This window comes from Accipiter gentilis, chromosome 2 (genome assembly GCF_929443795.1).
Source record: "Accipiter gentilis chromosome 2, bAccGen1.1, whole genome shotgun sequence".
In the NCBI taxonomy this organism is placed as follows: domain Eukaryota; kingdom Metazoa; phylum Chordata; class Aves; order Accipitriformes; family Accipitridae; genus Astur; species Astur gentilis.
In genome coordinates this window covers 51,827,797-52,404,512 of record NC_064881.1, presented here as the reverse complement: position 1 = coordinate 52,404,512, position 576,716 = coordinate 51,827,797, and the positions used below count along the sequence as shown (strand labels likewise).

The 576,716-nt window shown below is 42.1% G+C and overlaps 1 protein-coding gene across 18 annotated transcripts; it reads left to right on the top strand.

The window, feature by feature from the left end:
- Nucleotides 1-89,645: 89,645 nt before the first annotated feature.
- TSNARE1 (t-SNARE domain containing 1) lies at nt 89,646-575,273 on the top strand. 18 transcript variants are annotated; one of them, XM_049828005.1, is made up of 17 exons: nt 89,651-89,702; nt 91,557-91,844; nt 92,550-92,693; nt 95,144-95,226; nt 106,694-106,787; nt 135,950-136,000; nt 201,816-201,938; nt 259,383-259,460; nt 266,684-266,753; nt 309,847-309,937; nt 313,803-313,877; nt 315,390-315,446; nt 345,679-345,846; nt 381,318-381,390; nt 394,347-394,429; nt 509,154-509,269; nt 574,391-575,273. In XM_049828005.1, exons 7-16 carry the CDS (start codon nt 201,854-201,856, stop codon nt 509,247-509,249), a joined length of 876 nt encoding a protein of 291 aa, XP_049683962.1. In that variant the 5' UTR covers nt 89,651-89,702; nt 91,557-91,844; nt 92,550-92,693; nt 95,144-95,226; nt 106,694-106,787; nt 135,950-136,000; nt 201,816-201,853; the 3' UTR covers nt 509,250-509,269; nt 574,391-575,273. The 18 variants fall into 18 exon arrangements, with proteins under 18 accessions (XP_049684030.1, XP_049684047.1, XP_049683954.1 ...); XM_049828015.1 differs by having other exon boundaries at nt 92,507-92,693; XM_049827986.1 differs by having other exon boundaries at nt 92,237-92,693.
- The last annotated feature ends 1,443 nt before the right edge of the window (nt 575,274-576,716 follow it).

Genomic DNA, 576,716 nt, shown 5'->3' with positions numbered 1-576,716 from the left:
AATTAATTATGTGCAAATTTTCAGACAACAGTAAGTTGAGAAACAATGGTTGGTGATGGGGCTGGGGCAGTCCCATAGGGCAGCCTGGGCCCACTAGAAACCTGTGCCCATTCCAGTAAAATGCAGCCGCATCCAACCAAATGTCAAGAACAAGGAGCATGGGCTGTGCTTACAGGACAGAATCTGGTTTTCTAGCTCATAGGGGCTGTGAGCAGCGTTTTGGGAGCTGAACGGCATTCAGCCATGACCTCCCAACACAATGTTGTGGCAAGAGCAGCTTTTGGCTGGATGACCAAGGAAGAAGTGACTGGAAGAGAAAAGCAATGCTATATTTATAGATAAAGTTGGTTAAGATGGTACTGCTGAATTTGCATCAATTTGTTGCCCATCCTTTTCAAAAGGTCACTGGAGGTTCTGGAAAACACTGCACTGTAAGTTAGGATGTAGAGAAAGATTCCTTATTAAATGTGACATAAAGAGGTCATGCTGTTTATCAAAAAAAAAAAAAATAAAAAATGCAGTGCCCAGGTTGTGGCATAGATGTACCTTCATCAGAGGAAATTGTGGGTGCTCAAGTTTCTTTAATCTAGCAGAGAAAGGCAAAACAAATACCAAAAGCAGAAAGCCGAAGAAGAAATCCAAATTAGAGGAAAGGCACATATAATTAATGGTCATTAGTCACTGAAACAAACTATCTAGGGAAGAGGCAGAATCTCATCTCCTGATGTTTTCAGAGCAAATGTATTTGCTTTTTCAGGCAGGATGGTTTCAGTAAACATATGCTATTGGCTTTGAAACAGGAGGAACCAGTACAATTTAAGAAAGTGTTCAAAAAAAGTGACCTAATGACCCCTATTCTCTTATCTTTTCTTCTAAGGCTTGTATAAGTCTATGAATCTTTACCTAATTAGCTATATTCAGTCATTAAAGAGGTAACGAGAACACCCTGGTTACATCAGAATCAAGATACATTTGCATAAGACACCTCCAAACAAGCACAAAAGTCTTCCAGACAAAAATTGAGTATTAATTGACAAGTGAAGGGGGGAAAAGATCCTTTTTCTATGTCCCATTGATTTTTATTTTCATTTTGTCTCACGGAGTTTCTCCTGACCTGGACATCTTTGATCTGAGATGGTGTATGTTTCCACACCTGTCATTTTGCTCGAAAACCCTTTAAAAAATTGATATTCACTCAAATGTAAGATCTCCTCAGCTTGCTGTTTATTGCAGAAGTTGAATGCAATGCCTGATTTATTTTTCAGTCCAAGTGCTCAACACTGCTTAGAAACATCACTTTGAAGATGTCCCAGATGGTCACCCAGAGGTAGTGGATATGTTCAGATGACTAGGTGGAGAGAGTCATATATTGGTATTTTTGATAGCAGCACAAACATTAAGGGCTGTCACATAATATCTCTGCATGAGTTGGTTTATGTTAACATGATATCAGAGAAAATTATATAAAGCCAAAAATTATATCATCATTGTTATTATGATATTATTAAATAATGCCAAAATTAGCATTTTAAGCCTCTTTCTTCCCTTAACTAGCTAATCTCCACCCAGAACATTGCCCTGTAACAATATATAATGCTAAGGCTGGCAGGCTGGGAACAGAATAATTCTGGGGGTTGGAGCATTAATTAAGAGCAACTGGATTCTGATTTATCCTATTCCCATTCATCAACAGGGTTTAGGTGCTAGTTTTCTGATTTGGTTTCTGCTGTTTACCTCAATTTCTTTGGCTTGTTAGTAGACCATCCAGGATTCCTAAGCAGTCTCCCACCTAAATACTAGCCAGGCCTTGAACAGGTTCATTTCCAAGAACGGATGAAAGTAGCACAGTCATTGCAAAATGGGCATAGGCCAAAACATTCAATGCTCACAGCCAACTGCTCATGAACCGTCTACAAACCAAGAGTTATTGGCAGGCAGCGTATGGCAAATATGTTGCTCTTCAGAAAACTGTGATCTCTTTGTAGGCCCCTTTTAAGTAGATAAACGGGCCAAATGGTTTGCTATGAATTATATACACCATTTCTATATGTCACCAGATGTGTTTCAGTGTAAAATCACCAGTCCATAATGATTAGTTAGCAAGCTGGATATGAGGAGAGCTTGGACAGGCATTTGCAGCTAGCTGGTTTTTAAACCCTTGCCAAGCTAAATCAAATTATGCCCAGATATCAAACTGTGCCTAATGAACACCAGTGCAGATAATGAGCACCTGTATTCTTCACTGATATATCTCAGTGTTGCAAGAAAGTTTCATTGGGAAGAGTAATTATTGTGAGCGGCCATAACAGTGACTACTGCAATTGCTCCAGTAATTGCCACCATAATGCCATTGATGGCAAGAGAGATGAGGAAGAGTGGCAAAAGGTTGCCACTGTGCTAAATACAGATCTGGATTCATATCACCCCTTGCCATGCTCAGAGGGTATCCTTGCTCTTGTTTGTAGGCTTCAGCTTTATATCATCACGGGAAATTTTGGCAAATTTCCTCTAGCTTTGTGCACTATAGTTCACTGCAGACCAAATTTTAGCCCTTCACTCTTGAATTCAGTGAAGTATCTTCCAATTTAGAAATACGGACGGACAGTCACCACATAAGCTGTAAGCTCCTGTCAGCCTCTTCATACAGTTTTATCTCTATAACAAAACAAAAGTTCATAAAATCATAGAATCATAGAATTGTTTATGTTGGAAAAGACCTTTAGGATCATTGAGTCCAAGCGTAAACCTAACACTGTCCAGTCCACCACTAAACCGTGTCCCTAAGTGCTGTGCCTACACGTCTTCTAAATACCTCCAGGGATGCTGACTCCACCACTTCCCTGGGCAGCCTGTTCCAATGCTTGACAACCCTTTCAGAGAAGAAATTTTTCCTAATATCCAATCTAAACCTCCCCTGGTGCAACTTGAGGCTGTTTCCTCTTATCCCATCACTTGTTACCTGGGAGAAGAAACCAACCCCCACCTCACTACAACCTCCTTTCAGGTAGTTGTAGAGAGCGATAAGGTCTCCCCTCAGCCTCCTTTTCTCCAGGCTAAACAACCCCAGTTCCCTCAGCTGCTCCTCACAGGACTTGTTCTCTAGACCCTTCACCAGCTTCGTTGCCCTTCTCTGGACACACTCCAGCACCTCAATATCTTTCCTGTAGTGAGGGGCCCAAAACTGAACACAGTATTCGAGGTGCAGCCTCACCAGTGCTGAGTACAGGGGAACGATCACCTCCCTGCTCCTGCTGACCACACTATTTCTGATACAAGCCAGGATGTTATTGGCCTTCTTGGCCACCTGGGCACACTGCTGGCTCATATTCAGCTGGCTGTCACCCAACACCCCCAGGTTCTTTTCCACCAGGCAGCTTTCCAGCCACTAAAGTCTTCAGAAAAGACTTAGCTTAGAGGGGTGTAAGTTCAAGCAAAAGCTTGCATACTAGATTTGTACATAGGATAACTTCAATGAGAACAATTCTCTTGAAAAGCACAGAGGCCATAAGAAACCTTAAAATACTTAGAAAACTGGAAAAGAGGCATGTGTCCATCTAATAATCTGGAAAGTTGTGCTGCTCTGTTAGGGCTCCCCAAAGCAGCAGCAACAGGTTGCCAAGAAGATGCCCCACCATTTCAGTCAGTATCTCAACAACAAACGCTTCTGGTCTGTACCTGGATGGAGATGCACAGCGTTCTTTGAAAGGGCTGGGCTACCACCGAGGGTGGGCAACCACCAGCCCCATGAGTATCATGTACTGTCTTGGCAGATCAATGGGGGGAGCACTGGGGAACTCAATTCCTGCAAAGCCAACTGTATAGAACACAAGGATAGCAAAAAAAACCCCCCAGCATTCACTCTCGCTCATGCCATACTTTCTGCTGCAATAGCAGGTTGATTGATGCTGGGGTGTTCACCCAGGCTGGAAGGTGAACTTTGTCTTCAGGCTTATATAGCTTGATTTTAATTTAAGGTTTCTCTTTCTCCCTTGTGGGTTCCTCTCCTGCCCTGCTCTGTGAGTTCACTGGATTTTATGAGTTATGCTAATCAGTCTGCTGCGTCTGTGCTAATTCATCATCTGGGCTCCAGCGGGTGGATGAAACTTGACGGCTGTGCTCCTTACTCTGTACCCCACAGCTTCCAGCAGTCTGAAAGAAGAGGGTGCTGGGTAGGGCTAGACCTGCTGAGCAAAGGTGAAGAGAGACTACTTGGCAGAATAGAAAGGGCAAAGGGATGTCCATTTCTCTCTGTCATCTTCAAGTGGATCTCCTCTCTCCATGCAACTTTTCTCAAGACACAATGACCCTCCTGAAGTCCGATTTGAGGATGGGGTGCTGGGGAGCTTCTGAGAGCAGCATCAGTGTCAACAAGCTGTCAGGAACTGGCCTTATTCATCATGGTTTTTGGGTAACTGCCAAGGACCCTACAGTAATTCAGTTGAGTTTCTTCTCTGCTAAATGAGTTTACAGTGATGAATAGTGTTTTCTTGGTAATTTAATAATATTAATGGGATCTCATTAGGTTGGCATTCATTTACATTCTTGAAGGTGTATCCCCTGCTGGCAGTCTTTGGAAAGACTGGGGTGGACAGGAAAACCAATATCCTAATTCATTCACATCCCTAAATACTTCCAATAAGGTAAAGGTTTTAAAGCACTTTATTGGTTCGGTTTATTTAATTTACATTGCTCTTTGTGTACTGTGGTTTTATTTCCTACACAGGCAGTAAACCCAATATTGTTTAGTCGAAAGTGCCCTCAAGAAAGATGGTATTAGAGTTAGAAATAGATATCAAAATGGCCAGAATTATTATTATTATTATCATCCAAGAATCAAATGATGGAAATGCAATAATTCACTCAAAATAAATCTGTCTTCTACCAGAGCACAAGTAACCTATCTGTATGATATAAGCGGCACTGATAGCACTGGTAGCTGTCATCTCAGTCAGTGCTCCAGCTATTGAACAGGCAACTGGCAGAAAGAAGGTATTCATACTGTTTGTTTTGATCTCTCTGAAAGAGATCCTCTTTTTTATTTTCATTAAATTCCATATATCTCTGCATGAAACCCTCTTCTCTTTTTTGCCTCACAGGACGCATGCTGGTACGAAGCATCATATGACATTATCAATAGGAATAACAGTGTCAGGGCAAAGAATCGTTCAAGAAGTGAAGGTGCTACCATGAGCCATGATGCTCCAGAAGTTTCACAGTGGCAAACTGAAGGGGAAATTTAAGTTAAAACATATTTTTCAAAAAGAAATACATCAAATTTCTGAGCTCTGTGTTCTCACTGGCCTCCTAGGTGAAGGTAGCCAGATCATAACATCGAGTGCAACTTTATTTTCTGGGCAAATGAGAAGCTTCTGCAGAATTTTCCTTTGGAGACTAGTACAGAAGGTATTAGCTTTTACCCGTGTGCTCCCTGATACTCGCCTCATTGACTTTCTTCCAAATTTGCATATTCATATAATTTCTCAATAACTTTAAAGAAATCCTTACTTCTAGAAGCTCATACTACAGTCAATTAGAAAATTCCTGATTTTACAGGGAAGCTTTTTTTTTCAGTAAATATTTATTTCCCATTTGAAAAAAAAAAAAAAAAACTTAATAAAAATTGAAATTTCCACTTTTTCATCTTTTTAATTCTTTTTATGCTGCATGGTGCTGAATACAATTTTGGGTGAGGCAGACTTAAACAAGCTATTTCTGTGTTAGAATGTAAAAAAAAGTATAGACAAAAGAAGGGATATTTTTAATAAAACACGTTATTAGATAAAAATACTCCCACATTTTTCATCACAAATTTCAGATAAAATTTTTTTATGCCAGCTGTAGTTTACCTCTAATACCAGAATAAAATCCCTATCATGCTAAAAACCTCCACATCCTCAGAGCTCATATTTCATGCCATTTTTGCACCAGAAGAGTGAATAATTCAGCAGATTGGAGTAATGAATCATTTTCTCATCCCAAGGTGGCTGCTGCTCACGATGATTAATACTGATTTATTTATTACTCGTGACAGTCTCAACCAGGTCAGGGCCTCACTATGTGACATACTGTATGGGATATACTAAATAAACAGCTCCTGCCCCAAAGAGCTTGCAGTGTAAGTTTGGGGGGTTTAGGTCCTCGCCAGTGGATAACTGGCCTTAGGGAGCAGCCAAACTTTACCCACCCCAGCCATGGAGAATAAAATAGAACAGAACAGAACAGAACAGAATAGAATAGAATAGAATAGAATAGAATAGAATAGAATAGAATAGCATAGCATGGTGATGGGTGGAGGGGAGAAGATAATCTCATTGCATAGAATCCTTGCCAGTTTATACTACCTCTGATAAACACCAGACACTTATTTTTTTCAGCAGCCTCACCTCATGTCACCTGGTAAAAAATGGATGACTAGATGTTTTTTGCAAAGAAGGATCCTGGAAAGAGGCTTCTGTAGGCTTCCTGACAGTGTTGTCAGGAGTTGCAGTTACATTATTCAGCTACCCATGCCTGGATGTCTTTAGGGTTTTTGACAGGCTGAAGTCCCTGGTCAACAAGGAACACAGAGCTGAAACACAAGCTATGTGCAATCCCATTTCTCCACATTTACCAATCCTTTTAAAGAAAGACCAATATGTTTTCAATAAACAAGCCCACTGATCCATGTTAATGCCATCAATTATATTATGGTCTCTTTACAAAGATAACAGTTTGCACCCAGAAAGAGAAGCGAGCACTGGTCAGCTGCAAGACAATCAGAACCACTGCACCTTCTCAAAATAGCATGATGGAGGGTACTTTCCAACAACAGGCTGTCTAGTAATAGCAAAAAAAAGAAAAAAAAAAATCATTTATTTGCTTCTAAGTGGAAAGTATATCTTAGGAGCTCCCATTTTCGCACAAACACTGAAGAAGTCTGTTATTACTATTACTATTATTATTATTTCATTATTATTGCTATTATTACTATGAATTAATATAATTACTTTTATTAAATTAAGCATTACTATTCTTGTTTCCCAAGCAGAGATTACACAGGCTATTGTCAAACAAAAAAGGATAAAGATATAAAGAAGAGGAAGCCTGTCTTTGTCTCCTGCTCTGTTTGGTCCATGACACAGGACTGCACTGATCTCCCTGGCACCCCTCTAGCCCAGCCAGATGCTCTTTCCACACCAAAACGAGGGAAGGACGGGTTGGCTGGCATCTTTTAGGGAAGTGCTGCTTTGCTTCTCATCCTGACATTGCACTCAGCTATAGCTCTTAATTCATCCAGCCTCATACGTGACACCTGGTACTGCTGTACTGAGTGGTGTGTGATACTTTTTTTACCCAGAGTCTCATCATCCTGCCTTCTAGTCATCTTTGGGGAAGGAAGGGGGAAGCTCACCTGAATTCAAGTTAGCAGAGTTTACTCACAATTCTCTTTCTCATCTCTGTCACTTCGTAATGAAGAATGGGATTTCTTTTCAGAAATCCTTTGCAATTTTGTCCCTGGAGAAGAAGAGGATCTCAGGGGAGTCTGACTCAACACGTGCTCAGTTCACACGTAAGTGAAGCGATATCTGCAGACTGGGACCAAGTCTCATCTTTGAAATAAGATGGTTTAGCGGTGGAATGAAGTCCTCTTGTCTGTGGGTGATGACCCTGTAAAGGCATCACCCTGGAGGAGAAAGATAACTTTATAATTCAAGAGTATCTGTCCAAAAATATTCAGGAACCGTAACTACAGGGCTACACCAGTGATGCATCAATACCGGCAGAGTGTGCCTCCTCCACTGTTTCCTGCTCAAACAAGCATCATTCATCATGTTGTCCTACACTAGAGAGGGACAATTCAGCACTGCAAATGCCTCTAGTCAGTGATTACAATAACAGGGATATTATTTCTCAAATAAAGTAATTTCAGCCTGCATTTTCTGCTAGAGAGCCCAAATAAAAGTTGTGTCAATTTATCCTGGTCAATAATGTCTCCTTAAAAAAGAAATGCTGTTCCAAGTTCATGTTTATACTCTAAACTTGGTGTGTCCTGTATCTTTAGGGAATGGATAGAGCTGGGACTGCCTATTTGTTGTTCTTTATCTCACCTGTCTCCTTTCTGCACTATTTACTATTACAGTGTTAAGATCTTTTGGGGTTTTAAGATTTTGTTTCTTCTCAGTTTCTAGACCCTTTTTTTTTTTTTTTTTTTTCTTGGTGGAGGGTCTCCAGACCCCTTCTCACCACTTTTCTCCAGAAAAAATTATCTTCAGACACACATTCAACCATCAACTTTATGCAAGGGCACCATAAGAATACTCCTCTTTGTCAGCTACATTACAAATGGATATCTCATCCTTTCTCTTTGACATCAACCCATAAATGTCCCATTGTCTACTCAAATTAAGCTACTTTTATTTTTTCACAGGACTTCCTCCCTCTCCTGTATGCTTCAGCTGAAAACTCCAAACACCAGAAAACCAACACAGTATTTCCCATTGTCTCCTTCCTTAATGTCCATGGCAAACACCATTTTCTCAGCTGTCATACAGACCCTGAATGTCTATCAGCTTCAGACTAGATCTGTCGCTGATCTGCCCATCCAAGGCATGCCTCGATTCTGCAGATTCACCTTGAATAAGGGCCCAATAATTTTTGGCCCCTGCTGCTAAACGAATGCCCCAAGGTCTCTTCACATCTTCCCCAGGGCATTTATCTGTGCTTCCATCACATATAACATTGTGAAAGTCACTTTGTCAGGCTATTCCAACACATCTCTGTTGCCCTCACCATTTCCCTTTCCCTGTACATAAGACGTACTGTGTAGTGTGTTAAACAGTGTCCTGCTCCTCACCTCCCTGATCTTCTGCTATCACCCCTTTGGCAAGGTACAAACTTGCTTCCCCATGGACAATATTCCTTCCTACCCAGTAGCCCTGTGCCCCTCTCTGGTGTGAGCACCAGCCTGAAAACCCAGGAGTAACCAAGTCCTGATATGTAAGACAAAATTCATCCCACCCATCTTTTGAAGCCTGTCATATAACCATCTATACCACAGCTCATTGCTTAGAGGTTCCCTGTATAGTCGGGGGGGGGGGGGGGGGTTGGGGAAGAAACTCCAGGGTTGAACTGACACTTTATTTTGAGACATCTATTCTTAACAAGAGGAATTGTACTCGGTTCTACAACACTCCACTGACTATACTGACTGTTTCTCCCCCAATTATAGTGGAGCTGAGGGCAACTGTTTCCTGTGAAGACACCACATGTAGATGAAACCTGCTTATATTACCAAGTGTAAAAAGAATTTGTTGCTGTCAAGTGCACTTTTTTTTTTTTTTTTTTTTTTTTCCACAGTGAGGTGAAAACATTTAACTTCCTTGCAGGAAGAAGCCACTGGCAAGGTGTAAGCTCTGAATACCAATCCAGAAATAACACTTGAAGAACTGACTGCTTCCTTGGGAATGAAAGTGCAGACAGAAAATTTATGTGCGTTCAGCCTGGGCCTTTTATTCAGCGTCCACAACAATTTCCACACAGGACATTTTGGGTTAATTAGGTCAGCTTGGATTAGTCACAGCACTCTTAATGAATGTTTTTAAATAGGTTTCTCTTCTTAGGGCTGTATGGAATTAGTAAGAGTCTAGTCAAAATACATGCACATAACAGCCTTTTCTGGGCTAGGGCTTTAGAAAGTTTATTTAGAGAAAGCCATTAAATAAGCCAACTTCTGGTTCAGCTCCCCCTGAGCACAAGGAAATAAATAGTGTCCCTGTAGTGCTACAATGTGTTTCTGGAAGTAAACAAAATAAAGGATACTTGCCCTCTCTGCCCTTTGACTTCAGACCTCTAGACCAGACTGATGGCTGGTTGCCCACACAGTCAATAAAATGTGACCATTATTACAGTCTGTAAAATAGAGCACTGAGGTCATACTGCCCTACAGAAGATACTCAGAGGAGGAAAAAAAGGGGTTTTTTTTATGTTTGTTTTTTTTTTAAACCTGAATGCTGTTTGATGTCACCCATGCCAGCCTAGACCCTTCATCCCTTGTCCCCAGCCATCACACTGACCACTGCAACTCAGAAACAGCCTGAACAGATGAAAAAGATTTTGAGGGATCTTATAGGCCCATATCTAGGTGTGCTTCTTGTGTGTGTCCCGGTGCTACATCCCAGAAATCTGGGGATCCAGCTAACACAAAACACATTAGGAGCATCTTCTAGATATCTGCAGGAGACCCAGTGGCCACTGTGTTCATAGCGGGGTACTGACACAGTTGGGAGCCATGGAATATCCTTCAAAACTGGCTACTCTCAAGACAGTGCCATCAAAGACTTTCAATGACAACGGTCCTCCTACTCCTTTAGTTGATCTTGCAGGTGTTTCAGCATAGCCAGGAGTTTGTCGTGTGTGCATTAGGGCTGGGTGAGGCTGTTGTCCCCGTGGGCACACTCTCTGGATGGATATGATGGTGGTCCTGTCAGCTCTAGCTCTTGGGTTGTGGTAAATCTGCAGAGAAAGCTGGCCAGAGCACTGTCATGCCTTGTTGCATTTTGCCTCATCCCCACAAACAAGCAATAAGTAATAGTCAAGGCCATTTCTAATGAAATTGTTGTGTCTCTAAACCAATAATATCTTCTGTTTGTACTGGGGGACACGGAGAGAAGGAATGGAGTTAAAAGTGCTAGTGTGAAGCCTGGGACACAATCTGACCCGTTGCTCATTTCTGTTCCCTCTGACCCTTTGGGTAGCCCATGCCTCTGATTCTTCTTCTTGTCTTCTTTGGGATCCCCTCCAAAATCCCCTCATATCTAGCTTTCATTGAGAAAGTTGACCCAGAAACTGTCCCACCAGTGTTTTGCCCCTGTCCCTCAGCGTTGGCCTATGAAGGTTGTGCCTATCTCATTCTCAGCACCTTTGGGATGGAAACAGGACACGGTGGCTGTTAGTGTTCTGAGGCAGTGGGTGAGGAGGTCTAGCTGTCCAGCAAACCATCACCTCCCCTGGGGTCTGCCAGCCCATCAACAGTGGCACAACATCACTCTGTGGAAGAAGATCCCTCAACCTGAGAAGGAATCGCCAACCTTGGTCTCATTGTAGGTCTCTCTCAGCTTTTTAACTCCACTCACATGCTGTTTGCAATCTTGCCAAGGCATACCTTAATGAGTGTTCACAAGTTCTCTTTCAGCAACCATGATCCTGCACATATTTTTCTTCCAAATGGAGAGGAGAAGATAAGTATCCTCCTCCCAGCTGCAGCCTGGGTTACAACCTCGTCTGGTGGGGATGCTACATGGTGGTGAACAAAAAAGAGAGATTTTTTTGCCTTTGCTGTGAAGATTTGAAGTGACTAACCATGAACAAAGTCAGGCTCAGTACTTCCCATGAACAAGAGGTTCCTGAGACAGAGAAAGGGCAATGCAAACAAGAGTGACCCTAGAGTGCAGGTCTTCCCTGCTGCATGGGTGAGCTCTGTGAATGAACTCATGTGCACGATGGTGTAGGGAAATAAAGCCCCAAGCTTTTCTGCCAGGGTCCTCTCCTAGCATAGAGGAGAAGCACTCCTGAGATCAGCACTGTGAGTAATCACTTTAGAGGATGATATTTTGGGATTGCATAGCTGCAACCCTCAATAACCCCTACAATGAACACTACAGACCCCCATCCATCCTATGTTCATCTGAAGGCAACTTATCAAACCTCAAACACTTCTGAATCCTGGCAGACAGCTAGGTGTAGTCCTTCTCTCAAAGCATTCAAACATGACACAGAGGAGTGGGTAGTCTACCAAGAATCACGCAGCCCTCCAAATGGGTGTGATGGAGCTGGTAGGAGAAGAGTGAATGTCCTTCCATCTGCACTCCTAAGATGTATGAAACAACCCAAAGGCAAAAAATTGCTTTTAAAATAGCCTTTCAGTCTCATTCATTGCAGCAGGGAGAGGAGCCATCTGTCTGCTACTGACAGTCCTCCTCAATCCATCACACACTTTGGGAGTCATTTTCACAGAAGAGAGTCAAAGAGCTCAGATACCTTCATGCCAGCTATATACAACTGTTACAGATATGTTCAGCACAACAAAACAACATCAAATAAAATGAGAAAGCAAAATGCATGAATAAAATACACAGATATAACACAACAAGAAATGATGTTCCAAAAACATGCACCATGGTTTATGCAGTCCTAAAAATTATGGTCACTACTATTGTGAACTGAAGTGGTTCCCTGAGTTCAGTTTTACATCTATCTTGTTTAAGAGTGGCAACTCCTATCTTATTCCTGGTAATGGGCCGCAGTTCACGATGCCACCATAAAACAGCTTGTGAGGGAGTCCAGGGGAGTGGGGGGTAGAAAGAAAAGAGGGATGCCTTCTGCGTACACCAGTCACAGGGATGTACTGGGGCCTTCTGGCTCTTTCTGGCAAATAGAAACCTTTTAGCTTCTGGAATACATTTCTTCCTGTCTCGTTGGATCATGCACTGACATGAAATTTTACAGGTTTAGCACAAAGCTGAGTAAACATAGAGAAGTTACTATGGTTCAGCAGCTATGTGCTAATCCCTGGGTGACATGCACGCAAGTGTCCAGGAAAGGTCTTTAGAAGTGGAGCCCCTCCTGAGTGCCGCAAAGCCCACCCAAAGTTGCTAAAGGGGTCAGGTGCTGGATGAGGGCGAGTTGCACGAGCATCCTTCGAGCTCCTGCTGTGAACCTGATGCCCCCCACCCCATTTTCAGACCTTGTGTTCTCAGACACGGCGGGGTGCACTGCCACCGGGAAGGGACAGCTTTGGGGTGACCTCAAGAAACCAGCTGGAAACATCTCAGGTGTGCATTTTTTAGCATGCTATGCCTAGAAAGTCAGGTCAGGGATTTACTATTAGAAAGGCAAAGGAAGAGTGGGAGTGGGGAGAGGGGAAAGCAGAGTACGTCTGGTAAGGAATGAACAGCCATCAAATGATCACCGTGTGGGTACCTGAGACCTGATGTGCCCCAGCTTGAGCATTTTCCCCCTTTTTCACATCGACAGAAATGAAGGAAGGACTAAAGTAATCTTCAGGGGTGTTTAATGAAGAAATGGAAGTTTTGGGAAGGGAGCTGCAGCCCCCTTAGATTTCCTCATAACCTCGTCCTGATTTTTCCACCCAGACCTCTGCAAAGGGCATTAAGTGCTTGACCCACCAAGGGAGTGTTTCTGGCTCTCACTCCTTATGTTTGCCATTACTGTCATTTATAAAGGGAGTTTTCAGGATGGGGTAGGAACACACCTTGCTATCAAAGACCCTCCAGACAGCAACAATAGGAGGGTTTGTGGCCTGGGACTGATGTGATTTGAAGGTCCGGAGGGCCTTCATGCAATGGGGTGAGGTGTCAGTCACCAAGAGAACAGCCAGAAGAGTTTAAGCATGGGGGAAAAGGAGGGTAGAGAAGGGATGAATGTCTTGCCTTGTCTGTAATTAGGGCACAGAATAAAATACAGTAATTCATTTGAATACAGAAACTGCCACGGAGCATGAGGCTGGTGAGCAGTCCTTGGGCACAACAGGGTTATAACTGGTGGATCAATGGGAGTCACAGACCAGCATGGAGGGGTCCCTAAGAGGTGACTCAGAAAAACTCGTCTTCACTGCTGATGCCTATGTATAAACTTTCCGAATTTCTGCACTTTTTTAGAGGGCCATAAATTATCACTCCCCTGGAGATTCACATTTCCCCCTGGGGTGAAACAGGCAGCAGCCCGTGGTCCCCCTTGCGATATGCATCAGGTACCCTGAAGCCGCAGCTGGGAGATGAAATATAGGGAGAGACTTCTAAGAAAAGTCTTGATACCAAGCTGGTAAAACCTTCAAGCCTGTTGTAAACAGAAAGAATCTCTTGAAACAGTCACAGCCAGAAGGTTTTTGGTGGTGATTCACGGGTAGTGGTACAGTGAGAAAAACAGTTGTTTGGGGGTTTATTTCAAGTGGGTGGGATAAAGCCAGTGATGGAGACAAGGCATGAGGAGTGCTGGAGATAGCAGTATCAGAGGCATAATGTCCATGGGAGACACTCGGGAAGCAAGTCTTCTACTAAGTGGCACTACTACAACCCCCCCTAAAAGCAGGCTGTTTCTTGACCTTGCGAAAACCCTCTGTCAGAGCCCTCCGTCTTCCACTCTGCCTCCACTTCTCCTTGGTTATTAACCACCCCCAGAGAGTTCAGGAAGTCCTCTGAATACCTGAACCTCAGGCAGAGAATTTCAGAGCTTTGCACGTAAAAAAAAAAAAAGTGACAGGAGGGGTGTGAAACTGAGCAACACATGGTATTTTGCTGGCTGAGACTTGATGTGCCTTGGATTCAGAAGTGGTCCTGATTAATACTCATCCTGCATTTACAAAATTAAATTAGGTTGCTTAAAATTAAAAATACATATTTATTTTAACCAGCCTGGGTATTCTGAATGAACAGAAAAGGAAAGAGGATGGGATATTACAAATGAGACAATTAAGCAAAGCAAGCAGGAGAAATTGTATAAATTACAGTCCTGTGATGAAACGGTGCTTTGATGCAAAGGAGGGGAGCTGGCGAGGACTCCAGTCACCAGAGATGGAAAGTGTTGGGGAGGGGTGGTGGGAAAGGAGTTAAAGAAGAAAGAAAAAAAAATAACTATGAGAAAATCCATTAGTATTGATTTAAGGAGGTAATCAAGGGGAAACAGTCTCAAACAGACAGGATGGAGTGGTAATGGTAACACACGAATACTGTAATGCTCGGGGCCTCGCACAGCTCTTTTGACTGCAGAATTATATGTTTCGGAGAGCCTTGGCCCAACCCTGGTACCTCCTGGCCTGGCTGGATTCCCAGCACCTGCCAGGTGTGATGAAGCTCCTGGGTGTGAAACAGGATTAGATCAGACCTGAAAGCTCTTCCCTTGGACAACGCTCAGGACGGAACCATAAGCGAATGAAAAGAGCAGGAGTGAAGTTGGTTGCTGCGGTTGGAAGCGAGCCAATGGGAGAAGAAACCCAGCAGCATTCAGACCAGCACCAGTGTGTTTTGCAAAAGATTGCCATTTTCCGAACAAGTAAAATTCCCAGCAAACCCAGAAATCAAACGAAGAGCGTATCACTCTCCTTCCCCTGCACGGATCACAGACCCCCGTTACAGCAAAACACCTGTAGGCTGAAGCTTTTCCAAGGAACAATAATGACCCATTGACTTTTCCATATGGCATTTGGGATTGTTTGCTTTTCCCCAGCAGGAGAAGACAAAGCTGGTCATGGACAGTATTTGCTAGCTTGCTGGAGACTAGAGATGCCCGGCACGTTGCAGAATCTGGCCCCAGACTTGTGAACTGTTCCTGAATACAAAGCAAACTAGCTTTCCTCTTGAATATACTGAAAATGTTTCCCTTAGTTTTCCACAGTGAAGAAAACACCAGGGTGCTCTTGCAAGAATGCAGGCATATACACAAAGCTTGACATATTCCCTTAAAAATATACATTTGCTGCACAAAGAGCTCTTAAATATGCAAGTTTTGCTGCTGTGAAGTAGGTCCCAGTCACTGGGGGGTGCAGGTCCCTCTGATGGGGGGGCAGATGGCACGGAGGGAGCCTAGATCAGTCAGCCTAGCTCAACTAGAAGAGACTTTACACTTTGTTGCCCATGAAGGTGACTTTAAACTCAAACCTGCCCACTTAACACTGCTATTTGACTGTATGGGTGTGTTTGGGCAATTTCTATGCATGCTTAAAATATATGGTTTACATTCACTTCTTGAACAATTCAGCATAGTTATATTTTGGTCACAACCAAATCAAATCTCTTTGGGATTAGTTTTTCAAAGGGAAAAATAATTACCGTGCAGATGCCTGGGCTGTCATTGAAGGAGACTTAGAGACCTCTGAGTAAGGCGTGAGCTGGATTAAAGGAGTATATGGGCCTTCTATACAGATTTGTATTTCACCTACCTGGCAAGCCGACATTTTCACCTTCCACAAGTCCCATTGTAGGTGCTAGATCCTAAAGTCACATTTTCCGCTGTACCCAACTTTCTCTTTTTAATGGTGGATCAGGAAAATAAAAGCCTCAGGACACCTGGCTTCTAGTTCTGTATCGCTCACAAACTGCACAACCTGCCGCATCTCAATTTTTCCAAAGTTCAACCTGGAATGGAAGAACTCGACTAACCAGTATATGAGCATTGTGGGTCAGTTTCTGTGAGGGTGACAGTTCAACAAATGGATGTCTGTGTCGTCTTTGGTAAAGTCTTGACTTTTTCAAAGAGCATCCTATTTCCCAAATGTGGGAGAAGCAGTGAAAAGGTAGTTTCTTCACTCTTGAGAGCCAAAACTGGGTTCTCAGGAAGCCATGTCCTCAGTACTGTCTGCCTGTTTCTGTCCTGGGACATATTCATTCCACCACTCTTGCTTCCTGCCTGGGTTTTCCCTTTCCATTTTCCTCATCCCTCCAAATATGTAGTATCAGTTTTGCAAATAGCCCTTCAGAAACCCTTTTTAGTCCTCCTATACTTATTGGCATATGAGTGTTTTGGTTTGGGGGGTTGATTTCTTTTATCCTGTGGATCAGTGACTTGGGAAGTAGATTCTACTACCTCTAGCTGTGTTATAGATGAAGGGGCATTTAAGCGCTCCTTCTATTTCTCTTGAGAGATGGGTTCTTTGTAGACCTGTTAACTGTAGGTCTGAGAAAAGATCTACTTGATCACTGAATATCAGTACTGTTGAACACAACATTTACTTTCTTTCAGAGCTTCCTGCAAACCCCAGTTTAGCTATCTACTGCAGAAATACATATAAATACATATATAACTACTATATAAATGCAAAGTGGTATTATGAAGGGGAGAAGAGAATTGCCATATCGATCTAAATAATATGCTGTTAACTGTCAAAGAGCAAGCACACTTTCTGCTAACAGGTTTTTCTAATTCTAGAGGAAGAATAACAAGGCTGGAGGCTGGAAGACATTTAGCAGCAAATACGAAAATGGGTTTGTTTGTTCTCATTCTTTGTTCCTTTAAACTCTCTGTGCTTTGCTGCATGCCTGTTTTACAAAGCTGCAAAGCACTTTCACCCTACAGCAAGCTCTAAAAGCAATTTCACATGGCCAGCAGAGCTGAAGGAGGGAGTGGAGGGGAAACAGATTGACTTTTCTATACAAGAAAATGGAACAAGGCATGGAGAGACCTGGGAGACAGGGAGAAATCATGAACCAAGAATGTAGCTGCAGGTCTGTATCTCCTGGCTTTCGCTCCCTTTAATTGATTTGTGCTGATATATATAAATTTGGATATCCGGATATCTTTTTGGAGTCAAATACTTCGTGGTGAGGGAGTTATACTCTGTGCAACAAAAACCTGGTTGCTTAAATGGGTTTCTGCCTGCTCCTCCGGCCAACAGAATGTAGAGATCCTCCACGCTGCTCTGGTTTACCAACTGAAAGCCACACAAGAAACCAGGTGAGGCTTAAAATACAGCACAAGTAACTGGGTGACAGTGTTTTCTTCTGGCCTAAGCATGGGTCTGCATTGCAGCCTCCTATTTTAATATCAAATGTCCTCTCTTCAAAACCTGACATGGTGTCGATTGAAAGGTTAAAGGCACCGTGGTTTTATACTTTTTTTACTTTACCTTTTTTTTTTTTTTTACTTACATAGGGTATTTAGAAAGGAAAGGGAAGCAATACTGCAGTGAACCAAGGTGTTTAGAGATATGAAACAGACAAAAGGTGCCGTCAATCATTTTGCTTCACGAGCAACAGAAGGTAGAGAGATGCTCCATGAACAACAGTAGTAGCTGAATCAGCGCTTAAGACAATTTATGGGAGTTCTCTGTGATTAAATTGCCACATGTCTAGTGCCATATAAGAGTACTAAAAAGAAATAACAATAATGGGAAGACACTATAGAGATGTCCAGCTCAGATCCAGAGATGGTCTAATGCGAGTAGTCAGTGTTGTACCTCAGCTAACAACCCCTGACACTTCTCACGTTATTCTGGCCTCCTCAACAGCTCTTCTCCATGTTTCAGCATCTTCCTATTATTTCAAGCAGGGATATCCCATTTTTATGTCCTGATAGGTGAAGAGCAAGAGGAGTAAGGCAAACGTCATGTCATGTTCTTTGTTACGTGGTGGGACTTGCAGATATGTGCAGCATAGTCTCTGTATGTACGAAAAAGAGATGTTCCACAGGAGAACTTAGATACTGTGACGTGGGGATCTGAAAGGTCCAAGCTGATGATGATGGTCATGTTTCAGATCTGGAGGATCTATAGGATGCTGATACCTGTCATTAAAAACCAGTGACTGAGGAGGATTGTGGCTGAGGGAGATTAAAAGCTTTGCTTTGGTCATATTAGACTGATTTTAGGTTAGCCAAAAGGAGATGTCAGAGGGAGACAGCACATATGACTAGTTTAGACAGAAGTTTTAATATTCATCTCATTTAACTTAAGATATCTGTACTACAGACTGCCCCCCTCCCAGTTAAGCATTGAGAATCCTTACAGTTGATGGAGAGACACAAGTATTTTTCAGTGCTTTTCATCGCCTCCTCAGAGAGAGCTCTGAAGTATGTCTGAAGAACTGTGTCCCATAAGTACCTGTTTATTCCCATCGACTACAAAAAGCATTTTCATTAATAGCTCAGGTGCAGAACTGTCTCTTGTATCTGTATAAAATCAGGCAAGATTAACCCCACCTTAGGAGACCATCTGACGAAAAAGAAATTCTTGAAGCTACACAGGGATGGCAATCAAAATGGCAGATGATAGTAGCAGGGCCACAAGCTGGTGGAAATCCCCAACCAGCTGGAGGATAAGGACAATCCTTCACAAGAGCCATGAGAGTGTAGAAGACAACAGTCATGGAAATTAAAAGAGGACAAGAAGAGTCCATGAGGAGTGAAGAGTAAGGTGCAGTGCTGAGTCTTAGCTTTGGCTTGGGAAACGTCCTCGGAGACTTCTGAAGAAGTCACTTCTGCACTTAGGGCAGTCATTGGACTACAGAATCTTGGGTGGAATTGGTAGAGAGGAACTCCACACCTTGAAAACAAACATTCAGGGAGGTTGGAGATGAGTAGGAACAAACGAAGCACCTATTCTTTTTGGAAAAACAAATAAAATAAAGACTTCTACCTGTTATCATAAATATGCATTTGAGGTAAGTAACTAAATAAAGAAAAGTGTGGTCGGGTACAAGCACCATCCTTCTATACAGTAGCTCACCTTTTGAAAATCACTGATACCACAGAAGTGTGCTAGACTGGAATAATGTCTGGACTAGGGCAAAGGACAAGGTAGAAACTTCCCCACAAATATAAACTGGATTTTTCAAATTTATCAGCATCCCTTTGTTCAAATGGTCCCTAATGTGGATGTCATTGGTTATATTTTAAGTGGGTTTGGGAACAGTCTTTAATAATGTTCATCATTGAAGGCGCTGCTCAGGAGTAAGAAGTTGTGAATCCACTTTCTGGCTGTGGCACCAACTCCTTCTGTAGTATCAACTTAATATATTAAAAACTCTCTGCCTCAGTTTCCAATTGCTAAACAGGTGTAAACCTATGTCCTTTCTCCCAGTTGCTCAGTCTAGAAATGCTCTGGGTTACTTCAGTATGTAGAGCAGTACAATCCTGATCTCATCTGGGGTCCTGGAAGCACCATGTTATAAATAACAACTATAACCAATTTCCTGCAGTCTTACAAAAAAGTTTTTTTTTTCCTTCTGCATGTCTCCATATACATATGTATGAATATTAATCCTGCCAAAAGAAGAGGGAGGAAAAAAAAAAAAAAAGGCAGAGAGAGGGGTAATAAAAATTCAGTACATCAAGCTGACTTTTCTTGATTTACAATAGGTAATTATCATTCTTTACGCATGGCTGGTCTCCTGTTGTGAGAAAGCAGAGCAGGTGGAGCACTGCTTGTCCGATATCCTTCCTCCCGTCAATTGCCTCCACCTGCAAACTCCCCATGCACCTGCCTGAGAGAGGCATCGTCAAAACCAGACAGAAGGATGGGTGAGAAAGATAGATGGAGGTATCTGAACAGAGGCAGCTGGAAAAGTTGGGTTTGCCCACACTTGGGTAGACTCGAAACCTTCCTTAGCATCCACTTTCTTACTTAACTTGCCATTGCGATGGCTCTATCTTTTAACTGTGGGGGTAAAAAAAAAAAAAAAAAGAAAAAAGGCAGTAAAATTAAAGGTCATAAAAGAAGTGTGGAATGATAATTGGAATTATTCAGGTAATGGATTAAAACTATTACAAGTACTATGATCTAAATCTGAATGGTGGGGGAGGGGGAAGAGGGGAGTAAACTAATAGAACTTGGAATTGATTTTCAAAGAATACTAAAAATTATTACCAGTAAAATTTACAAGCGCTGTAGATCACGCTCACTGCTGCCTTATTTGTAACAGAAATATCCAATTCCAAAATGAATTGGTCTGTGCTAAAACTAACTCTTGCTGATGGTGGCAAGTTGTTAATTAAATGACACTTTTGTGCTGTTCATTTTGAAAGTCTCTGGAAAGATAACCTGAAGTTCTCAGCTTCTGAAATGAGGGGGGAGAGGTGAGCAAGCACAGAGTTTTAAAGACTCCAGGGGAAGAAAAAAAAATTTCCCTTCAGGGATATAATCACCAGGATAGGATTTTCTCACACAGCCACAACATGCTAGGATTTTCTCACACAGCCAACACAGAGCAGGGGTTAAATGCTTAGAAAGGAAATAAATGGATGTACAAGGGATGGTGTCCACAATCCAGAATTGCATGGTATTCTCGCAGAGAAAGTTATGTCGGCAGAAGAGCTATTTTGTGAGTAGTTCACAGTGGCTCCTGAGTGCCCATGGACCTAAAGGCTTGGTTTTCCAGTGAAATGTGGGATGCAGTATTGTCCCTAAATTCCATGAGGACTATATAGACTCATAGAATCCCAGATTCATAGAACGGTTTGGATTGGAAGGGACCTTTAAAGGTCATCTAGTCCAGCCCCTTTGAAATGAGCAGGGACATCTTCGACTAGATCAGGTTGCTCAGAGCCCCGTCCAACCTGACCTGGAATGTTTCCAGGGATGGGGCATCGACCGCCTCTCTGGGCAACCTGGGCCAGTGTTTCACCACCCTCATCGTAAAAAATTTCTTCCTTAGATCTAGTCTGAATCTACCCTCTTTTAGTGTAAAACCATTACGCCTTGTCCTATTGCTACAGGGCCTACTAAAAGGTCTGTCCCCATCTTTCTTAGAAGCACCCTTTGAGTATTGAAAGACTGCAATGAGGTCTTCCCAGAGCCTTCTCTTCTCCAGGCTGAACAACCCCAACTCTCTCAGCCTTTCCTCATAGTAGAAGTGTTCCAGCCCTCTGATCATCTTTGTGGCCTCCTCTGGACCCACTCCAACAGGTCCATGTCCTTCTTACATTGGGGGTCCCAGAGCTGGATGCAGTACTCCAGGTGGGATCTCACCAGAACAGAGTAGATAGGGAAAATCCCCTCCCTCGACCTGCTGGTCACGCTGCTTTTGATGCAGCCCAGGATACGGTTGGCTTTCTGGGCTGCAAGCGCACATTGTCGGCTCATGTCCAAATTTTCATCCACCAGTACCCCCAAGTCCTTCTCTGCAGGGCTGCATTACACATACATATGTAATGCTACATATGTGTGTAGAGCCTTGGTTGGAGGAAGGTCTAGGTGTCCTGGTGCCCAGACTACCTCCATATCAGTTAATTGCATTGTACCTTGGGTAATTCCTTCTGTGCTTTCCACTGGACATCTCCATTTGACTTGATAATTCTGTGGCTACAGGAGCATGAGTGGTCCCAATGATCTTTAATCATGCACACTTATGGTGGAGCTGAGCAGTAAGTTTCACAGAGGAGACTCAGAAGACATAGATGCAAATCATGCATAAAACCTGTCTCAAAAAGTGCTTGAGCCTGTCTCCAAGTGTTAGCTTAGTATCTTGAACCTCTTCACAGCATTTTAGTATACTTCCATCCCCAACCATTGTAAACAATCTTCCTTTGTCCTTAGAAAGGACCTCTTATGGCCAAACCAACCCAAACTCTTACAAGAATCACTTATAGGGATGGCTATGGCCTTTGTTTCCACACCTGTAGATCTGCGATTCAAAGGATTCCCTCACATTTGGATAAAAATCAGATCAGGAGGTACCAACATCACCTTTGCCATAAAGCACCTTCCCCGTGAGGTCAGTGAAGCCATGTCCATGCCTGCCAGAAGAGATACTAGCCCAAAGAATATTTTGGTTCCCTGTCAGCAGTTGAAATCCAGTCCCATGCACGTAGCAAGGGGAAGCTACTGCCTTTCAGATATCCCTCCTCCCATTCAAATTCCCACATGGGGACACAGTAACTGGCCCTACCAGGTGATCCTACAACTGTCACCCACTGAAACAGATCCAGCCTAGGGTTTTTTGGGGTTTTTTTTGGTTGTTTTTTTTTTTTTTTAGTTTTCTTTATGCAGTTCTGCTCCTTAGGTCACACATGGCTGCCAAACTCTCCATTTACATGCTGATCTTGACAGCCTGCCCCAGCTCTGTTCTCTGCAGCATTCACAGGGAAAAATGAAATATAGCTGGAGTAGTTCAGCTTACTCATGGAGCAGCTCATTCCTCACTTACAGGCAATATATATTTCACAGTGGGGATCTTATCTCTTTCATTTTACTACCTTTATTTATTTATTTCATACAATGGCACAGGTTTGTTACTTGTTTATTTTTTTTGTGTAGGGGGACAGTTGTAGTGATGGCAGCAAGGATGGGAGGAACTTCACTAGGAATAAGAGAGAAGCTACCAGCTGGGGCAGCTGTCTCTCCATCTTCTATCCCATATACTAAGTGATAAAACCTCCGTAGTCAGTGCTTTCTTTGGCTTGGAATTTACTCAAAGTTTTACCATCAGACCTCCCAGTTTCCTGTACACATGGGAGAGGAAGACAGAATTAGAAGCCACTCAAGCAAATAGGATATACACAACAAGTTCATGGGACCATGCAACTGAAGGTGCTGAGCAAGTTCACCAATGTCATGGTGAGGCCACTCTCTAGCATAAATGAAAGGTCAAGGTGATCAAAGGATTTTCTGATGTCTGGAAAAAAGGCAAACGTCACAACCAGCTTAGAGAAAGGCAAAAAGGAGGATCTAGGTAGCTGCAGGGCAGTCATCTTACCCTCAGTCTCCGGAAAGGCTACAGAGCAAATCCTCCTGGAAACTATAGAAACGCAAAAGACAAAAGTGTCTAAGAGCAGCCAGAATGAATTTATATCAAGGGCAAGTCATGCAGGACCAACATGATTGCCTTCTATCAAGATATGACTAGCTCCAAGGAAACAGAGAGCAGTAGGTGTCATTTACCTTGACTTTAACAAGGGTTTCAACCATCTCCCATAATACTCTTGGAGATGTATTGGAGAGATACGGACTAGGTAAGTGGACTAAGAGGCAGGTAGAAAATTGACAGGACCATTGGGCTCAAAAGGTAGCGGTCAGCTGTACGAAATCCATGTGCTGGCCAGTTGGATTCTTCTCCTCTAATTGAGTAAATGGCACCTGGATTGCCACATCAAGTGTGGTTGGGAGTCAGGATCAATCCTAAGTGCAGGACAAGTTAGGTAACAGTCTATTTCCCCCCCCCCAGTGACACAGGATTGTAAAAGTCAGTGCTATTACGCTAGATGTTTGGTAAAACACAATATACCTTGCATTGTGAGCAACCAGAAAATGCTGATTAGAAACTCAAAAGCAGTGTAATAACTTGTGATGAAAAAGGAAAGTGATAACAACTGAGCTGAATAATGATATCTGAAGTGTGGAGAAGCCATACAGGATAAACTGAAGACATCAATTAAAAAGCCACACACTTTGGGATAGAAAAAAAAAAAAAAAGCAATGATATGGGGCCTAGTGCTAGGTAGAGATGGCCTGCTTATAATGTCTAAGAAAAAGTGAACAGTAACTATTTCTTTTTATCCCTTTGGAATAACAATAACAGGGAAAAATTAATATCACCTTTGGGTGTCAAAGCTTTCTGCAGTCATTCAGAAACCAATAGCATTGTAATGCATATCTACTGACAGAAATACATGGAATGTTTAAGCAGAGTGATTTACACCCTGAAATTCTGCAAGATAGGACAAATAACTGCATTACCTTTTGGGGTCAGCTTTTGAGAAACCTTCAAATGTGAGAGAAAATGCACAATGTGTGCGAGTGTGGATGTCACATGTCTGCTGAACTGGAATTAAATTGATCTGGTGTTGCAAATCTGCCTTGTGCAGCCTTCTGCCTTCACTACAGAGGAGCAAACCTTCTCAAAGCATTTGATTTAGTAGTGATGACAAAATTAGCAGTTGGAGATATTGGTAAATTATATGGTAAATAGATTAAATATCTGAATTATTAACGACTAGTCATCAGTGGGGAAAAGAGGTGTTTCTAGTGGGATACAGAGGGGTGATTTCTACACAGCATGTGCACCAGCAACAACAGCATTACCGAAAATGTGTGGTCTGCTTCAGTGAACTGGTAAATCAAGAAGGGCATGCCCAGCCCTGGAGAGAACTACCTTCATCGCTGGACGAGCCAATGACCATGAGCTCTCAATGCAATGCTGTGGCAAAAAGACTTAATTCAGTCCTTGGTTTTAGAGAGTGGTGAATATGAATAAAACTTTTATTGATGTCCTCTGTTCCACTCTTGCTTCTCTCTCTCTCTCTTTTTTTTTTCTTTTTTTTTTTGTCAGGAGGCAAAGAGGAATGCAGAAAAGCAGAAAGAAGGAAAGGACAGAAAAATTGCAAATTGAGTGCTGATGCATTTTTCTAAAGGCTTCTCCAGATATCACTAAACCCAGGAAAATTTGAAAATTACAGACAATGGGGTTTTTTGTTTGTTTGAGGAAATAAACGTCATTTTTGTCTAAAAGAAAACTTTAGAAGAAAATATTGCAAATAGCTGTACATAGGACTCTGGAAGCAAGACTGAACTTAATGCCAAGGAAGGCTTTGTGGAAAGTAAATGAGGCACCAAAAGACTTTATAATTGCCCCATTAGCCTTCTTCCATCTTTTACATCTATGACACAATCAACACAGGCACCCTGTGAGTCTGAAAAAAAGGGTTTTTACTCACTTGCAGGTTGATGCTATCAACTAGCTATAGTACAAGCGATCCAATCTGCACTAAACTCTCCTGGCCCAGTTAATTTCTGCTGCAATGGGACAGACAGCAGCCTCAAAGGAATTTATCATTTCCTTCCATCCAGAAAAATACGGGAACGAAGGGCATAGAGTCACTGCCAAGGAGTTGCACGGTTGTCATTTAAACTGTAATTCACCCACAGCCAATGGAGGAGCATCAGCCTTGTTGGGCCTGGAGTCGCAGGATTAATGGAGCTGAAGCGGAGGAGAAGCTTTTTACATGCAATTCAGGAAATGTCTAGACTTTGTGAGAAACCTGTTAAATTAGAGTGGCAGGATGCTGGGAACAGGGAAGTTCTTCTTGCTCTTGGCAAGAGGATCAGTTGGTGGAGGCAGGGGAAGCAGTAGGATTGATTGCTGGGGGGTGTCTGGTCATTGCTATTTGGAGACTGATGGAGTAGTTGGCAAGGTGAAGCATCATCTGACTCAGGACTCTTGACTCTAAATAACGGTGGGGCATGGCTAGAAGGGAAATCATTTGGGGACATCTCATATGAAATTGTAGCCCTATGGCAAAATTGTTGTTGACCCCAGCAACAGCTGAGGAGGGAGGAAGAAGGACTGCTAAGGTTGATTGGATCACAGAAATCATTTTAGGGTCTCCTTTCAACAGGCATCCATCCTGCTTTATCTTGATTTCTGTTCAAGCTTTCCCCAGCTGAGGCTTTATAACAAGCACAAGAAAAGCGAGTCACCAAAAGCCAGCTAGACCAAGGTACCGCCAAGTATGGTTGCCTCATGCAACCTGGTGGTCACCTATTACTCCGTTTAAGACAGCATGCATAATAACCTTCCAAGTGGCCAAGAATTTCAACTATTTCAACCTGTGCTTGCTACTTGAAAACCCTTGCTGTTTCCTCTCATCCCTGCTTAGTTCCCAGACTTGTGTTGTTATCTTGGTTCCTGTACTACCTCCAAATCTTCAGTTTATCAGAACCAATTATGTCAGACAATTACAGTTGTTTTCCCAAGACAGGGTGATGGGTCTTGTGAGCAGAAGAGAAGCAGCACAGGATACACGCTGGCATTAGAAAAACTATGGTCAGTATTTCATATGATGTTTTTCTACGGAAGATAAGGAAGTGTGATGAAGATGAATGTGAAAAAGTGGGTACTCGCAGAGTGATGATGGCTGTCATGCTGTCAAAATGAATGCAGGCATCTAATAAGAACCTGCAGGAGCCTGCTCAGATACACATTCAGGAGCGTAGCTTACAAGACACACACTCATCTTTGCCCAAGGCTACCTATCCACTTTTTTGAGCCCTGGCAAGGTCTCTCACCCAGCCGCGGTTCTGAGCATCACACTTCAAAAAATGTGCAGCATTGGCAAAAGCTGGTTAGGGGAGAGCTGGGAGTAAAGTGCCAGAAAGCTGCCTTCAAGGGTTTTTGGCCATGTGATGCTTGGCCTTCTAACAGTGTTACCCCAGCATAAAAACACCAGTGCTCCCATACCCTCCATGAAGAGCTTAGCCCTGCTTTAAGAAGGAAGATCTTATGCCAAAAAGAATTTAATCCAAACACATTTTGGGGCCCTTCAAAGGTGGATCTCCAACTGTAGCTCACAGGACATCACCCAGAAAAGCTGCTAAAGAAATGTTTTCGGAACAAAGGAGATGAGCGAGATCCTGGGGGAATGTTCTCAGAAATTCTACTCTTCAGGTTTGGTCCTGCACACAAAAAAGGAGGAGAAAGACTAAGCCAAAGACTGTATATAAAAAAATAATAATCTTGCAGTCCCATTTTCTCAAACATACTGAACTGAATGTTTAACCAGCATGCATTGTCCCTCAGGGCAACAGACCCCAAATTGCAGGTAAAGAGGCCAACTCATTAGTTAGAAGCTTTCCAGGAAAAAAGTGACATTCCTCTGACACAAGGTAAACATTTTTGCGATGAACCAGGGATGACACTGTAGTTGCCATATCTCCTTTCTCCGGAGGGTTGAAAATGAAGTGAGAGAGAAGAAGATGGGAGTGGGGGTTTCCGTGGAGCTTAAAAAAAAAGTGAAAGACGCTGTTCAACTCATATAGGCTGCTTTGCATAATTAGTGCTTTGACTGGGGATGGAAGCCCAAGCAATGCAGATTCAAGCTGGAAATCATAGGGAGGGGAACATTTGAGGGCCTGACAGACTCACATAGTCTGATCTACCAAAGCAAATCGGTCATTTCCTAAATCTTTTATAGAAGACACCAGGGAATGGGCCTCTTTCTTCACCACCTGCTCTCATTCTGTCACTGCTCTTTTAATTTTCTTTATCTATAACGTTAATAATCCTAAAGGTATTTTTAGTGGGTTCCCTAGGAGATATATCTCTTCCAGTCTATGTGTTTCCTTGAATACCAATAGTTGAATATCCTGATATCATGATTATCTGCTAAAAATGATTTAACTTTTTTTTATATAGTTTCCCACTAAAAATATCCAATAAAATTTGTTTTCTAAATTACCTCCATCCTGTGAAAGTGTCTGTGACAGAAAATAGTTTTTAAAATGTCATTTGTCGCTGCTAAATTTTCAAATTAACTGCAAGTATAATGAGAATTATTGCTCCAGATAATCCCATATGAGATCTTCCAAAGTTTTAGCTGTTGATATTTGCCCGCTACTATCGTCTTTCATAAATCAGAATGCAGAACTCAGTAGTTTTAAATGTGAAAGCTCATTTGTTTGTTCATTTACAAAAAAAAAAAAAAAAAAAAAAAAAAAAAAGTAAAGAAAAGCCTCTTTTTACTGAATAGGCATTTATTCAGCAAAATGTTCAAACCTCTGCTGTTCTTCACGGTTTTCTCATCATGACTAATTTGAGCAACTGTGCATTAGGCGTATATTACTGCTACCTATTTTTTTCCAGGCCACATACAGCCATGTTCTTGAAACCTACCCCTCGTTAACACAGCGCTCACAACTGGGTACGTTCATCTGACTTCAGTCTCTTAAACATCTTTGAGCCCATGACAGCAGCATTTTTCCCATGGCCATGCATGGCTTGTGCATGACACTATCCCAAGGCTTTTTTGGTGACCCAAATAAATCTACCAGGACTTCACCTCACAGCCCATTGCAATGGATTCTCGTTGATTATGGAGATATGATTTTCCCCTCCAGAGCACACTCTGCATTGCTTATTTTCTCTATTGCACTTCTGCAACCAATTTTGCTCCTATGGAAATCATACCTTCCCGGGCAGCCTGTCCCAGGCTCATTTGATGCCTTTATAAAGCTACACCTTGGTATTGAAGGTGCATGTTTCTATGCCAGAATAACCATAATTAGTAATTCCATGAGCAAACTGGAACGCAGAAATATTCTTCCAGTATACTCTGCATGAAAAAAATTGTACTGCATCACATTGCTATTATATTAATTCACTGCATTCAGACTCTGGTAGCATCCAGACACTATATCAACATATTGCTAAAGGACAAACCCTTCCCCAAAGAGCTTAATTCTGTACCAGTTTTATCATATTGCTGAACATCAATTATGCTCCAGCTGCTCTCTCCACAAAGGTAATAACTATGTTCTTTCCAGACAGGGTCTCGGGCAGCTTTCTCATATCTAAAATAAAAAAGTCTTTAGAAGACTGATTGGATTTCAGATTGTCGCAGGACTGGAGAAGCACTGACCTTGCACTTTTAGGATTTGGCACAGAGGAGTATGAAACAGCACCAAAACTTGTTCTCCAGGGACAACCTATCTGTGCTCTTCCCCCCAAACACCCTTCATGAAAGCTTTCTCCACCTGATATTTCCTGGGAAGGCAAAGACTTTCAGGAGAAGAAAGAGGGGACAGGTAGAGCAGAGACAATAAGACAGCAGTGATATAAAATGAAGCTACAAGGTGCCCTCAGCCCTGCATAATCAATGTCCTAAATCAGCCAAAACATTCTGTCTGAGTTCAGAAAAAGCAGCACTTTCAGGAGGTGCTTTGTTTGCCTACTGCTTGGCCAGAAAGAAATTTGACAGTTCAGAGCAGTAGCTCAAACTAACAAGTGTCTGTGTCCTCAGTCTGCAGGAGAGGCAACAAGCAGGCAGTGAATTTATGTGCTAGTGAAAATCACCTTATTATTTTCAGCAGTAAATTAAACTCTGCAGACTAAGCACTCACACACTTTGGCTCACAAGCATCAAGGCACACTTAAATGTAAGAGTGCACGCATATCGATATTGAAATAATTGCATAAAAACACATATAAGCCCTGAGAAATGCATTCACAAGGTCATGTACAGGTAAGGATAAATCCCTGGATAAAGATGCAAATCAGTAACGTGAAATCTCGGACAACATGCTATGCAGCTGCACGGCTGTGGGGAAACGTCTTTTTCTAATAGTAATAACCAAGCCAACGACTTCCTCAAAATACAGGATTCATTCAAACATGGGAGACCTTCTTTCAAGAAAGTTCTTACTTATTTATTCTAATAACTGGTCAGACTCATTCCTTCAGATATCTATTAATAACAGACTTGCTAGGCTAGAAACAAGCTGATGCTTATCTATGGACAGCACCGGCTGAGATAACTCTTTCAACCCACATAATTAAGAGAACTGGGGTTTTTTAAGAAACTTAAGGCTCAGATCTCTGGTCCTTTCAGTATGTTCCCACCTGTCAGCTGGGCTATGGTAACCATTGGTCTGTATGCTTTCCATCTTCACTGCGGCTCGAGCTAAATCAAAGTAAATCCCAGTGGTATTGGGCTAAGAGCACACTCAAAACCAGTTACTGCAGCTGAGCTCATAGGCTTACTGCTCCCCTCGGTCTCAACTCCAGGTCTACTGAGGGACCTCTGCTATCTCTGTGGATACAGACTCATATAGAGTTGCAAGAGATGCTGAAATGTGGCTCAGTAAAGGAATCGGTAAGTCCTACATGGACAGGGTCTTTTATCTTCACCGGCACTCAACTCCTTCAACAATGCCAAAACAGCTAAAATGAGTTGGTAGCTGCAGAAGGGCGTATTAGCATCAATATGCTGGCTTTAACTGCATTTTTTTTTTGTTTTGTTTTGCACCAAAATAGCTTGCCTACATATGGCAGAGATCATCCCAATGATTTATCTCTCTCATTGACTTCCCACTTCCACAGCTGATGAAGATGTGGAGAGGAAGTTCATGTAAGCATCAGGAAGAGGCAAATTGCGTTTTCATGGCCCCATGCTACTTTATCCAATTACACTTTCCCATGTGAGGGCATCCCACTGGGGTCTCACCCTTGGATTCACTCTTCCTAATGACATTCAATCATTTTGTGCTGAAGACAGTCATTTTCATAGCTGCTTGCATAATAAATTCAGAGTTACATGCTCACTGGTTCTCTAATTATACCCCATTCCTGCAAAACAAAATGATTAAACTGAGTTTCGACTGAAGAAATTGTGAGTCAGCAGTTTTATTTTACTGACAAAGTTTGAATGTATTTGGTTTGGGTTTTGATATTTTCTTTTGCAGATTGGAAGCTCACTGTATTTAAAGGTTAAAACTTAGAAAATTATTGGGCCAGTCGATAATTGTCCATTGAGTTTGTGGCATATTCTGTATTCCACTCCTGGCCTGAAATGATCTCAGTGACCTTGGGAAAGTTAATCTGCATTGACTTTGACGTTTGTGATACAGTGCTACTCAGACATAGCAGGACCCTTTTGAACTAAAAGAGTTTGAGACCTGGAGACAGCATAGCTCCTGCAGCAAAACAAAATAATCATTCTATAGATGCCTGGTAGATAATAAAACATGAACTATTCATCTATATTTAGGTTAGTCCAATCACGCACCTCAACATAATCTAAAACTGGTAAATTTTCATGTTTGTGAGATTACTAGAGAAGTAAATCTGGGAAGCTCTGGAGGAGGTGGTGGAAACCATCAGACCTGTGATCACAGTGATTAGGGTTCCTACTATTTTAGGGAACCTGTGCCGAGTATTGCAACTGACTGTTGGCTCAGAGGTTTTCTGAACATCGTTGGTTGTCACACATTATTGAAATTGCCCTTACTTCATTGGTTCTGCAGTGGGTGATACAGGTTGAGGATGTAATTCTGGGTGGAAAGGTGCTGGAATCAGTCATTCCAGGTGCTGGTTGTGCCAACTAATTGCAAGCCATAAGATAAACGTGGTTCAGAACCTAAATCCAGTTGAACTTGGGAAAAAATAATCCAAGGGATAGGCACAAACAATAAAGCTTCATTAGGAGTGGTCGGCCAGCCTTCCTAATACATTCCCCCATGTCATACCACCCTTCTGTAAACGGCCCCAAAGCCCTCCAAGACTGCCAACTAGAGGAGCTTCGAGATCTAGGAGAGCATTGTCACATCCAGAACGAGTGCAACAAGAAGGGAAAAACATACTCCTGTGGCCATGCTACGGTCACCCAACCAGCCCTTACTGCTGCCCATATGCCATCCAAGGGAACCTCTTCAGTTAATCATTTGCGTACACAAGCAAGAAACCAGGATCACAGAAGATGGATGCTTAGCTTACAAGTCTTCCCTGCATAAACAAGTGATAGTCCTCCCTTTCAATGTGAAAATTTTGGTTAAAACCCCCCGTGCAATCAAAATTGAAGGATTTTGCAGATACAAGCTACACATGCTGACTCGCTTTCTACTGCAGCTGAGCAAGACATTTCCAAAATATCCTTAAATTACCTCACTTGGATAGAGCCAGGAGTGTGTCTGTGGTAGCCGGGAGCTCAGTGTGGGTTTCATCACCTAAGATCAATTAATTTTCCCAGCAAGTGTCACTGCATCTATTGCAGTTTCTCTATCTGAGCAGGCCACTTTGATACACTCCTCTGCAGAGGTGGCAGAGCAGACTTGTCCTGAGGTGGGATTCATCTCACCCAACGTATGGGATAGGTTTTGCCTGATCAAATAAGGATGGAAATGAGATGACTAATGTCCTAAGAACCCCTGGTTCTACTGACTCACTCTTCCCTGACCATAAAGGGACCCAGCAGTGACAGCCTCACATATTGGCACTTCCAGCCTAGACACCCATGGCTAGTCATGCAAACCCTGCCCTAAACAAGCCCAACTCACTTAACCCAACTTCTTCTCACACCCATACAGAATATATCAGCCCTTACGCATCCATTTTCCTTCTCTCAACATTGGCAAAGACGTGCTTGCCCATGGTTATTATGGTAGACATTAACGGGGGAAAAATATCCACCTCGTACTCCTGCTGTCAGAGTATTTCATACCTTAGTAGGGTCCTCTTGAGTTGAGGTTGTGCTCTTTAACCTTGCTGTGATGCACGGCAGCTCAGACCACGTACTGTCTGGGAGAGCCTCGTTTGTATAACCAGCATTCACATCCATCTTGTGCAAACTCAGTGAGTATAGGACTAAGAGCAATAAGCCTGATATAACCCAGGTAAACAGGTAAAGCAGTAGGAGTTTGTCTTCTGGGAGGGCAGTGGGTACGTCTGCTGTGGGTACATCACCCTGGGCTGAAGTTGCTGGTGGTTGTAATGGCAAAACGGTTTTGATGTCCCCTCCGTGTCTCATTGCAGATCTTCTCCTTAAATATCATACTTCCAGCTCCTTCATTTTTAAGGCCCTACTGGAAAGCTCCTTAGTCCTTGTGGGCATGTCAATAAATGAACAAAGTTAATTGTGATCATTACTGTGTGGATAGAGGATCTACGCCATCACTGTTTGTTTCCTACTGCTGGCTTCTGTCACCACCCATCCCTCATCTTTGTTGCCTTTCGACATTGTAAATTCTTCACAGCACAGAACTTGCTCTCTAATTTGTCTGTTAAATGTCTAGTCTACAAATTAGTCCCAGCCATCCTCATTAACAATAGCTTGTACTTATTCCTTCATAAACTGATGGATGAAAAGCTCTATAAAAGTGCAAAAAAATAGTATTTCCCCCAAGAGGAGGGTTTGCAATGTCATTGCTCAAAGGAAGCCAGCAGACTTTCCCATCTAACTGAAATCCACCAGAGCACAACTCTGTCGCCAGAAGCATATTTTGTTTTCCTCTCTCTTTTTTTAATTTTACTTTATCTTCTGATTGATTCGTTTATGAAATTAAAGCAGATTATGATTTTAACTCTTTGGTTTTAGAGCCATGAGCAACAAAAGCTACTAGCACTGCCATCTGCAAATTGCAAGAGACATAAAACAGTGTAAAAGAAAGGAAAAATAAGTGTTTTCCACTTAGCAGTATATTTCCACAGAAGATTAATTTGCTGTCTGACACTTGATGCTTATTGTTTGCAAACTCCATATCTGCAACCGCACATCAAGCTGAAAGTATCATCTAATCAAAGAGGGGATAAACTAACAAGAAATTGCTCACGTATGTCTTCCTTTCAGGTTATCCATGCACACGCATGCTAAAAGTGTCACAAGAACAGAGGGCCACTAACCCGGTACACATCTGTGTCCATGACAGTCTCCTCGGACAAACTGTGATTCACTGACCTTTATCTCAGTTGAGACGAAGAAGTGCTGATGCCGTTGCACAAAGACTCAAGACAACACCCAGTCCTTGAGTACAGCTCTGCCAATTCGTGTTCCAGAAAGAGGCGTTCAAGTGGGAATAGAAGAGAAAGTCTAAAAGGGGGAGCAAGTGAAAAGGAGATCCTTTGGGTCACAACATGCCTGATTTTTAAGATGTCATGACTAAGGTGAGAAGTTGACATAGTGGTCCAGGAAATTCCTCTTCCCCGCCTTCCCATATGTGTAAGACATTATGAAAAGGGTGAACCAGCAGTACAGCCTTGAGTACACTGCAGAAAAAGAGTACATTTTTTTTAAAATCTAGACTTGTTTGAACTCTATTAAATCTTTGCTTCACTGGTTCTAAGCCTGTCCAAGCCAATCTGAATGATTATTGTTATTATTAACAGAGCGCAAAGTGAGAAAAGAGAAGGGTTTTTTATTTAAATAGGTTATTCTTCCTGCAGCTGGCTGTGCTGCAGAGGCCTGGCAATGGTTCATGTTACAGGCATTACCGATTCCTTAGAGCTTTTCATGGGAGAAGCTTACTTAGACATTCTCATCAACTCTTCTCTCCCCTATTTATTGTCCAAAGATTGGATGATGTCCTCTTATAGCACTAATTGCATTTTTAGAAGCTATCTGTGCAGTTCTGTCTTCATGTTAGGATTTTCCTATGGTATTTCTGTTTCCTGCTGTTTACCAAATAAATAATTTTTGTGGGTTCAATGAGACTTTCCTCTCCTTTCCTACCTAGTAGAAAAAAGTCAGCTGTGACTGTATAAATCTGTAAGAATTCAGCATGAAAAACTTAAATAAAAATACATTAAAGTGAAAATACTCGGTTTGATCAAAAAACAATTTCAGTCCGTGTCCTGACTGAGAGTGCTTACAGAGGAATACAAAAAGAAGGTAGGCAGATTCTGATACTCCCCAGTATATTAACCCTTAATAGATTCCCCCCCCCCCCCCATGAATTTTTCCCTGGAAACAGCATCGTCCTGTGGCAAGGAGTGCCGCAGCTTAACCACATGCTGCCTGTGAAGAATCTACTCCATTCCCCATCACTGCCTCCACATCCATCATGATTTTAGCCTGACAAACCCCCTCCCCAAAATGTCTCTTGTCCAGACTCAAGTGTGCACATCTATTTAATCCTTTTCTATTGCAGCTGGTCCTTACCATCATTCTGTCATCTTCTCTGAGCCTTTTCCATGGCTGCTAGAGCCTTTTGAGAAGGAAGGACAAGAACCACACACAGTTTTCAAGATGCAGGTCCAAAATGCATTTCTTCAGTGGCATTACGATGATTTCTGTTTGGTTTTCTATTCCCTCCTTAATAATCCTTAACATTCAATTTCCTTTTTTGATTGCTATAGTGCAGTGAGCTCATAATTTCATTCCACTGTCCATTATAAGCCCCAAATGTCATTCCTCAGTAGCAATAATCAGCTCAGAGCCCATCATTGTGCACGCAGAATTAGAACTGTTGTTTTCCTTGTGTGCAATGCTCGTATTTAATGCCACTGAATTTCACGTGATGTTTTGCTGCCCAGCCATCCAGTACAGTAAGATAATGCCAAAACTCTTCACAGATGGTGTCAGGAAGCCACAGGTGTGGGGCTGATGCACAAGGGAAGGTGAGTTGAAACCCAAGGGCGACAGCAAGGCAGGGACAGACCACACCATCAAGGTGTAGTGATTTCTCTATATGTGGGATTTTCTGGGTAAAATTCACTGCCCCTTCACTGCTCCCTTAGGGGGAGAGCTGGAGTTTGATCCTTGCTGGTTCAAACACACCACTCTTTTTTTTTTTTTTTTTTTGATAATACAGCCTTATTTCAAGATGAGTGTTTGAACCTTGCAGACTAATCAAGCAATTTACACGTGGCCAGCTGACAGCGATAACTCAGCATCCTGATTTTGCAGTTCATTTCAATGGGAAGTATCTGACATACCAGATCACCTTGTGTGTTTCTACTAAAGTATCTTAGTAGCTGTGTTTGCCTCTATGTCAGAGAGCGTTACAGAGAAAATCTTAATGCTCTGAACTTATTGCCTCAGACAACTATAAAATCCTTCCTTGTAGCCAGATTAAGTTACCTACAAATCTAGTCCCTACACATCTAGTCCTTTGAGATAGGTGATATTAGGGCTTTTTCACGCTGGACCCCCGGAATCCTTGAGGGAAGAACTGTGCATCATGTCTTCTGGTTGATGATGTCACCAGAAGTTTAGATAGAGGCTTCACATGGTGGTAGACCTGTCGGCTAGTAGGTGAGATAGAGAAATGTGGATGCCAAAAGCAAGGTACAGCCAAGCTTTCCCTCGTGATTAGCAGCTAGGATAGCAACTCCCAGATCCCCAGGACCTCATACACAGAGATGTCTGTGGTTGGGACAGTAAATGCCACAATTTGGGGGCTGGTTTGCACATCAGCATGGGCACAGCTCTTCAAGCGATGCACTGAGAAGCCACACAGGCTGTGTGACACGGGGGACACAGCTCAGTCCCGTCCAAGTGCTGCCACTCATTTTAATGAACGGGATCCTCTGCGCAGATGACAGTCAGCAGATGCTGACAAGGCAGCGTGAGCTGAACTGACGAACCTTTTGTTCTCCCGACCTGACAAATGCTTCTTCTCAGATGTTTTTAGTCGATGTCAAAAATTCAGAACAGAGCTACGACTGCAGAAATGGGAAGAGGTGGCCAAAAGGCGTTGGATTTGCTATGCTTGCTGTGGAATGACTGCTGGAGGTGACTTAGTGATATGTCCCCCTCTTAAGGGAAGGTGAAACTCCAGGGTGGAATGTGGTGGCTATACACGACATCTGCTCCATAATAATTCCCTAAGCAACATTACCTGCAACCTTAGATGTTAGCAACGCCAGGGGAGCTTGGTATGCTGACTCTAAAAGAAGCAACATGGAGGGTGGACAGAGTGGAGATACCGCAGCCAGGCTTTGTGATATCGCAGCAGGGATGGGGAACTGGAACTACTGGAACAAGAATGGAAGGTCCCTGCATTGAATCCACTGAAGCAAGGAGGTGAAATAATGGGGGTTCTGTCAACGCTGTTGTCTTACTTCTCATTTATATCATAAGTGCCCAGTTCTGGAGTAGTGACACGCTAAATCAGGTTCTCTGGGTGAATTTTGCTCATTATAATCTCATTCTAATACCAAAACACACCTCCATTCCAAAAGTTACCCACCTCCAGGGTGGAGGTGCTCTGAGCATGCTCTCTGAATTTTTTCCTAGCATGTACCTTTAAAAGCAAAGCCAGAGAACTTTATACCAATCAAAATAAAGGTATGTATGACTAGACTCACTCAAGCTCCACCTAAAAAATAAGAAAATATAAAAGCGCTTAAGGGACAAGGAATGTTAGGGAAGACACCATCATAGACAAGTCAGGAGGACATCACTGACTTCTGGGATCAGTCAAAGGGCTGAACCTCTCTTCCCCCCCATAGGGACACCTATTGCGTGACATTTGAACCCTCAATTACACTGAATGCTTCCCTGGGAAACTTAGAAATCTCTATAGAGTTTTTCCATAATTTAGTGTGCTTGTATTATTATTTGCATGTGCTTTGCAGACAGTGTATTTATCACCGGCAATCCAAAAGAACCTGTACTGTTGCTATAATAAACTGTGCTGCTCATTAATCTAGCCATGATAGTTCATTAACGCAACAAAACTCCCTAAGTCTGGTAATTCTAGTGCGTTGAACGTGGCTAAGCCGAGACTGCAGTAAGCTATTAGTGCATCTGTCATCGTGATAGTTCAACATATTGCATGCGACTGGACTTAAAGCGTCGAATTGGACATCACTCAGAAATTAAATCTAGCCGCCCCCAGCCCCTCTGACATCTGAGGATAAGCTGGAATGCAAGGAGGTTTATTTTCTGCCAAACTTCATTACGCAACACTTGCCCAACGTGAAGGCAAATTACTAGAGATATGCATCGGTCCACTCTTCTAGTCTTTGTGTTGATTGCTTTACTAGGTAAAGGTGTTAACAGGGCCCAGCTCCTCTTTGTCGAGGGATTACAGAATAGCTCTCCACACAGCAGGCCAGTGAAAAGCTTTGGTTCATAGAGCGTGAAGCGCACACACTGAAAGTGCAATGGTCAGAGCATCCTCCGTGGGGGAAATGTGCCTGTGAGATCTGCTTCTATAAAAGACCGTATTATCTTCATATTGTTCCCCCTTTAGTAATAATGCAAGATTCACCCCAGGGGAAGTAGAAGAACATTGCCCCAGCACCATTTAAAGGGATTTGGTAGAACAGGTAGGAAAATTATTCTTCTTATAAGAAAGAGCATACAGAGTCGGGCATTTGGAAATGTGCTGAAAGCTGGGTTATTACAATGCTGTTACTAATGACTACAATACATCATTTCAACTTGTTTATTTTTCTTTCTTTAATTTCCAGATTATCCGGCTGTTGCTTATCCTCCACCCATTCTGGGAGTAAACAAAGACATCATGTGCCTAAGCTGCAAAAAAGTTTCTTTCAGCAGCAATTTAACTTGTGGGGTTTTTTCCTCTCTTTTTCAGAAAAGCCAATCTTTCAACTTTACCTTTGGGTGTACCTTTTCAATTTTATCTTTCAATTTTGCTTTGCAATTTTACCTTTGTGACATCTCAATGATTTATGAAAGTATTATTCCTATTCTAGAAATAGGGGAAATAGTGGCAAAGGGTAGTTGAAATCTCTTGCACAAAGTCCCAGGGGATGTCTCTGAGAGGGCTCAGAGGAGAAGCTGCTTCTCTGGAGTCCCAGCTCAGAGCACTCAACATGACCCAAACAACGGGCTCAGACTAGATTCCAGCAAGAGGGAATTTCTCCCACACCTTACCAAGATCCCAGGCAGAGGAATCTTCTGGCATTGCTATGGGAGATTCGGCCTTCCTTGTCCTTCTCCCAGCTTTTTGGAGAAGTCCTGCAATGCACTGCCAATCCCAGCTACAAAAACTGTATGCAACTCTTTGTCAGATGAATAGCTCAAGATAATATAGGAAAATTTCCCAGAAAACCCCAGTAAGAGTCCAGCGGTACTGGCAAGACTGCCCAAAGGCCCTCTGTAAAAAAATACGGAAGATCTGGATCTATCTGCCACTTTTTCCTTCTGCACTTTGGAAGTTACCTCCTTTTGTCACGCTCACAAAGGCTTTCGCATTTTTGTCAAGGAGCAGCTCTGTTTTGAAAGGGCCATGAATCACATCCATCAATCTTCAAGAGAAAAATAATCAACAGATGGTCATTAAAGATCAGGAGGTGGAAGAAAAAATGAGCTCTTTTTTCCCCTTGGTTATGCTTCTTTAATGCAATCATGCGTTCAGCTGCATCCAGCCTAGCGGGAAACACAGGACAACACCAACGCTTTGCGTATGGTGCCAGAACCAGCACATGAAGCTCCAGCCTCAATCAGAGAGGAGTATATACCCCTACTAACCAGAAGGAGAAAGAGAGGAGTGGTTTCAGGCCCCATAAAAGAAATACAGGATTGCTGAGAAACCAGTTTGGTCTCCGTACTTGGTGTGCAACCTGCAGCTGCCTCTCAACCTGCCACCTTCCATTCCCAACAAGGCACATCCATTTTTAATGCCAACAGGTGTGAGGGAGAAGCCTCAAAATGCAAATTAGACATCTCTTATGCAGATATTTTCATCTGAGCTTGCAGTGAGCCTTAGAGGTGTCACTTAATCAGTCATCACAATAAGGGATTAACTCATGATGAATGTGAATTCTGACAATTTTTGCTTGGGCAGCTTATTTTTTAAGCCCAGAACATTACGAAAGATGGACTTTATCTTTGAACATCTATTACTCTCCTTTGCTTTATGTCTATATTATGCTGGACCTAACCAAGATGGGAACTCAGAGCGCACCAGAACTTGCTCCCTCATTGCCTTTGGAGACTGCCTGAAGTCAAGTTGCTAATGATCCTGGAGAAAGATGTTTTAGGGGCCCTTTTAAGTCAGATTATCCAAGTCGAGAGGAATGGGGCCATTCTCCATGCCAACTAGAAGCTGTCTGATGCTCTTATGACAGCTAAAAACTGATCAGAAAGTGATGGCCCTCTCCTGAAAAAAACTCTTAGGCAGGTGAGGAGGGATTTGAGGTTAGCGTTTTTGTTTGGTTGGTGATTGGGTTTTATTTCTGGTAAAAACTCACTGCAAATACTAAATTTTTCTCTCGAGAGTGTTTCTTCAAAGATCTCTTTTTGGTTGATGTCTAAAGAAGGGAGAAGTTCCTGGTGGGGGACCCAGAGACAAGGTCCTGTAAAATCCTTTCACTGGCAATGTTCTTACTGTTGGTGGGGGTAAAAAAGCAACAAAAACCCCCCAACTTCCCCCCAAAAATGCAAAGCAAAAAAAATAGAAAACATTAAGCAGGATAGAAAGCAACCTGTAAAATTACTTATTTATGGGAAGTAATGCATATGCAGGGGATATTTTTGAGCATCTTATTGGGAAAAATCATCTTGTAATTTCCAGCAGATCTTGGAAAATAATTTATGTCCTCCATTTCCATCTACACAGTCCTTCATTTACTCATTTTTCTGTCATCAGAGGAGGGGCATGCTATATTTCCGACACGGGGAGGTATGTTGAGAGTTTCTGTCTTTTGATTCCTTTTTTAAAATACATGCCTAAAGACTAGCATGCCTTTTATTCTCTCATACCTACACAGCATGCTCTTGTCCAAAAGATAGATACCACAACATGAAGCAACATGCAAAGGATAAGGAGTGCTTCCTGGGTACATCATTGTAGCTTGGACATTTGTTTCAGCCAGAGTTTTCCACCTGAGTATGGAAAGAATTCAGGTTGCAAGTATTTCATCCCAACCTGCAACCTGCTTTTCCCACAAAAGTGGGGTGAGCACTCACATTGCAGAGTCCCTTGGGGGTTCACTGTAAAGGCAAGCCCCCCAAGTAGTTTCTCCACCATTTTTGTCCTGCTCTTGAGAAGGATGCTTTTGTTTTCTTAATGCTTTACCTGCTCCCAGTGGCTCCTCACTTCAAAATGTATATTGGATCAGGAAAAAATTTCTTTCAGATAATGACTCCCAGTTCCCGAAGACCACCTGAATCACCCGAACATCAGTGTCTGTCATGAGTTCAGCATGGGATGGAACCACACACGGTCTGTTCAAGATGCTGAGACCATGGAAAGGCTCCTGACGAGAGCAGCTACTTGGGCTGAAGGAAGCTTGCCCACCTCTGTTGCCCAAGACCAGATCATTACATGAGGGATTTCAGGTGTCAGACATCACCCCCCCATGAGGTTGCTGACAATTTTGGTTAACAGAAAAACTTAAAAAGGACCAGAAATAGGCAATCGTGGAGTTTTCTCAATGAGTTCTAAACACTCTGAAGTGGGAGCATGGATCTCAGGTGGGATTCCATGGGACCAAACCACCTTCACAACCTTTCACCGCCTTTGGAAGCCAACCCAGCTGTGGAAGAAGGACAGTTCAGTTCAATTTCATCCTCCAGTGTGACAGTGAGATGACGAGGACCGAGGGCCATACGGTGCAGGGCTGCTGCTTCAGACTTTAGACACAGTCTGGGTTTAAAAGGCCCTTTAAAGGGCTGAAGAAGAGGACAGAGATTATAATGAAAGCTGCATCCTATTGCTGTAATCAGCCACTTTAAGAAGGCATCCACAGCCCTCCAGAAGCAAATTGGGCACTAGTTTCTTGCTTCTAGAAGTTCATCTACCCTGCAATAAATCCTATGGTTACAACAGGCTCCGGGCATTCAAGAGAAGCATTAGGGGGTTTTGAATTGCTGTACCATCCTGCCCACCACCCCATCTTGGGGAAGACTGTCCAAATCTGGGCACTCAGAATTGCCAGCTGTTTTACAAATGATGGCTGGAGGGGCACAGGCCAGGGAAAGACTGCAATAATCTGTATCACATCCTTGTGTATCACAAGGAGAAGGGTGCCTGACAGAGAGGACAGAGGGGAATGGTTTACCACCTCTGAGATGTGGGAAGAGCTAGAAGGGAATGAAAAACCAGATAGCTTCCTGCCTGTCTCCTGTGCTCCGTAGCCTCCCTGTTCACAGATTTTAGTGATGGGAGAAACTAGAATGGATAGAGGAAAGACTTCTTTTCACTTTGCTTTCCCATCATGCTCATGACAGTTAGACCACTAACAAGGATGGTTTAGATGGAATATCCCACTCCTCAATGACTCACTCCACACAGTCTCAAACCCAATCTTTCCTTTGTGCCTTCTCCTCCCCTTACCATCAGCTTTTCCATGTCCAGAACAGAATACTCACTCCCATGACACCTGATACTTCTTCCATCTATTTGGAAGTGTTTCCCCAGAGCCCCTCTACCTGTGGGGCACATTTAAATGATACAGAGCAGTCACTGCATTGAAAATATGCATCCTTTGCCATGGAAGCAGCAGCTAAAATTAGGCTGTAGTCTGCAAGCATAGAAGGGAGAGAATCTCAGGCTAGTTATCTAGTTCTTTTACAGCTTCTTGAGTCACCCATGTGGAAGCAAGCAGCTGCTGGGCAACACGGAGTGATACATACACTGCAGTGGAAAGACACCAGTGCTAACAATAGCTCATACGCACGGAGCGTCTTTCACGATCCAGCTTCAAAAATTATCAAGAAGATGTAGAGCACATATTTGGAGTACTTCACCCACTCCTGCAGTGATGTGGAAGAAAGGTCGGATGAACAGACTCTCAAAACATCTGCAGGCTTTGAAGAAGGCCATTCCTGTTCAACAGTGCTCAAAAAACCCTGCAGCAACACCAAAGCCTGAGTTGGCGAACTCTTGAGTAACTTTTCTCACCTGAATAGGTCCAGAAAAAGTCAATAAAGAGCTTTAAATAAACATGCTCTTAAATTAGTGGCTTCCAAAAACTTCCTCATCTCTGCATGTCTGAGCATAGTTAGGAATAGACCCCAAATCTGGATGTGAACCAGAGCTTAGTCAATATTCCTGAGTTATGTTTCATGTCTCACCTCTTTCTTTGCCTTCTGTCACTGGTGCTCATAAACAGTACAGACTGATTTCTGATCTCAGTTTCACTCCAGCAAAGAAATTATGTCAGTTTTCAATGTGTAAAACTTGATTCACAGGAGATAAAGCAAAGCAAGACACAACCCTACTGTATAATGGACATGGGTTGTACTCATCTGAAGTTTCTGCTCCTGTGTAGTTCCTTCCCCCCCCCCCCCCCCCCCCCAATTCATTATTCTTCATTCAGGAGAGGCAGCCAAACTGTGCTGCAAACTACTCCAACACAAAGATATTTGCTAGGTAATTACTGCTATTTAAATTACTCTACATATACCATACAGCACGAATGGCAGGTATTAAAATGCAGAGATGACTGAATAAGTTATAGTTACCCAGATGTGTCATTCTTCTAATAATGTGAAAAAAGTGTTGTTATATTTCAGACTTACCAGGTGTACGGTAAATAAAATTAGTATATTATATTTCAAAATCCCTGTAAGCGATATTGTCCCTGTTGTTAGAATTAAGATAAATGACACCAATAAAATAAGCAGGTTAGCATATATTATTTTCTTAGGTGTTGAATCAAAAGTATATGTAACTTGTTGATATGCATATTAAAATCAATGTGAATTAAAAAAAAATTCCCATTAAAATGAATGATTAAAGAGGCAAAATCACAGTGAAGGAGAATTGGACAGCTCGGAGAAGAAGGGGCAAAGAATTTCTAGCACCTGAGTTTCTGTTGAGGCTGCACAGCAAATATTTGCACAACAGGGAATTTAGCTGCTACTCAGATACACCTTAACTGATCCACTGATGGACCTCAAGCAAAACAAACAAGACACCCGGAGTGTAATGGCATTTTAAGACTCTATTTTGCAGCTAGTGCTAAGCAGTTATCTTTCTTGATCAGTTATGAACGCAAGGAAAATACGGGATTGCTTCGGCTCCTCGCAGCTGAGACTGAAGCTGGTGAATAACCAGGCAAGCTGGGTTTATCCCAGTACAATCTGTTTCAATTCGTCTCAATGCAAGGTCAGGTTTTAACAAAGAATCACAATTACAGGCAGAGAAGGGGATCGTGCCTTGCAAAACACATTCCGCCAGGCATGCAGAGTCCTGTTGAACAGTTGCAAGCTAAAATAGGAAATACAGCCTTGGATGTCTAACCAGGGAAACCCTGAGTGGAGGTTATTATAGAGTTATAATAATATAGAGTTATTAATGCAACCAGCTCCAAAATCCCATGTCTGCTCCTGCTATCCCCCACTGTAGAGGGGGCTGATAAACTGGAGTGAGTTCACAGCAGAGTGAAGAGAATGAGGCAGGACCTGAAAAGCTGGAGGGATCACGGAGATTGAAAGAAAAGGGGAATTGGATCATCCACGTTCGTGTGTTGCAAGAAAACCACCCCGCGCTGCTCTGTTGGATGAAATAAAGAAGCTGCTGCTCTCTTTAGGCAGCTCACTGTCAAACATTTTAAGTTAGACCTACTGCCAGGGGTGTCAATGTGCATCTCTGTTTTGAGGGTGGTTTGGTAGAGTCATGGCAGGAGTCAGGTGAGCATCTCCCATTCAACACATGCACGGACATAAAAAGTGAGGGGGTTTTCCCCTTCTCTGTGTGTTTGGTATAGTCATGGATTTCAGGGCAACATCATTGCCCTTTAATGTGCACTGGTTTAGAAATTAAAAAAAAAAAGGTATCTAACTGGGAGATTTTCACTGGAATTATTTTCTCAGAGACAACTCAGTTTCTGGAGTATGAATTATTTTCCTATGGGGAAAAAAAAAAACTTTGCCCAAAATGGTCTATATTCTGCTGCTGCTGTATTTGGCTTTCATTCAGGATTTTCAGGACTGCTTAGGCTCCCATCTTTTCCAAAGCTGGCAGACTGGGTTTCAGGCTCCTCAGTGAGCTTCAGACATGCTTCAAAAAGATTTAAAGGGAGTCCCTTCACAACTTCTTCTAAACTGAGTGTGAGAGTTCCCATTCCACAAGAGATTTGAGTTTCATTCCATTTCAGAATAATTATCTCTAAAAAGAAAACGGAGGGGAATTTTCCGTGGAATTCCTAGGGAGTTCCGGTTTTTGAGCCAAATCTATAGATAGATGTAGTTTATTCCATGCTCAGAAATAAACTGTGAATCTTTCTAGCCAGTAGGGAGGATCCCTCAAGACTACAACTTCATAGAGGAGTCCAAACCGCACAGAAATAGATGGGCTGCTCCTCTCAGTTAAATCCTTGGCAGAGATCCCACCCCTAATTCAATGGTATTTGCAGCAAATCCACCCCTTTCTAGATTGCATCCTCCTCGGGATGGCAGAGCAGTCTAGTCTGAAAAAAAAAGGTGCATATATGCACATATATTTCTACTGGGTTTAATATATTTCTTGGTTTAATAAAGTATATTGCCTCCACCTACAACTCATGTCATGCCTACAACATGGATAGGGGTACCCCAGTCCTACTGGGATACCCCAGAAGTACTACCATTTGGGTATGGAAGATACTGAATTTTAAATGGGGACTACAAGACATGGAGAAGAAAACAGCCAAACGGAACAGGGCCACCTACTTCCTACACTTAGGCAAGAAACATCACACCCTCCACTGGTTATTTAGTTTTGAAATTTGCTGTTTCAACTCCAGACCTGAAGGAGAGCTGGTGGCTTTAGCCTAAAGTCCCAGGTGGGGCAATCAGCATCGAAAATGTGAGCCTTCTCTATTCCGAAGCCAATGGTTTTAGGCTTCAAATCCAGTCAAGAAACTGCAGTGAAGAGAAGCCCTTAAGGCAGAAGTCAAGGCAAAGGAACCATATCTATGTTCTTGTGCCCCTAAGCCTTTAAAATTACAAAGCACCACTAATACATTAATGAACTATTAACTTTATTATTTACTTTAAATCCCTAACACCTCTATGAACACAAGTTGCTAGATTGTTGGAGCTGGCTACGCCAGACTGTATGGGGGAATACAGCATCTCTCTGTGCCTGTATTTGAAGGTGGTGAGGGATAAATTCAGCTCTGAAAACTGCCTAGCCCAGGGCATACGTGAATTTTGAGGCTTGGCTCAGGGGAAATAGAGCCAAGGTGATGGAGAGCACCACGCTGATGTGGCTCCATGCCTGCTCCGTGTTGGCTTGCATGATGCATGAGGCTGTGCAGGTCAGCTTCTGTGTGTAGGCATGTCCTGGGACAGTTCAATTCCTATGTGTATCCTGCAGCCCTCAATAATAAAATCCAGCTCCTCCATACCCTCTTTTGCTCAGCCCTTCTCTGAGGGCTTCCCAGCCCATTTGTTGCCTCTTAGGAAGCTCTTTTGGATCTCTGCCTCAGGCAACAGCAACTTCTGCTTTCAGTTAAGGCTTGGTTCAGCTCTTAGTTTTCTTCAAAGAGGCATTGTTACAGGAAAACCAAGCAAATCAACTGGGGCTCAGTTCACCTCCACAAGAACCCCACCTGGCTGCTTCTCCCTGCCTCATGATCCACATTAAACGTTGGAATAAAAAATCATTCTTTATTCCACGCAGGCAGCAGGCTTGAGTCACGTGGACATGCCTGTTACCAGAGGCAGTGCCTGGATGGGATGCAGAAACACAAACAATCCCTCTGTACTGTATGATAATCAACAAAAATTAGCTGCCTAAGGGAACCAGGAAACTCTGCCATGAATGCAGCAGTTAGAGACTGAGCCTATTTATTTAACAGGTGTCCCCTGAGCTGGGATGCCAGACTCTGTTTGCCAAATTTGCAGAGAGAGGAAGACAGCTTGAATAAATACGGGCAGGAGGGGAACAGTCCTGAAGCCATTTTTCGTTGTGCTTTTCTTTTTTCTTTTCAACAACTTTTTTTATTGTAAGAAAGTATATGCTAGCTCTTGGCTGCACATAGAAAGAAGAAGCTGTGTGAATATCCAGTTTCCTCCCTTAGAGCGGTGCATGGTCCAGCTCAGCCATAGTGCAAAGTTAGCACTGCTGGATGGCTTCATGATTGGTTTGTTTGTTCAGTTTAATTAAAATACAGTATGGGGTACGTTTTGGATGTGAACCCGTCCCAGGCTGTTAGGGACCCAAAGCCAACAACGGCAGGCTGCTGTGTCTAAATGATCTCCTTCCCCATTCCCGCGCAGTGGAAATTTGCCTCCAAACACAAGTTGCCGTGTCTGGCGCTGCAGCGTCGAGAAACCTTGGGATGGATCCGATGTCACGGCACCGAGCGTTGCACACACAGCATCTGGGTGGTCTTTGCTCTGGTTTTTTGGAGTGTTTTCATTCAGTCTGGAGGCAAGGGGTGGGTAGTGACAGAGAGGAACGACAACTGACATTTATGCCACCTCTCAAACGGAGGACAAAGCCAAGCAGCTCATAAAGGGGTTTTGGTGATGTCCAGAGAAAGGAAGCCCAAGTGAATCCTGAACTTCATTCTGGGCAGGTCTCCCCAGGCAACTCTTCCACCATATATCCCCCGTTGCCTTGCAGTCATGTCAGAAAGCCAACAGAAGGCAGAAGAGTCAGCAGACACATCACGGAAAGGCGACTGCAGCAGCCCCGGCTAACAGCACAAGCTGAAGACAGTGAGTAGAGGAAACGATCTGCTCATCTGGTGAAAAAATCTCAGATAACGTCCCAAACCAATCCCACAAAAAAACCCCAATGTAAGCGGCAGGGAAAAAAGCTTTCTCCAACCAGAGGTTTCTGCCTGAGAAAGAGTGAATTTCCAGAGACTGTTGAAACTTTTACTGACTGCTCCTTACAAGCTGTAGTAAATGTTTGCTGACTGCACTGGTGGGCTGAGAGATAATCTGATAAATAAACAAGACGACATCTAGTTTCCAATTTTTTTTTTCCACTTCGCTCTAGCGTATAAGGCACTGGCCCTGCAATATTAGTTACATAAAGTACGCAGATTTCCCGGCTGCTGCCAGCAGTCCCCAAGTCATTTCTTGCTGATTTCAGTCACGAACAGGGCTGACATTTACAACTCGTATAGCCAGAGCAGACATCGGAGAGATGTTCATCTCCACGGCAAGACAGAGATGTGAAGTTCTTGCTCATGCCTCCTTTTTCCAGCAGCTGCAAGCTGAACGGACAACAGCGTTGAGCCAAAAGCTGCCTGAGGTGTCACTCAGGGGTGGCATCTGCGTGGGGCTTGAAGTAGTCTTAAGTGCAGGATAGAGAGCAGCTCACCTAAGCCCTGCACCAGAAATATTTTTGCCTCCGGGTTATGCACAGCAAAGGGGAATCCAAAGACATTTGCAACGGTGCAGAATGAAGAGCGAGCAGCTTTTGCCTTTAGGCTTTGCTGGTGCAACAAGTGTGCAGCACAGGGCTGAATTCCCCTTCTCTCAGCTGGAAAGCTTGGAAGAGCCCAGTCCTGCTCTTCGGTGGCTGAATTCATCCACAGATCCATTCTTCCCATGCTGTGTTGCCCTGAGCTTCTGTGGCTCTAATCACCCACCACAGCTCCTCGTGGGTGACGAGGAAATCTTGGCCTGCCCGAGGTCTGCTCAGCTAACTCACGCTGGAAAACCAGAAGCCAGGACAGGGAAACCATCCACCGTGCTTCTGCCAGTTGTGATTAAAGAAATAAGGATGAAATGATTCACATCGCTCCCCAGTTTTTATCCTGAAAATCCCAGCAAAGCCTGAATACTTCTGGAACTATGCTGCGGGGAAGAGAAATGAAGATCTCTCTATACCAACAGAAAGCTAAAATAGCTTTGTGTTTCATGGACCTCGCTAAAATGACATTGCCAGTCCCAATCCACAAGCTAGTAAAAGGCTGTGTAATTAATTCAAGACACCCAAAGTATTTGCACCCAAATTATCAAGCCTATGGGAGAGGTTTAAGGCTGCATTAGAAATTCATAGGTCTGGGAGAGGTCTCAAGAGGTTGCATAGTTTATTTTCCTGTCCCAAAGCAAGATACGGTATTTGTAGGTCACTGTTGATGGATCTTTGTTTAAACCGTTTTTTGCAAGGCCTCCCATGATGGAAATGTTGCAGGCAATTCATTCCAGTGTTTTGCAGTCCTGACGATTGGAAAATCTCTCCTAATACCTAACAACCATCTTCCCCACAGCAGTTTAAACCCATTGTGCTTTTTCTTATGCACTGTGAACACGAGGAACTGATTTCTTCTCCTCTGACAAAACAGTCCTTCATGGATTTGAACAGTGCTACCATATTCTGCTCGTCCCTCTTTCCTCTGAAGGAGATAATGATTTCAGTATTTCCCACTGGTAGTTTTTCCCCATTGGCTACTCTTGTGGTTCCCACTAAATATTCCTGAAGTAGGACAAATCTTTCTGGAAATGGAGTGTCCCACTTTATATACTCTTCTCCGACCGAGGTTTTCCCAGGGGAGAGCAGAGCATCACTGGCAGGTTACACAGCGTAGTACAGCGTTCAACTTTTTCACAACAGCATGATGTGTTGATTTGGGGGCAGGTTGTGATTCATTAGAACCTCCAGATATGGGTTTAGGGTTTTTTGGTTTTTGTTTGTTTGTTTTGTTTTGTTTCATTTTGTTTTTCCTGAGAACTGATGTCTGATCAATTGTTCCCAGCCATGGATCTGCATTAGTGAAATTATTTAGGAAATCACTGAGGTTAAAGTTCCTCAAGGCACTCTGGCTAAGGCCATACTGGAAGGAAACCAGGCTACAGGGTGAGTGGAGGAACATTTAATTCCTTGCTCTAAATTTGCCATCATGGTCAGGACCTGAATCTACCTTACCCAGTCTCAGATTGACCGATAAAGGGGCTTTAGGGGAAAGTTTAAGAAAGAGAGTATAAAGCGAATCTCATCTGTTTTGCTCTCCTACATTCCAGTGCTCAGTAGTTTTGCTAGATTATTCCGGATTAGGTACTTAGTTGCTAGCCCTGAGTCTCTTCTCTACTGATTTTTCTAAACAAGTTCCATGATTTGTTGAAAGGAACTTCTTTATGTTTGTTTTAAAGCTGCTATCTGATCATTTCATTAGTGCCCCTGGGTTGTCATGGTATGAGACATAATGAATAACCATTGCTTACTCACCCTTGCCATACTCATCATCGCTTTGTAAATGTACACAGAATGGCTCTCTGCTGCAATGAGAATTCCTGCTTAGCCACTCCTCATATTAAAACTGTTCCACATCTCCGATCATCCTTCTTTTTACCTTTTCTAAATCTACTATATCCTTTTTTATACGGCATGAATGGAAGTACACACAGTGTCCCAGATTTAGGTGCACTAGGGATTTATATACACGCTTTTAAAGTGAAGCTCTGTTTTCTATCCATTTCCTAGTAAGTTCTAGGATTTTATTCACATTCCTTGCTTGTGCTGAGCAGTGAGATGGCATATGAACGCACTATCTGCAATGACTCCAAGATGTCTTTCCTGAGGGGTTGGTGCTAATTTAGAGCAGATCATTGTGTATGCAGTTATCAGCTTTTCATTTCCCTCCTGGCTGTTATTCGCGTTAGTTCAGGCTCCGAGGGTTTGTAGGTAATGTTCTGAGTCACCAAACAGCCTGGGTCCTCACCCAAAAAGATCCCATGCCCCACCTGGAGCTTCCTAGTTTATTATGTGGGCTGAGACTTTCACACAGTTGAAAGGGTAGACATACGCTTAGGTACTTACGTGGACCCTTTTTTCTGCCATTAATTGAAAGTAAACCCAGAGATGAGAGAAAGTGCATCTTTCCACAGTCCCTCCCACTTTAAGCCTAGTCAAAATCTGATCAATTGGGCTAATTTCACTGAATGGTGGAACTTCTATTACCACCTTCTGTGTTATGAAAGAGATGAGAGAAATTGCACCATCTACTACACCTTCTAGACCAGAAGCCTTTTCATACAACTGGGGAACATGGCAGGAATAAGCACAGCAAAGATTTCCATGACTCTGAATCATGAGCATGCTGGAGATCTGCTGTTCCTAGTTCAAATCAAAAGAGAAAAAAAAAATCAAGATGTATTCCCTCAGTTCATTACAGTGTCAGTCATAGCCTGCAGAGGTGAGAAACTGGCTGTTAGATAATATTATGTCACCTCTGAAGATTTAGAAGCTAAGTGGAGGAAGGAGGAGCAAAGGAAAGGTCACATTTACCCAGCAGATGCTCAGCTACAGTCTGAGAACTCAGAACCACCAAGTCCTAGCCAATTTCATAATTCCTCTTTTTCCTCCAAATTTTCCCTCTCCCACAAGGAATTTGAGATCACACGGATAATTCTTTGTTTAGCATTCAAAGGGTATCAGCCTTGGAAATTTCACTGTGAGTTTCTTCTAAGCTCACAAGTCTAAGTCCTGGAGCACAAGGGCTGCTCATCCCTGGAAACTCATTGATGAGCCTCATAGGAAGGAGCCCAATTAGTCCCACCAATGGGGATGTTTGTTCTTAGAGGCACCTTGTCACTAATACTGTGACATGATCCCCCTCACCAGCATGGCCTGGCCATGCCGTTAAATGCTACCAAGGAGTAAGCAAGGGATACACTGAGATGGACATACAGGACGTCAACCTACCCATGGAACCATAAATGCCAAGTCTATTCTGGATGCATTAAGGTGACATGACTGCTAAATGAGTTGAGATCCCCTTCCCAAGCTAGCAGAACCAGCATGTTATTGTATTTCTCAACCAAGGTCTAGTTTTTCAGCCTCATGCTACTGCATCTTACTATCTTAAAGATGGATCAGCCTGTGTTATTCTTTCCTCCATAGCTTCTGCTATCCATAGTGGGAGTTCCTCTCTCCATCCATCTCTGATTGCTATTCTGGACCTCCTTGAAGTGGAGAAGAGGAGCTGAACTCTATCCAGGGTTGTTCTCCGTAATTCTGGGCACTTCTGCATACCCAACATTGGGAAAACACACAGGAGAGTGTCTGACATTTCCAATACCCTTTGTTTAGCTGTTGAGAATCCCACTGTAAGGGCAAATCTCAGACCTAGCACATGGGGCCATAATGTCATTGTGTTTTCATAGCCCTGTCTATACTTTTGAAATCAGCCTTTGGCTTCTAACTTGAAACAGATGGGGAAAAAAAAAAGGTGTCTCACATATGTGTTCATGCAGAAAAGCAATGAGTCCTGACACAGCCAAGGTCTCGCTCGTTCAACTGCATCGACATTTTTTGAGTGTGCTATGCCCATTTATGAGCATGCTATCCGGGCATGAGTTTCGAAATGCCAACACACAATGCACTGCAGTTAAGAGGATGCTGAACGTCTTTCAATGCCCTGGCTTTTTGCGTATTGAGAATCTCAGCTGGGATGTTAACGACCTCATTTGCTTTTAGAAAGTGGGTCTTTCTAGCCAGGATCCCTGCTACTATGCAGAGACATAGAGAGGAGGTCTAGGGAAATAGCTGTATTGCTTAGGAACAGAAAGGCATGGTTCCAGCAAGAAGCCTAACAGGTGACCTGGGGCCAAAACAAAACCACGACCTATAGACCTCCCTGGCTGGGAAAGAGTGCAGAGAGATTGCAGGATTATATTCTAGGAGCAGAGCAGAGCTCAGTAGAGAGAGGGTGGCAGGAGTGTCCCAGAGAGACAGGAGGGGATAAAATATGCAGAAGTACTGTTGAGTACTTGAGACAGGAAACTGCTAATCGGGAGATTTAACATCTCTTCCTAAATCTGTCATGGCAAGAGCTAGTGAGCATTAATCAGTCAGGGCATTCATCCCTCCTGTGCCTCTGCTCCCCTGCCTGGCAAAGAGGGATGGCACCGGTTTCGCAGAGACCTTCACTTGCTCGCAATTCCCCCAATGAAATGGTCCGTCAACAGGTTCAGTATTATTCCGAGTGCCAACACTTCTCACACCATGCTGGATCTGCTACCTTGAAATCTGTGGTGTGCATATTTGCAGCTACCCTGTTTCGGCTGATGTGGGGAGTAAGGACTATGTGATTTTTTATTTTTTTTTCTTTTTTAAAAGGATAAGCATAACATTTACCCAGACTGAAACATCGCCGTGATATAAGGCGGCAGCAGCAGCAGCAGCAGCAGCAGCAGCACAGAAAATTAGCTTAATTTCCAGACTGAATCCAAAGAAAGAAACAGTTACAGGTGTGCAAGTTTGAAGATGAGCTCCAGCCTGTTAGGAGACATAGCTTTCTGGGAGTGAAAACTCCCCTGTAACTATAGCTGCACTGCAGAACTTGCAAGCAGACTTCTTTTTCTCACCTCTGCTCTGTCAACAAACATGTAGAAACCTACATCCAGATCTCTCGAAAAGTCAATTTTCCAGGGCTCCATGTTACAGAAACCCAAGTGCACATGTATGTGGGTGTATGGATGTAGGTGGTAATTTAAGGGTCTCGCCACAATCAACTCTTCTGGGAAAATTTAAAATACCATCCTCCTGTGGGTGGGGATTTAAGGACCTTCTTCTAGCAAATTAGAAGCTTTTTTTTTTCAGTGCACGCGTGGGTGGTGAAACTGGGCTCACCTTCGGCAGCTTCGATGTAAAAATAAAACTTGTAAGACATTTAAATCTTCAGAGAGGATTTCAGACCTTCCTGCAGACAAATTAGCAATGAATATCTTACGCACATGTAGAATACACAGAGCAGTAGCGATACGGCGCTGGTTATTATTAGCACAATATTAATATCTCTGGAGGTTCAAAGACAGGGGCGTTGGTGTGCAGGACACTGCAGACACCGTAAGTGGAGCTAGCCAATTTTTCTTTTAATTTATTTTAGGTTTATTTTTTTACTCACTGATCGACTTTTTCCTTATTCTTTATCCCCCCTACACATTACCTATTGCACTTTTGCTCACACTGAAAAGTTTCATGAATCTTGGTCAAAGCTCCAGGTTAATTAAGAAATAAGTAAATTAGAAGATAATGGAACCTTCAGTCTTCTACTCAGCAACTCACTGGTAGGAAGAGGTCCTCAGTGTCTGATCATGGGGACATTTAACTCATCAGTACAGATACAGTCCTTCTTTAGCTCTTTTGCTGGTTGTAGACATGGCCCAGCAAGAAACATAAAGCCCTTATGATGACTGCATGGTGGTCAGTTAGAAAGAAAATAGAGCAAACATTGAATCTATAAGCTGCAACTGGTTTTAAATATTACCTCAATCTGGTCCTCGTTTCATCACTGACACACCATGACAACTAAGGCTAGTCAAGAATCATGCTCCCACGTAACAGTGTTATTGGAAAGTATTTATCCATGAAAAAAATCCAAATTATTTGTATTTGAGTCAGTGCGGAACAGGTGAATCACTTTTGCCTGGCTCTGGTACAGCTTCTTACTGACCAATTTTGCTATATACTGGTTTAGAATGAAAACTTTGAAATGTATCAGAGTTAATAAAGACAATTATAAAAGTCATGGCTGACTAAGAACAGTAAAAGCAGTGTTAATTAATGATAGTGTCAATAATAGGAAGTTGGTGGGAAATCACTTAGAACCCAGAATTGAATTATAGAAAATCATCCTTAAAAAGGTTCCAATCACAACTTCAAATCCAGCCCCCTTTTCTTCTTTTGGGGGATTTTGAATGTTGGATTTAAACTTCACATTGAAGACCCACTTGCAAACCCAGAAAGAAACATTCCTCAGTTACTGTTCAAAATTAAATATGCCTCTAGATCAGTTCCAAAGTGGGCAACATCTTACCCAGTACTCTGGCGGAGACTTCCATGCAGTTTTCTCACACAGCAAACCCTGTGAGAACTAAAAGCAGCGTGATGCTGAACACAAAATCCAAATCATATCTCCCTCCTAAGCATACTCCCTTTGCCCATAAAATGCAGAAATTGTTTTCTAGAAAAAAAGGCTTAAGTAGATTGCTGCTAAGGGGTGGATGTGTGCGCAAAGAGGAATGGGAGAACAAAGACCCCGGATTGTGGTTTTGGAAAGGCTTAGCAACACCCTTGTATATGGTGGCTGACTGCCTTTCCAAATCAGCAATATCATGAGGTTAATAAGCACAGAATTGGAAACTTGCCAGTGCCACAAGACCCAGCAGCACAATCACCAGCAGTCTCCATTGACCAGAAATGAGTTGGGATGTTTGAACCGCACTCTTATTCTAGAGAGAATCCTTTTGAACCCAGATGAGATTCACCCTTGGATGGAAAGTTTTCAGTGCTTGTGTCTTATTTTGGGTCAGCCCTTGCTGGGATTTTTCTAAGCTGCCTTACATCTTTAGCCAGCCACACTTTTTTTTTTTTTTTTTTTTTTAAGTTAAAGCCAAGAGAGATGTTTTCCAGTGGGATTTGCAGTTTCTGATGAGTAGAAATGGATAGCTGCTGAGGCCATCATTCATATCTTTAGTCTGCTCAGCTCTTCTTCTGGAACACAAATGTGCTGTAGCTATACGATAAAGCTGAATGCCTGAGTTTAAGTACCCAAGGTGACTCCCACCTGCACGAGGTTAAGATCATTTCAGAGCAAAAGACTTACCTAACATTTCTGTGAACTCAAAAGTTTGAAGCCAGAAAAGAAAGGGAAGGCATTTCCTTGAATCTGAATGGACACACTGCTAGCTCAAGAGTTTCTCCTGGAGGATTGTCAAGATTCACTGTGTCTTTGAGATTCCGAAGAATGCCAGTGCATCAGCTTTGTCCCCATAATGTAGCTTCCAGTAAAATCAGTTTGAAAGTCAGGCGTGCATGGCATGATAAGGTCTATTTCTCACAGCGTATTTTTCTCACAGTGTATTTTTCTCACAGTGTATTTTTCTTCCAGATACATTTCTGGCAAATATAATAAAATAAATCAGCTACTCCTAACAAAGAGAAGTATCATTAATGAAGGCAGTTTTGACAACTGTAGAAAAAATGGGATTTCAGAGGCTTTTATTTCATTGTTACGAAAACAAACAAAACAAAAGAGAAAGCACTGACAGAAACAACGTGTCAGCATTTGGGAAGGGGAAGGTGAGGGAAGGGAGGGAGGGAGGAAGCCGAATATGATATTGACTCTAGGGGACAATAACATATCTCAGAGAAGGAAAAGAGGGACACTATGATATTTACTGCAGATGAGTTGGAAATTATGATTTTTATTAAGTTTGCTTAACTTTAGCCCTGATATATATGAGCACCACGTAACTGCTCTAATCATTGTCATTGCCAAGTCACTGCTACCTTGCTCTCCCGGACTGTTTGACCTAGCTCTCTCCAATCTGTCCTCCTTCATCTGGATGAGAAACTCCTGAAGACCAGGACCACCCTTCCATTTTCTGAGCATGTCGCTGCTTGTTTATGGCATCCCTTATACACCTGGTTTCTAGAAAAATGTCTGGAAAACATTAAGCAGTAAAACCAAAACAGATGATTAGGGGCTGTTACTCTCCGTGAGCTATAACAGACACCTTAGCATCCAGCAAGACAGTCGAGTTTGTGTGCTACAAAAGGCATATATCTGTATCTACTATGATTAGACAAGACTGGAAAAGATTGAGCTAGTGAACAGAATTGGAAGTATATTGCAAAGTAGCTAAATCACTTCTGAGGTCCCACCTTCTTACTACTGCATTAATTTAGGATACATCACATCAGTCACCTAAAAAAGGAGGTGTTCCAAAAAACTAAGCATTTCTTAAATGGCTGAAAATCATTCGGACAGCCCAGTGTAAGTCAAAGTTACAGGCAGCAGAGATAGCAGGGAGTTTGCTGAAGACAAGATATGAGCTATAGACAACAGAAATGGGAAGCATGGTTGTACATTTCATTAATGCTTCCTAGGAGGCAGCAGACTCTTAAGAAGTTGACGTATAGCAAAAATATTTTCATTTCCTATTTTGGCAGCTTTCTTGGTTAAAAATTGTTTCTTGTCATGTGTGTGTCCTGTCAGCACAACAATCCCTTGCCATGAGGTTGGCAATTCTGATGTCCACAGACTGCAGTGAATAATGACCACATGCTCAGTTCAGTGGCAGAGACTCAACCAAGTTTACTGTCCATAAGGAACAGCCGTAATGCCTGTGATTTAGCAGACAAGGTGCTAAAATGCATGGCAAGATACAGACACAACAGCGCCGACCTGTACGATTTTACAGAACTGCTCATCCTGTACCATCCTCCCTTCTTCACCAACACATTTGTGTGTAGACAGCCCTTCTATTGGTCACAGCTTCTACAGAGCCTGTCTTGACTAATGACTCCAGCAAAGTTTTTTTGGAATTATATGTACTAATCAATGCTTCAGCCGAAGCATACAGAATAAAGGACAATATTACTACAGTTATTTTAGGGAAACACTTTTTCTGTTAATATATCATGTCCCTTTCTCTGAAGTGAACCTGATATTGCCCTCAAATATACCACTGAATTATTACAAGCTTCACGTAACAAAAGGTCTCTGTCTAAGATATTTCATAAAACATTCATTTTTAAATCCATTGAGAGTTGGTTTTTTTTTACAGATATGAGGGATTTAACCTTAATAGAATTAGTATTTATCAGCTTCTGGAACTTTATTACACAAAGAAAAGATTATTTTCATAGCTGTCTTGAAAATAAAAATGGATCTAACAAATTCCATGAGATTTTAAAAAATGGAAAAAAAGGGATTTTAAGAAAAAACATTCGATCACTTCTGAATGCATGATTCTTGAGGCACGTAAACACACTCTGCTTAATCTCTCACTTCTATCTTCTTGCTGATTCCACTTATTTCATAATGTTTATGACATCCTGAAAAATATACCTTTGTTTTTTAAGAATATATATAAATTAGATTAAGAACACTGCATTCCATGAAAACAAAAGTCAGGTATTTCAGAAGTAGTTTATGTTGCTGAATAAAACTTTTTTTTTTTTTTCTGCTTTGCTATCACATTCTTTCTAGCTAAGAGATAAATTTATGGCCAATTTTTCATAATAATTTATTATAATTTTTCTTTTCGCTACTATGTTATGCTTAATTTTCAGTGCAAGATCGGGTTATTCTAAGCTTTAATGTTAATTCATAAAGCCCAGATAGACTTTTAACACATTTCAAAAGACACAATAACACTCCGTGATTGTAAGTGACTCTGCCCTCCTCAGTTTTCTCTTCTTTAAAGAACTTAGAAAATTAAATTGAGCAACTCTCCCATAACATACAAAAGAAGGGGTTTATGCCAGGAAAACACATTAAAATGTATTGTCATTCACAGCATAAAGAAAACCACCTTTTTGGGGATGTATGTAAACATTTCCCTGGTTTCAAGAATCACATGATGAAATATCTCCTGTATATTTTAAACTCCTTTTGGAGGATTAAGAAAGGTCATTAAGAAATTCTGTACAGCTCTCAAGGCCTGGTTGATGTGATTGTGAGGCTTCTGCTTAACATCCTTGAAAAATAACAGTGATGAGGGAAGATCCCTGATGACTGGAAAAAGGCTGATCTTAAAAAAAAAAAAGGTATATCTTAAAAAACCACAAAACTAAAACCAAGTAAAACCTAACAAAATAAAAACAGCAGTAAGGAGAACATTAGGAAGTATAAGTCACTCCATGTCACCCCCATGTCTGGAAAAATCATGGAGTCCAACAGCAAGGACAAATGGTGATTGAGAGCCCTAATTGCCTTCTACGACAAAATGGATGACTGGGTGGGTGAAAGAAGACTGGTAGATGTCATACGTCTTGTACTTAATATGACTTTAAACATCACTTTTCACTGCGTTCTCAACTGAAGGCTGAAGCAGTGGATGAACAGGCTGTCAAGTAGGTTGAAAATTGGCTGGACCGTCTTGCTCAAAGGACAGCGATCAATGGCTGAGTGTCTGGCTGGCAGCTCGTAACAAGAAGAACAGCCGGGGCTGATGCTGTCCTCCATCTTCCTCAGCGACCTAGATGAAGACACAGTGCACTCTCAGCAAATTTAAGGATGGCACTAAACTAAGAGGAAGGATTGACCTGCTGAGACTTGGCAGAGCCTTGACCCAAAGGAAACGCAATAAACTTGCAGACTGGACCAATATCATGACGTTCGGCAAGGAAGAGCGTGAAGTTCTGCATCTAGGACAAAATCATCCCACACCTTAGTCCAGGCAGGGACCTGACTGGCTGGGTGTAGCCCTGCTGAAAAAGGACCAGGGAATTATGAAGGATGCCAGGTTGAACATCAGCTGACAGCGCACTCTGGCGCAAGCAGTCAAACCGTGTCCCGCACTAAATTGAAAAGAATCTGGCCAGCAGAATGAAGGGGAGTTCTTACCTCCCTCTTCCTGGCATTGGTAAGACTGCACCTGGAATACTGCATCCAGTTTTGGATTCTTCATTCAAAAGCATGTGGAGAAACTGAAGAGGGTCCAGCAGACAGATCTTATGATCGGGGCGTACAGCACAGATACTATGAAAACAGATTTAAAGCTGGTTTTTTTCAGCCTGATGAAGAGGTGGCTAAAGGGTGACCAAGTAGCTGTCCATAACTTATGAACTACAGTTATACGGACGATGAGGACAAACTATTCCTGGTAGTGCTAGATGAAATAATGGAAGACAATGTCATCAAACCGTAGCTTAGAGGGTTCGTGTTGGACATCTGAAAAAAATCCAAACCAGAACTAAATCCAAACCCAAACCCAAAGTCCTCACTAGAAAAGTAGTGCAACCTCAGAACAGTTCACTAGAGAGGTCACAGAAGTCTCAAGACTTGACTAGAAGTCATTGCTGCCTTGATCGAGTGTTGGCAACTGTCCTGCTTCAGGCAGGAAGCTGCACTAGATGCCTTCCCTGAGTGTCTTCCAAGCAACATTTCTGTGAAATTCTCTCACAATGCAAGTCTGAAATGGAGGCAAGAACCTTGAAAACCAAAATTCTTTCAAAAAAGCAATCTTGGGATAAATTTCATAAACATAATAGATAAGGATGTTGAATATTCAGTAGATATACTACCTGTTTTCCATATCTTTAAAAGCTTAACATTTCAGGAATTTTCCAGATCTCAGCCTTCAGTAATTAACATCCTCTCTCTATGTCCAGGAGATACTAATCACTTTATCACTTCTCGTGCTTCCCACATCACTGTGGCTCCACAAACACTTGCCAGCTTTTCTTTCATATTCTTCAACTGGTTAACATAAGTGAGTTTAATTTTGAATGATTCCCCACTTCTATTTAGCTTGGAAGTCTGCTGATTCTACTCTACATTTAAAGAAAACTTTGTGTGCCTAAAAGCTCATAGGGGTTTTGTTTCTTTTTTTTTCTCAGTTATGTCAGATTGTCTAAGAAAAGATATTATCTCTCACTACAAACTTTGCTTGCTTCATATTTTCAGCTGACCACATATCAACAACGTTACTCGTACCATGACAGTTGGTATTAGCTTTGTCATCTGCAAATGACGACACATTGTGAAGTCAATTGACTTTAATACACTTCCTGCATTTTCAAGCATTTCTAATGAATTTTTACTCTTGTATTGAAAATTATTATGCAGACAATAGATCACTTCTCTTTCTACTGTATAGGAACGAACATCTGCCAGAAACATTTTAACATTTCCATGGTTTAAAGCACCAGTGGCCACAGAGAAAAATACACCCTCTTCAACCAAGCCTTTAATGATTCTTTTGATTGAAAATGGAGCTAGCATATTACCAGAAATATGTAATGCTTTTATTCTACAAAGATATATTATTTAACAATGGGTGAATTTTGCAGAACAACTCTATTTAATTTGTTCTTTCAATCTAATGACCCATATGAATGATTGTAGATACTATTGTGGCACATAAGTTGCTTCTGTCAAAGCCAGAATGTGTAATTTTCTTCACATCTTCATCAGGGAAAACATTTCAAGTGCTTAGAGACCCTGTACAAAAATTGTTTTATAAGTTACTTTGTTTGCATGCTGCCTTACATCTGACGGTCAAGTATGAACGATTAAGGAAAGTCTTCTGCATCAGCTACAGTAGTCATAGTAATAATCGCTACTGCTGATGATCCATGCAAATTTGTATCTCTAGTGAGTGTAAAGTCTTTTCTTTATAGACGCTAAATCTCATTTTGTTGGAGGAGCGTTACCATCTAAAGCATTGTCGAGTCATGGTCCGTGTAACTCATCAAAATCCACACGTAAGTAATAATTAAACATAGCTGTTGACAAGGATCACGCTGCCAGCCTTGGACCAACTGTTGTCGAGGCCCCGCATACGCCAACAGATCTTAACGCCCTTCACCAGCTTTGCCTGGGGCCTCCCCCCACGCATCTTCTTGCTCCTGCCCCAAGAGCTGCATTTAAATTCTGACGTGTCTGAGATTGTGAGTAACCCTGGGCACTCCGCTGCTCCTCAACGATTGACCTTGGACCTGCCTCAGGTCTATGGTCCTGCCTGGTGATCTGGGCTTTCAGCTGAACCTGGTGACTGTCCCTGGTAGCTCTGTTTGCTTTCCTTGGACCCTGTGGGCCTGGTCCCCCTTTTGAAGAGGTCTCTGCCTGTCTTGCTGTCACCCTCAGCCTCCAATTTGCCTTTCCTTGTGGAGCAGCCCTAGTCTTGCTTCTACCCTGACAACTCTGACCCTCTTCAGTCCTGAGCCAAGCATGGTGGAGCTTGGCCCTCAAGTTGTGTGGGATCTTACCCCTCAAGACATCCCTCTAGCTTCATACTGACCTTCACACCCTGCAGAAGATTATGGTCAGCATGCAAAGGCACGTCACACCCCTGTGGGCTTCTCTTACTCCAGTTGTTCGACTCCGTTGTGCAGGCTGAGTAAGAATACTTTTCTCAGTCCTGCCTTTCTCAAATTGTCCATCTCAGAGCTTCTATCCAGACCTTCTCCAACCATTTGAATCAAGACCGCTTCTTTTTGGAGTTCAGACATGGTCCTGCTAATCCATGCTGGATCTGCGTTGCATTCACACTAAAGCTATTGGGCTTGGAAGAATGTTTCCAGAGACTTGTAATAAGGCTCCTACCCAAAACTGTTTAGGACCCATCAGAAGGATCTCACTTGCCACCACCTCTTGAGGCTTTAACCAACAAATAACCTCATTGCATCTTTGCAAGGAAACATTCTGGTCTGCATCTCTGGTGAGCATCTGCTACCTACCAAGCTGTTAATGGGCCTTTCACAGATCTGTTTCCTTGCATGCAATTTCTTTACTTGAGGAAAAAGTGCAAAAGCAGATTTATGGGGTAATATCACATTTTGACAGGCAAAGTCCACGATTTTTATTCCCAGAGTGTAATTCAGTACTGCTGAGGACGACATGAATGGACTTTTCTTGAAGTAATTTGTAGAGGCTTGGGCTGACTTGTGTTAAAAGGTTTTCTCAGGGCAGATTTTACACTGAAAAGTGTCATAAGCAGCTACTCTGCTTAAGTTCTGTTCTGCAAAAGTTTGGTTGATGATTAAGCTGATCTTTTACTTAGCTAGAAGAAATTAATTAAATAAATAGACTTATTACTTAAAGAAAGGGAGAGCTTGCCATCTTTAGGGAGGTCTTCCAGAAATAAGGGATAACCCTTTAAAAACAGGATGGTTAGTCAAGTTAATGTCTCTCTTCATCTTTCCCTAACTAAAGACTCCCTAAGCCTATAATAATGTCTTTTATTCTCAAAAATAACCTGTCCTGGAGGACTTGCAGAAAGTTACCAGCCTGTGTGATGCTTCGTACCCACATGTTCCTCAGCAGCATCCCACCTCAGTGGGCACTCTCTCTCACTGCTAACATCACGGTTCTCTGCTTTTTTGGGAGGGCACAACGTCACAGTTCTCCGCTCTTTTGGGAGGGCACTGAGGATGCTGTCCTCCGTAGGACATTCCTCTTCAGCAGTATCTTCCCACATATTCCTTGCAGTAGCAGGAAAGTAAGGTCAAGGAACCTCTCAGTATGAAACTAAATCACAGATGCAGCCCTGGTTGTGTTTATCTCAGCAGTTCCTGTTATGTTTGGGAGTCCCTGGCACCACTGGCAGTAGAATGGGTTCATCTGCGTCTACGTTGCCATATGCCATAGTGCCTCACAGACCACCTACAGACGTTGCGAAGTTCCTCCTATGATCGACCTTTAGAGGAAGGTGGGGAGGCAGACCAGAATGACTTGAAGCATTTGTGACTTTCATCCAACAGGCTTAAAATCCTGTGATCAAAACATCAACACAGATAAACGTTCTTCTTCAACTTCTGCGCTGTAGCTTTTAGATGAATTCACATCCCACTTTCAAGCCTCTTTCCCTCAAAATGAAAATTGTAATTTTTGTTCTTATTTTATTCAATAGAAGCTGAGACCTGTATGTAATAATTTGTTTTCAAATCTCACAAGAGGCTTGATTTTGTCATGATACTTGGCAATGTTCTGATAAAAAGCCCCTATACTCAATGGGAATGTTTAGAGTGTTTTGGGTTGGATCCACAAATAGGATGAGGAATGCGAAAAATTAAATTACAGGACATCTAAACTTTTAATACATCAATGGTATAACCGGCTCAAATGAGCTAAGAAACAGTTGTTTGGTCCTTGTTTTTCTAATCAGTGTTTAAATATATTTTTCAAAAAAAAAAAAAGGATAAAAAATGAATGGCTTCTTCATATTGGAGTTAACTAATATTGTAGGTGGAATGGTTTGTCTTGGCTTCATGTTTTTTTCCTCCCTCTGTCAACAAACCAGCTCATATACCAACTATGATTCCCTTTAATAAACTAAAATAGAAGCAAATACACTGTTATCATACACTATTCTTGTTCTGAACATGTATAATATAGCCCTTCATCTGTGGGTTTTAATGTCTCTCATGTACAAAAGATCATTTAACTAACCTAAAAATTTTCATTTGAATGCCTCTTTATTGTAATTCCGTTATAAAAATGTATATAAAATAAAATTTACTAGATATATGCATGCACATAAACATGTCTCAGTATGCAAATCTTTTTTTTTCTTGTATGCACTTTAACCTGTGCATTAAAAAAAAATATGGATGCATACATTTATATTTCAACTTATCTGTTGGAGGTACGAATGTACACAGCTCTCCTTAACAATATAGCTGCAGGTGTTCAAAACCATAGATAATGTATTCAGGTAGCAATAAGTACTAAAAAAAAAAAAAAGTAAACCAGGATATGTTGGCCACAGTTGTCTTATTTATAGTGTGAGAGAGGAAGATCTGACTTCTTGTGGTTCGGGATTGAATGACCCATTCTGTGTCTTTCTGGATCTCAAATTAGGATGGAAATTCCTCACTTTGCAAAAAAAGAGATCTCTTCAGCAAATTGACGTTGTGGTGGTAGCACCTGGATTTGGACAGGTCTTTCCTGGGTCAAGATTTCCACAGCTAAGTGAAGTGACTGTGAGGGAATGTAAGCAAGGCAATATAAAGTTTAATGTGTAAGACACCGAGTCTGGTATAAATGTGTAATCACACCTTGGATAAAGCTGATATCCATGTAACAAATAATTATGATGAGAAATAAAAAGATTGTCAGGTGCTGAAAAAGCTATACTTGTACTGGACTGAATCGATCTGATTATAAAATTTAAGATCATCAAATACTGTACAGGCATAGTGACAATGTGAGTTATAAAGATGAAAATAGGTGTTCCACAAGTTTTTTTCTAACTGACATCATCTTGCCACTGTGTATGTCATCATGATATATATAACCACCTATCTGTGCTCTCTAGAATGAAAATTTTCTAAAGAAACCCATAAGAGATTACCTTTTTCTAAAAAACTATGGGAAAGGGGAATTTGGAGCATAAGTTCAGTTTCCTCTGGATTTCCAGCCAACTAGTTAAGTCACATAGAAAATGACAACCTGGACTGGAGGGTCAAAAGTGACTGAATGGTGTGATAACACTTATTAACATAAGCCAAGGCTGGTAGCACAATGGGATAACCTTATACTAAAGAGACCTTTGCTTTTTATTAAGCTCAAACAATGCAACTTCCATATTCTTTTTTTCTTGATGTGAGTTTGCATGAGCAGTTTAAATATGAAATAAGTGACTGGCTTTTTCTTTGGTGACCTCAGATGGCAGGCGGACTGTTAAAAAAAAACAAACACCAAAATTAAGATGACCAAAATGAGGATGATGGTGATTTAATTGTCAGGAAATGGCACGTGCTGGAATGAAATCCTTTTCTCTTTGCTGGAGTTATAAAGATGAACATGAGATCGGGACAGCATTTTTGGATGCCTGTGTATCAGTACATTGAACTGTCTGGGAATGTCCTCAGGCACCAGACCATGATCCATCTATATTAGCAAAAGGTTGGAGAGGTCCTTGGCGTGCCTTTGGTATGTGCCAGCGAGGCTCTCCAAACACCTCCCAGGCACAGTCCAGGCATAAGTGTGGTCCAGGGTTCATGCCCATTTGGCAGTTTGCATACAGCCACCCTGCATCTAAACAGGTTCCTAGCATAGAGGTAGCTCGTGATGAGCCAGTTGCCCTTATTGCCCAGGAAATTTTCCAAGTACATTTAATTTTTGAGTGCAGGCAGTATCTCCCAGGAAAAAAAAAAAAAAAAAAAAGCATATTGCATCTGCAGCTTCTATCTCTGCAAGCTGATGGGAATTTCGGCTCTCGCTTTGCTGGTTGCAAAAGTCTGCAAGGGGCCCTAATTCAGAAAAGCATGTGTTTATGTGCATTGCTAAATCATAGGCCACACAGATAAAAGGCCTTAGGCTTTATCTAACTTTCCTTCAATATTAATGGCAACTTGAATTATTCTCCCCCTACAAAAGCTGACAGCAAAAGTCTGACGTTTCTGAAGGCAGGCTGAGGGTGACAGGCACAAGGAGCACTTGCAGCCATACCTCTTATTTTACTTTCCCCAGTGTATGACAGTTATAAAGGGTCAAATCCTAACCCTATAGTGAGGTTGAGTGGGACTTAAATTATTTCAAAGAGATTGCTAGGGATAAAAAGCACTATTCAGTGGACTGCTGTACACAGTAAAAATGAAGAGCAGGTTTTTCAGTCCCAGGGCAGAGATATTGAAGACTTCTTCAGAAGTAGGCACCTAGCACTATTAGAGTCCTAGCCTGTAGTTTTCTTCCTGGCAGAGCCTCGTAGTGACAGCTGTGACTCACACACACAATAGGTTACAAGACCTTCTCCGAAAATAGAAGCTGAAGCATAACAGACTGCAGTAGTAACCCGCTCAAGTTAATGAGGGAGATTTGTTCAGCGTGTGTAACATTTCTTGTTCTATGATTAAAGGAATGATTTGGCAGTAAATGTGCTATGAATGAGCTGACAAGACTGTATGCACCAACCAGCAAATGACTGCAATATGCCATTTTTATTAGAGCATGCGTCAGCAATGAATATTTATTTAGAAGTGGATTTCCAAGAGATGCAATGGACCTAAAGGTCATCGACTCCCAAAGCTTTTGGACTTTTTAATATAGAGCTATCTTTCTTTTCTAGAATAGATGAGTAACCCCTCTGCTTCACTATTCCTTCCAAATTCCCTTGAAAATTATTTTGTTCTCATCTTGCTGTCCACATTGGTTCAAAGAAAAGGGGGGTGGAGGGGGTGGTGTGTGGTGAGTTGACCCTGGCTGGACACCAGTGCCCATCAAAGCCGCTCTATCGCTCTCCCTCCTCAACTGGGCAGGGGAGAAAAAATATAATGAAAAGCTCATGAGTCGAGATAAGGACAGGGAGAGATCACTCACCAATTACTGTCATGGGCAAAACAGACTCGACTTGGGAAAAATTAATTTAATTTATTACCAATCAAATCAGAGTAGAATAATGAGAAATAAAACCAAACCTTAGAACACCTTCCCCCCACTTCTTCCTCCTTCCTGGCTCAACTCCACTCTTAATTTTCTCTACCTCCTCCCCCTGAGCGGCACAGGGGGATGGGGAATGAGGGTTGGCGTCAGTTCATCACACTTTTTCTCTGCCGCTCCTTCCTCCTCAGGGGGAGGACTCCGCACTCGTCCCCTGCTCCACCGTGGGGTCCCTCCCACGGGAGACAGTCCTTCACAAACTTCTCCAACGTGGGTCCTTCCCACAGGCTGCAGTTCTTCATGAACTGCTCCAGGGCGGGTCCCTTCCCCGGGCTGCAGTCCTTCAGGCACAGCCTGCTCCAGCGTGGGTCCCCTGTGGGGTCACAAGTCCTGCCAGAAAACCTGCTCCAGCGTGGGCTCCTCTCTACATGGGGCCACAGGTCCTGCCAGGAGCCTGCTCCAGCGTGGGCTTCCCACAGGGTCACAGCCTCTTTTGGGCATCCCCCTGCTCCAGCGTGGGGTCCTCCCTGGGCTGCAGGTGGAGATCTGCTCCCCCGTGGAGCTCCCTGGGCTGCAGGGGGACAGCCTGCCTCACCAGGGGCTTCATCACCACGGGCTGCCAGGGAATCTCTGCTCCGGGGCCTGGAGCATCTCCTCCCCTCCTTCTGCACTGACCTGGGGGGCTGCAGGGTTGTTGCTCTCACATATTCTCACTCCTCTCTTCTGACTGCAATTGCACAGTTTGTTTGGGTTTTTCCCCCCGCTTCTTAAATCTGTTATGCCAGAGGGGCTACCACCGTCGCTGATGGGCTCAGGTCTTGGCCAGTGGCGGGTCCATCTTGGAGCCGGCTGGCACTGGCTTTATCAGACACAGGGGAAGCTTCCAGCAGCTTCTCACAGAAGCCACCCCTGCAGCCCCCCCGCTACCAAAACCTTGCCACGCAAACCCAGTACATGGTGTTTGTTTGTTTGTTTGTTTGTTTTTCATACAGCTTCAAAGAGATAGCCTTTGGGGATAGAAGCAGCAAAGAACAAGGGTAGAGGGAGACACCAAGGCTGAAAGTAATTTTCTGGGGCTTCTCACCTTCTCAGGTACATTTTTTGTCCCCAATTTGTGAACCTCTGCCCTAGTCCCTTCCTCTGCACCAAGGCAGAATCAAGGATACCTACACCACTCCAGAGCATGTTTGCCTCAGGTCTTCTAATAAACATCCAAGGAGTTTTCACAGCCTCTCCAGACAACATTCACTCTTCATTTTCTTTTATGGCATTTAATTTCTCTTCTTTGCTGAAAGTTGAACAGATTTCTTGTTGTTCTAGTCACTAAGGGCACAGAACTATTGATCTCCATACTCTCCCTCTCCTTTGTTGGAAGAACATGTACCCGGCTTCCTTTAGGTTTCTCTTTCCTATGCTAAACAAATGTAACTGCTTCACTTTTTCTTCACGTGTTGTTTTCACATCCTCTTCTCATTTTCACTGTTACTCTCCAGGGTTTTTTTAGTATGTGTGGACTCTCGATATTTCTACTGAGCCTTTTTTCAGGGAGCTGCCACTGCTGAAATTCATCAGATTACTCAAGCCTGTGGGTTTCCATTATCCAGTGAAAGATGAAAAAAAGTGATACTGACCTCCAGAGAATTCTGCAGCTTAACTCCTAGAAATCACCTCAAAGGAAAGAGAAGATAATTTCACCTCATTGGCCTAACTGCTCCTTTATCTCTTTGCTAAGACTGCGGAAAAGCCTGAAAAATGATCAGAGGGCTTTAGAGTAGGGACAGTGGACTGAGACTGTGGAGAAAGGAACCCCCAAACTCACTAGAAATCAACTTGTTCCATCCTCTTAGCTCAATACTCTTGGAGAAATGCTTTGCCCCTCTTCAGCAAGGAACCTGAGCAAAGCTGGGAGATGGACAGACTCCCTCAGCCCAGGGACGGACAGTATCCAGTGCCCACCACAATGGTCTTGCTCTCCCAGTGCCCTCTGTGCTCAGCGAGTGGGATGGCAGTTCTGATCCTCCTCATGCTTATGTCCTTCAAGGCCTCTGTGTAGAGACTTTTTAGCCCTGAGAAAGGTCTTTGTTGCTAAGGGAGTTGCAGGATTTACAAAGTCAATGACCTGTGGTCTTAGGATGCCCAGAGGTGGGTCTCATGTATAATGGAGCAGTCATCTATGCCATCAGGTCAATTAATGCAAGGAATTATTCTGCATTTTGATAATCGGGTCCATAGCTGCACTGAGACATGGGTATTAGTCTTCACAAGACCTGTCCGAAGCTTAAGTTCCCTGCTTGGCAGCAGCAAACTTCAGGTGGAAGGTAGAGTTACTTGGCACTCCAGTCCACATCCATTTCTGCTTCCAGGCCAAGGAGGCAGCCTACAACCCATGGGAGAAAAAGTTTTTGCCTTGCCCATTTGAAGCACTTTAAAGCGAAAAAGCCAAATAAAACATCTTGCCGCTGCCAAACCCAGAAACACCTGTATTCATTGCCACTGCGCTAACAGAAGCGTTGTCTCACAGTGAGTTCTGGCAAGCTGTATTGCAGGGAAATAAAGGTTTTTCTTAGTAATCCAGGTTTAGAAGAAATCCTTAGGGGAATAGAAGAAAATTTTGAAGACAAAATAGAAGACAATTTTTTTTTTTCAAGACAGGCATCTTTTCTAGAGCATTCTGTTTAGTGCTGCCTTTGAGATATAACAGAGGATATGACCATCCAGCAGATGGTCAAAGCCCTGAACGCCTTTTGCGTGTTGCTGGCTCAAGCCTACCCCTTATTCTCAGTGTCTTTTGTGAGTTATAACAGCTTATGTAAAAGGAAGCTAGCTTGAGAAGAGAGATTTTCAAATGCAGTCTCTACCCTCAGGAAAAAAAAGAAGAAAAAAGAAGCAATGACAAACAACTTGACAGAAAAATCTGACCACGGATGGTATGAAGCTTTTCTTCAGCCATCTGGGGGAAAAAAAAATAAAAATCAGGTGTCCCAGGTGTTTGAAGGTATCAATCTAATACAATATTATTTAAAGCAATGAAGACAGTCTCCTAAAACTTTGCTGAGATGCTCAGATGCTGACACTGAGCGACAGTAAAGAAATTCCATCCCCAGATAATTTTACTCTGATTTCCTCCAACCTGACATAATATTTCTTATTATGAAGTCCCTCAGAAGTGCATACCATAAGCCAGGCAAAGCCAGTCAGCCTACAGGTATGCAGAGTAGGAATAGCTGTTCTGTGAAACTGTCTGTAGAGGCAGTAAACCACAATGGTGATGTAGCGTGCCAAAGTCTGAGATATTATTATTCTTTTAATTAAATTCAAGTATGCTCTGCAGATACTATTTACTTTCTCTGATTACTGTACACAGACTTGTGTAAAAGGCATTAGGAAGTACTAAGTGGGGATGGTTACCAGCACAGCTATCTAAGCCAATAGGGAACATCTGGATCATGAAAGTTTTAGGGAGATAAAGATCATGAAAAGTGACAGAGTTGGAAGATAAGCCTATGTCCTGAATTCAGGGATGACGCTCCTACTTTACTGCAGAGGACAGCAAGGCTGTGATTCATGAAGATGTAGGGAGCTGATTTAACCCTTTAGAGGATGTAAGGCAGAACTGTGAATTAACCAGTCCTTCTTCCCTCTTTCCAAAAGATTGGACAGTAGGACATTCTTTGGGGCTATATAACTATAAAATCTAATCATCATAATCATGCTTAAGGACTTGTACACAAAGCAGGGATTGTGAGAAGTGATGCACACTTTCTGGTGGAGGGAGCTCATAGAAGGGGAGTAGTTTACAACGACAATGAAGCAAAACCAAAAGGAATGCATACAGAGATCCCAGGACAAGGTGAAGAGAAAAGGTTACATGTGAATATAAAAAAAAATCTTCCAGGGAAAATGAGACCTGATCCTGCCCTTGTCCTGGGGATTGACTTCCCAGCTCCTGGGACCCGCCTCATCCCCATAAACTTGCCTGGCGATCTGGACTCTTGGTTGAACCTGGCCACGATCTGCCTGGCTCACTTTGCACGGGGATCTGGCTGGTGAAGCTCCTGCCTGGCCAGCCAGCCATCTTACGGAGCTCAGCTGCCAACTCCCCATGGCTTAGGGAGAAGCTGACCCTTGCTGCTCCCTGCCATCCCCATTGAGTGAGTTGCTGAGGGATGGCAAGAAGGAAGCCATGGATGCAATGGCAAATTCCATTTAATCAGCCACTAAGAGACAGTTAAGAAGTTAAGCCAAGATACATGGCTAAAACAGCAGAGCTTGCACTCTCCCCAGAAGAAATACGGCTGTAACATTTAACAGGTCTTCTGCATCTTGGTGATGGATGCCCAGAGAAAGATAGCAGGAGCTGCCGCCTTCTTTACAGGAAGACCCATCACCCATGGCCTTGTGCACAGAGGAGCTTTCACACCCCTCTCCTTCTCCTGACCCCAGGGTAGGACCTCCTTCACTGGTTATTCTTTGTAGCCTTGCTAGAAGCCGGCGAAGGATCAGTGGGAAGTTGAGCTCAGGCCATTTTATCTTGGGCTCCTGTCATGCTGGGATAGATGAAGGGAGCAGATGCTTGCAAGGCAGATGATCACCTTCAGGAAGGTCTGGGGAGACCTTGCAGACGCCTTGGAGTAGCACCCAGGGGCCTGTGACAGGCAGGAGCTTCTTTCCATACCCAGTTTGTTATGGGGTAAGGACATCCCTGGGCAGCAAGAAGAGCAAGGGTGGTGCGTTCAGGCCCCCCCCCCCCCCCCCCCCCCCCCGAGAGCACTGTGTGTCTCCTACAGCAGCATGGGTATGGAGAGGACCCAAAGCCAGTGATTCTGAGCCACCAGAGCTATACAAAATAGGGAAGGTGTGAAGGTGCTCCTCCAACTCACAGGGTGAAATGGAAAAGCTGGTCATCTTGCCATCTCCTACCTCCTCTGTCACCCAAGGAGTGAAGGACATGACCAGGAGCTCATGCGGTGTCACTGCTGAGGCCACGGTAACACGGGAGCTCCAGTGCTGATGCCTAAGGAAGCAAAGGCTTCTGGGAAACTCTGGAATTTAGCTTGTATAGGCTCATTGTATAAACAGCTCTTTCCATAGCATGTCCAGATTTACACTTTTGGAGAGGAGATGCGCCCTGGGAGGTGACATAGGAGCCTGGTGGTCTTCTAGCTAAGCTATCTACAAAATGACTTTGCATGCTTGTGGTAGAGCCTGAATGAGCTCCTAGTACTCTGAGAAAGGTGTAACTTACAGGAGTGGGTGGAATTGCACTGAAGTGGTTGGAGGGGAAGGTACAGGACAGCTACTGTATCAAACGACCCAGAGGATGAGCAGCCATGGAAAAGGAAAGGGATACACCTTGCACAGCTCCAGTAGACAGTACTTTCATATGCACGCATAGCAATCCCTCCTCTGTTGACCTTCTTTAACAGACAGCTAGTTAAGGGGAATACTTTTTCATGTACTACATGACTGAAATGTAGAAATCATCACCTCAAGCTGTTGCATAGAGGAAAGTAGATTCAAATGCAGTCAGATGCATTCATGTAAAGAAGGTCTGTTGAGGGCTACTCATGATAAAGATGTGATTATATCCTGGCTCAGGATGTCCCCAAGTCACAGACTGCCAGAGGACAGAAGATCTTCATTTTACACCTGTCCCATTCTTAATTTTTTTTCCTGTGCATCCACCTGCCACATTTTTCTTTTGTCCTTGAATGTAGGGAGTGAAGATGGAGCCAAACTTTGCCAGCTTCTGCCCTTCTTGACTTCTTGGGACTCTGCACATCTCAAAGAGAATCTTAGTAGCCACATGGTCTCCAAATGAAGAACTACAGATGAAGCCACCCTTCCACAGTGCATGCAGTCACTATCTCGAGGAGTTATCATGTGTTACACAAGAGTTGCTTATGTGTTACAGCATAGAGCTCAGCCCATACCAGTAGGGAAGCTTGACTCTCAATGGCACCCACTATCTACCCTTCTATTCCTATTTCTTACTCTCCTTATTTCCTTTTTTCTTACTCTCACTGTTATCTTCAAGCCTTGCTCAATCCAGCATGCTAGGACTTTGAGCAGTACTAGAAAGAAAAGCCTTCCTGCCCATAACATCCCCTTCTCTCCACACAGCATGCATGAGAGACAGTGGAGCCGCCCAAATCTAGAGGTTATGGAGGTACTACAAGTGGGCGAAAAAACCACACAAAACACAGGACCCCACATTTTTAGGAGTAATCAAAAAGACGTCTTTCTAATAAACCAGGGTGTATCTGCATGTGGTGTAAAATTACTGTTGCTTCATTAACTCTTAATAAGAAGCAAAGCTTTTGTGATGTACATCAGTCACAATCTTACTGCAGAGCTCTCAAATGCTTATCTTGATTTTTATGGCATTTCCCACAAAATCCTTTCCCTGAAAGAAGAGCTATATTTCAAATTCAGGAGGTCAGTTTCTTTTTGGGGAATTTAGACTGAGCGATGAACTTTAAATGGGAGTCTAGAAACAGCCTAAAAGTGGAGCCAAAAAGATTGCTGTTCTGGGAACACTTCCTACTAACCTTATAATTGCCAAAACCAAGAAAAGCACACTTGAAGTCAAGCACTTCTACCCCCTTTATGGGGCAGGGAGGACACCATTATTATAACTAAAGACTAAGTCTTAAGCTTCCCCAAAACCATATAATAAATCAATGTCCTTTCCCTTGTTTTAATTTCACACACAAGATTTATGAACCTGTATATTTAGACTGTTTATTTAGAGCTCTGGCATGCAGGCTACTCTTGGCACAATAAGAGAGCTCTCTCTGAATGTATGCTCTGATGCTGTTTTGATTTGGCTTCATTTTCATGATTTAAATTAAAGAATCCATCACTGCCTGCCAAAGATCATCTCAAAGTTAGCAAGGTCAAAGGCATGTTTTGTGTCAGTCTCAATTCGGCTACAGCACCGTGTTTGAACTACACCTGATTCCATGAATGGCAAAATCTGCTCTTTCTCTGTAACATCCCTTTGGTTCCTTCATTAAATCTCAGCCTTCTGTTGTCTTCTGCACGTCCCCCTGCCTTGTGCTCTCATTTCTTCACTTCTGCAGGTAACTCTTGGCTTGTAACCAGGTGCCACCTTGGAGATGAACCAGGGGAGAACACAGTTGTGCTTTTCAAGTCCTCCTGCCAAAGACCATCCTTCTGCCTGACTCAACAAAATGAGAATAAATACAGGTGTGTGTACAGTTTTTGAATTCTTTTTGAATTGCTATCTTTCCCTTTAAACTACTAAACCTCTCTGATAGCAGCTCTCATCCTTTTGCATATCAAGAATATTCCTTGCTTACACATACCATGGATACCACAAGGACTGTCCTCTCTCGTCACTATGGGAATACAAGGGAGTTAGGACAGTTTTCTCCTCCACATCCCTTTTTCTCCGAACAGGGACTGATGTTCTGCAAGTTTTTTCAGCCTGACTCTTCAGTGGATCACTTTTCACATGACATGGCCTGAGTCCTGGTAGAATTTAATATCACTGACTGTCACTTGAATATGGCTTTCTGAAAAACATTACACATACATAAATACTAAGTTACATTTATTATTTTTGCTTAGTAATTTCCTTTTCGCAATCAATGTTAAAAATGTATCTAGCTTTTTTGACGGCTCTGTGAACCCTTCTGAAATCTTCCCAGGAGGACCGTATTCTCACTCCCCCACTGACTGTGACTGTTGGGTCACAGTGACCTGGTGGCACCCAGCTTGAGGAAAGCGTAAGAGAGAGAATTTTCCTCAAGATGCCTCTGGAAACACCATAGAGTATTTGTCAAGATGGTTCAATAAATGACATTTTGATCTCTCTCATTGGGGAAAGCCTTTCTCCTTGCTTTTTCACAGTTGATCCCACAAGAGGAGTTCTCTCTGAGGGGGATGAACTGTTAAGAGCAAGGACAAACATGTTCCTCTTAGCTAACCTGTGGAATATATCTTTGATGCGGATACACACTGCAGTGTAAGATGTAAGTTTAGATTGTCTAGAAGAAAGAAATACATTTCTCTTATAACATTGTCTATTGTTGTTCATTATTTGACTGTTGAGTAAACTATCTGTGCCTTGAAGAAATGCATTTTCCCCTTATCAGTGTAGGGTTTTTTTGTAGTTTCAGGAGGTTATATATGGTTCTAGGTGAGACATTTAACCTTATACTGTATTTCAATCATTCAGTAAACTGACAAAGGGCTTGAGTAAATTATCCTTTACAACAACAAGAGTGCAATGTCACTGCTCAGTAAGGTCTCCTGACTGGTTCTGAACATCTCCTTTGGCTACACCATGCGAGCGAGCATGTAAATTGTTTTGTGCAAGTACAGCAGGTTAGCCTTGCACTGAAAAACTTCTTGTTCTGCTGAAACGTTTAGTCAGAGAAACTGGAAAAGAAAAGGACAGCTCAACAAGGACATGATGCCCTCCCCTCTTGTTTGACAAATTTCCTTTGATTGCAATTGAGGTTTCAGTCCAGCAGGTAGAAATACTAAACACAAACAAGAGATTGTTCTCCTCACTTATGTAGACTTAGCCTGGGCATTAATGGCTTTGCTTAGATTCACCCTTGTTCATTTTTGATGGCAGCGGTTCAACTAAAATTAGAATCACCCTGGGCTCCCAAGAGTCTCCATGTAGAAAAAGAGTTGCCTTCAGAGCATGGCTCAGCTCATTTAACCTCACAGACACCTCCTCCTCCTAAAGATCAGCAGAAACCTTCCTGCCTGGAACCAACATTAGACCTCAAAGTCTCACTCATGACTCATCTAAGACAGCTTTGTACCATGCAACAGAGAAGCTGTCAGAGCCACGGATCAGTAAATGCAGCATCATGCAGACATCTCAGTTCAGGACTGAAGGTGACACAGCTGAGCTCAATATACCCAGAATCTTTCTGGGCAATCAAAACCCATTCTGTATTACAGCTGGTGTCGTATCTGGTGGTATCTTTCAGTTTCATAATAAATCTACCTGGAAGTAAGGTCTTTTGTTCCCATTATTGGGATTAGGACACTGTCCTAGACCCTTCCACCTTAATTCTTAAGACTTTTCAGACTAAATTCATCCATGTCCAATGTAGACCAATTTATTCTTGCATCAGTGTTCTCTCTCTGCTTAAAGAGTCCTTCTCTGATGCTTGAGTTCACTCATATTTAAAGAATAATCATATTCCCTCTCAGCTTTCATTTTCCTAGGCCGTATAAAACACAAACACTTCTAGGCTTTTCCTGTCTGGTAACCTCTCCATGCCACTGATGGTCCCGGATGAACTTCACGGCACCAATTTGAAGTCATATTTCTTGTTTGTGGGAGCCAAGGATTTTGCACGCTGTTGTGTAAGAGGCCTGACTTCAGTCTCGTCAAAGACCTCTCCAGAGAACACCTCAGCTGAGGCATCCCTAGGATGTTCGCTTTTTCAGGGCTGTATCATTCTGTGATCAACAAACACAACATGCCCTTTTTACTCCCTCATTTTCCACTGACAAGCTCCAGCTTTATAGCCGATTCTCTTGTTATTAATCCCTGCATGCATGACCTTACTCTTTGTACAGTTATGTTTTTTCAGTTCTCCATCCAATTCACCTCACTAACACACCAGTCCTCTTCTCAATTGCCTATACCTCCCAGCTTTGTGCTGTCCACAAAATTCATTATTAAATCTCTATTTTTTAAGCCAGGGTCACCAGTGGAAACATTAAATAAGATTAGTCCGAAGACAGAGCATTGTGAAACTCCACTAAAAACTGCCCTGCAAACTACAAGTTTTCTTCTCTGCAGAATCCCAGGTCATTTCTCTTTAGTAGTTACTTGCCACATTAGTATTTTGGAAATGATCCACATTTTCTCCAGTTAATAATATCCCATGTGGCACAATATTGATATTGCTTCATTGAAGTCTAAGTGGATTATGTCTAAAGCATTTTTCCCATCCAGAAGAATTGGTTATCCTTTTTAAGGAAAGATATCTGACACAAACAGCCTTTGATAAATCTGTATTTCCTCCCATCTTGATTTATTTTCACCTCCTTATGGTTGTTTCTTTTCTTTAATTATTTATTCATTTTAGTTTTCTTGAAGGTTTATTCTAAAGCTTGCATATTTGTGGGCTTGGGTGGTTGCTTTTCTGCACTCAGATACGGACGCTGTATTTATTATTTGACATACAGATGGAGCCACCCCCAACTTCATACATTTATTAAAGAGCTTTGAGATGGAGCACTGATACCCTGAGCAAGCTCTTTCAAATATCAAGAATGCTGATTACCCAGCTCCATATCTCTTCCCTTCTCCCTAGCTAAATGGAACTAGTTTAGAGAGTTTTGTTTCCACTTTGGTAATAGAAATTTCCATGTCCACAGTCCTCTTCCCATTAATCATCTTGTCTTTCCTTAGCAGGTTCTACATCAGAGTCCTTACAGAAAACTGAGCTGAAGTAGACCTTTAACTGCGGGGTCATATTTCCATTATCTTTCATATCTGCCCTATATTTCATATTCCACATTTTCTTTCTGTTTTCATGTTAAAATACTGGAGAAATCCTCACTCCCTATTTTAATTTTCTTTGCCAGGATTAATTTGAATTTACTTTTAGCAATGCCCATGCTATCCCTACATTTTTGAGCTCTAAAATGCAGTTTCCTCTACTGATCTTTTTTTTCTCTTTATAAGGTCTCTGCTTGCTCCCACTTTTCTATTAAGGTGATTTCAGCTGGACCTGTCTCCCTTCTGAGGAGCCTAATGAACTTCACCTTTGCAAAACACAGGTTGGTCAGCTATAGTTGTTTTTTTTCACCTGCCAGAAGACAGAGATTTGCTGGCCCTTGTAATTGTTGGCCCAAAATGGGACACATCTACTCCATCCTCTCCTGTTATATTACCTCCTATATTTCACGAAAGTCTAATAGAAATGTTTAAAATAAATGAATTATTTCAGTAGTAGCTATCAGATTGAAGACAAAAAGAAAGCAACCACTGTTCATACTTATGAATGTATCACTTTTTATTGCATCTGAAATAAATTACCACTGCACCATGTAAGATCTCCTAATTATTGAAGTTTCCACAATCACCTGGGGCTATGATGCCATTCAGAGAAAACGGCCACTGTTAGGGTACAGTTTCATGCCATGCCTAATCTGGTCCAGCTTCAGGCTGCTCCTAAAGAGGTGATCCCAGTTCTTTCAGCTACCACCACCTACGTAACTGCTCAAACGCATGGGAAGGCATAGGAATATGCAGCCAGCGTCAGCTGAGAAGTGGAAGGAGCACGACCAGCTCTACTTCTGGTGGCAGCCCACACTGGGATCAGATTATAATGCAGAGCAGCACGCTAAATCAAGGGCATTTAAAATACTTTAAATAAATGGATCAGTTCACCCACGTTTACTTCTGTTGTTTTTGAAATTATATCACTTTAAGGTCAAGAGGTCTGGCTCATTCAAGCAGTGGTTCATTAATACCTTAAGCTAATGGACTATGGAAAACATTTTGCGAAGTTAATCATTCTCCCTTTTGGTATATATCATCCTGATGAATGCACGTATCCTTACTACCATTTCTCTTCCTGTACCTAGCCCAAGTACTGTATTATCTCAATAGCCTGCAGGTGTGTAGATTTGTATCTCGTTTTATCAAATCCGTCTGAGAAAAAGAAAATGGATACTTTAACTCATTAAAATGAGGGAGCCAGCCTCATTCTGATTTCACATCCTTTAATCAGGCTGATCAATAGACTTCAGCTCCAATCTCCAAACAGATAAATAACTAAGTAAAACAATTTCAAAAAAAAGTTTTATTCTTACAATATACAAGTAAATGAAAACACTAATTTCAATTTTATATAAAGCCTTCAGCATAAATTATTCAGAAGCACTTTGTGAACTGACATAGGAAATTGATCCAAAGCTTATTGACTCGACAGAAGTCCTTCCATTGACTTCACATTAACTTTGGACCAGAACTGAAATGTAGCTGACCCACTGCTGAAGTACAGCCACTTCTGATCAGTGGTAGAGGGGCTATTCAACCGCATAACAATGCCAATTGTCATGTAAAACTTTGGGACATGTTAACTTAATGAGCTACCTCATTCATTTGAATTCCTGGTGAAATTTAAGCAGGCAGAATTTCCCCTTCAGCTCATTACTTGGCCTAAGCCTAAAACTAACATGCCCTTTCTTAACTATCTTCATCTGTCCTTCTTGACTGCCAGTGATTAGGAGTTTTAACTAATTCAGGATGGAGGGATTCTCCATAACGTAGTATCCCTCTGGCCAAACTGGAGCATCTGTTCAGTTCTGAAGTAGAGGCAAGTTTACCTTGTGGATGCCTTTTTTGCAGCATCCAGCCTCTTCCTTGGAGGTCTGCCATCAATGATAGCTTTGAAATGGCTGAATACCTAGTACATTTTAAGGAAGTAAATTTAGTAAAGGTGGGTATGAGGTATGAAAGATGCCCAGACATTGCAGCACAAATCCAGGTCTAATGTCCTAGGGTTGCAAGGCCAAGTCTCAGTGCTACTGTGTGTCCTCTCCACTTAGATGCACTGCACAGACCTGTACTCATCTCTCCCACTCACGTAATAAAAAGTACAAAGCTGTCATAATGAGAGGCAGGGTCTATTTGCATTTAGCATTTATTTCATTTATTTAAAAGATGTTCAGTCTGAAAAGAATCAGTGATAAAAGCTCTCCTATGAAACATACAGCTGTAGCTCACTACAATAGTTAGTAAAAACTCATTTTTAACAGGCAAGGCAAAGCAATTTTACAGTCCCTAGGCAATCTATTCAAGAACAAGGATGAGGCACAGCAACATTACAAAGGGCATCCACTGTGGGAGGTAACCTCTATTATTTGGTAGGACACACCCTCTAAGAAAAAAGCTCTTCCCAATGAGGATTAGGGAAATTCAAGCAAATTCCACCCGTTGACTCCCTCTTCTTTATCATGTCAAACATGAGTGTTTTGTTTTAACTTTAAAGGTCCTCTGCAGTACATCCTTACACCTTTTCTACCCTCTCTCTTCCAAGAGGTTGCCTAGGATCCTCTCTTTAACGAGCTACAATGTCATGTTTCTTTTTGGCTGTTCCTTATTGGCTTTATGAAGTTTGAAGGCCTTTTTTCTGCACAAAGGCACAGCTTTGCCTAGCAGGATAGAAAGCAGATTTAACCCAGCTGCATGATTAGCACATTTTTCTAGGACATGGGAATAGTAGATTGGAAACCTCCCAACCTGAGAGACTTGAGACCAAGCCACCTACTTCCTAAGCAAGCAAGCTAATTTCTATTATATTACAAAAAAGACAGATTTTGAATTACTAGACAGTCAGGACAGTGTCATTTGTGATCATCACACACACCCAGAACATGCTTTTGAGATGAGCTTCACTGGGCTGCTTGAGAAAGGAGTGCCAATGTCATGAATCTCACGAAGTGCTGGGAAGGAACTGCTCATCTCCACTGAGACAGCAGCCCCTCTGGATATGCACAGGAGAAAGTTTTAGATGTCTAACTTTTAATAGCAAAAGCATTGCTATTTATGGACACAGGTACCTAAAAAAACCCAAAGAAACCTTTTTGCCAAAAACGACTGGTTTAACCGCAGACGGCAATTGAGCACCACACAGCTGCTTGCTCACTCACCCCCGGTGGGATAGGGGAGAGAATCAGAAGAGTAACACTCAGAAAATGCCATCACTCCAAACGTTCCCCTCTTCCTTCTTCTTCCCCCAGCTTTATATGCTGAGCACAATGTCCTATGGTCTGGAATATCCCTTGGGTCAGTTGGGGTCAGCTGTCCCAGTTGTGTCCCCATCCCCTCCCAACTTCTTGTGCCCCCCCAGCCTACTTGCTGGTGGGGTGGGGTGAGAAGCAGAAGAGGTCTTCACTCTGTGTAAGCACTGCTCAGCAGTAACTAAAACATCCCTGCGTTATCAACACTCTTTTCATCACAAGTCCGAAACATAGCCCCATACCAGCTAAGATGAAGAAAATTAACTCTATCCCAGCCAAAACCAGCACATCGTAATAGTTTTGTAAAGTAACCATCTCAACCCTCCTTGTGAAATAGGACCTAATTGCCAAAATTTCTTAACGTGGATCTCATCTCCAGTGCTAGAAGCAACAAGAGATCCAGTCAGTATTGGCAACCTGTACTACAAGCACCTTGTTAGCCAAAGTGCTTCGTGTGGGTCTGTGTGATATCTTGTTGTCTTATTTCTTGCTCCCACTATTGCTATATGCAGTCACGACACTGAGAAATTTTAGGAGAGATTTAGTAACATAAATAAGGGCAATGGAAAGCATATTTCCATGATCACAGACTATCTGCCAGCCATTCAGATGGGAAGGGAGGAGCTGATTCAAGCTGCTAAATTTAATTAAAGCATATGCTCTTGGGCTTTGCAGTTGAATATCCTTAAATCTCCCTCACTTTGTCTCCTTTCCAGGTCATAATAAATTTTAAATCACACTGAAAGGTTCTTGTTTCATTATCACGCAATATTTTTTCTAAAATTTGTTTTTTGCCTCCTCTCCACTTCCTCCAGAAAAATCATACAGAAACCCTCATTAATAAGGTATTAAGACCACTTTCAAGAGGACAGCAAAATTAAGATGGTTGGAGGATCAATCAGGAAAGAAGTTACCACTTATTAAAGGTATTAAAAAATATAAGACAATACCTTTCATTGTTATAATGTGCAAAGGTAGCTGGAAGATTAGAAGCAGCAAATGATGAGGAGTCTGTGGTCATGGCCCAGGTGGGTGTCAATGACACAGGCAAGGGAGGTCCTGTCTGTGGAGGCAAAATTTAGGCTCCTGGAAAAGAAAACAAAGAGAAGAACCTCTACGGTAGTGTTCTCTGAAATGCTCCCTTATCTTTGGCAGGTCCAGGGAGAGTGGTGGAGAGGCAGAGTATGAATGTAAGATGGTTTCAGGCTCATCTGACACATGTAGAGCATCGAAAGCCAGTACAGGAAAGACAGAGTTCATCTGAGGCATTGTCACTTAAAATCAGAGGCTGTGAGTGAGCTTTAAAAGTGAGGAGTGAGGGAAGCCAACCGGTGCACAAGAGCATATGGTTTGGGATGACATTTCTACAGATGAAGACACAAACATAGGTACCCCTCAATGAAAATAGGTCACAGGAAGTAAATTATGAAACAGAAAATGGAAAACAAATAGATTGACATTTGAAAAGGTTGTCAAGAGAGGAACTAAAGTGGCAGTACATGTGTTACTATGCAAATGCTGGAAACCTCAGAAACAAAGACAGTGGAACTGGCCTTTTTGAGCCTGAACAAAGAGATGGATATACTTGTATCAAAAACTTGGTGGAAGGAAAACAATCAAAGGGACACTATATCAGATGAGCTATATGGGGGAAAGAGAGAACAAAACGTGTCATCAAAAATCTCTACGAATTGAAACTCCAGGCCAAGAAGGAACAATACAGCCTTGGGTCAATAGACCTCACTGCTCACCAGTACAGTGGCACTGATGCCAACAGAGAAAAAAAAAATAAATAAAAAAAATTATAAAAAAAGAGGTAGGAAAGACAGGAAATAGAAGTGTATTGGGTGACTTCGGTTACCTCCATGGAGACAGAGCAAAGGTCACATCTGAGTCTGAAGCAGCAGCTGATTACTGATCCCAGAAGAAGATATGTAACCCCTGGGTTGATATAAAAATCTAGTTCAACATCTCATCATGAAGACAACATCCTGCAGCAGATTCCACAACGTATGTTGCGCCAACATCCCTATGGGAGCAACAGGGGCCAAGCAGTCCACCAAAGTTTTGTCCAAATTCGGCAGCGGGATTGTGTAAAAATAAGCTCTTAAAAAAAGTTAAAAGGCGAAGTTAGAGGAATTAAATCCTTACAGGTGTTGACAGTACTGAAGGATGTTGAGTAGGATGTTGAGTAGTTGCCACTGGTACACCACTGTTTTTCTCTTAGAAAAGCCTGGAGAAAAAAGTAAGCCAGCATAGTTGAACAGAAGGGAAAAGGCTGCTATTAGAAATAAGATGGCATCCTTCAAAAAGCTAACGCCGTATTCAAAAAAAAGCAAACGGAATTGGGAACTGTAGCAGATTAAAAGTAAAAATATAATGAGGCAGGCCAAAGGTGATTGAGGAGCAACCAATGAAAGCAACCACCACTAATATTAAATTTTTCTTTCAATGCATCAAGAGTGAAAAGCCTATCTGTAAGACCAATTGATAGCAACTGTATACAAGAATCCCTTGCAGAGAAAAAGGTCACTGCAGAGTACCCAAGTGAATTCTTTGCACCAGTGTTTACTACAGAAGAAACAGGGGTGATAAACAACCCAGGTCCTCTTTGAGGAGAGGATTTAGCCAAAAGCCTGCCTGAAATTGAACTAAAGGTACAGATTGAAAAGACAGAATAAACACAGACAAAACAGCAGGGCTAGATATATTTACCCAAGAGTTCTACAGAAAATAAAAAATTAAGTATCTGAATTATTAACACCAATGTGCAATGTTTCCCTTAAAACTTCCCTGGTACGTGAAGACTGGAGAGGATCCAGGAGAGATCCAGGGAACTACGAACTTATAAACCCGACATCTGAACCAGACAAATTAGCTGAAACTTTGATGAAGGAAGGTAAAAAGATTTCACTTTGGGTTAATTGCACCTTACAGATCTCTTGATTTTTTTAATGGGTTAACAAGGCTTGTGGGTTTCAATAACACAGTAAATAAAATGTTCATGGATTTCCAAAAAAGTTTTAACAAAAGGTGTTTAAAGGAAATAAGCAGCCATGGGAAAAGATTATCCTCTCATCTTGTCTTGACCAATACAAATAATCTTTCAAAGATAAGAAGCAGAGGGTAGGAGTAACAATTCATTTTCTTCTAGCACAAGGACTAATGTCTTCACATGAAGCTAATGGGATTCAAAATGAAACAAAGAAGGTGGTCCTTCATGCAGCAAGTAGTAGAGATGAAAAATATGAATGAACTTCTTCATGGGCTTAAACTGGGTGGATAGCTGGAGAAAAGAATCAGCAAGGACCACAACAGGATCAGGAAATCCCTGAGCTGAGAATAGTTGGAGTCTAGTAGAGTGGTCATGAACATCTCCCCTGTGCTTGCTTTTCCATTTATGGGTGACGGTAGAAGGAGATGGGCTAAAAGCACCTGGGTCTGAAACAACACTGATTTTTAAAATATTCTTATGTTAAAACAGAATGGGTTAGAATTTCTTATAGGCTTGATCAATACAGCCCTTCCCCCTGACATTGTCCAAATCACAGAATATATAGGGCTGGGAGAGGTTTGAGGAGATCATTTGGTTTCTCCCCCAAATCATCTGAATCATCACATAAAACGCTTCCAAAGATGATTTGTGATTCAATCGGGTTTTGAAAACTTCCAGCAGCAGAATGTCCAGGCCTTCTCAGGTAGTTTGTAGAAGCGCTTTACTATCCTTAGTACTGGATAGCACTTTTTCATATCTAAATTAAATCTTCTCCCAGCAATCCAAGCCAATCTAAGCCGATGGCTTCTTGACCTGTCCTCAGTGGGCATGGAGAATAGTTTTTTCTGTTTCTTTTTGCAGTGAGACTTCACATATCTGAGAAGTTACTCCCATTTCCCCAGATCTTCTGTCTTCTAGATTCAACAAGCTCATCTCTTTCAATTTTGTTCATAATTACATTGTCTAGATCTGTGATCTTTCTTGCTGTTTTTTTGTGGACTTTCTCTCACTGTCTTATAGTGTGGATGGAAGCTTTGACAGAAGTTCAGCTACATTTGCTTTTGTCAGTGAATCCCGAAAACCTAGTATTCATCTTTGGTAATTTTAAAAATTTTCTCTCTGAAATGGAAGATTTTATTACTTTTCTCAGCACAGCATTGTTATTTAAAAGTGATTGTGCAGTGGCACTTGCAGACTGAACAGAGTGGGAATCTGTTGTAAGAGATGTAGCACAAATGTGTAGAAACGAATAATCTTTTTCCTTCCAAAATATATAATTTGTGATAAAACCTATTAATTGGATGAGGCCAGAGGCAGAAAGGACAATTCTTGGCTAATCAATGGTAGTAACTGCAGCTCTAATAACAGTAACCAGAGACTTCATTCTGATAGTGGGAATTTAACCTTAAAATAAGGCAATGAAACAAACTTTTATGTTTGTAGAATTAAACCAGAAATAAACGTTTTGAATCCAGACCGTTTTCTTATTTTCTAGGTACCAATGTACCTACTTGTATTTCAGGGTTCCTTGTTTTGCATGTTATGCTTATTTGTTTCACAAGCGCATCATAAAAAGGAAGTTTTCAGTTATACTTCGGATACTGTTGATGCCTTTAGATGTCACGGGGAAGAACTAGCTACCAAGACTGAGAGCTCCAGTCTCCCTCAATTCACTCTCTGCGATGCTCTTCTTTCATCCTTCCTACCTATAACTCGTGTACCACGGCTCCTCTGCATCAGCCAATTTTCCCTCCTGATTACACAGGTGCAGCAGGAACTGCACGACCGAACCGAGCAAATTATCAGTGGTGTTTTGTCATTGAGTTAAGTGGAATGAATGAGGGATTTGTTCTAACCTCCAAGTTTTCCTCCCCACCAGCTTGGTTTAGCCTTGTTCCTTCTCCGTTGTGTTACGTCTGTTGCACTCAGCATGTGCTCCTTTAGCTCTGTCAACATTAGTTTCAGTTGCCACTTGTCATCCCTGCTCAGAGTGGTGAGGAGCTCAATTTACTATCTCTAGCTTTCCTAAGCAAAGCTGATCACTAGGATTACTGAGAGTATCGGACATGCTTTATTGATGAGGTGATTGACTTATCACTGCCTCGGATACAAAGTTTTTTATATTGGCTTGGGGCTTTTATTTTCCTAATTCAGACACAAAAAATACATTTCTAGAAAAGGAAGGGTCAAATCTAGCGATGCTAAGATAAACCCAGGCGTAATGCCACTAAAATCCACAGCTATTGCAGATATACCCAGGTGTAACTGATGCAGGAATGCTGTGTAAAGTATTGAAAATTGGCTCTTTACGGCTCGTGATTCCTCCTTGTGACGTACCGGACCTGCCAGATAGTCACCAGCTTGGGACGTGTATTGCTGCCATTGCAGTACTTGATGAAAACATCTGTTTTATGTCAGAATCTGCTAGGTCCCGGAATTCAAGTCTCTCTTGGACTTTAAATAGACTGAAATAAGGTTGTTCAGGGATTAGCTGGCATTCTGCAGCCTCTTTTTATTGTTGCTATAATATCTTTTTTATTAAATTGCTCACAGGTAACAACATACAGATATGCTGTGATAAGCTCTCTGAGCTATACCGTTTTCAGAGAATCTTAGGTCACTGTCATGGATCTCTGGAAATAGGAAATAAGAATCGGACTTGTTTTTGTGAAGCATTCAGACCAACTTCTATTTGTTCCCGTGCTCCCTGCAGTTGACTGGTTTGGTATATAAGGCACTTGGCTGGAAAACAGCATTTTTTGACAAAGAAAAAAGCACTCTTCCAACTGTGCGATTGTCCAATTAATCCAGGATTGAAAAGTTAAGTACTGCTAAAAAACCAGCTATATTTTGTCCAGCAGTCCTCAGAAAGGCTGTAACTGCAGCTGAAGTACTGAAAATAGCAGGAAAAAATAGCAAAAGGAGGTAGTAATCTGGTGTGTGTGTGTGTGTGTGTGAATAACTTCTGAGATCTGAAAATAAGTTGGAGCAAATGGAGAAAGAAACTTCTGAAAATAAGGGTGTTTTTTTTTGCAGAACTGGAGACTCCTTAAGCACAGGAGAAGATAAAAAACTACTCTAAATAAATAGTTCCTAGACTATTTTAAAATTGGGAGAAATTTATTTGTACATACTCCAGACAAGTATTCAGGCTTTCTTCTTCATGTTATTGTAATGGTAAGTTGCTCTTTATTCTTCCCTTACTGCTGCATTAGAAAAGCTTTGCTGCTGTGTTTACATGGATATTGGGAGTGACATAGCAACTGTGTGCTAATAGGATAAATTAAGCGGTCATTGAAACTTTCTTGTGATACGTTATTTAATTACCTCTTTTCCTGAACCTATCAACATTTCCGGTCAATCCAAAATAGGAAAGAAATTAATAGCAGCTTTGATTTTATAAGAAGTGGTGTTAAGATCACAAAACAAATTATAACCTAAGAAATCCACATCATGGTCCTTTACTTTTCATGCAAGTTACTTTTTGTGTTCTCCTGTTTTGTGGAAAAGTCCTGCAGTATTTAATAGGAATGAAACCCCACTGGGTTAGATGTGTGTAATAGGATGCAATACAAATTTATGTTTGTTTGGCTTTTTTTTCTTAAACTGACATTCAGTAGGAGATTGTTCTTTTAATATTCTCTAAGATATTTGACTATCATAGTTTATAATTTTTCTATAAAATCCTTGATAATGTTTTCATAAGGACATGACTTGCTTTATATGTCAAACAAATAAACTCATTACACAACATAAAGAAATGACAGTGGCAACAGAGGTTGTGAAAAGCCAGGAGGTATCATTATAGTGAAACTAAATCAACACAGCTTAGGAAAAAGTAACCGAGAAGACAACAGGATAACCTTTCTATAAATACTTTAATAGCATAGCTATTAAAAGGTTATGATTTATGATTCACAAAACAAACCAGTGAACCAAAAGGAAACTCCTTCCAAACACTGGAAGAAATCCCCTAAAGACACAGTCAGCCTAACTGGATAATCACCTCAGCAGGAAAGAGGTGAAAGCATCATTGCTGAGTTTATTTAACTTCAGGTAGAGATCCTCTGATGCATCCCACTTCATCTTTGTAGAGGAATCAGGGCAGTTTTCCAAAGCAGAAACAGGTTGACAACTTCACCCCTGAGTCACCTTCGTCAAACTCCTCCAGGAATCCAGGTCTGACCTCTGTGAGTTTTGCTCACCCGGGAATGAAATTACTGCTTCTGCCTTGGGAAATGCCACACAGCAGCTGGCAAGTGGGAAATCTCCTCCCAGTAAAAGCCGACAAACATGAATATTAAACTGTTTAAATAAAGTTTTGGCCCTTTGGGCTTTTGGTCCCCATACAGCTGACTGTATATTTTCCAGATTTATAGATGCTATTGTTATGGGATGGAACAAAGCTGTTAATTGGTTTTGGTTTTCTTTTTTTTTTTTTTTAATCAATTCAGAGAAAGCATCATCTTAGATGATGCAAGATGCCTTACCTCCTTATGTAAAAGGCCTGATTTCCACACCATGCCAAGAACCTACCCTTGCCCCTTTTGAAAGCTATACCAGATCGATAAGCAGCTGGTAATAACAAGGACCAGTCCCACTGCACACAATACGAAGGTTTGCAAAAGCCCAAATCCCTTAGAAAAATGTCTTAAGAGAATGCACGGTATTGTTATTGTATGAGTAACACGTTTATTGATTAAGCAGTATTTCGTCAGCTACAAAATGCAAAACCAGCAAGATGCAGACTGCAAACCAAAGCAATCATATGAGTTTTATCTCACTGTAATTTTTATGATTGCTGTCCCTTGGAATACTTTGTCTGTGTCTTATATTGGCACATGATTATATATTTCTTATTTACTTTCATGAGGCTCACACTGAAAGTAAATATGATTTATACTGAAAATTACTGAAAATTTTGCACAGTGGTTTTGAACTGTAATCTATGCTTCTTGCAGGATTAACCTGCTCTTCCTTTCCCCCTAACCACCCCCAAAAACCACCCGGCAAGACACAATGTGTTGCACATGTAACTGTAGTCAGAGGATTTTGCAGACGGCAAGCAGACAGCTGCTATTTCGTTATCAATGCCTTTTTACAGCCATTTTCCTAAGGGATTTTCTTTAGAGTCCACAGAAATAAATGATTTACCAATGCAGCAAAAGATCGAGGAAACTGCTCTGACAGTGCTTTGGTGCTGTAAAACCCTAAAGTTTATGGTGGCTCAGGTGGCCCCTCAGCCCTTTTAAAACTTTTTTTGGCAGGGCTACTGCTGCAGAACTACATTTCTGAAAAGGCAGCTGGCTTGTCAACCCCTTGTTAAAATGAATTGTTGTTTAAAGGCCCTATCAAGAAAATCCTTGCTTTGTAACTCCCTTTGCAAAGCCAACCACCAAGTAAAGCTGCTGTCACTTTGCAAATAAAAAGCAAACCCCTCCCAGGTACAGTGTGAGCCGGGCCAAACGCCCTGTGCACTGGACTGCCCTATCAGGGCACTTTTTTGGTAAACCTCCAGTCTCGGTCTGCAACTCGTGGTGTTTTGAACAGCGTTAGTAGCTTTAGTAGCAGCCAGTCGGCAATTTTTATTTATTTATTTCTGTTCCTGCGCGCACAGTGCTAGGCACTGTGTGACTACAAGAGGGCACAAACCTGTCCTCGAAGAGCTTATGCTGCTCTCAGGAGTAACAAAGAGTTAGTCTGTTAACGATTAAAGGAGAATCGGCTCATCCAGTACTGGGAGTCTGAAGGGCTCCTCAGCTGATGAAATCAAAGGGCTAAGCACATCTGAACTTTTAGAATCCCACCCTCACCAAAGGCTAACCACATCACTCAAGAGTCCCAGCCTGGGGCTGGTCCCTGTGGCTGGACACCAGAGGGGAGGTACCACTGTTCTCAATAATGATATATAGGAGGGGAGTACCCGGGCTGGTGCGGTATGGCAGGACAGGGGAGAAAGGGGAGAAGGGAAGGTGCAAGAGGCCGGGCAGGGGAAGTACCTTGCTACCTTACAGGCCAGAGGAGACTGGACACGGGAATCCCCAGGGAGGGGAAGAGCAGCAGGGAGCCCGTGCCGCCACAGGAGGCTTGAGGGGATGGCGGGCGGCCCTCAGGGAAGGGAAGCCCGCCTTGGGGAGGAGGGGAGCGCGGCTGCAGGGGGAAGGTGGAGACCCGGCGAGCCTCGGGAGGCCCGGCGGGTCCTCACAGACAGGAGGGCAGAGGCAGGAGGGGAGGGAGATACAGGAGGAGAAGGAGAAGCCGAACGATTCCTGTGAGAGGCCGCGGGCAGCAGCGCCCTGAGGCGGGAAACGCTGAGGGAGACGAGGGAGGGGCCGGGGCTGAGGGCCGGGGGGCGGGACTGTGTGTAGGGTGGTGCCCGCCACTCTCGGCTCTTTCCCTCCGGTGATTGGTCGTCGAGGAAAACGGGGCGTGGCGTAGCGTCGCGTTGCCTGCTGGGAGTCGTAGTCCGGGGCGGGTGAGTACCTGCGGGTTGGGGACTCCAGCGGGAGGGGCGGGGTGAGGGGAGGCGGCCACGTGGTCGGGGCGGGCCCGCCGGGAGGGGAGGGGGTGTGTGTCACGTGATGTTTGGGTGCCGGCGGCACGGCGCAGCCTCGCGGCGGCAGGTGAGGAGCGCGCGCGGCGGCGCGTGCTGGGCCTTTCCCGCTTTCTCCCCCCCCCCCCCCAGCCTCCCTCCTCCCCAAGCGTGACAGGGCCGTGACAGGATCGTGACAGGGCCGTGACAGGATTGTGACAGGGCTATGATAGGGGTATGACACGGCTTGGGGGGAAGGGTGTGGGGAGTGTGATTTAGGGACGTGGTGGCCTTGAAGGGGGGGGGCAGCGTGGGAGCAGGGGTGGTTCTGCAGAGGGAGGGGGTGTGTAATGTGGGGACAGGGCAGGCCTTGCATGGGTGGGGGTGTGTGTGTTCGTCTTGGGGACGGGGCTGGTTGTTGTGAAGCGTGTGTGTGTGTGGCTTGGGGACAGGGCTGGCCTGGTGTGGGTGTGTGTGCAGCCTGGGGATGGGGCTGGCCTGGCACAAGGGTGAGTGTGTGTGCAGCTTGGGGATGAGGCTGGCCTTCCACAGGGTGTTTATGTGCATCTTGGGGATACGGTTGGCGTTGCACAGGGTGTGTGTGCAGCCTGGGGACAGGACTGGCCTGGCACAGGGCGTGTGCGTGTGTTCATCTTGGGGACAGGGCTGGCCTGGCACAGGGCGTGTGTGTGTTCATCTTGGGGACGGGGTTGGCCTTGCACAAGGGTGTGTGTGCAGCTTGGGGATGAGGCTGGCCTTTCACAGGGTGTTTATGTGCATCTTGGGGATACGGTTGGCATTGCACAGGGTGCATGTGCAGCCTGGGGACAGGGCTGGCCTGGCACAGGGCATGTGTGTGTGTTCATCTTGGGGACAGGGTTGGCCTGGCACAAGGGTGTGTGTGTGTGCAGCTTGGGGATGAGGCTGGCCTTCCACAGGGTGTTTATGTGCATCTTGGGGATACGGTTGGCGTTGCACAGGGTGTGTGTGCAGCCTGGGGACAGGGCTGGCCTGGCACAGGGCATGTGTGTGTTCATCTTGGGGATGGGACTGGCCTTGCACAAGGGTGTGTGTGTAGCCTGGGGATACGGTTGGCATCGCACAAGGTGTGCGTGTGTAGCTCGGGGACAGGGCTGGCCTGGCTATAGTGTGTGTGTGCAGCTTGGGGACAGGGCTGGCCCTGCACAAGGGTGTGCGTGCACAATGTGGGGACAGGGCTGGTGTGTGTGCAGCCTGGGGATACGGTTGGTGTTGCACAGGCTGTGTGAGTGCAGCTTGGGGATGAGCCTGGCCTAGCACAGGGTGTGTGTGTGCAGCTCAGGGACAGGGCTGGTCTTTCACAGTAGCGTGCATGTGCAGCTCGGGGACAGGGCTGGCCTTGCACAAGGGTGTGTGTGCACCTTGGGGATACGGTTGGCGTGGCACAGGGTGTGTGTGTGTAGCTCAGGGACAGGGCTGGCCTTGCACAGGGGTGTGTGTCTGCAATGTGGGGATGAGGCTGGCTTTGCACACGTGGTGTGTGTGCAGCCTTGGGGTAAGGCTGGCCTTACATGGGGGCTGTATGTGTTGCTTAGGGACATGGCTTGCACACAGAGGTCTGCGTTTGCAACCTGGGAGCAGGGCTGGCCTTGCGCAGGAGCGTGACCAAGGTGGGACATGCGTGTCAAGGGTGCTGTGCTCTCCCAAGAACTGTGCTTGTGTCTCGTGTGGCCAGTGACTGGGTGAAGATGGGAGGTCCCCGTGCGTGCTTTGCCATGAGCAGTCAGCATGACACTGTCCTGTGGTTGCTTAACACAATGAAAGGTTGATGTGTCGACCTCCGGTGTGATGGCAACATTGGGAACTGCTCCGTGACCCATGTTATAGTTAAATAACAGGTTTTGGCTCAGTTTTAACCTCGCATAGGGTGTAATGGTATTTATTTTTTTTTTTTTTTTCCTTCCAGGCTAATTCAGGAAGCTTTAACCATAAATGAGTCAGTGAGATGGACTTGAAGTGGAAGGAGAGGAAATAAAACTACTTTTAAATGTATAAAGCACAACTTTCTGCAGTAGTCCTTGGCTGACTGCAGAAACTTTTTTTGTTGCTTTTGTACTTCAACGTGTCTGTGGTTCGATGCTTTTAGTAAAAGCTCGCCCTAGCTGCATGGTACAATTAACCTGCAGCATCTGGTGCTGGAGTGGACTTTGCTGGGGAAGTCTTGTGTTTCCGCTGAACTGCTCAGTGTCTTTGTGTGCATATCAAAAAGCAGAGGGTTTGGAAACCTAAAAGCACTCTTTCATTCTTCCACCATCACACTGAATACAGGCTGCAAAACCTCTGCTTCTTTGCATTTGAAGTATTCCGTGACATTTGCAGCTTGAGATGCGTCCTCATGTCTGGGAGTGCTGCAGAAACAAGTAGTTGTCTCTTTTGCAAAGCCGGGGATAACATGTGCGTGGGGTGGTGGTCTGAAGTTTTGCTCTTTGTGCTTCATCCTGCTAAATCCTAAATTTTTACTAGCTGTGTGGTGTGTGGACTGGGAAGGCTGGACTAAACTATGAGGGTTTTTCCCCTTTTTTTTCTTCATCCAGTAGCAATAGCAATAAGGTTCATATTTTATCCAGCTTTTACCCCTTTTTCCAGGCTGGTATTTCCCTTTGCAATGCGGCTGTGAATATGCAATGCCCCATCTTGCCTTGTTGGTACCTGTATTGCCTTGGTCCAGGAGTTCATGCTGATAGTTCAGGTCTTTAAATCACCTATGACTCAAGCTAGCTGCTGTCTGGCCCCTCCATGCCTTCCTGCTCTGTGACCTTCTCCAGCTGCAATGTCCTTTTCCATCTCATCTCACCTCCAGGTGGGTCTCTGGGCTTTTTCTGGGGTGCTAATGATGTGCTGATTCCTTCTCTCCAGCCATCAGCCAAGTGACAAATAACCCCTGTTGCTCTCTCTGAAGCCTCCTGCCCTGCTGGTTTGCTTGTGTATATTAATGCAATTAAAAAAACCACAAAAACACAACCGCTGCTGATGTGGCTTTGACAGACGTCGGAGAGGCTGAGCAGTGTGCAACCACGTGTCCTGCTGCAATCCCAGCTCCTTGGTTAGTTCTCCATCTCTGTTACCTCCTCCCATCGTGTCTAAAATAAGACTGAGCTTTTTGATATGATGCATCTCTCCTAGAGGGATATTGGCAATTGCTGGGTTTAGAGGAGTTTTGCAGCATAATGCTGTGCTGCTGTGGTTTTTGTGACATCCAGGGTTGCCTCTTGTGCAATGGCTGCAAGTTATTTAGCTGAGATTGGCTACAGAGACTGGTAGAACAGAGATTTTAATATTAAAGTCTTTTATTCCCATCCTCTTGTGCAAGAAACCTTATTCCTTTTCTCACAACTCTCTTGATATATATATATTTTTAATTTTTTTTTTTTTTTTAAATTATTTTAAATCTCTCATTGTTTGCTCCTCACCATGCAACTATCCGGTGTGACCAGGTCTCCCAGCCAGCAAAATGCCTGCACTGGGGCTGGAGACTCTTTACTGAGAGTAGAGGAGAAATAATACTTCTGTGTCTTGATAAATTTGCAAATCAATATTACAGCACTTAAAATCTAATTTAAAAAAAAAAAAAAAGTAGGCAAGCTGAAAATGAATGAGTCTGTGCTTCCCCTTGCTTATAAATATATATCAAATGGTATTTTGAATTGCTGGTTCTTCTGGGAATTCAGAGATATTTAAATAGCAAGTGTGAAAGGGTAAATAATATCAAGATAAAAATAATTCTTTTGATTCCCTGCCTGTACCATAAACACATTCTGCTAGATGAAAATGGAAAGAACTTTTAAAAAAAACTGATTTACTTTTCCCGTCTTTGTTATCCTCCTTCCTACACTTCAGCTAGTTTGGGCAGCGGGGTGGGTAGGTGGCTCTCGCTTGGCTTTTTATGGGTCTTCTGAGGGTTGCTGGTGCTGCAGGGACCGCAGAAATCCGTGACACCTGAGGGCTTTGTGCGGGCAGGAGGAGCATCTGCCCATGTTTTATGTAGGGTTGGAGTCATCACCATCAGGGCAAAGGCTGCTTGCACGGGGAAGGACTTGAGCATCCAGGTCTGATCGCCGTGAGACATGATGGGTGGATGGAGGACTGGGTCCTTCTACGCAGGACATGGTTGGTGGTGTCTTTCTGACCGTAAAAGCAGGATGTGTTTGCCTACGGCATGATCTATTTGGTTTAAATGTAACGCAGATACTTAAGCATGAGCTTAACTCGCAAAATGAAGCATTGGAGTCTGCCTACGTGCCGGCGCTTGCTGGGGCAATGTTGCAAAACTTGTCCTCCAGCAGCATCACCAACCCTTCAAATTGCATTTTATTCTTTTGCAGCATACTTTTTGACATGTGCAAATACAGAATCTGGCCACAAACTTGTGTTGGCGTTGCCAGCAATGGCGTTAAGCGTTACAAGGATGAAGGGAAGCTCGTGCCCATCGCTTGATGTTGGGTGCCCAGAAAGCTATGGCTAAAATTTGCGCTGTCGCCCTACTGCAAAGGAACTGGAAGCATGTCTTTTGCTATCAGAAAGGTTATTTGTGTTTTTTAATAATACACTGTGTTTCCAAAGGAATATGGTCAAGATAAGAATCCTACCCTCTTTTTTTTTTTTTTTCTGCTTGCCTTGCAAATGATGATATGCAAGATTAAAATAATGCAAAAGAGTTAAATTAATCTGATTTAACACTTGCAGGGAGGCTTCTATTTAAAACTCTTCTTTTTTCTTCGTAGTGTCACTAGTCAGGAAATTCAGTAGGCAGGTGCCATCTCTTTGTTGCAGTGCATGGGCTCGTCTCTGCTCTTCAGTGTTTCTGATGATGGAAAAAATAGCATTTAACTAAAAAAAATAAAATAAAAGGGGCAGGATGAATTATTTTTTTTCCCCATGTCCGCTTTGCTTGCAGTGCCATTAGAAAACAAAGATTGCATTGGTGATCAGTTGCTTTTTCAATTCTATACTGAAGATGGGTACAAAAAAAAAGAAGAAATTGTGTATCAGCAGGTGTTTTTTAATACTGTATTGCTGGAATTCAGATCTGTAGGAAAAAACTCTCCTAAGGGCAGTTTAGGTTTGTTTGGCTACTCATCTGCTGGGATGCTGAAAGCAAAATCTGCACATTTTCCAGCCTCTCCTTGAATGAAGTTGAACTCAGCTGCAATACCTATACTTACTTTTTTTTTTTAGTAAATTTACTTTTTTTTTTTCTCTTTTTTTTTTGAAGTAAATGCTTGTGTTGGGTTAGGCTGTGATTTCTTTGCTATCTCTGTAATCTCTTCCCTAAATAAAAGCAGAAAATAACTGCAAAATGGTTTATGCTTTTCATTGTGTAGTGTTTGTTTTGTTCTTGTTCCTCTGTCACCCCCGCTGTAAAACCACATGTTGCAAAAATGTGATTTTTTTTGAGGTGATGGGGACTTTATTTGTCCTACTTCCCCTGCTGCATACATTTATTATGATTGTAGTCATGAATAACTTGGCCATGTATTTTTTTCCCCCCTATAGGACTCCTCCATCATCTGGTGCATGGAGTAAAGGCGTGCAGGAGACAGCCATGCTGTAGGATTTTATTCCAACCCTGTTGTGCTGTAGGTTGCCGTAGTCCTTATTTCTGTAAAATAAAACATTTTCTTCTTCCATGAGAGATTTTGATCATGCTTGGTGCTTTTTTTTCCTGTTTATAATGAATCTTCTTGTGATGCTTCCGAGTGGAGGAGGGAGGTGGCTTCTTCATTTTTCTGCATGTGAAAACCAGTCAGATTTGGAGGTGTTGTGACCCAAATTTTTGGATTAACCCATTTCTTTGCTGTGCGAGATGCCAGAGACTCGAGTATGGTATGAGGGAACTCCCAAATTTGCTATTAATGGTTGCTTTGTAAAAAAAGTCATATGAGCAGATAGCTCAGGACCTCTGTGGTGGAGGCATATACAGCCATGAATGCTGTTTTTTCTTAATTTTTCTTTTTTCCCTTGAAATTCCCTTATTCATTTATCGCCATGTGACATCTCATGACTATGACCACAACCCTCATGCAATGGTGCTCACTGTCTAGCTCATGTGCCCCATTCTGGGCGTGTCTTGCAGGGGAAAAATTCTCCCAGGCTGTTTGGAGAATATTTGGACGATGTCTCACCGGGTTTGCAAGCTGTGCAATGGTGGCTTTGAGTTAAGGTAAAATTAACTGTAGGGAAAGTCCAGTCTGTGCTCTGCAAAGGCAGAGGTTTTTATGCAAAAAACGATGCTTCTTGTCGAAATTTCCCCCTTGAATTTAGTCCTTGGTTAGGTAACTGGTATTGAAATTTTTAATGCAGATAGATTTGTTTGGAAAACATATTAGCATCTAAAAAAAGGGCTTTTTATCAGAGGGAGCTGTGGTTGCAACTAACTGTAGATAATTGCAATTACGTTTGAGCTGAATTATTAGCAAATACTTTGCAGTATTCCATGTCCCGGCCTGGAGATGTTTGTTATGGTCTGCGTTCTTCTAATTTTGGAGAGGGGAGAAAAAATCCTGTTGTGCATCTGTTTGGCGATGGGGAAGGTCGATGATGCTGCAGGAACTGTGCTGACTTGCTGGGTAACACCTTGTTTAATATAATGCTGTACAAGACATATTTTCTTTGTTTGCTATTTATTGAGCTTCATCCACCCGGAAACGGGAGCTGCAGACAGCAATCCCTTGAGTTTGCGTAATGTTGCCATTGCTTCTGTCGAAGCATCCCTCTTCCAACATGTGGGCTTGATGTTTTTTGAAGGGTCATAATGCAGATTATTTACTTACAGTGCTGGTTGTGCACAGACACTTGTTCAACATCCCGCCGGTGACTGTAAGTCCCTTCTATTTGCCATGGATCTTTATTAATGAGAAAGCAATTTTTTTTTTTAAATGGTAATTAAAACAGCCTGAAGTTAACTCTAATGACCTGCATTTTCTATTCCCAGCTGGCAAAAAAAAAAATAATCATGTGGCTGTATGAGAGTACGTGCTTTGCATTAAGGCATAGATCTATCTATGTCGTTTTTTACCATCTTCCACGTAGCTGCACCGTTCTGTTGGGAGCTGCAGATCTTGAGCTTTTCCTTCTTGCAGAGTGAATCAAGAACTATACCTTAAAGCAGCTTTTAGCTTCCCCCCTCCCCCCCCCCCAATTGATTTATGATCCCTTGTGACACTATTATCTCTCTCACAAGAACCTCCTAATTTCTAAAATACCTAATTTATACAACTTTAAACATACTGCTAAATAGCTTGAGATGTGATTTATTTTCCCAAATGTTTTGATGTCTTCTGTCATCTACCTGATGTACCCTCAGCCACTCTCTTACCTGAGTGCCTGTTACTGCTGGAAAGTAGTCCTAATGTCAGTCCCATCAAATATTCTGCTGCAGGTCATGGCCAGGAGCAGATACTCAGCGCAAAAAGCATGAGAAATTAAAGTTCTATATGTGTGTGTATATATATTAAATAACAATTTATAATATAGCATATCAGAAAAAATATATATCATATATATTATAATAATAGTGCATGTGTTTTTGTTTGCTTTTATGTGCTTTTTTTTTGCTTTTGTTGTAAAGAATTGAAAATTTCAGTCTTTTTCTGCTGAAGCTGCTGTGGACAGAGCAGTGGGATCAGTGTGGGCAGGATCAGGCCACCATAAATAAGCATAGCTGTGATCAGGGAAGCGTGCCTGGCCTGCTGATGCTCACCATTCTCTTGCGTTCCATCTTATACAGGTTGTAAAGTTATCCAGACTTGTAGTGATGGTGAAGAATCAAGTCATTTTACTAGGACTACTTTTACTAATGATAAATAATGAAGAAAAAAAAAAAAAAGGTCATACTTGTGTTAAGGCCATTGCATGTTAGTGGCTCGATTTCTCAGTGTCAAGGACCTTCAACTTCCATTAACTGCAAGTGCCCAAAGATGGAAGTAGGTGGTAAAATGTGGGTGTTGAAGCTCCAGAAATGCTGTCCTAAGCTTTCTGACACTTCTGTTTTAGAGAACAGCTGCGTGCTTTCCAAAGCCCTTTTAAGTATTGATCATGCACCGCAGGGAAGTTTCATAGGTATGGGTTGTTTTTCTAAAAATGTAATGGGTTGCTGTCCTAGCCGAGTGCCAAAATCGGTCCCTTGGACATGCATCTTAGCAAGTGGTGTAAACAGTGCTGCAATATTACAGTAAAACAGGATGCTCTGACTGACTGGCCTTTGAATTCGAAAAAGCAGACTGACAGTCGCACTACAGATATTTTCCTGATTATCATCTTTAGAGCTTCAAGCAGATGGGTTTCTTTTCCCCAAACATGGGGCAGTGGAAAATATTTTAGTCCTGTGTTGTTTCTTTTTTAGCTCCCGTCATGGAAATACCTGCAATTTAATTGTAAAGATCCTCTTCTTTGTGCGTGGAACCCAAGGTGTGCTTTTTTTTTTTCTCTGCACATTATTTGGACATATCTTTGTTTCCTTTTGTATATAGAGCTATCCCATGGGGTCTGAGGTCTACAGGCTTGTTCTTCTCTCTTTGTCCAGTTCCTTTCCTAACACATTGTGTTTGTCATCCTTTTTTAAATTAATCACAATTTAGTATAATCCCATACTCGGAAACAGGGCTGTGGGTCCTAGTCCTGTTTGCAAGGCATTTGAACATAGAATATAAAGAGAGTGTGTATATATATAAAGAGGGGCACTTGCCTCCTGCCTCCCTGCACCTTCTGGCTTTGGGTGTGCCTTTTCCTTTGGCTCCTGGTAATACCAGAAAGAATTTTTGTGTTTTCCTTTGTGGTTGGTTCGTGGGCTTGAGATGCTGCTGGCTTCTTCAGCCCCATTGGGGTGCAATATCCTTCTGCTGGGAGGGTTCAGCTTTTGCTGCTTTTCTTTGCTGGCAGAGAGAAGAGCGAGAACATAAAGCTTTGCTTTTTGCAAGCAAATTGCGTTTAAAAATCTGTGGTTCTTCCTGGGTTGGAGCAATAATCTAACTCCTTGGAAGCAGGTGGTAGCCTTCAGGGTAAGGCGATAAGTGGTCTTCACCAGTCTTTTACATACAGATGGAGCCCCTTGCCTGCCTTCCTCTACGACAGCTTTGGTGGAGGAAGACTTGTGGACCTGATGTCCTCCTTGCACCTCTCCCATAGCGCAGACAGGCAGGTAGTTATCGTAGTCAGATAAGGGCTGTGTGGATGCCATCTTGATGGACACCATCTCAAAGCCTAACAGCCCCATGACAAAAGACTTGGTAGTTGACTGAAGCAATATTTTCTCATGGTTCATTGTGCTCCATATCCATTACTTGTCTTCCTGTGCAGACTGAGGGTGGTTATTTTGCCTGGCTGGCTGCATGGCATTTTGCAAAGTTGCTCTCCTAAGCTGACGAGGGTGGCCTTGCACTTGCTGATTTCATAGCTGGGCTCCAATGCTGGCTCTCTGCGATGCATCTCAGAAATAACTCTGGTTTTTGGTTTAATTTCCTGGACCTGTTGACACTTTGCCAAAAAATAATTACAACCTCCGAGACAGGGGTTTTCTGGGTAAGGGGGAGGAGGGCACAAAAAAACCTGCAATCCATGTTTTTTTGGTGTGCTTTCATCAACACGGTGCTGCTAATGGGACCAGCATCTCCCTTCTGGGGCATGAATCAGGCTGTGCTCGTGTTCGCCTGGCATCTCTCCTGTTCTGTGCATGAGGTTTCTTTCCCTTCTGTTCAGCATCATCTTAAATTCATGTCCCGGGCGATGCCTCCCTCGCCCGCTTTATTACCTCTTAATGTGTTTTCCCAAGTATATCTTGCACTTGGATAAACCTCTGCTGCTTTCCTTGACTGCAAAACTGGCTCTTTCTGCAGCCATCCTCCTCCAGCTGCTGCGTGCATTCTTCCTCCATCCATGCAGAGGTACTTTTCTGCTTCTTGGCATGTTTTTCAAGCACTTAGGAGCCTGTGCATCCTCCTCGAGAGGCGGATGGATGCCGTCGCTCCTGGTTTTGCATCCGAGCCGGCATTAGCTGTGGTCATATGTGGAGCCGGTGGGGAAGGCAAGAGTATTTTTAGCGTGCACTTCTGTGTGCTGCTCAGGGGGCCGCCCACAGTTGAGTATTAAAATAATAGTGGGGACATTGGATAAGCTCTGCAGCAAAATGTTGATATGCAAATTGCCATCTTAAGAGCAAACCTCAAGGCGATTTTTGGCAATGCACGCAAGGCTCCAAAGCAGTGTGTTTTGAATAAAGATTACAACAAGGGATTTCACCCAGAGGGCACGCTCGTCTCATTTATTCTGAAGCTTAGCAGAGCTGGTGATTCAGTGTTGGAAGCCAACAGGGTGAAACGTATGCACCTTTAAAAAGGTATTAGATTAGCATTGGCAAAACGAAATGTAACGTCAACTCCGTAACTTGAATTTCCAGGGTTGCAGAAGCAATAAATCTGGTTGCGTTTCATTTGCAAGTAATGCCCAGGCACTGTCCAGGGAAGCAGTGGCTCTGATAGCTTCAGAGTTGGTTTGGGAGGTTTGGAGGTATTATCTGGTAATAAATGAGCTTGTGCCAGCTGACTCAATGCTGCTTTGACTTTTATCTTCAAGTTGGTGATAGGCAGCTTGGCTGTTTGAAACCTTGCAATAAGAAATTGGATAAAACATGAATCGCCTTTTTTTTGTTTTATTTTTCTGGTTACTGAGTTCATGGTGGCACTACTGGGAAGGAAACAGCAGTAAATTAGGAGAACCAAAGCAGTGGTTTCATGGTTCTTGCTTTGCGACTGTCCAAGCTGGTCCTTTGTCCATCATTACAAGTCAGAGGTACCATTTCTCCTTCTTTCTGCTCCCAAGGTCACTTGTATTCAACAGCTACAGCTGGGCAGCTATGTGGTTTTTTGGGTAGGTAAAGCAGTTATCCTGCTTCAGTAAGGACAAGGGGCACTGAGGGAGATCAACAGAAGCTATTATATACCATGGGCCAAAAGTTGCCTTATTTAATATTTGAGGACTGAAATGCAGGTGGCAGTTTTAACCTCTTGGCAGTACCTTTGGCACTGGCATATCTTCTTTTCTTATCCACTGTTGCCTAATATTCATGTTTTATCCTTGATCCTACTTTTGAACAGTATTTGACTTGTGGTGTCTCTTTGTCTCATTAAATGATGCATTTAAGATGTCCTTGATGAATTGAACACTAGCAAGAGCTCACTCCTTTCCTTCCTCTCACACACATCCCTCATAACTAGGTTACAACCACAGTTACTGAGCAGTTCCTGTGTGCTGGTGATGGGTTTATTTCAGTAGATGTTTCCTGGACAGAGTTCACCAAGTTTTTTGGCTGTGGACCTCAGCCATTAGATAGGAGGGCTTTTGTCTCTTGCATGCGATTTCTCAGGGACTTAAATAATCTGAGCTGAGGTGTTCATTGGACTTGTACACCCCCTCAAATCATCATGGGCCATGGTTAGACTTGAGTAAAGCCAATGTGCCCAACAGAACGGTGGGAGAACATGCCCTGGCGCTTGGTTTTCCTCATTGTACATTTCCTCATTTCAACATCACACCAACGTCAGCATTTTAGAAGTCTTGGTTGACTTCTCAAGAGGTCAGTTGTAATTTTTGGTTGAAATTGAGGAGTCCGTGCCCAAATCTGCCACGTTCTCTATAATGACTTTTTAGATACTGGTAGTAAGAGGTAACAGTGTGTGAGTGCTACTCTGCTTGTTTAGGTTATAACTGCTGAATGAATAAATTTCATACAGGTTGTCATGGTTTAACCCCAGCCAGCAACTAAGCCCCACACAACCACTCTCTCACTCCCAGCCAGTGGGATGGGGGAGAGAATTGTAAGAGTAACAGTGAGAAAACTCATCACTTGAGATAAAGACAGTTTAATAGGTAAAGCAAAAGCCTCACGTACAAGTAAAGCAAAACAAGGAATTAATTCCCCACTCCCCATGGGCAGGCAGGTGTTCAGCCATCTCTAGGAAAGCAGGGCTCCACCACACCTAACAGTGACTTGGGAAGACAGATGCCATCACTCCAAATGTTCCCCTTTTCCTTCTTCTTCCCCCAGCTTTATATGCTGAGCATGACGTCCTATGGTCTGGAATATCCCTTTGGTCAGTCGGGGTCAGCTGTCCCAGCTGTGTCCCCTCCCAACTTTTTGTGCACCACCAGCCTCCTTGCTGGTGGGGTGGGGTGAGAAGCAGCAAAGCCCTTGACTCTGTGTAAGCACTGCTCAGCATTAGCTCAGACATCCCTGTATTATCAACACTGTGTTCATCCCAAGTCCGAAATATAGCCCCATACCAGCTACTATGAAGAAAATTAACTCTACCGCAGCCAGGACACAGGTTTAGTTTAATTGCTTGCAAATTGAGAGTTTTAAGAGACAGAGGTTGGTGGACTTGCCCGCACGAGGTGACGATCTGGGAAAGGGATTTGAGTCCTTCCATTTATTCCAATTCTTGATCAGCGAGTATTGTGGTTCTTCAAGAAAAACTAATTTTGTAGGTGTTTTCGTTATTCTTACATTATGAAGCCTGGGTATTGTTGGGGAAAGAAGAGTTTGTATCACACTAAATATGTTGCTCTAGGATTGGAAACTGCCAGTAAATGAGGCAACTTCTTGTGATTTGGGGGTTTTGTTTGTGTTTGGTGTTTTTTTGTTTTTTTTTTGTTTTTTTTTTTTTTTAGCTCCCTGAGACTGGTACAAATCTGTACCTTTTACAGGCTGGAGGGGGATGATCTTCAGTGGAAATAAAATAAAAGCAGTTGGTAGCTAATTTTTATTTCTTTCAGTGTAGCATGGGAGAACCAGGTGGCTGAGACTTTGTGGGAACAAGTTCTCCTGACTTTGATACAAGTTTGTGTTGATCAGCTCTTAGTTCACTTGTGTCCTTTTACTTTAATTATATGTTCCAACACCATAAGACTTTTAAATATCAAATTTTGAGGGTGTTCTCTGCCAAAACTGCATGGTTTAAATGCAGATCCTGTTGGCAGGCATCTCGGGAGCTGTTGACTTCCCTCCTTTGTAACCCTGTCCTCTCTTGCCTGTTTTTCCCCTCCTTAAAAGTCAAACAGCGTTTGATAAAATAGCAGAGCCTTTTAAAACATTAAAAGAAAGTATATGAAACTCAGAAAGTGGTGGCCCCTGAGCATGTAGCCCTGTGAAGATCACCGTGTCCTGCTTGCATCTTGACAGTGCTGAATGAGTAAAATAAAAACATCTCCCTAGATTGGTTCAGGCACATCTTGAATCTTCTTTTTGTCTCTCCTTTGCTGCATCCTGCATCTCTGTGACATTAAACACAAGCTTCTAGTTATGTCTTCCAGAGCCCTTCTTGTGCTGCCTTATGCCTCATTGAGATGTTGACTCTTCGCTCCAAGGTCATGAATCTCTGCTCCTGACTTTGAAATGTTCCAAGTCTCTGTCACTCTGTTCTTCTTCCCTCTTGATGACATCACCCATGAACATTTGTAATATGCACTTCATTTTCCCCACACCTTGGTTTTTTGATGGTGTATCTTCAGGGAACCTCACAGCCAACTGTCATGCTGGTGTTTCTCTCTGCGTTTCCTGATGTTTCCCATCCAATCTATGTTCAACTCTGTCTGCATTCAATCTCCTATTTTAGGGTCTTTAATGCAGGAATCATCTGCTTACTCTGTATTTGTACAGCATTTAATGTGATGCAGATGTGATTCTGAAGTCATGTCATTGATAATGCTTTTCAAATTGCTTTTGTGGTGGTTAACGATCTGGGGAATGCTGTCCTTTTATACATATAAATATGTGTGTGTGTGTGTAAATATATATATGAAAATACATGTTGGCCAGGGACAAAAGTTAAGACATTGTAGCTTGTTAACATTTGAAAATCTCACAAATAATGTAAACTATATATTTTTTTCTGTCCCTATCTTGGCTCCTTTGGTAGTTATGATATCAGCTGCTTTGTGTGGGAAAAATGACATGGTGAACTCTGATCTCATGGGGTAAGAAACATTTTTTGTAAAGCTCTGCATTTGGACTAATTCTGTCTGCCATACAATGTGCTGAGGATTTGTGATCCTCAGCAGGCACTTGACAGATCTTAACTAGTTATGCTATGTCTTGTCAATCAAAATTAAACGCCTACCTCACTCCTTCCTACTTTCTCTCTCTTCCAGCTTTTTTATTTAGGTTGGTCATTAAAATTGCTTATAACCATAGAAACGAGGAAAACCCGCCCCTTACATTCCAGATCTTTAGCGTGATATTCTTGTACTGACATCATGTGAGTTATATACACGATGGCTTAAAAAAACCCTCCAAAACCTGCAGGTAGGCAGAGTTGTCATTAATTCCTCCCTATAGTGGAGTTGTTCCTATGGATGCCAACCAAAGATCATGTCCCTCTTGCATTCCCGTACAGTGTCCAGCAGAAGGAGATATCTCTGCTGCGGAGAAACCACCTGATGAGATGGAATCGGAGAGGAAAAGAAATAGATCCATGGGATGGGAAGGGTGGGAGGATGAAGGAGAAGATGGGTCGGCAAGAAGTCGCATGTGTGACATATTGCATGTTGATAATTTCAATATTGGTTTTCATCCTCCTAGGGCTGCCTGCACCATTGGGTGCTCTGAGAGACGAGCATAATATTGATACTTCTGTAAAACTGGGCCACCAGGTTTCTACGCTTAAGGACCTGAATCCCCACTTGGCAGGATGGGATATGTTATGGCTTAGCATCTTCTGAAAAATTAAAAAGATTACTGATTTTTACTTGTAGAGGCAGTTTAAAAATGCCTGACCCAAGGCTACAGGAAGGTGATAGAAATTGTTACCTTAGGAGCTATGCACATCCTCAGATTTCAGTGCTGGACTCTGTGTTCTGGACAAATAATGCTGTCTTTATTTAGAGCAGGATTACTCCATGTGGGATTGCTTGAGACAAGATCTCTAACTTTTTTTCCCCACCTTAAATTGCACTGAATCACATGAATATTAGGTTTTGTTTCTTTTTTTAACAAATGAAAGGAGTAAACTCGCTCAGTTTTGCTCTTTTTATGAATTATGGCAACTTGGTAGTATGCGGAAGGCGATACAGGTGGTCAAGGAGTGACTTTCCTGGGTATGTGATGGCAGGGCTGGAGGGATCCTCTGCTGCTTGCACTTTGCTGGGACCTCTGAATGCACTGAGATGTGGCATGCATCAGAGAAGGGGAAAGTACAGTCCTGTGTATTTTAGCTGCCCGCCAAGCAGTTAACTCTGCTTTTACGTTTTTCTACTTGTACTGAGATTTCAAAAAAACAAAGCAAACCCACAAAACCCAGAAGAAACAATCCCAAGACTGTTGAATGTTGGTATGTAGACTTTCCATTTAGTTGCTAATGTGTAACTGTGAAGCAGTAGACAGTAGTACTTCGTATCAATGCTTCCTTAGATGTGTTACAGGAGGAATAGGATTTGTACAAGGAATCCTACATCTCTGTGGTGACAACGCACATGCTTTGTGTGTCGCTGTACAGTGATGACAAAGAGGAAAGGCTGCCTCCTTGAGAAATCACAGCATGTCTTGATGTTTGGAAGTCTTCGAAAGCTGGTGGCGGGTACTGTACTTTATCTAAAAGGCTTTTAATGATTTTTTTTTTTTGTCCATGTGTTGGAGCTTCTGCTGTTGGCTTTTGAGGATGTTGAAATAGATTGTGTTAATCAAAGAAGAGGAAAGGGTAATTGTGTGGTTTTTCTAAGGGTATGAAAACTCAGGGCAGGAGCTCCTTCAGTTCAGCATCCTTTGCTCCTCTCTCCAGTTCCAGTGTCATCCCATGTGATTTGAGTTTCTCCACCATCCCATCACAAGGAGGGATAATAAAGCTTTGATGATAAGTCTGGAAGACTGAGTCCTGTGTGATGATGCTCTTCCTGCTTAAAACAAACCAACCAGCCAAAATTTTCAGCAGTTTGATTAAAACACTTTGAGAAATAATGACTGTAAAAAGAGCGTAATACTTGTACGTCCTTAACTTTACACAGTGTAAAAATGCCTCTACCTCAGTTGCCTAAGCCATTCTTTTTCTTTTTTTCTATTTTATTTTTTATTAAAGCATTATAAACCACATTAAAAGGTTGTTCAATTCCTTCTGAAGCATTAGTTTCCAAATTTGGGACAAAAAATTCAGTTAAGTGTGTGCGTGGGAAATGGGTTTATTACATCATTAACTAGAGTCTCCAGAGTTATCCGAGCTATCAGATCTTTACGGATGCTCTTCTAAAATATGCAGTTGTATATCTGTCTATATAGATCTGTTATCTTTGCCTGTTGCTCTATACACAAGCATGAGCACATGCACTCTTGTATGAATAATGTTCCCCAAAGTAGTAATTTATTTTTTCCTCTTTCTATGTATTTTTAGTTAAAAATCAATTATAAAGATACCATAATGATTTTTCAGTCTTCTGCTATCTTTGCTTTATAACAGATTGCCTGCCGTTACAAAGGCATGAGTCTTCTGTGCAGCTTTGTGTTACACCATCCTAACGAAGGTTTTGCTCTTCTGTGGTCACACCTCTTCCAGTGCTGGGTCCACTTGGTTGTCCAAGTTGTGTGCTTCTAGCTCAGCAATCCCTTTAGTCACATGGGCTTTCTTTTTATAGGAAAAATGCTGACAGATCCTGCTTAACTGGTTAAGACTGAATATAAAATATGAGATCGCTAAGCAGGGGGAAATGACAGTTATGTGAAATCAGAAATTGCAGAAAATGAAAATTAGTTGCTGTATCTCACTGGGCATCCCCTAATGTTTGCACTCTGAAATTAAAGGGAAGGAGTGGGTTTCTTTAATGCGCGTGCTACATTGTCGAGAGATATTGTGTAGGCCAAAAGCAAAGCTTGCCTAATATATATATATATTTTTTTTCTTTAAGAAATTCATGGGGTGTGAAAACTCCCAAAGGCAGTCGAATCTAAAGATATGGCTAAAACCTCAGTCTTGGGAATGCCTGTGCTTCAGACTAAGGAAAACACAGCAGATAAAAACCTGTATGAACTTTTCACTCCTGGTTTTCATTTTTTTCCTTTTCCCTGAACAGAGACAATACTGCTGAGACGGGCCTTGGGTCCATTGAGCTATTGCTGCCTAGTGCCGAACAAGTGGCTCCACAAGACAAGGGAATACAATTGTGGGTGAGATATTTTTTGCTCTTTTTCTTTGGTAATCCTTCCTGTTTCAGGTTTGTTCTTTTGTTTTGGTTGTTTGTCTCCATATCCCTTCAACCCATTGGAGATGATGCTATGTTTTGTAGACCCAGCCTCTGGAGTGGGTGTGCAGGAATGTTGTGGGCTCAGCGCTTGCAGATGTTCGCCTCTGGATGGCGTTTTCTGCTCTTGTGGTGGTTTCCTTGTTTTAAGTGGTTAATGTTGGGTGATCTCCATCCAAATTCTTCCCCTGACAGCTGATCTTGCCTGATTTGGCTGGTTTATTAAGCTCTGGAATGGCCCACGCTCATGGTGCACTGGCTTTGAGTTGGGCTTTCTGGCCAAAGCAAGTATTAATGGGTGCTCTCTGCTAGGAACAGATGGTCAGTGAAAGTTTCATTTTTCAAGGCGTAACAGACTGTATTTGTAAAACCTGTGGAGTTAGCAGCAGAAATAGTTTTCTTAAACTACATCTGTTTTTCCCACCTGGAATACCATTAATGGTAATTTGTATCGTGGCTAGAATAGTTGTTTCATGTACTTCAGCTTAATAGTAGGAAATAAATCTTTTCTTGGGTATTTTTGGTTTGGTGTCTGTTCCTCCTTCATAGAACACTTTAGAAAGTATTCTAGAACTAGAAAAAAGGAAGGGTTTTATATTTTTAACTGAATCAATTGGTTATCTTGCACTTAATTCTTATTCCAGAAATCACGATCTTTGAAATGAGTCCTTAAAAAGGATTTTATTTCTCTACCTCTTTTTTCAATACCATGGGGAGCATTGGCATATTCCAGCCCCATTTCGTATACAGAGCTAAACAGATTTGTAACGTTCAGTAAATAGTATGCAAAAAGTATGCCTATTAACATCCTGAGTAATCACCAACAACAGAGTAAATATGAGGTTAATGAGATTAACAGGAAAGAGGAACATAAGCATTTGCGTGCACCTCCCCATGGCCTGGTAGCCGGTGGCAGCTCCATTTCTGTTGACGAGCCCAGCACGGCTATAGACGCAGCAGTGATTTTGCTGCTGTTCCCCATACAATGCTTAATGAGTTCCTACTGCTGGCATTTTCCTTTAGATACTGTATAATATTATTAAATCCCACTCCTTGCAAGAGGATTTGAGCTTTTATTTTTTTAAAAAATAAATCTTTATTTTTTCCCTTTTTGTTTCTAGTGCTGAGGCTTGGTGATAAGGTGGCTGATTAGCCCTTGTCTTCTGAAGTCTTCTCCCAGGCGTCTGGTACCCTCCTAGATGTCTCCTCAAGGCCACCAGAGAAATTGGCCCAAGTCTTTTCTGGGGAGCATGCTACCATTAGAGTATTGTACTCAGAAGTGCATTGAGATGTAACCCTTATTTTCTTATCCCAAGCTCCATCTTGACTTGATTTCAGTTGTCCTTTGCCCTTTTCCTTCCAAGTGCTCCATCACAGGCTCTCCATTAAGTCTTGCAGGGAGATAAAGACCCATTTCCAAGCAAAACCATGACTTTTTTCTACTGTAGTATCTCTCAAGCCCTCTCTCTTTTCCAGGTTAGTGGGTTTTCTGGACATGGTGCTCTCTGTCCGTCTTCCTCTAGCATCTTCTGGCAGTTGTCAATGTTTTCTTAATGTCACTACCTCAGAAATGTTTATTTGAGCTTTTTCCACCCAAAACTGCATATGCGTGGTTGACTCAAAGCTCTAGGCACCGACTCCCCTTACTGGTCAGTTGACAAACTGCAACCTATTTTTTTCTATTTTAAATAAAAATGCCTTACCAAGACATCTATTTTGTTTACTCAAGATAAGTCTTGTACTTATGAACCTAGCTTTTCTTTTTATGGTGGTTCTGATTAAACCATGAACCTCAAACTTAAACAGTTCAGGTAGAGTATGGGCACTGCATATTGCCTAAATGAATTATTCGCCTCTTAGCTTTTGTTTTTCTTTGTTGTTTTTTTTTGTTGTTTTTTTTTGGTTGGTTTTGTTTTTTTTCTTGTTGTTTGTTTTGGGTTTTTTTTTTTTGGATTGCAACTTATTTTCCTCCTCTTTCAATTGAGTAGGGCAGTGATTTGTCTCTCCTGTCAGCTCTTTTGCATTTGGGTGTGAGGATGACTATTGTCCCCTATCATAGCTTTGCCTGGGGCTGAGACTTCCTTTCCAGACTGCGTTGCTGGAAGTCAACCCAACGTCTTGGCATTGGGTGGGCAAAGTAGAAGAGTGCTCGAGCGCTTCACCAATGCTGTGGGAGGGAGGAGATATAATTCCACCAAATTGCTGTCCAACAACACAGCTTGGAAGGGTCCTCTGGGTTTGTCTTGACGTGATGGTGTAATGGTTTGCTGCTGTCTAGAGAACTAATAGTCACAGAATCATAGAATAGTTTGGGTTGGAAGGACCTTCAAAGGTCATCTTGTCCAACCCTGCTGCAGTGAGCAGGGACATCTTCAACTAGATCAGGTTGCTCAGAGCCCCATCCAACCTGACCTGGAATGTTTACAGGGATGGGGCATCTGCCACCTCTGGTCCAGTGTTTCACCACCATCATCCTAATAAATTTCTTCCTTAGAAAGTAAGAAGGTGGGGTTTTGATGGGAACAGTTCCTCCCTTATGTTGTGAAGACATGATATATATAGGGCAGTCTGAGGGAGAAGAATGTAGGTCTTGAGTTTGCTTGGTGGGATGACCTCTCTCCCCTTTCTCCCAGTTCTCATTACAGTTAGAAACTGGGAGACCAGCTGAACTCAGTGATGCTCTCGCAGTGCTGAGGCTTTGGCCGTGAGTCACATCACTGGTCAGCGTGCAGAGAACTCACCCTGATGCTTCCAGATGTTGCAGTGTAGTTGGGACAGAGAGGTTGCTGATATGCAGGACAGCAAGACCTCCATAAGGGGAGGAAGGTGTTAAAAGCCACAGCACGATTGCTTATATTTTCATTTTGATCTGTTTGCAAATAGAAAAGTGATGGAAACAGCAAATGTGTGTATGTGAGTGCAAGGGAGGGACTTGCACATATTTCTGTGCGAGGGCAGGGGAAACTATTCAGCTTGCTACAGCATGTTACTAATATTTGTGTATGAGCACCTAAAATTTTGCAAGAGATGTTAAGACTTGGGAAATCTGTTTTGGTGCCTTGTAAGTGCATGATTAAACCTTCTGCATTTTCTTCTTTATCACTGTGGGAATCTTTAAGTCGTTATGCTTGTTTTCTTTAGAAATCATATTAAAAGCAAAGAGTAGCTTCATTATTTATTTATTTTTGGAAAGCACTTCTCTGCCTGTTTTATGCAAAAGCACTTTAATTGATCTTTCAGGCAGTTGAGAATAGGACAGAGAAGAAAATACTTAATTCAACGTGTAATTCTTTCTGGTTTTGCCTCAAAATAAGAAACCACTTTGCTAAGATTTATGTATTTAAACAGTTTATGCACACAGTGCAGCTATGTTTTATCTGCCTACTGCAGCAGGCTGATGCAAAGAAATGCCTTGATCAATGGTATGAAGTGGTTCAGGATAACTCCCAAACTGTTCCAGTGATAAACACGGTGCCAGTTTCTTGCTACCTTGATTGTAATTGTTGTATCATTTTACATTTGTGATTTTTTTTTTTTTAATTCAATCTACTTGAAGGTTAAAAATTAAAATGATGCAAGTCCATTTCTTGCTGTGCTATACTGAAGCAGCATAACACCCCATTAAACCAAGAGTATTTTCTATGCATTTTGCAGCACTAGGGTGCTTTGGAGGCAGGTGAGGTGACAGTGCCTTGTCTTTAATGCTCCTTGATAGACAATAATGCATTACGGAGTTTATGCAAGCCTGGCAATTGAACACAGTTTGCCTGAATTGCAGAGCGTCACTTCAGTGTCAACCCTTCCCTCCTGTCTATTTAAGGTGAAACAACTGAGGGGATTCGATGCTGTTGTACACTTACCTTCAAGGTTTGAGGTCTGAGCTTCTTTAGTCTGCACATGCTTGCTGAGTCAGGAATATTTATAGGCTGGAATCACCTTGCTTTGGCTCCGTTGTAGTCAAAGGTCAAATAAAACGGCGCATATCAGGTCTTGTTCAGTGTTCGTGATTTGTCGTGGCCGAGATGTGGATGACACACACGTGCTAATGCTCACCTCCATGGTTTGCTCTTTCAGTACTAAAAATTTATGGGGGTATCTGAACATGGTCTGGAAAAGTCAGCTGAGAGACAGTGTCTGAAAGCTCTCCCTAAAATAATGAGCTGTATCCTGTCATGGTGTGCTGAAGCTGGAGCTTGATGGAGGTGTATGGCAGGATGCCATGGGATTCATGGAGAAGGGGCTGAGCTTGAACACCCCATCAGAAACCTCTTCCTTGCACGTAGACAGAGTAGAGCAGCACAAATAAGTGTCCTGCTGTTGAAGGTCCAGCTGGTAATCATTGCGTTTGAGCATTGCTGTAGGTTATAGGTATTGTGAGCTGGAAGATGTGCAAGTGCAAGACAAGAAGGTTGTTTCCTGACTTGGGTAACTTCAAATTTATTGGAGAGTAAAAGGAAGCGAGGAGACGATGATCAGTATTGCAACCAGTTGGGAGGCTGGAAGGAAAGCCCAGCTCACAGCAAGGGTGTTTCAGGGCACTAGGTCTTGAGGAAGCCTGATGTCCCACGTAGACAGCTTTGAGAAGCCCTCTAGAGCCTGGGAAGACTGCGGAGATGTGGACCATGGGGTTGTTGACACCTTCCCTGTGCTGGTGAGTTTGTCCGTGCAATTGAGTTAAAATACTTGGAAGAGATTCAACTTTTCAGAAGTTGTGTGAATGTGTCAAGTAGGTGAAACCCCTTATTGAAATAGCTTTTGATAGTTTGGAGGTTTTCAGCTGCATTTGTTTGAAATATGCTGTGTGCCATACCTTAGGAGTGCATTTTCAATATATTTTTGGGTCCCTCTTATTTAATACTGAGGTTGAGAAAGAACAGCCCCTGTCTGCCTGCCCACCCCACCCCCCCAAAAAAGGATGAGAAAAAGTGAGAAGTAAGCAAAAAGAGCTTGTCATGAAACCTAAATTCACTTAGAAACATCTAGTTTAGAAAGGCATCTTTAGAAGCTCGTCCTGTACTTTTATTGCAAGCATGGTGTTATACTGCTGTACTATATCAGAGAACTGCGTAACAACAGCTCCTCTGTCCTGAATGACTGCCTAGAGATGTAGGTTTTTCTGTTTAACCCGACAAATATTTTAGCTTGGTGTCTCCAGGGGTAAAATGAAGGAGTAGCTGCTCTGAGGGATTAATACGGAGTGAATCAGATGTTTGTAAAAGACATTAAAGGCTGCAATCACTGTAGCAGGATTGCATCCCAGTGTTGGAAATGGGAGGTGAGGTGCTGCAGTGCATCCTCCTGTTGCAGATCCTCCTGCTGATGGACCTGGCTGCTGTGGGTGAAGCACTGGTCTGGTGCAAGCGTGGGGACATCCATCTGGATTGCAGGCTGAAGGCAGCTGGTTATTTGTTTAACATGTGCTTAGATCAGATGAAAAGGGGGAAAAAACAAAACCCAAGCCAGCCCCCATATCCCTCATGTTTCCCAGCATCCGTCATAAAAATAGTTGTAAAAAACCTCAGGGATGAAGCACCGCAAGCCAAATGCTTGTGCTCACCACAAGGATGCTATTTCTTGACCCCAGAAGCTGCATCCCAGTGTCTTCCCCATGGCTCCCAGCCACAAGGCAGGAATAACGCAGCCCACTGGGCAAGAAGATGCCCCAGGACTAGCTCGCCAAGTAGAGGATGGTGGTGTCCTCTGAATGTCCTGCTCCTACAGCATCACCACACAGGTCCAGGATGGGAGCCAGGCAACATCTTTGATCTAGGTAGCTCCTAGCTGGGGTTACTGAGACCCATTTTCCCACTATCAGGGTTATTCTGGTGACCCAGCAATGCTTGGAGCAGCCCAGCCCCTGTTCTCCTGGCTGGGCTTGGTGCTGGTTTTTTGCCACCTTCTCAGAAATTGCTCTCAACTCAGCTTGCTTTTTTTAGACACGTGCTTTCATCATTTGTAATACTAAAGGCTTTCCTGCAATGGAGGAGTTTTTGGCTGTTATTTTTAACTGAATGTTTCATTGATCTGATTTACAGCATGAGCTGCTGGCCGCTATATTAGCAAGAGAGCAGAGAGCCAGCCGTGGTGTGGGGCGGGGAAGGAGCAGTGTGGGGAGGTCTTGAGTTATCTCCCTTGTCAGAGCTAATGCATCACAGAGCTGCAGCCCAAAGATGCCTTTTTTTGCATCATTTTAAGCCAGTAAATGTCAGGGCTCCACTCACTTTTAAGTGCATCCGTGGACTTCAGCCCTATCCAACCTTTTGGCATTGGCATGATGACGTCTGCGTGGTAAGCTAGTTCAAGCCTGATTCATTCAAAACAAAACCCTACCAAAAAATAATAAAAAAAAAGACTTGGATTCTAAGTAGATGTGACGTAGTCTTAGCTCTGTGAGGCAGCTTGCTTCTCTCGCTTGGGTTGAATTAATCTCGCTTGCACCCCAGCTGAAGAGGTTGAGTGCCAGCCACTGGGACATAGTGGGACCTTGGTTGGTGTGGTAGGGTGGAAGGTGGTTTCTTCTGGGCAGTGCTGTTGTCTGTGATGTGGAGTGCAAAGCCTTCATTGCTGATTCTTTGCTACATGGTGAGTGGAAACCAGAGCTAGGAGCACCTGAAACCTTCAATGACAGGTTTGAGCGTTCAGCTCAGTCCTAACCAAGTGCGTAAATAAAGCTGGAGGCCTGAGGAATGGGTTATTTTTCTACTTGGTGAACCAGAAAATTGAATACAAATACAGTGTTTGGGGCATGGGTATGAAAGTGAGAACAGATGAGCACCATTAAGTTGTTTTCAGAAATGGAATTTTTTTTTCATAGTCTGAAGTCTCTCACTTCCTTTAAGGCTTTCTCCTGTCGCTGTCTTTCTGCCTCTTCCACTTTAGTAGGTTGGGTGAGTTAATCACATCAGAGAAAAGAGTACAGTTCACTGATTTTCTCCTCTACCCAGCCATCAATGAACATGTTCATGAAGCACGTAAGGACTTAATATCTCAATGTCCTCAAGGGAAACACAGGAAAATTCACTGATTATCTCTTTTTTTGGTATCATCCAGTCAACCAGTTAGTACGTGTCCAGGTCTAGATTACCCATGTGCGCTGCTTGCTGCCTCTCTGGTACTTGGGAGGATGCTTGGCAGAAAGAATTGAGATATGGATGGGGCTTGAAGCTGCAGAGGGAAAGTGTCCATGGATACAGGGAGGATGTGGAGAGATTGTGATGGAAGCGCCATGGGGATAGAGAGTAGGGGAGCACGGGTTATCATGTCAGGAGGCATTTTGTAGGTGATGTGGGCAGGGATGCTCAGCTCCACTGTTGGCTTTGAGAACATATTGCTCTGCAGTACTTGGTGCTGTGCAGTGTAGGGATGGATAGTTTTATCACTGCGAAGACATGTGTTGAGCAAACAAAATGGACTTGGAGAGTCTTCAGTTGAAGGGAAGTGTTTCTTTTTTCAAGATACTATTCTGAAAGTTGGATGTTTAGGACATTGTCCTTAGTCTTCCTGATCCAAAATAGCTGAATTGCCTGACATTCAATATAGTTGGTATATGCTCTCTCTTCCCCTGGAGTTGGAACTGAAGAAATGGTAATGTCAGGGAACCTAATTATGAAGAGTAGCGCCTCTGTAAGGTCAGGGTGGCTATCTTTATTTTGGAGGTCCTGAATTGTTCTGTGGTGAGTGTGTCTATGTGGATGGTCCAAAGTTAGAAAGGAAAGTGTGGTGAGATTCAGCCTGTCCTGTTAGATTGAGCTTCTTCATATTTTCCTGTTTTCTCCTTTGGCTCAGCATTAAAACTCCCAGCTGGAGTTTGGACCATGAAGGACCTGCTGAAGTCAATGACGTGGTGCTGTGTGTCAATTGTCTGCTGATGGTACGCAATACAGATCTCCATCGTGTTCTTCCAACAGAACCACATTAAGAGTTTCTCCTTTATTTGAGAAACGGTGTTTTCATTGGATGACAGCGTTCAGAAGGGAAGAAGTGAACTCTCTCATTGTTTATCTCCTGTAGCATTTGCAAAAAGGCTGAAAGCTGAAGTCTAGCCAGCTCAGGGCAGCAATCCTTTGCGCTTTGCTGGAGCGAGATCCTGCCTACCGAGACTTCTGCGCTAAAAAGAATGAGCCAGCTGGGAGATGGGAGATAACTCCAAATTGTGTTGGAGTATGGCTTCTGTGTTGGTGTGTATGGCTTTGCCAAGGAGGATGTTCCTGTCGCACTGGGTGCTACTATCGATGGCACTAATGCAAATCTCATATGCTTCATCATAAGATGTTCTGGGCCTCTGAAGATGAGTATGCTCACTTGTCTGGGGTGAGGAAGGCTCTTACATACCCATACTTGCTCTCTGGTTGTTCTTTTCCCTGAATGCTTGATTTAGCCCTTTTTCTGTTGAGATGTTGTTTGTAAACTTTTCTGTTACTGTCCGCTGACTTCAATTTACCAGTGACCTTTCTTGCAGCCTGAATGCAGTGTTCTTGGTACTGTGAGCAGTATAAACTGTCTTAAATTATACCTCTTGCCCTCCATCCATCTCAGTTTAGTTTTGCAGGAGGATTGTGCATTATCACTTGGAGTTTGCTTTCAGAATTGAGGATGGTGATAAATAAATGCTGGTGGTAGAAACTGGAGAACGTGGACTTCTTTAGCTAGCTCAGTGTGTAGAAAAGAAAGAAGAATGGGGTTTTAATTTTTTTCTTCATGTATGCCTTTGATAGGCCTCTATGTCTTCTTCAACCTACGTTTTCTGGGATTGTAGGCAAAGACGCTCTTGTCAGCTGATTTTTCCTGTCTTGCAACTGGAAATGCCAATTAGGGTCATTGCAATGAAGGCAGCTGTGACTTGGTTCGAAGCTGGACTAAGGCAAACTCTGCCATGTGTGCTTGCCTTTGCATGCTTCCTCTGCACCTGGAATTGTTTCCATCTCCATGAGATGACTTTTGATTGGAAACCCACAGGTGTGTTGCTGTATTTTTCTTAGTAATCTCTGGCACTCCTTAATTTTTACACTAGAGTTAGTGGAAGGGCTGTTGAGATCCAGCTGTGTTGGCATTCATCAATTTTGTTCTGACTTGACTGCAAACAAGACTGTGTGTTAGATGGCAAAAATCTTTAAAACAGAAAAGCAGATTCATGCAATGAATGATGTAGATCTAGTTTTTTGGAGTAAAGTGACAAAAATCGTGTCATTGTTTTAACGGAAGTACACCTTTCTGTTAGTTCCCTTTTCTACTTAACTATGGTCCCAATTTCTTGATCAAATGGGAGAGTAATGTGAGTGGATGCATTTGTCAGAGCATGACAGGTTTATATTGGAAACACACTGTGTAAGTCGCTGGTTGGGCACTGTATACTTGGGGAGCAAGAACACAGTCTTCAGGCCTCTGGTTCTGGGACATCTGCTTCTCACAGCTATATATTCCTACTCTGGTACTTGTCAGACTGTGTATATGTGAGGAAACGCAAGTGGCTGAAGTGACTTCAGGGCTGGAGCAATAGCAACTGGCTACACTACTGTTGACTACACCACCAAGACTGGCCTTGCTGTTGGTGGTGACACCAACTAGGAGGTCACAAAAGAAATGGCTAAAATACAAGCCTTGGAAGTAGAATCTCAATCTGCTTTCCACAGTCCATCTGCTGAAGAGCAAGTAGAAGGTACCTGGTTTCCTACAGATGTGCTTTTCACTTCCTGACACATCTTCTGTCACTTGCCATCTCTAGTTACTACCCCCACTGCAAGAGAAATTATAACTTTGGCTAGTTGCCCATTTATTTACTCATACGTAATCCACGTGCTGGGTAGTTGCCTCAAGTGTTGTGTTTTGGTCTACTTCTCCACGCTGGTGTTCCCTTATCTTTCTTTCTTTGATTCAGCCTTTAATATTTCACTCAGCGTTTGGGGTGGTAGTTATGTTTTAGGATTCTTTTCTTTTTTCTCCAATTTGATTGAAGCTGGTCAACAGCTTCAGGGTACAGGAACAGCTGAAAGGGCAGGAGAATGGGGCTAGTTAATGGGGAAGTCAGCATAGACCACTGATGGTTCTTGTACCATTGTAATTCTTTGTGGTGATCATCATCACGTTGCTGGGAAAGGCTGAGAAAGTGGCATCTGTCACTCCATGACCATGGGAGGCTGGCCATTTTGTTTGCAAATATGGGAAAACTATAGGATGACTGTCTGGAGGCAGTGCCATGGTAACAAGTAGTAAAGACTTCTCTGTCTGCTTCAGAAGTTTTCCTGGTGGGGAATGTCAAGAAATGCATCTCCTGTGACTTCTGCATCCCTTGTGACACAGCATCTCTCTTTACTTTTGGTAGCCTATTTGTGGAAGTATTCAGGGAACATATTCTCCTGCATATTCTCCCATCTGTCTTTCTCCCAAATTCACTGGCCTTGGTGTATGCTTAAGAATAGACTTGCTTTTTGTGTTATGTTGAGAAGGCAGTTAAGAATTTATTTTTTGACCTTCCTGTGTTTAGATGATAATATTTTTAGTATCTTATATGATGGCTGTTTCTGAGTCGATTTGCAGTTTGGACTTCCTTTTCCCATTTAAATGCAGAGGGGAAAGCTTGATCAACATCTTAATCCGAAAGATATTTCGGGGTGTTCTGTCACCCAGACCAGGCTGTGCAAGAGCCCTTTTCATGACACGTAATTACCCTTTTACATTGTTTATAAAAGACTTTTTCAAGAATAGATGAACTGGGCTTGTGGCATTTACCAATCCACAAGAACGTACAGTCGCTTGGCTGTACAGACCCTGAATAAGCATGCAAAAGAGGCTCCAAAATATCACCCTACCCCCAAAAAAGTGTGAAATGGGGAGGAAGAGATTGTTTCTCCATGTAAAGTTTTTATTAAAATTTTTTAATGTTTTAATTGGCTTCTCCACAGTATCAGTGATTAGATGGGCTTTTTCTTCTATTTGCCACTTATCCCATCTTAAGCTTGCTGGCAGATAACTAACTAGGAACGGTCTTTTCTAAAGAAGGGATAATATAGGCAAGAGCATCTCGAACTATCTTAAGATTGTGAGATATGGAAAAAGCTTCCTATAAAATTATATCTGTTTGGGATGTGGTGTATCTCTTGAATGCAGTGTAATTGGACCACATTCAGCTGTGTAACTTTTGACATGGTTTGGCATCTGGTTCTCTGAAGGCTTAATGGTGCCTTTAATTACAAGTAGTCTAGGAATTGCCTAGTGAGACACAGGATTCATTTAGCTCAAGAATCGCTCTTTTGGATGGTGACCAGTAATAGTGTGCTCAAAAGAAGAGAAAGTAATTTCCTGATATGCAAATGTGGTGATAATTTCTCCCTGGGTTTCTCCTGATGGTTAATCATTAAGGCTGGCTTAAGCATTTGCTTTACAACTTAGTTGTGACAACTTTGGCTGGTCTTGTTATGCATTTCCCTGTGCCTTTGGATGCTTGAGTTCTTGGCTTCCACAATCTGTGCTACAGTTCAATTACTCAAAAAAATTTCACTTATCTCTTGAGAATTTCCTGACTTTTCATTTTTTTGTGGGAGATTCCCTGTTTTTTTTTCTGGTATGTGGTAGAAAGCACAGAGGTTCCAGATGTCTTCTCTAAACTATTCCTTATTGAGTTCATTTCTGCTGTGTTTGGTGTCAGTCACCTTTCTAAATCAAACTCATTCCTTCAGTGTGTCTCCTTCCTTCTCCCCATCACCATGGGGCAAGGAGCATATTTACTGCTCGGCTCTCCTCTTTACTTTTGTGAGCTCCTTCTCTATGGAAACGACACTGCACCACAAATTTTACCTTGTACTTTTATGTTATAATAACCTATAATAATTATATTTTACATTATAATAATATCTGTATTATTCTGTCTTCTTTCCTATGCATCCTATTGCTTACCTGAAAGTAGTAGCCTTGGGCAAAGTTACTTTTTAAGCTGCTAGTGATGACATCCAGTTCCTTTTTGTTGGTTTGTGTTAGGAGTGTGCATGTTGTAACACTTACTCACCATTGTCACTTTGCCTTTATTGAGCCTGGTGTAGCTAATTTTAAGACGTATCAAAGTAAATTTCCTGCATGCTTTATGTAAGGGGAAAAATGAACTTGCATGTTCAAGGAGCCAGTGAATTGGCATTTGGAGTCCATGAGCTGCTGTGAGGGTCTTGATGTGTTGTTCCCTTTGCTCCTCAGTTGATGTCCCCCGTGATCTTGGGTGGGTTGTGTTTGCTTTTGTGGCCAGGCTCATGTAGTGATGAGACCAGTCCTAAGGGTCTTGAAGAAGTTACTGGAGACCCGTGACTCCCTCCATGGTCAGTGGATCTCCTTTGGGGATGCTTTTGTCTCCCTTCCTTCACTGTAGAGAAGCCAAACTGGACTCCTAGACACATCACTTCAGTTACATGGGTGAGCTTGACTGCAGAACGGCTTTTTCGCCCTTCCCTTTTCCCTAACAGATTCAGGGAATTTATATTGAATTCATGTTAGTGTTTACTGCTTTCAGATGTGCTTACTCAGCACTCTGGCTGCTGTTCTTACCTCTGCAACCCTCTTCCTTGCACGTTCCAATCCTTTGAACGATCAGAACATCTTTGACGAAGTGTTTAATTAGCTGTGTTACAGTCTTGCTGCCTAGACTTGTCAGTATTCGTGATTCTGCTTATGTTTGCTTCCTCCTAAACTGAAGTCACGGCCAGAGAAATGATGGTCAGGATTCCTGCTTGAAGCTCACTGGTCGTTGAGTGTGGGCCCGGCAGAAAAAGACCTGGGGGTGCTGGTCAACAAGCAGCTGAATATGAGCCAGCAGTGTGCCCAGGTGGCCAAGAAGGCCAACGGCATCCTGGCCTGTATCAGAAATGGTGTGGCCAGAAGGGAAGTTATCGTCCCCCTGTACTTGGAACTGGTGAGGCTGCACCTTGAATACTGTGTTCAGTTTTGGGCCCCTCACTACAGCAAAGACATGGAGGTGCTGGAGCGTGTCCAAAGAGCAATGAAGCTACTGAAGGGCCTGGAGAACAAGTCCTGTGAGGAGCGGCTGAAGGAACTGGGGTTGTTTAGCCTGGAGAAAAGGAGGCTGAGGGGAGACCTTATCGCTCTCTACAACTACCTGAAAGGAGGTTGTAGTGAGGTGGGTGTCGGTCTCTTTTCTGAAGTAGCAATTGACAGGACAAGAAGAAATGGCCTCAAGTTGCGCCAGGGGAGTTTAGAGTGGATATTAGGAAAAAATTTCTTTACTGAAATGGTTGTCAGGCATTGGAACATGCTGCCCAGGGAAGTGGTTGAGTCACCATCCCTGGAGGTATTCAAAAAGCGTGTAGACAAGGCACTTCAGAACATGGTTTAGTGGGCATGGTTGATCGTTGGACTCAATGATCTTGAAGGTCTTTTCCAACCTAAATGATTCTATGATTCTATGACCTGGAGTCCCTCTGAGCTCGTGCATCACCCACGGAGCTGTTTTGAGCTTTCATCTCTGCTGTTCGTGATGGTTTGTCTACATTAGAGAAACTCAGTGGAAAATTTTCTGCCATTGGTAGCTCTAAAATCAAGACAGCAGCATTAACTGCATTCAAAGTTATGACTTGGAGCAGGCTACCTTCATTTTAAACCCCATGTGTTGAATTCCTTTGCAGAAAGCATCTTGTTGATACAGTAATTCCCAAGCCAGATCCTGGCTAGAAGCTGCAACACCAACCATTAAGGTCATCTTTTCACTTGGACAAATGCGGTCATTTGAAGGATCCTCCACGTTTCTTAAGTGCCTTTCACTTTGATCTGGGAATGCTTTTTTTTATCCAGCCTCCTGGCATCTTTGCGAGGAAGGGAGGTATTGAGAGAGAATAATTTATAGGACTTTGTGGCATAATGCCATTTTGTTACAGTGTAATCATGCTTGAAATATTCAATAGAGCATCGTTCTCAATTTAATGGGGAAGATTGTCGTTGGATTATGTCCCATGTGATTATTTTTTTCCCCAAAGTTTTCTTGCTGCATATGAGATAAATAAATGATTATATCTGCGTTCTTAATAGCTGGTATCAGAAGTGAAGCGCTTCAATTAAAATATTTCTAGATATTTTTTTTCCCCCCAAATAAGACTGTTTTATTCGCTTACGTCCTTACATTTTTTCCCTCTCTTTAAATAATCCTAAAATCTGGATACAAATTGTTTCCTTCTGCCCACACTCTGGATAAAACATCTATTTCTAAAAATAGCAGAATGATGTTACGTTTCATTTGCTGTAGGAAGAAAAATTGCAAGTTGGAGGTGAACAGCAGAGTGAAAGTTCCTTGAGAAGATAGGAATTGCTTTTTCTCCTTTTTTTTTTTTTTTTTTTTTTTTTTTTGTTGTCAGATCTGTACCAGCTGTGCCTGTGACCTGGTGATGTAGCTATTACTGGGCGGGCGGATGGACAACAGAGAAAGGGCTGTAAGAGCACGAGCAGAGTATTTCTGCATTTTGGGAGGCTACAGAGTTCACTTCCCCATCAAAACAGGGCTTAGAGAAATGAATGCTGTTAAGAGGACCATTTTTGATGATTTTCAAAATCAATTTGGATCAAAATGAATCAATTTCTGGAAAAATCGGAATGCCCTTCCATCCAGCCTAGGTAAAATAAAGGTAATTCAAGGCAGCTTGAATATTTCTTTCTCAGAGATTTTCAGCAGATATTCTGTTTTAAAACCTGATGATCTTCCTGATTATTTGGAGATGTACATACAGTACCTGCTGCCCTATTACTGAATGGAGAGGCTCAGATTTAGTATTGTCAGTTCTTTCTTATTCAGTGTGGTGTTCCTCATCCTAACTTCTGGGGAAGAAAGTACTCTTCGTAGTCAAAAAGAGACACTGGAATAGATAAAGTGTTCCCATACGATAATTCTTGCGCTCCGAAGTTAGGAAGAACCTTTGATCAGTCTTCTGCATGATTATCTTAATATCACGAAGGCTGATAATGTAAATGGAGATTTCAAGCTTGACCTGATTCATAAATAGGATAAGTTAAAATGATGAACATGATTGAGTTATTTGTCACAGCTGCTTCTAGGGCTGGATTGATTTGAATTTGTGCTGACAAGGCGTTGAGACCACTGGGAAGGACATCCCTGAGCTTATTAACAGAGTGCCGGAGAAGAAGGAGCACTGGGAGCAGAGCGAGGTGTGAAGGGTGGGTAGATGGTGGTGGGCTGGCTGGGCTCTGAAGCCTTGGTCTAATAGTGATGCTATTCTCCATCACTATCCTTTGACGTCAGTAGGATCATTCCTATATCTGAAATAGACTGCTTTATTTCAAAATCAGGTGTTTAGACTAGTGGGGTTTTTTTTGCACCTTGGGGTTTCTTTTGAAGGGCAGGCAGGAGGGGAAAGCCAGCAGTAAAACAGCTACTTGCCTTACTCTCATTATTCATAACAGGAGCAAAGAAATTCCTCCTTGTGTGCTGCACACCAGCATAAACCCCAGAAAAACAAGAGTCCTCGACCTGTTGCGCTTAATGAACGTTCTTGGTGAACTTGGTGAACCTTATTCCCTGTAGTCGCCTCTGGTCCCATGCTGCTTCCCAGCCTGTTCTGCCTACAAAGAAAGGCCAGGGCAGGGCCTGGAAGGGTTTGGACCAATTTTTTCACCCAGTAGCAGCAGCACTGGGCGCTGATTCTGCCACTAAATCAATAGCTGATTTGCTATTGCTTCAACCTCAGCACCCTCAGAAGACCAAACCGCAGTAAGGCTTTTGCAGAGTCTCCTGCAATAATTTGGTCTGATTTTAGTAAAATAGTTAAATTAATATAATAACTTTTCTTGGATTATGTGTTCCTTGTACTGCCACTATAGTTGGTGCATCTCAATGCCTGTTTCTTTTTTTGCACAGTACTGTGGGCTCAGGATTGTGGCTGGTGAAGTATTTTCAGGAAAAAAAATCGGAGTGTGGCCACTTAAATACTGATTTATTGACAAAGACTTGGGTCTTTATTCGGGTTTGGGTTATTTGTATGTTCTGGCAAGATTTCTGTCGGCAAAAGTTTCCCCGGTCCCTGTCAGGATTTTGTCTCAAACCCAGCCATTGTGAAATGCTTATCTGCAACGTGCAGGACCCAAGCTGGATCTATGCTTTGGAAATCTCTCTTCTGCATCTCAGTTGTGTATCTGAACATGGGACTCAAGTCAGTTTCCCTTCTCATGTTTTAAGATTGCACCTACGTCTAACTTTTATCATAGTTTAAATCAGGTCTGAAAGCTTTGACATCGCAGGAATTCATGGTTGTGAACCTGCCTGGAGGATCTCTTGCCTGCTGGCTCCTGCTGTTGGTGAAGAAGGAGCATCTCAGCAGGGATAACTATATTGAGTAGGATAGAGGGTGGTGTCTTGTATCCTACAGGTACACATCTACTTTGCATGGTTGTACGCTTTTCCATTTCTTTTGACTCCAGACCCAGTTCTGTTTTCAGCCCATCTTGGTTACCCTATTTTCCATGGAAAGCAGATGCTCCACTGATCTATTGAACTGAAGACCCTTGCATCATCAGCCAGATTTCCTTCAGCCATATAGACAGCACGTCTGTAATGATCCTTTGAAAACAAGATGCATCATCATAGCTAGAGGGGAGAAGAGTCTTCCTATGATAGACACAAGGTCCTGACCTTTCTTCTTGGCTGGCATTGGTGCTGATGCCACTGGTGATCTGACAGCCTTTGAAAATCATCTCCCTGATCTGATGAGACCTCCTAGCTAACATTTAGGTCTGTCCTTATGGGACATTGCAAGTGAAAAGGGTTATTTTTTCACAACTACAAGAGTGTAGAATATGAAAACATATATTTATACTGTGTCTATATAAAAATATATATTATATGTGTGTGTATAAATCTGTATTTTATATATATGTTATAGACATGTAAAAATATATACACAATATATAATACTGGGTTTTTTTTGCATTGACAAGTTAAAGTAGCAACAGGGGAGAATTGCCTGAAATAGAGCACCGCTAAGTCAATTTGATTTTCGCCATTTCCTATCCATTATAAGCCCAATTTAACCCCCTCATTTCCAGCCTTTGCTCTGAACTGAACACCTGAGTGCTGGACCCCCAGTGAGCGAGTTCTGGGTGAGAGTTAATTATTGCAGCTCACTTAGGTACAAGTGTGAGAGGCTTTGGAGACAGAGGCAAACTTACCCTGAAAACCTTACAAACAGAAAGCCCCAAAGGATTTGGCTTTCTGGTTTATTGGTTCTGCTGTAACTGGCTGTATTTTTGTAAAAATAGCATCTCCTGTTGTCGATTTGCAAAGGAAAAGATGGTCCATTTCTGGCCTGGAGTACAGGGTACACCAGCTTTGGCTGTCTTCTCACATCTGAGTAGGGGCTCAAAACGTGTCATTTGCTACTCTCTATTTTTGTCATCATTAATATTCTTGCATTCTCAGTTTGTCCTTTAAATAACACAGTTGCGTATCTATCTTGACATTAACCTTGTATAGGCACGTGTCCACAGAACTGCAGTGTGTTTGCTCTGGAAGTATTCATCCCTATCCATATATCTCATCTACCAACTCTGCTTTACTTAACCTGCAAAGAATTAAAGCACTTAATGGCTGGAAGCTTTGGCAACATGAATTAAAAGCCTTTTATAAATCAGTGTTCAGTAGTCTTCAGCGCACTGTGTAAAGGTAAATAGCTACTGCGTCTCCCCCTCCTGCTGCTTCATGGCTATGTCCTTGTGTTAAGTTTTCGTTAAACCTCCATCTTATTGTGTTTCCTCTGTAAATCCTGCAAGTTTTTAACAGGCTCCTAAATCTTGCAATGTGGTATAGAAAATATCCTGTGTTTACTTGTTTGTTACTTTTAAGAGAGTCATTTGTATTTGATGGGCTTTGCACAGCTCTCTGTATATATATCCCTTTTTTTTTTCTTTGCACAGCTCCCTATATATATCTTGTATATCTTTTTTTTTTTTTTTTTTTTTTAAATTCTAAAAAGCTTGTCCTGTGCCAGGTTAACTTCCTCAACCTGTTGTGAAGTGATACCTTGTTATTATCAGAGAGTTGGGATTTAAATGCACAGTCATCGTACCCTGCAGTTTAATGCACTGCTGCAGAGGCATTGCAATAGCTGTTCCCATTTCTGCTCCTCGCTTGTACAGTGCATGAGATCATCTGATCGTCTTTAACTTCTCCCATGTCCAAGGAAACCTGGTGTTGGTGAATACAGCAACCCCAGCTTGGCTGACGTGCACTGATTTGCAAGATTGAGTTTTACCTGGTGCTTCAGCTTTAGGAGGAGGTGTTACTCCATCCGTGCTTCTATAGGCATCTGAATTACAGCCCCATTTATTATTTTTTTCCTCTCCATCTCTTTCCAGGACTGCTGCTTTTTCTGGGACTTTTTAAAAAAGAAAAAGTGAATGTCTTCCTACACAAAAATCAGAGCAGTGTCTGGTGCTAGGAAGGCCTTTTACAAACGCTGTGCAGCACTGCTGCTGGGAACGGCCTCCCATAGCAACCTTCAGCTTGAAAGCTAAAATCACATCACCCCATATGACAGCTTTATTACTAGATTGGCATGTGAACCCTCTGGAAGCAGTCTAGGTGGCAGCGAAAAAGTTCCCCTCGATTCTGTCTTTAGTTTGTTTATTTTATTTTATTTTATTTTATTTTATATTTTGTGGGTTTTTTTTAATCACTCTGAGGTTTTTTGTTTTGTTTTTTTTTTTTTTAAAGCATTTTCTTTGTCAGGTAGAATAAATGTTAGAAAAGTGAGATGCACCAGTCTAGGTAAGATAGAGATCTGTGCCATAAGGTATGACACATGAGCATGACCATCACCGCAGCAATTTCAAGTCCTCCACTGCTACACATGGACAAGATAAAGCCCTTGGTGGAAAGCCATGGCAATAGTGGAACTGGGTTCAGGGTGTGCTTTTTTGGGAATTTGTGTTTACTGCAGTAGTGCTAGGGAGCTCCAAAGGGTTAGGGTCCTTGTCACCCAAGGACTGAACAAACGGGTGGCAAGAGCTTGAGGGCAATGCATTTGCCATCAGCACAGCATCCGTCTGGTAGTTAGCAGATAGCTTTTGAAGACATGAAGATGGATGGTACGACATCCTCTGTGTGCTACCTTGGGCTTTTGCCTGCTGTCCTTGGATAGCGGGTGCTGGGCAGGTGGTCAGTCAAGGGGTCTGGCACTGTGGGTCAAAGCCTGAACCAGTCGTCGGTGGGGCTGCGCAGTAGCCGATCTGCTCTTACCGTCCCTAAAGAGATTTGAGTTGGCAAACTGAGTGTTTCTTGTGTTAGGAAGTTCTAATTTCCTCAGTCTGAGCTTCATGGGGCTGATGAACTTGGCCCCAGGTTGAGTCTGGAGTACACTTCTGGGTTTTGCTCGCGTCTCATCTCCCTTTGCTTTCACTGTGGAGGTTATTCTGGCCCTGATCCATCAGCACTCAACATAAATCAAGAGCGTGCTGACACACATGCTGTTCCTGTTGTCCAGCCTCTCGGTAGACTTGTGTCACACCTTTGTGCTGGTTATTGGCTTGCTTCCTCAAAGCTTCTGTTGATGAAGGGGGGCCTTGAGGGGTGGATGAAGGTCCTGGAGAGCTGGGGAGGACTCCTGAGAGCAGTTGTGGTACCAAACCAAGACATTCCAGACCCAGTCTGAGATAAGGCTGGTGATGGGACCGTTTGTCTCCTGGGCTTTTCATTGAGCTTGGCGTTGCTGATCTGATGGACTCTTCCTCCCCACCAGAAAACCAATTACAAAAGAGCTGCTTGCAGTCTTCACCCACCCACGTGGACACGTGTGGCTCTCTCCGAGCTGGTGGCTGCTGGGGCTTCTCTGGCTGCAAGGGTAAGAGAAACAAAATGCCTCAAGCTGTTGAAGATACCAACTTCTGTGACCTTCCTTGATTGTATTTCGGTGGTGCAGAGATAGTCCCATCGGTACTTGTGAACCACCAAGCCCACGGGAGGAGCAGCGTCCCTCCTGCTCGCTACCAGAGCTCCAGATTTCTTTTCCCAAGCTCTTTTGGGGAGTAAGAAAGCTTGGAGAGTTATTTTTAGGTGGAGGAGAGGGGGTGGCTTTCTGTGCTGGCTGTAAGCAAGGAGACAGCCGGACTCAGACCCTGGGAAAGCTATCGTGATAGAGAAAAGGTTTTGGAGCCCATGTGAGGAGCTGCCTCGCTTTATCTGTGGCTCCCTCAAAAGCTTTTCAAGCTTTTCTAAGAAGCTTTGTGAGTGTCTCCATCCTCGCTTTAAATCCTGTTCCTCTCCATCCCTTTGCACTTTATAGAGAAGCAAGAAGTGACTCATTACACAGCCTACGAGGAAACTTTAATGAATAAATGCATTTAAGAAAAAGAAGAAAAGAAAAAAAGAAAACGGAGTGTTCCTGTCTGGGGCAGAGTGATGCTTTTGCTGTCTTGAACTCTGAACGAATAAGTTAGGCTGCTGCTTTTCATTAGCTTTTAATTAATTGAGTTACTTTAGTGCTGTTGTTAGGACTGATAGGACTTTGTTGGGACTAGAGCTGCGCGTTTGTTTTCGGTTTCGTTTGTTTAGTTTTTAATTTGGTTTTAATTTGTTTGAAACATCAAGAGCAAAATTTGCAAATCTCCCAGCTATTTCCCTTCTTCCCCCTTCAAACCTCTTTGGTGCTGGCAGCATCCCACAGGGAGGAGGACCAGTTCAGTGCCCTGTGGTGTTTCAGGGCATCCTTGGCACTAATCGGAGCAAAGCGGTGTCTTTTGAAGCACCTGAGTGTCTTGGAGGTTGATGGGAGCCTCTCACCTTTCAGAGGAGCTATGCTTTTCTGCCAAGTCCCTGAAATAAATATGTTTATTTAGCTTTCTTCCTTTGCTGCTCTGATGTAAGGAACCTTGGTGACACTTTTCACTTTTTCTCCGGTAATAAAATAACCACATATACCTGCCGTTTTAAAAATAGACCTTGTGCATCCCCTTTCTTGCTTCTGCATCTTCTGTTCTGGTTGGGATCTCTCTGCTCGAGACTCCTGAACAGAACGAGATGACTGTGACATATATATTCATATAATTCAAGCATTGCGTGAAGTATATAAATATACAGAATGTACTTGTAAAATTAATAAAATTATATTTTCTATAATTCACACAATGCATGAATTTTGCAGTACATAGGAACAATAGGGTCAGTCAGCTGGGGCTGGTGGTAATAACTGGGAATTGGACTTGGTTTTATTTGAAGGTGGTTCTTCGTTTTGAAGGTTCTCTTTGAATTCAAAAGCTCATTAGTGCTCTGCTTCTTCTCCATAAGCTCCAAGTCTCTTCTCTTTGTTTAAATACAGGAAAGCAATGTTTTCAAAGGGAGGGAAGAGGGTGAGAAAGAAGTGTGGGTGCTCCTCTGAGATCGAGCCGATCCATTTTTATCTTGTTATATATCATTTTTACTTAATGCTGTTATATTATTTCAGCTGTGCCTGGTTTTCAGATTCAATGCAGATATGAAGTTGCTATAACAACATGATGATTCATATAATGCTAGCAACAATCTGCTGGGATTTATTTTTCTATCGTGACGACTTAGATGTTTTTGGTGGGGATTTCTGTCTATTTTCAGATAGACTGCGCCATTAGCTCTCTGCAGTGATGTGCTTTGGATTACCTGGACTCAAGGTAGTAGCACCTTGAGCATGTCAGGTGTGCAACCACAGCATCTGGCACCTTGTACCTCTGGTTAGGTGGTTTTCCATCTCATTCCTTCTTGCAGAGGTAGAGCTGATAAACTGATTACTTCTGAGATCCTCCCGATCCACGTCCTTTAAAAAATAGAGAGGCACAAGTTAAGAGCTCTTGAATTTCTTCTGGAAAAATATTGGCAAGATCTTTATTACCACCTAAAGGTCCTCTGGAGTCACTGAGCAGTTAATGGGGTAGATCCAGAGGATTTGCTAATAAATTTGTGCCTTTTTTTATTATTTTATTCTTTAAATTGCAGTCTGTGATAACAAAAATGCTTTTGTGGGGTCTTTTAATAGACAAAAATGTCCAGAATTAAGGGTGATTGATTTTTCTGTGGAAGACAGCAGATTTTACAGAAATATCCACTGAATGCTGGGTTTTAAACTGCTTCTCCCTTGCAAAGAGCAGTCGTGATGGGAAATGTTTCAAGGTACCTCCAAAGATTTTTGTCAGCTTCTCAGTTCAAATCTGAAACTTAAGCAATGGAAATAAATGCCTTCAGCATCCTGAAGCCTCACGCTAAGAACTCTCTCCTCTTCTGTCTCTTTTCTTCCCCAGGGTTGAGAATTTCAGATGACACATCTGCAAATGGAGCCATGTGCCCTGACACCTTTTTTAGAGTTTTGGGATTTCCCCCCCCCCCCCCCCCCCCAAATGAAACCTTTTCTTTTCTGACTAACAAATCTAGGATTACTTGATGTTGTTTTTTTGTTTGTTTGTTTGTTTTTTATTCCTTTCTACATGTAGAACTGTAGCAGGGCTCGATGCCTTTTGGGAAAGTGCTGTTCCTCCTTGCAAATCCCGGTGCTGATCTGAAAACCATCCGGAGGTGGTAATGTGCTTTTGTCCAGCCTGCCTGTTGAACTGGTGTCTCTTTTATCTTGCCCAGCAACTGGAATGCAGTTGATCCTGTAAAAAGGTCTGGGCTTTCTGTCCTGCCTAATTGTGTTAAATTGCATTTGCATCCTAAAAAGAGCGACTGGGAGAGAATGTTGAAGACTTATATGCATTTTTAAATTCATCAATGCCATCAGTGGAGTCGAAAGCATCAGATAACTGACTCTAAAGGCCTTGCTGAAATATACTGATGCCTTTATGTCTCTGAGAGTTGTCTTCCCCTGTACTGACTCTCCAGTTCGTACACGTGTTGCTGTCAGCTGTATTAGGGGTAAGGAGGAATGGTAACTGAGAAAAATAGCTAGTGTTGGAAATGTGCGGGGGCGGGCTGGAATATCTCTACACCATCAAGTGAATTTTGCAGTTTTGCAGGGGTCACATTCTGACACCTGGCTTTGCTGCTGTGGTAGGACTTTTGTTGCAGAACAAGAAGCTGTTTACAGATCTGTCTTCCTGCATCAGAGGAAATATCTTCTCCTGGTGCTTCTGTGCATCTGCATTACCAATCCCCACTCTACTTTTTCAACAATTGGGTATTTGGGTACCACAATAAAAATGCAGTAAAAATGGAGGCAGTGGAAAATATATACCAGTAAATTATAACTTTTTCTGGAGATGTGTTTGAAAAGTTTAAAGCTTGTGAAGCAGGCAAGCCAGCATAGTATATGAGATATTGCAGGCATCACTAAGGGATGTTGCCTTCACTGCATTCCTAGGCATAGTTTTTTATCCCTTGACCATGTTGATCCTTCTGACCTGATGCCATGCAGCCTCTTCCATGCAGCAAATAACAGATTTCTCCTCCTGTGACCTCCTCTGCGCATGGGATGAGGACCTTCATGTTTGGCTCGGTGGCTCCTTGGATGCTGCAGCGGAACAGAGGAAACCTCCTTCTGTTCATCACGGCTGGGACAGTCCTGCAATTTTTGCTTTTGGTTCTTGGTACTGTTACTGCTTCTTGTCTGTGTTTTCTCATGGGCACGTTTCAGAGCTGTGCCGGTGGTGGTTAGTGTGAGACCGGTGGCCTGGAACAGAAGACAGTGTCTCACCCAGCTACTTGGGTGCACGTGTGTGTTTCTGTGATGGGTAGAAGAGGACTCTCCCTCTGAGTGATGCAATTCCTGTTTCCTTCTATAGCCTGCTAAAATCAGTCAAGGGACAGGGAGGGAAGAAATGGAAAGTGTCTCCGTATTTCAAGAGAAAAAACAACCACTCCTCCGTGGCGGTTATTTTAGCAGCAGTTTGCATCTCAATTTCAACCCCAAAATATGCATCAAGTGCAGGCAGTTGTGTTTGCTGAGCCAGAAGGTGTCTGAGATGGTGTCAGTTTTCTTGCTGTGGTCCTGATTGTGTGAGGAGCCATGAAGGGATTGTCAACCATGTGCATGAGGGAGGTAATTTGAAAAATAAATAAATCTGGTGGGGTTTGCAGCAAGACCTTGGAAACGACTTGGCTTGCCATATTGGTGCCTGGCTGTTGAACAGGGTTTTTACAATGGGGCACTGACTGCCTTGAGGACTGTGGGTCAGCATCTGTCCCGATGCTTCCTCTTACAGAGCTGCTCATCTCAGCTGGAGTTGCAGACTCCTAAGGCCAGTTTTAGCATGGTTATCAGGGTTTTACTCTGGTCTGATAGTGCACCATTACCGCTTTTCCTGAAACCTCTCTGTAGGGTAAGCAGCTGATGTGCATGGTGGGTGGAGATGCATTCGCAGATGGTTCGCAGAAGCTCTTTCTACTTAAGGATGCCCAACCTTGTGACATGTCATGGTGTTGCAGACCTCGAACTCTGTATTTGCTTCCATCTGCTCCTTAGGTATTTTACTGAGGTCGTTTCAGTTTTCTCCAGGCTTCTAGTTTTACTTCTCTTGTGTCAGTGTCGTGGCAAAGCCAGAACATGCATGAGACCTTCAGCAATGGTTTCTGAGAAAACACTCGTCGTTGCCTTTTGCTGCTCCAAAATACCAGAAAACCAGTCATCTTCTGGTCCTCCCATGTCCATTTCTATTGGAGGATGACTATTGTCCACGTGCATGGAGGAAACAGTGGTCTAAAGGCAGCCTTCTTGTGTCTCAAGCAGCAGCTGGTCTGCTGGAACAGGCATTGTGGTGGAGCTGGAACCCTGCTTTGAAGTCTTTTAGCAGCAGAGTGATGCTCTTGCTGCTGCAAATGCAGCTTCCCATTAGCTCTTTCAGCTGTCAGGAGTCTCTTGACGTGATGAAGGGAAGTTTTCGCATGATGAATTTCAGGGAGTGAGGTGAGGCCGGGTGTACATTTTAATTTTAGTTCTGCATGACGGAAGATGCTTGCGAGCCCATCATATTAATTTCAAAAGCTCTTCGGTATTGTGGTTACTTTGCTAGAATGATACAGTGGGTTGACTGGGGAATAAGCAAGCAAAGCAGGAATTTGGGGAACAGTAAAACCAACTATGCAGACATAAGTTAGCTTGCAAAGCCTGTCAGTAACCACCTGCATATCTTCCTTGACCCCATTCCTACCCCTAGGAAAGAGGTTCTGACCCTGAAGGGTCTTTGCATCCTCAGTCTTTTGGACTGTAGTTACTGGATTGGAAAGACTCCAGTTGTCCAACTCTCTAGCTCAGCCATCTTCCACTGGTCCCATCTGCTAATTCATCCTCCAGGAGAAACAAAGTCGATGTCATGCCAGCAGGAACTGTCGTAAGCTATTTTCATGTCTAGTGCCTGGGCATGGTATAGGGGAAGGCATGGAGAATTCCCAGAAGGGCAGTTGAATAATGGAAGGTGATGGGTCCAGATGGAGCAGAGACTTCTTCAGAAAAGGGCTCCTCTTCCTCCCCTCCTGTTTCCACGCAACTGAGCTTTGACAGCGTTAAAACTTCAGGTAACCTCCTTTGCTTGCTCAAAATGGGGAGCTGGTTGCAATCCACTTACATCATATCAAGCTGGGAGGAATGTGGCGTCGGTACGGACAGTTGGTCCCTGTAGCGCATGTAGGACCATGCACGAAGACACAAGGTGGCTCGGGAGCGAGGATGTGAATGTTGGAGTGAGGAAGCCTGGGTGGTCTCTCCGCATCAGAAGTGTTGTTAGTAATACAGGTGCACAGGGCAGTGTCTTTGACGGTTGTTTGTCTTGGCACTGTCCTGGTTTCCAGCCCCGAGGTTATTTAGGTTTTAAGGGGATGGTGTATATCTGATAGGCATGGGTTGTGTTGCAGCTTGGGGACGTTCCTGGAGAACCCACCAGGCAAACTCCTCTAGATAGCAGCTGTATTGGACACTGTACAAGTGAGAGGAGATCTGTACCTCCACCTCATGGTTTTGTTGTTTTTGGTTTTGTTTTTTTTTTAACAAATACTGTGTTTTTGTGCTTGGATGGCATTTTCCATTCAAATAGGGAGGGAAGGAATGAACGTGTCGCCTACACCCAAGGTGCTGGGCACATAACTCAGGAGAATTACTCATAAAACTGCAACCTCATTATCCAACTATGAAGGATTTCTTCCACCAATTTCCTCGGTCTGGCCACAATCCTGAAATGAATCTCACCTAAACAGTCGGTACCATTTCCTCTGTCAGTGCAGGCAGAAGTTGTTTCGTTTTGTGGCTGAATGCTTCAGACAAGAAAAAAAAAAGGGGGGAGGGGAAGCCCAAAGTATGATACTTAAGTGAGTGCATTTGCTCTGGGTTTTAGAAACGGCTGTCTCCATCCCAATTCCAAGCAGATGATGGAGTACATCCCCTGGAAGCCCTGGATGGATTGCCATGATGTTGTCATCACAGTGTGTATCAGGATCTAGGGGTTGAATCCGTTGCAACTTTGGCCTCATTAGAGTTGCTCTTCCTCCTGCCATCTGAAGCTTTGGTGTGTGGTTCTTCCAGCCTCCCTGCCTTTCTTGTTGAATCTTAACATGTTTCCATCTGTCATCTCCTGCACCAGGTTTCCTGTTCCCAATCTTTGGCCATCACCACGAACGGCTGACATTGCTCTTGGGCTCGCTCATCCTGCCTGAACAGCGGGATGCTTTTCACAACGTTTGCTTTCCATATGGATCTCCCCTCTCCAAGTCTGCTGTTTTGCTCTGCTGGGGAAAAACACAGCTGCCCTGGGGTTTGTTTTGTACGCGCAAGTGTAGGTGGAGCAGATTGGAGAAGACTCAAAGCACCTGGGTGACTGGTGAGCTGTGTGGTTGAGGTGGTTTCCCCCCTGTAAACATCTCAGGAGGAGGGGGTAGCTTACTGTTTTGGGTAGCAGTTGGGATCTGGAATTATTGTGCCCTTGTGGGCACTGGTAGGGTGAGCTGATTTTTGGATCTTGTTGCTTGGGAGAGCCAGTGTGAGGCTTCAGGTTCTCTTAAGTGCATGCTCCTGTATTTACTTCTGATGGAGAATCACCTGGGTTTTAGCTGCTCTTAGCAATTTCCTGCAGTAAATGGGGATGGTGAGCATGTGGTGGTTGAAATCCAGACCTAAGTGCATCTCTTGCCGATGTTAAGATTCAGAAGGTCGGGGGTCTCTTACGTGCTCTTTATCATACTCTTCCTAAATTTCTTTTCCTGGCAGCTGAAGTCACAAATTCCCAGCGCTCAGCCACTGCTGCTTGTTTTCCTTCCTAAAGAAAGGGGGTGAAGGATGAGTGCTTTGGTATGCCCAGCAGAAAAAGCTTCCTTATAACCAGAGCAGTGATGATGTTGCTCAACAAGAAGTTGGAACTAGGATGTCCTAGGCTATACAAGGCAAACCGGCAGACTGCACATCACCTTGTCCTGCCTGTTAATATCTAAGAAGCTGGTAACACTTCTTCTGTCAGCTGCTAGTTATGGTTGGAGGCTTTTTAAAAGTTTCAGTTTGCCCCATGGGATAGTTTTACCTTGCCAAGAGGACATGAGAGTGCTGTTAGGGATGTCCCAGGTGTAGGATGCTGAAGGATGAGGTGGATTACCACTCATCTGCTCATGAAGAGTATGGTAAACAGGAGGGGATGGAGCGGGAGGATTGAGCTGAGTTGCCTGATGGTGATTTTCATAGGTTAAATGGGCAGGTAGCTGGGAATTACATCCTCGAGCTGTAACAACTCAATAAGATCAATGTTTACAAAACACCTCGCACAATTTGATCCAAATCTTGATTAAACCTCTAGGGTGGTTGTCCCTAGCCTGAACCGCTTGGTAACACATACATTTGTTGAGCTACCTTTTGATGTTTCTTGCAGCCAGCAACAAGAAGCTGCTGATACAGGAGGGGAAAGTCTGCTGTCACAGTGTGTAATTGGCTTGGTATGTTTGCACAGAGGTCACCGAAGGCTGGGATTGCTGCTCCGGGCAGATACAAATCATTGCTGCAATTTTATCTCCGAATTTTTCTGTCTGGGGAAATTGCATCCATTTTTTTTTAGAGAGCTTTGTATATAGAGCATGCATATAGGATGTATATAGCATTTATATAGGAAGTGTTTATTAAAGCTTTAAAAATACTGTTGTGTTCAGCATACAGTGACCAGAGCAGTATAGGAACTAAACGCAGTGTGTGAAGAAGGGCATCCTCCATCCTCGTTGGCGTTAATTGAACAATGCAAGTAGGTGTTTAATTAAAAGGCCTTTTGTGATAACAGACTGATGAATGGACACTGCACTTCTTTGTGATGGAGAAAATTAGGAAATACTGCATACTTAATAGCCATTGCAAGGTAGATGGATACATTAAGGAATCTACAATTTATCTGGCTAATGCTCATCTTGCACCATCTGAGTGTCTGCAGGTAAAACAATACAGCTTGTGGGTGCAGCGCCGGATTGCATCCTGAAAGCTGCCTGGTGCTGGGCAAATGTAGGACCTGCCTCTTGGGGTTGCACCAGCACTTTTTTCCTTGCAGGAGAATTGGGTGTTTTTATAGCCAAGGGGTGTTGTTTCTAGAAGGAGAGTCCTTAGAATAAAAGCTGAAAATGGAAGTTCTTGCAAGGTAGGAGTGTGTGTACGTGTGTGCAAGCAAGCATGAGAGAGAAACAACCTGCTGGTGAGAAATGCAAAGATCTTGATTCGCCAAGGCTCTCCATGTTCTCTCAAATTTGACGTAAACTGAAATGCTTAACTGGATTGTGGCCAAGTGTTCCTCCCACAGCAGGTTCAGGATCTTAAGGAAGACAGGACAGTTAAGTGATTCCCCTTTCCCACTGCAGGTTTTAATTAGTTACTTTTTGCAGGTATCTTGCAACTGATTATAACCCTCTACTTCTGCACCTTTGCTAATCTGGAAATCTTAAAACCCTTTAGCAGTTTTAGAGGTTTATATCCCCTTTCTTTTCAAAGGGAGGTGCTGTTCCCATACTCAGCAGTGATATTTTGAGGATTCAACCCTTGCTTTTGTACGTGTTTGTACAGCCCAGCTCAGAGGCTGCAGGTTGTTGCTGGACCCCAGAGCTAATGGCACTGAAGGTGTCTGTGTCCTTAGCCATGACATTGAAATAGTTTTCTTCCCAGTACTAATCAGTTGTCTTCCTTTTTCTTCCAGATTAAAAGGAAGTCTTGTGTGACCGAGGGATCAGGACTTAGGAAGCAATTGGTAAGAGCATCTCTGCAGGAGAGGGTCACCTGCACGTGGAAGGATGGGGCTCGGGGAGATGCAGATACAATTTTGCCCTTGAGGAATGTTTTTTTTCCTGGCTTTCATTTATAGAAGCTTCACCCTCTTATGGACATAGTTGCAAAAAGGGCAAGCTGGTTTATGAAAGTTTTGATGGTAAGGCTGGGGAGGGAGTCCCTGTCTCAGAGCTTTAGCGATATTTTCGTGTTCTCCCCGTGTTGTCATTGTGCTGGTCTTTTGATGGTTTCCTGTCTTTGATCTCCAGAGCTAGCTATGTACAGAAAAAATGAAATATGGAGAATGGCAGCGTTTTGAAACATGGGCACTTAAAAATGCGATGCAGAATTAGACTCATAGAACAGTTTGGGTTGGAAGGGACCTTTAAAGGTCATCTCGTCCAGCCCCCCTGCGATGAGCAGGGACATGTTCAACTAGATCAGGTTCGAGCTCTGTCCAACCTGACCTTGAACGTTTCCAGGGATGAGGCATCGACCACAAGATCTCTGGGCAACCTGTTCCAGTGTTTCACCACCCTCATTTTAAAAAAAACTTCTTCCTTATATTTAGTCTGAATCTACCCTCTTTTAGTTTAAAACCATTACCCCTTGTCCTATCACTACATGCCCTGCTAAAAACTCTGTCCCCAAATCCGCAAATTCCCTGAAGTCACCAAGAACCATATTGTTCTATAGGTCTAAGGTTTAACTTCATGTTCCTCATCTTGGAAACTCTTGCCAGGGTGAGCGAAGCCTTGTTGGTCTCCTGTGCAGTGTGAAAGGCAAGCAGGGGAGTGCTGGTTCCATGCCACGCTGGTGGGATGTGCATGCATCCCTTGGATGCTCGCTGGTCTGCTGCCAGGGGACTTGCTGACTGCTCCAGCAGCATGTTCACATGGTGCAGCTCCATTCTTGGTCTGGACAGCCGAAGCCAAGCTCCCTTGGCTTTTCCTGGGACTATTCTTTTGTTTTCCCTCCCATCTGGTTTACCGCCACTTGAAGGTGTAGGGTGCTGCTGGGGATTTACAAGACTCCTCCGTGGTGTCCCTTGAGACAGCAACTCTGATTCATCACCTGCAAGGCTTGTGTATGGGGAGAGAGCAGAGCTTTGAGTAATTTTCACGTTACCTGCGGCAGCACTGGCACTGAATCAGTGCGACGGGTGCCCCTTTTGATACAGGTGATGTTTCCCTAAATATCAGTGCTTATTGCCCCTGGATCTCCTTGCAGCAGTACTGAGTAAAGAGCATTAGTGCTCCTACTGCTGTCTGAATAGTCCCTCAGCATCACGTTTGGCTGGAGAGAGATAACATAAATTGTCCTCCTACAAGGATCTGGGCTGAAAACTAGAGGATTTGGCTTTCAGTACAAGTTAGTCGTGCCTTAAAACAAATTTTGCTGAAGGCATCTTTTCTCAGCTTTATAGCTTTCCCTTTCCCTCTCTTGCTTTGATGTGCACTTTCTTCTGTGTGGCAGAAAGGACCGGCTGCATGGGATTATGGCCTGGACCAATGGGTTAGAAAGCTGTAGTCTGCCCGGTGGTGGGGCAAATTGTTTTAGCAGAGAGGGGGGAAATAACTGTTGTGGCATCTCTGTATCTCTGACCCGTCTTGTTCTTGCTGGACCTGGAGTCACAAGCCTGATGCAGGGTGATGGTGGTGTGAATTATGAAGAACGCCAAATGTGATGAATGTGAAAGGCCCTTCACACTTTGAGAGATGTGTTGATGGTGTCAACCAAGCCGGGGTCAAGATATTTATCTCCCACCGGCTGTCGTGATGGTCCTTGGCTGCGTTGACAGCGTGTTGGCCCCCGTTGATTTGTTGACCTGTCCAACTTCATAACTGTTTCTGTGGTGTCTTTGTGCTCTTCAGCACTTGTTGATTGCCTTCTCCCCACTCTGTGTGTACCGTGGGTGTGTTGCTCTGCCCACGTACATGCTGTATGATGAGGAAAGTGGGTGGGAACTGTTTGGAGAGGGTGACCCCAGCTGCAGGTTGTGTACAGGATGCTCTTGAAAGCCTTGCTTTTTGGTAGCTACATGTTGGGCCTTTGGGAGCAAAGCTACACAAAGGCATCTCTTGCAGCAGAGAGGCCATATCTCTTTCTGTTGTGATTTGCTTTTTTTCACCTCATGATACCCTTTAGCTCCTTGATCTGCACCAAGCGAGCGCTGGTGAAGGCACATTTGCTGGAAGGATTGTACAGGGTGCAAGCACAGCGTGCTCCCTGGCCCCAGCCTGCTTCATCCACGTGGCCAAGTGTTTGCCAGAGGCTGCTGAGGTCCTGAGAGGCCACTCTATGCTAAGTACACCAGCAGGCTCTCCCTGGGGCTGTTGTTCAACTGGCCTGACCCATGCTTCAGCCATTCAGGCAATGCAAGTAAGAGGTTGATTGGGGCTAAGACTGTGCATGGATTCGTGTCCGGCTGGTAGCAGTAAGCATCAGCTTCAGTACTCGAACTTTTCTTGTGTGACCAAGTGGTTTTCTTTCTTCTTGTCTCTGACTGGTCATTTGTGCTCTCAGGTAGAGGCATGGTGATTGGAAAAATTGTGTTTTTATCGATGCATAAAAATACATGTGCATGCACACAACTATATATGAGATACCTTTGCTAAAGCAAATGGAGATGTAACATCCATGTGTTGATGCCCTTATTGTGCCCAGGTCCTTGCTAGATCTTGTAGCGTTTTCTCATTATCCCTGTCCTGGTCTTTGCCAAGTGTTGCTGTTGAGCCTCACAAATACTGTTTTCCATGTGGATACCCTTTTTGTCTCTAGGGGTGCTAAGGAATTGGGGATGTTGTTTGTCCAAGGGCACATACAAGGGCTCAGAGCTGGTGATGTGGACTTGCTGGTGGACTTGGGTTGCTGTTGCTCCTCTCCTAGCATGCTGCTCCGTATCCTCATTCCATGTGTGGTTCCCGGCTGTGGCGCTGCTCTGTGGGTTGCTGTCAAGTGTGTATGGAAGGCAAAAGGAGCCATTAAGCAACACCCTTGTGTGTCTGTCCCAGCTGTCAGCATGTGATGTGAACAGTGCGGTGACCCAAAAAAGCTTCTCCCTGGGTGGTGAGTTAATCTGGTACCTACCCACGCCTGCCTTTGTCTGGATGTCCTCATGTTTAGCATTCCGTATACCACCCACCTTAAAGCAATGGGCAGCGTCACCAGGCTGTTAGCATATTTTCTAGTTTTTTTTCAAACCAGTTTCTTGGCCAGCGTTTCAGCACTGGGGTGGTTTCTGGCCAGATTTCACCCATGTGGTGGTCCCTGCTCAGTGAGCAGGGCTGGCTTCGCCTCCACAAAGCCTGCGGCTCCCGTCTCGCTGCTTTTTCCCTGCATCCCAGCACTTGCATTCCTGCAAGCGAACGATATAACTGCCGTGTCTTTTTTGTAGCAAACTCTCCTCAAAGTGACAACCGTGGGCAAAAGCATGTTGATGTGGTGCATTGGGCTTGCTGATTCACTGGGCCGTCACCCTAATCCCTTTAGCGTTGAAAGAGATTGAAGAGCGTTGCTGCTCTGAGCTTCCTCGGTTGTCTTTCATGAGAAACGCTGCCTCCAAGTAACCCAGGATCTGCACAAATTCCCCAGTCTTCCCCGAAGAAGTAGGGAGGTGTTCTCCCACATTGGCAATGTGGTTTGGCTTTGGCAGAGCAGAACATGCAACTAGAGGGAAAGCTTTCCATGCTTGGACGCGAGCGTTGCTATCTGGCCGCGGGAGGTGTCTCACTCACCACATTGCAAAAAGTTTCTTGTGTTTTGGGAGTGCTCCTCAGATGGGGATAACCTGGGTGTTAAGGAAGGATTTATCTTTTTTTTTTTTGAGATGTGGGGGAATACAGGGAAGTGAACTTATAGTTATTGCAGTAACTATTGCTAAGGACAGCTCCTGGATGTTTGTCAACTTTAAAAATGAGCTTAATCTCCACTGCCTTTTAAGGGATTGATGAGAGCTTTCCTGTGTTGTTCAGGTGTTTGGACCAAGCACTGGCACCTGAAAATGCATTAACTATGGAAATCCAATGTTGTGCCCAATTCTTATCCTTCTGTGGCATCATGAGTCTGCTGGTGGCTGCTGCCATCACCTGTTTTCCAGCCTGTCAATGTCCTCTTTTGCAGCTCAAGTGGGATGGGGGAAAGATGAGACTGTCCTTGACCTCCCTCTGTCAAATGGCTACCAACTTCAGGTTGGGATGCTATGGCAGAGTTGATGATTTAGCTTTATTTATTTCAGTATTTATTTGAAGAAGTGGAGGGATTCTTTTTTTTTTTTTTTTCCTTCTCTTTTGACCTGGACCTTCCAGAAACTCAGGCTCCACAGTCAAGAGCGGGTGCTTCCTTGTCTTAAAAGCGAGGACATCTGTACAATCACCTTAATTTCTGCAGCGAGCTGCCAATGAATCTGTCCTATGTCAGGCCAGACTTGGAGGCTGCAGCCAAAGTTTTTCAGTGCACATCAGTGTATTTTGAATTATCTGTATCCCTGGGCCTTACAACTTTTCTCTTCTCTCCCCGTTGCCAGCTTTGGAATTTTTTTGTGTGTTTTAAAAACACCTCCTCCACACATGGGCAGGTTTCTGTGCCGGTTTGGGACAGCAGCCAGCATTTCTACAGCTGGTGCGTTGAGCGTTGTGCGAGGTTTCTGCAAAAGAGGCAGATCCAGATGTCCCTTTTTTTTCCTAAGCAGCGCAGAAGAAGCTGATGTGAGTTACTCTTCTGCATTTAGAGATCCAAAAAGCCGAATGTATTTATTTTTTAGCTGAATTGTGTGGCAGCTCTCCAGGCTACTTGCTGCAAATTCAAGGTTATTTTCTGGAACCATGGTGGGGATCTTTCCTCTTCTTTCTCTCCTCTTGCAGTATGTAAGGATGGCGATACTGTGTGAGGGGTGGTGTTAGAGCAGGTGCTCTGAGGGATGTGGATCGCAAGGAGGAATTGTGTGTATTTTGGAAGAGGATTTTGTTGGCAGCTACAGAGCAAAGGGAGACAGGCAGTGATTGCACAGGAATGGCCTCCGGAACCCCCAAAATACTGACCCAGCATCAAACAGAAAGACAAGGAAACCCTGTGGCACTATCCAAATCTGTTGTTATACTAATTCTAAGGGAAAGGACATCACTTTCTTCTAAAATGACAATTTTTCTATGAAATTTGAAATGGTGGTGAAACCTTGAAATTCTTGGTGACTTGCCAACTCAACTCCTTTTCCCACCCTCATCTTCCAGCCAGGTGCAACCTATAGCAGGGAAGGAGAGTTCACAAAATCAAGCAGGGCCGTGATAATGAAGAGGAGAGGCAATGGTATGGTGCCTGTCATTGAGGGAGAGCATTTCTGCATTTGAAGATGGCTTGAATCAATGTTTGCTGTTCTGCAGGTTGGCTCATGTCATCAGTCCTTGTCTCTTCAACAGTATAATTGCCTGAGATGATCTGCTCTGGCTCAAGCTGACCAGCGGGGAAGGATCTTGTCTTGGAAACTTTTGAGTTAGTAGTATATTTTGAGTTAGAAGAAAAAATGTGGTCTCTCTGTTTTGAGAGAGCAGCTGGGAAGCAGAATAAATAAATCCTTCATTTTTTGAAAAGAAACAGCACCCCCCCCCCCCCAAAAAAAAAAAACCAACAAAACAAGAAAGAAATAAAGAAAACCTGCAAACAGAGAGTTGAAAAGGCTCAACTTCAGTGCTGTTGCGTGTGAATAATATTCTGAAGCCCTCATTGCGATCAAAGCATCTTTGCCAAATGCAAAATATTGTCTGTGCCCGCCAGTGTTGTTGCTTCTCAACAAGGTGCAGTTGTTCAGTAAGTAGTTACAATTTTTTGGGGAAATATCTAGAAGTGATTAAAAAGTAATTTAAAATGTCTGTGCTTTCCCATTAAGCTTTTGCCAGTGGCATTAAACAGTCTGTTTCTTCCCCTGCGCTTACAACAAGCCTATTGTCACGCTGTAGGCATTTTTATGATAAAAAAATAACTTAATGTATCGACCAAAGCTCAGTTAACTAAAGCAACTGGAAGACCTCCCTTGGCAAACAACAACCTGCGGCTGGGGATGTTGATTTCTCTAGGGATTAGCAAATTTGGCATATCAGTGTATTTTTAAATAACTCCATAGCCTTACAGTGCTGGTTAGGGAAAGGGTGTTATTTCCATTCTTTCCCTGCCCCTTAAATTGGACGAGGAAAACCATGTGTTAAATACTTTTTTTTCTTCCAATTGCAGTAAAGCAACAAGGATAACAAAAAAAAAAGAAAAAAAAAAGAAAAAAAAGAGAAAAAAAAAAAAGGGTAAGCAGCTGGGGCAGACTGTGGAGTTGAGGGGTTACAGGTGTGTTAATGCTTTCCTGGGTCTGAAAAATGCCTACTTTGCCCATTATAGGAAAAACAAGGTTGCACCTCCAAAAGCACTTGCCATGTGTTGCACCCATGTAATAATATAAGTGGTATAAGTTATAATACAAGAGCTTGCGTGAGGAGCTTGAAAATGCTCTAAAGCCCTCTGGATGGGGTCCAGAGGTGCTGCTTTCATTGGGTATTTGGGGCAAATTTGGGGTCACATCTTTTCACATCCCTCTTGGTCTTTGCTAGGTGTTGTAAGCGCTTTTCCAAACCACACGTTAACTCAATGGAGTTTCAGTGAAGTGAATGGTTTCTTAGGGTCAGCTAGATCTTGTTGGTGGGGTTGGACTTTGTTAGACATGGGGAAGTGACCTGAATAAAACATTACTGGGCTTATGGGGGTTGTTCCTAGTGAGTGCTGTCTTCAGTCTAGAGAGGAATCTGGACTTCAGCTCCATGGGAATCCTTGGACCTGCTCTCCTTGAACCTCTTCTGTTGAGAAAACTTGGCTGAAGGCAACAGATGATTCATTATAAGCATTGACATCCCTACTGGCTGTTATGGTAAATGGGTATTTTCCATATGCTAATGGCTTGATGTCTCGTTTTCAGGTATCGGTCCAAAACCTTTTTTTTTATCTTCTGTGTTTGCTTCCCTAAATAATCACTGAAGGAAGAAAAAAGCTTGGAGGGTGCTGCCATAGCTGGTGTGCAAGGTACCATATAAAGCAAGGCTGTCTTGGACAGCATCGCTCATCCCATCGGTGCAGCGGTTGGTTGGTTTGTTGGCTCCCAGCCTGCGAATGCTTTCTGGCAGTTTGATTCTTTGGCCAGAGCTACTCCTTTTCATTAATGAAATCTGAGGACTGTTATGCTGAAATGCTGTCCTTTTCCACCTGTGCTTCCCTCTAGTTCTTTGGAGGTGTAACTTTCTTAGGATAGGGAGGCTTTCCAGTGTCTACAGTGAGGAGAAGTGAAAGCAGGTGAAACAAAGAAGCTCAACGCTGGAAAGCTCTACAAGACATGAAAACCTGTTCTTGCACAATGGTGGTTCCCAAATACTTCTGCTGAACCCCCAGCACATGCTCTTGAGCCATATTTCCATGATGGATGCCCATTGGGCTGTGCTGGATGTGGGAGTCAAGGCAGTGGGGAATTTTTAGAAGATGACAGTTGAAATGCTGTTCCTTGGCTGATCAGCATTTTGTCCAGATCTGCTCTGTAAAGGCTGGTGGCCTTGGCTGGGCTAAGTGGTCTAGTTGGCATAATTTCTCTTTTCTCTCACAACCACTCTCATGCATGATGTCTCTGGTAAAGAACTCAAATTGTCTTCTAAGAACTGTATTTACAATAAGCTATGCAATCTCTGCTGCTGCTAGAGGGTAGCCATAATTAAAAGCAAACCATGGGAGTTTACTGTCTAAATTAGCAGGTAATTACATAAGGTGAAAGAGGAATGGGGGTGGAGAATCTATAGGCTGATGGGTTATTTGCAATATACTCTAATAATTTTATTTTGTAATCTAATTTTAAGAAAACAAGGGGAGGAAAAAAGTTGGGTAGTAATCAGAGGAGCTGACTCATGATATTGAAAAGATAAACCATTTTCTCTTCCCCCCCCAAAAAAAAAGAGTGTGTTTTGAAATTGCTTTTGAAAGTTAATATTTACAGGACTGAAAGCTGATAGACTTTCTATTATGTCATAACTAATCTTGATGGCAAGGAGCTTTCTGACTCTGTCACACCCAGTTAAATCAGATTTGGCAATGCTGTGATTGGGTTTGTAAGTATCTAACGTTAGCCAAGGAGAAGTGCACTGGCAGAGACCCGTGCTATGAACTGTCCTATAATTTTCCTATGTTTTCTGCAGTAATATCTCCCTCTAATGAGCATAAAACAAACAAACCCCCAACTTTTAAAAAGTCATGACCTGGATAAAACTAACCCTAACTTTTCTGTCTTTTATGATTAAGTTCTTCTGTGGCTTTTTTATCCTGTTTCTTGCTGCAGATATTCTGAGGAAACACTGAGCTTTGGTGTAAAAAACAACCCTGTGTTTGTCTAAAAACTCTAGATCTGTTGACTTAAAGTAATTACACCTTTATTTTAATATATTAAATAAATATATGTCCAGCAGACCTTTAGATAACAGCTTTAGTGGTGGCACGTAATCTCATTCCTGAGCAGAGATGTAAGCTATAGGGCTACTTTGTCCCTAAGCCCACATAGTTGTATGAGCTTTTCAATCCCACTGCTCAAATGGAAAACTGGAAGGGCTTGTCCCCTATGGAAAGACATCAGTGAGCATGTGAGAGAGTTGGGAAAAGAGTCTCAGGAGGTTTAGAGAGTATCTGCTCCCTTATTTTTTAGTTGGCAAGAGTTTTGCACTGTTGTGGATCTTATTGCTGTTAGTGGATTTTTAAACTTGTTGGCAGTCTCATTTGCCTGCATGTCCTCAGCCAGCATCTTGGATATCTAGTAATTGGGGTTATGATCAAGGCAGAGCTATTTCATGTTATGCCTTTGTGGTTGCATCCACAGGTCCAGATCGTCGTGCTCCTCTTGTTGGATTAGCCCAGTTTATGGGAAACAACTGGGCTGTTAATAGTGTGTTAATTCACCAGGTGCGTGTTCATCCACTGGTGCTTAAATGTGTCTTCACTACTGCCAAGCTGAAAGCATCACTATTGCAGCATTGAAAAAAATCTCTTGTTGAAAAGATATCCTGTCATTGATCTCTTCCATGTTTGTGATGGGCATGTGTCCATTGCTTGTTAGCTGTGGGGAGCCTTGCTGGTTCTCAGCCTTCAAAGAAGCTCCTTTCCTGACCTAGAAATGCAGCCCTTACATTAGCCATTCACCACACATAGTCTGACGAGGCACATTAAAAACTACATAGAACTTTAATCAGTTTTTAAATACTATAGCTCCTTGCCAGCCCTGCACTCAGTGTGAGGGAAGCAGCTCTTGGCAGTGGTGGATAAGGGCAGCTGTTCTGCCTGGATGTCTGTGGCAAAGCGCTATTTTATGAACTCCTTTGCTTTTGGCGGTGCATGCTCCGCAAGTTTAATTTTGCTCAGCCTCCATGATGTGTTGAAGGTGGTGTCGCTTGGCTCCGTGTCGGAGGTGTTTTACCTTCTCCAGCTGAGGAAGAACGGGCTGAGTGTGGTGGTTGGAGGTGCCAAGGGAGATGCTCTGAGCTGGACATGCAGCTGAAGCCTCCACCAGCAGTTGAGCATTCAGGCATCTGCTCATTGCCTGCATGAGCCAGAAAGGACTGTCCACCCCTTACGCTTCCCTTCAGAGACTGCCACAACACACAACACCGTCGTCTTGTCTCTCTAACTTTCCACCTACATATCACAACTTGGCCACTGCTGCCTCGCAGTTGGACACAACATAAATTTATACAGAAGAGGAAAGAACCCAACTCCTGTGGGAGGACTAAGGCTGTGGATTTTTATCTTTCTGAACAAATTTCTACTTTGCAGGCCTTTTAACCATTGTCCAGTCTTCCCTGTGAGCACAGTAGAGATGTCTGGGCAATAGCCTTGTTTTTCTTGGCTCCTTGCCCAAAGTAATTTGTGGGCCTCTAGGGTGTCTGGGAAGGAGAAGCTGGAAGCTGCAATCTTAAGTTTCAGTGCCCAAAAGCTGAAGAAATGCTGTTTTTTTGGGACTGGTGTAATTATGTGCAAGCATGTTTTGGTGCATCTATAGTACCGCTGTGGCTGTTGCCTGTGTGGTCCAACCTCATCACCTGGGCATGTTGGTGGAGGTGCCCATCCTTAATGTCTGTCATCTCACATTGGTTTGATCTGCATTTTGCTCTTCCTGTTGAGATAGGGTATGGTGGTTTTCTGACCCTTTACATGTGGGACCGCCCACAGCAGGACTATTTCAGGATATCAGATGATCGTTCATGGTTGGGCATTGCTCTGTCTGTTAGTAGAATGAGCTGCAGAGAGCTGTGTGAAGTGGCAGCCCACAGCTTTGGTGTTTTCTCCTATTGGAGCCCTAGTTGAGACCTTTCGGAAGGACTTTGGGTCTTTGGGCTTGCCTCTGTAGCTATGCCATGCAGCTGTACTCGTAGCTGTAGGGAAGAGCTGTTGTTAGGGCACCTTTTGAAATATTCACATTAAATAGCAATTCAAGGCATGCCAGAGCTCTGAAATACCATGGAGAAGTGTTGTGGTTTCAGCCCGGCCGGCAACAAAGCACCATGCAGCCGCTTGCTCACTCGTCCCCCCCTGGCCATGGTGTGATGAGGAGAAAATATAAAGAACGGCTCATGGGTTGAGACAAGGACAGGGAGGGATCACTCACCACTTATGGTCATGGGCAAAAGACAGGGTCAACTTGAGGAAGAAACAAAATTGATTTAATTTACTACCAATCAAGTCAAAACAAGGATAATAGGAAGTAAAACCAAACCTGAGAACAGCTTCCCCCCACCCGTCTCTCCTTCCCGGCTCAACTCCACTCCCAGTTCTCTCCACCTCTTCCCCCTGGTGTCGGGGAACGGGGGTTGGGGTTGGTTCCTCACATGTTGTCTCTGCCGCTCCTTCATCCTCAGGGGGAGGACTCCGCACTCATCCCCTGCTGTGCTGTGGGGTCCCTTCCACGGGAGACAGTTCTTCATGAATTTCTCTGGCCTGGGTCCATTCCGTGGGCTGCAGTCCTTCAGGCACAGCCTGCTCCAGCGCGGGGTTTCCCATGGAGTCCTGGCCATCTTGTGGGGCATCCCTCCCCCTGCTCCGGCGTGGGCTTCTCTCTCCCCGGGCTGCAGGTGGGCATCTGCTCCCCCGCTCCCCTCCATGGGCTGGGGGGGCACAGCCTGCCGTCTGGTCTCACCACGGGCTGCGGGGGCGTCCCCTCCTCCCCGCCTTCCTCACTGACCTCAGGATCTGCAGAGGGGTTCCTCTCACATCCCAATCCCCTCACTCACTGCAGGTTCCCCTCTTATATCTGTTCTCCCACAGGTGTTACCACCATCATTGATGGCCTCAGCCTGGGCCAGCGGCAGTTCAGACTTGGATCCAGGGAAGCTTCTAGCAGCTTCTCACAGGGGCCGGCCCTGCAGCCTCTCCCCTGCTACTAAAATCTGCACCACACAAACCCCAAACAAGAACCTAAATGGAAATGGAGTGACAACATAGCTAAAACTTTTTGGCTTTTGTTCTTATTGAGCCAGCTGGCTTTTGTGTGTTGGCTGGTCTGCTTGATTAGACTGCTGATGTTCATCTTCTCTCTTGACTGTCAAATTCAATGTAGTGGAAATGTTAATCCTGACTGCGGTCACAATGCAAAGAATGATCTTCCAGTAAAAGCACATATAGAAGCCATCTTATGAATCTGTTTAGGTCTGAAGAACAAATCTGTACATGATGCTGTTCATGTTTTCTCATGTTATTCTATGAAGTCCCATCCCACCAGGCTGCGGAAGCTGGTTTGTGTTGTCTTCTACATCTACAGAATCTGCACAAGACAACTTCAGAGAGTCCTCCTCTTTCTTAGTTCGTGGAAGAGGGCTCCCGTTGAGTTTAAGGGGTTTTTAGTGGTCGTATGTGGTGTGTGGGAAGAACGACCTGATTTCCTGTCACATCTCCAGTCTGGGCTGGTCAACATCCCCTTGCTTGGACTTGCCAAAGTCCATAGACTCTCTAAGTTATTCCTCAACAGTTTGGAACATGGAGATGTCCTTTATTGTCCTTCATTTCCAGGCCATAACTTTGTAGGATCTAAGCCATAATCACAATTCCTTGAAGTTTTAAGGAGCTATCTCATTCTGCTTGATCTCCTGTATGTGCTGTCACGTCTGCCTATCAGGGTGTTCCCAGCTGAACTGGGGCTCCATGTTGCTACAAGATTTTCTGGTCTGCTTTCAAAACACCTTCTCTCCTTCTCCCTTACCTTCCATTTGCACGACCGTAAAGCTGTTTCTTTTTTTTTTGGTGGCTTTTCTGAGAGCTTGGACTCTTCTTTGTTTTTCTTTCAAGTCCAATTCACTCTGGGTAAGGCAGAGCTGGTGGCAAAGTTGCCCTCACTTTTTGAAGTTTGTCCTTTGTGTCCAGGACGCTTTTGTAAATGGTGACATTTAGCTGGCTTCATGTTATATGGCGAGCAGCAGAGCTGTCATTCCTGCAGGATTGTCCATCCAAACTCAGCAACACCTTGTTAGACCTGTGCTGGCGTCATTTACCTGTTAAAAGCAGTTTGGGAATCGCTTCATGGTCTGTAGGGCAATGCTTTGCCAGAGTATAAAAGTCTCAATGCAGACATGGATGGCAGAGATTCCTGTGCCGGTGAACGTGGAGTGTCAAGGAGACACAACCAGTGTTTTGCAGTTCTCCAGAGTGGTTTTTCTATTAGTGTATCTGATGAGACTGAAGGAAATAGTTTTGGTTATTTAACTGATGGTCTATTTTGGTGACATTTTCCATAGGAAGGGGAACAGGGGCCTGACTTGAAATATCTTCTATGAGGGCTAACATCTGGAGTGGAACATTTTTCAGTCCCACACATTTATTTATTTTTTTTTTTTTTTTCCTGCTTTTTGGATGGATGGGCTGAAGGGCAAATTAGTCGATGGATACTGTGTGCTCCCAAGTCAACAGCAAACTTGGAATAGTACACTAAGTTTGGGTATCTAAATCTGGAATTAATTCTTCCAGTCCCAGGACCCACACATGTCACTCCAGTTGGGTGATGCTTTGACTCTTGGGTGGTGCTCCAGATCTGGTTCTTTCACAGAGAAGGACACAGTCTATAAAACTGACCCAGATGCTCTACATGGAGCCTGAGCATGTGTGATTAGTGCTCTCCCACCCAGGGAAAGCGTGTCAGGTTCACGGTGGCACATTTGATGTGTACATGCACCGTTGAGCATCTGACCTCTACTGCTCTTCTGCAGAAATATTTTGTCAGAATTTCCCCCTCTCCCCGTGTATTTGATGAACAATGTGCAAACTTCAGAAGCATTTGATTGAATGATAAGATTTACCTCTGAAGCGGAGCTTTTGCTTATGAGCAAACCTGTATTGGGACAGTTGGAAGGAAAGTTCATAATACCACCAAAGTCTTTAAAACTATGACCCTGCTGTCCTCCCTTCACCCCAATTTCTCAGGTGTGACAAGCTTGAAAGCTAGAAACCTCTCTTTGACTACACAGTAGACATGACATGGTGCATATATTTTTGGAAAACGAGGAATAACTGGTATACTACTGAAGGGAGAATACTACTGATGGTACATTACTGAAGGAAGTCCCGCTGTTGCTTTTTTTTCTTTTTTTTTTTCCCCAGAAGCTACAGAATTTACTGCACTGTTAATGTACTGAAAGAAAACGGTAATAAATTAGTCTCTGTAGCCAATCATACTTGTAGTACAGAAGTGCTCATATTTATGAGTGGTCAAACATGCAATAGTGTCCAGAGATGTATAGCAGTGTTTACAATAGACCATAGCACTATATGATTTATCACAGTGCACTACATAGCAGGCTATAATGTGCATTGTAATTAGTGTAATGTACCCTGTAATAGCTGTGAAATAAATTCTGCACTGAAGCTTTCAGCCCCAAAACACAGGATCTAATGCAGATTCCACAAAGATAAGGGGGAAAAAAAAATCATGTAAGGTCATAAAGGCCTTCAGGTGAACTCTGAAGTACCTATGTACATAATCTATAGGTCTCAAGTTTGTGGGCAAAATATCTGTTACCCTTGCAGTGGGCACCCCTTTCCTTCCATGACACGGAATTTTTCTCTGCCCCACAGGCTCATTCTTCCTGTGTCAATCCAGGTAGGACTGGGAGATCCTTACTGATTAATTAATTAGCCACCCCACATCTTTGCTTGTACCTTCTTGGTGTGGCTTTTCTTAGCACTTGGCAGTTTTAGAGAGAGGATGGCTGGAGATCATGTTTTGAAGCTCTGTGAGTATCTTCTAGTTCCTTATCTGTGGTGCAGCTGGTATTTAAATGTGCCAAACCCCATCATTTTCAGGTGGGAGTGGGTCTCCACTTGGACTTCTAAAACATCTTCTGGTGCATTGCTGAATGATGCAGCCAAAATCAGCATTTTTGTGTTTTGTTTTTTGTTTTTTTTTTTTTTTTTTTACCCTTGGAGGTCTTGTACAACTATGTCATGGTCAAGTACTAACGTTACCTAACATCACACTATTAAAGTACTGTCAAGTCCTAATGTTTCTAGTTTGTAGACAAGGGACCTGGTTCCTGAAGGGCTTTCACTCTGAAGTGGTGTCAAGAAGGACTAAGCTGAGATGCCCTCTGAGTGCTTGGGGAAAAGGAGTTTTCTAGTTGATGTAGGATGGAATTTATTTCATTATTTACTTTCTCTCTATCTAGTATAAGGGCTTTACTTTTATTTTTATAAAGAACCTTTATTATTTAGATCCTTATTAGGACAGAATTTCATTTTTGGGGCTCGCGCTGTAGTTTTGTCTTTCTTCTTCTTTGTTTTTTTTCTTTTTTTTTTCTTTTTTCCTTCTCTCACTATCTGGCTTTCGCTGTATAGATCATGAGTATTTGATTGGGGGTGGAAGAGTCAAACCAAAGCAAATTTATTTTGTCTGTCAGACTTCCTCTTCATAATATTCTTCTCTATGTAAAAGATGACACAAAATCAATCTCCCAGTTAGCTTCGCCATTCTGCTTGCAGCAGCTTTTGCTCAATGATCATTATTTTTTGTTTGGTTGCATTTTATTCTTTAATGTGTTTTCAAATACATCATCAAATAACAATACTTGCGAAGGAGGAGATCCTCCTTCCATTTGAAGGTCTGAGTGCAGATGTGAATTCATATGGCCTTTTTCTAACCTTTTGTGATCATGTTGTAGTGGTTTTTTAGATAGGGATACAAAGGGAAGGAGTTGAGTGACAGTCAAGAATGAAGAACAAGGATATTTTATTGCAGAATGGGAGGTGACTTCTATGTTCTTTTTGAAGCAATAAATTTGTGAAACCTTCTTCCAAATATCCTTTAGTTTGTGCTCCCATTCTGTTAACTTTTCTTTTCCATGCTGCTCCTTCACCTTTTCAGGTTCTCCATTGTCTTTGTGATAGACTATGAAAGCAGATGCATGGTTGTAAGTGAAGTGAACCGAAACATGAATTCTTAAAACTACTGTTCCACTGATGTAATTCACTTTTTCCTACGTGCTTTAATTCAATACAAGTTCTTTCATACTATAATTTTTAATTTTAATAGACTTTTTGAGAGCCTTTATATTTGTAGAGTTCTGGATTCAGGAAACAGAAAAAAAGAAAAAAAAAAAAGAGTGGATATCATTGAGCTTCTAACCAGAACTGAATGAACTAGTCTCTTAAAATATTTTGTAGTCAAAACTTTGCAGGACCTTTTCATTTCCCTCCACATAATAAAGACTAAATATTAACTCCATGATCTGAGGTACTGATCTGTAAAGATTGAGGAAAGTGATTTTTGTTGAGAAAGTATTAGAGAACTGACTGATGGCAAAGGGTGATGAGCAGGAGCACTTGGAGCCAAAGTGAGCCCCACCAGCAAGAAGATACAGAGGCTGGTGATTTAACCCCCAGTTGGTTTCCTGGAAGGTCATTCTTCGCATAAAAGTCCAAATCAGTGAATTTTAAGCCCAAAGTCAGTGAAGGACCTAAATGTGAATCTGAACATGAGTCAGCAGAGTGTCATTGTGCCAGAGGAGGTCAACCATATCCCATGTTAATAAAAGTATAGCCTGCAGGTCAGAGGAGATGATCCTTCTCCTCTGTTTGACGCTTGTGAGGCTGCGTTTGGACACTGTCCAGTTTTAGGCTTCCCAGTATAATAGAGACATTGGTATGTTGAAGCATCTCCAGGGGAGGCCACCAAGATGTCTAGGGCCTGTAGCCCAGGATGTACGAGAAGGGATGGTGAGAACTGAGTTTGTTCAGCCTGAAGAGGAGATGTCAGAGGGGAGAGCTTATTTTTGTCTGCATCTTACCATTACTGTTTTTGAGGACTGGAGCAGGGACCTGGAGAGGTTGTGAGATCTCCATTCTTGGAGATACCCAAAACTTTACCGCATAAGGCCTGAGCAACTGTAACTGGAGCTACTTGGAGGAGGACAGACATAGAGACTTCTAGAGGTCACTTCCAACCTAAATTATTGTGTGGCTCTAAGTTTGCCTTATCTTAGGGGGCAATGTCAGACTATTCCTACTCTATGGAGTGAATCCACAGAGATTTACCTAATGTTTGGTAGGAAATTGATGGTCTCTAGAAGTCCTCTCATGGTAACTGTGAAATTATCCTTCTTTCAGTTCTTCCCTTAAGCTATTGAAGAGATTTATTTCTTGAACGGGTATTCCCAGACTGGGAGTTGCAGTTCTCTAAGTAGGATTGGAAGCTGGGTGAAAACGTGGCTGTTGGGATGATGAGACAGCAGTCAGAAAATGGGTTATCAACACAAAAGAGACGTCTTCTGTAGAGATCCAGGAACTGATGATATGCAGTAGCATTCATCCTCTTGCTCGAAGATTTTTGTAATCAAATTATATTTAGCACTGTCTTCCGATGTGTCCTGTTGATCTTTTTGGTGAGTGACGGTTTCATTTGCATTTGTAGATCTAAAAAGCTTCTCACGGTGTTTTTTGGTTGGTTTTTTTTCCTTAACATGCAAGGTGATATCAGTTTCTGTAAAATGACAAGCTAAAATATTATAAGTTTCCAGCCTTTGAAGATATCTTAGTTCCTGGGGAGATGAACGGCTCTCCTAAAGGTGTTACAACTCACTTCTGAAATTGGAAACCACAAGATTTTCTTAAGATTTCTCCCTTCTCCAGCAATGATTAATTACTGCTACTGTAACCAAATGGATTGAATGGCCTGATGTAAATCCAAACACGTGGAGACCTTTGCTCATCTTTAATCATCTGCTGTCCAGTGCCGTGGTGGAATAAATTATTATTGTTATTATAAAAGCTACAATTCATCTTCCTGCAGCCAAGCCTCACAGCCAAATTTTTATATTTTTTTCTTCCTTGAGACATAGTAGTCTTTTTTTTCTTTTCTTCCTTTTTTTCTTCTTTTTTTTTTTTCTTTTTGTCTACCAGTATAAATGAAATTAAGAGTGTTTGCAGTGGTCCTTTAGCCATACAATTACTGCTCATCACAATCTGATTGCAGTGGTTTCTATTCAAAATGACCCAAACCATAATAGCTCTGTGCATACTTCCTTCTGCTCTTGAATATTTCATTTTTAAGCAAACACTTCTCCTTTCCCTTCTTCATATCACTTCCCTTGATGCATTGGCAAGAGCTGGTATGAACACACAGGTATTTTGTCCTGATGAGATATTTGGCAGGTCTTTATTAGCCTTTTCAGTGTCATTCTCCTGATGTGAGCCGAGGATCAGAAGCTGGGTTATTTTAGGGGACTTTTAAGACAAACTGTAAGCTGCCTTAATTCCCTTTCTTCCTCTGTGTATGCAAGGGCTACATTGTGGAAGCCACTGGAATTATATCTCTTAACAATATAGCCTTTCATCTTTTTCAAGCTGTAATATATATATAATCCAGCTGGTTGGTTTATTACATTTTTGTAGCTGTCAAATTTTTACAAAGATTAAACTGGGAAGAAAAATGCCTTCAGAGTGAGATCTCGGAAGGTGTGAAACAGTCTCTGAGGAGGGGCGCTGGAAGCACTGTGGCTTGAGTAATTGCAAAGTCCAGAGGATGGCAAAATACCTCCGGGGGACATTGATGTCTGGGTGACCTGGCTGGGATGGATTAGCTCATGCTGGGGGTCATCTTCTCCAGATGCAGGTGCTCACAGGATGGTGGGTCCTGCTGGGAGGAGAGTTGGCTATTGCCAGCAAGTCTGTTGGATTCACAATATCTTTGAGATCTGTTTCCTATAAAACAGCTTAAGCCTCTATGTGCTAGTAGGCTGCAGGGTGTGTTCCCGTTTATCGATGGCTTCTAAATGGTTAATTACTGATATTCCCTTGCTTGTTTAAAGGATTTAATTGCCCTCTTTCCAGGGAGACCTTATGGAGCATTTCAATCCTTAAAGTGGGCTTAAAAGAAAGATAGGGACAGACTTATTAATAGGGCCTGTTGCGATAGGATGGGAGGTAATGGTTTTAAACTAAAAGAGGGGAGATTCGGACTAGATAAAAGGACGATATTTGTTGGTGAAACACTGCACAGGTTACCCAGAGAGGTGGTTGATGCCCCATCCCTGGAGACATTCCAGGTCAGGTTGGACGGGGCTCTGAGCAACCTGGTCTAGTTGAAGATGTCCCTGCTCATGGCAGGGGGGTTGGACGAGATGACCTTTAAAGGTCCCTCCCACCCCAAACCATTCTATGATTCTATTATTTCCTATATGATTCCCTCACGCTTCTTGGTGGTCTTAACCCATTTCCCGGGTAGGCAGCTGAGACAGACTTTGCTCAGTGTTCTGTAGCAGAGCTGGCAGGGGTAGCACATCCTCACCTCTTCCAGGCAAATGGGTTGGTTTGCAGGTGAGTTGGCTAATATTTATTCTCTTTCCTAATAGAACAGCCTAGATGAGCGTCAGTAGGTGCTCTGATAACCTGTTGTTAAAGGTTTGCTGATCGCTCAAGTATTTTTAAATGTGATTTTTCTTTATTCTGGAGGACAGTTCATTTTGAGGTAAGCTGAGCCCCTGAGGGTATCTCTGGGTACCCATTTTTTCATTTTTGTGTGTGAACAGGACTTCTGCAAGGATTTAAGGGGTTGTGCAGGTGGTCTTATGAGTACTGGCTCAGGGCTAAAATAGGTGGACCAAATGCTGATTGGTGCAATATAGCTCTTGGAAGCAAGAGCTGACAGTTGTTTTTCAGACTTTCAAGGTTTTCCTAATGGAGATGCTACCTTTAACTCTGGTTTTGTGCAGTCTGTGCGGGCATACTCGGGTTCTGCTTACCGAAGCCCCCTTCCTGCAAAGATTGACTTTCTTTTTCCATTTCGAGGAAAGAATGTCTTTTCATAGATGATGGGAATGTGGGGAATAAATGATGCAGCAGCAGATTTGAAAGCTTGTCTCTGTAAATGGTAAGGGCAAATTCAGCATTGAAAAAAAATAATAGTTTTAATATACATCTTGTTGGAGTCTTGAGCTTCGTTTGTGTGGTTGTACAAATGTAAGCAAGAAGCCATGTCATTTCTAAAGAACTCAACAGCTTAGTGTTGCTTTTCCCTAGCAAAGCTAAATATATTGTATGGTGTCTGAGACCTCTTTTTCTCTATGGCAGAGAATTTTCTCTTCTTTATACATTACTCCACTTTACTGCAGAGGGCTTCCTTTGAATCACGCAAGACCTGATTAATCCCTTATTCCCATATAGTTATGAATCCTTACTGGATCAACTCATCACCATATTTCAAGGTAATAAATTGAGCTCCGTCCAGGTTATCACATGAGGTCCTTCCAGAGACAATCCTTACTATGTAAAAAAAGTTAATTCTGCTTTTTGTGATTAATAGAGAACTGGGGCACCATTTGCAAGAGTATGTCCTGAATGCTTTTTAAAACTGTATCTTCCAAAAAAAATTGTCTAGCTCTCTGTATTATTTGATCTCTTATCTGTTACCTTCACTGTAGAAAGTGCATTGCTGCATTTCAGCGATAACCTTATTCCTGTATATCTGAAGCAGTATTGCTTTAGGTTTCTGTAGTGCCTTTCATCGTAGCATCTCCAGCAGCTTTGCAAGTGTGCTGGAAAGTAGGTCAGTGTTATTCTCGTTTATAATATAGAGGCTGAGTCTTTAGGTTTCTCTGTAACCAATATTTTGTTGTTTGCAAGTGGCTCTAGCTGCGGACAAGTTGCCGATTTCTTACCTTCATTTGGCAGTTATGAACCTCCCCCTCCTATCCCCTGTGCAATTGCAAACCACTTTCGAGATGTTTGAGGAGAGGCCCGCTGTCATATCAGTTGGTACCTAACTTGCAGGCTGGGCTTTTTTTGTGGTGTTGTTCTCTACAAAATCCCTTCACCTTTGTCTCCAGGAATGCTCAGCAATGTGTAGAGTGGGGAGTAGAATGTGAAAAATTATCTCAAATGCAGCAAATAACTTGACCTTTCCTTGTGTTTGTTATAGACGTGAATCCTGTCTGGATCAGCTCATCACCATATTTTAAGCTAATAAATTGAGCTCCGTGCAGATTATCACATGGGGTTCTTCCAGAGACAATCCTTACCATGTAAAAAGGTTAATTTTGCTTTTTGTGATTATTAAAGGTCTGGGGCACAATTTGCAAATAAACTTGACCTTTCCTTGTGTTTGTTTTTCTTTGCATTTTATAATTATTTTTTAAGTTCTGTAGCTGCCCAGGAGAGGCCGATTCATCAGTTGGAGGTGAAGGAGCCGTCCTGCAGGAGGACCTGTATCAGTCCCTGTTATAACTCATGCACTTGTCTAATTCATTGCCTTTACCAAAGTGTTGCAAAAATCATTTGAATGGTTTACCCAGAAGCTTTCTGCTTCCATCGTGTTCCCATCTTGAAGTACCCTTATCTTTTATGAGTGGTCTGCTGCTAAATTCAGCTGGGTCCCCCCATCTCTGTACACCCCCCTGCCCATTTTCCCTCCTCCCTCTTCAGCAGAAGTAAAGCAGTGGTTGCCTTTCCTTGGAGATCACAAGTAAAATATTGGAAAATAACCTGCTTATAGTATTATCATCCCAGAATGATAAGCATTCTGGAATTTCTTTTGAAGCTGTGCAGATACTCTGACCCCTTACAGAGTACCGGGTGTTTTATAATGCTAATGGATGTGTGTAACGAGGCTTGGGTTTATTGAAAGATGAGATCTGTGGTGCACTCTGCACCCATTTCTTGGAAGAAGAACTGGAAAACGACATTTTGGTGTGTTTAGCACCTGGTTACGCAAAATACATGGTGTTTTGAGGAGCAGTTTTGAGTGATCCTTGAATAGGCAGATAGAAAGACTTCTGTGAAATTTGTAGCACTTTAGACATGGTAGAGTTGATTGGGGTCATTGTATCCCCTTTTAAGCTACTTTTATGATGTTTTTGTAGACTGTGTTGTATGGCTACAAAAGCCATCCACAAGAGCATCTACTCTGGCTTTACTCCGTTTCCACCCTTTTTCCACCTACTGTATGCTATTAACCACCCAGTTACCCTCGAAAGGAACGGGAAGAGTGTTTCTAAGGGTCCCATGTCTGTATGATAACAGAGATTTTGTTAGATGAAAATATCCAGATGAATTTAGGATGTGGATTGCGCAAGCAGCCCACCCGTTTCACGCTGTCTCGGAAATGCCTGACTCCAAAGCTGGCAAGCAGAGAGGATTTACAAGATGAATAAGACGGGTCTTCTCCGTTTGGACTTTGTGTGTGATCTAGAGGAGCTACATGGAGGTCCTTTGGACTTCTAGATGCCTTTAGAATTTCATGTTTTAGATTGCTGGGCAGAAAGACTTGGTGTCATGGTGTCTTCGGTGAGAGACAAAGTAGTCCATAGGACGCAGGCTGAAAAACACTGAGCTGAAGTAATTTGAAGTTAAGTGGAAAGCATCTAGTACTCTCAGTAAATTTTGGGATAGGCCCCCGTTGCCTGTGAATAACTATATGCCACTGCTTGCAGCTAGGTTGGAAAGTTGGACTCCAAACACGTTCCTGAGAAGCAATCTGCTTTATTTTCTGGCCAAAAGATATCAACGTCTATTCCATTTTTGGTCCATTTCTGTTGCTTCTAGAAGCAGTGATGATGTGTTGATTCCCAGAACATGCACTTACTGCGGATTGCAAAGGCGTGACATCTACTGATGCATCAAAATGTCCCTGTTATGCATTAAAATGTGCTTTGTTTGGCTGTGCATATTAAAAATCGGTCTTCTCCCCTTTTTCCCCAAGATCAAAAAGCTTCAGGGAATTACAAAGTTGTAAACAACTACAACTGTTCATAAATTGAATAGTAAATAACTAAATCTAGAGAAGTTTGCTTTTTCCTGCCGCAGAGTTGTAGTTGGTTTTGGGGTAGGACGTAACAGCAGGATAAATTAATAAGTTTGCTAGTTACATCTAAACTATTTGGAAAGTTAATGCATGAAAATAAAATGTAGAAGCATCTGACTCTTTTGACATATGTACTACCCCTGCTCCTGTCCCTTCTTTGTGTGGAGTTACCATCCTGGAGATGAATAGTTGTCCAGAGTGGTACATCTCAACAACAAATCTAATAAGGACATTTAATGAATGTAATAATATATGTGTTAAGGTCACCAGTACTACACCGGAAAGAATACGGATCATGCTGTTTAAAAGGGCTGCAAGATAGGTTGCAAACCACTAGTCAGATTTATTTCTTTGAAAATAATTGCCATCCTTGCAGGCAAGAGAAGGTGCCTGCAGAGAGCTCCGTCCAAGGCCGACTTGCTGTTTTAAAGACTCTGCACTTGTTTTAAATAACATAATTCCATGCCAAAAAGCTATTGCTCTTAGGTAGTTTAAAAGTTGGTATTTTTTTGCCTTTTGTTTTTTTTTTTTTTTTTTTTTTTAAATCAATTAGCAGAATAAAAATGTCACTGTTATATATAGGCTGTGGAAACTCGATGTTAGTTTTCGACAGGATGTTCTTCTAAGTGAACACAGCTAAGGACAGAGCTGCCGAAGGAGGCGGATGGATGCTGAGCTGCCTGTTGGAAAAAGCCAAATTCAGCCTTTGATTATTATTTTTCACCTTATTACATCATCGCTCCCCAAACTTCAGATCCTCTGTCCTTTGTGTGCTGTAGATTGTCAGTCGATTTAAATAGCATCCTCTTTGTGCTTGGGGAGAGGGGGAGGTTGAGAGATTCCCATTTGAGTTGCCTCAGATTTGTAGGGTTTTTCAGAGCATGAATACTCAGCCCAGGGATGTCTGTCAGGAGGGTAGTAGTTTTGGTGGCTGAGTATATAATGCTTTTGTTATAATATCTTTTGCTTTTCAATTCCTGTTGCAAAAGGCTTGTTCCTCCTGTTAAACATGTGGCTTTTTGGCACCACAGCTACCTTCATGTGACAGCATGCAGATAAGCTGGAGGGCAGGTAGTGAAGGCTTACTGCAAGCAGATACTGCTCTCGGCCCCCCTAAATGTTCTCATCCTGCAAATAATCCACATTTTTCTCTCGCTACCCATGAAACATAAACCCCAGCTTTTCCTTGACCCTGGTATTTTCCTCCTCATTGCACAGCACTTTGCACAGTGTCAGACATCTGTGTGGCATGTAAAATCTTCCTTGCTTACTTTTAGAGAGGCCGTCTCTTGGTTTTTCTCACTAGTTTCTGTCTTAAGAAGCAAATCTAGACAAACATGCTAGGCGATTTGGGAAAGGATGATGCCGGTAGCGATCAATTACGATTAGCCTGTCTGCAATTGCAAACTTGATACCGGGAGTGGGTTATTCTTGGATGAGATGAATGGGGGAGGAATACTTATATAGAGACTATAGAGAGATGATCTGGCGATTGCATGGCTGCTAGAAGCCCGTGGTAATGTGGATTGAGATGGCTGGTCCCAAACAAGCTGGAGGTTGAGAAGTGTTGGAGCAGCGAGAGGTAAGCACTGATTTGCTGGGCACACCAAGGTGGAGGCCAGTTACTGTGTTCACTTGGATAGGTGTTCTGTTTTCTTACTGGTTTGGTTTGGTTTTGGGCTTTTTTTGGAGAACTCTTCCTTGTATCCCAAGCACCATGTTTGCTGGGCAGTATTGCTGCTGTGGGAACCTGAGTTCACGCCTGCGGATCCCTGTAGCTGTGTGTTTGCATGCTGCAGCTTCATTTGTACTTAAAATGTGATTGTGGGTCTGCATGTGTTCATGTGGTTACGGGGAAGATTTTATTTCCTACTTGAAAAAAGAGGTGATTTCTGCTAAGGAAGTGGAACTGGTAATGGATAGGCTTTCTTGCCACTGGTGCACCTTGGAGATGCAGCTCTGGAACCCTTCACCTCCTACCCCACCATCCCTTTGCCCTAGTCTCTTTTTTGCTTCTTTTCTATCTAAAAGTAGATAAGTACAAAAAATCTTGGAAATAAGTAAACCAGTTTGCTGGCAGATAGCCAGCTGTTACCCACAGCAGGCAGGATTAAAGTGCATCTGGCTTTTAGTCCCTCTCTGGTCTGGAAAATGATTCATTTCATCCCAGAGCAGATACCTGAAATAAGGTGCTTGACTCCATCAAAGTTTGCAACCAACCAAACAAAGCAAGAAAGCCAAGATTTAAACTACTTGATATTATTCATCTTCCGCTCTCGTAGTCATAGGCTAACGTGTTTACATATTTTGTGTTGTGTGGTGAGTGAGGGGTTATTCTGTGAAATAGTTCCTTGATAGAAGGAGAAAATTTTATATGAAGGGAATGTGCTAATGCTGTTTCCACGTGGGATGCCTTTGTGGTTATCCCAACCCCACCAGGACACACACACACATGCAGAGCCCCAGCCAAATAACAAAACCACTTATTTTTCAGCTTAAAAGTCAAAGCGGGGTTTATCCACTCTTTAGGGAATAAGGAGTTTTCTATTCTGATTTTGGACGCTTCTATTACATCAGCATCCTTGTTACCCGAGAGATAAAATCCAAGTAGGATTCAATTTAAGGATTAAAAAAAAAAAAAGGACGAAAAAAGAAAAAGATGACTTTTCAGTTTCTGAGATTAAGTGGTGGAACTGATGTCATGGTGGGAAGGTTATCACAAATGTGGGACACCTATTGCAAGTCAATATCTTTCTGGTTCATGCCGATGCCAGGGACTGTCCAGTTCCTTGTGATGCACGTGAATAAAAGTGGTTCTTGTTATAAATGGGCTTTTCCGTGAGACTTTTGTAAAAGGGGCACACCAACCAGAAGGTTTGCTTGTTTTGTGGTTTGACCATTGATGCTTTGCGTCTGCATCCCCAACCGGTGTCTGGGGAGATGTTTGCTGTGTGGTGCGGTGGGTTGTGTACACTGTGCTCTCCATCTCCCCTCCCACAAGGAGGACTCCCAGGTTGCTGTGCCGGAGCGTTGCCTCTTTGTCCCACCAGCCCCATGTTGGTGGAAGGTTTCTTCATTAGCCCAGCCTGACAAAACGCTAGATTGCTCCTGGGTTAAGGGATGCGATGCGCTTCCTCTGGCTGCAGGATGGTCTTTTAAAAGCGAAATAACCACATCAAAACTTCTCGAATCCTACTGTGTCAAAGGTTTGATCTATCTTTTTTCTTCCCTCTCTGGGACCGTTGACTGTGGAATATTTCCGTAGGGTTTTGGGTTTGGTTTTTTTTCCTCGCCCATCTCCCCCAGAGCCATACACTACAGCTGATCTGGGCTGTGCAAACTGCTTTTCATCTGAAAGAGCACCAGATAAGACTTGTGCTTTGCAGCCAGGCCATTATCCTTAACCAGCTGAAGACAGTTCAACATTGACCTGTGGGAAATAATTTATTTCAGCTTCCAGCCACACCTCTTTTGTAACACCACTGGCCCAAAAAGCGAAGAAATGTCACTGAGACTGAGCATGCCTCTCCTGCTTGCCATGGCTTTTCAGCTGGGTGGTACCTCTGCATACCAGCTTTTCTCTGGCAGAGCTTACAGCTTGGTTTCTGCTAGCTGTGGCCAATTTTATAACCATTGGGTTGTGATGGTACCCCTGATGGTCTCACCTGGTGAAGCTGTGGAATGGCCCTTGGGGGAAACCATGTCCAGGGAGAAGTGTCTTGAGATGGACATGAAGTTTGGAGGTGAGAAGGTCCATCTGGAGAAACGGGCCCCAGTAGAACTCATACTCCTGTTGAGATGCCTTCATGATTCCGATGTGTCTGGCTGTTCCCATGTGCACTGCCATTTCACGGGAGGCATCCAGTGGCTCATCTTTCTACGCCAAATTCTGACTCTGTTGGGAGGTGATGTCTCTATGACAGCTGGCACAGAAGGGCCTGAGCCCACCCTGCAGGACCTACTTGCAGCTGTAATTTAGATACCAGCAAGATGATGGTGATTGCTGGAGAACTGTGTAAACTCATAGGATTTTATTGCTCAAGTCAAAATAGAGGGAGATAGTGAGGGTGGTTGGCTGGGTGGAGTTTATTAATTTATAATTTATGGCTTGTTTGCTGTTTTTCCGAGTGTGAATTAGTAGGGTTTTTTTCTTTAAACCCTATTTGAACTTGGTTATCCTCAATTGCTTCCTCTAAAAATTTCTCCGAGCTCATATCATGATAGATTATTCGCAACTTGTTCACTGCTGGTAGCAGACATCTGAAAATGGAAACATTTTGCCTGAAAATGCAAGTGATGCTGTACACTTGTGTTGCCTGGCCGGACAGATATGAATTACAGTTCTAGATTGCTCTTGACCTTGTGGTAGGATGTGCCTCACTGTTTACTGAACCTGGATGCTGCTATGAATGATCCTGCTAGTAAAAGAGTTTGGGAGGGCGTTGCAGAAGGCAGGGCAGCAGTGAGGCTTCCCAAGCAAGGCAACAGCCCCGTGGGTATTTGCGGTGGTTGCTCAGAAGTTTTGTCCTTGCCTTGCTCTTGTCGTTGGCTTGTTTGGGAGGGTATTTTTATTTTGCTCAAAGTGCATTGAAGGCTTTGCTGGAAGAGCCCCTTCAGCCATAACCTTTAAAACTGCCATCTGAAGTATGGCAGTAGTCAGAAAAGGAACTCTCTGGAAGTGACACAGTGGTATACGGTTGAGAATTTCATCCCTCTCCATTCTCCAAGTGTGCCTTGTTTGTGCAATGAAAATCTGAATTTAATTTGTATTTCTCCTCCGCCCCTTTCTAAAATGTCAGTGCTCCACATCCAGCCTGAGATCTTGGCACATCTGATGAATTTCAAGGCAAAGGAGGCTCCTGTCTCCGTCGTGGCACTCACTTTTCCTCCACCAACGGGAGCAAGTGTCGTTTTTATAAAAAAAGTTAATGGCTCTGACTCAGAGGAAGCGGATGCATTTGGTAAATGGTGTTTTACACAACCTGGCTTTTGCTGCAGAAACCCACCTGCAGCGGTGGCCGCAGATGTCCAGTGCTAGAGGCAGATGTAGCACCAGCATCCAGACAGCCTCGTGTCCTGCAAAACTCACCTTTGCAGAACTCCCCCACTGTCACCTTGACGTGCTTATCAATTCTTCTTCTCTAATTAAAGCTCTGCTGTGCTTCATCTGCATCATGCTTGGCCAGGGGGACCAGAACGGCTTCTCTCCGTTGTCCGGTTGGTGTAAACCATGATGCTCAGGATGGGCAGCTGCTGCCCCTGATGCTGAAGGTGTTGGAGGCTGGAGCTGTGCTGGCAAAGCACACGAGAGTAGCAGGATTTATTCAAGGGAAGCACATGCTGCTGAGTACCTGATCTCTCTGTCCTTGTCCCCTGCAGCTCTGTAATAGATTGGCTTAGGTGTTATAATTACATTATGCCTCCCTCCCGCTTCTGTTTCCCTCCCTGCTCCTTCCACCCATCTTCGATGTTTAATATATGCAAGTTCTGCTGCAAAGGAAACTCAGAATAAAAAAAAAAAACACTCCAAAGTGGTAGAGACAGGAGGGGGATTCCATTGCTCTTTGCATCATTCCCACCCATTTCTGGGGAAAGGATGGCCAGTCTCCTTGTAGTTAACATGTCTTTAGCTGTGAAATAGGACTTCATAAATGCAGCCAATGAATGGGGTAGGAAGAGAGCTGGGATGTTCCGTCGCTCTGCTCGAGCATCCCAAGTGACCAAGGATGAAGGTGAGTGAGGAGCAGAGGGTCTGTCTGGTTAACCTGCTCATGCTCAAGCCGTTAAGCCAAACATGTTTGGTATGAAGTTACCCAAATATGTGTTTATATTTGCACACATTTTATTTATTATATTTTATATATAGCATATGCATTTCATATACTATATTTGCACACATTTATTTACTTACTCATTTTTATTCCTTTCCCTGTTGATTTGAATCTACTTGCACGTTGGTGCTGCTTGGTCCTTCTCTGCAGCGTGTTCTTCTGTACAGCTCTCCATGAGGCGATGCATGTTGAGCTTGGAAGTATAGCTGGGAGGGTAACTGGTGCCAAAAGAAATCACAGGTGATTGCTCAGTGCAGCCTGACTGGCTGGAAAATACAGCCCTTCCTTATTTTTGGTGGCTTGTTTGATGTCATTAGTTCTTCTTTGTATTTTTTTTGTTTGTTTTGTTTTGTTTTTCTTATATGCAGAGCAAAATAAGCACAGAGAAGTGCAGCTCCTCTGGCTGCGAGCAAATCCCAAGAAGTTTCCCAGGAGCAAGAAATAATGGCATTTGCCAGAACCTGCCATCATTTGAGGATGCTCCATAGGCAATAACGTGACTTGCTTTGTTGCTTCTGTCTCATCAGCAGGTTTTTAATTAATATGGAAAAGGTCCTACATAAAGCTTTTTTCTTTTTTTTTTTTCTTTTTTTTTTTTTTCTTCCCCACTCCCCATCTGTCAATATAGAACTGGTGAAAGCTTCAGGCCATGAAAAATGCCCTGAAGATTGGGATGGCAGCCAGGTCAAGGACAGGAGCTGCCTCTCTAATTACTTCTTTTCCATCTACAGTTCTTTGCCTGTTGGTCCAGCACCTTTAAAAAACTGTCACTGCAGTGCGTTGATTTTTAACTCAGAATAATCTTTAACAATCCCTGTCATTTTATATTTATATGACATTTTTTATCTGGCAGTGTTCTGTAATTCACCCATCACATACAGAAGCAGCAATTCTGTCAGGAAGAAACAACATACCAAAAGCTGGATTTTCTTTTTAATTGAGGTTTCTAACCTTAATTACAGCAGGCTGTTGGTCCAGCAAACTTTTTGCTTGAGGAGGAAATCCATCGACAGCATTTTCACCTCATTGAAAGACATAAAAATGAAACCCTGGACATTATGTTCTTGTTTGCTAATGCAGAGAAATAGCAATTTGGAGTATGAATAATGTAAAAGGGATGCGGTGGTTTGTGGGTGAAGTGAGCCAGTTCTGCTTGCTGAAGCAGGCTGAAAGTTCACCGAGAAAGAAGCACCTCTTGCCATGAACGAACTAAGAAAAATGCGTTTGGATGTTATTTTTAATAACAGACGTGACATTTTGGAGCTCCTGGACGGCCACGTGGGAATCCAAGGCGTATGCAGAGAGACTGTAAAATGGAGTTATTCACTAATAAAAAGTAGTATTAGAGGTGGTCTTCCATTCTGAAGTTCTGGAGAGGTTCTTATGGAAGTGAAATAGGGAGATTTGGGCTTTGCTGATTACTCTGTATACCCACTACTGCATCTTCCCACCAAAATAACAGCTTTTTTCAGAGCAACTATGGAACGATACATAGAAAGGCTGATAGTTTTATAAATCATGAATTTGTTGAGTATGGCTAAAACCTGGATTTTTACAGGGACAGAGAGGAAAGAGGAACAATACAGCAACAACCTGTGGAGGTTGGAAGGTACTATTTCTTTTTTTTAGTTTTTCTTTTTTTTTTTTTTCCTCCTAATTTCATTTTCACCCATCCTTGTCTTTGCTTTCTCAAGGATGTAGTTTGTGTGCAGTCTTTGGGTTCATTTAGCTGCTTGGGAAATTACTGGCACGTCTGAGCACCTTTAGTGAGTAGCGATGCGGGAGTGCAGCTTGCTCAGCATGCATTAAATACAGCGGGAAACAGAGACTCTGACGAGTTAGGTACTGCTTGTCTGGAGCATTGTGATCTGAGTCAGTGTCTTTCTACAGATTTGAAATACTCAGTTCAGCTGAGCACTTAGCTTCCACAATGGTCTCTTGGGGGTTTTTGAGCATTAAAGGATGGTAAAACTGCTATCTTTTTATGCATTTGCTTAATTATTTGAACGCCTGCAAATGAATTTAGTTTTGCATGAAATGCTGTTGCACACGGGACGTTGATTGGTGGCATCTTCATGATATGGGTTTTCATTAAATCCCCTTTTCCCTCCTTTGCTCTGTAACCTGGTTAGCAGCTCATGGGTAGGCATTGCTGTTGCATGGACGAGGCTGTGCGTGGTGGAGACATGGACAATGTCTGTCGGGCGAAGTGGGAGAGTAGATGAATGTCCTCAGGAAAATGTCATCCTGCTTTTATTTTCTCTTTCTCTTCCTTTCTTCTTTTCCTCCATGGGAAGCCAAATGTAGACGGAGAGGGATGTGCACTTAGAGCACGGTGGTCTAAGGGACGTGGGATGGAGCCATGTATCATATTTTTGCCTCCAGGTCTGCACTGTTTTGCTCTTCAGTATATTGGCACAGCAGGGAGCTAACGATGCAGCCCATGGGGATGCTTCGCCACTGCCTGTGGTGTTTGCCACTTGCTTTGCTGTCCTCTTGCAGGCTGGAAAACCCAATCTTATACGGGGTAGCTCTCTGGCCAGCAGAAGTATTTGAACATCTGGAGCTTCATTCTTGCTGCTCCATCAGCAGCTCCTTGCATTTTTTATTTTTTTATGCCCTTCTTCCCCAATCCCCTACCTCCAATCATCTTCACTGCTGATAAAAATGAATTACTGTTTAAAATTTATAGATCTGTTTGTCACACTGTGGTGGTGTATGGGGGCTAAATGTGGTGAAGAGGAAGAATTGGGGAATTCTGCTTTTGAGAAGAAATTTGGTAGGACTGGTGTTAATGGATGTGTCACCTGATGGGGATGTTAAAACCACTGGCACTAACTTGCTTAGCAAAGAGTGAGCTGATAAAAGGCGAGTGGAAGGTAGTGTCAGAGAAGTCAGAACTTGCAGTGGAGTTTGAGCTGAAAAGTGCAAGATCTTGATTGCTATGAGTTGGGTTTTTCAACCTTCCCCTAGTGCTCTGTCCTGTCTGGAGGTTGCTGGAGACAAGAGAGGTCAAAGCAGGTTATGCACGTTTTTTGTAGTCTGCAAGAAATAAAACATAACCAAGAAACAAACAAAAAAACAACAACCCCCCAAAAAACTACACACACACCCCCCCCCCCCCCATCTTCCTGTAGTCAATAATAATTCTCACTGGTTTCTGCAGACCATAGACTGCCACGTTTAATAGGGAAAATGTGTTACAACCCACACAATGTAATTGTGTGCCTTCTCATTCTAGATACATAATCTAGCATCAAATTATCCAGAAATGTGGGTTCAGGGAAAGAATGCAATGGTGGAACAGGAAGACAGTAAATTCAGAGGAGAGAGAAGGTGTTTGCACACCTCCAGCCATGGACATCACAACCAGTAGGACAAACTGCAGAAGGAATTAGTGGATTCAGTAATTTTTGATACTCTTGCTTGGGGCTGGACTTTTACTTTGGAAGATACCTTATGGTCACATAAACGAGTTAAAAGGCAATAAATGGGAATTGGACAAGCTTTTAAAGTTCTAGAAGAGAGCAAACTAAACTGTCTATTTTAAATTTAAGTTTATGAAATCCTGGAGTAAAGCTGCCTGGACTAATTTCACTGGACCAAGGGAAGTTCTGCTGCATGTAGCTAGAATGGCACTTAAATAACTCATTATATATCCATGCTTTAAGAATCAAAAAACATGGTGATTTTATGTGCATTTGTATCATGGCCCATATCATCACTTACAGGTAAACATAACGTAGATTAATAAGAAGTTTTTCCTTATTAACTTGCTTTTAAGGTGGATGAATCTGAACTTGAGCAATTTGCAGCAGAGCAGATCTGAGTAGCTATCATTTGCACATTAATAGCCAAAATCAAAGCTGGGGTGAATGCAAATTTGTGGATTTTAATTTTTTTTTTTTTTTTTTTTATTGTATCTCTGCTGTTTTCTGCTATTAAGGTCTTTCAGTATTTTTCTGTGTGTGCAATTCATCGTAGCTCTGTTTTGCCTCTTTTTAAAAAGGCAACCTCGAGATCCCAGGTGCTATATAAACACAGGAGAAAAAAAGCAGCTTCCAAGTGAAAGTGTTCATTTCAGATGGTGGAGAAATGTTTTAAAGGGTGCTCATATGTTGACTATCTTAATGTTACAAGAGAGGAAGGGATAGGTTGCAAAGAGATTCACAAGTGGGAAATACCGTCTTGTACGGGAATGGGGAGCAAATGGAAGAATGGTAGGGTTAGATCTCAGGGTAAGGGAAAAATGATTTTTGCATGAACTCTCTGCATTTTGTAAAGCCGGGTAAGTTGCATATATCGAAGCTGGAGAAACAGGGGTTGCAATAGTTGGAAGATGAGGTTGTGGGAGCGGCCCTCCTTCCCCGTGCCGTGAGGCCACAAACCCAAATGGGCGCTGCAGGAGGTGACCAGGTTCCTACCAGAACTGGAAACACGCCCTTGAGGAGTACTCACAAAAAGAAACTTCCTCTAATCTTGGTAACATTTGAGATGGTCATCACAACTGAGGTAGCTGTATACACCTAGGTGGGTCTGGAAGGTGCCTGCATGATTTGTGTCTTTGTGGATGGAAACAAGGTGGGAGGAGGAGAGGACAGAGCTGGGAAACTGGAGGAGCAGGTCACAACAAGAGTCAGTGGATGTGTGAGGCAAGAGCTAGGTCAGAAGAAGAGTCACAGAAACAGCGTTAAGCATTTGGACATTGTTGAACAGGAGCTTTCTAATTTTACCTTTCAGCTGCTGTGTTTTATACCTGTTGCTGCCTGTGGTGGATTAGCCTCTGCGAACAGCCAAGCACCCACCCAGCCGCTCACTTCCCCCCCATCCACAGCTGGATGAGAGGAGAAGATAGGACAAGAAAGCTCATGGGTCAAGATAAAGACAGGAAGATCACTTACCAATTACCATCATGGACAAAACAGACTCGACTTGGGAAAAAATACATTTATTGCAAATTAAAATAGATATGGGTAGTGAGAAACAAAGAGAAAAATAAAATCACACCTTCCCTCCGTACCCCAGATTTTTTCCCAGGCCCAATGTCACCCCTTCACTCCCGACTCCTCTCCCTCCGAGGGGCACAGGGGGTGGGAATGGGGGTTGCGGTGGGTCCCCCCCAGCCCCTCTCAGCCACTCCTCCCTTCTCCCACATCTCCCTGCTCCAGCGCGGGCCCTTCCCCGGGCTGCAGTCCTTCAGGGACAACCTGCTCCCGCCCGGGCTCTCCACGGTTGCCGCTCCTGCAGGAAATATCCCCAACACCTGGACATGGACACCCAGTACATGTCCTTTGGTGTTAATCTTGTCTAAGAGAGCTTTGAAATAGCCCTGATGTGGGGAAAAAGGGCTTTTAAGGGAGTTTTGCTGTGTGGTTTCTCTTAGGAAGAGCAGGGAGGAAGCTGATGTGCCCGTATAACATAGGAACTGCAATTCTTGGTGTGAAAGAACAGGCTTTATAGCCTTTCTATCCTATTCACTGTATGCCACGCGAAGAACCTTTAAGCTTCTTGCCCCATCTCTTTATTTTGGAAATACTATCTTTCCATCATTGTCCTTGTTCAGGTACGGCAGGACCTGCCTGCTAACATGTTGATGTAAATGAAAAATCTCCCTGGAAGGGGGAGAGATGGAACCACAAACTAGTTTTAAAAACTAAGGTAAAACCTTCTGCCTCCCCTGTGGATGGTTTGAACGAAGCAGAGGTTGCACAGAGTCCTGGCTCTGCCATGCAACACCCACTGCAGACCTAAGGTGCCAAGAACAACTCTACAGGGGCAGAAAGGCTGATATTTATCTAAATTAGAAAGTAGGCAAAATAAAAAGGGCATCAGCAAGAAGCCAAACCTTGTTCCTTTAAATCTCACCTAAAAGTTGCTGCGTGTGCTTTTGAAGTATCCCCTGATGTGACCAGGTCTCCTAGACGGTTGTTCCCGCCTGGTCGGATGAAGCTTGCTTCAAGCATCTAGAGCCCTGACTTGTCTTCATTTGCTCTTTTGGATCTGCAAGGCTGAACTTTGTCTTTCCTTTTCCTCTTTTGGAAGACTTAAGGCCCCCCTCCCTTCCCTGGATGAGCTGTTGCTCATGTGCTTCCCAGCGTGGTGACATCTCTTCTGGAGCAGTGGGTCCAGCTGTAAAATGAATAAAATGAGATGGTGGTTTTATATAGCGTCTTTCAGGCTCTAAGTATCCCATGGCACTCCTCAGAGCAGTGAGCTCGAAGCTGTTGTGCTGAAAACCAAAGCAGCAGCCCTTAACTTGGGCATGGGCATGGTGGGTTTTGACAGATGGAAAGGACCTAGCAGTCTGCCAGGCTGGTGGCCAAGAGCACAGAGGTTTCCAGTGGCACGCTCTTCACCATCTGGCCACGTCCTGTGTCTCAGTAGTTTTTTTCTAATCATTCTTCTGCTGTCTGTCTCCATATCTTTCTTTGAGAATGCATAGGACATCAAAGTTTTTAGATGAGGGTCATCAGATTGGTTTGGATGGTGGGCTACAATTCATTTGGGTTTGGTTCCTGGTTTGTGGGTGGTTTTGGGTCCTCAGGAACCACCAAGAAATAAATAGGAGTGCCCTTAAAGTACAAGAGAAGAGTGGGAAGATTTCCTTAGAAGGCACCCAAATCTCTGCTGGTGGAAGACAATAGGAAAAGGGCAGAAAGGAGTTGATTTGGCCCAGAAATGGGAAGTTTGGTGAGAAGGCTACTGAAAGCACATGCTGTGTGTGAAGCCAGACTGTACAAATTTAGGGAAGTGATCGTCCCCCTGTACTCAGCACTGGTGAGGCTGCACCTCGAGTCCTGTGTTCAGTTTTGGGCCCCTCACTACAAGAAAGACATTTGGGTGCTGGAGCGTGTCCAGAGAAGGGCAACGAAGCTGGTGAAGGGTCTGAAGAACAAGTCTGATGAGAAGCAGCTGAGGGAACTGGGGTTGTTTAGCCTGGAGAAAAGGAGGCTGAGGGGAGACCTTATCGCCCTCTACAACTACCTGTAAGGAGGTTGTAGCCAGGTGAGTGTCGGTCTCTTCTTCCAAGTAACAAGCAATAGGACATGAGGAAATGCCCTCAAGTTGTGCCAGGGGAGGTTTAGATTGGATATTAGGAGAAATTTCTTCCCCGCAAGGGTTGTCAAGCACTGGAACAGGCTGCCCAGGGAAGTGGTTGAGTCACCATCCCTGGAGGTATTTAAAAGATGTGTAGACGTGGTGCTTAGGGACATGGTTTAGCGGTGGACTTGGCAGCGTTAGGTTTGCGGTTGGACTCGATGGTTGTAAAGGTCTTTTCCAACCTAAATGGTTCTATGATTCCCTTCTATGTTTCTATGAATGGGAGTGAAGCCAAAGATGGGTTTGAGAGTTGGGAGAGCCATGTTGATGGGACCCATCTAGTGCTTCTGCGCAGTAGTTTGCAAGCTGGGACCGTCCTGCTCCCCTGGTGCCTGATGCATCACAGAGAGCCAACTCGTCCACTCTTCTGCCTCTGCACCTGTGGTTCCTCCTGGCCTTGCAGCACATTTGGGTCCTGCTGGTGGTAGTTTCTACGTGGATCAGATTTTGCCCCTTGTCTGGTATCGCTGCATTTTGAGGAGTTTTGTCTGAGGGCAGTGTTGCTTTGATTCTTGCAAATACAGATGTTGGGATCCTTTGTGCATCTTTACACATAGAGATATAGAAAAAGTGACAAGCCTGTACTTTTGTTTCCCTTTTACCTGCACTGTAAATTCAAACCCTGTGTAACAACATCTCAGCCTCCTTTCTAGGTCCCAGAGCTGCTATAATGAAGAAAACCAGCAGTCGTTTCAAGCTGTGACCTAAAATAGGATCTGTCTTTCCAAATTTTCTGTTTCTCTGTGTGTAAATCCCCCATTCTAATGAATCTATTCTTTTTTTTTTTTTCTTTCTTTCTTTTAAAATTAATTTTCTTTTTTTTCTTTTTACCTTCCTGGTGCTGTATTTCCTATACTAGATAATGTTAAGGGTTTTATGTATTCTTGCATAAGAGATTTTTGTTTATACTTGTGCTTTCCTGGAAAAAAAACCCACTCTACTGGGTGAGATATCAAGAATATTGTAAACTCCCATTATCAAACAAATTTTGTGCAAAGATGAGAAAGACGTATGTTTGTAATACAATAATTTAGGTAGAGCAGCACTAATGCAAAGTTGAACATTGTTGTTTCTTTGCATTCTGTTTCTAAATTAAAAAAAAAATAAAGGAGCAAACAGCAAAAAACCCCAAATGAATGAACAAAAAACCTTTTTAATATTTAATGGAGAAGAGTAAGGATGCGATTTATTTGCATAATTTAAACATTTCCACAAAGACAGAAGCAAGTGTAGAATGTAAATAGCTCCTGGGGAAGAGGATGATTTCTTTTTTTACGGACTTCAGACAGAAAAGCTGGTGTGTTGGTAGGCACTGCTGTTGACTCCAATCACCGGTTCAAGCCAAACCTCCAGAAGAGAGGTTCCTGATCCAGAGAGCATAGCTTGGAAAACCTGACAAGCTTAGTGGCAAAGAGGACTTTTTTTTTTCACCTGGATTCCTGGGACTTAAGCTCATGATTTTCTGCTGAACATCAGTTTTTCACTTAAATTGTCTTTGCTGCTGCAAGGACCAAAGGACGATGTTCTGGATGTAAGTGAAGTCAGAAGGCTGTGCTAGAAGGCAGTGTGCATGCCGTGTGATTTGGCATTTTGGGGAGGATCTGGAGGAAAGTGACGCTTCTTTCTTTTAGCAGCTTCAGTTTTGTGTGCCAAGGGAGTGAGTTCCTGAACTGGTCACAGTAACCTAGTCTGAATTAACCTCTTATCCCTTCTTGTCGACTGGAGATTTTACGGGGCTTTTCAGTGGTTTTAGTGTCCATCCTGTGGTTCCTATTTCTCATTGGTAGGAGGAATAGAAATATGTTTGATAGGGAGCAGGTCTCTCCCACCTGTGCCCAGGGGAAGCAAAGATTTTGCAAGAGAAAAGTGCTGGCAATTGCCTCCAAAATAATTTGTTTAGAAAAGAGCGTTAGTTGGCAGCCTTTCCACGCTGGGACGTGCTTGGGACCCAAGGCTCATGCCCTTCCTGACTTGAATGACTGAACTCTGACAGTGGGTTTAAAAAGCATCGCAAAATGGAATTTGAAGAGAATGCTGTAAAAAAAGAAGGGGGGAAGAAGTGGCATACTCTCAAAGGCTTTTGCTTTCATTTCCATAGACATTCATAATTTAGTTGAAAATGGGAACTGAGCAAGTTTCAAGATGCTGGAGTTGATGGGAAGTGATTTATTAAAAGATGAGGGTTAGTGGGCTTCCTGAGACACGTGGTTGTTTCAGGGATTTTTTTAATTAATATTCTTCTAATTTTTCTATTTTTATTACTTGCTAAAATACTTTACGTGTGTTCATGTGTAGTTTCTGTGCACCAAAAGAAGGTCTGTCAGTGCAAGCTCAGGGCTAGTGTGCTTTGCCCCCATAAGGTACCTCAAAGGAGACACCTGAATTAAGCAGTTAATTTGGTATCTATAACAAAGGAAAGGCAGGAGGAGGAGAAGCAAAGGCAGAGAAGTGAAATGAGTGGGCGGGACAGAGATGGGGAAAGATACTTGTCACAGCTGGAATCAGCCTACCGTGCTGCAAAAAGAATGAAGGAAATGCTGGAGAAACCTGATCCCAAAGAAAATTCATTTGTGCCCCAAATCCACTTGTTTCACTGAAAATAATGTTGGGCTACCAGGGAATAATCAAGTTAGCTCAGCTCTGATCAGGAACATCAGTGGCAGAATCACCATCCTAAAGAAAATGTTGTTGAAATAGCACCCAAATGCTAACGAAGATGTTGCTACGCGCTTTGCAGCCATGGAAAGGCTGGGTGACGCTGCTTGAAGCCACCCCAGATCTTTTTTCTTTCTTCCAAAAAATCCACCAAGGCAGTTATGAGCTTTGCATCCATGTATGTGCTGAGCTTTGCCACTGAGTGTAGCTCCAGTTATTTTAGTGGCAGCGGAGAAGCAGATTATAAAGCCAGAAGGAATCACTCTCATTATCTCGTCTGACCTTTTATATAGCGAATACCCTAAGTCTTTTTTTCCTTCAGTTATTTTCCTCTGAACTAAATCATATCTTTTAAGTGGGGGAGGGAAATCTAAACTTAGATTATACCTCATTGCTGTTTTATTTTTTTAAATCTCCACAGCAGATTTTTTTCAATGGTAATGATCCTTTCTGATGCAAATTTTCACCTGGTTTCTGGTTTGTGACCAAGTTTAAAGTTCAATCTATGGTGAGTTGGCTTGTTTGGCTAATCAAAGAGTCAGTTAAAGATTATTTCCATACAACGATGATGAATACATAAACATTTAGATAAAGTTGCACCAAAATGTACCTTTAGTTAAGCTAAACATATCACAGTCATGGAAAAACTCTGCATTTCCAATATTTGAGTATTTCTCTGGCTTCTCTTTTGATGCTTCGTTGATGTTTCATAGAACTTGGCTGTAGCTGGACTCAGCGTGGCCATGACTGGGTGGAGCGCTGAGAAGCGTGGAAGTGACCTCTCCATGTCGGTGACCTGTTGGCACAACATTTTTAACCAATTCCACTGATCCTTGCACAGCCTTAAACTGTTTCTACAAAGTCATTGATATAAACGACCCGGGGCCAGCCAAGAATCCGTTCCCATTGGACTATTCTGGAAACATGTCCCATCTCTGGTAATTGCATGCATGTCGTTATAGCCTGGTATCTTGTGATTGATGAGGTTTTTTATTCTGAGATGCATTGGTTTTCTTTGGTCACTCAAGACAGTGCTCCGCCTTGTGGACTTCGGTGTTGACATCCTTATCAGTGTGACTTGTGATCTTGTGGATGAAAACACGTCACCGACTTCAATAAACCATGGTTTCCGTAAATCCATACTGATTTGAATATTTAATAAGTATTTCTTATGGCTGAGCATTAGCTTACCAGTACTTGGAGAACAAACACATTGAGCTATCCCTTGCTGGAGAGAAAGCAAGGGTTAAGTTTTCCATTGCATCAGGAAATTAAAATATTCTCCTTTAATAATTGAGTCCAGCATCAGCTCTTTCTTCTTCTTCTTCTTTTTTTTCTTTTTTTTTTCTTTTTTTCTTCTTGCTTCTTTTCCTGGATTTGTTGTTAGGCTGGCAGGCCAATAATGAGCACTGTATTATCTGTTTTACCCTTAGCTTTGATTCAACGTTAGCTTTTCTTCTGGAATTCCCTTGATTTTTTCCAAATGGTGTCACAAATCAGCACTAATGAGCCAAATCGCTGCTTGCCCTGCTCTTTCACAGTGTTGGTGCTTATGTTACTGAGGCTTGCTGAATTTAATCACATATGAACTGCTATTTTTGAATTTTCCTGAGCAACCGATGGGGTGTACAATAATCTCCACTGGCTTTCGGTGAAATTTTGTATTTGAATGTTTTCCAGGTATTTTGCAAAGGTGTAGAAAAAAGTTACAAACATTCCTGATTTTCCTGTGTTATTTTTGAGTTCAGCCCCTCCTGTCCTGTCCTGCACCAGCTCCATTGTGAAAGTTAGCTTTCCCCTCCCCGCCCATTATTTTTTTAACTTACTTGGTTTTTTTTGTCTGTAGATTTCTTGGTTTTTTTCCTTTTTTTTTTTTTTTTTGTTGGTGGGGAGGGGAAGACGTGGGTTTTGTTTGGTTCATTGGTTGATTTTCCTTTTTCCCCCCAAGTTCATATATGAACATATGCTTTTGGACTGTTTTGTACAGTTCTTTACCCCATGTAAGAGGAGTTGCCGTCTTCCCTAACTGAGAATTGTGTATATCCAGGAAGGGATACCTGTGAAATTCCTGCATGTTGTTGATATTTTTATCACCTCTTACACATCCAGTTACCCTTTTCTTTTTCTACTTACAGGCCTTTGTAAAACAGGCCTTTTAAAACCAGCAAGGGTTTATATTACTGTTTTAGATTTTTTTTTAATACTTTTTTTTTTTTAAAGGGAACAAGTCACGATTACCCAAGCAGCCACTAATTTTCAGTTCTTTGATCAACTCCTCTATATCAAGATGAGGTCTAACGCAAAATTCCCTTGAGCGGTGCACAATGCTTCCTGAGGTAGGAAACTTGTCAGCTGTAATATTAAATAATTCTAGGGATGTTTTAGTCCTGGCAGCAGGAGACTTCAAGCATATGCCAGCCAGACTGAAGTCCCTTAGAGAACATTTTTTCTTACACTTCATAGGCAAGTGCTGGTCTTCGCTGGTGTGTCTTCTTATTCTGCATGCTGCTTGGTTTGTCAGTAGTGTGGAAATACTGTCACGTGTGGGTTTGAATGTTCTTGCTTTGTTGGTCCCTCTTGAAGAGGTTATAGCCTGGAAAAGTCATGTCCTGAGTATGCAAAGGCCTCTCCACGTTTTGATGGTATCCATCCATATGGGGCCATCAAAGCTTCCCTAGTGGGAGACCTGACCTTCACTCTAGACTGCAAACAGAAATTGGGACCATCTGATTGCTCTTTTGAGGAGCTGATGGGTGAAATAACTCAGTCCTGTCTGAAAGGTTGATGCTGATCTACTGAATCGACCCTTTTTATGAAATTCTTTCCTTTTCTGATGGTTGTACTGAACTGTAATGAAGCTTGCATCCCCGACTACAACATTGGCTGAAAAGGTCTTGGTTGACTTAGTCATGTCATGCATCAAAAAATTATTCAAGTGCTTTCGAATTTTACTTCATTAAGTGAAAAAGTTTGACACATTTCTGCAAAGGACGGTGGATGTGGTTTCTGGTTTTGCTGGTGGGTAAAATAGTGGGAGAGGTTGTGATGGACTACGATAGTGGAGAATTCTGGCAGAATTAAGAAAGGGGGAAACTCTCTGGAGACCACAGCTTGAAATCACAGGCTGGTGTTTACCCTCTCCAGATGATTTGGGGCATGGCTGATGGGGCTTATCTTTCTTTGGGATTCTTGTGCCTCTGTTTGGTTCATTATAGGCTTGTTTTAGAGAGGAACAAATCCATACTGCAGTTAGAATAACATACTGAGACTCATGTGAGAAATCAAAATGTTTTAAAGAGATGCTGAAATGTGTCTCATTTTCTGCTTATTTTAGAAGTTATTTAGCTTATAAAATTGAAATTAATATAAGTTTGTATGTTGTAATTTTAAATACATAGATTTACATATATGCAAAACCAAAATGTTTTTCACTGAAGGAGAAACTCGTGTGTGCAGAACTGCTGGAGACGAGCTAGAGAACGAAATGCCTGAAAGATAACCAAGTCTTTTCCTTTCAGAAAATGCAGTTTTCAGACCGTTCAGGTTTTGCAAAGTAAAGCCAGTCTTGAGTTTCCAGCTCCTGAGAGTCCTTCAAGTTTAATTTATCTGTGTTGGCTTCTGTGACAGAGAGACTAGGCGTACGTGAGCATTTTGTTTTAACTAATGCCCCTTCAGAGCAGCATCTGGATGCTACACTGGTGTTGGGATACGGTGTGAGGATTCTTAAAATAGTGAGTAGATGCAGGGAGAAAGAAAAAACACCATCTTCTCTGAGGGTCTGTTGTCTGCCTGCACCTCAGGTCAGTGCAAGATGTCTGTATAGGGAAGATTTTTAACCCTACAAATTGAAAAGCTAGATTTTGTCCCAGTGGGTTTGGGGGTTTTGTAGTTTTTAATAACTTGACGTGGTTTAACCCCAGCCAGCAATTAAGCACCATGCAGCTGCTTGCTCACTTCCCCCACCCAGTGGGATGGGAGAAAGAATCACGGGGAAAAAAAAGGAAAAATTATGGGTTGAGATAAGAACAGTTTAATAGGACAGAAAGGAAGAAACTGATAATGATAATAATAACAAAAATAAAATGACAATAATAATAATATAATAATAAAAGGATTGGAATATACAAAACAAGTGATGCACAATGTAATTGCTCACCACTCACCACTCACTGACCGATGCCCAGTTAGTTCCCCAGCAGCAATCCACCCTCCCCAGCCCCACTCCCCCCAGTTTATACATTGGGCGTGATGTCCCATGGTCTGGAATACCCCTTCGGCCAGTTTGGGGCAGCTGTCCCGGCTGTGTCCCTTCCCAACTTCTTGTGCCCCTGCAGTCTTCTTGCTGGCTGGGCATGAGAAGCTGAAAAATCCTTGACTTAGCATAAACACTACTTAGCAACAACTGAAAACATCAGTGAGTTATCAACATTAATCTGGTACTAAATTTAAAATATAACAATACGGCAACTGCTAGAAAGGAAATGAACCCTATCCCCACCGAAACCAGGGCAAACTTTTGAACCTTGAATCCTCAGAATTGTCAGTTGAGCTTGAAGAGTTCCCTATGTATACATCAGGCACTGTTAGCTCTTGTACCTTTTTTTTTAATTAAATAGCCACTAAAGGAAGGCTGTGCATGCTCTTGCAAAGTGCTGTATAATACTTAGAGTATCTTGTTCTTCTTGTGTTCTCATTTGGACCAGCATGGCGAGAAATGCCTTGAGGGCTTCTCTGTGTTCTCTTTATTATTCTGTATTTGTAAATATATACACAACTAGGAAGACGGAAAGAAAAAGGAGGTTTGCAGGAGAGTGAACTAAATCACTGAAAAATGATACCACAGAGGAGCGCGAGCAGAAGCAGCAAGGGTCAGCCTGCCTTAATGAAATTACATTGTCTGAAGTTGTTATTTTAGGAGCTATTCCACCTCACCGTGCCTGAGCGCCAGTTAAATCAGGGGAGCTGAATTGGTTCGGTGTACTCCGAGATAATATCCTGATACAGGTTGGATACCTTAATGGTTAAGGTTAACTCATACCAGCGGCTGCTGTTATGTTTTGACAGCGAACATGCTGTTCGCTGTGCTCCTTCTACCCTTAGATAAGGGAACATCATGAACAGTGTGGCTGCGATGGGAATGTGCTGATTATTGCCATGTTTTTAATAGTGGCCGTTGCGTATGGGAGTTACGTCTTTCATAAAGTGCTTGGCTAAACTTGCTTCTTTTTTTCTTTTTTCTTTTTTCTTTTTTAAATAAGTAATGTTTTTGATGAAGCGCACTTGAATTTGGTTGCCATGGCATATGAGCGAGGTCTAATACAGATCCTCGAAAGCACAGCCTTGATGGTAAGGATGGATGTTACAGCTGAGAACCTGAAGAGCTGATTCCAGTCCTCATCTGTCTCAAGCATCTCTGGGGAGCAGAATGGTCTCCTAAGGAGACGGTACACACCATGGTGGGATAAGGAATAGCTCTGTGCCTTTCTGAGCATAGCCAACACATAGAGACATCTATATCGCTGTGTAATACCTTCTTTGAGATAAATGCCATGAAAAGCCTGCAATGCTGGACAAATTTGCTCTGCCATATGCTTGTGGAGGAGTATTTTTCTGAAGCTTTTATGTATGACTGGTAATCATAGATTGGTTTAGAGAGACATTTCTGAAAGTGTGAAGGGAAAGGAAGGGCAGCATGCTAATTTGACTTAATTGTAGTGCTTATCAAGTCAACATCCAGTGGAGACCAACTCATTATGTAGTCTCTTCTTTTGCTTGTATAAAGCATAATGTTGCATTGAACAATGAATCCAAGGTCAGCTTTAAAAAAATTGGGACATGCCCCTAACATCTCATGTTTTGTAAATTCTTATCTCATGCTGTAATATGTGAAATGGGCTTGAAAGCAGACCACAGTGTGGGGTTTTTTTGGTTTGTTTGGTTGTTTTTTTCCCCCTTTTAATCTGCAAATACATGAGAGGAGATAGTTCTTTAAGCTGCGTATTGCTGAGAACACCCAACAGAGATCAAAATTCAGGTTTAACACATGCATTGTTATGGAAGGAATTCGTCTTTTAAGATCTTTGACTCCCTTACTGAGGACAGGGAGAAGAACAAAGATGCCTAGCCTTGAGCAAGAGATCTGAGTGCCGTGACCTGGACCTTCATCCCCTCGTTTCAGCCCACTGCCTTCACCTTGTTACCTTTTACATCAAATCCACAAGTACCAAGCACTACCTGGATGCACACACCCTGAAACAAAAGGGTTGAATTAGTGATGTCGTTGCTGATGCTCAGTCACATCCTTCTCCAAAAGTGCTACCAGGACCAATGGGATTATTTGCAGTTTAAAGGGCTGCTCCATGTTCCTCTGCTGTATCATCTACGGGACCACAAAAAATATAAAGTCAATCTGCATGTCACGTATACATAAACTGCTCCCTTCTTCGGGGGGAGCTGAGGTCCGGCAGTCTGTATGTAGGCAAATGGAACATACGTTTTTAGGAGCAGAAGATTGCAAACTTTTTGGCTGATCTTAAATGAAAAAGTGGATACTTTACCCTTATGACACTTGATGAAGTATCTTTTGGTATCTAGAGACAGCACTGCCATGGGACTAGGCTGTTAATTTATTGTGTTGAATGATGGTGGTATCAGCCTGTGCTTATCTGAGCTAAGTCTATTTTAATGAACAAACTCTTGAAGCTGGAATTTAGGAAACAACTTTGGGCTAAATTAAGCAAAGGGACAATATCTCTTTTCACAGAATTTTAGAATCAACATTGATTAATTGGAGTTACTTGCAGTAATTACAGCTGAGATTAAAGTCTGTTGTGGGTTGTTTTTTGGTTTTTTTTTTTTTTTTCCTACATAACATTATTATATCTTCTGTGAGGGTTTAACAGAAGAAAAAAAAAAAAAAAAAAAAAAGACAGGTGGAGAGCCTTTGGTTTCCACCTCATCAAAAAGAAACGTAAGTTTTGGTGACAGAAGATCTGTAAATATTTTATAGAATTCAGCCGGGAATCCATCTGGACCAGATTTCTTTTTTTAGCCTTTCGTTCTTTTATAGTTTCCCTTAATTTTATCTGCAGAGAGCGGCTATGTCAACTTTTTGAATTGACTATTTGAAAATGGATTTCAAAACGTTTCTCCGCAAAATAACGACCTGGTAGAGGCATGTATTTCCTTAGAGCAATTTAAAGTGGGACTATCCATCCCTGCTGGAGCTTGCAAATACTCTGTTTTGCAATGAAACAATTTATTCTGAATCATCTGCAATATGTACAGTGCCTGGCAAAATTTAATTGATGCAGTTGTTTATGATACTTAGTTGAAATAGCAACAATATCTTCTGATTTTTATGAGCATGTAATCATTAGGGGCCAGATTCTCATACCTTTCGTGGATAACGATTTAATCCTTGGATTAAGGCAGCACAAAGAGGGAGGCACTGTTCAATTTGAATAAATATTTCTGATCTCATTGTGGAACAAAACCATTAGACACAACTCTGTGCACCCTCCCTGTGCTCCCATGAACTTAATTGCCTGAATTGTTTGGTTTTTATTTGACCTTAAACTATTTCAGTTATGCTCCAGTTGCAGTGTTTTCATTTCCTTCCTTATAACATAGTGAGACTGGGTTTTGATTTGAAAGGTAGAACAGATAAGCTTTTCCATCATTTTTAAATGTAAAGCCAGAGTTTTCATCTTTGCATAGCTGACTTGTCTTTTAAGTTTTTTTTTTTCTTGTTTGTTTGTTTGTTTGGGGTTTTTTCCAAGTTAAATGTGATTTAATCAGGTTATTTACCCAGGGGAGTATAAATGCGGGAGAAGAGGAGCCATGAGCTTGTGACTGGTTCTGGAAACTAAGAGGTGTCCTTGGACTTTCTGTGATGGGTCTTCAGAAGAGCTTTATGTGCTTTGGGACTCACCAGCCACCGTGTTCCTTAAGAGGTCTCCAAAGAGGTGCAGCTCTTCAGGGGAGGTGGGAGGGGGCATGGACCTTGTGTCCTTGGGAAGATCCGTGTTGGGGAGCTATGCCCTATGGCTGTGATCGGTTCAGCCAAGGATTTTTGTCTGATCTGAAGCCACGTAAGGCCCATAGGGTCTCCAGTTCTCTCTTCTTTCCCTTGCTTTCAGAAGTTTGGACTTTCCTGTGGTTTATTCACAGAAGGAGGAAAGTGGCCAAACCCATTAGAGATCTACCAGATCCTCCACTGAGGTAAGAGGGGAAACAAAAACAAAAACCTGTGGAAAGGGTGGAAACTCCTCCAAAATTTGTCCAATTCGTTTTTGCACAGGGCTTCTTTCATTCCCTTTGTCTCTTTTTTTGTGTGTGCGGATTGTGGTGTCAAATCTCCTCTGTTCACCATTTCTTTTTTTGGACATTTTCTGCACAGGCTATTTCATGCTTTTCACCTCATTCTTGAGTTTTCAGTTTCATTTTCCAATCAAAACACTTTTCACTGTCATTGGCACCTTGCAGCTGTAATTTCTGTGGATTATTTTGTGTCTGTATAGATTTGGATGGCTTCCCAAACCTTTGAATGTAACACAAGCAAACGGTGCAATAGAACTTTTGAAATACAAGTTCTTTTGGTCCATGTCCCAACTCCATTACAGAGTCTCCTTCATTTTATGTTTCATATATTTAATTTTCAGAACAATGCTTTCTTCAGGCTGAAAAAGTTTGTGAGACCAAAAATGTAAGTTCAAAACTGATTGCATACATACAAAGAGCAAGAGGAAACAATTCTCAAATATGGATCCTATCCTTTGCTTAGACTCAAGCCACTAAAACCAAAACCAAACAATACAAAATGGGGCCAGCGAGATCAGGCAAGCTGGGATAGAGAATCAAAAAAATCTTGTGTGGGAGTATGTATTTCTACTCAATATTGCAGTTCTGTGTAACGATGTTGTAAAGGGAATGTCTGCATGATGAACGTGCTGTGTGCACTACCATCACAGGCTCAGGACAGATACAGGAGAACAGGGTCCATCTCTCACCTCACCTTATTTGGGACCTAAATATTTTTATAGCTTATAACCACCTTGATTCACATGCATCCTTTACAGGTGTGCAGTTATACAACATAATTACAATATTTCTGTTAAGAGCCATGAAACGAAGTGCAACACAGATGCATCTTTTGCACACTTTTCATCAGATGTGAACCTAGCATCTGTTAGTTCCTTGTGCCCCTTCCTGACTTTAGTCTCCAAAGACTGTTTACCTTCATAAATGCACAGATGGATTTAGATTTGAGCCTGACTGAACACAGAAGGATGCTCACCCACCAGACTTTGGTGGTTGGTGGGACCCTGGCGATGGTCTTGCTTTCTCCTTTCTGCTAAGTATTTCTCTTTAGTCTTGGGTGACAAAGATCTGGTGATTCTTGATAGTATGGTTATCTTGAAATATGCCTCTTAGGTTTGGGTCTAACCTATTTTATAAGGTGAAAATACTGGGCTTGAGTGGAGGGTGTACTCACCAGGGCCATGGGAAGAGGCAAGACACAGCTGCTGATGAAAAGGGGCAAATTTCAAGTATCCTAGCAGCTACAACTATCCAGTTCTGTGCTTACCTGAAGGATTTCCTTCTGGTATTGTCATACGAAAAGACAAACTTGGTCAGCGCAGAGATGTGTTTATGCAAGGTGGACCAAATCCAGTCCAGTTATGTGATTAGTTGTGGCTGCTTTGTGAAGAGCGTGAGAACAGGGCAAAGAGAGCAAGGCTTTTCCCAGTGTTTCCCCATGTTCCCTGAGTCAAAGGTGGTACATTTAATATGGCGCAATGGATTTTTTTTTCTTCTTTTATTTTCTTCTTCTTCTCATAGTACTATTACATTTTTAAGCCTGTGTAAGGTTTTAGCATCCACAGCAGTCTGTGGCATGGAGTTCTTGATTACCTAGACTTTACATGGAGGAGTATCTCCTTTTTTTCATTCCTGTCTTCTCCTGGATTTGCTTCATTACTCCCCAGTTCTTGTACTGGAAAAAGAGGGGGTGGTTTGCCTTTTCCAGGTGACTCAGCACTTCATGGGGTGTTATTTTTTGGGCTTTTCCCCCACCTTATCATTTTTTTCCACCCTGAAGAGACCTCACCTGTTTAGTTCTTCTACTGTATTAGGAGGAAAGTGGTAGAATTAGATAAAACACAGAAACGAGAGGTGAAAATGAGACATTTAGAGGTAAATTATTATTTTGTTTAATCTCTTGTATGTTTATCCTTCCCAGGAGCTGCCATCTTCCTCCACTCCCTCTCTTTGCTGAAAAGTAGGCACCTCCTGCGTAGTTTGACTTGTTCTCCGGTCTTCACTGACTGTACTGACTTCTCTACCAGTCCCCATGGGTGCTCAGATACCTTTTGCACGCATTGAGGTATAGGTGCCTTAATTTGGAGCCGGTTCCCACTCTTGGGCCAGCCCAGAAGGCTGTGCATCACCAGTCAGGTCTACCAGCCCCACATGTGCCTCACAGTGCATCTCAGATGGTACTTGGCACCTATATTTAGACAATTGCATCCCACACTGTGTGTCCTGTCTCATCAGGCTCTTAGACATGGCTAACTGTGTAAAAAATACAAACTGCTTTTTTGGTGGAAAATATTGCAGTCTGTATTTTTAAGGGCAACTTTGCGCTTACGTGCAGGGTTTGATAGTCAGCTGTTTTGCTTTGGCTCGTTCAGGGCTTGGCGTTCTTCTTGCATGAGTCACGCGCTGAAGCGAAGCTGCTTTTTCTCCTCGATATTTGCACTTGGTTCCCTTTGGTGCCATCATGTGCTACACGAGCTTATCAGCAGGAAGGAGTCCCAAAGTGTGCGGAGAATGATACCGAAGTTGGGAAATGAGCTGAAACAGGGCTTTTTATGGTCTCTGGGTCATAACTGATTGGAGGCTGTGTCAGAGGAGACCTGACCGATACGATTTTCTTTGCATGATGGTGGATGTACCCCAAAATGTATCTGTCATTAGGGTGAAAGAAAGCTGGGAAGGTGATGAGTTTAGCTCTCCGCAGGCTGCCTCACGCTGTTAGCTGTCTCTGCTGTCTCCCCAGAAAACACTTTCTGAGTGGAGCTGGTCTGGAGAAGACAAGCTCCTTTGACAACACATATTTGCACATCCAGACGCTTTGTGCGTGCTTTCTTGTCATCCTTGCCTGTAAGCCTTCAAACGTGGTGAGATCTCTTTTCTCCTGCTATGCTAATCCTGCGCTTGCTTACCGTGCTCTGCTGCAGGCAGGAGATGTGGCAGGAGGCTCCGTTCCATCGCGGAGAACCTTCCCTCCCCGGCTGATGAGGGGTGGTTGTTAGCGTGTTTTCCTAGGATTTAGGCAAATTTGTTGCTGTGTTTTTCTGCTGCATCCCTGTGGTCAAAAACATCTCTATTGCTTGTTCCTCTTCAGGCCACATTACTTAATTTTGATCCTGTTGCCTTGTTACAAGCAACCCGAGCAATTCCTTGCCTGCCTGTGACTTTGCACCTACTGAGGAGCATCCCTTGCTTTAAAAACTTCTTATTTTTTGATGGCTTTTATTTGGGGAGGGGGAAAGTTGAAATAAAGTTAGTCAAGGTGCTCACCCTCCCTCCTGACCTAGGGAGATAGTGTTGTGCTTTAAACATACAGGCAGAAAGTCCTTCTGTAAACAGCAGATCGGTGTGATATTAAGGATCACTTGACATAATTAAGGGATGAACCATCTTCTCCATCAATTGAGGGGTCTCGGCAAAGGTGAAAGAGTTGGAAAATTGAACACGCTTTTTTTTTTTTTTTTTTTCCCTCCGATGGGTACAGTGGCCCAGTGCAGGTTCAATGGAGGTTTTTCAGCAAATTCACTTCAATTTGGCAGGAAAATTGGCTCACGGCCATTGCTGCCTCCAGGCTGTGATTCACAACGGGAGGCCACAGAACCCAGTGCAATCCCGGGGATCTTTCTTGCATTTTCTCATTGTTGGAGTGCATGTATTTTTGCTACTTTGGTTTTACTTTATCTCACAGCATGGCCTTTGTTTGGAAGTCTTTTGTAGTCTTGTGTGAAGATACATAGTTGGAGTCACTGTAGAAACACAACGAGCAGAGCAAGGAATAGAAACGTCGAAAGGGCTCTTGTCAGCAGAGGCTGGTGGTGTGTACAAGCTGGCCCTCCTTGCCTCTTCATGAGCTAGATGATTTGTATGAAGAGGGGAAGGCGATGAGTATTTATTTGGATGCATTATTCCTAAGGTGTTTTGCATGGGTGCATAAGTAAATGTGGCTGCTGTGGTTTTTTGACCTTTGTTTGAGGTTATTCTTGGGGGAAGGCAAGGACTAATGATTTCATAGTTACGTGATGGTTACATAGTAGTTGGTTCCGTGCTCACGTTCCAGCTAGTCACTGCTTGGGGTTGTGTTGAACTATTTTGTCCTCTATATCCCTGAAATATTTGAGGATATCTCTATTTCTCACCTTGGTTGCATGGGTTTGTGGGTCCCTCTTTCTATCTTTTCAAAGGTGGCCTTTGCTTCCAAGGCATTCTGGGGATTCCGCAAGTCATCCTTCAGCTCCTGCCAAGACTCAGCATCTTGAGTTGGTGCTTGACCTGGGCTGCCCAATTTCACTGACATTTGATTTTTGAACATGTTTCATTTTGCCTTCCTGAGTGCTGACCTCTCACTGAAAAGAAACTTGAAAACAGCTGCACAGCATCTCATTGGTTTTCTTTCAGTTCCCACTTAATAAACCCAACACCAAAAACCCCAAGCAGAACACCCCCCCCCCCCCCCCCCAAATTTTCTCCCCAGACATTAGGCTTTGGAGACTGCTGTACATCATATGGCCAGTGTGATAGTTTTTTAATTCTCTCCTTTCCACAACCATCTCTTGACTTGATTTACATCGTGCTTAATTGACTTTGTCATCTCCCGTGGTCTTGGTAGGAAACCTGAAATGAAGATACCAAGTTGTTTACTGTTTCTTGACAAATTGCTACCAAAGGTAGAAGTAGATTCTTGAATTTCCCACAGTGTACTGTGTCTTTTCAATAGACCATGCTGTTTCTCATTTAGCCTTCTGCAGGATTTATTTATGATATGACTACCAGTGAACGTTGGTGCAGATGAGAACTTAGGCTGATGTATATTCTGATCGTGTGTGTTGAATAGCAGTATTTCTACTTTGGGAAGTGGTACAAAGGAAACGAGTGCTGTTGGGTTATGGGGAGCAGGGTCCTGGGATTTAGGAATCTATTACTTAATTCATGCATCCCATTTTACCCTGCATCTCCTTCCCCTAAAGCATTGCAGGTCCGTCAGTCAAGACGTTCCTGTGGACACAAAACTGGTTGCTGTCCTCAGATGTGTTTTTCCTTATCGTGTTGAAATCCAATATAAATTTATAAATGCTATTTCTACTTTCATTAAGCTGACATAGCGTGTTGCAGGTGGTTTATCAATTCATGCATGTACATCTTTTATAATCAATAAGTTTACTCTAACTTCACAGTAGCAAACTAGACACTAGTTCCTTCTTCTTTGTGTTCCTCCTCCCTGGTTTTTTTTTCAGCGAATAGATATGAATATTCATCTTTTGTAGCCAGTGAAAAAGCAGATGAAACCTGGATTCTGAACTGACTGGAAATTTAATTTTGCTGTTCACTGAAATATGTAATACTTCTGTGTTTGTCTAGCATATGGATAGATTAAGACTGTTCTACATGCAAGGTTCACAAAAAGTAGACAACGTGGCTCAAAACAGCAAATAGAAGAAGGTAATACAGGAAAAAAAAGAAAGAAAACCCTTGGTGGACTAGAACAGGAACTGTTTCAGAGCATTTGTACTAGGGAAATTCAGGGCTGGAAGCTGTGTAGATCATCTTCTGCAGGAGCCAGAAGAAATGTTGTTTAACCATTATATTAATGTCAGTTTGAAAAATAGGAAGGGTGACATCACATCTCGATCAAAATGAGCTAATAGTGACCTGGCACTGGGTCATCTAAGCACTGCCATCCATATAGCCTGGAGTTGAACAGTAGAAAGTGTTATATACAACTCGGTGGCGGTAGGCTCCAAAACATCTTTGGTCTACCAAAGACAGTCTTTCTTCTCTTCTCTTGATCTAAATACCTAGGTATCAAGGAAGCCTGATTGCTTCTCCAGGTGAAAAGATATTTGGGTCCTGAGGGTTGACCTTGCTAGTGCAATCACTTTGTCATTTATCACACTCGGCTGCTGCTTTTGGGAACCCAACTGTTTCAGTATGTGCTGCCTTGTGCTTTGAAGATGGAAGGCATCCATCTTTCCATGGCATCTGTGATCCTTTTGACGGAAGACTTTATCTAGCAGCCCTAAATAGCTACTTTTGCTCTCAAGAAGTTTATACAGCTTAAATGGGGGGGGGGGGGGTGTCTATGAATCTGAGATTCCCAAGCTAAACAAAATATATCTAGTCCTTGTTCTTGGCATCTGCCTAAGGCCAACCTGTCTCTGATGCCACTTAGCAGGATTTGAAGACTGTCTTCAGTTCTTTTGTGAGAAGACATGCGGTCAGGTCAATGGGGAAGAAATGTCTGTGTATTGAAGTGGCAACTGGGACTGACATGAAAGGAGCACAACAGGCTTCCAGACTGCTTGCCTTACCTCTGTTCTTCGTGTCTGATACGCGGACATTTGTGTAACGTGAACTGTATACAGATGATTTTCAGGCATTCGTTCCTTCCCATCTCTGTTTATGATTTCCTTCTCCTTTGTGTTGCACGACAGTCCATCAGATCTTAAGTCCTCTAACATCAATAGGAGGTCTTAGATGGAGACTTCACAAGCTTGGTGGGGCTGGAGGTACATTGTGATTGACAAGAAAGGGTCTGGTGTACCTGGTGGGTGGTGTTAGCTGCAAACCTTGGGAATGGCTGACTGATTAAAGAAGGGGTTAGACAGAAACTGTTCATGTTTGGGTTTGCATCGTGTTGCTGAGCTGGTGGAAACACAAGATTAAGTGAAGGTTGCGATCAAGTGCGCTGAGGCCAGCCAGAGCTCTTAGTGTCATCCCAATTAGAAGCACAGCCAACCAACTGTCTCTATTTGTGGCTCAGTATATATCTCCATAAAATGTCACGGATGTCTTATCTCGCTATCGGACTTCACAGCCTATCTTGATAGTATCTGCTCCTGAAGACAAAGTGTTCTGCTCCTGGAGACGTCAACAATGGCAGCTATACTGCAGGGGAGAAAAACTAAATCTGTTAGAAAGTGATCAGATGCTTTCCTGAAATAAGGCTTTGATGAGGAAGAATGCGAAAAGAGAATTTTTCTCATTGTTTCTTAGCAAATCTCCAGAATAGCAGAAGCAGCTCATTTCTGAGATAATCTGTGCTGTTTTTACTTTGCAACTACTCCACGATGCCTTAAGGCTGTGGGCGTTTGCTTCACTCTGTAGTACACTTCAGCTGGAGGAGGATAGACAAGAGCGTGCTTCAGTGTGTTGAATCAGGTTGTTTACAGTCATAAGTGACGTTGTACCTGTCAAGTACTACATATGTGTCTCTAGAAGTTTCTGGAATTCAGAATTCAATTTGTACAAGGTCTGATTATAGATATAATGTCCTGGGCTTTTGTTGTTGTTGTTGTTGCCACCGTATTTTGTGCCATGTCAACCTAGGCTAGACAGTGTGCTCCTCAGGCCATGGGGACAGAGATGACTTCACTCTCCAAGGACCTTCCATCAGCATTAAAACTTAATTGGGAAGCAAAGTGGGATGAAGCATCTGTATTGCTGCATCCCCAGCCCTGCTGTGTGCAGGGCATCACTCCTGGACCGCTCTCCTGCCAGTCATTTCTTCAGCTCCTGAGCACTGCTTCCTTGCCTTGCCTGCCTAAAGCCACCCGAGAACATGACGTTAATATTACAAACATCAGAAGAAGATCCAGAGGAGCATAAATTACCTCAAAGACACAGACTGAAAAGGAAGAAAGTCATCCCCTGCAGCTATTCTGATTGACCTCTGACAGTCGTGTTACGAGACTCAGCGAGCACTTGGGGATTTGTGCAATTACACCAACTCAATGTTAAAACCATTGATTTAAAAAAAAAAAAAAAAAGGTGCTTCAACAGCAGAGCTTGTTCATAAATTCAGGCTGAGAAAGAGGAAAGAGGTATTTTTCCAGGTGAGCAGCATAAGGGTTTATTTATCGAGTTTTGTTTTTAATAATTGAGAAGAACCCTGAGAAGGGAAGCTAAAAAGCGTCATGTCTGTGACATGAATGACAGAGTCTAGTCTGGGGAACAAACTGTTAGAGGGGATTTGGAAAAGCAGCACGCTTTGCAAATACGCCCTTTCTTCTCACGGCTTCAAAATCTTCCATATTAACCAAGTTAATCCTGGTACTCTGCAAATAGGAGGGCTCTGTATCTGTCTGTCCATTTTACAGGCAAGGAAATGGAGGCAGCGCTGTGGCAAGCAAGAAAATGCTGAGTATTCTCACTTATTGTGATTTGTTTTCATGGTTTAACCAGGACATTTGTGTGTGCTGGTAAACAAGTCTCCTAGTGAGAAATGAAAGGGGCTCAATCTGTTTAGTTCATCTGAGGGAAGGTTAAGAGGCACCAGAGATCAAACAGCGAAGTTCAAGAGGTGAGAAGACACAGCTTTCCTAACGGAGTGGCTGGGGCTGATCCTTCATTAACTGGAGCCTCTGAGAGGCTCTTATGGAAAGAGGTGACCTGGTCTGACCAGAAACTGTAGGGGTTGACGTGTAAAGGTGATTTGTGTGAAGTGATCTGCTCTCTCTTTATGAAGGTCAGGCTGGTTGGTACAAGGATTTTATCTGGGTTAAAAACCTCGGAAAATTGTAACTGTAGTTGTTCATCCATAAATGGAGGTGTCATCATCGCTAATCACTTCTGAAGCCTGCAGTGAAGGCACGTTTCCATCAGCAAAACAGTAGTAGAGCTGGGAATAGAATAGAAGAGTGCCATTGCTCTCACCACCCCGTGCATTCATTAATGGGAGGTAATTATTATCCAAACTGTCCATGATTTTATTTTTCTAGAGCTGAACAGTAAACAGAAACAGTCTGCTTTGTGGTAGCAGTGCCATTCCCCAGGCAGGAGAAATCCTGGTGAGAGTCCAGCAGCTCCAACAGCTCACTGTGAAATGCAGGGCAAGGAATTCACCTGGATGCCTGGTCTTGGCTTCAGCTGGCTGTTAGCCTGCCAGAAGGTCCCACTGAATCCACAGCCAAGTTCCTAATTCTCTTTCCTGAGGAATCTGGAGGTCCTCCTTACAATGTGATGGACCTGTCCTGAAAAGAGTGAATGCTCAGCCTGGGGTGCATGCAAATGCAAGACTGGAAGTTGGTTGTGAGTCTGGAAGTTCTGTGTCTGCAACCACTTTTGCAATAGATCGCATTGCCTATGTGACCTCTTCCTCCCATCCCATAAACAGCCACCACTCCGTTTGGATAATATGGCTGGCTAGATACCAAGGAGGGACTCCAGTTTATGAATGTCAAATGCCAGAGGTTTCCCAGAGTGGTTGCGTAGTCTCCATCCTTGAAGATATTTAAAACCCAACTGGACACAATCCTGGGCAACCTGCTTTAGCTGATCCTGCTTTGAGCTGGGGCATTTGGCCTAGATGGTCTCCTCAACTGTTCTGTGATGTTGGCCCATTTCTCCAGCCTGTTCAGGTCCCTCTGGATGGCAGCACGACCCTCTGGTGTATCAGCCACTTCTCTGAATTTGGTGTCATCAACAAACTTGCTGAGGATACACTCTGCCTCATCATCCAGATCATTAATGAAGATGTTAAACAGGACTGGATGCAGTATTGGCCCCTGACCAGCATTGGCTGCTTGTATCATCTCCAGGTGTAAGAAGACCCTCCCCACATTGCCTTTTCCCAGAGGTGCTTTGTCCTTGCATGTAGGGTCTCCCAATGTCTCATTTCATCTTTCCTGCTTTGGTTTAGAGCTGTTCCCTTGTCTTGTCCAACACAAACTAAGAGAACGTTTCCTCTCTTTCTTTTTTGCAGCAGCTTTGCACAGATTTGAAGGCTCAGGTTTTCCCATCAATCTTCCCTTCTATGTGCAAAGCAACCCCATTTACTCAGTCTTTCCTAGCAGGTCGTGTTTTCTTGACCTCTTGTCATTCTCCAAGTTCCCCCTAGACTCTCTTCAGTCTCTGGCAAAATCTTTGCTAGAGGTTGTTGCCTACAGCTGAGGACTCTGCAGTGCAAGGTCAAGCAAAAGGTTTACTTCACCTGTCTAGAAGATTGTAATCCTATTTATACATCCCATGATAATGTCTGCCACTTTTACAGGAAACGTCATTGCGGATTTATGTTCAGCTTGCAGTCTATAGCATCCCTCCATCCTTGGAGGCCATCTTGGGTGTAGCGATCATAAAATGATAGAGGTCAATTCTCAGAGAAGTAAGGAGGGGGGTTAGCAGAACTGCCACCTTGGACTTCTGGAGGGCAGACTTCAGCCTGTTTAGGAGCCTGGTTGACAGAGTCCCTTGGGAGGCAGTCCTGAAGGGCAAAGGAGTCCAGGAAGGCTGGACATTCTTCAAGAAGGAAATTTTAAAGGCACAGGAGCAGGCTGTCCCCATGTGCCGCAAGACAAGGTGGCAGGGAATAAGACCGGCCTGGCTGAACAGAGAGCTTTGGCTGGAAGTCAGGGAAAAAAGGAGAGTTGAAAGAAGGGGCAGGCAACTCAGAAGTTGTCACACTACAAAGGTGTTGTGAGGTTATGCATGGACAGAATTAGAAGAGCCAAAGCCCAGCTAGAACTTAATCTGGCTACTGCTGTAAAAGACAATAAAAAATGTTTCTATAAATAGTTTAGCAACAAAAGGAGGGCTAAGGAGAATCTCCATCCTTTATCGGGTGTGGGGGGTAAACATAGTGGCAAAAGATGAGGAAAAGGCTGAGGTACTTAATGCCTTCTGTGCCTCAGTCTTTAATAGTAAGACCAATTGTTCTTGGGGTACTGAGCCCCCTGAGCTGGAAGACAGGGACAGGGAGCAGAATGAAGCCCCCATAATCCAAGGGGAAGTGAATAGCAACCTGCTACACCACTTAGACACACACAATTCTATGGGGCCAGATGGGATCCAGCCAAGGGTACTGAGGGAGCTGGCAGACATGATCACCAAGCCGTTTTCAATCATTTATCAGCAGTCCTGGCTAACCGGGGAGGACCCAGTTGTCTGGAGTTTAGCAAATGTGACACTATCTACAAGAAGAGCTGGAAGGAGGATCCAGGGACCTACAGGCCTGTCAGCCTGAGCTTGGTGCTGGGAAGGTTATGGAGCAGGTCTTGAGTGCTATCACATGGCACGTACAGGACAACCAGGTGATCAGGCCCAGTCAGCATGGGTTTATGAGAGGCAGGTCCTGCTTGACCAACCTGATCTCCTTCTATGACCAGGTGACCCCCTTAGCGGATAGGGGAGAGGCTGTGGATGTTGTCTACCTAGACTTTAGTAAAGACTTTGACACCATTTCCCAGAGCATTCTCCTGGACAAACTGGCTGCTCATGGCTTGGACAGGCATACTCTTCGCTGGGTAAAAAACTGGCTGGATGGCCGAGCCCAAAGAGCGGTGGTGAATGGAGTTAAATCCAGTTCATTGCCAGTCACAAGTGGTGTTCCCCAGGGCTCCGTGTTGGTGCCAGTTCTGTTTAGTATCTTTATCAATGATCTGGATGAGGGGATCGAGTGCACCCGCAGTTAAGTTTGCAGAAGACACCAAGCTGGGTGGGAGTGTTGATCTACTTAAGCTTAGAAAGGCTCTATGGAGGGATCTGGACAGGCTGGATGGATGGGCCAAGGCCAACTGTATAAGATTCAAGAAGGCCAAGTGTCGGGTCCTGCACTTGGGTCACAGCAACCCCATGCAGCGCTACAGGCTTGGGGAAGAGTGGCTGGAAAGCTGCCTGGTGGGAAAGGACCTGGGGGTGTTGGTCGACAAGCGGCTGAATACGAGCCAGCAGTGTGCCCAGGTGGCCAAGAAGGCCAATGGCATCCTGGCCTGTATCAGAAATCGTGTGGCCAGCAGGAGCAGGGAGGTGATCGTTCCCCTGTACTCAGCACTGGTGAGGCTGCACCTCGAGTCCTGTGTTCAGTTTTGGGCCCCTCACTACAAGAAAGACATTTGGGTGCTGGAGCGTGTCCAGAGAAGGGCAACGAAGCTACTGAAGGGTTTAGAGCACAAGTCCTGTGAGGAGCAGCTGAGGGAACTGGGGTGGTTTAGTCTGGAGAAAAGGAGGCTGAGAGGAGACCTTATCGCTCTCTACAACTACCTGAGAGGAGGTTGTAGCGAGGTGGGTGTCAGTCTCTTCTCCCAAGTAACAAGTGATTGGACATGAGGAAATGGCTTCAAGCTGTACCAGGGGAGGTTTAGATTGGATATTAGGAAAAATTCCTTCCCCGAAAGGGTTCTCAGACATTGGAACAGGCTGTCCAGGAAAGTGGTTAAGTCACCATCCCTGGAGGTATTTAAAAGACATGTAGATGTGGTGCTTAGGGACATGGTTTAGTGGTGGACTTGGCAGTGTTAGGTTAGTGGTTGGACTTGATGATCTTAAAGGTCTTTTCCAACCTAAATGGTTCTGTGATTCTATTATTCTCTGCAGCACTGGCCAGTTGTTCCCCATCATCTCTTCATGCACATTTGCTGCTTCTCAGTTCAGGTCCTTGCAGTTGACCCAAATTATGTAACATCTTTTTTTCTTTGTCAAACATCAACATCACTTCTGGTTTGTTAGTATTGTTCTGAATGCTGAAGTTTCATATAACCTCCCTTTTTGGTGTCGTGTGTGCATTTAATAAGGCTAATCCCTGTTCCATCACCCAGCTCACTGCTCAAAATACAAATGGAGAGAGCAGAGCTTGGTGGACCCCACACAGTTTCTTCTTTGGTTATGACAATAGTCCACTGGGTGCATTTTTCTAATTAGAATCCATCTCTTACACCATGCAAGGAAAACCCCAATAGCATAGAGCTGTAATATCTGCTGTATTTGTGCTAACTCCACTGCCTGCTAACTTGTTGCATAAAGAAGTTAACATTGGTTTGATATGACCTGTTGCCAGATGCATGCTGGTTGTTACTCTGTATTTTACCATCAGATACTTGCAGTGAATTTATTCCAGTATTTTTGCAGGAGACAGAAATGAAGGTTATGCGTCACAATTTCCTTACTCCTCTTTTCTCCACCCACTTAGTAAATAGGCACAGTAAGGGTCCTCCAGTCTGCCAAGGAGGCCATGAATGGCTCTCAAGCTGTTTCAGGCAGTGCTTCCTGTATCATAGTAGGAAAATCGCTGAATCCTAGAGCCACTGAGGTGGGAAGGAGCCACTGAGGTGGGAAAGAGCCTCTGGAAGTCATCTTGTCCGACCCCCCTCCTCAGAGCAGGATCACCTAGAGCCAGTTGCTCAGGCCCATGTTCAGTCAAGGCTTGAATATCTCCAAGGATAGGGACTCCACGAGGTCTCTGCACAACCTGTGCCGGTGTTTGACCATCTCACCATAAAAAAAAACAAAACAAAACAAAAAACAAAAAACAACCAAAAACCCCCCACCAAACAAACAGCTTTTCTTTTTTAAGTGGAATTTCTGGTATTTCAGTTCATCCCCATCACCTCTTGTACTGTCAGTGAGCACCAATGAGAAGAGTCTGGGTCCATTGTGTTTGCTTCCTCCCATCAGACATTTATACTCATTAATAAACCCCACCTGAGCCTTCCCTTCTCCAGGCTGAACAGACCCAGCTCCTTCAGCCTCTTCTCATGTAGTAGATGCTCCCATCCCTTAATCATCTTCATGACCCTTTGCTGGGTTTGCTCCAATATATCCATCTGTCCTCCTTTTCCTTTTCTTTCCAGTATGCTCATGTCTTTCTCAGTCAAACTCAACTTTAAAAAAAATCTAACTTGTTTGAAGTACTCTCTAACCTATTTCTTCCATGCTGAAACCTTACCTTTCATTCCTACTACTAATTATGCTGGCTATCTGAATGTCCTTCTAAATGGAGACTGATGTGTATAGTGGAACTCTTTAAATAATTTTGCCTGCCAGTATCTTTCCCAATCTAAGAAACATGGACTAACCCTTTCCTTGAGATCCTACATCCTACTATTATATTCACTGCATGACTGACTTCTACAGGATATACAAAGCAAGAAGTAGTTGCATGTCATTAAAATACAAATTCATGCCTCTGGCAGGATGGATGTCCTTTTAGTCTGGCTTAGGCGTGGTTGTTCCTTCATTTGTATTTTAGGTGATGAGGATAAAGCTGTGATAAAATATTTTACTTTTTTTTTCTTCTTTTTAAAATTTTTTTTCTGTATCTAGCATGCCAAGCAATGCTTGTTCCAATTTGTACAAACTGCCTTCACAGTAAATTGGACAAGTCTCCCTGAGGAGCAGTAGACAAAAGACTTGGGAGGTGCCATGGGGATGGGGAGGGAAATGCTTTTATTGCCAATCAAATTAAAGGTATTTAGATCTGCTGTTAAATTTTCCTGTAAATATATTTACTGTGCGGTAGGAGTGTGGTTCCGGAGCTGTGTGAATAAGGGATATTTCAATGGCTTAGTAGGATGGGGTGGGAGGTGGTTGTTTCTAAAAAGGTTGTTTAAACGAAACCAAAATATTTCATTTTCAGTTCTTTCTTTATTTTTTTCCCTTACAGGGAGAAAAAGTTTAAAATGGAAGCATGCTTTGAAAATTATAAATCAACATGAAACATTTGGAGTGCTCTAAAAGCCTTCCTTCTCTCCCCCTTTCACAGCACTCTGTTGGGGGAAAAAATAGATGCATTCACTGTTTGCCAAAGAAACACTTGCCCAGTTGTAATCAAGTCATTTTACAACATGGTGTAGACTTTTACTCCACGTTTGTTGTATGTGGCCTTGGGGAAGTTGTGGCAGCAAATGCTTCCACTTGCGTATCTCTAAAAAGACAGGATGGCTCAGGATCAACCTCTGTACAGAGGCAGTTCTTCAAGCTGTTTCGTTGTCCCACTTCCCTGCTTACAGCAGTCTTAATATGTAGCCACACTGAGAGGTAAAGAAAATAAGATAAGGAGTTATCCCTGCCCACAGATTTTCCTGTAACTGTCTTTTCTGTGCCCTTATTTTCCCAGCTAAGGGTCTTGCTAGATCTTGGGTTGCATTTTGCAATGGAGGTTGTGTTACTGTGGCAGTTGTGGGCTAAGCTGAGACCTGGGAGAGGCAAGATTTGTTCCCAAGTCCATCACAGACTCGCCAAGTCAATCTTCATCTGTTCCTTGTAGTGTTTAGTGGTTGCAATGAACTTCCATCAAGACATCACAGATTACATTTTTGTGATGCTTACAGTTTTTTATGCTTGACAGGATCCATTGTTGTGTTGTAGTCTTAGAAATCCTTGGTTTGCAGTTGGCTTCTTTTAACATTCCCTCTTGTTTACTTCATTTTCTTTTTCCTCGATGCACACACAGATACAGGCACTCATCATCTCTCTGGCTACATGGACTATCTCAGGGTGGCTACCATAGGTTTGGACTGACAGCCTTAGGGTTTAACGTTGCAATGAAGTCCTCACCTTGCCCATGCTCCGGCTTGGACTTATCTACAGACTGCAGTCCCTTAGGAGTGTACCTGCTCCAAGTGGAGCCTTATCTATGCGCCAGTTTCTCCAGGGGCATACCTGCTGCTGCAAGACTTATCCACAGCTACAGTCGCTTTGAGGTGTACCTGTTCCAGCGTGGTTTTCTCCATGGGCCACAATGCCTTCAGAGCTATACCTGCTCCAGTGTGGCCTTACCCACAGCCACAGTCCCTTCAGAAGTAAACCTGCTCCAACTTGACCTGACCCATGGCTGCAGTCCCTCCAGGGGTGTACCTGCTCTGTTGTGGGCTTACCCATGGCCATGCACTTCGAGGGGCTCCAGCATAGCCTCATGCACAGCCACTGATGCTTCAAGGTGTACCTTCTCCAACATGGATTTATCCTTTGGTCACAGTCCCTTCAGAGGTATACCTTCTGTAGCACAGACATAACCATGGCCACAGGTGCTTCGGGGTGTCCTGCTCCTGCGTGGGCTCATCCACAGGTCATGGTCCCTTCACCTCAAGTTCACACTGGAGTTCCAGCCTGTCCATTACAGCAGCACAGAAACAGCAGCGATGCCCTGGCCATCTGCCAGCCCAGGCGCATCACCATTGCTGTTATCAAAATGTTCCCAGGCACAGCAGAGTAAGATGATAAGCACTACAGGAGTACAGCAACAGCGAAAGAAAAAGCAGCTACTAACGAGCACTAGACTCCAATATACAGTAAGGCAAGCAAGCCCCGTGGCAAGCACAGGAGCCTGCCAATTAATAGCTAAACAGCAATAACAACTATAAATTTGATCTAGCGCATTCCAAGCGAATCTGTCATTATCTTGAACCCTTTAAGGCCCACATTGGGTGCCAAAAAGGACTGTCATGGTTTAACCCCAGCCAGCAACTAAGCCCCGCACACCCACTCGCTCACTGCCCCTGGTGGGATGGGGGAGAGAATTGGAAGGGTAAAAGTGAGAAAACTCATGGGTTGAGATAAAAACAGTTTAATAGGTAAAGCAAAAGCTGCACTGAAGCAAAGCAAGGAATTCATTCACTACTTCACATGGGCAGGCAGGTGTTCAGCCATCTCCAGGAAAGCAGGGCTCCATCACGTGTAACGGTGACTTGGGAAGGCAGACACCATCACTCCAAATGTTCCCTTCTTCCTTCTTCTTCCCCCAACTTTATATGCTGAGCACGACGTCCTATGGTCTGGAATACCCCTTGGGTCAGTTGGGGTCAGCTGTCCCAGTTGTGTCCCCTCCCAACTTCTTGTGCACCCCCAGCCTCCTCGCTGGTGGGGTGAGAAGCAAAAAAGCCCTTGACTCTGGGTAAGCACTGCTCAGCAGTAACGAAAACATCCCTGTGTTATCAACACTGTGTTCTTCACAAGTCTGAAATATAGCCCCATACCAGCTTCTGTGAAGAAAACCAACTCTATCCCAGCCAAAACCAGCACAGTATCCAAGCCCAGGATGGAGCGTCTCATATCATCCAGCCTTACACCCCAACATCTTTCTCAGTAGAGGAAAGACATGGACCTGCTGGAGTGAGCCAGGAGGAGGGCCACTAAAATGATCAGAGGGCTAGAATACTTCTCCTATGAGGAAATGCTGAGAGAGTTGGGGTTATTCAGGCTGGAGAAAAGAAGGCTTTGGGGAGACCTTATTGAAGCCTTTCAGTAATTAAAGGGGGTGTTTTGGGTTTGTGTGGCAGGGGAGGGGCTGCAGGGGTGGTTTCTGTGAGAAGCTGCTAGAAGCTTCCCCAGCTCCAAGTTGGACCCACCTGTGGCCCAGGCCGAGCCCATCAGTGATGGTGGTAACACCTGTGGGAGAACAGATTTAAGAGGGGAACCTGCAGTAAGTGAGGGGATTGGGATGTGAGAGGAGCCCCTCTGCAGATCCTGAGGTCAGTGAGGAAGGTGGGGAGGAGGGGATGCCCCTGCAGCCCGTGGTGAGACCAGATGGCAGGCTGTGCCCTCCCAGCCCACGGAGGGGAGTGGGGGAGCAGATGCCCACCTGCAGCCCAGGGAGAGAGGAGCCCACGCCGGAGCAGGGGGATGGATGCCCCACAAGATGGCCGCTGCTCTGTGGGGAAGGCCGCGCTGGAGCAGGCTGGGACTGAAGATCGGCCCACGGAAAGGACCCACCCCAGGGAAGTTTGTGAGGAACTGCAGCCCATGGGAAGGACTCATGTTGGAGAAGTTCATGAAGGACTGTCTCCTGTGGGAGGGACCCCACAGTGGAGCAGCGGGATGGATGCCCCACAAGATGGCTGCCGCTCCCTGGGGAAGCCTGCACTGGAGCAGGCTGTACCTGAAGAACTGCAGCCTGGGGAAGGGACCCACACCAGAGAAGTTTGTGAAAGAATATCTCCCACAGGAGGGACCCCACGGTGGAGCAGGGGACAAGTGAGGAGTCCTCCCCCTGAGGAGGAAGGAGCGGCAGAGACACCGTGTGAGGAACCGACCCCAACCCCCATTCCCTGTTCCCCTGCACTGCTGAGGGGAGGAGGTGGAGAATTCGGGAGTGTAGTTGAGCCGGGAAGGAGGGAGGGGTGGGGGGAAGCTGTTCTCAGGTTGGATTTTACTTCTCATTATCCTTGTTCCTTGTTTTGATTTGATTGGTAGTACTTTAAACGGATTTTGTTTTTTCCCCAAGTCGAGCCTCGTTTTTTGCCCGTGACCATAAGTGGTGAGTGATCCCTCCCTGTCTTGTCTCAACCCACAAGCTTTTTGTTTTGTTTTCTCCTCATCCCACCAGAGCTGGAGAGGGAGGTGTGAGCGAGTGGCTGCATGGTGCTTTGTTATCGACCGGGCTGAAATGATGACAGGGTGCTTATAAGAAAGATGTGGATAAATTTTTTAGCAAGGCCTGTAGCAATAGGACAACAAGTAATGGTTTTAAACTAAAAGAGGGTGAATTCTGACTAGATGTAAGGAAGGCATATTTTACAATGAGGATGGTGAAACACTGAAACAGGTTGCCCAGAGAGGTGGTTTCCGGGGTTTTCCCTGGAAACATCCAAGATCAGTTTGGATTGGCTCGGAGCAACCTGATCCAGTTGAAGATGTCCCTGCTTGTTGCAGGGAGGTTGGACTAGATGACCTTTGAAGGTCCCTTCCAACCCAAACCGTTTGATGATTCTGTTGTACTGCCATTGCACTGAAGGGACTGCACATGCTCGTTGGAGAGGGTGGTTTGTTGGCGTGATTTTTTTTTTGTTTTTCCTTCAGTTTGTAAATAACATTTATAAGACAGAGCAGCTCCCTACATGGAGGGCAGGTGGTATTCCCAGTCATCTCACACCAGCGTGTCCTCTCCACTGGACTCTCCCATGCTGCTATACTGCACCATCACTGCCTGGTGAAGGGCTACCCTGTAGGCAGTGTTGTCGTCTTTTTTTGGGGAATAAGTCTCTATCCTCAGCCTCCAGATTTTCCCTGTTTGGAACATTTTTTCATAGTCTTGGTGTAAGGAAGCAGCAGCCAGGTTTGTTCCTGTATCATGCCCCAACTGACACAGCACCTTTATCTCTTCTCTTCCTCTGCAGTCATCATCTCCATGCCTTAGGTTTGAACCAGTTTTAATATCAAAGTACTGGGACTATGCTGATACGCTGGAGGGTATCTGGGGCCCATGGTGAGACAACATCTGTGGATGGGGAGGTGGGAAGGGGGAAGAAATAGTCTTTCTCTGGCAGTGCTGCATTGATTTCATCCTGCTGCTGCTACCTTACTACCTTAGGCCTTGCAGGCCTTACAGCTTTTTTTTTTTTTTTTTTTTCCTAAACCAGCAAGGAAAAATAACTCCAGCTCCACTATTTATACTAGAGGCCCAGGAGCTTATAATATAGCAGTAAACTGTCTCTTTTGAGAGCTCATCAAGACTGCAGTATGATGGATAGACTTCTAGCCAGCTGCGTAGTGGTAATGTTCCAGAAGACAGCATTACCTTTTTTTTGATCGAGTGCCTAGTCTTTGCCTACCAGCTCAGGATCTCAAAGCACTTTGTGTACAGTGAGGAATTAAAAGTCTTGCCGTGGCTGAATCAGATAAATGGTTGCCCTTTATCACTGGAGAAAATAAGGCACAGGGAAGTCAAATAACTTCTTTGCCCCCAAGATCAGTGGTAGTCCAGGAGACCTGGATTTTATTGCTTTTATTTTTTGCAGGTGGGCATCCTGAAATTTGGAGATAGTCCTGTGTTTTTTCATTTGCCTTTTTCCCCGCCTTTTTTCTTAGAATACTGGGGTTTAACTGACTTTTAACAGTGTTATATCTGTCTTTTTCCATTTTCTTAGGTTTGAAGTATAATCCCACATCTGTTGCTGTCTAGAAAATGTCTTATGGATCCATTGATGGGAGTGGTTTTGGGAGCAGGAATCCATTTGGAGGCCCTTCGAGACAAGGCTATCAACCCCTCGGTAAGGTATTGATCCCTTGCTGTAATTTATTCTACTTGACTCTCTGGAGACTGAAGTTTTACTTGCTCATGTTCAGTGTGGCTGATGTATAAATATAACATTATCTCCAGAGGTAATTTCTGACAGTGATTTTCAAAGGTGAAACCCAAACTGTTGTTGAGTTCAGTTTGGATGGTGAGGCACCACATCTTACCATGCTCAGGACGTGAGGCTGCAACATGAAAGAACAGCGCTGATGAGGATTTTGGAGTTTTTTTGAGGGGATTACAAGAAGAAATGTAGTATATTCTCTAGAACTGCTCATGACTTTCCTTATCTACCCGTCACCTTTGCAAGAAGTTTGTCCAAATGGTTGCTCTGTGGCTGGCTGTAGGCACGCAGATGATTGGAGTAGATAGGACGATGTGCAAAGGGCAGTGGGCTGTGCTTCTACAGAGGGTAACTTAACTGCTGTGGAGGCTGCTTGAATCTGGGAAGTGTGCTTGGATATGGCAGCAAGGTCAAAAACTTGCTTGGGAAATGCTGAAACCATAAACAGTGTCTTGCAAATGACTGTGGATTCTATTTTTGTGGCATCTTTTTAAGAAAAGACCAGATGTGCTTTACTTACCTGTTCCCCCTTGCCCCAAAGGACTCTAGAAATGCTAAAGTAGAGAGAGAAAAGCATCCAGCTGTCAATGTGTGTGTGTGAAATGGTCGCAAATGTGCAAGTCGAAGCTGTGCTTCATAAAAGCAAATTCATAATGTCCCTGTCATAACGTGGCGCACAGCTAATGATTATAACCTCCTGCTTTTGTGTGATGAAGGCATTGACTCTACTGTGTCCCCTTCTTGACACAGGCAAGTTGTAGGAGGCATCCTTTGCCAGAAGAACACTGGGTAGTGCAACAGTTGTCCCTGTTGACGTGGGGCTGGCTGGTGCACAGAGGTGGAAGGTAGGTCTCATCCTGCCCACTTCTGAGCTGCTGTTCAAGATGCCAGCTCATGTAGGCATGGACAGATAAGACCACATCTCTAGCTGCCCAGATGTGTGCCGGATCCCAATCCAGATGGGCAATTGCTGTAGGGCTTGATCTGGGTTAATCTAGTCTGGCTTTCAGCAAGGCTTGTTAGCTGGAGCATATTCTTGCATTTAATTTGGGTCCTGGGTCTGGCTTGCCCTGCAGGGTGAGGCTGCAGTGGCTACAGTGTAGACACGACTGAGAGTTCAGATCTCTGCAGAAGCATCAGGAAAGGAGATCTTGTAACATGGCAAAGGGCTGTGTTATCGCTTTGCACCGGGGAAGAACATCACTCCTCTCTTAAATTGCCTTTGATTTCGGCTGGGCTGTTCGTGAATACAGCCTGACTTGGTTTTCAAGTTTTGAGGGCTGCAAATGTTCTTCAGGAAACATTTTGTTGTTTTGAAAATAGCAGTTCCCCCTGGACGGAAAGATAAAAGAAGCGCAGAGTTTTGTCTTGGTTTTCTGTTTTCTTATGAGTTTGGGTGTAATTATGATTTTTTTTTTGAACAGGTAAAAGGTATTGAAGTAAGCGCAAGTTGTCTATTCAGTTCTAAATAGCGATTTTTAGGCTGTTCTACAAGGCAAAATTAAAGGCATAAAAGCAAGGAAGAATGGGATACTTGGGCACAATGAAAGAAGAACCATAAGAAAAGAGAATTGAAATGAGGACTAGACAAATGATGAATCTCGGTGCATTGTAGTTTAGGTTAAAAAATCATGGATACTTATTGTGCTGTATGAAAGGACCACTATTTTTAATGCAAATGCACAGAACAATTCAAGACACTTACAATCTATAAATATTTGAAGAGATACCTCATTGTGCGCACCTTGCCCATCATTTGGCAGTTACCAATGTGACGCTGAAGCCACTCTCAGTGGATTGCAAAAAGGCTGATAGAGAAACATCAGCTTTCTCAAGACAGCCACGGTCTGTCGGCTGCCTGGCCAGAGCCTGTTAACAAGTTGACTTATGTCTTGGAGTTGAGTGCTGGGTTCCCCTTCATGCATGCACAGATCATCTTGGGTGGCATTGTGATGGACCAAGGTCCACCAGGGTTGATTTTCCCAGCAAGCCAAAATTGGTTGTGGACTTGCTAAATACCGAGTTGGTCCCTTGGCTAGGCGTCCCTGTGGAAAGGATTGCAAGGGAGGGAACCTGATTGTGTTGGCAGAGGGCAACATGGAGAAACTCTTCTCCATTCTGTGTGTCCCAAATCAGAGATGTTTGTTGGAAACTGTGTAGCTCCCCATGCCCCTTCGCCGTGGGAGACTGAGCAACATGTGCCAGATGCCTTTTGTTGTAGTACCCCCAAATATTGTCATTAATTAATTGTCAGGAGACTGTAATGCAACACTAATCATCTGCCTCCTGCTTCTGAAAGATGGATGACTGGCTTGCTAAGAAAAAACTGCCCGCTGTATTAGATCATGGTATGGCTGGAACAAAAGAGCGTGGCCTTCCTGCCGGCGTACGTATGTCTGCTCACAGAGGGGGGCAGACCTTGATGGACATGTTCTGCTTGTGCTCTAAACCTCTTTTTCTTTTTATATCTGATAAATAAATAAAAACAGCATTCCTGCATCCCTGCAGATAGTTACTGTCCAACAGTAGCGTGTGGTCCAGCAGTAATATTCAGGCATCCAACAGAAAACCCTGAGATCCTGCAACAATAAAGGTGATGGGGGTGGCACTGCTTTATAGCCTTTTGGTAATAAATTGGCATGGAAGTCACATACAAAGAAAAAGCAAGGAACTGGAGGCCTGCCACGGCAAGTGGTCTCAGGGTGGGATGTAGAAAAGAAGAACTGCTGGGGACTTCATATTTGAAATCTTTCATTTCCTGAAAGAGAGCAAAGAGAAGGGGGCTCAGATTTTGTATGTTGTGGTTTTTTGTTGTTTGTTTGGGTTTTTTTAATAAAGGGTGATACTACCAAGAGGGTGTCCTCTCTCCTAATACCCATCTGTCCATCTTGGCTGAGTTTCCTCCCTGCTCGATCCAAATGCACTGCCCAGGCTGGGAAGGATTAATTACTTGAAGGTGCTTCCCTTGGCCCTGGGTTGATGTGATGATGGATGGACTTACAGCCCATCATCGGGCCCGTGTCAGTTGCCCTTGCTGACCAGCCTAATTAGAGAGATCCACAGGCTCCATTTGCAGCAGTTTTGGGAGGAATCCCGGAGGCAGTTTGTGGAGGAATTTGGTTTGCCTGGGACTCCTGGGTGTCAGAAAACTGGTTCAAACTCTTCTTTTGATGATGTTGCTGGTTATCCAGGAATTTTTATAAAAAAAGCAAGAATACTTCTTTTTTTTCCTATTAGAAATTGTTGGCAGGAAATAGAGGTCACACTTAGCAAAGCTGAAATGTTCTGTAGCCTTAACCAGGGAGCACCCTAAGGTGTGTCACAAGAAGATCACCATGATTACTTGGAGTATAGCAGTTTCAGGGCTTGACAGTGTCATCCCACAGCCACTGAAGAACAGTGAAGAGTGGGAAGTGGAGGCGTAAGCCATGTCCCTGCTTTGCAGCTGTGAGTTATGACCTTCTCCAGCAGCATCTGCATTTCATGTCCTTGTTCTGCTCCCAAAAATTCATGTAAAACCAAGTGTTTCCCTGTTTCCTTGTAGGAGCTTCTCTGGGCTTCAGCTGTGCATTGGTGTTGCATGGAGAAGTTGGAAAGTAGGTAGTAGCAAGTTGTTGGGTTTTTTTTTGGTTTTGTTTTTATTTTTTAACCTGAGAAATGGAAAAGATTGACATGACTTCAAAAGATTTTTTTTTTTAAGTAATGAAACACATTTAAAGTAAGTAGAGACCAAACACTGTACAGCAGTAGGAATTAAACCCTGAATTCTTACAATTTTGATGTGTGCAACATGCACTCTCCACCATGTTCAGCCTATCTTCCCCAAACCATCTTTTTGTGGGGAAAATGAACAAAGCCTGCTGTACACAGGAAGGCATAGAGGTCAGGGAATTCAAATAGCTTGAATTAAAATGCCACAAGCCAGGAAATCTTTAACACTGCTTTTATTAACCTTACTGTGCCCTGGACATTAAAAGCCAGATTTGAAAGGGTGAGGGTAATTTCATATTCCAGAGGTGCAGTGTTTCTAGGTACACTGAAGGGACTGTTGGGTCAGTGCTTAATTTTACCGTGACTTCATCTAGACCACTTTTCCTTCAGTTGTTAGTGAAGATATCGTGTGGGACACTGGCCAGAGTTGTACTCAAGATATATCGCAAACGTGTCTTTCTCCTTGTCTGCTAGGTTGGTTATCTTGTCACAGAACAAAATTAGATTGGTCGGTGCAAGTTGTTCTTGGCAGTGGTTGCTGGGTATATATCACCTAATTATCATCTTGATACTTAGCAATTGTTAAATCATTTGTTCTAACATTTTTCCAGGAATTGGGTCTATAATTTTCTTTGCCCTCCCCTCTCTACCACCTACCTGCTTCTGTGGTACACCAACCGACTCTTGGGTAGAAAAAGTCACATGTAAGTGCTGGCAATGCTGTCTCTGTCCCGTCTTAGCAGTTGGACCATCCTTCTGTCCTCTCCAATCCTATTTCACTCTTTTCCTAGCAGTTTTGGAAAGTGATTTGTCCTTAGAAAAAACATCATGGGGTTCGTTGTTGTGTCCAGGTTGGCAAAGTCAGAGAGCTCATGTGCTGCACGGAAGGGAGTTGTTCATACCAGTCATGACCCTTTTGGTGGGATAGGGATGGCAAGAGCTCTGCTGGAGACCCAGGACCAGTGGCAAAAGCTGGGGTAGATGTTCTGCAGACAAAACTCACTCAAAAGCTTGCATATGAGCAGGCACTGTGGCCTGACCACCATGTGGTCTTATTGCAGGTCTGGGTCTGATGGCAAACCATGGGAAGGAATCCGCTGCCAGCTTCACATCTTGATACTGCAAAGTGCTGAAGCACATAACACACTCTTAAGTACACAAGGAGTCCCCTTGAGGTTAATTAACATTAAGCAGGTGGTTAATCCTTTTGCTATATTGGGACCTGAATACTGCTTTATTTTGCATTTGCTTCTCAAATGACTTCCAATACTTGCCATGTTCTGTTAAAGGGACACTGAAACCCTTGGTCATTGCAGCATACAGTGTTGTCCAAAGGGTCTAGAAGGTGGTCTAGGACTGGTTGTGGCAACTATTTCTCACTGGAGCAATGAGGGACCCAACCGTGCACTTAAATGTCCTTAGTATAGAGTGTTAGAAAGAGTTAAAAGTAGTGGAAGAAAGCAAGAACAAAATCTTTGACTCTTTTAGGGAGATTTAAAGCTACAGTGCAATATTAAGGGTGGTGTTTTATTTAAAAAAAATGAAAGCCTTTAGAAGTGAAGGATTGCACTGTGTCTTGGTCGTGTTCAGTAATATAACGAAAGCGTGCTTTTGGGATGGAGTCCTGTCAAGTGTAGAATGAAAGGTGCTTTCTCTATCACCTTTTATGTGCTGTGCATAGATGGGTTCACAAATATTACTCCAAGCTTACCACCTGGACTGTAAAGAAAGGGGTCTTGCCTCTATTTTATACAGCACTAAACAATAAAATGGCTTGTCAAATGTTGTGTAAAAAGTTTCTGAGAATCTTAATGATTGACTTTCGCTTCTAAGTCTTGGGTCCTGTCATATTTTCTTGAATTTATGGGGACACAGAAGTAGAGGACACAGGCGTCATATTAAATAAGTCATTAATTGGCCTGAAATAAAGTGCAAGTCAAAGTCTAGATGCAAACAATATAAAAAATCATAATAAGATGATCTCTCCCACTAGACAACCTCAAAAAGCTTTTTGTGGCATCTACAGAGGAATTCATATTTTTTTCTTTGCTATTGTGCAAGACTTCCAAACATTTTAAATCTATTTCCTTATACCAATTTCATTAAATTTAGAGGATATTCTGTTTTACATCCAGTTCTTAGAGATCTTAACAGTTATTTAATGAATTAACAAGCCTAAACATAAAAAGACATATTAAAGAATAATGAACAACATGTCTTATAGCAAAAGGAATTGCCAGGAGAATTAACTTTGAAACTGTTTGTTTTGAAAACCTTTGCCCTATCGCTTCTAGCACTTTTAACATTATAATAAATGTTTCACTATAATCTCAGTATTTCAGGGAAGTTAAGTGGTTATGCACTTATTTATATAACTAGCAAAACCAGAAGACACCATTGGAATAAAAAAAAGTGTTTTAATGAAATATGTGAGGGTGAGCTGACAACTTCATAGCACTTAAAAAAAAACACCAAAGAAACCAAAAACCTCTTGGGAAAGATAAACTTTTTTTCTACCAATTTTATTTGTTAGTCTTGGTCATCCAAAGCCATTTTACTGTACACATGCAAAGATCATGCTGGTGGTCCCAATCTTTAACAGAAAATCAGAAAGTAAAGACGCTGGCCTCTCCTTAGGCATCGTTCAGCTGGAAATGCATTTAAACATCTCATCCTCTCAGAATAGCTTGCTCCATTTTCCACTCAATTACGGTCAAATTAGAAGTAGTTTAAGATCCTTTCCTTGCAGTCTGCTTGTCATATGGGTAGAGGTACCTTGATAGGGAAAGCAGAGCAGAATGAATGTGCTGTTGGTTCCTTTAGTTTCCCAGTGGGTGCCTGGTTGTGAACCCCAGACCTGAGGCTGTCCTCCTGGGATGTCTTTCCAGGTGGATGTATTTCCGTAAAGGAGACTGTCCTCTGCTTTAGTTTCAGCTCCTGAAATTAATACAGCTCAATGCTTTTTGCTTCTGGCTGCTTCTTCAGCTGGCTGATCTCTGGCAGAGCCAGTAAGCAAAGGCTTTTCCTTGTCTCAGATGCAGAGTGAAGAAAATTTAAGTTTTATTAAAAAAATAAAGCTCAGCTATTGCCTCATGCAAAGTTTGTAGTAGCTCTTGTTTAAGCTATTCAGATCTAGACAAGACACCAATGCTTCCGAGATTTCTTTAATACTGTTGGTTCAATCCAATTCTTCTTTGCCAACTTTCTCAGCTGCTCAAGAGTACTTCTCCAGTTAGGAGAGCAGAGAGGTCTTTGCTTTAGAGCCCTTGACCAACAAGCCATGAGTGAGTGCTTGACTGTATTCCTGCAAGTACTGCAAGGCTTCCTTAAAATTTTCTATATCCCTGGTCTTGCACCCTGTGCTTTGCGTCCTCTTCTTTGCATCTTGGCAGTGTCAGATGCTTGGATCAGGAGCCTTTTTTCTTAAACTGTGCCTACCAATAAGTCTACCTGAAGCAAGACTCAGCTGAAATGGAGCCGTAGGGTTACTCCATGACCTTGTATGAACATCTGTCTGTGCTTGCTGAATGGGGATCCATGGGAAATAGGCTGAGGTTGGAGCTCCTCTTCTGCAGCTGTTTGCTTTTCCATCAGCGCTGTCTCACCGTGCACATCCCAGCACTCGCCTGTGTCTTGCTGTGCCGTGCAGATGTACTAGAAGGGAGGTTATGGTCTGAAATTAGTGGTAGATCGGGTCAGAGCTTATTCCCAGGTTGGCTCACAATTTGCCATGCTCAGGGCTGCTGGGGCAGTGTCTGCATCCCAGTTGGGGTCATCCAGTCTTCTCCCCAGGGAGAGAGCAGAATCAGACTCCAGACAGGCTAAATACTCCAGGCAGCATTTTTCCTGAGGTTCTGCGACTCCTTTGCTGCTGTGTGAAGGGGAGAGCCCCCAAATTTCACTGGAAAAGGTGGTGTCCAGGAGCAGGCTGTCATTGCTAGCACAGGTTTATCCAGTCCATGTCAGATACCTTCTTCAGAAGGTGCTGGCAGTTCTTACTGCCCTTGTAGCTTGCTAAAGGGTCTTTTTTTTTTTTTTCCTTTTTTTTTTTTTTTTTTTTTTTTTGGTGCACATCAGGAAACCAAGTGAGGTTGAAATTAAATTTGGCTTGGGCTGTCCTAGGTTGGATTGCAAGGATGTTAATGTGCAGTGAGTGATCAAATGCATGTTCCTTCTCCTCTGCTAATGCTTTAGTAACCCCAGTAAATTTGGGAATGGACATTACTGGGCATTAGAAGGAGAGCTAGAATAATATCTGGCATGATTTTGCTTTGTCTCAAGCATTCCCCAGGTACAAATCAGACATTGGCACAGCTCAGGTTGTTAGCATGGGTTGAGACTGTGCTGCAACACCCTGATCTTTGGCTGCCAAGCAAACTTTATATTAACAAGGATTATTTTTTTGTGTTGCAGAATTTCTGCTTGGGGTTTTGGCTGTTAAGAGTGACCAAATCCAAAGAATCTGAAACCTGGGTTAAAGTTCAGGAAGGGAAAACTTAAACTCTGCTGCCTGTGCTGTTGTAATATGGAAAGTGAGTGCTGCAGGGCACACTGGGTGAGATGGAGCTCGGTGTATTTGTCAGTTGGGGTGCACTTGCATCCAGTGTTATGGGGGAAAAAAATAAAATATATAAACTAGCAAAACCTCTGTGCATGAATGCAGCTCGTAGCCCAGCAAGTCGTTGACCTTTTGGAGAGCACATACATGTCCAGGCCCTGCTCCATCCCTCTTGCTCCTGCCTGCAGATCTCTGAGCCTCCAAGGAGGGGGATTTTTCTCCTCATTTCCTTGCGCAGCCCTGGAGAAGCCCACAGCATCACTTGGGAATATGTGGCTGAGTCACCTGCTCCTCTTAAAAGAAAAGAGGTTACATACTCCTTTACCTATTTGTAAGACAGAGCTAAGGTATGCATTTTTAAATGGATAAACAGGAATTTGTTTTAAACCTAGGTGGTACCTAATAGCCAATCTATTGTAAAATTTCTTATGCTGGGATTAATTCCTGTTTGACACATGTATTGCTTTTTTTTTTTGCTTTTTTTTTTTTATTGAAAGCATGCCCGAAATACTGAGACTGGAATCTGCAGTCCACTGGTTTTCAGTATGGAATGAAGAACACTTTTTTTTTTTTTATGTGGGAGGAAAATCCTGTTAAACTTTAAGGCTCTGGACTTGAAAGTGTTGAACTTCCAAGTCTTGATCACCTCTACCACTGCTCCGTAGCGTGGCATCGTGCAAATCTCTTAACTTCCCTGTTTTCGTGTTTTCTTTCTCTCCTGCTTCCTAGTATTGTCTAATTAATTAAATTCTTAAGGATGGAGAATAAGTTTTTCTTAATCAATTAGAAGAATGGAATTTAGCATTATTTGTGTATGTGTGCTTTTTCCTTTTTCTCTTTGAAGACACAAATGGAGTTTTATAATATTTGTTCCTAGCAGCAAAATGGGAATGGAGATTTATATAGATACTGAAATACTGTAGTGGTGGATCGCTGTTCTGAAACCTAACTACAGTGTTGTATTTATTTGCACTATGCGAGGGTAGACACAGCCAACCCCAAAATATGTGTTACACAAGCAGAATATGGGTTGAGTAGAAAAGAAATAAATAAATCTTTTATCCATGCTCTCAGTCCAGAAATATAATTTCTAATTCTGTTCCAGATTGATGTTTGCTTGGAGACAGACACTGGCAGCTAGAGGTGGGCAGGGATTAAAGATCAACAGTGAGGAAGGACACAACAGATGTAAGCAGGTAGATTGAGGATTAGGGTGAATTAGTGTGGATGGAAAGCACTTAGGAGCAAGGGGGGATTTTAAATTGGAAGGCAAGACGTACGTGTTGCAGATCTTCCCTGAATTTCTCTGTTAGACTTGGATATTAATGGTTGGGATTCATGAACACCTTTAGTGGCTGTTGTTGTGGCTGAAGGTAATGACAGTCCCCACAGATGGTTGTAGTGGGGTGGAACAAGTGGCTTGCATAGGTTTTGAGGTGTGCAAGTGATTGTATAGGTGTTTCTAAACCCAATTTCCCATTGTTTCCTGATCCCAAGCTGGAAAACACAGGGTGAAGAAGGAGGAATAAATCAAAGCCCTGCTGGTTTATTCATAAATGCCCAAATGCAATGAGCTTAGCCAGGAAAATAGTGCAAAGTTGGTTGCACTTGATAGCTCTCCACCTGCTCACCCCTTGTACTGCTGAACCATGGTATGGTGGTGGGAAAAGCAAGTGGAAAGCTCACGGTCTCTTGCCCCTGCGGCGGCTGGAGGATAGCTCTGCCCTCTCCCATCCCAGCGGTGTTTAATCCCCTGCAGAAAACGAGTATTATCGTCATTTGATGGATGAGGGATTTGGGTCGTGGAAGGATTCCTGCTCACAAACTGAACCCATTGCCTGCTCTGTTTCCCTTGGGGATTATATCCTAAGGTTTGAAGCTGGCATGATTTCCATGTAAAAGGCTTTTTCCTCCCCGTTCCTGAGCTGGGGAGTTTTCCTTAGCCAGAGTCCCCTGCTATTAAATCTTGGTTATTCCCTTAAAACTGGGACTGCTTTAGCCAATGCAGTTTCTTGGCTTGCGATTCACAGGGCTTGCTCTCATCTAGCACTGGCCATCCTTTGAGCCGAGCTGTTTCTGTCCTGGGCTCATGCTTCAGCAGAACTGCGCATGAGTTTTGCTACTGGGATTTTTGAACATCTGCACAGTAGAAACCCAACAAGGTGTAAATTTGCTTTTAAATTTTAAAGGAATTACTTGAAAAAAACACAAAACTTGCTAGTGGGCAGTCATGTAGGTGTAGGTTTTCTTTCTCTTCTTTTAGCAGAACTGGTTAACAGCTATCTTCCATGGATGCTCCTTTCTCTTCTCACTGGATGGTTTCTTAGTCTGGAGAAGCACTTGAAGAAAGCATAATTTCTTCTGTCCTGTGACTGTGGGAGTTTGGTACAGGTTGTCATCACAGACACTTTGATGTGTCTGCAACTTCTTCCTTTGGCTGAGATGGAAATGAAGCATCTGTAGAGTGAAGTAGGGCAGGTGTTGCCCTTCATGGTACTGCTTCTGCATATGTGGATGTCAGGGCTGGAGAAACCAGTGTTGAAGACTTGAAGACAGTCTTAAAGAGCCATAGATCAAGCTGTTAGTAATGCCTCTTCAAGCTATGAAGAGCAGGGCCTGTCTCTTGCAACCTTTAGTTGTGACATCCCAAGCAGTACATGCACTATATTCTCTGGTTTCCATGCCTTTCTGCAATGCACGTGCTTTCTTGCCCCAGATAACTCTTTCTTTTTCTTTTTTTTTTTTTAGAGCCCAGGGTCAGAGACTGACACTTCTTGTTGTTTCAAGACTATTTGCCATTGTGATCCATGTCCCAGTCCACAGAGTCATGGGGGTTGGACAGAATGGCTCTTGTCTGGTAACACCGGGGAGTGTTGGCACTTCTTCCAAATCGCAGAGCATCTTCCTTGGGCTAACGTACCATTTTGAGTTTTAATTGGGCTTAGTCTATCTGAAAAAACTTGATCCTTTTGTCCCTGGCAAAGACCCACACGTCTAGCAGCCAGGCTTGCTGCCATCTCACCAGATGGCCGGCAGGGCAGTGGCCAGCACAAGTGTGTCACATCTCCTCTGCTTGGCAGCACACATTCCCAGGTGACCATCGCCATCCGCTTTGAAATTAAAACACACCGAGGGACTGACCAAACTGATGTGCCGGCTTTAATCCAGCCCCGCATAGCAGTGACTTCATTGAACATCCTGGAAATAATGCCCTCTACTGCTTTATAAGCAGGTGGGACTCGATGAGAAGGTCCTTGTCTTTGAAATGTGCTGGGTGAGCAGGAGGCTGGCTTTGGGCTGTCCTCTTATCCCAACCCCAGGGTAGTTTCATGCAACATTTTTAGATAAACTAAGTAGGAACAGGTTATTGGGATGTCTGTGTTTCTTACCTTTGGCTGCTGAGGGCCACAATGGGATCATGATACTTTTTTATTTTCTTTTCTATATGAACACATCCTAAGTACATTGAAGATGCTTTTGTTCCTTTTAAACCCAGTGTTTTTAATGGGAGTTAAGCTTATACACTGAAGTGGGAGGCAGGTGACAATTCTTGGGAGGTACAGTACCAGGATTAAAATATTCAAAAGTGGGCTTTTTTACAGCCTATATCCCATTTTCAGAAACACTTTTAAGGTCAGATCTCACAGGTCTCCAGGTACTTGATGATGCAGGTGGGGATGTGGGAGTGGATAGTCCAAGGCTCCTTTCTGCTCTGGAAGGCTTTTAAGGATATCTTGAAATACTACCTTTCAACCAAAGGCTCTTTTATAGCTAGTCAAACCTGAGAGGTCCTAAGTCCCTTGGTGCCCAGAAATGTGCTGAAACAAGATACTTCGCAGAAATATTTCTGTGTGTTTGGCCATTCCTTGCTTTGAAAGCTTCACCCAGAGAGATTTGGCAGTGGGTTTGCAGAGAGACAAAGATCTTCCCATAGATGTGGAAATGCATGCCCATTGTGCAGACACATGCAAGGACCTTGTTTGGTTAGGTAGGGAATTTTTTTTTTTTTCCCCAAAATGCTTTGCTCAGGTCCTTAGTGGAGAGCAGAGGAAGACTGAAAAGCTGACCATAGCCATGCTGCATAAAATACTATATATCCTCTATTCCTTCTCCTCTCCTAATAGAGATATAGAAATGGAAACAAAGATACAGCTGACAAAGCAGAGGGAGAAAGTTATGTAAAGAAGATTTTTAAAAGTCATAAATCCATCTTTTGGGGCTGGGAATAGCACAGGCAATGAACTTGCGTGTGGAACACGTCTGTTGTGTATGAAGTTGTGTGGAGGCAAGACCACTGGGAATCCTGTTACCCTAACAAAGAGGTTTTGAAGGGGAAAATCAGTCCCGGGAGCCTGAAAATTTCAGACCTACCATAATTGTCCACATGTATTGAGGTAACCGAAGTGATGGGCTGAGCAAAATGAGACTTCTGTATCACTTTCTCCCACTCATCCTCCACACCTCTTTTTTATTATTATTTTCACTTCTGTAAGATGGTATAAACCAGAGATTTATAAAGAGGGTTTGCTGTAAAGTACAGTTTCAAAGAACTTGTGTTTATGACAAAATACCACAAAACCCCCTTTATTGCAATCATGTAGTAGTCAGTATTTTAGATTTATTTCAAGTACTGCAAGAGTTAAGCAGGTTGGGAAAGAGGAGTTGTCTGCTGCTTTTCCTGAAGTGCTTTACCAGCCAGACAGTAGCCAGATGGCTGTGCTTTTGAACAATACATAGATAATACCAAGCCAGGATCTAATAACAATAAAATCACGAAAACTATATAGAATGTGCATATCTAGGGGGTATGGATATATAGTATATGTATACGTGTGTGTAAGTATGTTTTTGAAATGTGATTTGGAGTTTTCAGTCATACCATGATTTCATACCTCTTCTTTTATAGTCTTACTGCTAAAACAAAGTGCTACCTATTTTTTAATTGTGGATTTGGTAACAGAATTTCAGTATTTTCACAGAGATTTTTTTTTTTTTTTGTTTCCTCATGGGATTTTCACACTTACTGCTCATCAGTGAAGAAGAAGAAACCAGGCCCTGTTGACATCCTGACAGGGAGAAAAAATGCATGCTTATGTACGTGGTTAATAAGAAAACAGCCACTGTTGCAGCTAAGAGTTCCGTTTTGGGAGATTTAACTTCCTGGAGATCAGAGAGTTTGGACTGCTTTGGATTTGGGGGATGCCTGATATTCCCCCAAAGATGAGGGCCGTTAATTGAGTTGTTAGTGCGTCTTATGTCAATGCTTTTTTTTTCCCCTCCATACCCTCAGATTCGAGCTGGTAAGAATCCAGCTTTGCTTTGGTTTATTTTATTTTATTTTATTTTATTTTAATGATGTTTAATTGGTGGCAGAAGGGTTGCTTGGCTTGGTGCAGTTCTCCAGCTCTTGTTTCTGGTTGAACATCCTATGCTCTTTGGTCCATCTCTTTTTTTTTTATTGCTGTGTTTTACTTCTTCCAGGCATGTCTGAGACCTCTTCAAAGCTGAGCTGAGGGGGGATGAGGAGCGGGCCAGCATTTCAGCATCAAGCTAGACGATGGCAGTGCCTGTCTGCAATAGAAAGCCTTGCAAGCGTTCCCTGTAGCATCTCTCCTCCTTGGCAATTGCATCAGGGTGACTGTGAGTCAGGCAGAAGGGGTTTCTTGCTGGTGGCAGGGGGCTTGCACTGCCGTAGGACAATGTGAATTCCTTTTCTTGGCTAAAAAAAAAAGCCAGCCTGCTTTCGGGGAGAAATGCTGGGTGTTCTGCTTGATTTGCTGTCTCTTTCATAACTATTTCTAAAAATCCCACCCCCTCCATATCCATTGATTTAGGCACAGCAGGGACTCAGCTATTCTTCCTCCCCCCCCCAAACTTTTTTTTTCTTCTTTTCCTCAGTTGTTTTCCTCCTCCTTATCTCAGTCCCTTTCTCTTCACTTGCACATGCTGCTTTTCTTGGTCAGGTTTCCCAAAGCGAAGACAATGACATTGTTTTACAGTGCCGTATAAATACTTTTCCTAGTTTGGCACGAGCATATTTATGTCTGCGTCCCTGTCGGTGCAGACTGCAGAACGGCTTCATGCGCAAACCCAACAATTAATCTGAGATCGCCTGGAGCAGGCTCCAGCTCTGAGCCGCGTCTCCACGGGAGGCGTGGGTGGTGCGGTCCTCAACCACCAACACAAACCCTTCCCTGTGCTGAAACGGGCACTCATGTTGGCCAGTTTTAGGAAGCCCATTCCATCTTCTCATCTAAGATGGGGACTATTATGTGTAGGCTTAGATGGATTGTCCCATGTTAAGCTGTGTGTGGCAATAGGTTGTTGTCATCCCTTGGAGCACTTGTGAAAAGGAGACGTGTGTTGTTTGTATTCTTGTGAGTGAGCTGCATTTTTAGCACAGTAAATAGATTTTCTCCTATGTCTACCTGCAGAAGGATATGGGAATTGCTGTCCTCCAGAGAGAGTTCTTTTGGCCAAGGTTGTCATGATTATTTCTCATGAAACTGTAGAAACCCTAAACATGGTGTTTAAAGGCTGGTTTGTTGACTTGTATTTTCAAGTCTATGACCACGGCTTACTGGATTACCTTCAATAAGTCAAGCATAAAATAATAGAATCGTTTAGGTTGGAAAAGACCTTTAAGAACATAGAGTCCAACCATTAACCGAACACCACCAAGTCCATCACTAAACCATGTCCCTAACGACCACATCTACATGTCTTTTAAACACCTCAAGGGATGGTCACTCAACCATTTTCCTGGGCAGCCTGTTCCAATGCTTGAGAACTCTTTTGGTGAAGAAGTTTTTCCAAATATCCAATCTAAACCTCCCCTGGAGCAACTTGAGGCCATTTCCCCTCATTCAATCACTTGTTACTTGGGAAAAGACACTGATACCCAGCTCGCTACAGCCTCCTTTCAGGTAGTTGTAGAGAGCAATAAGGTCTCCCCTGAGCTTCCTTTGCTCCAGACTTAACAACCCCAGTTCCTTCAGCCGCTTCTCATAGGACTTATTCTTTAGACCCTTCACCAGCTTCATTGCCCTTTTTGGACACGCTCCAGCACCTCCATGTCTGTCTTGTAGTGATGGGCCCAAAACTGAACACAGTATTTGAGGTGCGGCCCCGCCAGTGCCAAGTACAGGGGGACAATCACCTCCCTGCTCCTGCTGGTGAGATGGGTTAACCCTGGCTGAACACCAGGTGCCCACCAAAGCCGTTCTATCACTCCCCCATCCTCAGCTGGACAGGGGAGAGAAAATTATAACAAAAAGCTTGTGGGCTGAGATAAGGACAGGAGAGATCATTCACTAATTACTGTCACGGGCAAAACAGACTCAATTTGGGAAAGTTAACTCAACTTATTACAAATCAACCAGAGCAAGGTAATGAGAAATAAAATCTCAGAACACCTTCCCACCACCCCTCCCTTCTTCCCAGGCACAACTTCACTCCCGGATTTCACCACCAAGCCCCCCCAGCGGCACAGGGGGACAGGGGTGGGGTTTATGGTCATCACACGTTATTTTCTGCTGCTTCAGCTCCTCAGGGCGAGGGCTGATCACACTCTTCCCCTGCTCCAGCGTGGGGTCCCACCCACGGGAGACAGTCCTCCACGAACTCCTCCAATGTGGGCCATTCCCACGGGCTGCAGTTCTTCACGAACTGCTCCAGCATGGGTCCATTCCACGGTGTGCAGTCCTTCAGGAGCACACTGCTCCAGCGCGGGTCCCCCACGGGGTCACAAGTCCTGCCAGAAAACTTGCTCTGTGGGCTCCTCTCTCCACAGATTCACGGGTCCTGCCAGGAACGTGCTCCAGCGCAGGGTTCCACGGGGTCACAGCCTCCTTCGGGAACCCACCTGCTCTGGCGTGGGGTCCTCCCCGGGCTGCAGGTGGAGATCTGCTCCCCCGTGGAGCTCCCTGGGCTGCAGGGGGACAGCCTGCCTCACCAGGGTCTTCATCACCACGGGCTGCAGGGGAATCTTCACTCTGGCGCCTGGAGCATCTCCTCCCCCTCCTTCTTCGCTGACATTGGTGTCCGCAGGCTTGTTTCTCTTACATGTTCTCACTCCTCACTCCGGCGGCTGTTTCTCCCTGTCCCAATTTTTTTTTCCTTCTTAAAAATGTTATCACAGAGGCGTTACCACTATCACTGATTGGCTCGGCCTTGGCCGGCGGCGGGTCCAGTGGCTGGTGTGGGCTCGCTCTCTCTCGAACACAGGGGAAGCTTCCGGCAGCTTCTTACAGAAGCCACCCCTGTAACTCCCCCCCTGCTACCAAAAGCTTGCCACACAGAACCAAAACAGCTGGCCACACTATTTCTGATACAGGCCAGGATGCCATTGGCCTTCTTGGCCACCTGGGCACACTGCTGGCTCATATTCAGCCGCTTGTCGACCAACACCCCCAGGTCCTTTCCCACCAGGCAGCTTTCCAGCCACTCTTCCCCAAGCCTGTAGCGCTGCATGGGGTTGCTGTGACCCAAGTGCAGGACCCGACACTTGGCCTTCTTGAATCTTATACAGTTGGCCTTGGCCCATCCATCCAGCCTGTCCAGATCCCTCCATAGAGCCTTTCTAAGCTTAAGCAGATCAACACTCCCACCCAGCTTGGTGTCTTCTGCAAACTTAACTGCGGGTGCACTCGATCCCCTCATCCAGATCATTGATAAAGATACTAAACAGAACTGGCACCAACACGGAGCCCTGGGGAACACCACTTGTGACTGGCAATGAACTGGATTTAACTCCATTCACCATCGCTCTTTGGGCTCAGCCATCCAGCCAGTTTTCTACCCAGCGAAGAGTATGCCTGTCCAAGCCATGAGCAGCCAGTTCCTCCAGGAGAATTCTGTGGGAAACAGTGTCAAAGGTTTTACTAGAGCATCTTCATGTGTGTCTTGCTGCTTTGACATGGAAGAGGGAAGGGAGGAGAAGGTTATCACTGCTTCCCTGGAAGGTTTCCCTCCCTGCCCAGCCTGCAGGAAGGAGAGTGGCCAGGAGACCAGATGCAGGGTTAGGAGACTTTGTATGTTGTTACATTTCTTCTGCTGCTCTTTTTGAAGGCATATTTATTTGTCTGGGATGGTTTTTGGGTGCTGATCTGCCTTTAAGCAGCGACTGTGTCAGATCTACTAAGTTAAGCAGGAAAGGAGGGGAAACTTCTACAGAGAGTCAGAATATGAAGGTGATTTAGTGGCTGCTAGTCCTAATGGGTTATAACGCAGAGGTCCTGACAAATACTTAACGGAGCAAAGATGTCAGATTCTAGCATGAGAAATAACTCAATTCCTGGGAGGAGGCTCTACCAGGCCTTTTAATGACCCCCAGTGGCCAAGATCAGTTTTATCTCATCTGCAGCTTTGCAGAAACACGTAGCCATGGAAGAAAGGCTTTGCAGCAAAAGTCACCTAGAGAACTTCACTAAACAGGAGCCAAGCACCGAGAAATAACATGGCGATTAGCACAATCTTGGGACCCAACCAGAATTTCCTTGTTGCAGTGATGGTTACTGGGCTGCAGCATGCGAATGTTTCCCTGTCGGCCTGAGCTCAGCTTCCTCTGCCTGGATTTAGAAGATCAAAAAATAGATCAGGATATTGGCTGTGTCTTTTGGGAGGAGCGTCACCGGGTTTGAAGTTGCAATCATTTAAAAATAAAGAAATGAAGGTTGGTGTGCTGGAATGCAGGAGCTGTTCCACAGCTTTTTTTCTTTTTATTTTCCTTTTATAATATACATGATAAATAGTCTTCAAACTTCCGTGCTTCAGAGGAACCCTGAAACTAATTCAGCATGTGGATGTTCTGGCAGGCTAAATGCTTTGCTTTTTTTTTAGAGAGGATGTTTCCAGACCCAGGTTAAAAGTAAGGAAAGGTAAAATACCTACTGATACTTGCAGACACCATAAATTAGCATTTTTGGCTGGTTTTCTGCAATTTTTGTCAGCTCAGTGTGAGGATCAGCATAGGTGGCAGGATAGTAGCAGGAGTTTTGGTAAATTTTCGTTCTGAAACCATCCCGTGCATGGCCAAGAAACCACCTTGGGTATGTTGACGGTGGCTGCGATTGGGAAGGTGGTGATATGGGGATGCAGAGCACCAGGAAGCAAATTAAAGTAGCTTTCCTGGGACATCCTGGTTTCTGCCTTGCCCCAGAGCTCCATGCAGAGGTGGATCTAGCAGCAAACACATCAGCTTTACCACCTTTTCCATTAATTTCACAACCTAAATGTGGGGGAGATGGGAGACAGTGCTTACCCACTATAAGGGAAGAGCTTCTTGCACTGCTTCACCTTTTGCTTTGTCCAGCAGGAGAAGATAGGGATTATTCACTAGTTGTTTGTGCCTCTTTCTCCTCTGCAGCTGCTGTTCCCTGCTAAAATAGATATCACACTTGTGATTGCTCTGTTCACAGATAACTTTTAAAACTCGATGCTTCAGGCATCGAGGAAGACAGACATTTGAGCAGGGAGGCTTGAGAAATAGATGGAAGTGCTTGGGTTTGTAGACACCTTGTTCTTCCCTGGTGACTTGCACACATGAGGCACTTTAAAACACAAGACCCTATTATCACATAGTCTAATTTGAAACCATGTGGATAGCTTATTTTTTGTGCTTTGGGATATAACTGTTAGGGAGTTGTTTTGGTTGGTTGGTCCAGAGTTGCTCACGGAAGACTCAAGCTACCCATCAATGTGTGAAACTTGCTATGGGAGGATGTCACCATGGCCAAAAGTTCATCTGAACACAAACTATTTCTGTGTCCCCAGGGAATATACACAACTGTAATGGTGAATATTTAAGGATAAGGAGATTAGAAACTTCTGCTTCAAGGTATAAAAAAACCCCCAACTCCTAAAAAATGAAGGCTTTGAAGGATCATTCCTGCATAGGTTATCTCTCCATTTCTATAGCTTCTCCGAAGGTCCCAGAAGGAGGTATTGAAACACATTAACATCTGATCTGGTCCATTAGTTCAGATCTTATATAATTCCTGTGCTTGTCTTGCAAAAAGTTTTGTTTGAGGAAAACTTTTCTAAATTCTCCACTGGAAGATGCTTTGGAAGGGCAAGGAGGATAAAGAGAATAAAGAATCAGTGGATGTCTGCAGAACAGCATTGTATAAATTTAGGGAGGTTAGGCAAAAAAGAAGAATCTTTTACACAAGCGGTTACAGTATCTGGTTGGAACTTTATCAATGAATAATGAAGGAGGCTGCAGAGGACCTCCTCTGTGCCTTCATCGGAGATTTATCTTATGGTAGTTTATGAGACTCACTGGTGCACTCATGAGGAGGTTTAGAAAAGATTTCACTTTAGTGCTGTGTGTGCAAAAGGAGAGAAATGGGGATGGAGGAGAAAGATGGAGAGAATGGGTATGGCAACCCCATACTGCAGAGCAGCCATAAAACTGTCGGGAAATGGGACTGTCATCCTCAAGGCAGAAGAAATGGAGAACAGCAGGTTGGCTTGTCTGCGTATTTTAATTTGTTTGCAGTAATTAGGGACAGACCAAGGTAAAGTTGCAGCCCCACTTGGGTAAAAGTAAGTTTTCCTGGACAAGCTGTGCAAAACGTTGCCCAGTGTTAGTGCAACTACCTGAAAATCAGAGGAGAAGTACTTTGTGCACAGTGAGTTTCCCACCCCTGAGACTGGAGCACTAAGACACCCTCACTTATTTTGCTAATAGGAAAACAAGACCATTGTGGGACAGAGCAGAGTGCTCATCTAGACATGATCTCCTGATATTCCTGGTGATTACATTTTATGCAGGATCAAATACTGACCATCTTCTGAAGCTTTCATACTAATTCTTCAAGGTCAACTTCTTCTTGTGTCCGGAAGGGACCCAGCTGAATGGTAAATTTTGCTTGACTGAAATCTGCAAAGCATAACCCATGTCCTTGCATCTGCAGTGACATAATTTTGCTCTGGGATTTTGGAGCAGACACACACAAGTAGATTGTAATATAGCAGGCATGTTTGATATCCTGTCTTAAATCCCAGACTATTACCTTAATTAATATTGTAGGCTCTTAACACCTTTCCCTACTCGTGAGCTACCTTGCGTGAGACTGGAAAATGATGCTGCTTCACCTTTCCTGGCCTTGTAGAGGCAGAAATGTGTGCCATTTGGTCTGTATTAATTATTTCACTCTCAAGGTCCTAATCTGTTTTTGACAGAGAGCTCCACATGGGTTTTTAGCTCTGGGGTTAAGCCGCTCCCTCACTTTATGCCAGGGGCAGTTGCACTTTGCCAGTGTATATAGTGGTAGATGTGCAGATGTACAAGACCAAACCCCACGTTCTAACTGTTGCAAGGGTATTTTAAAGGGTAAATGAGTTTGTTTCCCCGCAGTGTAAAGCTGGATAATATAATTGTGCACTCTTTGTAGCTAGAGTAGTGCTGTTGTCTGGCCTAACCATCCTAGATATTTGCAAGTGAGTGTAAGTGCTGGTTTTCTTAGGGAGATGCTGGTGCAGAAAAAAGATGCAAAATTACTCCAATTGATTTGCTGTTTCTGTGGACAAATAGGAGGGTAAGATGGTTAAACTGCTGTCTGACATGGAGATTAAATTCAGTTCAGGCAGTGTAGTGATGTGTCACTGAAGATAAACTATTTAGAATAGGTGATTCCTTAATCAGATTCTTTTAGGTATCTCCAAAGTGTTCAGTTTAGGTCTGCAGCTTGTCTGAAAATATTTAGGGCCTGGAAGAAGTCTCCCCATTTTTCAGTAGGAAGGTCTCCATCTCTTCATCCATAGAGAGAGGAGAGGAGGGGGTGGGAAATGCAGAAACCTGATTTGTCCTTGTGTTCAGCACAAGACTGAAGAGTTGGATAACCTGAGGTCTTGCTTCAGCCCTGACACTAACTCCCTTGCCATTTCTGGGCAAAAAACTGAAGCAGCACTTCTTTCCATAATAGTGTTGATAGCTCATGTTACACGTTGCTCTTTCGCTTGTAATTTTGAAACATATTGAGGATCTTGCTGTGATTATGAAAATGACAAAGAAATATTTATGTGTTTCCAAGCTGTCAGACCGGGCAACTGGGAAGGAGGAAAAACCTGCCACCTTCTTCTTTGGGATCTCAAGGCTGGTAGAGAACAGGAGAACTGGGGTGTCCAGTCTCCTGCCGGACATTTTACCTCTTGTTAATTCCCTCGCTCCCAAGTGCATTTCATCATCATAAAGGTCTCGTTGCAGATTTTGCTTTGAGTGCTAAAAGCTTTGCTCCCCTCTGCCTTCCTCCGTGATTTAAAAGCCACAGATGCTGATACATTTCTGAGACAGAATCTATTACACTTTTCCTGCCAAGCAGAGCTATGGTGCTTGCTTTATTTCCCTCCTCCTAACACTCAATTTGTTCTTTGTTGGTGCTCAGCTGGCCACATTGCTGAGCACCAGCAGAGCTCCCTCCGTGCAGTGGTTCCTATTAGCTTTCCCCTTCTTAATTTCATTATCCATTTCTAATGGCTTTTTAATGTCTGAGCTGAATTTACAGTACCAAGGAGTTTGTGCACCTTCTGTTTCTCCAGAAGTGTTTCAGGGAGGGCTTTGATTGACCATCCACCACTTTACTCATGCCATAGAGAAGAGCTGGTCTCCAGGATTAGAAATGCATTTATTGGTCTTTTTTTATTTTAATTTCTTGGATGCGGATGGTGCAGCATTCATGTGTGTGTCCTGACCTTCCTACCAGTTTGTAGCAATAGCCCATTTTCCTTCTTTGAATCTCAAATTACTGAACACTTGATTGCATGTATGTCGAGGAAGTCTTTGTCCACTTGTATCTGTTCAGCTGTAAGTAGCATCCTTCTCAGACTGCTCGACAAGCACTGCTTGCAAACATTGCATCATTTGCCTTTTCCTTCATTTCTCTTTATAAATAAAGACTTCAGTAGTTCTAAAACTCAGTTCCTACTTTTTGTTTTGTTTTGTTTTGTTTCCCTGTTTATTCCCCTGGTCTTTCTCTGAGCATCCTTTGGCCTTCATCCCAGCCATAGAGTGGGACAAGTTGCCCCTTGGCCTGGGGAGCCCACCACACCTCTCTAAACAAGATTAGTACATGATCTAGTCTCTGGCAAGGTTTTTTACAGCTAATCTGCCTGTTTTTTGATGGAAGCATCCAGTATGTTTATCTCCAGTTCTTCCCTGGGGTCTTTGAGAGCCACAGACCTGCCAAGAGGGTAGGTGGCTCCCAAAGTCACCACGGCACAGCACAAGGGCCGCAGTCATTGATATTGGTTTAATATTCATATGAACGTATGCTTTTTTATTAGTCACTAAATCTGTTGGTGGTGAAATTGAGGCGTTCCACATTTTAAAGGTAATTAAAGACTGAGTGCTTCATAAAACATGATGCAGCCTGTGGGGTCCTGGCAAGGTACTGAGCGTTGTGTGCAGTTGCCAAAAGGACACCAGATGTTGATAGGAAAACCAAGCTCTTTCCCTTCCCATGTTGTGCTAGACTTCAGGGGGGCCTGAAATGAAGCCTGACAGCAGAGTGTGACAGCAGGTGATGGGATGAGTCTGGTGTTATTCAGGCTAAGGCATCTTCATGGCCGGGAGCAGCCCTGTGGTCCATCCCCACTGAACTTGTCCATCATGCTTCTACGTGTTCCCGATCATCAGCCTTCAATTACTTCTCCAGGGAGATTAATTTAGATCTCAGTATTGAGAAATGCTCCCTGAAGTGTAACACAATCTTTCCTTTAAGTTTTGTTCTTTCATATTTACTTTTTCTTGCTCTGATCCTCCCCAGGTTACTTCTCCTCCATAATGTTGGCCTAACAAAGCGTGGCTGCAGGAAGGTCTTGGGACTCACCTTTTGCCTCTAATGGCATTAGCTTGAATTAGCCTTGTGTGCTGCAGAAAGTGAGACTGAACATCCCATGGCAAGATGAATAAATGTGATAGTTGTATGGCGTGACGCAGGGATGACTGTGCCTGGGGATCTTAGTGGAAAACAGAGAAATGTTCCAATTTTTTAAGAAGAGACAAAGACAGCAAGGCCTCTTGCTGTTGGACTTCTGACATGGTGAGAGAGGTACCACTGAGTGCATCACCTCTTCCGTTTATCATCTTTTGTCTCATATAAAGTGAGAGCAATGGCTAAAACATAATTTCTCAGGCATGAAACCTTGCGTGCCCATATTTTATAGGGTTAAAGCAAACAAGCAAATAAAAACCCCAACCAGAGCTATCTGCTTTCTGGGAACCTTCTTGCTTTTGCTTTACAGCTCCAGCTGGGAAATTTGGGCATAGTTTTGAGAGGGGAAAAGTAGTTTCCTCAAAGGGCCGACTGCCATAAAGTGGGAAATAAGAAAATGAAAACTGTTAATATTTATGTGAACACCAGTGACCAAAACTAACGGGGGGAGGGATCAGTATTAATTCACTGGAAAATAGGGATTATAGCTGTTTCTATCATCCCTTTTGGCTGAGCTTCTGGTGCATTTATTCATTGCTTTATATTCTCAGCAAACACTTACACTTACAAGTTGTGTTTTCCCACCACAGAGGGACAGGCAGTGAAAACAGAGTAGGATGGGTAGTGCTGTCTTTTGGAAAGGCAAATACAGAAAAGATCTTGCTGATGCTTAAGGTGTGCTGTTGTGATACTGAGGTTTGTTAAAGCAAAGTCTGGGAATGTAATATGTGTGATCAGTTCCATCAGGTATTTCGTGGACCACAGAGGGGATTTAGTTGAATTCTTTTAAAGGGAATTACTGTTTTTTTCCCCAGTATAACTGATACCCGTGTGCTGAAAATAAGTCGTCTTTTCACAGATAGCTGCAGCACAGGAGCTTTGGGATGAATTTCCCCTTCCATTTCCTGCAATGCTGCTCCATAGCGAGAGGAGAGGGAACGGGGCGGGGGATATTTTTTAAACACTATTTATGTTGGTTATAAATATGCTCAGCAGTATTTGTTAACTCTTAAGAAAACCACGAGTGTTAAGCACTCAACCAAAGCAAGGCACTATGTTGCAAATGCATCTCTACCCCTGGAGAGAAGAAAACTGAGGTGTAAGTGGCTTTATGAGAAGCAATATCAAGCCACTTTTTGTGCACTTTGCTGGAGGGTTGCTCTAAGAACCTGCAGACCGTACAGCTCTCAGCTCTCATTTTCACATCTCTTTAGCCATTGGGGAGGCTAATTCGGTATGTTCTCCTAATGGGGCACGAGACCCTGTGAACCACAAGCTCACCTGCCTGTTTCGGATGGTTGCATTTAGTTTAGTGCTGCTCCTAAGCTAATACGGGCAGGGTTGTTAAGCTTGGACATGCTTTCCTAATGTGGCTACAAATCTTCGGTGTGCATCTGGCAGGTTTGTGTCTCTTTGGTGGAGAAGAGACCTCGTGTAGGTCTCATCTGCCCACCAGCATTTTTAATGGTTATCATAAAGTGGTCCATTCAGAGCAGTGAGACATGCAGCCAGGTCTGAAAATAGTGAAAAGTTGATGGATCAGAGCCAATTATCATGTACTATAAGGAAAGAAAGGAGGGAGGTAAGAAAAGTGGCACCAGCACAGTACAGGTGCTTCCTCTCAGTCTCGATCCGTGCTGCCATAATGCCAATAAAATTAAATCCTTGCCTTTGGAGCCTCTGGAGGAGTCATTGAAGGTGGCCAGTCTTCTTCCCCTTGCTTTATCAATGCAAAAATGACTGGATGCTAATTAGAGCAACCTGCAAAAAACCCCGAGAGGTCAAAAGAACAGCCGTGTTTTTGGGGCTCAATTTGTTTCCAGCACTGGGGGAGGAAAAATTGCCAGTACTTGTACTTTGCCCACAGCCAAGAGGTATGCAAAGAAGTATATGTAATGCACGTATTTGGGTATATCAGATATTAGGCTTTGTTTTTTTCACATAGAAGAACTGGTAGGACTTAAATGTGCTCAAAATAGACAAGGTCGCTCATTTCTTCAAAAGTGTAGTTTCCGGGAGAGGGTTGTATATGTCCCCCTCTCAAGGACACCAGTGTGGTGTGAGTATAATTTCCATTTTGAGAAAATAGATTTCATAGACTGGATAGAGAAAGATAGGCCTGGCTGCCTAAAAGGAATAAATACCATATTATTGAATCCTGCTTTTAATCCTGTCTCTTTGTGTTGGGGCTCCAGTCTTGCTTCACGCATGAGTAAACTTGTTATTCTTGGAGGAACTGTTAATAGACATATGTCTGCGGGATTGGGCCCCCCGAAAGAGCAGATTTAATTATACGCATGGCAAGTTCATGTACTTGCTTGAACAAAGAAACATCCAGTGTAAGCTCTTCTGGGGAGGAAGCATTTAATCATGCGTTTTTTGTGCAGTGCTCTGCGTGATGGAACGTCAGGGAGCAATTCATTCCCAGCACCGGTGCAAAAATGGTGATTAATAAAATTATAACCATTTATACTTCTAATACTAGGTTTTAACTACTCTGGTTGTGTCTTTCCTTGATTCAGGAGATAGTACAATTATTTTCATATATGTGAAGCTCAGATAATATGATAGCTCAAATGCTTACTCTCTAGTTGCTGATTTAATTATACGAAATGTCAAGTTAGTTTAAGAAATACTTGGGGAAACCCCTACCTCTGTCAACCAGGAATATGCCAACTTGTACCTTACTATTAAAAAAAAAAAAAAATCAGACCAGAGAGCAACACATGCACAACGTCTGTGTGCTTTGTGAGGCGTCTTGAATATTATAGCAAAATTGAGACAATAGGTATGACTTTCTTTTATATTTTGAAAGGTGAATAAAACAGCTTTGTGTTGCTCACAGTGTGCATCATAGATGCCTTTTTATTGCTGATGAGTTTCAAACATGGTGAACAAAAGTAGAATTTGGGACTTTGGTTGGGGGGAAAAGGCATTCACTAGGTGGTTAGTTAACTTCTCAGCAATGTGAAGCCTCATATATTTGTGATCTCTTCCTCAAGAAAATGGACTTCTGATCTAGAAGAAAGGCCTGGGTGAATAAAAGGAATGGATATGCTTTTTGCTGAGGTTAAAGAATGTGGTAGGTTGGGTTTTTTTCCCTCTTGTGCTCCAAAGGCTTTGAAGCGCAGGAAAGCCACATCAGTTTAACAATTTGCCGTTTATTAGCAGGACTGTGGTTTGTCTGCTGAACCCGATGCAAATGTGAGATAAAACACACTTGCCTAAATCTTTCACATGGTTGTAAGCAAGTCTAATTTATCTAGGTTTGATTTGGCTAAGAGCACACGTGTCGTTAGTTACATCAGCTCAATGATACAACTTGGTTGTGTGTTGAAGTCGCGGTCCTAAGTACTGACAGCAATTGCTCTCTTTTCTCACAAAGAACTCAGTTTAAAACTGCACAAGCTATTCTGCAAATATCCCCACTGAATCTGATTTTGTAATAGTGAGTAGTAAGTTTTAGATGTGTCTTTATGGTTGGACATGGCTTTGTGCAAGATGTGAATGGTGCCTGGATCACATCCTTCGGCAAAAGCCAGGCGATTCCATCAGCCTTCAGGAGTTTACTTTGATGTAAACTACTTTTGAGATGCAAAATATTTGGAAATCTCTTCTGAATGCAAGGCTGAATTTAGTAACATCCTTGTGGTATTATTGGATAAACAAGCACTTTATGCACCAGTATCATAAGAGTGTTTGAAGAAATAATTGCTTACTATTTTGGGGTACAGCTTAAATACAAAAATATTAGTACAAAGTGAGGAACTTTGTCAATGTTTAAGAAATACCTCGCTAGACTTGGGAAGATAAGTGTCTTGTTAAGAAGAACAGATAATAGCTTCTTTTACTAATCAAGGACAAAGACTTCCTGAATTTTAAGAAAGCTATCTAGAAAACTGAAAGACTTCTGCATAGACATTAAGAGTAATTTTGGTACTCTCTGAATAACAGTTTTGTCTTCTCTGTAGTTTCTTGGGGCTAAATACAAGGAGTAGTTACAACATCATTAATAGCAGAAATCTGCATATGTCCTGATATGAGACAAAAGTGGTTACAAGGCTCTTCAGCATGCACTGATGTTCTCTGCATGGTATTAAAGATACTAACACTAGCTCTGGGTGGGTATTTTAGTCAAGCCAAACCTCCGGAAAAGATGTCTATCATCAGGAGTGATAAGGGAAGAGGTGTATTTCTTATAATAAGCCAATGGTACTGTTTCTGCTCCTCTGAAGGCACAGATTTAATTTGGGGAGCTGAGGAACCCTAGTTTCTTTTTCTCAGATCTTTGGTAGTCATCATTTTAGCAAGTTCTGAAAATGTAATATAAAGGATCAACAGTCTCTTCTAGTTTAAATTATTGGGTCGTTTGACATAACAGTGAAATTTCTGGTGAGTTGTTTAAGGTTGTTTAGTAAGAATGAATTCATGTTCCTGGACTTCTGAATGAGTTCGAGTTGGAAATCTGGTTCCTTAAATCAGGGTTAATTTGGCCCATTTATGAGAAAATAAGTTTTTTTGTAGAAGCACAGTGTACTTCAGCCTTGTTTTCACTAGTAGAAAGCATTCCCAGCAGAGGAGGTGCCTTTCACAGGTCTGGTCTCAAAGGTGGGAGAAGGTGCCAAGAGCCATCACATGGTGCAAAAGTCAACGTAATTGTCATTGAGAATGCTGTAGCTCATCTGTGCTGTTGCATGTCTGTGTGTATCCGTATGATGTTAGCTGTTCTCCCTCACCTTACAGTTCTTTAATCATGTCCTTGGTTGTTACCTCCTTTAATATATGTAAGATGTTGAGAATCAATTCCCAAATTTGACATTACAGAGCATTTCTGTGTGTATATAATTATATAATATGTATATACATAGTTTTTTTTCTTTGTTTGTCATACATTTTCTTTTTTTATGAATTTGGTTAGGGTGCAATAACCTAGAATACTGTATTAAAGCTCTTGTTTCTAGTCCTGCAGACCCTGGTGAGACTTCTGACTGATCATTTGGCTGGTGCATGGGCTGATTCATCCTCCCAGCCCATGCTTCTGACCAGCACCGCAGAAGTCAGCCTATTTGTACAAGCAGTTTCAGAGAGATAAAAGCAATGGAAGAACTCTATAGCAGGAAAAGAAGGGGGGGGGGGGGGGGGAAGGAAAAAAAGGTAATTTTTTTTCCAAGTCTTAAGTGATGGGAAAACCTATCAAAAAGATGTATTTTTCAAGTCTGAAGTGATGTGAAATCCTGTAAAAAAAATAATATGGGTTTATACCTAGGTTGTAGATAGATAGTTATTTCATAGGTAAATCAAGAAAGCACAACCCCCCCCCCCCCCCCTAAAATATCTATTATCTCCTTGCCCTCAGACCTCTTTCACTCCTTTTCCCATCAAGCCAGTTTTTAGGGTAGCTGAGAACCTGGTTAATAACTTCAGATATTTCAAACCAAATTTGGGGATTTGGTTGTGTCAAACATCTCTGCTCCTACAGCCATGGAGACTTGCAAGTTTGCTTTTGTTCTGGCAGTTGGAGAATTCACGGTGAGTGCTTTCATAGTCCTGAAGTGCATTTTGGACAGACTTGCAAACCCTTGGAGGAGCCTGGAAACTTTGTGTGCTCGTCACTGCCACACTCCATATTTAATTGCATGACTTCACGCACATCATTTTGGGCTCAGACTGACCCCTGAGAAATTTTATCATGTTTTTGTACGTGGTTGGCTGCAGGTGACCAACTTGGCTCTGGAGGTTATTCTCTCCCAAGTGAGCACTATAGCATCTGGCTTGCACCTGAGAGTTACCTTAAAGCACCAACAAAAGAGAGTTTCTATGAATATTTTGGGCTGTTACTGGCACCACCCATCTGCCCAGGGAGTAAGCCACACCAGTGGCCAACCGCTGGGGTAAACCAGTGTACGCTCCTGCTGCTGTTTGCTTTAGTGCCGGTGAGTCAGAGCCTTTAATTCTCTCTGCTACAGTTCCCTCAGTAAATTAGGGATAATTATTGCCTTCCTCACAACTCTGAGGTATATTGGAAAGTAAGGTTTGGAAATACATTTTGATTTTCAGACCTGGTTGTTATAAGATTAGAACTTCCTCCTATTTTTTTCTCATCATTCCTGCAGTTATTGTTGCAAAGTATTGCGTTATCTGGTAGCCACCCTGGCAGTCTCCGGTGCTTGCTCATCTCCTGGTTTTTGTTGTTTGTGGAAGGATATCTTCTTTTAAGGGAGGAATTTCTGGAAAGGCTTTGGGCAGAATCTGATGCAGAAAGGCTGCGCTCACTTTCCATGGATGGTGGTAGCACAGGCTGGAAGTCAAAGCTGAAGCTGTTTTGTTTGCTGTGCATTTGAAGTGGAGCTTATGGCTGCTAGCAGCAAACCGGAAGGTTTTCCTTTTATATGGTTAAAAACTCCATTAGGTGTTTCTCTTTAGTAAAATAGTCCGTAATGAAATGAGTGTTGCAAGCTCTTGGAGAGGAGTGTGCCTCAAAGAGAGAAGTAGAAGACAGAAAACTTTTGCTACTCGTCAGGCTACCAGTCAAAGTATAGAGCTTCAGCAAACGTGCTGAACTTGTTCGTCTTTGGGTGAGGTTTATGGCTAAACACACACACACACATTGATAAAGATGAGGCGGTGATGCTGTCTGCCTCAGTGACTGAAAGCATTTAATTAATAGACTTTAAATGCTTTAATATTGATAGAGAAAAATAAACCTTTCCTTGATCTTACTGTGTCACTTCTCATGTGGCAGCACAATCCTCAACTTGTCTATTTTTTTTCAGATGTGTAAGTATTGAAGTATTGATTTCAATATTTCTTCTTTGGATCCAGTGTATTAGCAGTAAAGCTCACCTTCATATGTCAGGTGCAGTTGTCTCTGAGGGACCTCTTTAGGAAGAAGATAGCCCGAGTGTGTCTGAGGAATTCAGCAAGGATAAGCTGGCTCCAGCTCATCCCTTTCAGCAGGCAGCAGCAACAGCTTCGGTCCTGCAGGTCTGCCTATCCTCGAGATGGAAATTTAACATTCCATAGCACATTCCATAGCATCAAGCACAATCTGTAAAGGTACTGGAGTCGATTCTGACCGTGGTGGGTTGACCCTGGCTGGACACCAGTGCCCACCAAAGCTGCTCTATCGCTCCCTCTCCTCAACTGGGCAGGGGAGAGACAATACAATGAAAGGCTCATGAGTCTTGAGTGATTGGTGAGTGATTGAGTGTTGGCTATTGCAAAGGTCTCTTGTCCCTTTTAGTGGAGAAGGGGATATATCCCATGTTTACCTCTGCAAACTGATGCATTGATAATCTGGTTTTATTTTATGTGCCTTAGTCTTAATAAAATATGGATAAACATCTGAGAAATGCTCAAAAGAGAGAAGTAAAGCTGGGCATTTGCTGGTCTGCATTTGGTGAGCCTGGGGAGTGGCAGTGTGGCATGATGATATGATTTGTCAGGAAGAGGCCTCCAGACAACAGCAGGAACAGCACTGTGTGCCAGAAGACCAGCTCCAAATAATGCCCTGCTGCAGAGTCTGATTTTTTCCCTTTGCTTTGAAGTTTTCTCTGCCGCCCACTCAATATCCTTCAGAAGCTGACTGCCGGGAGCTGACTAATGCAATGGTGTTTGTCCTTCACTATGTCATAATGAAAAGTAGCTTTGGTTCATTGAATCTGGAAGTTAAGTTCTCATCGGAGACCTGAGTGGGCTCAACCTTCCTCAACGATCTTCTCATTTGCTACATCTCATGTTCACGTATTGGTTTTAATAAATAGATAGCTGCGGAGTTTGTAGTCCTGCTACCCAGGCTGATGTTTTGCCCAAGGCAGAGTGTGCTCCAACCCTCTGTGCAGCAGAAGACCTGAAGACGGTCTACGCGGTGGGCTCACGTGGCAGGCGATGGTGGAAACACTGCATGGGGAGGGAAGGATGCGCCGTCTTGCATAAGGCCAGGGGTCCATCTAGTCTGAGAGTGACTGAGCACTAGCACAGGTTGCCCAAAGAGTTTGGGGAATCTCCATCTGGAGAGTTATTCAAAAGCTGTCTGAATATGGTCCAGGGCAACTGGGTCTAGGTGGTCTTGATTGAGCAAGGGGGTTGGACCAGATGGTGTCTAGAAGTCCCTTCCAACCTCGACCATTCTGTGAGTCTGTGATTCTGCTCTTGACATCGTTGACGTGGCTTCTTGGCAGAAGGTACAAAAAGCTGGCTGTATGCCCTGCGGAGAGATGTTTTGCTGGTGAATGGTGGCAAGGGTGAGAATTACAGTTTTATTGCCAGTTTTTTATCTGCTCCCTCTTGCACTTCATGGAGGTCTTCTCTTGTCCATGGAAACACACGAAAGCAAACTGAAAACAAATATGAAGGCCATGCAATAAATCAGTGGCTGAGCAGGAACTGGTGTGGGAGTGCCCAGCTCTGCCTGTTCATGATACTAGGGCAGTTTCCACTCTTTCATGCTTCTTATATTCTTTTCAACAGCATGATGACAGGTTTCTCTTTCCACCTGGTTATGTCTCTTGCATACCCCTCCCTAAAGAGCTGAAATACATCTGTAGATCAAATGCAATCCTGCCATTCTGCATTAGACCATGCTCCTTCTGCTGGGACAGCAGGCTGATCCTAACTGAGGGCAGCATGTATTTTCTGCCTGGTTTCTCTTTCAGTGTTGCAGATTCTGTGCTGAGCACATAAAGGATGTGGGCATTGCAGGATTTAGGTTTGCCTACACTTACTATAGAACGGGTCTTCAAGTAGAGTTAGTGAAGCTGTGATCTGCCCCTGTGGGAATAAATAATAATTTTCCCATGGTTAGTGCCTTTCATCCAAACATCTCAGCCACTCTACAAACATTAATGAATTTAACCTTCATGCCACCCCAGAGCAATAGTCCAGTATTTATCATCACTATTTTATGGATGCAGTAGCCAACTCACAGAGAAGTGAATCAATTTTCCTAACGTGCTATCAGGCAGGAATAAAATATGGGAGTTTTTGACTTATAGGTCTATAGACGAAGCCATTTTCCTTCTTTCTTTGTAAGACATCCAGAAGGGGATTTACTGCTTTGTAGATAAGGAGATGTCTCTTTTCGGGTCTTGACTGGGAAAGAAAGAGGTGCCTGTGAAATGTTTCAGAGAGGACGCATCTGAACTACCAAGAGGTCCATGGCAGAACTGTACGCAATAGCCTGTAAGGAGTTGTCAATTCTAGCACTTAATGTGTGAAGGACAATCTGGGTTTTTTGGGTAGCACCACAATAAAAATATTAAGGCCAATTAATAAGAAAGGCCTTCAAGCAAACTTAGAGTTCTGTGTAGAGATCAGTCTCAATCTCTATTCTGCAGTGATAATAAATCACCGCTGGGATGTGTTACACTGGAATAGTCTTTTAAGAAATTATGAACAAGCTTTACTGTTTTAATAGCATTAGAATGAGAGTAGGCAATGAGGGCAGGTGTGTGCAGGGGCATTTCTGTGCTGCCTCTCTCCTTGGGAGGGGACTAGCTGACCTGGAGAGTCTCTTTCCCTTTTATGATTCATCAAGTAGGTTGTTCAGTTGGCATTTGCACTGTTGACCTGTTGGCTCAGAAAGATATCAAATTATCTTCCTTCAGGTGATTGTGTGGCTCACCCTACAAGCATGTGCAGAGCAGCAGCAGTATGGTAGAAGTAGTCGAAATCTCTCAAAAGCTATTTACGGCTCTTCATGTTGCAAACCTTTTTCTTTCATTTTTTCCTCCATTCCCTTTTTTCTCCCCTGAAGAGTTGCTAAGGCTTTAGAGCTACAAGGTTTGTGGCAATGGTATTTCACTAACAAAGTGGCTCTCTGCACAGCTTTTGGGTAGCAACTTCATCTTTATTCTGATATTGAGCCCATTTCCTGGCTGTGAAGACTGAGTCATGTTTGGTCTCCACACATCATATGAAGATAGCAGCTGTCATGTTCAGAACAAACAGAAGGAGAGGAGCCTCAGTCAGCTCCAATTATGTCATTGAACCCCTTGTTGCAGTTTGTTACAGGTCCTGAAAGTGTATGTGGCTTTGAGGGGAGACTAAACATGGTGGAGTACTCCGCAGAAAGCAGTTTTTGCTCAAGGAGTCCCTGAGATGCAAGTGGTTGGTAGCTGGGAAGGTGCTTGTGCAGTAGCATATGTGCTTTCCACCTTCTTACTCTTTCCAGGAATCTGCTGTTCACCGCTGCTGTAGACCTTTGATCTTCCCCAACATGCCAGTTCTTCTGTAGGTCAGTTGAGTCAGTTCCTGGCCACCCATCCTCAGAGGCAACCAGTTGTGTTGAGAACTTCACTGATGTGGATGCACAACCCATGGCCGCTTGATGCAGTAGCTTGGCCACAGCACTGTCTACAAGGGCATGTAGCATCAGGAGGAAAAGGTGGTGCTAGGGAAGGTCTGAGTCAGCCAAATGAACCCTTTTACACAGCAGTTTCTCTTTTACTGCCCATCCTCTTGCTCTTTGACCATGAGAAAAGGCAGAGTAAACCCAGCCTTTCTCAGTAAGGGGATTGAGAGGAAAATACTTAATTAGCAAGACAATATGCCCTGGAGGTCACTGCAGTAAAATGTTAATTGAGCAAGCCTTCTTCAGAAATCGTACATATTTAGTTAAATGTTTAGTCCTCTGTGTTTTTGCACTAGTTAACAATGTTCAGTGTGCTGACAGTAATAAAACTTCTTAGCATGATTTTTTCAAGAAAGCCAAGTGGAGAGATGATGGTCTTGTCTGCAAGCACAACTTGTTACCATGCGTGCGTGCATCCCTCCATCGTGAGGAGGTGCTGAACAACACGTAGATTTAGGCCATGGTATTGGTTTCAGCAGCAGAGATTTGGGCAGCAGAAAGTGGGAATACGCTCCATAGGTCATTTGTTTGCTGCCTGCTTGGGGTAGATTACCTTCCCTCTCAGCATCCCTACTTTAATTTTGCACAAAGCTCCAGTCAAGCTTAGAGAGTTAATAACTTGCATGGGACAGGGATGGAGGGGTAGCCTTTTGTAAGATGTACAATTTCCAAATACAGGTAAGAAGGTCTAAATTTTTATTTCTTTCTTGGCAGGTTCCAACATGGTAGAGGCCTCCCCTCCATTTGGTTTTTGTTGTCATTTTTGAAAAGGCACTATTGTTTTGCGATACAATGGCATGGGTGGCAAGGGACAAAGTGGCTCAGACAGCTCAGAACAGGAAGATTAGCTTTGCAGGTTGCTTATTATTTTATTATTTAGCCAGGCAAGCATTGTCATTTGGAAGGTGGGGGGAGGGAGAGAAGAGAGAGATGCTATCAACAAAACTGATTGGTTTTTTTTCTTTTATCCTTTCCTCTGTCAGAATAAAATAAATGTATTTTCTTGAAGAAATATATATTTTTCTTGATTTCTAGAGGATAAACTTGAAGTTTAATTAGATTCAGTGGTGCAGTATTACTTCTCATCTGCTGATCACTTTAATTAAATTATTGCAAAGGTTGGAAAGTAATCTAGTGGCTGGAGAACTGAGCAAGCGCCTGGGAAGTTTTATGCAGTGATTCTTAACTTGAAACAAATTCTCTGTAACCATACATGGCTGTATGATTCTGTTTTCCTTCCTGCTTGTGCTAATAATGTGTTTTGTTGGGATATCAAGAAGATGGTATAATACCTAGAAGTGCGTGAAACATGTAAGACATTATGGAAATTATGTCCTACATTCATCAGAATGACACGCACATTAAAAACCCAACAATTTCATTAACAACACACTTTGGATTTTCATGAGAAATTTGGAGGTTTTAGCAAAGATTTAATAGCAGGTGCTTTTAATGTGCTCTCATTCTAGGACATCTCAGGAAAATATTTGCAATGAAAAAGTAATATCCTATAAAACATGTTTTACGTGTATCGGGGTGTATACATAGCCACATGACGTGCATATAACTACTGTAAGATGAAGAATTATTACTAATATTCTAACACTAACAAATGAACAGAGGAATTTAGATATTTTCTTTAATTTACTGCCTTGCTTTGAAATTCGTAAAATAAACTGTTGGGGCTTGGGGGGTTCTTTGGTTTGTTTTTTTTAAAGCAGTGGGGGATGAACAGATCCTTACTTCATAGTGGCGGATTTTCAGTCTATATTGGTAAATACTGTTATGATGCATCCTGCTGTTGAATGCAAGAGCCTGTGCCCTATGTGTGTTAAATCCGCTGAAACTAATGGCAATATCTCCAGGCATTTCCAGGTTTATCAGAATATAGAGCCTGAGAGACTGTACAATGCCTAGTTGTATTCTCACCAAAACCAATTTGTCACAGTTTTCTGTTCTGCTTTTCATAGTTTCTTGCGACTATTGGATAGGGAAGATGTCTTGCAAGTCAGTAGAGCAACTGTATATAATGCATAATTCTATCGTATACAATGCAATGTAATACAAAATAATTCACATTTCTGTTTTGGTTGCATTGCTGTCTTGGTATGTATTCTGCTGAACTCCCAGCTCCTGTGGTTTCACCTGGTTCCCCCTTACCCTTATGAGCCACTGTGTGTTGTGGTAGAGGGAGAGTTTGTCCATCCCAAAGGAGACTGTAGCTTGCCAAAAAAGCAAGGGCTTCACGTGTCTCAAGGAAAGGGAGCTGCACCTATAAACCAGATGAATTATTTTATATCTGTTGATGTGAGGTGCCAGGAAATAAGTTTATTAGTATTGATTTGGACTACAAACATCTGCAATGGTTGTTCCTTTGCTGCCTTTTGCCGTTGCCTGCTGTCAGTGGCAGGTTGCATGGGCATCTTTTCCAGCGGGACTTCTCCTTACCGGTGGGCAGCCGGGTTGGAGTGACAAGCTGTGAGACAGTAAGCACGGGGAAGTTTTTGTCGCTCTGCTGCAGCTTTAATTAGCTCACTCTCTTGAGCCGATTGCCTGACAGCAAATCTCCTGCATAGGCTTGCCTCCTAAATTGTGTTCATATGGACATGGTGGGCAGACACGCTTGGCACAACATCACCTTTCCAGCAAGGTGGCCGGTTGTTGCTGTAGAGCATAAATGAGCCGTAGGAATAAGGGGCTGCAGCTGTCCGTGAACGAGGCTGCCTACGCTAGGAAAAGCATGAATGGGATCTTTACTTAATACACATTTTGGCACATAAAGGACCGTTTCCCTCAGCACGTGACAGATGGGCAGTGGCCTTTCCTCTGCCCCCACCGCGAGGTCTCCCTGGCAGGGCTGGGAACCTGCATCTCAGACAGATTGATTGGTCTGTCCCATCGTCAAATCAAGCTCGAGTCAAAGTTGCTTGATTGACTTAACCATAATGCAAGTATTGCCAGATCTAATACGTGGGAATTAAATGGCAATTATCCATTTATTTGAGCTGGCTTCTTCCTCCCTCTGTGTTTCAGCTGTCTTTTGGCTTGCAGGCTGCTTTCCTAATTGGAATGCTACTTAGAGCGGTGCTGCCAGCTCTGGCTGAGTAGAGGGCTGGGGGCAGCTCTTGACACCCGGCGGTCGGGGGAAGGCTGCACATACCAAGCTGAAGACACGTTCACTTGGAGGACTTTCAAACCCACCTCTGTGGTGTGAACATCCCGACTCGGGGAGGTTTGCCTTGCGTATGCACGGTGCTGCTCTCTGCACCTCAGGTGTGTCTTCCATCCCCTACCTGAGGTGGGCTGGTTTCACCAAGAAAATTGCTCGCCATGAGATGGGTGAAGAGGAGGTGCAGTCAGATGGTAGCTAAGCAAGGGACAGGAAACCTTTGCAGGCTTTTTCAGGGATCTTTACGGGTTTTCTCTAAAAAGACCAGCATTTGATACAGAAGTTTGTGTGCTGGAGCCTGGGCTGGACCACAATGCTGTACATTAGGTTGTCCAACCTTGATGTGGCTAACATCTGACCTGGGTTCAGATGCCAGCTGGGGCTTAGAAAGCTCTTCTCTGTCTCATTCTGTGTCTTGAAGCTCACCAGCTGCCGGGATTTGTTTTCTAGCAATACAAAAATGCACCCAAGGAAGGTGGGACTGTGGATCCTTCATGCATGCAGCAAACATATTTCTTCTTTGGTATTGCTTTTTTTTAATAAGCTGTTTTCCAGGCAGTGCCTCACCAGCATATAATTATTTTGACTGCAGGTGATTTTTGCTGTAGCCGCTGTTTGAGTTTTTCACCGTTTAGAATAGAGGCACTGGCTGTTTCAGGAATAGTCTGTTCTCCACATCCCACCGCCCCTGTCCACATCCTAGGCTTTAACATCAGTGCAAGAAAAAAGGAGTTTTGTTATAGCTGTAAAAATCAATGCTGTGGAGTGTAATCAAGTGCCAGCATAGGAGCATCCCTTGGGGTCTTCTGGAGCATCTTCAATAGAGGATGCCACATCCCAAGGACTTGATTTGAAGAGAACCAGGGTAATCCGTTCCTCCGCTGGTGTGATGCTATGAGCTGCTGGCGTACACAGGGTCTATGAACCTCTTTCCCATGGGAAGAAGGATTTTTGGTGATTCCTCACATTGCTGTTTAATGGGGGAGTACACAAAACTTAGGGAGAATTTCATCATTGCTGTGCAAAGTATCATTTGTAATGGCATGACAGGAGCTCAGTGTTCAAAAAGAAATAGGATTGTGCCTTTCCTCATGCCGTGGCTTATAGTGCAACACTAAATATCCGTGCTGTAATTATCGTGTGCAAAATACTACCCTGTACTGCTCAGATGAATCTTGCTTATGGCCATCGAGCTTGAGCATGAAGCAGCCAATTCAGAGGACAGAGCGACTGTAATAGAGCTCTGATTGAATTAACAAGCTTAAAAATTGTACGAGGACAGGGTATTCAGATGCCAGTGCATGGAGACACTTTGTTTTTCAAAGAAACCAAAGCTGTTCGAGCAGTGTTAGCCTCCAACTTTTTAATGGAGGCACAAGAATTTTAACTTTCCTTGTATTTGAAGTTTGATTTTTAATTCTCCCCCCCACCCCCTCCCCCCTATGTTTTAAGACAATGGCATGGAAGTCCCCAGACATAATCCCAGCTCATTTAGACAAAGCATGCTTTTAATGATGCATGCCTGCTGGAAGATGCTCCTTTTTAAAGTGTTGTTTTCCACCTACTCAGCCAGTTTATAGGTGCAAAACTATACTGGAAGTTTTGAAATTCTGTTATTTAGCTGTGATCTTGGGTGGAAATTTGTCTAGTCTTGGCATTAACAGAAAGCAGCTTTATATTTTTTTCTGGCATGTCATTCAGCTCTCGCAATCATGGATTTTAAAGCTAAAAGGGAGCATGAGATTTTGATGTCGGGAAGCTGCATGGCGGAAAAGGACGTGGGGGTGCTGGTCAACAGCCAGCTGGATATAAGCCGTCAGTGTGCCCAGGTGGCCAAGAAGGCCAACGGCATCCTGGCCTGTATCAGAAATAGTGTGGCCAGCAGGACAAGGAAAGTGATCGTCCCCCTGTACTTGGCACTGGTGAGGCCGCTCCTCAACTCCTGTGTTCAGTTTTGGGCCCCTCACTACAGGAAAGACATGGAGGTGCTGGAGCGTGTCCAGAGAGCAACGAAGCTGGTGAAGGGTCTAGAGAACAAGTCTTATGAGGAGCAGCTGAGGGAACTGGGGTTGTTTAGTCTGGAGAAAAGGAGGCTGAAAGAAGACCTTATCGCGCTCTACACCTACCTGAAAGGAGGTTGTAGTGAGGTGGGTTTCGGTCTCTTCTCCCAAGCAACGAGTAATAGGACAAGAGAAAACGCCCTCAGGTTGTGCCAAGGGAGGTTTAGATTGGATATTAGGAAAAATTTCTTCACGGAAAGGGTTATCAAGCATTGGAACGTGCTGCCTAGGAAGTGGTTGGGTCACCATCCCTGGAGGTATTTAAACAATGTGTAGACGTGCTTACGGACATGGTTTAATGGTGGACTTGGCAGTGTTAGGTTAACGGTTGGACTTGATGATCTTAAAGGTCTTTTCCAACCTAAATGATGCTATGAATCTGTGATTCTTTTTTTGTCAGTCTTTTTAGATCATCTGTACGCTAAGAATTTACTGCAGTGTGTATTCAGGTCCTTGCATCAGGAGGTCATCTGGATTTACTTGCAGGATGGGTAGGAGGTGCTCCATCCCATTTTCAGCCAGGGGAACAAGAAGCCAAAACTGTTACCCCCTTACTCTTGCAGGCAGGATCAGAGGGATTATCCCCTTCCAACCTCCATAGAAACAGGAAACAGGATTCACTGGAGCAGGGAGAGAACTTCAGATGTTGCATGTCATCTGTGCAGTGCTGGGACCAGAACTGGGACCGGGACTTGGGACCATTACCCTGCTCTTGCTTACAGCTTGAGCATACCATGGCCCGCAGTCTGGGGAGGCCTTGTGTTCCTTCTGCTTGCAAAAATAACTCCAAATCCGATATGTGGCAGGCCAGAGACCAGAGTAGTTCTGATTCATGTTACCATGGGTGCCTGGCATGGGTTTGCAGGGAGAGAGGTGGACACAAAAGAAGCCCTCGCAACTCAAGTGAGATCCCAGTCAGGGTCATGCAAGTGCGTTTTAGCTGCACCAAACCCAGGAATCAAGCAGCCTTGTATGAGTAGGAGCATTTTGATGGATGCCAATTCCCAGCAAGCACATCTTGCCTCATTTAAATGTTTGGGAACAGAAGAGGTTTGGGATTTAGTAGGCCAAAATGCTCTTGCTCTGGAGCAGCATCGGTACCAGCATGGACCAGAGCACTACTCGTTATGCTGTTAGCATATCTCAACCTACATAAATTTACCCCAGGCTTGTTCCCATAGGTCTCATGCCTTTGCACTGTAAACAGATCCACAGTGTCTAAAGAGACTATGCTTAGCATGTTGGCTAATATTTTGGTTATTTTACACATATCTTGTCTTTGATTAAGCACAGGTGGCTGAGGGGTGTGTGCATGTGTGCACCTGTGTGTGTGTATGTGGTTTTTTTTTTTTCCTCTTTTTATGACTTCAGACTGTTAGACACTAAGACAAAACCAATTAGGTTTCTAGTTAATTCCTAGCGGCATCATTACAGAGGCTTTTCTCCTGAATATGCAAGCTTCCCCCCCGCCCCAGATGTGCACACAACACCTTTCTGAGAAAGATGTGTTTTAGAGATGTCATTCTCCTTACAAATTGTTTCTCTCTTGGTGTGCTCTAATTATAGAAGCTGCAATGATGTGTGTGCACGCATGAAGGTGGCAGCAGGTATTTCAGATAAAATCAATTCACTTAAACTAACTGATGTTAACTGCTTGGGCTGCTCGTTACAATGAACTGGAAGAGAAGTGCTGATTGACCTCCTCTTCAGATCTCAGGGGGGCTGTTAAACCATCTCAAGTGTGGAATTAGCACAATGCAGGGAGTGGGGCAGGAGTTCGAGTGAGTGAGACTGCCAAGCTGATTTCCACCTGTTTTGGGGGAAGTTACCGGATTATGAACTTTCCAACCAGACCGTGAACTCATTGAAACTGAATGGGTGCTTAGGGGTTGATCCCTACCTTCTAGACAAGCCTTCAAGACCTTCAAGATTTCTTTTCTGTGTGTCCAACAGGAGACATTTTCTGTTTTCAGGGAGAATTGGCTACTGTGACTTTTGCATGTTGAGTATGGTCTTGTCCATGCTCTCTTGGACTTCATTCATCCAATGCTGACCAGCAGCGGAGAAGTCGGTCTGCAAAGCATCTCCTTTCACAGCAGATCCATGTGCCCCACCTAGTCTGCATGATCTGTCTTGTGGTCACCCAGTGGGGCCGGTGCAAGGATAATACCTGGGAGCTGCAAGATGATGAAAAGTCTGTGGGAGGCAACTTTTCACCACTTAAGGATTGCTGGTTGCCCCCGAGTAGCGTGATTTTACTCATATGAGCAGCAAGGTAGCCTAATTCCTGCAAAGGTTCTGCTGCCCAGTGCCGGTCCCCTCTGCACAGCGCAGTGGGTTGGAAGGGAGTTAGGATATGCATCCAAAAGAAGACTATAGCACTCCTGATCCTTGGGTCTTCATCACTGTTTCATTTGCGGAAGGAGATGAATGACTTGTTGAGGAGTTGTAGAATGGTTGAGGTTGGAAAGGACCTCTGGAGGTCATCTAGTCCGACCTCCTTGCTCAAGCAGCGCCAGGTTGCTTAAGACCATGTCCAGATGGCAAGTGGAAGGGTGGGCTGAAGCTTGCTACAGGTGGACATTGGCACTGGGGATGCACCGCCCTGGCAACAGAGATGGAGCGAGTTTGGGGGGCCCTTCAGTTTCAACCTGCTCTTCCGGAGGAGCAGAGAGGAGGAGATTTTGCCCAAGGAGGTATGTGGCATGTCTTGGGCTCCCTGAGCTGCTTCATGAGATCTGCATGGCAGTGCCTGGAGCTGACTTTAGAAGTGGTGGGTGGAAAACCATTCAGTAAGAGGCTGAGGGAGTGAAGGAAAGGAGAAGGAGGCAAAAGGAGATGAAAAGAAGAAGGCAGTCCAGCATCCCCGGACAGACACCCAAGATAGGTCCCCATCGAGTGGCCGCTATTGGCTTGTGGATGGATGAACTCCCTGCCCCAACCACACTAGGCACAGACTCTAGCTTCTAGCACCCAGCCATCTAACACTGGTTGATGCCACAGCAGCACGAGGGAATGTGAGGGAACAGGGATTTGGCAGCAGTCCTCTTTCTTCTACTAGAAAATTGTATTTAATTATTGTAACCCTGATGTCGAAAAAATCCAGAGAGCCATTGCTGGCAACACACTGCTGACGTGTTCAGGTTTACCATTAATAATAGCGTATACAAAAGGCAAAGGTTTTATACATGCAGAAGGTCAGGGTGTTAACCCTTTTATAGCATTTGATAGGGAGCGTGTGTGGGGAAGGTTTTCTTTGACCTCAGCTGTAGCAACATGTTGTAGAAAGAGTGTCAGAAAATGATTGCGGCACTTTGCAAGGATGTTTGAAGAGAAGCTGCAAGAGGAAAAGAGACATGGAAGAGTTCAAAATGCTATTTCTTGGGTTTGCTGACAAAATGCCCTAAAATGAATGTCCACTTTGGGATTCCTTGAAATTTTCCAGAGAGACTATGGGATTAGCTCCTGTGGAGGTTGTGCATCTCCAGGAGTTTTGCCCTTGGTGCCAAAACCTTTCAGATATGTTTTGTTTTTCACCACTTTGCTGTGTCTTGTATGTGCATTTCTCTCTGCATGAACAGTGGTACTGGTAATCAGTAAGGTGATGTAAATAATTTATTTTTATTTACTTTTTAAGTTTTTCCTCCTTATGGCTGATAAATATGTTTAGAATTTATCTGAAAATGAAAAAAGGAAAGAAGAGTTGCACTGTCTGAAATATTTGGGGAAACCCCCCACTTTTTTCTAGTTTTCTTGTTCTTTGGGGGTTTAAATGTGGGCAAATTTTGAGAATACATAGTATTTTGGTTCAAAATGTCAAAACATTCCCCTTTGAAAGGTTTCAGTGGGCTGCTTTGACTACGGTAAAAGGAAGAAGGAAAAAAAAAACTTGCAGCTGAAACCAGCTTACTGATTTTGGCATTTGTATCTGTTGACCTAAACCAGAATGCTTTAGCTAATAAACCAGTTGTCTAAAAAATTTAATTCATCCTTTTCTTCATCAGTTTCCTGTCACTTCCACTTTCTCGTACTCATCAGTATTGCAGTGCTGTGGATTTTTTTTTTTAGGCAAATACTTCAACCCATGTCTCAGTTTTATTTTGGAATAAAGGGAGAAAGTCTGTGTTCAAGTACATAATAGAGTCTTTTCGATTAAGATGAAGAGCAAAATCTGGTCTGTAGATATTTAATGAGTCATGCTGAGAATGAGAAAGAGAGCAAAGTTCTGCTGAATTAAACAGCAAAAGGCCAGTTTTTGTCTCACAACTGAATGCACAGATGTGCCTGAGGATGGATCAGTCCTCCTGCACGTTAAGGCTGTGCCCCAGTGCATTAAAAATGCCGCTGTTTTACCCATAGGGAAGGGATATTCTTGCTTTTACAAAGGTGCAGAGGGCATTATAATAATCTCTAATAAACATTAACACCCATGCAATCTTTTTTTTTTTTTTTTTTGTGTGTGTGTCCAAGCATGGGTATAAAGTTCATTGTCCAAATCACGTTACATGTGGAGTAACTACATGTCTTCTGTAGCTTTATATAAACTTCTAATAAACTTCTCTTTTATTTTTTTATTTTATTTTTTAGGACTGTCATGGGCTGTATTGTTCTGCATGGGTTAGAGGTTGCCTTGTACATTAACAGGTCCATGAGATTATGCCTGAAATTGTCTTTGAAACAGCAGAGTCTTTTTTCTTCTAATTAAAAAATAGCAGTAAGATGAAGTTGCCCTCTACTTCTGTCTTGGGAGATGAGGAGGGACTGTTGCTGAGGGAGTGTGCCTCTGTATATGAAAAATAAAAGACTAATTCTGTAATATTTGCCCACATTGACCATGAATATTATGAAGGCTTGCCAGTAACTTGCTCAGGGTCAGAGAACTCAAAATCTGGTCCATGTGAAACCCAGGAAGAGTGAGCTGAGCCTGTGCCTTTCATACTAGTCTTTCCTTTCCAGTGGATAACTACAGCAGTAGTTGTGTAACAAGAAACAGGACATTTTATGGCCATTGCTACAACCTCTGCTGACCACTTGCAGATCCCACAAGCTGTGGAGGAACATATCTGTGTACAATGTCCCACAGAAAAAAAACCAAGGGACTTCCAGAAGTTATGCCCGGTGGTATTTCGTCTTCGTCCCTGAGTGGCCTATGGGGCTTTGTACATATGAATAATAAAACTCTGTATGGGTTTTATGATTTCTTCCAAAAGAGTTAGTTCCTTGAGCCAGATGGATTCTATTATGGTTAATCTAGGCAAACAAAAGTAATTTTCCATCCTCCGTTCAGTAAATGTTGGGAAGGTGCATAAATTATCATGCATAAATTATCAGTATATTTTTCTTATTTAAACATATAGATAAAGGCTACCAATAAATGACAAAGGGTGTATTGCACTTTTTCATTTCTCTTTAGGACATCTACTAAGTTATGTCTCCTTTTTGGCTGGAGAATTGAAGCTCTCCAGAAGAGGAAGGTGCATCAGTTGGTACTTTTGTTCTGAGCTTGGAAATATGCTCCAGCACTTGCAATACAATCCATCTGCAAAACACTCTTTTTTCCCCCTAGATAGATGCCAGCTGTTGTATTGCTCGGTTGCTGTTTCCCATTGCATCCACTTTGTCTCTGTTTCAGTAACTTCTGCTATCCTGTCATCCCAGATCTCACTTAATCTCCCTGGAGCTTCTGGTTTGTAAAAACTCTTCATGCAGATCTCGATGCTGCAAGGGCTCTCCAAGAATGTTGCATTTACTTACTGCAGGTGCCATTTTTCTTCTGTATCCTTGAGATGGTCTGAAATTTTAGTCCTGACCAACAAAGGAAGTGATGAAGAGGAAGGAAATGGGGGGAAAAAAAGCATTTTCTATACTAGAGCTTCTACAACCTTGTGCTTGAACAAACTTGGTTGACTCTGAAGTGAGCTTGGGGGTCCAGCATCACATCATTTTCCTGCAGAGCTCTCATGCACGTATTTTCCCATCGTCCTACACCTCTTCTTCGGTATGGACTTGGAAATGCCAAGGGGCTGGGGAGACACCGATTGACTTTGTTGGGTACCAGTGGCCAGAGCAGCGAGGAGAGCACTGCCTTCTCCCACCCCGCTGTTGATCTCCATCTGTGTGTCACACAGTTGATGCACTGAGTCTCATCTCTGTCATTGGTCCTGGTAGATTAGTGACTCATCCGAGCCCTGGAACCTCGGTACAGTGGTAGTAAGGATAATCTCATGAATTATACATATTAACTGCTGGGATCACACAGTCTTAGTCATTTTTATTACAATATGCTTTTTATCCAATATGCTTTGGGGGTCTTGCTGGTAATTGAGTACATTTCGGGATTTTGTTTATAGAATCCGTTATTTACAAGGAGTGAAAAAAAATATTTACCTGGATGTTTTCAACTGGAAAGCTGTGGTAAGGTAATATTTTTAAAAGTTGATGTCTTTCATTCATATGGCTGATTTTTCTGATACCACTTCCTTGCATCACATGGACTTAATCAGAAAAAAAAAAATAAAAAATCATCTCCATTTTGTAATTAATAGCCTGGATATTTTAAAAGATATTTTGCAAGGCAATTAGTACTGAGTGCATCAATAAGACCAGAATAGAGACTGATTAAGAGCTAGTTTAAAAATAAAAACAGTGTTTTGTAATTTATATCACCGATAAATCTTTAAATAACGACATTTCAAAAATATTTGGATTCTTCATCTTTTTTTTGGCTGTTTTCACATTACATTTCCAACAGCTCGGGCAGTAAGTGTAAGATTAATCCTTTCCACTTTGTTTTTCAGTCAATTCCTTTGCATTTTCACATACTGTTGGTGCTGGTGTCTGTGTTTGCATTAGCATAGGACTGCAGACTATCCTAGGAATATAGCAGTGCAAACAAAAACCTGCCTTCACTCAGGTTTTATTTATATACTCATACCACATCGTCATTAAAAACAAACAAACAAAACAAAACTGTCAAACATCTTAAATTGCCTTTTTTTTTTTAATGACTCCAGTATCCTTTTAAAAATACAGGCAGGCAGCACCTTAATGCTTGCTTCTGCTACTGCTTTGGAGCATGAAGAAGGGAACATGATTAGACTTTCCATCATGGAAAGCAGGAAGCAATGGGATTAGATAGGGAAATTTTGCAAATGAATTGGTATTTTCCAGTACATTGATTAATTTCAATCAAAAATGAATTGTCTTTTTAACTATCTCCTAATCCAGTACCAGAAAAAAAGAAAAAAAAAAAAAAAGAATCAAAGTACTTTGTTTTATTTAAAAGCTACTTAACTGAGTCTTGGTAATACGTCAGAATTATGCAAAACCTTTTAAAGTTTGCCTCCCCTTTGCTTAAAAATTGAGGAAAAACTCTTAATTGTAAAACTGTCCAACCAAAGCCAAAATTCCACACTGCCAGAATTAGCAGCAGCTTAATCCATTGCACAGTTCCGCTCTGCACATATTCTTCATAAAATTTTGCTTAAAATTTTAAGTCTATTTTGCAGTTAACCATCACAGAAAATCAACATTCTCCCTAATTCTCCTGTCTGAACAAGAGCACCTCAGCCAATGTGGATGTCAGTGGTGAAAGTAATTCTCTGAATTCTCTGAATTACTTCATTAATTTTATAGAGATTTGAGCAGGTGAAACAGGACTGAGAATCCCACTAACTCATTTCCCATGGGCTGCCAAGCTCGCCTGACCTTCAAATCACTCTTAACCATCATATTGCCACCATGAAGTGATAGGCTTTTTATTCTAGTAACAGTCTTGTGAGTCTTTGACATTTCCTTCTACTAAATCAACAGAAGCTGCTGGTTTTCATGTTGTAGAAATTAGAAGGCAGTGTGGGTTTTTTTTTGTTGGTTTTTTTTTGTTCAGTTGGTTGGTTTTTATTTTTATTTTTTTCACTGCTGCCTAAAAAGGAGTATAGGATGAGAACTTTTTTTTCTAGCAGCAATATGGTTTAATGCAGATGTAAAGAATATCTAGTTTTGCACTGCAGGCCACCGCTTACTTTCTAGTGTCTTTAATAAGCTTGAAAAGAAAAGACTGAAAACTACAAACTGTAGCTTGCTGCTGGAAAAGATCTGATATATTTCTAGTGTCCTTGCAAAAGCAGGGAACTTGTTAATAATAAATTAAAATAAACTGTAAGGGTAGTAAAGTACCAAGATTTTTGATTGGGCGGGACTTTTTTGTTGAGGTTTTTTGGGAGGTTCCCCCCCCACTGTGAGCTGGCAGCAGCCTCTATCCAGCATGTCTGCTTCATCTCACCCCTTTTCTTTTACAGTGCAGTGTATCCCATTTTCTGGGTGTAACCCATTTTCTGGGACACTTTATACCAGCAACTTTCTCTAATGCTATTTCTGATGCTGTCTGGGATTTCTCTGCTCCTCGTCAAGATTCTATGTGCAGTCGCTCCAGGCTTTCGGTCATAGCTTTGCCGTTCAGTCACAAAGTCTACCTTCCAAGCTGGAGCAAATTTGGTCAGGGCTGCTGTTGCTCACATCTGGCTGCATGGAACGACATCGTGCTCACCAAGGAGGACACATTTCCACTTGGCCAAGAGTCAGTGCCTGGTAGGGGCAGAATGAATTTGTGTGTCTCAGGGTTGGCTCTAAAGACAACTTCTTCTCTCGGTGCACTACTTGGATATTTCTCTTGCTTGCCTTAGTACTGCGTGAGTGGGTTTGGGAGGCTGTTTTTGTTGACTGCTACTATGAGAATGGTGGAGATGTACCTTCTGGGACATGGATCCAAAGTGGGTCAGCAAAGCTGAGCAATGCATTGTCAAGACAGCTGCGGATCTCCTTGGCCAGGCTCCCTACACATGAGCGGATACTCTGGCACTGCCTGCAGTCATACTCTCCTGGACACCCAGGGTGAGCTGCAGGGCTGAGAAAATACCAACACTAGCTGTGCACCTACAGTGTCTCTTTGCTTTCTTCTTCAGCAGTTTCTTATTAGCATATATGCTAAAGAACGAAATGAAAGAGAATAAAAACATCTTAACTAGAAGTAACGCAAAGCAAATCTGATTAAATCTTGATTGCACTGTAAAAAGATAACTAATGGTTCCTTTTCTCTGTGAACAGCTTCTTAGGTGTACACAGATTTGCATTTTTATGGCTGAGGACTTGGTACTGTGCTTGGAGTTGCAGGGGGAGGTTTCCCTCCTGGCTGGGCAGGGAGGATGGGAATATGGCAAAGCACCCTGGGTCTAATGCTCCATCCAAGTGGCTTAGGAACAAACTTCTTTTGGCTGATTTAAAATGAAAGTGCACAGATTGCATGCAGCCCCTTTCCTCAGCGAGGTCATGGAGAACATAGTGTCTTAATTCTGTACCTTCTTCAATTGCTGAGATTGACTTTCACTGCAAGTTAATGCTCACCCTTTCTTCTCCTGATTTCTGTAAGGGATGCTTCTCCATGCCTGGACTGTCCCTTGCAAAGCCTCTTGTGCCACCAGAGCACAGACACTTGCCAAGCTGCAAAGTTTTGGTCCCACTGCCCTAGACCTCGCTTACATGGGAAGCTCTTGTATGAATAGCCTTTTTCCTCAGCTTCTTAGGCTTTCCTTGGGATAGGCTCTACATTTATTATTCCTCTCAGAGATATGTATTGTATATATATTTATAGCTTCATTTTTTTCCCCTAGGATCTTCCAAGAAAGAGCCATGCTGAGCTCCAGTTAAGACTTACTAGCTCTACCAGCAACACTTGTGCTGGGGACACCGTGCACTGCAGTTACTTCTCTGGGGACACATTAAGTAAAGCACAAATCTCAGAGGCTTTAAAAAGCTTAAAGTGTTGAAACTCCGCTTCAGAGAGCCCAAGAAAAAAATGCATGCCTATGGGGGATCCTTACAAACCTGAAATGATTCTCCCTGCCTGCTTTACCTCCTTGGTCTTGTCCACTCACTGGATTTGGGCCCTGCACTTAACTCGGCTTAGAAATTATAAAATCTCCGTCTCCTCTGGTGAACTTTCTATTACTGTGGTAGGTCTTTCAAAGAAAAAAAAAAATCTGTTCTGTTAAAGAGATGTGTTTTTTTCTCTCATTTTCACTATATTTTTTCTGCTAGTGTAGCTGGTGGGGACTTAAGTTGGGAGTAAGGTACTTCTTCAGGGGAAGGCTGTGGGGTGAGAAACGTACTGGCTTCTTGGTTTTCCCATGGGGAGAGGAGGAGGAGGAGGCAGGTACTTCACTACCTAAACACATCTCCCTTTCAGATGGGTAGGCCGAAATGGGTTCTTCCAGCTGAGATGCCTTCAGGTAAAGCTTCCTTTCTAAAACTAGGAAAATTTTATTGTGTATGTTCAGGAGAACTTGGTCAAACCAGCAAGGCAATTTCAAAAAAATGAATAGGAGTTTATAAGTGTTAATGCGAGCAGAGACCCCGACTTAACCCGTAGGTAATTGAATTCTCGAATACACTGACCCCACTGTGTGAGAATGGGGGTTGGAAGAGGATCGATGCAAACACCAGCCTCATCCCATTTGTAAAATGTGTAATCCCCTCGGTGCCCCCCTCTTTGTGCTGTGGCCATGCCGAGGAGACCCAGGGCTTTTGTACAAGTCGCTGCACAAATCTGTAGCAAAGAGCTTCAGAGCATTGCCATGTGAAACAGCATCACGTTTTCCAATGCTGATGAAAAGCATGTTGCCTGATGAGTGTGATTTTTGCTTACATTTCCCTTTATCACTTATTTCACTCAAACTTCAACAGGAGGAAATAAAAACCTCCTAAGCTTGCATGCCAGAAGCAACTTTGCAACATTAGACACGATGCTGCTTCGTTCATTCCCTTGCATTTCCCTTTCTATTTTAAGCTCTTTTCCTTGAGAAAAGGAGCCTTGTCCAAACACGCTCTTGGCCGATCCTTTCTATGCTGGTATTTGTTGAAGATTTTTGACCAGTTTCAACAGAAGAGCAGAGGTCATGAGGATAAATGAGGTTCCTCTGTGGTTTATACGACATGGAAAGGCAGTTGAAGACCCAGACGGTGTTCTCGCTGTGGAAGAGACCGAGGTTCTGGTATGAGATACGGGATCAGACAGTGGGAGAGTCCACAGGGAGGACCACCCTGGGAAGCTGTTGAGTACTGGTGCTAGAGGACTTGTCTGGGCTGGGTGTAGGTGGCTGTGCATCCACCAGTTCTTGCTTGTCTGTGTTCTGTAGTATTTTCTTTTTTCCGTGACAATCTGCTTCTTTGTCTTTACTCTTTCTTTTTTTCCTTTGTATCCTTCATCTTCTACCTCTTTCTTTTTTCCTCAATTGTTGCGGAAAAGCTAAAATAAAGACAAGAATTTAGCATTTTGTTCCAGAGCAAATCTTTTACTTTTCGGCCAGCAGCCAGAAATCAATCTTTTTCTCTCCCTTGAGTTCATTTCCTAGTGCCAGAGGCACATGGCTCTCGTTGTGGATCATAGTCTTCAGTAAAGAGTTACCCTCTTGGATAACATAGGTCAATTCTATGAAAACTCTTCAAGGGGGGAACTGAAGCCTTGAAATGGTTCCCCTGGTGTCAGGGAAGAAACAAGGTGCTTGATGGGTGAGACTTAGCCAGTCAGCTGGGTTGTGAAGGGGTTAAGCCACAGGGCTGAGTGCAGTAATACTTAATCCTTGCTGCTACATGTAAACTGGGGATTTGGGGTGGATGGTTTGAAATCATAGCGAGCAGGTTGCTCCCTACCTGCATGTACTGCTTGTAGGAGTTTCATGGTACAAAAGAGGAGTTTGGATACCAAGTAACTTCCTTCTGGAAATTTATTCAGGAAAGGATGATATAATTTCAGTTAAAGCTTTCAAAGGAGCAAAGATGCAGGTGCAGGAAATCTGTCACTGTCTTTTACAGAACATAGACATAGCTCTTGGTGGTGCATTGGGGATAAATGCATTACAATTCTGAGGTGTTGAGCTGCTTTGCTACAGCCACATTAAGTATTTTAAGTAGAAAGATTGAATGCTCGTCCTGTTTTTCCTCTTTTCCCTTTTTATTGGAGTTACTGTAATTATTGCCTGCTTTTTTCTGCAACTTTTGAGTTATTTTGGGTTTGCTACAAAATTGAGTTCAGGGAGGCAATTGACTTCACCTGGCTGCAGAAAAGCCATTAGGAGCTTCAAATTAGTGTGAAATAATTAATAGGCAAGGAAGATTAACATGAGGAACACAGGCAGTTTTCATTAACATTAAGCAAAAGGATGTTCCTGTAGGTACCTTTACTATGCGTGTTGTCCTGGAACTCTAGCTATTCCCTTTGGTTATTAATTATATCCAGATCACTAGAGATAAGACCCTGTATGCCTGCTCAGGCTTCTCATTTGGCTTGTCTTGAAGAGGAACCAAAAGACATTTTCGCTTGCCAGCTTGCTCAGATTTCTCCTTCCCCTGCCACAACTGCTGTCGGTGGCGGTTGGAGCTAACGACTGTCACAGCACCTAAGAGCCCCAGGGATGCCCATGTGCATCAGCAGCATTTTCTCCCTCCTGAGCAGGATGGCGGGAAGCAGACCACGAGCTCCCATGTTATATTTTGCTCCAAGCACTGACATCGCATCCTTCCACTGGGCAGTCCTCATCCCAGGTGTCTCCTGTAGACAGAGGTGCGGTAAATTAGAGATTATAATTGCACTGAAATGTGGAAAGCAATGCACTCCGAATCTCCGCTGGAATAGTGGTTACAAAAATCATGTGTAAGGCTTGTATGGATTTTTAAGGTTCTCAACCACTCTCTATGACTACTTGAAAGGAGGTTGTAACAAGGTAAGTGTTGGTCTCTTCTCCCAAGTAACAAGTGACAGGACAAGAGGAAATGGCCTCAAGTTGTGCGAGGGGAGGTTTAGATTGGATATTAGGAAAAATTTCTTCACTGAAAGGGTTATCAAGCATTGGAACAGGCTGCCCAGGGAAGTGGCTGAATCACCATCCCTGGGGGTATTTAAAAGACATGTAGATGTGGTGCTTAGGGACATGGTTGAGTGCTGGATTTGGCAGTGTTAGGTTTATGTTTGGTTGATGATCTTAAAGGTCTTTTCCAACCCAAATGATTCTATGGTTCTATAATTCAGTTTCCTTTTTTTTTTTTCTTTTTTTTTTTTTTTTCCCCCTGCTGGTCCAAAGTGCTAGGGGTAGCACAGAGGTTGAGATACCACCTCTGCCTGGTAGGTAGGTGTGAAATGGTGTTGCATGTCTGGATTTAAACCTGGTGTGGTCTCGCTGATTTTTGCCTAGAGGAAGCAATTTCTGAGATGAACTATCCCCGGAACAGATCCTGAGTTTGTCTTGGCAATACAGAGCTGGGCAGCCGGCTAACAATAAAACATGGTTTGTTCCCTTGCTCTCTTTTATTTACCGGTGGACGTATTCCCTTCAAGTTTTATTTTGAAGCAGTTTGCTGGGATGACAAGATGGGAAGGGTTAAGAGCACAGAGAAGGCAGCAAAGCTTGGGTGTGATGATGTCCCCTCCTCCTCCTCCCTCTCCATCCTTTCTCAGTGCACTGTCAGCATCATCGAACAAGGAATATCGCTTACTGCACACATGCAGTTATCTTATGATGAGACACCATTTTCAGCAGTGATGGTTGCAACTATTTTTCATGTGAAGGAAAGGGATTTTTAGTGGAATAAATAAAATAAGCACATGAACAACAACAACAGAAAACAAAACCCAAAGAAAAGCCAATACACGCGCTTCAAGGACTGCAGCAAGGTAGATTATGAGGCAGTGGCTCTTTCTCAATGTATTGGGTTTACGTGTCAAGGTTTTGGTAGCGGGGGGAGCTGCAGGGGTATTTTCTGTGAGAAGGTGCCAGAAGCTGCCTCCATGCAACCAAGAGAGAGGAAGGAGTGAGAACATATGAAAGAACCAGCCCTGCAGCCCCCCAGGTCAGTGCAGAAGGAGGGGAGGAGATGCTCCAGGCGCCGGAGCAGAGATTCCCCTGCAGCCCGTGGTGATGAAGACCCTGGTGAGGCAGGCTGTCCCCCTGCAGTCCAGGGAGGTCCACGGGGGAGCAGATCTCCACCTGCAGCCCGGGGAGAACCCCACACTGGAGCCGGTGGGTTCCTGAAGGAATCTGTGACCCTGTGGGAAACCCACGCTGGAGCAGGCTCCTGGCAGGACCTGAGGCTCCACGGAGAGAGGAGCCCACGCTGGAGCGGGCAATTCCTGAAGGACTGCAGCCCACAGAAAGGAGATGTGGAAGGGACCCACGCTGAAGCAGTTAATGAAGAATTGCAGCCCATGGGAAGGACCCACGTTGCAGAAGTTCAGGGAGGACTGTCTCCCAAGGGAGGTACCCCACGGTGGAGCAGGGGAAGAGCGTGAGGTGGAAGGAATGGCAGAGACAGTGTGTGCACTGACCACAACCTCTATTCCCTGTCCCTCTGTGCTGCTTAGGGTGGGGGATGTATGGAAAATTGGGAGTGAAATTGAGCCCAGGAAGAAGTGAGGGGTGGAGGAAGGTGCTTTAAGATTTGGTTTTACTTCTCATTATCCTACTCTGACTTGATTGGTAGTAAATTAAACCAATTTTCCCCAAGTTGAGTATGTTTTGCCCGTGATAGTAAGTGGTGAGTGATCTCTCCCTGTCCTTATTTCGACCCGCGAGCCTTTCGTCATATTTTCTCTCCCCTGTCCAGCTGAGGAGGGGAATGATAGAGCAGCTTGGTGGGCACCTGGTGTCCAGCCAGGATTAACCCACCACACTCAAGCTGTTTCTTAAGCTCACATCCACATCTGAGGTCTCCCATTGCAGTTGACCGGAGCATATGTGAACACACCTTGCTTTGGTAGAGCATGTACTTAAAAGCTCATGATTTCCATTTGTCGTACCTACCTGGGCTTCTGTGTATCTTTTGAGGCAAAAGAAAGAAGAATTCAGTAAGAAAATATCAGAAATGCCAGTATTAACTGCTGCAGCTTTAGCAATTGCAATAAATATAACAGGGCATCATTGTTTGCTAGGTGGGGAGAAGGTTGAGCTGATATCAGAAGAACTTGGGTTGTCCTGTCTCCTGCCAAGGGGATTCTGCTGGAAAGCAAATGAGGAAAATAGCTGGAAACTGTAAAAATGTTTTTGGCAATATCCAGTTATGGAAGCATAGGAGAAACAATTTGCACATAGGATTCTATAACATATGCACCACAAACTCTTCACAGCTTTCAAGACCCACCGTGTAAGTAAAAGCCACATTTTCCCAGTTGTGGCCCTGAATTCTGTTAGTGTTGGGGCATACAAAGTATTTACTGGGTATCGGCAACCTCATACTCCTTCTTGGGGAATCGTAATATTTTAGCACTCACTTTATGTGGTCAAAGACATTTAATTTTTTATTAGACACAAATGTACTTCACATTCACTTTCTTTCACAGCCTTAGTATGTCTTCACTTAGCTTGGCAGTACAGATGCATTTTTGCTTTGCTTTCTGCTGCTGTTTTTAAATTGTTTTGCTTGTCTGCTTGAACTGCTGAATCCTCCATGAATAGTTACAACATCTCTGCTTGATGTGTGGAAGCTTGAAATTGGTTGTTAAAACAACCTCCTTGTTACTACTTTCTTTTATTTTCTAAAACAAAAACAAAATAAAACCAGAACTGGCAACATGCTGTAACATGAAATAAAAGTCCGGGGGCAGGAAACTGCAAGCCAGATTCAATGCAGTTTTCCAAGATAAGCCATTCTCCAAGCATTGCATTTTCAAAGTAATTGTTTGGAAAGTCTGACCAAAGGTTGCATCTGCCTTTGTTTTTTCATTTAATTTTCACTTGTTTGAGGTGTGGGGGTGATATGGTGTGCTCTGTTAGATATTTATGGATTGAGAGTTCAGGCCTTTGAGGGCAAGTTCATCATCTCACGGTCCTCTTGCATTTAGCTAAAATACTGAGGCTTAAAATGTTAACTATTGCCATGTCTTCAGAGTATAATCCTCACACATTTTCCTTTTGTGTTTTGCCTCTTTTCCATTAGGGAAATGTGGTACAAGGTGAGCAAGTTGGTCTTCCCTTGGCCACCTTAGGGGAGGCTGGATAAATCCCACCCTCCCAAATTAGCACCTGAATTTTTGGGTAGTTTTTAACTATGGACCCGCTCTGGACACACACTGTTGCTTGGTGTTTGTTTCTTATGGTGTTGCAGGCACTCCAAAATGCAGGCGTGCGCAGTCCATGCGAGGAAATTGGTGCTCCTCCTGCCTTTTGCAACATTTGGGATATTTCATCTTCACTTTTGGAATGATTTTGGCATTTTAAATGACTCCCCAGAGGTACCCGCTGGATGCTGTGAATCTGCAGGAGTGTCCCCATGTAAGAACACATTGAAATCTGCAGTCCATGTTATTTGGGGTGGGTTAATGCAATACTGTTTCTAGCTGGGTGCTTATAATTGAGGACTTGAAGGAGTTTCCAACCCTTGGTTTCGTTGCATCATGGTTCATCTGAGGCTTCATTCAGCAAAGTACCTAAGTGCATATGGATCAGGATCACCGGGCCAAGCTAAAATTCTGTTGAGGCAAATTCAGTGTTTCTAAGGAAAGAATGGAAATAAATAGGTCAATAAACCCCCCTCTCCCCCACAGAACCCCCCACCCATCCAAATACCTCTTTCAAAAAAATGAGTGGACCAGTCTTCTCAGCACATGCAATTGGATATTTAGCCAAGCTGAAGCCATCTCCTGACCACCCATTGTCACTTATTACTAACCCGGAATGTGTTGGAACACTGAAAAACCTCCTGGAACTGGGGTCAGTGCAATCTGTAAAGATCTGAAAATCTTATCCTGTGCTGCTCTTTTGTCAGTGATTTAATGAAAGCTGGATCTTGTTAGTAACAAGTGAAATTCCTGTGGGACAAGTAAGCCCAGGCTAATTTCTGGTGTTATATAGCCTCATATATAAAGCAAAGGAAAGAAGTGTCTGGGACAGCTGATTTAGGAGGAACTGCAGGAAGAGAAGAGTGGGAAAATCTCTAGCAATGAGCCCCTGTGCATTTGGATTAAACACCATTTAATGCCCTGGATTTGTGTCAACCTGACAGACTGATCCAAGACTTTATTTACGGCTGGTACAGGGCTGAATCGTCTCACGTGAGTGCTGCACGGGTGAGATGTGTGAGAAGCAGTGGAAAATCCCCAGATTGTGCTTTTTGGATGTGGAGCTTTTCCTCAAGCACTGCGAGATGCATCCTTAGGACTAACCTGAGCAATGCATCAAGCTGGCTTCTCATTTTGTTCAATATTCATGGTTTTCGCCTTGCTCCATCACTGACTTTCTGCTCTGCCAAATGCAGGTTGGGTGCATGGTGTTTTAACAGCTTAGTGAAATCTGATCAATGGGTGCAAAATATGTCGTAGTTACAGTCTGCTGATTTGAAAATACGAGTTGTAGCTCCTGTTTGAGTTCCTGTAATGTTTCGGCTCAGAGGACCGGCTTGCCGATAGCTGTGGCTGTTTGAATGCACTGTAGTGTGTCAAATGGACAAGCCCTGTGGTGCTTTTGGACTCGACCAAAGTTTCAGGTAGAGCAGCTTCTGGGAAACCTACAAAAGCTGACCCAGGTGGGAGGCAGAATGGGGCTAAACCATGAGAAAATCTGCTGTAAAGCTGTTGCCATAAAGCTGGTGCCAAGGACATGAGTGTTTTGCTGGTGACTATTACCAATCAAAACCCAAATGCCTCTTTAAAGCTTATTTAAGTGATGTATCCTTTCTCTGCAATATAGCCCAGTCCAATCTCACATCACTCCCTCTCTGGGGATGATGAAGCTGTGGAGGAGCTCACGATAGTTTCAGGGGGTTTAAAGTTGGGAAATTAAGCTAACAAAAAAAGTCCCTAACCCCAAACATTCAAACCCTCACTACAGGGTTCTCCTTGTAGGGCAGATTTGGGTGACTTTGCCAAAGTGGGACTTGGGAATGAAGCTAAAAAATCATCTGGGCAGCAGCAATAGCAATTTATGGCACTGACTCATTGACCCTTGCCATTGGTCTATCGGGAAGAAATAGGGAGAAGGGGAGCCTCTCTTGGGGGCTGGAAAATGAATGTGTGGAGGACCCATCTGGGCTTCCATCTCCTTCCTGCCCCCAGAGCTTTAAGCCTACGGAGCAGTTGCACTCTCCTCACTGCTTCCTCCACTTTTCTCAAGGCAGGACCGGCTCGGATGCCCTCCTGCTCTGGAAAGCGATGGTTAACCATGCTGTTGTGTCTGCCGTTTCTTGTTCGTTCGTGGCTCTAATATTCCCACTTAAATCAGCAGAAATCATTTACGATCATCAATTGCTAGTAATTCCTACAAATGCTGTCTAAATTCACATGGGCTGTATCTGCCACGTTGCAGCAGCATCTTACTGTCCTGATGGTGCTGGAGTAGGTATTTGCGTGTCCAGTGTAAGTTGCGTGATCAGACACTTTGTAACGCTACATCAGACCACCTACTTGGGCTAAATTTCTGCAGCAAGGAAGAACCTTGCATCCCCCTTCAAAGGATCAGCTGGGAGGTGAGCCCCTTTCCAAGTGATCTGTGGTCTCCAGTATTAATATATCTTCTCCCTTTTTGTCTCCACAGCCACCCAGATTGATCCCAGTGAACTACAGGAACTTTTTCAGGAGACTTCAGCCAACGTCTTCCGAATTAACTCCAACGGTGCGTATAATGAAAGGTTTCCTAGTCAATTGTGTGCTGTCCTGCTGATGACTCGTGTGCGTGTACACAGTGTATGGCAGCTCCTGTTGTCAGAGAGCAAATATTAATGCAGTTTTTCTGCTGCTGCATCTCACAAGCACCAGCACATGTCCAATACACAGTTCTTTATAAGATGTAAAAATATTCCACCATATGTTCCATTAAACAGGCACAGATATATTCCAATACTTGCTGAGACCACATCCTTTTCTATTTTTAATTGTGTCATCTGTTACAATGGGGAGTTAGAGCGCAGAAAGGTGGAACAAGCCAGACTAGTTTTCTAATATGTTGCAGCACTACTGTGTTCAGAGCCTGTCATATAAGCTTGCAAAACATCTATCTCCCTTATAAAAACACCAACACCAAAACTCTTCTGTTATTTTTCACTCTGTGGATTGAGCTGGGATGCTATTCCTGCTCCTGTCTCCCCAGACCCTAGAGATGCAGAGTACTTCCCTCCTTTACAGACACGCTTTGGCTCATCAGTTTTGTTGGGCTGGGCTGGAGGGATGTATTTTGCAGATAGATATAAACTAACATTGCTGAATGGTAGTTAAAGTCATGGTATCCCAGTTCTAAAATACACTGGTGTCAGACAAGGATCTAAAACTATTGGGTGCTGATTTTACGGTGGACCTTGAAATTGCTTCTGAATCACCCGGACAGCTTCTCTGTCTGGTCTGTTCTGTGGCTATGGCGGTTAGGTGACGGAGAGGGCTGGCCTAGATGTAAAAAAAGGATCTTAGTGCCTCCTTATTTCTGTAATTATTCCCCTACGTGTCTCAGGGGTAAGGCCCCAGTCCTTGTAGCAAGGAATCCTTGCTAGAAGAAGGATGGGAAGTAAAACTTCTAAAGCATTGTCATCTCTCCTTTAAAGGAATTGTGTATGCTCCATCTGCCAGGAAAAATCAAGTGCCAATTTTTCTATGATTATGAGGGATTGGTAAGTTTGAGTTTACTTTCGACAATCATCACCTTGAGTTCAGGACCTCCTGCAACTTGGATGTAGCTTGCCCCAAGCACTGTAAGCCTCATTGCTGCTCTTCCCTATTCCAGAAGGTGAAGAACTGAAACCAATGTAGGCTCTGTGAAGTTATTCAAGTGCCTGGCTTACTGTAAAATCAGGAGGAAAATAATTATTCACACTTTCTTTTGTGTCTTGGGATGGAATAACCCTGTGCGACAGGACAGGATGGGTGCTGGCTGGCTATAAAGCTATTTTGAAGAAAAGACCTTGGGGTACTGGTCAACCGCAAGTTGAACATGAATTAACAGAAATCATGTTCTTGTCTGTAATTACCAAATGGGAGAGTATAGAGTAGGTGGTGCCATAATCTCTCAGATGTGCACAGTGGAAAGATGAGAGGCAAAGGGCATCTGAAACATAGGCCGTTCCAACTCAATATGAAGAAAAAGATTCTGACCATCAGGGTGCTCAACCAGTGCAACAAGGCCCCAGAGAGACTGTGAGATCTCCATCCTTCAAGATATTCAGAGCTGGACGAGACCCTGAACAACTTGCTCTTAAGGGGACATTCTCTGAGCAGAAGGTTGGACTAGAGATCTCCAGAGATGCCCTCCAACTTGCATGAGTCTATGATTCTTCAGTAGTTTGTCAGAATCTCTATTACTGCACATACAAGATGATTGTGAATGGGTCAAAAGCAAAGTGGGAAACGCACACTTCATGTTTGTTTATTATTTGTTATTTTTCAGAGGAGTAACTGATAGATGCATTATACAAGCAGTTGGTTAAAACACTTGTTATTCATAGTTTTTTGGCAAACCGCTTGGATACCACAACTTCAATAGCTTTCTTCACGGAGCAGAATCTGAGAAATTCAGATGTTGAAAGTCCCCTTTGGGTTGCCAGTGATATTTGTCCACTGGGATGACTTGTTCACGAGTCTGTGTGCTATTAATACCCAAACTAGCCAGGTTAGGGTTGACTTGATATGTCTCTGTGCTGTATTCACAACTCCGGCTGTAGTGGAGTCTATCCTGAGAAACCTTTAAGATGAGTGGTGTATCTTTTTTGAAATGCCCCAATCCGATTTCTCTTTTTACTCTGTGTTAGGATTGCATTAATCCATTCAATTAGGTTTTGAGAAATTTCTGGTGGTCTTTGTTTCTCCTCTGGAGATGGTGTAGAGTGTGTGATGGTGTGCTTGTTAAGAGTTGCCTGTACTGAGGGCTCTGAGAAGCAGATAATGACAGTGCCTGTACTGAAAACTACTTTGCAAAATTGGAGAGGGTACAAAGAAGAGCTATGACAACTCTTTGAAGTCTGCAAATCAGACTTTAAAATGCATGCTATCCGAACTTCTGTTTGAGACTTCTAAGAGGACTTGATCATGGTGTGTAAGTACCTCTCTGGGAAGAAAGACATCACATAGATAGCATAGGGCTCATTAATCTAACATTCTTGCACATAACGAGATCAGGAGATAGGAGTCAAAGCTAGACAAATTCAATCTTTCTGTATGAGGATAACTAGCCATTAGAACTGCTTATTGAGGGGACATGATGGATTTGGCATTGCTTCGAACCTTTAAATCAAGATTCAAATGTCTTTTTATAAGATACACTTTAGTCCAGCTACAGTCTACGGTCTTGATGTAGGAGTGATGGGACAAAATTTTATGGTAGGAATTCAGATTGGATAATCAGAATTGCTCTCTCTGGCCTTTAAAATCTATGAATCTATGAATTTATAATGCTTTTTAAAGTGCTTTTAGGTTGAAGAAATGCCCATAAGATACTCTACTGTTGTTGCTCTGTTCACCACCCATATTGTTTTTTGTCTGCTAAAGTCAGTTTCGTTCAGTTTGTGTGTGGTTTCTTCGCAGCTTTTTCCCCAAAAGTGAGTACAGCTTTTCAGGAAAGGGATGCCGAGTGTACTGCTAAGGTTTGGCAGAGCTAATCCACATTAGGTGAAGAACTTTGTAGGGTCATAAAATGGGAAAAGATGCCCAGGATCCTTTCTGCCCTGTACAGCTGTACCATATGGTCTCTTGAGGAAACTCAGCAAGCTCTGCCTCCGCGTGTAGCAAAAGTCAGTGCTGCTGTTTGTGTACGACCACGCGAGCGGCTGAGCAAGGAACGAGCAGCTGCATTGCAGATGCTCACCAGATGGTGGTTTGCACTCTGCTTGTGCTGAGCATGGTGTGTTGAACATCCTATAGACTTGCATAAATCCAATCACAGCTCCTCTTTTCCTTCTTTTCCTGCCTCACCCCAGACTCTTTAGGGTTTTCCGGGTTCCCATTGTGTCTGGGGACCAAACCGTGCACCTGTAATGCTCTTCTCCCTCTTGGGATGCTAAAGATGTCATGAGCTCCCCATGCTATACTTCTGTTGTTTAGATTCTCAAAATGCCAGGTTGTGGGCAGTCTTGGCTATGTTTTTTTCTGTCTTTGGGGAATGACTGTTTTTAATGAAACAAGAAGTCACCTTTTTACTGGGATTTTAAAACGGTGTTGATTTTTATTGAGTAACACTACAGAAGTAGTAATGCTACAGAAGTAATCAACATGGCATGTTTTGTTCCTCTTTGCACTCCTTAGTCTTTTTGCAGAACTCCGAGCCTTTGGGATGATTTAAATTCTTCTTGGGCAGTTCAGGACTTGCCTCCTGACCAAGGGGGATCTTTACAATTCTGAGCTGATCTTGGCTGATCTCACATATAAATGCCTCCTGCTCCCTTTTTCTGCTATGAAAATGGAAATCTTCCTCATGTGTTGAATAAAAATCCTAGCCAGGACAGTTGGTTCTGTTTATGTGCTATTGAATCACTCTCCTGCCAGGTCGTGAGCTTACAAACTTTTTTTTAGCCCATCTCTAACTGAAGTGTCAAGGGGCAGAAGGAGTTTTTCTCCTATTCTTTGCATCTGCTTTCTTTCTCTAACTCTTTGGCGGCTGTCCCTGTTGAGCATAGGGAAGGTTGTCTGATAGTGCTTTGACTTATGCAAGTTTTACGGGGTTCTTTGTTCAGTTGATTTTTCCTTTCAGGGGAAAAAAACAGAAAAAGAAGCTCAAATACTGGCTGAATTTGTCTTATTGATGGCTTTTTTTTCCTACTTACTTTTATTAACGTTTTGCATTTCTTTCAGTGTACAGCTTTTAGCTGCCTCTCAGTAAATGCCTTATAAATAAATGAAATAAATAGCACTCGTAAAAGGGGTTGGTTTGGTGCATCTTGTCTAGAGGGCTGATCAGTGGAGGATATACTGGAGGACTCAGACCTGTTCTGGCCAGATGGAGAACCTGAGTGCTCTAATGGGTCTCTTCCCTCTCTAATTCCTGTTACTTGCTCATTAATGACTCCCTGTGACAGGTTGGTGCCATGCGCAGTCCCATTACCTTGATCTGAGAGGCTGAGCAAAGGATTTTTCAGCATCCCCCAGGTGTGATAAAGTCTCTATTGCCACCTCAGGATGGTTTCTTATCCCCTGTTGATTTTAAGGATTGCAACGGCATAGACAACTGGTGCCAAACTCTCGGTTTATGTAAATCGGTGCAGCTCCAACAGCAGTGATCTCTTCTGAATGTGTCTTATCCTAGAGGACTAGCGTATGCCTTTTAAAAACTAAGTGTACACAGCTTTTAAAGTAAGATATCTGTTTTAACAGTGGCCTCACAGCATCTCTCTAGCACAGGTTGACGCCTTGCTCCTTTGGTAGAGTTACTGCTCGCATGGCCAGAACTGGGAAATTGAGAGGGATTTTCCACATCCAGCACAGGAACTACACAGATTTTGATAGAGCAATTCTTGGTCAAAGCAAGTTAGATTTACCCCAAAATAGCCTGAGATCCAGGAGACTCAAATTGGAGTCTCAGTCCTGCTATTTCCCAGGTAAGAGGCATATCAAATGCCAAACTTCGGCTATTCCAGAGTCCATATCTTGTCCTTTTGGGATAACTAACCTTTATGTAAGTGTGTAAATATTATGCTCAAATTAGAATATTAGATAAAATTTTAGGATGGGGACTTAAACCCGAGTCATTTTCTTACCTGACTGACAAGTGCTTTCCTCCTCTTTTGCTTTCCTGTCTCAGATTCTTTTGCCTGTATGTGTATTTTCCAAAATATTTAACAAATGTGAAAGGTCTGGGGTTTGCCTCAGTGTAAAATGACGTGTGCGAAGCCTTGAACAGTTTTGTTCAATAGGAAAACTGCTTCCAACTCCAGTCTTCTCCAAAGGAGGCAGTAGCAAAAGTCTGAACTGTTTTTGAAGAGAACTGCCTGCATATCAGATCTGTCTTCCATCAACCTCGTCTTCATTTTAAGGAATGAAGACACTGGCAGAATAGCTTTTGCTTTGAATTGTCCCAATTTTGCACCTCGGGTTAGAAAGGTGCCTGGATGCTGTAGCTGCTGTTTTCTTTTCTGGACTTTACACACATGACATTAACATGTTCTTAGAAATTCAATGTCCTCACAAATGCTTTTTCTACCTTGACTTGCTGTCCGCTCTCCAAGGACCACGCTGTGCTTTGTTCTGAAGGGTTGATGGGCCCAGAACTATTTTTAGATGATGCCAAATTTTGTCTTTGAAACAGACAGTATATAGATTGCATGGGAGATTGATTTGTTAGCATTGTGGAGGAGGGAAGAGAGGGAATTATAATGTCTGTGAGATCTCTGCAGGATCAATGCTGTTCTAGAGAAGCAAATGATTATTAGTGAAAACTTTCAATTTATTCTTTAAAACATTGTGCATCCAGCAAAGAATAATAATTATTAGCCCAGTTATAGACAATTCCTTGAGGTTTTATCTTACTGAATCACCAAACTCTACACCAAAATCTGTAACTGATATCTAGCAAGTGGGGTGAAAATACATGGTGGTATTCAAGCTTGTTTTGAATACTCATGTTGTCCAGGCACATTAGTTACTTTTTATGCTGTTTAGTGACTCTTGCTGTCAACCCAGAGAAGCCCAAAAGAGAAGAGGGGATTTTGTCTGTCAGTAGAAAAATAATTAAGTTACTTTTTCAAAGTTACAAGCCAAGTCCAAGTCTGTAGAGTCATTAAAATAGTGGATTTCTTCAATTTCTATGGAAATAATTGAGCCATGTTTCTAATCTGTTCTTTTTTCCTTCCTTAAATATTGAAGCGTGACTGATAACGGGTTATGAGTTTTTACAACTGGAAGCATCCTGAGAAAATCCCACATGTAAATATCAAGAATGTAATTTATTTAGCATCTTTCCTTGTGGAAGATCTTGAAGTGCTTTGCAAACTTGATACACTAAGTCCAAAAGTAGTGACCTGCTGTTAATTTGAGGGTGAATTTGAGATAGTGAACATTCAAGGGTGTAAAAAGGCAACAGTAGTCCTAGATTTCTGCTACTTTTTTATACACACACACACATATATTTCTTAAATCTGAAGTCACTGTGTATTGCAAAACAAACCATGTTTCCAGCTTCCAGCTTCTTTTAGGGTAGAGTATTCTCCTCTCCTGATGGAAAAGCCCAAGAAACTCCCTGGCTCAAACACAGGAGGTGATTACAGCAAATCACTCCATTTTATCTGAGCCAAAACATAGAAAAGATTTTGAGTGTGAAAGTCTTGAACAATGAGATAGAAGATATCAGAATGGACAACAGTGTTCTGCCTCTTATTTAGAGCAATTAATAGTTATTATGCAATTTCTTGCCTCTTCATTGAGGGCACGTTTCCAGCTGGAGATGCTCCGTGCACAGTTCTGGGGGGACTCAAGGCACGGACCTCCTGAAGAGGATAAGCAGTGGTTCCCCACTCCCAAGAGTGCTGCCCCGATCTCCTGGCAGAAAGCACAACCGCCTCCAGCCCTGGGAATTTCATGCGGTTGCTGTAATATGAAGAGTTAGAAAGTTTGGGGCTGGAAGAGTCAGAGATCTGTGCAGGGTCCATGAGATGGAGGTTTTCTTGCTGTTATAAGGAGTCATACCTCGTCATGTCATGGTGCGATACGTGGATTCACCATTTATGCATCCAAGGGACCCAATTTATCCATTTTGGGGTAATGGCTCTTGCTAGATGTTGTCCCTTTGTCTCATGAGTTAATTGTTGAAATGCTACTTCATTGTATTGTTTAAAAAATAAAAGATAAACAAATGAATGAAAATCCAACTTTTTTTTCTCTGAAAAAAGTGTACTGCTGCTTTATCTTTTCTTTCTCTGCTGTTGACAGTGACTTCTCTGGAAAGAAGCCTTCGATCTCTGGGGACCTCAAATGATACTCAAGAACTGCAGGATGGACTGTGAGTTTGTTTTGAATTGCTGCAGATCTCTCTTTGTCCTAGACTTTTCATTTTATTCCTCATCTATCCTCACCCTTTCTTCTGTCCTTTTTTATATCTGGACACTTTTTTGTCAGGTTTACTTTGTTTTTTTCCTTTCTGTCGGTGATTAATGATGGTAGGACGTGTATTGATCGTACAAAGCATTGCTTGTGCTGGTTTCAGGTGGCGGAGAATGGTAGGCAGATAACAGAAAATGATGGCCCACAGTGAAAGAGGGTTTTCTGTGCTCGTGTATGTGTTGTTACTTTTGTTGTTCATTGTTTTTTGTTATTGGGTTTTTTTTATTTATTTTTAATGTGAAGCCAGAGTAGGATGCTTGTGTAGCTTTCTCCCTTTTTTTTTTTTCTCCCCCCCCCTGCCTCACACTTTGCCAAAGACCATGAACCCAAGAGAAGAAAAATTGAGAAGGAGCAAGAAGATATTTTATAGACAGAAAAGTGTGTTGTGGTGTTGAAACCTGCATCACACAGCACAACACTGAGAAAATGAAACTTTAGTTTCACTTGCAATAGATACAGTTCATTAAACTCTCTTTTCTAGATATGTGTATACACAAACACGCACAGTTAGTTTTCATTGTACGCATGCTAATTAGAGAATTAAAATGGCTTTTCCAAATGTAGCACAATTTATTAAAGCTGCTTCCCTTAATGCAGCTTGCATGCAAAAATCAAGTACTTAGGATGTGGCTCTGATTTTGTGTATATGACTGCAGTTCCTGCTGAGATTCAGCTATGAAAAAAGGGGAGAATTTGGTTTCTAGTTCTTTATATTGGCTTTATACACTGTAATTTGCCTGATGGACTTGACTGACCTTCTCAATGCAATATAAACTCTCAGACAGTTTTGGAGTGTCTCCTTCTCTCCAATCCATTGCTTTCACCAGTGCATCAGATCTGCCCTAATTCACATATACTCTGTTTTGCAAACTTGAGGATTAAAAATAGTAATAATAGTCAGAAGATTTGGAACTAAATTTAGGAGATTGGAGAGGATGTAAGAGTAAGAAGTCAGTCTGTGGTGATAGATGTAATCAGGAAAGATGTTTACATGTACAGAATTCTTTGTAGCATAAACCACCTTAGTAACTGCTGGAGATCCTTAACCCAGGAAAGCCTTTCAATCATGCAGAGCATCTATTGTGCTTCCACACCTAAAATATTCTTTTTTTGTATTTAAGAATCGATTCCTTGACTCTTCAGAGCATTTCAAAAACATGCCTAGATAATTTTCTTCTTTCCTGAGCAGTTACATAAATAGATGCATAATGCACTAATTGCAATAATTATTTTTGATCTCGGAATTATCATTAATTGTCCAGATAGCTAAATGCAGCTTATTTTTATTTTAACTGTTTTTCCCTGCCCCTGCCGTCAGCCCCAGAACTCCTCCAGCTGTCTCCTTTCGCTTTTCTGGTTCATCCCCTCTCCCCATGCTCTAGCAGAAGGTCTCTCCTGATTTCTTCCATTTGGCTCATTGCATCTCCGGACCGAACAGTTCCAGGGTGCCAAGCTGAGGAGGACAAGCAGCTCTTTTCCCCTCAATTCTCCCATTCTTTTGTCCTGTCCTAACGCTGATGTGTCCTTCCCATTGCCCCTTATTTCATTGCCAGATGCATGCAAGCAGCCTTGAATGCTCTACAAGTATCTCTGCCTGTCTCTCATGAGAGCTGCACCAGCAAAAAGCAGTATGCCATGAATCATGAGAGCTGGCAGTGCTGCATATATCTCCATGTTCAGGAACAAGCAGAGGGTCAGCTCTTCAGGTGAGAACTTTGGGGCAGCGTTTTCTGCTTCCCCGGCTGCAAATCATGGCTTAATCTTCCTCCTTTGCTACTTGACCCCTTTCCTTCAAAGGTTGATGCATGTTTCTCCTTGAACATCCTCTAACTTGGAAGCTGGTTGGGGAGCAATGAGTGAACATTTGGTAGGCTTATAGCCTTGGCTATTAGAAAAACAATAGTGTTTGTGGGTATTTAAATAGTAAAATTCCCACACTTTCTACTTTCATACTAGGTGGCTGTCACTCTGCCTATAATAAGACTGTTAGGCAAGCGGGGGAAGGCAGCATATTTGGGAATAGGGCTTCATGGTACATAGTGGTCCTGCCACATAGAATATTTAGCTACCAGAGACTGTATACTGCAAAAGTATTTGCTTACCTAGCTGCAGGGTCCTGCTAAAACAGAAAAAACCCAAAGTTGCCTGACTCCTTTTAAAATTCATGCAGACTTTCTGCCTCTTAGGCACAGGACTTACAAGGGCATCAGATGAGGGCAGGCTTCTTACTGTCAAATTGGGCTACTCCCTTTTCTGAAATGATTTCTCTCCCTTTGATAGCTGAGTCATTCAGAGTAAGGACTTTATCTGTGGCAAGTGAATTTGGGAGAGTTCATCCCAAATGGAGTGCCAGCTCTAGTCAGCGAGACAAACTTGGCTGCTGATGTGTGATTAGAGTATATATGAGACCTAACAGTGAATAATCGTGGTCAGAGCTCTTCCCAGAGCCAGCACAAATACTTGTGTGCTGTGTTCTTGGAGCTAGAAGTCCTGGCCAGTGAAACATAAAAAAACCCATAAGAAGTTCTAGGTGAAGTTGGCTGAATGCAACTGACCCTGGATTAATCGGGAAGGGAATGGGAGCGAAAGGAAAAAAAGGTCCATGGAGCTGGGGTGAGGAGCTAGGGCCAGTAGGCAATGCTGGCAGCTTTCTCCAGTGATGTTTGGCTGCAAACAGCTTGTTAAGTACTGATATGTTGCAGGAAAAATTGACTGATTCCCCCCCGCCATCTTTGGTTTAATAATCCAAGCTCCCAAGGCATTTATCTGCCTCCTTAGCCAGAGGGTGTGGGATGAGGGGGTTCTCCAACATTAGGCACTGAAGATATCTAGATTGTAATTTAAGCAAATAAAATTAAATGCCCAGATAAAGCACTGCCTCCAAGAGACAGTGAAAACCAGTCTCTATTCTTGTGAGTGGGCATGTCTGGTTAGTCTCCCAGCACCCTCAAAAAAGAGGCTGGAAATGAAAACATCCCTGTAACCTTGGTAATGCTTTCTGAGAAGTATGACATGCTTCCCTGTACCAGTCTTGCCCACATTTGTTCATTACTGACCCAAGACATCAGGGGTGAAGGATGCCTTTGCCCAGCCGAACACAGAGGCTTGGGTCCAGAGGCATCCCCTTTTAAATGTTACTGTAAGGATAAGGCTTGCCTGTGTACCACCAGATTTTTATTTTTTTTTTTTCCTGAGACCAAAATTTAATTAAAAAAAGGTAAAGCTAGCCTTGTTTAAAAAAAAAAAATAATAATAAAAAAAAAATAAAAAAAATGGTCCTGCATTTTTTCACAACCTGACCCAGGCTTATTGTGACCCCAAGAAAAGAAAGGTGGTCATGCAGTTGCAAGTAGCATTTGATGGCTACCTCGAAGCCATGAGGCTGAGCTTTTAGTGCCATGAAGGGTCCTTGATGCCCTTTCTGTGGAGGCTGGTTGACCACAGCAGCGATCCGTGCTCTCCAAACCAAGTTTCCTGCATTTCTTATTTCAGTGAGGAGCATATCTCCTTATTAGACATTTGACCTTAGCTCATTGCATGTGCAAGGTCAAGAACAATATTGTATTGAGTTACAGTCAGAGCTTACTACCCTTTTTTAAGTGTGTCTGGGATGTAGCCCATGAGTCTTTACTGTGTGGCATTTTTGGATGCTTTACCAGTCACTAGCAGAAGAATGTGCCTGTTTAGGGAGGAGTTATAAGAAGGATATTTTGGGGGATTTTAGCACTGATGAGGTTTTCGAGTGTGTCCATCCTGCAAAATGTGTTGATTTCTCCTCATGCGAGGAAAAGTCCAAATTTTATCTTCCGCCTCCCTTCTCCCACTGCCATTAATTTAAAAAAAAATGTGCACATTATTAAAATACATAGGGTTTTTCCTGCAACTAAGAGAGGGCTCAGCTCTATATCTGTACAGTGTGAGAAAATAAACCTGCTTTTCTGGTTGAATTGATATAGCAATCCTGGTTAAGATGGTGCACAGCAGAGAATTCCTATGGCCATAGCCTGAATGTCCCATCTGAGCAGTATTAGTGAATATATACCCAGGAAGGGCTCACTGTGGAACACTGATGAAGCGCATGCTTTTTGATGTATAGTACTTTAATGATTTTATTAGGGCTATGCTGCAGAACTGATTACAGTGCAGAACTGCAAAGGAGTTTCAAAGTATTTTCCAAATGGAAAGCTCAATTTGAGATCTGAGCTGCTTCAGGGTGAGAAAGGCAATGGTCCTGGAAGAGGCCAAAAGTGCAGCTTTTGGATTGCTGCTTGTATCTGCCTTTTGGCCAAACATTAAGTTCACAGGGCACCTGTTTTCCCTAGGCATGCAAGTTGTGCCAGAATACATATATAGTTTGCCATATTCCTTGCTGGGAATAGAGAGAACTCCATCTTCCTCACCCTTCTGCAGGCAATTTGCCACATCACCAGCAAAAATTTGGGGGGTAGGGGAGGAGTAAAATCACTTCTTCAGCTTATTTCGCCACCACACAACCCTGAAATCAAGTGATGCCTATGGTGAAGCAGTGCCAATGCGACATATGCAGGGTGCCCCATTTGGGATGCTCTTGGGAAGAGAAGCATCCCTATCCAACCTTGAAGACTCTAAGAACAGCGGGAGTCAAAGAATGACAATGAGCTCTTAGCGTACGCGGGCTCAGTCCGAGGTGGTTTACTGGATTTGTAGAAGTGCTTTTGAAACACGTTGACCTTCAGGACATAATCGTTAAGTCTGTGATGGATTGGACCCAGCCATGGCGCTTGCATGGCACAGGTTGTTTATATCACCTACGTTGTGGATAAGGCACCTAAAGGTAGGTGTCTACGTGAGCCTACGTGAGCTTCATCTATGCTATCTGTCAAGCTTCAAGTTCATCCTGATAAGATAGATGACTCTTGAGGCTACTGATATGTCCCAGGGTGTCTGAGACATATATGTGGGGCTGGCAGTTTTGGCATAGGACGTGCTGTTCATTCACTTCTGAAATAACAGCGTTAGGCGAGGTGGCACACTAGGACATCTCAAGTGACACTAGGTGTCCCTCCAAACCAAATGAGAGAATTCCCACTGGTAGTTTACCTTCAGGGTGAATGATGAAGACGACTCAGTTTCTTCCCACCTAACTGACATTGCACTAAGCAGCATAGTAACCCTTGGCTTTTTTGTGAGTTGTGGGGTCGGTGGTACCTTAGCTGGACTGAAACGATCTTTGGACATACCCAGCTTTCTCTGGGTGTGCTCCAGGGAGGCTGAAGGGTTGTCCTTACAGCTAGGAGCCTTGCCAACCTGCTGGGGAGGCTGATGAATCCATGCTCCTCAGCTTTACTGAACTGACATAAAACAATAAAGGCTTTTTTCTCAGTTCATTTTCTCATTTATGTGTATTGTTTCCTTTTTCCTTTCCTATCTTACCCTTATGTTTGATAAGTTGGAGGTATAGCTTAAAGCTTTTTTAAAAAGCTTCTGTTAAAAAGGTTTTAATTCCTCTGGAATGCAGATTCATTTAGAGCAGAAAGATATTCTAAAGTTGTAATTTACTGAAAGAAGATTTTTTAAAAGTAAATCAGACAGAAGCTTTTAAGTGTCAGCATGTTTAATTAAGGGTAGGATTTAACAATATTTTATATGGTTTTGTTATACTGCTTGTATAAGCTTAAAAAAAAAAAAAGATTTCCATAAATATTTTGAAATGTCGTTTTGATTCTGTTAATATGCTAAACCCTTCAAAGTAATACCTTCCCTGTTCAACTCAAGCGGTCGGATTAACTTTATCTATCCCCCATTTATCGCTCCTGGCATCAATTTCTGACATGAAAAACCTTCTAGGTTTGGCAGTAAAAATGGGTTGCCAGATTGCAACATTTGCATTTAACTGTATAATACACTTGCCGCATTAATAACTGTATTTATGTGACAGCCCTTAAGAATCCCAGAGCTCCAGATATATGACATGTCTGTGACAAATTACAAAAGCTGGTGATGAACTGCAGAACTCTTCAATGATGATAAATTCATCTGCTTTTGACCACCTTCCCTGCTTAGAGAGGACCTTGGAGTATCCATTCACATGCCTGAAGAGTTTCTAATGGTCACTACAAATCAATCTGTCAGAGAAGTTTTTCTTTTCTGTGTTTTCCTCCCAGATTGCCCTTGCCAGAGGTCTGAAGTGGCCAGAAACCTTGGCCAAAGCAGTAGCGTCTTCCCTCGTCAAGATAGCCTTTGGAAGTAGGCTGTGAATTTTAAGCCATGCTGTGATGGAGCAATGATTAGTTATTTGTGGCAAGTGATGGATGCTTCAGGAGATGCAAGCATGGGGACAAGGAAAGATGGCATCTGGGGAATAAGCGACTGTCTCCTCTTGAAGGTCTTTTACTGCTGCTGCATCTTAAGTCATTTTTTTCATGCTTTCATGTCTCAGCTTGTGGTTTCTGATCTCTACTCGGTGTCGTGATGAGTCAAGGAAACAAGACCATGGAAGCCCACTCACTTCTGATGTCTCTGCAGGTGAAAACTGGGTTTCAGGGAAGCCCCAGCCTTCCCATATATCCCACATCTCCAGTTTGCAGATTTGCCCATCAGCTTTAGGTCCAGCTGGTTAAACACCGCAGCTGTAACATCTTGATAGGATGAGAGGAAATGGCCTCAAGTTGCACCAGGGGAGGTTTAGATGGAATATGAGGAAAAATATCTTCACCAAAAGGGTTATCAAGCATTGGAACAGGCTGTCCAGGGAAGGGATTGAATCACCATCCCTGGAGCCGTTCAAAAAACTTGTAGACGTGGCACTTCAGGACATGGTTTAGTGGGCATGGTGGTGTTAGGTTGGCGGTTGGACTTGATGATCCTAAAGGTCTTTTCCACCCTAAATGATTCTATGATTCTATAATCTTCAGCGGAGGTGAGGAACAGGAAAAGTTGGTTACCACAGTGTGAGCACAGGTCCTTGTACCTTGACTCAAAGGAAACAGGGTCCGCTGTAATGTCCCACGGTCTTTATGCCTTTCAGAGCACAGATCTGGGTAAGCAGAGGGATGACTTGTCTTCTACCTGTGACTAGCTCTTGAAAAAATAAGCCTTCTCCCCACCTCATGCACTCCTTTTGATTTGGTGCCTCAGGTGAAAAGTGTACGCTCCCATTTTGGAAGCCAACTGCATCCTCCAGCAAGCACTCTATTTGTAGCAAGAAAATTTTACGCTACCAGAAGTGTAGTTGGATATTGCTATGTTTAAAAAATACTGTCATGCTTGGTCTTTTCATAAATTTATTCTAAGATGTTTATCTGGGAAATGCTGAACTCACACTGATGTTATTTTATTTTTTGTTTTATGGGTGACAGTAGAAGGAATAAATAAGTAGAATAAACTGCTGCCTCCCTTTTCATCCCTTGGACCACCATGATAACAGCAATACTTTTTCTAATTTTTCAGAAGCCTTTCTGAGCTTAATCACTGAAAAATGTACAGATCTCACCTCCTATTATTACCCCAAATACTAGCTTCTTAATTATGGGTTTACTTCTTTTGCCATTCTCATGAGTTAGAAATGAAATGTGGTATTTGACTAGGTTAAAGATTGGCATTCTGAGTCAACAGAGAAAATTCATCCTCCCTCACCTCGGAAAACAAACCAACTTCAAATATTCTGCCTCTTTCCCCCTGCAGAGTTAGAGATAGTGAAAGGCAAGTTCACATTCTGTTAGCATTGCCTGCAGAGGGCAAATAATTTTTTATTTGGGTTGAAATATCCACGGGCAGGAAGTTTATCTAATGGCTTGAGATCCTGATTGGAGTGACTTGCCTCTGGATTTATAAGTACAAGTTTTGTAAACTTTTTTAGACAAAAAAAAAAAAAAAATAAAATTCCTGGAGGTGGGACAGGGCGGCTGCATGTTTACGGTAAATTTTTATGCCCATAGTTACACGTTCAGTGATGCAGTTCGTATTGATTGACTAGAGGGACCTGTGGGATGAAGTTTGTTTAATAATTCATATACGCAGCCATGGAGGACGTGGTTGTCAGGGCTGAGCATCCATTCTGCCATGGAGTCCTTCGGGGGTCTGACACACTAATCCAAACATGCTAATGCTTATTGGAACACTTCTATTGGCTTTGTGTAAGGTCTCGTTTATTCCCTGAGCCTTGTGCTGGCCATAAAGCCAGGAGCAGCGGTCCCATCAACAATAATGAAGTTTGTTGGGATCTGTGGCTTCAGAAGATCTGTTCAGTCACATTTCTGTGGGCTATCTGTGGAAGCAATTAGCATCCTCTGGAGGGTTTGCTGGGTTTGAGGGGGGGAAAAAAAGAAAAAAAAAATGAGAGTCCAGCTTCAGAGAACAGTACAAGGATCTGCCAAGCCATTGCTTGCTGGAAAAGTCACCCTGGCTTGTTAAAATCGCTGCGTTTTTTCACTGCAGTGCTCTAATGGATGATTCCTTTCACACCATGCTCAATCAGGACCATAATAAACCCTCTGCACAGAGACACCCATCCATCTTCCAATTGCAGCAGGCACCACCAGGGGTTAATCAAATCTTTGGGCACTTTGTGTGGACATTGGATGTTTTAACTGAGTAGGGAGATGGTTTTTGGCAAGTAACGCTTCCACAGAGCAGTAATGGGAGATCAGAAGGAGATCTTATAGGGGATTTGGTTTAAACCTCATTCCCTACCTTGTTTGAAGTGGAACTAAGTAAGCCAGATGAGGATGCTCTTTGGGAAAATGTCGTGGAGGAAGTGAATAATGCCAGATGAAAACTACAAAGAAAAGAGAAGAAAAGAGAAGCCAAGGCTGCTTTAAAGAAAGTATGATTTTAATACAGCATTGGCTGGTTGTTAATAATGTCACAGCTTTTGGAATTTAGCGTGTGACTTAATAGATTTATTCCAGAAAATGCTTGTGATCAGCCATGGGTCCACGACCTCCTCTTGAATAACAAAGCTGAAGGTCAGGTGTTCGACAAACATGTGTGTTTTATTTTGAAAAAAGTTAAAACTCAAGGGGATTATATGTGTTTACTAGGACATTTTATATTGTTGTCTCCTTATATTCTCTCTCTGTTCACAAAACACAGATGCAATTTGTACATGGAGAGCTTGCCTGTTCGCATCCTGTGATCTTCATGCATTCAGTCTTGCAGAATAATGAACAAGTAATGTCATGCTTCTTTCCTAGATTGCAATGTCACAAAATGGGAATTTTCTTTCTAGATTTAAGATAATGAGGGGAAGAAAAATCTTGGTTCCCGAGTACACGTCCTTAGGGGTTAAACTAGCTGTGAAGGAATTGTCATCCTCCTTTAAAAGTTATTTTATTAATATTAACACAGTAAATAAGTGCAGAAGGTTAAGATAGTACACGTGACCCCCTGCACTTTGCAACAGTAAACAGTTCAATAAAGTTTGAGTGTTTGAGTACCACCAGTGTTGTGCCACTTGGTCCCATGGCAACAACCACATTATGAAAGGTGCAGAAAAAGAAAGCAAACTTGTTAAGCATTCAAAAGGTAGAGCATTGAATAAATGTTTTGTTTCGACTGTATTTCTCCTTTCTCTGAAGCTGCAGGAAACAGTAACCCAGTGTGCCAAAGTCTTGCCTGACACCCTTTTAGATGGTGTTAAAAATGGTAATATCCTCCCTTTTGGGTGAAAAATGGAGAAATCTGTTGCTGTGAGAGGAGGTGATGGTGGCTGGAGTCCAGTCTTGCTTTTGTGCTGTCTAGTAAGCTTGTACCACCCTTGAGGCAAAATGCTACTTCTAGTTGCCTTTTTGAGCATGGCTTTATGCAGGACGTCAGAGGAAGCTGATGGAGATGACTAAACAAAGATGCAAAAGGAAAGGGATGATACAGGTTGCTGTAAGTTTGGTCAACACAAACGATGCTGCCTGTGGGATGGGGGGAGGTAAATTAGGGTCACTCATTCAGGTGAGTCTGTCCTTGGTGGAAGGAAGGAGATAAAAGCAGAAAGTTAGCCTTGCATTGCGGACACGGGTGCAGATGCAGATCCTGCACCTCGAGTCCTGGGTTCAGTTTTGGGCCCCTCACTGCAGGAAAGATATTGAGGTGCTGGAGCGTGTCCAGAGAAGAGCAACAAAGCAGGTGAAGGGTCTGGAGAACAAGACTTATGAGAAGCAGCTGAGGGAACTGGGGTTGTTTAGCCTGGAGAAAAGGAGGCTGAGGGGAGACCTTATCGCTTTCTGCAGCTACTTGAAAGGGGGTTGTAGCGAGGTGGGTATCAGTGTCTTTTCCCAAGTAACCAGTGATTGGACATGAGGAGATGGCTTCTGGCTGCACCAGGGGAGGTTTAGATTGGATATTAGGAAAAATTTCTTCACCAAAAGGGTTGTCAAGCATTGGAACAGGCTGTCCAGGGAAGTGATTGAGTGACCATCCCTGGAGGTATTTAAAACACATGTAGATGTGGTGCTTAGGGACACGGTTCAGCAGTGGACTTGGCAGTGTTAGGTTAGTGGTTGGACTCGATGATCTTAAAGGTCTTTTCCAACCTAAAGGATTCTGTGATTCTATGGTTCTACGACAGTGCAAATTCAGCTAAACCAGCAGAAGTCGGGGTTGTATTGGCAGAGAGCGGTGCTGACGCGGGTTGGGTGTTATTAAAACTATTGTCTGTGGGTGGACTCCCAAGAACTGAACGAGGTTCATGAAATGGATACTTCGATGGCTTCCTCGTTATCTGCGGGATTGTAGTGTCTTTCCCATGTGAAGATCTAAGCGCACTTGTTTCCTTCCAGTACAATGACCCAGGAACAAACTCTGATGCCTGCCATTTCTGTTGTGTTTTTATGGTACTGCACATGTTAGCAGTTGTGTTATTATACAGCAAGGTTAGAGATAAAACCATCTCAACTGGTTCAACTGGTGCTGATGGATCATTTCTGTGCATAGACCATTTAACCATCTGAGCTAGCAGCTTGCAAATGGGATTTAACATGGGTTAGTATTAGCTGCTGAGATGTGTGAGAGGGTGGGCAAAACAGCTGAGTTATTTGCCAAAAAGCAGGTTACAGCAGCAAGTTGACAGGAGATTTAGATTATAGTGTTGATAAAGCTCCTCAACCTCTCCTGCTTGATTTGCGTCTGGAGTAGAGGGAATATCCAGCTATGTCACATTGTCTGAGAACATAAATGAAAGAAAGTAAGATTATTGAATTTCTGAGCATGGCAAATTCCCCGAAGCCCTGTAGAATAATGTATTTTAGTGATGCTGTACAGTTTATAAAGGTCAGTTTGCACTTCAATTACAAATCTAGGTTTAAAGGTTATAAAGGACACAGGAAAAAAATAGTGATTTTTTTTTTATTTTTTTTTTTTCCTTTGTAATTACCTCTTGGAATGCTGATAATATTTCTGACTCATTTGTAAAAAGATTTCACAGTACTATAGCAACAGGCATTTTAAAAGACTCAGTAGAAATGCTGAAAATCTAGGTCCTAGTTTTATTTCTCCATTTTGCAGATGGATAAAATAAGCCTTCTGAATTTTTAAGGTTTTACAGTAAATTAATCACAAAGTTGGGAAGCAATCTTGTATGAAAGGTTCAGTCAAATAGCAAACTGAGTTAAATTAAAAAGAAGCCACATTTTTTTCTTTGTTTTTTTTAATTTTTTTTCTTACCCTTTTTTACCAGCATTCTTGTTGCTAATCTATTGAATATGATTCCACAAAGAGCACAGGGTGTTTGCATCATGGCTAAAACTAGAGTTGACTGGGATGACAAGAGAGAAGATTTAAGGCAATGAGGAAATGACCAGAAAAAGGAATAACCTTTTTTTTTTTTCCTGTATGGATCTGACTGGAGTAGGACAAGAAATGTTAATTTTAAGTAGGTGAGTAGAAGCCTGTGCATTTTGCCCAGGTGTTCCCATACCACAGATTGCAGCCATCCCGTAGCTCCGTACGTGGCTCTTCTTTTTTCTTGGCTATGCCTGAGTGACCACGCTGTTAACAAGCCATAAAAAGAGAAAGCTGGGGCACAGGGTAAAGGTTACTACATTACAGGACCAGACCGCGCAAATTATCACACTGAAAAGTGAATTTGAGTAGATCCAGCTAAATTATTGCATTTCTCAGGCTGGTAGAGGGAGATTTTTTTTTCCCTCTTCTACCAGCCGAGGAAAGCTCCCTCCCTTGACACGCGTGCTGCAGTCTATTTTATGTGCGCCTTCGTTCAACCAATTATGCCTGAGAGATGGACAATTAAAAAAGCATCTGTTTTTACGGCAAGAGCACTGCTGCCTCTGGCATTTTGCGTGCCATAGCAGTTTTCTACATAGGGGAGGAAGATGAGGGAGGGAAAATGGGGTCATAAGGAAATAAAAAAGAAAAGGGGGAAAACTTGGAAGATGCTCTTCTAAAAGCTGTCGGCTGTGCATGTACCTCCTGAGCTGCCTGGCTTTGTTTAAAGAGCAAAACATTTGACAAATGGATTGACAACGGGATTAATGGGAAGCTGGTCTCTGCAGTTTGCTGGTGATGCTCTTGGGATGAGCAGTTGGGTCGCAGCACTCGAAACACTTTTGGACATCAGACTGGGCACGTGTCACCCAACACAAGAGGAGCACAGCCTCTGAGAAGAGTCAGGATGCTTCTGCCCATTCTACCTCTGGCAAAACAAGGGATGGATGCGTGCTTTGGTGGAGGTGTTGGACTTCAGGCCTGTGGCTTTTCCTTATCCTGCCTTGTAGGAAACGTCACATGGCCCATGGCTATGGGAGGAGAGCCAAGCCAAAATATGTAGAGCAATATTTGTCTTGTGTTTTCACATATCCAAGGTGCTTTGGATGGGGGGCTGGCACGTGAGGCAGCTTAATGCCAGGTTTTGCCAAGTGACTTTAAGCAAAAGTCATGGCCATACCCACCTGTTTCCTATAATACAGCTCTTCCCACTGTGGTTTCTTCTGTATAGGCAGCTGTGGGCTTTTGCATCATATCCCTTCCCAAATCTAAGATCCCTTGCACACTGAGCCAGGAGAATTTGGGAGATGGGGTATAATGTTGCCACCCACTAATCCCAGTCACGCCCATAGAGCCATAGCCATTGCCTTAGAGAGCAGTGCTCCAAGTACACGTCATATATGCTGTTTAGTGTGTATTAGTCACAGCCAAAGAAATGTCTGCTATATTTCATCCTAAATTTTATGGAGCCACTGGGGCTCAGTTTCTTTCTGCTCAAGCAGTGTAACCAACAAGCATTATTTTAGCGTTTAACTGATTTTTTTCCAAGTACATAACTATAGGTAAATTGCATATGGAAGTGTATATATGTATGTGCCTATGTACACTGTGTAGACACCCTTACATAAATATGTAAAACACTTTATTAGCTATATATAATAATCATTTCGTGTTGCGTTTCCAAATGTCTTGTGTGTCGGCGTTAGAAGTATCCGTCTGCCAGACAGACATATGAATTGAGGCATGGAAGGAGATGAAATGCAAAAATATTGGAATTTTGGGGTTTTATTTATCTAAACCCCCATTCAGCAGCTGTCATTTAAGGGACACAGTTTTGCAGCCAGTGGAGCTATTACAGTGCCTGATCCTGCTGCAGTAGTTTCTGCTGCCACTGAGAAGGTTTCCTCCTGCTCCGTGTTGCAACATACAGGTAACATAGATAAGAAAAAGAGCAGAGATCGCTCTATGTGAATAAGCAGGATATACAGTCATAGAGTTATACACCTCCTCTTTCTTTTCAAATGTGTAAAATTCATGAAATATTGAATATTTTAGTGTTGGGATCTTCCCTCATTCAAGACTGCTGACCCTGTCTTTTTTCTTTGTGGTTTAGAAATGAAATGAGTATGCACAGTGCTCTTCTCACACTTGTCAACTGGCAAGATGATGGATAAAGAGGAGAAAAGAGATGCTCATGCTTGTCAGCGATGCTTATATCCTGCTAAAAGCAAACCACGTTATAGTTGCTTGTGACGATATCCGTTAATCCAGCTGCTAGATCACAGAATGATTGTGCATCTCTTAGAAAGCCAGAGCATCTCTTATTGCAGTTGTCCAGATTTCCTTTTCAGGCAAAGTACATTTTCCCTAGACTGGTCCGAGCAATTTTTCCAATCTACCCATCCAAATAATATACTTAAAACCATATATGCACCTGCTTCCCTTGCTGCATTCAGTGGGGGCTGCAAGCTAGAGAGTGCTGGGAAGATCTGGTTTATGCATGAGCTGCTGTGCCTGCTCAGCAAAAGGAGATTGTTCCTGTGCAGATGGGTAGCGTTACCGAAAAGTGCACCTTGGTGGCCTGCCTCTCTAGTCTCCTCCCTTGGTATTTTGCAGGGCTTGAGGCGAACGACAAGTACTCCTGAGCGAAGTAATTTATTGCTGTGTAATTGCATGGAGTAGTGAGTGTACTGCTATTGTTTAGAGTTTTGCTGCTTCTGGGGAATTTTGTCTTGGACTGTCTTCAAACTGATCTTTTTCCTAGATTTTTTTTGGGGGGGGTGGTCAAGTTCAAGACATAAGTCTTTGTTGGCTCAGCCCTAACTTACTTTTTTCTAAAGCATTAAAAAATCATTCCTTGCTAATTAGGGTTAAAGAAAAAAGCGATGAGAATAAAGATGTGGCTCAAAGAGCTGGTTCTTCTGCTGTGTAATGCAGGATGCTCTGAACTGGTCACCAGAAGTGGTCCTTGCTGGGGCGCAGCCAAATGTGCTGCTTTTGCGTGTTGATTAACACCTGAGTAGGGGTACTTATGAAGTCAGATGGAGCTCAAGGGGAGCCAGAATATACCCGAATACCATTAGGGTATGGCATTTTGCTCTCCCCACCCCTTGCAAAAAGAAAATGGGAAAAGAAAGAATATAAGCAGGCAAACTTAGCACCTCTGTGGTGCCTTATATGTGAATATTGCCCTAGAAAGGAGACTTCACTTGAGTGTCCCATGAGAGGCTCCACAGTTTCTGATGTGACATTCCTCTCTGAGGTTTCTCTGTACAGACAGTGTCTTATTAACATTAGTATGAGCTGTTGAACCTATCAGGAAAATGTGGTAGCTTAATAAATGATGATACAGGCAGCATTTTATTCATAAATGATGGTGCGTATGGAGGCACAAAGAGGGGAGTAGGAGCTGAAGGAGGCATTAAATCTGGCATTTCTAGAGTGGGAAAATCATCAGCATGAGGGGGAGCTGGAACATGATGGACTGTTTATTGTGAGAGAGGAGAGATTTATGACGAGCGTGTGAACGGCTCACTGTTTTCCCCATCGCCTCCTGTTCTCATGGAGGAATAGAGTTTCTAGCTGAAATCAAAGTTTGCCTAAGCAAGAACAAAACACTGTTCAGAGCAACCAGGAAAAATAAATAATGTAAGTAAAGAACCTCATATTACATTTTAAACTACCCTTGGCACAGTGTAAGATGATTGTAAAATTGCAAAGATGCCTAGAAAACACAAACTCCGAATAATTCTTGGGTGAACTGAAGAGCAGGATTGACTTCAAAAGAATGCTATACATAATAAAGCTGAATAAAATACAGAAAGCTGACTCCATCCTTTCATACGTACCCATAAGCATTCATGTTTGCTTTTTCATGCCCTTCTTCCCTCTCCCTCAGTTGGCTTAATGAAAATTGCTGCCTTTCTTCATGAACTTTCTTGCCTTACGCAAATACGACTGCATAGCTTTTATAGCTCAATACTTTCCACCTTGGTGGATGCAGTAGCACATCTGCACTCTGATCTACCTGCCTTATCATTTGCATCGTTATTTATTATAGTTGTGAATTTGCTTTATTTTCTTGCGCTCTTTTTTTTGATGGTTTTCTGACCCAAAGATTTAATATAGTCACGTCTTACGGATTTCTTAATTAAATGCCGATTTCATAGGTACATTAGTTCCCTGTCACCACTGATGACTAGTTTTATAAATGGTTCACTTAAATAAGCTTTAAGATCTGATCAAAGCATATGCATAGAAGTAGGTGTCTGTTCACCTGGGGTTTGTCAGGGGCTTGTATGTGGCCGTTTCTATAGATTAGTAAGGTGGTTCTGTATTTAAAGGGGTGCTGCGCAGTCTATAAATGTCAGAGGGCTTGGGAAAAGTGTACACTATCTGTAATGAGTTGCATTTTTCTTCAGTTGTGGGTTAGGGTTTTTTTGTGGGTTTGTTTGGTGGGTTTATTTTAGGAGTGGAGTAATTTTTAATCCAATTTACTTGTCACAGCTGTGATTACTCAATATGGGAAACAACAACGAACAGATTATTTTTAATCCTTTTTTTAATCATTTTCCCTTCAGTTTTGTGCTAACACATGGCTGCAGAGTCTGAGCTGTGTATATTGTAGAACATTTAACTCTGACTTCTGAAATCTAGAGTGGTGAGAATAAGGACAAACAAACAAAAAAACATGCAATCCTTTCTGATTACCTATGAAGCCTGCAGACTGGCCTCAAGGCCATTCCAACCCCCATTTTATTCAGGGGAGAGGTGTTAAGAAAAAAAAAATGTTCTGTACATCTATGGTACTTGAAGGTAGTAAAGCAATTCCTCTCTGAAATCTTTTAACCTTATTCTTTACTGCATTTTTGTGTATAGTCCAAAATGATTTTATTATTAAACAATTTTTAACAATGTCTTAAAAATGCTGCGGTGCAAAATGACTAATTTGGTGTGTCACCACCTTCCTTTTTGCTCTTGAATTTTCAGGGAGAGAAACAGAGGAGCCCTGACCACCCCGTGGCCCTAATAAAGCACGTGACACCAACACTGATTCGGGCTTTAAGCTTTTAGGTGATGTTGAAACCTCCCTTTTTAAAGATGCAGGTTCACTGGTCCACGTTCTTTTAGCCATTCACTCTCCAAGCACCTTTTTAAGGGGAAAACAGGAATGCATGGGTAAAGGAGGATATGTGAAACCCAGTGTCCCTCCCTCTGCTCATTCCCAACCTCCAAATTTGAGCTCTTTGCCTTCTGACTAGGAAGCATTACCGTTCTTTCAGCAACATTATTGTAAGTTAGCTAAAAGCCTCTTTTGCCCTGTTCTGCCAGACTTTGCACGGGCAGAGATGCCGCAGGAGGGAGTTCAGTGGGTGTAGCTATACACTGCAGCAGCGATGTGCATGGTGGGTGTGCGGCACTCCTTAATGTCGTAATTAGGCGATGCCTGATCTAAACACCCTAAAAAAGGCCTGCTGTCATTTATTTGCATGTTCCTTTTCGGACTTTATTTATTTGTTTGCTTTGATATATAACCTGATTAGTTTGAAAATGTGCACAGTAAAAAGCCTGTATGGCTGCAGTCCCTCTGGGATGTCCCTGCCCCGTCACGGGTCTCTGCTATTCCCCAGATAAAAAAACTCTGTTATTGACAAATAGTTTGTTGTGTAAATGTATCTTTAAAAAAAAAACAACCAAAGAACGTTAAAATTGAGATAAATTATATAACAACTCGGTAACAAATGTTCTATAAAAAAAGGATTGGGTCTACCCTTCAGCCTGGTGAAGTAGCTGGGCTTAAATTTGGTCTTTGACTTGAGTCCTTGGCTAAGGCCAGTGTTTCTGGGTGAAATATTGCAAGTGAAGTTCCAAGCCTAAAATAATTCATCGCAGCCTGAACATTTGGTTTTGGCACATACCTAAATTTATCTCTATCCTGTCTTCATTGCGGTGATGTCCAAGATCCTGGTATTTATTACGGTTTTAGTCAGCAGTCCTTTGAATATCAAAATAAGGTATGTAAAACTCCTACAATGTTTACTTCATTGGGACAGCAGCTGTGCTAGAAGCAGTTGTAATTGTAATAAGGATGAGAAAGATTGCTGGGAGGTATTTTAGTCACTGTCAGAATCAGTATTTCACTTTCAAAACAGGGCTGTGTCTCTCAGGTCAGCACGATAGCAGTAGTCTGGGGACTGAAGGATGTAGCAGAATATATCGAGCCCATCAATTTGTACAGCAGTGTGTCCCTGGCGTCTTCCAGAGACCCCAACCTTGCAACACCATCACATTGTGCATGTTGTTATTCCCCCAAAACCTTGTTGGGGCAAAAGGGAGCACACCATATATATGGTTTTACTGTTAGTCCAGTTAATGTTTTAACAGTCTGATTGTCCAAGTTACCTAATTACTACAGAAAGGTTCATTAATAATAGTTATAATTGTTATTACCTGTACTTTTGTCTTGTTGGTTCCCAGTTATTCAGGTTTTCTGTTCTCTTTTGTCTCTCTAAAGTTGTGTTTACGTGATTCACAAGGTAACACTGCTGTCAGGACCATTAGATGAACCATGATGAGTTGTGTTTACAGACTAGGATGTTGGGTACCATCTCATGTTTGCTCTCATCCACACCTCGTTTTACTCTAGAGTCATAGACAGAATAGCTACTTGTTAGTACTATAAACTGATGCTAAACTGGAACAAATTTGGGCACCGGCAATTGTGCAGACAATTGTTATTGCAGCTAAAATAAGCCCAGATGAGCTCAGGTCAAGAGAAGCCCAGACAAGTCCTTGAGACCCTGCACTGCCAGGTCAGGCCAAAGCCTGGGGCTTTTTACAAAATAATGGCAAAATCATATTTACTGACTACCCTTCTAGTCAGACCTGCAAGCAGAAACAACAAATATTGCTGTGACTAATAAAAAAATGTGACCTGTTTGTTCATAGCTGGTAGGCAAATTACCATAACCAAGATTATCCCAGAAAACAGGATTGAGGCCAATTTTGAGACTGTGTTAAGAGTTAGGGTCAGTACAATAAATGAGACTGTGTTATGCCCAGTCCTTCCAGATCTGGGAACTGATTTTCAAATGAATGAATGACTCTGAGTGACCAATATGTCCCTAATTAGAAATGTCTTGTGAGAACCAGGCATTATAGTTCTTCGAAGGTGTAACCCTGTTGACATATCTGGAGTGTATCCCCTTTTTCCAGAGTTATTCATTAAATCTGAGGGCAAGAAGCAAATAGTACTTCCTATTCAACATGTGGCATAAGCAACCAAAAAGTCTTCTATAGATTCCTTTATTGTCAAAACCTTTTCCTCTTCAAGTGGGTGTAAGTGATATTGGCACATGTATGTATCCCTGAACAAAAAGAAGGGCGTGCACTAAAGAAAAAGTGTTGAGGTCTTCCGTTGTTTAATGAAGGCTGGAAATGTGATGAAGAAAATATGAGATATAAACCTCAGTGTATACTTGTGGTTACAAAGCCTAGCTTGGACTTGACTTACCTGTGTTCCGTTTATATTTTGGTCGTTTAAATCATGCGACTAGAAGGTGGTGTGAAGGCGGAGTGGGGTAGGAAAGTGGGGAGGGAGAAGAGAGGGCAGGAGATGGATGCTGTGTGCTGATTTTCCTGCATGAGAGCCAGGTCTTCACGAATGCGTTGCACCAGGATATTCGATAGCTGCTCGTCATTTAGCAGCCAGCCCCATCTGCTCTTGTGAATGATGCATAGAGAAACCCTGAAGAACTTTGTGCTTCTTTGAAGCTGGCCTTACATCAAGCTGAGAGCTTGACCAAATGACCACCGGTGGTCCCATCCAACCTAAATCATTCCATGATTCTAAGAAAAAGTATCAAATACTGCTATTTTCCTATGAGGTCTCATCTCTGTTGCCCATGCACATGGACAGCTATGTTGCAGAGAAGCTCTGTCACATGGAATTTGATGAGGCCACCTTAATAAAAAAATTTTCTTGACCAAAGGGTTACACTGATCAGTCTTGTCTGAGGTATGCAAGTGAAGTTGCAGCCAGAATTTTGTGGGTGATTAGAGATTATTTAGCACTTTTAACTTTAATCTTTGCGAATCTATCCAGTCCTCCTGAATAAGTTTATATGCCTCATCACTGTGCTATCTAACCCTTGTTAAAATTCTCACAATGTGTGAATGAGCATTGGGATGGTTGTTGAAGCACCCTGAAGAGGTGCACGGGTTGTGTTGGTTTCGATGAGAAATTTTGCTCCAGATTTACCTAGATGATGTGGGTAGGGTGGGTTTTAAAATGGTTTGGCCATTTTTTCTTAGGCATAGATGGGGACAATGGTGACATTTAGAGGACTTTTGTAAAGTTTTAATGATGCATATGATGAGCCTTGGGTACAAGCTGCTTGAAGGTGGAATAATTAAAGCATACTTGGAAAGGTTGTCATGTGCAACTCACAGTAATACAGATTTATTCTGGTTTATCCCCACCCTTTTGTTGTGGATTCAGCTTTGTGCTTTTGTGTGTTTTGCCCCACCTTCCCCCACTGGGTTTTGGTTTTGCTTTCAGAAATGGCAGGTAGACAAAAGATGATGGAGATGATTGATAGTGATATTTGAGATTTGGGCAATAAACTGTTTTTCACTCTCACACACAGCTTCTCATTCATCCCTGTTTTAATTCAACATCTGACTCCTTTGCATCTCCAAAATAGCCCCCCCCCCCCCAGCCCCCGAAGAAAAAGAAGAGGCTATCCTTGGCCTCTCTGCTGTCACTACCGGCTGTTACTTGTTTGGAGAGGTTTTTTGTTGTGGTGTTGTGGGTTTTTTTTTCTCTCTGGGAGTCTTCTGGAGTTTCTTTCATTTTTTTGATGCTTCTTTCAATTCCTCCTATATTTCTTCATTTACTCCAAAGGATCTTTCAGTGTCCTCCCCTGGGACTTTTGATTGCCCTGGCACTGAATTAAACTATTAGGAAGTTATTAAACTAATGGGAGTTAAAGCATTTTGTCTTTCTTTGCCTGGCAGCGTGGTATTCAAACTCTGTATAATCATCTGCACACACTGAATTTTAAATTTCGTATAAAAATATAATTTGTTAATTAAACTTTCTCTGTCACGTACATTAGACTAATGCTTGCGGCTCATTACTCGTCTGAGGACAGTCCGGGTGGCGATCCATCACTTTGGGATGCAAAGGGGTTTGTGACGACTAACCTCCATAATCCAGTCTTTGAGGGATATGGGAGGAGAAGGCTTTTCTTCTCCAGGGGCTACTTGAAAGCAAAGTGTGAGTTAATGCAATGCTGGACTGAAAGCCCTGGTGTGTATTCACAAAAGACAAATAGGATGGCATTGATCTCTGAAGAGGAGGGAAGAGGGACTCTTCTGCCACCCAATTAGTCACTGTGGCTTTTTCCATGAAGAAATGTCTCTTACTGAAATCACGGATTGATAAAAGCCAGCTCCAGTCATGAGAATGTTGAGTTGCACCTGAAACAAACCCTGTCGGCTGAATGCAGCTCTTCATGGAATACAGCTTGTTTGATTTGAGAGGTGGTGGTGAGGATTTAATGTGTTCAGAGTGGTGAATACAGCAAAGAAAAATCAACAGGGCTGAAGCAACCAACGATGCCTGCCTGAGGAACTAGACGTTTCCATGCTCCCTCATCCAACGTCTCCCACAATCTTTCACTTCCTCGAAGGTTGTGACGTGCCACCATGGGCAGACATAAATTTCGTGGCTTATCCGAAACGCCAAGTTTTTGTGGCCTTGGCTGCCTTTCAGAGACCAAATTTGAGGTCCTTAGCACACCATGCCCCTTTTTCCCCTTCATGCACGGCTGAGTTGTGTCGATGTCCACGCTCCTTGCCTTGCCACCTCCTGCGCAGATTGAACAGGGGAGAAGGCAGCGAGGGGAACCTGCCAGTTTTGCAAATGAGCTTCCTCTGCAGAGCCTCAAATTAGAGGGAGCTTTTCTTTTTACCTTCATTTTCTTGTATTAACGGAAAGGAAGAAAAAAAAAAAAAAAAGTTGTGAAGCTGTATGCGTTAGCAGCCTTAATGCTGGATTTGCAAAACAAGTCAGAAAAGTGGTACTTTGTGCTGAGTGTGTGGGGGTATAAAATGAGGAGGAGGAGGACTGTGGGAGCAGACCAAGCTTAGGCTTTGCCTTGTAAAGGCAGGTATTTCAGTACTGTGTGGTTCAGCAGGACCTGGTCTAGCACAGACTGGGTATTAAAGAGCTCATGTTGCTTTCAGTGGGCTTGTACATAGAATTGGCATATTTTATTAGACCAAGTGTTAGGGCTGGAAAAATAGATGAGCTTTCTTCAGATGTACAAGAACTCTCTTGTAGGCCTAAAGCTTCTTCCAGCTCTACCACACGTTTTGATAAAAAATATTACCTCTGCCTAAAAATGTTGTCTTGCATATGTTCTCACACCATCAAAACTACAGCAAATTACTACTTGTTACCTTGGGAAAGGAGGGAGATTGTCCCAGGTATTCTAGGAGAAAAACCTCATTTTTCTGCAAGTGGTTGGGGCTGTTGTGTTTCCTGGGTGGGACTGTATTGCAGTGCTGCTGGGGCTGCAGAAGATCCCTTTAGGAAACCTTTGCTTGCAAAGTGCTCTGCAAATACATCCTTCATATGAAATGTAACTTATACGGTGGAAAATCTAAGGCAAGTTTTAGATTTTAAGTCTGTCAACTGAACTATTGCGTGCCTCTCTTCTCTTGGACTGGGTGGTTGAAGCCAAGAGGAGGAGTAGGACAATAAATTACTGGGGGGGCATAGATTACCTGAGGGAGGAAAGGAGATTGTCTCATGTTAAATGGCAGAGGGAAAAAATAACAGCTAATCCTTGCTCTATTGAGCAGAGACAGCTAAGGTGTGTTTACAGGGAGTGGTGACAAGTATAATAACCAGTTACAGCGCACTCCCAGGTATGAGTCGCTCAGTCTAACGTCACCGGGATATTAACTGGTAGAAGAAATAATAGTAACCATAGGATATCATCATGTGAATCTCATGCAGCACTTTGCATTCCTCCTTCCCTTTGCCCTTCTCTTCCCTTCCCTTGTGGAGCTGAAAACAAACCCAAAGCTTCTGGTATAGGACTTGTCCTGATGCTTTCCATCTCATTTAAAAGTTAGCAGGAATGTCTAAAAGCTGTCCTAACTCTCCTTAAGCATCATCTGATGGGAGAAGCAAATTAGTAACCTCAACGTTGTCCTCGAATTGAACAGCAAATTGCTGGCTAACGGCTCTCTCTGTGGATTAACAGGTCAGTAACATTAGCACTAATGTGCATCCGCGCACCCGGCCCCAGCAGTGAGCAGAGGTGGCATTACGTGGGTGGTGATTGCCAGCATAAAAAGAAGAGTAGATGACACAAGAGCTCATTTTGTAGCTAGCAAAGCTTGGAGGTTTAGGGAGGCGGTAAAAGAAGGAAAACAACCTTGGAGTTGTATTTGGAAATGTGGAGGAACTGCAAGCTTTCGGGTTTGGTAGCTTATATTTTATTGTGTTCTTGAAAAGAACTTCTTCAAACAAAGGTGTTGATTGGGGACAGTTCGGAAGAGGTTCAGGGCTCTGTTTTACGTTCAATTCCAAGCGGTGGCTGCTGGAGACATCATTGCCCTCTGTCTCCTTTGTCCCATGCTGGGGTCAAAGCTGGCAGAGGAAAATATTTTTGCCGTTGTTGAGGTTCATCACACGGCTTTTTAGCATGAACACAATTGGTTTAATTCTGTCTTTTAACTGAATCTTGAAGATACTTTTCTCTCTCCTACCACCGGTGACCTTCCACAGGAGTGTGCAGGGGACAGGTAGTGCCATGAACGAGACGAACTTGTGGAGTTGGTCAGTCTAGCTTGTTCATCAGGCTCCTCCTGTTTTCTTCCATTATCCTATATCATATTCTGTTTACCTGCTGCCATTTTAACTTTTTGGGAAATTCCACGGGTAGTAGTTGCTTGGTTTGTGTAAGGACATCAAAACATGAAGACTCTCTAAAATACTGTGTTTGCTTAAAAAAAGCAACCTGCAAAAAAAATCCAACAGAGATGTTCTTTATCTTCATTCTGTGGGGGATTGAGAAACCCTACTGATGTTGCCAAAGCTATTTTAAGCTATGAGAACACAATACATTTGAAAGTTTAATTGCTTGCTGAATAATGTAAGCTGTCAAAATAAATACTCAAGGTCTTGCATAAGGGAGAACATTAAAAAAAAAAAAAAAAGACAACGCAGAAATGTGAAGTCAATGAGAAGTGGAATCACACTTTACCCCAGCATTAGCAGCACCTTTATTTCTGCAGTCAGTAATTGCAGCAACAAAGAGCCAGCAAAGGTTTCAGGGGTAATACTCTTTATTTTCTAAAGTATTTAGAAATCTGCTGGCTGGCTCCCATAAGCGTAACTGCTCAGTGATAACCTCCCTTTCCCAAAGCTGACGGGTATGCCGGCTGCCTTTTCTTCTGGCTAACCAGAAGGAACGGTTAAGCTCCATTATGCAGATGATAAAAGCTCTCACCCTGCAGAATGCAAAAGAAAAGCAACTGGAGGGGTGGCCATGAAAGCACTCAGATGGACAGGAGGCTTCAGGCCACAGAGCTTGCCAGAGAGGCAGCTTGAAAAGAAACCGATGGCGGGTTTAGTGTGGTTGGTTGTGGTGTTTTTTTTTTCTCATTTTGTTGCACTTGACTAACAGGTCTTTGTGCATGTCCTTTCTAAAGAAACAGGGTTGCATCAGCAGCATACCAACTCTTAAAACAATTTCTTTTCAATAGGCAGAATGAGGAAAACCTCTCCCTTTCCCTGCAGAATCCAGGGAAACATGCACATTGAAGGTTTTTTTTTTTTTTTTTGGCAGGTCACTCCAATTTAGGCTAAGGTTGGTGAAGAAGCATAGCAAAGTTGGCAAGGATTGATGCTCTCAGCTGATAGGAAGCTGAGCTTAGAAACATTTAGCAAGAAACACGGAATAAATGAAGAATTTTCACCGCTTGTTGTTCTGCAAATGGATTTTAATACCTAAGGTTTTGAGTGACGTTAATTAAGACTCTTAAATTCCTTTAATTAACCTGTATCTGTGGGTTGGGCTGGCGGTCCATAATAATAGCGCTTTTTACCAGTGTGTTGTGCACAAAGAGATGTGTTGTTTCCTCATGTCCTGTTGCTGCCAATAGCAGCCATTTCCACTTATCTCATTAGTCCCGGGAATGATACTCGTGTGTGGAGGGGACAAAGTGCCGTACGTTCCTGTCTGCCTGCTGCAGGTAAAGATGTGCTACTGAGGTGTCGAGTCCCTGCCACCGTTGGAGGCAGAAGATGACTTCTGTGAAGCTGAGCACTCGCGGAGGATGTTCAGCCACTCACATACCTGGGAAGAGTCATTTAGGGCCTGTGAGGGCATTTGTCCCTTGTGGTGCATTATATATCAGCAGTCTGGTATGGCTTGTCTGACAAGCATAGTGTTCTGGTGTATTCCTCTCATATCCAGGGAGAATTATCTCTTAACTGAATTTTGTGGTACTTGTTCATAAATGTAATTATAAGTAAGTAATTTGTAAGTAATTGTATTGTTCAGGGCTGAAATTCAGGAAAGTTGTTGGGTTTGGTTTTTTGTTTGGTTTGGTTTGGTTTGGTTTTAATCTAAGCGAATTGAGTGTTTTCTCTTTCAAAGAGCAGCTGGGAAAGGTTTGCACTGAGTATTTCTTTCAGTACTGGCAGGTACGTGACTGCTCATATGTGCTGAAGCTTGCCAGCAAAAGGGCTTCCTCCGCATTTCTCTTCTCTTTAACATCGCGTCTTTCCCTCCTTAAGTCCCGCTGGGAAACCCAGACGAACTTCATTGATAGAGAGCGCTGTGAGGCTGGGTGAGGGTCTTATCAAGGGTCCAGCTGGTTATATATAGACCACACGGGAGGCATTGCTGCCATACATTGCCTAGTAGTCCAGGTTGGGATCTGGCTGGCATATACCGTGTCTCCTCTGGGTTATTCAGCCTGCTGCCCTTTTCAGGGAAGAGGGGACTCAAGGGAGAATGATAAATGCCCAGGTCTCACTCTGTTGAAGAACTAAATGCTCCCTTGTCACCTAAAAACATCATCTGTATTTCCCAAATCCCTCTGCCTCTCCTCCCCCAGTACGCGCACAGACACATACACCCAAGAGGAATTTTCCTCCACGGTCTACTGAGTTTGAAAGGCAGGATAAGGACTGTGACAGCTCTCTGCAAAGTTAACGGGAATCAAAACTGAGCATTTCTAATGGATTTTCTCTGTGTTTGCTATCAGGCCTGATCCTAATAAGGGATTCCACTAGTCAGCTCTAAGTGCCTGTAAAAATATTTCTACTAAAATTCAGAGCTGGCATGAAGATCGGTGAAGCTACTGAGGAGGCTGGAGGAGCTGTACATGGTGTTAGGCTGAGCCCTTCCTAGCAGCACGTTTCTGTGTAGCCAAACACAAAGTTAACGCTAAAAGAAAGTGAGATGAACCGTGCTTATAAAACAGGGATGCGTGTTGCAAAGCAGTGAGCTGATGTGGGTCAAGGAAGTCGGTGGGAATTCCCAAGGACAGCATTCACAGGTGTATAAACATTTAACTAGTGAGTTTGGAGCGGGAAGATTATTTTTTTGTCTCTCTGTAACTAAGGAGTTGTGCACAAGAGCAGAGTGGAATATTTTCAGTGTTCACAATTTTAAAGGATTTTGGTGAAACTATAAAAAAGGATCCAAAGGAAACACAAGGAAAAAAAAAAAAGAAAAAAAAAAAGGTGTTTCTCAGTGAGCCTTGTAGCGCAGTCTGTTTTGTTTATCAGAAATGAGGCTGAGAAGTGACTTGATTACAGAGTACAAGCACCTTTGAGGGGGAAAAGTAGGAGCATCTAAAGAGCTCTTAAATCTAGCAGGAAGAGGAGTGATAAGAAGAGACACCAAAAAAATAAAAGCAAAAAAATGCAATTAAAAAAGTAGTCTCGAGTGTGCTTAACCAGGGAAACTAGCCACTGAGGCTTTGGTTAGCTACAATTGACTCCACTTGTGAAATGAAAGAGAGGTTGAGCAAGTATCTGAAAGGCTTTTGAACTGTTTTTTCCAAGGAAATGGTCACAGAATAGACGGAAATTTTCCAACCCTGTGAAGGTGGGCAGGTGCTGGAGGTGAGCAGATCTCCTTTCCCGTGGGGAGGGATTCACACATTTCATCAGAGATGTTTTCACTAAGCTGGTCACACGTAAATGTTCTTTAGTCAACCAAGAGAAATAGACACTTCCATGACATATAGTTGCCTCTATTTGATTGGATTATTCCCATTTGGTGACTGTATTCAGGCATGCTCAGTTCTTTATTTTATCCTTCCCCTTTCTTTTTAATTTACAAAATTCATCCACCACTATATCACCAGAAAGTAAATAATTTAGTATTATTTACAGAGCATGGGTTAGATACTGGTTTGCAGTAGCGGACTGAACTAGAAGCCCATCTCCCACCTCTTGTTTTGTGATGACCCATCAGATCACCAGTTATGGTTTCCCACATGAACTGAACTAAACTGGATGATGTAAAATGGCTCTTTATGTTTCTGCTAAGCCACAGATTTTCTGTGGTGCCTCTTTGAATCTTCCTTTTAATAGCCACGAGGTGGGGCGTTGGAAGCTGTAATTAAAATATAAAACACAAATTTCAGGAGGTTAAAGGAGAGGCTATATGCAGAGAGCACCTGGAAACGAGTAAGAAAAATTGTAACAAGGCCAGAAGGGCATATACTGGAGAACCCTGTCCCCTTTTGTTCTCAGACATCTTGGATTATAAATAGAAGATAATGGAATGCAGCGTCCTGCAGGAACCATGAATAATTAGATGACTGATGTACAAGAGCAAGTGGAGGTCACGCAGATAAACTAAAATAATGCTCGAATTTATTGGGGAAAAAAATGACTTGGAAGTGACTTTGGCTCGCTTCTTGTTTTAATGGTAGGAAAACAAAATATATAAATCCTGAAAAGCAAAAGCTCAATTCAAGACACCAGTGCAAATCGAGAGTAATTCCATTAAAGCTAATGGAATTACGTCAGTGTAAGACCGGAGGTAAGTTCAGCCCCAATTACATCTTGGTCCTGAAATGAGATTTCGATATTGTTTGCTAGTATTTGTATTGCAGTGAGAGCCCAAATGAGAGCATCATTTTGCTGTACTGCGTGATGCTCCAGTCCCAATAGACAAGGTGCACAAAATAAGAGAAAAGAAGCAGAAATTAGTTCTGTGTATAAAAGAATGGGGAACTGAGGCAGAGAAGAAGCCAAAATAATAACACAGAAGCAACCTGGCTCATTAATGCATTTTTAAAAATAGTATTTTAAAAGGAAAAACAAATGCCTTACTGTCTGTGGGATCAGTGTACACCTGATCAGTGCAGAGGAAAGCTTGTCCTTGGGGTCCATCATGAAATAGAAAACAAAAAAAGAGTGTGGAAAGGGACATCTGATGTGAAACAGCTGGATGTGTGGCTGGAAGGTAGCAGGTTTTGGTGACCTGAGTTTTTTGATCTTTGTATAAAGAAGAGACCAGCAGAAAATGCAGGGTACAAAACCATCTCCTTTTTAAGGCTATTTCCTCATGCTTTTAAAAAATCTTTCTGTTCCTCTAATCAACATCTGAAGGAATACTTATATCAGCTAGTACAATCACAGTGTTAAATTTCATCTTCTCCTGCAGGTAAGGAACAGTTATTTTCTTTAACACAAGAAATTGATTTTGTTGAATAGGGAACATGGAAAAAGCCAACATCTATGAAAGAGGTTTTGTTATGGTCAGTGCTTTCTCCTGAACCCACACTTTTATTACTTTTTTATTATTATTACTTAACATCTGTGTGGTTTCGGAGGGACACTAAGATGCTCTGGGTTTTTAACAATGACCTGAAATACCTTGAATTTCCCCCAACCATCCCATCTGCAAACACATTTTCTAAAGAGTCCCTGACAGCTGGTACTGTGCTGTTGGTCTCTCCTTAACAAAGACCCTTGTCTAAACTTTGGTAAACTTTTTATAATCTCTAATTTACTGTGCTGGACACTACCAGGCTGGTTGGGGAATAATAGTAAAGGAGTTGTTTTGACTTAAATGACTACCAGGGCTCTCAGCGTGACACAGGAAACATGACATGATATTTCAGTCTCATTTAATAATAAAATTATGGACTTCTCTTAGCACTGTATCACTGTTTTGTGATGGCTAATTCCCAACTACATAGAGGTAGTGACTCTTACAGCTTGGACTAAAGCCTAATGGTGAGGACGGGTAGGTGTAGCTGAACAGATGAAATTTTGGACAAGCCTCAGCTTGGAAATGTGAGCCAAGGGGAATTGAAGACGTGCTGTCTTTGATATTAAAAGGGGAGTTCATAAATTACTGGAATTTCTGTTTTAAAAATGGATTCTATTTTAGTCCATGAGGGAGAGAGTAGGTGATTTGACTGGTAGATTAATTGATCTTTTTCTTTTCAAGAAATTTCGCTTACTGTTTTTCAACCACTTTGCATTTGGAGAGCTACCACGCCAACACTGAGAGTTTTACAAAGGCAGCTAACCAGGGAGGGGAGGCAGAAGGGAAGAGGAATACTTCTGCAATATTTTTCTCTCCATTAAGAAAAAAAGTCCCTAAAATGACATAATGACTGTTTGAGAAGTTGGGAGTGAAATCTCTTTCCCCATTAGTTTCCCTGCTACACATCCAGACATTTGCCAAGTTGATTTTGTAACATTGCTCAAAGGCTGTTGCTGTGGATTGCTGCTTTTCTATTCTCAGGGATACAGTCCCAAAGACCTTCCTTTGTAGTTATCGCTGACATCTTTCAACCTCCAAAATAATAAAAATAAAGCATACTTCCAAAGTGACATTAATTTACTACATTAATGTAAGAGATTGTTATGGAGTAATCAAATGAATACATCTGATTCAGCAAGTTCCTTTTATGGAAGTTTTTAGGGCAGATAAGATCCCCTGGTGATAGAAATTCTGTATTTTCTGCAAGAGATAGTAAAAGAGCCCCATTCTTTAAGTCTGTTTGCTAGGGAATGCATTTTAGAACTAAAAATGAGATCCTGCCAGCGTGATAGAGGAGATGTTGTGTCAGAGAGGCACATCCAACCATCATACTGTGAACGAGCTGACACTGGTTGCATGAGGCTCCTTTGAGCTGTTGGCTAAGTGCTCTCTTCCACAGCCACCAAAGAGGAAGCGTCCTCATTGCTGGAGAGAAGAGGAAGAGGAGATGTGGCATCACGCCGCACTGTGTCTGCAGATGGATGAGAAGCAGGTGATAAGGACCCATCTGGGTGACAAGTAGGAGGACAGATTATGAGGCACCTCTACAGCAGAAAATTATGTCTCATGGAGGGTGTAAAGTTTGCCAAAATTTTGCCGAACTGAAATGGAGGTTGCCTGTGACAGCGAAATCCAAGTAACGTGCTGAGTTGGGAATGGCTGCGGCTGTGTTCAGGACCACCACGTGGGACTGTAAGGTGGGCATAAAGACTCAGGTCTGGCAACGCCTTTGGTCTAAGAAAGCATAGACTCATAGTGCGATGCAGTTGCTTAGAGGAGCATACAACCACAAAATATCAAGCTAATGTTAGGCTAATGGGATGAAATGTACGAGCAGAATCTTTGTATTTGGCAAGTGCAGCTAAAAATATCCAGTTCTCTTAACTGTTCCACGTAGCAATGACTGAATTTATTTTTCTTTTTTGTCATTAATACAGGAAAGTAGATAATCAGGAAGCAGTGATTTTATTTTTTTTTTAATTTATTTTTTTAGATTGCATGACTGCTTCAGGGCTTTCCAAACATCTTGATAAACTCTGTTGACTGACCAGTGACAGCCCTCAGAGGCTGGAAATTCCCCTTGGGCTGAAGCAGTTGAGAAAAGAGTGATAACTTTGGGGAAAAGCATCAGTCCAGTGAACTGAGCAGAGCTCATCTAATCACAAGACAGTGTTGGTTGGAATGGTCTTCTGGTTATCGTCTGGTCCAAGCCCCTGCTCAAGAGCAAGGCCACCTCTGAGCAGATTGCTGGGGGCCTTGTTGTGCGATAGAGATCTTAGTTAAGAAAACCAGGGTTCATTAATGTCTTATAATTGGCTCATGCTTACTTCATGCCTTCATTTGGCTCTACCTTCACACCTTCTCAACAAATTTGGGACAGGAGGAAGAGACCCAGGTGAACGCTTCATTCAGAAGACATGATATAACTTGTGGGTTGGCAGCTGCAGAACTGTTTTGGGAGGTTCTCTGTGCAGGAACCCATCAGCCTCGATAGCAAGAGAGTTTTCAGAGCAGGAGATCTGCCTGTCTCTATTGAACAGGTATTCCTAAACCTGTGGAAGGAACAGATAGTAAGTTCCTACAGGCCTTTAAGTAAATAGAGAGCCACTGTCTGTATTTTGGTACCTACAGGGTGACGCAGTCCTGGATGATAGGTGATTAAATGAATCTGGATCTCATCTAACATTTATATATTGTACAATTGGACAGAGTCCTGAAAATAGACCCAAGAACTGGTTTGTGATATCTGGCTGATTTGATGTCAGTAAGAGAATTAACACCAGATGGTAAAGAGTCCCGTTTAGAATAACATCAAAATGACCTAGAATCCAGTATAAGAGAGCTGCTCAGTCCCTAAAAAGCCAAGGGGTTTAATGAATGTGGCAGTACTGTCTGATAACTAGTCCAGGATTAAAGATACAAGGACAGGAGACATGGTTCCTTTCAGCATGGGAAAGTCTGTTTCCTAACCTCACGGATTATCCTCACCCTTTAATTTTTATGGTTTTATTTAGACAACTATGAGATTATTAATTCAGATCACAATCAGTCCAGGAGTTTGGAGTTGGCATGTGCCTCCTGGTGCTACCACAGTGCACACCACTTGATAGATTTGAGTTAGCTGGCAAACAAATAGGGGGGAAAAATGTCTGTCTTCTGCTTAGGAACCAAGCCAGCATCATTTACCCACGATCTCACGTCCCTGAAGTTCTCAAAATTTTCATTGTACTCCAGAAGTCAGTTTTCAGCTGAACAAACTTTTCTGTACATTTGGGAAAGAAAGGAAAAAAAAACCCCTATATTTAGGATCTCTCCCCTTAGCTTCTTGCATTCCAGTCTGACCCTTTTTTGATGTAAGATCCCTTTATTTTAAAAGGAAAGGTCAGTCACATGCTTCAGTAACACCACTCCTGTGGTGCATTGGGTCTTTAATGGATATTGCTGCTTTATTCATTTCAGTAACTTTTCAGCTGGATCCATGCGCACAACCCTTTCGCAGGTCTTGCGTAAACCTAGCATACTTACCATTTTGTATGAAATTCTGTTTTTAAGCACTAAGACTGCAAGGAAACATGTTTGGGCTGATTCGTCTGCTTTTACAGTGCGCTGAGTGTGGCTTTCTCTGTTTTCTTTTCTTTTTGTGTCCCCACCTGCACAAATGCAATGTGATTTTCACAACATAATCGTAAATATATGATTTCCCAACTTAGTTACATTTCCGGTAGCTTGTGTTGAAGCAAGGCGACAGAGAATCAGTCCCTGGAATATTTTATTCTGCACATAAGCCTCAGTTCAGGGAGAGGAGAAATATTATTGATCTTTCATCAGGTAATTTTCTTCTTTCAAGTACCTGAACTGGACTCTTAACAGCAGTTCTTAAGCTGAATCCATTTTCCCCCTAGAGAACAAATTTGCTATCAGCAGCAGACGTTTCTGATAACGGGACTTATAGTTTTCACATTTGAATGGATTGGAACAATTGGATATTTCCATTGTCCCTCACTGTAAACAGAGAGTTGCTGTATCCGAGTTCATTATATGCTTGGTCCATTGCCTTCTGCCAGCAGAAAAAGATAGTCTTGCCTTACCTGAAACAAACCTCAGGGCCTGTTGATTTATAATGAACTTCCTCAGGCCTTTTATTGTGTTTGTTTATCCTATTATATACTTGTGCCCCATTCTTACTAGGGAAGTATCTCTTTGATGTTTAATTTTTTGGACCACTGGCAGTGCATTTTAATTGTTGCTCTCCCTCGAGGTACACGTCCTTCTGGCCACAGCCTAAGATGCTTTGTCATGGACCATGGATGGTGATTTGCACAATTCCTGTAATAGCAATGCCTTTTGGGTGCTAGTGCAAAATTTATTGCCCCACAAAATAGGGTCTTCATTCACATGGCCGCTCTTGCGGGTGTTTTATTGGCCAATAAAGTGCCTTGTGTTTTTGTAATCTAACTGCTAGGCTGTTTTATGATCTGATGTCAGCTGGAGGGTGGTGGGGAGGAGCAACTTGTGGTACATTGGGAATTACACATTATTGTCACCTGAGAATCTGAAGGATCTTTTAGCTGATGAAATGTGGGGCTGATGAGCAGAGAAGCCTCACCAGTAACATTTCTTCTACGATTTTGTCTCTTTTTGGAAAACTTAATCATTCCTAAAAAGAGACAGAGACATCTTTCTGCCTGCTAAATTCGAGTGTTGCTAGAAAGGCGATGCAAGGCATAGTGAAACATAAGTTGAATGGAAAGGACAATGAAGGAGATAGGAAGAAAAGTATTCAGAGATCAAGAACTCTATATTTTGAGTGTATTGCACTCTGTGCGGGATAAATATATTAATTTCCCTTGCACTTCACAGCTTGCCCTTATGTTCAGAGCATTGCAGAGATGTCAGATTTAAAGAGGCATATGAAGTATATGGGATAGAGCAATAGGTGGTAAGTAGGCTGCTGAGATCCATTTCTCTTCCCAGCACAATTCCTTTTAGTCATCTCCGTGCTTTTTGAGAATGAAGTGCAATATGAAAACAAATAAAGCTGCAACAAAAAAATCCTTCTCTCAAGCAAACATATTTTCAAGCTGTTTTCTGCCATATATTTTTTTCACTTTTTTCTTTTCTCCTCTCTCTTGCTTAAAAAAATTAGAAAAAAATAGATCATGGTATAAGCGCCTCAAGGGAATGTGTTCAGAAAGCTCCAACACTGTTACCAACTTCAACTTCTACGTTTCACTTTGTACTTTAAAACATCTCTTTCCTCCGGCTGGCTTCCCTATCTGCTTACCACTGTACTTGTACTCCCAAATCCCTTCTAGGACAGGAACAGGAGGAGAAAGAGAAAATAAGACCAAGATGTGCAGCAGTTAATGCCACTCTGTTTGCTCTTCCTGGGATTGATGGAACTGGTCACAAAGGTAAAACATACCCAGTATCAGCCAAAAAAATTGCCTTTAGTTATGGCAGAGGTTCCCAACCCACGGTACATGAAGCAGCCAGATGTCATACTCAGGAGCAATGAGAGCGACCGCCTTGGAAAGGAGCTGGGGAGGTAACGTTTGAGGCTTCCCAGTCTGATCCCAGTATCATTGTATAAGGGAGGCTGGGAGCTACACTTCTGGCTCAGGGCATGGGCGCGGGTGTACAAATGGGGTGAGTTTTAGGTGGGTGAGGAGGTGGTTTGGGCATCCCGTATCAGAGGAGATGTGATCAGAAGAGCAGAGTGAGAAGTGCTGATATCTTGGTCTCGGATGCTGGAGTTGTGCAGGTGAAGGGTGTGAGTGGCCATGTTTACAAGTGCGTGGAGATGGGATGGGGCAGGAGATCATGTCCTGGCTCAGGGGCTGGGGCTGGGGTTATGTTTTGAGAATACGTGGATTTGTGATAAGGCGTAGGAGTTTAGAGATATGGATATATAGTAGAAATATAGTAGTAAACTGTTGGCGTGAGTTTATTTTTTGTTTTAGGAATTGGAGAACACGGGGGTGGTGTTCGGTTTTGGTGAAGTGGGTATTGTTGGGTGTGTGGAAATGGTAGGGACAGAAAATCTAGCTCCTTCTTAGTACGACACGTAGGAGTGATGGTTCAGACCAGGGAGGTGAGATGTGAGGCAGTGGGGCAGGTGTTATAGGGTCCAATTTGGGAACATGAGCATGTTTGAACACATAAAAAAGATCATGGGTTTTGTGGACAGAAAGGCGCGTGTGTGTAGCGTGTGGTACATCTGAGAAGATGTATGGAAATCCCAGGTGACTGAACCCAAAATCATCATGTCTCATCTGAATTGAGTTTCCAGGTGGAAAAGAAAGAGATGTCAAGAGAAACACAGGCTGTGGAATCTGTACGCATCTGTCTTGGAAGCCAAAAGCTACGCCACTGCTTCTGCCAGTAATGGTACTGATGTAAATTAAATAGATCAGCAGTTTGCTAAATGCTCAGTTCCTTTGTGTGATACTTCACTGTTAGTGGATTATGCATCTGTCTTCAACATCTGTTGTAAATGCCGGTCCATTTTCATTGTCCAGACAGCTTAACTAATTGATATTTACAGTGCAACATTTATTAACTTCAATATGAAAGTTTAGGAAGGCTTTCTTCAGTGCCTTAAAGGTGAATTTCTAACAAACCTGACGTCCCACTGGCTTTTGGTGCTGTTCTTTTGAAATAGTGTCTTCACACTACCCGTTAAGGAAATCAGCGTGTAGCAAGCCATCCTCCAAGCTGGTCCATGAGCTTTATGGTGACATTTCCTTCATTTCTCATCTGGGATGGGGGGGGGGTGGTCAGTGTAACTTCATCACCTGTGTTTCCTTTGCCGACCTGCTTCTTTCTGAAACCCATAGCACTTGATTCCTGCCGTGGTTGAACACGAAGCCTTCGTGTTTGTGCACTGCCACAATGCTTCTTGGATGTTTGTTGATTCTTAAAGCTGAGCTTCTTGGAGATGATAAAGCACCTGGTTTTGCACTTTAGACTGCAAAAAAAAATTGGTTGGTCGTTGCCTTTTTTAGATTTCTTGCTAGTCAAAGGGTGCACATTTTTCATAGGTCTATAAGACAGCATGTTTGCTACACATTGACAATTTCAGTGGTACAATCACTGCTAATGCCTTTTCTTTCTCACTTAAATCCTGATCGAGGAACTGGGTTTAGGCACATCGCTTAATTTAAGTATACACATAGGAGCATTTGTGCTTTAATACCCCTAACTAGAAATACACAAATAACAACAGCAAGCTGAAAGGTGTCTCGAGCTGTTTGTTTGCCTTTGATTTCTTGCTCACTTCACAAAATAACAAAACACCTTGCAGTCGTTTGAGTGAAATGGATTCATTTTTCAATTAAAATTGCCTGGTTTTAAGCAAAGTTGGCTTTTTTTTAAAATGAAACCTGTATTTTCTGGGGTGAAAATGCCTACATCTCAGAAACTTGTGTGATTTATTCCCTTTTTGCAGATGTTTGCTCTGGATGCTCTTGCCACCGAAAAATTTTGGGGCAAGAAAACACATGAAACAGCAAAGGCAACTTTTAAAATCAGAATAAAGCCACAAAAGATCTACATCTCTGGTCACCAAAACTTTTCATACTCTAAGGTACAAAGTGCTGGCTCTTTTATTAATGATGGTTTCAGTGTAGTTTCTCAAGGAGAGCTCAAGCAATCGATCACTCATTCTCATCAGTAAAGTGCCCTTCATCTTTACTTTTCACAGTGCCATACCGAGTATTAAATGCATGTTAAATGCTAAAACCAAGAGAGAGAGCGCGGGAAGGATAATAGGCTAAATTAATCTGCACCACAATTTATCTCCTGTCCATTTGTCCCTGTCTTTCCTACATACATGTGTGCGTTTAGGATACGTTCTTGCACACTGGTGCACGCACGCTCACTCATCAAGTCTATTCAGATTGCTTCACGGGTTAGGATCCGTGCATACAGTGAGAGGGATGTATTGCCCTATCACTGATAACATGGCAGCATGTCATATTATTGAAAAAAAAAACATCCAGCAACGACAGAAAACCTAATGTAGTGAGAAGCAGTGCTCTTAACACCCCCCGTGACCCTAAAACTCTATAGGACTGCTAGCTAGACACGGGGATGTAGCCGCTGGGATTAACGTTAAAATACAATCAATAGGACTGCCAGCTCCTGCCGTGACATGCAGAGCCTGTGCGTGTCCCTGGCTCAGCCCCACACTCAGTAAGCTCTTGCCATCGAGGGTTTTAAGGCTGGGAAATTCCTAAATAGGGAGACACAGGCTTCTTTTGTTTCTGATTCTACTCCGAAATGCAGGAGCTAATTTCTACAGGTGTATAAGTTATGAGAAAATGTATTTAAGCAGATGCATCAGTCCTCTTTTTTATCTGCTTGAAGTCCTTGGGATTCAATATATTGTTTATTGCATTTTGTGTTTGTAACTTCCAGCCTGTGTTCTGCAACAGGCAAGTGATAAGAGGAAGTTTGCATATATTAGAGTCCACATATATAGGGTTTCCAAAAAGATTTAGAGGTTAAAAACATATGACAACATCCATGTCTCTGCAAATTTCAGGGAAGGGGGACAGTTTCTAACACTCTTTTCCGGTATATAAAATGTTCTCTTTGTCTGTGGACTACATGCAGGACTCTGAAAGCGTGTAGTTCTCCCTGTCTCTCCCTGCAAGTTGACTGGCTCCATTAACTGCGGCCCCAGAGCCCTAAATGCAGCAACCCTGAGCCTTAGGTGGGCAAAATGCTTCTGAAAAACCTGGAAGGATGGCTCTGATCCAAGCTTCAGCAAAAAGCTGCAATAAATTACTGGAAGAAAGGCGTGGTAACAACTCTATGTAGGTTGTATGTCGCTTAGTTGCTTTCTGGTATTGTTATAGGCACCTTTGGCTATGCCGCTGAGAATTGCTGCAGGGCTACATCCCGGTAACCTTTTCGTGACAGATTTTAAGCCGTGGTCCACTTGTTAATGCAGAAATGCGAAAGGCACGACAGAATTAGAAAGCACAGGCAAAGCAATCAGAATAGTCATGGTTTGATGCCATTTATCTTAGGGCGCTAAAAGGATTATTGGGGCAATACTGGAAACACTGGCAAATGTTAAGAGCTCGTGGAGGGCGGTTGAGGTCCTCGGGCTGGAAGGGGAAGGACTTGCTTGCTTTTTGCAGAAATCTGGTGCAGGAAGATGGTCTACTTCTGTACAACCTAAGTTGCAAGAATAGTTGAAAAGAAATAAGCAGTTTATCAGTACCTGGAGGAAAAAAAAAAAAAAAAAAAAGACTATCATGATCAGTAGGCACCAGGGTTCATCAAAATGAAATTGTGGTGAATTAAATTAATTTCTGTCTCTGATAAGCTAAGAGGCTTACTGGATAATGAGAGAGAGGGAGGTGTAATATAGCTCTGTGTTAGCAAGGCGTTTACAAGGCATCCAAGGGGCTCTTTTATTAGGAAATAAAGTGAAACTTGTCAAATTAAAACTTACTTGGGAATAGTATGGGTGGGAGAAGGAAAAATAACTTGAGAGGTGACTAATGGCAGTGACATTGTTAAGCTGCTTCCCGTGGGGTCCTGTTTTGAGTGCTCTCTGAGCTGTCAGTAATGACTTGACAGATGGAGTCTGAGGCGATGCTGAACCAATCTGTAGGTGTTGCGGGGTTAAGAGCGGGTCTTATACACTGTCCTGGAGATAATTTAGTTGAAAAACACAAACCTGAATTTCTGGTAGCAAGTCAGTGAGTAACTAGCTGCTTGCAAAGACTGATCAAATTCTGTAGGGGAGCGAGCATTCTCCTTATTATACTAAAAACTGCTTCTTCATTTTTTATTATTTATTTTTAAGAAGCAATGCAAAAAAAAAAAAGGTGCCTGATAGATATTGAAAATACCATGGAAAATTTTGCTAAGGTTTGCGTTTCTGTGAGGAAATTTGTGAGGACTGCTATCTGACTACAATTCATATGTTTTAATCCAGAACTGCTGAACAACGTAGCTCCTAGCCTATAGCCACGTTCATCTCTAGAGATGACACAACACCCATGCTGGGTGGATTTGAAATACCTCCCCTTCTCTTCCCACACAACCACAGACCATCCCCTAAGCTCCCTAAAGAAAAATAGCACCACATCTCCTAATACTTTCAAGTGACAGGCAAATTGGAAATCTATGATGCTTTTATTATAGAATATTGTGCAGCTTGAAACTTGGAAGTAGCAGTCTGTTTTTCTCCCGACTTTTACTCTGCTGGATGATTTACACCTATGCAAAGGGGTTTGCTGACAGATCAGAATTAGAGCTCTTATTTTGCTCTGTTGTAAACGATTCCTCAACATGCACAATCAGGTCCTAAAGAAGAAAGGGGAAAAAAAGAGTTGTGAGTTGCAGTTTGGAGCCAGACCAAGTAGATTTTGCCTTTTTTGGTGACTGTAACAGTAAAGATACTTCAGGGCTTGGTGAAACAAGCTTTCCTCCTAGCTCAGCTTTCTGCTTTGTTTCCATCTGCAATAAATAGTTATGGATGAGAGATGCCCACTGCGTTCATCGTGCAGAAGCAGAGCAGCCCTAGAGGATGAGGTGTGGGGCTGTCTACGGGCAGCGGTCTAATGCAGCATAAGTTTCCATCCTATAGATAAGTGTTTGCTAATACAACTGTTGGACGCATCAACCTGGATCATCCATTTCTGGAAGTATCCTTAGCTCTGCTGTAAGATCATCCTGGCTGTGTAAGAGACACCCAAAAGTGGTGGGTTACCGCTGATCTGCTCCCACAGATATCCGCCCTTCACAAAATCCCGCTCTAAGACAGGGAAGAGGTTGCCGAAAGTCTTACGGTGTGGACAATTTCCTTATGCATACTTGATGCACCTTTACGTATTTATGTCTCCAACAGCAATGGAATATATGTGTAAACGCAGATACTCAACCTATTTCTGCTGAAGCCACAGATCATGCAGCTCAGTGCTCTGCTCCACATACTATCATTTTTACCTCTTTTTGTACAAGAAAACTGCAGTAAGCATTACAGTGGCTGTGCAAAAGACAAGTATATGGTTTAAGTTTTGCTGAGCTATGTGGCTTAACTGTAGCCAAACCTACCTGACCACCCAGCTCTTAAATGCATAAAACTACTCCATTGCTATGCAGCTGCACTGTGCCAAAGGGGATAGTAAATCTAATGATGTTTAAGCCACTACAGTAAAGGTATCTTTGATCTGTACCTGAAAAACTTACTATTGCTCTTATATTAGGGATCAGATGAAAGGAAAATAAACCATATTCTGTATTATAAATGAAAATGCCTTTCTTCTGCTGGAATTGGAAAACAAAGCTCTTTGGGATTATTATGAGTGGCAGCAGGCATGGTGAGGCAGAGAGAAGTCTTTTTCCCTTGTCGATCTTTGCGGTTCCATTTGGGGTCTGATTATTTTTTGTTGACTTGGTCATTCATCAAGTGTCTCAAAGAAATGGCACAAACAGTAGTTAAGCTCCTTCATTCTGTCCCTGCGGAGAAGAGAAGCAGCCGTCATCACATCTGCCTCTTTGCTATGCTTATTGTAAAACTGGATAAATAAATTAGAGATATGATCGTTCAAAGAACAAACTGTAAGCAGCTGCGCGCTGGTGATTATGGATTCGGTGGACCATACTTCTTGGGTAAAGAAAACAGCAGCCATAGGAAACTCTTAGGCAGCAGTGTGGCACCTCTTGTATTATTTAGTGCATTGTCTTTGCAATCTTTGTGCATACAGAAATGCACAGCAAGAGATGTTATTCTTCCTGAGAGATGCCTTTTTTTTTTTTTTTTTCACTCTTAGAGTGCTTATTTTCAGAGTAGCACTGTAGACAGATAAGTCTTTTACATCATTTATATTTTAGATACTCTGTATCTCCATAGACTGAGTATTTAACTGACTTGTGTGTGGAGGACTTTTTCAGAAGCAAATTTTATTCATCAGAGACACCCCTTTAATTAACTTCCACACTTCCACGGGGAGAGGAATATAAAGAAAGATAATAATAACAATAATAATAATAATAATAATAATAATAATAATAATGACATATCTTGTTACCATTACATATTATAATAAAATGCTGCAGGGAGTGGAGTTTCAAGGCCTCTTTTTTAATAAAGATCTTAGTAGCATTTAATGTAAATTAAATATAATCACTGTCTGATTCCTAAGCTGAAGAATAAGAAGTTAATTGTGCCGACAACGTAGTGGGAAGTGCCAAAATCAAGCACCAGCATGTTGGTTAAAGTGTGTTTTGAATTAAGAGGTGGAAGGCAGAACTTGTATTTTTCATACTCGTGCTCCCAGTTATTTTGCAGCAGTTCAGCGCAAAGTTTGTGTGCAGCGTGGATTTATTACATAAGATTTCTAACATAAAATTTACATTAGAATGCAAACGAAGGAGACTTTATTTAACTTTAGAGATTGGGAAGGATCAGACGTGTGAGCCTAACAAGCCATTTTACTTTGGGGATGGGGAGTTGCTGGTATGTAAATCCCTGACTTGTTCTGTGGGCAGATAATTTAATGAGGTCTGCAAAATGATTGGACGTCAACTCCAGCATCTTGCATTGCATTAAGAGGAATTAGTTGTCTAAGTCTCAGTTTTGAAACTGCTGCTAATGGAATTCATGCACTTGGTGGCAAGATTTACTTGATTAAAAGATTGGGGATCAGGCTAACTGCGTACTCCTCAAGGTAGGTGATGTGACAGGATTCAATTCCCAGCTCCCTATCTTGCGATGACAGGGTGGAATACCTGTCTGTGGTAGATATGACCTCTTCCATCTCAAATTAAAAGTGATGTAATTAGTCAGACGGTGCAGTGGGTCCTGGGATCATAAATAAATGAAATGCATTTTGATGAATGAATGCAGAAATGGTATCTTAATTTAACTAAGCAGAGCTGAGGATAACTAGTTATTGGATCCAGCCTTGTCTTCATATGAGATTATTTCTCTTTCCTGCATGGTGCCGAAGGAGTCCATGCCTTCTGTGTGCTTGTTCAAGCCTTAACATACCTCTGAATTACTGTTCTGCAGCTAAGAGATGTTATCCTCATGGTACACTTCAGGTACGCTTGCATACCTGGTAGGTACAATGCATAAAATTAAGTGTCCTTTTATCCTAGACAGCTTTCCCACCTGAGCTGTCTGCACAGAGATCTTAATTCAGTGGAAAAAAACTGCCAAACTTTGCTATGGGGGTGAATATCGCAGTTTGTGATGCCTATGTCCATCTTCCCTGACTAGATGGAAATGACAGTGGAGTGCTTGTTGAGAGGTCTCAATTTATTTGTAGTTAAGGTTGCATTTGGTAAAGACTGTTTGGGGGCTGGCCTTCTTCCTCAAAGGAGGTGCTGAAGGAGTTGATATAAGTCTTGAAAGAGCTGGTCTCCATCAGTAGACAGAGAAGCAAGAAGGAGCTGGGCCGTGGGTATTCAGGACAGAAAGGCCATAAATAGTCATCTTAATATTTTTTAATCAAAGCATTTCTATTCACTCCACATCCCACCCACCCTGAAAAAAGAGCACTGACAAATGAGTCTTTTCAAATACAACAGTGGCTCAAATGTGTCCTCTAAGGGAGAAAAAAATATTATTTTCTCCAGGTCTCTCTTGAGACTTTCTAGATTTTTTTGACTGAAGCATTATGAAAAAACACCCCTTTCTGACTAAAAAGATGTGAAGTGCTCCCTGGGGAAGCTTAGAATCTGAAAATGCCCCATTGACCTTATAAAGCTTGAGAACTGGATTGAGCTAATAAATACATTTAGGCAGCATTTATGTCTCTTCCTTCCACTTTGTGTGGTCCCAAACAGCAAAGCCAGCAACCAGTGCTTACAAGAAATAATGGTACTGGAATTTGGGGTGTAAAGGAGAGGGACAACCATGACTGGAGAGGGGACTGGTTTGGCTCCCTGCCTGCCTGTTTCAGTGCTCGTAAAGCAGCACTGCACCTTCGTGTTAATAGTGCTTTCCTGGAGATACTGTGTCACTAGCAGATAGATGATCGTGGTAAGTAAATTTGTCATGCTCAATTTCTGTCTCTTCAAATTTCTCTTCTGAGTACAAAATTTTCCTGGGCAAGCTATCAGGTAACTCCCCAGCCCCATCTCTTTTTGCTGTACAACCCTTCTTTTGACAATTTTAGTTGCAGTACCAACAATTTGTGACGGCCTCATTACCCGTCCACCCCCTATTTTCACCTTGTCTTCCCCCATTGACTTTGCAGGTCCACAGTCGTTGTCTTTGTGCTGATCACAGGAAGATTTTGGGCAGCTCCTCTCTAGTATTTCCTACAGCCTTCTGGTTGCCATTGCTGGTCAAGACCCTGGACTCGTGTAGTCCTACTGTGGTTCCATGTGCTGCGTGTTGTGTTGTCTCAGTCACTCTGCAGCTTGATAAATTTCTGTAAGTGTCTCTTTATGCAATTAATTTCAATTGCAATTCCCATCATCTCTTCTCTTCTGCAGGCATGCAACCCAGCAGGAGACTAATAAAACCATCACGACTAGCACCAAAGCCATCAAGCAGCTGTCTGAGGTTGTCAGAGGCTCATCCAGGGTACGTGTCATTCAAGGTGCTGTTGGGCGAGAGTGCTGGGTCTTATGGAGGGAGGAATAATGAAAAAAGACGTGGTAGTGGGTGCTTTAAAGCTGTTGAGCAACATGTCTTGGTTTTAACTTCCTTTCCTGTTACACAATAAGCATAGCTTGCATTTATAAATGACCAATGGGGAAACAGCTGCAGAAACCAGTTCTTCTCCCAGAACTGGATCATGTGGAATTGGAAATCAAGAACTCGGCAACAAAGCCTTGACTAGCTCCCACCCATCTCAGGGTCTCACTCAGTTTGGGTGAAAGTCCTACAGAAATCATCTGGCTCCACATGGGTTTGGCACTGGTTAAAGACTCAGTTGTGCACTGGGTGCAGGTGAGTTTGGAAGTGCATTGAAGTGTCCGGAAAGGGAAAAGCAGTGGAATATGTCTGGATATGACATTCATTCAGTGCTGTATGCTAGTGCAAAGGCAGCGGTGGGGATAGATAATTACAGGCTGTGGCCAGATCAGAGCAGGACTTTGAATTACAATTTACCCCACAGCAACCCCATCTGTTGTACAACTCACACGAACATCATTGTCGCAGGGGTATGAGGGATCCCCAGTCCAACAAATGGATAAACAGAACATTTCTGACCTTGCCACAAAGGCCTTTATACCCCATATGTTCCTGCTGACTTTGGCCTGTGCTATGCATCGTAGGGAAGAACAGAAACGTGCTGGGGGTGGGCAAACTCCAGCTGGTGTGAGAATTTAAGAGAAGTTTCACCCACATAACAGGTGATTCAGGCACTGAAATGAGAATACGGACAATTCTTTTCTACTTCATTCTGCCTAGCGGTTTTCTGTTCCATTCTTGTGTCCAGCATCCATATAGTTTCCGAGTCAGGAATTTACCTGAATTGGTGTTTTATCCTCACTCACTCCTGCCATTTTCCAAAGTCCTGTATCACTTCAACTCTGTTCTCACTGTCCTTCCATCTAGAAAAAAACACTGCCTTAAACACACAACGCATCTCAGTCCAATTTTTTTTTTTTTACAGCCTGGATTTGTGTCACTTACCAACAGGCATATGAGATAAGGATTGAAGAGCTGAATCACCCCAGGCTACCTTTGTAACCTGTGGAGGACCAAGTACAATTCAGCCCACCTAAAAAAATGAATGGGTGATGGTCTGCTGCAGAGAATGGGGAGAAAAGCCTGGAATGACTGTTCTCCATACGTAGACACTGACCTTATGCAAGCATGAGTCTTAATACTTTGATCTTTTTTAACATGTTGCTTTGATTGGGAATGGACTACAAGGACTGCTTTTTCCTTTTTCTTGCATACTCTGAGAATAATTCCATCAGAGCTTGATGAAACAGAAGCTGCTTTCTTGGAGATATGCGGATCTGGACATTTTTGTGCTGATCTCCTGGCTCCATTTTATGACATAAATTCCATTTTATGACATAAATTGGGTCCCCAAGGGAATCAGGCAAGGTCACCTTAATCCCAATTATAGTGCCACACATGAATGTCATTATTTGCCCTTGAAGCCCATGTAGTGTCCAGCGGGCACTCTCAAGAGTATAGCTTTTACTGTCATGGGGAGAAAAATTGCTAAGTTAAAGGGACACTATTTAAGAGCTGAAGGAAATAGACATACAAACAATTATAGTAATATGAGGAATAAACTTGCCTCTCTCTATTGGCATCACATAATAACTTTTTCGGCTCCCTGGTCAATTAATTTAACAGAATTTCTTTTTTTAACTCTTCTTTTCTAACGGTGTGCAGTTTAAATAATTAAACCTACAAATTTTGATATAAAGCCTGTAGCCCTCATCCCTTATATAGAATAAATAGATCTGGCAGGTATTGGCTGCTGGTGGTAATTCCCTCTTGGGGATCTGGGTAGCACTGCAGACTTTTCTCCCATAAAATTTCTCACAGCCTGAAAAGCCTTTCATTAATTTAGACCTTTATAGTCAGTCCTTTCCAATCCTTTATTCTGTGTATTGCTTTGCATGCACACATAGACAAAAAATATTTTTTCTTTTTCTTTCTTCCTTATTTTCTACCAGTAATGCACTGCCAACAAGGTGCGCTGTGGGTTTCTCCTGCTTCCCTTGAAGCTCCAAGTGCTGCTGAAGCTTTTCGAGTCAGGGTGCCCAACTGAGCAAACTGATAGTATTTCAGGGGCAAAGATACTCATGTAAGCGGATCAGTGTGCTACAAGACAGGACACTGATGTAAAAGAGCACATGGCTATTTTAGGGCTTCCTTTCAAACTAATCTCTAAGGACTGGGGAAGTTTAGATTGGATATTAGGAAAAATTTCTTCACCGAAAGGGTTGTCAAGCATTGGAACAGGCTGTCCAGGGAAGTGGCTGAATCACCATCCCTGGAGGTATTTAAAAGACGTGTAGATGTGGTGCTGTGCTTAGGGACATGGTTTAGTGGTGGATTTGGCAGTGTTAGGTTTATGGCTGGACCTGATGATCTTAAAGGTCTTTTCCAACCTATATGGTTCTATGATTCTATGACTTAAATAGAGACACTTATCTGGAATTCCAGGTTTTTGTAGGATGAGTGCTGGACAATTATATCAGCTCTCCAGGGTGGCAATCTTATCTTCTTTTGCATATGTAACAAATATAAGGTTTATAGACCTTTATCTGTAGAATGGGAATAATACTTGCTCTGTTCTAAAAAACGTTTTAAATCTTTGGATGAAGAACTGTAAGACTGGGATATTCTTCTGTGTATGAAAATACTCCCATTAAAAATTAAAGATATTTATCCTATCCTTTATAAAATTTACTTTTGTATTCTTAAGCAGTTGTCTGAAACAGCTGAAATTGCTGTAAAGTGAATATTTCTGCTGAGGAGCTTCAGCGTAGATTGGGTTTTGTTTGCTACTTGGTTTTTAAGGTGATGCCTCAATCCCTTGCAGTTCATTCCCCTCTGTAAAACCTGGACATGTGAGTTCCTGCACACCTGACATCTGAGATCCAGGAGGTAGAATAGTTCCAGAAGAATTTTGATTGCCTGACACAGTTTGGGTTTGGTCACTCCATCTAAGAGCTGTGATTTTGCAGCATGTTGGATAGTTACGTCACTTTTGTTTAAAACATAGTTCGGTATCTTGCTGGGGGAAGCGAAAGGCAGTGACATTTGGGTACATGTTTTGAAAACACATGGAGATAAGTTGGTTTCTGACAATCAGGTCCTACGCCAGGCAGAAGGAAGGTTGGTGTGGCCGATGGACCTCTCAAGTCCAGTAAATCACCCATTACCATCAAATGAGGTGATGAACTCCATCACTGGGTATCACACAAATAATGGACTTTTTGATAGCAGGATCCCTTGGGTTATCGTCTCCAGCAGGTAGTTGGAGGCTGGATTTTAGGAAGTAGAAGCAGGATACCATCTTACAACCATTCTGTTCTGTTGATGGCAGTAAGGTATTCATTTGCTCGCATTTCAAAGTCTTCAAGAACTGGTATTGGAGTGAGACCCCTTCATGCAGGAAGCAGGACAGCAAAATGTCCCATTATATATCGCTGCCACAAAAGGTGTCTGGCTCAGATAGCAGACCACATAGCAGTCATGACTTGAGTGCTATCTTGAATATCCAAGGTGCCTTTTTTTTTTAATTTCTTTGGCCTGAAAGATCAAAGCATCTTGTGCTCCCTTCCTAAAATAAAACCTTGTCGCATCCTGGCAGCCCCAGTGAAATTGAGATTTTAGAATACTGTTTGTGCCCACTTTGTTTACTTGGTGTCTCCCACCAGGACTGTTTCCCGTGGTCACAGGTAGAGTCTACTACTGGATTTATATCTACAGATCTGCTAACCAGGCCTCTGTTTTTCCAAAACAGCAAGAACGACTTCAGCTGGACAGGCTGAAGAACCAGCTGTCTGATGCTATCCAGAGATACGGAGCTGTGCAGAAGGTGAGGGTCTCTCTTGCTTCCACTCTTCTGCACGTGAGTTTGGGAATGTGAGCGTGGCTCCCAGGAACGTGGAGCATCTCCACAGAACTGCTCACGTGTAGTTCCCTCCCTCTTTTCTTACTTTATCAGTCAAGCAGTGTATCATTACATTGGAATATGCGCACGCATGCGACTGCAGAACAATTCAGCAGCAATGGAAAAATAAAAAAAAGTGTGCTTTTGCCAGCTGTGTATCTGGTAGGACCTTCAGTGGTACCCCTGGATTAGGCTCGATTTATTTTGGTGTGTCTTCACTGTCAGAGGAGAAGGAGAAGCGATAGCACGGTGTCCCTTTCACCTTTTCTGCTTACAGAAAACGTGCGGGCAACATTGCTAATTGAAAGGTTAACCCACGTTATAGCTCTGCTGTTATATGGCTTTGTCAGAAGATTTCCAAACACATCTTGTGGGTTGGACCTGTCACCAAGATCAAGCTGTTTAATAAAACAAACAAAACCTGAACTCCAGCTCCTTAATTTGCTTCTTGCTTTCTCACTTTACCCTGGAGAGGCTCTACTGATGAGCAGATTTGCTTTGCTTTTAAACACTGTAGTAATGATTTAAATTTACCATTCTCAAACTGCTTCTCTCCCCTGCAGTAACAAGTTTGAACATATACCTGGATTAATTGAAATACAACCTGGACAAACTCTGGCTGCTTTCTTATACTACTTCAGTGAACTTGACCCATGCCTGCAACACATGGGTAGAATATATTGTAATTATATAGGTGTAATGAAATTTACATGCACTTAATAATGTATCACTATTAGAAAGACTCTGTACTGATTGATTGCCCAACACTTGCTGCCTATGGTTTATAAATAAATAAATAAATAAATAGAAGCACATAAAAATGCACTTCAACAGCATAGATTTTATGTAATAGCATTGCATTATCTCTAGTGCAATCTCGTATTTTTAATTATTTTCTGTTCTATTCAGAAACTTAGGTGTGGGGTCTTTAAATGAAATCTTTATCCCTTAAATGAGAATTTGGAAGGATTCAGGCAAAGGGCTCCATCCCCATATACACACACATTTTTAATGTTTTCCTTTTATATTCACAAGTACAATCCATCTAAACTATACATGTAGGTTTGGGGTTTGTTTTTTTAAAACTGTCTTCAATTCAGAAGTGCCAAAATTAGCCGCTGCAGTTTGTGAATGCCCGGTTGCGTCAGGAAACCAATCTGAGTGGTAAATTGCTACTTATCCACGTCCTAGCTGTCATTTCTTCAATGTGTGTTTCAGTTGATAACCTTGTCATTCTGGAAGCTTTGAAGACTTTTAATTCTTGCAAGACCAAACTTTTCAATGTGATTATACTCCCTTTCTTTTTCTAAATAATAAGAGCTTTCTCTGTGTCTTTTTCTTTAAAAAGAAGAAGAAATAGCTTCATACGATTCCTTCCCTAAATATTTGGACTGTCTTTTCTCAGCCATTTTCCCTCTTTTTTTTCCATTTTTACAGAAAATAGCAGAGAAATCCAAAGCTTTGCTTCCTACTGGGCAGAGAAGTACCAAACAGGTAAGTTCATGTGTGTCTCTGTGTTTGACAGTAAGAACATTGCTAAAAAAAGGGCTGTTTTCTAACCCCACTAATGATGCTGAAGAGCATGGTGCTCCCCACTGCCTACATTGAAGCCAGTGAGGTGGTTTTCAAATAGAGATGTACGACCTCTTTGGAGGTGGGAGATACGGGAACCAGGAAAAAAAGACGTATGTAAGACCTGTTTAACTATTCTCTGCTTTTCCGTTCTCATGGGGCTGTTTTTCCATTCTTAATGGGAGTTTTGTCTACGGAAATATATCCAAGAGCAGTCCTGTACCCCCTTCCCTGGGAACTGGGCTCATAGGCAAGTGAAATCACACTCCAAGTCCAATTTCGTAGAAGGAAGCGAGAGGAGTTTTTATCAAACCTCTGTCCTCAGTTTTAAGAGGGATCTTGCATTCTACATTAACTATTATATACATATGCAAATAGAGCCTTTTTTTCCTCTTTTTAACCATATTAAGGACTTTGAATAAATACTATATGTAATCAGAGTATATACATTATAGTTTTGTGCTTATATTTAGTTTCATATGTACATGCATGTGTATGTATATATAAAATAAAATTAAATGTATGTGTGCCTGTGCACATATGTAACATAATTAAGAATGTAAAGATATATGTGTATATATGTGTGTATATATATGCATATGTGAGTAGTCTTTCACAAATAGTAATGCAAAATACTATGTAAGTAAATAGCAATGCAAAATACTATGTATGTAATGTGTGTATACTATGTGTGTATGTGTGTATAAGAAATCTCCACAGATTTCAATGAAAGGTTTGAAGCCAGGAGATCAGTTAGCTGCAGGGATCAGGTTGGCCTTTCAAGTCCCACACACTAAAAAGCTTTAAGGTATTTGCAGTTGATACCGTGCCACCAAAAACCAAAATTCTATGCCTAGTTTCAGTGATTATTTCTGACATTCTTGATACTCTTGTCTTTTCTTTTAAGGGGCAGTCAGCAGATTTTCTGCTTTCCTAATGAATCTTCATTCCCTACCTTGTGCTACCTGGTTTTTATATACTCCTTAACGTGTATATAAGAAATAATTGTTCTTTGTAACATTAATGCTTCTCTGTAAAGAACAGTGGAATGATGCCACTAAAGACCCTACCTTTAGGGCAACACAATGGCCCAAAGCTTTAAAATTAGCTAGGTTTCAACTAATTACAATTCTGCATCAGACCTTCTTGTCACTTAGTTGGGTTTAGGTGGTAGTGCCAATGAAACTAAAAGGGCTTTGTGTTCCAAAGGGCCGATCTATTCCTTTACCCTTCTTGAGAGTTCCCACCGCCACCTTTGGAGAGCTTGTGCACAGATGTTGCTTTTCAGCTATGCGTTTATAGAAATGTTACAGCTTATTTTTGTCCACCAGCTGGTGATCTGTATTGAACACGGGTATGGTGCATGGTCACAAATAACATATTCTTGAATGGTGGTCAAATGCACCGGACGACATTTATTGGTTTTGATGGTTGAGCTCAGAGATAAGGGGGGTTATTTTGTGCCAATTAGCTGTGATTTCTTTTCATGCCATCTATATTACATCACTTCTTGTGCTTTTAACCAACTTTGTTAGACTGCTGTTAGTGGAGTGGATTGCAGAGGTGGGAACAGCTCTGGTCTTGCCTGGGCTACCACATGTTTGTATGGTCGTTCCTGTTCCATATAATGTGGGACACTGCTGGCCATTAACCAGTGCAAATAGGATGAAGAGAGCTAATTATTGCATAGCTGTTGTGCATCCCTGCACCTGGAGTAAGTCTGGATGCAATCAACTTTTTTGGTATATTGAAAATAGTTGATTACTCCAAAAACAACCTTCTCTGGAAATGAGCGGAGTTTTAATAAGGGAAAAAACCAAGATGTTGGACAAAAGTACTCAAATCTTGGAGGCAAGTGATGGTGGGGTTGGATATAAAAAGGAAGCTGGAGGAAGAACAGGATGGAGACAAACCAATTTACCTTAAACCAGGTAAGAATCCAACCATTAGGAGACTGTAGCAGTAACAATTTGGTGTGGGTCAGGCAGCATCAGCAGAAATTGTGTTAAGCTGGATCAGGCACAGATTGTTTCTCCTTGTAGCTGTCACTTGCAAGTGAATGCTGGTAGTTGGCTTCAGTGCATTATGAAAAAGAAGGGGGTTGTAGTATCTCCTTGGGGTGAGGCTTCTGGCTCAGAAATAGGCTTGATCATGCCCAAGAGCACATACTTTTCATGCAGTGGCATTTGCTTGGGCTGGAGACACGTGAGGTTTCATGCAAACTGCTTGAAAAGGATGGAAGTTATTTCACATCTGTTTCAGCTTTCCTATATGTTTGCAGCTTCACATGTCTTCTTTTCTTCCTCCTTCAAGTACAAAAAGGGAGAAATTGAATGTAGAAAAAAACCTGCTGAAGGGAATGCAGTGGTGTGCTTGTTTTTTACTTATTATTATTTTACCAGCTGCAGACTGGTCAGGACATGCAAAATTATAATTCCCACAGCAACTGTAATCTGACCACTATGTGCATATATTAAGGCATTAAAGTTAACACCCTATACAGTAATGCAAAATACTACATATGTACAGAGGACCTGATTTATGTGTCTTGTGAGACTGCATAGTGAACTTCTTGACTTGGTGCAGATCCAGTCTTGATTCAAATACTGCTTGCCTGCAGGGCTTTATTTATACTTTAATTTATTACAGCAAATTGTAAGAGGTTTGAAGAATGCTAGTTTTTCTATATGCATCTCCCTATATTCCTTCTCTTCTATTGGTGGGTGGGAAAGGTGAGATGTTTGGTAACACAAACTCTAATAATTTCCCTTCAGGGAGTAATTGATTCCCTAGACCCACATAACAGGTAAAAATTGGAAAGTAAAGCTTTGGGAAAATTATTCTCCTGCCCATTGTGGTTTGCTGTAAGTACTGTTTAATTGAGTTTATTTGTTTTTAAAAGCAAAATAAAGGCATTGATCCAAAATTCCTTGAAGCCTGAAGTTATATAAATTCTTAATCAAATATGTGTTTGTAGGAATGTATTTGTGTGTAGCCAAATCGATGTACTTCTACAGGTGCGTTACTGCATATATTGAAAGACACAAATTTTTACTACACTAAACGATCATTGTTGAACGTGAGTTGTGGCAACTATTTAAAAAAAAAAATATCCCTTTCCCTTGAATGTGTGAAAGCAATTTTGAAGATTCACCCAGTGGCCAAAATGAGACCTCCGAATTCTCATTAGGTGAGTGCACACGGGAATCCTGGAAAGCAGCTCTCCATTTTTGAGAACTGCTGTTGCAGCACACAGCAGAGACGGTGATGTATTTGGGGGTACATTTGCCTCTGGTTCCTGCTTACGTATGGGGCAGACGTACCTCACATCCCACCTTCTCCCCCTGCGCAGACATACCTTGGATAAGCAGTTCTTCCTTCCAGGCAGAGAGTCCGCTGTAGGAGAGGGAATATTTCAGGTGTCCCCCATAGCAGTGGGACAGTGGGCAAGTGGTAGGAGAGGTTGGACAGCTGAGTAGACCCGTCCTCTTGGGCTAAGTCCATCCGACGGTGCAACAGTTGGGTATAATAAAATGTGATAATGTTCTAACAGCACAGAATAGATTATCCATAATGTGAAAATAATAAACGATAGCCTGCAGAAAATCCACAAAATAGCCAATAATCCCTCTGAACACAGAAGATGAAAAGAATCCTTCTTTTTAATTATTGTGCATCTAACATCATCTGCTTCCCATAAAAAGAAGCAGACGTTATTGTGCCCATGACTGAATAAGTTCAAGCGATATTAAACCCAGCAGCAAACTAGGCTGACAAGCTGAGGGCTCCTAAGGATCCGTTCCTGGCTGTGCCTAGCAGGGACAGCCCAGTTTCGGCAACCTTACGGCATCTGCAACATGTCTTTGGGCCACCTCCATCTTTCCTGGATCCTCGCTGACCACACTTAGCCATTTATCTTCTCAAGTAATGAGGAGGAAAGTGGGCTTTCTCACCATGTAGACTTTGTGGGTGGTTCCCCAAAGGGAGTGGGAGAAGGGGAAGCACGGTTCTGTTTTAGCTGAGAATTGAGTTTTAAACTAAAACCACACCAAAAATCTGAACAGACTTTTTTTTTTTTTTTTTAAGAGGAAACTTTCCTGACAATTTTTAGAAATTAAAATTACAGTAATTGTCATAGTGTAATGGCACCCCTTTTCATTTCCTGCTGCTCACGGGGAGAGGGAAGGATAATTACTGCTCTGGAACATGGCAGTTGCCAAAAGAGATGCCTTTGTTTCTTGTTCCGTAAGCCTACTTGACCCATCTCTCAAAGGTCAGTAAATTATGTTTCTTAGGAGTACAAGAATGGGTAATAAACCTCTATTTGCATATACAAGCTTTTTTCTCCTGACTGCATCAATTTATTCGGCTTTAAATGGACTTCCTTCTCACATCATTTCTCTCTTTCTTCCTGTGTTTATGAAGTTGTTCTTTTTATGTGATTAGAGTAAAATTCTCATTTTGGGCAGCAAGATCCAATTCTTGTCTTTATGGGAGAATAATTTTTTGGCAATAATATCTGCATAAACTGCATATATGTATGTGTGTGTGTAATGACTCTAGTTATTTGGGCTTCTATTTTTACAGGGTCCTTATCATGGTAGATGCTGTATAAGCACAGCTATTAGATTGTGCCACCCTGAGGATCTCGCAGGCTAAGCAAACACCAACAGGCTATTTTGAACGATAATTAACGAGGAGTTTTTAATGCAGTAGGTGCTCTTCGTGCTGGAAGTCCAAAGCTTAGTTTGAAACTGGCTTCAACATTTGGGAGAGGTTGATGTACGTCTTTTTCTGAAATGCAAAATTGAATTTCTCACAATGAAAATACAGCTTTTGCCCTGACAAATGGAGCTTTTTTATTTATGCATTTATCTTATTGACTCTAACATCTTATCTTCGAACTCATCCCAGTTCCTAATGTTCCAGTCTGGCTGGTATATCTTAGGAAATCAAGCCTTAGCTTTGGTGATAATGTATCTTGCATGTATGGTAGTAATTGCTATGTCTTTTCAAGGTCATTTTGTATGCAGCTACTTCTGTAAAAAGTGTTATTTCAATAATGTCAACTTTGGTTTAAATGACTGTGCATCCATTAAAAGCCATATTCTAATCAACCCACTCCTCTGTTCCTAGGGCTGTCAATATGGAGCATTTAAATCACACGGCTATTTTTTCTTGACTTTATTTAAGTGTGGGCTTTTGTTTGTTTTGTGGGGTTTTTTTTAAGGTGATCATTAAAGCAATTTTTTTTTTTTTTTTTTCTTTTTCTGCCTGTTTGGGAGTAGGGAAATTTATTCTGATACAGTGATTTAATAAGTGGCTGGAAATACATTCATACCTGATTTGCTTTATTTGCTCCCTGTATTCCCAAGGGAGATGGAATCTACTCTGAATGGCCCAAAGCACTGTCCTTGCACTGCTTCCAGTGGGTCTGAGAGGGGAAGGTCTTTTCGGCTCAGCATGCCTGCGGTCTTGAAAAAAAAAAGCCAGTGGGCTTTGTAGACACAGTACTTCACTAACTAACCATTAAACTCCCTTTGCACTGTAAGGGCTGCAGCACTTTGCAACTGTAAGGGTTAAAATGAAGAATCCTCCGTTCTTAAAGGCAATGAAACCTGCACCACAGCCCTTAGGAAAACACCCGTATTCCTCGTGCTGCTTGTGCCTCCATGCAGGTTTTATGGGGCAACGGGAGTGCTCAGGGCTTCAGTGTTGCATGTAAAAACATGTAAGAAACCCCCCAGATCCTGCTATATATTTAAAGGAGGTCACTTGCAAAGGCTAGAGGCGTGAGCTGCCAATAACGTATAGCCCCTTATTCTACAAAGGGAGAAAAATAATAAAAAAAACAAATCTATATAAAGACCAAATCTGTATAACCACATTTGGGGGGAACTTGCCGTTTCCTAAATCGCCCCAACGATTTAGGCACTGTGGATTTTCCTTAACAATCCCCTATCGAGTGCCTGTCATGGGATAAGCCTGCTTTGCTTGCCTGTGTCTGCTGATGTAGCTAGAAACTGCAGCTGCCTATATCAGCACCTGAGCAAAGGATTTTGTATTCATTAGCTGGGTTTTCTGGTTGGTTGAGGGTTTGTTTGTTTTTTTTTTTGTTCGGTTGTTTGGTTGTTTGTGGGTGTTTCTTCTTCTTCTTTTTTTTTTTTTTCCTTCTTCCTTTTGTTTGAGTGAGAAAGGACAGAGGTTTTGATGTGGGCAGAGGATGAAGGCAGGGGAAGGGTTTCTTTTGTATGAAGCCTCCTCCACAGCAGCTCGCTGGCTTCACACACCGTGCTGATGCCGCTCTCCTCTACCCCAGCTCTGAGTCACTACCGGAGCCGTCTCGCAAACCGAAGGGTTGTTTTGTCTGGAATGAGCCAGCCTCACCTCCCAGCTCTGCAAGCGCTCGCTTATTATGCTCCCAAATCCTGGGGCCACTTTCCGTCACCCCACGCCACCGAGGACCCTGTCAGGAGGACTACGCGGGGCAAACGGTTGACGCTGGGGTTGCGTGGAGGCGTTTGAGGTCATGGGATGAAACGCTGGCGTGAACGTGCCTTGTTAATAGGAGAGAGCGCTTTGACGGAGAGCCAACCTATATTGTGCCCAGAGGCTCGGACAGATAACATAACTCAACCGGTACCCACATTATTATTCTTCCATAGCCAGTGACAGCTCTGCAAATATTTTTCACCATTGCTCGTGATAGCTGCCGAGGTAGTTGCAGTTCTCCTTTCTCCTCCCAGCTGTTAAAGGATGTTGCGAGTACCCGTGTCTTCCTGCCAAATCAGGGTCATCCATGGAAAGGGATCTCTGCGCCTGTAAAGATGGGAAAAAACCTTTCTCGCCTGTTGCGTTAGGTCTGGCCGTGTTTTCAAGGAGCACTGGCTCCTGTTTTCTCACGAGTACTGCTTTTTGCACAGTGCGTGTGGGCAGCGCATTGCTGCGTGGTCCCGGTCAGCACTGCTGACGTGGATGCACGTATCTGTAGATATATCTGTATGTCTGTGTATCTATAGATATCTACATCTACCTATATATTAAAAAAAAAAAGAAGTATCAAAATAAATGTATATGGTGACCGGTGCGGCCAGTTGGGTAGATACTTGCCTTGGTTGGAGAGCTTTGTCCTTGCATGCAGCTTTTCTGGGCAGTAAGGGTCACCTTTGGCAGCACTGTCAGATCTGGGCTGACAGCAGTGTAAGAGGAGAGCAAATGCAGGCCAAGATCCCAGAGCTGAGGAAATGGAGGCTGGGTCTGAAGGACGTGTATGGCCACAATGGCAGTAGTATAATTATAAAAAATGAACCTCTGCAACAGTTTGCAAGCTTGAGTTTTGTTCACTCTATAGCCTTTTCTCCCCTATATATTCCTTCCCCCCCCCCCCCCCCCCCCCCCCCCGTGCAGGCGCTTGATGATATAAGTGAGTGGTTTTGCACACTGCAAGTGGAAGTGGTTTCTGCTGGTGTGATGGGGATGCTCGTTCGACCTCATCCACCTCCCCTCCTTCAAACCCCACCTTGCAGAAGTTGCACTGCAAGAGTCTAAATTGACTTTTGCCCTGGCAAAGATCACGCAGTAACTGGAGAAACAAATGTGAAACCTTACCGAGTGTGTCACCTTGCTCCAAAGTGAATGCAGTGTTATTTAATACATTTAAACCCCCCTGTGGAGATGGATTATGGAGAGGAAGGAAATTGTATTCTTCTAAACCCACTTTGATGGCTGCATTTATCACATGATTAAATGTGAACGGCAATGGTATTTTCCCACGAAAAAAATGTATTTGGAAATAGGTTAACCCTTGCTTCACCAGGGTGAAGAGAAAAGTAATATTTAGTGACTTTTCTAGGGCTCCATCTGATTTGTTTCCAGGGTCTCAATAACCAATGTTATATCCACCATATAATTCAAAGATATTTAACCCCTTTCACTCCTATGTAGGGGGCAGTGCTGTTACCTCCCCTGTACTGTATATCATCTGTGAAATGCCAGGCGATGCTCCGGCTATTGCACATAGCAGCCCCCAAATTGACCTGGCATAGTAAGACAGACTTGCTATTTCAGACAATTTCAACTGATCGGAATTACTTCTGATTTACTGCAAACACAAGGAAACACAGGACCCGGCTTATCATTTGGATTCTTTATTCTGTTACTTAGTTCTGGTGCCCAGCTGAAAACTGTAATCCAAGTTTGTGTTATTTTGCCAAATTAAACTTCCACTGATGTTTCAGTTTGTTACGGACTTTTCCTCTTCACTTTTAATGATAACCCAGGATGCTCAAATGCCTTTGGAGTGAAATCATAAAGCTGGATATATCAGAGAGGTAATTTATATATAGTTTCTTTATAAAGTACACCAGGATCTGTAAGATGTAGCATGTGCTGCAGATGATGTTTCAAGTAGTTATTTTTGAGCTGAGAGCAATAGCCTGTGTGAGAAGTAAAATAAATGTGTTCACCTAAAAACAGATGGTGGTTCTCCCTTAAAACTCTCACAAACTTCTCAATTTGAGAAGGCACCTGTGTAGCAAATAATTCCCTTAAGTTTAAAAGACGTCTTCAGCTATGTCTGACTGCCCCAAATCTGAAATGAGGTGGTGGTTCACAACACGTGCCATGGGCAAACCCTGCCAAAAATTTCCAGGATATGCTCCCATAGATGGGAATGAAATGGGAGTTGGACTCGATGATCCTATGGGTCCCCTCCAACTTGAGATATTCTACGATTTCTATAAATGAAAAGACTGAGCCGTGAGTGTTGCTCATCACTGCTACTGTCAGGAGCAAATCGACTTTGCATGGCTGGTGCCTGCTTAGCATCGCCCGTGTGCCCCTTCATGCCTGTAGCCTGTGGGTGAATACTGGGGGAAGCGATCCAGCCGAGCTATCACACGTCTTCTCCTCTTGCAGGTGCTCACACGGGCAATTTGTCATTTTGGCAGCAAGACGACAAGAATGCATCATACTGTTTCCCCTGCAGTAAAGCACAGTAGTGCTTTGCAGTGTCCCTTTCCCTAATCCCTCTTTAATTAAAGCTGTGTTACCATGTGGTACGCTGGGACAAGCATTAGGCGTTCGGTCAGTGGCAAGCCTTGCATCAAATGAGTTTGGTGCAAGAGGACTTTTTCCCTGCTCCCGAAATCAGCTAAGGCCTCAATCTCATCTCTTGTCTCTCTGTGCCCAACTGGAGTATTCATCTTCTCCAGCTACTGGAAGGGAGCTGGGAATGGTAGAGCAAGGAAGATTTTTCCTCCTGGGTCCTTTTCCCACATGGATCATTCAGATATCTTACACAAATGCAGTATTACCCTTGATGAGAAAAAAAATAAGTTATTACATTTATTTATTTATTTAATTCCACGTGACGGGTCAGAGCCTTGTGAAAAGAAACAGTTGTACTGCGGTCAGTGAAGCGCTGCCCAGAGGTACCGAGCTAAGGAAAGCTGACCTTCTGCCCCTGTTCGTGCAACTTCCCAAAGTAAAACTCCCACCACAGACAGGAGATTCCCAAGGTCCTCCTTGGCATAGAGACCAAGACGTGGAGAAACCTATAAAGGCTATACTTCTTCATGGAGAAACTGGCTGGAAATAGGACAAAAAAAGCTTATTTCCATGAACCCAGTTTTCCATGGGACAAAGCTGAAGATCCGGCTTCCAATTTGTGCAAGCCCTGGATCTGTTGTGAGTAGTGGTTTGCATATCTCACTTGGATAAAATGAAAATCTTCAGTATTTTATTTTCTACATTTGCTCAGCCTGTAAGCTCCTGAATGAAATAAAACTATTGAAGTAGTTCCTAGAACATAACTCAATATTACGCTTGATACGGCTGAATCTCTTGATCTGCAGAGTCCCTTGCTTTAAAAAGGAATTTCCCTTCCCTTCCCTTCCCTTCCCTTCCCTTCCCTTCCCTTCCCTTCCCTTCCCTTCCCTTCCCTTCCCTTCCCTTCCCTTCCCTTCCCTTCCCTTCCCTTCCCTTCCCTTCCCTTCCTTCCCCTTCCCTTCCTTCCCCTTTTTTTTCTGTATGGGAGTACATTCGCGTGAAGAACTTAGTAGCGGTATCCTGAGAAACATAGATGATTGCTCTAAAAAAACTCCAGCAAACAAAAATAAGCAATTGAAGCATCTGCTTGCAAGCACAGCTGATTTCTGGTGAGTGAGGAAGGTGTTTTCTCCCTTTCTGTGCCCAGCAGTTTGTAATTGGTTAGGTGATTTAAGGAAAGAGAGGGGGAACGTGGCTTTTGTGTGCAGCAGGACATACTGACCTCTTCTGGAAGCTGAGGACTGGGAAGTTTGATGGCCCTATTGTGTGAGCTACTTCATTGACCCCTATATTCAAGCATGATTAAAAACACCACTGGAGAGCCGGGCACAGAAAAAAAAAAAAAAAAGCTTTTTCCAGCAGTTGCTGGGGATGGGGCGAGGGAATCTGTGGATGCTGCACACTTCGGAGTGCCATCTGCTGGCATAGGACTCACTTAATCGGATACAGGAGCCTTGTTTTAATAGCACTTAGGTGAGAACGGCAGCAGAGAAGGCTTGATGACCCATCGATGCTTGTTGTCAATTAATACCCTTGAGATGAGCATAAAATCTGTACAGAGTTGGGGTGGGTTAGGATGTTTTGCACTTCTGTTGAAGACAAGAGTCCCTGCTTAGTAGATAGTGGAAAGATGCAGTAAGTAACTACGTGCTACATGTCCCCTCTGTACTAGGTAGAACATACGTATTAAATAGAATTGAAATAGGTATAATATTAATGCATTTGTGTGTATACATACATAAGTTTTTTTCAGGTTCCTAAGGAGGAGAAAATTTAGCTTTAGGTCCCATCTGCTGGGAAGCATCAGGGAGTTGGCCAGTTTTTAGTCTCAGCTAGTCTGGTGGTCATCTGCGCTGGAGTCCACAGGGCTCTGCAGGTTCTCCCTCTCCCCAGTTCACATCATTTTGGCACCCCAGTCTCAGACTGGGAAAAACTGGGGCATGAGGGAGGGTTTTGCAGAAAAGTAGAGGGGGGAAAGGACTTTTTCTTTACAGAGCACCACATTTCTTTGTTTAAAAATGCTGAGTTTAGGATCTGCATTTTTTTCTTTTGTTTTTATATCTTTCGTCCCTCATACCTCTCATTTTACAAAGGTGCAACTTTTGCCTGCGGGATGTCATTTGTGTTCTTGTCCTATACCAGTCCTGCTTATTTTGAGATGTGTTTTATTTTGAACTTGATGATACCCAACATTATAAAACTTTTTTTTTGCCTCCTAGCACTGCTTGCTGCTTCCAAACCTACAGGCATTGTTCTCCCATAGAGGCCTGAGTTCTCACAAAATCCCTTTAATCGCCATTTTGCCATCTTGATTCTCCGCTTCTGTGCTTTTGAATCTCACAGCTTTCCAGTACTGCTTCTTCCCCTTCCCAGCTGTAAGAGGCTGGAAAACATACAGAATAGAAACTGGCCACCAAAAGAAAAGGAAAGGTTTAAAGAAGTGTGGTATGGAGGTTTGGGGTGGGGTGGGGTGTAAATTTATTAGGCTTCTTTATTTGCAAACAGGGGATTGTATATAAGACTTGATATGAAATAGGGGGAGATGAGTTGGGAAACTTGCCAATGCTGAATTTTAGTAGCTGTCCCTGCAGATCTCAAATGCTTTGCAAATTAAGATATTTAACTTTATAGGGGGAAGAATCCATCCCCATTTTACAGAAAAGGCAGAGGTAGGATGGAGATTGTAGGTCAAACAGCAAGTTATATTAAGCTCAACAGATTTGCCTTTGTCACTGTTTTGAAACACAAAGCTTTTGTTCCCGGAGTAACCCATGCATGGGTTATCTGCTTTGTTGTGTCTTGGGCTTTTTTTTTTTTTTTTTTTTTTTTTTTTTTTGGTTGGTTTGGTTTTCATGATACTCAGAAGGAAGTGGAGATTGATGGGTCTGGAGGTGTATACAAAGAATAAGTTGAGTAGCTGTCAAATGCAAGGACTTTTTGCCATGCAAGGAGTCTGCAGCAGTTATGTGTTTTGTGGGTTTGTTTATCCACTGTTTAACATTGGGGTATGAAGTATGGGATTAGGAGTAGACCTGACAAGTTAAGTCAGATACTTTTGGGTAGCCCCTCAGTGAGTTTGAAAGCTCCTGTCTGTGAGAGTAGAGGAACCGGGCCATGGTGTCTTCATGGCGTGGGGATTTGAGGAACATACCCCGTTGCTTTCAGTAGGGTTGTGTTCTTATTGGCCTTGCTTAGGGCACGGAAGATGGAAGGGAGAATGCAAGTATTCCAGTGAGATTCATCTCATATGACTTCTTCATGGAAGTCATGCAGCCATTGTAGCCATTGACAGGAAGGCATTTTGCAAAAGGAGCGGTGTGCTGCATTGCTCTATTCATTTCCCTGAGTTTCTACTGAAGAGCCAAGGAATGAGTGAGGTATTTTGTGTTTATCCAACATCATTACATTTAACATCTCTGAGCTTTCTTTTGATATCCTCTGTTAATTCCCAGCATCACAGCAGGAAACAAATTAATCTCCTTGTTCCCTGGTGCAAATATTTGGTGATAAGGTTACTGATAAGCTCTAAATTAGCTTTCATAGTTTCTGAATGCAAAGTTATACTTGAACTTCCTTACATACCATGGCAACTGGTTCCTCTTGGCAGGTTGCTCCACTGAGTATGATAAAGATGACTTTGGCTTCATTTCAGGATAAGTGATGTGACAAGACCGCTTGTCTGCAAAATCCTTACCATCAGGAAAATTCCTTGCACTATGATTCACTCATGCCATATGTGGGGGAATTAAATTCTGGGTGAGATGCATGAAGGAAACCCCACAGGAGAAGAAATGATTTGGCAGCTGATCCATAGAGCTCTTTTAGCCACCTCTAAAGAAAATGCTGTGATGCCAGTATCAGCTTCGTTACACATCTGGGCTTGACTCATCTGAATAAAGAAACCCAAAGAAATAATTAAAGTTCATTATTGCATGTATATGAAATAGCATTATTAAAGTATCTACCTCACATTTATTTATATCCCTTCTTCCTGACAGAGCCTGACATGTTTCGCAAACACCACTGAATGATTATATATTCTTTGCCCAAAATCTGAGGATGTTGCTCTGCATTTTATTCATCACTTTTCAGTCAAAATTTATGTTCCTGCACAATCCGTACATTTTCTGAGATCTCTTTGTGTAGGTACATTACTCATGAGACCTACCAGGCATATTTAGAATAAATCGGGGTGGAAGGGCTCAAATTTCTTTCTGAGAAAGTCAACATTTTCTGAGGAGTGCCGGACTGGGCACTGCCGCTGCATGACAGGGTGAGACTGGAGGCGAAGAATACCACCATCGTCACTAAAATCCAGTAGACATGTTTTCATTAGCAGGATGGAGTTATCAATGATGACGCTTATCCAGGACAACTGAACTAATGTGACTCCTCTCGGAAATATTCCTGGGACTTTAGGTGGTACCCAATGCTCAGAGCTTTTTGTAAAACTCAGCAAATCTAGTTTCCTACAAAATTAAAGCACATGTCAACATCCTTAGGAGACTGGCCCAGAACATACCTCAAGGGGTTGTCTCTTAATTACAGTCAGACTGGTCTCATCCCCTTCTGTTTGCCAAATGAGACCCAAAAATAAGTGAAAGCGGTATGGATTAGAAATGTGGCTTTGGCATATTCGCACAGCTGTGTTTGAGCTAACCAGCAGCAGGGGTAAAAGCATGGGTGGTGGAAGCAAATAGAAAGTCTCCAGCAGAAAGGTAATGTAAACCCATCAGGGACTTTAAAACGCTGAGCCAGATCGATGCTCCTTTACTGTTAGAAAGTGTCACCTCCCTCAGCAGGCAGTGTCAGTGGTTCATAGAGCGCTTTCCATGGAGAAAGTCAGTGTGCAGCCTAACTATATGATAAAATATGCAGTGATATTATGGACTCAGGCAGCTTCCACAATTTGGTATGGAAAATATATGTCCAACATTAACTGTGCCAATAATTTCCTCACTCAGTCCAATCTCAGATCACTAGAGAGTTTAGTATTTGTCTGGAAACAGAGTCTTTTCCAATGCTTTTCTTTTACCCATTTTTGTATCTCTAATACTAGAATCCCCTGTGGTAAGAAAGTTTCCTTTCCAGAAGGTAGGCAGGATGTTGGTTTATCTTCAGAAATTAGTGGCAAATACTTCTCCAGGAGAAGACAGAGAATTCTGGCTGTAAATGGGATTTGCTGTTTGACCACTGTGGACTTTAATCCCCAACAGTTGGCTTGTGTATAAGTTAAGGAGCAACAACCTTAATGCATAGACTTCCCTAATGGCTACAGTGGTTTTGGAAAGGTTCCCTGCCTTCCTTCTCCCATCCCTGCTTCTGAAATATGTCAGCACTACTGAGGGTTTCATTCCCTATGAGGAAGATCTGCAGATGGTCCTATCTCAGACCCTGTCTTACCTGAGTGGGAGATCTGTGCATTTTAGAAGCATCCTGGGTCTGCCTTTGGCTTCCTTTCAATTCACGCCCGTGCTTTCTTTCCTCTTTGTCCCACGCTCCCCCCTTCCGAGCATCTTCTGTGTTCTTCATTCACTCTTGCTGGTCCTTGCTCTCTTTTTGATAAGTTGTCCCTCTTTCGCTGTCACTCTCTCTCCTTCTCCCCAATCTCGTGCTCGTGCCATTCCCCTTTGTAGAAGTTTTGGCAAAGAATTGAGGGCGAAGAACGTTGAAGCCTTTTCCTTGATATGTATACTCCTTTTATAGCATGTGATATGATCAGTTGCATTTCTGCCCATAACCGTACTATTAATGTTTAATTTGTGCTTATTGACATAATGATACCTATTGTGAGACTAACAATATAAATATGTTCCAGGAACAGCTAGGAAAACAAGATAAGAGTGTCTCAATGCCCAGGGGACATACACAGGGTGGAGAGTAATAGGGAACGTTATGTATTTTGCTCACCAACAATTTTTCAGTGAAAGAGGATTTAAAAACCGCAGCACTTTTCAGCATATTAAGTAAGTGGTACTGAAGCGAATTGGGGTTAGCTTGTGTAATGACTCCTTTCTGTGTTGTAACACACTACTTCTGACTCAAGCTTAGTTTATGAAGTTCCTCTCCTCAGTGGAGCCTGTGGAGGTCCAAAGTCTTCTTTGCAAACATTGCTCTCTTCATATTTGATAATTTGAAGGGATATGAAGCAGGGTTGATCCAGGATCAGGAGTTGGAATGGTAAAACGGTCTGTTTCTGCCTGGTTTCTACACTGTCCTTTAGGAGAACAGGGTAGCCTCTTTGGAGAGAAGAGTAGCAACCTTCGTAACTCAAAAGTACAGTTGTATGTCATGCTAAAAAGTAAAGAGCCGAAATGAAACAAACAGGTTCAGTACAAGTGTTTTGAATAAACAAATATCATAAAGCTGAATAGAGGTGGTAAATAACTTTTGAGGAGTCACCATAAGCTTCACTAGGATCAAAATTCAACCCTCAGCAAATAAATCCCAGGAACTATAACTCTGTTTTCTTGCTGATATTCTTTTTCCTGGTCAGAGTCCCTCCTTGTTGTAACATGAAAGCTCAGCCTGGAGCTTGGGAGAGAGGAAGGTGTAATTTGTGAGGAAGCCAACTTTAACACAGCAGCTTCCCCACTGCGGTACATCCCTCTTGGTCCATATTGGGCCTCCCTTGATTGATTTAAATTGACCTTCAGGCTTCTTCTTGCCTCTTGCTTTGTTCTGAGCACTAAATCCTGGAGAAGCAAAGACCTTTTGTCTGACCTCAGCACATTTCATGGATAATCTCTGTGTCTGTTCCGTAACGTCTTCAAAAGACACAGCACTGAGCATCCGCTTTCTCCTCTCTCCCCACCGCTGGTTTGTTTCTAATGAAATATTTATTAAGAGAATGATATTTGCAGGCAGAGAAGGAGATAATTCATGCGAGCAATCAGCTCTGGGTTAACTGGAGAATGAAAATGTCTTGGACCATAGCAAAAACTCATAATCAAAGGGCTCCCCAGCTATCCATCAAACAATCAATTACTGTATCCATTAGTCCCCTTTCACCACACATTAGAACAATTTACTAGACGTGCTAATGTTCGGGTCATTGCTCCTTAAGGATGAGCAAATAGCAGAGGGACCTATCAAAGTTTTGATGCAGTGTGATCTTATGCAGTGTGAATATATAGCTTAGATCACTTCATATCCATGAGGTATTATTAAGTCTATTAAGGACCTGGTCTACGAGGGAGGTGCTGGTTGCCTCCAGATCTCACCAGCTGGAGGAAACTTGTCAAAAGTAATGCGGCATTTCATACGGTTCAGCCTTCTGTGTGGTGAGATAGAAGGTCATTCTGTGTGAAACATGAAAAAACAAACCACACATCAGTAAAACAGTGGTGGATTTGTCACTTCTTAGTTGCGCTGACCAGATATTTGCAGACATGTTTTCTACTCTTAAATGTGCCATGTGTGGGAAAACAGGATTTCTCCATGAAGAGGGAATCCAGGCCGGTTCTATAGCACCACCCCAGATCTGTCTTGCCTCACTGTCCTCTTCCAGCACCGGATAAATCTAGTGGGATCTCAAACCATGCATGCCAAAGGAATTTCTGTTAATTATTCCACAGTGCAGATTTCTACCTCTGAAGGCAACAAGACTCTTTCTACAATCAGTTGAGAGAAATAGACACATCTTAGTGTACTCATCAGAGCTGAGTAGGATGAATTGTTCTCTAGGAAAAAAAAAAAAAAAGCCTGTGGGGCTTTTGGTGGGGTTTTTGTATTGTTTTCTTTTCTTTGTTCTTTTTTTTTTCAATAGCATCCCTTGGCCACACCTGAGCATGTGAAGTGTAGGTCTCTACTTCTGAGCCTGACATTCAAGGCTCCCTTTATAGTCTACGACACAATCTCATGTTAAGTAGCTGTCAATCTCTTTAATCTGGAGGATACAGCTCTTATCTCCATTGACTTTATTGACCATGTCTCCGCTGAATATAATGGGAGTCTTAATAAGGAGCTTGGAGGTCAGTGCTTCCAGTATGGGTACGTAAAGCTTGGTGAGGTGGATTTCTGGCAGTTCAATTTGGCTGATGAATTCAAATGAAGATATCTACTGTGTAAACCTCTCAAATTAGTGTTAAGAGGGATCCCACTTACATGTCTATACCTCTAGTCATGAACCAGCATCTGCCTAATTTATCCCTCTTTCTCTGAATGGGACTCTTGGTACCTGATGAGGCAAACTGGCATCTAACTTTAGAAACTCCGTTAACAGCATTTAGCTCCTTGGCTCTATTAGCAGTTTATAGCTCCTTAAAAAGTCAGTGGAGAAAAGGCAAAAAAAAAAAATGAAGCAAGGACATAACTTTATTGAGTTGAAGTACCCGCTGGAGAACTCCTCTTCACAGTTTTGAGTAGACAGGGAGCAGAATGAAATCAATTCCCTGCAAACACCCTTCCCGTGGTTCACTGTGCTCCCTTTCTCCCCCAAATATTCGCGGCTCCTTGGACAGAGAGAGGGGACAGTGCCAATGGGGGTACGCCTGCACCCATGCGCGCACCCCTAGGTGTTAGTGAGGAGCGTCTTGTGCCGTGCAAAGTCTTAGGTTGTGTGATGAAAAGCTCATCTCCACGCACGCACAAAGGAGCACCGAGAAACAATGTGTTAGGTACTAGAAAATAGTGTGTGCCACTGCCTGGAAGTGTGCTGTATGACCTGGAGCAGCTCATTGCTGAGGCTGTAGGTCCTGATTTCCAAAAAGAGTAAGTAAAAAAAAAAAAAAAAAAAAAGACCATTTTGCGTAAGGCATTATGAAGCTCGAGGTGTAATCTAGTCTTCAAAGGAATAGCAGAAAGCTGTCATCTTTCCACTGAGAGGATCCTATTCCAGCGTGGGTTTGGAGCCAGAGGTCTATTTTGGGGAGTAAAATATGATTTTAATTCAGTGAGTATGTACTAGCGTTTCAGAATCAGTTCATTTTTCCTTTATTACTGCAGGAATAGAAAAAGTCCATATTTGAGTCCTCTGAGACTAGGTCGAATAGTTTGGAAAATTACCAGGAGGCAACCAATCAACCAACCAACCAAAGCCCCATACATCAGTTTTCAGAGTAGACTTTAACATGTGACAAAATTCCCCCTGTGTTTGGGTGAAAGTTTCCAACAGAAATGTATTTTTATGGCACAAGCAATGAAGTCCTGGAGTTTATGGCTTGGGAAGGGTATTGGTATATACAGAGAGAATAAAAAAGAATACGAACAGGGCAAGTAAAATAACATGAGGTATATAGTCTATAAACATCAGATGAGAAAATGAGGGAGCTAAATTAAGTAGTCTAGAAGAAAGTATCAATAGAGGCATGATTACAGTCTATAAATACTTTCAAGGTGAAAATACAAATGAAGACCAGGTGAATTATTCACCGTGTTAAATGATAGAAGTCAGAATGGCCTGATGTTAGGAAAGAAACATGTAGGTTAAGTGCTAAAGCTAATAAAAAACAGTTGTGTGGATGGTTAATGCCCCATCAGTTTGGAAAGTCAATAGCACAGTTAAAACATAAGTAAAATAAATAATAATAATAGTCCAATAAAAATGTGTGGTGGAAATTATCTGCATATTTATCTGTGGCCTCTCCTGCCTCTGACACAGTTAAGACATTGTCCTGATGTTAACTGGAAAAATGCACAGATTTTTGGAGAATTTTGTTACATGTCACGTTCTGGAAGCGCTGAGCTGAAAACCTTTCAGCATTTTTTATCTTAATCCTTTCCCTGAATGTTTTATTTTGCAAACATTTTAGGTAGCTTTTCAATCCTCATGAAAGCCTTCATCAAGCCTGTATGCTAACCGTGTGGTATGGGACTGAACGCTTGAGCTAAAGAAAGGTTAGCATCTCTGTAAACGTATATCACAGAGACAGCATGGAGCACATGAGGATAATAAAGCTGGTCTGCATTGCTTTCCTTTGCTGGCACTTCCTATTTCTTGTCACTGTTTGGAAGGTTAAATTCACTTCGTCTTGCCCTATAAAGAACTCATACAGGATAAATTAGCAAACTGCCGAATTCTTCCTATTTCATTCTCCCTGGACAAACTAATTCAGAAACAAGATTTTGTTCCCTTTAACAGTGTTTACTCTTCCCCTTTTTATTATTTCACTTCGCAGGCATTTTGGTCACAAGTATGCATCTGTGACTACATTTACCTAATATCTTTAGTTTCTCTTTCTTGAGACATTGTTTAGATCCGTATACCTGTATCATTAGTCTTGAGGAAGAATATAATTTTTTTTTCTGCTGTTCTTGTGGTTTTCTTTAAACCAGTAAATATCCTGACTTCACTTGACTTGAAATTCAAGTTGTCACTCTTCCTTTTTCTTGAGATTGAAGGTCATATGCTGCAGATAAAGTTTACTAGTTGTTAAATACTTCCAGTAAACCAGTGTCCTCTGATCCTTGTCACTCCTTGCTGTCACAGCACACAGAAACCCGGGCAAGCATTAATTTCCTTCAATTAAACTTTTTTTTTTTTTTTTAAGGTTATTTACAGATTGGGAGATTAGACTATGTTAGACAGGCACTGTCGCTGGTCAGGAGAAAGAACCAGATTCATCCCCTCCTGCATGGATGTCTAGGACAGGTAGGAGGAATGGTCACTGGGAAAGTCCACATTGATGTTTCTGGACTTTAGAGGGAGCACTTTTAGAGGGACAGCAGCCATTTCACCAATTTAGTTGAAAATATGATCTTTATTTCACTGAATTTATCACTTTATGAACAAATGCTACAGACCTTTTGATTGCAGAAGTCCCTGTCTAACTAGGCTCTGCTGTGCAGTACTCTGCCATAATTATACACTTAAGAATACACTACTAGAATCAAATGCTGATTTCCAAGTATCTTCCTTTTCTCCCAGCATTGCCAGTTGGATGATTGTGTCCCATGAGCTGGAACACATCGTGTTTGGAGGCAAAGCAAAAAAAAAAAGAAACAAACAAGTTTGGTAGGAAGCGTGGGGAGGTAATAAAAAGAATTTCTGTTTGTTAGTTTATACACTTGCAGCACACGCCTTATTAACTCGAGAAGATATGTCACTAAGAGAGACCAAAGAACTTGCTCCCTAAGCAATTCTTGATTGCAGCACACAGAAACAGCAAGTAACATTGAAAAAAGCTGGTTGGTCTTGCTAAAGACCTATTTTGTTATCTAAGCTTAAGGAAAAGCCCAAAAAGACTGTGCTTTCCTGGCATTGGTTATTTTCTTGACCCAAGAGGAACAGCTGAACCTCTATAATAAGATGCACTCTTCCAGATCCAGCTGAGCTGGCTGATAACACAACCCACTCAAGCTGTATTGGGATTGTCTTCATGGCTTTCCTAGCAGGATGGGCTTTGTGATTGCTGCCAAGTCCATCTCTAGCAAAACCAGTGGAGAAACATCCATCCACCTGTTTTTCAGGTCACCTGCATGTATAATGGATGTGGGATAAGGGGCTTTCACAAAAACTACGTGCCTGGATTTATCCTTCATTAAATAATCTAAAAAGGGACCATAGAAAAAAGGCAGGCAAATCTTCAATCCTACCTGTTTTTGGGAAGTAACCCAACATAATTACCTAGTCTGTATTAACAATTACTTCCTCCATCATCTTCACAGCGGTTTTGCTTTCCTAAATCTCATTTTATTTGAGGTACTTATGACAGCTTCAGTTCTGGTCAGTTTTAATCAAAAAGCTCAGTCTAACTAGATCTCCCCAGAGATAGAAAGTTTTCAACGAATATGTTGAAAAGAGAAGCTAGGGCGAGCCCTTTACGTGCTGTCTGGCCATGGTGAGCGGGATCGCCAGAGGTTGACCACAGATCATGGCACTGATCCCTGACAGCTTCTTGTATAGCAGTGCTGCTAGATAGTCCCAAATTGGATTTTCAATATTTTCATTTCGATTCAGTCGGTGTCTCTTGTTTCACTGCAGATGTCTGTCATTTTGTATCTTTTTAACATTTTTATTACCTTTGTTTGTATTTTAATTAAAACCAAAAATGTCCTGAAGAAAAACAATTAAGGGTTTTTGTATAGTATTAGTGTAATACTTAACAAGCAGCAGCCTGCAATCAGGCTTGGATCAATAGGCTTTACTGTAGCAAATTTGCAGGTAATTAAAAAAAAAAAAAAAAAAAAAAAAAAAAAAAAAAAAAAGAGGTTTACATGGCATCAAGGAAGCGTGAACTTTTGTTCCCTCTTCTCCCATCACTGCTGGGCACATGTGAAGGGTCTGTCAAAGGCACTTGCATGTTGAACTTCCCAACTTCTGATTTTGATCCGTTTGGTTTCACTGCTGACGCCATGCCGTGCAGTGTGCGCTGCTGACTTCGCACTTTGCTTGGAGTGCCTTCTTCAGATGGCACGAATCCTGACCTAGACTCCACGGACTTGATTTTCTTTCTATTGAGAGGTTGTTTGCTCAGGTGGAGACACCACATGGGAGTCACCAGTTAATTACTCAGACGGACTCTGCCTGGCTCTGACTCTCTTGCTTAATCATTTTGAGTAAATCACTTTGACTTTATGTTTTCAGGTTACCAGCCCATGACAACCCCTGTGTTTTGTTCTGAGTTAGTGCTGAAAAAAATTTGCTGTGAAGTGGACCACAGGTCTGAGGATCCTTTGAGATAGAGGACAGACCATTTATGTCTTGATGCCTCATGTTGAAATCTGATGGATAATAGAAGGCTCCTGAGAAAAGCCTGTAGGTGAAAATAGGTTATGTTTTCCTGCAGAGGCACTGCTGTTGTCCCAGTGCACAGCTAGTCATTTCTGTGCTGCAGCTTCTTGCTTTTTTCTCAGTACAACGTTGGTATTATTCGAGATAAGGCTTTTCTGTGGATGGTGCCAGAAGTGCTGGTGGGGTGAATGGGTTCTGTCCCATCCTGCCACTCAAAGCTCAACCCCCACTTTTCTCCTCCTTTCCTACAAAGGTGGACCCCACTCTCACAAAGAGGCAGGAACCTTGTCTTGTCTCCCCATCCCCATCCTCATCAACTGACCACTTACCCTGACAAGGCTCAGCAAAGCTCCTCCAGATGGGTGGCGAAAAGCTGCCTCTGATTTTTTTCCTGATTTGTGATCAAGCTTTTGGGCAGTAGCTGAGGTTTTGTGAATGCAGACGGTGCAGGGGCTGTAAAATGGGCAGATATTTTGTAGAGCAGTCACTAAATGAGAGTGTTCTTCAGTCCCAGGCTGTGAACGTTTGCTTGGTCGCTGAGCAGTCCGCTGAAACCCTGCCAAGGGCCAGTAACCAAAAGAGATTAAAAGATTGATGCCAAAGAGGTTTTGTGGAAATCAACCATGTTTCTGAAAAAAAGTGGCTGAGCACTCCAAAAGCAAAATACAAAATACAAAAGCAGTCAATTTCTTGAAAGAAAAAGATATACTTTTTATTTCCAGCATCTTCTTACTTTTCCGCTGCTCCACATTACAGAGTGGCACTGTGCCCCAACTAGGGGTTGTCTCTGCTGCAGGATATCAAGCTGAATTTGGCTCTTGCCTCCACATGAACCCAGGAGAAAGACTCCTCACGGTTTTTTTCTTGCACTAGATGGGTGTTAACGAGTGACTCATTCTCCTTCTTGTTTTGCCGTTCCAGCAGGAACGTGCTCACCAGATGTGCGGCACGTACGTCGGGAGGCAGAGACAACGCGGTCCTTTCTAGACAGTCTTGATGTGTCTGTGAGCTCTTGCAAGCGTGGTCCATTTACACAAATGCTGGGTGCTTCAGATGTTCAGCGAGGGAGCTGTGAGCAGGGGAATTTTCTGCTTAGCATCAGGATCTAGTGACGACGTACAATACAGCTCTCAGACAGCAGTGCCAGCCAAAACATTGTGCCAGCAGCAGAGTTGTGCAGAGACAGAGAATTATGAGAATATAATTCAGACAGCTAGGAAAGGGCAGGAACAGCTTTAGGAATGCGATGCGTTGCTGTAAAAATACCAGTGAATGCTCTCTCCTTCTTGACAATCTTAAAGGAATGTTTATCCACTTGCTTTGCATGTATAGAGATGCCACCTAAAGCTGGTGATAGCACAGGCAGTTGGCTTTGAGAAGGATGGGTGTAGACATGTGCAATCAGACTTAAGTCATTCAATGAAATGGGTTTGAAAAGAAAAGGATGTTAGATTACAGAGAGGGGAAATTTATACCTCTTTTCACTGTTGCTGTTTCATTTTGCTCACATTGCCATGGGACCATATATTTGCATGGTAGATAAAGTTGCCAAATGAAGAGGAAAAAAAGGAGAAGAACTGGAAATAGGACCAGGAGAATCTGCCCCTTCCTTCCCTTATGGGGCATCTGTAAAAATTATGCAGGGTAAAAATACATGGCAAAATGTAGCCCTCACAAGCAACTGAAGTTTGCCCTAGAAGCTGATGATCTCCATGAGCAAAATATCAGTTTCAACCCCACCATCTAAGCCTGGTAGGAAGGGCATTCCTCCTAAATTTGGTCTTCACCTTGGGGTGAAAATATGCTGTGCTTCTTAAAAGCACATTGGTTATCAGAGAGCTAAACCTCAGGCCCCTGGCTTATTTTCTTTTTTTTTTCATCTACCAAAGACATGTCATTTAATTCTCTCACCCCGAGTTCAGTAAGATCGACTCTGAACTAGAGCAGCCTTAGGTGATGAGGTCAGGATTGCTCAGAATGAATTTGGTGAAGTAATAAAGTCTTAAAGGAAAAATAAAGACGAAAAAAACAGTAGGAGGTGTGAACTAGGTACTCTGTTACTAAGTCTCTTCTAGTTCCAGGAAACTAAATGGATTTTCTTAGTCTTCATGACTGCAGACACTTGAACAATTAAATTTATAAATGTTGAAAAGCGAAGTAGTGAAATAGTTTCTGCTATTACATTTTCCCTAAAATTACTAATTTCTTGCAGATTCCGTAGCAGGAAGCTGGTAGAAATGGTGATTTTCTTGCTCAATTTCAGGTTTACATCATTCAAAAGTAAACAACTTGATCAAGAATGAAGACAGAAACACATGAGAGATTCTAGTTAATTTAAATAAAAATGCACTTCAACCCTTCCCTTTATGCTAATTTCCCCATACTGTTTTTTCTCATGCTACATTGGTGCAGGGTAATCAAATTTACATAACTTGAAGAAAATGCTGAACGGATTTCTGTATTTGCCCATGTTAGTGGTGCATGCAGGAAAGATTGAAAATATTCTACTTAAAAGTTGTCCTTGTTACGGTAGTTTTAAAGGCACCCATGTTTGAGTGAAAAGGAAGAGCAAGCAATGGTTAATTTGTGATTGCCGTAAGATAACAGAGCTCAGATTACCAATCACTGCTGCGATCTTCTGTGTGAAAGATAATGCAAAGTTGTAATATCACTATTTCACTCCTCTAAAAGATTTAGAAGTCCCAGGCTGCTTGTTCTGTGCCTGCCTGAGGCCTTTCTACCTGTAATTGCTTTGGGCTTTTGCTTGGCGAGATACAGCTCTAAATCTCATTGAGTCTGCAAGGTTAGTTGTTTTGGAAGCATGGTTTGAGAAAGATCATCTAATCCGATTTATCTGTCTTCTTAACCTAGCTGTACGTCGTAGATAGGCAGGCCAAACTGGCTGCTCCGTGCCATTTTTGTCCTGGACAGCTTTCAGTGCCAACGTGCTATTAAAAATGAGTGAGGCACAGGCAGGCAGCATAACTACAGCAGTATTCTGCACAGTGGCCCTCCATGTAAAGTATTTTATTGATCTTTAATGCAGGCACTCCGGCCTCATTATTCTACATGCAATAAAACGTGAATCTCTAAGCTTGGATGCTAGTGAGAATAGGATATCCTCATAAAGTGTAGCCTGGCTGTTTATATGTCTATACATACTATAAAGCAAGAGATAAACATCTCTGCATTTGCATTTTGTTTGAAAGCCAGAGCCAAAATGTTACCCAAGGAGATGTGATAGTTTGCAGGAGGTGTGGGAGGTGTGTTGATTACTGCTTGAGCTGGCTGTATCCCTGCTAGAGGTGGAGAAGGCTTCTGGAGATTGGAGAAGACGGAGCAGCCTTCCTTGCTTTACTACCTGAGTCATGTAAGACCTCTAAAATACTCTTCTTTTCATGGTTGCAGAAGATTTCCTTGGAACAAGCTGCAGTACGTAGTACAAAATTAGCTTATGTGAGCGAGACTTCTTTTACCTGTGCTCATATAAATTGGGAGGTAACAGTGAATTTGTGAACCGTGCTGTGCATATCAAAGGCAGTCTCAAGTGTCTTACAGCCAAGTGGTGACGAGGACAGCTCTAAAGGCTTGAAATGTGCATGTGAGTGCAGAAACAGTCAGAAAAGAAGGAACTTGTGTTCCTTCTTAGTCTCCAGAATTAGCTTTTCAGTCCAGTTAGGAGATCCACCTTCCCCACTTTGACGGTACCAACAGCTCCGTCACATCCATCCTAAGATACTCCGTCTGTATCCTCTTCCCATGTTTTCACACACGGTCAGAAATGAAACCCTCCTCTCCAGGACACAACTCCGGGCTGAAGTTGGAGTGGATGGAGATGGTGTAGAAAGGGGTTCGCATTGTCTAATTTCAGGCACTGAGCTCACGTAAGTCTCCTTTTCAACTGCCTTCACACCAAAGTTAAAGGTAGAAGTGCGTGAATGTCTTCCTCAGCCCTTCCTCCTCCTGTCCCAGTAGTATGTCATTCATCTGGTGGAGAGAGTCTGTAAATCCAGCTCCACTAAATCTGAATTATTTACATGGACTTTTACAGTTCTTTTTGGAGAGACTGTGAGAGGCCCATCGTATTGCAGCTGACATTGGGCACCTTAATTATCTGACTTGTAACTAACCTGAGCTGGAGGGAGTGTATGTGTGTGTCTCCCTCTTTGTCGTATAATTTTTCTCTATATCTTCAGGTTTTGATGAGGTCTGGAAAAGAAATTTTCCTTTGAAATCACGAAACATTTCACTGGCAGTAAGAGCCATTTCTCATCCATCACCAGTCAACAGTTTGTGTCCTTAATTTCTGATAAGGGAACAACCTTGTAATGAGCAATCAGAAATGGCATCGTTAAAGTTAGAGATGTAAAAGGGAGCTACAGGACTGAGACGGTACCAGCACACATCTTGCTGCTACAGGAGATTCCCTAAATCTCTGGAGATAAACCGTGAAGGCTGGTTGATGTTCTATTATATTTCTGCTTCTGGGTGGAATAAAGACCTTATGGGAACTAGAAGAGAGGTCATTTCAATCCCTTGCTTGGTGATTTTTTGTGACATGGGTTGTAAGACTTGTGATATTGCTGTGTACAGGGAGAAGAACTTGGGTGTGTTAATGCTCCTTTTCTGTCCCTTCTAATATACAAAGAGGGAGTGAGGCAGGCACAGGGCTGCGAGGGGGTCATCTCTGGAGGGGTCTCAGACACGCAACTTCTGATGCAAAGATTTTACTGCTGGTAAAGTACAGATACTGGCAGAAGTTGCCACCATCCAGATAAAACCTTTTTTTTTTTTTTCTTTTTTTTTTTCTCCTTTTCTCTACTGGCAGCTGCATATAGCATCTCCCCATTGGTAGAATAAATCTGATAAAAAAGTGTAGTTGTAAGCAGCAACGATTTTATCCTAGTGAAAAGATCTTATCCAACAGAAAAAATGTTGTGCCTGGGCATAATTTTTCAGATGTGATGAATAACAGCATAGTATGACCCTCAGTCCTAAGAATTTAATTTTAAAACAACTACTGAGCATATCAGATATAGTCAACTTTTTCTCTCCTATCTTTTTTTTCACAGGCAGAGTTTGGTTTATAGATACATCTTGACAAAAATCTGCCATAGGCAAATTTCAACAAAAGAACAACTTCAAACACATCCAATTAACAATTTATGAAAGGGAATCCAACAGAAAATTACACAGAGATTCACGGGGCATAAAATTTGGCACTAAATCAAATTTAGTGTGGAAATGCCTGTATAGGGAGTTATGGCCCCTTCCAGTGCATTTTCAAAAGGAACTTTATCTGCGGAGGCTCAGAGAGTGCCCTCCATCGTATCTTTTCTTGCTATAAATAAAATATTTTGTCAGACATGGCAATGAGCACAACTCAAAAGGGAACAGAGACAACTGATGAACCAAGCTATAAGCAGTTTTCAGTCAGAAGTATTAAGTGTCATTAGATTTCTTCACACTTTTGAATCTAGGATTCGTTCGCTTTATCACAGAAATGAGGGGCTCTGTACCATCAACAAACACAAAATCACTTTTAATTTGTTAGCACAGCCAGCCACCATACGTATCCTGATAGCAGGTCATGGTGACTATATTTAATGTTACTATGGAGCCATTTTTATGTCTGGGAGGCAATTTCAGCCCCCCTGCATCCTGTTGTTTTCTGATTTACTCACTCATTCAGCAGCCGTGGTTTGATTTTCTCAAAAGATGTTAAGGATAAAAACTCATGTAATTGCCTTCAGCAGCTCTGAAATTAACTTAAGCCACTACTTTGTTTAGAGAAAAACATCTGTGTCTAGACCATTATCTATTTAAACACAGGGATAGCTGGCTTTTGTAAGAGATGACTGAGCAGCAGCACCTGCATTGCACTATCTAACTGGATTATTTGGGGGGCGCAAGTTACTTACAGATACCAGGACCAACAAGTGGGGATGACTAACGGAGTTGACACAGGCCAAGATCAAGCATATTTGTGATACAACTGTGGTATTACGTGGACTAATATAATTTGGAAAGTTGGTTGCTGTATTGCCAGCTCTCCTGTTAATCCTGTGCTTCCACATCAGAAGAGAAAACATTTGAAAACTTGTGAATTTATTATCTTCCAACTGAAATGCGTATCTGCGTAGGAAAGCATGGCTTTAAGTGGCCATTCATGTGCCAGGTCCGTGGCACAGTGTCCTTGCTGTGACCGTAGTACAAGAATTTCATTAGATCGCTGCTTTCCTGTGGCTTCAGAGGGCAGAGGCTTGGGCTCTTCCAGCCTACTTAGTGTTGTGCGGTATAACTGCCTCCGCATGTCATGGTTAGGCCACTGGTGGAGATGAGAGGACACCTCTGTCACTATAAATGAGGCATTAGAATACCCCAAGGGTTTTTTTCTTGAGTCCATTAATACATGCTTTTGGCACTGAAACACTCTACCAGGTAAGTTAGTGTCCAAGGCACGTAATAATTAGTGAATAAAACACCCCCAGAGTATCTTAATCCTATTAAAATGTGTCTTTTAAAGTGTAAATGAATTTTTAACCTAATTTTAAATGATGATTTTCTTCCTGTAACACACCCTTTCTCTGTAGATAACAGATCCCAAGGAAGCAGAAGGTGAAACAAAGTATGACATTAATGTCAAAGTTTTTAATAATTCTGTTTATATTTTTGTAAAGATGCTTCATTTTTTGCTGCCGACTTTTCTGTATGCCTCTGCTTCTTCCATCACCCCACTCCCTTCATCACATTGTATAATTTTCCTTGTCTGCAGCTAGATGATGGTGATAATAATAATGAATTAATTTTGTAAGACAAAGTCTAGGTTTATGCAACTGCAAAAATTCTTTTGTTTCTAAATGCAGAAATTATACACTTTTTAAAGAATTAAAGAAGAGTTAAAGCGTTAAATAAGCATTTCCAGATGCTTGATATTCTTCAAAATCTAGCCAGCTAGAGTGTCTAAATGTGATTGCAAGAGTTAAATATTACCCATTTTTTCTACACCTCCTTATCTCTAAGCAAAAAAACAAGAAGTAAAACACATTATAAGTGACTTCTTTTTTTTCTCATTCCCATGCCTCCCTCATGCATACTTGGTTAGGCTTCTCAATCTTGCCGTTGTGATTTGACATTGTTTCCACTGCAACTTCCAGTTCAGTCCTCCTAGTCCTTCCAGTTCTCCCATCCTTCTGTGCCCTTCTGGCCAGTGCCGATGGCCTTGCTTCTTGGTCACCCTGTGGGAATTCAGGGCATTACAGATCTTTGAAAACTCAGCCACAGCAAGACAGCAAAGGCCTTTATTTCTCAGGCAGAAATCATTGAAAAGCCCCAAGGTTTCTGCTTCAGATAAGCCCAGATTCAGAGAACTGAACAACCCCCTGAATTCTTGTGCTTGTTTTCTCCCGTAGCTTTCAGAGACTTTGGGGACATTTAGGTCAAGAATGCGCTGTAGCGACTGCCTTTTCTTCTTTCAGAAGCGCTTGGATTGCTTTTTTATTGTAAGTTTTGATTAGGAGTCAAAGCTCAGCTCGAGGGCAGTTTAAAGGACCATGTGCATTGTTTGAAGTGAAATACTCATGCGGTTGTAGGATTGGAGTCTTCAGCTGTGCCTATTAGTTTAGAACTTCAACGTAGCCTCCCGATTCTCCAAACCAAGCTTGGGTCCGTTCATTCTCGGAGCCCGGTCTAGGCTGAACCGAACATCTCTATGGGCACAGAAGCTAAAGGCTGGAAGGAGAAGACCCTGTTAAACCTCTGCCCCTGCCTGCAGTGTAGGTGCAGCTGGATCATGAACAGGCTCTTAAAGTCGGGATCTGAATACAGGCACAGCTCCCAAAGGCAGTATGAATATTTAGCTACCTAGAAAATGGTATCTGATGTGTCAGCAAATCAGATACAGTCTATAGAATGAATACCGTGTAACTGTGAGTAGCACAAACTGATGACTCTGAAGTCACATTAATATAATGATTTTCCCTTTTTTTTAGCTGTATTTAGTTTATCTCTTAAGCAGACAAGGTAGGATACTTTGTTATGTTGAACGTTGCAAGTTGGATCATAAAGTCATCAAGACAAATGCATAGGCTTTATGTCTGCCTGAGAAAGTATCTAATTCCAGAAGAATTTGCAGGAAAATCAACAAGGGAAATGTGCCATTTTTTCAGATGCATGTAAATGTTTTGTTCTGTCAGAACTGTTGGAAAATTTATTTTGGTTGCTGCGGCTCAAATGTAGCTCAGGAAATCTGGCTTCAGGTCCTAACACTTCTTTCGAGACTCGATATGTTTCCTTTCATGTAGCTTACTCTTCACCTTTTCACCACTGTTTACGTGATCTATTATATTAATATTTTCTTTTCCCATAAGAAGGCTGTTTAAAACTGGACAACACTTACACTCCCTTTGCTTTTTTTCCGTTCTCCCATCTCAGCAGAGCCCGAGGGCCCCCTTCTCTGACCTACCTGATGATGAGAAGATCTTTAACGGAGGAGATGGCATGTGGCAGAACCAGAGCCAGGATCAAGCCTTGCTCTCAGAAATCACAGAAGAGGATCTGGAGGCCATCCGTCAGCGGGAAGAGGCCATTCAGCAGATTGAGGTCAGTAACCTTCTCCCTTCGTGGGCTTGTGAGCTGGAAGTGCAGATCCCTTGTGTTGTGCGTTGCTTAACATGATGAAAGAAATGCTGATTTACATTCCTGCCAGTACAGTATCATTAAAAGTGGGAGAGATTATCAAGTGTTTCTAAAAATGGAAATCAGTGGCAGAAGGAAGAATTAGTAATCCATATGACCTGTAATGAAATAACAAGAATCAATTCATTCTCATGGGCTAATGTTTGTTGGGGTTTTTTTCAGTGAGTCTTCCATAACAGAGTTGGTAGTGAGATAGTTTAATTGAGCTTGGTTCTGCAGCAAAACAACTTTCTTGGTGCATGCAAACTTGAAACTGGAATTTGTCACAGACAGAAAATATTCAGCTTTACCATTAGAGAGAATAATAGGTAGATGAAAGGAAATAACTTGTTAACTTTCTCAAATAATTCAATATTTTTGCTTTATCAAAGTATTTGAATGTTCTTAATGTAGTTAAAAGAAGACATACTATTTTTATTCCCTTTTTTTTAGAAGTGCTATAAATAAAATATGAAAAAAAGGAACAAAAAGAGGTCTGAATAAGTTAAACATCCCACATTTTTCTTTTTATACTTCTCTTTTTATGCTTCTGGGAAACTCTTGTTACTCAAATTTAAGCAATAAATGAGTAAAACCAAAACATTTTAAATCTTTCTAATTTGTATGCTTTACAGGCCTAAACTCAAGACGAACCAAAAAAAAAGAGGGCTTCAGAATAATCAGAACATTTAATTAAGGACTATACTTTGTCCTTTAATTGGATTCAGCTAATTTTATCAGAATAGATTTTTGTTGTGGTATAGCAGGAATTGTGATTGAGTTAACAGTGCAAAAAGGGGACAAATGTTCCTGCTGTAGACTGGTGCTTTGAGGCTTTGACCTCTGTTTGCAAACAGTGATAGCTACATATGATTCAACACTGTAAGTAAGAAATTTTGATATTTTTACAGGAGTCGGTTGAGGTTACTGTATGTCTAATTTCCGTTACGGTTTCCTGAATAGAGATGATAGAGCTTTGTGGGCTTGTGTGCATTACTAGGGATTAAATTGTTAAAAAATATTCTCACACTGGGTATCCTTGGGTGTGAATTGTCCTTTCATGCTTGAGGAATGTCTTTGTGTCCACCAGGACAAACTCTAGGAAACTTTGTTACAAGAAAATGCGTATTTGGGGATGTTCCTGCAGTTTGATGTTCAAGAAGGATGGCAGCAAAGGTATTTCCGAAACGGTGTTGTGGACACAAAGGATATTGTTGCGATCCTTTTGTCTGAAATATAGTCACTGCCTTTTTCTTTCCTTCTTTATGTTGTCCCCCGTCTTCCCCATAAAAAGAACACATTTAGTGTTTTCCCCTTTGGCAGTGGAGAATGATAAACCCCAAGCCAGCCTCAAGCATGCCAACTTTGGAAAATCAAGAGATTTAGTCATGTCTCCTTAGAGAGATCTTTATTTTGCTGGTTAAATCCCATTTCTGTGCCACAATCTGATATCTCTGCATCATGCCACACTGGAGCACGTGGCCATGGTGGGGTAATTCAGGCAAGTGAAGTGAATCCAGTCCCAGCCCTACATAACTTCTAAATAAATACAACACTCACGTATCATGCAGGTTGCGTATCTATTGATTTGGTAGATCCTGTAAACCTTTCTGCCTAATATCATTTTACCTCGGAATATCTTATTTAACTTCTGCAGTTAATAACTTATTCAACTTAAGCAGTTAATGTTGTTCAGCCTTCTGCTTCCCAAGAATGTGTGCACTTTCTTTTTACCTGTTTGTTCCCCATCTCCTGCATACATTTTGCTTTTCTATCCGAGATCCATGTTCAGCCTGTAAGGAGGACTGCATTCCACAAGCATTATTTCAAATGTAGCTTGAACATTGCTCCTCAGGAGAAAAACATTTAGGACCAATTGTATTTTATTTAACATCTCTTTTGAAAGAAATATAATGAAAATGAAATGGATTTTTGGACTGCATCATACTTCTCCCCAGCTGTATTTGAATAAGCAGATGGTGCTTTTAAATCATCATTTTCACTGGGTTTTGTTTTTCTGTTTGTTGACCCACTTGAACATATTTCTTGTGAAAGTACTCATCTTCCACGTTAAAACTTCCCTGATTTCATTAGAAGTTGTGGGTAGACAGAGAAGGGACTCACTGAGCTCATAGTCACCCTTACAACTTTTTTCCAGTATGATTTCAAAACCATGAAGTAACCAAGAAGATTAAAAGGAAACATTATCCCTAACTGTCAAACACAACTAATAAACTAAATTTATTGCCACATTGACGTACAGCATTTGTTCTCCTTTGCTCTTTGGGGACCAGAATGAAGAATAGAGCTGTGCAAAACTTATCTTATGCAAGTAGATTGATCTTGCTGGGATTTTTACGTTTCTGCATACCTTGGACCAGAAACATGTAGATCTTAAGCAGCACAGAACATCGTATCTTCTGGGCCACACTGATTAGTCACAACTTTGGAGAAGCTCACCGTGCTGGTACCAGTAATGGGCCCTTTTTTTAAGAGACATTGAATTTTCCCTTTTTGCAAGAACAGATATAAAACCTTTTTATTGCTAAAGAAATGAGGAAATAAATTCTCCTCCTGTCTTGTGTCCTGAAAAACAGATATAAAATTGTGCCCATAATAGACATCTTCTTAATGTTCCAATGACTCTTTCCCACTTGTGTGTTTTCCACATCTCCAGAATCTCTTCAGAGGTTCAGGTTAATGGGACATTGTTCTCTGTCATGAACATCCCTTGAGGCACTTTTCAGCGTTCACAGTTTCCACCTAGAAAGATAACAGCCATGTCAAAAGTTCAGCTGGCTGTTCATTTTATTTAAATGTGCTTCTTTTGCTATTGCTTGCAGATTAAAAATAGAGAAGTCTGCAAGGGAGATGTCTCGCCAAAACCTTACTTTTGGATAAAGATCTTTATTACTTGGAAATGTCAAAATCTGGTAGGACACAGGAGCCTTGACACAAGTGTTATTTCTTAAAATATTGCTTTGAACTGTTATATAAAACCTATTTTAACTTGAACTGTATTGGCAGTGAATAATAGATGCCATAACAACTTTATATATAGCACTGTAAAATGTGCCATCAGAAATACATGAGCTGAACTGTAATGTGCATTGTCAGTGCTCAGTGCTGGCACAAGCTCTGTCATAGCAAATATATATAATTTAGCATACCGTGCCTTTCATTGGCACCTGTGGTCATGTGAAAAATGGAAGGAGATAAAACTTTGAGAAGAAATGGATAACCATTGAATGGAGAACTTCAGAATTTCATCTGGAGACTGGAAAGACCTAAAAAAAAAAAAAAAGAAAGATGCTAAATGCCATATTGATTCAGAAAGCCTCCAGTGATCCTCCCCGTGCAGACAGCTTCTCCAGAGGTGATAAGAAAGGAAGATGAGACAAAGCCCTCCCAGACCCTACCACCATTTCCTTGGAGTCACCACCAGGCCATCCCACCTCCTCCACAATCCTTTCCTTTCTTATAGCAGTCTTCCATCCCACTCCTGTGCCTTGCGGGCTGCTTACCCAGCAGTGGGCGTTCTCCTACCATGAAGAGTGGGGAATAACTGAGACAGAAGTAGACCAGGGAAAGGGCAGATTTGGAGAGCAGGGCTTACTCCTGGTATCGGGAACAGTTGTCCCTGAAACAGCAAGGCTCACTTCATCTATCCTGACTTCCCTACACCCCTTTTTTCTCTCTGCCCCTACAGGAGGAGCAGCAGCAATGAGAGCTCAGTCCAGAGAGGTAGGCAGCTGCCCATTTTGGCCAAACCTGACACTACCAGGACTAACCACATCACCTCTCAACCCTGAAAAACAGCAGATGCCAGTCAGTTTATACAGATAATTGCGGTTACCAAACATTGCAAACTGGAGACGATCAGTTACAGATGCCTGTGCAGCTGTGGAGAGTCCCCCAGTGGAAGGGTGCTGGGAAAGCATTTGGAAAAACTAGTTCAAGTGTCTACCCTGCCGTCAATTCCTTGTGTGCCTTGGGCACTGATCGTACTGATCTTAAGTCACTTACCTATAAAACGAGACTGAAAGCTTCATCCTACACCTCAGAGGGCATTGGGAGAATAAGTTGTTTAGCGTGTTCCTTCCTGATTTCGGTCAGAAGACACAGTAAATAGCAAGAAGGATCCACCCTGTTCCCTGGGGTTATTTCCACAGATCTCTATTTCTTTCTTTTTTGTATTTCTGCAGAACTCAGGCGTTATTGGCTGAAGTGAGAAGGTGGACAGTTTTCTCCAGTAATATATGGTCATCAGAGCATGACAGCCAATGCTGCCTGGTGATGCTTTGCTAAATTTTGGCAAGTGAATATATGGCAATAATACCTCCATCCAATTTCTAATCATCAGTTGAGTATATCCTGAAGAAAGCAAAACACGTCAACAGAGCTTCATTTTAGCTGATGCGTCTCTTGGCAAAAAAAGAAGAGTTGGACAGGGTGTGGCAACAGGTGTCAGGGAATTGCTTTTATTTTTAGGAAAGGTAGTTCTCTTTGGGTCGGTGTTGAGAAATGTTGATGTTCATTCCCTATCTGTTTTGAAGTGATAATGCCAGCCTCCATGCCTGTCAGTCAAGCATTTATAAGCAGATAGAAAATGAAATACAATAAAAATAAAACAAAAAAAGCCCCACAGAGTCTGTCAGAGTGTGTTTGTTAGTTCAAACATGTTCCTAGTTCACTCATTACTGCGTATCATTTCTTGCTGAGGGGTATTTTCAGTAAAATGTCTCACTGATGCTAGCAGTTTAGAAGGTTTAATGCAAGCTATTTTATATTTTTCATCAGCTTCAATAGTCCAGAGTTTTGACTTATGAGGGCTCTGCCTGCTTCTTCACGGCGACTTTTCAACTCAGAGTAATGTATAAATAACACGATATCATGACAAGCACCGTAAGTGAGAGATCTGGTGCTGCGTGAGTGTCAAACAGCACTCTTTTCATGGCAGCATGGTGGAGCCTAATTATCATGAGTGGCAGAGCTGCCTGCGAGGTTGACATGGCCATCCCTGGGACTCAATATTGAGTTGTTCCCTAAAGAATCCGTTCAAGTATTTTGGCCAGTCTAATTTAAAATGACCCGAGCTGTAGGACTGCCACCATTTATTTCAGGAGACTATTTCACGGTCCAGCAGGCTTCAGTGTTGATGAAATGCTTCCCTCTGTTCTTGCTAAAGATCCCTTTCTCATTCTCGGCTCTTTACACCTAGCAAAATTCTGCTGGACCCTGCAAATAATTCTTCTTCCCCTTTGGCCTTTAAACTCCTCAAATGCTAACAGTTATCCTCCTCTCCACAAGTCAGTCTCCCTTGCTTTTCAGTCACTTCAGTGCTTTATTCTCAATAATTTCCCATTTGTTAGTTCCTTTCTCCTACAGCAGCAGACCGTATACAGAATCTTGGTGTTGTACCAAAGCTGAACAGAAGAAATGTGTAAAAAGCCCCATGGATTCAATTCAGAGGTTACAAGTGCTGATGGAAAATTTCTAGATAATTTCTACACCAGTAAATTATTGAGGGCACTAGAACTGACTCATTAAACTTCTAAATTGTTAGAGCACACCCTGGCACACTTTTGACCCAGATTAGCCAGTGCTAGCCTAAATATTGACACAGTTTGAGAGTTAACATGTTCTCCATAAGCAGTTTCGATGCAGCCACCCTGTTCAGAGGGTAAGGGGACTCAATGATGTGGATGCAATGAAGTGCCGACCTGTACTTTTAGCGTCTGAGAACAGGCATCTTCCATGTCCGTGTACAGCTGCAGCCCTATTGATTTGATGATTTGATCACAAAAATTTCCTTTATTCTTCACTGAAATTTAGGGAAGAGGAGGAGTAAGGTGAATTAAGGGTAAATTCTGGGGAAACTGTGCAAGCCGGAGGGCAAAATAAGTGATATGTGAAAAAGCAGCTGGCCTCTTTGAAAATGTGGAGAAGCCTTAGCAAGTACTGAGAACAAAAAGCAGTCGGTCCCAGCAGACGCATGCAGTGACTGTTTTCATTGCATATTGATTTGCCCGTGCCTCCCCTCTCTGTCCCACTGTGGCCTCCACAACTTACGCATTGCTCCAAACCGCAATTATCTGCCTTCACGTCAAAACCTTCATAGGCAATCTCCACATCCTTAACACGTTGCCTTCAAACTGCCAGCATCGTGCCAGTCACCACTGAAAAGGGAGTTTCAGAGGCTCTGCCCTGAAGGGGCCAGTGCTGTTTTTGTGTTTTCAGTCTCATTTTGACTCACTCCTTGTTTCACTCCAGGTGATGCTCTCTCAAGCATCGTCATTAAACATGTGCTATTAACTTCCAGGCTTCTTTGTGGGGCAAGTCTGCTTGCTGAAAAACATTCAAATGTTCTGGCTTCTATGAGAAAAACAGTTTTAGAATCATAGAATAGAATCATAGAATCATTTAGCTAGGAAAAGACCCTTACGGTCATGGAGTCCAACCATTAACCTAACACTACCAAGTCCACCACTAAACTGTGTCCCTAAGTGTCTTTGAAATACCTCCTGGGGTGGTGACTCAACCACTTCCCTGGGCAGCCTGTTCCAGTGCTTGACAACCCTTTTGGGGAAGACATTTTTCCTTATATCCGATCTGAACTTCCCCTGGCGCAACTTGAGGCCGTTTCCTCTGGTCCTATTACTTGTTCCTTGGGAAAAGAGACTGACACCTCCTTTCAGGTAGGTGTAGAGGGCGATAAGGTCTCCCCTCAGCCTCCTTTTCTCCAGGCTAAACAACCCCAGTTCCCTCAGCCGCTCCTCACAGGACTTGTGCTCTAGACCTTTCACCAGCTTTGTTGCTCTTTGGACACGCTCCAGCACCTCCATGTCTTTCCTGTAGTGAGGGGCCCAAAACTGAACACAGGAGTTGAGGAGCGGCCTCACCAGTGCTGAGTACAGGAGGACGATCACCTCCCTGCTCCTGCTGGCCACACTATTTCTGATACAAGCCAGGATGCTATCAGCCTTCTTGGCCACCTGAGCACACTCCCTGGCTCTTATTTCGGTGAGAATCACGTAGTTGCACTCACATATTGTGTTTTAGTTCACTTCTCAGAGCACTCTCGGAGCTCACAAATTAAATTCATGTGGGATGAAACTCCGTTAAAAGATGTATTGCAAGCATCCACCTCATGGACTCTGACCAATACTAGACAATCAGTGTACAGGAACAGGCTGGAGCTAGTGTGAATTAAAATTTCATGGATACTTTGGATATTGGGTCCCCAGCACCGGCTGTTTCTCTCTGTACATCTGTGCCTGCTGCTCTGCAATACTTGCCAGTGCAGGTACAGACTTAGTTCTTTCCAGAGCAACTGAGAGATAATCTGCTTCTTGGTCTTCTCCAGAAAGCCAGCGTAATTACATATTACCTTAAGTTCGGCTTTTTCCATCCAGAACAGTTCCCAGTGCTGCCTGAGAGTACCATATACTTTTTTTATCATGTCCTAGAGCCCAGAACATCATTATACTAGAGGAGTTTCACTGTCATGACAGAAGAAAATTGCTCCAACAAGCTGTGACCCAAGTCTCTTATGATATCTACCAACTTGCACAGAGAAAACAAATATAAGATTACAATTCTGGGCTAAAGGGGCAATTCATGGGACCCAGAGGAGATCCAAGTGAAGTGTTCTGCAATGTGAACATAGCCAGTCAGTTCTGCCAGCCTCGCACAGTGTGGCGTCCCACCAATGCATACGAAATGGCTGAGGAGTCAGGATCCTTTCCCTGCTGCAGCCCACGGAGTATGACAACTCAGTAACAACCTGGAGAATCGTATAAGTGGCAGTTACACGCTAAAATAGCAAACACAAAAGTCACATGCACCGACAGAGAGTTCTTGCTGTATTTCCTTCTCTTTCCGTTTCCACTGTTTATTAAATGCTACTGTTATAAGTATATCGGTATACATCCATCTTGCCCATAAACCCAATACATCCAGACACAGAGGCAAGAGATGAAATACCACTGGGTAATACATTGCAAAAATTCTCTCATCATCTCCTTTCTGCTCACACATCATTTTTGCTAGGACTACTTGCAAAAAGTCCAAACTTTTTCTTATTGGATGGCTAAAACTGTATTTCTTCCTTTCCTCACAGAAATGATTAGAGCTTGCGTATTTTTGCAATCAGTATTTCATCAGGGATGTGTGTACAACTTAGGATCTCACTTTGCAAGACAGAGAGGATTCAGGAATACATAACATTTATTTTTAGCCCTAGACATTTCTTATGTCTCAGGTGTAACCTTATGACAATACTGTGGGTAACGAAGTAATTTAACTAAATTGGAGAGGTTTCCACTGTGTGCTAAAGATAATTTTCCTTTTCTGACTTAGATTGCCAGCACCTTATCCAAAGACTGTTAGTGTCAGAGAGTCTTGCCCTAAACCCTTTTCTTCATGCACTCTTGCTTTCAGTGAGTTTGCATGAAGCAGCTAGTAATGAAAGCCTTGATTCAGCAGATCACTTATGTATGTCTTAAGAGCTTTGCTGAATAAGGATGGACTTGAGCACCTAGTAAAAGTGAAGTATTTCCTCTGCAGAAGGAGAAAATAGTGCTGACACACATTATTTGCTAATAATCTGAATTTTAGGCAGACGCATCTGCATATATATCTCCACCGAAATTGAGCCGAGTTAAAGACTTGTATATTGACTGTCAAGGTACATAGATAAGGTAGAGAGCCGGAGAGAGATCTCTAGTGCTTGTGGTGAAATAGTGTTTCTTCTGCAAATCCTCTCGCTTAAGTGTTAATATTTCCTTTGTTAAAAGGATGTGTTGCTTTCCTTCTCCATTTACTGCAGTTTTGCTTATTTTTATTTTGTTGCCAGATGATGACTCTCTCAATAAAGGTAATATCTTGCTCCTATGTCTGTTAGCACAGACAGTACAAACATCGTATGCCTCATCGATACAGCTTTTTATGTGGATGTGATTTGCTGCCCGAAAGGGGAATTACCACTCTCACCTATTACTTAGGTTAGAGCAGTTCACTCTCTAGTTCTCTGGTGCTAATTAATAATAATGTAGATCAATCAGCCAGGTTCCCCTAGCAGTGCTCTCAAGAGCTGTTACTGCAGATTTGACTTCTTGCCTTCCTGGATTGAGTGCTGTGGTTTCTTTTTTATTTCTTTTTGGTAAGGAAATCATCATTTTCCCCAGTCTAGGTGGAGAGAATAACAACAGGTTAGTCTTATGTTATGAATAGATAAAAGCTCATGTGGCAAAGCCCTGGAGCATCCCATCAAGACCCCGCTGGCTGGAGAGGGAGTCAGCCCTCCCTGAACAGCTCGGGAGAGAGGAGGGTGAACAAAGTGTATTGAAAAGACCCTACAGAGATAACAAGGGAAGAGATCACGGAGAAGGTGATTGAAATCTACATTTCACAGCAAGACCAGTTCATGTTCCCTCCTATTTACCAAAAGGTGCCTGGTTCTTTCTAAATTAGCTTTGACAATAATATTCTCCCATATCCTCACAGAAATTAGACTGAAAATCACAGACAATTGTAACAGTGTTAACAATGAATGTCGAATTTTAGAGGCTATTGCCAAAGACAGTGTTAGTTTATGCCCTCTGCACTATGCAGGCTCATCTTCTTCAGGTATTCTTCAATACTTTTGATTGCTTCTTTATAAAAGAGGATGTTATAGAACTGTATTTCCCCACCACCCTGTTCACCATCTGTCTACCCAGTGCATCTCCTCTGGTTGTCATTTCCTTCCCTGCATTGAAGTGTTCTGTTCCCCTTTGTGTTGAGGCTACCAGACATCACACTTGAGGCAGAAACACTGTTAAGACTCACCCAGGTGTTATGGAGAAATGCAAATTTTAATGTAATTTTTTTTTTTTTTTTTTCAATGCAAATTTTTAGCGAGACCCCTGAACAACATGGTCTGACCTAATAGTTGGTCATGCTGTGAGTGAGAGGCTGGACTAGGGCTCTCCTGTGGTTCCTTCTAGCCTGAATTATCCTGTGATCCTGTGATCCCATTATCTCTCCATCTCCTCTGACTGCACCACTGAGGGCTACCAAAAGTTCATGTGTTAACCTTGCTTCAATCCTGGCCTGTGTGAGGTCACAAGTCATTCTCATTCTCCCTCCTCTTCCATTTATTGCCACCTCAGGCAGGGGTTCATGCTTTTCTTCCCTTTTCACACCACATTTGTCATTTATTTGGGAGAATAGTTCAGATATTAGGGTGTCAGCATCCTTTTCTCCACCAGGTGGATGGGTAGAAGTCAGCAAAGGCTGGTGTTCAGGGCAGCGTCCATGCCTATGTCTGCACCTCCCTGGCAGAGTAGCCCTCTGAGGTGGCCCCCTGCCCAGTGGGTCCGTGTCACATCAACGGCGTTACTCTGTGGACATCCCATGGACAATGTGTCCGTATGCTCTGGCTGGTCCTGAGTCTGCACTGACATGTTTGCAATGAGTGTGGATAATGATGCTGATCGTACGAGTAACCGTTGGAGCTGCCCTTCGCTGGTCATGCAAACAGAGCCGTTGGGTCTATAGACCGTTAAAGAAATACCCGAAAGTGTAGATGTGGAGAGAAAAGGGTGGATGCCTCATGGTGGCATTCACCTGACCAGATGCAGATATCTTAAGAGTAGGCATTTCTGCATAAACTGTTGCTTAGAGTCTGTTTATATAAGGAAGGGAAATAGGGATTAGAGGTGAATAGAAATGGGGTTAGATTAGGCTCTGGGAATGTTCTGAATGCAAGACCAGAAGCTGGGTATTTATAAGCTGATGTTTGTTGGTTGTGGGTCTCTGTGTACTTTTAAAGGACACTGAAACACTGCCACATTGTCCTTCCTTCCTAAGGTATTATGTGCATTGTTTCCATTTTTGTCCCTTTTGCTAAATCATAGTTGTAAGGGACTGTGCCTCTTGTGCAACTTTCTCCCCCACGGTACTCCAAGCATCTCTTGTGTGTCCTTCACAAACCAGAATGAACTTGCTCTATCTGTGCCCCCAGCTGACACAAAAATCACACTCCCATGCATCAAGCTCACCAGAAGTCCTTATTTACTAAGGGGAGAGATATATTAACCAAGATTCAGCAGACTGCTAGTATGGTGCTATCACTATTGAACGTGCTGGATTAGCTCAAATAGATGCATCCTTGCTGAGCACTTCTTTAAACACTTTCTCTCCTGAGCAGTATTCCTTTTTGAGGAATAGATCCCAACAGAGTATGTTGGAATCATTGCTTTCTTACCATGTTTATTAATTCATTAGTCAAGTAGAGAAAAGAAGCAAAGAATGGATAGCATAAAAGTTGCCTGAGAAGTCTGAATAAGTCAAGGGCCGACAAAAACATTCCTAGTGCTCAGTAGGGTGTTGCTAGTCTCATAAAACTTGTAGAAACACATGGTTTAGCCTGAGATGATAAACCTCAAATGGAAAACACAATAGTTTTTGAATATTCCTTCCCTCTCTGGAAACGTAATAAACATACAAGCACCTGGGTTGATGCTGTGTTCTCCCCTGTGCATTTCCATTACATATTGGAAGTCCATTGGAAGTCCATTATGAGCAAAAGAGGGGACTATTGATGCAGAGGGTTTAAGCACTTTCAACAGGGTCACATTTTCAGAAGAATTGAAATCTGTCTTCTCCAACAGCAAGTGGAATATAGATGTGGTGGGGTCAGCCACGTACTGGAAGTTTAGTTGCTTTATTTAGGAAGGGAACTGGAAACTAATGCTTTAAAACATCCATTTGCTCATGTAGGGATCAAAATCCACATTTTTTTGACAATGTGGCCTTTTCTTGATATAAAGAACAAAGTTGAATTATCTTCCAATTTAGAGGTGAGGGATCACTGTTGAAGGATGGGAGATGGACAGGTTTTGGGTCAAAGATCGAAACGTATCCAGCCAGTTTTTTGTAATGCTACTCTCAACATCTTCTACTGAGCCATCAGGGACTAAATGGACTTTTCTGGATCACTATGAGCATTCTCTTGAATGTCTAAGACTTCCTTCTCTCCATGTATCTGCAGCTGGCAGCGCTGCTACAGCAATAAACATTTACTTAGCTTTAACTTTGCCTTTGGTGCTGGTGATTTTTTTGAGCAAAAGTTCCCGAGTCCCATCTTTCCTTGTCAGTTCTTGCCCGTGCAGCCCACGAGGGATCAAAGCTGCTGCAGATTTCTTACTGTGCTCCTATCCCCATTTCACAGCTGGGGAAACTGAGACATTATGGATTGTTTCTCTGCCAGTGGAGCTCCATAGAAATGTAAATGCCTTGTCTAAGACCCGGGAAAGAGTCAGCATCAGTGCCAGGATTAAAAAGCTGCTTGTTCTGTACTTCCGTGCCGAATTCCCTTCAGAGTGTGCTGTGATGAGAGATCCAAATACAAGATCTGGTGTATTTGGCTTTTAATTTTTCTCCCCTTATTTGAATTACTAGGCAGATGGAACGTGCTCCTGTTCACAAAACACACTGTCATCTATCCAGCTTGGATGAAGCTCAAGGAAAATGCTAATCATCATTTGTAACTGAAGGCAGATCTCCCCTACAGAGGGAGCTTGCTGTGCTCTGAAGTTTCGCCCATGATATCATGACTTTATCAAGAGAAGCTAAATAGCAGCCCGTCTCTCCGAGAGCGCATAGCAGATTGCGCTGTCAAAGACAGAGATAACTTCTTGCCCTCTGAAAAATCTTGAGATCTGAAGATGAGGCTATAGGAGGGAGGGCAGGGAGGAAAAGAGCTGCTCCGATACTTGTACACATAAAACACACCTGGGGGGAAACTTACAGGAGTGTCGGCTTTGTCAGACAATGTCCTGCTAAGCTCTTAAAAGAAGAACGATCTCCTGAGTGCCCTGGGACCGACAGATAGATGTTCACGGAGGATTCAGGTACAGCCTCAGAGCTGAGTGCTAGAGACTTCGATTAGCGTATGCTGATTTTATGAATGATGGTCTGCTGCTGGCTGCATTCACAAAAGGGGTCTGTGTTCAAAGCCCGTGTACATACAGGGGCGTTTTGCTCCTGTCGAGCTTCTTGGCAGACACCTTTCTCCCCTGGAAATGATGGGAGCCCAGATATCTGGCAATGATGAGGAGGAACAATTTTAAATCTCAGCCGGTGCTGAGAGCTCTTGCACTCTCTTTAAGAAGACGACTGCTATTTTCTCATGTAAGAAAAATCTCGTCTTAATGTGCGAGACAAATTTTTGAGGAAAGCAGTTACTGTCTCTTTGCCTGGCTGGTTTTAGGGATTGGCCACAAATTCAGATGTTTTGAGGAACTGTGAATCTTTTCAGTTTCTCTGTCCACTGTGCTGACCAGGTTTCTGGTGAACCAAAGTGCTTTTGGAAAGCTTCAATTTGCCAGGCATTAAATTAATTTGGTGGCTTGGTCTCAGCCAAGAAACTGGCTGGAGCCGATCATTGCAGCAGAAGGGGGTTGCACAAAGTAACCCATGCGCTATCCCCATTGCCCAAAACTTACAGAACAAATACTCCTGGAGCATCTCCATCCCTGTGGTTTTCAGGAATTTGGGTCTTTCTTGGCAAAACTCAGATGAGAGCAGAAGTGCCTTTTTATTCTTGGGATTTTTTGCATGGGCCGTGGGGAGTGATACTGAAGGGAAGGTGGGAGACTAGTAATGAGGGAAAGTGAAGGATGTCTAGATCTGCAATCATTTAGCAGAATGTCATATTTAGTCTCATTTCTAGAGTCCCTATAAACACTGCCATGCAAATTTCTGCTCTTCAACCTGATTTGATTAGCAGGTGCTGCCAGCAGCCGGGGCCAAAAGGCACTCAGTTAGCATCAGTCCCTGCATTTGGCTTTATCCTTTAAAATAGCCCTAAAGATGAAAAAGATGCTCTCTGGAGCATTTTGGTTGTCATAGGAGGCATTTCTCTCTTTCCTCTTTGTTCCTTGCTAACTGCAGCTGAACAATAAAAAGAGGCAAAAGAATTAAGAGCAAACCCCATGACTTCTCTGTCTCCCTGATTTCAGCTCATGCTTATGAATATAAGTCTCAGTGTTGGGGTGCGAGGACTTTTGGGATTAGGTCGTCCCACCCTGAGGGTGTCTGGGGATATAATAGGAAGCCTTGCACCTTTGCACATTGGTGCTGATTGCTTAAGAGGGAGTAATCTCCTACTGAGGTCCGACAGGGATAAGCCGTGTTCCTTCAGTTGTTTCCTCTGTTGTTCTTTCTAATTTATATCACTGTGAAGGGTTAAGGAAGGTGACTTCAGGTGTTGTCATTAGAAAGTCAAATTGCAAAAATAAAGCATTAAAAATAAATGCCACGGAGGAATTGCTGAGCCAGTGAATAAAGAGCTTTAAATGCAAACAGGGAACTAGCTGTGCGTTTCTCTACCAGTCACCTGTCTCCCTATCTAAGGATTAAGGACTCTGCGTCTTTTAGTCCTGAGTCTTCCCATTTAACTCCGGGTGCTGCTGAATGTCACAACTTTTTACAACTCACCTATTAAGATTTAGAGGAACTTCCTTCCTTTTATTTGGACCACAGTAGAAAGATTATTACTTCTTCTGAGATGTCACCTCGTAGGAAAGAGACCCAAGGACAGTCTCTCCTAAATCAGTGGGTGTTAAATACAGGTCATCTTCCCCCAAACACACTTTAGGAATTTGGTGAGTGAGCTAATTTGCTTATAGGATAGATCCCAGCTACTGGAAAGTGTTATAGATCAACTGACTTCAATGCTGATTTCTACAAGCTGTAAATGAACTGGTGTCTCATTTTGAATGACTTTCAAACACCTCCAAAGAAAAGCGTGAACAGCATTTCTTTCATGCACAGCTCTCCTCTCCCCTGAGTGTTTTTGCAGAAGCACAAGGTATTTTACAACCACACTCAAACAGATCCTGCCGCACTAGATCGTCTTTCAACATTTTTCTCTCCTTGTCCCTTCCTCAAGGTACCATGTTATCCCCCCTATATCTCAGGGCGCAGCGGTCCTTCCCTGTTGTCCCAGTCCCATGTCTGTGACACTGGTACTTTACCCTGGATGTTTGTTTCGGAGGGGGAAAGCAGTCAGATGGAGCATTTTTCTGGTTCCATCATCACCTCCTAATTGGGGTGAGTGCCGTATCATGCATTTTTACAGTTCTGATGTCCCCAGGGCACCAGTGCGTCCCTACAAGATGCATGCAGTTGTTACACCATGGTGAACAGTCTTGGCTTCAAATCTATCTCTGTCTGAGCTTTCTTTTCTTTTCTCCATCCCTCCATTTCCCCTGAAACAGTGGTATTAATTTTGCAGCACTCTGTGTGGGAGCGGTGAGGTTTGGGTTAAACACTATTATATTAATACCTCTCGCTAATCTTTTTTTCCCCATTGCTTGTGAAGTTAGAGCATCTATTGTTGTGTGCCATCAAAAAGACTGCCACAATAGCTTTGGAAGAGCTGTGAGAAGCCAGCGCTTTGTTTCACAGGTGGGTTTTTCTCCGTGGGCGTCAGGACGGCACCGCGTTGTGGCGGGTTGAGCCGAGGGGGTGGCTGAGCAGATGGCTTTGTACTGCAGGCTCTCTGATGTTCGGTGACCTGCAAACAAGGTTAGGCAGGACCCCGTCCTCTGAGATCCGAGGGCAGGAATGCCACCGAAGTGCCACCTGCCTCTGCCACATTGTTCCCGTCTACAACAAAGGCGCTGGCACTCACTGACCGTATTGCATTAGCACGGAGATGAATTAGTCCTTTCCTTCTAAGTGAGGCTGGAGCTGGGAAGTGGTGCCAGACTGGCAACCTTGTGTTATTTATTGCCCGGTTCATTGTGCTTCCTAATATCTTGTTTGCTATTTTGGAAGGCATCGTTGCATTGAGCAGCAGTTTTCCTCGGGCTGCTCAAGTCTGTCTGTTGAACTCGCATGCCAAATGTAGAATCACATGAGCTGTACGAGCCATTTTAATTTTCCCCTCTTACACTTGCATTCATCAGTGTCGAGCATCATTCACTGTCATATTATTGAAAGTGCATAAGTCTTTCTGATGTTTGTAACAGCCCTTTCCAGTCTTGCCAAGCCTGACTGCAGAAGTACAGTCTGTTTCTGCCCTGCGCATTGCCCCCAGTGGTTGACTGCTACATCTTTTGTGTACCAGGTCTCCGTTATTCGTTATTCCGTCTTTTCTAGACAACTGTTCCCTCGCTGCCCTACACACTGGGCATTGCACTCTGGGTGCAATCTGGCTTTACCATCCAGCTGGCCTGTCCCACAAGGTCCGTGCTGAGCTGCCCAAATTCAGTCTTGTTGGACCTGGCCACCTCTTAGGGTATTTTGAGACCTGGTTATGATTAGCCAGGTTCTCCCCAGGTTCTGGAGACAACCTGCTTCTCACTGGACAGCCAGTTACTGACTCAGCTCCATGTTTCATTTTTCTTTGTAGGTTTTTCCATCCTCCAGTCTCAAAGCTTGCCTGATGATTTTGGAAGAGGACCCAGGGTAGTCAGTGGCTTGACCTGTAACGCACGTAGTGTCGTGTGTGCTTGGATAGCAATGCCTATTCCACCTATGCACCCTCCCGACGAGGCTGTGCAAGTGGTCCTGGGTTCGTTGATAGTTTTAGATCAGATTTTTGCCCCAAGGGGGCTGACCAAAGGTTACAGTCTTCTGCACCTGAATAGAGGTTTCATGTTAACATGGAATTTGCAGGATCATCATGATGACAGATTGAGATTTTTTGGTCTTGTTTTTTAGGATTTCTTGTTGTTTTTTTCCCTTCCACCACTGATTCTCCTTGCTGGAGCACTTATAAATATATTTAACAACATGGCATCCAACAAAATGCCTGGAGGCAGCTGACTGTTAACCTTTTGTCATGATGAAAACTGGCCTACTTTTGGGTTTGGGTTGTTTTTTTGATTTTTGTTTTGTTGTTGTTTTTTTTTCCTTCTTCTTTCTCCTGACCTGCTTTTGCACTTGACATTGTTTTGTACCTCATTCCATAGTAGTTACCTTCTGTAGTCACCTCAGGAGTGACAACATCACAGACCTTTACAATCTGAAAAATAATTAAACTAACTGGTTTACAGTTTCTTTTTCATTTCCACTGAGCTATTGACTCATTTAAAGAATTGCAAGGGATAAGTGAGCTGTGATTTTCCTTACAAGGACCAGGCTATCAAAGCCTTGCATGTGTTTTGTTGTTTTATTCTGTTTTAGCCATTTTACCACGATGTGTAAGGTTTTATTACTCTATTCATCATTCAAACGACCAAGACTTTTTGTAAAGCTCAGTTATTTGTAACCGGCAATCTGCAACAGGCGTTGTTCTTAAATAGAGATTAGATGTTCCTGTTAGCAAGTCAGCTGTTGGATACTGCAGGTCATTAGAACTTCTTGTCACTCAGAGCAAGTGTCATTTTTTAACCCCAGTCAGCAACTAAGCACCACGCAGCCGCTCACTCACTTCCCCCCCACCCAGTGGGATGGGGAAAGAATCAGAAAAAAAAGTAAAACTCGTGGGTTGAGATAAAAATAGTTTAATAGAATGGAAAGGAAGAAACTAATAATGATAATAATAACAATAATAAAATGACAACAATCATAATCATAAAAGGATTGGAATATACAAAACAAGTGATGCACAATTGCTCACCACTCACCGACCGATGCCCAGTTAGTTCCCGAGCAGTGATGCCCCCCAGGCCAACTCCCCCGGTTTATATACTGGGCATGGTGTCCCATGGTCTGGAATACCCCGTTGGCCAGTTTGGGTCAGCTGTCCTGGCTATGTCCCCTCTCAACTCCCCTGGTTTATATACTGGGCATGGTGTCCCATGGTCTGGAATACCCCGTTGGCCAGTTTGGGTCAGCTGTCCTGGCTATGTCCCCTCTCAACTCCCCTGGTTTATATACTGGGCATGGTGTCCCATGGTCTGGAATACCCCGTTGGCCAGTTTGGGTCAGCTGTCCCGGCTGTGTCCCCTCCCAACTTCTTGTGCCCCTCCAGCTTTATTGCTGGCTGGGCATGAGAGGCTGAAAAATCCTTGACTTAGTCTAAACATTATTTATCAACAAGTAAAAACATCAGTGTTATCAACATTCTTCTCATACTGAACCCAAACCAGAACACTATACCAGCTACTAGGAAGAAAATTAACTCTATCCTGGCTGAAAACAGGACAGCAAGGTACCTCTTCCCTAGCTGTAGGTTTCCAGGATGTAGATGTCCCTGCCTGACCTTAAGGACTCAAAATAATCTTGGGAAGACACTTTTAGAACATAGTTTATCCAATGTGATTTTAGACATCTGTTCTACCATGAGCTGACCCGTGATCAGCCTGTTTCTCTTCATTTACTAGAAGTGCTGTTTAGCTCACAAGCTCTGACATACCCCCATAATAACTGATAGCTATGGTTTTCTTCTTGACCAGACTGTTTGGACAAAACACTGTTTTTGTGGATTTGTTTCTTTTTCTTTGAATGGTGGTGCTGTGTCCCTGCTTCTGTCACCCCCATCTCGTAAATCACCTTCTCACTTTGGGTCTAAGTTAAGAAGTTTTTGTCACCTGAAGCTTTTGTAATTTGATCTTGCATCTTTAGGTAGTTGTTTTTCAGAGACCAATCTTAACCTTTTCATTTTCTGCTTATTCTTAAGAGTGTGGCATAGTATTTTAATATCAGCATTGTTTGATTTACCCTGTCAGTTTCATTGTGATGGGTCTTCTGTAGTTAGAGGGAAGAGGAATAGTATTCTCTTGCTAATCATGGACTGATGACTGCATGAGTAAATGCATTTATAAGCCATCAGTCTGGATAATGAAGTTAAAGAAAAACAATGTCCTGATTTTGATGCTTACTTTTAATTGAACAAATGAAAAGCTTTCCATTTAGGCAGGCCAGGGTTATCTAAGTAATATTTTGGCAAGTTGCCCTTTCTCCAACGTGACAGTATGTTCCAGCAATAAAATGGGAAGAAAATCAATTCTATTGAAAAAAACAATAATTGAATCTAATGTTAATTGAGGACCGGAAGAAATTTATTTTCACAGTTTAGGAAAACTAAGTGAAAATGTGAGTAACAGAATGGTTGGCCCACCTTAGGATTAAATTCCTATTCTTTGTTGGAGAATGACGCAACACATCCTTTGATATGACCTTGCAAACTAGCGACAGTATCTTAAATCAGGCTAAGATTTCTAGAGCTGACAAACATATTTTCCTACTGTGGCTTTGATGTCTAAAAGACTTGCAACCTAAAGGACTTGCAGAGTTCACTTCAGCAAATAAAAGATCGATCTCTCCATTTGCACATCTGAAGAATGTATGTATATCCGAAGTCTGGGAGATATACAGGAGAGACCTAGATATAATTTCCAAGTGGAGTGTCAAAGAGGGAAACCCATACACAAAAGTGGCACCCCTGCTCCTGCCCTTGCACCTGGATTTGGCAGAGCTGTTGTAGGACAGTGTCAGCAAACCAGTCTATATGAATAATATCTACTACCTGGTGCAAAGTGCAGCCTCTGTGTATCATTCACTTGCATAGTGTGCAGCACATTTACACCAACCCTGGATGCATGCTGTGGTCCCACCTCCCCAGAGGATTAAATTTTTATAATCTTCTAAGTCTTACAAAGGCTCCTGGTGGTGATGCTGTCTTGCTATTTACAAGTCTCTTTGTTGGGCCATTGAGCAAAGCAGGAGTTACCATTAAGGCACGAGCAAAGCTCAGTCTGAGACGACAACAAAAAATATTTAGCCCCAGTGAAGGGTTTAACCTTGTGGCTTCTTTCCTCCTGTAGCTCTTGCTTGCTGCTCAGAGGGCTGCAAAACATTACTGCTGTAACAGTGAAATAGCTCTTTGTGGCCTCTGGAAAACAAGCTTGTGTCTGGATATTTCTATTTTGGGGGAGAGAGGTAGTGTGGGGAGAAGCTTTCTGAAATGAATTGAAATGTGGCTGTCAGCTTCCATAGGATCAGGTTGGGGTCCCATTCTTTTGGTGAAAACAAACTATTCAGTTCTTCCTCCTTCATGTCGGTGGTGGTTTCTTTGGATGGAAATAGAAATGTTGTGGCAAGAAGGGAACTGTCTCAAGACGGGCTAATATGTGTGTATAATTCCTTGGGTAAAATTCCTGTTCTCCTGTGGCATGAGCTGGATTGTAGCCTATTCTGGTTTGATTTAGGTAATTCTGGATGGCAGGAGGATCACAGCAAGCAAAAATGCAAAGTACTTTCCCTGGGAGATGAACAATCCAATTTTTGCACAGCAAGGGAGCAGGGAAATGTAAACCCAGTAACATTAACGGAGAATTTATCAGGAGAAAGTGAAACGTCTAATAGCCAACTGAAATGCAGCTACACTTCCCTGAAGTTTAACTTTTCCTTGGTAAAGCAACTTCACGTTATGGGATTATAATGTCTCTGTGTTAAAAGGGAGAGGAAATCATCACTGTTCGTTGCACTCACCTAACTCCCCTTTCTTCCCACAGCCTCACAGACCTCGGAAATAAAGGAAAACAGGGGGGGAGGGGCAAAAAAATAAAAGGAAAAGAAGAAAATTAAGATTGGAATGAAGCCTTGAAATTGGCAGCTGTCAGCAGCCCTCAGGACAAGTGATAAAATGCTACATTAAAGTAGCTACAGTGTGAAATGCCATTGACAGAATAATGAGGATGGGAAATCACTTTATAAATGCGCTTACCAGGATAAACAGATGTGACTGAGGGCAACTCCATTCTGTCACTAAACACTTTAAAGGGCAAAATTTATGGCAATCTATTTTCTGTTAAAAAAAAAAAAAAATTACAATAAAAAGATACAAAACTAAACCCAAAGAGGCTTCAGACTAAAGTGAGGGTTCAGTGCACATGTAAGGGCAGGAATCAGGGCAGAAACATTCTCCTGTGATAAACCATTTTGAGAATCCAATAAATTGAAATGTGGCAGTGGGTGATGATGCTGAGAAAAGGGGGGGCGGTTCCTGGTGGTGTACGCTTTGCAAAGGCAGGAGCCACACTACAGGCATCACATGGGGACTTTGAGAGGCAACATATGCAAAGGGATATTAGTTTGATTTTCTGCTGAGCTGAGGCTGGCTGGACAGTAGCTGCTCTTGGAGGCAGCCCAAATTTAAAGGATCTTTTAGGCTCTGGTGAGGAGCTGAAGGACTGTATGTGCCATGGGGGATGTACACTCAGTGATAAAAGGTTTCTGAGTGCTTTCATGGCCTCTGGCACTTGGAGAGGATGCACTGTGATGGGAAAGGTGTCTCCACCACCTTCTCATCACCACGGCACAGGGGAGACCTGCTACGGGTGCAAGTGAGCAAAAGTCAGCCAGATTCAGGTGGGGAATGTGTCAGGGTGGGAGGACAAAAGCAGTGAAGCAGAGCACAGAGGTCAGCTCAGGTACAGAATTGTGGAGAAGCACTCCTCTGGTGTGTGGGACAGCAAAAATAAAAATTTAAAAAAAAAATAAAAATGCCAAGGACTTATCCAGCTTCCTGGTGGAAAGCAGTGATGAGGCAGTGTGCCTTGAGGAAGGCATGGGTTGAGTCTTGCAGGACAAGGGTCTCTGTAAGCGATTTCATCAGATAAATAAGTCTGCTGTCAGTATCTATAACTGTCCAGGCAATAGCAAACAAATGCAATTTATGTTTTTCGGTTTTGCTTAAGGAAAATAAAACTTTGTTCTGTTTTTGTTCTAAATTGCCTCCTCCTGTTAGCAACTAAGGAAATGCTGCAGTTGTGTTTGAGTGTTGGTATACCCCACCAGTTTTGCTGGCAGGAGGTGAACAGTGGCTGGTAAGGACTGGACAGAGAGCTCAATCCATCAGTTTATGCCAAATAATCATCAAACAGTGAGAACGTATTGTCACCAGCCAAAAAAACAAAACAATGATTCTGTTTCCTCCCTCCTTTAGTTTGAACTACTTCAGTGGCTCTTCAACGTTGTTCACCAAGGCCTGATATAAGTATGCTGAAATTACTTAGTATTAATAAAAAGTCAAATGTATATGTTTCTATATCATACTCTATGGCATATTGTAATATGGGCTATGATAGGTATAGTGCTTAAAGTCTTCTGTGTTGCATATTATTTATTTTGCCAATCATCTGCCTTGAATAGGAAAAAAAAAAATTAACTGCAGACTTAAAGTCTTACCTTTCAAGGTACATTCAGTCTGAAAGCAACACACCAGTTCCTCCACTTCTCATCCCACACCCCTAGATCCATCCAGCTTTCCCAGTGCTTCACTGAGCCAGAGGCACCTGTGTGTTGCTGGGAACGAGCTGAGCCATCCCCCATTCAAGTCTAGACTCTCACCTGCCTCATTTGCAAATTAAAACAAATTTAAAAGAGTACATTGAAAGACGATCTGAATTCAGGGCGTACAAGATGAGCATGATTGAATATAAATGCTTAAAACTTCCTAATAAATTGGAGAGATTAATCCAAATTCTTCTAAAGTAGCATTTCCTCGGGAGGCCAACGCAGGTGGGAACGAAGGCAGGACAACTTCATTGCAAAGTGACTAGTGGATTTATAAGCACAGGAGTATCTGCTCTGTCACTGTTGACATGCTTGATGGTTTCTAAACGCAGCCTTTGGGACAGGGGTTGCTTGTGGTTTGTTTTTTACGCACAGCTGATAGATGGCACACTGTCGTAAGGGCTCCCTGCCTGCAAATGCTATTGTTCCATGCTAAAGAGGAGAGGCTGCTGTCTGATTGTTATCTGTTGCTATTTAATGACAGAAAATGTCTTAGTCGCTATTGGTAAATTGGTTAAAGCTTATTGAGTTTTGCTTTTTATTTTTGTGGACAGGGCTGTTTAGCAGAGCAGAGATTTGCTGAATTTGTCTTAACGCATAAAAGCTGAGGGAGAGGTGCGTGCTTTAATCAGTTTAGTGGCTCGAGTTGATAGCAAGTTTGTGGCTGCTGTCTGAAATAGTCTGTTTCTCTCGGATTTTGAGGGTTTGTATTGATTGCATTGAATATTAGACAAGCGGAGTTAAGAGCAATCTTTAAACATCGTCAAATTCATCTCTCAGCTCTAAGACAGAATCAACTACCCAAATCATTAGCTTCTTGTATGAATGTCTTCTGTTGCAGTTTAAGCCCATGAATTTCTGTCATAATGATGGTGGATATGGAGAACAGGTTATCCCCTTCCGATTCACAAGTTGCGCTTGTCTGAAAAGCATTATCATGTGTGTGTCCACACCACCACCCTTCTCTACACTGGAAAATATACTATTTTCTGGGTTTTTTTCCTATCAGGCTATGTCTCTGACACCTTTGATCATTCCCATGGCTTTTCTATGCTACGAACCTTCTCCAGGTGGTTCACCTGACATTTATTGCTCAAAATTGGTCACAATATTTAATCTCGCAAGTGCCAGTTTTGTCCCCAGCAGCCCTCAACGCTTTTTTTTTTTTTTTTTTTTTTTGAGGACTTCTGCCTTGAAAGTTGTTTCCTATTCTTTATGTCTAACTGTAAAACTTTGTATTTTCATTATTTGACTTCCCTGTTTTTTCTTATAGTGTTTCCCCAATATAACAAGATCACTTTGATTTCTAGCTGTATCTTCCATCCAGCTCAAAATAGTTCTGAGCTTCATTGCACCTTTGTATTTAGTAACTGTCCTTTCTACTCCATCCCCTAAACCATTAATGAAAAATATTGGTTAGTCCTGGATCCAAGAAAAAACCAAGAACTCAGGGAATCATAAAATCATAGAATGGTTTGGCTTGGAAGGGACTTTAAAGGACCATCTAGTTCCTGATCCCAATCCAGGTGAAGGATCTTGCATTTGGCCTTGTTGAACTTCATGAGATTCCTGTCTGTCCATTATTCCAGACTCTCCAAGTCCCTCTGAAAAGCTTATTTAGGGAAGATCAATAAAGATGTTCAGGATCTGGTTGAGATACAGAAAGTAAAGGCATCTTGGACATTGCAGGACGTTATGACTACTAAAGCATACCTTAATCAGAAACTGTGGAATCGATTGCATGTCATTTTAGGTTGGCACAGGATCATAATCCAGCTCCTGATATTCAGCCCAGTGCAGTTATGCTCATGTGTGCAAACACAGCTATGTTTTCTGTAGGGTTGGGTGACCAAACTACATTTTCTGAACCACATTTTTCACTCTGGGAAAAAGGACTTAGAGGACTCTTTCTTCCCTTTGCAGTGCTACCTACAATATCTCAGACTCATCCCACCTCTGTTTAGATACCAAAGATGTGAACTACTCTCTGAAGGTGCCTGCTTCCATCTTGTGCTTATTGAGAGCCTTTTCTTCCAGGTGACTCGGAGATTGTGGGACCTAAGGGGTTGGATCATTCTAATCTCCTTATAGAGACCCACACCAAAGTCTTGCCATGAGAATCTCAAAACCTATTGCAAAAGTTGACCTGGAACAACTTTTCTAGACCATTCAGGCTGTGCCACTCACCAAAGAATTGTTTCTACCTCTGAGATAGAGGAAGACCAAGTCTCAGTGTGAGACAATAGTGTAGTTTTCACCAGAAATTGGAAATTTTCAACTGGACAGTAAATACGGAGAGTTGGAAAGTAAAGCGAACTGTCACACAGTCTTTAGTGCCTATCTTAGTCATTGGCACCTTTTATCTGATAGGAAGGTGTGTAAGAAATGAGAGCTTTTTGGCCTTCTTTTTGTATTAGAAATTTGGACGTGATCCAGAAGGAAAGAAATGAGGAAGAAGTATTAAGTATAATTTATGAAGAGAGATTACAGGAATTTACCAACTGCAGGCTCAGAAAGTGCAGCAGTGATTAGTTGAGCCATGATGACTACGAAGAAATAGTTGATGTATAATAGCATTGAAAAAAGGGTAGAATAATTTAAAATATTAAGGTTGAAGGTAGTAACAAATTACCAAGTAGTAACTAAGGACAGATAGGTATAAATTAAACATTAAGAAAAAATCCTTGAACAATGAGATTAATCATTTTGGATATAATGGGTACTTTTAAAAAAAGAAGCGCTATCGTGTACAGAATGGAGAATAAAACCATGTGAGGGTTGTTTTGGAGAATCAGCTCCAGCAAGTCTGATCTTTGCAGGAGGTGATAGCCATCAAGCCTTTCTTTTAAAAACTTTTTAGCTCTAGTTGTAATTAATTGTCCCTCAGATACCTTTACTCAGCATTTGTGCCTTTTAGGTAACCTACATTATTGACTGAAAATATACGAGATAAGTGTCAACAGCATAGTCTGGAGTCCACAGAGCCAAAATCTGGAATAGTCTACAAAGAACGTATCAGCTGGTTTTGAAACACATAGGGAAATATAGGGCAGAGCCTTTTTTTTTCCCACTTGTATGGAGCATATATCTTCTCTTTGTCCAGTTTGTACCACTGAGGAACACGTGAGCTTTGGGTAGACCTGGATATGTAGTGACTGATGGAGCTGGTGCTATCTGCAGTCCTTGGAGACCTGGCCCGCCATCCCCCATCTTTTGGCTGTGTCCCTGCAGCCTTCTGAAGACAGAGGACAAGACCTTCCAGCCTTAAGTGACCTTTTTAAGAGATTACAACTTCTTTTCTGCACCAAAAGCATGGACTCCACTTGGAAAGAGGACTGACTTGCCTCCAGACTCTCTACAGAGTACCGTAGTTTCAGCTGTTTCTAAACTGAGAATTGGCAAAATAGCAGAGAATCATGACAAGATGCTACATAGTTCCAGTCTTCTCCTCTTCCTTGTCCTTTTGTCTTTCCCCTTTCAGTTACAGTTAGATATTCTTTTTTATTTTTTCAAGAATAAATAGTGCACCTAAATGAATCACTCAGTTGATAGCTGCAGATCAGACTCTGCGATCAGTATTTTATTTAAGTAAAATAATTGAGTGGCAATTGATAATACGTGACAGCTTAAGATTGCTCTAATTGCTTGGTTTCCCAGAACACTCCTAAAAAGAAAATTAATTCCTCCATTGTATTTTTCTGGTTACATGACCCTCATGGAAATAAATCCAGAGTGAAGAATTAATAGAGCTGCAAACAAAGTGTAGAAAGTGTTGAAGTTTTTGTCATAATCTTTGCACAGTTTCTATTTTTGAAGATAACATACCACCTGCAATAAACTACCTTTCCTGGGGCTGGTATCAGTCAGTGTGATAGATTACAGCTACTTCCCTCACTACTCCTATTAGTTTGTACAGCCTGGGGCAGAAAGCAGGAGATGCTAAAGGAAAAGTCAGCGTGTAAGACACTGAGTTTGGAGTTTGCTTATGGATTTCCATATCTTTGGTGACTTAGTACTCAGGAGACCTTCTTCTGAACAGCTACAAAAAAAGCGTAGCTGTAGATATTAAATACACTTTATTTTCTTTTTTAAAAAAGACTAAGTGGCCCCAACAAGCATTCCTATTGTATATAAAAGGAAAATAAAAAAAAAAAAAAAAAACTTTTTCATAGGTTGCTGTGAGAACTCCTATCTCTTACTTTTTGCAATTTGTTGCTCAAGAGACCCATGGTTCATTGGAGTGGTTTGGAAGCTGATACAAAATAAATATGTAATATAGACTAATAGTACCTGGTGGAGAGGTACCCACATCATGAACCAGTCCATGGCAATTGCATCTTACCAGTATGTCTATTGTCCAACTCTTGCAGAAAGAACCGAGTGATCTGTTGCTCATAAAAGCCTTTTCTTAGACAAGGATATGGGTAATTATGGGTGGACATTTCTTCTCTGGTTGGTGTGGCTTTCAGTTTTACATTTTGCGTTATATTTCATTTTCGCTTTCAGAGTGTCAGGCCAGCAAATTTCACAAACCCTAAGCTGCAACGGGTGTTCTAAATACTAATGGATATTCTCTATTGGGAGAATCTTTCTTCTTCACTGAACATTTTTATTTCTAGAATATGAAGGCTACAATACCAGGCATTTCATTATCTCTATTTGTATTTATTCTTTTGGGGTCTTTCATGGATTTATTGTTGTGCCATTTGATTATCCCCTAAACATAAGTAAATTTACCTCAAAATGGCCTCCTTAATTCAACTCCAGGAAGCTGGGACAGGTGAGTTAGTTGGCCAAAAATCCCACAAGATCCTTTCTAGCATAGCAGAAAACAGAAGCAATATTTCTAGCCTGCGAGTCTCTTTCACAGACAGCCCAAAGGTTTGTTGGAAACACAAGGATATTGATCTTCCTTTAGTGGTAGAGTAGCTAGAAACTTGGTTGCGGGAGAGCAAAAGGTTGGATTTGTAGCATGGGTGCTGATACTTTCTTCTATAACGTTGTCAAAATACATGCATAACCTAAGAAGTGTAAAGAATAAGTATTAGGTGTGACCAGTCTAATGCGGTTTGGTGGTATTGCTTGCAAATATGCATTATGACGTCCGAGAGACTTGCATGAGCTGTGTTAACAAGGCGTGGTAACATCAGATTCCGAGTAAGGGGAAATAAAATGGTGGCATGCCCCCTTTTTGGAGAGCAGAGCTGATGTTCTCTCTCGCACTCAGGAGAGTAATGAAATCCCTTGCTTCTTCATTTACTTGGTTTGTGAATCTCCCTGCAGCTCTCCCTCTTTGTGGGCAACTCACTATCAGGGGCTTTATGAGTATCTAGGGGAAGAGGAGAGCAGTGGGGATGAAGGAAGGGTGTTGCACTGCAGAATATATAAATGCTTTCCTCCATCGTGGATGATTTTTGAAACATTTCTCTGTTTGCTCTGCACCTTGACTTTGTTGCATAATTCCTTTGTTCCCCATACAAGTGTTGCCTTTCAGTTTTCTGATGAGAGCCAGTCTTGCCTTTGCTCTGCCTGATATCAAACTATCACAGCTTTAACTTGAAGGCAAAATGGAATCAATACAGCTTTTTTTTGGTCAAAACTAAGCAAGCCGTACCAATTTTTATTTTTTGTTTGCTTGCCTGTTATCAGAACATATCAGTGTTCCGGCTTATCTGGCACCAGTGTGTTTAGCCAGGAAAAAAAAGCCTAAGATTTAAGGTGTGTTTTGTGCTACTGTAGACACAAATAGGCTGTGTTTGTATCTTTGCAATCTGCTAAGCTTCAAATGCTCATTTAAAACCTGGTGTATGTCGGGGGCAAGTTAGGTCTTAAAATTATTAGTGTATCTGCATATACAGTTACTATTTATACAGGTGGGTGTGTTTGTGGTACACAAGAATACATGTGTATATGTGCCTGTATAAATACTCACATGCACACGCGTATGTGAAGTCACATACCTTTACAAACTGCTGAATTTAAATGAAAGTTTGGATGTAAATTAATGTGAAGTTCAATATTGTGGTTAGTAACAAGAATTTTTTACATGGCCTTTGATACTTTATTGTACGCCACGTTTTCAAAAGTGTAAAGTGAGGATACCTACATAAAAAAACAGAACTATTGTTGACCTTCTCCATTAACACGTCTCTTGTTTCCAGATCTAAAGGATTTTAAAAGGGCAACGTATATCTTCCTATCATTTGTATTATTATATTTCCCTTAGACTACAGCCCAGTTCTGACCTTCAGAACAGACTTGGAACTGATAAAGTTCCCATGAAAGAAAATACCTGCCTTGAACAGTCTTCAATCTCTATAACGCCAAACACTGAAGGATATAGAGTACGTGGGAGATAGTGATAGCAATGCATGTTTGCAGGCAATCTGATCCAGATGTAGGGTCGCAAAACTTCAGAGAAAGAGCGTAGCGCAAAAGGTGGCTAAACAGTATTAAGACAGCTCACAGTAATGTGCTGTTGCCCCCACATGCCTCTCACACATTTTAGATAGTATCAAAGATAATGACGCCTATCATTAACATAAGTTGTCAAGACATGGCTTCAAATGCAGTTCCATGGCTAAGAGGAGAGAAGTTTTCCAAGGGAACTGCCTGTCATGTCCGCTCATGCTCAGATTGCTGCTGGTGGGAAGACACACACTGAAAATGATAGAAAAGGTGAGTTGGAGGTCTTATGTCCAATTCAATCAAGTAGATCACTAAAATAAATAGTAACCACGTGCGTATCTGGTCTGAGATGTCCATTAGAGTGAACAAGGGCAAGTGAGCCACAGTAAATATATTGACACCTTTTCCACTCTTGCCAATCCTGCAGTAGAAGTTGTTTCTGCCTCTTCTTCAAATACGCAGAGCACTTTGATCTTCCCACCCACCAGCCTTGCTTCTTTCACTACACAGAAATTTGGACTGAAGATGTCACAGTAGATTGAACAGGTCATTGGGTCATTTCTGACTTGTATTGGGTTTGCGTGGCAAGGGAGCGGGGAGGGCTACAGGGGTGGCTTCTGTGAGAAGCTGCTAGAAGCTTCCCTTATGTTCAATACATCCAATGCCAGCGGGATCCAAGACGGACCCACAGCTGGCCAGAGCTGAGCCAATCAGCAACGGTGGTAGTGCCTCTGGGATAACATATATGGGAGAGGAAAAAAAATGCTGTACAATGGCAGCTGTAAGAGAGGAGTGAGAACATATGAAAGAACCAGCCCTGCAGCCCCCCAGGTCAGTGCAGAAGGAGGGGAGGAGATGCTCCAGGCGCCGGAGCAGAGATTCCCCTGCAGCCCGTGGTGATGAAGACCCTGGTGAGGCAGGCTGTCCCCCTGCAGTCCAGGGAGGGCCACGGGGGAGCAGATCTCCACCTGCAGCCCGGGGAGGACCCCACGCCGGAGCAGGGGGATGCCCGAAGGAGGCTGTGACCCCATGGGAAGCCCACACTGGAGCAGGTTTTCTGTCAGGACTTCACAGAGGACCCACGCTGGAGCAGTCTGTGCCTGAAGGACTGCAGCCCAGGGAAGGGACCCACGCTGGAGCAGTTCGTGAAGAACTGGAGCCCGTGGGAAGGACTCATGTTGGAGAAGTTCATGGAGAACTGTCTCCCATGGGAGAGACCCCACAGTGGAGCAGGGAACGAGCGCGAGGAGGAAGGAGTGGGAGAGACATGATGAACTGACCACAACCCCCATTCCCCATCCCCGTGTGCTGCTTGGGGGAGGAGGGAGAGAAAATTGGGAGTGGGGTTGAGCCCAGGAAGAAGGGAGGGGTGGAGGAAGGTGTTCTAAGGTTTGGTTTTATTTCTCATTATCCTGCTCTGACTTGATTGGTAGTAAATTAAACTAATTTTCCCCAAGTTGAGTCTGTTTTGCCCGTGACGGTAATTGGTGAGTGATCTCTCCCTGTCCTTATCTCGACCCATGAGCCTTTCATTATATTTTCTCTCCCCCGTCCAGCTGAGGAGGAGAGTCATAGAGCAGCTTTGGTGGGCACCTGGCGTCCAGCCAGGGTCAACCCACCACAGGCACAACGAAAGATTTTACTAGCTGGCTGGTTCCAGGATCTCTTTATTCATCGCTGTTGAGGTACCCTCTGCAATGGTCTCACCTCTGCCTGATGATCTTGTGGCATCTCACCTCCCACAGCCTCTTCATTTGTCTTTTGGTGGACAGGAACACTCTTCATGTTGTGTTTCTGCGAGCCCCAGGTAGACGTTGGATTAGCATGCTGAAACTCGGCACAACTATTTTAATTATGCAGTGCGGTGCTACACTTTCTGAGATGGCACTGACCGCTAAGACAGCAAAATAGAGAGGAAGAGCGCACAAGCGAGCGATAGGGAGAGAGAAACTCCCCACACTGGCTGTTGTTCAGTCCCAGAGGAGATCTAACTCAGTCTGTAATTGCTGTTCTGGATAGCTTCTGCCCTCAAAACAATTTTCTGCTGGTCTGTTGTTGCTTAGGCTGAATCAGTTTGATTTATAGAATGTCATTTTTTTCTCCCAAGCCATAGACAAGAGAAAAATATTTGTTGAAAGGCTGTTGCAGCAAGATTTAGTTTTTGCCCATCTAGCATCAGAGAAGCTTGCTCACTTTTTATATTGTTTTTTCCCTTTCCCTTCCTTCCCCTGTAGAGCAGAATAGGGACAGACGAACACCATGCTCTGATTAGTCTTTCTGTGTGCTCTGGATCTGTGGTTCACACATGGTGGACCACAGGGTAGGAGATGGCCCAAGGATGTTGCAGATGGGACAATACACAAGGAGCATCTCAACATCTCTTTGGTAAAACATGACATACAAAACAAAGGATTTTTTTCATTTTGGGTTTTTGGTTTTTTTTTTCCCCAAAGATGACAAGGACTAGGGTTTTGTTTTACTTTGTTTTGTTGTGGAGTGCTTACATATACAGAAATACACAGATGGACATTATGTTACATCTTTCAGAATCTCCTTCAGGTTTAGTTTGTAGCTCTCCTGGTTGCTTGTTGCAGGGTGGATGGTGGGGCAGAATGGGACCTCACTTGTAGAATTCAGCATCTCCTGAACATTGAGTCAGCAATTAATTTTGATGCTAATTTGTAGTCCTTTAAAAAAAATGGGTGGATGGTTTGTGAGTACACACAAAAGCACATGTGCTGAATGGGATAGACCACTGATATTTCTGATTGCATTTTTTTCTACAAACCTAAGGCAAACATTCTTAGAAATAAGTGTGACTCTTCCCTTGAGGACCTGAGCTGACATTGATAAAGGATGCTGGGATCTGGCTAAATGTGAGAGAGAAATTATTGACAGCACATGCTTGTTCTGTGTCCTATTGAGGAGAGCGTGTTTCCCCTCTCTGGTTTATTTAAGTCCGTTCTCGTGGCTGGAATACAGAAGTGTCCTTATGATAACATTAAGGTCAGGGCTGTGTTAGAAGTTTTCGTTGTGGCTGTGTTAGAAGTTTTCAGTGTGGATAAATCTTAACCCCCCTAAGCATGAGAGTGGAAGTGAGAGGAGGTTTACTTATTTGCTGTCTTGGCAAATACCTCAGTAATGTTCATTCTGTGGGGAAATGGGCTGCTGGGATTTATGGTTAGGTTGTTCCCATCTTGGTAACAATGTCTGGGTTTTACAACCCGACTTGCTCCCAGATTAATTTTAAAAATGATTAAATTGTGGTCTTGTTCAAGTAAGAAATGGGAAAAGGAAATTTCTAGTTTATCTGCAAAATCGTATTTCCAACCGTTTCTGTGCCAGAGTGGGAATTTCAGATTTTTTTCCAAAATCTCAGTAGTTTGCAGTGACATTATTCACTTACTGAGTCAGGTTAAATGACTCCGATGGTCCTGCCATTTTAACCTAGTACTTTCTGTTAAGAAGTTTCCAAACTTAACTTTCCCTAGTGAGAGTTAATCCTCCAGATCTTCAGGGTCCCAAACTCTTCCATTGCTCTGATTTTCTCATCTGCATGACTTGTTTATTGGTACTTCTCTGGTTTTTGGTTATCTTTAGCTACTGCCATTTCTTTTTGCCATCTCTAATTTTACTGTTGACTACTTTAATTCTTTTTGTTCCAGCATTGATGACATTAAATCCTGTCTACTAATCTGAACAATGGATTTCTCCTTTGGAGAAAAAATCAAAACAAAACAAAACAAAACAGAGGATTTAGATGAAACAATTTAAATCTGTCTCCCTCTTGCTGTGGAACGTAGTGAGTGAATTGTTGCCAGACAGGAAAGGCTGGTGTTGATTAAAACCCAAAAACCCCAGCCTAGTTACCTGGCAGGGAGGCAGCATTTTTGGATCGGTGGCTTACTGTTGTACTCTTGGTTTCTGTGGAGTCAGAGAGATTTATGAGGAGCTGTATTTCACCGTGAATTCCGCATAGTATGTGTAAATGTGGGAAACCAAAGGCAATCTGATTTTGCTAACAAACTCCAATGCCCGGCAAGTTCAGAGGTACTTCATGATAGAGCTAACCTGGCAAGAAGGAGCAGGAACATAGCTCCTAGGTATATTCCATTATGGAAGGTCTTTATTTCTGGCTATTTTTCTTTCTTCTATTTTTTCTTTTGTTTTGCTTACATATATCAGGGACTTTGAAACTTCACATTGCCAGGTTAAATTATTCAACAGATTCCTTGCTTCAGGTCAGATTGCTTTGTGCTCTGTGCTTTACAACTCACCCCTGTTTGTTTTTCCTTAAATACAGTAGTCGCATTTTTTTCTTCCTAGCAACTCAGCGGCTGGCTTTAACTAATGCATGTTTACTAAGCATTAATTTTAAGTGTTGCTACAATGTTATGAAAAGGATCTATACTCTGCAGCAGCAGATGGCTGTTTTGTCCCAAGTACCTGGATATAAATGGCAAATCTGAAACAGCACTGTTCATATACAGCATTGAATTTCCTTTCTCATTCTTCCCTTCTCATCATAATATCCGGGGATTGGTAAGCAGACAGCCCAACTCCTTGCAGTTAAATTACCTGAGAAGGACCCTAGGAGGAGTCAATATATCATCTGATCTTTGTTAGGCCAAATTGCCTGCTTGTTTTATTCCAATGGAAAACACTTCGCAGGCGTGGCATGTATAATTTGCTATATTGCAATAACCTCTATCTAACCAAGTGTACATGGAAAAACATGTTCATGAGTTTTAAGCTGCATTCACTTAAAGTGCTGTAAAAGAAGCAGAATAAAATAAAACAGACTGACTGAAGGGTAGAAAGAATTTTGTTTATGTTGCAAGTAACAGAAACCAAAGACTGATGTCAGTGGCAATTTAACCAAGAGAGACAAATGAGCATTCTGGGCTTTTTTAGTATTATTATTTGTTTGTTTAATTTTTTCCTCAATCATCTTTTACCAAGCAATTAAATGAGAGGAGAACAACACATTAAAGTTAATTCTCGGTTCTACACATTTTGCTAAACTTCAGCTTTCTCCTTTCAAAGATTTTCACAAAAAAAACCCCAAAACTCCCCCACCCCAAAAAAATCACAACTAATTTCTCCTCATTTCCTGGCAATGATTTACTACCACAGTGCTCAAGTGCAATCTCAAGTTACTTAAACTTCATTGCTTTTACAAAATATTCTGCAGTATTTACAAGTTATGAATAATACCATACATAATTAAAGCTTCATTATGCTTGACGAGTGAATGAATGAAGTCCATTTTGTGATGCATTACCCAGTCTTTGGTTGGGGTTTTGTTTTTGTTTTATTATGATTTCTCGCAGCTTTTTAAACCTTTTGTTCCTCCCACTTCTTCAGTTATTCAACAATTTGGTGTATTCTAGAATTCAAAATGGGACTCCCAGGCTTCATCGCAAATTAATGCAAGCCTATTGCATTGTATGATTAAATGTTATGCCACTTATATTCTCATGACAAACTTCAGTAGAAAGGTGTGGATTCATTTTGCACCGTTTTCTAAATTTGCCAGTAGGGCAGCTGAGTTCTTTGAAAGGGAGGTGGAAGCATTCGGACCTTTTGGCATGAGGGACTAGAGTTGCAACAGGACCCAAGCAGATAAATGAATTACTGTGCAAATAGCCTCGGGAGAAGCAGATTCTTAGGAAATGTTTTCAACGCTTTAGAAAGCATCCAGTGCTGAGTTCCCCAGTACAAGGGGTACATGGACATACTGGTGGCCAGCCAGACTGTGGAGTCCCTGTCCTTGGAGATACACAAAACCAAGTGGATGTGGTCCTGAGCAACCTGCTTTAACTGAATGCTCTCAGAAGGGGTGTTGGACTAAATGATTTCCAGAAGTTCCTGCCAACCTCAATATTTCTGTGATTCTGTGATTTGTACAACTTAACAAAGTGCATCTTGTTTGAGTGGTGGGTTTTTTCCTGCTCTGCTAATGTTGCCTTACTGGTAGTGCATTTAGCAGTATCTATATTATTATGTCTATTATTGCTAGATTAATTCTTTTTGTAAGAGATGGTGTCATATGAAGGTAACATATGCTCACATTTGCTCTTATGTATGGTAAGTCTTCAGAAATGAGGGAAACAAACTACTGGCAATTTGCTATGTTTTACCTAAGAAAATTTCAGTGCTGAATCTAGTTACTCTTTTTTTTTTTTTTTTTTTTTTTTTTTTAATGCTTGGAAACATATAAATGAATCTGTTCATCAAACAGGTCTTTCCTTATTGCCTTACCAATAAGGAGATTTCAAATGCAGTGAGTTTTTGATCATATCTCAATCAGTTTACCAATAGTATTTTATCAGATTGATGCTAGGCTGAAAGATAGCCCTTTCTACATAAGAATCCACAGTCTGGGATGAATGGCCTGCATCAACAATAACTTTTCTAGAAAGAGAAGTGTTTGCTGCTGTTGGTTTTATTGTTGTTTTTTCTCTCTTAGTCTTCTGCAATTCTGAAAAGCAGATATATAATCTGATCATTCTACTTGTTTCTTATAGAAAGCTTGAGTCAACTGGCTGACATAGATCCAGCAAACCATGGCTTTCAGGAGATTTTTGATTTACTGTGGGAGCATTATAACTTTTTAATTTAATTTTACACAGATGAAGTTTGCCAGGTTTATTTTTTTCTTTGCAGAGCTTGACAGTGGAACATGCCTTTTATGCTCGGGTATTACCCATTCATTATTAATGTTAGACTTTCTGTCTTTTCAGAGTGACATGTTGGATGTGAACCAGATCATTAAAGACCTGGCCTCCATGGTGCATGAGCAAGGAGACACAATAGGTAGGTATCACATTTAAAATATGGGCTTTATTACCCTCCTGCACCATTCCACTGTGCTGTTGTGTGGTCCCTCATGAGAAGCTCTTTGTTGATGCTGCGATTATTTTTCCTGTGTTTTGGGCATTTTGTACATCAGTGATGTTTTGTTTTGACAAGCTGCCCTGTGCAATAGGGTTCTCATATTAAGGATAGTTAGCTGGTATATTTAGCATAAAATAGAATTCACAGGGAGATTAATCCATTCCCTTTTGACTGTAAAAAGGAAGCTGAGGAATACAAAACATTAACTGGAAAGGGATCTAATTCTTCCTTTCTACCTGGAACTGTAATTAAAAAACAATAGTCATAGCAATTATTGTTATGATTATTGATGGCGGTGGAGAAAATTAAGCAGCTTGCTTCTCCTAGGTGGAATTTTCTTTCCACATTGCAGGGTGTGTCTGATTAAATTTACAGTAGCCTAACATCATGATGAGCTCACATGCATAGTCTGAAGTTTCTGCCCATTAGTTGACCTCCTCTTGCTCTCCAGTGCTCCTACCAGTGGCTAGAAGCATGGTAGGGAAAACTTGGGAAAAAAGATGAGACTAACCCCTAGTATTATCTTTAAGAGCAGCCCATCACGGACAGCCACCACTTTTTGTGAGTAGAGAGATAAGACACAGTAGCTCAGCTCCTTTTAAATTCCCTCTGACCCTTGTCTTTGTCACTGCTGTCTTCTGATGCAGCTAAGAACAATCGGACTTTTTTTCTGTACCTCTAATTTTGTGTATATATGATAATACTGTGAAGTGCTTCAGAAGCAACTGTCTACTTCCAAATGTGAGAGCTGATAGTCCCAAAGCCACACTGAGGGACCTAAACTCCAGAGAAGCAAGATTTCTGGAGATATTTCTAACCTGCTGGAGTTCTCATTGGAGCTCCTGGGAGCTGGATCAAGTCCTAAGACAGCCGTATGTAGATCATAAAAGAAGAAACTCTTCTCTGCTGTTTATTAATCATTCTGGATTTCTTTGCCAAGCTCATACCTTTGCAAGTTTCCATTAGCATAAGATATCTCCTTTCACACTGAAATGAGGTAGCTGCATCCCACTGAGAAACACCACTCAGGATCACAAGGGCAGAAAAAAATCAAGATGATATCTAAAACCAACTTCTTAGTGTTTGGTTTTTTGGGGTTTTTTTTGTACTCATGCTTGTTTGGAAGCTCATTTTTGTACATGGATAACTTTGGAGCCTGATTCATCTCCTAAAAGCACATCAGATGCTAATGCCTTGAGGGACGTGACAACATACATCAGCTAGCTTCAAGATCCTTGCGACTCCTTTTCTTAAGGCAATATTTATTATTTTAAGATGCTGCCCATGTACAGAAGCGACCCCAGTATTAACTTGCCTGTGAGAAACAGTTAGACTAAGTAGGACGTTTTGTCTTTGAGCCAGCATAAGGTTTTTTTGCTTTTATATCTGACACATTCTTTCTTCTTCCTGTTTCACTGCAGCAGATTTTTAATAGTTTCTTTAGGAGTATCTTTTCAGCCTGGCAGCCAGTCAAGGTATCTTCCCAACCAATCTCTGAAAGGTCCCACCGTTTATCTTTTGACATTCATATTACACAGAAGTAAGTGAGATTAAGAATCAGGAGGTAAAGTAAGTCGAAACTCCCACAGTGAAATTTCAATAGCAACGATGATAAAAGACAATTCTCTTGGCACTTGTTTTTTTTTTTTTTTTTTTTATACATTTCACTTACATGCATGAAATGAAAGCTCCGTGTGTGCTTGTTTAGGAAACACAGGGAAAATACATATCCAGGGAATGTGAGGTGCACTACTCAGCAAAATGCTTCCAGGGCTGTAGAGCAAACCACTCTCTGGCTCACCTGAGCTGGCCAGAATTAAATGGAAGAGCTTGTCTGGTCTATGTGTGGCACAGGCAGAGTAACCCATAATTCTTACAAAAACCTAAAAGTAGTTTTGCTAGCGTGTGGGCCAGTTCCTTAATGAATACATCCATAACACTCCCTAGGGTAGAGAGCAATTTCTGTCATGCAAGGAGGAAATAGATGAGGGGAAATGCAAGCTCGGGGCAGCATATCTCTGTTATTTTTTGTCTTCTGCAAATAAACTCCATGCCTGTGTTCCTAGTCGTGGCATCTCTTTGATATGAATATTTAACTAAGCATTACCATATCAGTGAGTCCAGGCCCTTGAAGCCAAAACAAGACAGTGGCCTAGGTTACTTTTAAATCAACAGAAAGAGCCTTTTCAACAGAAATTTACAGGAGCTCTTGGCAAAAGCATCCCTATGCAGCTTTATCACACGGGGTGCTGCTGAGGGGAAAAGGTGCAAGGAGGAGGGTATTAATAGGAGAAATTAATTGGCTGTGGGACTGGTGTTGGCAACATGGTTTGGGGTTCTATAACTATGGGACCCCGTTGGCAGATCAGCATCTGCTTGGGGGAGTTGAGATCCACCTCACTAGGCAGGGCAAAACTATTTTCGCCAATAGCATAGCTGACCTCCTAAGGAGGGCTTTAAATTAGGAATCATGAGGCAGGCACAGGGCGACCAGCAGTCCTGTGTGGGAGCAATGAATAAAGGGCATGGGACAGTATGGCAGGAAGGGTTCACAAAGTCATCAAAATATGGCCTGGGCTGTGTCATCTCTAGCAAGCTGCCTACAAGGCATCGCTGTGGACAAACACCCCAAACCTTCTCCAGGAGCTCAACGTGCTGGGGTGCATCTTAAAAGTGCCTGGACGCTAATGCACACGGTATGGGGAATAAACATGAAGAGTTAGAGATCTACTCGCAGTTGCAGGGCTATGATTTTGTTGGGAACGTAGAGACGTGGTATGGCTCCCATGACTGGAGTGTTGCATTAGAAGGATACGGGCTCTTTAGGAAGGACAGGGGTAGGAAGATGAGGAGGAGGAGGAGTTGTCCTTTATGTAAGAGAGCAGTTGGAGTGCTTGAAGCTCTGCCTGGGGATGGAGGAGCTTATGTGTTAGGATTAAAAAGAGGACAGGCAAAGGGGATGTTGTACTGGGAGTCTGCTGTAGGCCATCTGATCAGGAGGAGCAAGTGGATGAGGCCCTCTACAGACAGCTAGGGACAGCCTCACGTTCACAGGCTCTGGTCTTCAGGTGGGACTTCAAACACGCCGCTTTCTGTTGCAGGGACAACACAGCAGGGCATAAACAATCCAGGAGGTTCTGGAGTGCATTGATAATAACTTTGGGGATCTGATGCACAAATGGCAATATCTCCAGATGACTAGAAGAGGGCCATCTCCAATGCTAAACTTGACTCTCATGGTAGCAGAAGGGTTCTTCAACCAAAAGCATCCAAGGCAAGGATTAAGGACTTGGCACTGTGAGAAATAAATTACACTGGTGCTGATTGCTAGAGGAACAGTCACTTATTTCTATGCTCATAAATGGCCACTCAACTGAACTACAAGTGCCTCAACGGCTTGAAATATTCCCAGTGTTTCATACTGCACGTCATTATTTTACATGGTCAAGCTTGTTCTTCCATTTGCCATGCTGGAATAATTAGACATAGTTCCATGAAACTAATTTTGTAACTGGTGTTGGGGAGAAGAGAATCCTTAAATCCCCAGTTCCTCTGAAGAAAGCATCCACATCACAGCTGCCAGTATTTGTATTAGTACCTCATGAAGGCAAGTGCATTTTTGTCCATTGTTTGTGTTGTAACAGAGAGTAAAGATGACCTGAATAATACAGTTCTTGCATTCTTTTTGCCTAAGGCAAAATAAACTGCTGTTGGTTTTGTTTTAGAAGAGCTGTTTTGCCATCCTACCTGTGTATGTAACCTTACTAGTTATGCCAAAATAACATGCAAGATCTACATCCCTTATCTAAACTGCTCTAATTCAACTTTCATCACTTATATCACTGTTTGCAGATCCATCACATTTCTCCAAGCCACAAGGAAAAACCCATGTTGTTCTGAAAACTTTTTACACTTTTAAAAGAGTCACATTTCTTTCTCTGTTGGCCAATTTTAGAACCAGCCTTCTGCCAGTATATCTGTAACCTCCCCAACTCCCTAAAGTGGGAAGAGATCCCAAGGTCACCCAAGATCTCAAGAGATATCGAGCACCTCGTTTAAGATTACAGCAGCAGAGACACAGCAACTAATTTACCAGTCCTCTACCTCTTTACCCAGACCAAATGTAAACAAATCTTTTTGCACAGCAATTCCCACTTGCGGCAAGAAGACCCCACTGTGTCAAGTGAAAGACTTCCTCAGACTTTCTTTTTTCTTCCGTTACTTATCCAGGCTTAGATCTTGGTGCTACTAACCTTTCACTTCTCTCTTGAAGCCTGGGCATTTTGTATTTGAAAATAATAGGGTGAAGAAACTTCATTACGTGATGTAAAGTGGATGCTCCCTCGCTTTACAGACATCACTACGTGGTATCTGTCAGGCTAGAGCCCACAGACCTGCCAAGAGAAATATAAACACGGCAGCTGGTGCTTTCCTTCAGTCTCGGAAGAGCTTCCTGATTGTGCCAATATATTCAGTCCTCAAGTAATGCTGGTGTTCAATGGCATACCACATTGTCACTTCTTGCCTAATGATAATAATAATAAACCACCTTCAAAATAAAATATATTTGCATGAATGCAAATGTATTGCTTAATTTAGAATCCTTTGAATGTGGAGAGGGTTTTTTTAGGTTTGGAGGTTTTTTGTTGGTTTTTTTCGCAGGTGAAATTAGCTCAGTTTTCTTGCCTGTTTTATCACTGTTGCCTTTCTGACCTGAAATCTGGTTTAACACGTAGATACTGTCAAGAGTCAAGGGGGTCCATTAGCACCCTTCCACACGTGTCCTCCTCCAGTCTGCCTGCCTGAATGGCACAGCCAAGAGTCTGTTGTCAGATGCTTTCATGCAAACCAAGCCGGGAAATCGTTCAGCTGGATCCTTAACTAAACTCTCCCGAGTTATGTGTCTCGGTTGGGACATCTGCAGAAAATGAACACATCTTGAGAATGGTCCCTGAATACCTGAATGTAACAGCTTTAATATCTATGTTCGGTTGAATGTGGTCTGCAAAGTCTCTCATTTGGTTAAGTTTCCTAAGAGATCTCAGAGGAGGCTATTATGTGAATGGGTACATTTACGTTCTTATTGGTTCCTGATGAATTGGGAAAGCTGCTCTTGGCTTCTCTTGCTTTCAGCTACTTGTTGAGACATGGAGTTACATGTCAGTACAGAGCACAGCCCATGCTGGCAGGGTACACTGATGTCTGAATCAGTGACAATCCATTCTACTTCCCACTCGCTTCCCAAGGAACCTCCACTCTTTGTTCATCTTAGGTATATACCCTGTCATCAGTTTGTCGTTCTGTTGTCTAAGTCAAACAAAGCTTTATTTTAAACCAACCCAGCTGCTGAAATTGCATAGTATTACTACTCTTAATTGCCTTGTAGGCAACAATTTTAAGGTCGTGGTGTTTTGTATACCACTGGCCTTGCTCTCCCTGTTTATCTGGACTGCAGCGGTGGTGGCCTCCGTTATCACTTTTCACACGTCCTTGGCTTCGGGCAGCACTGACGAGTCTGTAAGGTGCTCGGTTTCATGTTAGGCATGGGTTGATGGCCACTGCTACAACTGAATTGCTGGAGTCAGGTGTGGGCTACCATGCCCTCTGACCAACTAATTTTACTTGGGATAATAGGCAGCACGAAAAATGAATGAGCTTTTGTGCCTCTTTCCCGTTTCTGCTCTTGGTGAGTGTGTTTTTGTGTCTTTCCTTGTTGTATGTGGCCTTCTACATTTAGCTCTAGTGCTGACAGTGCTGGTAAGACAGCACATGCTGGTTTATAAGGGAAAGAATAATGGGTGACACTACACTTGCAAATTTACTAATGCCTAAAGATTTGTCTGCTGTTCTGTGTTTGACCCTCATAATGTGACTGGGCTGGTATACTTGCAGTTAATGAGCCAGCTAATTTTGTACAAGAAACAAGGCTCTTCCTTTTATGAGGTTTATTGCCACCAGTAGGATTCTTCTCACACCAATTTATCCAAAGTCATTTTGGGGAAGTTGGAACTGCTGTGCTCTCAATTTCTAGTAATGCTGCAATTGAGCAGTAAATGTCATAAAGGCAGAAGCTGCCCAGGTGGTTGGTTTATTTCTGCTGGGAGGTCTTACACTCTGCCACAGACTGACTGTGTTTGGGAGGCCATGGCTTCAGTGGGTTAAGTAAAACAAATGAACCATGTAAAGCAAAAGGGGTCAAGCAAGTTGTAAATATCAATGACTTTACATTGTAGGTATAATATATGATCTTTCCAAGGCAGCGAGCAGAAATAAAGTATATTTCTTTCGATGAATCAACACCCCCATCATCCTCATTTGTTCCCGTGACAAACTGGGATTGACACTTTATGAGACTGAGCTATAGGACTTGATAGCTTATGCACTCAGCTGCATGATGGAAGGCGAGCATTGTGTTGATTGTAGACAAAAGTGGACTTCTGAAAAATCCTGCATGCAAATGAAATGAAGGCATTTTTCCAAACTCTGTCAATTCATGAGCTGGATTTGGAAAAAACAAATATAATTATTTTGATCCTTTCTTTCTTTTTTGTTATTTTAAAGAAACGGTTTTTATTACACTTTGAATAATATTTTCTTTAACTTGGATGTCTTACAGAATTAAAACAAAGTGTTGAGTTTACATCACAAGGAGAACGAAAGACTGTGCTATGGACAAGTAGTTGGAATTTCCCAATCAAAGCTAGACTGAGTGCTGTTTTGCTTTTTAAATTATTTTCAGAGATTATTTTAAGAAAAAAAAAGAAAAGCTGGCATGCCCATAAATGTCTGCACATAAAGTGTTGTGTTGAAATAATTTTTTTCATCAGATAAAGGAGGAAATTGAAAAAAATAAAAGCGAAAAAGGTCTATTGCCATGATATAAGATCCTCCCATGTGCAAATTTTATGGGATTAAAACTAGATCCTTAGATTACCCAAAGCCATATGAGAGCATCGTATGGGAACTGTGGATACCTCGGATGATAGTTAGCTGAAATTGTACACCAGGCAAAGAGGGCAGAGGCCATACCATGCACCCTCAGGAAACTCTTCATATACTGACTCTTCTCCTGTGGTAAATATCAGTAATTTGAGACCACTTGTCTCTGTAAAAAAAGAACGGTAAATTGCTTTGCATCTGCTAAAGTGGTAATATTTCTGCACTCTGTCATTTAGCACAGAGCAAGCGATATGAGTTACCTTATTCTCTGGTAGGATTTGCTATTTTCCAATAGATATACGTAGGACAACATTTGAATTTTAAATCGCTGGAAGATGTATCCTGGCAGGCATGGCAAACCTCTGGCAGGGCAATACCATTTTTCAGCACATACATATGTAGCAGATACTTGACATTTCCAAGATGCATTTCAAGGACAGTATAAATCACTCAGGAGCTGAAGTGTTGTAAATTTATGCTGGTGTTCGGCCATTGCCTTATAGCCGCTTTTATTCATACAGACTAGGGCTTTGGGCTCTTGGCCGAAGAAAGCCAGAAGGAAGAGCTGGTTATGACATTTCAGGGTAGTTTAAATAGTGGTCTGCCTGGAAAATGAGAGTGAGTGGTTGTTCGGTGCTTCAATCCTTACATCTGAGGGCCGTGGTGTGTTACTGTGTGGAAGAATTAGAGCTCTGCTAAAATCAAACAGAAAGCTAGGTTCTATCTGCCTTTTGTTGGAAGCAATAACCACAGCTCCTGATGATTCACAGAGCTGCAAATTGTATTTCATTGCACCAGTCTAAGCCAGTGTGACCCATTTAGCCTGAGTTTAGCATATGGGCGAGATTATTTTATAAATCCTCTCGTGTGCGGAATTTATAACATGATGTTTACATTGAAGTTTGCAAATGACTAACCCTAAGCCATTTTAAACGTCACTCCAGAAGAGCTGTCATAGTTTTCCTTCCCCTTAACATCCACAGTTGTGCCTGTAGAGAGCCTGAGGGTCTTTTGTTCGTGGAATGACACTCACTTAAAACTCTCCAAGTACATGGCAATTAGAATGGGCAAAATTCATTTTCACATTGAAAGCAATTTCTCTCCGAACTTGCATCTCTCTGAACTTCCTTTTAATTAGGAAAGAAGCCTTTATACATTACCAAAATACTCCGGTTTTTGTTTTGTTTTGTTTTGTTGTTTTTTTTTTTTATTATGCTTCTCAGTATGTTATATTTATTATTTTTAGCCGGAAGTTGTAGTGATAAAAGAGGGTTAAGCTTATTAAAGCGCTAAAAATAAAAACATACTATGAAACCTGAAGAGGGCCATTTTGGTTACTGCCAAATGGGAGCATTTTAAAATTCTCGTTCACAGGCTCACTTTCCTGTCTTTCAAGCGGTTTTACTGAAAGTGTTGCCTTGTGAAACCACTCCATTCTTGCTGCTTTAGAGGTGCAGGTCATACGGGGGATTCCATGATATGTTATTACAAAAAAAACCACTCCAGCCACTGTCACTCCAGTAATTTCACATATAGGACTCCTCTTGGTCATTAGCAGGGCTTGATCTCAGAAGACAGGTAAATAGGATTGAAAGACACCTCTTGGGGTCATCATGATTTCTATCTCTGAGTGACAAGTGTGTCATAGAAACGTATCAAATTATATCTAAAAGCTGGTTGGCTCCGTCACTTTCACTGTTCCTATTGAAAGGATGTATTTTAGCTGGAAAATTAGAAATCTTTTTTCCTAATTCCTTGGTGCATTTGTTTGCAACCACCATCTGCTTTTGGTGCAGCCCTGTCCCTCAGTTTAATAAAATGGTGATCACGTTGCCTTAAGGTTTTTGTTTGTTTTCAAACTGCACCATAAATTTGTCATCGCAGACTGAGGATAGGAAATTGTTGTGGGATTCAGGCTCTTTGGAAAATCTCAGACCGAGGGCTGGGTTATTTCACCTATTTGGGAACAGAGTCACTGTTCCTTCACACCAAAGCCATAGAGAAGGGGAAAGGCAGACCCCTCCAACAGGTTTTTTCACTCTACCTAGGATCCTACCGCCATCTGGAAATACTTGCCTCTCCATCCCCAAGCAATGCACCTTGGCAAGGAGCCTGAAAACGGGCAAGGTGAAGCTGTGAACCATCACTAGCATTCAGCAAAGATGCCTGAAATAGCTGAGGAACACATTCATCATTGACTTATTACTCACTTATTTGACCCAAATTCTCTTTCCTTCCCTTGCTTTCCTGTGTTAATCAGCAGAAATATCTAGTTAAATTGTTTTGCATATTTATGTCTCATTTTGCTAGAGTTTTAGAGCTGTTTTGGTGGTTTATTGTTTGTTTTAGTTTTTCCCTGTGTCTCAGGATTACAAGTTGCTTCAATTTTTATTTTATTTTTTTTTAACTGGGAGGTTTGCTTATTCCAAGGTTGTTATTCCCCTGTTAGGAGAAAAAGTGAGCAGAAACAGTGCCACCAGGGTCCAGCCTCCTCCTGCAACATCACATCAACTCATATAGGACATCTAACACACACGTCCATCCTACTTGTGAAAGCCTGTGCTTGGAAAAATGTAGATGATGTTTGCAAAACACAGTGCATAACATGATTAGCCAATTCCATGCAGCGCTAAGGGGGCGTTCACAATGTCTAATTTTATCTAATGAAGGCAAATTTCCTTAGGCCCCCTTGCAGGCAACAGAGAGGGCCAGGTTCCTCTGGAGGGCCATTTAAGGAAGATAAATGAAGCTCATTTTGTGATTTTCCCCCTGCCCCAAGAGGAGCACAGACAGATTACTCTTGTTTCAGTAGGATATTTTTTCATAAAGTTCTCCTCTGTAGCTTTTCTATGCCTAATTGATTAATTTTCTGAGGACAATCAGCCTTTAAGAGGTGTTGAGTATTGAAGGATGTCTCCACTAAGGTCCTGGGAAACACCAGATACATGAGCAAGTTCTGTTACTTTGATTAGGTAGTTGTCAAGGCTTTGAGCATACTCCCCCCATCCCTTCCAAATCCCATCGCAAAGTAGCTTAAAACATGGAGGTGCTTTCCTGTGTAAAGTTGTATTTTGTAACCCAAAACCATGGCCAGACTTTGTGCTTCTAAAATTAGCAGGTGTCCCAGCAGGATATATTCCTAGTTTTGGTTCAATTTTTTTTACCTGATTTTTTTTCTTCTTTTCTCCCTAACATGTGTAACAGCTTGGCTGTAGGAAAGCTATGGCATGTTGGAGCTTTGAGTGGTCAGGATCTGAACTTCAATTGGTGCAAACTGGTGTTGTCCCAGTGGCTAGTTCTTATGGACTTCCACAGAACGTATAAAAATTTTTTTAGGTGAAACCAATCTGCTTAACTATGTGTCATGTAGTCATGCTTAAACATACAAGTAAATACTTGTCAACAACTAGGCAACTAAGAATTTGTCACCTTGGGTGAGTGACAAGTTATTCTGGCTGATGAATCACGTCTGTGTTAATGATGTATTAACTCTTTCGGGTTTTCTGCCTTATGCCTTTTGTTTCCATATGCAGGGAGGCTTATATACACAGTGCTAGAAATTGGACTGGGGCTTGTAATTGCCGATTACGCAGCACTGTCTTAACATGCAAACACAGAAAGAAAGCGCTCCCCTGTCCTACAAAGCCAATCTAGCCCACTTTTCAGCTGTTTCTCAGTTCTAACCAGAAAACATCAAGTGTGCCTCTACTGCTACTTGTATAAAATAATATGTAGAATGAGCAATTACTGATTTGTGGGTCAGCCTCAATGTCTGTATGGAAAGACATCAGGGCCAGCCTTGGAGTCGGGACATCTGTTCTTTTTAAACAGAAGTGTGATACCAATTGTCAGTGATAGGACTTGTGGTAGTAGGGTTTTCCTCGTAAACTCGCCTATGACATCATTATTATCATGACAGGTTGAAATCTGTCTACCACGTTTCGCTCAGAAGAAACACCTTGTTTCTCAGGCACCCCTGTTTGAGGTAGACCCTGGGTAGATCCACTCACATGGCAAAAATGCTGCTCTTGCAGTGTGCTGTTGTGCCAATCATTTTTCTGTTCATCATTTCTGGTAATTCAGCACCATTTTTTTCTCCTCGTATTGAAAAGAAAAATCTGACACGTTCCCAGAAATGCCTTCAGCTCAATGCAATACTGGAAGTAAACTCTTCAAGGCTGTCACACTGGTGTGTGCATGTGTGTGGATGTGGCTCTTCTAAGGCTCTGTAGGAAGAAAACTTGATATTTCTTCATAGACAGAGGTTGAGATCCTTGGAAGCCTTTTGGTCTCTTCCTGCTGAGTCCTGAATGCAAGAAAAACATTTGGGAAGTGGTCAGTGATGCCAACCAAGGTCCATGGTGTTAAAGTCTTAATAAAAATGGTTTGAGAAGCATAGGATATAGACAATAAAATGATGCTATATCAATCTATAAAAGTGCTGGCCATGTAGGTTTTTTCTTGTGTACTACAGCATGCATAATCGAAAATAAAAGGAATGGAAAACCATCTCTTCCAGGTGTAATACAAGACTTTTAACAGGTTTCTAAGTGTTATGATGAAGTTTGTTTATTCCACGGTTCTGTTGGTTTGTGGTTTCTTTGTTCTTTTGTTTTTAAGTTGTCTTATCAGAAATGCATAATTACATTAACAGACTCGCAACAGTTTCACTTAAAAATGGCATAACCCAAACACAACCACTTTCCACAGTTTATCTGCAATTCCTCATTTCTTTACCCATCACAAAAGTGGCCAGACTAATTAGTGTTCTTTCCTTCAAAAGCAAAAGAATAAATTACTTAAATCTCCTGTGGCATGTCCTAATACCATCAGTTGAAGAACTTCCATTAATTTTGTTAAGGATTAGAGGAATCCCTGGAACCTTATTCTCAAATTTCTACCTGTGGTTGAATTCCTCCTGATCCTTTCCGTATACTCCATGGTGTAATAACTGCTTGAAAACACACAGAAGCAGACCAAGTGCATATGATCTTCCATTGTGGACAGGAATTATTGGCTGCACATCTGTTAGGGGTCAAGCTGGTCAAGATTTCTAAGATTTCTGCTGAAAACACAAACCCTTATTTGCAGGTTTTATACCATAAGGTGTCTTGCTTTCTAAGCACCGCTCTGGAGTCAAAGTGAATACTTGTCTGTAGTGGAAGCAGGGAGCTGCCAGCTGCAACGTGTAGCTGATAATCTTTCTTTTCTAGTCGCATTTTGATTCCTCATGGTTCCTCCAGCTTCCCCCAACATCATACCTAGCAACCTAGGGTGACATTCTTCTCTCTTAATTTTTAGGTACAGGCAATGTGTCTCAATCTGAGCCATCTGTACAGACCTCCCCTGCAGCTTGGAAATGTCAACCAGGAGTTTAGGTTCTGATTTGTCTAATATCAGCAGCAGCAGGCAGCTACTGTAGACTGGGATAAATTGCACACTACAGACTTGCTCTCTGCTGACGGTGATAGCGCCCGAGGTCACTTGCTTAAGTACAGACACCTGGGGATGGTCAATAAGCCACAAGTACTCAGATGAATCTTATCCCTGAGCTCTAATAATGAGATAATTTTAGATACAGTCTGTTGTGCCCCTTCTGTAATTTAACTCTCATCTAGTCGATTTACCAGTCTTGAGGTTCTTTCTTTTGAATTTTCTATCGGTCTTCCCATTGGTTTCAGTGGGAATGGGATGAGCTGCTGACCTCTGTCCTGTCTGGGGACACATGGAGAGCTGTCAGTCATACTGCCTCTGACTGATGGGTTAGGTATTCTTCAAAATGGGTGATGTTCCTAATTCCCTGTAGTACTACAGCTTGCAAACAAGAGGCTGCTGATGTCTTTATGCCCATGAGTAAATTGCTGAATTGCTGTTGGTATAAAGTCTTTGGTTTAGGTTTGTACCCTGTAATTATCTTCTATTATCTTAATTTGCAGATAGTATTGAAGCCAACATTGAGACTGCATCTTCTAATGTAGAATCAGCCAATGAGCAGTTGGCAAAAGCCAGTCAGCACCAAGTAAGTGGGTCTAAAAAACCCTATGGATACATTCAGTAATAGTATTTAAAATAAAGAGAACACTTGGCGGCTGTGAACCACATGGCACATGGGCTGCATTGGATTTGTGCTACCTGGAAAGATGATAAAGCATACTCTAAGTAAGAGCTAAACTTTTTTCTTATATATATGATGAAATTACTGTAGCATTGACAATTTGCATTACAGTAGTCATTAAGAGATCTGCATATTAAAGACACATTTCCCAGTAGGAAACTCAACAATTCACTACTGTTGTTCTTGGAAAGACTTCATAAAAAGCGCATCGTTTAAGTGTATATGTGCTTCTTATTGGAGTGTTTCCCTATAATCAGGCAACAGTGCTTTTTAAGAACAACTGAGTTGTTGAAAGACATGATGTGGTTGGTGAATAACAGCTATGGGAATGGCATTCAGCACTTTTAAAAGGCAATTTGAAGGTTGATTTTTTGGTTGTTTTTTTTTTCTTTTTTCTTCACTGATGCAAGAATAAAACACACACACACACACACAAAACATTAATCTTTTTGAAAATAGCTTGACCAGAAAGAACTCTTTAATGCTTACAGCTAGTACTTCCTAGGGAGGAAGGGGGTGGGGGAGAGCGAACAAAGAAAAAATTGTTATTGCTTGCATTGTATTAACAGAACAAAAGCTGCTAGTTTCCTTTTTCCCTCAATCATAAATCAGTTTGTTGAAGTCCAAATTGAGTTTCATGTATTTGGAGTCTTGTTATGACAAACTGTAGCTGAGGTCCATGTGAGTACATAGTGCTTCCTTGTTGGTCCTTGGACACAATGAATTCTGAAAGTCTGGGGCAAACTTCCAGACCAAAGGAGTAAGAACTCCACTGAAAAGGAGTTATGTGATTTTAAAATTATCTACAGCTCATTTTCTGGTGAAACGTACTTTGCCAATTGTGGGTAATAAGAACAACTTTTGTAGAACTTTGATGTTGCAGAAACTAAGTGTGGTCTTCAGCTACATTTTGGTTTTAAAGGCACATATATTCAAGATAATGTGTGTCACCTTGTACGTAATCCTGCACGTAATTTGCTTTGAAAATAGCCTGTTGCGGTTTTACTGCATGAAGTCTAAAATGAGACTAGAATAAATTTAATACTTGACAGTAGAGCCGATTGCAAACCTGCAAATGAGTTAATGACAATTTTGGCTAAGAAGGTCAAAGAGTAGTCAGGCAGAAAATGAACACAGCACAGTGTAAAGGATCTGCTTTCTTCAGCCAGCAGAAGCTGCTGAAATAGCCTGCCCAGTTAGGAGGCCCTTTATTCCTCAGATATGTTGATCAAGATGAAGATATAGCCAGTTTTAGCAATTCAACTGCTGCTAAGGGCATAAATGTGTGCTGGCTGGTATTTATGGGAAAATACAGTCTCCCTTGCCCTTGAAACAAGCCTGTATAGACAAATACCACTTCGGAAACTTCTGCTGCCAAAGAAAAAGTGCAATCCAGATCTCCTGTAGAGGACAGGTAGCTGTCCTGTACACTACTGGATGAGAATGTCTAGACAAGTGCATGCAACCCCAGCTTGCTCTTTGTCACCTCTTTCATGAGGTTCCCTGAGATATGGACAGAAAATAAGGTGAAGTTTTTGTGACTTTGGTTGCTGGCCTGCTGTCTGGGGTTTGTCAAATGGCATATGATGCCGCCTCTGTTATGTGCCGTGATTATCTGCTCATCTTACATCCGAAAGGATGTTGTCTCTATAATGTGACAAGAAGGGTCTTGGTCACACATCCCTCAAGGGCTTTTGTAGGAAGCGATGTTGGTGCCACTTGCATACATTCACCTAATACAGTGCGAGTATAGGCCATCCTTCCAGGTTGTATGTGTGGTTTGGGCTGCTTTAGAAATATCTAGGATGGATTTGGGAGAATGATCAGCCAGATGGCTTTGTGGGTGAACTGCTTTCAAGGGAGCTGCCATAGTTTTATACACTTTAAATTCCCTCTGTACTCTTCCGTGCTGCTCAGAGATCAAAAGCACAGACTGTTTTATAAATCTTACTGAGTCATTTTTCCTTCTTTTGTTAAACTGCCAATTCATTCATGTGTTTGGCTGTTACCTACGACCTCTAGTACAGTATGATTGTCCTGTAAATGCAGACTGGCTTACATACATTTGTTATTTATTCCTATTTATATGCATATGTGCATGTGTGTGTGTAGTATTTATATGAGTGTATCAACAAATATATACATAAATTGAGAAATCAGAAATGTCATCTTTGCTGAAACACTCAAGCTTAAGACCTCCTGTAGACCTTAATGAACAGATTTCTGTCAGGAGTAAAGATTAAGTTACTGAAGATTTAACATACCGTTTGCATATAATGCAATGCAGTCACTTCACCAATACCACTTGGCATACCAGTTCCAACCTGTACATTAACATAACAAAGCATCAGTAAATAGCTTTTCTTTAACTAGTACAAAATAAGGCATTTAAGTTCCCTGAAATGATGGAAATGTTTAAACAAATGTAAATATCTTCCTGCTGAGCTCCTTTGCCTGCATTTTAAATTTTGTTAGTTGTTCCTTCATCTTGAGGTGTGCGTGCTAACAGTAGTGTTTTATTACTTTTTGTGAATTCTCATGCCCCTCATCTAAACTCTTCCTCCACCCACAATAAAACTCAACAACCACTCTCCCCTCAAAACCTGTAAAACAATAATAAAGAACGTATGAGGGAAATAGATGGTAAGTGATGTAGTGGTGGCCAGCTTTCAGGTTGGACAAGGCTGTAGGGTGGCTCAGTGCAGCCCGCAGCCAGCCCCTGCTCTCAGCCCAGGGAAGGGAGCAGTAGGTGGTCGTGCAAATGATTCTGCTTCCCTCCTCTCTGTCCTCTCCCATCTCCTACCCTATGGGCTGCACATCTTCCCCCTTTTCAGTGGACGTGTACATGCAGGTAGGTATAACTCTTCGCTGGTCCCCATACAGAGGTGAGATACCAAGCTGCAACCCTTGTGTATCTCCAGCTGACATGAGGCAGCTTGTCTCAGAAGAAGGGTTGGGCACTGTTCTAAGAGGAAGGATCAGAGAGCTCAGGAAAGTAGATGTTTTCAATTTATCATTACGGTCTTGATCTTAGATGCCACAGGAGGTCCCTGAGTCCATGCTGGGTACCATAATTGGCATCCGTGTTAATGCCTGTAGTCCCTCTTCTCAGCTGTAGACTTCACCCCCTGACAGTAACACTTCCCTGCTTCGCCAAGTAAATTCACTAAGGACTCTATGGTCTTCAGATATTACAGAGACTCTATGGACCATATAGAAAAATAGCAATACCCATTATGCCTATCCATGATGTAGAAAAAATTTATGTCATATTCACTTTATTTCCATAATTTTTTCCCTGCCATTGTAAATCATTGTATATGTTCTGATTTCGGCACTGCTTGATTTATATTGGGTGAGAGGTACTTGCTATATCTGTGCTGCAATAGAGGATGTGGTAGATGAATTTGTAATTAATCATGAGCAAAAAAGGTATTACATGCCAAAGGCATAAAAGGTTTAGTGGGAGCTGTCAGAGCTTTGGAAAAAATGCTTTTTTTAATTATTAGCAGGTTTTTTTCCCCTCATTTTAAATTATTATCATTACAGAATAATTGTTTGCACTTAAACTTATTTCTACTACAGGTAACAGTTAAGCTTGGCCACTGCGTTATCTGTAGGAACATGCAGGGTCAAAATGCAAATGAAAGCATAAATATTGGATATTGATACCAGGAGCAGAGGAACAGAGGCTTGCTCCCATACAAAACCCCTCTTGGTCGCAGAAACTTGACAATTCTACTTTCTTGTCCTACTTCTCACTAGAAAATTCAAGTTTAAAAGATGACTGAGAGGCAAACAAGTCTGGCAGAGAGAAGCCAGAAGAAGTAATTTCTTGCAGTAGACTTGCTTTGGTGCCTTTGTTTTCTGTGAGGCTCTCAACTCTTGGACCTAAAGCAGAAATGACGACCCTTGCCATTTAATGCCAATGGCCCAGATTTGTCTCCTGAAATGTCACTGTCCATGTCCCTAGAGAAAATGATTCAACCCACCTATCTTAAACCACCTATTTTAACATGGGTCAAATTGCTCTCTGGAAAGTAGGGATTTATTGGACCAAATATGAGTGAGTGTGTTTGGTGGACACATGTATGTCTGAGTTAAGTGTCTGGACTCCCTTTACATCAACCGGAAGGAGGAATTTCTTCCAGCCCATGCCTTGTCTCATCTCACAGGAGATGTCTGACATAGGTCTGATGGCTGCCTCTCTGGAGATGTCTGTTCTCTCCTTTGTCTAGAAAGTCCAGACGATAGCAATTACATCGCAAACATTTCAAGGGAAAATGAATCCCGTGCCTATCACCTACCCCTTTATCGAAAAAAAGGGGAGATCTAGACACCCAATGGTCTCAGTGCCTGCCTTTGAGATTAACTTAAGTGGGCTGAACATCACACAGAGGGGCTGGCTGCAACAAGATGAGCAGTTTTACTTTGCTCAGTTTGTTCATAGCTTCCTGCAGATGGATTGAGAGGAAGAAAAAGAAACAAACGCAGACTCCACGGATACATATTAAACCAGTTACTCTTTTTGACGCAAAGTTTGGCCTAAGTTCAGCTTGGCCACACTGACTGAAGGACTCTGTGTGCTGACTGTTGAAGCTAATTTGTTTTGGAAGAGCTGCTTGTGTTGCTCTGATTAATGCTGGTTGCTTTCCTTCCCTATATCCTCTGTGGAAGTCAAGCTAATTTGGATTCACTGGCATCGCAAAGGCAAGCAACAGTTCAGTGACCCACTTGTGTAGTCTAAGAACAATGAGTTTTTTTCCTGTAAAGAAGCAATTCCTGGGTCTGGCTTTCAGGGATACACAGAGAGGCACTTTGAAGGCTTGAGCATTAAGGAAAAAAGCCTCATAAATCTGTGACATTTGCAGAGAGATCTTAGTGCCTGGGGATGACCAATAAAGGACTGGCTTCAATTTTTGCACAAATAACTTATTAGTATTTTAAAAACAAAAGAAAATTTGAGTTTCAAAAATCTCCTTCTCGGAGTCTTTGAAATTGCCTGGTGTGCTAGCCTCTTAAAGCCCTTGCTACTCAAATATACTATGATAATGAAGATTGTCTTCTCCTCTTTCCTATGGGTATGCCCTAAGATCCTGACTTACACTGCCATTAAACCTTTTTAAAGCTAATCATTTTAAAACTACGGTGTACAGCCAGTTAGCACCACAATACAATGGGATTGCACCCTAATGTCCCCAGCAGCAGCCACCCAACATGCTGCAAAGCCGTGGTGGACTGGCATGGTTGGAATATCTTGATGCATAAGCAGCTTTGTAGCTACTTAAACTCTTAAGACAAGAAGCAGCTAAATGCTCATAAGGCAGATTCGTGACTTAGATGTAATGACAATCTACTGCTAACTATAAGATGCAACATATACAATCAACCTCATGTTGCTGTTGCTTAGCTGTGTCTGTTGCCAGTGTGAACGTGGCTGAGTTTGCTTCTTCTTTGGGTAATTAGCACTTGGAAGTTTTATTCGAGGGATTATGAAGCTATTCTTTCTTCTGGCGGTTTCTGCCTGTGAAAGTGATGGGAGCTGAATTAAAGCTGCAATAGGAACTCAAAGCTCTGTAAGGACTCCAAGCAAAAGCCATTACTGAAGTGACTGTGTAATTACATGACTGAGCCTTAATCCCCCGCTTCAGTAGCAGAAGGAAACTTTGCCGCCATCCAGAGTCCCCACGATTCCGTGCAGTGATCTTCAGTTAGTAAAAGAAGTCCTTTCCAAATTGTCTGAATCTGTCAAAAAACAATCAATTTGCAGTCCCTTTCTACTTGCTGTTTCTCAGTCCGCAGCAACACACTCACCCCAGCTCAGTTGAGAAACCTCTGCCTGGGCTTCCCACTCAGAACTGATTTCTTTAATTTCAAAGCAATTTCTCCTCCATAGCACTTGCTTTCCTTCCACCCCTTCCCTCTCCCATTAAGCCATATCTCTTCATTTTCGCTCTCAATTCCAATCTTTCAGTCCTCCTCCGTTGACACATGGCCGCCAGGACACTGCAGCCGCAAACAGTCCATTCCCTTAAAATGATCACGCTAATTTGTTTGCCCAGATTGCTCAAAATCTACCATATAAGGATGTTTTCTTGTATTGCTTTTCAGATGTGACCTCGCATGGTCTGTTTTGCTACAGAGCCTTGAAGCAACCCTTGCTGCATGCCTGCCTCTACTATCAGGCTCGTTTTGTCTTGGCAGTGTGTTGTGGCCAGTGAGCAAGGCTGTCCGGGGCAGTTTTTTGAACATTTAAATTGTTTCACCCTTTACTTTCCCTCGACAAATAGCAGCAGCAGCAGCAGGTGGTTGGGATAAAACTTATGCTTGCTTTTTTCCTTGCTCCACTGGCTCCCTATGAAAGACAGACTGAGTTTTCAGATTTAAGAGTGTTTTATTTTGAAGCAACTTCTGTTTGTGTGTGGTTTTTTACTGTATTTTAATGCAGCCCATTTACAAAACAGCTGCTTACCATAGGAAATGGTGTTCAAGTCAGCGGCAGTCCAAGTGATGAATGAGCTGCGTGAATGCAGCAACTTAACCTCAGTGAGGTCTGAGCCATAACATTTATTTAAACCTATCTTTGTTTTCTGTAAATAATGGATCTGTATAATCAAATATTTATTGGGAAAGAGTGTGTTTAGAGCTTTTGGATGTCATGCACTTGGGTGCTCTTGCATGTGAAAGTAAAATCTTTCAGGCTATTTGTAATCACAACCGAACATTTCTTCATTTGTACCATCAAAAAGAGAGAGTTGACTCAGCCAGGTGGTAGCTTAATCTTTCTTTCTTTTATTATAAACCATGCCTAGTAGGATTTTTGGAAGGAAAAAAAAATCTAAAATTGTCTATTGTGAGCTCACTTTTTATTTAAGCACAAATCACTCGAGGAAATGGAAAGGGCAAGAGTGAAGAAGGGAAGGATATGACGGAAGGTTTGGGAGCAAATTTTGTGGTGGGGCTTTGTTGATGAAGCTGTTTTGGCTGGTGAGAAGATGAGTTGGTAGGCTGTAGTCTTTACTGATTGTTCACCTTGGTGGTATGCAGCACTGGAACCGTATCCACATTTAGGAATATCAGTAACATGATGCATGGTGGTCTGGATTCAGTACTTCAAAGGCAAGGATTTTGTATGGGAAAGCTGAACAAGTCTGATCTGTGATAATTCAGAGATGGCAGAAGGAAATCACATACTGTCTTTTGTTTTTCTATTTAATTTGTTTAACAAAATCTCTTTCCAGGGTACAATTTCATTTTGAGGGGTCAGAGATTAAAAAGCAATTTTCCCTCGCTGACAGCGGCATAAACTAGTGAGTTACATTTCTCTTAATGGCCTCATTTAACAGAGGAGTGAATGGAAATCCTTGATTACTGAGTGGAAAACCACACTTAGAGTCATCCTGGTGCCGAGTGGCAGCACATGTAATCAATTGCATTGCCCAAAGGTCAAATCTTTGAGAAATGGTATGAAACTTGCCTCTTAATGGCTAGGAATACCAGGAAGTTAGGAATATTAGCAATGGATGTGTATACCTAACCTGGATCCGATGAAAACCAGGAGCAGAAACTAAGTATCCCGGTTTGAGTCCCAGCTGTATAGCCTGAAGCAGTATTATACTGGGCTGTGAGCTTGTCAGATCTCATCAACTAGCAAAATGGTCGAGCCTGGTCAGTGATCATACTGGAAACCTCCTCTGAAAATCTTCACATGCAGGCAGCAGTGTTTTTCTGTTCACTTTCTGAGTGACTCCTTTCTAGCACAAGGACACTGTCCAAACAGTGCCACCATTCCTGAGGTATTTCATCAAGTTTTGATAATTAGTGTCAGTAAAGGTGCCACATTGGTTTTCAAAGCCACAGTGAAACTAACAGTTGAACTCCAGTATGGTGATTTATATTCTGATTTCTGTGCCTTGATGTTGTACTTAATTCTCATACGCATCGGTTTATAAGCTCATCTTTCCCATAGGGACAGTGTATGGACCTATAATCAGTACAGTGTCATCTCATCTGACTTGGTACTTAAAATTTAGGCAGCTAGTCCAAGACAATCTAAACTTCCTTTGCACATATGTTGTGCTTTAATCCCAGCTGGCAACAAAGCACCATGAAGCCGCTCGCTCACTCCTCACACCCCGCTGGGATGAGAAGGAGAAAATATAAAGGCAGGCTTGTGGGTCAGGACAAGGACTGGGGGGATCGCTCACCAATTTTGGTCACGGGCAAAAGACAGGTTCAATCTGGGGAAAAAACCCAACAAAATCAATTCTATTTACTACCAATCAAATCAAAACAAGGGTATTAGGAAGTAAAACCCAACTTGAGAACACCTTTCCCCCAGCCCTCCCTCCTTCCTGGCTCAACTCCACTCCGGTTCTCTCCACCTTCTCCCCCCGGTGGCGGGGGATGGGGGTTGGGGTCGGTTCCTCACACGGTGTCTCTGCCGCTCCTTCCTCCTCAGGGGGAGGACTCCGCACTCCTCCCCTGCTCCACCGTGGGGTCCCTCCCACAGGAGACAGTTCTTCACAAATTGCTCTGGCCTGGGTCCTTTCTGTGGGCTGAAGTCCTCCAGTCCCAGCCTGCTCCAGCGTGGGCTTCCCCAGGGAGCGGCGGCCATCTTGTGGGGCATCCATCCCCCTGCTCCGGCGTGGGCTCCTCTCTCCCCGGGCTGCAGGTGGGCATCTGCTCCCCCACTCCCCTCCATGGGCTGGGGGGGGACAGCCTGCCGTCTGGTCTCACCACAGGCTGCAGGGGTGGGGGCGGCAGCAGCTCCTCGTCCTCCCCGCCGCCTTCCTCACTGACCTCAGGATCTGCAGAGGGGTTCCTCTCACATCCCACTCCCCTCACTCACTGCAGGTTCCCCTCTTAAATGTGTTCTCCCACAGGTGTTACCACCGTCACTGATGGGCTCGGCCTGGGCCAGGGGCGGTTCTGACTTGGAGCCAGGGAAGCTTCTAGCAGCTTCTCACAGGAGCCGGCCCTGCAGCCCCCTCCCCGCTACCAAAACCCCGCCACACAAACCCAAACCAACAGACCTCTGGAAGACAGTTCATCCTGCTTGTCTTGGTTATTGTACCTTAGTCTGTGATGAATAGTACCCTGGAGGTGAACATCTTGCCTTCATGCTGATAGACAAGTACCTTCAAAAAAGCTTTTACCTACTAGGCAGCTAGGGTTTGGTTTTCTTTGCCTAAAAATAAATATTTAGTATCCTTTTGTGCTGAGTAAAGAATCCTGCTGTGTTTCTGGTTTCAACTATGGAATTTTGTTGTTCCCCCTAAAATTGCAAGTCACAGCTATGTTTAAGTGTTACAGAGAACCTGGGGCTTCTCAGGTGGTCAGAAGTAGCTGAGAACGTAAGTGCTTATTCCCCTACTGTCTTTTAATAACGATATTGATCGTGAAGGGAAAATTATATGTAAGGAGAAAGAAGTTACAGAAAATGAAACTGCTTTTATTTCTATTTTGACAAAACCTGGAAGCACTTTAATCAAACATGTTTTCCACATTCCTGAAAGAAATCACAGGCCTGGTAGCATGTATTTGCAGTACGGCTATCAGGTCATGGTCTGGCACTGTCAGAATTGGAGAACAGGAATTGGTAAGTACAACTTACATTCAAGAAGAGAAAAGAGAGTGGATTACAGTCTTGCTAAATCTGACTTCAGCAATGTGGAAAGCTCTTGAAGACATTTCGAAATGAGGAATTAAAAGCATGGAGTTCAGTGGAGAGTAGGACAAAATGGGATTTCATTTTACTTTGAAAAAATAATTGCAAATCTTTCTCTGTAAGGATAAAGGATTTCCTTAGACAAAGTTGATAAGAAAGACGTGGCTTCCTGGTCTTCAGAGAAACATCTTCTACAATTATATCACATAAGGATTGTCCTTATTTAGAAGATTCATAGGAAAAGAGATGCTGCTACTAGTCCATAGCTTGTTCTTGTATGGTGATCTCTGATATCTCTTCAGTTTGCTCTATATCACACTCTATTATGAGTTCAGGCTGGGCAGCTCAACCTTGTCTTTGAGAGTAGTCAGTCATTCCTATATTCCCTACTGGGCTGATGTATGCGTGCATACCTGCAATAGTTTGGGGATGATAGGCTTCCTCCTAATTTCCTCACGTGGAATATGGTGACTAAGCACACCTCTCACTGGCTTTTCAGATCAGATGGCAGAATGTGAATGGCTGTAGGCCTCAGAAAATGCGTTTTCAATGTCGACACCTGGTCCACAATAACCTGACACGTATCGGTCCTTCCCTAAACAGCTGAAGGAGTAAGCTTGCTTGGGGTTTAGTTTGAACTGAAGACACCTGACTTTATCTGCCTGCTCTCTAGGGACCTAAATCTGATTTGAGTATCTAAATTCCTGTTGTATTTGATGGAGATGGAAGGTACAATTCAGTTGCCCAGCACAGGCATCTAGTGCCATTTAAGATGCACTTGGGAATCCCAAACAGACATGTAAGGCTGACAGATATGAGGAAACCCACAGCCTTCTGGGCTGCCAGCTGGAGGTCACCTCAAATGATACTGGATGCTTGTGTGTGGACAACTGAATTGCCAACTCAATGCAGTCAGCAGAGTCTGGAAAAAGATTCAGCTGGCCTCCCAGTAAATGTGTACTTCAGAGCTGATTCACTTCCTAGACTTTATGGGGGGAGTTGAGTGGTTCTGCCATGACTATAATAAGAGCTTAGACATCAAAGTATGTGTGTGGATGTGTAGCACATCAGGTGTGGATACATACAGCCAAACTGGTGAGATATGGACTTGATAAGTGGGGAAAAGCTTGGGTGGAAAATTGGCTGAACTGTCAGGCTTAAAGGGATGGAACTGGGCACGTCTGGCACAGGGCAAGCCACGGCCTCTTCCCACAAGGCCACTCCTGCCAACACCTGGACATGGACATGCAATACATAGTTATATGATAATAGTTGTGCAGAAGTTTGAAAAAAATAAAAGAAAGAAAAAAAAAAGATTGGTGCTAAATATTATACATCACATTTTTATTGGACTCTAATATCAAGCAAGCCAATTTTTTTCATTATGCTTGATAGTTAGAAAGCATCAGGAGAACTGATTTTACCTCTTGGCTATTGATTATAATGCAACAAACATGACTTGCTAGTGAGATAATCTTAAAAAGAAAATCTTATAAGTGCCTTTTTTTTCTTTTTACGTCAAAGCTGGGGCATAACTTAAGTTAAAAATCAGTGACTTAGATGTATTTGCAGTCTTCTCAAACATAACAGGTATTTTGGACACAGATTGTCTGACAGAGACAGCTTGCTGTAGATTTTTGTCATCTAACAGGAGACCAAAGTTTGGGTTACAGACTCCCTGTGGACCCTCTGGTCAACAAAAGAGACTGGCAACTACAGAGAGAGATCCAAATCTTTGTAGGCTGTTAAAACAACATAAATTGGAAAACATTAAACTGGGCCTTGCACTTGTAGTTTTGTAGGAAATTAATTCTTTCATTGTGTTTGGTGCAGTTGCTTCCTTTTTTTGCACTATGTTCAGGCTAAGAGAGGAATGTGCATCAAGTCCATTGATTCACGCTATGAAACCTATGAAGAACCAGAAACATAAATGGCCAGATGAGACATAGATCCTACGTATTCATTAGGTCCTAGTGTTTTTGTGAGAGTTGCACCTGTTTGCTACAGGATAAAATTATTTCACAGACAAAATACTTTTTTTTTTTTTTTTTTTTTGAAGCAGCCCTGTCCAATATATCACTCAAATACTGTTAGGCAGCCATAAATCCAGACAGTCCTGCCAAGTAAGCTAGATATCAGTTCTTCTTAGGTGCTCCAACAAGTTTCTTTATCATTACTGTTTGTATTTCTTGATAGACAAATCACTAGCCAACAAGTTCTGCAGGCTTAGTTCCTACCTTACAGTTAACACTGATTTAATGAAAAATTACATCAGTGATCTCAGTGCAATTAAACTAATCTAAAAATGTATGAGATCGAGGTTGCACTTGAAAAGTCTCATTATCATTATAGGTAAATGGAGAGAAACTTCTTTCAGACACTCACCCAAATGAAAATCTTCTGCCAGTAAGTTTTGTTTTCCTTGGGAGCATATGAAAAGTTGAATCTGGAAAATATACTTTGCCTGGTTCTGCTCAGACTTCCTGCAGCATGAGTCTTTTGAGTTCTATTAGAATTGTTTCAGCGCGAGTAGAAAATCTAACCCTGGGCTTGTTTTAACCTCTACAGTTGCTCCTCAGGTAGTATAAATGTGTGCAGTGGTCTGGAATTAAGATTTGCACACCAGGTAAGAAATGTCCCTTTTTCTACTACAGATACAACCTAGTAGTATCAGTTGTCATGGCTTATCTTCTTATTCATGGTCTATGGAGGCCATCAACAATTAACATCAGCATTGGCGTATGTATTTCTGTATTCCTGTGTACTGTTTCTAAGTAATCTTTTGTCAACATCAGGAAACAACATCTATTTCATTACATTATTTCTAGGTTCTGGTGAGAATCCATCATCAAACTGTCTTTTCCTATTTCATCTGTTCACAAAAGGAACTGATTTAAATTGCTGGATGGCTTCTCCCTTGCCAGGGAGAAGAGCAACCTTAGCTCTGGCAGAATTTAAAATTGTGTTGTCAGAAGTGAATAAAAACCATGCAGTTTTCTACAGAATAAGTAAGCTTGTAGAGGGACTCTGCAACATTCTCTAGAAGATGTAGTGCTTGGGGAGCACCGTCCAGGAACTCAGAAGTTTCTCTTTCCATAAGGAGAGGCAGACAAAGAAAAGCTAATGGAGAAATTTGCTTGCCAAGGAGATCAATAGATGATACTGTGCAGGTGGAGATTGAGAACTCATTTGGCTGGACAGGTGGAGGCTACTAAAGAGGTTGAGGTCCTGCTGGCAGTAGTGGAAGACAAGTGGTGGTGGTAAGGATGCAGATGCTTAGAATGATGCCCTAACTACAGCTTTGGAGCTTGGCTCAGGTAAAGAGCCGGAACAGTCCCAATCATCCCTTTTATGCATCAGCAGTCAAGCAAGGGCTATAAAGAAGGGGAGATGATGACTCTTCCTTGGTAAAGTCATCTCTAAAGGAGGTAGAAAACTGTCCCATGCAATGTTAGACTACTGATGACAGCCTTATGGCTGACAGTTTACCATCCAGCCATTACATACAATATCAATTCCTGGTCTGTTACAGGACATCGTATAAGGCAAGAATGTCTCTTTTACATGTATTCTCTAAGTTATTTGAAAAGCATTAGTTCTGCAAAGAAAAAGAGAATCATACACAGATGGAAGGAGTTTGTAAGCTCCAGAATTTTATCACCACAGCATGTCAAATGAAGAAGGTGCTCCAAAGGCAAAGAAAGCCCTCTAGTGCATAGTATAAAACATTAACAGGCATTTGTATCCACAAAAAGCCCGAGGAGAAACAAAGCTCCCAAATGCTTTTCCTACATTCACAAGTACAGTGGCAAAGAAAGCACTGCTGCTTGAGTGCCGTGCTGGCAGGGACTTCTCGTTGTGTTGTTAAAACATAGAGAGCTCATGTTCTGATACTGGGATCGCTGCCATGGGCAAGGAGAAGAAAGTGCCTTGTTGCACACGAATGCCTTTGAAGACAACTCTGATGTCTGTGCCAGCTGAGATGGATGTGTTAGGAGCTAGGGGTGCCACAGACTAGTTTTGTTTTCCTTTTCACTTCCTCCACACATACTCAGTCTTTAAGAGGTGGTCATGCCAAACTACCCAGCAACTCAAGCATGATGCCTCCAAGTTTGAGAAGCAAGCGCTCAATGCCCACGTCCAGTCAAGCACTTTCATATCCTCTTGGTACCAACATCAGACCTCTCCTTGGTCCAACAGAAGCTCATCCTGGAGGACTCAGTGGAACAGAAAAGGCCAGCAAATTATGTGGAGTCTCTTCAGTAGACATTGGGGAGGCTGGTGAGTTCCTGGCCCTCGTGCAGGGAGAAAATTTCAGTGCAAGGCTGCACTACTGCTGTCCGAATGCCTTCCTAGATAGGTACTGGGGAGACTGTGGAGCAGAATGGGATTAAGGTCTTCTGTGCAATGATCTTAGAAGACTAGGAAACACCTAAAGGAACGATGCCCTCTTCATAAACCACAACTTCATTATTACATTTTTTTTAAGATGACTCTTCAGAAAAAAAATAAAATTATACAGTGGGTCAAAAATTCATTAGGTTTTTTTTATGTCAGAATAAATACTGCAATAGCTCCATTTTTAGTGGGTCCATCTTGTGTATATTCTCCATAGCTTGCTTTTTTTGCCTAGTGAGTGACAATATATCATTCTTTTTTTATAGACAACAGTGCTGTCCATTTATGAGAAACAATTCTTGCATCAGTACTTTTTACTGTAGAAGACATTTTTCTTACATAGATCTGAAACATATAAAAAAGTATAATAAACTCTGTTCGTATTTATCTTTACTCTTTAGAGTCTGTCCCAGTGGATATTACTCTTTTCCTGAAACATTTTTTTTAAAGAGTTTAAAGAAAAGGAAATCATCTGTAACTTCAGGCTTTCACTGATGTCAAAGGCACACTTCTCATTGCCATTAATGGAAGTAGAATAGAGCTCTATCCACTATGCTGGTCATATTTGCTGATTTAATAGTACTGGGGAGAATTCATGAACATGCAGGTAAGTTTATTTTTTCCTAGGCGGAGAAATCTTAAATTCTACTCATAGTCTCCAAGCTTTCCCAGACTGTCTCCCCAGTTGTGCCTTTAAAAGATAAAGAGTATATTATTGAATATTTAGGAGTATAAGGATGTAATAACAACTGATTTCAGCTATCACCAATATAATAAAAAATGCCATGATCACATTTTTCTTTATGTTCCAGTTTCTTTGACCTAAAAGGAATACGAATGCCATGTATTCATATAACTGAATACACCTTGCTGTCTTCCTTCTTCCTTATTACTGGGAAAGTATGCAATGTGTATATCCTGAAGACTCGGAAACCACAGACCAAATGGTACCCTCCTGCCTTTATTTTTAAGTCCCATGTTGCCAAGGCAGTCTGTCATCTTGATGTTATGTGGGCTGAACCATTGTCTGGAGGTGCCTGTTGCTCTCTGTTGCTTTTGGAGGGAGTGTAGGACGGGTGGCTTCCTATTCTGAGCTCTTGAATTAGACATCTGAAGTTCAGTAGGATAAGTCTGAACACAAATGCTTCGGAGAAAGGTGTAAGAAACTGTCAAGAAGACAGAAGTGTAGTACCATGAAATTCCTTCTAGTTTCTTTCATTTCAGGTTCAAAGACTTAGGTTTCTCTTTTCTTCCAGCTCTTCCTCAGTAATATTGATGGACAAGTAACCATGCAGCCACCGGCATAAAGCAAAAACTATGCTCACTTCTTGTTCCAAATCAACTCAACAATATCCTGCCCAATAATGTGATGCATAACAAGTATTTTTTGTTATTTTTTTCTCTTAATACATTAACTTTCTGCTTCAGCATACCCTTTTATTTTGTGTTAAACTTTTTTTTCTTATTTTATTTTACTGTGTTAATCTGCACAATCTAATCCGAGGGACTGAGAGCCTGCTGATACTGAGCAATGTTTCTCCCTGTCCGTGCCAGATGTAGACAGATCTAAAACTAGTGAAGAAACGTTTGAAGTTAATTTTTTTGGTGCCTATTAACATAGCTCAATTACCCATGTTATATTTGTGTAAAATGAAGGGTCAAGACTGAAAATCAAAATTGGTCTATTGCTGCTTGGCAAATGACTGCATGTTAGCTCTGAGCAGAATCACCAAGCGTGCACTCAGCTTTCAGCAATGCAGGGTCACACATCTTAACCATGTTTTCTTACATCTTAAGCAAAAGAAAATCCAAGTACTGTGTGTCTTTGTGACAAGCAGAGAACACGAAGAAAGACTTCGTTGTAGCTCGGCTGATGCATGGAATAGGAGTCATCTCAGCTAACTTTGGGTGTATCCAGATTAGGAATCCATCACTGAGTGTGTTCTCTAGGTGCTCTACATATTCACTAGAGATCTAGGAAGTATTATGGTTCATGTATAGGTCTACTCAAAGATGGGATCAATGATGCCATAGACTCCCACTGACTGTGAGGCCTGTTACAGTCTCAAACATGGCCTGTGCCGTATCGCTCACGTCCATGTGAATGTGTCCGGTACTGCAGGGCATCTCATGTGTGGATTCTTGTGTTTAGGTACCTGAATTACGAGCCACATTTAGGTGGACAGATCTCATTGCAGGACAGTTTTATTATGCCTCATCGTTGTTTGAGTCTGAGTTCTTACTTCAGTGATAGGTGGTGCCTGGGTTGACACCATATGCTTTAGATTCCTTAAAAATCATTCTTTAATGTGGCTTTAGTGTGAGTCTTCATCACATTAGACTAGGACAATTTAATCTGCTGTCTGGTGTTGGGCACTCATTTTGAGACATGGGCCCGTTACTGAGAGTTTACGGGAAAGCAGCAGGAGTGATCTGAGAGCTTGCAAGCCTGACTGCAGAGGAGAGATTACAAAAAGAGTTGGTTAAGCTAAAAAAGAGAAGATGGAGGTGAAGATAACAGTCTCGGTACATAAATGTCTGCTGCAAAGAGGAAAAGAATAGTCATTGCTTTTTTGTTTATTACAGATGGGAAGAACAAGAAGTAATGGACTTAAACTGCAGCAAGAAAGAATCAGGGTAGATATTAAGAAAAGCTGTCTAATGATAAGGAAATTGAAATACTTTCTGGGGAGATTTTTAGAGTCTCCTGCACTGGATATCTCTTACAGTATCTAGTGAAACATATTTCAGGAATGATGTTTGTATAATTGCTTTTACTGTTGCCTGTCAGATCACACTGCAATGTGCAATGTAAACAGGACATGTTCATATTGTATCACAAACCATCATTATTTAATCAGAAAATGTTTCAGCCATGAATCATTCTTTGATTTTCATTCTCGTCCTCTCCTCCTCCCCTGCCTCCTCCCCTCAAAAAAAGCGTGTTCCTCTTAGGCACCTGCTTTAGGGACCAAAATCACTGATTTAATTTGACAGAGGTGATGAGACTCGGCATTTTCTGTCAACTTTGGTTAGAATGGCTGCTGGGTACAAATCCCATAAATCACTTTGCTTTATCCAAATATTTTCTACCTGGCTTTCAAGTGTCCTGCACTTGGTTTGCAATCACCATTTGTTCTCCAAATTATTTCTACAAAAGAGGAGTCAATAAAATTATAGTGTGTGTCCTCAACAGTGCTTTGAATGAGGTAGTTGAACCATACAGGCAGTGAAGGTGAGGTATGTGGGAGCTGGGTTGGCATTGCACTCTCCTTGCACAGTAATAGATGATCATCACACTTCACTTTAACAAGCTGCTGGATTTCTGAGTCCTGGTTATGTCTGATTAGCATCAGGAATGGAAATAAGGAGGATTTGTAGGAAGAGGGAAAATTAGTGTGCTGGTAGAATTCAGGAGGGAATGAGGAAGAATTCAAGAGGGAATTTTCTTCATCATACTGATGAATAAAATAAGGCCGGGGCTGTCCTGTGGATCCAAGGCCTGGTCACGTCCCCATGGTTAAATTATAGAATCATAGAATAGTTTAGATTGGAAGGGTCCTTTAAAGGTCATCTAGTCCAACCCCCCTGCAATGAGCAGGGACATTTTCCATGCAGAAAGAAGGTGACAGCATCCAAACAGTCCAGTAGGAATGGTCGCTGGCATGCGCTACGCCAGACCTGGGTCATTCTTTGGGAGAACAGGACAAAGCTGCATCAAAAAGCATGCATGGGTGATGGAGAGCCAACACTTGTGCCTACGCCTCATCTTTGAGTTATGAGTATAGAGGTAGCTGCTTTGTGCCAAAGTTTGTACAGGAGCCTGAGTGCACCGGCACTTTGTGCCTACCTTCCCCTTGCCCCAGGGGTTTGGCTGACCGTGATTTAGGCCAGCTCTGATACACACCACCTTCTATCCATGGACTACACTGCTGTGAGAAAGACCTGTGAGATGCCACCATGGGAGCAGCACCCATTTGCTTGGGAGATACAATGAAGCTCAGTCCTCTGCTCTTGGTCCCTGCCTGAGCTATGCTGTAGGTCTGCCCTGCCTGGCCACGTACCGTGCTGAACCTGACCCAACTCATCGGCTTGACTTTCTGGTTTGGCCTTGGATCTGCCTTATTTCTGCTGATGTATCTGGAGGTCACTGCCCCTTTGGCTCACCTGATTACTATCACTAGACCTGCTGTGCTCTTGCATGAGTGCTGTGGGACTGAGCCCTTGTTGGTGAGGGTACTGCCCCAGCTCACCTTGCTGTCACCCTCTCTCCTGGCTTGCCCTCCCCAGGACAGCAGCTTGCTCTTGCAGCTCCCTGACAACTTAAGGGTCTCTAATAAAATAAAAATTCTCCTAGGGATGCATAAACTTCATTTGCGCTTGGAATTATTTTTAAGAAAACTGAGCCCAGTCTTCACAGGGATGGAAATATATCAGTGCAGTTCACCAGCTATGGCAGTTGTGCTGTAAGTCACAAGATACCTAAATTTTATTCTTGATGGTCCAGTCAGAGATTAACTTTGTGTGCTCCTTGGGGTCTTGTTTGATTCAGTGCAGTTTTTTTTTTTTCTGGTTTGCTTTTTTGGGGATGTATTTATAAACAGAAAGAACATTTTTTTGACCCATAGATTTTGAAATAGTTGCAGTGCAGTCAGGAAGGATATAGCATAGTTATTTTAATACTGATGTTACTTTTGTATGGCCTTAAAGGAATTCTTGATTTGATAAGACGGGGGGGGTGGGGGGTGTTCAGTGTTAAAAGAGGTAATAGAGTCAGCATGAAGAGGTGACTGAGGCACTACTTGGACACTTAGGCTCTGATAGAGACTAATCCCAACTAACACATGGAAACAAATCTTTTCCACCATGATCATAAAGGTGATGGTCATTAATTGGCTGTAAACCCCTATAAATGGCAACTAGAATTCACAGGTTTTAGAAATAGATAGAGTGGAGGACAGAGAAGGGGAGGAATGACATACTTCTGTATCTGCCTGGAAAGTCATTTTAGAGAGAAAAAGAACACTGAACATAGGTACTGGTTACACAATGCCAAATTGTGTTGGCAGGGAGGACGTTAAATTCTGGGTATCGTACTTAGAGAGGGTTTAAACATATCAGAGGATCAGCAGCATACAATAAACTAAGACCTGAAAGTCCAAGGATTTAGAAATGAGAGCAGCATGCCCAAGACCAGGCAGCAGATTGATCTGTGCAGTAGGAAATGAGACCACAGAGCAATACAAAGCAGCAGAAGGAGGTGAGAGGCAAAGTCTAGCAGATAAGGGCCTACATTTTTTTTTAATTTCCATTTCTCTTGAATTACTCGGAGTACTTTCTAGCATGCGGCAAAAGAGCCACAAAGTCAGATTCTGCTCTTAGTGTCATTGTCATGAACCTGAAGAATCATCATGGAATTTGGCCAGAAAAAGTCTGGAATAAAGAGAGCAGAATATGTCCCACACTCTGACAATGCTGCTTCTGGACCAGGTGAGGGATGCTTTCTGCTTTCTCACCCTCCAAACTATTGCCTTGCTGAAAAAAGCTGTAGTGAAATGCCTGCAGTGTCTGCTGGCTATGGCACGCTGTGTTGCACAGCGTCCTGCTGCATCAATAACCATTACCATATACACCCAGTGGCTACCAGGAATTAGATTACTTCTGCAACATGTATCTCCAGTCTTCTTCAGCAGCATTGCTTTGAGTGACAGGTACTGTGAGTATTGTTTTAGTGCTTTACTCCAGCCTCCCTTGCATTTTAGCATCCAAAGATAATTGGGATTGAACAATAGAAAGAGGTTGTTGAATGACTGTTCTCAAACAGATCATAAAATTCTGGTGCACGTGCTTTGTTTGCAGAAAGGACAAAATGTTGACCACCATGTAGCCACCCACCGATGGCTCTTCAGTGAGAAATAAGCGTAAATTTGTAAGGCAAAACTTTGCCTCATGACGGGTTTTTCTGGTCCGTCTTCTAAATACAGTTCCAATGCCTAAAGACCTGGTAAGGAGTCAGCAGCCATTTCTCATCATAATTCCAGAAGGCAACAAAATGGATCATTTCAGATCTACTGCTGGAGACCAGTAAAAGGACTCATCTCCAGAAGGTAGAAAGGAAGACATATTTTTGACTTGGTGCTCTGTCTTCCCACCTCCTTCTTCTTCTTCTCCTTCTTCTTCTTCTTCTTCTTCTTCTTCTTCTTCTTCCTCTATTATTACTGTTTTAATAATGTAGCCAATCTTCTTTCCCTTCGGGTTGGTCATTTCCCCATAATGGACTGATTGACATCGGGACATGTAGATAGGGATTTTCAAATACATGCTGCAGTCATGTCACCTCCTCTCTTAATGTCTACATAGAAGGACAGGAGGAGCAATAAAACCGTTGAAGCCTTCTGACTGAGCCTGGGTTCATCCCACTGAGAGCCAAGATAGCCACAGGTACCTTGACATTACCAACCTCTTATATGGTTGAACCTACCAGCAGCAAGGTGAAAGCTGGGGAGGGATATGTCAGGGGTAGAGTGGCATCAGGAAACATCCTGAGTAGCTGTACAGCCTGCAAAATCTCGGTAGCTTTGACTGTAACTACACAACAGACAAAAATACGATGTAGAAGTGCTTCAGCACAACTACCCAAAACACCCTACCCCCTGTGGCAGAGTTCTCGTTGGAGGTTCATTAAGTCTGCCAACACAATGAGTAAATTTGCTTGCAGTTAAGTTGCACCCTGCTGCAGCTGAGCTGGCTCTGGCTTGACACCTAGCTAACAAAATGTACCAGGATACTAGTACTGGAAAGCACCATCAGATGTCAACCTGGTAAAAGCTGCAGATCAAATAAGCTCTGCTGAATCTAGCTGTGGCAGCTTAATACATTACTGTTCCCGGTGTAGATGTCCCCGCTGGCAGTGACTGCTGGCAGAGCAGAGTCTGCAGGATGAAACGGATAAATGGATGTCTACACCCCAAAGGTGGCAGGTGGTGGGAAGTTCATACCACTCCTGTGTTGCCATGGATTGTCCATGCTGGATGTGACTGGCAGTCAAGACAGAGCACTTTTAACCCAAACCAAAATTTACTTTAATTTCATTTCTCTCAGTTTCCTTTCAATCACTGAGAACATTTAAATTTGATCTTTCTGAGAGAGTTTGGGAAAAGAAAAAAAAAAAAAATATGAAGGCTTAATCAGTCATTGTTGTATTGGATATGTTGTCTAGATGCATTCAGAAGGCATCCAGACAATATATAGTTTTCTTAATATATCTGTCATTAGCTCTAAATCTCAGAAGAAGCATTGGGCCACCTTATACACTTCAGATTCGAGAAAGGTAGAAGCTTTAGTCACATCTCATAAATATGCATGTATGCTCTGTTTGTTCTGCAGCCAGTTAAGGAGGACTGTGTTGCAAAGCCTATCACACATCCCACCAACATCTGGGAAAGCCCTAGGTTACCTCAAGCTGGGAATGGTTCGGCAGTACCCAAGTATATTACTTCATATGACTCTCTTCATTTTAGCTCGTTCGATTTGATTCAAAGAAAAAGATGAGAATTTTATATACTCCCTGTGAAAATTATTCTTCATTTCTCTCTGGCAGCCTGATCAATTGCTTGAATGGCTTTTTGAGAGTGTTTTTTGTGAAGCATTAAATATTCCCTGCCATGATGTTAGTCTAATACTACTTGGTTTGACTTCACTAACTAATAAAACAAATGTCTCTTTTTACGGACTTTTTTTTGTGTATATAAGCAATTAACCTGTCTCCCTGGACCATATTTTCGTCCAGTCTTTTCCTAAGCCTTCCATCTGTAGTAGATTTTGTTTACCAAGCCCTTCTATAAGTGTGGGTGGCCCCCTCCAAACTCATTTGTTTACATACAAAGCAAGTCAATCTGTGACCCTTTGATGCTCAGAAAGAAAGCAGAAGAAAGAAGCAAGTCCATCATGCCAGTTTTGTATGAAGGCAGCAGACACAGAAAGAGCAACATCGTGGCATGGGACACTGTCCCACCACATACATCGTGTGAAACAGGATTGGTTGTTGATGCACAGACATGGGCAGATTAAAGCAGTGTGGTAGATAATCTTACCCAAATCCAAAATCACTATACCACACAAATGTTGAATTATGTTGTATTTCTTGCATTGCTATTATTGTTGTAAGTCAAGAGCTGTTTCCTAAAAAGTTTAGCCATCCCTATCATCTCCAGGATAGGGGAGGAGAGGATGACTAAGACTAGTAGCTCTTCCTTTATTTGAGCAGACTTTTGCCTCTGCTAAGCTGTCAACACTTTTAGGTTGCCTAAAATGAACAAATATATTCAATTCCTTTATGGAATTCTCTTTTCTGGACGAATGCATGAAAATCCAGTGAGATTCCTGTGTACACATCCATGACTAGAGTATGCCCTGTGGGGAAGATGTCTTCATGACCTCAGCTGGTGAGTATCCAGTACCCAGAAGCACTGAGTATGAGGTAGCCCTTGTAATTCTTCTTCTGCTTTCACAGCAGCAAATGCTGCTCTTGACAACAAGCCAATCATCCATTGAAGCTCACTCCTGTTTGTTTATTTTATTATTTTTTTTCTCCTCCATAGCATTCTTCATCAGAGCGCATCAGTGATTCATTTAAAATTTTTCATTCCCAGGTCTGTGAGGCCTCTTGGGCTGAAATTGTACATAGCTTTATTTCTCACTCTTTTCTTTTTTGTTTGTTGTTGGTTTTGGTTTTTTCCTCAACCAAACAGAAAATTGTTTTTCAGGGTGAAAAGCTGCCTACCCCTTGTGCTTTTACTCTCAAATCTACCTCAAACTGAGGAATGGACGTGATGAATCAATGGCAAAATGTGTCTTTTTGAAACACTTAGGAAGAAGGCAGTTCCTCGATACCATTTCATCACTTAAGCTGTTTTTCTCACATTCACAATCAACATTTCCTGTTCTTTCTTTACTGAAGTTCCATAAATGTTTACCTCATATTCAGGGAGAGTTCAGGGGTGGTAATGTGAAAGTCAACAGGTCTCACCTTTGAAATCCCATTCTTAATTTGACAGGAAAGTGCAATTCAGGAGCTTCCAGTCCTCCATACAGTCATGAAAAATTAAGGACATCCTTTACCAAACAATGTCCAGAGTGCCAAACTGAATTAGAAATGGAAGAAGTGTTTTCTGTGGACGTGGGGTGTTTTCTGGGTCTTAGCGAACAAAGGATTAATCCAGGCTGAATTATTTCCTCTCCTTGCACAGTTGCCTCATTTTTTCATAGTCCAAAACTCAGCAATGAGCTTTGCAAATAAAGCAACAAAATAATCTACATTTTCCCCTGACATCATCCCGAGTGTTTCACTGAGCAAAAATGGCAGCTGCCTCTTCTTCTTTAAGCCGCTGCCCCTTCAGCCCACCAACACCAATCCTTGTCACAGCCGTGATTTTGGCTTATCAAAGCTGGGGTTTGAGCATCAGCAAATCTTCCTTCTTTTTTTCTGGGGAGAGGGACACACAACCCCTCTCTTAACAAACAGAAAACGTAAAAATTTCACAGTGCTTTTTGGCAGACCGAACACAAGCCTGTTTTGACATTTCCTGAAAATTATTCCTCTGCTTGCTTTGCAGCCTCCAAACAGAAGAACATCGATGGTTTGGTGGGTTTTTTCCCCTAAACGAAGAAATCTGGCCTTGTGACCTATCCTACCTATACCCTTATTCTGCATTTCTAAATGCTTTAGGCCAAAATTGTGAAAATTATGAAAGAACCTAATTCCTGATGGATTAAGTGGGACAGAAAGATTGTACTACCAGTGCAAAACTCGATGTCATATCTAGTATGCTAAAGGGTGGTGCCGCAGGGAGAATTTCCTTTGAGTAAAGCAGTTTGAAACATAGCCTAATTGAAATACAAGTTTCTTTAATTGCATTAATCAGGCACTTAATAGGATTAAAACAATTGCTCCTTTCTCTTTTATCCTGCAGCTCAGTTCTTTCCTCACACAAATCGCATATTTGTATCTGCTTATTTGCATTTACAATCATATCTAAAAACCAAACTCTGACTTTTTCCAGCTGAGCTCACCTCCCAACAAAGAAAGGTCCAGAAAAGGCAAGCTTCGGAAAGATTTCCTTCTCTTTATTTGAAGAGGTGTTTGCTGTTGTGTGCCCAGATGTAGTGACCAAGCCAGACTGCAGATGGTTTCTATAATTATATTTACAGCTGAACAAAGGTAAAGTTTGGTCCCAGGTTTCCCAGTTTCAATCTGGAATAAATCCAAGTACCAAGGATACTTTGTTCATTTGCTTTGTATTGCTCCTTTTTTTTCCTGTGGATAGTGGATTTTTGGAGGAAAAGGTGACTGAAGAAAGAGGAGGAGGTTTAAGTTACTGTTTCACTGTAACAAATTCAGCTTCAACTTCCTCCACTGTAAAGCTGGACTAAGTGCTGAAATCAGTACTTACTCCAACTGTATCTTCAGGGCAGTGAAAGCAGAACTTCACCTACTGTGACTAGCAACAGCCACCCTCCAAAAGTGCTTACACTTTTAATTTTCAAGTGCAACAGATTAAATTATAAGGAACTGTATTTCATTAAAGGCTACAACAGGCCTTTAACAACTCAGAACTCCCCTGAAGGTAGCATTCTTGCAAATGTCATTGAGTTGATCAGATTTTTATAAATTTGTACTTTCGTGGCATTATGTATCATCCCTGCTGTGCTTCTGAGAACTGTAAATTCAATTGTCGATTTTTTTCTCCTTTAAAAGCAGAGTGCTGGTTTTCTGTCAAGTGTCTTTAGATCTATGTGCCTTTGTCCTCCCAGTCTCACATACAGTAGTTGGATGTTTCTATTATATGCTAACATTAATGCAAAAAAGGAAAATGACCTTGAACAAAAAATTAAACCAGTGTGTTCTTTCACAATAATTATAAGGGTAGGGTGGAAAGGAAATGTTTGAGCTATTGCAAAATGTTTAAAGGAAAAAGAGATCATTCCAAGTAAAATGTAAATGTATTGTACGTCATTTTTCAACTTTATATCACACCAGCCTGACAATTACATATATAGGTATAGATATATTTCCTTAAACACTCCTTATAACTGCGTAAGTATGAAACAATCTGAATGAAGTCACTGTCTCTTTGAAAGTTTTGCTTCTCGTTCAACCTGTACTTGGGTATCAATAACCCCTCTATCCAGAATGGGTGACATCTTCTAAGGCCATGAATAGCTGTAAGGAGAAAGGTTTATTCTTTTATTCCAGGCAGTGTGGTGGGCCACCTAACAAAGTGCCAGAGTACATCAACATATTGGTGGCTTTCATTCTGAGAACAAGAAAAAAGAAAATATTATTTCTCCCATCACAGAGTAAGAAAACTGGCATACAAAGGTGAGGTTCACCTAAGCTTATTTTTTTGTAGAGGAAGAATGGGGTTAACCTGGCTAAAACCAGACATGCTCAGGTAAGTGTCTCCATCTGAAATGGTTACCCATTGCTGTTTTTTTAATCAGGGGACAGAAACAGGCACATTCACAGCAAAATTTGTGGGACATCAGTGCAACAAAACATGGGAGTGATATTTATTTTAAACAAAATTGATCTCAGTGATGCATTCTCACTGATACTCACTGTCTCATAGATTTTGCTCACACTCACGCACCCACATATCATAATCCATATAACCATAATACCATAATCACTGAGATGTGTGTGTCAAGTAGTATGACCAGGATGACTTTCATGGGGCAGGACAAACAGCACTACCCCAATTCCTTGCTGTGTCTCATATTCCTCTACCAAACTTTCAGACAGTCTTTTTTTGGTATAAAGACACATTCACTGGTCTTTATCACTTTAAATGTTTTCCATTGTGTCCTTCGTAATCAGTGTATGCCATTTCTGTAATCCTTCCTCTAATGTTTTCTCTGGTACTTTCAACCACAGAAATTTCCATTCATACGTCTTTCAAACCACTCTTAATATTTGTATTATAAAGCTCTACAAATTCATCTCATTCTACAGCAAAAACCTAAAATTTATCAGGTGAATGGCTGTCTTAGAAAACCTATTTCCTCTTCCTGAGAGATGAGGATGTCTAAGTTGGCTACATGTATCTCACTCTGAACTTACACTAAACCAATTGTCAAGTTTTGCTTCATAAACACTTGAGAAAGATCAGTGCCTTAAGAAGGTGAGTCATCCTCCCTCATTTTAAGGATCTACTTCAGGATTCAGTGACTTGCCCTCTTGAGGACAATTACTTTGGTTAATCACCTGGTTTTTAGACTTCTAAAGTCAAGTGAGTTCAGTCTTACACAATGAACCTTTTGACTTGCCGTACCCCAAATTGCACTCTGTAACACAAATCAGTGAGCAGATGCCCACACTCGTCGTTGTACTGGAGGCAGGATAGCAAGATCAGTGCAACTAGTTGTGCCCAAGCTACCAGGCTTTTCTGAAATGCCTGACAAGACACCTTGTTATGTCTCTGACATAGCTGTAGTGCCTCCTGACTCTAACTGGTATCTCTGCATAGTGCTGAACTATTGGGATATGCTAGCTCCGATGACTTCTACCTTGGATTTTCCAAGATGACTTTCCAGGGATCTCACAAGAGACCTGCAAGCTAACAATTACCTCTTGCTTTTCCGAGGAAACTTCCTAGTGATGAGAATTTTTCTTCTTCTCCTTTACTGGCTGGATATCACCTCAATATCTCTCACCATGCTATGACTAAACAAATCAGGCTTAATCTTGGAGATTTTTGTCCCAAAGGTCTGAAATAGGAGGTGGAGGGAAGTGAAGGAGTGTTGTAAATATACATCTTTCCTTATAGCCAAATAGGACTAGGTGCAAAGGTTTTTAAAAATTTCCTATTTCAGGACAAGGTCATGACTATGGTCAAGACTGAGAATTACTGAATTTATTTTTCATGCCTTTACTGGCACAATGACTGACAAACTTCAGGAAAATGTAGATTTTAGTAGTGACCACCAGAGTACCTTTTGGGTCCCAGTCTTTCATGGGTCTTATGTCAGATGAATAGCCCTGCCTTCTGTCCTAAGATTTCCACAGAAATTGATTGGACCTTTAATTTTTAAGAGCTTTGAGCTGACGAATATTGAGTTTTGCTGATGACCACTGAGTTTTTATAATTAGGACTCTCAGTTGCCAAACTCCCACCAAGCAATTAGGACATTGACAAAAGGCTATGTCCTCTGACCACTTAAAATTCTTGCCACATGGACCATGGTCTTAAATACTGGCACTACAAATGTCTATTTTTTAGACATTGTCACTCATGTCCTGAGTGAAAAAAAGTAAAAATGTTCTTTTGTTCATAGGTACCTTGACTTGTAACAGTTGCCACTATCCTATTTCCATTTTTTGCCTCAGTCTATAATATAATCTACAGAGGCCAAAGAGGTTTTCTCTGAGATAGAAAACAAGGGAAAACAGATAAATAATTCCATGGTAAGTTTTGAGGATGTCATTCAAGTAATTTCTGTGCTACAGACTTTTTGACCTTGGTGACATGAGGCAGATCTTCATTGGGAAAGATTTGTCAATAAAGCTGCTGGTGTATGTTTATACTTGTTTGAAGATAGACAAACAAATATGTGGAGAAATAGGTGGTTATACTCATGTTTCTTTGATGAAATGTATCTCATAGCCACAGAACATACAGTTTCTGTACCTAGTGGTCTCCCAAGTGAAGTAATTAGTGGTATTATTTATTTTGTTTATTTATTTGTTTGTTTTTAATACAGGGGTATCTGCAGTAAGGCATTCACCGGTATCTACATAGCCCCAAGAATAATGACTGTAAGTGGCATTACTTTACTGAAAAACTATTTCAACACAGATCAGGTCTACCTTCCTAATGATAAATATACTACCCAGTCCCCAAAAAACGTTGTGAGGAGAATTACATTCAAAAAATAATAAGCTTGTGAACAGTTCGGGTGTTATAGGAGTAGGATGCATATGTTAGATAGACTGTCATGTTCTTCTCCTCTTGGGATGTGTTTGTGCATCACCTTCAGGAAGTATATGGCATGTTGTATAGATATGCTTTTGCAAAATCTGTGTCCTTTTGATGTATGTGAAATCATAGTATCATAGGGGTCTCTTCTGTCAAGCTGAAACTCTACAGCTGCTCCCTGCGACGTTTAGTTCTTTTTATGTAGCTGGCTTGCAGAAGGAAATGTATGTATCTATTCCGCTACGAATGGATGTTTCAGCAGGTGTCAGGTCATAAAATCACTTTACACCACTTCTTCGAGGCAGTTTATGATCACTGGATATTGTGCCTTTGGTCCATGATATGGGGCATTGCCATATTGATTAAATGCCTTAGGCTGTTACAGGGGAAAAAAAATAAGGATATTTAATCAATAGACCTGCACTTTAGTTACTGTTCCTGTCAGGCTGGAACAGAAATAGCTCAAGAAAGGGGCAGCTTCTCATACAATTTGAGGGAGTTAAAGTTTGAAGTAAGTTAAATAATGCCTTTCTAGACCTGTGAGGGAAGATAATCAACTTAGCAATTGCAAGTGCGGAGATTGAGTTGCCAGATCAGTCTGGCTTAAGCATCAGAAGGGTTGAGAAGGGACTTCAGGCCTTAGAAGGGAGTCCCAAAGAAACCATGGCTTAAACATGAGTGGAATAAATGCTGCTGGTTGCCAGTGATGTCCTGATCCTGAATGTTATATCTATGAGGATTAACTACCTCTCAGCTAAAGCATCACATTTAGTGAGATAGTTCAGGGGACGAGTCTCTCCACATCTGTGCTCTAGCAAAAGGGAAGAAGCAGTTTTCCCATGAGTGCCTAACTTTGTTATTGAATCTCATGACTGTGGTGTTTTCTTGCCATTGTTTACCAGTTATTACGTCAAGACCTACACCTTTGGATATAATCCCTTGACTATTGTTAAGTGGGTGCCTTTAGATGCCTTCTTTGTAAATACCTACTTTCACATTTATAGTCAATGCACAGCAGCACACACTTTTAGGACACAGTTTGTTCCGTCTATTTTCAATGTTTATCCTTGGCTGAGAGGGGCCACAACAATCTTATTCTACTATTGCCTGTCTGCTCCCACTGACCAAAAAATGAGCCTAGGTTGACTGGTTCTGAAGAAGATTTTCACCCAGTAGAAATCTAGGACAGGTGAGTCCTCCTAAAGATGCAGGAGGTTTTAATTCTGCATTGGAATGGTCAAGAATAGACATCTCTTTCTGCTACATTTTAAAATGGATACGGAAAAATTCCAAGTTGGAAACAATACTATATATGAAAAAACTAGAGGTGTATATAGATTATCAGAATGAAGACTTAGAGGAAACTTTATTACACTGTACTTGTACTGTCCTTGCAGGAAAATACTGAGCATTCAGGGTTCTCAAATGTAGCAGAGAAAAAACTTAACAAGAATCAATGCCTAGAAGCTGGAGCCAGACACTTTCTGGGTGGAGGGAAGACATTTACTTCATTATTTCTAACTGTAAGTGTAATGAAAAACTGGTGGAAATTACTAAAGGAGCAGAAGGTTTTTCATCTTCTGATGTATTCCAATCCAGTGTGGTTGCCTTACTGAATTTTAGCTTTCTCCAAGGAAGTGATTTATACCTGATGCATAGGAAACGTGTGATGCAAAGGCAGATAGCCTAGATTAATTAAGATGACCTAATTGTCCCTTCTCATCCCCAGTCTGTGGGAATTCAGATAAAAAAAAAAAAATTTTTTTTTTTTTTTTTAGAAAAGTAACACAAAACAGTGTATCTAATTCTCTTTGTGCAAACGCAGATCTTACATGGCGATTGAGGTGTAGCTGGTATTTGCTGTCTGCCTTTACTTATGTATTTTACTAGAGCATAAGAAAGGAATTGTCTCTTAAGTAGGGTTCTTGGAGCTTGGTACGCTTCAGTCATTACTGCTTGGGGTGGAAAGGACTGATGTATGTATTCATGAACAAATACAGCTTGACAGCATACAAGCTGTTAAGACAACCTGACATTTGTGTCTCTATGAACAGTAAGCTCAATTAGCTGTAATGCTTCCAGGTCCTGTACCACCATTAGGAAATGCCTTATTCAGCTAAATCTGTGATTTTTATTTTTTTTTTTTTTTTTTTGGTCCATGTAAAAAGCATTAAAAGATCCATTGTAAATATTTCCAGCAATAAGGGGAAGATTCTCATATTCAGCAAGGTCTGAAAATTAATTAGCTTTATTCCTTAAATACAAAAGAAATACATTCTGCCATAGCCAAAAGCTTCAGGGCTGAGTTTTAGCCAGTTGGGTTAAAGCTGAGATGAGAGCTCTGGCTGCTGTTGGAAACATTTTGTTGTAGAGTTTGGGCTGGTACAGTCAGTTTAGAGATCAGCTGAAATCACCCAACTCTTTCTACAAAGGCAAGGGGAGTGTTAAAAAGAAAAAAAGGCTAATATATAGGACAGCGGACAGTGAGTCTAGAGTATGCATGGTCTGTCAGTTGCTTACATGTCCTCATATATCATTTAAATGCCTCAGTTTACCCCTCTCTGAAGGGATCTTGTGATCACTTGTGTTGTATGTAAGTAAGTGATTTAACAAGGTCCTCGACATCATCATAGCATTTCCAGAGACTTCCAGTACCTGAGAGAAGCAAAGATGAAGTGTTGAATTTTTTTGGAGCAGAATGGAGGAACACTACAGTGAAAATGAAATTGTTTTCTATGAGTGGTTTCATGGATTTTGAAGGAGTGCAAGATGAATTTGCTTAGATATTTGAGCTCTGAGGCTTGCTGGGGTGACAATCCATGGAAAGCTTCCTATGATTTTGATGCAGAATGTTTTTGTGATTCATAGGAGCTATGTACCTTTGAGGAGCTGGAGAAACAGCAGGGTTTGTATGCTGTCCACATCGTACAGATTCAAGAAATGCTTGTTTTGTCTCCATTTCTCACATAACATTATACTTTAGTGCCCCTGAAACAAAGCTAGACCTCCATCATGGTAGATATATTACAAAAGAAAATCTCCTCCTGAGGGAATTCACAGTTTAAATAGACTAGACACTCAAAGGAGAAGGAAAGAGCATATACAGCTCTGATTTACAGACAGCTAATGGGACGTCAAAGGTTGTGTATGGAACCTGTAACACATCAGGAGATAGACACCAGACTTCTGGGGTACGCCTTTATTGGTAAATAACATAGGGCAGGGACCATTCTCTAGCCCCAAAGCTGGTTGAGCGTGTGTCCTTTTAGGATGGCTGTAAGCAAACAGGGCGGCTGCAACGTGTATGCCCATTTGCAGTGGTTGCTGACCTATATTAACCTTTTGACATTGCTCAGGAGATGTCTGGAAAAGGGTTATTTTGCCCAATCCAAAACTGCTGGGACTACTCTAACAATTTAACTCTCTGAAAAAATTCTGAGGAGTGCTGGGGCCCTGTTTTGTTTATTGGTACTGATGTGGTCACTGGATCATTGTTCTGAGCTTCCACTAGATGTTCAGCCTTCATCTTTCTTTCCTGTACTTCCGTTGGGCTTTTGTTTATTTGTTTGTTTTGGGTGTGTTTTTTTTTTTTTCTTTTCCTAGTCTATTTGGAAAACTGGAGGTATCAAAAGAGATAATGGCATTTAATGCTAATTGCTATGTCTTATCAGTATTAGAGCAGTCTAGGACATAGATTGCTGAAGATCAATTCGGTTCCTAAACAAAAGTTTTAGTGCTGCTTGAGACTTTTCAGTGGTTTCAAGGTACCACAAATTATATCCATCTGTGTCAGATGAGGTACAGGACCTAGGGCAGACTCGTGCCTTTCTGGATAAGCGGTCGGAGGCCAGGTGGGATGTCCTAAAATCTTTCAAATGCCACAGACTCCTAGACATATGAACTGAGCCCCAAAATTCAAAACTGACTCCTTTTCCTCTTGCTCTTACCTGAGGGGCTGACTACCCAGGTACATGCTGTTCCCCACCACTTCTTAACTAATACCTTGCTAAGAAGACATTATGGATACCTTGTTCTGATGCTCTGGTGTCATAGTTTTCAACAGCATAGATGATAGTTACTTTTTTGTGTACTATGTTCCTGAGGTTTTGGGTTGTCTTCCCTGTGTACATCATACATTTCTCAATGCTTAATTTTTCTTCACTTGGCACACAGATACCTTTTGAAGTTTTGTCTTAAATTGGCATCATAGCTTCTCAGTAGGAGAAAGAGAAGAGAGATTAATCCAGTTTTAAGAGCTGTTCCTCAGTCACTCTGCATTGATTTGTGCAGAACTGTCCTTTTAATTCTGTTTTCCGTCTGACTTCTCATAGCCTTCTGATGAAAGCCAGTCTTCAAGCGCAGGGTTCGATTTACATTGATTACTCCCTTTGTTGTCTTTCTGTGACCCCTTTTGAACTCTGAACTCAGAGTTGTGGTTTGGTTGGGAAGGGCTTTTGTTCCTATCGCACTGACTATAACTATGGATAAAACAGTTGAATGTGACAGGCATCTGATCTCGCTTCTGTGCAAATGAAGAAAAAAACTTCCCACCCTATATTAAACTACAGTTTGTTTCTAAACAAGAAATATATTAACAACTGACATCAAACTGTTTGCATTTAGAGGCTGTGGGATGAGAGAGACGAGCAAAAAAATGTGCATGCCTCATTTGACACAGTTTGGGTAATTGTGTAGGCAAAGGCAAAGATCTACAGATCTCATATTCTAGATATATTAGTGCTTCCATAAAGAAGCATTTGCTGCTGTATGTGTTGTAAAACTCATGTTTCATTTCAGGGTGAGAATGTGTGGTAAACACTTTTTTATTCCATTTCAGCAATGGAAGCTTTGTGGGTGATTGGTAACAGTTAGCATGGATTTACCAAGGGTAAATCATGCCCAACCAACTTGATTGTCTGCTATGATAAGATAACTGGATTTGGGGGTAAGAGGACACCAGTGGATATAATTTGCCTCAACTCTAGCAAGGCTTTCTTGAATACAGTATTCCTGTATCCAAGTTAGGATGTTACGGTCTGGATAGGTAGGCAACTTGATGGGTAAAAACTGGCTGGATAATTGGACTCAGAGGGTAGTGGTTAATGGGTCAAAGTATTCCTGGAGACCTGTAATGAGCAGAGTGCTTCAGGGGGCTGTCCTGAGACCTGTCCTGTGTAACATCTTCATCAATAACATTGAAGAGGTGATAGAGTGCACTCCCAATGACTCTAAACTGGGGGAGGACCGGTTGGTACACTGAAGGACAGGGCTACCATCCAGAAAGACCTGGACAGGACTAAGGAATGGGCTGGCCAGAATCTGCCAAAATTCAACAAGGACAAATGCAGTCCTGCACCTGGGAAGGATTAGTCCTTTGCAACAGAACATGCTGTCACTGAGTGGCTGAGGAGCAACTTTAGGTAAAAGGCCCTGGGGTGCTGGTGGAAAGTGAGCAGAGGATGAACAAGTGATATGCCCTGGCAGCAAGGAAGGTATCATGAGCTGTGTGGGCAGAAGCACAGCCAGGAGATTGAGGGAAGTGATTATCTCCTTCGTCTCAACACTTGCTAGGCTATATCTAGATTGTCCATCCAGGTTTGAGACCCTCAGTACAAGACATTGATCAAATGGATCAGGTTCAGGAGGGGCCATTGAGATGGTCAGGGCTGGAGCAGCTGTCTGGTGTGGGATGGGGCTTGTCCAGCCTGGAGAAAGGATGGCTTTGGAGGGACCTCAGAGCAGCTCCCTATACCTATGGGAAAGATCATCAGGAAGTCCAAGCCACATTCTTCACAGTGGTGCATGAGACAACAGATATTAACTGAAACAAAACATGTTCAGACTGCATCTAAGGAAAATCTTTTCTCCCTAACGACAATCAAATATTGGAAGAGGCTGCCCAGAGAGGTTGTGAAATGCCTATTCTTGGAGGGTTTCAAAACCCAAATGGAGAAAGCCCTGAGCAACTTCATCTGACCTCACAGATGTGTAGACATTCGTCTGATCACCCCGTGGGACTCGGCACAGGGTCCACCATACCCTGGGCCACAGAGCACTGACACCAATATGAGGATGCTGCAAATGGCGTTTATTCAACTGCGTCACGCCCTTATATACTGTCTGTCGGTCATCCCGCCTCCTTTAACCCTTCTCTTTCCGTACATCGCGAGATCTTCCGAGCGCCAATCCCTACACAGATGACCCTACTTTCAGCAGGAGGTTGGACTACAAGTTAGAAACCTCCTGAGGTCTCTTACAGCCTGAATTATTCTGTGATCCTATGGATGGCTCCTGCATGCATGAGACTTTGCAGGGTGCTCGGCAGTGATACAAGTATGAAACACCATGCAAAAGAAAAATGATACCAGTAGGCTTTGTAAAGTTAATCTGGAGTACAATTTTGATTAGCTTTGTTGCCTTAGTAAGTACCTTGTTCATCTGTGTAAAACATTTTTGAAAGATACACAAAGTGTTAATTTGTCTATTAGTGTTTTCTTTGGAACACAAACAGTAAGTACTAATAATGTGTGCCTAAGCACAATTACAGCTAATAGATCAAGGACTAGTTTTTCCAGATTTTATATACTTATTTTCTCTGGGCCTTTTTGCTTTTTCTTTATCTGTCTCAAATATGTGTTCTCTTTGGCTAACCCAGAAATTTTTGGAAATTTCTGCTTTGAATAAAATGCATCTTTCCATATAATAGCAATGAATCCAGATACAGCACATAATACCAGTTTTCAGCAGGAGCAATATCAAGTTATCAGGCTATAAAAAAACAATCCTTATCTACTCTTCTTAGCAGTAGAATAATTCATATATATAATTTACTGAATCTTTGGAAGACCAGCAGGACACAGTCAGGACTGTATTATGTGACCTTCATCAGTAAAGACAAATGGTATATTTCTTTGATATTAACTGTTTCTGAACCCAGACTGTCAGTGTATTTGAACTTGAACAGATGGCTTCTAAATAGTGAATATGGCTGACATTTTCATACCAGTGTAACATTTATGTTATTTTGCGGGGAAAAAGGAAAATGGAGATAAGTATTATTTTCTGTCCTAATTGAGTACCCAATCCAGCCCTGACCACCTTTGAGCTTTGGAGTGATACATCATCACATAAGGGTCTGATCCAGGATCTTGGATCCATGGGACCATCACACTTTGGGGAGCTTTGGATGTGAAAGTGTTCCCTGTTCTGTAATCCACCAAAGTCATATTCTTGATTCAAACTTAGTCAGGCTCCAGGAAAATGAAAAATAAATGCAAGTATAAACATAGTGGATTGAAAACATCTCTACTCTATGTCATTATTGTCTTTTACATATAGAATCTTTTACATACATCATATAAAATGTATGATCCGATCAGCTGGTCCATCTGCACATAACCACAGGCTGTTTAGAGAGGTATGCCAAGAAAATTCCAGTCATTTCCACCAACTCCTCTTCACTTGGACTTCCCTGCTGTGAACAATGATTTTATATGGCCATCAAAATGGCTGTTGGACTGGTGCCATGATATCCAACTTGCTCTTGCCAGTGAGGACAGACTGCGGAGCTGTGGTGTGGCTGTTGCAACTGCTGGAGCTCCTCCTTCCTGCTGAAAATCCTGCCCCTCCACAGATCCTACCTGTTACAAGGTCCTCTGCCTGTCTTGCCCTCTGTATTGCTTCATATTGACGACAGAAAAATAGGAGAGAGAACTGAAGACCTGAAAAGTATCAAAGTAGTCAGGGTCATGGATACTGACTTTTGCTTTTGAAAACTGATGATCATAAAATCATAGAATCATTTAGGTTGGAAAAGACCCTTAAGATCATCGAATCCAACCATTATCCTAGCACTGCCAAGTCCACCACTAAACCATGTCCCTAAGTGCCATGTGTGTCTCTTAAATACCTCCAGGGATGGTGACTCAATCAATCCCCTGGGCAGCCTGTTCCAATGCTTGACAACGCTTTTGGTGAAGAAATTTTTCCTGATATCCAATCTAAACCTCCCCTGGTGCAACTTGAGGCTGTTTCCTCTTGCTCTGTCACTTCTTACTTGGGAAAAGAGACTGATACCCCCCTGTTGTGGTTTAAGGCCAGCCAGCAAAGCAGCACCATGAAGCTGCTCACTCACTCCTCCACCCATGGGTGAGGATGAGAAAATATAAAGAAAATCTTGTGGGTCAAGACAAGGACAGGGAGGGATCAATTATGGTCACAGGCAAACAGACAGACTCAACTTAGGGAAAAAAAAACAAAATCAATTTAATTTACTACCAATCAAATCAAAACAAGAATAATGAGAAGTAAAACCCAACCTGAGAACACCTTTCCCCCAGTCCTCCCTCCTTCCCGGCTCAACTCCACTCCCGGTTCTCTCTACCTTCTCCCCCCGGTGGCGGGGAATGGGGGTTGGGGTCGGTTCCTCACACGGTGTCTCTGCCGCTCCTTCCTCCTCAGGGGGACGACTCCGCACTCGTCCCCTGCTCCACCGTGGGGTCCCTCCCACAGGAGACAGTCCTTCACAAACTTCTCCAACATGGGTCCTTCCCACAGGCTGCAGTTCCTCACAAACTTCCCTGGGGTGGGTCCTTTCTGTGGGCCGATCTTCAAGCAGAAACTGCCCCAGCGTGGGCATCCCCAGGGAGCAGCGGCCATCTTGTGGGGGATCCATCCCCCTGCTCCACTGTGGGGTCCCTCCCACAGGAGACAGTCCTTCATGAACTTCTCCAACATCAGTCCTTCCCATGGGCTGCAGTTCCTCACAGGCTTCCCTGGGGTGGGTCCTTTCCACGGGTTAATCTTCAGTCCCAGCCCGCTCCAGCAAGCCTTCCCCACAGAGCGGCGGCCATCTTGTGGGGCATCCCTCCCCCTGCTCCGGCGTGGGCTCCTCTCTCCCCGGGCTGCAGGTGGGCATCTTCTCCCCCGCTCCCCTCTGTGGGCTGGGGGGGGACAGCCTGCCGTCTGGTCTCACCACGGGCTGCGGGAGCATCCCCTCCTCCCCGCCTTCCTCACTGACCTCAGGATCTGCAGAGGGGTTCCTCTCACATCCCAATCCCCTCACTCACTGCAGGTTCCCCTCTTAAATCTGTTCTCCCACAGGTGTTACCACCGTCACTGATGGGCTCGGCCTGGGCCAGGGGCGGGTCTGACTTGGAGCCAGGGAACCTTCTAGCAGCTTCTCACAGGAGCTACCCCTGTAGCCCCTCCCCTGCTACCAAAAACCCTGCCACACAAACCTAAATTACCACCTCGTTACACCTCCTTTCAGGTAGTTGTAGAGAGTGATAAGGTCTCACCTCAGCCTCCTTTTCTGCAGACTAAACCACCCCAGTTCCCTCAGCCGCTCCTCATAAGACTTGAGCTCTGGACCCTTCACCAGCTTCGTTCCTCTTCTCTGGACACACTCCAGCACCTGCAGTGAGGGGCCCAAAACTGCACACAGTACTTGAGGTGCAGCCTCATTAGTGCCGAGTACAGGGGAACGATCACCTCCCTGCTCCTGCTGGCCACACTATTTCTGATACAGGCCAGGATGCCGTTGGCCTTCTTGGCCACCTGGGCACACTGCTGGCTCGTATTCAGCCAGCTGTCAAGCAACACCCCCAGGTACTTTTCCGCCAGGCAGCTTTTAGCCACCCAAGCCTGTGGTGTTAATGGGGTTGTTGTGACCCAAGTGCAGGACCCGGCACTTGGCCTTGTTGAATCTTGTACAGTTGGCCTTGGCTTATCGATCCAGCCTGTCCAGATCCCTCTGTAGAGCCTTTCTACCCCCAAGTAGATCAACACTCCCACCCAACTTGGTGTATTCTGCAAACTTAACTGCGGGGGCACTCGATCCTCTTGCCCAGATCATTTATAAAGATGTTACAGAACTGTCCCTAATACTGAGCCCTGGGGATAATAAACCTATACAGATTGTTTTCTGAAAGAGACCCAGGTCGACAGGAGCTAGTGCTGTTTGCCAGGATTCAAAAGAATTCAATTCAAAGGAATTGTTTTCTTTCACTTAGAAAGTTGGGGAGTTTTGTCCTTGTCATCCTTCCCCTTTCCCAGCTGCCATTCACCTGAGCCCTTCTAAAACTTGAAGCTGCAGCAATTGCAACACAGATACTGCAAAGCTGAGAATCCACAAATGGATATAACTGTGAAGAGGATGTAGAAATGACTTCAGCGATTCCTTCTGGTCCATGCTGAGAGAAGTGAAAATTTAAGTGTACCATAAATAGTATATGTACACTATACAATATAGACATATAAAATGCCCACTTGTATTTTGATCAGTTGGTAACAGTTATGCTTTAAATATACATAAGTAACATATGGTGATTATGGCAATGTTGTTTTAATGAAGCTTTAATTGAAGTGAGTTGCTGTACTGTAAGGAGAAAGGCTAACAAGCAAGATCAAATGAGCAGGAGGGAGACCAACACAGGGTTTCTGAAGCTGAGGTCTGGATTTTAGCAGTAAAGCTAGAGGCACTGGAAGAGTTTTAAAAGAGAGTTTTAATTTTTGAACAAAAGTAAGCCTAAGATTTTTAACTTTCCAAATAGATTTAAGCAAATGAAGAAGCATGTCACATTTGATATCCTCGCCATTGTCCCTTCAGACTTAATCAAGTATCACTAAAGTCTATAAGATAAAGCAATATTTAATCCCGTATCTGTAGCTTCCTCCCCTTGGACTGCATTTTCAACTTCAAAAATTAGCAAAGACTCAGCCTATGGCACTACATCAACTTCCACCACTTGACAGTCCTGTCCTTTGTGACGTTGACTCTGATTGATTTTATTGAAATGCATTCGTTTCCCTCTCACTCCTTTTATCTCGGCACACTGTGATGGAGCTACGCTACAGTAAGGTGGATGTCACAGTGTTCTGCCTTGTGCATCAACAACAACACTGTCATTTAATACTTTTTTATAATCTCTGTGACTGATGAGGATGTGCGAAGGAGAAAGGACGGACATCTAGATAATCATATCCCTCTTGAAGTTTATAACATTGGCTCTTAGAAAAAAAGCTTTTGCCATATACAATGATAGAATTTGGCCTAGATGAAGAAAGAAATGTGGAAAGTAAAATGATTATATTCATGGTCACTTTTCTGATTGCAACAGCAATGAGAGAGAGAACTACTAAAAATAACTTTCTGCATAAGAAATCAGTCTAGCCAGAGCCAAATATGCTATGCATTGTCTTTCCAAACACACTGAACAGGCACTTGAATCCATCAGGTATGGAATGAATCTCTTAACACTTTGACACGACCACGGTTCAGTCCATATAGCAGTAACCTTAAGTTGCCCACAAGAGCGTTCCCATTTTGTAGAACAGAAATGAGGATAATCATCACACTTTTTGTCTCAGTGTAAAAAAAAATACAGTGTGAAAGAATCCTCTATTCTAATATCAAGTTCAATCTCAAATAGATAGTTCCAGACTAGAGAATATTAACTTTGGACTGACTGAAAAAAAAAATAAAAATCTGCAAGGAAAGCATTGTTCATTCACATATCTAATGCTCCCAGGTGTTAGGAAAATCAAGCATTTTCCAAAACTTTTTATTTTTGGGACACTGCAGTCAAGATATTATACCTCAACAGTTTTACTATGTTCCAAACTAATTCTCTAGGGAATATGGGCAAGGTAAACATTCCCAGAGAGGTGAAAGGAACTTCAGCCTTTCATGACATCCTTGAGAAAAGACCACAGGTCTTTGTTTGCCTGTTTTCCACTGACTATGAAATGAAACACCCTCCAGAGATCCACAGAAGTGATTGGACAGAGATCCCTTAACCCCTGTGGCCAAAACAAAGTTTCAAATGGCTGAGGACAAATGTAAAGACTTTTCTCCCCTGACCTTTTCCAGCCAGTTTGCCTTTTGGATTTGAATTTCTAGCAATCAGGGTGGTTCTTTTTCTTTTAAACCTCCCTTCTTCTCTGCACCTTGTCTACAGACATGTTGGGTTTATGCCCACATCATTTGCGGGTCTGCCATCTGTGTGTCCTGTCTGCATTGTATAAATTTACAACCATTTGGCTGTTTTCTATCAAAATGGCCAAAATGGAAATCTTCAGTTTTACATTCCTACAAAGTTTTGCAAAAATCTGTACCCAGGTAGAGGAGAAATACTATTAATACCTCCAACAAGGGAATGGCTACAGGGCAAGTTCGTTCCCTGTTAGATGTGAAATAACCCACACAACAGAAGGCTTGTGAAAAAGAGCTTTGATAGTGTTGGTGCTCTCTGAGTTACTAAATTCTGAAGTAAGCTTCAGAATGAGCCACCATTACTACAGTGGAGAGCATGAAACAAGTGGACTGACTATGCACACCTGATTCTGCACTAGATGTGGTGTTGTGGTTGTGGTGCTCTGAGATACAAGCCAGACAGACTTTGTAGTGAAGGTCATATCTTTTATTAGGCTGACACATATACCTAGGAAAAAAAACAAAAAACCCAACCAACAAAACCCAGGCACTCTTTTAGGAGCACAAACCATTGGAATGGCCTGAAGAATGGCTCATGTGCCTGAAAGGTTTCTGCCTCTTCCCTCAGCTATTTCCATCACTCTAATAAAAGATACGTGCTATTGCTACAAAGCTTGTTTGGCTGACATCATACTGATCTAAATTAGGAGAAAGATGAATTGAGGAAACAGTGTCCAGACCGGGAAAAAGAAAAAAAAAAAGAAGAAAAAAATATTATTTAGTTATTTCAGCATCAGGCCCTAAAAGTCTGTGCTTTTTTTTTTTTTTTTTTTCCCCCCTAAATATTTAAATCTCACATTATGATGATCCATGCAGCATTGACAGAGACAGCCAGGGTTTAGTTACAAGAAGAGTCAGTTTTATGGCTATAATTTTTTCCCCTCACTTGCAAAAAGTCCTCAGCTCTCTGATTGAGCACACATGCAAATAAAAACTGTACAAATGAGGAGGTGGCTGTAGCGGTGATGTGTAGGTACCAAGAGTGTATGCATTTAATAGAGCCAAACACCTGGCTATTTAATAGAGGTCACCAGCTAAATCAGTTAGAAATGGCTTAGGCAGGCATGTGGAAGCAGGGCTGAATTAGAAATAAGTGAATCCTAGCTTTGGCCACAAATGTGTGGAAAATGAAACTAAATTAAGTTGCTTCAGCCCTTTCACTGGCACAAACTGATATAAATTGGTTTCATTAAAAAACCCTAACATATTTTAAGGCTGCAGTCCTAACCTATTATGTTTTGTGTGGTTGCCGAGAGCTAGTAGCTTAGTGGCATTTTATGTAGAAAATGAACAGGGGACAAATAGAATTTTATTGCTTTCTAAATGAAAAGGCTGGGAAGTTTTAGAATAAAATTGATTTTCACATCTGGAAAAGTTCGCCTTATCATTAGCTCTGTGCTTGCTCTCTCTCTCTCTTTCTCTACTTATTTTTCACTCCATTGTTTTCCACTTATTTTGCAAGGCAGCCCTGTAATTTCCATTCTCATTCATTCATGGTCCCAAATTGTGTTTTTCTTTTCCAAGTGCAACATTTGAAAATGTTTGCACAGGGGCTGCTCAGCTGAACTGTAACTTGGATGAGGTGGTACAGGCAGTGGTCTCTGCCTTTTATTGTCTCATACCTATTGATATAGTATTTACAAAAGTGGTTTTGGAGCATTTTCAGAAACCCTGACTGCATTTAAAGGAGTCCTTATAAGCTCCATGATCCACTGGTCTTCCCAATATACCCGTATGTCCTAAGGAAAATGCAGTACAATACAGCATTATACAGAAATAGAAGAACTTATATGGCACCTGAACTTGCATAGAAACAGCATGCTCATATGGAAGGGTTTATTAGCTTAGATTATGCACCTTCTTGCAGCTTTTGTGAGCGTTGGGTGGCTTGGCATCTTTTCAAGAAACTCACACAACACACTGACTTTTGCCGCTTGCATGAGACACTCTATTTGCGCTCATCCAAAGATCACTGCTTTTCCCACATTTAATCCCTGTTTAGAAACCACATGTGCTCTATTTTGCAGCGGTAATTTGGCTTAAAGTGTATAGAATAGCATATCATGATGCCAAACTTCATTTCTTGTAAATTGACAAGTGCCAGTTTAGTAAGGAAAGGGCTAAGAGAGTGGGTGCTCCCTTCCACTTATACCACAACGTGCAACGAGTTGGGCTCTGTGCCGCGTGATGAAGGAAAAGGTATGCCGTTGTCTATCACACATCACAGAAACATTGTGCCCTGAACTGGGTGCTCCTTAGAGAAGGGCCAGCTCACTGGTGAGGCTCTGGAAAGTGTCAAGCACTTGTGGTTACTACGATACCTGCACCGTAAAGAGAAGAGCAGCTTTCGCACCAACTGCTGCTCCAGCTTCTGGGCAGGGTCCAGGATGGCAGCGCCTGCGGATGTCTTCTCACCTAGAGGCAACCCAAGGTTGCTTGATGTGTCTCGCACCTCTTTGAGCAACAAATGGGGCGATATGTCCAGCTGATATTACTGGCACAAGATTTGCAGATCTAAGGATGTCCCTCAGGCATATTCTGGGATGGAATCCCTCTCCCAAGGAGGTGCACATTATGATACCTCTATGAGGCAGGATGTTTGGAAAGCAAGTGATGGTCCATGGAGAGTTAGAAGAGTATGGACTGAAGTCACATTACATGGTTCAGCTTGCTGAAAAAACTGAAGCATACCTGCGTTTAATCTGGAGATGGTGAGAAGGCCACCCCCATCAACGTAGCTATTAATTGGGGTGCTGTATGCGCCTTGCTGAGCCATGTTGAGCTAGCTAGAGCTTGAGTTCTCACCAGTTCCAATGTCTTTTGGAAACTGGGAGAGAAAACCCTGTGTCTGAAAGCAGAGGTCAGTGATGATAAAAAATATCACTTTTAATGGCTTTCCTTGGCAATGACAAAGATCAAACTGTTATTTTCATCCTTGGACATCATCCCTCTGTGTGGCACTGGAGGTGTGTTATGGAAATGTGTGTTTGTGAGAACTTGTAGTGTTCCTGCCCACTCCACGGGTTCTGTACCTACTTTCATTAACTCCTTTTTATTAAAAGGAGCAAATTCTTCACTCAACCACAAAAAAATTGCCTTATCTCAATGGTCAGCTGTGAGTTTGGGCTATTGATTACAGAGTAATCTTGGGTTTATTATGGCCTTCCAGATAGTCTAAAAGCTGTAAACTTCCACACCTTTCATTTTGCTTTAGATTGCTAAGTCACATTAGGTACACACCATTTTTCTAGCAAAGATAGGCCTCTCAGAAGTTTTGTCTCCAGTGCTGTCAGCTGGTCACCTTTTACTAGCACTGAATGCAATTTAAAGTGAATAAATTCAGTAAGATGTTTTGCCAAGAATTACTGGGTTGGTTCTTCGTGCCAAAATATTAATCGATAATGCCTCTTTAAAATTTCTCTTCACTCCAATCATTTTTATGGTCTTGCAATTTACCGCATGAAAACAGGGTAGTTAAAGATAAAAAACATCTGTTAAGTCGAATTATTATTAATATTTATCTGTCACTTACAGAGCTCCAAAAGGTGTGCACAGCACTTTCATGTTGGTCAGCATGCCAGACAACACAGCTGCTTTCCTAAGGACTGCAGTTGTGAAGAGGTACAGGACAAAGAGACACTGTAGTCAGAGAAATGTTTTCAAACAATCCCATGAAACTTTCTGCTCAGGATGTCCTGATTAGCCTTTGGGGGCTTTTAAAATGGAAAAGGAAGGAGCATGCCTGAATTCATAGGAAGACAATACTAGATCTCAGGCCCTGAGCAAAGGAAGATTAATTTAGAACTAAAAAATAAAATAAAATGATATAGAGGTATATGCAGGACAGAGAGCCCTGAATTAGAGCTAGGCGATATTTTTTTGCCATTTTGTTTTCTTTTGTTTTGGTTTGGTTTTCCCTCAGAAACTTTCCAAGATTTAATTTATTATGCCCAATTTGCTCTGGAGCAAATCTAAAATATTTATGGTTTTGTTTTCTGTTCTCCTGTAATGAATATAGCTATTTTGCAAAAATATGTTTCTTAACACCAAAATGCTCAAGAGGCTCATGCCCAGGACACTCTTAGATGTGTGCAGGTGATCCAGGGTCTAGTCCCTACTTCTCATTCCTGTGTATCCCAAGGGAAGAGCCTAATCAACAGAGCTGGTGGTTTCACTATGGAGAGGTTTTGGTAAAGAATTAAATATTCATTGGTGATGGACTTGGACCTGAATCTCCCATAGCCTGGATGCTACACTGATGCAAAGCGTCAAAGAAGAAGACAAAATAGTTCTTCTGGAATAGCTGGTGAGAAACTCATGGGGCTGGACTGAGGATGGGGATGTTCTTAGGGCCCATTTGGTTACAGCATATTTTTCCAGGGTCTCCGTTAGTCTGTGCTGCAGAACATCAGCCACATGCTTGAGCTGTGGAGCAATTCACCAGAGGTTGAATCAGTCACAGCTACTTCAAGAGGATATTAAGTCTGACATTGAGTATGCACTGAAGAAGGATGAGGAGGAGAGATAGAAGCTGGATTTGTAAAGGAAAATATTTAGAGAATGGTGGTATATTTTGGTAGGTCACCCTGAGGAAGGTCCTCTTCATTGGCCCATATGTAGAGTCAATGTACGACTGTGCTCCTCAACACCATTCCCTAGTGAACTTGAACGTAGTAAATAAGGAAACTGCACACAGTATTTGCTCCCATATCCTGCTGTGTAATTGAGATAATTGTAGTCAGTCATGAAAGAAGCATGTGATTCAGCATGTACCAATTCCAATAAGGGAGTGAGTTTGGAGAAAGAGCAGTGTTCATGCTTCAGTGGTTTCAGACATTGAAAATAGCACAAATATGTTTTTATAACTGAGGTTCCAAATACTGGTAATTATACTGGTTATGCAGTGGATGTCTTGTTTTCACCTTTTATAAATCCTTTATTCCCTTACCATTGCAAGTGGACTAGAGGTTTTGCTTTTCTCTGATAAAAATATAGGAAAAGAATCTCATTAGTTACTATCTATGAGCAGCAGGAGGAAAGCAATGTCAGTGCAGTCGTGCTTGACTGGGGAAATCACGGTATCATATGCTGAAAGAAGGCACGGTTGTATCCAGTGTCCAGGCGCTGGAAATGAAGGCATGATAGACATGTACCACCTTGGAAATGCCAGTCAGTCTCGGTCTTTGCAGGCTGCGTTTTATGAGCTTGTCAATGATCTAGTGACAACCCCTCCTCCCCAAACACACAAATCGTATTGTGAGCCTTGGCAGATATTTCAGTCACAGGGAGATTTTAGACAAGATAATTTCTTTCTTTCCCTCTCTGTATTATCTATCTATCCTTTATAACTTGTTTAAGAGAAGATTCTCTTTTGTTTTTTAACCCAAAGATGTGGTACCTATGTTTGAGAAATATTTGGGGTAACTCTGTTTACATCGATGGTTTTTTGAATTTATGCATTTGCAAACCATGTTAGATTACAAAAAAAACCCTGAAACCTGCAAGGAAAGAATCTGATGGTCATCTTCTGTCACAATGGATCAGTTACTTTCCCACAGAGGGCAATACGAGGAGCATTTGCAGGACACTGTTTAGTCACATTTGCAGCTGACTTTAAAATAAGAAGGAGCAATATTGTACTCGAATCCTTCTCTAGTTTGGCAGATCTCATGGCTGCTGCTTGCACAGCTCATTTATTTGCACTAATGCTGGAATAAAATTTGATTTCTCCTGGGATGAGACAAATACATCAACAGCAGGTCCTTATCTCTTGGGAAAAGCACTGGAGGGACGAAGACTTGAACATCAGAGTATGAAGGAAAGTTATTTAAATCTTAAATTGTGTTCCTGGGACATTCGGCACCATCTGAGCATAGTGAGATTTAATGTGGCCATACTGGACTCAAAGGACATTTCTGGTACAATCTGAAAACATCAGGACCATCTCAGACAAAGAGGACATGCGATAACGACAAGTAGATAAAGAAAAATGGTGAATGCACACTCCTGCAAAAAAAAAAAAAAAACACAAAGAGCAAGATGTAGGCAGACCTGGGGACCCCTGAATACAAGAAGCTCATATTTATTTCTTTCTGCCCATGTGAATTCAGGGTATGAACCTCTCCCTTCAGGTACAAGTGGGACATCACCTCTTGGCCTCACCTGTCGCCCGCTTCTTCGAGAGTGGCCAGTGAAGCAGCTGCCATTAGCCTTTGCAATTTGGAGGGCCTTAAATTACTTTGTAAGGAGCCTTAAAGTGCAGTGTGCTTCTGTGACTCTGAAATCCTGAAGAGAGTGTAAGAAAGTGGATTTCTGTGAGTAAATTGTGAATGAGTAGTTTTCTCTGAACGGTTGTTTAATTGAGCTGCAGCTGGAGCTGATTATGTTTGTTTTTCCTTCAGTGTCTCTCATTTCCTTTCGTTTCCGTTAATTCCTGCTTTCATTGGGTAACTGTTGCTGTACAAAATTTAAAGAGCGGTAAAAAAAAAAAAAAAAAAAAATAAAGGAAAGAAAACAAGAAAAAAAGGGCATATTTTGGGAGCTTTTTATGACAGTTGTTCCTGAAGACACCTGTAGACTATTGAGCTGAATTGGGCTGCAGCTGCTGCTGACTGTATGGGGTGTGAAGAAGGGGTGTGACTCATTCTTCTGGTTGTACCATCACCCTCTTCTTTGGTTGGACCTGCTGAGGTGGCTGTCAGGCCACGTGTGCTGTGATGTCTCTGCAGTTGAGTCTATGGATCAAGAAAATCCTAGATTGCTGGAGGCTGAAATCAGGGGGTGATTGAAGGGAAGCATCGCTCCCACCTCTGCTTGGGCAGGGACAGGGCACGGATATAGACAGGTGTTACATGTTATGGCATCTAAGGAGGCATCTACAACAACGCTACTGTATATGAGAAGTCAAACTGCTGCGTGTCCTGGGCAGACAATGAACTGGGTGAATAGAATTCATTAACTATCTTATTTCCTAAGCTACTTGAACAGAAAGTGAAGTTGGTCAAGATGGGCTGACAGCTACCTCATGAACTTCAACAAGGAGAAGAGCCAAATCCCGCATCTGGGAAGGAACAATCTCATGCGCCAATATGTGCTGGGGGCCACCAAGTTGGAAATCAACTTGGCAGAAAAGGACCTGGGAGTCCTGGTGGACATGAAGTTGAACATGAGCCAGCAATGGGACCTTGCTGCAAAGGTGACAAGTTGTATCCTCAGGTGTGTTAGACAAAGTCTTGCCAGCAGGTTGAGGAAGGTGATCGTTCCTCTCTACTTGGCACTGGTGAGTCCACACCTGGAATACTCTTTCCAGTTCTGGGCTCCTCAGTGTGAGAGAGACATGGACATACTGGAAAGAGTCCAGCAAAGGGCCACAAAGATGATTAAGGGTCTGGAGCATCTCTTCTGTGAGGAAAGGCTGAGAGACCTGGAGCTTTTTAGCCTGGAGAAGAGAAGGCTGAGGGGGAGACTTATTAATGTATATAAACACCTAAAGTGAGGGTGCAAAGAGAACAGAGCCAGGCTCTTTTCGGTGATGCCCAGTGACAGGACGAGAGGCAATGGGCTTAAACTGAAACACAGGAAGTTCCTTCTGAACTTTTCCATCAGAAAACACTCTTTTACTGTAAGGGTGGTCTCACACTGGCACAGGTTGCCCAGGGACGTGATGGAGTCTTACTCCTTGGAGATATTTAAAAGCCATCTGGATGTGGTCCTGGGTAAGTGGCTCTAAGTGGCCCTGCTTGGGCTGGGGGGGGTTGGACCTCCAGAGGTCCTTTCTGACCTCAACCATCTAGTGATTTTGTGAGATGTTTGTCAATAAGGAGGATCTTAGTATTTTCTTTTTTGTCCTATGGACTGTCTCTTCCGCTTTGCTTATGTTACAGAACAGATGCTGTGGAAAGAAATGATGTTACACTGGAACTGCTGGGGCTGCTAGGTCAAATTTGTTGTACAGTGCTCTCCTAGGAAAGCTTAATATGAGAAAACACAGGGCATGTTGTGGTTTTCTGCAGGGCAACATGTCTTATTTTTGAAGGTTACGTTAATTTGCTTTTTCAACCCTTTTTTGATTCCATGTCATACCCAAGGGAATAGTCTTTAACTATCTATGACATTCAAGGCTACATGACCAGTCAAACCTCCATCTTCTGTAAGTATAGCTGGTTTTGTAAAGAAAGAGAGAGAAAAATCCTCCAGAGAACTTTGGAAGCATGACAGGATCAAGATCCTGGCTGATCCAAAATAAATAAAAATTGATATCACATGCTTCCAGTCATCAATTTCCTATTCTGACTGTGCAAGAGTTTTGACTGGAGAAGAAGGTCCATTGTTCATTCATTCTGCATCACGTCACTTCTCCACCAAAACCATTTCTTCTTGGCAACTTTGGAGGGTCACAGCCAGCTGGCAGTCTGCTTCTTGTGCTGTTTAATTATTATTATGCAAAGAGACAAATTTGGGGCTCTCTGCTACTTCTTTCTGTGTAGGGTGGTTCATTTCCCATTCTAAAAGTGCTTTTTTTGTCTCCTCTGGTTGAAATATCCTAGGTGTCTTGACCTGTCCTGAATCCCCTGCCTCTGGACATCATTTTGTCAGCTTGTGGCATTCCCCTTAACATTGCAAAAATACCTTGTAGCTGACTTCCCAAGATCACCTCTATGCAAGACAGTCATGCAGCCATTCTTCAAGTTATTTTCTCTATCAACAGCTGTTTCTTAACAACCCCAGGGTCACTGAACAAACCTGAACGCATAAAACCAAAATGAGCTCAGTTTTCCCCCAGGATTTTGTCAATCCTGCTTTTCTCAGTCATGCAGTGCTAAATGGATAACCAGGGTTTATGGTATATCACCATGCTACACTACCACATGGTAGCACGACAGCCTTTTGAAAAGATGTCCTATTTTAGCATTGCAACTATGACTATATGCCATGTCTTTTAATCAATCTTTGAGGGCATATGCATTCACTAAAAGGTGTCTGTGCAACTAGGTGATAGCCTTTAAAAGCTTTTGGTCACATTTCTAGGAGGAAACTTGAGGACAAGCAATATAGGAACAAGTTGTCATAAATTGCCCTTGATCAAATTTCTTGTCTTTGGGACTATATATCCAGATTTCCTGCATAGCTCTTCTGAAGCTCTTACAAACTGAGCTTGCCCTCAGTGGCTGATGTTTTTAAAAAAACAAAGTTCCTTGGGACAGGGTCCCTTTCTTTCCCCCAATTTGTAGTTGCACAAATTGTGCTCTCTTTTAATAGCTGTGAGTTCATGATTGTGGATCCATATAAAATTATTTTTCCCCAGTAGTTTTACCTGAGCATTTGTATGTGGAATAGGATAATGTTTCCTTATTTCTGCTTTTAAGAAAAATTGCCACCTTAAGGACAGATTTCCTGCCACTCTGCAGTTGTTTCCCTGTAGAAGGTCACTGACTCTTTGCATGGAATTAAAAAGTCAAGGCAAAATTAGCCCTCAAATTTGAAGCAACCAGAATTGAAGCAAAGGGACTCACCAACTATCCTTTCAGTTGCCATTACCTCATTCACATGGGGAAGTCACGTTCCCTGGGAGCATGATAGGGACCATGTTTTGGAGCAACCCCTTGTTTAAACATCACCTACCAGCTGTCACACCAGTGCAAAGTCTCAACTACTCGGCAGCTCAAAGGAAAAAAGCCTGCTTTGTAACGCTCCTTGGGGACTCAGAAATGGACAGGGTTAATTCGTGTTTTCTGTCTGGGCTAGAGCAAAATCTTGTTTAGCTTTCTTTATGAGAAAGAAGCCAGTGCATCAATCCATAGCACCTCCTAGTCTGCTTGACATCCTGCTTTTGTAATGAATACATTTCCTGCATTGCTGCATGCTTCTCCAAGTGTAGATATCTATGATTAATATGCCTTGTCTTTTATAAACAAACCTAATGCAAAGCCAATAATGTGAGTCTCATTTCTTTACTGCCAGCCCACAGCTCAGCTTTGTTTGGGTATATATGTAAAGGAAGAAAGATGAATGTTCACTCAGGCTTGGGAGCTGGAGCCATAACAAATTTATGGGATGAAAAACACACATCAGTGTGAGGCAAATATGGCCTGGGAAGGTCTGTTTTGCTCCCTCCCTTAATTTTACTTTTTAATAGCAAGAATACTGTGTTGTGCACCCAGCCAACAGATGTCATACTATGCAAGGACATGGCAAGGGGAGAAAACATACTGAAGTACCTAGGAAGCTTTTATCAGTGACTAGATTCAATCACAATACCATAAATGATGAAAGCAGAAGGAACAGCTGTTATCACATAAAGTGACCATTAGGCAGTGAATTTCTCCCAAATCTAGTTTTGCTTGAACTAGTTTACCTCAGAGACAAAAGAAGAGGTAGAGGGAGGAATTACAGTTTTAAATTTTGAATGAAGAGAGGGCCGACCACAACCTACATCCTGCTTCTCTGATGGTAATTTCCTTCAGTGCTCAAAATCCACACGGGATTTCCAAAGAGAATTTGTCCATCTTACGGATCCTACTATGGGATTTTACTTTTCCCTTACATCCTAGATCAAAGGCTCCATTAACAAAATCATATTCCCCAAGCAACCATGTCCTGGGGCCATGAGAGACCTCAATTTCTCTTTGATAAGGACAGATGGTGCAACTTCCAGAGCCCCAATGTCTTCCCCAAAGAGACTGGATGTGTGTCTTTGGGGTTTCTTTGTTTGTTTGTTTTATTTTTTTTATTTTTTTTTTTACCTCAGTCTTTCAGTTACTGAATTTTCCTGGGCTCTTTCCTATTTGTCAAAATCTTTCATGGCTTGTGGATCCCAGACTTGGATCTCAGCACTTCAGTAATGAATGCTGAAAACCAACTCTTCTCATTCCTACTTGGGAGTCCCACATTCCTTCTGGCAGCTCCTGTTGACCTGATCATCCATGCTACTCCCCAAGCCTTTTTATAGTCACCTAGGCAAGAATCCCCATCATGACCCAACCTATCAGTATGGCCTGAATTCTTTGTTCATCTGTGTCTGGATTTACATTTGGCCCCATTGACTGCTTTCATCTTATGGAGGACTCTTGATACTTCTGTAACAAGGGTCCCACAAGGATTCAACTTCAACACGATAGATTTGTCATGTTACTAATTGAAATATTCAGTGGGGCAGTTTGTAGGAAAACCATATAAACACTCTCTCATGGGGTATTTTCCCAATTACTGGAACAGCCAGAGACCAGAGTGCTTGGCCACCCTTTGATTCATATCATATGTGTCATGGGGATGCATTGCACCAGTCCAGACACTGATTTTACATAATTAGCTTCATCACACAACCTAGAACTGTATCCTCACTAAAAGGGACATAACATTCAGTTCATAAGATCTGTTCTTCAGAAGCTAGTAATGATTGACACTGATTTATATTCATTTTCTTTAATTCTTTATTAGTAGAGTCTTATATCAGTTGCTCCATTATTTTGACTAAGATCAGTGCTAGATTGACAGGCCTGTAATTACCTGGGTCATCCCTTTTATGATCTGAGAACATCATTTGGCTTCTTCCCAAATAGTGGACAAATATTTAATTGAATGCATTCACCTTTTTTTTTCCCCCAGCTTTATTATTGATACTCTTTCATTTTACCTGCAATAATGGATTCTATTTTAGGATGCACTTTTCTTTTGTCATACCTGGAAAATTCTTCTTTATTGTCCTTACTATTGCCAGTCACAGGTTTTTGCTATGTGCCCTATAGCTCACCTGATGAATTTTCTTCAATTCCTGTCTGCTGATTTATATCACATTCTTCTTTTCTTTTCCTGTTTTCAAAATACCTGAGGATTTTTACTGATCAAACCCCACAGAAAAGACAGATATGGACAATCAGTCCTTTTGAAGCAAGAGGCCCAAATATCAATTTGTTATAAAAATGCAATTTAGTTACAATTTATGATCATACATTCAAGCATAAAGTTTCAGAAAATCTAGGTTAGATGCTTATGTCTGTTTTCTTTTCAGGACTTTTCTGTTTCTTGTATTGCCACAATTTCATTTCAGAATCTGATTTTTACATTCTGGTGCTGAATTTACTGATTTAAAGCTCAGAGAAGAATTATCATTAATTCTGCTGGCTTCTGGACAGACATCTAATTCAGATCCAGATGATAATAGTTTACACACAAAACTGGATGGGAATAGTGCCAGTGTAGAAATAATAATTCCTTTACCATGGAGAACTTTCCACCCCCGCTGAGATTTTTAAGTTCATATCCCTTCTGATTTACACAGCAGGAAATAAGCAGACTAACTGAATTAACCAAGTGACTGGACAGTAAATCATTTGCAGAGCTGGGGTGGAAACCTGACTTCTCCATGTCCAGAAGGCTACATTTCTTGCTGAGGATGGAAAGATTGCAGATGAAGATGTGTTTATGCACAGTTAATGTCATTCTACTGCACTTAGCAAAAAGTTGGGGTAGGAAATATATTTTTTTAAATATAAATGTGTGATGCTTTTGGAGAGTCATTTCTGAATTAGAGAAGCTCATGATCAGTGAACAAGGGATGATCTTAAAGTGTTGGGTAAATACTTCACATTTATACTAACTCAGAGTGGTTATTCTGAAATTGTATGACTTCTTGTCCTATCGCTGCATACCCTTGTAAAAAGTCCCTCTCCAGCTTTCTTGTAGGCCCCCTACAAGAAGAAACTTGTAGGCTTCCCTACAAGATTCAACATATACAAATATATGTTGAATCACCTACATTCTGGGTTTGGAAAGGAAAATAAGCTTTTATGGGGAGGAATAACGGAAACAGAAGACAGTATATATATAATGTGTGCAAGAATGCTGAAGATAAGGGAGAAACTGGAATTTCTGAAATTTATTGCTTATTATATGTTTCTATAATACTTCTGAGGTGCCAGTTTTGGAAAGCTCCCTATCCTGAGGAGCTTTTATTATTTAAATGAAAAGGCTGTTGCACGGATGCTAGGGCAGGAAAGTATTATATATTAATCATTTTTGCTAAAGGAATTGGGAACATGCTGATTTATGTGATGACATTCTAGATTTCTTGCAAACTTCCTTGCAAAAAAATGAACTTTTCTGAAGGTTTTGCTAAAGGAGGAAGGCCATTGTGGATGTCTTTGGGAAGGACGTTGTTGTGTGAAGTTACAGCACTTGACTTTATGCATTTAGTTGAGGTACTCGTATTAGGGCTCAGACCTTTGCAGTATCAAATAATCTACTGGAGTAATTATTCTCTTTCTTTTGACTGAGAGGGAGTCTCGGGAAATGTAGGTCTAAGCTGTCTGAGTTTGATTCCTGAAGTTAAGTGGTGCAATTCACTCTTCACTCCAGTCAGGCCTAATAAGAAGCATGGAAGAGTGCCCAGAGGAGATTAGCTTAGCAGCTGGCAGAAGCAACTTTCATCCTATAAAGAGCAAAGCAGAGGGGATCCAAAATTAAATGAGACACTGGCAGGTGAGTGCAGAGAAGCAGTGAATGCAGACCTTCTTAGAAAACAACAAGGAATTTTGCCCAGGTATTCTGAGGAAGATCTTTAAGGAAGAAGTCAGGATAGTCAGAACATCAAGTATGGTATCTGAGCATCACTTTGTCTCTGGGAATCAGAGAATTGTCTGAGAGGTGGAGAAGTGGTTGCAGTAGTCAAGACCAAAGAGGGTTATTTATCCAACCTTCCTGATATATCAAGTGTTCAAACCCTTTTGTCATTCTTGTTGCTCTACCAGGACTATTACCAGTTTATATCTACAATTTGTAAGGTGCAGTGTCCAAAATCAGCTCTAGCACTTTACCTTGCTGGCACTGAGTTAGCTGGAAAAGTCTGCTCTGCCTTACTGATAATAGTCCCATCAAGACATTCTAAAATTAGATTTATTTTTCTTGTATATTACATCATTGGTTTGTATGGAGCTTGAGGTCCCCTTTCAGCACCAGAATTTTCTCTGTGATCCTGCCAAGCAGCCAAATATTTTTGTACTTGTGCATTTAACTTCTTCATCCCTGGCATGCATACTGCATGACTGGACATTAAATTTCACATGTCTCTCTGGTGCTTTTTAACATCTTTGTTGGCAACATGCACAGTGCAATCGAGTGCACCCTCAGCAAGTTTGCTGACAACAGGCTGTGTGGTGACGTCGACAGGTTGGAGGGAAGGGATACCATCCAAAGGGACTTTATTATGGGTTGGAAACAGTCCCATAGAGAAGGACTCAGTGGTATTAGTGGATGAAAAACTGAATATGAGCCAGCATTGTGCACTCGCAGCCTAGAAAGCCAATCGCACCCTGGGCTGCATCAAAAGAAGTGTGTCTAGCAGGTGGAGGGAGGTGATGCTCCCCCTCTACTCCACTCTGGTGAGATCCCACCTGGAGTACTGCATCCAGCTCTGGGGCCCCAACAAGAAAGACCCATGGACCTGTTGGAGCGGGTCCAGAGGAGGCCACGAAGATGATCAGGGGGCTGGAGCACCTCTCCTATGAGGACAGGCTGAGAGATTTGGGATTGTTTAGCCTGGAGAAGAGAAGGCACCAAGGAGACCTTATAGTGGCCTTCCAGTACTTAAACATGGCCTACAGGAAAGATGGGGGGGGCTCTTTATCAGGGATTTGTAGTGACAGGGTGAGGGGTAATAGTTTTAAACTGAAAGAGGGTAGATTTAGGTTAGATATTAGGAAGAAATTCTTTACTGTGAGGGTGGTGAGGCACTGGACCAGGTTGCCCAGAGAGGTTGTGGCTGCCCCATCCCTGGCAGTGTTCAAGACCAGGTTGGATGGGGCTTGGAGCAACCTGGTCTCGTGGAAGGTGTCCCTGCCCAGGGCAGTGGGGTTGGACACAGATGATCTTTAAGGTCCCTTCTAACCGAAACCGTTCTATGATTCTATAATTCTACAACTCTATGATTTTTTTTCAAGATCATTTTAGATTCCACCTTTGTTTTCTTAAGTGCTTGTACATTTACTCAAGCCTGCTGTCGTTCACAAGCATTTAGTTATACTTTTTATTAAAACAAGTCAGTGCTTGTATTTTGAATAGAACCAGACCTAAGAAGCATCACTGAGATAGATACCTCATTTCAGATCCCTTTCTAGTCTGATGCTAAGAAGCCTCTGACAATTAGACTTCAAAATTGATTAACCTATCAGTCCTATCTTACTACAATTAGATCTTTGTAACCTTAGTGTTAAAAAACTTTTTCTAGCATCATATAGCATCTTCTTTTACCTTCTTTCTCACCTGGCTTTTTACTAAGTCAGAAATTAAATTAGGTTATTTGCAATCATTTCCTATATTACATTTTCATTTTATTTATTTCTCTTTAATAAGTTGATTATCTTCTGGGTATTTGCAAATGGTTGCTTAATAATTTCTTCTAGCATCTGCCCACAAGCTGAAGTTAGGCCTACCAGTCTGTAATTTCTCAGCCGTTAACTCTGTTTTTCATAGGCAGGTTCTATATTTGTCCCTTTTCAGTCCTTCGGTACTTCTGAATCCTCCACAAACTCTTGAAGATAATAACTAATGACTCAGTTTGCTTCAGCTACTTTCCTGCAGAATCTTCGAGACCCAGCTGACTCAAACGTCTCTGCCATCACAAATACTTTAAACCCATTCTTCCTGTGATGCAACCTCCATCCAGTGCCCTGCGTTAAGATTAACTCTGTCAGCATCTAGTCACAGGTTACCTTCTTTGCCAAGACAAGCAAAACATCCCTGGGATACTTCAGCCTCTTCTGCATCTTTATTAATTCTCCTTCCTCAGTATTTTACTTCCGATTTATAAAACTATTATTATCCCTCTGATGGTAAAGCTGAAGCACAGGAGTCACTGCCTCTCCGCTCTCTGGGGTACAGCGGGCTTCACTGGGGGTCCTGTGTAGTGCTTGCTCCGAAACTCGTTGCAGTAAGCAATGCAGTGGCAAAGTGGCCTCGTCCCTGTTGTTGTGCTGCTGCAGTTACTCTTTGATCACATAGAAGACCATGCTGGTGAAATAATTCAAGTGGTTTTAAAGAAAGAAAGAAGAAAATGGAAAGAAAAATATCGTTTCCCCCACTACCCTTGTATAACTTCAGAGATTCTCTCAGAGTCCGTGTGTAGGCACAGCAGGGTGAAGCTACATGTGATGAAGTGCCTCAGGGTGACCACGGGATCATCTCTAAAAGGGAGAGGACACACTCCCTTTTTCCCCAAGTCCCATACTTCGTCTTGCTTTGCACTGGCTCTGGTGTTTGCCCAGCACTGTAGCGAGCCAGTTCAGTTTACTAACCTACCAGAGAAATTACTCAAAAAAGCAAGAAAGAAGTTGCAATTCTTCAGCACTAGTGAATTCAGATAGCTCCAGGAAGAGTCAATGCAGCACTAGAACTGGCACACACTGGCACATTGGGAGGGTAAGGTGGCACCGAGGTTAAGGAGCAAGACACCTCTGGAGTGATGTGTTTTTACACCAGCTCGACCAAGTTACGCAGCTTCACGATGAGGGGACAGTGAACTACAGTGCATTGGCAGAGGTGGAGCACTGGGAGCCTCTGTCTTACAGTGGCTTTGCAGCCAGATAAAACCTATCTTCTGACTGTCACTTCAGTGGGTGTCTTCTTTTAGACTTTACTAGTCTTTGGATCAGCCCTTAGGAACACAGCAGTCAGAGTTTACCTAACCTTCTGCAATCTTCGTTTCCACGTAATGCTCCAGCTGTAGTTTTCTGTAGCATCTGAGGAGGAAGCTCATTCACTCGTCTGCAAGCCCGTCCCCCAACCCCTTTTATTCCTTTAAATATTAAAGATTACATTCAATGCTAAGAAGCAAGTGTCTGATTTTCGGAAGTGCTGAGCTCCCATTGTCTTCAGTGGGCGTCGCGGCTGCTCAGCATTTCTGAAAACCAGACTCATAATGATCAGCATATTGCAAAAATACTTAACAGCTAAATCTTTCCTGTCCCCTCCTTTCCGTCCTCAAGCCAACAGAAAGTTTCTCTCTATCCCACATCCTACTCCCCGTAGAAGGACCACCTTTGTCCCTCTGTCCCACCACTCTCCTGTCCCCGTCACCTACACCTGGCAGGTCACACTTCACCTGGAGCACGTTTGGTGGGATTCATCCGATTAACTGCGGATATCTGCAATGTGGGTGTCTGCATCTGGGCAAGTTGCCCTAGGCTCTGTTCGTAGTCAATGGAGAGTGAGTCAGCAGAGTCAATGGAGCTTAGGGTGTGATTTCACATCCTAAAATAGGCATCCACATTTGGTCAGATGACTCACACGCTGAACTTCATTGACTATATTTACTATACCTCCAGTGTCTTCAGTGGGAAACTAGACAAGAAACTCAGGTGAGACGCCTGTATCAGATCCTAAAAGTGAAATGAAATTAATACCACCCCTCCTGTGAACTAATACATCAACTTGCTGCATATATCACATTCACCTCCTTCTTTAAGAACCATTTCTGTCTTGGTGTCTACAGAGAATGAATCAAGTAATAAAGGGTAGTGAAGTGGAAAGATAATGGTAGGTCATAGCAGAAAGTCAGACCGAACCTTAGGGTGGATAAATTGGAGCAGTTTTATTGAATCCCATGGAGTGTCTCTGCTTCATATAAGAATTTTGCTTAATAGAATTAAAAAAAAAAAAAAAAAAAAGGGAAAAAGAAACAAAAGCTAAGTATGCCTGTGAACTGTCAAGGCGTATTCTAGCCATTATCTTTCCATATGAATTTATGGTTCATCTTATTTTCATTCCAACTTCACTATTACTGTCTAGATTAGGAGACTTTCGCCAGTGGTAGGCAGTTCCTGCTCCTGACCCTTGCTGTGTGCTGTGTAATGTTCCGGCACCTCACTGGTTTCTGCTTGGAAGGACTGGTGAGAACTGCTGGGATCTCTGTAGGACTGCAAGCAGATTGCAGTGATGTGAGATCGCATGTCAAATATCCTCCACCTCCTCTGCAATATAAACTCACCTTTATCCTCAGTTGTGTGCCCCATCTAGAGATTTTAAACTTTGATTACTTTTGGTTTCTGTGATAATTTAGGAATTGGTCAGATCCCTGTGGACTAACTCTCAAACTTCTGTTTGCAGAAATTAGCATTGACTTACTTACAATCTGAATATTTACCCCAAACAAAGTGACTTTACCTGGCGCATCCTGGAAACTCCAAATGTAGGCAAAAATCCATGTCAGTACAGCTTAGCCAAGTAGGGAGCAGCACGGCAGGAAGAGCATAGTTATGAAATAGATATGTAAGAATCAGTGTGGAACATGGAAAATAGAGAATAATAATAAATTGAATTTAATTAGTTCTCCTCTGGTCTTCATTACTGCTATTGCCATCTTTTGCTATTCCAGTTCATCAGGCATAAAGCGCAGATCCTATTGCCACTTTCTACATATTTAAAAGACAAAGCCCACCCTCTCCTCAGCCTTAGACATTTCCTCTTAACTTCCTCATTCATTACACCAGGCAGTTTAAAATTACCCTTCTGTGTTATGAAACCCACCATAAAGGGAGACCAGCCTCTGCCACAGTTTTCCTCTCTCTCTTTCTTATTAGCAAGCATTTCTTGGAGTATTTCTGCTGTCAGTAACTGTCTTCCCTACAGCTCTGACTTTATCCTTGTGCCCCATTTGTTCTGACTCATTTCAAACATAAGCTGAAAACAGTTCATCTCTCCCTAGCTTCTGCCTGTTAATTTCTCCTACCCTCTGTTACTATTTAGCTATAACCATATTATTTAACTCTAGGCCATTTCATGGGTGCAATTGGTATGAAAGGTTCTGCATAAAGTATTGTAGTAGGTAGACAATTTGTCATGTAGGACAACAGCTAACGAGCATTTTAGATCTGGTTGGTCTGAGTCGCTGAAAACAGACTGTGTTACCAAACCTCTCCTTTTATGAAGATTAAACAACACGTTTGTTTACTCCACTGGAGAAAATGCTAAGAAACCAAACGGTCTCGTCGTCTTTCTTTCTCTTGTCTGTGCATGTAGATTTGTGAGCATACCGCACCTACCAACACACACAAATCATGGAACAATATAAAAATCTTCCGTAATGAAGCCCTGAGATCAGTCGCTGGTGAAGGTTGTAGTGTCACTCAGGGACTCGTTGACAACCTTTAAGGCAAGAGATGGATTCTCGAGAATGAAAGAGCTAACATCTATCAGCCATAATTGAGCAAATTAATAGCTTTGTGAAGTCTCTTCTTTGGTTAGCATCCCATGAAATAACATAAATGTGGCAGAGTTTCACTTACAGCCTCTGCTTGCTTGTTTTCTTTCTCTTTTCGCTGTTGTCTTGTGTACAATGTGCAATGACAGTGAAACAAAGGGGCTTCCTCTACAAAATCAGCAGCAATTTTAGCACTGAAACAAAGATGTAAAAGGTGAAGACTGACGAGTGTTCATTTTCCCCTCTGAAGGAGGAACTTTGAAGGAAGATTTCTTTGCATTTAGACACCAGTTTTGCCCCAGGTGTTGGCTCAGTCACAGGAGGAATCAGTAAGAAGCCAACGATGGGATCTGGAAGCCCTGACTCCTACTCCCCCATCTTTGAGTAGGCACTTTATGGCACTTTTCTTCCCACTTCTCCACTATTTCTGGACATCAATGGCTATACTGCTGCACTTGCTGCAGAAAGAAACACTGGCAAGTTTTCCTTGAAACAGGGACTTTGTTCTGTGCTTGCTACCAGAGGAAGAAAATGTTAGGGAGAGAATGTAATAGCCTCCCCTGGAAGAACTAGTAAGAGGGTGCTCTCTACTCCTGTTACCAGAGCAAGAGAAAAGCCAGTTTGGGCCACCGTAATTACTGGTAGTTCTCTGTATTTCAGACAACTCAATACTCTTGTTTTGTTTATGCTCTGAAGTGGAAATATGGTAGTAAATTGTTGGCATCGATGTCTTTATAAAGGACACAGAACTGTTCAAGACACAGCCAGCATGAAGGTGCTGCTGCAGGCAGGATCAGGTCGTTGCTATTTAGAGTAAAGCAGTGCATCACAGGACTCATCAAACTAAGTAAACAGAGATGAGAAAGTGGGGCTGAATACAGATCCAGAGGCACTAATCCCTAACGTGGCACAGTATTCTGCTGTATTCCCAGGCACATACCTTAACCTGTTCTGCTTTTTTCTGGAACTGTAAAGCTATCCTAAAAAATCAACTTAGCTCTTTGAATCTGTCTCCTTAAAGCTTTTCCTTCAGCTTTAAAATAATATTTGTTTATCTTTCCCACCCACTATCTAGTTTTTCTTTTCTTTTTTTTCCCCAAAAGGACAGCAGTATTCCAGTATTCATCTCATTACACTATTTACAGAGTAAACCGAGGTCGTTATTTGCTTTTATTTCTCTAGTCTCTGAAATTTCCCAGGTCATCCAGATCTATTAAAAATAAACCTAAGTGGGTCAGTCTTCTTCTAAGAATATTCCTTTTTGTGGAACTTGCCTGGTTTGTTTTTAAGACCTTCCTTCTGAAGGAAAAAAAAAAAAAAAAAGCAACAGGAAAAGAAATCTCGCTTTCTTACTGTTTTCCCAACTGAACCAAATATTTCTTATATGTCTGTCACATGTCAGTGGGTTTCATCTGTGTACACTATCTAGTTTGTTAAATGATCTTAGTTTCTAGTTGGACGGACAGATGAAACATTCACAGTCAGGTCTTCAGGGACATGCAGTCATTGTGCATGGTGGGCTTTCTTTGCAGTTCCCAGTTCTTCTGGGGTTAGAGGATGGTTCATTTTCTAATTTTTCTAGATGCTTTCATTTTTGTTTTGTTTTCTCCACCTCAAATTTATTATTTATGGCGGTATTTATTTATTGATTCTCTGGAGGAGAAAAAACTTGGTAAAATAAGCCAGTTTAAAAAATGAAACCACGCTTGTGTCCCCAAAGTTTGTGTGCTAACAGCCAGAGGAGAGCCGGTTGATACTTAGTCCATACAGCCAGGATTATTTATTCATTATTTAGGAACATAAATGCACCGGTTTCTATCTTCACACCCATCAGTTTGTTCCTTCCCACACCACTTCCCACTCTGGCTGTTCCAGAGCCTCACAACTCTTATGTTGACAGCCGCCTTCTTATTTCCAGTCTGTACGTCTTTATGGCTAGTTTACAAGCATTTGTCCTTGTGACAACATTTCCAGTTAGTTTAACTAGCTTGTCTCCCTCCCTGCTGTTTACTCCCCTGCTTTATTTATGGACATTGGTCATACTCTTTCTCAGCCTTCATTCTGGTTGTCTAAACCAGCCACGGGTAGTATACACACACACACAAAAAATGAAACATGCCATCTTCAAAACATTTCTCATGGGATTTGAACTGGGTTTTGGTGGAACAAACACCATAGTCAAAATCTCCCAAGCCATAGACCAGCTTTAAGACTTCACGGTTCTGCTTTGCGACAGTGATATTGCTCCTTTCAGGCCTTCAGAAGCAGCAGTGACTTTTAAAGATTTAATTGGAATATTTTCTTGTGACACCAGTTGCAAACTTGTCCAGTTCCTCCATGGAAAATATCATTAATCTGCAGAAAACTGAGCTGCAGGGTTGGTTTTATAAGGTTAAACCCTAGAGCAGGATGGCATGCAGGATCTGGCTCCTTCCTCCTTGCTTATGGGGTCTTTTTAAGAGAATTTAGGACTTGGCACAGGCGATAAAAGAATGTGATGGTGCAGAAGCTTATCCATTGGTGTCCTGTCCTCCACTGTCACAGCATTGGCTCCTATGTTGCGGAATTGCATTAGGAAAGCTACAGGACTAATTGTTAAATTGTCTGGGCTAGGACTAGGTCATATTGGCCCTGCTTGTCATCTTCATTTCATGCATTCTCCTTTGCTAAGGACTGCTCAGCAGAAGTCATCCCTTCCAGAGAAGAGCCGTTGCTCATCCTCCCGTGGGTCTCAGATTTGCACACCCATGGTTCAAAACCAAGATGGTATTCACATTTCATTCATTCCAGCAGCCCTAAGGAAGGTAATTTTCTGGACCAGTCTGGCCTTCCTAATATGACTAACATTACACTTACGTACTATCTGTAAGCCAGGGCTAAGCTGCGGGCCATCATTTTCTCTGAAACCTGAGAAGTTTTCTCTGTTCTCTCAGCTTCCCTGTCAGCTTGCTTTTGGCAAAGTTAGAGTGCATGAAGAAGAAAAAGATCTGCCAATTATATCCTTACTGTCTGCTGCTCAGAGGGCAAACACATGTCTTATGCATTATGATTCAGAAACCTGCTTGCACATTTTTTTACCACCTTCTGAATTTTCTGTATTGATCTGTCGGTTAAAGGAAAAACACAAAGATCTGAATGAGGATTATGGTCCAATGCAAAATGTGTTTGGCAGTACTTCAAGGTAAAAGCTTCCTCCCACCAAAGAGCCAGAAAACTTACTAGCAGCCCCAGTTTTGTCCTCATGAAGAAAAATCAATCACTGATCTGATGGCAAGAATATTGGTGACTAAAAGGGGTCTTTAGTCCAAAATTAGGTTTTATTTAGACGTAGTTTATCCTTGAATCAGAATCATCAAAAGAAAAATCCAGTTTCATTGGATTTAAGTTCATTGTATGCTTTTGACCTCCAAAAATAGTCTACTGAATCTATAATGTTCTCAGTATTGAAGGAAGGTGACATCCAGGAATCTGTGAGGAGTTTCTGAGCCAACATGACCTTTCTTTGATATCAGAGCCTCCAAAAAACTTTGCTATGATGTCCCTTTTTCTGACCTGCTTTAGGAAGTCTCCCCCGGTGTGATCCACATCCCTACTGTCTACAGAGCAGACAAGTTCAAATGATCACTTTGAAGCTCTCCAGTGTCTCTGCAGGAAGAAACTAGTTGCTTCTGATCTGGGAGTGAACCCAGCAGTATGGACAACAGGAGGACTGAAACACGGGGATGAACCCTAAAGTGATGGTTGCTGCACTTCCAGTGAGATGCTGACACTGCTGAAACAACATTAAAGAGCCGTATTTTGTCACACCTCTATTCGTCCTTTCCTTAGCAGATTTCCTACGTCAAGCTAGAAGCAGTCATCTGGCATGAGAGCTGTATAAATGGCAGAGAAATTCCCCATCAGCTGTTTTGGGGAAAAATCAATTCTCTCTGTATTCGAGAAGCTCTGAGCTTGCTAAGCTCCCTACCTTTTAACTGCAAATTGCTCTAAATATTTTTCCCTTATCATCAATGCAGCACAGGGAAGCAAATCCAGTTTGAGGCTGAGCTGGTATATTTTCAGGCCAGTTTAAGCAAGCTGGTTTATTCATCTATTTTTACCTATATGTGCAAAACCTTGCCTTTCTTGAAAGCCATGGAAGTCCTGCTGTGATGCCATGGAGAACAGTCCAGCCCAGAAAGTCCAAAACCAACCAACTGGTGAGCATTTATGTCATCTGCTGTATTGACGAGGAGGGATGGATGCTGGCACTCCTGCCAGATGCTCTGTTGCTGGTAACCTAAAACCAGGCAGCCGTGAAGTAGCCTGCCATAAAGTGAATACAGGGAGGCAGGGTCAGGAGCAAGAGGTTTGGGGTCCAAACCTGAGCAAGTCGGGAGGAAGGAGGTCAAAAAGTGACCCAAAGATTCTTTGTAATTTTGATTTTGACATCCGCTTTGTTCAAACCGGGCCAAATTTCTTCCAGCAGGAGAGCGTCTCCTGGGGAATGGTTGTGGGAGAGTAAAACACCGGTAATTGCTGTTGCCAAGTCCATCAGGCAGGCCTTGTATGAACTGTTTGGCATTGTACAAGACACAAAATGGCTCGCCTTCAAAATGCTATTGTAATTTTCATCAAAACTGTGCTCCTGACTCAACACACTGTACTTAACACAATTTATGACAATATTTCTTCCTCAATAGCTTTTTGTAGAGTGTGTGCAACCTATTCTGCAGACTGCTGGCTTTCTTACTTAGCATCTATTTTATGGTCTGCATTTTAAATTCCTTTAAGTGCAGGCAGTTGAGGAACAAGTTTCTGAGAGAGAGAGAGAGAGAGAGAGAGATCACTACTCAATCCCAATTCCCTCATGCAGTGTCTGTATATTCTTTATAGGCCAGTACCTTGTCCCCCAGAGACTGCAGCATTTCAGGAGTAGACAGAAGAATCCCAGTCTATGTAAATAACTTAAAATAATAATATTCTGTGAGATACTTCCTCATATGAGATGGAGTGTTGATATTGATATGACAGTAACTTTTAGCTGAGATCACAGACCTCTCATATTAGGCATTACCCAAATCTATAGGGAGAATTTGTTCCTGCTTCAGAAAGCTCACATTGTAAATAGCTGTATGAGATAAAGGATGGAGGAATAAACAAAGGCAACCACAGAAGATACGTCTACATTGTCAAATAACTCCCACATCTTGGGCCCCTGATCATCCACATTGCATAAATATTAAGTCTCTGCCCCCTTTCTTTTTTTTCTTTTTTGAGTGAACCAACTAGTCCACTCCAAAATGAAACCTGGATGTTTGTGGGATGAATCACCTCTGTCTGAATGGAAACACACCAGGTTTAGCTCCTTGCACCATCCAGAGCCCTCCAACACTCCACTAGACTTGCACTGTCAGCCTCCAATGTCAAAGCATATAATCCATCCTCATACAATCATGCCATAAAACCCCACTCTAGTGGGCAGCAGCAAAGTTTTCGTGTGTTTCAGGCTGCTTTGATGTGAAAAGGAAAAAAAAAAAAAACCACCTACAAAACTTGGTTATTATATCTTAGAGCTACAGAGGCACCTTGGTACGTCCAGAGCCACACGCTGTGACCCATGGACCCTGCTGGGCCGTTTCAGAAGAGCCAGTCCAGGACAGGATAGATAGAGCTACCCAGTACCATGTAGTCAAAATCCCAAAATAGACATTTTTTAGCAGTGTGAATATAACCATAACAGTCCCGTGGCAGAAAAGTTTATTAAACTCCCAGCTCCAGCTTTCTTGTCACTGAGCCCAGCTTGGGGAAAGGGGGATGAAAGGAAGATATAAGTCTAATGTCTTCCTAAGGGGTGATCACAACATGAAAAGCCTGAACTGCCACCAACGAGCAGGATTAGCACTGTAGGAGAAAATCAGCCACGCTGATGATGTCTGACAATATAACATAGAGCAAAAGTCAAATATGTCAAAGCACACCTTCAGACATTTGAAGTACTTTAACTTGTGCATAATTGATTACTTCCAGGGCTGAAAAATTGTATTTTGATTATGACCTCAGCACAGGTTCAGGTTCATAAGTCAATGGATGACTGTTGTGCAGGTGAACTCCAGAGGTCATACAACAGAAACAAGCCTGAATCCTTTGGCTGAAGAATCAGCCATTTCCTCAGCATGACCCAAACAATCAGAGCACGTTGATTAGCAGAGGTGACAGGAGCTGTGGGAACATGAAAACACAGGATTAAAAAAGAGTCTGTCACAAAGACTGAGTTACGCTTTTCCGCATCACATATATGCTCCCAGCCCCAAGGCTTTATTAGTCTGTGTGCATTAATGGTGAAACATTCCCTTTTGATCAGATGGTATTCTGCAGAGCCTAGGAATCACTTACATCCCCCCAAACTCCTCTTTTGGGAAGCATAAGTGATGCATTGTCTTCTCCCAGCCCTCTTTACCCAGCAGCTTGATGTAGATCTTGGCTGAAGACATTAAAAGCTTTAAAGGGCGTTCTGTGATGCGGTGATGTGTACTGTGTGAGGTCTCTCCTTAAACGCTTGAAATACTCTAACAGGCTGCACCAGCAAAAGCTAAAACTTAGTTGGACGGCCTAGGAAGACAGCTTTTTACTGATACTTACAAAAGCCTCGCAGGAAATCTGGGAGATCTTGTGGCCGGAATCCTTCCGGTTAACTGTGTCTCATGATACTATATTATTATTTGCAATAAAACTTTATTTCAGCCATTGATGTATGTGAACAACGTAGCTGTGTACATTATATAGATGCTTCTTTTCCTTACCATTAATTTAATTTCATTAATTTCATTTGACTTTTCTTACAGGAAGAATTCACACTTGTAAACCATCTTCCATCTCTCTCACCTGCTTATTTAAGATGCAGAGAGACAAGAGGTTTTCAAACCTTCAGGAAACAAAAGCATAAGCTATAATTTAGGATATCTACTCGGTAGTCTGTGACACAAGTTGCTCACCTCTCTTTTTCTGTCCCTTTTCTTCATCTCACAGTGCTGTGCTGTGCTGTCTTAGCTCTTCCAGCTTCCCCTTCATCCTTCCACCGACTCTCTCTTACTTGCCTGGCTTTCCCTATTCCAGTCACAATTCTGTCGTGCACTTGCTTAGTATGAAATAGCCTGTTCTTCTCTTGTCTTTTGCTTTGTTCACAAGTCCTCCCAGGTTTCTGATCATTTTCTTTGCCTATTCTTGCCTCCTCCTTCCCTTCTACCTACTTTATTTTATTTCATTGCACTTCATTTTGTTTCATTTCATTTTTGAGGCAATACATCCAAACTTGAACACAATATTCAAGGTGAGAGCATCTCATTAAATGATATAATGGCATTGTGCTACTTTCAGCGTTATTCTCAGTTCCGTGCTTTCTGTATAATGTGATTTTCTTTTCTTTTGTCACTGTCCTTGTGGATATGGTAGGTATATTCATGGAAATGTCCACATTTGGACTCTGAAGAGAAGAATTTGAGAGTATCAAAGAGGTTACTGCAGGCAGCTGTACTACAAGCTCGGAGATGTAGTTCAGCAGGCAAACTCTGCACTCTTGTTTTCCCTGGTAACATTGGTAGAATGGCTGTCTAGCTGTATGGAAATCTTAGGCTGAAGAGGTCTGCTTTGGTTTGGTTTGGTTTTCATTGTAGGGGAATTGGAGGTCTGGGGAAGAAAGATTCCTCATTGCTACTGAAATAATCTCGATCTGAGTTCAGGTCACTTCCTGGCATAGAAAGATATTGAATAGCATGCTTTGCCTCACTGTGCTTTTATTCTCCATCAACAAAACAACTTTTCTTAACCTAACTTCTTTTTCACTGGTATGGAAGCTCTCTTGAGCTTGGAGGAGGTGTTCCTTGAATATTAAACAGCTTGCTTGAGCCCCTCTTCCCTCTAGGATCTTAGCCCATGAGACTCTTCCCAGCAGATCTTTGGCCTTTCCACTGTTCAGAGCCGTGGGATTTCTGTCCTGTGTGGTAGGATGCCGTGGGATGTACAGTGTAGACGTGACGTGAGCGCATGAGCTCACAGCTCGGGGGCCAGCAGCGTGCACACGGACGGGACATGACGGAGGGGACCTTCTCAAGGGCTGGCCTTAGAAGCGACGGCTCTTTGAGCAAAGATATGTTAATCTGTTCTCCTGGGTTAGGGAAGTAAGAGGCAGGAACTGGTTAACACAGTTAAATCTCAATTAATCTTAATGAATTTCTAATGACAGCCAGTGGGTAAAGGATATTATTTGGGAAGATCAGCAGGAGCATGTTGAGTTCTGTTGAGCAAGGCAGCAGAAGGCAGCATGGCTTGGGCTGCTTCAAAGAAAGCCGAGCTTTCCAGAAAATTGTAATACTGTGGTCCAGTGGAAGCAGAGATTAAAATCTGGACATAGTGGGGCAGAAAGGTCTAGAATTACTGAATGCATAAACCTTGTTTGCTTTTTGCAGCCTTTTTTTTTTTTTTTTTTTTTCCTAGAAACTAGATCCTACAGCACTGTATTCAAGTTGACTTTATCAACATGTAAAGCAAATTTCTGCCAAGTGCGCATCTGGCAGGGAAATCAAGTCTCCTCAGAGGAGCTTTGGTTTATATTTACTCCTTGAAATTCACATAGGGTGACACAGTGGCACCATGTCAACATGGACATTTTTCATACGTTAAACTCATTTCCCTTGTCAAGCCTGTTCTATACCTTCCCTCTTAACTGTGTGTTAAACCTGTTCCCACAGCAAGGAGTTTTCCATTTCTAGCATCAGTTTTATCCTGGCTGGTATGTGCACTTAAAGCCTAAGCGCAGCCAATCAGTTCTGTCTTCACAGAGCTTTCCTGGCTACTTCAAACAAAGTGATAACAAAGCTTATATGAAAAGATTCCCTTCATGCTTCCTATTCCTTGCTACATACGTTAGGCTAATTTTTTGTATTGGGTTCCTGAAAAACACCAGTGATACAAAAATATAGTAGACTTGTGCTTCCTCAAGACAGTTAGAGCAGTGAGTTTCTTGTTTTCCCATATTAGTAGACTTAAGAATGCTAATATGAAAATATCCATCAGCAGTTCTTTTTACCCCAGAGCTCCCCCTTCCCCAGCAGTCCTTGGCCTCTGCTCCCTCCTCATCGGCTCCTGTTATTCCAATTCCTCCCTATCTATGATTCCTCCCTACCTTTGCACCTCCTTTTGTCCTGGTAGTGTAAAAATGGAAGTTATCTGATAATATATTTGCCAAGTAACCTTATTTTTAGAGTACTGTGGGCTATCGGGTACAAGCTAAGCATGTGAAAATAGAGTAAATGGAGTATATAAGGCAGAATAAAAGTGATACAACATGACCCAGTTTATCCAGTTGCTGCTGAAATAAGTAATTGCCATCTTTAGCTGCCATTGGAAGTTCCCAGTTAATATAGGAAACGGAATACTGGAAAGAAATGGGTTGTTAAACCACAGGTTGCTTCACTCACTGATTTCTTGTCTTAATCTTCATTTACCTCTGGAAAACATGCAATTTTTCTAGCTTCTTAGAGATCTTGTTTTAATACTCAAATACCTCAGCCCAGACCCTTAATTTTTACAAGATATAAAAGTTGTTTTATACCCAACTGCTTACACATTTAAGCCTCTGAATCCCTCAGCTGGTTTTAGTGCCACTCTGACAATGAAAAGGGCTAATTCAAGATCTATTCTTACATTTATAGCATCATAAAGAATGTTCAGAGTAAAGACTTCATTTGCATACATCATAAAAATAAACAAAATAATTTGCATAAAAGACTGTGCACGTAGCAGTGCTTTGACTGAATGAGGAATCTTGGGAAAAACGTTTGTAAGATCAGAAAGAGAGTGGGGGAAAAGAAGAAGCCTTACCAAACGTAGGAAGGCTTTCAAGGGGTGGGATGCTCTGCTTTTTATATCGCTAAATCCTTTGATATTTTGCAGTTCTGAGGCAGTACAATCCTCAATTTGACTGAGAAAAGCACTGATCACCACTTTCAACCCAAAGAATCCCCGAAGCTGCCACAGGTCACCTAGCACCAATTGAGGTGGTGCCCATTTAGGATTTTCTAGAATTTTACATCAAGAACGTGGAAAATAACCCTGACAGCCTACACTGACGGTGTTCGTCTTAGCCATGTTTGCATCACTCTTTACTGCCGTATCTACCTTCTTTTAGAAAATAATTTTGCTTTATGTTTTGATTACTACTGTTTGCAAGTATCGTCCTCCATGGTGCTCTACTTGAAGCAGATCTGAAGCCAGAGGAGCACGAATTTAAAAGATGCTAACAAGAACCAGCTTCCTACAGGTTTTCAAAGTGCTTGGCCACTTTCCTGCTTTGGGGCTTTGATTATACCACTCCAGATCTCCCCAGTTCCCTGAGTCTTTCAGATAGGGTTTAAGTTTGCGTGACTCGGTTCTTTCACCTGTAAAACGAGGATTGTCGGAGCCTATGCTGCACTCAGAAACAGTATAAAAGGTGCTGAGTAAATAGTATGGAAATACAGGTCTTGAGAACTAAGCGAAGCAACCGAAAGAGTTATGTGACAGGTCGTGGCTGTCCTGTGGTCTCCCCTCATCCAGCTAATGAGTGTAAAGCAAAATTGCTATTGGGATGGAAAAGCCTCAGGAAATATTTGAGTCCTATGCCTGAGCAGTTACGTCTAAAGCTGGGGTGACTAGCCGGTGCTGTGGGGAAAATCACTCAATACACATCAGGATTTCGCAGCCCTCTCTGATCCTGTCCTCGTGTAAAGGTTAATGGATCCATGAATTGCTGGGGCGCACAGACCTTCCCACGAACCCTGCTGAGAAGGCAGCCCACGAGGACTGCAGGTCCAGTACCTGCCTGTCCACCAGACCACTGCCACTGCAGGGAGGGTCTCCCTGTGGATTCGAGGGAAGGAATTCTGCTGCCTGCATCATCATTAGCTGAAAATTTTCACTTGTATTTCATAGGTTTCATTCATAACAAAGGCTGTGATTATGTCTTCAAATTTCAGTAGTTTCTGAAGACTGTGTGTTATTAGGCATTAGAAATCCCACGGAAAGCAATTTGCAAGATTTGGAGTTTCGACTTGTCTCGGCCCAATTCCTCATGTAGAGACCCCTCCTTCCCACCCTTTGCCTTGCAATTTAAATGACAAGAAATGTGCCGTGCTTCACGCGCTGGGGCCGTGCAGCGTTAGCCACACACACAGAGACCCGGGGACAGCTGCGTTTCAACAGAGAAGCAAAACACGTAGAGCTTGACATTCAGATTTAACCCGTTGGTATAAACCAGTTGAGTTTTGTAGTGTGATTGCAACGCAGTTACAACTGGCAGCTTTTGCTCACAGCACTTGAGATCTTGGTGCTGTCAAGAGGGATCTCCACAAAGAGAATGGGCAAAAAACAAAAGGGATGGAGGGAGGGGAGACTGCGAAGGGCAGTTGTGTTCTGTGAGCTCTGCTCATTCCTAAGGCTTGTGAGATATTTCACGCTGTGCGTAGCAAGTTTAGTTTGCTCTCCAGTATGTACCACTCTCTTATATATAGGCCAACAATTTTGTGCCTGGAAATTGAAAAGTTGAACCCTTTTAGGGCTTTTTTTTTTTTTTGCCAGGTATGGTATCTTTTCAGCTTTGAAAGAGAATCCCCTTCAGCTGATCGCCAGCAGTGTGATACAAAGCACAAGACAGCCAGTTTGGGTGTGATGCTGGCGACACCAGCTAGTAATTTATACCATATTACACAGCAGGGCAGGAGCAGCTAATGAAGTGCTACCTAAGTAAATAGTCATTTGTGCGGCTCCGATTAAACCTTTGGAAGTATTTCCAGCAGAGCATGTAACGCTAATGAATCTCATTATTACAAATTGCCAAGTAGTGCCAAGTGTATTGGGGGGACCTTGCCAGTCAGCTCTCTGTGGCCACAAAACTTGCAGCCATAACTTAGCAGGGACATAGTTTGCACCACGAAGAGGAAGGATTCCTCGAGATGAGCTCTGCAAAATCAGTCCGCTCAGATGCAGCATCCCTCTCCTCCTCTGCTATGTGCCTGTCATCCTGAATATCTCCAGCCTCCAGCCTTCCTCTCTTTCTCCTCGACCTCACTTTTACCGTCTGTTCTCACTTTCTTCTCTCGCCAGGATTAGCTCTTCTTTGATTTTTTTTTTATTTATTTTATTTTTTTCTTCCCCCCCTGCTCCGTCTCTGCTGAATCATACCAGAGAAAGAGAAAATAAGAATATCCAAAACAATAGAGTTCATCCCTTGTCCAGTTCTGCTGGCTTCTTTGCTAGAGAGAGTGAAGAATTGATCAAGCCAAATAAGATCAGTCTGTGAGGTTTCTATCACTTTTTTCCTCTTCTTCACCTTATTAATATTGCAGCTGTCGCGCTCTATAATCGCATGCGTTAGCTTTACCCAGGCACGCAGCTCTGTGTTGATTCGTTTATTTTAATCAAAGTTTCGCTTCCTGATATTTTTTTCTGTCCAGGCTGGAACAGAGAAAATGAAATTTCAACAGAAAACACACACACAAATCGTTAATATTTGACCTCTGGAAAGAACTCATTTATTAAACATTTTTTCATCCCTTCAGGGTATTCAGAGACATAGTTTCTTTGTGTGTTACTTTGGCAGTAATACTAGAGCACTTCCCCATGGGCTTTTCTAAGTGATCTCAAGTGTACACTAATAGCCCTTTGCCTTTGGCTTTCATGAGTATAACACACGCTTAGTCACAGGATCCCCTTTGGGTGATGTGGGGTTTTTTAGGTGCAGGGGTGTTTTTTTTCATTTGGGGTTTTTTCTGAGTTTTTGTTGGTTTTTTGTTTTTTTTGTTTTTTTTGGTTTTTTTACAGCTTACAAGAAGCCGGTTTGTTACTGTTTCAGTATGAAGTATAGGAGCCTTCTGCTGCAGCTCTGGAGTTTTAACAGATGGAGAATATTAAACCTTCATACATATATATATATATATTTCAGAGTGTAAAAGGATTGATTGCCACAGAACAAGACACTAAAAGCTGGTTGTTGGTTTTTCTCATACTGAAGCATGCTTCCCTCCCGATGGTAAACAGCTCCAGAAAGACGTTGACATACTGATTGTCAACTCATATCATTCTGGGTGGCGGACGCCCTTATAGACAATTTAGAGATTGAAGGGCCTGGAAGTACATATTAAAGAAAATTAAAAATCCAATCAAAACAACGTAATAAAAACAGGAACCAGAATTGCAATTGCTACGCTAAGCACTAAATCTCGAATGGCAGTGTTTCAACAAGCTGTTTGACAAAGTTTAACGGAAGAAACCTTTTCCACTCCTGGATGGAAAAGGGGATATTTCTGATGAAGGAGGACAAGGGATCATGTCGTGAAGTGGTGTTGATGGGCTCACATGGCCAAATGCAAGTCTTCCTGGAGCAGTGGGAATTTAAAAATGTTAGAATTGGTAGTAAGAATAGTTTCCACAGCTTGAAGGTGGAGCATTAACTCTGGACCAGTCTCTGGTCTTCACAGCAGCATGGGATGTGGGACATTTCTGGTCCCCAGGTGTCAGATGGTGCCAGAAGCCCTTTCACATTGGAGAGGGGAAAAATTTGGGCCTGTGGGGAAGGGCTGGCTGGTTTGGTCATGCTGATATGGATTTATATCCTCTTCTCTGGTCCTCCCAAAAGCTGTATGCTTTCACTATATGGAGTATCCAGACAACCTGTAGATAGGAGCAGACCCAAGGGATCTGCATATACCAATTTATGCCAGAGGACAAATGACAATGCAAGTAGCCACCTTCCTACCTTTCCCTACATCCCAGATACAACCCCAACCTCAACCCAGTTGTCCTGGAAGACCAGCACTTTGCTTGCACTGCCTGGGTTACGAGCCCCTTGCCGGGGCTTGGAGACAGGATCTTCTCCATTTCAGAGCTGCTCAGCCATGCACATGCCACGTCTTTAAGGGGCGCAGGAGCAGGGGATCTGTATGCAGCACTGAGCCCATGAGGCAGCAATTAGCAATTATTTCTAAGTTTTCTTGGTTAAGCTTTCATTGTATCTCAGCAGCCCACTCTCCACCCCATCCCTCAACAGCCAGTTCTTTCTCAAGATCTATTAATATCCTGTGATTTACCTACATATAAAGTATGTTACTTTCTGATTCCTACTGGGCATATGGAACAGATGTCCTTTTTCAAGGGATTTATCAGCAATTATAAATAATACAATGTAAATAAGTTTTCCAAGACCTTCAATTATGCTCATTAGCTTGAAGCTAATGAGATGTGGGATCAAATTTAAATCCACCAGCCTATAAATTTGGGGACAAAGAGGCTTGCTTAGGTCCACAGCTTTAACAAATGAATGTGAAGCCAGTACAACAAGTCATTCTAGATATTTGAGGCAAAGCTCCTCAGGATTTTTCTAGGAGCTTTGCATGAACTCGGATCATGACTGAAGCTCTCATATTTTTACCCCAGGCATGACTCAACTTAGTCTTGTTTGTTCCTTTAAACGGTCTGCTATTTTAGACCCACAGGGGAGTAAAGTCTTCAAGGAACACCCTCTTCAAGGGAAATCACAAGGCAACACAAATGTTAAGGTTCTGCTTCTGAGGAGAGAGGATAATTTCATCTGTGGGCTACCCAGGTATTTTTAGTTGCATATTTATTAGGTGCTTTACCTAGGAGTATATCTGGAGGCTGCAAGTCCTGTGTGTCCTTAGAGCCCTCCTGGTTGGAGTTGGAGAAAAAAACCCAAACCAACAAAAAAACCCTCAAACACCCCCCCCCCCCCCCCCAACAAAACAGAAGATGGCAGCTGTGTCTATTTTAGTAGCTCCATTTTGGTTCATCAAGACCATTTCTGCAAGCTGATCTCTGTAATGCCATTTCTTCCTTTTACTCTCCACAGGAAAATCTCAAAATCCTGTCAAACATTTATACCCACATACACGCATGCATGTGTATCTTCTGCCACAGATTGTTTTGTCTTAAAGATTAGAAATAGCTCAACAGAGCAGCTTCATCCGTGACTGGCTATTAGTAAGAAAAAGGGAGAAGAAGGGTCTGATGGGAAGAGAAATACTTTGTTAGCCTTCTCAATTTCTCATCTTCAAGGAGGACTTGTCTATTGGTCTACGCCAAAGAAATCTCAGGGATACTCAGGATAACTGACATGTATTTAATATGCTGATTTTTTGTTGTTGGATTTTGGCTGAAGCTACAGAGGAGATGAGACAGGATTAAATACATACCGGAGAGATAAAAAAGGTTTGTCTAGTGCAGGAACGTGAAGCAGCCTTTGAAGTCTGTGGGAGGTAAGACTGTTTCCTCCAGCTCCGAATTTGTATCATCAGATATTTAATTCTTTTTAGGACTGTACATTAGCAGACTTTTTTTAATAGTGCAGCTTTAAGCAAGTAAGTCAGTGAGCAGTCTGTAGCAGAGCTACTGTGTTATACTTCTGCTCTCCGTGTCATGATCAATAATAGATCACCAACTCCACTGCTCAGTGTAAAGTGAAAGTACATTTCTCCCAGAAGATGATCTAACACAGGATTTTTTATTATTTTTTTTTCTTGATATATATTTAGAATAGATAGATAGGTGGATTCTATTTTGGTAGAATTAAGCCTCTCCATACATCTATAATAGATATAAAAGTGAACAAAGGGATGTTAATTCAGGAGGATGTTCTGTGGCCACATCCAAGAATGAGAGGCATCCTGGAAAATTCCAAAATGTGTTTTTAAATATCATCATCCAGTGCAAGGTACCCAAATTGACTTTAGAAGTACATTGTTGTTATTAGGACTTGCTATAATAAGCAAAATCAACCAGCAGCTATTTCCTAATGAAAACTGTGGGTTTTATAATTGCTTGTTGGATATTTCCGGGGTTTGGCTCAGAGCCTTTTATTCTTGTTGCTAACAGAAAAAGTGTAATAACCAGTAGCTGCAGCCTACTGTGGAGGACACCATCCAAGTTAGGAGAATATGTAATGAGCAGATTTGATTCACATTCTCTTACTCTTTACAAAATAATTCTAGTCTTTAAAAGGCTCCATGCACCACTTAACTCAGTAATTGGCAAGAGGGGATGGAAATACAACATTCTGCAAGCAAAGTTGCACATTTCAGATTACGCTGTGAGGAGAGCAGGCACTCTTTGTCACTTATTCATAACTTCTTTCCAGTACTCTATAACCATTTGATATCGGGCAGTCGGCAGAACCTTGCTTTGCCTTGCATGGAAGTGTGTTGCCTTCATGGTCTCTGGAGTATGTTGCAGGCGCAGTTATGTGGGGCTCTTCCACACCTCATTTTAAAAGTTAGGCTAGGCAGGAATTTAAGAAAGAGGGAAGGAAAGAAGGAAAGAAAGAAAGAAGGAAAGAAGGAAAGAAGGAAAAAAAAGAAAGAAAGAAAGAGACAAAGAAAAGAAGAGAAAAGAAAAGAAAAAAAGAAAAGAAAAAATAAAAGAAAAGAGAAAAAAGAAAAGAGAAATGAAAAGAAAAGAGAAAAGAAAAGAAAAGAAAAGAAAAGAAAAGAAAAGAAAAGAAAAGAAAAGAAAAGAAAAGAAAAGAAAAGAAAAGAAAAGAAACCAAGCAGAGTAGCTTTAGCTGTCGTCATTTTTTTATCCCAGACATAGGATTTCACGCCAAAATGCAAAGCACAGCAGATGGTCATTTGTGGAGCTTCTGACTGCTTTCTGCTTTTTGAGAGAGGCTAAAATTCAAAGGAAATCACCTGATCTTAAATGTGGTGTTGTGGTGTGCTAATCTCAATCCTGTGTTTTCAGTAAAACTCCCAGGTATTGAAAGCAAAGCCCCTGTAGAACTGACAGTCTCTCTCAATTTACTTAACCTTCTGTAGTCATCTAGGAGTTTATGCTCCAAGTAAAGTATTTTTAAGGTACGAAATCTTGCTTTCTAGTTCACTGAACACATGGAGAGCCTTTTGTTGATGTTATCTGCACTGTATCTTCAGGGAAGACAGCGAGTTCATAAGTGAAGAGTTTTGTGAAATTCACATCCAAAAGTCAGGGAAGCAAATAAGCAGAGAGATAAAACATTCCTGACAGGACTAAGTTCAATGTTACAAAATGGAGAGGAGAAGAATTCAGAGGCAGTGAATGCATTGGGGAATTTAAAACTAGAATTAAATCAGTTAGTTAGTTTCTCCAATACTTGCATATTCTTTATGGATAGTTAAATTATGGTGAGATTATTAATTTATTAAGTGATTAATATAAGATTATATTACAACAGACAGATTTCTCATTACAAATGTCTTGGTTTGTCTCATCTCTGCCAACTACAGTGTCAAATCTTGGAATGTTTAAATTCTGTTTTTCCTGGAGGAAAGGGAAACTTTCTATTCTTCTCGGCAGACATGTAATATTTGTTTGGAAGCACACTTGGATACTTGGACTATAATTTGGACACTGGAAATTCATTTTCAGTTGCTGAATGATGCCACATATGTCCAGTGGATCTTGGGAAAAATTCTTTACCTCTGTCTATCTGAATGTTTTCTGTGCAAATAGAAGATACAACTTCTCTGGTTCATCATATTTATTCTTTAATTACGCCATAATCTCTTTTGGGGAGGTATGACAAGACGACACTTTGTTTAGAATAAAAATGGTGAATTCAGGTTAGATGTAGTTAACATACACAAAATCTGAGTGCTTTTAATCTTTTCCTTTTTTTTGGAAGCAAAATAACATTAGTAATGGATTTTAATTGATTGTTGTTTTAGTCTAACCAGGCCTCAGAAATCTTACGGTAAACTATGATCTGGTCTAAGTCAGACAAAATGAGGTCCTGCACTTATACAGGGAGAAATTTTAGCCAGCCAAACTTCAGCCTAGCTCCTCTGAGGAACAGTGGTCCACTGATTGATTTTCTCCTGACTGAAATCCATGGCTAAGCTTTCCAAGAAAACTCTGTGAATTTCAACTCCCCAAGTTGTAATAGTGTCATCTAAATGTCAGAATTTGCCTTTGTCAGGAAATGCTCCCTCCCTCGATGTCTTGAGACCTGGCATATACTGGGGAAGCAGAAGGTAAAGGCGGTGTTATAAACTGAAAGTAAGACGTGAAATACTGTCTGGGTAATGCCAAAGCTTTCTCTTTAAGGGGCATATGTTTTCCTGAGTTTTGTCTGGGATTCGGGAGCCACAGTTTTTGATATTGGAAGGCTTAAGTAACTTTAAATCCTTCTAAGGAAACATTTGCATCCTACAGCGTGCTGCTACGCAGAGGTACTTGAGAAAATCTGGGTAAGAGAAGCAGCGCAGCATTTTCACTCACCTTTGTATCCCTGCATGGCACCCTTCTTCTCTGAAGAAATACCCCAGAGGTTCAGGAATACAAACATCGTTCAGGGTCAATGGGGTTCAGTCAGTAAGTTTTGGTTGAGTCAAAGGAGAAAATCAGAGACAGAGAAAGAGGAGTATCCAGAAGATACCACAACCAATCTTAACCTAAGTACTGGAGGCAGTGGAGAAAACCTTCTGGTTCTGTTCATTTCTCACTTGTCCATGGCCCATACTGGTATGGATTCACATTTTCATAGCCTGATTTGGTTCCGACCTGAGCAATACGCTCCCTGAAGCCATCAATACTTTCTTTGTTCTTACAGTGAAGAATTTAGCCCAGGCTGTTATAATTAAAGAAACGATTTTTGCCGCATATTTCCCAAAGATGATTGTCCTTTTCTGAGATAAAGATCAGAGGTTGTTTTGCTAGAATTTCTTTTCCCCACAAATCGACGTAGTCTATTTTGGTTTTTAATTGTTGCTTTTTTTTAACAAGAGGGCTTCTGATGTTAATTTCCCATCACATCCATTTGCAGTCTTACTCCACTTTCCATGCACTTTAATGTCTTAAAAACTGGCCAAATTCCTCACTGATCTATGTATTTAAGCTGACTGCAAAAAAAAAAAAAAAAAAAGAGAAAGAATAAATGTAATAACTATTGAGTGGAATATTTTCAGCCTTTAATCTGGCATTGATTTAAGCCTCACAATGAAACTCTAAGTGAAGAAACACAAATGAATTTGCTTACATAAAACTCACTTCTTATTAAAAGTGATAAGCAAGGTCTGGGAGAAACATTTATGCAATTCCTGTTCTTTGATTATTTCTTGCCTGCGTAAGCAGGACATCTTGTAATTGACTGCCAGAGCCTTGCCAGCCTGGCAGGGGGAGGTCACGGAAAAAAGGTGGACATGTTAGGAGAGGCAGGTCCACATGTCCCACCTCAGGTCTGAGACCTGCCTGGCACCATGTAGCGTGGCAAAGGGATCCCCAGTGCTTGGCTCATTCTCCGACGTGGCGTTACGACTTCCACCAGTGCTGGGGAAGGAAGAGATAGTCCACTTTGTCGTCCCATACACCAGGCTGACCTTTCCCACTCTGCTGATTTCACCTATTCCATCGTAAGCACTTCAGCAACTACCCTTTAGTAAAGGACTGACAGTATTTGTACAGTTCCTGCTATTTCAGAGCCCTTTTTCCTGGCCTGTAAGTACTACCATAAGCATGATTAACAATATTTATTATAAGCTCCCATTATATTATGCATTTTATGAGGCTTCTACAAATCCATGGTCTTTAAAACATGCATTTCAACTAAAATTCCACCTAAGCCAAAACAACATGAGAATTATTACACTGCAACACAAAAAAAAAAAAAAAAAAAAAAAGATTTTATTTTTCAATAGCACTTTATTTTCTGCAGATGGAGTCACAAGGGATCTTTTTATTTGGCTACAACTGCTTTCACTAAAATTTTCCGCTCATCTGTCTTCCCAGGGATCATACTCAGATTGTATGTGCAAGGATTGCACCCTTTCCTAGTGTTATGGAGACACTTCTGGGGTGGATACCAGAAGCTTTTAATTCACATACCGTTCCATATTGGAATTGCCCACTGGAAACTATAGGTCAAAATCATGTGGCAGTGTCGTGGTTTAACCCTGGCCGGTAACTCAGCCCCACACAACCGCTCACTCACTCCCCCAGTGGGAATAGGAAAAGTAAAAGTGAGAAAACTCATGGATTGAGATAAAGACAGTTTAACAGGTAAAGCAAAATCTGCGCACACAAGAAAAGCAAACCAAGGAATTCATTCCCCACTCCCCATGGGCAGGCAGGCGTTCAGCCACCTCCAGGACAGCAGGGCTCCAGCATGCATAACGGTGACTTGGAAGACAGACACCATCACTTTGAACTTCCCCCCGTTCCTTCTCCTTCCCCCAGCTTTATATGCTGAGCACGACGTCCTATGGTCTGGAACATCCCTTGGGTCAGTCGGGGTCAGCTGTCCCAGCTGTGTCCCCTCCCAGCTTCTTGTGCCCCCCCAGCCTCCTCGCTGGTGGGGTGGGGTGAGAAACAGAAAAGCCCTTGGCTCTATGAAAGCACTGCTCAGCAGTAACTCAAACATCCCTGAATTATCAGCACTGTTTCCAGCACAAATCCAAAAGATAGCCCCATACCAGCTACTATGAAGAAAAATAACACTACCCCAGCCAAAACCGGCACAGGCGGTATGTTATCTGTCTTTTTCTATGTAATCTATTTTTAGAGACCAACATCCAATTGCTAAGTCAGCTATGAAAATATTTATTTTTATGATAACATTCCAGTTTTTAGATAAGGAAATTAAGCTGATGGGATGCATGTAAAACTCAGTAAGCTCTTTGATATATTATCACATGGAAAGTGAATACTTAATTTGAAAAAGCTAGAGATTATACAAGACACTTAAAAGTGGGTAAGACACTGATTTAAGGGGAGATGTTGAGATATGATCAGTAGCTGCTGGATTTGAATTGGCAGTACAAACTGGGACTAATCTTATTTTGTATTTTCATAATATGTTATTTTACCTTGGTGCACAGTCAGGAGATATTGGAAGTTCAGAGGAAGAAAAGGATATTGCTGAGGAAGGATAGTTTTACCCATGTTAGTGAAGCAGCAAATACATTTCCTACAGAAAGTACCAGGTTATTCACTTAGGGACTAATAATTCCCACTGTAAAATGATACCACATCAGCTGAAAGTGAGAAAGAAAAAAGCTTGTGCATTCCCGGGTGAGAATAAATTATTAATGTACAGGGTCATGAAAAGATGCATGTGGCCATAGGATATGGTAGGCAAGATATTTCTAGTGCTAAGAAGGGACTACTGCCATTGTACCAGATGCTATGGGGACCTCAGTTCGAGTATTGTATGTCATTCTGAGCAACAGAAGTGAGTTCAAGGAAGAGCAGAGCTTAACAGAGCTACTGACATGATGGGGAGAGGGGAGACGTTACCTGAAGAGAGGCATTTATACCTGCTGCCGTCTGCAGCTTGGCACCGAGACGTGCTCGCTGGCTTCTTATGGGCAAGCTCAGATAATGGAAGTACTGGCAGTGCACAGGTGAAGTTCCAGCATGGAAATTCACCTCTTTGCTTTCCAGAGTAAAATGCCAAAACCAGAGGTCCTTCGCCTGGCACTTCAGCAGAGTCACTAATAGCTAAGATTGTCTCTATATGGCGTGATAGGATAGCAAAAAAAAAAAAAAAAAAGGCTGAGAGGAACTGTTTATCCCTAAGATCAATAGTACTGTAAGAACAAACATGCTCATGAATAAATTCATGCTAAACTTGGATTAGGAGTATCCAGGGGAGACCGTCTGACTAGGGTTTAGGTGGAGCCTGATCAGCTGGCAAGCTGGCAATAGCAGGGGACAGGGCACCAATGCAGACATCCCTTTCAGTATGTGCTCCTAAAGAAATCATAGTAACAAAAACATTTCAAAAGTATCTCAGCCTCCCCTCTCCTGTTCTTAATTCTGTTGGACTCCACGCTGTTCCTGTGACAGTGCTCCCCATATAGTTTAGTAGTGCCTGGGACCTGTTGTGGAATTATTTCTCATCACTTTCATTCCTTTATGCGTTTGAAGTAACAACGTCTCATTATGTTAAGTACAGTAAAATAGCCAAGAAGTATGATTACATGACACAGTTCTCTTCAAGAAGAGGTGATCGTACCCCAAAATTCAGGAAGGTACCTTCTTCCTAATATTGTAGTTTGAACTTTTCACAGCTACTGAAAATTGTGAATCTGTTCTGCCACCAGCTGTTCTCAGACCAGCCTAGAGAACACATGGCTTGTATACACGAGCTTTGGATTATGTTTGCTTTGTTTCTTTGTCTGATACAAAAGCAGTAGTTTTAGTAAAAGAATCTGACACCTTTTTCTTCTTTGCATAATTTGTTACTTTTAAATTTCATCTTACTTTCAAGACTGTCACATCTGAGTGGGTTTGGTTTAGAGCAGTTATCTCTGTGTTCTCCCAAGCTCCCATGTACTTTGATTTGTTGGGATTTCAGTGCATCTTACCTGTGCATTAGGTTTCATGGGTAATACTTAGAAGGAGGACATTTATTTTATTTAACGATGCAGTTACAAAGGTATCTTGTTTATTACATTAGTGCCCATATCCACGTCAGACTTGTCTTCAGGAGAATTAGTATCATTTGTCTCATTCGGGACCTGTAACTTTATGCCTCAATTATTCTGTACTATTGCATAAGTAACATTGCCAGGATCTCTATTAGATGGGGACACCAGGTAACTTAAGGAAATTTAATACCCTGGCATTTTCAGCCGCAGAGCACTTTGTCCTATTATTAATCAAGGCTCCAGAGCCTTATTCATCTCCTGATTAAAGATTTCAGCAGAAGGGAATCATGCAAGCTTTAAATACAGTATTTTTAATTAGGGACAAATTCAGGATATCACTATGCATTACCTCTTTAGTAGGTATAATTAAAGAGCTGATCTGTAACGAGCCCACTTGGAAAAATACTCATCTTTAAATCCTAGCAGCCTACTCTTAAAAAACAGACCAAAAGAAATGAGGCATAAAATCTGTCCCTCAGAAATCTGGATGGGAAATGTCCTGTGGTCATTGTTGCCACCTGAAGGCTGAACACCTTTAAGGAAGACAGGTTCGGATTCGGTCACGCTCCATAGTATACAAAGGCACACTCACACGGTCTTCATGCAAGCTAGAAATACGTGGAGAATCACTTCAGTTTAAGAAACAGTTTGTGAATTATCTGTAAAAGGCAGTAGGATTTGCTGTAGTTAACTTTAATCATCTAAATATGATATATCTAGTTCGAACTAAGTCATCTAGGCTCCTAGTGGGAAGAGAAAGACTCCTCCAATTAGGGATTCATCCCATTCTGGGATAAATGTTTGAGACTGGCTATCGATGCAGACTGTGTGATATACCACACATGGAAACTAGGCTACCCTAAGACATTTGATGAGGCAAAGAAAGAAGGCTCTATATATCCAAAAAACTTAAGTGCCTGAATGCTTTAGAAACTTAGTAATGAAATTTGCTCCATCTGCAATCAGAAGCCCCTCTGGCTTGCATATATTATTAATTTCTGTAGTGGCTACTACAGCTTTCTCTAGGATGATACCTCCCTCAGCTTTCCCTCCTCTCGTCACGGGCTTCTTCCACTGAAAAAAAAACGTCTTCAAAGATGAACCACGTTGGTTTTGTTAAGCTTCCATGGTGGTATGAACATCACCATGGAGCACAACTGTGAATGAAGGGTGCATGATACACAACTGAGAAGGAAAGATCCTCCAGTGGTATGGATTTTAGTTCAGATAATGTATTTAAATATTACAAGCCCATTATTATAGGAAGCTTGTGCACCAAAACAAAAAACAACGTTATTTTGCTAATTTGCCTACTGTTCCTCACCACAAATTCCTTTTCTGTAATCTCCTTGAAGCTGACTGGTATGACCTTGAGTTTTAGGAACTAGCACAGGAGTTTTGAGTCCTGCCCAATGCATAGTTCAAGGGTTCTCCATTGCTAGAGGGAATACTAGTTTAATGTAGTCTTGCAATTGGGTTAGAGCAGCTGAAAAAGCTACTACAGCTCAGCTTCCAATTAACACTTTTCAGATGAGCTGCTATAAATGAACACGTTAGTGTTCCCAGCTCATTCCAGCATGAAGAGTAACAAGGACTGCATCTTAGCTGAGGAGGCACCAAGTAGGACCAAAGGAACAATAAACCCGCTGGTTTCTGTGAAAAGAAGGTATCTAACCACAAATATAACTGTTCCTTAATGGATGCTTACGGGATAGCTGAGATGTCTGAAGGCACTGGTTCATAGAGAGTTGGTGGAGAATACCAGACTAGCTCTGTTGGATATTCTCTGGATGGAAATCCACACCACGTAAATACTGTAACTAAACTGGGGAAAGCTTACCTGTGAATCAGCCACTACTGTCATTATTTGCAGTGATTCACTGGAAGTAAAATAAATACAAACATGAGCTTTAAAGAAAGGCATATGGTAACTTACAGAAAAGCTCAGGCTGTGTTTCAGAAGTTTGTGGTTTTAACTATTAATACCAAATTTAAAAAGCTGTGTCAATGCAACGCAGTGTAGTGATTGTGTAAAGACATTCATCTGGTTAAAATTTGTTGAAAAATTGGCTGGACAAACTGTATGTCAGCCAGGAGATGTCCAGCCCTCTTATTTTAAGTTTCTGTTAAAGCAGATACCACATGAAGGGAGTATGAACTCTGTTTCATTGAATAATTCAACAGAAACATGATGGCACATTCAACCTTGATCCCTGGCTGGTGATCCAGTAGTTCAGATCTAGCCTTGAGGACTGCAGGATCGTAGTCCGATCTTTCTTTCTTCATCAGTGGCAAAAGGGGGCTGAACTGGAAGGTTAAAGAGCACGCTGAATGTTAACGTTACTGCAGGTATGGGTGGAAGAGAGAGCAGTCGCAGGCACAAACCAACTTCATTATACCAAACGCTCACATGCTGCTGCCAGCTGCTGAGCCTCACATCCTAAATTTCTTTGGGAGAATTGTCCCAACAGGTGTGGAAAATGATGGTTTACTTTATTACACTTTTATTTTTTCTAATTTAAGAAAGTAAATAATTAAAATGAACTAAATGCTTTTAACAAAATCCAATGGCACATTAAGGTGAAGGGAAAAACATTATTTACCTCACTAGGAAAAGTACCTTCAAAGGCAATCATTCCTTTTCAATTAACCAAAATGACTTTAGGGAATTAGGATGACAGCTGCAGGAAATAAAATGAGGGTGAGAATGTACTGCCAGAGTACAGTAGTAGATCAGGACCTATCTCAAATTTTGTTGATTTCTGTAGGGTTTCTGTATAGGGGTTTACTGTGTATGGGTTTGAAGGCTTTCTTCATATAATTTTAATATTGCTGGAGCACAACAACAGGGACAGGCATGTAATGATATGTCCCTAACACCACTTCTGCCGTGTTCAGTGCTCCCTATCTCAGGCACTTTCTTAACCAAAGATGTTATTCATGTGCTCAATACTCTTTGATGGAGATATATATATTTCTTCCACGATTTGTCTATTCAAATTTTGCATGCATGTAGACAGTTAGCATCCACTCTCTTCTATGGTAATGATTTCCACAGTCTGGATTCATGTGACAGAAAATAAAAATCCTTCCTTGTGTTTCAGGCTTACCATGTCATACTTCATGTGATGGTCTGTTGTTCTTGTACCAATGATCTGGGTGGGGAAAAAAAACCCAAACACCAAAAAACCCAACAAACCCCCCCCCAACAACACACCCCCTCCTCCAGTTAATCTAAAAAGAACATGGAAGGGAGCTGATCCATCCACTAATTTGGAGGTATAAACAGTATTGGCGTAAATCAAGGTGCGTGTCTGAATTTTGCACTGGGTACTCATTGGATAACGTGGCCCAGCCGATTATCCCAGTGCTGTTGCATAAATGGGAGCTAGACCCTAGGTGCTACTAATGTTTGCTCATGATATAAAGCCAGGAGGTAATATCAGTGCAGAAGGGGAGGGAAAAAGAACTAAGTGGTCCTGAGGACAACAAAGAGATGAAATATAATATTCAATGCCATGCATTTGGGGATGAATATTAAAGAAAATGATCTTACTATCGTATAATTTAGCCCATATTATCAGAGACAGCAAGAGGGATATAAGCCAAGGATTAGGATGCCGAAGAGCTGAGTTCCAATCTTGTCTCTGCAAATGGCTTGATGTATGCCCTTAGGTAAATTCTCTACCTTCTCTCTTACAGCTTCTCTTTCTGCATTAACAGGATAATAATATTTAGATGAGCTTTGCAAGGACTAATTACTTAATGATTATAAAGTGCTTGAATATGTAAAGTGCAATGCAAGTGCTAAGGATTATAATCATCTTCAAAATAATGAAGAATGTTTATTAGTTTGTTATTGTGATTATTTCTTTTAAACCTCTTTATTGCTAAGTGTATAAGAGGCTGTCATTCCTAAAGTGGGTTTTACAAAGGGATTTAAAAGGGAGGGGGTGGAGGAATGGTTAGGAGGCACAGATACAGTTTTAACAGCGAGTTTTAACATTGTAAGCATGCCAGTTCCCACCTTAATATGGAAGCTGGTAGGCCAGACTTGAGAACAGTGAACAGCAGCAGTCGTAGCCTCCCATCGGTGTTTTGCCACTTCTGCTCTGTGACCTTGCACTGCCTGCTTGTTGGGTACAGCTGCTCTTTGACTGTGCCGTGCTCTACGTACTGCTCCTCCGCAATCAGTTAAGGGTTCTCTCTGGGCCACCGTAATAAGAGGACAGAGGGATGACAAAGATAAATACGTTGTTGGGTCTAGACTATGAAGTCCATGTCTTTCTGGGAGCTGGGTAGAAATGCACATCAGGAGGTTCTACTGACAAAATCACAGAATAATTGTGGTTGTGGCATCTCTGGAGGTTGCGTTGTCCAACAACAATTAAAATGTTATTTCTTGCGGTTAAATGGAATTTCCTGTATTTCAATTTGTGCCCATTGCCTCTTGTTCTGTCGCTAGGCTCCACCGCAAAAGGCCCGGCTCCATTTTCTTAAGTTCTTCCCTTCAGATATTTATACACATGGATAAGATACCCCTGAGCCTTCCCTTTTCCAGGCTGAAAAATCCCAGCTCTCTCAGCCTATCCTTGTATAAGACAGTCCACTCCCCTAATGAACTTAGTCACCCTATGCTGAACCTGTTCCAGTATGTCCATGCCCATCTTTTCCTGGGGAGCCCAGCACTAATCACACCATTGCAGATATGTCTCACCAGGGCTGAGTATGGGGGAAGGATCACGTCCCTTTACCTGCTCTCAATGCTTATGTAGCCCAGGAGATTGTTGGTCGTCTTCGTTGCAAATGAACGTTGCTGGCTCATGTGCTATTAGGTGTCCACTCTGGATCCCAAAGTCCTCTGCAAAGCTGCTTTGCAGTTGGTCAGCCTCCAGTCATACCGGTGTATGGGGTTGTTCCTCCCCAGGTGCAGGACGATAGACCAGGGTCACATAAATCCTGAAATGTAAATGAAAGGGTGCCTTCATTTTCAGGTTTGTTTAGCTCTTAATTTGGGCTTGGTAGGTAAAATGCAGAGTGATATTTGACTGCCAGGGGAATGACATAAGATCATATGATAATTCAGGCTGGAAGGGACCTCAACAGGTCGCTAGTTCAACTTCTTGCTCAAAGCCTGCCGCTTCTACCTCCTGAGCGCTGCCTTTTTGCATTGGAGCCCTTTCATGAGTTTTTTGTGTAGCCAAGCTTGTCTCCTGATATGCCTAATTGTTTTGCCGAGTATCGGGATGCACCATTCCCACCATTCTTGTGTTTGAAGGATGCTGTCCTTAAAACTCTGCTAGCTTTTCCGAACTCCATCGCTCTTCAGAGCGGCCTCGCGTGGGATCCACTGACTGGTTCCTTTAGCAAGTCAAAACCTGCTCTCTTGAACTCCGGGGTCTGTACTGGGATCCTCTTCTTCCTCTTTATCCCTTCAGGATCTTGAACTATACTAGTTAATGCTCACTATAGTGTAGACTACTATTGATTATCACCTCTGCTTCACCCAGTTAAGTCCACCTGCACCACACCTGGAGCTAAAGCTGTGCTAAAAGTTGGCCATCAAGCTTGCTGGACAGGTGAGACTTTGAATGTGAAAACCTTCCAGGACGTTTAGGTAAAATTCATTCATTGTAGTTGTCTTTGCTTGGCCCTTTAGCTGGAGGATCGCGCTCTGCAGGAGTGACAGTATTAACTCCCGGAGGGAGCTGACACAGCACCGCATTGAGCAGGTTTATTCTCACCAGTCCAGGATCTCTGCAGTGCTTTCCACGGCACGGTGTAGACGTGTTCTACATTTTCTCTAACGTCGTAATCCTTCTAGAGCACTTTGCTATCAAAGCCCCTAAAAGTATGTTAATACTTAACCTGTAAAAGCTCTGCTTATCTTCCTCCTGCCCTCCCACTGTCCCAAATAGAAAATTGCTGACAATTCTCAGGATGAGATAAACTGGCTCATGAGGGTGAGGAGAAGGAAAGAGACTTAAGCTGACAGCCTTGATCTCCTCCTGCCTTCCTTTTCCTCCAGACAGCCCTTCAGAGCTCCAGTACAAGCTGCACGTGGAACAACTTTTACGTGACGGTGTTTGCACTGCTGTATCCCTCCCATGAGCTTCTTAGGGAGGAATCTGGATTTACTTCCATTTCTCGGAAATTCTCTTCTGGCAGCACAGCCCAGCCCTCTGCTCTCCTGCACGCCCTGTCAGATGGTGACAGCGTGATCTACAGGCGGCTTCTGAGGGGGAGACTAAGCTTATAAGTGCCTTAAAATTTCACATGGAGATGGGTTTTCCATTGTAATAAGAGCTGACGGTACCTTTTTATAATCAAAATGCAAACTCCCTTCCACTGCTCACTGCTCAGGAACACAATTGAGAGTGACAGAATTCATTACACAACGGAGACAGATGGAGTACTTTAAAAAGAACCATACATCAAGAGCGGAGGTCTGTGAGTGTGTAGATAGTGGGCAAAAAAGCTTAAAAACTTCAATCCCCTCCATGCTGCTGAAAATTACCAATCTTCTTATCTTGGCAAAACCTTATTATGCAAATAGTTGTCAAGTGGAACACTCAAATTGGCAAAATTACTTTATTGTAGCACTTTTTACACTCCCTCCAAGAAAAGTCTGTTTTGCTCCTGTGATAAGTAAATGATTGATTACTCTTGCTGTTTCAGAATAGCAGAGTGGAAAATGATGTAGTAACACCGTCAGTGACACAAGCTCCATTTAAACAGAGGGCTGCTACCAGTTTTGGAAAGGAAAGGAGCATGCCACTTTAAAATGGCCCAGTCAGTACCTCTTCCTTCCCCTTCTTAAGGATTCTGGAGGCATGAAGGCAGGTGAGTAGACAGATTTTTCAGACACCAAATGATTCCTCCCTTTTCCTTGCAGCATGATGGACTTTGGTTGTTTTCAAAGAAAATACGGAACTTGCCGGCACTTCCTCCCTGCCCAAAGTAGTAGAGACTTTAGGTTTTCCCTTCCTCTCAACAGCTTTTTCTGTGTTGCAGCATGGAATATTTAAGTCTCTCCATCGTGGACTCAGTGATGAAATGCGCCCATTACCTCCACATGAAGAGTATTATTGCCTTGAATTTTTTCTTGAGAAGGCAAGAGCTGGAAATGGCTAATGGAGCAGAACTGCATACTCGCTCTCTTCAGAAGTGTTCAGCCCTCCTCTCCAGAGCCATCTGAAGCTGGCTGTTGAGTCATGGGCACAATATTGCCAGGTATACTGCAGTCAGACTTCTTGGCAGTGGCTTAGTACTGCATAATAAATGGCACCAAAGAGGAACCAGATGTAGCATAAAATGACCCAAAATGGTCATTGCGTTATTAAAGTATCATAGAATCATAGAATAATTTGGGTTGGAAGGGACCTTTCAAGATCATCTAGTTGAAACTCCTTGCCACGGCAGGGACATCCTTCACTAGATCATGTTGCTCAAAGTCCTGTCCAACCTGGCCTTCAACACTTCCACAACTTCTCTGAGCAACTTCTTCCAGTGTCTTACCACCCTCATTGCAAAAAAATGTCTTCTTTATGTCCATCTAAATCTACCCTCTTTCAGTTTAAAACCATTACCCCTTGTCCTGCAACGACAGGCCCTGGTAAAAAGTCTTTCTCCATCTTTCATATAAGCCCCTTTTAAGTATTGAAGGCTGCAATAAGGTCTCCCTGGAGCCTTTTCTTCTCCAGGCTGAGCAACCCCAACTCTCTCAGCCTGCCCTCATAGGGAGAGGTGTTCCATCCCTCTGATCATTTTTGTTGCCCTCCTCTGGACCCACTCTAACAGGTCCTTGTCTGTCTTCTACTGGGAACCCCAGAGCTGGATGTGGTAGTCCAGGTGGGAGGGTCTCACAAGAGCAGAGTAGAGGGGCTCCCTCAACCTGCCGGTCACACTTCTTTTGATGCAGCCCAGGATATGGTTGCCTTTCTGGGCTGTGAGCGCACATTGCTGGCTCGTGTCATGCTTTTCATTCACCAGTATCCCCAAGTCCTTCTCTGCAGGACTGCTCTCAATCGTCGATCCCCCAGTGTGTATTGATATTGGGCGTTGGCTGGACCCAGGTGCAGAACGTTGCCCTTGGTCTTGTTGAACTTCATGAGCATTGCGTGGGTCCCCTTCTCAATTATTTATGATAGGAGGCAGTGCTTGCAAAAAGCAATGCTTTCACACAGGTAGTATTGCCGTCATACAAAGCTGTCTATGTCAATAGATGGAATATGCTGGTGATGCAGATGTGGGCAGATTCCAGCTGCCTTCCAGGGCAATAAGGCTTACCAGTGGTGGTGCTGGGAGAAATCTGGAGTGCAGATCACTGCTGAGAGTTTGCCACCAGCTCTGGAGCAAACAGATGCCTCCTTGGCTCCAAGTGATTACTGAACAACGGGGCGGGGGGAATGGAAAAAGTGGCCTGTTTTTCTGCTATCATCCCGTTTGAGTTGCTGTAGGTGATGCTGAAATGAGTGAAAAAGAGATCACGTTATTCTTTCCCAGAGAAGGGAATGGAATAGCAACTGAAAAACATGCCCATGGCTAACATTACAACAGCTTTCTGGAGGGCAAGCAATGACCATTCATCTCCTGACATGCCTTCACAGGAAGATAAATTCAGATTTGTTCGTCAAGTTGTTTGCAAGTTGGTATTGCTGATTTCCCCATCCATCTTTTATTCTTCTCTCACAATATGATAAAAGCAGAAGAGCATCCGCTGACATTTTCTGGGCTGGACCAGCCTGGCCACTAGCTGTAGCAAAAGTGGTAGTAGACTTCTTTGTGGGATGTTTTGTGGCTTGTGTTACACTGCTATGTATCCTCATTGAAATGAACTGATTTCCACTTGTTTTTCTGTCTGCTTAGTCAGTCTTAGAGCAGCAAACCTTATTAGAAAGCTTCAGACAGCATGTGTGTCCTTTTTGTAACTAGTTCTCATTTTGGTAGATCTTTCCTTACTGGTGTTGTATGTGCATTCTCTTCTCCATCTTTTATGAATATCACTTTCCATCATCTTTGTGGTCATGGAAGGTCTTTGGAAGCCCCAAATGTTATGTCTACACTTCATTGTCAGAGCAGTCTCAAATACTTGTAGGTCCGGTGTGCTCTGCATTTCTACCATCTTTACATGCTTTTTTAACTGTGAGTGGCGGAGGCCTGTAGTGAGTTGACCTTGGCCAGCTGACAGATATGCATCCAGCTGCTCTCTCACTCCCTCTCCTCAACAGGACAGGGGGACAAAAAAAGATGAAAAACTTGTGGGTTGAGATGAAGACAGGGGCATCGCTTACCAGTTACTGTCACAGGGAAAACAGAATTGACTTGGGGAAAATTAATTTTATTTATTGACAATTAAAATACAGTTGAATGGTGAGAAACAATACCTTCCCCCCCCTCTTTTTATCCCAGGCCCAAGGTCACCCCTTCCCTCCTGACTCGTGTTCCCGAGGGGCGGCGCAGGGGCTGGGGGTTGTGGTCGGTCCCCTCCAGCAACAAAATATGTTGTTTTCATAACAACATATATCATAAAGTACATTTAACATGAACAGACCTTGCTGCACACACAGAGCACCACCGAAGGCAATACAAAGCCTTACCTCCTAGATACGTTACAAGGGAGTGTGGATCTGGGTCCTTACAGAAGTCAGTGGGGATTTGTGTGGATGAGATCATGAGATCAGTATTTTGCCTGTGAAGAAAGTAGTGCGGCGTTAGCTACCTTTACTGGAGAAGTAATAAATGTTTTCCGTAATTCTAATTCCTCAGTAAATGAGTTCTGCTGTTTACACATCTACATGATTTTGTCATCTCTCCCCAGTGCCGTGCATCCTTTTTTTAAACGTAGCATTGTAGAGCACACCACTTAAGAAATAAATACACTTCACATGGATCTGTCTAAATTGCATGTTTCTAGAGTACTTGATCTGAAATGTAGTCTAAATATAAAGAGTTTTATCTCAAATTACATGCTTTATGAATATATTTACATAGAATGAATTTACACAGTTTTGATATGTCTATTTGGAAATGATGCAGCTTATGTTCAGGACAAGTGCAACATCTACGCACTACGGATTCCTTCCGCTTTGCACAAGCACACAACCTTGCTATCTCAAATGCTCGCTTTTCCCCTTTGGGTTAAAGTGATGAAATCTACGCTTCTGAAACTTCGCAGAATTTTGTATATGACATTGATAATGTGTCAATTTTCATGAGTAATTAGATGATCTGTCTGATTGCTTATATATCAGCTCAATTACTCCTCCACTGAGTCTCATAACTGTGTTTTTTAAATGCATCTATTACACTAAAGTGTCTGGGCTAAACTAGCAGACCAGACACAGATATTATACCATTTGTTCCAGTGGTTAACCAACCTCACAAATGCTGTACCTTGTTTCCAATTAGAATGTAACTGATGTCTGCTTCCAACTACACGCTCTTTTGAAGTCTTTTCCATCAGGTTAAAGACCCTTTTAAGAGATAGCCTTTTTTTTTTTTTTTTTTGCTGTCCTTGCAGAGATATACAGTTTATAATATTCTGCCTTTCACTGAGAGACAGTTTTCCAAACCTTAAATCATTTTTCTTTTCTGATCCATGTTGTGTCACTTAGCATCCATTTTAAGCAATGAGTACTGGAAATGTATTCAACATTTTAGTACCAATCTCCTTAATGTCATACACAGTAATGAAATCTCCTCCGACTCCTGGTTGCCACAGTGCGTGGCCAAGGTTTCCCTCAGACCTGTGGGCATACGATTGCACCAATAGCTCATCTTGAACTGTTTATCTACTTTGACTCTTAAGTCTTCTGCACTCTCTACTTATTAAAATACAGTTTCCCATTTCCAGTCTGTATATTTGCTATTCTCAGATGTTTGGGTTTACATTTATCTAGACTGAAGTTTATTCATTTGTGTGGATGGATCTCTTTTATCATGTCTGTTGCCTTGTGTTCATTGGCACACTTCAGATCACTGGTACAAAGATCAGAAATGTAAGATCTAGTGGCTGTTCCTGAGAACTAGATTAGAACTTGTTCCATTCAATGTGTTTCTCGACAACAGCATGAAGAATTGGAAAGCTTCGTGAATATGACCGTGTCCCAGGAAATGGATCATGGGGGATTATTGATGGACGCAGACTTTCCTTGCCTTTCTTGAACTTGATTCCTTAGTGATGTCTATACTGGAAATAGGCAAGATTCTTCATTTGAAATGGAAATTGTGTTTCATGGAAATTACTCAGTGATATATTTTCCATCAGAGTGTTATGGGCTGTGGAAGTCAAACACTTTATACTTGACAATTGGTTTTCACAGTCACCTTCAGCAATCAGTTATCTAGCTTTTCGGAATGCAATCCAATTAATTCAAGTATTTAATGTTAAAAATAAAGAAATAAATGAATGAATAAATTGGCTGGTTCGGGGTCCAGCCTCATACTTTAATTCATTCTCAGTTGAGTCCTATGTTGTTGTATTCCTTTGAGGTCAAACAGCATGTTGCAGTTATCTGTCTTGCCACTCCTGCATTTCTTTGAGGAGAGGTATAACATAAGCAATCATTCAGCATTTTGGAATTTCCCCTGTATCCTAGGATTTATTAACATTTGACACACCAGCGGGATGGGTGTACTTGGCTGTCTCTTTAGGAGCCCTTGGGAACAGGCTGTCCAGACTTGCAGATAAAAGATTGCAGAAGTTGTTTAAAATCCTTTTGTGTTCCTAATATAATCCATCAAGAGATATAAGCAGAGCATCCTTCATTACCCAAATATGCAACAGAAGTGTTTATTGAACATTTTTGTATTTTTCTGTCCTTAATAGCAGTGTTCTCCCTCCACCCTAGTTGGTCTGTGAAGTGCTAGGATTTCTTTTATTTCTTTCTCCCCAAAATCCCCCAAACTTGTTTCCTGGCCAGGAATTGTTTCTATTGGTGCCTTTAGCTTCTCTTTGCCATGTGTATCTGACAGTACATTCTGTCTATTTATATTACATTTATATTTTTAAGATTCATCTCTTAAGTAAATGAGACATATTTAATCAATCTGTCAGCATCTGTCATCACTGAGGCTTGGGGATATTGCAGATTAAGGTAGGTTTTGGGTGGGTCTCATGGGGGTTCAGGCCTATGGATCTGCCATTGGCGATATCATTGTAAGAGCTGCGGTTACCAATGTGGGAACATATACAGTCTCCTGGATATAAAATGAGAGGGTTGCAGAGGGCATTCATCCCCCATTCACGCTACAAATCCTTCAATTTCTAATTGCTGCCTAAAATTTATCACTGAATCAGGATGAAGGTTTAACTAAAACTCTCCATTTTTTGATTGTGAGATCATGGCATGCTGGCCAGTTAATAGGTTGTTCTTTTGAGTTCTCTCCATTTTGTCATTTTTCTATTTACATGCTTTCTGCTGTGAAATTTTCTCAGAACTTTCTCAGTTTTGGGAGCTGTGCCCTTTTGAGGCACCAATTATATACAAGCAATTCATCTATATCCATCATAATCAGGTGCAACCAAGTAATTTTATCTTGGCTACACTAGACTGACATAAATAGTAGCAGCTGCAGTTTTTATGCATTATTAGTGGCTCCTTGCAACCTTAATCATATTCCTCACAAACTGAAGTTTCCCGTCACAACATAGATTCTGTTTTTAATTTTTTAATCTTCTCTCATAAACAGGCAGGTGCTTAAGGAGTAACTTCATTTTCTGTTTTCTTTTGATAGTTATAACAAATCCCCACCACTGTGTCTGCTTCCGAGCTTTACTTATTAGCAGTGCATATTCAAGATTATGAATTATTCTGCAATAATGGCTCAGATACAGAATCATAGAATAGTTTGAGTTGGAAGAGATCTTAAAGATCATCCGTTTCCAACCCCGCTGCCACGGGCAGGGACACCTTCCACTAGACCAGGTTGCTCCAAGCCCCATCCAACCTGGCCTTGAACACTGCCAGGGATGGAGCATCCATAATGTCTCTGGGCAACCTGGTCCAGTGTCTCACCACCCTCACAGTAAAGAATTTCTTCCTTATAACTAATCTAAATCTACCCTCTTTCAGTGTAAAACCATTACCCCTCCTCCTATCGCTACACTCCCTGATGAATAATTCTGCAATTCTGAATTATTAATAATTCTTTAATGAGAAACAGTGTCTTTGACAAAGAGTTCTTATTGTCCCTCTCTCCACCCTTCTCACCTTCTTGAGCCTTGTTAAATAAAAAAAATACTTAGCATCAGAAGTGGTTTGTTTCTGTTCTTCCAGAAGGAATTTCATCATTTCCCTCAGGTACATGTTTTCATCTGTAAGAATTTCCAGTTTCTTTTGCTTGTTTTCTGGACTTCCAGCAGAAGCATACAAGCAAGTTGAAAGCATTCTTTGTCATGTCAGGTCGATCAGTTCAGCACTGTAGAGTTAAACTCTGCAGCACATCTGCCTTTTACACATTTTCTCCTTGCATTTCGAGCATGGTTGGCCAGACAGCATTCAACTAGAAAAGATTAGTTTTCCTCTGCATGTGTCGGGTGCACTTTTACAAGTGAAAACACAAAGCTGCAATGAAACAAAGGGCTGTCTGCAAGGCCAGCTACTGACTTTCTGGGAAAGCTGAGGGCTAAAAATCCCCAAATGTGGTTCCAGGTCACCAACTGCCAGATAGAGATTAAATTAATTGCCCTCGTGTCCTCACAGGCTCCCCCCTTACCTTCCAAAGAAAGGGCTCAGCATCTGCCAAACTGCAGCCCTGTAAATCTCTATAGCAGAAACATCTGTACATGCGTAACGAACATACAACAGCATGTGTTTGTTCTGGTATTAGACCTCTGACACGTCTCTGGCCTTTTATTGACATGACTCTGTCACCTGTTGAGATGCACTTCAAAATTCAATACTGCCTTATAGCTATTAAGTCTTGAATCATCTCACCTGAGCTGCTGAGGAAAAGCTAGACACAAAGAAGAGGTCAAGCCAGTTCCTTAACCAGAAAATCTGGTGAAGAACATCTTCATTGACTGTCCTGGTGAAGATTAAGCACTGAATAGACCACAGGCTCAGAACAGCTCTCCTTTGATGTGTAATTCTCTTGCAATGCCACCCCAAGCTGAGGTAGGAGATGACAGATAAGTGGAAATGCTGTTGCCTATGTTGTGGGGGGTTTTCCCTCTGGAAACCTTGGATTTTTGGAGCCTGCTTACCTAGAACTTCTATGCTCTTGGAAAAAATGTCTGAAGACTTGAATCATCCACTGCAAGGAGAAGTAAAGGAAACAATTAAGAGGTCTAAGAAAAAAAGAAACTTTCTTTAAAAAGCATGTAATTTCTCACTTCTCTTCTACCACCCACACACTCATTTATTGATTCATGGCAGTTACAAGACAACAATCAACAGATCAACACCTGAGCTCCGCTAATGAGATCAACAGATCTAATTACAGAAAGACAGTAATTATTTCAGTTCCATTGGTTAGAACATCATAGCTGGGTGTATCCACAAAGGCTCCAGTTGCAGGGTTTTAACAGGCTAAGCATGCAGGCTGTGAATCTGAGTGAAGTTTGGGACATTCCTGCTCACCTCAGAAAATGTTAGGTACTAAATCCCTACCTACCTCTCTTTCTTGTAAGCTGCTGTTCCAACAGGAGGTTAAAAGGTTGAGCCTGATTCTGTCTTTTCAGTATACAGCAGTACCAAGTTACTAGGTACCTGTATATTTGAGAGATACATTCACATTTTTTTAAAAGAATAAGCTACATCAGCTAGTATTTCTACATAACCATCCAAGGAGAAGCACCTTGTTTTTTTCTGCTATTGTCTACCTCAAAGCTCTGAGGTCTTTGTGATCTGTTATTAATGGTAATGTGCTCTGAGGGATTAAGTTACAAGTGCAGACAATTATTAAAAAATTAAATATTCCACTCTCGTTGTGTTTAGCTGCGTGAAACAAACAAATAATGAAAAAATTCCCTCCCAGTCTGTTAATATAATTTCTGTTCCATTGAACAGGTGGAGTAGAAGGTATGGGTATTTTTTCCTTCTTGGAAATATTACCCGTGTGTCTTTCCAAGATGAAAAAATAACAACACTACGTTCACCTGCCTGCCATCTGGATCATCTTCTCAGTGTTATTTAAACAAAAGATAAAAAACAGTTCCAAGATCTTTGCAGGAAAACAATGAGAAAGAACAAAATAAAATTCGGCAGGGAACAGGGTGTATGGATTAATGCCTAGAACGGCATTGGAATTACACCTCCAGCTTCACTGGATATTCCTTTTTCCCACCTCTTGGCGCCAGTGCCAATGACGGTTTTTAAACATGACAGCCCTTTGTAATATTGGAACGTCCTACAAGCATGAGAGCTCAGATGTTAGCGGACAGTTGAAAGGCAACAGCATTCCAAAACTTTACAACTCCACTGATGGGTTGACCCTGGCTGAACACCAGGTGCCCACCAAAGCCGTTCTATCACTCCCCCATCCTCAGCTGGACAGGGGAGAGAAAATATAACAAAAGGCTCGCGGGTCGAGATAAGGACAGGAGAGATCATTCACTATTACCGTCACGGGCAAAACAGACTCAATTTGCAAAACATACTCAATTTATTACAAATCAACCAGAGCAAGGTAATGAGAAGTAAAATGAAATCTCAGAACACCTTCCCACCACCCCTCCGTTCTTCCCGGGCACAACTACCCTCCCGGATTTCACCACCAAGGCCCCCCAGCGGCACAGGGGGACAGGGATGGGGTTTATGGTCATCACACGTTATTTTCTGCCGCTTCACCTCCTCAGGACGAGGGCTGATCACACTCTTCCCCTGCTCCAGCGTGGGGTCCCACCCACGGGAGACAGTCCTCCACGAACTCCTCCAACGTGGGCCATTCCCACGGGCTGCAGTTCTTCACGAACTGCTCCAGCATGGGTCCATTCCACGGTGTGCAGTCCTTCAGGAGCACACTGCTCCAGCGCGGGTCCCCCACGGGGTCACAAGTCCTGCCAGAAAACCTGCTCCGTGGGCTCCTCTCTCCACAGATCCGCAGGTCCTGCCAGGAGCCTGCTCCAGCGCGGGGTTCCCACGGGGTCACAGCCTCCTTCGGGAACCCACCTGCTCCGGCGTGGGGTCCTCCACGGGCTGCAGGTGGAGATCTGCTCCCCCGTGGACCTCCCTGGACTGCAGGGGGACAGCCTGCCTCACCAGGGTCTTCCCCACGGGCTGCAGGGGAATCTTCGCTCCGGCGCCTGGAGCATCTCCTCCCCCTCCTTCTTCACTGACCTTGGCGTCCGCAGGCTTGTTTCTCTTACATGTTCTCACTCCTCACTCCGGCGGCAGTTTCTCCCCGTCCCAACTTTTTTCCCTTCTTAAAAATGTTATCACAGAGGCGTTACCACTATCACTGATTGGCTCGGCCTTGGCCGGCGGCGGGTCCGTCTCAGAGCCGGCTAATATGGGCTCGCTCTCTCTCGAACACAGGGGAAGCTTCCAGCAGTTTCTTACAGAAGCCACCCCTGTAACAACCCCCCCCGCTACCAAAACCTTGCCAAACAAAACCAATACAGCATGCTTTATGTCCACTCACCGTTAGCTTTGCTCTGGCATCGCTGGAACAGATTCCTGTGGCTCACATGATAAGTGCAATTTCGCTCACCTATTTGCTGAGTCTTTCCCTCCTATTTTTCAAATGCATTTACTAACTTAAGAGCTTCTGAAGGATGGTGGACTGGGACTACGGAGAAGAAAACCCTCCGTTCGAGAGCAAAACTTCCAGTGCAGAAATAGTGTCCTGTGAAGCCAACCTTTGCTTCCACTGTCTTTCATTTTTTTTATTATGTCTGGAGATGGGAAGATAGTCTAATATTCATCATCACTTCAGTCTTTGGCTTCCTTGCTGCTGAAAGGCTGGTAGCAGCGTTCATTGTCAAACCAATGCCTCACTGAGTGTTTTGTCTGCTCAATTGAGAGGCATGGCTAATGTTTTCCGCTTTGTCACATATTTCCTGGTTAGAGAAGTTATCTGAGACCAGATCCAAAAGGGGCCTTTGCATTATAAAGAGAATAGGAGAGTGAAAAATGAGTTGTTATTCTATCATATCTCTGCCTGCTAGAGGCTGTTCCTCAGATACTGCCATTGCAACCTACCGAGCCTTTTGGCCAGGCAGTAGTTTTCATGGGTAAGAGGGAATTACATTTCACTGCATCACAGAAGGAATTTCTGAAATTCTTGGACTGAAAACTGAGTTTTTCTGCAAGCAGCAGAATTAATAATGTCGAATTTGCTGTCAATGGTGGCCATTGTCACCTTAAGTTTCTCTTTTTCTCACGTCTCTCCCCTTTGCTTAAACCCCACTATACATAAATTGAAAAAATATGGTGTTTCCAAGAAACTGCGCTGTTTGCTGTTTGACCAGTTAACTGCTGCCAAACCAAAGAAGTGCGTGTCTTCTCTATAAGGCACCAAGTCTTGTGAGAACATAAGTATTTTAGAGGCTGCTGTTCCCCTCTCAGATGTGATTGAATTTGGCAAAGAAGTTCAGAGCTCTGGGGAGCAAGGAAAGGGACCAACAAACATAATACCTGCTTTCTTGCAATTTATAGGGCTAATGACAGGGCACATCAATCCTACTTTAAGAGGATATGTTTAGAAGGAAAAAAAAGATTTAAAAAACATGTAGTTTTAGGTTCAGTTTTTATCTGTCAGCAATGATCACAGAGATAATCTGATAAGCATAAACTGTTTGTAAAGTACATTGGTAGAGCAGCATTTTGGCTATTTATTTGGGGACTCCCTGGTTATAGAACTAATTTACACCCACAATTTAATAAAGCATATGATAAGATTTAGCAGGATTGTGGATTAAAAAAAAACCACCAGCAAACAAAACAAAACAGTTCACTGACATTCTCTATCAGTCCTTTCTTAAATAGCAACCACCTACTGCATTGTTGGACTCAGTCTGAATCGGAGACATTAAACATAATAAATCCATGCATTTAGATGGCTTTGCCTATCGCTCAGATTAGGTTCGATTTCAGCAAGGATTCTTCTGGTTTCAAACAGACTGCTATATTTGCATCCTAACGGAGAAGCATGTTCTAAAAACAAGAATATCCCAAGAAAATAAGACAAAGGAGGCAACCAGGTCTCGGCTATAATTGAAGGTAAAAAGCTGGAGAAGTTCACTGAATTGAACCCCCCCGTGGTACAAACTTCGTATGTATTGCTCACGTGTGTTTACAGCACTGTCAGACCTACGCTGAAGAGAGGGGATAATAAATGGCTTCTTCTCTCCCACTTTGGTTAATGGATGCTTCTGCCTAATCAGGCTTCTCTGACTGCCAGTAAGAACATATCTTCAAGGTGGGAATTTGTGCCCTGTTGTTTGAGTAGTGCACACGCTAGTCTTCTGTCCGGTATTTTGCTAAAAAAAAAGAGGGAGCCAAGTTCATCAGCCCTGGTGTCTGATTTTCCTTTAGAAATTTGATTCTGTGTATTCCATCCATCTAGACCAGGTTTCTAGTAGTTACACAATAAATTCATCATATTCCTGATAGAAACTCTTTTCCGTCCAGCTATCAAAGTAGTGTTGCCACTTCTGATATGATTTTTTAGCACTTTGTCATGAATAATCTAAAATTGTACTTTAATTTTAAGTATATATGTATATTTTCCCCCTTGGGGAATAATTACATAGTCTAATGGAACTTGGTGTTAAGGCTTTTTCTTTCCTGAGGTTTAAATTGCATTTTTTTTCTTTTTTTTCAGAAACATAACGTATTCCTACTACTCCTTATGGAACACTCTAAATTATTTTCATCTCATACTTTAATTTTTAGCTTTTTTCCCCACGTCCCCACAACAGTTTCATCAGCTTTTTTTTCAAGTTATTAATAAATATAGACTTGGCTTCATAAGTTCCTTGACATTTTTTGCAGACATTCTGGCAATAAATTGAATAAATTATTTTATCAGATGTTAACCAAAGTAATGGCCTATTATGAATGGAGAAAAGCAAATAACACTAGATCAAGCTTGGCATTTCAGCTCTTACAGCATGTGAACTGTTGTATTATTGAATCCTTTGTTGCTGTAGCAATAGCCAAACAATAACCGCATGCCTGAAGGCTGCGGTGGAACATGCACATCCCTCTGACCTTTTGCAGCGTTATTTCAATGGGAATGGCTGTTTCTTTCTCCAGCCCACTCTTTTTCTCGCTGCGTGTGTGCAAGGGTCATCAAATATCACTGTCTCAACACTTTCTGTAGTGCGTTTCGGGTCTCAACATGCGGCGGTGGTAGAATAATCTCCACAAAGGAAACCAGCTTTCCTATTCCGTAGGCCGACGGCAATCACCAACTTTTTCGAGCGTCGCCACACCATCAGCTGTCAACCTGTGCCATCCAATAAAGTCATCCATGATTAATTATTCTTAAATGACAGCAGCATATTGAAACAAGCTGATAGCTGCTGACAGTGGAAATCCAATTAACCTGAATTACTATCTTGATTGTGGCCCAATTAATGTCAGTTGTGCCATGTCAGAAGTGAAGGCTTGGCTAATATAATTGTTTAATTAATTTGCTGCAGAGATTAGTTGATGTGGGACTGTCCTTATGCTGACTTATTTTATTTTATTTTTCTCCCCCTTCCCCCACTGAACGTTAGATTTGAGAAAGAAGGGTAAGCAGCTTGCTGTCTACAGCTTTTTGCTTTAAGTGGATAAATGAAGTTCTATCTTTAAATAGGGTTTGAAAGATCACAGAGGGAATAGTAGAGCTGTTAAACTTTTGTTAAGAGTCTGTCGTTGCCCGTTGCTTCAGTGAGTTTTACTGTGCCCCATAGATGAGATGCAAAGGGATTATGAGGACTTTTCTTTGATGCATTCAAACTGAGATATGATGTAGCTATGCATTAATGATTTTTCTGCCTTTTAAAGTACATATAGTGAACAGCGGGAAGGCTGGTAATGGTGAGGGGTGGATTTATTTATCTTTAGAAATAGAAACTTGAGTCAGAGGTGACTGGAAGTTTGTTGCTCGTGGTGTAATATCTGCCTGGCGTCTTGAGATTAGTTCATGTTCTCAGATCTCTTGTGCAAAGACAGTCTTGCGTGTCAAATAATTAAGAGTATTAAGAAATGCATTCTGGCCAATTTTAGGAATGACTTACTAAGGAAAAGGGTCTGTTGGTGGTTCTTCCAATTGAAGCACGTTACAGTAGCTATTACGATCTTTGCTATATCCATTTTAATTCCTCTAGCTCTCTGCTTGTCAACTTTCAACAGCCATAATGCATTTAAAAGAAAAGTAATATTTCCATTCATAAAGGGCAAGACAAGAAATAGAGAAGTGCAACAAAATGACTGTAGCTGAAGTGTCACACCGAACCACTGACTAATAATAAGTTGGAGTTTGTGAAGTAGAGCAAGAGAAAACTTTCCTTGATCTCCACCAGAAACTTTAAAATATTCTTAAAAAAATACAGGCAGACTCAGACTGATTACCAAATAAGAGGATTATAATGAAAAAAGGAGCTCTAATGACTTAAAGGCGTTAGCATTAAAAAGTTAAACTCGGTAAATTAATATGTTAAGTACAGAGGCTTTGACAAGCAGAAAGGGGAAAATATACAAACACCCATACAGATATCTATATGGGTTTTTTCCCATGTGGAGCTCAACTATTTAAGCTCTTGTCATAGATGCCAGGAGAAAAGGAATGGAGAGTTAAAAGCTTTGATCAGCTGCATGTAAAAAAAGCTGGGACACTTAGCAAGTTCAGAGGTTCCCTTCGCTTCTCCAGTTTTCAAAAATATCTGGTTTCTTGAATGTCAGCTTCAAAAATTTCCACAAGCGGGACCTCTCTGGAGATGTCTGCCTTTGAATTGTTCTCCAAATAGCACCAGTGCGTAATCTCCCATGAGGGTTTCAGTTTAGGTGGAAGTGCTCAGAACTACTTTAGAAACTTCCTCAGACCTTCAAACCACTCGTTCAGTTTTCAGGAGTTTGGGAGGATCTGGAGAGAAGTTTGGGAGGATTTGCAGACAAGCCTTATCCTGGAAACTGATTAATAACCTCAGCTTCTCAGCAGCCTAGAGAACCACCCAGCATGTTTTTAAGAAACCCATGTCATAACAAACTGAACTACATAAAAACTTTCAAACTTAACCTAGTTGACCATTTATTAATTTTTTGGTTGTGCATCTTTACGAAGATTTCTTTAGATGGTATGTAACTGAAATTTCTTTTTCTTGGCTAAATGTTAGTTATAGTTGAGTGACATGTTTTCTTTTGGCTAAATTCCCCTGTTTCTACCTTGCTGGAGAAATCACGCCTCTCTGCTGTCTTGTTCATTGGAGGGAAGGTTTACAGATTGTTTTTCTTTACACAGCATAAATGGATGGAGTAGACGTGCTTTCTAATGTGAATCTTGCAAACTGGTGACAAATTGGCACCATGACAGAAATTGTACACATGTATACAAAGATATGGTGGATTTAATACATTTAGTTGCTTTCTGCCCCCTTCCATCCTTGCAATGAGGTAAAACTCAAACATGAAAGCTATTTTCACTTTTGCCCTTAAAGACTCATAATTTCATTTAATTCTTTCTTCTGCAGATTGTCCTCGTGTTGCTGCCAGTAATGGGTATGCTCTGTAGGATAGACTGTTGACACTGTGTTGTGACATTCACAGGGCTCTATTATGTTGTCTATCACAGTTAAATTATGACTACACATTTCACATAAAAAGTCCTCGGTGTTGGCAGTGCTGACTAGACTGCGCCTAGACCTGGGGGTTACGAATTTGACCAGCAAGGTCAGGCTCCAAGGCCATTGTGAAGCAATGCTGAATTTCCATTGTTTGTAACGACGATCTCTTTTATTCAGAATCCATTACCGTTTGTAAACACACAAGGATTTTGACATGGATGCAGGAAACGCGCAGCTTTGATGGCGGTGAATAATGCAGCACGCTTCTGAATATTCTCTTGTTGCCAGGAACTGATAAACAGTAAAGCACTTAGACTTGTGATCGTTTTCAACTTTCATACCAGACGTTGCTCACCTTAGCTTAGTTCACAGTAAAATACAGTTTAAGGCATGTATTTAAGGATACCGCTGCAGAGAGCTCCAAATGGTTGTTTGAGAGATGAAGGAAGGGACTACACTTTATTCCTCTGCAATGTGAGCTCCAGTGCCGCACCCGTAACCCTAATGTGTGACTCCATAATTAGAGAGAAGTGTTATCATCCAGGAAGATGTTAAAGCTTCTAGTCTTAGAAATAGCTGAGCTGGTTTACCTTAAAAAAAAAAAAAAAAAAAAAAAAAAAAACACACACACAAAAAAAAAAAAAAAAAAAAAAAAAAAACAAAAAAAACCATCCACATACAAACTGGATATTAAAAATAAAACAGTGTTTGTATGTTGATCTTGGCAAATAATGAGATCCATCATCACAGGTGTCCCTACTTTTGCTGTATTTATTTAACAGTGACATCCCTAATCTGATGAAAGGAGAAATTAAGTAATTAAGAAATTAAATGACTTATGAAGAATCACATAACAATTTAATGATAAAAGGAGGCATAGGTGTTATATCTGCCTGTACAGTTCTCTGCATTCCCTGCTTTTTTGAGATATTTGTTTTTCTTTCTATTTGAATGCTGTTCTTACAAGTCCTGAACTCTGTTCTTTGTTTGACTTTCCCTAGATCTCCATCTGCAAAACTGAGGAGAAAACCTCAGGAGAATACTATCTTACACAAAATTTTCCAATACTTTGTGCTTTCTCATAGAGGCAGAAGTGCACTATCAACTCAGGCTACCTCCTGGCATTTGTGCATTTAATCCATCAGAGAACTGAAAGCTCATAGGCCAATGTGAAAAACGAAAAATAAGAGAGAGTAAAAATACTATCCTTTTGTCCTTTAATGATGCTCATTTGGCAATTATTTAAGACACTCAGCTTGTCTCTGTGAGATCTACTTTGAATAGGTGAAGACCCACATATAGGTCTATATGTGGTTAAGAATCTGTAAAAAAAACTTTTAGTCTGCTTGTATATCTATGCTTTGTTAGGCAAAGTGTGGAGGTGTGCATTCCTTGAGTTCCTAGCACACAATTTGTCACTTTTCACAAGTAAGATTTTCATGCCTGGTCTCAATTTAATTTACTCGCTGTTACTTAGCACTTTGCTCCCAAGTAGTCTGCATACTGCAAAGGAGCAGCAATGATATGGTGGATGCTTGTAAACTGGTGGAAAAATAGCATGCCTGGGAGGAAAAATCAGTCTTGAGCTTTAATAGTATTCTTGGTTGCAAAACCTGGTGGTTCTCTTGGGGTTTCTTTTTTAAGGAACATTCTCTTACTCTTGTTATTGGAACATTTTTTTTCTCTACGCTCTTTGGACTTCAGTACCAGAAAAACCCTATATACCATGTTTAGAGATCTATTTAAAGTTCAATGCAGCAGAAGTCAGGTCTGTTCTACAACATGATGGAGTAATGCAGGACAGTTTGTGCCTGTCAACCATTCTTGACATGCTAATGATGGTAGTGTTTTAGCAGTAGTACAGATACTACTACAATAGGAGTGACGTTAATGATGGTCTAGGGCTAGTAGTGAGCAAAGTTTGTAAGAAGTAATGTCCTATACTAAATCAACGGACACAGTAAACAAACACGGACTTTGAAAGTAGTAGCATAAGTCTTTTCTGCTTTTTGGGTGTGGGTTTTTGGGGGTTTTTTTCCAATCATACCTTTTGGTCTAATGAAAACACAAACACAGAATACTGCCTATAATGATTCTGTGACATTTTCACTCTGGAAATTCATCAGCTGCTAACATTGACTTTCTGAGGTGTTGATAGCACAGTACTTCCTGCAGCCCCTTCCAAAAATTGGTTTTACTTATGATTCATAGGGCTGGGAGGGGCTTTTTTTGTGGATCAGTTACAGTAATGTACTGACTGATGTTTAGACGTACAGCTGCCTTCTGGTGAGAGAATCAGACCAGCTTAAACCTTCAGTTTGTTCTTTGGTGCCTGAAGACTTACACTGAGGGTAATTTGTCTTAATTACTGCTGAGATTTGAAGGCAAGTCTTAGTTTAAGAACACTTCACTTTGAAGACAGAAAATCCTTTCTTTCAGTCCTGATGTGAAAAATATCGTTACATGATATTTTTTTTTTTTTTCCTCTACCCCCAGAACTGCCTTTGTTTTCTTTACCTGACTCTTGCATTTGTTTGAGGATGGTCTGAAGATCATTCGTGGCTGATGCTCCACCCTTTACCAAACATTTAATATTTATCAGAATTTTCAAATAAAAATGTTGCATTTATCTATTACACATGGTACTAGGGAGAAATTATTTACTCCTTTGGACCAGAATCTCGTAAAGGTATTCTGAAGTAGTAGTTCCATTAACACCAAAGGAGTTGAGCCAGATTATATACTTTCTTTGGCTCTGGTCCTTATAAGCTTCTGCAAAGTTTGATCTAGTTGTTGTTGGCATAAGGCGCCGACCTGGGGAGCCCAAGCATTTTTCAAGACAGAATGAGCCAAATCTTTCCTCAGTCGGTTCTGCAATTAAGGCATTCTGCACTGGCTCCTGTAACCCCCTCACAGAAAAATGGGTGATGTACAGACTAGATAAGTGAGGTGGGTTGAAAACCGGCTGAACTGCTGGGCTCAAAGGGTTGAGATCAGCAGCACAGTGCCCCAAAGATTGTCATTTCTAATGCAGCCAAGTAGTCCTATTCATAAAATAATATAATCTAACTAATAAACACAGCTCAGCAGGAAGGCTTTCTCTGAGCACGGCACTGCTTTAATATGGTCGAATCATCCTCCCTCTGCTCTGCTCCCTTGCAACTCTTTATGGGTTTGAATTGTTGGGGGAATTAAGGTCTCATCGAGTCTGTCTGTGTGGGGCTGTTAAGCATCTCAGGGTGGTTTCTGCCAAAGTATAAGGGCATTTTGCTTTGCTACCTTGGACAACTTCTCTTTTGGGGGAAAATGCAGGCTCTCTGGTGTTTCAGGTACACACAATAGTTATTACCTGCTTTAAACTGCTGGCTGGATTTGCTATGTAGAATTTAAACAGCTGCCAGAGGTAGGTGGCTTCACTCCAGTGCTGGGAAAAAAATAATCCTCTGTATAGTGAATTCGTAAATCACATTGGAGGCCTGCTGCCTTGAAAGACATGATAGAAATGTAAGCCATTATCATGTGTTATTACAAATGATGTCTCAGCCATTAAAAAACCAAGTATATTAAGGGAATATTAAGATTGCTAATTCAAGCATTCAGAAGTTAGAAAATGCCGCAATTAAATCTGTGCGTAGAGGCTTAGCATCAGCCCCTGTCTGCTTTTAGGCAAACCAACACAGAAAACATTGTCCTCCTATCCTCATCCTGATAGGAGGCTGTTGCAGAGGGTGAAAATTATCTCAGATTTTAAACATGAGTGTACATCATGTAGAGTTTGAGAGAAGTCGTACCTTTCCCAAGCTGAGCCAATTTTCCTAGAAACATTAAAAAGTGCAACCTTACAGATGGGTAAAACTCCTTTCCCCCTATTCCTCCTCACATTCCCCATCCTTCTCCAAAGCGTGAAGGCACTAGAGAAAATGCATTACCTTTTTCAGGATGGGAGACTTGGACGTTTTTCAACAGTTTTCTTCCTTGATTTGGCTGCAATGTTTTCATTTAAATTAAAAAGCCTGAGATAGATTGCAGGCGTGGAAAATGTAAAAAGCTTAGGGGGAATGGGAAGACTGCGCAGAATTATTGGAAAGCAGCAAATCTGTAGAAACAGTGTCATAAAGGAAAGTTTGAAATCGGTCCAAATGATGTGGAAGTAAAGGCACAAAAACAATGTGTCAAAGCAAAGTGATATTCACTTGCTGGTGTGGGCTGGCCTTTTCCTCTCACATCTTGTGGGTTTACTCATATGCAACTTGTCTGCTTCATTCTTATTTAAAAAATACTGAAAGTGCTTAATTTTACTGGCCTTTTCTAGCCCATCTGCAGAAGCAGTGATATTTAATAGCAAATTCATTGTTGCTCTATAAGGAAGCTTTACCATAAAGGTCACCAAATTTGGTCAGTGCATTTTAATTTGTACACACGTTAAAGGTCACTTCCATTGCAGTAACACAGTGTGTTTACTCTCTTATCAGAGATGATTGTGTATGACTTAGCTAAGGGATCTTATCAATGTAAATGGAATATAAACAAAAAATAATAACGATGAAAACACTGGTGCAAGCGTAAGGGAATTTTTTCCCTCTGTATGTTTACGTAAATGCTTGGAGGTAAACACACATCTACGAGGCCTGATTTTCTGCTGTGTTACTCCAATATTTCTTTTTTCCCCCCATGAGAACTCCACAGCCTTCAGCGGAGTTTCTGCTGGTGTATATTGGAACGACGGTAGTTTCAGATTCATAATATCATCTCTGTATAAACACGTCCAAACGTAATTAAGGACTTGGGCTCTCAATCCAGCAGACCTCAAATTAGCTTTCAAAATGCATATTAAGGGCATAGACAAATGCTTTCATGCAATTCCAAATGACCTCTGAGGGCAGGGTGAACAAAATTGTATGAACCTCTTTAATGTCACAAAACTCTCTCTACAGAGATTTGCATATAAAGTGTACCATTTTATGTCAAACAGATTTGTTAATCTTACAATGAAGGAAACAGTACTTGAAAATTAATCAAGGTGGGTTTTCATTGCCCAACAGAGGCCCTTAAAAGGACCTGACCTGATAACTAGAGGCTGTTACTGTGTGGTTTCTAAATTCAATCATTTTTTGGCTTTATTTGCTGGATGGGTTTGCAGGAAATTGATCTCGATAGCAGATAAATCTTCAATGGTTTCTTTCCTTGAGTAGTGGAATTGTACTTTCGGAAGTTCTTGTAATCCTGGCTCTGTTGGAAAATCCTTCATTATTTGTTCGTTATTTAAAAATTATGTTTAAAATATGCATAAGCATTTCTGTAGATAAAAATGGGTAGTCTTACTGAGACTTTCGGTATTGAGTACAGGGTAGCTTTTTGCTTACTTGCCATAATAACCCATTTAAGAAACGATGACTGAAAAATGGAACTCCTCCCCTAGAAACAGGTTCTTGCCCATACCCTGGGCTTGTCAGTTAGGTTGTATGTCAAATGCTTAGATATATTTGGCATGGCAGGAGGGGAGGGGTAGGGACACGTGGTCTTGGCTTAATCTTCTTGGCAGATACTTTTTCTCTGCTATCATCATCCTTATCTTGGTCCAAGGGCTAAGAACAGGGAGAGATGGAACAAGAAGGTGGGATATCGGTGAGATCAATTTAGCTAATAATATCAACCCGCCCAATGCTTTTGTGCTGGAGGAGACCCAGAAAATGCCACAACCATGGAGTCGTAGGGTATGTCTCTACTCTGAAGCAGCATCATATGCTCTGAGCTTCCCAGAATAGAGCAGTTGTTCTAGTACAGATCCCTGCCTGAACTCAAATGCCTGTTTCTAGGGCTTTTCACCTCCTTAGGAGAGCAGGTTGTGAAATCTTGACCTTCCTGCCTTTCAGTGTATGGCGTAACCAATCCATAGAGGGTAGAGAAGCACAATGCTGCCTTTCCATATGTGGATCAAACGCTTACTGGTTTGACTCTTTTTTTTTTTTTTCTATTCTATACAAATACAGGAAAAACAGTTTCTTCTGGCCTCTCCTATTATTTATGCTTTGTCCAAGCTAGCTTTTGAAACCTTAGCAAGAAAATATTTCTTTCCTCCCTGTAACTGCGCTTGCTTAGGAATTTCCAAGATGAAACTTGCTTTTCTGGGCCTGGGGCTGTAATGGGCTTTAATAGTTTTTAATTACTTAACTATCTGTTGTGACATAATTAAAATGTCTTTCAACATTTCACATTTCACCCCCAAGAAATAAATATCTTCTAGACTGCAAAATATGACTTGCAGCTTATTTTTATGAAACAATGAGGGAAAGGCTTCTTCCAGGCTCTGTCACTTCCAGTTTGCCTGTCAATATAAAATGCTTCTCAGCTGTGTCCCTAAATAGCCTTGCTCATTCCTTCCCTGCTTTTCACTCCTATTTCACATGTGTGTTTAAAGAGCCTCTGTCAGGACTAAAATATATCTTTACCTATACCATTTTACTAAAAACCCCTGAGAGCCTAGCAAAAATAACTATAAAAAGCCATTATGTCTTACTACAGGATTAGGGTTTTTTTGTCCCACACTGCAGTCTTTTCATCTTGGGAAAATGTGTACAATGAAAATAGATTAGCTCCAATTTAATCAACAAATTCTAGGTGTTATGGGAAATGGGCTTACAACAGGTTGGGTCAGATCTATTAAACCAGAGCAGTGCAACAGCATACCATTCAAGGTTCAGAATAAGATAATATAATTAAAATTAAATCAGATAATACTGCTTATAATTATTTTCCATACATTTTCTAGCAGAAAATAATACTTTCTGGTAGCTTTAAACTTTTCCCAAATTCAGCCTGAAGTTTTATTTGTTGCATTGGTTTCTATAGCTCTATTTAGATACTCATTTTAAGTGATAGTTAAAGGGAGTCAGTGTTTTCCAAAATGGAGTTTTGCGAAACTTTTTCCCTGGAAGAATGTGGTTTTTAGGAGGTTTTGTTAAATGCTAGTGCCTCTTATATGTGGACAGAGCTTTACAATTTAGCAGGAAAAAAAAAAAAAAAAACCACAAATGGAGAAAACAGCCATACCTTTTTGTCACCTCTATGAGCGTATGGTGAAACCTTCAAGCCTCTGGAAAAAAAGCTGTTCCCTCAATTTTTCTTGATACTTCCTGGAAGCTGGGGGGAACACCCTCAAGATTCAGTTTGTACCAAGAATATACTTCAGCTATTCATACCTCTGCTGTGCCAATAGTCCTAGGTGTGTCTTGTCTTTGGCGAGCAGCTAAGTATGCTTCAACTGAAAATGGAAGATGCTGGGCAGAATTATCTTAAGATTGCTCCTGCAAGCAATTATGGGTGCGGGTTGCAGGAACTGAGAGGAGGTCACATTGCCCATGACATCAGAGAGCAGGAAACTCAAGGAGAATAGGGAATAGCATTAATTTCACAGTGTGAAAGAAAGGTCTTCAGCAGCTGAGGGGAGAAAGATCTGGAAAAAGATGAGTGAATCAACTGCAGATTAGTTGGATGCGTGGGAAATGATATAAAAATGCAAAGCTCCCTGAAGAATTATGTCATAAAATAAATGATTCATTTTACAGGTGGTTTGGTTTTTTGTTGGGGTTTTTTGTTGTTTTTTTTTTTTTTTTTCCACCTTAAACTTTCTGTGGCTGTGGCTCTGCTGTTCTGAGACTACTAATTTTAAGGCAGAAACATCGTAATATCTGTCTCAGGGCAGTAAGGAACTTGCCCTGGTGAGAAATGATCCTGTTACAGGTTTGGAAATGGTTTAACATTATGAATCATATTTTTTTCTTCTTTTTTTTTTTTCGTTTGGAGAATTGGAATTCTCTTGAGATCAGCTATACTTCTGCCCATGTCTCCACTTTTTTAGCTTAAAACGGACATAACCATCACTGCATTGATGCTTGGGATGGAAAGCATTAATTATATGATTCTGCTGTCACGGAACTCCCATAGGAGTATTAAGATCTTAGTGTTGTCTCATGTGCACGTGGCTTTGAATGGACATCCAAGAAAACAGAAGCTGATAAGTAAAATTTGTAAACTTATATGATGTACATAGCATAATAATTTGCTGAGATCCTACCTGGGAGGGGGAAAAAGTACTACCTGTATATGCATACCTGGGAAACCTAAACTCTAGCATTTCCTACCTGTCGAGGTCTTAAATTTCTGATGTTGATGTGTTTCCAATGTGCATTGGTGCCTTGAGTTATTAAAGATATAGGGATGTGTTTCTTTCTTTTCTCCCAACTTTCCTCAAGAATGACAGCGGTGACATTAAGACACTGTTGACAATCAGGTTCTGCTAACCTAAACCGGAGATAATAACCAGAGTTCGTTATATGCAGTATTATTATGTACGCTGTTTATTATTGTATATTTACGTAATACTTAGGTGAGGGTGCCCATTCCATGGTCCGCAGGTCCCATCTGGTGAACAGAACAATCTGTCCAACCTGCTCTGTGCTAACAACTTTCTCCTCTAGTAAGGGCAGGGAATGAGTTGCTCACCAAAATTCAGGCTTGTCCTCTTCACAGAACAGAGTTGGTGAACTCCGTGGGGTGTCAAGTCATATGTAAAGGGATCCTTGCATTGCCCTTCCTGAAGCAGCGTGTGCATCTGTACCTTGAGGGGAACTGCTGCCTTTTGCTCATATATTGGTATTTTTCCACTGAAGTGACAAAAAGAAGCTGGGGGTGCGGCCACACTTCCTCAGTGTGCGTAGAAAAGGTTGTGTGATCAGGCAGGGCTCAGAAGCTGTGTTTCTATTGCTCCTCCAGCACGTACAGATTTATGACAGGAGACTAAAGGGACTTGAAGAACTGAACATTTTCCTTATTGAAATATAAAGTAAAGAAAGAACTAGGAATTAACAGGAGAATCCTGCAACAGATTATACGTCTGTGACAGACGGTAATATTAAATCCACTAAGAGATGTTGTAAACAGAGCAGGAATCATTATTCTGACTTACCCGCCCGGTAAGTCTCTCCTACTTTCTGATTAGTCTGTTAGTCTGTTTATGGTTGAGTTTTATGCTTGCTTTATGTTGGTTAAAAACAAGGGGGGAAAAAAAAAAAAAAGCAGAGGGGGACAGACTACATAAAGTGCAAAGTAAGAGTGAATAGGACTTTGCAATGCTAGAAAGAGCAGAACAAGGGAAATTCTTTGCGAAGGGACTGATGGAAAAGCTGTCTGAAGTGATAACTGTACAGCCTTTGCAACTCTCATTTGGAGTATTTGAGAGCACTGCTTGAAGCTAAATGACCCATTAGCATCCTCTGCTGACCAAATGAAGGCTCTGGCATTTTGGAAGTGGACAAGGACATCTAGGTGTTTTAACATAGTCTGCGCTTTTAAGCAGAGGTTTCCTGGTTCGACTTGGAATTAATTAAGGTTAAGAGAAAAAAGGACTGTCCTCATGCACTCAGCTTTCAGAATGCATTTTAGTTACCCCTCTAGAAATGAAGGCTGCAAATGCAGAGCCACTATGAAGAAACATCACTTTGTGGGTGAAAAAATTTGTTAGAGAGATATAGCGCTGGTACACCTGTATTCTCCCCCAAGAGTCATAGTAAACTGATTGAAAAGTGCGAGCAAATGGGTTGCCCTCAAGTAGGGTTTTGAGGAGGGGGAGATAGTGTCCCCCTACACGGTCCTTCCTAGCATACCTGACAAAAAGATCCTTCTTAACACATGCACATGGAATGATATATTTAGAGCGCCTATTTTTTTTCCAACCCCAAAGACAACATTTCTGTGTGAGTAATTGAAAAGCAAATGGAGAGCCAAGATGAATCACTGATTATCTGCTGTGGAGGTAGGACAACACAGCATTTTAATTTGTTAAAAAATAATAATCAGGAAATCCACACTTTAATAAAAAACACCAGTTTGGTTGGTGATTGATTCTGGAGGAGAAGACAGGTCATGCATCAACAGTTCCCTGCTGGAAGCACTTCTCCAGCTCTGCACAGCAAAATGGATGGGCCCTGGGAGGGTTGTGGGGGAATGAAGCACTGGGCTTTGGAGCACCGATGGAAGAGATAAGTCTCCTGTCACTTGCAGTGTAAGAAGCCAAAACATCTCTAGAACAAAATAGCTTGGGATCTATGGCTCTATGGGAAATGCAACGCGGTGCGGAAAGGCGTAAACTAGTTAGGGAAGGAGCTGAGGCGCGCTGGGAGGGCTGATTACACCACTTAGGGAAGAATGGAAGGAAAAGTGGGTATCAGCAGTAATATTAACGTAATCTCTCCTGTGAGAGTGCCAGTTCAGTTCTAAGAAAGTGTCCTGGTTTCAGCTGGGACAGAGTTAACTGTCTTCCTAGTAGCTGGTACGGTGCTATGTTTTGAGTTCAGTATGCGAAGAATGTTGATAACACTGATGTTTTCGGTTGGTGCTAAGTAGTAAAAAACTCTGGACAAATACAATTGGTTTATCAGGTCAAGATGATATCATCAAGTCTGGTGGCTGGAGGACTGGTTGACCTGGTCTCAAGGAAAGTGTCTGAGTTGACTCTGTTTCATTGAAGTTATTTTTTGTGTGTGCGTGTGTGTTGGATAAGAGGATTACTGACACTGCAGGATCATGGAAACACCCTTCTTCTAATCTATCCAAAAGGGAGGAGAAGAAATTGAACTATCTGCAAAAGATTTAAATGGGGAAAAAACAACATTATGTCCATGGAGGTCACTGGGAAGGCTGATGGGTTTAAGTAGAAACAGACATCAAAATTAAAACCCTGTGGAATCTCTTTTCCCGTATCTTAATTCAAATGAAATCGGGGTAGTTAATGCTGGAGGTACATTTGCCTACCCTGTAAAGAGCCTGCCTTATTGCTTGGCTACATTTCATTGCACAGCAGCGTGGAGAGAGACTTCTTTATCTTAGAGGAGACAGTCTTCTCCTGGCAGCTGGAAAGCAGATTTGACACCCCCAGACCAAAACCACACTGAATAGCCTTACCCAAGTCCAGCCCTCCAAGCAGAGTCTGGAAATTTAGTGCGACACAAATAATGATTTAAGCAGGAAGAAAATAGCGTAGAGGTGATTGTATTTAAGGGGAATTTTCACTGAAAAGGAAGAATCTGGATTGTCCAAAAGGATGCGTCAGTCTGAAAAGAGACAAATTTTCCATCTCATATTGACTTGTTTCAATCAGTCCTACCATTGGAAAACCAGCAAAATTTCTTCATTGATTTACCCTCCGTCTTCCTCTTAAACATCCATGCACTTATTTCTTTGTCTTTCTCCTCCTTTAGCTACGAGCCAGGAAGATGAAGTGCTGCCTTCTCGCTGTCGCGTTGGCCGTTCTGCTGTTCATTGTCGTTATCATCGCAGTCTCCGTCAAGCACTGATCTGGCTACGGTTTCCACAGGTAAAAGCCTTTACCTAAGTGTTTTGACATACTCTGTAAGATGGTTGGGAGACAGTTTAGGAAGCTGATAATGGTAAGAAAAATTTATCTTAGCTTGCACGTTCAGGTGTGGCCTATGAAAATAATTTCCTTTAAAGGGTATTTGAGCTCAGAAATAGCATCTGTAGTGGATCCTTAAATGTAAGCCAAGGTGGTATTCAAACAAAACATCTTGTTCCCTTTTTCTCTGCTGTTTGAATTGTTTGATTTTATCAGGATCTCATAGGAATGCTAGTTAATGAATTCTAAATCCATATGAATTAAAGATGCAGAAGTGGTGCTAAAGACCCGAGGCTGAAGCAGGGTCGGGGGCAACCCAACATCCCACAAATATGCTGAGATGTTCCAAAGTGCACCTACCTGCTGAGATGTTCCAAAGAGACCCTGGAGCCAAGCCCTCCTGAGGAGCAGGAAGATAAACAACTGTAGACTGTAGTATGGACAAAACTAAAAGTGGGTTTCTGGTGATCTTTGCTCTGGATCGACCCCTAAAAGGAGTATTGGTCTGTAGTAGGGCGACTGGGCTGTAACCTTACCAAGATACGGGAGACATCAATGCAACTTCATCCCACTAGTGAAGTTTAAGCTATAGTATGTTTTCTTTGTAAAGAATGTGCTTTAAGTGGAAAGCATAAGACACAAAAAAAGTTTTTCTTTTTTTTTTCTCCCTCATTACCCTAGGAGAATGACTCATAAGTTCTTTCTGATAATCTTTGTCTGATACAAAGCATTTCTGGGTCTCTGCTGCTTTAGAAGGTCGCTAGGCCGTTATTCAAGGAGAGATTATTAGATTTAGAGACTTTCTACCACCCCAAGGGTTCTGGCATTCCAGCTCTGCGTGCCTGCTGCGCATGGCAGGGTTTCTGACTGGTAAAGCCAGAACCTAAGAGTATCAATGGGATTTTTCCTGCAGACAGTAAGTAAGAGCCCTGAGGCAGAAAGCAATGAAGGGTGGGGAGAACTTTTGGATTAGAGATCTCTGCAAGTCTCTGTGGGACATGATAAAGCATGTGTGATATCACTCCTGTACTTGGATACTGCATTATATTGAAGCTTACTGGGACCTTTTACAATTATTTAAGCGGAGATTTCTTAGCCTGAAATATCCTCAGGAACCACCCTAGAGAAAACACAAAGGATTGATAGATTTATTTTTTTTATTGCTTTATTTTACAAGAGTTCAGTGTTATTTGGCAAAGCTATCTTTCCACCTGAAGATGAAGTCGTTGCTCTCTAATGTGCCTTCTTTCCACATCATGCTCTCAACTGAAACTAGCAGGGGGTTGGTTAAAAAAAAAAATCACAGAAAGATGATCCTTCACACAAGGTGTACTTAAGCTTTGGAACTCCCTCAGGCATGACGTTGTCGATGCCAAAATTTGGGTACAAGAAGGAATTGTCCAAATCCATGAAAGAAAAAATCTGTTAAAGGATGTCAAGTACCATCTCACTGTTTTGGGATTAAGATGTTCATAAGCCCTATATTATTGCTAGGAGAAATAGCTGTAAATGCTTCTCTACACTTGCGTGCTTACTTAGGTATTTGGCCAGCACTGAAACGAGGACAATATCAGTGAGATAGACACTTAGATTGATCGAATATGGATGTTCTTATGCCACATATATATATATATATATATAAATTCCACATGTAATTTTATCCCTTTCTCGCATAAGAAACAGTGCTTACGGGTGCAGATAGTAGTCCCTCCTGCTGATTTAAATGTAGAGAAACTACAATAATTTTAGTTGTATTACTCTGGTTTTACTCTGCATTAGTGTGATTTGAGAATGTAATCTATCATGGTAATCTATAATATAATAAAATCTCTTTTATATTTAGTTAAATACTCCTATCTACTAGAAATCACAAATCTTATCAACAGTTGACTCAATCTAGACACATTTTAATCTAAATCTCTTAAGTAGAGAAAGTCAGAGAACCAAAATATTCTTACAATAAAACTCCATTGGAAAACTAGAGTTAATCTTCAGTTAAGAGATCCATGTCTAGAGGGAAGTGAACCTGGAGATACTAATGAAAGCCCTAGGAAAAATATAATGCTCTACTTTTCATCATCACTTGTGAATCTAATTATTAAGCTTCTAAAACATGAGTTACTCTGCAGTAATACAAATGTAGGCAAAACCTGCATTGAGTTATATTGGAACAAGTATGCCTTCTGATCATTATAAACTGTTCTTAATCGAGATCGACCCCAAATGGTGTGCAGCAGATTTCACACTTATTTTGAAGGTTTCCAAAATGGAACATCTTCAGAATTTCCATGTCCATAGTGAACATTTTTTTTACCCTGAATTGCAACGCAAATGGATTTTAAAATATCAGTGGGTCTAAAGTTTCAACTACCTCAACAAACTGTTTCACATAAAACTGTCTTACATGCTTTAAGGAGATAGAGAACAGCTGGGTTTTAACATATAACAGCTCTACATGACCATTCAGGGAAAATAAAGGGAAGAAAGCAAGCTAGGGAACTAGTTACAAAATACTCTGATGGGCACAAGACACATAACTGAATAAAATCCCAAGTTTAGTAATGACTGGCCAGAACTTCCATTTAACATGTCATCAAAGAGTTTTCTCTGTGCTGGGTCAGTGAGGAGCCAAAAGAAACAGCACCAGCCACCCCATTCAAGTGGTTTAAGTCCCATTTTCATGATATTCAAGGTAGGCTTCTTTAGCTTTCATAAGTACAGCCACAGTGAGAAATCTGAAGGTCACTATTCAGTGTGATAAAGAAAGGATGCCATTAGCATCTATGATCACTAATGATCATTATGATCATTAACATATAAAGTCTTATTCCCTTTATTTTTTTTTTGTTTCTGTTTGTACTTTTGCAATAATGATACTAAATCAACAGTTCTTCTCAAAATGACAAAAAAAAGCACTCTTTTTCCCCACCACAAATCAGACATGGCTTTGGCAGACAAGCCTATTCCTTCCGTAGGAAAGGTCTCATTATGAATCTTGAAAAGTAAAAAGCACTTTTTCCCCATGAGTTTCTGAAGCAGTGGTGGCGTCATCAGCTGCTGGCTCAGAGAGACCAGCTGTTCAGGAGAGCTCTAAGCCCTGACTTCTGCTTGTCGAGGTCCCTGCCATAAGTATGTCACTTCTCCCTTGGGGCAGGTTTTTTTCTGGCAGAGGGAGAGACTTGCATCTACGGAGGATACAGAGAAACTCCTGGAGACTTATGTTTGTACATTTGTTTGCTGACACCTCAGGAAAATAGCCCAGGAACTTTTGGGTCACATTGCTCATATGGTAGCAACATTGCAGCTGCTCTTTTTTGCTCTTATGGTACAACATCAGTAAACATCTTAAAATGACAGTATCACAGTAGCAGTCTGAAAAAATGTCTCTCCTTTAACAATGTCTTTGTCTAGTGTCAGCCTAGATAGAGTAGAATATTTGCAGATGGAAGGGACCTACAATGATCATCTAATGTCCTGACCAATTCAGGGCTGACCAAAAGTTAAAGCATGTTATTAAGGGCATTGGCCAAATGCCTCTTAAACGCTGACAGGCTTGGGGGCATCGACCACCTCTCTAGGAAGCCTGTTGCAGTGTTTGACCACCCTCTCAGTAGAGAAATGCTTCCTAATGTCCAGTCTAAACTTCCCCCGGTGCAGCTTTAAACCATTCCCACGCATCCTATCACTGGATCTCAGGGAGAAGGGCTCAGCACCTCCCTCTGCCCCTCCTCAGGAAGCTGTAGAGAGCAATGAGGTCACCCCTCAGCCTCCTCTTCTCCAAACAACACAAACCCAAAGTCCTTAGCTGCTGCTCATAGGTCATGCCTTCCAGCCCTGTCACCAGCTTTGTTGCCCTCCTCTGGATGCATTCAAGGACCTTCACATCCTTCTTAAATGGTGGGGCCCAGAACTGCACACCGTATTCAAGGTGAGGCCACAGCAATGTTGAATACAGCGGGATAATCCCCTCCTTTGACCGGCTGGTTCTACTGGGTTTGATGCACCCCGAGTTGTGGTTTGCCCTCTTGGCTGCCAGGGCCCACTGCTGACTCCTGTTGAGCCTGCTGCCAACCAGCACCCCCAGATCCCTTTCTGCAGGTCTGCTCTCCAGCCACTCCTCTCCCAATTTATAGTTGTGTCCAGAGTTACTCTGCCCCAGGTGGAGAACCTGGCATTTGCTCTTGTTAAATTACATGCCGTGAATGATTGCCCAATGTTCCAGTCTGTCTAGAGTCCTCTGCAAGGCCTCTTGTCCCTCAAGAGAGTCAACAGTACCACCCAGTTTGGTATCATCAGCAAACTTGCTAATGGTGCATTCAACTCCCGCATCCAGATCTTTGATAAATACATTGAACAGGATTGGCCCTAGAATTGAACCCTGAGGAACACCGCTGGTGACAGGTCACCCGTCAGATGTAGCCCTGTTCACTACAACCTTTGAGCTTTGTCCTTCAGCCAGTTCTTCACCCAACACACCGTGAACCGCTCATCATCCCACAGTTGGACAACTTGTCCAAGAGGATGCTGTGAGGAACAGTACCAAAAGCCTTACTAAAATCCAGAAAAACTACAGCCACTGCCTTCCCTTCATCCACTAGGTGGGTGACCCTATCATAGAAGGTGTCCTGGCTTTTGTGGGGATAGAGTTAATTTTTTTCCTAGTAGCTGGTATAGTGTTATGTTTTGGGTTCTGTATGAGAAGAATGTTGATAACACACGGATGTTTTCAGTTGTTGCTAAGGAGTGTTTATGCTAAGTCAAGGATTTTTCAGCTTCTCATGCCCAGCCAGCAAGAAGGCTGGAGGGGCACAAGAAGTTGGGAGGGGACACAGCCAGGGCAGCTGACCCAAACTGGCCAATGGGGTATTCCATACCATATGATGTCATACCTAGTATAAACTGGAGGGGGCTGGCCTGGGGGGGATTGCTGCTTGGGAACTAACTGGGCATCGGTCGGTGAGTGGTGAGCAATTGCACTGTGCATCACTTGCTTTGTATATTCCATTTCTTCTTATTATTGTCATTCTGTTATTGTTATTATTATCATTATTATTTTCTTCTTTCTGTCCTATTGAACTGTTCTTATCTCAACCCACGAGTTTTACCTTTTTTTCTTCTGATTCTCTCCTCCGTCCCACTGGGTGGGTGGGATTGAGTGAGCAGCTGCGTGGTGCTTAGTTGCTGGTGGGGTTAATCCATGACAGATAGATATCGAATTAGTTAAACAGGACTTTCCTTTTGTGAACCCATGTTGACTGTGCCTGATGATTGAATTATTCTTTAAATGCCTTTCAATAGTACCTAGTAAAACCTTCTCCATAGTTTTTCCAGCAACTGAGGTTAGGCTAACAAGCCTAACCTTGCTTCCAGGGATCATACAGTTTATTTTTCCTCTTGAGCTCCACAAAGAGTTCCCAGTTCATGGACACAGAAAATAGATCTTCTGTATCCTCCTTTTGACTCATTTGGATGAGTGCACAGCTGCACAAAGTGACAATCCAGACTGCTGGAATCCTAACGCTTAAGCATTCTTTATAGGAAAAAATAGGTGACAAATTTTGAGAAAGGTGCTGCATGTATTTGGCAGCTGGAAAATAGCCCTTTCAACGACAATTTAATCATCTCAATCTAGTTAGTCAAAGAAAGAAAGAATAAAAGATGACTTGACTACTCTGTACCCTTTCCTTGGAAGAAGTCATTGCAACAGAAGGTGCAAGAAGATGCAAGAAGTTTCCCTGTTTACAAGATACACTTCAGCCAGACAGAGGCTACTAGACTGAGCACATGGACTTTGTTATATAAATTCCTTAAACCCTGTAGACTTACTGTTCTTCCCAGCTTTAGAATCTGCCTGTGAATAAAGAGGCAGGAGTCCAGAGGAGTAAAACAGTGTTTTCCTTCTTGGTAGCTGATGCAATGGTTGACAGTGTTGCACAGCTACGGAAGAGCAGAACAGGCAAGTGTACAAGTGATCATTCAGCAGAATATTCTCCCAGCCTTCAGTGACTTGAACCTCAAAGGCTTCCTGATCCAGGAAATAGTTATTTAATCTTTAACAGCCATGTTAACTTGACCAGTTGCATTTTGAACCATCATAAACTTTAAAATGGGAAATACCCTGAGCAAGGAATTCCACTCTAATTACAATCAACATGTCATCTTTAATGTACAGCTAAAAAATCCATCTTAGCCAGCATCTTTAGAGCAGGGCTATGGTCCATACATAAAAGCAATAATCAGGTATCTGTTTCCTGAATATGCAACTGTCTTGTTTTGAGTTTAAATTGAATTAATTATCATATAAAAGCAGAAATTATTGTTTTAATTTGGATCATTTTTTCCCTTCTTTGCAATCACAATTTTCCTTGCCTAACTTATTTACGGGCTTATTAGGTGGTCAAATGCTTTCTGTAACCTAATCGATGAGGATGAGGTTCAGACAGCTGATTTTATGCAGTCTGTCTTTGGTGTTTGTTTTTTCCTCCCTTTCAGACCTTAAGTTTTTTGGATTGGGGTTGGTTTTTTTTCAGTACCTCATGCACTACAGTGTCTCTGCGTGCTGTACCCCGGCAATGCAGTAAGAATCATAAGACATGCACTTGTAGTCACTGCATGTGCTTGGAGGAGCAGAGGAATGTCCCTTCATGCAATCTGGCCTAGGGAAGTAAAGAGCATCTTCATCTCAGAGTTTTAAATCTCGGAGTTCGAAACCAGGACAGCAGACAAGCTTTCTGCAAAATTGGATTTTGCTAGGTGAGCCTCAGCCCCTTCTGATGTCATTAGTGCTGCACCTTTTTCCTCATAGCGTCAGACATCCGGGTAGGGCATAAAGTACCACGTGGAGCCAAAGGAAGTTCTTCCAACGCAGGGCACATCAATAACCCACCAACAAATGCAATCAGAGCCCCTATCTGTCGGGGTCACGAAGGCTGTAGGTGGCAGAGAAGGAAAGATTGACAAGTGGCTTTGTCGTCCTTGGCATTTACAGTTCTGTCATTCCTTCCCAGCAGGAGACAAGTCTGGGCAACATCTTCTGACACTCGCAATGGAAATTTTGACATTTGCATCTCTTGCCTGGCGATGTCAGGTTGTAAGACCAGAGCAGTTCCTACTCGGTGTTGAACAGAGCAATAATTCAACCTAATGAACATTGTAAATAAGGGCAAAACATAGACAGGTTTGTTTCATGGTATTGCTTTTGCCTTTTAAATTGATATCATGGGGCCGGATATACTTAGTGTCTCTTTACCACATGTCCATATATGGCTTAATAGCTATGGGAGTGGCTCAGTTTTCAAGCTTTTTTCAGTTTCTCAAGCCCTGAAAGGATCGTAGTATTTTTGACAGCTGTCATTCAAATTCTAAAATAATTCACCCCTCTGCCCTGGCTGTGGCATTGCTGCCAAGTTTTCTCTGTAGCACAATCAGGAAGCAATAACGCTGCAATATCTGATTTGGTTTTTTTTTTTTTTTTCCTGTTTCCTATTATTTTGAAAAGATTCCTACATTTATAGTCAGGTGTCAATTCTTGTCAATTCGACTCTTGTCTTTTAGTCTATAATTAATTGCTTGGATCCTGGCATCCTTGCTCAATTTTTGCTTAGGTAGGAAGACAGGTACATCCTGATTCTGCAGTAAGTTTTATGCTTCAAATTTAAATGAGTCAAAAATGATACCTGAATTTTCAATGATTAATATATAAGGGGTCTGGTTTTAAGATTTCACCCAGTTTCTTAAATTAGGCTAGCTTTTACATTCGTGAAGACTCTCCTGATTCCAATGACCATGTCTGCGCTTCTCTTAGCTAAATTATTTCCCTGACAGCCAGTTAAAATCTGAGATACAGACAGGTAGAAGAGGGAAATGATTACCAGTAGAAAATGAAATTTTAAGAGAGAAGAGTCTGCTTTATGCAAAAAATCCTTCAAAGTAACAGGGCAAGAAAAGCAAAAGTGCCAGTAAAAAGGTAGATTTATTTCTAAGAAGTTCTCTGAGTTTTCACCACTTATACACACCTCTTCCAAACCTTCAAACAGATGAATGTCTTGATGGGACATCACATGATCAGGTTGAATGCATTTCAGGTTGACCTTCATTGTTGTCCATCTGCATGCTATTTGGTCTTTAGAAGTGTCACATAATGCCAGGTCATGAATTCTACTGTGAAAGAGAGCTAAGGGATGATGTGTTATGTTGCCTTTGCCTCTAACTTGAGAGTCCACATGTAGACAGTTCCTGCAGCTCAATTAACGAGTAGTAACTTGAATTCATTGATTTGAATCCAAAGTCAGTAAGACTTTCGAGCAGTCAGCAGCTTGCTTCATCACATCTCAGGTTTCTACACTGGTTTTTGCAATGGGTAGGAAAATGGAGTACTCCCACCGAGTGGCTGTGCACAGTGCTGACTCTTCAGATGGATGGCAAGTCTTTGATCCGAGCTTCCCGAAGCAATCTACAAACGTTAATTATTGATGCTTTCTAATGCCTTTAAACTTGAGCTATGATGACACACCTCTAAGGACCTGACAGAAGAAGCGAATCTTCAGTGCATTCAATTTGAACTGCTAGAAACAACACAAAACTGGCCATACTGATTCAGGCCAATGGTCTCTCTGGCCTCATGTACTGTGTCATTCGCAGGTACTTAAGGAAGGACCATGTGAAAAGAAGAAAGAATATCAGGTAGAATTGTGGACAGCACCAGTCATTCCTTTAACTGCCTAAATATGGCTTCAGGTGCCCAAAATGTAGGTTCCAACTTGGAAAACATTGTCGTAAGTGTATGTCTAAAATCTTTGAATGAATCAGTAGCAAATGTCCTCTTCCCTATGGATAGTCTCATTTCCTCAGGAGCAGTGATGTCTGGTGGAGGGAGCAGTTGGTGTTTACAGTACGATTGATGGCTCAGGAGGGTTTTCTGAGGCATAAATCAGTAGCCCCCAGGAGAAGGGAGGATTAGGCTCTTTATAAGAGCGACACAGAGTTATAAACTACTCCCACATCACTCCACCACTGTTAGCTGACATTTTCAGTTGGCAATGCTTGAATTATCTGTCTCATCGAGCCCCAAACTACAGTGAGATGTTGGTGTTGTGAGAGGGACAAGAGCAGAAAAGAGCGGCCCAAGAGAGTCCATCATTCATCCTGGTGCCCCTTGGCTCTGGGGTAAGTGGACTTTCAATGAAGGTGTTTGGTACTTTTTGATAAGGTTAAAACAATTTATTCTTCTCTGGAGAGCAATTCCTCTTGACCTGGGGATGATGGGAAGATGGGTAAGTTTGGTGTCGTTGAGTGCAGAGCTTGGAGGGGGGGGACGAGGAGGCCCTGAGTGGCCAGTTCTGTGCTAGCAGGTATTGATCCGACAAAAGCCACAAATTCTATATGTTTCATCACAATTTCAGTCTCAGCTGGTTCTGTGATATTTTAAAGCCTTTATATGTGAAAGAGAAAGTTTGAAAAAGAGGTCTCTGATGCTGGCAAACAATACACAGATCTTCACTTTCCCTACTTATTAATATTAAAGTACTTTTATTGTTCTTTGTCTTTTCTCCTGAAGTAACTTAGAAATCCAGTCTTAACAAACTTTGTTTTTCTATTGGAACAACACAGACACTGGAGTTCTGGCAACGTTCTATCTCCAAAATAAGTAGCAAAGACAGAATCTGTATGTTGCTTTTCCCTTTCTGTGGACATGCACACAGTAGTATTATATAGAAGCTCTGAGGACATCAGGTTTTGATAAAGTTAAATACTCTACCTAACTGTGTTCTTGAGATGTGAATGTAAAAAAAATTTTAAAAAATTGCCTCCTAAGACAGGGGGGCTGTATTGGGTCTGGCTGAGATGGAGTTAATTTTCCCTGCAGTAGCCCTTGTAGTGCTGTGCTCTGTGTTGGTAGTTAGAAAGGTGTTGGTATCACACCAGTGTTTTGGCTACTGCTGTGCAGTACTCGCACAGCCCCAAGGCTGTCTCTCCAACATTCCCCCCGCCTCACCCCAAAAGGCCAGTAGGATGGGGGTGGGCAAGATCTTGGGAGAGGACACAGCCAGGACAGCTGACCCAAACTGACCAAAGGGATATTCCATACCATATGATGTCTCCTCAGCAATAAAAGCCAAGAGAAAGGAGGAAGAAGGGGGGCTTTCGTTATTTCATTTGTCTTCCAGAACAACCATTATGCGTAATGATGCCCCACTTCCCATGAAGTGGCTGGACATTGCCTGCTGATGGGAAGTAGAGAATAAATCTTTTCTTTTCCTTTGCTTCTCTGCACAGCCTTTGCTTTTGCTTTATTAAACTGCTTTTATCTCGACTCATAAGGGTTTTTTCCACCTTATTTTCTCTCTTCCCCCCCCCCCCCCCCCCCCATCCTGCTGAGACGGAGAGGGATAAAGCAGCTTAGTGGGCACCTGGAGTCCAGCCAAGGTCAACCCACCACAGAATCTCCTACGTTTTCTTGGGAATAGGGCAGCACATAGTTCAGCAGTGCCATTCACTAAATGACAGGATACGATTCTCATTGGTATACGAGCTGCTTGAAAGAGTTACATGACTATTATCCTTCGTGGCGGTGTTCTATCTTGGGGAACTGCAGCCTAAACAACGGGATGTTCAACAGATTGGTTAGCATTTCAGCGTCATAGGAAAAATATTACAAGCGATAAAATATACTCACTGAAGTGCTGTGCTTTATCCCAGCAATCTCCACTGAAGCCCTGGTGGTGGTCAACCTAGTTGGAAGATGGCCTCATCCCACGATGTGCTGTAACTTGTTAGGTTCTCCTCTGCAACAAAGTTACTCTTTCCAAGAAACTATAATGATCTGGGAGATATTCTTTAAACCTGAGAGTGATATCCAAGGGTAGAGGGCTTATTCAAGGCTGGTTTTGTGGCCCTCTTTTCTTCCTAGGCCTTCATTAACATGAAAATAAAAAAAATAAAAAAAATCTAAAATTCCCATATAACTTCAGACCTGACTGAGTTATAACATAATGGTTACCATGTCTTTATTAGTTATCTACACCATTAGGTAGATCTTAGAAATACCCACATTTTGATAATATATAGTCTGTTCAATATATAAATAATAAACTCCTAATTGCCTTTATCTCTCTGATGTGAGATTCTCAAACCATCTTTAAAAAGAGAATTATAACTCCACCGTACTCAGTGAATTTTCTGAAATATCCCTTGTAGTTTCATTAGGCTTTAATAGGAGTTGGAATCTGCTTCACAACAACCTTCCATTTACAGAATATATTTCAGCTCGCAAAATAGGCTTTTTAGATGTATCTGGAAAAGGAACCTTTTGACTTTAGTAGTCATTAAAGAAATAACTGTCTTTATTTCCTAAAAAACTGCTGGAGAGATGTCTTTTTTACTTCTGAGTTTGGTAAGGAAGTTGCTTAAGCTTTGACAGGCTATTAATTCCCCAATTAATAGCCATATTTTAACACTGAAATGGGCTTTTTACATTACAGTGTTGAATGACTTTGCTATATAGTGCATAAACCATTTCATTTCTCTCACAAGTAGGTCATCAGGAATTACTATGTTGAGGGCTTGAACAAAAAGACACCATATTTACAACGGTGCATCTCAAATGAATCTTAGCATCCCAACTCGGAAGGCGGGCAAAGTTTCTTGTCACCGAAACGATGAACAAGGTGGAGTGGAGGTAGATCATTTCAATTTTCACATTACTGTGGTTGATTGAATTACCTCTTGTTAGCTGAACTGCTATAGTTGTACAGCCTGCTGAGAGCGCAGAGTAAAATGCATTAGTTTTGAATGTCATGTCATCAAAACATGCTAAGAATAACATCCCATCCATTGCTGCCTCTCAGCTGACAAGCAGTAACTCATTAAAGAGCAGTAATCTGATCCCTTTTGATTGTCTGCTAGTCTTTAGATAAAAAAAAGCTATATATTCTGTGGAATATTTTCAAGGCCTCTGCTTTTTCCTTCTTAAAGTTTGAGAGTCCTACAGTGCTTAGGGAAGAAGAGCCACGCAACAGCAATATTTTGAGCACCCTCTGCATAGCTTTGAATTGGAGGGATTTTTGAAATGAGGGTAGAAGAAAGCCTACCCAATTTTAGGCTAGGGTGGTAACTGTCTGCAGATGCTCACGGCTGTGGCTGGTCAGGTCTCGAGTACCCCTAAGGATGGAGACGCCACAAATTCTCTAAGCAACCTATTCTGGTGTTTGTCCGCCCTCGCAGTAAAAAAGAGTTTCTTTCCTATGCAAAAGTGGAATTTCCTCCATTTCAACTCTTGCGAGGATTTATTTTTTTTGATGTTTAGTACTGTGGCTTGTAAGAGTTTGCGATGTGAAGAGGCATTCTTGTCGATTATTTCAAACAAAATTGTTCTTAGTTTTGTAACTACCATTTGTGTTATGTTTACAACATGCAATTAAGGATTCCTATTAAATGTTCTGTACAAGGCAGATCCCAATGACCAATATTTATTTACATTTTTTCCAGAACACAGCATTAAAAAGACTATAGATGAAAAATTTAATGCAAGAGAGAAGCTATAAAACCTGCATTTCAGCTTCTATGAACAAATTTGGGCATTTATTGGCCTAGGAAGTTTTCTCTTTTGACACACAAATATTGCTGCGGGGTGATAGACACACAAATTTCCTGGAATCTCTTTAATTTGTAGCAACCTCTCCTTTATTAAATTATGTATTCCAAAGGATATCTTGTTAACGACCAGTATATGGCAAATATATTCTCTAAGCTTATTAGTACAGAAATAATTGTAAGTGGCTGCTATAGTTCATTAAGGCTTATTTATTTTGTAGTTCATTAAGGCTAATTTTATAAGTATAAAATATTTTTTAATAGCCATTTCTGCCTGGTTTTTTTTTATGTTTCTCTGCCATCTACTGCTAGCAATAGGTTCTGATTCTATTCTTTGGTCCTAGATAATTTGCCACTGTGTTTACTGTGAACTGCTTAGTGATAGCTTCTAATCAACAGTTTTGCTGGGCAGCAGCAGATGCTAATCTTCAGTCAGGCACGTATTCGATTATTTATGTTTTTCCTGGTCAAAAGGGCCAGTTAGTACGATCTCTGATCTCTTGATCCAGCACACTGGAAGTTCACCTTGCTTTATGGACAGAACTTTCTCTTAGAGTATACATGTGATCAAAAATTTCAGTAATTTGATTCCGTGAGTGCCTTGAAGCCCAGAATAGGTTTGATTTACACATAAAAAGTTGTACCATGGGAGTAAAAAGGAATGTGGGTAGTTTTATTTTTGGTTTGGGGTTTTTATTTTATTTTTATTGATAGCGTAATCATATTAGTAAAATTCTTTAAAATAAGTTCTAGAACTGTTAATATATAGTATATTGTTTAAAATAAACAAAGCTTATCACAGTGGTTTAACATACGGTTAAACCCATGAGTCTGGAGAGCCAATTTTCCAGCCTGGATTTGAGCTATATATTCTTTTGTTGCTGTTTGTAATGAGCTGTTATAATACTGAGTTTTCTTCTGCCCTTTGCTCAGTATCTCACTGAGCCAGAGGGTACCTGGTTTCTCCATGGCAGATACGGGCTCGATAGGTACTTCATTGCCACAGATAGATTTTTTTTTTTCATGGCTCAGGTTTTCCAACAGATCACAAGGGAACATTCTGCATCTCTAATGCAGTCCTGATTTTGATGTGAAGACAAACTAAAGAGCAACTTTACCTTAAATCTAATCAAATTAGCTCAGAGACAGACTGATACACAACTTGGTAAAGGGAACACCCACATCAGCTCAAACATGAGGGAGAGGGAGGAATCTGTTATTTTTTTTCTTATGCCTTTCCCATTTTCAATGAATACTTAAGTATTTATTGATGAAAAGACCAGAATTGGAGCATACTGCCTCTCATTCCTGTGTCTTTGCTATCAAGCGATGGAACTGTCCCTGTTTAATGTCTGTCTCAGCAGTCATTTACACATTTGAAACAGTGAAGCAACTACAAAACAAATTAAATGGTGGCCCCTTCTGCATGTCTCGTACCCTCCTGACTTATAGTAGAAATCCATAGTCCAAAGCCTTGTTCTGGGTTTAGGGCAAGATCTGGTTTGAATTCCCATCTAACCATGTAAGACTAAAGCCAGAAGGAATACTATGAGGAGTACTAAGCTGTTTTCCTCCCTTCTTGTGGGATTAGAGGAACCAATGTGACAGTATTCGAGAGTACTCAAAGGCACAGACAGTCGTTTCCGTCATTCATTTGCACAGGGATACAGCAAAATTTGAGTCTCATTCAACTGCTGGCAAATGTAGGAGAGGAGAGGTAGTCATCTTAGGACACCTTTTTTTTTTTTCTAAATTTGTGGATATACTGAATTTTATAATCTGCTGGCATCTTTGGTTTATCATGCTGCGTTCAAGTGGTAATTTCAATACAAGTTTTTGTTGTGAGAATTTCATTTCAGTAAAGTCAACACGTTCATCCTTTGCTAAACCATACATAGACAGGTATGTGCACACACATGCACCCAAAACCTTACCAACAGAAAAAAAAAACCTGAAGGTGGGTGGGTGGAACAAGCTCACAGGAATGATTACAGTAAGGGATAAAAGTAATAATTGTTTCAGTTATGAAAAGGAATGAAAGAGCGTGAGGTTAATCAGCAACCAGCCTTCTCTTCCATTTCCTTGGAGATGAGGGTCAAAGTACTGACAGTCTTTAGCATTATGTACATGCTTTTGTGTGTATATTTGGTGTATGTGTTTTTCTGTTCATATGTGCATCAGATCCTCTGTTGAAAAGGGTCTAGTTTCACTATGAAATATCTTGCAAATTGGATACTGTTGGTTTTAGTTGCTTAATACAAAACAAAGGACTTTAAGTTTACTTTCTGTTGTTGTGATTAAGCCCTGAATGCTTTCCCTTTTCATTGAAAACATTTTTATAAATCAAAGAGATGGCCACTCTTGTTGTTTGTATTGTTTGTAATGAGTGGTCATGAGGGCTGCTTTTGTCTAAACACCCAAGAAGTTAATGAGCTTACTTCTATGGGAACACAAAATCTCACTGTGAGTCCATATAATCCTTTTTTCTGGTAAGATCGTGGTGCCTACAGATCGAGTAGAGAAAAGCTCCTCAGTAGCCAGGAAAGCAGATTTCCATCTCCCAGGCCACTCCACCACTTTCCTTCTCTCATCCTTTATGAGACTGAAATTCAAGATGAAGACAGGTATTTTGGACGTCAACGGACCTCCATGAGAGCCAGGTATTTTGAACTCCCCTTAGAGCCAGTGGAGATCTGGACAATGAAGCCTGGACAGCAGTTCATCTGCCCACTTCAAAGGGATCAGTGCGCTTGTCCACACAGATATATATCTATTGTCATTTAAATTTCCCCAGGTTATGTCGCCTGGATCCTAGCTATCATTCCAGAAGGGCATGGGTGTCTCTTGTCATAGTTCCTAGTCCCACACAGATGTCTTGTATACGCTAGCAAGTCTCAACTGGCATGAGATGGTTGGCTGCAGGCAACTGAATCAAGCCCTAGAATTCTACTATGGAGAAATTGGCTATGATGGGGGCTTCACAGACTGTATTTTCTGGCTGTCCAGGGACTGTAAGTGGAGCTTGCAGAGACCCACTGCACAAGGAGACAGAGCCATGCGGGTGCCTGAAACGGGTGTCTCAATTCTGAGCTGAATGGTCAGTCACAAGTGGAAGTGCCATTTGGATTTAGCAAAATGAAAGCGATCTGAAACAGGATCTGAAGGTTGAGGTCCCTTGAAATGTCAGTACGGGTGTTTGCCGTGACTGTGCATGGGCTGGACTGAATGTGGGCTGGACTGATAAGGGTTATACATGCCAACTGCAAGGTTTCTGCAGAAAACACGCTGCTTTCAGGCTCTGGAGCTTTATACTGAGGAAGGGTTGGAAACATTTCAGCTGATCTTAGCCAAGTGGAAGATAAAAGGACTTGCAGGCTGGTGCTGCACCTAATACGACATTAACTCATCTGGCAGCCCTGATACACGTTTTTCCCTTGCAGCAGAGATCCAGAGTATGTGGGTCTGTTGTTTCAGCAGGAGGTGACCAATCTTTTTTTTTGTCCTGTAAGCAAGATGTTTCAGTATGGTCAAAAACCACACCATACATACCACATGGCTTGCAGGCAGTAGCCGACACTGCCTTCCCAGGCATTCCTGGGACTCGGACTGGGCTGGTCGTTCGTCCCAGGGTTATTTGGCTTGCTTCCTTCCAGCGCTGAAAATTAAGCTTATGCAAAAGCCCATGAGCTAGCAGAGTTCTGTGTGAGAATTGTTTGTGCATCATAGACATCTCCAGATCCCTAGCTGGATTCCCCCTTTCTCGCGTCTTGCTTCTGCGTAGCCAGAATTTCATTTGTCTTTGCTTCCTACAAAGGAGCAGTCATGGGAAGGAAGATGTGAAGATGATGAGGCCAGCAACAGCCATAAGTAGTGGAGAAAAGTCCTGTTTACAGATTATTCCACATAATTTCCCTTGCTCTGGTTTCTGCAGCTTCTTCTCACGTCCATCCCAGGAAAGCCTCTGGATGCTTTCTCCCCTGGGATGCTCAGTCTTTTCCAGAATCCCTGACACCTCCTGAGTTTCTGGGTAATTGAATTTGCCACTCTGTTTTCTGTTAGTAAACCTCCTGACTTTCTTAGGAAAGATAGGAAAGTAGCCTACTTTCCAGTAGGTAAGTATCATTTGCATAGCCAAATGAGCTCATACAAACTGCCTGAAATGGCTGAGGAGCAGCTCCAAACTGACTAGCCATAGGGAATTCCTGTAATAACGCAGGGCATTTTACTTGCCTAGATAGGATAGTAAGGAAATGTTAGCTTCTTATGATGAGTTTAATTTAACTACTGAGTTTCAACAGTCTACGTGGCTGAACTTGTTTTCGGTGTTTCCTTGCTGTTGAGTTATCCCATTGGATTAACTTGCTCAGACCTTGCTGATTCAGCAGGAGGTCTGGCTCCTTTCCGAGGCACATCAGGCATCCAAGGAAAAGGCTAGTGATAGCTTTCCCAAAAGAACAAAGAAGCCGTTGTGGTTTCTCACGGTTTCTCACTGCAGAGAATCTGAGCAACGAACCCAAATTTAGTGTACAGTTACTACAAAATGTGGCAAAGTATATTGTTACCTCACTTCAGCCATTCCGAAAACTAGGCATTTAGGTCAAGCAGGTCATGGTGATCCTCTCTCTCATCAGTGGTGAAAATTAATCAGAGGCACAAGTTAACTCACCTCTTTCTGTCTTTAACAGTCACATTAGTTTTGGAGAACTTGTGTTCTTGAGATATTTCTCTCTGTATAGAGACACAATAGCTGAGATCAGTGAGGGTGATGCTGGCTATAACATTCATGGTGAGAAAGCTTTTTATGTGGTGTTGGGCAATACATACAGAAATGGGTATAATGTCCCACCAGAATTCACAGACAAGGGAAAAAAAACATTTTGGGGAGGAAGAATGCAAGCAGAGCCTTGAGCACATGCTTAATGCTTCGCAGGTGTAACCTTCCCGTCTTGTAGGAGCTGGTGAAGCTGCTCCTGAGTTCCAGGTGCGTCTGCAGGGACTTTGGTGAATCAGAAACACTGAGTGAGTCCATGAGTGAACTGGGAATAAAAGCCGTGTTCTTACCCTCTTCCATCTGCACTTCCACATAGGGAGTTTGTTTTTGTCAGGCTATCCTGTTCATGAGAGTTCTCCTTCCCCCCCAGCCTACTGACAAGTACTTCACACACACCCCCCCAAAAAAATAAAAAGGAACCCCAGCCAAAGTATTAGGCTTGATGCTGCAAATCAGATAGCCAAATCTCCTGCTGTAATGTGTTGGAAAAGTTTAGGCCTGCCAGAAATATTTTGTCAGCCTGTCTCTGGCTTTCTAGGGAAAGGCAGGGTTTTGCTCTCTGTCAGGTTTTTATTTTTTTTTTAATCTCCTTTTGATGAGCTTCCTATTGGGTTTTTAGCTACTTATAGAGGAAAGTTAATTTTTTTAATTGCAGTTTCCAACCAAAAAAAAAATCCCATCACTTCAGAAATCTTCTTGCTTGCTTTATTTTTTCCTGCTGTTGCTTTTACTCTTGACATTCAGCCTACTCAACAAGTCCTGATATGACACTCCATAAAATCTTTATCCTGTCAAAGCCCTGCTGTGAGCATAGCCCAGTGCTTCCAGAATTTGCATTTAGCATCCATTCATATGACTATATCGGTGGGGTTTTCTTATCATTGAGTAGCCCTCCAGCTTTATATGAAAGGGCACAAAGTTAATGAAAACAGCATTAAAACTCTATTAGCATTTAGTGAGATTACTAAACCTTGTTCTGAACTTAATATTGGTTTCAGCACTATTATTTTTTTTTAACTCAGAATACCCAGAACCTGAGACAGCACAAACAGTCCTATCATTGAGCCCATTTTTCAGGTGAGGATGTTATTTCAGAAGGAACTGAAGGCTTTGATTTTGAAGGGGACTGTTTGGGGATTTTGAATATTTTTTTCTTTTTTTTTTTTTCTTTTGAAGGAAGACCCACTTATTGGAGTTTATGTTTCTTTCTGTATGTTTTGACTTGAATTCCTGGAGAAATGAATGCCAGAGGTAGAAAGATCTCCTGGAAACGTCACATTACACCCTATTTCTTTCAGAACGTTAATGAGGATTTTCCTTCAGACACAAATTCGCTGTTGCTTTTCTTGGGGAAAAAAGAGATGAAAACACAATGTTATAGGGATACAGAAAGGAAAATTGCCTTCCATGCAAGTGAAAAGCAGACTGAAGTATGCTTGAATCTAAGTAGCCTTGCACCTTCCATCCACAGCCCTGGCTCTAGCTCAAGCGAGACCTTCGGGTGCTGCAGATGTATTGTTTATTTTAAAAGTACCAAGAGATTATGTCTAGCCTCAAGGCCAAGTTACAAGTCCATGTTGCTTAAGAACACCCTACAATCCCGTAGTGCAGAGTAGCATCTCATATCACTTGACTCTGGGTCTCTTCTGGGTCCTGTGTAGTTCCCTTTTGGTCCTAAGACATTATTATACATTTTTTCCTGTGTTTTTGGCTCTGGAAGTACCCACACTATTACATTCTGCTAAGGAAGACCGGAGCTTGAGCTAAGACATGTCACACAACTTGCTACAAAAGTTGTAGAGGGTTTTTTAGCTTTGGTCACTAAGCGTTTTGGCATGTGCCTAAACCTGTGTTTGAGACAGAGAGAGACTGCAAGTAGATGTCGATTTGTGGTAAAGTTTCTCAAAGGCACGCCGGTGGAGGTGTTCAGCAAAGGGGTGGAAGGAAAGGGGTGGGTTCTGCCTGAGAATGCCTGTTCTATCCCAGGGAAACCTTTGGGTAACACAGATTGGATATATCTGACTACTCTGATGTTATGGAGGACAGCCAGCGTTGCTGGCTATTCCAGTGTGAGACACAGATGTTGACAAAAGTGAGAATACTACTTAAAGAAGAATGGCCCCCGATCTTTCCCTTTCTATAGAAAGAAGACCCCAAGAAACAATTAAGCTACTATGTTCCAGAATGCACCAAAACTATTTTTATTTTCCTTGTTTGTACTGAAGGACTGATCTGATGGCTGGTAAGGAACTGGACGGAGAAGTGACGATCCCAACTTAATTCTTGATTTTGACACATGTCTTTTCCCATGGGAAAACCTTCAGTTCATTTTGGTGTTAGTTCCCCTTCCCCAAATTCGGGTAATGGTGTTTGAACTAATTGTTTCAGTTATGTTATTTGGGTCAATTCTTCTGCTAAAAATGGTTGGAAATCTTCTCTAACCCAAAGGTGTTTTGAGGGTAAATTCACTAAGTGCTTCCATCCCTGCAGATACTATTGTAACATTAAGAGAGGGCATATAAGGACTTTGGCTGATAAAAGTACCTTAGGAGAAGAACTGGACAGAATAATCTTCTGTCATGTGTTGAGTCAGCTAATAAAAAAGGTAGTTACTTAAAATGTCCACAGGCATCAAAGCGTAACGGAAGTCTTAGACAAAGGAAAATAATTGAAATTACTATGAACATAATGAGAAATAGGCTATCAGGTTTTACAAAGGCTTAGACCAAGGGCTTCATTCTCAAGCTATAGACAGTAGAATTGCTTGTAGCCAAGTGTAAAAAAAAAAAAAAAAAAAAAAAAAAAAAAAAAAAAAAAAATAAAAATAGATTTATAAAAAGGATATTACAGAGGGTGGTATTAAGTGAACCCAACTTGTCAGTTCTGGATCTCAGTGTGAACCCAGGTACCATTCTCATTAGAATGAACAGAGATTGAAGCATTTAGTGCTAAACACTTATATGCCTCACATTCCTTTCATAATGGACTATAAGAGAGTTTGCCAAACTGAAGATATTATGGTACGGATATTAATAAAAGCCCTGCATGCCTTTCATCTAGCTGGTCTGAACTTGCCACTCCAAGTACGCCTCTGATGTGCAGAGCTATCAATATCCATGTTTTAAAGGCAGCAAAACTGAGATATAATGTCTAAGGTATTTCAGGTGAAAACATCCCCCCACCAACAACCTCCGCTATTACTTTCACTGTTCTGTCTCAGTCAAATATTGATTGTGACTCACCCCTAAGTGAGGAAAGTGCTCATGTTTAACATCAACACATTTTCTTTCTTATACATTTCATGCAAAAACAAATCCCATGCAAAAAATCCCAGCTGTAAGGATTCCCAAAGAAGAGGCAGACTGAAGTCAAATTAAGAAAGGCAGATTCATCTTTAACTCATCCATTTAAAAGTTAGATTTTTCAGTCTAAGTGAGCTCTCTGAACTCCCCTCTGTGCAGTCAAAAATTGTAGGTATCACCAGAGGCTGAGCAGTCCTGCCTCTCTTTTGATACTGTCTTAGAAGATGAAACACCTTTGGGAGCTGCTGGGTCCTTTCTCCTGGCTGCACACAAGCCTGGATAACGTCCTTCAGAAAACAGAGAAGACAAGAGAAGGGAGAAGGGACAAAGGCAGAAACCCATCCAGTTCACTACCCTGATTTTTAAGGGGAGCTATTTAGGGATGTTGAAGAAAATGGATGAGAAAAAAAGCACGTGAAGCATTTAGAGAAGCAAATTAGAGTGTTGCAAGGTCTCAAAAAAGATCCACCTGGACTGTGGGGATTAACTCAGCTCTTTGTGTTTACTGCCACTAGCTGACCTAACTAGACAGTGAGGATGGTGAAGTGTATAAAGCTGTTGTAGCTCCTTCCAGGCTCTTGTGAAAAGCCCACTGCTAAAACCGAAGACAAAATAGAGAGCAGGACAAACTGGTGATGGGTGAAGGCTGGAGAACAGTTAGGTATTGAATAACAAAAAGGACTACCTAGTTTATTGATATTTGCAAACTAACGGTCATTTTCCTTAGCCCTAGCGTTATAGTCACGATAGCAGGTAAACAAAAAAATACTTTAAAATAACCCTGTAACATGCCAGTGTGAAGTTAAGACTTGTGGTATGCTTTGTTCCAGCTGTTCCAGGGCTTTGTCTTCATTTCTTTTTGGCTTTGCTAAAACACCAGAGAGTAGGAACAATATTCCAGTTCCTACTAAACTGGCTTCAAGATATTTTAATTAAACGCTTATATATTTTACAGAATCCAGCTCCGTATTCAGGGAGTCTGTACTTGAAACTAGGACTGCTGCCTTTTTCACTGTAATATGATTCACAGCTACAGACAATCTACTCAAGATAATGAACAGGAGTCCAGCCTCACAAGAATCAAATGGTACTTCTGCAGAAAAGTGTTTTTATTTTCTCTCTTATATTGGAAAGATAAAAATAAGGCAAGTTTTAGAATAAGGTGTCTAAAAATAGATTCTTATTTATGCTTCAGACTTCTTTCCTTGAACTTTACCTTGAAAATGCAGCTCAAATAACATCATATATAACTTCTTTTAAGCTTTGGAAGCAGACTATTGTGTGTTCCAATAATTCTTTCTTTTTTTAATCATCCAAATTTCAAACTAATTCTGATATTCCTGTGAAATACTAGTTATGCTATTTATTTTATGCCTTGTACGATTCCAGAAATAGCTTTCTATTTTCCTTTCTAAATGATACTGGAACCTACAGAGAACGAAACAATCCTATTCTGTCCTTTTTTTCCTATAATAATAATAATCAACAAGAGTAGCATTCTGTCTACCTCTGTAGCACAATTTATCATCTGGAAATCTCCAAATGCTTTTGAAAGCACATGATATTATCTGTGCTGTAGCGGCTGAAGAAACAGCAAGCACATAGTTAAGTGATTTTCCCAGTATCACAGTGAAACATCACACCAGAGCTAAGCACAGGACCACATCTCCTCCTGTTTTCTTCCCAGGTGGTTAGCTCTTCTGTAACCTCTCCACCATTTCCATCCTGTGTTAGTTGAATTTCCTGCACCCAGTTGCACTTGGTTAGATGTGATTTAATGATGAATCCATCTTTTACTGTTACCATGATGACAAGAGAGAATGAATCTTTTGTCTTTCAAATTGAACATAGTTTTAGGATGTAGTTTGGCCTGAGACTCAGGGATGAGACTCAACTGAACAAGTCTTTCTAATTTCTGGCGGGGGACCTGTGCTGTGCTCATCACTGCGGTATCCCAGAACATGCAGTGTCACAGGAAAACTGCTTGCTGGAAGGCCAGTGAGTATTTGAGGGGCTGCAAATGGTATATGGCAAGTGGTCCTCTCACACAACTCCATAGTGAATGCACTACTCTATTCTCTCATGTCTCTCCCAGCAGCATAGGGCCCAAGCACAGAGGAAATCCTGCTGAGATAATCCTACTGAGTTACTCCTTACTGAGTATCCTAACCTGCTATACATCGAGTATTGAAACTTTAGAGAAGAGGGGGGAAAAAAGAAAAGAAAAAACCACCAACCCCCCCCACACCTTCCCCAACAATTCAATTTTAAAGGGATTTTGTGAAAACTGCATCATGTTCATTGAGATAGCCCAGTTTTCATGGTATTCGCACATACAGTCCATTCTTAAGAAAGCCTGAATACCTCACGTGGAAGTTCAGCCACCCACTCTGGCAGCTTTCAAGTGTCATAAGATTAAGTTCTTGGCTCCATCTTCCCTAGAGTAGCTTGTTATTTAACTGATGTACCTCCTTAATCGTTTCGGTTGCACAAAAGCTCTGCGGGAAGAAACTGTGTGTTAATATCACTGGAAAACAGGCCTGAAGAATTAGCTGTAGCACCAAAGACGAGGGCTTTTTCATTCTAATTCTTGGTGGCCAGCCTTACAAATCCCTTATTATTCATTCATGGAAGAGTCACATTTAAAATGCAAATTCCTTCCCATCCTCTTCCCCCATCTCAATGCGTTTCCTTTGAAGTATCCCTGGAGCTCTTGGGGGACCCTCCACAATGGGTTCGCTGTGATCAGCCAGCTTGCAAAACGAGTGCCCTGCACCAGCTCAGGTGAATTCAGCCGAGTCCTGCTTAGCAGTCCCAGCTTGCAAAAGGCATCTGGACTTTATGGCAGTGGAAGGAAAAGGCAAAATAAAGGATAGCAGGTATACTACTCTCAATGCAAACTTACACATTTTTTTCTTTATTTAGCTTCAGTACTATTAGCACTGATATTTTTACTAAGTCAGGGTTGTCCCTCCTGAGGCACATCACAGACCCGTGTGTGCCATCAGCAGATGTGGCGGTGAAGTCAATACTATAAATAGATCTCTGGTTTTGTCTCCTAGACTGGAAAGAGCAAAGCTCTCCTATGGCATCCATTCTAGCAAACAATGTCAAGCCTCAACTGGCGTGGAGTTTCTATATCCACATAGGAAATGATCCAATGTTTTTGGTCCTTGCTACCATCCAGCCATAGTTACGAGTTCTTCTAGGCAGTGCTAGCTGGCCCAGGATCAAATCGTGCTAGGAATAGTTCTATAAATTGAGAAAGCCTGCTGTGTTCCACTGCAGTACCCGTGGTCCCAGGGTGGTTGGGGAACGTATTGGAGGAAAAGGTTGTGTTTTCAGATAGAGCGCAGCTTAGTGACTGCATTGTCTGCGATTCAAACTTCCAGGAGCAACATAAATACTGGTAATAATGACCATAATAGTATGTTAAATAATATTATCAGTAATGGCTAAATAGTTTAACAATCTTCATCAAATGACTGAGTACCTTATCCAGCAGCTAGACTTGCTGTCTCCTGTTTACTAAGGTAGACAGTACTTAAAACCGGGCGCAATGTAATTTTGAGCATAGACCGCACTACTTGAGTTAAAAACAAATGTTTATCAGTTTAATGTGGTTTGTGGGGAGAGCTCATGCAAATTAATGAACTCCTGAAACCTGTGGCCACAAAGCAATAGTTTAAAATTTATCAAAGTTTACATAATATTAATGGGGTCCCAATGTTATTTCCCACCTTGAGTGCAAGGAGATACGGCATTCTTAGTCAAATGCATTTTCCTAAACTGTTAAATCAAAACTGTGCATACACTGCTCGTGATTCACAAGTCGTGAATATGTGTTGATTTTATGGGTTGGTAATGATCCATGTCCATAAACCAACCATCCTGTCGACTGTCACACAATTCTCTTCCACCTTGGTTTAAGACCCATCAGATGCATTCCACACAGCTTGACGTCCTTACACGGTTGTACACTTCGGCTGTCTTACTGCCCTTTTCCAATCTGGAACTCAAATACTGCATCTTTCCTACTTTTTAACCAAGGTCTGAATGCCCTTAAGGAAAATGTTGGCCCTTTCAGGGAAACCCAGTCCTTCTACTTATGAAATGAAAAAGCTATCTGGAAAATAGCTTGGCAGAAAAGGGCCTGAGGGTCCTGGTGGACACCAGGTTGAACATGAGCCAGCAGTGGGACCTTGCTGCAAAGGCAGCAAGTTGTATCGTCAGGTGCGTTAGACAATGTATTGCCAGCAGGTCGAGGGAGGTGATCGTTCACCTCTACTCAGCACTGTTAAGACCACAACTGTGTCCAGTTCTGGGCTCCTCAGTACAAGAGAGACGTGGACATACTGGAGAGAGTCCAGCAAAGGGCCACAAAGATGATTAAGGGTCTGGAGCATCTCTTCTGTGAGGAAAGGCTGAGAGACCTGGAGCTTTTCAGCTTGGAGAAGAGAAGGCTGAGGGGGGATCTTATTGATGTATATAAATACCTGAAGGGAGGGAGCAAAGAAGACGTAGCCAGGCTCTTTGCAGTGGTGCCCAGTGAGAGGACCAGAGGCAGTGGGCACAAACTGAAACACAAGAGCTCCCTCTGAACATCAGGAAACACTTTTTTACTGTGAGGGTGACTGAGCACTGGCACAGGTTGCCCAGGGAGGTGGTGGAGTCTCCATCCTTGGAGACATTCAAGACCCATCTGGACGTGTCCTGGGCAGCCAGCTGTAGGTGGCCTTGCTTGAGTAGAGGGTTGGACCAGATGACCTCACAGAATCATAGAATGGTTTGTGTTGGAAAGGACCTTTAAAGGTCATCTAGTCCAACCTACCTGCCATGGGCAGGGACATCCTTCACTGGATCAGTTGCTCAAAGCCCCATCCAACCTGACCTGTAGAGGTCCCTTTCGACCTCAACCATTCCACAACTCTGTGATTCCAAATACCAGTAATTAGAGAGAGAAAACTGGACACCTGGTTGCCTAGAAAAGCCAAACATCCTCAAACAGCAGTGTGATCAAGTTTGCAGCTTCTCACAAATTTCGTTAGCAAGTAGGTAGTGAGTGACATGAACTTCCTTTACCAAATTCCTTTAGCTGTGTTTGGCTTTTGTGCTTTATGTTTGGCTCCATGGGTATCTGGGAGACCTACTTCTGCTTTTAAACGTGATTTGTGATTTTATTAAATCAATTTTGGAGTTAATTATGTTGGGATGGTTCTGCCTGCCAACAGGAAACCAGGACAGCATTTTTAATGCCCTTCAGCCTGCATAATTTAAATAAATTCATGAATGCACAAAAATGGTTCTACCTCGTTCCTCTTGCCCAGCAACATGTGTTGGCATAAAGAGCTCAGATTTGCTGTAATCGCCTTTTCCTCTCCAGTAACTCCTTAGAAGTCAGCCATCTCCTTCAGATAACTCTACAACTTCCACCGATTCTAATTATCTCAGATTTTGTTTCTTTTTATAAACTTTTGGATTTGGGATATTTTGTGTAGCTTGAAAGAGTAATCGGTAATTTGGGAGTGAAGGAGTCACACCAGGACAAATATTAGGAGGTTACACTCCGCAATTATATATCTGTTGAAGTCAGGAATGCTTTCAAATTCCATCATTAATTTTTAGTATTCCAAACAATGAATCTCTTAAACAGGGTTATCAGAGAAATAGGAATTTAGGGGTCAAAAATAAAACTCTAAAGGGATAAAATTTTGGTTTGGTAAGGGATGAGGACAGAGTCTTTTGTGTATTTCCAAAATGTCCCAAACTTTTTTTCACTGAGAAACAGTGATAACTATGTAAACTTAAATACCTTTATAATCCTACTATACACTGTGTTATTCTTAAAAATTAATTTCCATATAAGATATTTGTACTGTACTAGATGTTCCATTACTTACAAGCTATCTTTACACAATCCTGTTTTGAAAAGGCATCAGAGGTTAAAAAAGAATATCTGGTCCGTTACGCTCTAAAATATAAGGTTGTTTTTACTGTCTATTTAGTCCAGCTTTATAGAAATAAAGCTAAGAGGGTTGCACTGTTTCCGTTAAGACATAATTCTTTGGTCCTACATGGCTAAGCATTTAGCATTTGTCCACATATATTATCTGGTCTTTTCTTTTGATCCTTACCATTCTGTCAGAGTGGTCAGCACAGGACTGCCTTCTCCTGCAGAAGTAGCTATGGATTTTGGTCTTGGAACATTGAAGATCAGTTTTGATTCCATTTGCACCAGGAGTTGTTTTTTTTTTCTTTGTGTTTGGCCAGGAAAACTCAGTAGTACTTTTAAATTAAGAGCTTCCTAAATACTCTAGTATTATTGTGAAAAATGACATCAGTGTCTGACTTGCTTCAGATTTACTTAGATCTTACTGCTGTTTCTTGGAATGTGAGAGAATGGATTTGCACTTTATGATGTCTTCCCTCTTACTTTTGGGATCTCAAACAACCGTTTGTTTGCATGGTGGTCATCTGCATATTCTAAAATAGTCGCAACTGTGCAACATATACATTCTATAGTGCCTTTTATCTCCCCTACCTTTACAAAATATGTATCAATCTCTCTCTCTTCACTTAAAGTCAGAGGGTGCTACTGGAACAGAGCGACTATAGGTTTATACTCTCTCAATCCCACTTTACTGTTTAAGCGTTAAAGGGGATTATTTAGAATAGAGAAAATAAAAATATTCCTTTTCACTAAAATTTGATCAGAACATCAAGATTAATAGTCATTTAGCATTTTTACTTGCCATTCCTACTCACAAGAGCAGTTGCTTCTTCAGTATTACAATGCGTTTAACATAACGTTGCAGTGAAATCCAAAGATAGCAAATCTTCATTGGAAAGAGAAAGGAAAATCACTCCTACAAAATTAACTGACATTTCTGCCTGTCAGTTGAAAGTTTTGTTATTCGATACAGACCAGATCATGCCTGATATATGACAATCCACCTATTCTTTCTGAATCACATATCATTACTAATAGTACATCCTGTAATAGGTACTCAGACAAAATATACAGTACATTATATAGGAGGCTGAGTAGAATCCATCTTATTTTCTTTACAGTGATACTTAAGAGAAATGAAGCTTATTTTTGCCAGTAAAATGCAAAGCCACTCAGAGAAATGATACCACTTCTTCTTCCACTATCCAGTGACTCGCCTGATCAGAAGGTAGCTGTGAGGCACTGATGTGGTGTGGTCATGAGGAGTTTATCAACTAATCCATTTCCAGCTGAGACACACAAACAATAATGACATTGCACAAGTGATGACAGGATTTCCCTCTGGAATACAGCATGTACTTCTGGTTAAAACAAATCTACTCAAGCTGGGAAGGTGGAGCAAAGGTAGAAACAGATTACTAACAGGGTTAAGATAGTGGAGACCTTGTCTTACAAAAGGAGACTAACAAGGTTCTTCTACCATGCAGCTGGAGCTCTAGCAGAACCTAAGTTAGCTCAGCTTGACTATGAACAATGATATATTTCTTTCCTGGGCTGGGGCACTTGATCTGACTTGGAGATAATGTAGGTCATTCTTACAATGATTTTCCCAAAGGACTGCATCCTCTCTTTCAGCGCTTCCGTGTTCCCGTGTGCAAAGAAACATGACAAAACCCACAAGTGCTTGTGTTGTTTCATTTTGCAAAAGGGAGTCTGAGAGTGGATACAACCACTCTGTAAATCCATCAGGAAGATGGATTCCTTTCCAAGGGAGGCACCAGCTGATAAGGATTTGCAGATTCAGTTCCATAACTGTGAATAAATTAATGCTTTGGCCCAAATGCTGGTTCTCCTTTGTATAAAAATTCTCCTCCTTTCCTTTTCATGTGCTTGTTACAGACCATTAAACAGTCCATGAACTGGGCTCTGTGTTCTAACAGACTCTGTAACTCTTTCTTCTTCCTTTTTTTTTTTTTTTTTCCTGCTGCTTTTCAGTCCTGTTTCAAAAAAGCTGAATGAGACTAGCAAAGGGTTAAACCAGCTTGTAGTGGACAGTGAGACACACACAGATTGCAAAGGATTAAATCTCTAAATGTCAAAAGGAGAGAAAGGAAGAGTCTACCTTGCAATCTTGACTGAGCATCCCATCGTTCCTCGATGTTAATGCTGGTGAAACAGAGATTAGAAAATCTGCTATTGAGCTAAGTGGAGACTGCAGTGGGGAGATAAGTGAAACAGAATATCTGTTCAGGGCTCATTTGTTCAACTTCGCTCGTTCAGAACCTTTCAGCTGGAGAAACGTAGTTCTGAATATGAAATTCACAGCTTGTTCAGCTCTGCCATCACTTCCCAAACCATTCTCACAAGTGAAGATCTATTCACTGTCATGCAGAAGGCTTCAGAGGATGGTTTCTTAGGTTCAAGCATGCATCTGGGTTTACACCGTGGAGTTACTCAATGCTGCCTCAGGTTAGATCTTATTTTTTTGTTCCTTGCTGTTGTTGGCCATAAAGCCTTGAGGAGAATGGATGGAAGAGTACGGGTTTTGATTCAAAATATGGGCTTCTTCCTTCTGAAGTAGCATTGACTGAATGTTCTCAGGAAATACGGGTGTTGCAGATTGAGTTGTCAAAACTGTTAGCATTAAGAGATCCCAGTGCATTTTCCCAGGCATCAAATTTGAGGCCAGATAATTATATTCTACTTATCTTTTTTTTTTTTTTTTTTCATTCAGAGCCTTTTTAAATCTTCTTTTAACTTCTGTGATATGATCCAAGCCCCTGAGTAACAGAAAATCTACAGACAATTCAAATCTGGCCTGATAAATTGAAGACTAAGCAGTGCATGTGCATGAAAAAGTATAAAAAAATATCTGAGACAACTTCTTACATGGGAAGAAGACTGAAGATTAAGTTAAAGGAGAACAAATACGTTATCACACAGACAGTAAAATATTCTCCTCTACTCCTCTAAATGTGTTCACTATGCCACAGGGAAAGGGCTTGCATTTTAAAAGCAAGCATAATGACATTCTGTACAGTGTGTCACTTGGATGACAATAATGATTAATTGATAGCACTGGGTTTGAAAACACTGAGAAAAAAACTCGAGGGCATGAAGTACCAGCTTCTCTCCCATCTAGATCTGGTTGAGAAGTTGCTTTGCAAATGCTTTGCAGTTGAGATGCTGTCTGCACTGAATCAAATAATTCAATTTGAAAGAGTAAGATAAGGGGCAATTTGATTTAATTTTCTTATTTTTCAGTGCCAGACTAGGTTCTAGGGCCCAGTATTTTTGTGTTTTCCGGCATAAGAAGGTGGGCATTGCTGGGTTAGTACCTTCAGCATACTGTTTTCAAGGGTGAGAGCAGGCTAGGAAAAAACATTTAGGGGTTGGTGTAAAACTAAAACAGCAATCAACCATTAAGAAATCAAAACCCTTGGGTTTCAAGGATGATTTAAAAAAAAAATCCAAACTATTTCTAGGCCTTAGGAAATGTAGTTTGCTAATAGACTGTAGTATAACGATTAAGGGGAAGCAACTGTAATTGTAAATTACCATGTGCCACGTGGAAGGCACTAATACACTTAAAATACAATAGCGCATACATCTATGACTAGTAATGAAGGTGATAATCACCTTATATTCACAAAGGAAATGATGTAATAAATCCTATATAATGCAGTTTACAGGTTACCTTGGCAAGGGCACTTGAATCGAAGAATAGGCAGTCCAATAGCTGCAGTATATATTATAATTAGGAGCATAAAATTCTAATGAAATGTTGTCCTAAGTAATATTGATTCCAATTTGGTGGGGTAAGAGCATGGTGATGTAATGGCATTCAGCTAGGTTGGTTCACTAAGGAATTAGAGAAACACCCTTGCTACCGTTGATGAGGCCCTTTCAGCAAGACTTCCACCTCTCCTTTTAATAAAACTTACACTTTTCTGACTCAAAAAAAAAAAAAGGAATCAGTAGGCAAAGGATCCTGCAAACACTCAATTGCAGCAGAAGCAATTTTTCAGCTTTAATTAGCATAAATTTAACATCCCATGCAAAAAGATGGGTTTGCAGAGCATACAAGCTGAACAAACCCTCCCCAAAGTGTTCTTAATTTCACATCTCACTTAGTATGGGGGGCTGGAAACGTTTGAAAGGAGAGTTTCATTGTAAGCTAGCTCTGTAAGGTGAGGAAGAAATACATGTGGTTGGTGAAATTGTGGGAGTGAATTAACAGCAGCTTTTCAGGATCAGGATGGAACTCTGGCTAAAAAAGAGCAAGAGACTTCATTTATAACTCTACAACGGTGATGGGAGATTTACAGAGGTGCCAATAGGAGCAGCATAATATCAAATATAGGCTCACTTTTATTAGTACCCTAATAAAAGTGGAGAAAATAATAATAAGGAAAATATCAAGGAAAGACTGAAGGAGTTAAGTCTTCTCTTCCCAGAGAAGAGAAGGCTTTTCCCGGTATTCCAGTACTTAAAGGACAGCTACAAAGAGGGCAGAGGCTTCCTCTTCACAGGCAGCCACATGGAGAAGACAAGGGGCAATGGGTACAATTTGTACCAGGCGAAGTTTCATCTTGATATAAGAAATTTTTTACAGTGAGAACAATCAATCACATGAACAACCTTCCCAGGGATGTGGTAGAGTCTCCATAGCTGGGAGTTTTCAAGCTGCAGTTGGAAAGGGTGCTAGATGATCTCATCTAGGCTCCCTTTTCCAGGAAAGTTTGGACCAGATGATCTTCTGAGGTTCCTTCTAACCTGGGCTATTCTATGATTCCGTGATCCTAATGACACAGGAAGATGATTTCTAGGTCTTGATTTAGACCTATACCAAAAATATTCATTTTGAGGCATTGTAATTACTCAACTTCAGACTTCCAAATAATTTCATATAAATTACTTTCATACCAGATTTGTCTGAGTATTGTTGATCCCAAAGTAAAAATCAGACAATTTTCATGTTTTCAAATAGTAACTGAACACAACTGTAAACATGACAAATTTGGAAGATTGATCATGTACTTTTCCATTTCCACAACAGTCCCATGGATCTGGTAAAAATATTAAAAAAGCAAGGAGCTGAAGGTGCAGGTAATTATCATGTGTTTGTTGTCAAATAGGGTTCAGAATTCCTGTTCAAGTTTGTAGTTATCCTTATACGTGCCTTACACAAATAACTTGTTCATGCTGGGGCAAGAATAAAAAGTCTCTTCAGAAACCCTGAGACCAATTCCTCTGAAGTTGATGTTTTTCTCTGAAAATGATGATTACCTTTATTTTTAGTCAGACAAAATTTCATACACTCGGAAACATCAAGACACATTCGTGTCTTTTTAGCTAGGCACACAAAACGGACACCCAAATTTTGAATAACCAGGGAGATAATGATATACATTTTTTGTACCCTTTATTTATAGTACCATACCTTCAGCAGTAAATAGCAGCCCTGTACTCATGAAAATTCAAATTAAAATGTTTTGGAAATGAAAGCGTATGTTAGGAATGGAGGGGTGCACATCTTTTAACTCTCAGTGACTTCCCTTTTAAAGGATGAGTCCTATATTGATTACCATGTTGCCCTAATGAAATTCCTGTTATTTTATCATTTATAGCACTGAGACAATGGGAATATCTCACTGACCCAGTCAGTCCCCATAACTCGGTTTGTTAGACTTTAGAAGAGGCTCCTTCCCAGCAAACAAATAAACTCAGCTTGATGTTATAAAAACCGTCAGATGTTTTAAGGCAAGATTTGGATGAGCAAAACAACGTATTTTTCAGACAGCTCTGACTGGATGCAAGTGTAAGCAGAATGGCCTCCAGAACTGGAGATCATATCCTTGGGGCTTTACTGAAAATGCATCCTTGCCTATTTATCTGGTTTTATTTCAACACAAGTTTGCAATTCCATATGCTATTTGTTATCTGGGGTTTTGTCATATCCTCTGCATTGCTCTTATTCTGTCTCTGTCCTCCTTTTGTGAGTCTTTCTCAGCCTCACTGGCATAATTTCAGTGTTACAAACTTTAAATGACAATCCAGCAGGATAATGTCTCAAAGGGATCCTCAGCAGTGCTGGATAAGTGAAGCATAGCAAAAAGGGGCTTTTAAGAAACTGAACAGAGGGTCAGATCCAGAGAATCAGAGCCCAAAATACACAGGCAAGAACAAGTGGTCAGCGCAGGGTATTTTGATTCCCATACCGCCCTGCGCCAAAGAAATGCTTTCACACCCATGTTAAAGAAGTTGTCACAGTGTAAGAGAGGAGGTTGATCACTAATAATGAGAAAAAGATCAGAAACAAAAGAGATCAGAAACAAGGTGATTAATTTTCACGATGAAGGAAGTTATGAGCAGGAGCCTTAGCTCTGTTGTGCATAATACTCTTGCGGGGGGTGGCGGGGGGGGAGGTAAAATTATTGCTGACAGAGAATTATTCAGATTATTTAGAACTAAAGAATCTTCAAAGGATCTCAATGACTGTACAAAAGAATAAAATTCTCTGTTGACAAAAATAAATCCGGGTGCATAAGAAAAAAACTATCGAAACCATGTGTACTCGTTGTCAGAATTAGGATTAGCTATTCCTGTTTAGGAAAGGGATTGTACAGTCACCACCTGAAAATGCCAGCTCAGTGCTCAGTGGCAGCCAAAAGGGCAAATATAATGATAGGTATTATTAGAAAATGACTTGAGAACAAACCAGAAAGCATCGTTAAGCTAGCCTGTAAATTCACAATATGCATTCATGCAGAAAGCTGCATGCCAGTCTAATTGCTCTGCCTCTGAAAGTTATAGCAACATGAAACAAAATATAAAGAAAGGCAACGATGCTGATCACAGATATGGAATGATTCCCGTGCAAAACCTTTTGATAATGAAGCTGCTTACTCAGATTCAGGCCTGGGCACAGCTGCTGTCCATACTCACCACCTGGTCCACGACATACACGTGTGTTATGCAGAGACAGCCGTGAAAATGAGAGCGTGGCTTGAATGCTATAGCATGTGTTTGAGTGAAATAGCAGGACTCTGAAGTAGAAATAAGGGCAGGATTAGTTGGTTTCTTGATTCCTTTTATTGCTGCACATTTTTTATCCTTCTTCAAGTGAAGCAGAAAGGGACAAAATAGAAATGTCCCTCTCAGTTCAGGAAAACTGCCAGTACTCAGATCCTTGCTGGGAAAAATGCCAGCGCTCCACTCATGCAATATCTTTCTCACTTTAAGCACACTCTTTAGGAATTGGGGGAAGAGTGCAAACCAATGAATGCCCAATACAGGATAGCACACTCTGCATCTTCTTTATGCATTGGAGGAAAAAAAAAAATCATAAATTCCTTGAGTTTGCTAAGTGGTATAGGGATACTCTTATTTCTCCAGGATTATGGTTTTTGCAAGTGCTCTCTTCACATAACTTTGTAGCTCTCCATCATTAGTTATTACTACTGTGCTACCTGCAAAGCTAGCTTAAATTCAGAAATAGCTCAGGTAAAAGCAGAGGGAATGGAAATCTGAAAGGGTATTGCAGCCCCAAAGGCTTTGGACTTCAGGAGGGATCACACAGTCTTTTTTCTTCTCAGTCTGCAATTGTTGCATTTGCCTAAATGACGTTTGACGTATGCTGGTGGTCTCAAGATAACACCTGGAGTCCCAGGTTTTTTTGGCAGATGCGTAAACATGAACTTGGCTACCCATGTGGATTTCTGCTGAGTTTTAGGGCTTATTTGGGTAAGAGATCTGCACGGAGTGAGCCAGCAGAAAGACAATTGTTTTAATGGAGAAAGAAGAGCCCTTCGAAAGTCCACAGCAGATATAAAATGCTATATCTTGTTGGCTTTCAGTAAGGAGGAGGCTGTGTTTTTGTACCTTTGAAAATCTTCCTCCAAACACCTAATGCCACCATCATGGTTGCCTTGAGCTGATCAGTGTTATGCTAGCCTCTTGGAAACAATTAGAGTTTGGAGCATCTATGGGGACAAGATGAGCATCTCACCTCTGGCCGATGTCATTCATGTCAAAGCTGAGAGCTACCCTTGAAGCAGTTAAAAGATAGTTTCATTGCTATTACCTATCCTAGATTATCTCATGTGTACAGAAGGAAAAAAAAGAAAACAACCAAAAAAAACCCACTGGTGTCTGGAAATTAAAAACAAAATGCCTAACAGTTTGGATTTATCTCAGAGAGGACAACGTGCAGTGTATAACCTGCCATGAAACATCCAGGGCATAGTGAAGCTTTAAAGCATTTAGGAATCATGTTGCTTTCCAGCCCCCACTCTTGACCTGGAACTGTTGCTGCTGTGTATTTCATGGAGCCAGCTGTGACAGATGCTGTGTTCAAGGACCTAGAGTTTAGAGGAGGGACACAGTGGAAAAGACGTTAATGAGGACTTCCCAGAAATGCCTTAATTTTAGGGCGCCATAGCTTTTTGCAGTGTTGGACCATGGATCAGATGTCACCCAGAATGAGATCTGCATGGTCAGGGCTCCAGGCCAGGTCCTATGACCATGGAAATAAATGACAAAACTGACGGTGATTTCACTGGGGAAGGGAAGGCAGAGTTACGAAAATAGTACACTAGTGTCTAAAGCAGGATGGTGTAGAGAAAAGGTGTCAGCTTTTTTAATTATGTAGTGAAGATAGTTTGTAGGACATCTGGAGTAGCTTGGGAGGTGTCAAGAGGAGTTCTGTAGCAAATACTTATTTAAAGGATTCCCGATAACATTGGAGCTGACACATCAAACTACAGAATTACACTCATGCACAGGAAAAAATACATCTATCTGCAGCAATTCCAGTGAGCGCAGAAAAAAAGAAATAGAGATTATAGCTAAAAAATGTTGTGGTCCAGCAATTTAAAACTGAGGATCATGCACAGGTGAATTTGGAGGACTAATCCCAAGAAAATACCCACTACTATCACTAGAATTGCATCATGTTTTTGAACTTCAGTATATAAAACAGGTAATCATGTTTGTATCTGGTCTGGTTTTAAATGGCTGAAATTACAGTGGGTTTGGTTCACCCCAGCTCACTAGAAAAGTTTTCTCCTGATATGGGATCCTACTGATCCTATTGTTTAATAGTCTTTTATTTTTATTAATTTTTATTCCAACATTTATACAAATCCAAGGCATTTTTAGTGTCAAATAGATCTAAACAAACAAAAGAACAAAAAAATAAGATCAAGCCAAAATAAAGTTAAGAAAAAGCTATTAGAGTCTAAAAAATAAATGTAAGAATTGAAGTCAAGCTAAATTCTTCAGTTTAATTTTTATTTCTTTCATTTCTTAACTTTGAAATTTTAAAAGGAAATAAAGTTGGTTAACTTTCCAGTTCCCTCTATTTGCTTTTGAAAACATCAAAGCATAGGTATTTATCCCCCTGCTTCTTTTAAGTTATTTTGTTATTTTTGGCAAAACCCCAGTGCCTTGTTTTGCTGTTGTTAACAGATCTTGGGGTTTTTTTCATCCACAAATTCAGAAGAAAAATACCTTTCAAGCCCAATGATAACCTCTAGGTATGCCTTCTTGTTTATATACATCCTTCAAATACTATGACATAAGCATTTTCTCTTGAAACATTTTATACTTCTCCAGCCAGGTAATACAAGGGAAAGGACGAGAAAAAATAAAACTATGATGTAACCTGTAAAATTTAATATAATATAATTTCAGGTTTCATGACTGAAAATTCAGGTAGATTAATGTGAGAGCTTGAGGGAAGAACGGCAGAGAAAAAGCATTGCTGTCTAGAAAAACCAAAGCCATGGCTATGTAGATGCTATATAGTGAAGTCCACCAACCCAAACAACTTAGAAGCGTCCTGCAATGTGTTTTTCTTCTCACTCCTGTCTGAAGACACCAAGATGAAAGTTTGACTTCTTAACTCTCATCGTATACCTGCTTATTTAAAAGTGCATTCATTTACCAGACACAGAAGATTGTAGGTATTGAGAGGAGCCCTGAGGAGAAGGACTTGGGGGTTTTGATTGACGAGAAGCTCAACATGAGCTGGCAATGTGTGCTCGCAGCCCAGAAAGCCAACCGTATCCTGGGCTGCATCAGAAGAAACATGGCCAGCAGGTCGAGGGAGGGGATTCTCCCCCTCTGCTCTGCTCTCGTGAGACCCCACCTGGGGGATGCGTCCAGCTCTGGGGCCCCCAGCATGAGAAGGACAAGGACCTGTTGAAGCGAGTCCAGAGGGGGGCCACAAAGATGATCAGGGAGCTGGAGCAAATCTCCTATAAGGACAGGCTGAGAGAGTCGGGGTTGTTCAGCCTGGAGAAGAGAAGGCTCCGGGGAGACCTTCTAGTAGCCTTCCAGCACCTAAAGGGGGCCTACAAGAAAGCCAGAGAGGGACTTTGTACAAGGACACGTAGTGATAGGACAAGGGGTAATGGCTTTAAACTGGAAGAGGGTAGGCTCAGATTAGATATTAGTTCTTCCCTGTGAGGGTGGTGAGGCACCGGAACAGGTTTCCCAGAGAGGTTGTGGCTGCCCCATCCCTGGCAGTGTTCAAGGCCAGGTTGGATGGGGCTTGGAGCAACCTGGTCTAGTGGAAGGTGTCCCTGCCCATGGCAGGGGGGTTGGAACTAGATGATCTTTAAGGTCCCCTTCCAACCCAAATTCTCTGATTCTGTGAATAAATCATTCAGCTCTTGCCTCTTCTTCAGTGTCTCAGAAGACAAAGCATGAGGGGATCTAAGCTGGGACTTCAGAAAGAGCTGTAATGAGAGGCATAACTACAAGGTTAGCTAAGACTGTAAATTCCCATGCTAAATAAATGTAAGCATTGCTTTCTAAGAGACATCTAGGACTTTTCCCAGGCTTAATCAGAAGGGAAGATAGAACAAGAAGAATCAAAAGTTATTTTTGTCTTTATTTTTGGCAAACCCAGCTTTAAATTTGCGCCCACAAAAAAGCCCCATGCTTTGGTGTGTAGGTGCAAAATTGATTTTAATGGGGAGCTGTGGTAAGTTCCTACACCCAGCATTTGGGAGGATGCCTTTCCCTGCAGCCCCATGTCCCAAGGGATCAACTGTGCTGCCCCACAGTTGTGCAGCCCCCATGACTGTTGCTATCCACAGTCTGCAAAAAGGGGTACCCTGAAACTGTCCCTGTGACCGTGGGATCACCTAAGGTCACCCAGTCTCCCTGCTACTGGCACAGAGCAGGGAGAAGTAATAGGTTAGGAGAAATGCAACGTGGAGAGGAGGAAAAAGTGAAGAACGGGGACGAAGTACGTTTTCCAAGGTTAAGAGAAAAATATCGCTCAGATCCCGGTTCTCTGTATGAACGGTGTGCCTTTCAAGAGGACGTACTTCACATCCTCATGCACATCCTCCCCATTTCACATCCTGAATTTGAACCGCTAATTTATATAAGACAGATAAAAATGCCTATATATATATTTCCTCTGTGAGGAAGAAAGTGTTATCAAAGGTCAAGAAACTCACGAGGTGATTAAGTGTCTCACCTAAGGTCATACAAGGCTCCATGCTGTCTCTCAAAGTCAGGTGCTAAAACCTTTGAGACACAGAAAGGATTTAGCACTTGGCCTCTCTCCAGATGATATTATCAGCACAGCCAGAGTCATTGGTAGCTTCAACCGTCCAGGTTTCCAAGGAATGGTGATGAGACCGTTGACGTGCTTTGGAGAGGCTGCAAAGTCACTGCCACCAAACTGGAATTGCCAGCGTTGAGACGGCGGTATTGCTTTCATCTAAATCTCTGCGGCGAGGCTTCTGTTGAGCATCTTTAGAAGAAGCGCCGCTAAATTTCTGCTCACTTGCCTACCTGGCAGGAGGCAGATAAAAGAGCCTTCACTTTATATGAAGACACATTTGAAGGCTATTGTTATCCGGTGGGCCCTCCTGTCTGTGGCAGGATCTCAGCTTCTGTGCTCCTAAACTCTGCTATAATGGATTAACTTTGACTTGTAATTTCTCACACAGCTCATCCTGGCATGGGTTGTTCTTTTTGCTGTAATGGATGAGAGAGACAGGCTGAGAACAGGGCATGTGTGGTCCTGTCCCTGTGGGCTTGCTACCTAGCAGCTCTCCCCGGTAGGTCCATATCCTAGAAAGTGAGGGAGGCATATGGGCATGTCTGTCTGTCCTGTTATTTTGTTCAAAAAGGTCTGTATGCATAGTAAAACAACAACCACAAAAAAAAAAATAATCCACAACCTTTGTGATATTTGTTGCAAGGGTGAAATATCTTAGATACCGGTCGAGCGTACCCTGGGAAGTGACTTTATTAAGTGACTTTGAGCAGTTCCCCATCTCTGGCATCACAAAGATACTTTTTCAGAAGGTCACAAAACACTGTTTGGTTTGTTTGGTTTGGTTTGGTTTTTTTCCCCCTGATGCTAGCCAAGACACACAACTGGTACACCTAACATGGGGTTGGCCATAATCTAAGCTTTGCAATTAGAGCCTGAGTTGTGGAGGCATCGTCCCAGTGCTGGCCCTGTGTGATAATGGTGGTACCACCAGCAGCTCTGGTACTTCTGTGGGCTCTGTTATTGCCTTGTACAGTGAAGAGAAAATGTATTCTGAGACAGACAGCCAAATGGCATAGAAAATATGCATTATAGATCCCTTATACCTTATAAATTCTTTTCTGCGATTTCTTCTTAGGCTCTTGTCATAGAAGGAAATATACCTGGCCAGAAAATACCCTTGGACCTTCAAGATATGTGGCACAGCATGGCTTGTGTCCCTGCAGCTAAACGCATTTTCTCTCCCCAAAAGAAGGTGGTCTCACCCATGTTGCCTGTTTGGGACAGTCCTGAACCTCGCAAGTGGCTTGAGTCAGTGCTGTGAGTGCAACTGAGCTGAGAATCAACTCTGTCATTTCAGCGTGAATCCAAATTCCCACCCGAAGAGAGTTATTGTGACTGATTGGAAAGCTTAGACCAGAAAGACTCAGCCCAAGAAAACGTGAGAGCCCTGCCATATTCCCAACCAACCTTCTGCCCTAATTTATATGACGTAGGTCCTCCTGTTTTCTGTGGGGGTGGTGCACCACTTTTTTTCTATTCTTTCCTTTTTCTCCTGTACTATGGAAATTGCAAAACTTGTCAGGTTCTATAAGCATCTCCTGTATGACTCCATCTCTGCCACAGCTTCTCTCTCTGCACCTAAGGACTTGTCCTGCCTATAGGTACTCTGCAGCATACAACCAAAAAAAAGGGTGTCTGTTAAGACCAGCCTTGTCAATATGGGCATAGATGCAAAAATCCGCTCTGGATCTCAATCAGTGATGCTGTGAGCAGCTCTTCCTTACAACATTCCTGTTGTCCCTGCTCAGCAGCACCAAAGCAGTGACAGGGAAGTATCAGGGCAATGAGTCCTACATTAAGCAATTAGATTAAATGAAATATGAATGGTGATATTAAAACCACAGAGAACCTTCTGCAGAAGTCAAAAGAAAGTTGCCACTAACGTGAAGGGTATCTCAGCTTCTCCACGGAAATAGACGGATTGGTTTATTTTTAAAGCAGCCTTGACAAAACTAATATATTTTAATTGCTAACCTCCAATGGCAACTGATTCCACCAACGTGAACGTAAGAACCCCCTAAAGGCACATCCTATCACGTTATATCTAACCCACTGGGAGAAGCAATGAGCCTTCAGCAGCAGGCTGCAAAACCAGATGAGCCTCGTATAGGAAGAACAGCCAGCTGTGTAGTTAGGTCTAATCCTTTCCCAAATTGGAATCTAACCAGAGAGGAGCTCTTTGGCCTTTGGGTTTAAATAGGCTGTTGCCAAAAATTTGCGGCATGGTATAAAGCACCTAAAAAAATAACAAAAGAGAGCCGTCATGTCTGAATGAAGTATTTTGCATTCACAGTTTGACTTTCAGTGTGGTCTGGTGGTCCTTTAAAATGAAACAATACTTGACATGTGAAAGTTACCACTTTCCCACATACGTGTAACTTAAATTTTATCTGTTAAGAAAAAATAATCATGTGATTCAGTAACAATGCAGTGGTGTGTTTTATGTGACGTGAGTAATCTATATATGCAAAGATATAGAACTTTAAAAGAACTATAAGGTTAAAAAAATTAAACTAATGATTAGAAAACATCAAAATTAATATTGCTTATGTAACTTATTTCAGTTCTCTTGTGTATATACTTTGGTATGATATAAACTTCAGTGATCCAATCCACACGACATTATGCACATGATAGTGAGTGGTCAGTGAACAATCATTTGTCCTTCTCATCTTCACCAACATGCGGTCACAGGTCTTATTTACTGCACACCAGTTGAATCCTGTTCTGAATGTAAACTTAATCACTTCATTGTGAGCTCACGCCTCACTTAACGACAGCATCTCTGAATTTGTCTCCCAAATGTCCCTTTTATATGGGAAGACATTTTGCTCAGATTTTATGAATGAGGACCTGAAGTGCAGAGATGTTATTATCAAAAGTGATTGCTGGCATTTGAACGCCAGATTATGCATGCTTATAGCCCGCTTTTTTTCAGAGAGGTGAGCAAGATGATAGTCTGTATGTTCAGAACAGATTTTACTAGCAGATGTACATGCCCAGAAGCTTTGGAGAAACCCAAAGGTTTGGATGGTTGCTTGCCCTGTGAGTGGAAGACAAGGGAAGCATGGAAGAGGCATTCCCTTTGCCTACATTCCCTGTAAGCTTGTGGGATGAAGACAGGAGCAACTGGATGGATCATGCTTCCTGCAAGTGACTTTTCTAAAGAATTTTAAATTCCTGGAGAATTTAGAAGTGTACGTCCTTATGCTTACACTGAGCATAGGCATATATAGCCTTGCAAGTTGGCCAAATGTATTTTTCTGATGAATGACAAAAGACATATCCTTGATGCCACTGCCACTATCAGTTCCCTATTTGAAAAATGGTTATATTAGAATTTCTCAGCAAAGCATGTAGAGAATATTTTAATATTGGGGGAAAAAAAGTGAAGTTTCATCAGTTTACTGAGTTTGCATCTCAAGAAGGTGATTTATGGTAATCAACAAGCAAAGAATCACATTCATTGGAAGGAAGGTAAAGATGCACATGATGTTTCAAGCATTTCTGGCAGCTAGTAGTTCTGGGTAAGCTCATTTAAATGGTTATGTGCCCCCTTACGGCATCATCAATGAGGCTATTAAAGCTAAGGTTATTTAGAGCAACAGATATGCTAGCACATTAGAAACTTGGGCGAAGAAGAAGAGAAAAAAAAAAGTCAGCAAAATAGAGAAAAAGAAGGCAAAAAATGCCGAGATTTTGACAAAGCCAATTCATTCTTCCTGCTGTTCAGAGATAACCAGTGATCGAACATCTATGATAAACTGTGTGACAATGGAGTTAAATCCTTGGGGAGCAGAAACTCAAGCTTGAAATAAAGGTAGGCAACTTCAGCATAAAAGGTGGGAACACTGTCCTGTCTATAGAATAAATGCGTGCAAAACTAATGGTACTAAAATACATGAGTCACTGTCTTCAACAGCTGTTGTAACAGAATTTTGAACTTGGTGTTATCCACTTCTGTGATAAAAATCTAATTCTATCAACTGCTTGTTGAGCAGCTCTTCATGAGCCATTTGAACTTATCATGGCTTAATTCACTGTCTTCAAAATGCCTATAAGGACTCTTAAACTATTTTTTACATTAGCCACCTGAAACCCAAAACACAGCAAAATTCCTCTGGGATGAAATCCTGAGTATGTCATTCCCGAACTCAAGCAAAGTTTTTATTAACAACTCATTGTACCTTGAGTCATACATTGATTATGGGAATGGGAGTGTGGAGGAGACCTTTTGGCCTCTGTTGAATCAGAGGCTGTTGTTTCTGGGTTTAAGAAATTCGCCTCTTTGCAAACTCCTTCGGCTGTGAGAGTAAAAGAATTTGTAGCTTTTCCTTACACTGTGACTCCCTTTCTGGGTTGAGCAGCATTTCAGAGTAGAAAAGGTTGTGTAATGTCTGACTCGCTCAGGCCTGCATAAAATCTTATAAGAGCAACATGTAAGGGTAAATGATAAAAAAAAAAAAATCCTTTTAAATAAGAGTGTATACAAACTTCACAAGACACGAAGGTGGGAAATCATCTAAAGGCCATCGTGCTGCCACAGTACAGTCATTCCATATGATGCTGCAGAGAGAGGCTCCTGTCTGACTGAGGTGCTATTGTGATTTGTCTAGTTTTGTTATAAATGTGTCTTGCTGCAGGATTTTTCACCTCTCCCCTCTTCTAGAACATTATCGATTTACATGTCAACTTGTATTCTTACTCTTCAGCCTATAACCTTCTCGGCTTGAGTTAGACTGGAAACACAGGAGAAGAGCGTCACTGAGCTGTGATGCAGATATTCAGAATAAAATGCAGGCTACTCTAAATATAAGATGAAAATACGTCCTCCCCCACTCTGACCGAATTATCGTTTCATACTAATCTCTAATTCCCAAAGTTGGGGTTTAAAACTATTAACACTGAAGGTGTGATATCCTTTCAAATTTCTTTTGAATGTTTTTGCATTAAGGTGGATAACATTATTATCTACACTTCTAGCCAATTGCTCTGCTAAGACCTGAATGGCATTACAGGGCAGTGGGTTTCACGGTCCAGATATAGGCATACAGTGTGGGATTCATCAGTCATTTTGAATACAGCTTTTCAACATAATAAAAGTTATTCTTATTCTGTATTTCTATACAATTCTGAATTAATTCTCAGTTATAAATTAACTTTGGTAAAATGTGATTATTTTACATGCTTTTAAGTACATTACTATGCCATTGAATTTGCACAATAAACTTTTTCTCTTGTTTGGGAGACTATTTTCCTCTTACCAGTCATTCCATCACCACACGTCTCTTGACCTCATTCTGTTTTGTGCTCTAAATGATCGACCTGCCACCTCTAATTTTACATTCGCCTATTGTTGCAAGTTCTTACCACATTCCAAAATCACTTGGGAAAATTAAAGACGTTACGCTTTTCATTTTTTCCCATGAGTCTGTCCCTCAGTCTTGCTTTGGTATTTGTTGTCCTTGTTTTGACATTTGTGCACCTGCTTTTGTGTAAAGAGGAAAAGTGATCTGAACTTTAAGAGGACACATACCAGTTGGACTAGATGATCACTGTAGGTCCCTTCCTACTGACCTATTCTCCTCTTCTCTTCTCTTCTCTTCTCTTCTCTTCTCTTCTCTTCTCTTCTCTTCTCTTCTCTTCTCTTCTTTCACTATGTCATATCTTACTAAGTAAAATTACTCTCTCAGTCTTGCACTTGCCTCACAAGTAAATGTTGTTGTGAGGTCTTTACTGATGTAGATTTGTCAAGCAGTCAAGGAACGGCTGATTATCTTTCTTAATTCTAAACAAATGATAGGCATTTCTCCTACTTATACCTACCTGTATAGTTTAACTTCAACAGCAGGAACCAATGGCACAGTTACTTCCTTTCCTCTTAACCTTTTGTTATGCTCCAATGCCTCAAGTGGTTAGGACCACAACTTCAGCTGATTTGTAATGCTCCAGAGTAATTTGTGGCCATTTGTCATTTCTGGACAGCTTTTCAACTGTGTAAAATAAAGTATTCAAAAGCAATTCTGCAGCCTTCATATCTTTGCATAGGTCTGTACTTACTCCTTTAGGTGCCAAAGTACCTTCGAAAACTTTACCCTAGCAGGATTTCTACTGAAATTGATGTGTTTGCTGGTACGTAGCTTCATGGCTGAATGGTCATAGCATATCAAGACAACTTCAAGAACCTTAGCACTGAAAAAAAATCTGAAAGCAATTAGATGAAGGGAATTTCATAGCTTTGCCATTAACAAAACCTCTGCTATTCGTAGTACATTTTTATTTTGCGCAGTGAGTCACACAAATGCAATGAGAAACAACAAAGAGGACGTCAAGTTCCATTACTGTCGTATGATGGTGGTTGACAAGGGCATCTGGTTGATAGAACAGAACAGAAAATTGCACTTTGTCTGGCAATTAAGGGAACAAAACGGAAAAAAATGTCACTGTCCTATTTCTGTTTAACTTCAAAAAATACATATGATTTCTGCCTGGGGAAGTTCTGTAGGTGGCTGGCTGCCTTCTAGTCCCGCTTAAGCGACATTTTGTGTTCAAAGTGGAGGAGTAAACCAGGTAATGAAATATTCATCTGACTGAATTCCTGTGTGGTTTTGGTTTTGCTATAAAAAAAAAACCCATAAAAATAAAAAACTAGTCCCATTGCTGACTAGTTTCAGCTTGGGTGTTGATGTAACCACTCATGATAGGATATTGTTTTTTAATGAACTTCGCAGCTAGTTGGTGTTTGGCATCAAAAGGACAGAATGATGCCGCAGACTCAATAAACCCAAGCCCTTTTTTTCAGGGCTGGAATTAAAAGCTGAACTTCTGTGCTTCTTTCACAACAAAACACACCACAGATCCCTGTCCTGCACTCCACTAAGGCTGATCACTGTACCTTCAGCTACCAGAACAGGAATAAAAAAGGTATCAGTTTTGTAACACAACATTTTCCAGATTTTTACAAGTTCATTGATTCAATAGTCAAAAGGGAATTTGAACAAGTTATCCCAAACTATTTCAATTTCATTTCAAGCTGTAATTAATGTTTGGGGTTTTTTTCTTTTTTCTTATTTGTCATTTTGAAAAACATGGCTTCTTTCTCTGAATACAAACCAAATCCAAATACAGCCTATTATCAGAGGGATTTAATATTAAAATCCAATGTGTTTTCATTTATTCTCACAAATGGAGTGGAATTCAAAGTTAGTCTTGACCACTCTGTGCCAAGGTAGAGGTCACACAGACCATACAGTCTGCTATGATGAAGCTACACAGAACAATAACAGCAGCAGAACTGGATGAATTGGGACCCAAATTATATAGATCATACATTTCCCATACTTTCTCAGGTTTATAATTACATTATTAAAATGTGTAACGTTATCACTTAATCAGTCTTAATGACTTTATATGTAACAAGACACTGCTAGAAGAGAAAATAAAACACATGTTCTGTTCTCTCCTCCTTCCAAATGTTTTATGAAGAGGAAAGCATCCCACAATTTGCACTTATTTTAAAAGCAGAAACACCCTCAAGGATACCCTGAGAGTCACATCACATCCTCATCCAGCAGGATTTTGGAGGTTTTCCAGTAGGATGATAGAGGTTTTCAGGCACTTCCATCCTTGGAATAAGGCACTGAGGAATGTGGACTTGACATCTATTTCAAAAAGTTTAAGAGTTAGTTCCTCCAGCTGTTCATCCTCACTTTTCATCCGGGAATTTCTGCCCCTATATGGATTTAACATTACTGTCCTCAGCTCTATTTTCTCATGCATAGCTTAAATTATTAGCTGGAAATGACTGTAATGGCATGCACGGTGTGCCTGTTGCCCGATGGCAAGTTGAATATGAGTCAAGAGTGTGCCGTCGTGGCAAAAAGTGTCAACCGTGTCCTGCGGTGCATCAAGCACAGCATTGCTAACTGGTCAAGGGAGGTGGTTGTCCCACTCTACATGGCACTGGTGTGGCCCCACTTCGAGTACTGCGTGCAGTTTTCATAGAAACATAGAATTATAGAATGGTTTGCGTTGGAAGGGACCTTTAAAGATCATCTAGTTCCAAGTCCGCTGGCATGGATAGGGACATCTTCCAGTAGATGAGGTTGCTCAAAGCGCCATCCAACTTGGCCTCAAACACTTCCAAGGAGGGAGCATCCACAACTTCCCTGGGCAACCTGTTCCAGTGTCTCACCACCCTCAGAGTAAAAAGTGCCTCAGTGTAAGAAAGTGTATTGGGTGCCTCAATATAAGAAGGACATCGAACTATTAGAGTGTGTCCAGAGGAGGGCGACCAAGATGGCGAAAGGCCTCGAGGGCAAGACTTAGGAGGAGTGGCTGAGGTCACTGGGTTTGTTCAGCTTGGAGAAGAGAAGGCTGAGGGGTGACCTCATCGCAGTCTACAACTTCCTCAAGGGGAGCAGCGGAGGAGGAGATGCTGATATCTCTCTGGTGACCATAAAGAGGACATGGGAATTGTTATGAAGCAGTGTCAGGGGAAGTTCAGACTGGACATTAGGAAAAGGTTCTTCACTGAGAGGGTGGTCGGTCACTGGAACAGGCTCCCCAGGAAGTGGTCACAGCACCGAGCCTGTCAGAGTTCAAGGAATGTCTGGATGATGCTCTTAGTCATATGGTTTAGTCTTAGGTAGTCTTGTGAGAAGCAGGGAGTTGGACTCAATGACCCTTATGGGTCCCTTCCTACTTGAGATATTCTGTGTTTCTATGATTCTAGATCTAAGTTTTTGGACAGTAACTCTTGGTGGAACATCACTAAAGCTTTTCTATCACTGTAAGTATTCCCTATTTTAAAAAACTTAAGTGAGACCTGGACTCTCCAGTTTCAAGTTTGTCACTCCAGAGTCCATGAGGTCCTTCTGCGTTTGGTAGCCCATCTGTCCTGGTTTCAGCTGGGATAGAGTTAATTTTCTTCCTAGTAGCTGGTATAGTGTTATGTCTTGGGTTCAGTATGAGAAGAATGTTGATAACACACGGATGTTTTCAGTTGTTGCCAAGTAGTGTTTAGATCAAGTCAAGGATTTTTCAGCTTCTCATGCCCAGCCAGCAAGAAGGCTGGAGGGGCACAAGAAGTTGGGAGGGGACACGGCCAGGGCAGCTGACCCAAACTGGCCAACAGGGTATTCTATAACATGTGACATCATGTCTAGTGTAAAAACTCGGGGGGAGTTGGCCCTGGGGGGGGGGATCACTGCTTCGGAACTAATTGGACATCAGTCGTGAGTGGTGAGCAATTGCATTGTGCATCACTTGTTTTGTATCTTCCAATCCTTTTATTATTATTATTGTCATTTTATTATTGTTATTATTATCGTTATTAGTTTCTTCCTTTCTGTTCTATTAAACTGTTCTTATCTCAACCCATGAATTTTACCTTTTTCCTTCGGATTCTCTCCCCCATCCCACTGGGTGGGGGGAAGTGAGTGAGCAGCTGCGTGGTGCTTAGTTGTTGGCCGGGGTTAAACCATGACCCCATCCCATCCCTAAAATAAAAGTAGTAGATAGGGAGTTATATTCCTCAGAGATAAGTCAATAGCCAGACTTCCCTCCAACCATTAAGACCCGTGATCTTTCATTTATGTTCAGACATAACTCGTATAAATGGTAGAACATAGTACATATTTAGTGTCCATGGGCTAAAATATAAATGGGGTATCAAGGCTTCATGGAGCAGTGCAGGAAAGTGAGTGAAAGTAGCAAAAACATGCCTTTCAACTCCAAATGAACTGTCAACTCCACAAAGCCACTTCTAGCATGTTACACCAGAGACCCTGACAGATGTTTCTCTTCAAGCTGTCTCTTCTGAGGTCTCTTACTTAAATATGATATGAAGGCAACACAGTAGAAGGCTTTAAAATGCAAATATGAGGAGGGAAATAACATATGGCAGAAGGAGATGGATGTGCTGGTGAAGGAATATTTAACTTTTCTTTTGTATAACATTTCATGAATATGTTGAAGTGTGATGCTCTGATGATGTTGGTGAGAGTATCCCATGTGGTTGTGAATTCTTCAAGGGATAATTTGCTTCAGCAAACTGTCTTTTTTTTTTTTTTTTTTTTAAGATGTGTGGTTTTACAGGGTTTGGAAATCCCTCTATTTGGTTTAGAAACAGGTTCTGCAAAGGCAATTTAGATCTTCCACTGGCAGTGCTTTAAAAAAAGAGAAAAGTATCAGGCAAAAGTATGGCATTACTAGGAATTTTGTCCTCCTGATTGTGAGGTTTGAAAGATGAGAAGCTACCAAGTTACACAAACTTGTTATGCATTTCCAGAGTTGATTAGCATATACTGGAGGGGAGCAAATTACACCAGCTTCTAAATAGAAATTGTAATTGTCAACCTTTGTGTTTCAAGGCATGAAGTGCACATTAGCATCAGGAAAGAATTTCTGCTGTTTTGATCCCCAGATGGAGAAAGAAAGGGAAGTCGATTTCCTCTTTCTTCTTCAAGTTCTTTCTTAAACATTCTCTGTAATGCCTATCCAAAAAATTAGCCAAGTTTAAATAATTGTATTTAGGTGTATTTTGAATGTTTCAAGCTGTATGAGTAAAAAATCAGGATTTCTTGGGTTTCCAAAAGGTCTTTTCCATTCTTATGCAAGAGCTTATATTACAGACTTTGTATGGTTTTTCTGGACTATATTTTGGAGGTCAGCCTATATTTTGAATATGGTCTTTTCTTTCCTGTTGGGATTGCTATGTGTCTTTTTTCCACTATATTGAAGATGTCTGAAGCCTGGAGCATATAATTTTGTCACTGAGCTGTGCAGAGATTTCCATGTGACATATATTCTAACATTTACAGTAATCCCAAATTAATAGTCTATGTTACAAAATTTTGCTTCAACAGGATTTGTGTACCATATAGTCACCGACCTTAAATATCTATGAAATTTACAAAAAGTAAGAATATATAGCTATATGTAAAGATTAGTACATCTCCTTCACAATGTCATTTGAACATTACTCTGTTGTCTTATATGGTTTTTAGGGCAGATTTTTCAAGAAATATTCCAAATGCCTTGATTAATTGAGGGTTTACTTGCTGCCCTTTGCCTTCAAAACATGTATGGTAGTAAATATACTTGAAGTAGTTTTGCTTTGGTCTATGTAAAAATGTTCATTTTTAGTAAGAAAATGCAATGATAGATGCAAAGAGTATCTGCATGTGTTGCAGTTAGTTACTCTTTTGTAATCACACAGACTTTCACTCCTACAAAGAGCAGGATGGTCTCAATGCGTTTGTATTATTGGATTTCTGTTATGTTTCTCTCCAGCCTTATAGAAGTATAATACTTCTGTGAAATACAACTCTGAGAGTACCTGAGAGATCTGGATATTTGTTACAATGTAACTGTTGAAATGATGAAATATCAGAAATTTGGGATTTCTTTTTTAATATTTTCCTTTGAGTTCCAACCAATTTTGGAGACAGAAAGCCAGATACTACCATAATAATAAATAAAGTCCTTACATAAGCAGAAACAGGGAGATTTCATTACAAACAATCAGATGGTTCACAAGTCATTAAAAAGGTTATTACAGCTGAAGGTAAAGGAAATCTCTGTTTCTGTTTTCACCAAGCATTTCTTCCATGCAAGGGCAAATATTTTCTGTCAGCATTTTGAAACATATTCATGTTACGTTATTTAGGTTTATCATTGTTATCCTTGATTGATTTTTTTACTCACAGAAGAAATGTAAAATGAGGCTCATGAAAACTTTTGCCTTTGAATAAAGTGTTGGTGATTCAAAATGATTGAAAGACATGAATTTAGAGAAAGTACTGTATCAACATCTAAATTTAAAAGGCCAAATTAATCCTACTTGTAATTCAGTCAAGGCTTAGACTCTGTAACAACTGCTGCATTGCATATCTCTTGGATGGATGGATAGACGGATGGATGGATGCATGGATGTGACCCAGGATTTTTTATTTATAATGTCTCTGTACTGACTTTTAAGCATTGCTATAAAACAACAGAAGTAATTTCAAGCACAGTAGAAAGCAAATATTAGAATCCCTAGGCCTGATTCTCATTAACTTTAATGCCATTTTACACCATTCTTGCAGTGCGTTGGGGCAATAAACTGAATTACATTAAGCGTATAATGTTTCTAGTTTGAGAACCAGACCCTTTGTATTTACAGCAGTATTACAATCAACCTCACAAAGCTGGTACAACGCTTCCCGCAATAAAGCTTGCTTTCCCGTTTCTAACAGAGGGTTCAGCACATCTGCTTTCTGTCTCTCAGGTTGGAAATGCTTCTTCTTTTTGGTGTGTGTAATGTTGGACAAGCTAAAAAAGATCCGTGAAAAGAATCTTGCAAAAAAAACCCAAATGCATTGCTGAAACTGTGTTATCGGCGGCATCATCCCCATGCTGGCCTTAGGGATATCCTACCCTGTGTATGGTTGATCCATGATAATTTCTTCTCAGTTATTGAGTGCAACCTAATCAAAACAGGATTGGCAAGGTAGGGCAATCAGGGACATACCTCTCTGCCGTTGCTTTCCCTGTGGGAGCATAGGAACTAAATCCCACGTATGGAAATGACTGAAAGAGTGCAGCTTGTGTCATTGGGCAAATTCACAACGTAATCTCTGCCTTTATAGCATCAATTATTTGGAAAATTTTGGAAGTGGCGAAGAGCATGTTATATTTCAGTATTTTCTTTTATCTGGAGAACGCAGTGATTTTTCCAGTTATTAGCAAAGTCTGATCTCAGGTCAAGTAATGAATCCAGGGTGAGGTGAAGGAAGGCAGAAAATAGTAGTCAGATGTGTTATTACATACTAATGCTACCCCTTTCAGAAGCTAGTGTTATAAATAAGTCTGACAGAAAATCATGAATGTTTGGGAAAGAAACTCTAGATTAGTCACCGACACAAATAAATAAAGTAAAACAAAACAAAATAAAGTAAACCAGGTAGCTCCAGTCAGAAGTCCTCAAAGTGTTAGGTAAAAGGCAATTTTAATATAAGAATTGATAATGATCTAAGGATATAATTTGATAACATATCTAGCATGACCTACTGGGCCCATTAAAAGACTTGCAAGGTGACAGCCATGAGTAGATCTAATGTGCCCACACAGGCATTCACGTCTGACTTAGATGTACAGATAGTTTGAGAAATAAAAGTTGAAATAAACAGAAACATATTAATACATTTCCATTTATTGTTTCTTGGAGTTAAAATTCAGTAGAATCCAACATGAAAGTTGCGTTTTGTTGGAAACATCCAGCTTTGCCTTTTGAAAAATACTGAACTATTGCACAGAGTAATGAACAATAATGAAAAAAAAAAGGTACATTAATTATAATCTTCTTCCTAAGGAATTCAGATGAAGGATTAAAATAACAAGAGAGTTTCTCAATAAAGGAATTAATGCTCTGAGAATACGTTCACAGGACGTTGTTTTCTATGGCACACAGTTAGAACAAATAGTAAAAAAACACTGATTATGTAAATATTTAATACATCTTTTGGGTTCACAGTTTCTACAGGACAAGGTAACACACACTGTATTTTATCAAGAGCACATATAGCGTACTTTGCATGTTGTGTATCCTTGCAGCAAGGATATCTGAGCTGCTGTAGATACATAACCCTGGGCGATACAGTCCCAGAATCGGTACAGTAATGTTAGCAGAGCGAATTATCTGGAGTTCCGCGTTGAATGGTGCAGCCACACTTCTTCTAATTCCAAATCTCCTCTGTTCAGTGCAAAACCCAGTGGCTCCGCATGCTGTGCTTTCACATTGCACCAGAACGAGGTCCCTATCAATCCCTGGAAGAGAAAAGATTGCTACCAAGTTCCCACAGGCCTTTTTAAGACAAATTAAACTTACCCTGTGAAGTGGGAAAGAAATTTATGGACGTACCGTAAGGCAAAGATAGGAAGGTGTGACAGGTATCATGTACCATTTTGGCTCAGGCACCAAGGCCATGATTATCTGAGATCCTTGACAGTTGGTCCAGAAGAGAAAACAGCAGCCATGCAAACAAATTTGGAAAACATGAAACCATGTAGCAATCATAATGTAAACGGACCCATATTACTTTAGCCCTACGGTGCCTCTGTTAGTCTTATTTTGGGCATGCAATACCCGCAATTAAAACTGCAGTCTTACCAGATCAGGACCTATCTGAAAGCTAGATATTGCAAGAAATGTCTTATTTTCAAATAAGCCTCTCTTTTCTGACTCTTCACTTGCAATTTATGTTTCCCCTGCAACATGCTCTGGAACTGACTTTCTCTCCTGAGGTCTTCTAGCCATTTTTTTGATACAGCCCAAACTTGCTGAGATTGTAATATACACTGTGAGCATGACCCTGGAGGGGGAAGATGCAGCAGAAGGAACAGTATAAAAACATGAATCCTACTCCTAAACTCTTGCAACTATTGGGTGGGCCAGGAAACTCTGAAATCAGTAGTGGTATTTCTGCTGTAAGGACAACCCCTCACATAGTAACTCTGGTGTGAAAAGGTTGAGATCGGTGAGTCTGAGTTGAAGGGTTTGGAAACAACAGAAGTTCTTTCTAGGAACTAAACAAGACCTTCAGCTGTTTTGACCAGAAATGGAAGAGTTCAATAAGAATTCATCCTTTGAACTTCGTCTTTCTTTCTTGATTCTCTTTCCTTCAATTTTCTTCCATTCTCCCCTCTGCTCCAACCCCAGTATCTAGCAGGCACCCATCTGTTCAAATACAGAAAGGGCTCCCTCCGCTAGTGTCTATTAAAGTGCCATATGGCTGAGGTACAGCCTTAGGTGCTGAGCATCATAGAGTGCATGTCTGAGTGAACAGAGATTTCTGCATTTGAGGTTTAATTAGGTAAATGCTTTTTAAGTAGCATCACAGTTTCCCCTTAAATATTTACTGTTCCTCACCAAAGAAAAAGAGAAGATGAAGCTCATCTAAAATACAGCCTGACATGTATCCCTGAGTGTTCCCATCCTTCTCATAACGATTCACATCTCCTTCATCTTCGCTGTTGGGAATAACGGGCAAAGTGGTGTCCTGAGTGTGCAGGATCCCTCCCATCCCAGTCTGCCCAGCTTTCCTACTTCATTACTGCTGCTACGGATATGCTTGTACTCTGGGTTACACAGCACCATCTGTTACAGAGGAGGAAGGAGTTGTTTATTTCAAGATGCAGCTGCAATATAGCATTACCAAGCGGGGAGAAAGCCAGAGGAATTGTGAGCTTTTAGATGTCACTTAAAGTGATGGACTGGGGTGTCATGCTGCAGAAACCTACTGCCTCCAAACAAGTAGGAAACCGGTGCGTTGAAGGCAAAAGACCTCTGAAAAGAGACTGAGCAAAGTGTAATTTGAGATTATTCTGATTCTCCCAGCTGCAGGTCAAGAACAAAGCAGAGAAGTGGCTATAACTATTACAGATTTATTATTTCTTTGCTTGCTTGCTTGTTTTTTTCAATGCCGCTGTCATTCTTGTCAAGGGTAAATTTCAGTATCTGAGGCGAGAGGATCTCCTGCTTGGTGTGTATGAGAACGTGTAGGCTTCTGCTCAGTCACGCTGAATATGATGTCCAGTAACATCATTCTGAAAAAGGCAGTGGGCAGTGCCAAAATTAATTGCTAATTGTTATTGACTGGGAGATCTCGGCTGTGCCAGATGGAGAAGACTGTGCAGTAACTACCGCAATTATTCTACTTTTCAAATAATTTGAGAGACATAAAGATAACTCAAAAATCTCTTTCCATTCAATGGATTCATAGTAATTCCCTACAATTTACTCTCTTGTATTTTGTCTAGACTAATTTTTCACTTTTATGTTAAGCATGTCAAAGGCCTCAGTCACTGTGGTATCCAAGACCTGGCTTTTGTTTAACAGACTTTAACCATAAAAAGGCTTTTTTGATACCCAAAAGTTCTCTCTGTGTCTCCTGGAGCCCTTAAATACTTCATCTCCCCTCTTTTGTCTGTTAATCCATTATAACGCTACATACTAAAGAGTAAGTAAAAATCTTAATAATTTCCATTCACATAAATGGAAACAGATGCACAATGCAGAATATGTAATGTATAACTGGCTCTTCAGTGACTACCCATGATTATCTTCCCTCCCCAACAAACTTCTGTTTCTTTTCAAAAGAAAACGAAGACACTTCTGGAAGTCTACATAATCCCTTTAGTGATGCTGTTCACCATAGATAGTGATAATAAACAGAGAGGAGTCAAATAGATGCAGCACCCTGATAAATCAGACCGAGCTGATTTTGAGGGTATAAGGACAGCCACATTTGCTGGAACAAAAGAAATGTTTCACCCATTTAGTGCCTCCAGGAGCACCCATAAACAGACACCTAGGGAAAAGGAGTAACAGATGATGTACATAGGATATTCCCTCAGGCACTCTCCAAGTCTCTGATTATTTCCTGCTCAGGGACTTCTGATACCATCGTTTGCTTAGTACTTCAGAGATCTGTCCTTGAAATATTTTTCTATTCTTCCCTTCAATCTGTGGATTTTATTTTATTTTTTTCTTTTTTGTTAAGGCTTGTAGGAGAACATATGTATTAGGGGAGAGGGTTGCTTTCCTGTGTATGAAGAACATTATGGGGAAAACACAATGGAAGTCGTATCCATGCAGTAACTGAAGAGATTATGAGGCTTTCATTAGATGGCTGTCAGTAGGATCTAGCATGAGGGTTAATACTTATGCATATTTCCAATAAGACTGCCCAAGGAAATTAATAATTGGGATAATCTGGACTTCATATGAAAATGGGAACACTTTGTAATCTGGTCTTCATATGAAAATGGGTACACTTTTTGTGTACATTAAAAAAAAAAAAAAAGAAAAAAGAAAAAAAAAAGAAAAAGAAAAAGCAGACATTATCACTTCCAGGGCACATTTTTATGAAGATAGATGAAGATATGCTTTTTTCTTATACTAGTGGTTGCAACACTATTCTATATCTGGTCACTGAAGATCTATTTATAGAGAAAATATACAAGGCAAACCATTAAAACTTGTGAACAGAGTAAGATAATACAAAAATATTTATTTCAGAAGTAAAATATGAAACAAGCAGGGTGGGATTAATTTCGATGAAATCTAGACAACTAAACCTGAACTAGTCACCCAATGCTCCCTTTCAGGCTAATGTATAGACATGTTAAATGGCAATTTTTCTGAGCTGTTTAATAGATTATTTAAAGGTGAGCTGGACTGTCCTCCAGAATTGCTTGTATCTGTCTACTCTCGAAAGGGAAATGAGGGTGACTTGTGTTATCTGGAGCATTTGGATTTGGATGAAAACAATTTCATCGTCTGTAGTGCTCCCTATTTACTTGTCTGGGGCAGTAAAAAAAGGGACAAACCTGCACTAAACAGAATATTTCACTCACATACACTAGAAGGATGGTGGGAGAGATCAAAGGGAAAGTCAACTCAGTTATTCTTACCCTCATTTATGAACAGCCAGCTAAGAACCAAGTGGGGAGGTATCCAAAAGACCTATCAATCAAGGTTATCTGCAAATATCAGAGTGAATTCCCTGACATATCTGTGTTTTCTTGCCACAAGCCTTTACTCTAACGCAGGGACCAACTGCTTTAGTCTCCCTGGTGTCTACTGAAATATCTCCTTTCTGATGGGATTAGGTTTTGTATTAATTTAGAATTTATTGCTGGAGTGTAAGTGAAGCAACCATGTTAAGCAAACTTCCATTTAGTGCTTCAGCCCTGGCACCATCTGTATGGATAACTTGAACATATATATGTAAAAAGAGCATCACCCAGAGTTAATAACAGCTAGTGCTCAGATGGATACAAAAAATGCATTATATTTACACCTATAGAATTTATTAGTTCTTTTTTAATTAGTTCTCTGTGCAGCAATTTATTTCAAATGCTGTTCTTAATGAAAACATTATAAGTTGCAGTTCTAATTCTAGTACTAGGAGTTTTATCCATTCCATCTCTGTCCTCATTCAGGACAGTTCTGTTCCCTTCTTAGTTAAATAGTGTTTTTAAAAGAAAAAAAAAAAAAAAAAAAAAAAAGACAAAAAAAATCTGAGGTAGGTACTTACTGCATTTAAATATGCAGGGCTGCTGCACTGAAATATCCATCAGTGTATAAGACAGTAACACTGCTATGCATTGTACACAGTCTCCTGTTGTGGTTTTCTGTCCTGACAGGTGAGCTTTTCAACTCTCATTTTGTCTAGTTCTGCACAAACCATGTTATCCTTCCACCAGTTACCTTTAAAGAAAACATGGAACATACAGTCCCTGCTCCCTTAGCTGAAATACTGGGAGTTTAATGCTAACCGTGTTGTGTGTCTTCTGTGGGCTTTTTTAGGGTTTATCAGCTCTATTTCCACTAACACATGAATGAGAATTTAAGGGTTTCTGTCACCTTTTATAGCTCTGATTTGCTTGCTCTGTAGTTAAATGCTGCTGCAAGGTGAAAGTCTGGTATTTCCCCATGGCTTTTGGCAGATTCTCAGGGACGGTGAAATAGTAATGAGATGCTGAATGGATACTGAGTGATTTGCACACTAGGCAGCCTTGGCTACATACGCCAGCGTTTAAGCATCCATTTCCTTGAAATTGTCTTTTCCTGCAACCAGATATATTTTAATCCAAGTCAGCATTTTCCTTCCTGATAGTTAATCCAAGCTGAAAGTCAAATGCCAGTAATTCTGCCTGTTCCCAAGGGAACGTGTGATTTGCCACGTTGGTGCAAACTGATGACTCGTCAGGTCTGCTGTGTAATCTCTATTAGTCTCCAGCACATGATGTCTTATCTGGCCAGTGTTTTTTGTTTCTCATTTTGGTGTTATCCTGAGTGCTTCCCAGAATAATTCAGCATATTCATAAAGTGGATTTTCTCTCTCCTTCCTCCCGCCACACAGCACGAGTTGCCAAATGTGAGTCTGGGAGCCCTGTCTTTCTAGGGAGAGGTAGGCAGTGACTGCACGGACCAAAAGAGATGTGGCCTGTGTCACGGCAAGTGAGACTCCAGTCACTTGTCCATGAAGTTTGGGGACTGGAGATGTGTACTGTCTGCCTCAAATGTTAACTTGCACCTGAGGACACAGGGGTTAAAGCAAGTTAAAAAGAAAAAAAATAAAGGTGAATGTTCAGATTGCCTTGGAGCACTCTGAAGGTGAGGTAAGAGGGAGGAAAACAGGCTCTGTAAATGGTGGTGCCTCTATCTTTTAAGATAACATCTTCAAATTGCCTCCATTACTGTAGAAGTCTGATTAAAGAGGTGCAGTGGGAACGCTGTCCCTGCTGTTCTCTGCTAGCAGCTTTTACCTGACAACCATACCACTTGCAAAAGGATGAACAAAATCATTCACCTTTTTGTTCCAAGTGGCAACAGCAAGAAAAATCCTGTCCTGAAACGCCAGCAAATCTGGCACCTCTGTGCTATGCTCTCCTCTCCATCCTCCTCATGAGAAACAGGATTTCTCACTATTAACCTAACAATGTCCCCACTTCCAAAGCTCTCCAAATTGTTTTTTAAAAATAAAGAGATAGATGCAAGAAAAAGGCTGCCTCTTGTAGCTGAGCAAAGTTAACGTAGCTTAAAGTGCAAAGTGACCTCATGGATGAAGAAAGACCAATGCTATTTTCTTGGTCATTCAGTGCCATCTGTTTAATGTCACTTAGATTTAGATCACGCATTGCTGGCAATTTTAACCTTTTTTTCCAAGGCAACAAAATGAAGTCATAACCCTTCTGCACCTTGAGCCTCACTCTTCCTCATGTCATTCTTCTGAAGAAGATGGTCCCAGATAAGTTTCTTTAGTTTGTTACTGGAATGTTATGCCAGAAATCCCACATGACAGGGATGGGTTTTTGAGAAGTAGGATGACAATGCTTCTACAAGAAAGATAATATGAAGAGAAAACGAGTGTGCATTTTTTGGAGGAAACAGCTTTTGTGAGTTGTGACCTTGAGAAGAAGCAAGGCCTTAATTTTAAGTGGTTTTGGTTCCTTTTCTTTTCTTTCCTGACTTCCTTTAGTATAAGCATGAAGGACTTCTTCCTCTAAGCTCACCTTGTTAAGAGAATGGAATTGCTTCGTTACTTATTTCCATATGTCAGCTTTGGACACATCTTCATGTTCCTACCTTTTCACCATTTTCACCTTTTCACCAGTGCATTGCCATAGCACTGTGTGCGTGTCTTGGTGGACCCTGGGCTTAAGCAACACTCATGGGGACAACCCATATATAAGGTGGTGAAGCATCTGCGGTGAGGTCAGCATTAATGGTCAAAAGCAGGAGGTATAGAAAAATGGTTTGAGGCTTTGAAGCTCTATGGACCAAAACAACTGGCCGGAGAGAAAGCTAGCAAAATGTCATTGAGTCTTTGCTGAATTACATTAGCTTGTAAGTTTGTGCTTCAGGTTGCTCCTGGGGACTTCTGACAGAACTTCCTGAAAGAAGTTGTCAGAACCCAATTTTTACACCTCACACAACCTCAGAATATGCATTCAGGGCTTATGTCAAATGTATGACTAAAATAATAAGAAGTTAGTGAAGGCTGAAAAGGAACTGTGTCTTGGATTAAACATTGTCATGTTAAAGAACTATGTAATGACTTTTCAATCATACCCAACTCTGCCATACACAGTGTGCCATAAGGGGAAAAAATGAGGCTAGTTCATTCATAAATAGGAGATTTCCCCCTTGTTTTAATGTGATAAGATGATGCTGCTGAGATTTGCTATTCACTTGCCATTTAATCAGAGTTGAGCTTGCGATGTTATTATCTGGTGTTGCACATATTCAACATCAGATAATTTTAAAATCCTTATACACATAGTCCTTCTACTTCTATAGCAGCATTTCATGTTAAGAGGTTGGGCAAAATTACTACTTCCCCTCTTCCCATCTCATTCATTATGTGTCACCTCCCAGGCCCTGGACGTTCCACCTTTGTGAAATGGGTTTTCTCATGATCCCCAAGTTCAGCTAGCAATATTCAGTTCTGGAATTTGATATCACCTATTATATTTCTTGCCATAATTATGTCATACTCTAGAGTTTTGGCTCCTAGGTCTGATTCTGATACTGCTACAGACCTTTTTTATAGGTCTACTTGACCTTATCAGCTGCATGTTGCTTAAAAACTTTGCCATATACAATGACACTGATAGGGAATGCATTGCCAAGACAAATCTTTAGACCTTAGACATAGAAATGCATGGGGGTAAATTCCTACTAGGCACATGCCAATCTTGTAGCATGAGATGGAAAACGGTTGGGATGTCTTTTAGTGTAGTGAATCCCGAGGAGCTGGCTTACAGAGACGACATCTTTCTCAAACCACCAAACACTGCCTGTAATATGGGCTTGGGATTTGTTGTTGGTTTGGGTATTTTGTTGGTGGTGGTGGTTTTGTTTTGTTCCCAGTATCATCTCATTTCTTAATTTAGTTTTGCTTTAGGATCAACCTATACTATCCATCAGGTACACCTATGTGCTTGCATTAACATTTGCCTCTGAAACTCCTGTATTACCAATGATCTCCAGCTGCTAAATTAGAAGCCATTGATGTCAGGACCAGAAGTCCTCTATAATTCCAAAGTATCAGGATTACTACCAGGGCATATTTCTAAACTGAAAAAGAAATCATTTCAGTGAAGTTGAATCAAAGGTGGTTTCTGGTCCCCATTGATGCAGTTAAGAGAATGTACAGGAGAAATGAATGACTAAGTAAACATGAAGCAATATTGCATGGGGAATAACATCACCCTGCTATCTCATTTTTTCTGGCAGAAGACTCTTGGGTTATTAGGTCCAGCCTATTTTAAGAAGCTGATGTTAAAATTCCAGTATAAGCAGAAATGGACAGTGTGACTGAATAAGAACAGCAGCTTTTCTGCTGTGGGAAGCTGTGCACTAGAGAAATGTCTAACATTTCTGTAATGAAATGTGGATATCATTTACTTCCCTAGAAAGTTAGTGGGAATGACTATTTAAAAAGGAATAACTTTGATGAAAAAACAGGCTTTACTGAACACAAAACCTCATCATCATTTGAACAGAGGTCCAGATAAAGACTTAGGTCTGGAAGGTTTACAATGTCAGTAATGCAGTTGTCAGACTAATCTGGTATCTTATTAGCTTCAAAGAGGCAGGAAACACCACAGATTTTCTTAGTATTGTATCTTATGAAGTAATTATATCAGGCCCAGGTTGAAACCATCATCAAAGTGATCAGAAAGGGAAGACATGGGTCCTCAGAGACAATTCCCCACCACCACAGGTGTCACGACCCAGGCTGGACAGACTGGGGAGTCCTGTTGAGTTCAGAATTCCCTCGGGGTAAATTAAGGTGAAACGACACCAAACGATCAGTTAAACATTTTATTCATGGCAGAAGCAGCCTGGACTTGGGAGGCATAACAGTAGGTGGTGTGGTTTCACACAACAGGAATTGCCATGAAACTACCTCAGTAACTCATGTAACCCGTGGTAACCGTATACATCAATTCAGGGAATAAGGAGATCCCTCCTGTTGGGTCACGAAGTTCAGAGCAGACCCGCTTGCTTTCTGGACTCCTTCTCAGAGAAGGACCCGGGGGGGCTGGATCCACTCCTAGTCCCAGAATTGGTCAACGGTTTTGTGTCTTAAAGGGGTGAGATGTAGGGATTGTGGAAAAGGAAAGAGAAAGATTTCACCGGTCCTGGGTCCAGCGTTGGTTCAGTCAGTCAAGGGGTCCAGTTCCAGTGGCCACGTGTGTGGGGCTTCAGTTTGTGTCCTTTTATCATCCTTGCCCCTCCTTTGGGCGGGCACTGGAACTCATTAGGCTAATTAGGTGTCATGGGTGGTTTGTGCTTTCTGAACCTTTGGGAAATAGGTCAGTGGTCTTGGAGGTCATTTGAGGAGTAACTTCTCCTTCCCTTCAGACATGACCATTGCTTGATCTTTGGCCATGCATGATGAGCTGCCCTGCTCAGACTGTCAGAAGAGCACATCAGAACAAGGAGCTGTGCCCTGTTACTGGTGTCCCGTGCTGATCGGCTTCTTTTCACCTCTGGTTCCTTGCTAGGCAGGGTTAATCTTTAAGCAGAACTTACCCTACCACAATGTTTGAATCATTAACCCTTTCCATCTCTCACAACAGGTGGAAGAGATTTAGTTCAAATAAGTTAAGTCATGACTTGCACCCCAACTGCAGAGGAAGCTTACCTGACGCAGGGGTAAATTTGATGTTGATGCTCAATGCCGACGATCTGTTCAATCCTGAACGCATAAGCAAAGTATATCTACCACATTGTATTGGGTTTGCATGGCAAGGTTTTGGCAGTGGGGGGCTACAGGGGTTGCTTCTGTAGCCAGAAACCCCTGAATTAAACAAAAATGGCAAAATTGAGATGAGGACCTAACATTTGAGGCTTTGTCCATCCGTTTTTCTTCAGTTCATAGTAAAGAGGTCTGTTAACCTGCACAGGAGAGTAATTTTAGCAGCTGATAGCAGCAGGGTCTTTTTTCATTTGCCCTTTCCTTTCTTGCCCTCTCTATGCATGAAAAAACAGATAAATATGCCTGTTTCCTTTCATTGACTATGAAGGTAATAGAAATGACTCACTGAAATTTGGACTGATAAAGCCTCAAGTCACCCAGGTTTCTACTGGTAAAGTTCCCCAGATATAAAAAAAAAAACAAAGATCTACCCCCAACAATTTTTTTTTCTTTTTTTTTCCTAGGGATTGTAGTTTAGTTCTCTATTTGTATAGTAGCTGACACAAGACACTATAGTCGATGACTAGAACTGCTAAACTCAGCATAACTATTACTACAGCAAATAGTAAAAAACCCTCTTTAATCAAAACCTAAGAGTATGACAGAACTCAAACTCTTTTTCAGTAACGCAAAATAACTCATTTCTATCCTCAGCTAAACCAGAAACATATATTAACTCTGTTGGTTTGTTGGCCCAATATATCTTTTAGTTAGATTGTGTCTGGAGAATCTCTCTTGTTAGACTCAAGAGACAAGTCTGTAGATTATCTATTTCTAATTTAAATGGCTGTTGCAATGTTGAATATTTTCCCTGCCTGCAAATCAAGATTCATAATCCTCAGTAGCGTGCAGAGCCTGCCAAGAGTAATGGCCTGTGCTGGTAGTAGGGTTTGCTTTCATGTCAAACATATGGCGCCCTTCATCCTAGTCCTCAGAGAAGAAGCCTGTCTAAGGTCCACAGGATCTGATTAGACTGCATTTTTTTCTCTCCTGTACACAGGCATGTGCGTGCCTACCCATAAGCTCTCTCACTCACTCCACACACACACACACACGCATATATATATGTGCATACGCATGCATACATGCACCCATCCACACGCTAATCATAAAGGAGCACGGCCAGCTTAGTTAAAGGCAGGTATCTGTTAGTGATTGATTTGAATTTGTCGTTTACTGATTGACTGCATTTGCGTCATGCGATCCTTTGCTTGGCATGAATGAGACTGCCCTGAGGATGGTGCTAAGAAATCCAGACAACCAGTTGGCAGTTCTGTGATGCTAACACCTACACAGAGTTTAGGCAAAGCGTTGCAAGCAGGTTGAGGGATGTCATCCTTCCCCTCTACTCAGCACTGGTGTGCTGTGTCCGGTGCTGGGCTTCCCAGGACGCAAGAGAGACATGGAGATACTGGAGTGAGTCCAGGAAAGGGCCACAAAGATGATTAAGGAATGGGAGCATTTGAGGTGAGGAGAGGCTGAGAGAGCTGGGACTGCACTCCTGGGGAAGGGAAGGCTCAGAAGGATCTTATCCACCAGTATAAATACCTGATGGAGGGCACAAGGAAGATGGAACTAGGCTTTTCTCCGTGGTTTCCAGTGACAGGACAAGAGGCAATGGACACAACCTGAAATATATGGAAATTTGTTTAAACATAAGAAAATGCTTTTTTTACTATAAGAGTGGTCAAACAGGTTGTCCAGAGAAGCTGTGGAGGCTCCAGCCTTGGAGCTATTCAAATCCAACTGGACACAGTCCTGATCACCCTGTTTCAGCTGACCCTGACCTGAGCTGATGGTTGGACTAGATGTTCTCCAGGCAGTGGACATATTGTTGACCGGCACCTCTAGAAATGTTCCTTCCTTTTCAGGTGGATTTCTTTTCATTCCACTTGCAGCCTTTCCTTTTTGAAAAAGATTGTGAAATATTAAATGAACAGGAAAGTGGGAATGATTCCAAAGTGTGATATGATTATATAAAGTGTTATAAGGTTATATAATTAGTGATTTCCATCCCCTTTCCAGAGCCTTTCCACTTGTCTGAATAACTCTAGCGAATCCTTTTGTGATATTAGAAGGACTTCTACTACTGAATTGGTGCAGCTAAATTTAGTTGTCCACAGTGTACGTTTCTGCATCTGAGACAGTTATCCTGAAGATCCCTTTGTAGTTAATGCTAGTCAATAACACTCAGTGAAATTTAGGTCATTCTGAAGTTGATGACTTTATTCAAATGACCCCCACCCTAAAAATCTGTTGGCTGTATTGATTAGATCTGTAATTACCGTCATAGGAGCCTGGAGCTTGGGACTCATTACACTCAGACGGAGATACTTACACCTTAAATTAGCTGAGATGAATGTCATCTTCAGAAGGATACCGTTTCACATTAAAGAAGAGTGTTTCTATTAGCTCTTTGTGGTGTTTATGTGCATGCAAGGCAGGAACTGTCTTCTATGCTTTGTATACGCAGCACAGCACACAATGAACATCTGATGTCAAAAGCTTATCTAAATAATAACTTATTAGAAACAATTTTAATAATTGGCATAAATAACTATATGTACGTGGGTTTGTATTTTATAGCTTTGGGGGAGGACGGTGTCTGATCTCTGGCCTATTTTGACACCTTGTTGGTTTACAATAAAGCATAATTAAAAATAAAGAGTGTTTCTAAGGCTTTCACCTATAGTAAAAAAAAGAAAAAAAATATTTTCTCAGTTATGGTTTCAATAAAAATAACAGACTATTTTTCCATCCCTTTCCTTTCCCCTAATAACAAATTTAACCAGATATTTTTACATAGCATACATACGAACAATATTCACTAAGGAAGTAGAGATAGGATAAACAAAAACGCTACAAAAGCCTGCTTATAGTTTTCATAGTGGTGTATACTACAAACACACAGGCCTGCTTTGTGGGGTGGCGAGCGCAAAAATACAATTCGCCTAACCCCCAATGTCTGTACTGCTGATGTCTATCTTGGAGGTGCTATCCTGGTGCTGTTGTCTGTCCTAAGAGGCTTCTCTTATAGTAATTGGAGAGGAACATGCACTTTCATCAAAAAATTGCCTCTTTATTTCCATTAACATTAAGTAGTGTAAACATTTTATGTTGTAGAGATCAACACATGATATGCTGAGTCCTTCCTGTCAAGAGAAAGTGTCTACTGGCTTAGTTGTATGGAAAAAAAGAAAACAGACCAATACTTTTTAGATATATTCTCTTCTGCAAAGTACATCAATGTCACACTCTGGCTTCAACACCTAGTCCACCTTTCAGGAAAGTGTATTTTTAAAACTAGGTGCACCATCCTCCTGCTATGGGAACTGCTGGCATTGAAGAGAACGCAAAATCTACTCTTTCGCTTTCTACACTAGGCTATACACCTTGTTTTCTTCATAAATTTGTTTTGTCTCCCCACTATTTCCACTTCCACAGTTACCTTAGACTGGAATCAGTGAAAATACACTTTTCTGAGACAATGTCTACTTCATTGCTGACTATGCATTTTGGGACCACCTTGAGCAGCCACCCTTCCATCAATAACAACTTTACATCAGCAAGTCTGTGGGAATCCTGTGAATACTTATCAGTTATTCTTGCTTTTGCAGAACCTGTGATCACCCTGCGAAGTGGAATGGATTCTCAAGGCATTTCACATTCAGGCTCTACATCAATGTCTGCTTTACTGATCACGTTGTATTAAAACTGCTATAGTCAACAAACACTAACTGTATGAAAGAAAAGCTAAGTTTTATACTATGTGTTAGTGTAATTGTGAATATTTTTTCCTCCCCTCCCCCCCCCCCTTCATTGCCGTATGTTACAGATTTTAATTATGTCCCCTGTGTATCTGGGAAATGCTATTTCCTTACCTCCAGGTTTGGTATACAGTGTTTTCTAAGATACATAGCTGTTAATTCATCTTTATTGCTTGTGTTTTTAATGTGCTCCTAATCTCCAGTTCTGCTCATTTAAAACCATGAAAGTCAACATGTTTTGTCTGATTCTTTTTTGTTGTTGTTTTTGTACATTTTAAAAATAATCTAGCTCAGATTCTCATACTGTGCACTGCTGCTTTAGAATTTGCTCTGCCAGATCTGAGCTAAGCAATTTCACAGTTATATGTGCCACTTACAAACACATCAATTAAATGCTTATTTGATCCCATTGTATGCATAGAACACCACGGTTTTTTTATGAGAAACACTAATGAAAGAGCAGGACAAATAAACATTAAGACATATTGTTACCAGGTTTTTTTTTTTAAAGAAAAGACTTTTAATCTGTTAAAAAAATCAAGCAAGGCATCTCATGAAAAATGTCAAATTCTGCATTAGATTTCATTTCATAGGTTTCAATGCAAGCAGCATTTGGGATTTTGTTCCATTTTCACCCACAATATTTTCTGCTGAAAACATGATTGAAAATGCCATTTAAGTTCTTCTTTAAATGTGTCGTGTACTATAAATGCAGTTTTCCTCCAGTAAATAAAGCATTTCAAAAATGGTTTTAATTAAAATGTCATAGGAATTATTGAAGAGAATTTCACAAAATGATATGGGTTTTATTCTTCATGAAAAGTTGCATCTTTTGACACAAATGTTTCTCACCAGAAAAAAAAAAAAAATCAACTACCTCTATATGTTATGGATTTTTGGTTACTGTGAAGGTTTGGAAGACAATAACAAACATTAAACTAGATTCTCACCTGCACTGATTTCAATTACATGCTTCCTTTCCAAAAAGCTGACACAGTCTTCCGTCAGTAAAGGTTGAGCACAGAAAATGCTCAGAGAAATCTTGCAGCTGCTTAAGCTCATTCAGGGTCAAAACAGTAAAAGTTCTTAAATCAATGCAGTTAGGTTTAGTGAAGAAACAAAAGTCAGAGTTTGTGGTGGTTTTTCTCTAGATCTATCCTACAAAATCTACGTAACTAGATCATTATATGTAATATTAAATATTCATTAGTTGCTATTAAGAAAAGCTAATTAGTAGACCGATACTCTTTTTTTCCAACCAAGATTAGTACTGGCATGAAATTACAAATTACGATACCTACAGCTTTACCTTGCTACAGAGAGTTTACTTCTGAAATAGAGCTCCCTACTTAGATCCACTACAAACTGCAGACTGCCTCTGTCAGCACATTTGGCAAATCCTATAGTGATGAAAATTATTTGCATGTAGTTAGTAAGAGCTGAAACAAACCCAGCTCATAGCTGATTGCAAGCAAATATTTTGAGAGCTTCGAGTTGCATTTGAACAAGGGATCCAGAACAAACAATCCTTGCCCTTTTGCTAATCCCATTCATTAGAAGCTCAGTGATTACCTCATTAGTATGATGCAGTGCAGAGACAGCCTGATGGAGCTTCCAATGAACCAGCTTACACGGCAGATGCATTTGGCACCGATGACCCAGGTGAAGTACTTCTCTACTGAAACTATAGAGGCTGCCTGGCTTCGAGCAAGCCTGAAATCTCTACATGACAACATAGGCACACTCCGCCTGTTGGGTGTTATACGCTTAGTTATAATAGCAAATGTTATTTCAAAAAAACGCCATTCCATGAGGTTGCTATAAAACAATATATTTATACAAAATCATAGAATCAGAGAATGGTTTGGGTTGGAAGGAACCTTCAAGGATCACCTAGTCCAACCCCCTTGCTATGGGCAGGGACATCTTTCACCAGATGAGGTTGTTCAAAGCTTCATCCAACCTGACCTTGAACACTTCCAGTGATGGGACATCCACAGCCTCCCCGGGCAACCTGTTCCAGTGTCTCACCACCCTCACTGTACATAATTTATTCCTTATGTCCAATCTAAATCCTACCCTCTTTCATTCTGAACTGCTGCCTCTTGTCCTGTCACTACAAGCCCTTGTAAAAAGCCTCTTCCTGTCTTTCTTATAAGCTCCCTTTATATATTGA

Excerpts from the sequence above, each read along its gene's own strand:
- TSNARE1 (XM_049828098.1), top strand. The coding sequence starts at position 201,854 with ATGTCTTATGGATCCATTGATGGGAGTGGTTTTGGGAGCAGGAATCCA. Across the intron at positions 259,461-266,683 it reads CTTCCGAATTAACTCCAACG|TGACTTCTCTGGAAAGAAGC; the intron begins GTGCGTATAATG and ends TGCTGTTGACAG. Across the intron at positions 394,430-509,153 it reads CAAAAGCCAGTCAGCACCAA|CTACGAGCCAGGAAGATGAA; the intron begins GTAAGTGGGTCT and ends CTCCTCCTTTAG.